General features: G+C 52.9%; 7 protein-coding genes across 11 annotated transcripts; 4 read left to right on the top strand and 3 right to left on the bottom strand.

The window, feature by feature from the left end:
- The first annotated feature begins 40082 nt into the window (after window positions 1–40082).
- LOC105702324 (homeobox protein homothorax) lies at window positions 40083–347335 on the top strand. 2 transcript variants are annotated; one of them, XM_012429814.2, is made up of 14 exons: window positions 40083–41010; window positions 53863–54125; window positions 59957–60098; window positions 69371–69421; window positions 78727–78777; window positions 87084–87272; window positions 139826–139955; window positions 181803–181811; window positions 213147–213257; window positions 235617–235765; window positions 279843–279919; window positions 330826–330884; window positions 345187–345334; window positions 346343–347335. In XM_012429814.2, the coding sequence occupies exons 1-13, from the start codon at window positions 40996–40998 to the stop codon at window positions 345330–345332; spliced, it is 1392 nt and encodes a 463-aa protein (XP_012285237.1). In that variant the 5' UTR covers window positions 40083–40995; the 3' UTR covers window positions 345333–345334; window positions 346343–347335. The 2 variants fall into 2 exon arrangements, with proteins under 2 accessions (XP_012285237.1, XP_012285236.1); XM_012429813.2 differs by having other exon boundaries at window positions 345166–345334.
- A 79592-nt stretch (window positions 347336–426927) lies between these two features.
- LOC105702327 (beclin-1-like protein) lies at window positions 426928–429045 on the top strand. 3 transcript variants are annotated; one of them, XM_012429819.1, is made up of 5 exons: window positions 426928–427130; window positions 427494–427654; window positions 427736–428148; window positions 428233–428721; window positions 428827–429045. In XM_012429819.1, exons 1-5 carry the CDS (start codon window positions 427019–427021, stop codon window positions 428942–428944), a joined length of 1293 nt encoding a protein of 430 aa, XP_012285242.1. In that variant the 5' UTR covers window positions 426928–427018; the 3' UTR covers window positions 428945–429045. The 3 variants fall into 3 exon arrangements, with proteins under 3 accessions (XP_012285242.1, XP_012285243.1, XP_012285244.1); XM_012429820.2 differs by having other exon boundaries at window positions 426998–427134; XM_012429821.1 differs by lacking the exon at window positions 426928–427130 and adding an exon at window positions 427208–427285.
- A 17-nt stretch (window positions 429046–429062) lies between these two features.
- LOC105702328 (uridine diphosphate glucose pyrophosphatase-like) lies at window positions 429063–430944 on the bottom strand. Of its 2 annotated transcripts, none has more exons than XM_012429823.2 (4): window positions 430521–430944; window positions 430002–430425; window positions 429489–429562; window positions 429063–429251 (listed from the first exon to the last, which is right to left on the bottom strand). In XM_012429823.2, exons 2-4 carry the CDS (start codon window positions 430391–430393, stop codon window positions 429094–429096), a joined length of 624 nt encoding a protein of 207 aa, XP_012285246.1. In that variant the 5' UTR covers window positions 430394–430425; window positions 430521–430944; the 3' UTR covers window positions 429063–429093. The 2 variants fall into 2 exon arrangements, with proteins under 2 accessions (XP_012285246.1, XP_012285245.1); XM_012429822.2 differs by having other exon boundaries at window positions 430002–430449; window positions 430521–430943.
- Window positions 430945–434497: 3553 nt separating this feature from the next.
- LOC105702316 lies at window positions 434498–435247 on the bottom strand. Its single transcript, XM_012429803.1, has one exon. The coding sequence runs from the start codon at window positions 435245–435247 to the stop codon at window positions 434498–434500; it is 750 nt and encodes a 249-aa protein (XP_012285226.1).
- Window positions 435248–472003: 36756 nt separating this feature from the next.
- LOC105702323 (protein jagged-1) lies at window positions 472004–501175 on the top strand. Its single transcript, XM_012429812.1, has 6 exons — window positions 472004–472600; window positions 484152–484451; window positions 493293–493584; window positions 497455–498073; window positions 498506–499146; window positions 499216–501175. Exons 1-6 carry the CDS (start codon window positions 472553–472555, stop codon window positions 500925–500927), a joined length of 3612 nt encoding a protein of 1203 aa, XP_012285235.1. The 5' UTR covers window positions 472004–472552; the 3' UTR covers window positions 500928–501175.
- Window positions 501176–507228: 6053 nt separating this feature from the next.
- LOC105702315 (leucine-rich repeat-containing protein 74A-like) lies at window positions 507229–508767 on the top strand. Its single transcript, XM_023434423.1, has 3 exons — window positions 507229–507950; window positions 508025–508438; window positions 508556–508767. Exons 1-3 carry the CDS (start codon window positions 507254–507256, stop codon window positions 508765–508767), a joined length of 1323 nt encoding a protein of 440 aa, XP_023290191.1. The 5' UTR covers window positions 507229–507253.
- A 2-nt stretch (window positions 508768–508769) lies between these two features.
- Window positions 508770–509716, bottom strand: LOC105702321 (ADP-ribosylation factor-like protein 2). Its single transcript, XM_012429810.1, has 2 exons — window positions 509539–509716; window positions 508770–509395 (listed from the first exon to the last, which is right to left on the bottom strand). The coding sequence occupies exons 1-2, from the start codon at window positions 509601–509603 to the stop codon at window positions 508906–508908; spliced, it is 555 nt and encodes a 184-aa protein (XP_012285233.1). The 5' UTR covers window positions 509604–509716; the 3' UTR covers window positions 508770–508905.
- Between the last annotated feature and the right edge of the window lie 1348 nt (window positions 509717–511064).

The raw sequence follows: 511064 nt of genomic DNA, 5'->3' as shown, positions 1-511064 counted from the left end.
GTTGCTTATCGCCTTTCACATCACCTTAAGGTAACCTCACTGACATGAGTGATTCGCCGATCATCGGCTATATAGAGCCCAGTGCGCAGTCGGAAACGTTAGTTGCCCAAGAACCGCCGCGTGGTCAACATCTCTAAAACTTCGATTCGTCGCATCCCTAATAGGCACTCTTTGGTAGGAGTCATAATCCATCGAAATAATTTTATTTTAATACGCGAATGGAATACTGTTGTACCATCTACCGGTGAAAAAATCCAGAAGTAATTTAGAAGTTAGGAAAAGACGGTTGGTAATACTCCACATTTAAATTGAGATTTCAACCGACAGGTCGCGTTGCATGTACCACAAGGAGCTGCTGCCCCCTGTCGGATGGAACTAAATTTACCCGCAGTCATCCAAAGAGTGCAGAGTCGACAGACCTGACCACAAGGTAAATAAAAGAAAATGAAATATGTAAATGGGATGTGCAAAATACGCATACGCGGACTGTAGTTGGATATTTTTAATGAGTATGAATTTTGCATCTTTCTGCAGCTCACTCTGAACACGTAGAAGTGAGTTTAGGTACGAGGATTTGTTGCAGGAGGAAGAGTTAGAGCCAAATACAGGACGAGTCTGTCGACAAGTATGAGGGACTGCGCCAGGAGGGCAGCAACGTGCACCCCACATGAGCGACCCGCTCCCCTCAAAGCCAACCATCTCATCGTAAGGTCAATCCAAAAATAGCAAATCATCGAGATCCCCTTGTTTCTTCAGGCTGTCCACGACCCCAAACACTCGGAACGGTTTGAAAGTGATTTATCGAGCCCTCTCGGCCCCGGATATCGCTTACAACCGCAGATATTACGGCCCTTTCAGGATTCTCGCATGTGTCCGAGGATCAGAGTCCAAATCCCTGTATGGCGGCTTCCCATCTTTTGTTTCCCCCAACCAAGAGCGTATCCATGGTGGGTGACACCCTCGGACCGTGCGTTCAATCACCGACCTCGAAGGTAACCCTAAAAAAGAGAAAGGATAGACAAATTGACGAGTGGAATAAAGACACGCAGACTTTCTGAGTCGGGACAGCGAGATCTTATCCGGAACGCTTCGGATCTCAGGGACCCTGGGCGATTTCCCAGGGATTCTCCGAAGGTGGCGGCCCAAGGATCCCACTAATCTCCCAGATCTACGAGGCTGCTCGAAGGAAAGTTTCGAAATGGAGACAGAAAGATAGACGGACGGTGGCCGAACCGAAGAGGATGCGAGAAAGGCAGGGGCAGATGTACGCGCGCCTGGTACAACTTATGCTAATGCGTCCCGAGGGAGTCCCAAAACGACGATCCGATGGACGGATGGACGTTTTGAGGGATTCCTCTCTGGATGTTTAAACGCACGCCCAAGTCTGACGGATCGGACCGACTCAACAGGTGGCGCTTCCTTCGAGGGAGGGCATCCCTTCCTCGCCTTCCTCAGGTGTAACACTCGTTGACACTAGGGATTCTATCTGCGGCATCCATTATCCCTGACACGGATCATCGTCGGGGCGAAGTCGCGAGGTGAAGCCTCGACTCTCCACCGTTTAAGGTAATGGTTACACCTCGGCCGATTGGATTCGTTCACATCGGACCAGGGACCCTATTCTCGAGTTCATACGATTAACGTTCGCATGCGAAATTGACAGTTTCGTATACGATTTTCAAATGTTGACTTATGACACGACTTCGGAACAATACCAAATTTTTCATGCGAAACTTGTCATATGTGAAAAAAGAAATCCGTTTGAACTCGAGAATCGGGTCCCAGACCAGACTAGATCCGACTGGAACAAACGTATTATTTTTTATAGACGTGGTTATGCTTTACCCATATCTAATTAGATCAATTCAGATACATACAAAGTGTAGTCGCATATATAATCCATAATATAATCGTTTCAATCTGATTTGGTCTAGTCAGGGGTGATCCGATTTGTGGTATAGCCATAGCGTTGCCGTATATCAAATCGCATACATCAAGTATGTATTTCGCCATACAATCAACTTAATGAAACAAATGTCTGCTCCATATGAATGTACCCATACACATGGGTGTATTATATGCTTGTCGGCGCATTTGCTGTTTACTTTACGTCTCTTTAGCGTGTGTCGTGACTAACGATAAGCGCAACTATCGCTGGCGAAGCTTTTGTCGAGGTCGCTCTTTCGCTCTCTCTTTCCCTCGCGAATTTGACTCCTCCGAGTGGTGTCTCTCTCCAAGTCCGCCGGGAGTTTGGGGATCGGAGACCTCTTGACGATGATCCCCCGTCACGTAACCGACCGTAACGGCATCGCGAATTCCCCGCCCCTCCGACATGTCACTCGCGCGCTATTCCTGAGAACCGCGACGAATCGGCCGCTCCGAACGGCTGTCAGTCCCGAAATACCCAGCCTCTTCCCGCCTGAGGATCGGTCGCGTGGGTGGCGAGTATATGCCGGATTCGAAGCGGGAATCCGCTTTGCCATTTCGCGCGAGGAAGAATTCTCTTTCTCCCAGAGGGATAAAATTGAGAACAGAGGCGGCCGGACGAATGCCCGTGGGAAGGCGAAAAAGAGGTATTAGCGTGATCTCTCATTGTTTCTCAAGTCACTTAGAATTAGGTAAGCGCGTATCCTGCTCTTGGGTCATCTTTGCGTCTGACGTGCCTGAGCAATTTCTAAGCACTTTTTTTTAAATTATTTATCATTGATTTATAATTGATTTATCAGTTATTTAACAGTTATATACATCAGTTATTTATCAATTATTTATTAATTATTCATGAACTATGTATTATTAATCTATCATTTATTTATCATCGACAACCCTTTCATTTTAGGGAGATTTTCCACCTTATTCCAGGAAAACCCCTGCAATCGTCCCTCAATCTTTTCCTACCCCAGGCGTATTCACCTTTCGGTACAAGATGATCGATAGCCATACGGCTCAACACTAAGGCGCCCGAAGTTTCCTGGCAAGGCTCCATAAAGGGCGCCTCGACCATTCAACGGAATTAAGGGAAGATCAAGCGAGATACCGCGGGCTGTTCTCCACCTGCTGTACGAATCCACCAACACCGGATCCAGGGTAAACCTTGAGAAAGTAAGTCCTCCAAAAATTCCTACCTCGGGTTTAAATCGACATCCTCCTACTTCGTATCTTTATATTTATCAGGCCGCACACCAAAAATCGAGGGGTCATACATTCAAAAGCTCATGGATGTTAATACTCGAAATCACATGGAAATCAGCTGGAAATCTCAAATAGAAATCGCTGCACCGAGAAAACAGAGTAGTTGACAAACAAATATGTATCGCTGACATATATATTGTTCCCTGAATTATATATAACTGGAAGAAACAATTATCCCGTTGAGAAGAAAAATTGACGTAGACTTGAACTAATTGTTGATTTAAAATAATTTTGTCTACTCAATCTGACAATTCTTTGGACGTATTTGATCGCAGGATTTTACTGTCGCAATACATGTTTCCTTGTCAACCGAATTCTTTTTTTCTTTTTCTTTCTCCCACGGTGGAAATATTTGGAAATCATCGAAACATTGTTATAATTTTGGGAACCTTCTCACGATATAAGTTTTCGGCGTGCTACCTGGCTTGGAGGGAAAAAGAGAAAGAGAGTAAAAATCTGGAGGCTGGTCGGGTGAAATGAACTCGAAACCCTAACCTATCGGGCGAGGAAACACGGATACCTCGTCCGTCCAATTCCCCGAGCGATCCGTCCGAGAATTCGGGCCGGGCGCCCATGAATAAAATATGAAGAATCCCGAGAAAATGGAGAAACAAGACCGGCGTCCCTGCCCCCTCCAAAGGGAGGGCAGCGGGCGATGGGCGGCGACCAGCGCCAAGGGCCGGGCGGAGCGGCCGGCCGGCGGCGAAGCTCGCCGGTGAGTGAAGCGCGGGCGTCACGACGACGTCGGCGACGCTGCCTGGCCTCCACCAATCCGTCCCTCAGCGGCCATGTTGCCAAGTTCCCGGGGCGGAGCGCCAGCGTGGCCAGGCGCGACCTTCCGGCTTGTCTTCCCCGGACTCCTCGCGTCTCGCCCGGTCGCGCCGGTCGAGGCTTCCCCTTCCTCACCGCCTCGTCGCCCCCCCCCCCTCTCGTGGGCCGCTGCACCTGCGACCAGTGACGTAAGCGGTGCGCGCCGCCGAACGTACCAAGGTCGATGGAATCAAGGTCGCGCTCGGTCCCCTGGAGAACGCGGGTCCTGGTTCAGAGGGTCGAGGGGGGATTCACTCGGAAATCAGTGAAAACGATTTCCATGTTTGAATACCAGTCGCTTTTGATTTCATATGATAGACAATGATGCGATTCGGTAACGAGTGACGTTCGGCATGGAAATGTTGACAGTATTTCGGTGATCTCCTTTTCCGATTTTGCAGCTGATTTCCACGTGATTTCGAGTGTTAAAATTCATGGTTTCCTTCTTTGACATCGATCATGAAAATCCACGATTTTGTTGAGAGAATAATTCCTCGGTTTGGATTTTTCTACAGAACCCGCTAGATGTCGCCGAGCCAAGGTAAAGGTCACGTAACGATAGATTAGATTAATAGAGTGGGTATTGTTTAATCCTTTAACTACGGCAGAGTCGTACGTGGGAATGTACCACGTGTACGGATAGTTTATCCGCGGAGTAATGATATTTTATATGAATGTGATCATTTGTCGCTTTGAATACGTGGGAATTAAGGGGACCATCATAGTGGCGCTTCGTTAAAAAAAACGTCGCTCATACGGAAGCCGCTATAGTGGCGTTTCATAAACAAAGGGTTAAAATGACGATTATATAATTGGCAATACGCGAGTATAATAGAAATTCTATTCGTTGTAGATATTTATTATCCAACGGTCTACGAAGAATTAGAATCTGCTCGGATGAGAAATCGTCGGCGATTTAAAAGTCGCACGATTTGGGATTAATTATTCACTTTGAGTTCTCAGGTTAGGGTTACGTCGGAGTTATGACGGAAGCGTGGACAAGGCTTGAGGGAATGTCGAATGCGTAATCGTTGCCTGAATCATAATCCGAGGGTGCTTTTGTTGCCGTTTAATGTTTGTGACATACAGTACCGTGCTAACGCGAATGCGAGGTAAGGACAAAGACACGCAACTTTCCCCTAACGTGGTAAAAACGTTTGAAAACTTTCCAGGCATCGCTGAGAGAGGAAAAGGTCCGATGGGTGCACGTGCAAGCTGCATGGTGCCAGGAACCAGGTACCAGAGAAATGTCTCAGGTTTTTGGCGGTTCTTGCGTTCGGTCTTGCGGGTACTTGGTACTTTGTTAATTCGGGGCGTCTTTCAGGTGCGGAAGAAACGCAAGGCTTGGCCGTTGCGAAGTGCGAGGCGGACGCGGTGGAAGGTAACTTTCTCCGGCTGGCCTGGTTCGCCGTTGCACTTGCGGAATTGCGGATCTCTCCGATCCGGAGCGTAAATCTTGCGGATAGCGGCGAGGTGCCGTCTTGACGAAGAGCCGAACCTAGCGAAGAATCGGGCAGAAGGAAGAGACCGACACTCTGTTGCAACGGCGCTTATTACATCGAGAACGTCTCCAAGGTGACACGCTTGCGACGCGTCCAGGAAGTGCGCTATAAGGACCAGGATTTACGGCATTGCCAGGGTTTCTTCGCACTGGCGATTCGTCGAGGCCTTCCTCGAGCTCGGCCCTTTTTCTCGGCTGCATTCGCGTTTTACAATTGCGGGAATAGCTTGTAATTGCAAGTCGCGGTCGGCCGGCTGCGCGGGCCGCGATTCACGGCCGCGATTCGCCACGGGCGGGGAGCGTCGAGCCGTCATGTACATCTTCCTCGAGGAGGGCCCCGAGTGCTCGGTAATCGCGGGGTGCTGTCGACTTACGGCGATATAATTGCACCGTGCACTCGGTAAATAACTCCAGGCGCTTCGACGTCGACGGGTTGCCCCGAAACCGAAGTTCGAATAAGGGAAAGTGCTCGATCCACCGGCGTCTTTTCGTCCCCGTCCCAACACACTTCCTCAAGGGGCGAAAGAGCCTCCCAAGTCACTTCTCCACCTAACGAGGAGAACTCCTGCGATATTTCCTTTCTTTCTATCTGGTAACTCGTATCTAATCGCCAGAGGCAACGCTTTTTCCGAGGGGCTATCCACATGGAAATCAGTGAATACGATTTCCTTAATCTAGAACCGATTATCTTTAATTTCACGTGATAAACAACAATACAATTCCGTAATGAGGAACGATCGGCCTTAAAATTGTGATAATGTTCGGTAATTTCCAACAATTTCCGCCAGCGATTTCCAGCAGATTTCCAAGTGATATCGAGCAGTAAGATACATGATTTCCTTTTTGAATAACCCCTCGTATTTTTCTAATGATTTCTTCTAATTAAAAGCATGTCTTAACACTGGGCGGAAGGAATCAGCCCGACCTAGAGCATGACGCTTAGGGGAACTCTACCTGGTCGCGATTCCCTCAAAGAGACACCTATCAGGCCAGAAAATCGCAATGCGATTTTACCTGCTGGAGACGATGAATCGGTGCGTTTCCCGCAGGTAAAGGGGAAAAGGAGAAGAGGAAGAGATTCCTCTTCGAAGAAATCTGTCCCCTGGTTGGCACCCTCGCGTGACGAGAACCCCGACAATTAGCGCACACTTAAGCCCGATGAAAATTCAATTTCCACGGTCACACCCAGTGGTCGAGGCATACCTTCGGCCGCGATATTGCGGATATATCGCCGTGATTTATCGTCCACCGAGGCTAAGGAGCGCACGCGGGTCCGGCATCGTATTTAAAATTCAAGAACCCCGGGAGTTGCGTACTCGACCCGGGGGGGATATAGAGAGAGAAAGAGAGAGAGAGAGAGAGAGAGAGAGAGAGAGAGAGAGAGAGAGAGAGAGAGAGAGAGCGACCTTGTGTTATTTACGACGATCGTAAAAAACTCCTCGTTAGGGACAATACCGACAATAGAGACAATGTGTGCAGGTTCGTTTTTTGTAGTCTTCCTCTAGTCTGGATGTCAGTAAGAGCGTACGCATATCCGCGGATAGGGCTTATTAATAAACGTATTCTCGCGAGCTCTCGGGCCCATCTCGGCCAGCGATGAGAGAGATACTAGGAGAGAGACATCGGGCGCGACCAGAGCCGGTACTTTCAACCGAGTACCGAGAGAGGCCGCAATTAGGAATCGCGTCGTCGCGCCGGAGGGTCCGCCGTTTATTTTCCGATCGGGGGTTTACGCGATGAATCCGTTTGCGCGGGCAAACATTGTAGACCGGTGTTTACACCGGGCGTATTTATGGCGTTCGATCCGCCCACGAATATTCCGGGGCCTCCGGGAGTCCAGGTAGAGACCGCGGGAGCGGGAGCGAGAGAGACCGCGCGAACGGCGCTCGGATGGGCGCGAGAGAGACACCGAGCCCGGTCAGGGCCGGCGAGAGAGACTCGCGGGACTCGTAACCTGCGAAACGTACGAGCGGGCCCGGGGACGTCGTCGGGACGTCCCGATCGTCCTTCGAAAGAGACGCAATGAATTTATTAAAATCTCGGAGGCGTTCCAGGGGGGCATAACTCAGAGGGGCGCCCCCGTCGCCCTGACCGAGGAGACGACGCGGGCCCAAAAAGGCGAATTCCAATTTCGTGGAACATGGACGGACGGTCGACGGGAAGGCTTCCCAGGGGACGTCTCCAGGACCGGCCCCGGACGACGGGCGTCGCGACGACTCGCGAGGAAGGTTTCCCTGTGTATACTTCGGAACAAGGCAAACACCGAAGTCTGGGAAAATACTTGCTGGACGTTGAACCGAAATTCCTGGATACGTAAATAAGACAATGGACAACATTGCCGATGAAGTTCTGTTCTGCGGTAATAATTGCACTGACGATGAAAATATTTTCAATTCTGTCGGACGTGTACGTAACTATAAGAGAGTATCTTTTAGAAGATGTTCTTGGGACGTTAACGATTAATCTCGTAGCCATTACCGAGAACATAGTGTTTTTTACGCTGATAACAATCGATGGTAATTTACACACATTTCGACACGCCTTATAGACGAAGTCTCACGTGGAAAAACGTAAAGAGGGAAAATTAGAAAATTAGATAAGGTACATATGCACGTAACATCGAATAACTTGCATAGATTTCAATAAAGAACTTTATGAAAATTTGTGTTGCTAGTTGAAGCATGTCTTAATATGCGTCAAAAACCCCGGCACTGTAGGTTTGATAGTTTTCGCAAAATTGATTCCTAAAAATGTCTTAAAAAACAAGCTTCTAGACGGTAATACCCCCTTAAACCAATGGAATACAGAGAAATGAAATAGTATCTATCCGTAACTACTGTAACTACTGTAAATGCGAGGGTCGCAGCCGGGCGTGGGCCGGTCGATCAGATTTACAACGTAGGACCCCGAAATATGTTCTATCGTAATAACACGGAGATACAGGCGAGGGTCCTTCTAGGGGGCCCTGGGAAAAGGCGGCGTTAACGTGGCCTCGCGGCGGAGTTATCGGTGTATCAATTGCGACCGGCCCCTCGGCGATCGCCTTATGCATCCACGGACCCGCGGGGAGCAGTCGAGTTACGACAAGAGACTGCCGTTTCTCGGGGAGTACCCCGTGTTCTTGGCGTTCCCCGCGTTCCGGCGAGTCGCCGCGGGTGGACGGCGACGCGCCGCGACGCCTGCGAGGCGATAAGGGCCCCATTAGGGAAATAATTGGGATATTCCTCAGAACGCGCGGACGTCCTCGCGAGCCGCTCCTGGCTGCGGTCATGTCCTCGAAACGATAAATCGAGGGAACGTTATTTCACCGCTTAATAAGCCCGCGAACACGGCCGCGAAAATTCGAGGAGGCGACCTCGAATATGGATGCGCTCGATGCATCGGACGACGGGTGCAATTACGGGCGCATTAACGATAAGTTCGCGCTCGCCGGGATTTATTTCCGCTGGCTAGGGTCCCGCGTGCGCCTATCGCGGATAACGAATCGAATCGCGGATAGATTATGTTGGCGCTGGTGCATCGAGTGCATCGAGTGCAGCAAGTGCAACTCGCCGGGCCGGTGGACGGGTGCAGGGGGCGGTGCGCTCTTTTAAATCGTCCCCGCATGCCGGCCGTGGGCTCAATTAATACGTCCGCGCGTTTTATCGCCGATAATTATATTCGCGATCGCGAGTACTCCGCCCCGTTATTCATCGACCGAGTGAGAGGCTCGGGAGCCGAGCGAGCGCAAAGACGGAGCGAGATTTCGCTCTCTTTCTCGACTTAACTTGAAAAAATGAGATAACTCTCGCGTATAGGTGGTGTCCTTCTCACGAGTGATCCTGCAAAAAACGAGTGCAGGTACAAGGATACTTCCAAGTGTCAAGGGTGCGCGAAGAGAAGGAAAGTTTGTATTCTTTAACGGAGGAAAGTAATGTCCATCGAAGGAAAGGGATGCTTGTTAATTCAAAGAGTAACAATTCGACGCGGATAAACTGGAATAAATTGGATGCGAGGTTTCTTCGAAGTTATTGTATAACGATTTATTTGAGTTTACCCGAGTGAAATAATTATTCTTCGAATTAATAAAATATAATTCTTTGGTTCAATGAATGTATTTCTTTCTCTTTCTCAGGGTAAGATGCCCAGGCGTCGAAGCGTCTCTTCAAAAACGTTTACTGGTCCAATTTCAGAGTTTGAATATCCCGGAGAAGGTGAAACCTTGTATCGTTAATAATAATTACGAATGATTTCCCTCCGGGGAATCGAAAAAGAAAAAGCACCGCCTTCCATTAATTTTGATTTACGTTTTTACCCTCGCAGGTGCACCTCGAGATCGACGAGAAATCCCACCTGGATTCTTCGGAGCGTGGGGGCTGTACGTTTCTGGAGGAAAATAGGGAAAAAAGAAGTCGGGCCGCTTCTGGGAAATTCTCGGGGGTGCCGGAGGGTCGCCCAGCTCCGCGAGAAATTCCGGCCCTCGAGAGGGTGGAGGGCCCGCTCGGAGGAATTAGTGAAACTTAAGGGGATGAAGGTCGGTAAGCCTGACAGCAGGTGAAACGCACCGGCGTCCGCCCATATTTGACGGCTGCGGGTTGGCTTCGGGATCCTGACCTTTCATGGTTTAAAAGGGGCGGCAAGGGGTGGTCCTCGGCATTTCGCCGCCATTATTCGAGCCTGCGGGTGACCCTCTAACCCCGCTTTCTCTCTTTTTTTTTTCTCCCCCCGCTGCAGCGGCCCAGGGATCCTTTTCTCGACGGGGCCATCTTACTCCTTTTCTCCGATCTCCCCCGTAGATCGTCGCGTCGTCCCCGTCAGATCGCAATCTGGGAGCCCTAGGTTTTCGCCGGACAACGGCGAGGAATTCATCGACGACCTCTTCGAGATTTACCGCGAGGAGGCGGGAGTATGTAGTAACTTCGCAACTGACGTTATTTCTTTCTTTCTTTTTCATTCTTTTTTTTTTCCTCTTAATTCCGATCGTCCCGACTCTCGACATTGACGTGCGGGGAGTCTGGGAATGACCGGGATCCACGTCGGAAAATTAACGGGGGCGTTCCTGGAGCGATCGCAGGATCCGAGGGCTGATTCGGAGCTATGGTGCCTTCCGTGGTCTCGTCGAGAATTTTTTTCAGGAATTACGGCGAACCCCTCATTACGTGCCCTCTAGAAGTGGATTTTAACGAGACAGCACCACGACGTTACACCAGCCTCTCGGATACAAGCAATTACCGATTTTCGAGTCCTCCACCCTTTTCCAAAATCCCATCGCCGGTTCGCACCTGTTGGAAATGGTTCGTCCGGGAAAAGCAAGAGATCTTGATTCCGACGGCTCTCCGCAATTATTGTTAATTTAGGGAACCGCTCGTCATCTCCGTCAATCGACACCTGGAATTCTTGGCTCCCTTCGACAGCCCCTTAAGTGATTTCGTTTCACGCCGCGATTACGAAGTCAAGGGAGAACATGGGGCTGACGCGGACAATCTTCACGACTTTTTCGGCTCGATTCGTAAACAAATTTTAATCGTGTGAATAATTTCAAATATACTGTTTGTTGGAATTAAATGCTACTGAACATAGGCAATATATTAGGTCTACAGTACAGATCTGATTAGTCTTGAACCAGTACAATCAATTTGATCAGTTAATAAAGACAATTCTGTTTGGCAGAAAATTTTAATCATGGGAAGATTATATTTGTAATGCTATAGATTGTATACTATAATGTTCACAGCAGTGATTCTATACCAAAAATAAAAATATTCCGTTTATTTACAAATCCACTCGAGAAGAGCTTTAAAGTTTAAGGAGGTGTGAAAGTGACATCTAAGGAATCATCCGTACGTGAAACTTTTCTCCAAACTGGACCTACCGAATCGCTTCAAATTGTAGAACGCGAATATGGAGGCTATAAGGAAGGTCCTGTCACCCATGAAATTTCGATTTTTTTAAAACTTGTTTACAAACATTTTTAAGATTTTGCATAAGAAATAAAATGTCATCATCTTCCTCGTGGCCTCTATATTCACGTTATAAATTTTGGAACGATTTGGTACACACGGTTTTGAGATAAGTGTCATGAACGATTGACCTCAAGGATGTCACTTTCTTATCATCTTAAGAGCTATAATCCGTGAGTTCTCGTCAGCAAAGTGCCAAGTCAAGTAATGCCAGCGACTTTTCCGAATTTGATCCCGCGTTTGTAATCAACGACCTGTCGTTCCCCCCGACAGACAGAGGGTGTAATTTCGGAATTCCTCCCCGAGGGTCCAGCCTCGAGACGGCTCCGTAATGCCCGTAGCAAAGCCAGGGCGCGAACAGGGGCGTACATTTAAAGCGTTTAACGACGCGCGATAATCCAATTTTGTAATCTGAATTGCAACCCTCCTAATCCCATTATAAAGTCGCGTTTTCACGGGACGCCCGTGTGAGTGCGCGCACCTTGCTGCGAAATAACGACGCGGTCGTTCGCGTTGCTCCTGCGTAAGCCTTTAACCCGATCCCCGTTTAACGGTCGATGCGACTCGGTTTAAATCAACAATTAGCCTGAGACAAATATATATATTCCCGACATGTATATCGTTGCTTGGACGAAATACAATTGTAAAAAACAATTATCTTGTTGAGAAGAAAAATCGATGTTGACTTAAATGAATTTTCTTTCCTCGATCTGACATTTCTTTGGAGCTATTTGAATATAGGATATCGTTGCCGCAATGTGTTCCTTTAAAAAATGGAGAAGAAATTCGAGAGTAACGTATACAAATTTCAGGTGATCCTCATATGAAGCAGAAAACCGCATTCACCATCATAGGTCTCCTCGTAAAATGTGGAAAAGAAATTCCACGGTAACGTATAGAAATTTCCGTTGATCCTCGTATGGAGCAAAAAAATGGATTCATCAGCATAGGTTTGTTGAAAAAAAACTGGATAAGAAATTCGAAAGTAATGTATACAAATTTCAGGTGATCCTCGTATGAAGCAGAAAACCGGATTCACCACCATAGGTCTCTTCAAAGGGATGTTATATTCGCGCAAGCAGAGGGTTGGACTCGCACCAGGATAGACGGTAGGCCGTGGGTTATAACTCCGTTAAGGGATGCTCCGTGCCCGGGGCCATTATTCATTCTCGGTACTGTTTTTAAAATATAGCACCCCGTGAAATATGGATCGAATTGAAAGTCCTCGGACGAAGGGTGCGTTCTCTTCCTGGCAAAATAAACGCCGACGAGAAGCGAGAAGGAACCGACCCCTCCGAGCGGACACAAGTAGATCGGGCTCAGACACCGATGCAGCAATTAATCAAAAGGTGATCGTAGAGGAGACTGCCCGTGAGAACAGAGGTCCTATATGTAAGCTCTGCGCCGGGATTAAAATTTGCCACCCCGGTCCAGGAAAATAGGGGAGAAAATCCGGGAAAAATTCCAAGTTTCCCAGGTTTAATCGTCCTATCGTTCTAAAAATTAACTAAACCATTCCGTTCTTCGAGAATATCGAGTGACGGTGCTGAAGGGTTGACGGGGAATTACGACGTTCGACACGGTCCGGTCGCGCCGGTTGTATCGGTCACGTAAGAAGGGAAGGAAATACGAAAAAAATTGAAACATTCGACGTTATGACCTCCAATCGCTTTAGAAATCATCCGGCTGATTCCGTTGCACGAGAGAATCGATTCTCAATGGGAGGGATGCTCAATGGTTGAGAAGGAATTACGAAGTTCAACAAGGTCGGGTCGCGCTTAAGACCTGCCGGTCGCGCCAGTTGCACCGGTCGCGTCGGTCGCGACTCGACCATGAGGCAAGTGATTAATGGCAGCGCAGCCGAGAGAGGACGTTATCTCGGGGGCCAGAGAATTCGAGGTGGAGGATCGGAGGCTGGGTTTCGTTTCAGGGTGACCATGGGGATGGCCGCGCACCATCGAGTGCAGGGGGCGAGCGGCGTCCCCGGCGTCGTGAATAATCGCGCTGCTCTCCGACGGTCGCGGCCTTCCTTTTCTTTACCCGCCGCCCCCGCCCCGACTGCCGACTTTAATCCGACGTGAATACGTGGAGGACTCACCTGCGCGTTCCGCGGGAGTATCGGCCCTGCCAGTGGAAAAGAAACGACGAGCTACTCTTCTTCTGCCCGACCTGACACCGCCCGGCGTGGCGGGGTCACCAGGGGTGGTGCTCCTGCATTCCGAAAAGACGTCTCCGAGGATGAGTGCACTCCCTGATATCTACTCGCTCGAAAGTCAGGAAAACGGTATCCTATTTTGAGAACTTCATTTTTGTACATTGTTAAAAAAAGAAAAAAATGGGACAATTTTATAACATTTTTGTTGGGTTTTATTCAGACATGGTGTACTAATTTTATAACATATTTTCATAAATTTATTAGAGATATGTACTAAATTTGTAAAATAATATATGTTATATATTTGTGTTAAAAATTACAACACGATGTTATAAAATTAGAAATTTACTTAGAATTTCATAATAAATGTATATTAATTCACTATTAAGACGTCAAATTTATAATTTTTTTGCAACCTTATGTACTACAAGTGTATGAATTTTTGTTTAACAGTGTAACAACTATTCAAATCTACAAAATTTCTGTACTAACATATCGACGGTTTCTAACCATCTCTTCCATTTTCATTGATCAATCATTTCGAATGATTTTTAATGCTATTTAAGGGGGTGTGAAAGTTGCACCTGGATCGTTCATGACACTTTTCTCCGAGCTACGAGTACCGAATCGTTTCAAACTTTACAACGTGAATATAGAGGCTACAAGAAAGGTCTTGACACCCATGAAATTCCAATTTCATTTTAAATTGTTTATAGGTACTTTTTAAATCTTTTTACGAAAAATCAACTCATAGGGGTGTCGGGACCTTCCTTACAGCCTCAGTATTCACGTTGAAAAAATTTGAAACGATTCGGAGCACCCAGTTAGAGGAAAAGCATCGTGAGCGATTGATTCCTTAGATGGCACTTTCACGTCCCCTTAAATCCGCCTTGATTTCTTGTCGATAAAGATCCTTTGCCTGCAGGTGTACCCGGTTCCAAGTGGAGGAAGGAGAACAAGCAAGATGGCCGCCGTTCCTGGCTACCTGGGCGGACAGTGACGTTACTCAACCAGTGATGACTCGACGATGACCCGGGAACGACACCGACACCTCCGGAAATTAAGTCATACGCACACCCAGGCGTCGGCTGTAAAGTCTCGCTCGTTTGTCACGAGGCTCGAAAAACTGACGAGGATCGACGTAACCGGGGGAAATTTATGGCGGTGCGCGACTCGCTAATGGACTTACGAAGCCCGAGTCCCGTGCGGTCCCGTTAACTCCTTTACCACCTTTGCCTTGGAGTCCCTAAGCTAGGAATCGACACGATGTCGTCCCCCCAAAGACCATTCCAGAGGTGTCGACGTCGTAAAGGCGTAAAATTTTGTGTTCCCTAGGGACCTCCTCCAGAGGATCCCCCAGGACGACTCTAACACTGCACAGAAGTCCATCTCGAGAGAACCTTCCCGGTTCTTCGACCTCTTTAAGGCGATACGAAAGTGGCGTCAAAGAGTCAATCTCGTTAGTGAAACTTTTATCCGAACTGGATGTACCGAATCCTTTAAAGCTTCAAAACATGAATACGGAGGCTATGAGAAAGGTCTTGATCCCCAATTTCAATTATTTAAAAATTTCTTTACAGATACATTCAAAATTTGTTACACAAAATGAAATTTCATTGATTTAATAATTTCCTCGTAAATGTCTTCTGAATTTTTCATTAAAGATGAAATTTTATTTATATTAACATTTGTTTATAGATCTTTTAAAAAAATGTTATATACAAAATTAAATTTCGTAGCTGTCAGTCCTTCCTTATTGCCTCCATATTAACGTTGTAAAGGTTTGACACTAATCGTACCACCGACTGGACAAATGATCGTTTTTGAATAGTATTGGTAATGGGGTTATAAATAGTCGGTATGGTTAGTGTTAAATCATTCGGTGCACCCAGTTCAGGGGAAATCTTCACGAGGAAAGATTCACCTCTCAGATACCTCTTTCATGTCACTTTAAGGCACAAAAACTTCGCTAAAAGACATCACAATGCGATGACAATCGATTCCTTGTTGAACACCAGCTTGCGTTGTCTTTCGCCTTCCAATAAAATCGAGTACCCATAAATAATTCAGAGCTGGTTGCGCCCAGGTTCGCTTTCAATTTCCGTGCATGGGGTCCTAGATATGGGGTGCCACCCCGTGTCAGGAAAACCGTGACGATGGCCGAGGGAACTGCCGAATTTGAGATGTTTCAGCGTAGTATTCCAATTTAGTCAGCTATGGCGTCCGCATGCTTTTCTTCCCTTGTTACATGGGGAATGACTTGACGGGGGTGGTTTGGATCGGTCCGTTAAAAAATACATAGAGTCATTTAGAGCGGCAAAGTCGACGCAATAACGCAAAGATGTGAAATAGAGAGGGCTGGGAAATGTCTGGGTGACCAGTACAGGACACTTTCGTTCCAGACTGTCCCCAAGGGTTGCCTTTCGACCGAGCTTTACGGCTGACAAGGAGCAACCTTGAGAGCCGTCCGGTGCGCCGGGCACAAGGGTTGTTGGCACAACAAAATGTTCCGCAAGCGGCGTCCGTGGGATCCGGAGGAGGGGAAAAGTCGAAAGCAGTTAAGTTTTATTGCGCCGTTAGGGAAGAGGTGCCCCTCGTTTTTGCACGGGATCGTTCTTACACGCCGAGGTTTGCGTGGGCGATTTGTCGCGCCTATTACACCCTTGTAAATTACGCCGCGCGGGACTCAAAGGCACACGCCGATTCAAGATGGACCTTTCCACGGCCTCTCGCACCGCAAACCCAGATTAAATCTAGCGAAAAGGCGCCGATAAATCACCACAGGATGACGGAATTCTGGAGGAAGCTGCGGTCGTCATTCGGCTTTACCTGCTGCGAGGCAAGAAATACAAAGAGGGAAGAGTTGCCACTAGAAGAATGGAACATCGAGTCCACTCGTGGCAACTTCCCAATGATCACAAAGTATTGGAACACAGAAATTGTATAAAATCGTTGACTGTACCGATAAGGAGAGCCCTGATAACCCTGAAATTTCAATGTTTAAAAAACCTGTTTGCAGACGTACTGAAGAATTGTCATAAAGAAGGAAATTTTATGGGTATCGGGACCTTCCTTGTAGCCTTAACATTCGCATCGTAAAGTTTGAAACGATTCGGTATACCTAGTTCGGAGAAAGGTGTCACTAACGATTGACCTCTCGGATGGCACTTTCGTAGCCCCTTAAGCCCGGCGAAGAGGCGCCGATAAATCACACGGGGTGACGGGATTTCGGCGGAAGCTGCGGTCATCATCTGGCTGTACCTGCCGCGAGGCTGGGAATTCTCGAAGGGATGCGTTTCCACTCGAAAAAGGGAGTATCGAGCCCACTCGTGGCGACTTCCCTCCCTCACGTCGAAGAGGACCCTGCAGAGGGTTGGGCTCCCTTTCGGACTTTCTCTTTCCCTTTTCGCCCGACCAGAGGGTCACGGTCGTCGCGGTGCCGGGGTTCATGGAATCCCGTGGAGGGCCCCCGAAATTCACGGATTTCGGCCCCGGAGAACAAGGGAACGGGAAGGAGAGGCACGGATCGCACGCATGCGTCTCGTTCTGCCCAGCGGGTGGCGAGCTTTTTCCTTTTCTCCCGGCATCTCTCCCTGTTATCCCTGCCGGTTCGGAGCGATCTCCTCGTCCTCCGCCACCGTCACCGCCGCCCCTCGGTGCCAGTCAGAGGGAACTTCCCTCCTTCCTCTTCTTTACCTTTTCTTTTTCCCTTCTTCGGCATCCTCTTCCCCCTCCTTTTTCTTCCCTTTTCTTCGCCGGCCGTTCGTTTAGCTTTGGATTTCGGCTCTCTTTTAAATAATTGTCCGCGCTGCCCGAAAGGGGAAGACGGGATGCAGAACGCCGAAGATGCATCGCCGCCCTTCCATAGGAGCCCGGACGGACATTGTTAGCGCTCCGAGCCGATTTCGCCCGCCCTTCGGTGGCGATAGGCGATAAATTCGCAGGGAGAATACTCCCCATAGCGGGAGTAATCGCCGCGCTTCGGCTCGCGAGAATCGCCGGATTCAGACCCTGGATTCCCGATATTCCAGACGACTCTTGACCCTCCTGGGTTCGTCACGGTATACCTTCACTTTACCTCGGCAACGAGTGTGCCGGTAAATATGAAAGTGGTCAAAGTCAAACATCCAAGAATGTATCCCGACATCTTGTTGTCTACCCTGAAATTACAATCTGACGTTAGTTCACAGAAAGGAAAGATGATTTAAGCCACTTTCATCGGCAGGAATCATTTAATACTGCACGAGGTCTTATAAAATAGAATATCAATGGTAAATGTCGAAATCGATCCTCACGAGGGGTTATTCACTTAGATCATGGATTTTTGTGCTCGAAATGACGTGGGAATCCGCTGAAAATCGTTGGAATTCACCAAAACATGGTCACAATTGTAAGGTCCATCGTTGCTTGTTACCACATCACATTGTTGTTTGTCATACGAAGCTGAAGGCAATCGGTTTTCAAAGAAGGAAATTATTTTCACTGATTTCCGAGTGAATAGCCGCTTGGCCCCTCATTCATGTTTCAGAAGGAGCGTTTTGAAGATGTCGGAGAAGTTTCTTCCCGGGGGCTCGGAGCGACTCCCAGGGTGGAGGGCCGAGTGGCGGGTTCGGCGACGAAGGTGGGACGACGAGGACGGACATAATTTAGAATTATCCCGCGAACCTGTCCCGTCTCCCTCGTATATCACCTTGAAGGGGTCCCCCTGAGGAAGAGAGGTTAAGAGGCGATACACCTCATCCCTAGCGAGCTCGTACGTACGGCCGATTCGCCTTTGCGCATGCGCGCGAATCGGACAAAACGCTACTCGCCCGTGGGTGGGTGCGTCCTGTAAATCCCGGCAGGTGTCGCCGGCACCTGTCATCCGCCGACTACCGACGTCTTATCCACGAGGACGACACGTCGACCGAACCCTTTTTCCACTCCGCCCGCTCGGAAAGGATTATTTCCGACTTCGATCGTTCTCCCTCGGGACCGAGTCGACCGAGAATGACAAAAAGTCGATTCAGTCCGAAGACCTGAGAGTCCTCGCGAAAGCGTCGCCGCGTATCTCTAATGGCTTAATTACGTTTTCACCGCCGACCGTGTAATCGCCATCGGCGCATTATCGCGATAACCCGCACTCGTTACCGCAAGTCTTATCCTCGGTTGCGTTCGGGAGATGTTATTTCTCACCTGGTATCCTAGGAGGAAGAGGAGAATTCGGTGTCATGGTTGTTTTTAATTAAATCGACAGTTCTCCTAGCTGAGAAACGCGTCCGGGCAATTATTAGATTTTAATCACCGGAATGATGGCGTCTCTTTCGACCCTGAAAAGAGATGTTGGTCGACTCAAAGAAATATGCATTGCGACAAAATCCTACGATCAAATACGTCCAATGAAGTGTCAGACTCAGTAAACAAAATTCGATTAAAAATCAGAACAATCTTTCTTCTCGACAAAGTAATTGTTTCTTGCAATTATATATGATTCAGGCAATAATTTACATTTCTTTCAACCAACTGATGTTTTTTCGCGGTGGACGTCAGGGTTATCCACTGATTACGGCAAAGTGTCTTCAGTAGGTGTACGGATAAACAAGATTGGTCTTATACACTGAGATAAAAATGTCATTAAACCAAAGAAATGTTTTGTTAATTCGAGGAATAATTATTTGACTCAAAGAAATTCGAATAAATTCGGTGCAAAAATTCTTCGGAATTGTGACTATGAGTTTGAATTTATTCGAGTCAAATGGTTATTCATCGAATTAAGGAAACTTTTTTGCGGTACTATGCATCGAAATATTTATTCGGTTCAATTAACTTTTTTCCTCGGGATACTTTTAATAAAACCAAGATGGACACCATCCAACACCTGACCTGACTTGCGAGACCAGAATTCTATCGTACAAGTCCAAGACTCAAGGGTACAAGGCCAAGACCACGATAGGTTTGGTTTTGCATTTGCTTGTCACTAAATAGGTTTCCTCGAGACACTTGGCACCTAAATAATGCGAAATCTCGTCGAGCTCGTTTCGACGTTTTTCTCGAGAAAATGGAGATCCTCGCGGGCGCAAACAGGCCTCTCGCGATCGAGATCTCCTCGGCGACGTCGGGGCAAAAGAGGCGCCTCCGGTTTCTCGCGTATCTCGCAAATAGCTTAATTGTACTCCCCCAGCGCCGGCGTATTATCGTATTATCATATTATCATCATATTATCGCGTGCTCGCGACCGTCGCCGGATAAGATGCCGGCGTCGAAGCATAAAACATCCGACCCCCGTTCCCGCGGGCTTTCCGCGTCATCGGCTTTTGATATTAGTGCTCCCGAGTGTATCTACACTCTCGACAATTTTCCAATATTTCAAACAATTTCGAATCCATAACGAACGATTCAAAATTCAGAACGAAGCAATAGGAACCCGCAGATAAAAATCGATGGAAATTTACGTATGTTTATTGCACACCGCAGAAATGACATTTCATGTAGAAAAACGTAATATAAAAATACGACAAATAATAGATAATAATAGATAACCATAACGTATATTTACCGTATTAGTGCATTCTTCCCCGAATGAACTGAAATATTACATTATAATTGTCATTGACTTAACTCAGATGCTAAATGTGATATTACAGAGAGAGGGTCATTTTACTGCAATTACTTGTGACATTGAAATAACCAATGGTCGAGTGTGTGAATCTACTTGGGCATGTTTATCAGTGCGATGGAAATGTTAATGTACACCCCACGACGCGTTTTTGTCAAATTGCGTACAATCGTGTATGTGTAGGTGATCAAAATACAGTATGAACAGAAGTATCCGAATTTTCGTACCTGTACTTTCATACATATCATTGTGCTCAGTCGCTCATAAATTTTCACGACTGATCATTTTTCCCCAAAATATTTCGAAATCTAGTATAAATGTTGAAATTCCTATACTGGTGTATTGAAATGATGGCTAAAAATTGTGTACGAAATTTCGTAACGTTCTTGGAAATATTCTGATCACGCTACATTTCGAGTGGATATTTTTAACGGCGTACCTGTGTCCCTTAACACAGGTAGGGAGCACCCGAGTGCCGCGCCGCACCGTCGCGCGACAGTTTTACCGCGCGTTGTAAAACAAACCTAATCTCCCGGCGTGCTACCGTGCCACTATCTACCGGCTTATTTGCACGTAGGTAGATGCCCGAGAGAAACTCCTATCGCGGCCGAGATCGGCGCGCACCACCTACGCCCGCTGAACCGCAAGTCTGAAAGATCGGCCCGGAGTCGTAAAACGGAGTGCCCAGGGCGAGGGGAAAGCGGAGCGATCGATGACGACGAACGGCCTCCTTCGAGCCACGACTTCGAGGAACCCTGGAAGCGCTGGAACACGTTGCTGCGGCATGTAAACCCTCCACCTAATTTCGCCCAATTTAGGAAAGCGACGAAATTTTAAATGCTCCTGGGTCTAGGAGGGTCGTGCCGGCGAAAACGAGGGAGTATTCACTCAGGAAATCATGGATTTTAACCCTTTAACTACGGCGAAGTCGGACGTGGAAGTGTACCACCTTTACGGATAGCTCGGCCGTAGAGTACTAATATTTTATATGAATATGATGTTCATTTGTCGCTTTGAATAGATGGCAATAATAGAGGTCACTATAGTGGCGCTTCGTAAAAAAACGTGGGTCAGGTGGAAGCCACTATAGTGGCGTTTCGTAAAGGGTTAACGCTTGAAATGATGTGTAAATCAGCTGGGAATTGCGAGCAGAAATCACTGTAAATTGTTGGAAATAATAAATCTTGTTAATTGAAGGAATTCGAATCGAATAAACTCGACAAAAATTGGATGGAACATTTCTTTGGAATTATGACAATTTGAATCTATTCGAGTGAAATAATGATCCTTTGAATTAACAAAATATTTCATCGGTACCATTCGAAGAGATATTTCGTCGGTTTAATGATTCCTTTTTCTCAGAGTCCAGGCCGAATATTTTTCTACGGAATTACTTCGACAATTCGTGTAAGTTTATATTGGGAAAGGTTTGCGATATCGAGGCATTTCTAAGATTGTGTCTTTTACGTGGGTGTTGCCATTTCAGGTGGTCGTTCGGTTCCCAGGAGCGAGGGCATCGTGGACGAGAGGGATCTCCTCGGACGGAGGGCACCCTCGTGACGAGAGCAGCAAGGAGTGACTCGTCGAGGAAGGACCGAACGAGGCCGCGATCGGTTTCGGACTTAACGACCTTTTGCGCGTCCCGGTGAAGAATGCCCCGACTCTCCGCCGGGAACATCGGCCGGTCCCGGTTTATGTAGATGCGCACGAGAAGGGAGCATCGGTATCGGGAGTACAGGGCTGCGAGCTGCCCCCGAAGCCGAGCGGTCGCTACCAAGGAGATGTTTATGCAGATGAGGAACCTCGTCGCCAAAGAAGTACCGAGACTTCGAGGACCGCGGAGGTTCGCCGCGAATTCCTTAACCAGCTCGACTCTCGGGACGTCCTGCAAGAAATCCGAACACCGCTGCGAACTGCGGCCAATTCGCGTCATCGTGTTCTTAAACCCCTAAAAAGAAGGGATAAAATCGAGGGCCTATTGACTCGGAAACCAGTGAAAACGATTTCTTTCTTTGAGAACCGATCGCCTTCGATTGCATATGACAAACAACGATGCGATTCGGTAACAAATGTCGGCCTTAAAATTCTGACGTTTCCGTGATTTCCTGCGATTTACAAGTGATTTCCACATGATTACGAGCATTAAGATACACCATTTCAAGAACAACCCCTCGGCTAAAATACCCGAGAGGGAGAATTTCAGATCTACTTTGAACCTAGATAACCTATAAAAAAATGTGCTCACTAGACAAATTCATTCGACCTTACATGGTCCACTTCGAATATCGCATTCTTATCAAGTGGTCAAATTTTGTTTTACTTAACGAAACTCGTCGTTTGCTTCGGTCATAATTACAGAAAGATTTTAGAGAATTCCGGGTTTTTAGCGGAAATCGCACTTGGAACGAATTCCGCCTTTGGGCGCTGCACTCGCGGACCATCGAACGAGACACGAGAAACATTCGCGGGCGAGTTTCTCGTTTGATTGAAAGCCTCCGCATTGCGATAGGGAACACGCGTCCCGGGAAGGAGGGATAAAAAGGAGAGAAAAAAATAGACGGGCACAGAGAGCGTAATCCGCGTCGATCGGAGCGTAACCGCGTGAAATAGGTAGCCGTGCTCGGATCGGTCGTCGGTTTGTGGTTTCTTTTCTTCCTTTATCTTTTTTCAGAAGGCCGCCGCTCGTGTACTCGACATTACTCGCGCCATTATAAGCCGCGGCCAGTCGGAGATTCGATCTAGATAGAGCGGGCTCGGTTAATCCAGATTAGCGGGCGATTTTTGAGCGGACGGCGACGTCCAGCCTCCAAGGGCCGTGGAGACGCGGCGCGGAAAGTGGAAATCTTAAGGAAGAAACGGGAAAAATCGGGCGAACCGGAGCGAGAGAGTGGGACGAGCGATCGGCTAATTGCACGGGTCGGGCTTAATCAGCCTAATCGGCGGCGCCCGATTATTCTCGGCCGCGATTAAGGAGACTTACGAGTCCCGGCTCGCGCGATTATCTAGCAAGCGGGAAGGACGTGGATTTCTTTATTTCCCTCCGTACTTTTCGGGAGGCCGTTAGAACCGCGAGGCGCGCTCGGGTCCCGATACAAATGTCTCGGATTAAAACTTTTTAACTTTAAACCGCCCCGCTCCGGTTATTTATGCCGGCGTTTCTTAAGCGAGCCGCCACTCTTGGGTTTCTCTCTCTCGCCGGCCGGAGGGTTCGCGCGGGCTCGCTGCTTCTCGCTCCCTCGCGCGCGGCGTCCGATGCTTCTCTCTTCGTCGCTCGGGAGGCGGCCGCGCACCCTCTGGAGCTTTCTCGGAGATCCGGAAACTGCGGCCCCAGGGTGCAGCAGGATTCCCGTCTAGACCGAGCACTCGATGGTGCAACGCTGGGGTGCAACGAACGTTCGAACGGCTATTCGAACGCGCGTAATTTCCCGTACTGACGATCATTCTCCCATTATCTTTGCGTTAGCTCTCGCCTCGACGTTTATCCCAATTGCGGACGGCGAGCCTATCCGCACGGTGGAATCGCCTTGTACGGTTGAGCGCGACTTCGAGGTCCCAGAAGTCGGGGCGACAACCGCGAGCCGAGTAAGAAGCTTTATCGAGAATTCTCGCCGCGTTGCCTCGTAATCCCTGTGTACCGCCGATGGAAAATCAGCCGCAGGCGCGGTTTTTGCGCCAGCGCGAACGTCGGCCGGCTTGTCGGGTCCTTTTCCCACGGGAGGAGTCCCGGGCAAGGACAAGGAACAGGCCTTGCTCCTCGACACGAGGAGTTTTGTCAATCTCGCGAGCGAATGGACTCGGTATCTCGTATAAAAAAGAGAGTAGAGTTTCGCGACAAGTACTTATTTCCATCAATTTTGCGAGCAATCCCTCGATGCCGCATGATTTAACTGACCTCTTCCATAATTGAGTAGAGTGAACCTAGGGCCCTGAATTCAAAAATATCGGTAGAGTATCGCGCCAAATAGTTACGTCAAACAATTTCACTTTATCAAGCCGATTCTACCCAGTGCTAAGTGGAAAGGACCCAGCGCCCCGAATAAACAGACACAGTAGAGTTTCGCACCAAACACTTATTCCAGAAATTTCGCGAGCGAGCACTGGGGAAGAAACCGTTCCCAGCAACCCTAATCAAAAATGCCGACAGGGCTCGACGCCGTATTAATATTTCCATAAATCTCGCAAACGATCACTCGATTCCTCGTAATGTGGCCTACTCGGTCCAGCGTTCGGTAAATGGATCCAGGGTCCCAAAAGAGGAGACCTCGGGTCATCTCGGAGAACCACCTCAAACCACGATCTCCTCGGCCGAATAATGGTCCCCGTGATATTTAACGAGCTCTCGCTCCGGCCAGAACGTTTCTCTCCTCTTATTCCTTCATTTCCTCCCTACCCGAAAGAGGACAGTAAAGGAAACATTCCAACGAGAGGAAGCCTCGAGTCCCGGTCGACGTCGCGCCGACATCGATCCCCGGGAAAGACGGGAGGATCGGTAGGAAACGATTTTTATTATTCCTCCTCTTCCCTCGTTTCGTTTTTACCCGTTCCCCGAGCTCGGCACCAACGGCGCTACGATAGAGAACACTAGCGGCCTGTTCGGCGGCGTCGTGAATTAGCATTTCGCATTTGCATATTGACGGGTTTTCGCGCAAAGTTATGAATATTTTATGCGCGAATCGGATGCGCACAGCGCGAAGGAGCATCGGGGAGGGGGAGGCGGGCGGAATTCCGAGCGGAAAGGGAGGACTCGCGAGAGAGACTCGCGAAAATATTGAAAGAGCCAAAAAAAGAACGCGAGTCGCCTCCTCGAGATCGACTCTTGCTCGCGAAATTCACTGTCACAGTTTTTATTATGGGTCCCGGTACTATATCCATTTGGTAATTACCGATCAAGGCGAGGATTCATTTGGAGATCAGTGAAAAAGATTTTCTGCGTTGAGAACCGATTGCCTTTGATTTCATATGACGAATAACAATGCGATTCGGTAACAAGGGACGGTTGGCTTTAAAATTGTAGCAACGTCTCGGTGATTTTCAACGATTTCCAGCGATATCAGCTGATTTCCACGCGATTTCGAGTATTCAAATCCATGTTTTCCTTCTTTGAGAACCGACTGCCTCTGATTGCAAATAATAAACAATGCGGTTCGATAACAATGGACAGTTGGCTTTAAAATTGGGGCAACGTATTGGTGATTTTCAACGATTTCCAGCGATATCAGCTGATTTCCACGTGATTTCAAGTATTCAAATCCATGACTTTCTAAGTGAATACCTCCTTGGGTCACGGTTTACCCGGTTTATAGTGTTCGAGCAAAGTGTGCTCGCCGAGCTCTTAAATAACAGTTGCTGTTATTACCACTAATCGGGTGAATCCTCTTAGATTGGCTTTCACGAGGCAAAGCCACGGCCGCGGGACATGAGCATGATCGATGCGTCTCCCGGCCGGCCCGATCAGGACGAGTCGAGAAAGAGAGAGAGAGAGAGAGAGAGAGAGAGAGAGAGAGAGAGAGAGAGACGATCGCTGACGTAACGATTTAATCGAGGGTCAGGACCTTCTCCGTCGAGCCGACACCGTCCGTCCCGGCCCGACGACCTCTCGGCGATTCCGGCATTCCGCGGCGCGGAGTCCGCGTTTTTTCCGCCGACCGACACCTCGCGGAGCCGTTGCCCGCCGCGAGGATAACGCTCGGAGGAGCCTCTCCTCTCTGGCGGCCTTACGTCCAGGAAGAGCGGCAGGATGATCAATAAAACGCGCGATTATCGGTCGTAACGTTTGGCCGAGGGAGAGACCGTGGAAAAATTAATGGCTAATGTATTTGCGCTTAACTGGTGTGGATGGACTTTTAGCGGCGGCCAGTCGTTTTTAGCCGGCCCCGATTTATTGTCTATTAGGGGGACGTGTATTAAGTTTGGATTTAAGTAACGCTCGAGTTGGCAGTGCGAGTGCAGGTTTACGCGCGTTAAACTCGAAACTGCGCAAACTTTGTCCATCGGGCTCGTTAACGCGGCAGACGCTCGTTGGCGATCGTCTCACTTAATTAAGACTCGTCCGAATTCGCGGAGCGAATGGGCTCGTTGAATTCTGTATAAGTTTCGATTTTGATGCGCTGCTTATTTGCGTGTTAGTTTGTTCGAGCGGGAGGTTGGGTTTTATAGCAGGGTCCCTTCTCGGTCAACGACCGGGGATACCGACGCGGGTTGTGGAGACGAGTTGGCTACGGGGTTCCCGCGTGCGCCGTGAAGTGGCGCCACCGGTCGCGCTCGCGGCACCTCGGTCGAGGCGCGCGGCCGCGTACTTTTTTACCTCTCCAGAGGCGGCGGATAATCGAACGACGAGAATACTCGAGCGCGGTTGAATCCGCGCGATCCGATTCGGCCGGCGCGGAATTGACGCGAGACCGCACGCGGCTGCTCCGGGCGCATGCATAACTTAGAGTTGCAGGCGTGACTGCCGCCAATCAATGTCTCGATTACCGATAGTTTCGGAATTTCATTATCACGGCCGTAAAACGGCCGTTATTCGGAAAACTCCCATTCGAGCCGAGGACCGCGGGTAAATTCGCATTAGCCACGGTGAATAAAGTCACTCGCTGGCGGAATGTCGCGGAGAAAAAAAAAATCGTGGATAATTTAGGAGGTTTACTTTCCCGGGACGTTATCCGAGTCGGCTGGCTCGACTCCTTATGAGCCGCCATGTTGGAAAGGACCGCTTAACGGTCTATCGAGTAAATATTTTAGGGATGCATGAATTACTGAAAGGTATCGCCCCCTAGGCGTCTTTTTCGACGAACGACGACGTCGGACGTCCAGACTGAGAAGTTTTCGCGGATCACGGGGAAAAAGAGTTCCTCTCAATGGCGCCGCCACGGAAGAAGGCATCTCCTGCCGTTGTAACGACCGCGCCGCCTCAAAACAAACGATTTATCTTTTCTGCGCTAGTGGCTGAATTGGCATCGGAGCACGGGCCACGGGCGAGAAAGAAAAGCGTTCCGAAAAAATATCGCCGGCTGTCAGCCCCAAACGGAAGTAAGAGGCGAGAGAGACGATGCTATTCGAGAATCAGTGAGCGAGAGAGAAAAAAAGACGAGGCGAGTGGATCGACGAAGGAACGAGAACGCCGCCACGCGGTGCTGCCACCTGGCGCGTTTCCCGAGGCACTAGCGCTCTCGGCTTGCGAAACTCCTCCACGTTGAACCCACGCCGTGGAGTCTATTTCCCGAAATAAAAGCGCCGGAAGCACGCACTGGAGAAAGGTATTAATTACCGGTAAGTAATCGTCACGACTAGAACAAGACAATTTCCACCCCCTCCTTAGGCGCCTTACCAAGCTCAACGCGCAGTCGAGATGCACAACCAAAAATGGCAGCCAATTCATTATTACCAAGTTATCCAGAAACCGATTACACTGTTTACCGTTTACAATTTGACACTTTCATTTCAAATAAACTTGCTCTTTATGCCCATGTATACCACTTTAACCCGCTAACTTCGTTCTACATTCTGATAACAACAATTCTATTTTAAACGTTACATTCAAGTAATTCCCGTCAACTTGTTCGTTCAGAACGTCCTCGATCTTGAAAATCTTTGGTAAATCAGAAATGAATACTGAAAACCGAATCACTCTTATCATACCGTAGATCGAAGTCGGTGCTGTAAACCAACGTATTAGGTCGAGGAATAAGTTCCCGCCGTTTCTCACGTAACGTAACATAATTAAAACGGTAGGAACTTATTCCTCAACCTAATACAACAAGGATACAAGGAACAAGCGAAAAGCGAATTCGAAAACAAAGCGTCAGATCTATTGAAATTTGAAACACATCGATAACCGCCATAACTTTCCAGCCGACCCGATACCTCGGCGTTGTTCCAACGATCATCCGACCTAAGAGGAGGAGAGGCGAGGACGGGGAGAGGAATTTGTGGAGGGACTACCAGGGAGTATCGGACTTTGTAGAGTGTTCAGGTGGATATATCCACGGCGGTTCGCGGCAACCGCGATAGGTTTTCGGGGCGGAGCGGCGTGTCCATCCGCTGTCTGACATCTACCTGGCCGCGACCGGCAGAGTCGCATTCTAATAATAATCTATGGGAACCCGCTCAAAGGCGCGGGCCGGCCCAGGGTGGCGTTGCAGGCGGAGGAATTAGAGAGGCCCTTCCCGGGCCATTACGGGGCCGAATAAGCCGCTGGCCCGAGGGAAGACCCGAAGAGAGCGCGCCTCGGACATTTTTCCTGACCGCGTCGAAAGGTCGCCCGTCGATTTCTATCGAGACGATCCTCGACTTATCGACGCGAGCCATCCGTCCACTCGTCTACCGGCTTCTTTTTCGGATTCCGGGAGACTTTTCGGACTCTCGGCGACACCCTTGGATATTTATCGCACCCCGTACGTCATCTTACGCCGGCCGTCAATTGGCGTTTCCTGTTAACGAGTCGTTTCCGAGACCGATAGGGCTCCGCCTGGAATCGCCTCCCGGCAGGGGGAGGACCGGAACCCCGTCATATCTTGTAGGCTTTATGCAGAGATACCCTGGAATTTACGTTCCACTTCCGATAGCGACTTAACCTCGAGCGTGTGAAATGTTAAATGCCGTTTACTGACACGAAGGGATTGTTTATGTCGGATCGCCTGTTCACGGCCTGTACCGAACCTCTCCAGGGAACGACTCGATGGATGGCCGATCGCATGAGATACCGGGATACGTCTTCCTAGGCACTAACTCTGTGAACTCATTACAGGAACACCGGAGAGGGGGCTTCGACGCACCCCGTGAGCCCTTTGCGGGGTGACCTGCCCCGGATGCGGGAGACATCTTCAAGGTATACCTGCCCTGAGAGAAAACGTTGCTTGACTCTAAGAAATATGCATCGTGACAATAAAACTCTGCGATCAAATATATCCAAAGATATGTCAGATTGAGTGAACAGAGTTCGTTTAAATCAAAGGTATAATTTTTCTTCTCAACAAAATAATTGATACTTGTAATTATATATGATTCAGGCGATATATCAGCAATGTATATTTGTTTCGGTTAACTAATCTTTTTTCTGTGCCTTACAGGTTTTTACGTATTATCGGAGTCCCTCTAATGAACCAAACTGTAATATTTGGGAGTCCTTCCCCTGGTGATAGTAGACTCGGGTTAGTCCTAGAAACCATGTCAAGTTTCTGGAATAATTTTGGTACTGGAAGCCTAAAATCTTGATTGTATGTTTTTAGTTGAGTTTGGAAAGGGTAGTCACCGGTCGTGAAATGGCCTTGTCAGGTTGCAGAAGAACTCTGGACTTTTTTAAGGTATATCAAGAAACTCGGAGGAGTTTTGAGCCAAATATATTTTTTAATGACGCATTTTTCATGTATTTACATATCAGAGGAGTGTGCCCTGATGAAGCGAACTGCAATATTCCCGAAAAATCGACCCATTGGCGGCAATAGACGCAATTAATTCCTGGAAACCACCACAAATGGAAGGTACAACTCTAACCATGGAAGCCTAAAATCAATGAGGTACGTTTTTAGTTGCCCACGAAGCGGCACCTTGAGGGATGGTTCTTAAAACACGAACCTCACGTCGATTCGCAGGTTCAAGAGGTTCACGGAGGCCGCAAAAATCGGTCGAGATGGGAGAGGTCGGAAAGGTATCGAGGCACCGTTCAGGGCATACGTTGGCTCGCAAGGTGAGCAGGCCTCGGAAGGAGGGAAGACGTGGAAGAAGTCCGTACCTTCTCCGAAGAGGTTTTTACGCCGAGAAGTGGCCGCGCGGAAAGGGAGGACGGTTTTAAAGAATGGTTTCCCGCGGCGCATCACTCTTCCGTGCCGGTTAAGGGGATTCGTTGTTTTATCGGGTGTGTTTACACCGGGCCCCGGGATCTTTTTCGGATGGACTTCCTCAACGTGTCGGTGTCCGAGAAGAACGATCGCCCTCGCGGCGCGGATAACTCAACTGTCGGTTCGCGTCAAAACAAAGAATCCCCCCGGCAGCGAGTCCGCGCGATAAAAACGCGACGTCGCCGAATTTAAACGGCGGAAATTATTAATTATCGACGCAGGGAGGAAAGACGCATCCTCGGCCGCGGATTCCTCGGGAGAAGGGACGGTGAATAAAGAGGTTGCACCGCCGAGCCCCCCATTTGGCAGGAGGATAATATCCCGGGATGGCTCGGGGAGGTCGACGATGCCGTTCCGGTAACGATTATCCGTAATAAGCGGCCCTCAAGTAATTGCGGGCCACGGCGCGCGCCGGGTTCCGCGCGTTTATCCCGCGAGGGTATCTACCTCGGGAGGGCGCTTGTCACCCGGTTCGAGACGTCTCGTAAATAACTGAAATAACATCTCAAGCCCGTGGCGCGATAGGGCCTGCTAGACTGGTTCAGCGATGACTAGCACTCGGTGGCGTTCCGACTCCTCCGAAAAGTGCCGAACAGAAAAATCTGGAGGGATGGAAAACGCAGAAGAAGAAGACCGATCAAAAGGTGCGCGACTCGACGACCGAAAGGTAGCTTCCTAGAGGACTGGGAATTCCATCCCGGGGTACAGATTATTTTTCTACAAATTTTAGGTGCACCTTCTAGAGGAGTTCTCGGGCATTTCTGGTGCACTTTCCAGGATCAAGGATTGATCCTCGTGGATGAGTTGTGTATTCATACGTGCAAGTTTCAAGCGATCCCCAAGCTCCGGACCAATGGCGATGGTACATAAACTCGCGGTAAAGGGTCACCTCCCGGCCCCCTGGGGAACGGGTTTGAGCGAGCTGACCCGAGATTTGATTTCCCTTTAATCGGGCCTCGGAATCCCGGGGCGGGAGTCCCGCCATATTTCACCGAGCCCGAGGCGCGCCCGAGTCGGCGACAATTAATAATATCCTTTAACGAGCCGATCCGAGGGGATAGGAGCGTCCCACGATTTCCAATCTTACCTGGCCGAGGAGACGAGATCGTTAAAAGAGCGGACCGTGTCACGCCGATGGATCTGGACGATCCGCCACGGGCGATCGTCCTCCCCGGCCTCCGAGGGAGACACCGCTCCCTCGGGATGAGAGCGCAACTTTTGCTCCTCCGAGAAGAAAGAAGACACCGGAACACGGAGAGAGCGAGGAAGGACCACCGCTAAGTGCTGCGTAGATGCAGGTCGAGCACTTCTAAATCGGGGGCTCTCTCCATTTATTCTTTCTCTCTTCCAGACGTCATCTCGTCGCCTGGGAACACCACGGGTTTCCATTCGGCTCCATTCGACCACCCCGACCGAAAACGCACGTTTATCGAACCTGTGATTAGGGAGAACAGTACAAGAAAAGCGAAGAGACGGAGAAAGTCGAAGAGGATTCGAAGGAGGTTCTAATTCCTTCCAACGGCATTCGCGAGAGAAGAAGTGCACCCACGACTGCCAGGAGACCGCGATGCATCATCTAGGCTCGGGCCCCTTTCTCTCTCTCTCTCTCTCTCTCTCTCCCTCATCCTCCGCCCGAGGAGGTGCGAGAAAGAGGGAGGCGGAGGAGATCCTCCGAGGATGATACCCTTCGCGACCCTAACCCTCGTCCCTTATACGCAGCCGGCTTGCCAGTCATCCGCGGGTTTAGTCATACTGGAATTTCTTCGGGGACTCTCGATCGACCGGCCCGGCAAGGGGTTGCCCGGGAGGGGCGCCCAGGAACGCGTCGTCGAATTCTTCGATTCGTCCCGCCGTGTCCCTCTTGGATCTTTTTTCCTACGTGGCACTCCTCATCGATCTTCCTCCCGCACTTTAGCGGCCGGGCCTGGGAATTTTATCGAAGTCTCGGTGTTCAATATTTTTAGTTATATTCTTGTATGGTCGTTACTACCAGTCAGACCGCACACCAAATACGCATATAGTAGGAACTATATCGAAATCTTAGTTATAGTGCTCAACATTTTTAGTCATAGTTCTCTTGTCTGGTCGGTTCTGGCGGTCAGACGGCACATCAAAGATACGTACAGAAAGAATTTGAATGATGTCTCTGTATAGTGCTCGAAATTTTATTTATAGTACTCTCATATGATCGTCCATACCGGTTGGATCGTACACCAAGTACAATAAGAATTATACCGAAGCCTCAGTTACGATGCTCTTGTCTGGTTCGTGAAGTCCGACGTCCTTTTTTATTATCGCTGCACTCATATCGTCCTTCGCTGCACCCCCAATTATTTTTTCACAATTTCTCGCGAGTTTTGCTCTACTTGATAGGTATATTAATGTTACCTAGTATTTGGTTAATGATTGGCAGCTCAATGGTCACTAAGTTCTATACTCTCCCATGTGGTGCTGCGCTCAATTGCTCTCCGAGTAAATGGAATTCAGTCTCTGTCTCCGTTTCAGTCCGTGCCCAGAAGACCCCTCATCCATCCCGGCTGCGACCAGGCCGAGATTTTCGAGGCGACGAAAAAAGACCCGGCCAAGGGCGCAAAAAACGAGACGTCACCTCGAGCCTCCCTTTTTGCGGATCCTCGACTTCGCCGGATTCCAGGATCCCGATCGCTCGGAAGGATTGCGGACCTCGACGGGAATTTAGGGATCCGAGCGTGATCCTTGGAGTGGAGGTTTCCGAAATAATTCGGGAAAATATTTTTCGAACGTGCGAGCGCTCTCGTCTCCGCCGAAGACACATGTTGGGTACGTGGGTATGTACGCGTGTAGGTGTATTTATGGATCGCGGCCGAAAGGGCGAGGTTTATCGGGGTGCGGATATGTGCGTGTCCAGAGATGTCGCGCTCTGGAGTGATCGATCACGGGGGCCAACTTGTTTGTAGAAAAACACGAGCGTGTGTGTGCATTCGTGGATGTGCATTGGACCGCTCTGTATGTATGTACGAAACGTGTACAAAGGCGAGAGGACGAAAAATACTCCTCGACGTTTTCAGGAGAAACTCTCTCGATCAGGGCGTATTTAGAGGTTGTTCATTCAAGAAATTATACATTTTTGGCCTGGAAATTAGATGGACATTTTTGGAAATATTGTAACACGTTGGAATTTTTAGTAACCGGAAAGAAATTATCCCGAAAATGAGGTGGAATGCGTTAGGTATTGTATAAGGCTTGAAATGTTATGCGTTGGAATTGTTTGTAACCAGGGGCAATGGTAACATTTATGGAGAATTGTTTAAAATTAATTGCAGTTCTTCTGGTTCGAGGGATATCGCAAGTAGAACGTTAAAAATCCCCGAGACGTTGTTACGGACGTTTTAATGGCGAGCGTCACTTCCTACTAAATTACGTGGTTGTTTATCATGGTTGTCGCTCAAAGGAGGCATCGTTTCGCTCGATTTCCGAGTGAATGGCCCCTCGTGCGCTGCAAAACTCCACCGTTCGCGCGATTTTCCGGTAAGACGCACGAGCGCTCGCGGACGTTTTCGGATTTCCGCAGCACTTCCGCACGTCCAGGTCCTGCGGACCGGTGGCACCGATCGGCGGGCACGTAGTCGATAATCCGGCTGAGTTCCGGCACCGAGGACTACTCCCACGAGACCTAATCGAGACTCGATTAGCTCCTCCTCGGAATGGCGGTTCCCGATTTCCGAGTTCAATTTAACGTTACTCCGAAATATCGACGAGTAAGATCGGTCTCGGGTTTGGTCTTGTCAAAAGTACAAGTATACTTCCTTGAATACGCTCACTCATACTTCACTATTAACGTTAAAAGACGTCTTCTATCCACCCTGATAAAAATCTACAGCAATTAACCCACATTTATCCGCACCTCGTAACCAAAGTTTCATCCAGAAATACGTAAAATGAGAAAATGGCAAATTAGAAAATGTTCGGACACACATAAGATTGAACATTTACCGTATTAGTGCGTTTTAACTCGAAATAAATGTAACATTACATTACAATTTTCTTCGACTTATCTTAGAAACCGAATGCGATATCAGGGAGACAATGTAATTTCACCGTAATTTATTGGGATGTTGAAATGACTAACGATTGAGTATGTAAATTTACCCGGGCATTTTTATCAGTGCCATCGAAGGCTACAGATAAAAGACGTCTTTTAACGCCGTAAGCGACGTACATCTAAGGACCTCAAGAACGTAAGACCTAAACCGAATTTGTTAACCGGCCCGAAATTAGCGCCGACATCGGGAAAACGTCGAAAGGAGTCGCCTCCAATTTTGCTGTTTACCGAGCTTGCGGCGCATTGATGTCAGAGTCTAGTTAAACATTGGGCAACCGATCGGTCCCCCCGAAAACCCAAACCGGAAGCCTCAACAATGGCCGCTTCGTTTGGAGAACCGCGCGGGGGGGACGGGCGAGTGTGTGATCAACTGGCGGGCTCATAATGACGCATTTATCGAGGGATAATCGGTTAGCGATCGGCCGAGGCGCGCCCGTTCGATCTCGACGACGACAATCGCGCAAATTAACGAGCAATTCAAGGATCTTTTTCTTCGCAGGTCCACGAGGTGTCCCGAGGGCGGAGTCCCCGGACGACGATGGGACTCGAGGAGTCGATTTTTCTAGAGATTTCCGAGTACGTCGGAATTTACGTCGAGGGACTCTCCTCTCGTGTTTACAGAAGGGACTTGTTTCTCACGAGGCGCGAGCTGTCCTGCCGAGGCCGGAGATTCGGTCCGAGTTAACGAGTGGACGAATTTCGTAAACATCGAGCCAAGATCGAGATGCGTCCGAGGAGGCGCGATAGAGACCATAGGGACGCACTCGAAGAGAGAAAGAACATTTTTATTTGCCCAAAAGCGCAATTCCATATGATCGGTGCAATCGTATAAAGTGAGCATAAGTTGCACTCTACGACGCAAGGACCCGATTGTCGTGTATAATAAGGATTTTCCTCGCGCACGAATAGATTCGCGTGAAAAATTCTGCATTGTTGAGACGTCGCGTCATTGGTCAGCGTTCGAAAGTCGTGGACGGAATCGTCGATCCCGCGTGCGAGTATTCATCGTATGAACTCGAGAATCGGATCCCAGATCTTATTCGGAACGGGAAAGGCACTGGAACCCGATTCACGAGTTCATACGGATCTTCTTTTTCGCATACGAATAGGTTCACATGAAAAATGTTGTATTGTTGTGAGGTCGGGTAATGGGTGAAGATTTAAAAGTCTTCGACGAACTGTGAAGTTTGCATGGTTGATCGTATGAACTCGAGAATAGGGTCCCAGTTGACTAGAAAGAGACATGGTCGTTTGAGATGGTTATACAAGTAATAGGTAAGCGTGAAATGCTTAAGAAATATAAGCGTAAAGTACTTATATAAAATACAGGCGCAAGGTAGAAAATATAAGTGTATAGAAGTACAGGCGCAAATGACGAAATATAAGTGTGGAATACTTATAAAAACTATATAAACGCAAATATATAGAAAAAAGAGAGAATCATTGGAGGCGGAGAGGGAGAGCGGCGACTCGCTCCGTAATTCGACTCGCCTAATCGGATCGGCTTTGGCTTTCGCGAGTCGACTCGATATATGTCGTGGGACCCGAAGAGGCCGCAAAGGACCCTAGTAGCACAAAATATTTGTCCTATATTTTCTATATATTTAACGAATATAGTACATTTTGTAAATATTTAGCAGACATTTGAAATATTTNTGAAACTAAATACGTCATTGAGATTTTCAAGAAATATTTCAGATATCTTCGAATGAAATCTACAAGAAATCTTAAAGAATTTGTCGCTTGAGATATTTAGCAAAGATTACAAAGAAATATTTAGAAATTATTCTATGCTACTAGGGGAGTCTCGGATTCTCACGAGAGATCCGCGGATCCCGTCACGAAAATGCACGAAAATCCCAGGAAGCGCTTCCAGAAATCGAGTGGCGAGAGTCGAAGCCGCCGGATGGAAACGCCTCGACCGGATAGTTAGGAGATATTAAATGTCACTTTAAATATCCACTATCCGACGGGCCGTCGAGATCCTTTCGAGGGAAAGGTCCCACTCGACTCGATGGGAATTCCTTTAAACTTTTCTTCTCATTAACGTAATTAAGGACAATGTAAATATTTCTTAGTAACGCATGACGATGAGAACTTGCGAGGTTCCCGTATAATTGCTGATAACGTTAATAAAACTACAGAGCTCGTGGATATTTTTTAGTAACATTAAAGTTAGATTAGAATACGTAAGGATCGCACATTATTACTCACGGCTTTCGTATAAACGGAGCGCGCGAAAATACTTTTTAGCACCTATTTGTGTAATTTTATATTACGATCCATCATTATTGACGATGTTCATGCACTTAGCGCGTAAATATTTTTTTTCAACATTAAAATTGTGTTATATTACAACCCATTAGGTTCACGCATCGCAATTGACTCACGACATTTACGTCCTTAGCGCATAAATATTTTTCGCCTACATTAAAGTTAGGTTATGTTATAACCCGCTAGTTTTGCGCATTACATCACTCATGAGATTCGTGTGCCAACGTCGGTTAAATATTTTTTCATCGAAATTAAAATTAGGTTATATTAGAACCCTCGAATTTGGCACATCAGTATCTACTCGCGGCATTCATGTAACGAGTAAATATTTTTCATCAACATTATAGTAAGGCTATGTAGAACCCACCAGGTTCAAGCATCGCTATCTCCCCATGACGTTCACGCTTTAACGTGAAGTGAAACCCCCTTCAAATCAGTCGATTCGAATACAACACTTTTTTTTAAGGGTATTGGACCAAACTGTCCGAAACTTTGACATATGACTCGTGATCATCTAAGAATTATCCTGACACATTCCAAATTTGGATTTTTGGAAAAAATATTTTAACTTTGCCCAGACCAGAACCAAAACGGCGTCGAGCTCTCATATTTCGATCCATATACAATTATCGAAGGCTCCGATATAAGAAACGAAAGGGTCAGGACAATTTTACGGCAATTTAGAACACTCTGGTAATTGATAAACTCGCATTTGAACGTGATCAAGGTAAAAAAGTATTTTATGCACTTCTATGCTAAAACGATGGGAATACGAGGTCTTGGAGTAAAAATTTAATTAACCTAAAAATCACAGATGGCGCAGGGGGTCCCTCTGCAGTCAGTTAGGGTCTCTGAAACCATGAATCCGGGGGATTTCTGGAGTTTCTCTTCGATTTCTTTATAATTATTGCACGAAAACGACAGGTGGAGGATGCCATTTAGTATAATACCCAATATAATTCGGCACAGCTGTCAATATAAAAACGAACGTCGGCAACGTAGCTATTTAGAAAAATCTTCTTTACCGATGTCGATCAAGTTCCTCGACGTGTTTCACCTTCACCTTAAGGGGATGTGAAAGTGGCATCCGAAAGTTCAATCATTCATAAAACTTTTCTACGAACTGGATGTCTCAAATCGTTTCATACTTTAAAACGTGAATATGGAGACCCTAAGGTAGGTCCTGAAACTCGCGAAATTTCATTTTTTACAAACTATTTTTAAAATACCTATAAACAAATTTGTAAAGAATTGAAATTTCATGAGTTTCAGAACCTTCCTTATAGTCTCCATATTCAGGTTGTAAAGTTTCAAACGATTCGGTAAATCGAGTTGGGAGAAAAGTTTTATAAACAAGACCTCTTCGACGCCACTTTCACATCACCTTAAGCGCGGAAAAATGTTTCATTCTCGTTCAAGCGAGGTTAGGTGAGAGAACCGACGAAGTTCGCGCTTCTCGGCCGACGCATAATGGCCAGTCCGAACTTTCCCACTCGGTACGACAGTTCGGACGTTTAGCGGGATATCGTGTTGGGTCGACGTAGAGATCCCCTCGGAGGTGCCTCCAGGTCTGGGCTAACGCTCGTCGCGCTCTCCGTCCCCTGTAGAACGCAAAGGCCCGCGATAAGGCCGCATCCGGCGGCGACGCAACGCCGTAACGTCGGAACGTTGCAACCGGGTAACCGTGGTAACGTCGTCGTAAACGTCGTCCGAGGAGCGAGGAATCTCGAGAGCGTCGATGATCGACCGTATCGGCCGCTCAGGGATCGAATCTAAGACCCGTTAAGTACCGACGGACTACTCGAGCCATCGAGAGAAAGCTCCTCGAGATCATCGACGTTCTTCGTCGGTTTCGTCACTAACCCAGCCACCTCGTTCCCCGGATAACGAGCCGTTATCGAGAAAGCTCCCAAATCACCCGATCGCGATCGAAATAAAATTCCACTGGCGATTGAATTTTTTCAAATTCCTCAGAATTTCTAGTAGCCTAACCTCCTCGCTTCCCTGAAATATCTGAGGGTAATCGCCGCCGATTCCCTCATTCGTCGTCGAATAACGTGAATCGTCATCCTGGAGCTGAATTTTACATTTTTCCGATTTTCGATCATAACCCCGTCGAGATGTTACGTAGCCCATTTCTGGGATTCATTTCCGAGTAGCGTGAATATCATCCATCCTGTGAATACTTTCCCCTTGGCGAAATTTTTCTCGCGGAATTCGCTAAAAATTTGGAGGTTAGGTATTCAGAGGTAGACGCGAGGCGTCGGCCACGAATTAAAGGGCGACTATCCTCATATAGGGCGAGTCAATTTGCGACGTCTGAGTATTTCTAAGGAATTTCAGATTTTTACAAATTTTGAGGATAACATTAGCGAGACGTCATAGAGTCAGTTATTCTTCTTCATCCTCGAGCATCGTGAATATCGTTTCCCCCGACATATATTTCCCCCTTGGCGAAATTTCTATCGAGGAGATCGCTAAAAATGTGGAGGTTAGGTACCCCGAGGTAGACGCCGGGCGTCGGTCGCGAATTAGAGGGCGCGACCCTCCCCTTCGGGGGCACTCGGGGTGTTCGGGGGCCGTAACGGGGCGAGCCAATTTGCGACGTCGGGACGGCGGGGCGCGAGAGCGCTCGGATAGACGGCCGGTCATAAAATCGAGCCCGCTCGCGGGGCGTCGCGGCGCCGCGAGAGGGAGACGCGCCGAGTGATGTCGGTGACAGCCTCCACCCCCGGCCGCGTCCCGACGCTATTACTCACCCGACGCCCGAATACCATTCAAAGTTCGAAACCGCACGCGTTCTCGCGACCCAATTCCTAGGGCCGAGAGTCAGCTGTTGGTTCATTCACCATCGCGAGTGCGTTTCCTCGCGTCCACGCAAGGAATGAGAGGAATATCCCGAAAGAAGGACACAAAAGGTCGCGCCCCAGGTCTTATCCAGAGCACGAGAGATCCTTCGTACGTCGAATGATTTTTTCGACATCCCGGAATCGAGGGTCTTTAAGGACGACGGATAGGGCAAGGCTGAGAGTGGATACGTCTGGAGCGGCGAGCGAGGGTGGTCGGAAAGGGAACGGTAGGGACCCGGGGAAAAGTCGAAAGGAAAAATGGACGCGGGCGAAACGGAGTCGCAATTAAAGCGGGATATGCCCGTTCGCAGGGCCCGACCCGCCGCGGTCTCGGCCGTCGGCTCGGACTCGCGGTTTTCCGAAGGGAGCAGCTCTCTCGCGGCATTCGATAATAATTCGCCCGGTATCCCTCTCTCCGTCGGTCCCCGGCCCGCGGCGTTTTCCCGCCGCGCGCGCGGTGGGGGCCGTGGAGGGGGGAGCGAGAGAGAAAAGGGAGGACTCTCGAGGTACGGGCCGGGCGGGCCAGGATCGCTCCGTCTCTCTCCTGCGTGGCGGGAGGGTCCGGTCGCTCGGCGCTGGCTCGGCGTTCCCGCCGCTCGGGCGGACTCGGGCGGACTCGGGCGCGCTCGGGCGGCCCGGCTCGGTGTGCGCGGCGGCGCGCGCGATGGCGCGCGATGGCGGAGCCGCGGGATTCGCGGTCCGGCCGCCGAGGCGCCACGGTCGCCGGTGGTCGCGGCGGCGGCGGGGGGCGGGGCCTGCGCCGATTGGCCGGCCGCCGGGGGGCGGGGCGGCGCGCACCTCCCACTCCGGCGAGCGGCGCGGCGGTGATTGACAGTTGGCGAACGACTGCGGACGGCGCAGGATCTAGACACGCTAGGCGCTTCGCGCGTAACCGCCGTGCACGCCGTAAACGCTCGCTCCGAGCCCTCTCGCAGCTTCCGCTGACCGGAGCGGTGCCGCTCGACCGCGAGATCGCCTCGGCGCCCGGGTGCGCGACCCGACCGCTCTCTCCCTCTCTCTCTCTCGATCGCGCGGCAAGTGCGCGGGCGCGCGCGCGAGAGCAAACCCTCGCTCTCTCTCCGCGAGGGACGGACCGCGGACGCGGCCACCGAGAGAGATCGCGAGGGACCGAGAGGGACCCAGAGGATCGCGCGCCGCCGTCGCCGTCGTTCCGCGTCGCGTCGCGTCGCGTAGCCTCCCGCCCGGAGCCCGGGAGGATGCCCCACGCCGCAAGGCAGGCCGCGGAACTCCGGAACGCGCTCCAGTGAGACGCCGGTCCGACCGGGCCGCGAGCGAGTGGGCCCGCCGGTGGATGTGACGGGGCGACCGCCGCAGTCAGTCCGAGCCGCCTTCGCCGTCGCAGCCGCCGCGGCCGTCGGCGCCTCTCCGAGCACGTGGTCCCGCGTGATGCCGCGGCGGGACTGACGCCGCTCGCCATGCCCGCCCGGACGAGCAGGCACGAGGACTCGCGCCGCGACGCGCGACTCTCCCGCTGACGGCCGGACCTTCTTCGAGTCCCTCCTTCCGGGGTCGCTGTCCGACCCGACCAGGCCCGACGAGGCTCAGTGGTGTTCTGTGTTTCTCCGGTTTCGGTGGTTCGCGCGTGCATCGCGAGAAGAGGAGTCGACGACCGCCGCCCTTAGGACCCGCCAGGGCGGAGACCCCGGCTTCCTCCTCGAGGAGCGAGCCCATTCTCCTCTCGAACGTCGTCGACAACAGCCGCTACGGTGGCTCAGCACGCGGAGTTCCCCGGCGCGGCCAGGGCGTTCATGGCGCAGCCAAGGGTACGTCGACTCTCCGCGCGCGCGGACGCCCCTGGACTTCGCCGACGCCGTCCGTGTATTCCCGAGGACCGCGGCGCCGGCGACGAGACGTCCGACCTGACTCTCCATCTCCTTCCCTGCAACGGTTCGCGGCTGTGACGGGCCGAGATTCGGGGGGAAGCTCGTGCCGGGTACTCTTTGACGGGGTGGTTGGATAATTGCGGAAATTTCGGTTCATTTCGGTTCATTCCATAGTGGCTGGAATGAAAGGAAGTTTTAGATCGTTCTGGAGTGCCGGAGATGTCTGGAATTTCAGATCAGCCTGAAATGTCTAGGGTTTCGGGTCATTTTTAAATGTCTGAAACTTCACATCGTTCTCATAATTCTCGTAATCTTCATGATACGTACAATTCTTATGATTCTTAATTTCTAAAAATTGTGAAAATTCGACAGATTTTAAACACTAAAAAATTGTAAAAATCACGTAAGTCACGTTCCCGATGGACGCTTGTCAGCGTCGCCGCGTAAAATCCTTCGCGTCGTTCTCACAATTCTCATAATTTTTATAACACTTGCAATACTTATAATTCTTAATTTATAAAAATCCTGAAAATTCGGAAAATTCCGGACACTTTAACAATTGAAAAAATTACATTAATCGCGTTCCCGATGGACGCTCGCTCTACGTAAAACCCCCTTCGACAATGGCGCGGAATCGCGAGACGCGTAAACACCGGTACAGGGACGTCGAGTGTTTGTACACAAGGCCGTAAGTCGGCGCCGAGGACGCGCGACGGAATTCGCATAGGAATTCGTCGTCGCGGTTGCGGGACGAGTGCGCGGCCTCTCCGGGAAGGCGGGTCGACGGGGTCCCGGAAACCCGAATACCGAATTCCGCGACCTAGGCTCTCCCCGGGGAACCGAGCTCGAACCCGGACCAAGGGAATCGATAATCCTTCAGGTAGAGGCACGACGTGCGCACCGGTAATGCTCTTTTGTCGGGGCTCGGGTTCCTCGTAGGGCCGGCCTCAAGCGATTCCGCGAGCGGAATTTTCGGGGTTACGGAGAGCCGCGGAGCGACGTCGACCCGGGGGAAATTTTCTGGCCGCGAAACTCTTGGAAAGACAACCACTGTCGCGGGTTAACGCGGTTAATCCCTTTTCCTAGGGAATTCCTTAGCACATTCGCGACCGCTGACGTGAATTCACGTCATTTTAAATTCTGTTCCTGATTGCCGCTGACGTGAATCACGTCCATAACGATACACGATACAAGTTTGCGGCAACCAGATTCAGAATTTCGTTATTTTCGCCGGTACCCAATATTTGAAACGGAAAAAAATTGCCGGTCGCGAATGTGTTAATACGCGATAGTCAACGTTGAGCAGACATTCAATCTGCGACGGATTGCAACATTTTTCCATGGCGCGTAGTTTTCTTTCCCTTTTCTTTTTTTTTCTTTTTATTTTATTTTAGCCGTTGCTGTGCAATTCCGACCTCCAGGTAGAGGCACGACATGCGCACCGGTAATGCCCTTTTGTCGGGGCTCGGGTTCCTCGTAGGACCGGCCGCAAACGATTCCGCGAGCGGGATTTTCGGGGTTCCGGAGAGCCGCGGAGCGACGTCGGTTCGGAGGAAATTTTCGGACCGCGAAAACCTTGGAAAGACAACCATTGCCACGAGTTAACGCGGTTAATACCTTTTCCTAGGGAATTCCTTAATACGCGACAGTCAACGTTGAGCAGACGTTCAAACTGCGATTAACTGCGACATTTTTCCATGGCGCGTAGTTTTCTTTTTTTTTAATTTTTATTTTAGCCGTTACTGTGAAATTCCGACTTCGCCTAGGATGATCTTCAGAAGCAAGATAAAAATTACCGCGATTAATAATTGATAATAATTTCAGGATGGTCGATTTTAAGATGTTTCACGCGTTACGTACGGTTGACGTTAAATTGTGAACAATGACGTGGACAGCGAAATTTTTATTCAACGCCTTTTTTTTTCTTTTCTTTTAATCGTTGCTGTACAGTTGCCAGATCGCTGATGGCGATTTTTAGAGAGGTAGAGACTGCCACGATTAAATTATTTTGGTACATTGTACGCGGGATGTACGGTAGAAGTTCAACTGTGACACTCACGCTACGAGGACGTTCAACTGTGAACTTGTCGTCGACGAGTCTCGTTCTCTTTTCTACGAAGTTGCTAGGTCGTCGATACGATTGCGCGGAGAAAGAATAAGAAAAAGAAAAGAAAAGAATTTGCTTTGCGCCAAGTGTCGAGAAAATATTTCCATCGATTGGATTGCATTCATGTCGAGAAACATTTCGGTCGAGTGAACCGAATTTTAGTTCACTTGGTCAAACTAGTTTGCTTGGGTCGGCTATAAGTTGTTTCGGTTGAAGAATTTTATCATTTTCGAAATAATACTTCACTCGATATCTTGAAGATTTTGGTTAAACGTAGAAAATTATATAAACGTGTGGCGCGGTCTATAGACACCCGTAATGTAATTAACTAGTTGCCGAGGAATTAATTAATCAATGGATTTTGTTTCGTGTACTGAGTGTATTCGGATGTCACGTAGCAATCGCGTTCCACCGTCGAGTCGACCGAGATTCTATCATTTCAGTTAAATATTGTTTCCTACGCGTACCGATCGAGTAAATATTTTTCTACGGGTACATAACGGAATATTTTTCTGCGGTTACCGAGCACCTATGGATGTTTCTGATAGCGTAAGGGCTGACCCGCGCTTTTTATCACATCTCGGGGAGGTTCTCGGGCAGTTAAAAAATATTCAGGTTTCCACCGGCTGAAGGAATCGGAAATGCATTTTTGAAGAGTCGCGAACTACGACCGAGCGACGCGCCGGCCTCTTGCCGTCGGCAAGCGAGCGCGGTGCCTGGCGCGACGCGAGCCGCGCGCCTCTTCCTCTTTGGAATTTTTTCCTCCGCTTGGTTGAATCGGCCCGAAAAATCGCCCGATACGAATCTCGCCGAGAATCCTGTCCTTCAGGTCGTGGAATTTTCTCGCGGCGAAAGCCGCACTCGTTCGGCCCGAATCGACGGGATGAACGAGAGGATGTCGCCTCGCCGCAACTCGTCTTCGTTAAACTGTCTTTTTCTTCTTCTTTTTTTTTTTTTTCTTACGACGTACTTATATCTACATTTATTTCCATATTTATTTCCAGCAGTGTAGAGGAATCTCTAGGAGTTTGGCGTGGTTTAAACCTCGTTACTCGGGAGTGCGTGAGTCCGTTTGATCGGTCCTCGGATTTTGTCGGTCTTTTTTGCCTTTCCCCCGATTCTCTTTTTTCCCCCCAGAAAACTGAAAACGGGAGATGCGCCGCGCTCGTTCGTTTCATCCTCTTTTCCCGGGCGACGGACAACGGGGAGAAAAGCGAGCGCGGGTTTGTCAGTATTCGAGTCGGGCAGGAAATTCCTGTAGTCCCACGTACTTTGTAGCAGAATTTCCATGAGTCGGCGCGTCGCGATCGCGACGTTCGGTTCGGTGCGTGTTTTCGCCGTACGTAGGACGTCACGTAGATGCGTACTCGGAATGAAATTGCAAAGTAGCGAGGAGCGCGTCTCGGTGACGCCGTGAATTCGCAATCGAACGTCTCGGCCTCGCTCGGCTCCGTCGGGCGAACGACCGTGAGTGCGCCGCTCTGCTCGAGTTGCCGCGAGACCCGCCAACCTGGGAAATCTCGGAGCGCGACGATAGAAACTAGAAGAAAAAAATTAATAATATTAATTCAGAAGAATGGAAGATTTGATAAAAAAAATTTTAATCGTGGAGGGTATGGGAAATGGCACGGTAATTAAGGCTTGTAATGATGTTTTTATATAAATTCTAATCAATGGATGAAGGTTTTAATTCAGTGCGTCGTGTTGCTCGTGTTGTCCCCAACCTGGGAAATCTCGGAGCGCGACGATAGAAACTATTTAGAAGAAAAAAATTAATAGTATTAACTCAGAAGGATGGATGATTTGATAAAAAAAAATTTTAATCTTGGAGGGTGTGGGAAATGGCACGGTAATTAAGGCTTGTAATTATGTTTTTATATAAATTCTAATAAAATGGATGAATTATTTAATTTAGTGCGCCGTTATGCTTGCGTTGTCGCCAACCTGGGAAATCTCTCGGAGCGCGACGATTAAAAGTCGAAGGAAAAAATGAATAATATTAATTCGGAACGATGGATGATTCGATAAAAAATTTAAATTGTGGACGGTGTATAAAATGACTCGGTAATTAAGGCTTGTAATGATGTTTTTATATCAATTCTAATGAATGGATGAATGTTTTAATTCAGTGTGCCGTTTTGCTCGCGTTGCCGCCAACTTGGAAAATCTCGGAGCATGACAATTAAAACTAGAAGAAAAAAATTAATGATATTAATTCGGAATGATGGATGATTTGATAAAAAAAAATTTTAATCGTGGAGGATGTGGAAAACGGCACGGTAAATCGAGGCTTGTAAGGATATTTTATATAAATTCTAATAAATATATGAATATTTTAATTCAGTGCGCCATTCGGCTCGAGTTGCCGCCAACTTTGAAAGTCTCGGACCGCGACGATTTAAAGACTAAGAAAAAGATCAATAATATTAATTCGGGACGATGGAGGATTTGATAAAAATTGAAACTCAAGAAGGGCACGAAAAATGCCCTCCTTCGCCCGGTGATTGAGGCTTGTGAGAATGTGCTACATCAATTTTAATAAATGGGTCAAGATTTTAATTCAGTGCGCCGCTCTGCTTGAGTCGCCGCGAGACCTGCAAACCTGGGAAATCTCGACGATTAAATCCCGAAGAAGAAAATTGAAAGTGTAAAATCGAAACGACGGGCAATTAGCTAAAAATTAAAACCCAAAGAGGGCGGGAAAAATGGCGCGATGATCGAGGTTTGCAAGGATGTGCTATACAAGTTCTAGCGAGTGGATAAATGTTTTAGTTCCGCGTGCTGCTTTACTGGAATTGCCGCCAAAATGGTTTCCCATTCGGCTCGGATCGCGACGATTAAACCTCAGAAATATATTAAAAATATAAAATCGGGACGATGGACGATTTGCTAATAATTAAAAAATCAAAGACGTGAATGATGGCAGGTGACGGAGACAAATAAGGAAGTTCCATATAAATTCTGATAAATGGATAAATCTTTTAGTTCCCGCGGGGAGGAAAATTGACGCCCGAAGCAGGGAGTAGAGTCACCCGACAAAATGGCGGCGCCACCTCGAGATGGCGACGATTAAAGCCTGCATGATGAAAAATATTTAAAGATTGATATCGGCTTGGCGGACGATGTCGGGAATTGAAATTCCTCATGGAGGGTGTAAAAGTCATTCTCCTGGTGCGATGTATTTTGGGCTTAACTATTTTGATAACCGGATAAATATGTCAATTTTCGCGGGGTGGAATGTCGCGAAGCGTTGAGAGGATTAACCTGAGAAAATGGCGGAGTTTCCTTGGGGTCGCGATGATTGAAACCCGGTGAGAAAAAGGAGGATTGAGAAATGGACATTTATGAAATGGGCAATTCATGGAAAATCGAAATTGCTCAAGGAGAGGGTGACAGTTACTCTCTAGGTGCGGTAATCCGGATTTAGATGGGTCATTAAATGGATAAGTACGTAATCGTATCCGCCGAGAGGAAAAGGAGGAACGCAAGTCCTCCGGAGGAATTACTTGAGGTAACCGCGACAAGTACCACCCGAGAGAAGAGGTGTAAACCAAATAATTGAAACTTAAAAATCCCGAAGATCGACGATTTACCGAAAATTAAATTCCCTCGGGGAACGTGTTAAAGTTACTCCCGTGGGGCGGTAAATGAGATTTAATATGAGAGGACGTTTTACTACATGAATATTAATATAATAATAGTCAAATTAGTGTTTTCGCGAGGAGGAAAATTGATCCCAGTCCTTGGGAGGAATTAAGTGTAGTGAACGTCGCCGCGGCTTTCGACTCGCGGCATAAACGCTCGGCTGATTTCTCCGGTGTCGGATTTTTTCCCCGCAACGCGGAATCGCGAATGTATGACTCGCGACCGATCCGCGTTAGATCCGCATCCGGCGTCAACAATCGCAGCCAAGGAGCGGAAAACCGCGTAACGACAGATTACGTGTGTCCCTTTTGTGTCTCAATCGGCGCTCGGGCGCGCCGCAAGGACGCGCGAGTCTTTCCGCGCGGAATTCCAGTGCGGCCAGTGCGCGGAATGCGGGGATTTGCGCGGAAAAGAGGGGAAAGTAGAGGACAAAAAAACGATAGGTTATGTTGTCCCCCTTTTGCGTCTGAAGCGGAGCTCAAGTGCGTCGCAAGGACGCGCCAGGCTTTCCGCGCGGAATTCACCGGAGTTGCGATGAGTGCGCGGAACGCGGGAATTCCCGCGGAAAAGTGGGAAGGAAAGAGGGAGAAAAAAAAGACGCGCGCGGAGAAAATCAGCCGAGAGCACTCGCGCCGCGCGTCCCGACGGAGGCCGCGCGCGGAAATCCCGCTCGAAAGTCGTGGCCGCGAATTAACGGTCGTAACCCTTCCAGTGTTCAATAAAACCGTGATTTTTCGCGTTCCCCATAATCAGTCGGGGAGTGTACGCGTCAGCCGGCGGGAGAAAGCGGAATACGAGAATGGATGGGATATTGGGAAATCATCGACAATGATTATTAATAACGGTTAATATTATTTAATCGTCGGCGCTTGGACGCGACGTTTGTGGGGTCGGGGGCGAGTGGTGGATAAAAAGTGTCTCTTTAACGGCGGACAAACGGTGATTCGCGGATCCACGAGTGAGCGGAGTTTTCCCTTTTTCTTTTTCCTTTTCTTCACCGGGGGTTCGGAGCAAAGAAAGCCGCGACTCGCGACCAGGGTGACGCTCGTAGGATAGTTGGGACAGTGGTTGGACGTTTAGTCGGCACTTCTGCCGGCAGACTGCGCGATGATCGATGACTCGCGCCGGTACGCTCCGCTCCTATCGCTGGGTACATTGTAGGAACGGGCCGTTTCTTTTCTCCCTTTTTCTTCCTTTATCTCCGCCCGCGAAATGTACGCGACAGCCATTTGCCGGATTTTATGGACTCGATCGAGAAAAAGTCTTGTGACCGTTGCGAAGTGGTTGCACCGCCGTGGTGATGAGCGGATGCAGGACCAAGACCATGGGAGTCCTTGTCGGGGTCTCGCAAGTGTTGCAATTTTTGCAATTTTTGCAAGACCAAGAACAAGACTCCAAGGTCAAGACCGATTTTCCTTAACACCTGTGACAACAAAACGCGCAAATGATGAAACAGTGTTCTTGTTTTATTTTTTTTTTTTACACGAGATCAATGGAAATTAAAACGTCCTTTATACCGGCGCTAGCAAAATGGCGGGAGGGTTCGCGTATATTTTCTCTTTTTATCCCTTTTTTTTTCCCCATCGAGATGTCCTCGTCGATAGAGCCGATGGACGAGGGCTGTGTTTCCTTCTCTTTCTCCCTCTCCGGCTTTTCGTCTTTTTGCGTTGCCGTCCTCGGGCCCCTCTTCCTCCCCGCGAAACGGCGGCCATATTTGCCAACTACTCGGTTACGAGCTCGCTCTCGAGGGCCATTCGCGATGTCGTGTCGGGAAATCTTCCCTTCTCCGCGTCACGCGGAGACGTCGCGGATGCCGTCGTACGTAGGGGGGTACGTAGGGTAGAAGTGCGGGGAGGTGAGTCGGAATCGAAATCGGAGGGTAGGAATCGTCGACTCCCTCGGCGTTGGAATTTTAAAGTCTTCGTATTTTCACACTCGCACATTTTCACATTTTCGAATTTTCGTCTTTTCATATTTTCATATTTTCATATTTTTCGAATTTTCGTCTTTTCATATTTTCATATTTTCGAATTTTTGTCTTCACATTTTCATATTTTCGTACTTTCAAATTTTCACATTTTCACGTTTGCACATTTTCAAGTTTCTGAATTTTCGTATTTTTGAATTTATGAATTTTCGATCGCGACGGATTTTGTCTGCGTGGAGAACTTCTTGTCCCTAGGTTTACCCTCGTGCGTGTTTCGCTTTCTGCGGGATATTGGTTATTTTTTTTTTTATTATTCTCTGTTGTATTTTCTGTAATACCGTCGCGTTACGTGACCTGTCTCGAATCATTACCGAAAGGCGGCGCGTTATTGCGTGAAAATAATTTTTTTTTAATCCGACGCAAAGTTCATCCGGCGTTTTCGAAATCGCAACGCGATACGCGACGACCCTCTTTCCTTTTTTCGCCGGTGGATTAATCCGAGATCGGGGACATCTTACACGGAATATCGGGAATATCTCGAGAGGGTAATGCATTATAAAATTGCCGTCCGGCGAACCTCTTCGCGCACTCTTGGAGACGCTCGTCGGACGGACTCGGGTAATTAATGACACCAATTGAGCATCGGTACCGTAGCATATACAAGTATATATTGCGATATACGTGACAACGTGCGCACGCTTCTCCTAGTACATGTCGTGTATGTCAATCTCTCGGGGAACTATCAAAAACAGTCTCTCAACTGACAGTCGGTTCTCGCGTAGGACCTACTCTCTCGATAAGCTTTATCCTTTCATAACTACTCGGCCGTTCCCTCACGCAGACAAGAAAAATTGCTTTAATCGGACGAAAACGTCTTCGTTTTTTAAAACGTTTCAGTCGAGTACATCGAATCTCGGACTTACTCGACCCAGACTCCGTTGCTTTAATCGAGGTGGTTAGATAAAAATCCCCTTGGCGGTTTTGGAAAATATTTCCGCCAATAAGCTATCTTTGTTAAATGTATCATTTCGATATTTGGTGCGGCGCACCGTGATATTCTACGTGTTAAATTAATGGTTATTGATTATTGGATTTTGTCCCGTCAAACGAGTATTCGGTAGTTCGTAGAGCCGTGGTCTAGGCGGAAAATAAATTCTCTTGGTTCAAACGGAATTCCTTTTTTTTTTCCGCGTGAATTTCTCGATTCTAACGCAAGTCGAGCTCGGGGGGATTATCGCGTTAATATTTATTTTAATATCGCCGCGTCTGGCCAGAGATGCATCGGGACGCGTTTCTCCTTGCTTGGCTGTCGGCGTTATCCGCACCTTCTCCGCCGGCCGTGCCAGGCCGCGCTGCCAAGTGCGACTTTGGTCACGTCGCGCGGTCGATACTTTTTGACGTTGCTCTGCCGTGCGGACACCACCTCGCGGTTTGGACGCGTCGCGGTCGGGATCCGCTGCTCTCCGGATGGAAATTAGCCCGCGGTATTGCCGGTGATTAGCGATTGTAAATACTTGGGTCTCCGATGCGCGTTTAATTCCCTCCTTCCGAGATTCCGCCGGCGATCCTCATGCGTCTCGAGCGAACGGCTGGGTTTTATTCCTCCCTTTTTTACTACCATTATTTATTTACATTTTTTTTCCCTAGCTCGAGGTACTTCTCGAGAGAGAACTTGTTGAATACAAATAATTTTCTGCCGAAAGTCGTCAAGTTACATCGCTGATACCTGCAAATGTTGTACTTAACAAACTAAATTTGACTATAATTTTGTGACTAAAAATGACCAACCGATTGGGTACCTGAACTATTAGGTTACCGTAGGCGGGGTGAAAATGTGAATTGCGATAAGTGGCCACCTCACGTGCGGACATGTAACCCGTTTAACTTGGTCACAACCGAGGAACTCGAATTGTCTTGACGAAGAAGCACTCGTTTAAATTCTGCACGATAAATGTCGGTTCGAGGTAACCCTTTAATGTACCATTTATCACCGTTTCAATTTAACCGGTTCAGCTCGGCCGCGACGGTTACTCTTAACCATTAATTCGTTATTTTCAAATATTATTTTTGTTCATTTCACCATCCGGATGTGACGGTCACTCTTAAGCACCGATCCATTATTTTCAAATACTATCATTTTAATCTTGTCATTTGCGAGCGCGGTCAACGATTCGTTTTCCACTCGACTCAATTTAACCGGTTTAACTCGGATGTGACGGTCACTTCTGAGCATTAATCCGTTATTTTCAAATATTTTTATAATCCTGCCATTTTCAAGCGTGTTAACGATTCCTTTCCTTCATGTGGGCTTTTTGGGGCGATCCCCGACGAGTGGCGAATTCAGGCGTGGTTACAACCACGCTGATAGCGCACCTACTCGCCAATGATAAGGCGAGGTAATAACCGGTAACTGGACTCGTCGAGGTGGCGGAATCGTTTCCGCGGGTCCCGGGTGGGAGCCGCGGTCGTCGTGGGGCAGGACGTGCGTTATCGGTCCGACGTCGGGCCACACCCGAAATCGACGTCCCTCGACCCGAGACGGCGTCGCGACGCCGTGCAGAAATTCACCGCGTGCGTATTATCGATCGTTTCGGGTGTTTCGCAAGCTCTCGATGACAGCGTAATCGCCGGGTTGATTTACGCGCGGCGACGCTTTCGGCCGGCCGCGACATTTGAGCAAACACTCGTACCGGAGAACGCGCGCTCCAGAAGAATACACATTCCCGCAAGACTGCCGCGGGAGGTGGGTGCGGAATATTCGGAGGAGGCCGCGGAATATTAGACGGACGCATAAATTAAGCGCGAGCGTTAAGCCGGCCATTACATCGGACGGTGTCGCACGGAGTGCGGCGCGTCGACGCGTCGCGAATGATCGACTAAAAACCAATCGGAGCCGCGCCTAATCACGCGCGTCACTTCCGCCGCGGTTTTGGTTGGGTTTGCATCTTCGTCGTCGGCCGGTGCTCGGATACCCAACGTTAACCACGACGGGACTGGGTTCACTAAAAAGCCTTGCCATCCTAATTACAAGAAACCCATTTGACGTTTATCTCTACTCCTTGCACCGGAACTTCTGTCAATGACGCGGTCAACATACGTATCCGTGATCCGGGTAAAATGTCCTCGACACCTCGGCGAGTTTTTCTGAAACCTCAGAAATGAAAGTTAAAAGTGAACAGGACCTTTCGGCCGACCTGATAGGTCGATCTAGTCGAACGTAGAAGTAAAAGACATGGTAAGGGGATATGAAAGTGGCATCCGAAAGCTCAATCGTTCATAAAACTTTTCTACGAACTGGGTGTCTCAAATTGTTTCATACTTTAAAACGCAAATATAGAGATCCTAAGATAGGTCCTGAAACTCGGGAAATTAAATTTTTTACAAACTATTTTTAAAATACCTATAAACAAATTTGAAAAGAATTGAAATTTCATGAGTTTCAGGACCTTCCTTATAGTCTCCCTATTCACGTTGTAAAGTTTCAGCCTATTCGGTAAATTGAGTTGGGAGAAAAGTTTTATAAATAAAATCTCTTTGACGCCACTTTCACATCACCTTAAATATTCTGCAGTTCTATTTACCAGTCCTGGCCGTTGTGCGTCAATTGGGAGGTATATCCGCGGCCGTTAGAAAAGCGGCCAGGAAACGCAGATCGGATCGCCCGGGCGAGAAATCCGAGTCGCGGTAATCGCCGATTGGTGGGGGACGAAGAGGTGCAAAGTGTTGAACCTTAGAGGGAGGGCCGGTCTATTCATCATTTTCGGGAATCCCTTTCCCCTTTCCGAGCAGTTTCTCCTGATTTACGAACCTGCCACCGAGGCTCGTTATTCGCCTCTTTGTAGTTTTTCGAAATCGCCACTCGATGGAGTCCCCTTGGTTTTTCGGGAGGGGGGCAGATGTGTATTTTGTCATTCGTACCTATCCGAGGGACCATTCACTTCGAAATCAATGAAATCGATTTCCTTTAAAAATCGATCGCCTTCGATATTCCATACGATAGACAACAACGTGATTCGGTAACAAGGGACGTTCGGCCTTAAAATTGTGACAATTGATTTCCAACGATTTCCCGGGATTTCTGTTTGCGATTACCACGTGATTTCGAGCATTAAAATCCACGATTCCCTGAGGGAATAATCCCTCGTACCTATCTATAATTTGGAGATCGCTAGGAATTTCTCTCGACCTCGGACCAGACCGGTAGTGGCTCCGAAAAGTCAACGGTTGGGAGGTCGGGGTCTCGTTCGGCCGAGCGACACGCGAATCGCCTCTCCCCTCTGTCCTCGTGGCGTCTTAATGCCGGGTCTCGTAAACGACATAACGTGTTATTGTTCCCCGGGAGTGACGGTAATAACGTAGTCGGATAATTAGAGCCGGGGGATCCGCCGGCGACTCGGGGGCGAGGAAAAGACGCGGTTTTGACGGGAACGCACGATAATGGCGGATAAAAAGGAGCGCGAAGGTAGCCGGCTGGAACTCCCGGTGGAAAGCTCGGTCGATGGCCCTATCCATCATTTTCGATCGCCCCACTGGCCGACGAGCGACGGGCGAGCTCGCGTCGCGCCGCTCTTCGGGGTCCTCTTTCTCTTTACACATCTTCGCCGTCGACCGTGAACGCTATTTCCTCCTCCGGCACCGCCTCGCTCGGCGCGTAATCACGGCGTCACGCGAGTCGTGGATTTTTCCTCGGGAAATATCGGGACACCTCGTGACGGCCAATCGGACGACCCTCGGCGCACGATCGTTTGCGCAGGATGCGGAAGCACCCCTATGTCCTCCACTCGTCCAGGGAATTATTACTATTATTGTTAATTGCCCGCATGGAGTGCGATTATAAATCCACGCGGAGGTCGTGGCAACGTCGCGGCCGCGGACCCCTATATATTCGGGGCGCGCAGCCCCCGGGGGCAGTTGCGCGTGGGCAGCCGTCCGGGGCGCGTCTCCAGGGGTAAGGTACCTTACGTTCCTTGCGCTTATATTTTCGCGGGGTTTTCACTCGGGACGTCGACGGTGCCTCCTTCCTCCCCTCCCCCTCTCCTATACAGATAGGATTAAGACTAATTTAAGCTTGGATATTAATCTGCGGGGGTCTGCCCCGCTCGTGTGATTCCAGTACGACGATGGCGGGCTGCACGGGGGTTACCTGGAGAGTGGAGGAGGCGGCGGCGGCGGAGCGGGCCTGTACGACCCCCACGGGAGCGCCAGGGGTGTCCCGGGGCTCCACCATAGTCCGCACCTGGGGGGCATGGGGCCGGCCCACCCCCAGTACCCCCCGCCCCCGCCCCAGCCGCCGCAGCACGTCCTGGCCGCCGCGGCGGCGGCCGCGGCCTCCGCCGTCCCCGACGTCCACAAGCGCGACAAGGACGCCATTTATGGGTAAGTCTCTTCTTCTCTTCCTTTGGCCTCGCCCCGCGCGACCGATCGCGGCCGCGCGACCAGTCGCCGGGGAGTTGCGGTAAAAACGTGGCCGAGCGAGCGATCGCTGTTCCCGCGGGAGGGTACACACGCCTTCCGATTTTCTCTTCGCCACTAGAGGCCTACTTTGCCGCAGTAACCTCTTCCCTTGAAATCGCTGTTATTTTTCTTCTTTTATTTTTTTTTATCCGGATTATCCATCTAAACTGGAATATTGATATTATTATCGGCCGGGGGGGTACCGCTAGAGGCGGATATTCAAACAGCGTTTCACGGGCCTCTTCTCGCAGGACGAGCGCTCTCCAGGGGGAGCGCCGGTCGCGCGTCCTGGTCGTCTCCATACACTCTCTTTGTTCTCGATAGGAATCTGGGCCAGGGCGCGCTGGGTAAAAATCGCACGGGCCTCGGTAAAGGGGAACGCTCGCGGAGGCATCGACCGCGCCGTGCGCGCCGAGGCGCGAGATTCATACAGGAGTTTGTTTAATAAATCCATGCTATGGGTTTGTGTAATTTTTTTATGTTATATCATTCTTTGTCTCTCGGAGAGACTGTCAGGGGTGATGGAGAGGAAGAGAAAGAAATTCGTTGGAAATCCGGGCACCGGGATAGGTGTCGCCGGCGAGCAAGGCCGGTCTCTTGTAAGTCGGGCCGAGAGAGGGCGATGTCGTCGAGCGGGTATTCCAGGGGGGGGTTAGGGGGTTTTAGGGGAATGCGAGGGCCCCCCCCTAGTATCCCGGGAGACCCGGGGCACGGGGGACTCTCGGGACCCGTCGATGGCCGTTTTACGGCCGGTTCGCACGGCGTGATTTATCGTCAAACGGGATGCCCCGATTCCCGGCATCTCGGAACGGAAGCTTATTATATTTGGCAACCCTGTAATTTGTCCACTCGTCGTGTGCCCGGCTCGGGTATTCCTTCTGGGAAGGGTCCGCGCTCCCTCTCTCTTTCTCTCTTTCCTTTCGGACACGTGGAGAGCGGGACTCCGAGGGACTTATTTCGAATCCTAATTTATACTCGGACCTGCTCGAAGGTAATGGCTTGCGTCGTGGTATCGATGTACTCGTGCACCTATGCGTCTCTTCGGTGATCGCTTATCGGTGCCCTCGGGGTCGCAAGATCGTCGACGCGTTGATCGAGAGGACGGCGAAGAGGGAGCGGGGGAAATCGTCGAATATTGTGAGGCGACGTGTCGAATGTAGTATTGAGTTGCTCGAATTCAAAAATGTTGTTGACTCTAGTTTTGCGACGCGAATTTTTCGCCGTTGAGGGTACCGACGCGACGAGTCAAACACGTCGTCACCTCGAATTTGGACTCGAGCTGTACATCATAAAATGTTCGTCGAGGGTAGGGACGCAACGAGTCAAATTCCATCGACTGGAATTGACTCCATTTTAACGAGTCGAAACGTTCGACTCGTGGCACCCTCAGCCCGACGCAGAGTCTCGGAGAGATGACGAGAGGGAGGAGAGCCAAGGTCGGCCCTGGGAATCCGAGTCTGGCATTCGAATCCGTCCGCGACGTTTCTCTCGCCGGTCGATTCCTATCGCCAGGAAAAGGGATGAGAGAGCGCGTCGATTGTCAGCCCGGTGGACCGATAGGGATCGGAACGAGACTATTGTAAGCGGGACCTTCTCTCCCGTTTTTCCCTCGCATTCCTTTCTCTCTCTCTTTCCCTCTGCCTCTTCGCACCCCTCCGGCGGCTTTCGTCGACTCATCTGCACCGTGGAATAAATAATTCCACACATTTGTTAGGCCGTAATCGCGCGGTATATGCAACCTACCTTTCTTACCGACCAAACGGCGCTTCTCGCCTTTTAATCTTCCCCGTCGCGCCGATCCGCGTCCGCGTCGACGCGCCGCGTAAAAAGGGCCGCCGCGGCCGTTTAATTGTTCCGTAAAAGGTGCGACCCAGATTCGCGGCGACGAGGTTAATGAGGATCAAAGGGAGCGGCCCTCGTTTCTGGCTCTTCCGGCCCGGTTTGTTCGGACCGGCCGAGACGCGCCGCAAATTCCGTTCACGACGAGCCTCGGTTTTTTTTTTCGTCTCCCTCGACTTTGCTCCACTTTAATTTTTCTGCCCCCCTTCCTCTCTTTCTCTCTCTCTTTTGCAAAGGCTCGACAGGTCGCGACACCTCGTTGCGAGTCGACCCCGGCCTGGCGTCGGGCCGTCGTTTTCGCGCCTGGCTAGCGCCGCGGGCGGAAACCGCAAAAACCGCACCGCACCCCAAACAACGGCTCTGAACGGCCCAATCATATCGTTACCTTTGCGGTGGTCCCGCGTCCCGTCCTGACACCTTCGCCCGGCCGTCAATCGGCGCACCGCGCTTTATCGGCCGCACGGCGCGCTATCGACTCTTTTTTACGCGTCGCTGAACCGCGAGCGCGGATAACGCGAACGGGGACGGCCAGGATAAGCGAGCTTTTTGCGACCTACGGAAGGAGGTCGGGAATTTCTTTTCGGGATATTCCCGTGCCCACGCGTTCCCACGCGCGAGGAGGGGGCAGCGGAGAGGGGGCGACGACCCGGAAACCCGGAAAAACGCGCGGCGGAAGGGAGATGTCGCGGAATCCTCCGGCGGGGACTGTTTTAGACCGCAAAAATCGCCCGATTCCGCGAAGAGGGTCGAGTCCCACTGACCGGCTTCTCTCCGTGCTCCTGCTTGACCGTAATACCGCGCCGCGTTAACGAGACCCCGAGATGGACCGCCGTTATCGCCGTTATCGGGCGAGTCGTGGATGGGAATCACTAAGCAGGGGTTTTTCTTCGTTAGGAGATGGATCCGCTGAACTTTGATGGAGATACTTTCTCTTTGTGTCTTGTGCCCCGGGTTGAAGAACGTAGAGATGATCTTGGGGTTCATTTGGAGTCCGATTTGAGCTCGGACGATCTCGTTGACCAGACACTGAGATGAGCCGACGTGATCGCCGGTATCGGGCGAGCCGTGGATGACATTTTGTTCATTCTGGGATGGATCCGCTGAACCTTTACGGAGATACTTTATCCCGGTATCCGGTGTCTCGTGCAGAAAAACCCTGGAATAGTCTTGGGTTTATTTGAAGCTCAATTTGAAGTTTAGCGCCTGGCCGGTCGTCTGTTCTTCAAAGAGTAGAATAATTTACTCGACGGGAAGCATCTGCCGCGAATGGGGGACGCCCGATGCCTTCCCGGATAAACTCTGGAAGTTGCGCCGTCGTCGCGACCGTAGGTGCAGGCGCGAGGCGCAATCGACCGTCCTAATTAGACGGATAGAAAATGCCGGTAATTAATTGGCCGTCCCTCTAATCGGTGTCTTCGCTTTTCGTCGATGTCTCGGCGATATAGGGGGCGATACCGATCGCGTTGCTCCGCGCGCGCTGGTGCGGGTAGTCCCCTCTCTCTCGCCCTCGCCGCACGCCCGATGCGTCCGTCTCTCTCGCGCTCGGAGAAATCGTGGGCAGCTCTCTCAGGAACTGCGCGACGCGCTTCCTCGTCGACGTCACCTCCACGGTACGTTTTCTCCGATTCGCGATTCTCATCCCTTAGATGGATAACTCCCTTTCCAATAGAGGGAGGGGGGCAACGAGAAAACCGGAACCCCCCTTGTTGGACCCTCTCCTTTCTGCCATCGGCGGAAGTTCACCTTCCCGCTCGTTACGGTCCTCCCTTTCCGTACCTCGGTCTCTCTCGTGCGCGCTCCTTCTCGCGAGACATCCTCGAGAGAGTATTACCGGCCAGACCTGTCTAGGTGGACTATTTTCTCCCCGGCGAGAGGAGGCTCTCTAATGGCGATGCGCGAATTACGCGCGTGCACCGGCCTCGCCGGTGAAACCCAAGATGAGGCTTGCTTCCCCTCTCTTTCTCTTTCTCTTCCTCCTCGCTGGTGCTCTCCGGCAAAGCAGCGCCGATAAATGGCGCCGGTTTTCGGCCGATCCCCTCGTTGTCTCTCCTGCGTTATCCGGCATAGGAGAGAAACCTCTGGGTGTAAACCGAAAACCGTGCCTTCTTTTCTTTGCGCAGCCCGGTTGGCGAGGTCGTCGCGACGACGGCGGCGGCGGGCTCCGTCAATTTGTCGAAATTCGTTTCGATTCGTTTTGCGTGACCTGCCCGGCCCGCTACCTTGCGCACACATCGACACGCGTCGAGATATGCCACACACTATCGACACATATCCACATATATCCACACATCGACACACATCGGCACGAGAATCGGCCGGCCCTTTACGTCCTCAAGGTCCTCAAGGCCCCGCGACGGATTCGTCGTCGAATGGTTCCCAGAAGGTGCAAACCATCCCCGGTTAATATATTTCGCTACATTAAGGCGACGCGAAAGACCCCGAGGAATTTAATCCACGCCGATAAAAGGGGAATTCTCTTAACCGGTATATACCTATCTCAACCGGCATTCGTATTTATATCCGCAGTTGGGTCCCGCTACATCCAGTATTGCCCGGAGATCGATTATAAAAGAGCTCGAATTCGAACTCAAGAAATATCCCTTGGATTTGAGATTTTGTTTATATTCTAATCGACTACGGCGCCAGGCAGGTGAAACGTAATGTTTGGTCTAAGAGTACCTAGCCGAGAATTGCCGAGAATTAAAAAATTGCTTTTAGTACACATTTCTCGATGTTTCTCAGGTGAATAGGTCACGTTAAATCTATGAATGTATATATNTATATATATTGTATTTGAAGGATGTAAATTACACTTGGCGTGATACTCTATCGGGTCGCTGATTAGATCGACGTCGACGAAGATGGGATGGGGAGTCGTGCATGCGTGCGTGCGTGCGTGCGTGCGTGCGTTTACTCGCGGAAGTATGCGGAACTATCGGGAGCGTCCGGGACATAGAGAGAGAGAGAGAGAGCTCGTAAATGCGCGCTCTCGGATCGAGAGCCCGTCTAATCTCTCGCGGCTTATCCGGTGATCCTCGCGCGTAGCGGCCGCGCGCACCGCCCCGCGCGTATGTGGGTCACCCACATGCGGAACGCGCGCGTTTACGGGACTCCCGTTCCCCTTGACCGGGATCTTCTTCGCGGAGGCGACGCGAAGGTCGCCGTCGTGGCCGAAAACCGACGGCTTGGCGTCCCTTGCGAAAAGAGTGGACGAATTTCGGGTTCTTCCTCGTCTTTTTCGAGATCTTCGAGAGCTTCTTTGAAGAGAAGCTTTATCGGTATCTTCACGTTTTGATATATTCAAAGAAACTCTCGAAGATCTCGAAAAAGACGACGAAGGACGAGCCTTTTTTGTCTTCTTAAGTACGGCCGAGCCTTGGTCCTGGTCTTGGTCTTGGAAAAAGCGAGCAAATGCAAGGCCAGGGTACTATGATCTGGAATATTCGCGTTGAAACCCGGCGACATGGTCGGGTCTTGGTCTTGCACGTTTTGCAAGACCAAGATAAGGAACGATTTTGCTCATCGCTACTTCGGGATCCTCTTCAACGTCGCCGGGTTGGCCGAGGTCGGGTTCTCGAGAGCGCGCCGAGGAAGAGGGGCCAGAAGCGGCGCGGCTGCTTTTCGTTTGGACGCTTCACGCTGAATTTCGCTTCTTATGCCCGGTTGTCCGAGTTAATTGCGTCCTCGTGGCACTAACAGGCGGCGGTGGTTACTCTCGCGGGAAGCCCGGGATAAAAGGAAGCAGAAGAGGCCCGATGACGATAATTATCCGCGCGATCGTTCCGCCACTCGGCGCTCGCCGAGGTCCACCTCGCGTCGCGCGTCCTCTTCGTGGTTCTCCTCCACCTTCGGCACGAGAAATGGAACGACCGTTTTGCGGTACCGCTACACCTGGGTCTTTCTTTCATTTGCAGACACCCCCTGTTCCCGCTCCTCGCGCTGATCTTCGAGAAGTGCGAGCTGGCGACCTGCACACCCAGGGAGCCCGGAGTCGCGGGCGGCGACGTCTGCTCGTCGGAGAGCTTCAACGAGGACATCGCCGTCTTCTCCAAACAGGTGAGGCGATTTTTTCAAGGCACTTCCTTGGATTAAGGTAGCTACGACGTCCGTTGCTACGTACCGCGTGGACGTAAAAGGAAACGAATATCTGTTAGCAGGGTAGAAAATAATAAATAGCAAGATATTCCAGCTACATTGAGCTACGGTAATTGCGGTCAAATTTCACTATTACGCGTCTGTAATTAGAATTATAAGTACGATGATCAAGCTCATGCATAATAATGAAATTTGATCGCAATTACTACAGCCGGGGGTAGTTGGAATATTTTGCTGCTATATATTCCGTGACCAAGGAAACTTGTCGAGTTTAATCGTAAATGTAACCTTGCCAGTAGTTGACGCGATGACAATGTCGGAACGAAAATCGTCACTTGGCATGACAATATCATCTATGCAAAGAAGCCAAGATAAGCACAATGTTGCGACGGGCTGAACCTTGTAGTCGTCTCGATTAGACGGGGACGTAACTTTTGCTTCGCTCTTTTGCTATGTTAGGCTGGTTGCCACGATCTGGGAAGATTACATGTCGCCATGCTGGCGTTATGGTAGCGATTACTACTCTTGCGGTTTTCCCGATCATTCCTTCTCTCTCGTAGATATCGCGATCCGTTGGAGACATGTCCCAGCGTGCATCGCCGTTGTTATGGCTCGTAGTAGCGTTTTTGACGCTCGCGTGGCCTTAGTTTTATAATAAGTTGTGACGACGGCGTCGCTGGGTACAGAGGGTTCCTAATTCAACGTATACGTACCGTTTCCAGTACCAGAAGGGACTGGGTCGGTTCTGGGTTCGCCTACCCGTCTCGAACTCTTCTCCTGGTTTCTCTTTTTTTTTTCTTCTCCTTTCCTCCCCTTTCCTTTTCACTTCATTCCTTTTCTCTCCTCTCTTCTCTCCTTCGCTCGGGTCCGCTCTGACCTGCCGCTCGTTCACCTCCCGCCATGAGGAATCTGGGCAAAAAAGCACCGGCCGATGGACACGTGTTACGTGCCATAATTAAATCCCGGCCGGCCGATTCCCCGGGATTCCTCGGCAGGGACGCGAGTCGTTTCCGCTGCGGTAATTGCGCCGTGTGTCCGGGGACGGTGCGACACGGGGGGAGTCATTGTGCCCCGCCACTCTTGGCACCTCCGGCCACCATATTTTCTCGCCGACTCGAATCAACTCCCGTCTACGCGTCTTGTCCCCTCCTGCCGCGAGATTGACCAACTATCCAGTGTTCTTTATTCTAGGAGGAATCATCGCCACCCTTGCAGGTCGCAGGTCGACCGATATCTCGACTCGTCCCTTTCCCCTTAACCAGTTAACTGCGTTTGACAAGTTATACCCGTCAAACCGGACCGTCATTTCGGCAAATTCCGCCGCCAGCTGCTTAACTTTCCTCTTCTTTGCAAGAAAGATATATATCTAAAAATCGTTCGTTAAAATCACGATTTCTCTTTAATAGCTTAATCATTTAAATAAACTCATTCAAGAGACTGGGTTAAATCGATATTACTCAAAGATTGTTTCCTCAATCCGAGAACATTCGAGCCACGATCTGACAATTCTCATTTTGTGCGTTATACCCTCATCTGCAGAAGTGTTAAAGAAATATTTCCTTTCTACAGGCTTGTACGGTCAATCGATATGAATATAGACCGGGCAATCGAAAAGCATCTAAATTCCGTAAGCATTATAGTTAACAGTTAATCTACGTTTAATCTTTGTCTTCTCGACATGACAGCGCAAACAGGGCGATCACGCTCTGCAGTATTCAAACCGTTTAAGAAAGATTGTGATTATACAACCAAAAAAAAAGTCATTTCATTGAAATCATCGATTTTGATCGTCATGATTTAAATCAGCCCAACCCTGCGCGAGACTAAATAAATTCGTCATCCCTTTCAATTCCGAAAATTTCACTCCTCTACGTTTCCAAAATATCGATAATGCCCCCTCGTCTCTCTGCTCTCCCCTGCCCCCTGTCCCCTGCTCCCGCCCGGTCGCCGCCGCGTTCTCGAAATTTCTCATATTCATGGGCCTCCTCTCCCCTCCTAGAGGATCCACTTCTCTGCCCTCCTAAAAAAATCTACTCCCGCGCGATTAATCTCGATGGAAGGGTACTTCGGCGACTCCGACTCCGACGCCGAGGCCGGGAGTGCCGGTGCCACCACCTTCGGCGGCCGGTAATTTCGTCTTACGTATGATAACGCGTAGCCGCGGTTCCATGCATCAAAGCTGTCGTCGAGCGGTCGTGTGTCTTGATTATTGCCGCGGCGCGTCTCCTCTCGAGTATACCGGAGATCTACGAAGACGCTCGCGCGTGTAATTCGTCCGGGGAAGTATTATTCCCGGGACGTTCCCCGGCCGATTTCCCGCGGGTTCCTGCGAGAGGAAACCCGCGACGACCCGGGGGAGGGGGGGGGGGATAACGATCTTTGGGGGGAGGAGGACGTTTTGGGCCGATGGACCCGAGGAATGCGCGCTGGGGTCTCGTATTTTTGGACTCGCTTCGCCTCGCGAAGAATTCTCGAGGGACCCCGCAGAGAGAAAGAGAGAGAGAGAGAGAGAGAGAGAGAGAGAGACCCCCCTCTCCACCCCGGTTCTTCCGCTCCCGGGACTCGCGCTTCTCCCCCGAAAATTCCCACGTCCTGGACCGCGGTCCGATTTGCATACACCCGGGGGAAACATCATCCGGCGAGATTCGCCGGGTTGAGTCCTCCTCCTCACCCCTCACCCCTCACCCCTCACCCCTCATCCCCCCCCGTGTTATTCTTCTTTTCTTCTCGCTCTCTCCCTCTAGGAGGACGTTTTTCGCTAAAAATGTTGGATGGCTCTTCGTGGATCGCGCCACGGATATCTTCTTGATTTCCGAGTTCACGTCGAGGGGGACTGAGAGGGGGGGGGAAGGAGCCACTCCGTTCTGGATTTCGGGATTTCAAGTTCCCCGGCGCTCCTCAAGGACTCCTTCGGGTAACCCGAGACGCCCGGCACGCCGCTAGGACCGACTCGGCTAGGCTCGACCACCCCCTCCCCCCTACTAGGTTTCTTCTTTTTTTATTTATTTTTTTTTTAACTTCTCTCCTTTCCCCCGCCTCTTGTCCGTGCCGTGTTTCGGCCGCGTGCGCGCGTGCACGCCACCTGGATTCCTTCCTCGGAGGAATTTAGGAAATCGGCCGCGATCCCTGGCCCTCCTTGTATATTATGCGTATACGTGTGTTGTATGTACGCATGCTTTATATATATGTATATATATATATATATATGCATGCATATTCGGTTCGTGCGGCAACCTAATTTTACGCCGCGGCGCATGCGCAGGTACGTCGGCCGCTCTCGCGTGGAAAATCTCGACTTTCTCGCGGCGCGGAGGAATTTTTTTCTCTCCCTCTCTCTCGCTCTGTCTCGGTCCCTCTTTCTCTGTTTTTTCTACCCCCTCTCTGTGGGTGTCTCTTTCTCTCCTTGGAAAAGAATGCGAGGTTACGGCAACGCGGTAGCGGCGTCTCTCGGAGTAGCGTTAGGGCCGAGATAACGATAAGAGTTAAGCCTCGACGAGGATAGGATAAGGTCGGCTCTTCCGCCCCCCTCCTACCCCTCGTTTCTTTCTCTTTCTTTCCGCTCGGGCATCGACACGAATGTTATATATCGCTCGCATGATCGCGTGACGTGTTCCTATCGGCGGTTTTTCCCTCGCGATCATTATTTTTAGTCATCGGCGATTGACCGCTGGTCGCGCTCGCGCTTTCCCTGAGGTGTCGCTAGTGATAGACAAGCGGGGTCGATGGGAGAGTGGAGGATTTCGCGGATTTTGTTTTTCATATCATTGTACGTTTTAGATTGCGAGCTGGGGAATTTCTTTCCATTTTTCTTTTTTTACTTCTTTTTCGCCGGCCCGATAGAGACGATACTATTTAAGGAGGAGAGGTTTCGGGCCCACCGGCCGCGCGTTGATAAGCGGAGTCCAACGTCGGCGTTATGAAATTCAGAGGGGGAGGGGGGCATTATCGTTGATTCATCCGTGGTTCGAGATCGATCGGGGCCCGCGATGCGCGTGTCGAGCCGGCGATTCGATAATCGCCGCGACGCACCGTGCGGACGTCTCGGCACGTGCCTCCCGCCGTTCCGCGGGCGTCCTCTTATCGGCGACCTGGAGTTGGTCGAAGATTACTTTACCTTCTCGATCCGCGTTCGGATGACTCCAGACTCACGGACGAGTGAACCTAGTCACACTGCTGAAATTGAACATTCAAAGATTTGTAATTTTGTTATGTCAAAATCTCAAACTGCCCGTAGTAGTGCCCGGATGGATGGGAATTTCAAGTTGATTTAATAAAAATTCTGGGATTATCATCTCGATATGCAGCGGATGTGTACAGTTGGAATAGGATTGTTGTATTCACGGGTTAATTATTATCGTTTCCACCTTCATCGCTTTACTTTTACTGACGCCCGGGTTAACTTTATCACCGGGCGAGGTTAGCTCCGATTTGGCGACATCTAGTGGCGAAAGGTGACGACATGGCTCGGATATGGAAAAAAAAAACAAGAAAAAGAAATCCGGGCACTCGGTCTCGACCCACACGGCGCGCCGCTGCGCGTTGCGCGCTCGCAGTCGCGCCCGGGCGGTCGCGCCGCGGGGCGGCGGGACGGCAGCCGCGCGGCGGGCCAAGAGGGGCAGCAAGGGGAGAAGAGAGGGGGCGAGCGAGCGAGCGCGCTGCTCATTTTGTGCCATTGTAAATTGATCTATTCAATGGGCCCACCATTATCCCGTCGGGTCCGGGGGGAGGCGTGGGGAGGGGCGAGGCCGCAGCAGCGAGCAGCGCGCAAGAACCCCGGAGACGGCATGGGTCCGTCGATCCGGCCTCGCCGGGCGAGTGCCTCCGACGTGGCACAAAGTATCCCGCTGGGCTCACGGGCGCGCGCGCATTGTTGTCCTTTTTTCGGCGCGCCGCCGCCCGGGACGCGCCACGGCCCACTTTTCGTGCGGCGAAGCGTCGCGCGCGCGGAATCGGGGATCGCGACCCCCTCCGGGTCCTATTGTGTCCCCTCCGCGCCGAAACCCGGCAACCTCGGACGGAACGCGGGAACTTTGGCCCTCCCCCTGTCGGAGGAACCGAAAAAAAAAGGGAAATAAACCCGCGAGTTTCCGGCGGATTTATCGGCCGCTCGAAATCCAGGCTGCGCGCGCTTATCCGTCCCCGGTCAGCGACTCCGGCGGTGTCCGATAAGTCGCGTCGACTTTTCGATTACTCTCTTTCTCTCTTTCTCTCCTCCTCGGCGGAGTTCGGACGGTCCGGTCGGTCGAGCCCGGCGGGTTCGGCTCGGAGCCCCCGCTCGGCGGCGACCGTCCCCTCCGGGGGCTCCCGCCCGACTGACGCGTGGGCGGGTCGCGACTCCCGCGGGGGGCGCCCCACCGGGCCCGGGGAAGAACTCGGCTGCGGCCACTTCGCCGTTGTCTCCCCTTTGGCGCGATTTATTGGCGCAATTAGAGTACACCTCGGGGGCATTAAACCCACGTGAAACGGGCCGGATCGTCCGGACGAGCGCCTCGCTCTCTTTCTCCCCCCCATCTGTCTCTCTCCCTCTTTCTCTCGCGGGCCCCCTAGCGCCGTCTCTTGCCCTTCCTCGGCGAGCGCCGCGAGAAAGCGCAAACAGCCGCAAAGCCGGATTATCATAATCGCGATAGCGCCGGCCGTGTTCGCGGCCCGCCGTCCGACGTCGCCTCGCGGTCTCTCTCGCGCCCCCGGTCCCTGGGCTACGTCCGTCTCGCTCGCTCTCCCTCGCCCGGCATCCGCCCGGGACGACGCGACGAAGTCCGGGCTTTCCTCTCGAGCGGGTCCCACGCGACTCGCTTCCCGTTTCGGCGCTCGATTCCTTATCCCTCTCCCCTACTCCCTTCTCCCCCCACATCTACAACGACCGGAACCTCCCGGAATCCCGATTAAAAGTCGAAGAACGAGCCGGGTCGACGATCTTTGGGTCTCGATTCGGGACCGATTAACCTCGTTCCTCCTCCTTCAAGAGTGACGGACGATCGTCCTTACCGATCCGAGTTCGCGGAACGCTGGGCCGCTCTTTCCCCTCTCCTTCCCCCCCAGTCGTATGCTCCGTGACGCGAGTACCAACTCGGATTAATAAATGAGCCGTTTAGCGAGGGCGCGCGCCGTGGACGCGCGCTTATCGAGACGCGCCGCCGCGCGATCGGCCGGGACGCGGAGACCGGTTCCGACGCCGGATGACGTCAAACTATTATCGAGGAATTATTGCAAACACCGGGCTTATTAGCGCTCCCTATTTGTGCTTCTGTCTTCCACCCCCTCCCCTCCGATATGAACTCGGATGTGCCGGCTGGGGATGCGATGGCTCGAATATGACGACTCGTATCAATCGAGTCTAGCGGGTGTTCGAGTCAACTTCAATGAGTTTTCATCGTGACTCGAGTTATAGAACCAATTTAATTGGAATGATACCGAATTACACCTGTTTGAGAGTAAATGAGCCATCTACCTGTTTTGAGATACCAAGCGTTATTCGGTTATTCCAGTCGTGGTATTTCGAGTCGTTTTACTCGTTGACTCGACTGGAAGGTATGTGGCCAGGTTTCTAGTTTTTAATCGAGTGGTTGACTCGAGTCCTGACTCGAGATGGTAATGATCTCGCGCTGGTAAAAAGATCTATGGGAATTTGACATGCATTTTGATACCCTCCGTAATTGAAGCTTCACGGGGAGAAAATTAAAGTGAAGGAATTTAAAAGATGGATAATGTATGAATATAGGTAATACAACGTGTATTTCCTGTATCGGTACATTTTAACTTGTATTGGGTGTAATAGTGCGTTATAATTTTCGTTAACTTAGATGCCGTATGCGATATTAGATATAGAGGGGGTAACTTTTTTACTGGAATTTATTATGACACCGAAATAACCAACGATCGACTATGTCAATTTACGTGGGCATCTTTATTAGCGCGAGTAACTCTAGTCGAAGCGTCCCTACCCTTAGAACATTTCATTGAAGCAATGAAATATTTTGTTAATTCGAAGAATAATTAGTTGACTCGAATAAATTGTGACATAATTCGAAGGAAACGTTGCATCCAATTTATTGGAGTTCATCGGAGTCGAATAATTATTCTTTCAACTGATAAAGCATTTCTTTGGGACCGTTCGAAGAAATATTTCTCATGTTCAATGGAATTTCCTTTCTCAGTGCGGATGCACGCGTCGAGGTAGATTTTCCATTCTCCTGGCCAGGAGTCAAGGGTGTTCGAGCCGAGAGGAAGTCGGGGGTGCGTCGCACCCCGGGAATGGTCCTCGCGAAAATTTTACGGCCGCGATTAAGACCGCTCGGGGGTGAGCAAACTCCGGCACGAGGTCTCAGCCACGAAGTCAAGGTCTCGGGGAAAGTCAACGAGTCGGGGGCCCCTCGGGTTTACGAGCCGGAGGATCCCGGGCGGAGCTCGGGCGACCGACCTCTGCCTACCTACCTCTACCTTCCTACCTACCCTGCGCCTCTCTAACCATCGCCACCGCTCGGTTACGACAGGGAGGGCCATTGTTTTACCGCGTACCGGGGTTAGCGGTCTCGTCGAGAGGACGCTTACCGGATAAAACCGGGACGAAACTGTCGCTCTTCTCGACCCCTTGCCTGTCCTCTCCAACTTTGACCCCGATGCACCAGGGCGGGAGGTTTATCGCTGAGACCGATCCTCTGGTTGCGATATACTTATCGGAAATCGGAAATAGTACCTTCCACTCTTATCTATTTCCGTTTAAATAAGTCGAGGTGCGACAGGTTGGAAAGAGGAAGGGTTGTTAAGGGATACAGGTGATGGCTCCTTTTAAGCTACGTTTTGACTCATCATTTTTATTTATTTCTTTAAATAACTCGGTGAGGTGTGGAGTTAAGGGCAGCGAGGGATACGTTTCAAGTATCTTTCTGAAATATCATTTTATTCGTTATTTCTCTTTAAACTGGATGTCGGGGTGCGGTAGATCCCTGGTACCGCCGCGCTTATCTCTTCTGGAGCAGGTACGCGTTCCGCGCGTTATCGAAGCACATCGGCATCCGACCGGGCCCAGTGTTTGCCCATAGGACCCGTAGGGCCCATAGGATCGAGGGGCCCGCTTTCCCGCCAGGCCCGAACAGCTGTTCACCGTTTAGGCCCCTTTCCCAGGGAAACCTTCGAGGGCGCGCCCCGCTCCCACAGGAGAGGGAGCGGAATTTCTCCGTCCGTCTTTCGGGGCACTCCTCCGGCGATGTCGCTGCCGATGTCACAGTTGCCGCGGATGATAGAGGGAGGCTACTTACAATTTGTAATCGCAATGTCCGGGACCGATCGTAAGGCGCTCGGGGACCGTCGAAAAACACGGACGACCGGGACTCCGCGGCAAGAACTCGCTCGTACCTCTCAGCTCGCGAGGTTGACAGTATTTTTGCGCGGCATGGAAGACACCTTCATTACCTATATGGGATGGCGCGAGGGAAACGCTGCCGAAAACGAGCGCGCCCGGCAAAAAGGTCGGGATTTCTCAATTTCGGTGGGAGCATCGCGCAAGACTCACGAACCGAGGGACCGCACACTCGGAAATCGGTGAAAACGATTTCTTTCTCTAATAACCGATTTACCTTTGACTTTTTTTTAATGACAAGCAACGTCATTCGGTAACAAGTGACGATTGATCTTAAAATGCTGAGAATGTTTCAGTGATTTCCAACGAATTTCTAGTGATTTCTGATCGCGATTTCGGGCACTAAAATCCATGAATTCCTGAGTGAATAATCCCTCGCTCACTATAAGGAAAGTCCTGAAACTCATGAAATTTCAATTCTTTTCAAATTTGTTTATAGGTATTTTAAAAATAGTTTATACAAAATTAAATTTCGCGAGTTTCAGGACCTACCTTAGGGTCTCCATATTCAGGTTTTAAAGTATGAAACTATTTGAGACACGTAGTTCGTAGAAAAGTTTTTTGAACGATTGAGCTTTCGGATGCCACTTTCACATCCCCTTAAGGCTGCAGATGGTTGCAAATACCTCGTTTTCCTATAAATGAATCCGACCCGGCGACCGTGAGGTACCCAGCATCCCAGAGGACCAGACCATCCCTCCCCTATCCCGCCCCTCCCAGATAATCTGGGCCCGATCGAGAATCTGGGCCCACTTACTCGGTAGCACGCGAGGGAAATCGCCCGAGGCGATAAGGATTCGAGGCGCTCCTTTGCTCCCTTAATATAGTAATTACCTAGAGATCTAATTACTAAAGTGTGCGCCTGCTTGTGTTGCAGATCCGACAGGAAAAGCCCTACTACATCGCCGATCCGGAGGTGGACTCGCTGGTGAGTACTTTCCAACATCTTTCCAGCGCTCATACCACTCTGAAAAAAAAGGATCAGTTGCCTGAAACAAATAATTATTGTTGACACATATGTTCTTGCCTAAATCATATATAATTGCCGAAAACATTTGTTTCCTCGAGAAGGAAAATTATATCATTGATTTAAACGAATTTTGTTCGCACTTCCTGACTCTCCTTTGGACGTATTTAATCTCACAGGATTTTGTTGTAGCAATGAGCACTTCTTTCAGTCAACCAATTATTTTTTTTCTCGGTGTATGCGCAGGTAACGCTTAGAGAGGGGAGATCCCTCTCTTTGGCTAACTTCCTTTTAACACCTAAACGTATGCACGTACTGTAGCAATGTCTCCCCCATTTCTACAAACCTCTATGCATCTTTGGCTCCTTGAACGCTGAGGTGCCCTTCCCACGAAATTTCCCGTAAAACGTCTCCCTGAGGAATAAATCCTCTCCCCCCCGTTTCTGGCGACTTTGGGCGGCGTATACTTTTATGAGTTATATCACTCGGCCGGGTGCTTCCCATAATGCGTCATATATGTATTATAATCCCTCGACGCGGAAACGCGACCGCGGAACCTGCGGCGACCTCGCGGACGGTAATTAGAACCCGGGACGCGGCAATAACGTCCATCCTCCCGCGGTTCCCGAGGGACCTTCGAGACTTCTGGATGAGAGAAAGAGAGAGAGAGTCCATAACGACCCGCTACCGTCGAGATCGAGATAGGGAAGAAGAAATGGCCCTTTTAAGTGCCACCGCTCGGCAGGCCGACTCCCTCTCGCTCTATATTTTTCTTTCCCCGCACGTTTTTTTCACTCACTCCCTAAATGTAAGTTCACCATTTGCCCCGTCCCTTCCGCCAGATTCCCCCCTGAGAGAAGAAATTCCATCGAACCAGAAAGATACCTCTTCCACTAGTACCAATGAAATATTTCGTTAATTCAAAGAGTAATTATCTGTCTGAAGTAAACTCGAATAAATCGGACGCAACGTTCTTTCGGGACCATGACAATTTGTTTGACAAGTTAATTCGGGTCGAATAATTATTCGGGTTCCTTGAATGTACAAAATATTTCCTTGGTTCAATGAATTTCATTGCACAGGGCAGGGAACCTAGATCGAGAGAAAATCGAGGGTGACGGGCGGAGTATCAAAAATTACATTTTTTTCCCCCTTCGTTCTCTTAACCCCCCCAGTGACGTCGGAATCCTTATTGCGCGGCGTCGCGACAACAGGGCGCGACCGACGCGACGCCGGCGACAGAGGGGCGCTCGTAAGAAAAAAAAAAAGAAAAAACCGAAGTATTGTGTAGTTTGCCGCAGAGCTGCAAGACCGCCTCCTCCGGCGGCTTGCATTATGTATCCGCGTGGTGTATAAACGCAGCGGAAAGGGAGGTAGGAGGTGCACCGGCCCTGGGGAGGGTCGCGCAGAAAAAGCGAGCGTCATCTAAATTGTAAAGACCGACAACCGGCGGCGAGCGGGCCGACTCGCCGAAAGGGCCGGGTCCTTTCCTCTCGCCGTCGCGCGTGTGTAACGAGTAGTCACGAGTAGTCGCGAGTAGTCGCGAGTAGTCGCGAGCAGTCGCGAGCAGTCGCGCGAATTGAGGCAATCCGTCATCGATGTGGCTCGCGATCATCGCGGCGGCCGGGTGATCCCAAGATATCGCCATGACCGCGTCCGCGCGACTCTTACGGGGCCGCGGAATTTATTCCGCGACGCGGGTTCCCTTTCTTGCCCCGTAAACCCGGCGACGCGCGCAATAAAGTAGCGTTATTGGGGCCCCGTCGGCGGTTTCTCGAGCGGCGGCGGCGGTGGCGTTGTCCTTTCGTCCGGTCGCGCGGCGGCGACCGGTCGGCCCGGAGCGGAAGGGCCGCGCGCGGCTTCATTACGCCCGTGGCGAATCGCAATCTGCGGGCGATGGGCCGCCATCGTAAAAGAAGGGGGCGCACACGTAGCGTTTAGGGTTTTTTGCGAAGGGGGGGAGGTTGGACCCGACTCGGCTGCGTGCGCCGACCCCTCCGGGCCGCGACTTTTCCGCGCGGAATTGCCCGGGGAGCGCCGGGGGCCGGGCTAACGAAGGGGGAAATTAAATCGGCGCGGTCGTTACGGTCGGGCGGAACGCGGAAGCGAATCAGGCCGGCTCGCCGCTCGGGGGGCTCCCCCCCCCTTTCCCCGCGCTTCTCGGGAAATACGACCGCCGCGCTGGGCGGACCGTCAGACGGCGACCGCGAGGCGGCGCGGGCGGACCCTCGCGACTCCGGCTTTGCCAGGGGTAGGTGTACCGGTCGACTCGCGGTCGCGTTCCTCCCTCTCTTTTCTTCTCGTGATCCGTGGGTCTCAATCCCCGTCTGTCCGTCTCTCTCTCTCGTGCATCGTCTGGTTCGGGGCCATAATTAAAGCGGCGTTCCCTCAGGCTGTACCGAAAAACCAAAGTTCATCGACCCATAAAAGAAAAAAAAAAACGAGTTTTTCGAATAGTCCCAAACAAAAGTGTCGTCAATTTGAAGAATAATTATTTAACTCGAATGAGCCCGAATAAATTGTCACAATTCCGAGGTAACGTCGCGTCCGATTTTTATTCCAGTTTGTTCAAGTCGAATATATATTCTCAGGAGTGACGGAATATATTTCTTCGGGACGGTTCCAAGAAATCTATGGTTCAACGGGACCTTTTCCTCTTCTTTGATTATCGCATCCGAGCGTACTCTGGTTTTAAGTTTGGCATGTTCCATGGAGGGCGTGACCGTCTTTATTCACGTACAGAGCGCGTTCGTTGGATCTTGTATCTTCGTCTTGTGCCCATGGGCTCGGTGAACTTACCTCTCTCGCTGGCAAATTTGCCCGGGACTTGGCATCCTTCGCTCTCTCGGGATACCCCCAGCCAGGGGGAGGGAGGATCCCCGTCGACCTCTTGACTCCGGGCCCCGAGACAACGAACCCTCGGGGCCGCCCCTCGTCCCGGGGCGGTGTTTCGCCGGTAGGAAAACAAAGTGGCGCCATTGTTGCCGGGCGCGGCGAGAGAGGCCCTCCTCTCTCTCCGGTGGGTCGCGCGTGTCCCATCCCCGGGCGCGGCCGGGCCCGCGCATGCAACGGACTCGCCCGGGGCGCATAATGGCACGCGAAAGTGGATCGCGGTGCACGCAGTCAAGGTCAGCGGGGTCGGCGCGGCCGTTCAATGGCGAGGGGTCGGCCATTCTTGGCGTGCACCTCGCCAATTAGAGGGAGAGGGAGAGAGAGAGAGACAAAGAGATAGAGAAGAGGAGCCGGCTCCGCGTCGGGCCCCTGTAACGGGTCAGCCCGCCCCCCCTCAGGTGCCCTCACCCTCGGGGGGCACGGCGCCCCGCGAACGCGGAAGCTCCCTCGCGATAGCCGCAACAAAGAGAAAGAGGGAGAGAGAGAAAAAGAAAGGGACAGATCGACCGTATCTGCGACGATGCGCGCTTTACGCTCGCGGGGATAAACATCTCTCGCATTATCGTAATAACTGGCATTATTGCACTCGTATTTACAGCGAGCGTAGCGCGGGGGACCTAATTGTAATGTAAATACCGGAATCGTAGGGGTGGGAGGGGGCCAGGGTAATTACAGTTGTTACCGCGAGTTATCGTCGCGCGCGTAACACGCGCGCCCGCATCGCTGCGTCGCTGCGTCGCCGCGTCGCCGCGTCGACGCGGGGGATGAACGCGGCGCGCGGCGTCTTGGCGAGTTCTGAGAGGCGCGCGCGCGCGCTTTAAATAATGTCCCATTAGCATACGCGAGAAATGAGCCAATGAGATGCTAATTGCCGACCGCGTGTCCGAAGAATTGCGAGGGCACGAATGGACGGTCCTCTCTCTCTTTCTCTCTCTGGACCTCGCAGGGTCGACGCGCCGACGCGCGGAAACGAGCCGGAAAACGCCGGGAAGTTATTAGGAGTAAACGGCACACAATGTTGTACCGAGACTTTCCTACCTCGGTTTTGGATCCGCGTGTCGGTGTTTCATGTTGGAAGTAGCTACGGGACGTATACCTTGAGTTTTTATATTTAAGGCGATGTGAAAGTGGCATCCCGATGGATCAATCGTTCGGGAGACTTTTCTCCGAACCGTGTGCCGGATCGTTTCAAACTTTACCAAGCGAATGGGAAGACTCTATGGAAGGTCCCGAACTACTTGGAATTTAATTTTGTTATGAACATTTTTCGAAAATATCTGCGAATGTAAAATTTAAAGAAAAAGAAAACACTGAAATTTCATTAGAGCAAAGACCGTCCTTATAGACTTCGTGTTCACGTTGTAAAGCTTGAAACGGTTCTGTACACCCAGTTCGGAGGAAAGTTTCACGAACGAGACCTCTTTGACCCCACTTGGCGCCTTAATTTGAATTTCGACTCGGCTTTTGCGCCGGGAAATTTCGGAACTGAGAACGGGGACGCGACGAGTGTTTTTTTTTCTCCACTCGAAAAAGTGTCGAATTGCGCTGAATTTCGACTCATGGCAGTCGCAGGGAAAGGCTCGAGTGAGCCTCCGGCCTGTTTTTTGGGATCTTGTCCTGGCTCTTATCCCGGTCCTTATCCCCGTTCTTATCCCCGTCCTTATCCCGGGTCCTGCCGCAGCCCAAAGCCCTTGCACGCGATCCTTTACCCTACGGAACGCATCCACTCGGGCTTCGTGCTACGCTTTTCGTGGCTCCCCTGAGGAAAGGACGGGGAGAGAGAGGCCGCGTCGAGGATTTCTCTGGGAAAGGGAGGAAAGAGAGAGACCACGTCGAGGATTTCTATGGGAAAGGGAGGAAAGAGAGGAGAGGAAACAACGGAGCGGAAAGAGAAACCGCGGCCGAGAAAGGTCGGCCGGTCACGGCCGCGTTTCGCACGCTCGCTAAGGCGCCTTTCTCGCGTCGCTGTCTCTCTCTCTTCCTCTCCTTCCTGCCGTATTTCCTGTCCTCTTCCTCCGCCGAACAAAATTTTGGCAGTCCGCGCGGCGACGGGGAAAAAGGGGGGCCGGAGACGCGGCCGCTTTCCGACCGCGAGAACTCGCGACGTTTCGTCCTCGGAGAGAGAAAGAGCGAGAGAGAGAGAGGAGACTCAAGGTGAAGGCGTCAAGTATAACGCGAGGGAGAGGATGCGTCGAGGATCGCGGCGACACGGGTGGTCCTTTTATTCCTGCGGCGACACGAGATTCTCGCGATCTCGCCTGGCCTTGACCTTGCCCAGGGAATGGTCGGAGTCGACCCCTGAGGCCCATCGATGCGAGCGCCGGGACTGGAAAGAGTGCACTCGGCGACCCCACAGTGGAATACTCCACCCTGGGAAGAAGAAATGCGAAAGAGACGAGAAAATTGGACTTTTTTTTAGAGAAGTCGAAAATTCAGTCGGTCCCCGCGGAAACCTCGAGTCGTAATTCCCACTTAGCGGCCGACTCCCGCGACGGGCATAACTCCGCGGCCATCCCGGATGGTTTTATGCGACTCGGTCGGCGGGGAGGGGGGAGAAAAAACGAGTCAGAAGAGGGCAGAGGGTCGCGCTCGCGCTCCTCCTTTTGGGCTTGTTACGGCCCTCGTTAAGACGTTAATGTCGCCGAAAATATTCGCAAAAATGCAGGTGCAGTTAAAGCGCGGCCCGCACGCATGTGTCCCATCGGCGCGACCACACGGCGCGCGTCGCCGAAGAGCCGAGTGCGCGCTCCGTCCGCGCATAATAGGAGGCGCGCCGAGTGCCTTTCTCGCCTCTCCCTCGCGCAGCCGGTTCGGAGGCTCGCGCGGTCTCCCTCGCGCTCCCGCGCCCGGGCTCCCACGTCGGGTTAGGTTGCGCTAGGCCCTGTGCGCGGCGCGTCGAGAGTCCCCGGGACGATAAATCTCCAGCTATTAAGACGGAGGACCGCGCGGTCGTTTGATGGCCCGTGCCTCTGCGCGCTATCGTCCCGCCGTATAAAATCGTGAGTTTCCCCCTCGGTAACCTCACGTGCCCATAACCACCGTTAAATTCCCTCCGTTTGATATTCCAAATCCAACATGGCTACCTAACCACTACCAAACCACCTCCCGCAGTTTTCGGCGTCCCGCTTGTCTTCGGTAACCATCCCTCCGCAACCTATCCGCGATCCAGCGATCATTTCGAGCCTTTTTGACTGCACTTCCAACCCTAACGATACATAAACCGTGGTCGTGAATTCCGGCACGCCCCGTGCACGGCCACGCGAAGGGCGGGGGTTCCGCTCTTCCTGTGCGCGATGCGCACGGTGTGACGGTCGGCGCGCGACTGGGAGCCGCGCGCGCTTCGCGGTGGGCGGCGCCGCGGGCGCGCTTCCGCGGTGCGCCCTGGAGGCCCGGGCGCGATGGCGGCCCGGGGGGGGGGGGGGGGGGGGGGTGCGGGGAGTGCCGAGAGAGAAGTGTTTACACGGGCGAACGGTGGCCCTCGTCGGGACCGTGCGCCGTGTTTGCCCGGCCGCGCGTATCGCGCCGTTTAACAATATTTAAATATTGTCGGCCCGAGTGCCCGGGATGGGACGAGGAGGGAGGGGGACGAGATAACACATCCTTTGCGGGCTCGCCGAGTTGAACTGCCCCCCTCCGCCCGAGAGTGTCGCACCTTGCCCATGCGGAAAATCGGATAACGTCTATTTGCGCTCTTCGTCCGAGCGGTATAATGATGCTGAGGGGGAGGGGGTTCAGCCCCCCCGTTTTAAGCCCCGCGTAATCGGCGGACCTTTGCTCCCCTATCCTCCTTTTTCTTCCTTCCCTCGCTCTCGCGTCTCCTTTTCTTCCTCTTCCTTTTTTTTTTATATCTTTGTTTTCTTTCCCTTTAATCGTAATCAACCGATGACGAGGCGCGCGGGATCGGGTTTCAGCGTTCGGCGCCCACTGTGGGAGGCATTAAACCCACTCGTGCTTGAAACTACTTGAAACGAGACCCGGCGCGTTAGGGGTACTTTATTGAACGGTCGTCCCGATAAAATTGTAACTGAAATAACCCCCCCCGTTTCCCCCCTCGAAGTCCCTCTCTAATACCGCACCTCTTCGCATGATCGCGATCGCTGATCTGGCCGCTCGTCGGTGGTCGCGGTGGGACGGGGGGGGGGCAAGAGAAGGAGACGCCAAACAGAGGCGGGATGCGCCGGCGTCGTAAATCAGCGCTCATTGATAAGCGTCGTAGCGGGTTCCACGCCTTTAATCGTTACTATCCCTTCCCCCTCAACAAGTCCCCCTCGATTCTTCAGCCGTAATAGTCGGTCCGGTGAGTGCCGACACCGCTCCCGGATAATGTGGACGACATTCCTGCCCGATCGCGTCCGCGCCACCCCCGCGGAAGTCCTCCCTTCCCTCCCCCTCTCAGTACCGTAACTTTTCGTCCCATCCGCGACATCTCGCGGGATTTACGACGTCGCGGAGGAGGAGCGACGGCTCCGCGGAATGCCTTCGCCGGGCTCGTCCGATCGATATTTCAACGGAAAGGGGTAATGAAGATTAAAAATGAAGATTCGCGATCGTCGAGGGTATGCGGCGACGTAGACGGACATCGACGACGGGGGATCGACACCGTCGACCTGCGTCTCGGCCGCGATATGTCGCGAGATTTGCACTTCCTCGGGCTTCGGGCTCCCTCGAGTGAGTGCAACGCGATCGAGAGAGATTGCCCCCCCCCCCCCCCCAAGTCGCTCTCACGCGGCCACTATGCATTATGCATCGGCCGCGCGGCCGGCTAGTCCGTCGCTCTCTCTTTTTCGCCCTCTTATAAATAACACCATCTACCCCGTTTCTTCGTGCTCCCTTCATTTTTCTCGGTCGCCCCCTTCTTGCCGCGTTAATTAATATCACGTGATGAGCGATCGCGGCAAAACACGGCGATGCGATGCCATGACCGGAGTCCTCTCTCTCTTGCTCTCTACAGAGAGAGGGTCCGCGGGCCGGTGCGAGGATCGCTCCCAGCCTCCCGCACAGAGGACACATTGTGTGCCCCGCCTGGAGGAGACGGGGGAGGGGGAGGCGCGGACCTAACCTCTTCTCGCGGGCCATCTCCACCGCCTAGGGTCGGAGATAACATCGCCGGGCCCCCGTGTCGGGCCCGACACTTCGGGTCCGAGCCTCGGACGCAACGCGATCGGCCGCCCTCCGCGCGCGGCCCGTTCCGGCTTTCGGCTTTAAATATAAACCCGCGTCATCGGACTCGCGCCGCGCCCGACTTGCTGCCTCGAACGTCCGACGGCCCCGCGGCCGGACTCGAGTCTTCCCTCACCCCCTCCCCCCGGCCTCCTTTCCCTCGGCTGCCGATTGTGCGGAGGCTCGAGAGCATGACGTCGCGCCGACTAGCGCGCCCGACCGGGTGGGGAAGGTGGCCCGGCTCTTAATCGGCGACGGCATCGTTCGAATTAGCCGCTCGAGTTTCCCTCGCCACGCGCAGGCGCACGCGAGTGGCGGGGGAAACTTTGAACGGTACGATTTTGAACTATGGTTGAAGAGTTTCATGACCGCAGAGAAGGAGGTTCGTTTAGTGGACGATCGGCTCCGTCACACGTCCAAGGGGGGTGATTCGGGCTCGATCTTCGATAGATTAAGGTGTCATGGATGTGGCACATATATGTGTGGGTGATACGATACGTATATAAAACATTTCTCCAATCCGGGTGCATAAAACAATTTGAAATGCGGAAGTGCGTGCACGGGGGAAAGGTGACCATGGAGGTCCTAACGAAGGTCTCGCGACGCGCGAGATTTTAAATTTATAATTGAAAATCAAAAAAAAAAGAAAGGCTTTTTTATTTATCCCGGACAAGAATCGAAAAAGAAAAAAAGAAAAAAGATTCCTTCGTTCTATGAAATTTCGTCAGTTTCAAGAGGTGGGAAGCCGGTGCATCCATGCGTCGATTGTTTAAGAGCGCAGGAACGAGAACGTCGCGTCTCTGTCGGTAACCCCGAGATACGTGGAGTTTTCCCGAATAAATACCCAGGGTGGGAGTACGGGAGATATGCAGTTAACGAATGCAAATGCAATTAATCTCCGTTTAGCGAGGCGGGAAGCGAAGGAAAGAAAGGTGCGCGGGGAGGCGGGGGGGCAGCGTGCGCGGAATGGCGGACGATACGCCGCGCGGAAAAAGGAGAATCGCGGCCGCGTATCCCCGGCCAACTACCGACTCTCTGTGTTGCAACGTGTGGTTATATCATGTCTGGTTCGTGTTCTTCACCCCCCCCCCCCTTCCTCCCTCTCCGAACACTCCCGCCGGACCCAAAAAGTCGGGCCTCGGCGAACTCCACCTTCTCCCACCTTGGGACGGTGCGCCGAATTGACTCTACCTCCGTTCCTCTTCTTGTTTCAGATGGTCCAGGCGATCCAGGTCCTCCGGTTTCACCTCCTCGAGCTCGAAAAGGTGAGTGACGCGGGGTGGCCCGTCGCTGCCGTATTTATAGGCTCGGACCCGCGGTGCGTACCCCCCACCCCGCCTCGCGAGGGCGGAGAGGGGGTGGGGGTCGCGGGTATGCGCTTTTTATCTCGGCGTCGCTTCCCTCTCGTTTTATTTAACCGAGGAGAGCGGGCGCGCACCACCGCCCGCCATTATCGCTCGGCTTTCGCTCGCGGCGATAAAGAAAAGAAAAGAAAAAGAAAACTGTAGGAGGAATCCGGGAGAAGCCGGCCGCCAATAATGGCGGCGCCGGGCGACCGGTCGCACTTTCCATCCGACGCCGATGGTGGATCGGAGGAGGATCGGGCCCCCGAGGGGGCCGCGCCGGTTTCGGGCACGGCGGAAAGCTTCCCGCTGCGGCGCGCCGCAACGACTGTTATGACTTAGGGCAATTTCCCGTAATTGTAGTGAAAGCTCGTGCTAGAGGCCTCGGATATGGCGCGCGCGCGTAGTTAGAGACCGAGTCCGGTCTAAGTGGAGTGATTTAGCTGTCCAATGGTCGGTAAGAACGGAAATTACCCGCCGAGGCGGCCGACGCTCGGCCCGGTGATCGGCCGCGAGCCTTCCGCGCCGCTGTCTCGCGCTCCGGCGCAAAACGCCGCGGAAAAAGCGCGCGAGGAAGCGAATCGGGAGGGGGGAAACCGCGGCCCGTTACGTCCGGGCCCTCCTACGGGGCTCCAAGGGGCGGGTCCCCCTGCTCGGGAGACGGCACTCCCCCTCCCCCGGATGTAGGGGCCCAGCGCCGTTTCTCTCGCGCTGGACCCTCGCTTCGAGTTATTATCTCGCGGTTTCGAGACCTATCTCGATCGTCGGCCGATCGACGGCTCGCGGCCGACGGCCGGCGTCGAGCCGCTCGTTTTATCATACGAGATGCCGGGGACCCATCGCATTTCCATCGAAATGGCGGCCGTCGGCGTGAGGGCCCGGGGGGCCCGACGGTCCTCGGATTATCGACCAATTTTATAGCAATTTTCCAGGTTTATCGATGATTGCCCCGCAACGAGGGCCGGTGGCCGCGGGCGAGATCGGTCGAGGTGGGTCCATGCCGGGCCCCCTCCTGACCGCCATCTTGGATGTGACGTCACACGGCGTCGCAACGCGTTCTCTGACGGGGAAAGCCGAAAAATGGAATGGGTCGATAGTTTCGCGAGACGTGGTCGAAACGTTTCCTTCGGGCCTCGTCAGGCCGCCATCTTGAAAGTAACGTCACCCGGCGTTGCGATGCGGCCCCGAAGTCGAAATACACGATGGGACGGTCCTCTCATCAGTCGGAATTAAAACGCCTCCTTCAGGGTTTCCTTGGCTGCCATCTTGAAAATACTGCCGCACGGCGTCGCGACGCGTTCTCTGATGGGGAAAGTCGAAGGACCCCATGGAAAAGGTCCTCTCGCGTCATCGAATAGAAACGTCTCCTTCCGCCTCTCTAGGCCGCCATTTTGGAATCGACGTCACTCTGGGGTCGCGTCGTCGTTTTCTCGGGAACGCGCTCCGCGTTCTCCAGCGAGTCGGGTAGGAAAGCCTCCCGGGGGAGTCCGGCTCTAGCGGTGGGATTGAAACGTCTCTCTCGGGCCCCGACGGGCCCGACCGGGGAAGAGGAATGCGCGCCCGCGCCTGCGCCGGAGGATTCTCCGAATTCCTGGGCCGCGCCGACCAATCGCGGGCCCGTAGCCCGTGGTGCACCTCGCCGTGCACTTAACATTTTTCAGCCAATCGCGTATTAGCATAATTACGTTTTGCGGCGCGCTAGCCAACTGGACACGGTGTCTCGGTCCCCGCCTGGCCGTCACTGGCGGGCCCAGGAATCGCTCGAACGCTCTCTGGGGCCCGAGGAGGAGAGAGAGACGTCCCTCTTACGGGGCATACGGCGCATACCTACGGGATTTTCATAGTAAAACGCGTCGCTCCACCCTGGACGATCTGGAAACTGGTTCCGACCAATCCAGACGGCTTCTTGGCTCGGGGCCCGGGGGCCCCGCGAACTCTGGCCGCCGTGCCGCCCTCTGCGCATGCGCGGTCCTCGGGTCCCGTTTGCTCCTCGGAGGGATTTGAATAACGATCTGCTCCTGCGATTACGTATTCCGCGCGCGTGCTCCAATCTTCATTGATCCAATGAATTCCAATGACGAGTCGTCTCTTGTCGGCTGTAATTCCCGTTTCTCTCTCTCTGTCTCTTTCTCTCTCTACAATTTTCTATTTCACTTTTATTCCCTCGGTTTTCTATCCAAGTTGACTGATCCTCCTTGCAGCTTCCGCTGTTTAGGCATGCAGTGATACCGTATTTCGTATTTCCCCCTTTCATTTGAATCCGTGCTCTGGGACTTATCCGCCGGGTTATTCACTCGTAAATCAGGGAAAATGATTTCTTTCTTTGAGAACCGATTGACATCGATTTCAAACGATGAACGACGCTTCGATTCGGTAACATGTAACGTTCGGCCTTAAAATAGGGACGTCTCGGGAATTTTCGTTGATTTCGAGCGATTTCCAGATGGTCTTCACGTTATGTCGAGCATTAAAATTCACGATATCCTGAGGGAATAACTCCACGATTGTGACAATGTTTCGGCGATTCCCAGTGACTTCTGCGTGCAATTTCTAGGTAATTCCCACGTGATATCGAGCATTAGAATCCAGGATTTCCTGAGCAAATAACCCCTCGGATCGATGGTTCCCTCGGGTGAGAACCTCGGTCTGGACCTTTTCTCCATGGCGGGAGCATTCGGGGCAAGGAACGTTCGAGGAATTTCGGAAAAGTCAGGGGTCCGCTTTTTCCCTCCCGCTGGTAAATCTGGGCCCAGATATCGCCGTACCTGGCCCGGGCTCTTTGTCCAAAACGGGACCGTCCCCGGTCGACCTGGTCGGAAAGGGACCTAGGTCGAGGGGGGAGACAAAAGTCACCGGGCGGAAAAACGAAAAGCGGCTCCTCGGGGCCCGGTCGCGGTACCCGGTATACTCCGGGCTCTGCGTGCTCTCCCAAGGGGTGGTCAGGTTGAGAATCGGCCAGAGACCCGAGACAGACACCCCGAAACCTTCATTACCGTTCGGCCTCAAAGGAGCCCATTGTGCCATAAATGGGGTTCCCTGCCTTTTTTACATAGCCCTCTCTTCCTCTCGCTCCCTCCTGCCTCTCTCTAGCCGGAGCCATTCCGCGCCGTTTGGCTTTCCGATGGGCCCGGCTCCCTCTCGGTCCAGCGGGGGCAGGGGCCGACGACACCGCCGGCTCGTTTGCCCAGATTCCGGGCCAATTTTCGGGGCAAAAAAGCGCCCCGGGTGCGTACAATGTTACGTGCGAAACCTCCCCGCGTCGCGGAGGGCTCTGCCTCCTGGGAGGAGGGGGCAACGGCGTTTAGAGAGCGTCTTTGAATCGGGAACTCGTTCCAGGGGGGGCACTTCCCTCCTCCCGCCGAAGGTGAGAGCCACGTTCTCCCAATCTCTTTCTACCCTCGGAAGGAAAAATTCATTGAAGCACAGAAATCTTTCCTCGAAACTTCCCGCAGAAATATTTTCGTCATTCAAAGAATTACTATTTCCCCCAAACTCGAGATTTAATCGGATGCGAGGTTTCCTCCGAGTTACGACAATTTATTTGGGTTTATTTCAGTCAAATAATTATTCTTCGAATCGACCGAATATTTCCTCGGCACCATTAAAAGAAATCTTTGGTTCGATGAACTTTTCTCTTTGAATAGTACCAAGGAAATATTTTTTGTCAATTGCCAAAGAACTTCACAGACAATTGAGTTAAGTGTCATCATTTCGATGAAACTTTGCGGACAATTTATTCCAGTTCATTTTCGGGGAAATAATTATTTCGTTTGGATTTATGATGTATTAGGGGGACCGGAAAGTAATGTATTCCGCGCGTTGAATTGAATGTAAGAAAACGACATTACTTTCCGATTCCCCCAATATTTCTTTACCATCGTTAAGATCTCTTTCGTTTCATGAGTGGTTTTCCTCAGGGTACCGCCGTAGGCAGAGTCGCTCCTCGTCCTCCTTTCGCATATCCCGGGGGCCCCGTGGGCCTGGACGTGCCGACTACCGATTTCTGCCCGATCCCCGGACACGCCGTGCGGAATGACAGTTGCCTCGTAAAGCGCTCGCGGGTTTTACGGCTTCACGGGTCGGACGGCCGCGACCCCCGCGGTCGAGTGGGCCAAATTTTTCGAGCGGCCACGCGAAACCGACCGGGCCCTCGTCGCGATTTTACGAGCCGGATTCGCCCCTCACCGCGGACGCCTGTCTGTACAATGGGAACGGCCCGAAATTTTATGCCGATACTCTGTCGCTCTTTCTCTCTCTCACTCTCTCTCCCTCCCTTTCGGCCGGTGCGTCGCGACGCCTCGTTGCGCCCGATACTCGCGACGCCGGGCGGCACTTCGCGGTCAATTTTTTTTATTCTCTCATTTTGATTTTGGATCGAGAGGAAGTGGTCGTATTTTTTGTCCTCTCTTTTTCGCCTTGTTTTGTTGGATCTTGTTAAAAAGACGCGAATCAAACCTTTGTATAGGAGAGGAGCGGTATTTCGTGTTGCACTGCGGGGTTCGAAATTTTGGGCCGATCTCCCTATTTTTTCCTTTTTTCTTTCTCTCTCTCGCTCTCTGGTCGATGCTTCGCGCCCATTTCCGGCGACGTTCTTTGCGGCATTTCGAGGCCAATTTTTTCCTCTCAATCCCCGATCCCGGGTTCAACGTTTGGATGATATCCTGACGGAAGAAATCTCATCGAACGAAAGAAATATTTCGTTAACTCAAGGAATCATGATTTGGCTCGAACAAACACTAAGGTACATTTCTTCGGAATTATGACAATTTACTTGAGTATATCTATAATTCATTGAATCAAATCATTGTCTTCGGCTTAACGAAATGATTCCCTTGGTGTACCATTCAAGGAAATATTTCTTCGGTTCAATGAATTTCTGTTTCACAGGGTACTTTTACTCTTCCTTACTTCATTTGATCGCTCCTAAAAAGACAGGAGTCGGGCCTCAGCCGACTCGCGGGAAGGCGTTTAGCGTCGTCTTACGACGAGTGGTACTCGACCGGGTCAATCGTTAAACGAACCGTAAAGCGGCAGTGATCTCGAATTACCAGGGGGCACTCCCTCCCCCTGAGACAGGAGGGCTTCCTTAAGCGCGAGTACGCGTTCATATCGATATCGACTTCCGCTTTCGCGCGATCGTCGCGAGAACGAATCCTTAGACAGTCCAGGGACCAGAAAATACTCTGAATTTCCGGCGAAGCGAAATACGAGAAACATCATCGTCGTCGTTAAAAACAATTTCTTCCACCTAGGGTGTTCTAAATCGTCATACTACGATCCTGACGAATTCGTTTCCCACATCAGAGCCTTAAAGAATATTCCATACCGACCGAAATATGCGGAGAGTCGGGGAAGTATTCCAAGCATCGACGACCACTCCAGCGGGATACCTCGAGGACGTTCCAAGACTCGCAGGGATAACTTTTGGATCTTGACATTTCTAAACCTCAAAATTTCTGAAGTGTTGAGACACTCTTTAGGATCACCCGAGTAAACTGTCGAAATTTCCGCCAATCCGTGGGACACCCTTCGAAAAAAGTTTCTCATTCGAGTCGAGGCGGGTTGCACGTCGCCTTAAAGCATGCCCAAAGTCGGGGAAAAAAAAAAATTAAAATATAAGTGGAACCAAGCCAGAACTACTCTAGCGGAATCCCTCAAGGACGTTCCAGGACTCGCGGGGGGAATTTTCGTATCTCATCGAGGACATCCTCTCGTGGTCCTAGTTCCTCTTCTCCGAGCGGGCTCTCGAGGGTCCTCTTCGGACGTTACGTAAGGCCGTCAGCTGGCCGCCTCCGTTCCGGTTCTCCATCAGATAAATTTCCATAAAGGCACGCCATGGCACGGCGCGGCGGTCGAGTGGGGAGGGGGGAGGGGGTGAGAAAAAACTCGATCGAATTCCCGGAAGCGAAACCGATCTCGGCCCGGGTGTGTCGCCGGGTGCGTGTCGCGAGAACCAGCCCGAAGGAGCAACCCCCTCGAGGGCCGGTTTCGGAAAGGGGGAAAATCAGACGGGGGGGAGGGGTGTCCGAAAAGTGTCCCCGGGAGAGAAAGAGGGGAGGGGGAGATGCCTCCGCCCCTTCCTCGGGTCCCTCGTCATCGGAGAGCTCATAATGGCCGATCCTCGTGGAAGCTGCGCGTCGAGGTATCGTATGCGTGTGGTCCGGTATCCGGTACCGGGCTCGTCGCTGAAGTCGGGAATAGAAAAGCGGGAAGGAGAGAGCGAGAGGGAAAGAGAGAGAAGGAGATAGAGAGATAGAGAGAGGGACGTAGATGCGCGTACCGGGAGGGAAGACGAGGCAGTTTATACCAAAGTACCTAGATATAAAGCCGAAGAGAGCGATCTCTTACGCGGTAGAGGCGGGCGCGGGCGAGAGAGAGGGGAGGATGCGGGGGCGCGGGAGTCAGAGAGAGAGAGAGAGGCAGCGAACGAGGGACCAGGCGGCTCCCCTGTATCCTATCGCGCGAGAGGACCTTCGTTTCTTTTCTACGCGAGCCATTGTCGGGGTTCGGCTCGACTCCCGCCGGATCAAATTCTAACCAGTCCGGCATTATAGCCGCTGTCCTTTGGTCCCTTCGCCGCCGCCACGCCGAGGCGGAGGGACCCCAGGACCCCGTGGAATCGTCCCCGGAGCCGCGGGACTCGCGACGTCGGAACCGGGGAGGGAAGGCTGGAGTGAGGGGGTGCCGTTCCCCGCGGAGAAGGATAGCTCAGCGATTTCCAAGGGGGAGGTTTTGCATATCGCATATCGCGGAAGCCGCACGATAAACGGGAGCATTGTCCATTCGGGCGTGGAAGGGTCTTCCCTATTGGCCGGGCCGGCCTAGCAACATGGCCGCCTATTACGCATAAATACCTAATAAGAATAGGTTAGGAGTAACCTTTTCCATCCTTCTCTCTCTCGCAGTCCCCCGGCTTCCCGCCGTCTCTCTCGCTCTTCTTCCCTCGGAACGAGGGAGACCCTCCACTGGGCGGGGGGAGGGCCGGTCCCCCCTCGCCCGCTCCTCCCTCTCGCCGATTTACATATAACGAGATAACGATTTTTATTTGTTTTTGCTTATATAATATATTTTTTCTAAACCGAATCGGGAGGCCTGCCGCGAGCTCGGCAGGCCGGGGAGGGACGGGGTACAGGATGGGTATCCTATAGGCCTGTCAGGCCTCATTTGCATACATAACATTCTGGTCGACTGGACACCGGTCAGACCTCCTCCTCCTCCTCCTCCTCCTCCTTTTCTTCCTCCTCCTCCTCCCTGCAGGCATCGGCTCGCTGCCAGACCGCTTCTGCGGCCTCGAGAGATCCTACGCATACGCTCGCCTCTTCCCTCTCTCTCCCTCCTCTATGATCTTCTGTGGCCCCTCTCGCTCGCTCTCCGTGGTGCGCGCATAACCTAACCTCTTGCCACGCCACCTCCCCCCGACCCCTCCGGTCGCCCCGATGAATCCAAAACCTCTGCGAGGCTCCGAAAGGCTGCTCGGAGAGAAGGAGAGAGGGAGAAAGAGGAGACCTCTTGGACGCACCCGCGAGCCCAGGGTTTACTTAATGCCGGGAAATATACACACGGGAATGATTCATAGATTTGTAATATGTGATAAGTGGATCCGCTCCCGGGTTAGGCGTTTCAATCCGGGACTCGCGATCCACGTGCGCAGGTACGCAGGGACGCGATCGACTAACCTATCCTAAGAGAAAAAAATTAGTTGACCGAAACAGATCTACAGCGTTGACATGTATAGCGTTGCCTGAATCATGTATGATTGCAAGAAACAATTATTATTATTATTATTTTCTTTTCAGAAGAAAGATGTACGTTGTTGATTTAAACTAATTTGGTTTACTCGATCTGATATTTCATTGGACATATTTGTTCCTAGGATTTTGTTGCCGCAGGGCGTATTTCTTTGAGTCAACCAACATTTTTCTCTCAGGATAGAATCGGGATCAAGGAGCTATTCCCTCGGAAATCGGTGAACACGATTTCCTTTCCTTCTTTGAGAACCGAGTGCCTTTCGTTCCATATGACGAAAATGTAATTTAACGTCAAACGACGATCGGCCGTAAAATCGTTGCCAAAGGTTCAGCGATTTCCAGCCGTTTTCCCCGGGATTTCGGGCATTAAGATCCACGATATCCCTAGTATATCCCTATATTATACATTGTAAATACTGGAACTCGTTCGCGTACATGTACACGGAGGCGGTCTCGATAAAAGGGTCCGTTGGGTTGCAGGTGCACGAGCTCTGCGACAACTTCTGCCACCGGTACATCAGCTGCCTGAAGGGCAAGATGCCGATCGACCTGGTGATCGACGACCGGGAGAGCACGAAGCCGCCGGAGATGGGGAACGGCCTCGAGGGCGGTCCCCGGAGCACGGCTGACAGCACCAGCCACACGGACGGAGCCAGCACGCCGGACGTCGTGAGTACCTCGCCCTCGTCCACGTCTTACTATCCGCACGACGCGATCACCCCCCACCACGCCATTGGCAGTACCACGCCCCTGCAACTGAGCCAAAACCAAAACCAAAACCACCCGCAAGCGAACACCCCCAGTAGCGCCGCCACAACTCCCAACTCCCTAAAGCGTACGCACCAGCAGATGATGATGGCAGCGGCGGCCTCCGCCATGGCCTCGCCGCACGCCGCCGCCTCCGCGCCCCCGGCGCACGCGCACGCGCACGCGCACGCCGCCCTCGCCGCCTACCACACCATCAGCTCGGCCGTCTATCCGTGCTCGTAATGGGACGCACCGGAGTTACCGATCTCCGCGAGAGCTCTCTTCCTCTTCCTCCTCCACCTGTTCTCGGCGAGCCTTCGCCCCCTCAGCCCCCTCCCGGTCCGGCTCTCGTGTCGTCTTTTCTGATTCCCACCCCACCCTCGTCCCGTCTCTCCCGGCGGGAGGGAGAGAGCAGGAGAGAGCAGGAGAGAGCGAGGGGGGTGGGAGACGGATTCCAGGGGATATTCACTCGGAAATCAGGGAAAACGAATTCCTTTTTTGAGAACCGATCGCCATTCGTTTCGACGATGTCACTCGGTGACAAGGGACGATCGGCCTTGATATCGCGGTGTTCGGTGACTTCTAACGTTTCCCAGCTGATTTCTGCTCGGGATTTCCGGCTGATTTCGAGCATTGAAATCTGCGATTTCCTGAGCGAATAACTCGAGGGGTTGTTCATTCGGAAATTAGGGAAAACGATTTCCTTTGATTTCCTATGACAAACGATAATGAGAGATTCGGTAACGAGGGACGGTCGGTCTTAACATTGGGACCTTTTGATGATCTCCAACGATTATTAGGGACCGGTCCTCGAGGATCGGACGATTCACTTTTGCACGCGAATTCACAGTTTCGTGTACGACTTTCGGACGTTGACTTCGCAGCGGTATAAAATTTTGTCATGCGGTCATATTCGCATGCGGTGAAAATCCGCACGAACTCTCGAGTATCGGGTCTCAGAGATTTCTGGTTGCGATTTCCAGCCGATCGTCCGCGTTACTTTGAGAATTAACATCCATGATTTCCCGAGTGAATACCCCCTCGCGCGGATTGGTCTCGATTTCCCGGGCATCACGTGACGGCGCGAGAGGGCGCGGTAGGGCGGCGGCTAGGTAGCTAGGTAGGGCAGTAGGGAGGAGAGGAGGAGGGTGGAATCGGCGCGAGGGCGCATGCGCCCAGCTTCCGCTCGCGCGCGCCGGACTGCGCGGCGTCGGGCGCGCTCGAGTAACGAGTAATTAATCGTGATCGGAATATATACGTAATAGGTATGTAAGGTCGTCACAAATGGATTTGTGTCTATTTTTAAACGGATCTCTGGAGAGGAGAGCGCTACGTCTCGGGGGTAGAGCGAGGGTTTCAATTATTGGCGCGACTCGACCGAAGGGAGGGCGCGAGATGTCGAGAGTGTGTGTGTGTGTGTGTGTGTGTGTGTGTGTGTGTGTGTGTGTGTACGCGCGCGCATGAGTGTGTGTATATGTGCGTGACGCGAGTAGGGTAGCGAAAAATCAAAATCTAGGGCCGAGGTCGAAGTCTAGGAGCGACATCGAGGAGAGCCCACGAGAAATCCGCTGAGAAGAGAAAATGAAGAGTCACCCGGAAGCCGGAACGCGCATTAGTAACTAGGTCTCGGTACTCGTAACTAGGGAGTTGTGTGAGGTACATGTCCTGGTCGGCAAGGCGCGCGAAATCCACCCCCAATCCCCGTACTTGATCCCCCAAATGAAAAGATCGAGCGGAGAGGTCGATGAAAAGATCGCCTCTGGCTGGTGCCACGCCAAAGAGCTCGACGATGCCGGGAGAGGAGTGTGAACTCCGCTCACCGGTGTCACCCTTAACCCTTTATTTCGACGGGTGTATATGGCGATTTGTAACGTGCATACCGCCTCGCGCGGTCGAGAGATCGACGCACGTCCACCCACGCCCGTGAGGCAGGGGGGTGGAAACGAGGCAGTTCGGAAATTCGAAATCGAAATAAGGGCGCAGGGTGAGTATCGAGACGAGGCACCAGCCCGCTCCGCGGGCGTTGATCGAGATGATCGATCGGGCGGATCTCGATGAGGGGGGTATATCCCCCCTTGAGACCCCCGCGATCGGCTCCGGTCACGGCGATGGGGGAGAAAAAGTACGGGGCCATGGGGTCGGGTTTCCGCGACTGCCGACCTAGGGACCCTAGTTACGAGTGCCGAACCTAGGGCCAAGAATACCGGCGAGCGAGCCGGTTCTCTCGGCTTGAGAGGGCGAATCGAAGGAGGCTGAGATGCTGGGAGACGGAAATATGCGATCGTTTGGAGAACGCTGAACGAGGGGCGAGAGAGAAGACGGACACGAGAGACACGAAAGGGAGACCGGACTCTCTTCGAAAGGACGAGAGCGTGGGACGAGAGTTGCGCCGAGTGAGACGCGACGACGCGTCGAGTGGGACTCCACGACACGCCGAGAGAGACGCGACGACCCGCCGCGAGGGGGAGCGAGGGAGAGGGAGAGAGTGCCGAGAACGCAAGGTGTGTGCGAGAATGCGCCGGAGAACGCGGAGAGCTCAATGGTCGCGCGTAAGGATGGAACGTGAATACTTAGTGCCATAGGTTACACACAGTGGGTGCGCGCGCGTCAAGAAAGAGAGAGTGCGCTTTTGACAGGGTTGACGAAAATCACGATTTCTCTTATTAATTTCAAGTCACTCAATCAACTCCTCGTTTTTGAGATTGGGGTTAGATCGGTGTTACTCAATGCCGCACAGGAAAAGAAATTCAACGAACAATGAGATATTTCTTTGAATGATACCAAACATATATTTTGATAATTCGAAGAATAATTATTTTACTACAATTAATTCGAATAAATTATCATGGTTACGATGAAATGTTGCATTTAATTTATTCGAGTTTATTCCAAGCGTATTATTATTCTTCGAATTAACAAAGTATTTCTGTGGCGCTATTCGAAGATATATTTCTTTGGTCCAGTGACATTTTTCTCTCGATGCAGAAGTACTCATCATGTATGCATGTAGTATTCACCCTGTTGAAGAAATCGTGATCTTTTTTAAGTAGATGTCAATTGATTAAAATGATATTAAAGTCGATTCGAGTGGTCTCAACCCTGGTACCTATTTCAGAACGCGGAAGCTCCCGTCTAGTGTCGGGACGCTTTTTCGGCGTTACCAAGCCCCGCGTCGTTTCTTTTGTTACTACATGTATACATATATACACACACGTATATATACACGCGTACGCACTGCCCCTCGCCCCGGCCCAGATCGCAGTATTCCTGGATGCATTTACGAGTCGGCTCGACTTCGATTTTACGATTACTGTACTTAGAGTCGGACCCTGGATCTCATTCTGCCGCGGCCGGAAGGCGGAATTTCGTAGCGGTTTCGAGGCTGTCCTCGATTTTCGACGATTTCCGCAGCTTTTCAACGGTTTTCCGACGATTTCGCGACGAAGGGCGCCGCGGCGCGGCGGCAGTGCACGGTGATAGGCTCTCCGAAATTCCGCATGCGGAAAATCGGACGCGGACTCACCTTCCACTCTTCTTTTCTTACCTCCTCGAGGCCACCCACTGATGTCCCGCGAGACGCATTTGTTGATGTCGTGTAGTTACGTTTTTGTTTCCCATTGTTTCTTGTACTTGTTAACATTGAACGCGCCCGATAGGGAGAGAGAGAGACAGGGAGAGTGCATGCGGATGCCTGTGGTGCGAGAGAGACGGAGCGAGCGAGAGGGGGTATGACTTCGAAGGGGGGTCCCCTCGGTGACGGACTCTGTACGTATGTATGTGTGTTGCATTACGTCTTACCCTAGGTTTAAGGATGACACTCACCCGCACATTGTATACGACTAGCATTATAGTGATAATATATTTACCGATAACGATACTGTTTAAACTATTGTCTCAATCAACGTATTTTCATTATAAATAAATGTTAGCCTTGTTGAGTTAAAGAGATTATGCGTGGACTTCATTATCTCGCGATGACGTCGCGCCCTCCCTCCTGGTAGCGCGCGAGTGGCGGTGCGGAATTCACCCTCCTCTCTTTTGGTTTTTTTTTTTTTCAAAATGGCGTCACCACCTCTGCCAACGTCGATCCTCGCTTTTTGCATCCCCAAGACGTACAACTCCGAACAAATTGGGGGACCTACTGCGGGTGGCTTTGGAAGTGACTTCCAGCAGCGGCGAAAATTAATTATTAGAGCGTTTCTTTCTTTTCTTCCACGTTGATAAGTGCGACATTTTGGACTTTTGGCTCGAGACCAATTTCTGGCGGTTGAAGTTCTTAAAAGACTACCTCCCTAGCGGACGAAAACGGCGAGGGGACGACGTGTCCCCCAGGGATCAGGGGGTGGGTAGGGCCCCAAGTTTTCTGTGCCCCGAAATAACAAGGCGACTCGTTTTCGGCGAAATAACGAGAGAGGAGCTCTAATTAGGAGGTTCCGCCCGGTTCAAACGAAGGAACCCGACAGGGTGCCTCCCCCGGGCCCCATTTGCATGGGGGGGGGGGTCCTCCGGCGGCGGAATTGCCCCCGCCCGCCCGGGGGGCAGGGGCTCCATACGAATCGGCCTCTCGCGATTCCCAAAGGCACGGAGACCCGCGCCTCCCATAAATCTCAGTTAACCCTGCCTCGCCGCCCACGCTAATAAATATTTAACCCTTTAAATTTGCAACAACCCTTAGCGTGTAGCCGATTTGCATAAGGCTTCTATTTCATTTACACATCGCATAATTGAATATTTAAATTCAATTGCCGGCCGTTACGCGCTCGCGCAGTCTCGAGGCCGCAAAACTGCAGTAAAACTTGTAACGGGGCCACTTTCCGCCCCCGGCATCCCTTATTCCGCTGCGGTCGAGCCACCCCTTCCCGCGAAACACCCCGGAGGACTCGGGAGGCGCTCGCGCCTCCACCTCGGAGGGGCGTCCCCACACCCCCGCAGTCTGGAAATGCGATGGGGAGGGAAGTTCACCCTTCTACGGTAGATCTTCGAGAAAATCGGCGACACGAAAATTCCCCTCCATTGCTGGTTCTTCGCTTCTCTCTTTACAAAATTATTTATTACCCTTTTTCCTTATTTTTTTCGAGCACGGTTCTCGAGGCGATCACGCCCACGAAGGGCGCCGCGAGGAAGAGGAGAGCGTCTTAAGCGGTCCGGCTGCGGGATTACCATTGTCACGCTTCCCAAAGCGGTAAGGATGATCGGCGGAGATGAAACGAGGCAGATAGGAGACGCGTCAAAAATCGAGAAGGCGGCCGCCTCGAGCGACGTGGACGCGCGACGCCGACACTGACAGCATAATACATTATCCGCGCATAGATACACGCCGATAGCGCGCGTGGACGAGAGATCGTGCGAGCCGTACCCACGAGAGACACTCGGAGAAACTCCGTCGCTTACCATAGGGCCCCATCGGGTCCCATCGATTCCCATTAATGCGCCGATATCGACGGTGATTAATCTCATTCGCTTAGGCCGCGAATGGACTTTTGAAGGTACGAATGTCGCGCGGAGTCATTGAATTACCTCGGGTGGTACCGGTACCTTGGAAATGAGCCACGAAAGAGACGGATGTAAGGACGATCGAGAGGAAAATCGAGAGAATGAGCGATACAGGAATTTCGGAAAATTCTTTTCATACAAGTACTCGGGATACCAATGGCGATTAACCCCCCATTCAATGGGTCGTTCCGATTTTGAAGATCGAGGGTCGTGCGAAGTCGTCAAATTGTGGAAGCGTGCGAGGAGAGAGACGGATGCAGGGGCGATCGAGAAAAAGAAACGGGAGGTCGATAAAGGAATTCCGAAAATTCCTTTCGCGCAAGTAGCCGCGACAACAACGTGGATTAACACTAGAACTACCAAGACCAGTCAAAATGACTGGTTTCAAATAGTCCACCTTATAAAAAAAAAAAAATCCGCCGGTAGTTCTAGTGTTAACCTCATCCAAAACGGTCGTATCAAATTTTGAAGTGACAAGTGTCGCGCAAACTTATCTAGTTACCAGGGATGATACGCCCCCCCGGAAGCGCGCGACGAGAAAGAGAGGGGACAGGAATTTCGGAAAATCCTTTTCGCACAGGTAGCTCTCGGAGTAGAAATAGCACGGTGTCACTCGCGATTCATTAATTTCGATCCGATTTGACCGCGGTGACTCGCCCGGTCGATTTCCCCTTTTGCTCCTTTTCCCGGAGCCACCATTAATCCAGGGATGACTCAACGGAGGTCGCGTCGCGCGTGGAGATCGCCCCACCTGGTCAGGTCGGCGGGGACGGAGGTGGCAGGACGGTGGTCGGGTAGGTAGGTACGCGGCTTTACGCACCGCTCGGGAGAGTAACGCGATAAGTGTAACGAGTACCTCGGCCAATTGCGAGCCGAGCCGCTCCTGGCGAAGTACCGCCCATTTGTGTGTTAATGCCCGCGTACGTACTCAACGGCGGTCATACGCGATTGCGCGCATGCGCGCGAGCGAGCCGCGTCGCCTTTCCTGGGAATCTCCTTATCTCGCCTTATGTCCACATAGTTCAATGACGATTGAATAAGTTGACGTTAAAGAGACGAACAAAAATCAGTTAATCCTCCTGTAAGAGGCAGCGATGGTGCCGGCCGAGGAGATCTTCGCTCAGGAAATTATGGATTTCAGTACTCGAAATCACGTGAAAATCACCTGGAAATCCTAAGCAGAAAGCGCTGGAAATTTTTAGGAATCACCGCGACATTCTCACAATTTTAAGACCGAATCGCGTTATTGCTTATCATATTAAATCAAAGTCAATCGGTTCTCAAAGAGGGAACTCGATTTCACCGATTTCCGAGTGAACAGCCCCTCGGTACCGGTGTGTCCAGGTAATGCTTGATTCCATTAATTCCCGGTTAAATCTAAATTAATTAATCGGCGATCGATCGAGGAGCTCGACCGGAACGCACAGGTGAGAAAGGCACAGCAGGCAGGGAAATGCGGGCTGCGCAGGCGAGGCAGGACACGAGGCAGGATACGCAGGATACGCAGGATACGCCGAGGGGTGGTCGATAATTTCATCGCTACCAGCAACGTCAGCTGGGGCGGAACGTGTGTGTTTTCATAATGCAATATCGCTGTAGCATGGGGCCCGGCAGGGGCGGTGGGGCGTTGGGGAGGGGAAAGTGCGTGGAGGGTGTTTTGCTGGTAATTGGTGCCAATTTAATCCTGCCCTTCACCCGCGTAGCCGTATTAACGCTAAGGGAGGATCGGGCGCGGCTGGTAAGGGTGAGTGGCTGCTCGGCGCCCTTCTCACGGGGGGCGTCCGCCGCCGCGACGTGGGGTGGCTTTTGCCACGCACACCCGCGCACGCACGGCGTGTAAACGCTATGGGAAAATATAATTAACGGTAATCGCTCGCGTACACTGCCAGGATTAGTCGGCCGCTCCCTCCACCCCTACGGTCGGCGCGCTAAATCGTCACCCGTGAATCTTTCACCGTATCCTCCCCTAGCGATGTCTACCGGGTTGATTTCGCATTAACGAGAGCGCATTTCCCGGGATTTTGGAGTGTACAAAGTTGCATTGGATTTTGGAGCGTGCAAAGTTTCATCGGATTCGTACTTCTTTTTCGTTGAACCTCCCGTGGTTTAAGGCGATGTCTCAGGTGGCGCTGAAGGGGTCTCGTTTATGATATTTCTCTAAACTGGGCGTACCGAATTGTTTCAAACTCCACCACGTGATTACGGAGGTTCTAGGGAAGGTCCCGACAACCATGAAATTTCAGTTGTCTGAAATTTTATTTATGGACAATAACAAATTGTTTATGAAACGTGAAATTTCATGAGGGTCAGGACCTTCCTTGGGGCCTCCGCGTGTACGTGATAAAGTTTCAAACGATTCGGTACATCGAGTTAGTGGAAAAGTTTCACGATAAACTAACCCCTCGGATGACAATTTCGCGTCGCCTTAAGAGGGAGGTGCACCCCACAAGAGCTCGGGGGCCAGGATGACGGAAGGTCGTGGCGATTTATCTGGGTGGGAAAAGGCGATCCAGGAGCCAAGGTCGTCGATCCTGGTATAACTTCGGGTCCGTCCATTGTTCTCGACATCGGGGCTGCCGGTCGCGCCGGTCGCGGCGGTCGCGTCTGCGTCCTGGGCGCGTCTCGCCGAGAGGTGGGCGGATAGAGAGCGGCCGGTCGCGGGACGGCGACGAGAGCCGGCAGGAGATGCCGGGAGATCTTGTATGCAAATTCCCCGGTGCATCTCCGTGGGATCCCGGCGGGATCTGTGGAGGATTAACGGGCCGGCTCGCATGAAAGGAAAAGAGGGACTCCTCCGCCTCCGCCACCTCGTCCTGGCCGGTGTCTCCCGCGCTCCTCGGCCGGGATGCCCACCAAATAAGAGAACCGATCCGCACGGCACCGGTCAAGTCGGAGAGAAAAAGGAGGAAAAGGGCGAAAAAGGCGAAAAAGGTGAAAAAAGGGGGGCAAAAAGAAAAGGGCGGAGCGTAGCGTCGCCGCGGAATGGTCCAGGACGCATTCCGCCTTGGCGGCGGGCCGCAGGGTTGCATCTCCCTCTCCGCGGCGGGATATCCCCGCGCGGATCTCGCAAACTGCATAAACCTTACCCGGGTCCGAGCGAGACGTAAAAAGAGGAGAAATCTTCCCGGGGAGGAGAGGCGGGGGTCGCGCTAAAGAGGGACGTCGAGGCAGCAGAATGGTCCAGCCGGACCGGAGGCTGAGCGATGTGCGCGCGCATCCGGACGGCGAGGTGCGAAGAAAACTATTTGCCGGCAGTTTTGCGGCCCGCGGTTAGATATACGATCGCGAAAGAAGCACGCTACGTGAGCCGACTGGGAAGATGAATCTTAAGTCGGGCCCGGGGAAACGGATTTTATCGTTATTGCCGGCGCGCGTAGAGACCGGGACGGTCGCGCCAGGACCGGTGATCCTCGCGACTTCGGGGGTCCAGATCGCGTTTTTACTGACTTCCGGCCGATACAGTGTACGTTCCTCTGTACAGCATGGAATATGCATCCACCGAGGAAATAATTTCATTGGCCCAAAGAAATATTTATTCGAATAGCACTAAAAAAATATGTCGTTAATTTGACGAATGACTATTTGACTCCGAGGATCTCAGAGTGTCATAATTCCGAACGAACGTTGCACCCAATTTTATTAATTTGAAGAATAATTATTTGTCTCTAATAAATTCTAGTAAATCGTCTAAATCCCAAAGAAACCAGTTTCAACCAATTTATTCGAGTTTCTGAGTCGAACAATGCTGAATTATTCTTTGAATTAAAATATTTCTTTTGGTATCATTCAAGGGAACACCTCTTCGGTTCAATGAATTTTTCTTCTCAGAGTATAGGTGCATTTGCCACGCCGAGATATGTTTTTTCCTTCTCAGTTTGAGTTTGAACGAGATGAGCGCGAAATTGGCCTCCTCCGGTCGTGCGTCGCGAGGAGCCGGGTTAATCGAGCTCGCGCGTATAAATCCTATTAGAGGTTTAGAGGGTGGCTCGGGTGTAGGTGGAAACGTCGCTCCCCGTGTAAACACCGTAAAGCCCCTCGCTCCCCCCGACCCGCCCTTGTACTCCGGTAATACGTCCCGTGTATACGTAATCCCGAGACCGCGGGATCCGCGACTCGCGGGGAATAGGGTGGAACGCCCCCACGTGGGTTGAGAGAGAGGAGAGATCCTCATGGCGGGTTTCCATCGTTTTTTGGGATGAGAAATACTCAAATTTCTTCCCTTTCCACATCCGATCGGGGCGGAAAACCGTTTCCAGGTTTACTCGCGGAAACGCCGCGGTCTTTCGATCCGCCGCGCGGATTCGCTCCGCCGAGCGCGTTGCTCGGTTAAGAGACGTATATTTATATACGTGTCGAGTTCGGTGAGCGGTGCTATCTAAATTTAACGGACGACGCGGGCGTCCCGACGCCGCGTCCACGGTCACCCCGGAGGAGGCCTCCTCACGCGAAGCGGTCCCGAGGAACTCGCTGCCGAGGCCCGCGGGCCCCGACGCCCGGCGTCGCGACGGCATTCCGCCCGTCACGGGAGCACGAGGGCGTCGCGGTGTTAAATACGACGCCTGGCCTCTGCGTCGTTCCGTCTCGACGTTTGATTCGTCCCCTCCATCGCGGAGCCGGTGGTCGAGTTTTCGATCCTCGCGCCGGGCGTCGCGACGCCGATGCTCAGATGTGAAACACCTTTATACCGCGAAGAGAGGAAAGTGGAGAAATCATCGCTAAATCGTATCGCATTGAAAGTAACCGTGACTAATGGGAGAAAATTATGAAAAAATTGACATTTCTCTAACTGGCACACTGATAAGAGGTCGGATTAACCGCGAGTGTCTATCAGTCCTCTATGAGAAGTGGCGCCGATCGCGGAATTCAATTGTTTCTAAATTAATGGAGGCTGATTGGAAACAATTTGGAACAAAAGATTGACTTTTAGGTACCGCACCGATAAAAGATCGAATTAACCGAGGGTCTGACAGTGCCGTACAAGAACTGGTGTCGACCGCGGAATTCCACGGCATGTAAATTACTCCTACAGGTATAAACAAATGTGGATAAATCTAAAATTTCTCCAGGGTGCGGAATAATCGGGGTCGCAACGATAAGAGACAGGATTGACCCGGGAGTCGGCCGCAGCGTCGTCTGGTACGTGACGAACGAGGAGGGTCGCGCCGTGCGGAATTCGCGTTTCCCGTCACGTCATGGGGTCCGGGTTGCTCGGGCCGGTTTCTCGGCGATTTGTCGTCGGCGACCCCGGGGGTCGCGGGAATTAGCATCGCGAGTGATTTCCAAACGAGTGACGGGCCCTCGGGTCGGTCGGCGGGACAAAGAGCGCGTCGCGGAGAGAGACGGCCGCAGCGTTCGCGCACTGAAAGACGCGCCGCTGAGAGGATCAGTCACTTGGGTCGGTGCAGACTGCGAGAGGCCGCGTTTCAACGGCCGCTGCGGAGGCATCGCCCGTAACGCGGAGTCCCCACGAGGCGGAAAACGGGTTTTTTTCATTCGAATTTCACGATGATTACTCGAACGACGCGTTTCCCGCGACACCTCCTCGCGCGGCGCCGCGGGTGGTCCGCGATTCCGCACGGAGGACGGGGTTCCGTTAGCCGTTTGCGAAGGCAGCCGACGTCGGCGGCGACGTGCCCGCTCCGTCGCGGTGCCGATAACGCGGACCCGCGTCGTCCTGGGTGGCCACTGTCGTCGGCCGGACGGGCCGCGTTGCGGTCTTATCAGCGGCCACAATGCCGCGGCGATCTCGGCCCCCCGGGGAACGAGTCGACTTTGTCGCCATCTCCTGGATCTCCGAGCGATCCCTCTTTTTCCCACCAAGAGCATCTTCGGGATTCGCGGAATGGTCCCCTCCTCCTGTGAGACCTCCCCGCGCCGGAAGCTCTCAGGCTCCGCTCGCGTCGACTCGCGAATTGGAAATGACTCCCCGTGTTCCGTTATCGCCCCCTATCGGCAACCGTGGGAGTGGTCGACTAAATATCCCCAGGGTCGAGAGAATCTTACGATTCGCGGGAATTGGACAATGCATAACCTCTGGACCCGAATCAAATGAGGATGATCTTGTTTTTGCCCTCGCTCGTCGCGAAGATTTGCTCGCCATAAGAGGTAATGATAAGCGAGTATTTCACTCGGTCTTGCAACAAGTGCAAATATTCAAACCTTAGGGCAAAAAGTCTTGCAAGAAGTGCAAGACCAAGGTCACGACCACGGTATAGGCTTGTTCTTGCATTTGCTCATCCCTAACCGAGAAAAAAGATTAGTTGCCCGAAACAAATACATATTGTTACCCGTATCATATACAATAGCGAGTAATCCTTGCTTTGTCGAGAAGTAAAATTTGTCATCGATTTAAACGAATTTCGTTCACTCAATCTGACGTCTTTTTAAACGTACTTGATCGCATGGTTTTATTATGTCGCCGCAATGCATATTTCTTTGAACTTATTTTCTCTAATTTGTAAGATTTGCTCATTAAAAAAGGTAGCGATTAACAAGTATCGAACTTGGCACTTTTAAAAAGTGAAAGACTCGAGTGCACGAGCCCAAGACCAAGTCTACCATGGTCGAGGTTTTGCATTTGCTCTTCACCACTCTCGTAAGAGTATTTTCTCGACTCGCTAAACTAGGGTAACGAGAAAGAGAGAGAGAGAGGGAGTACGTCGGTTCTTTGAGGAAACGGGGCCGGCAGAGGGCGAGCGCGCCCTGCGCTGCGGTTTGGCAGGAATGCTGGCAGGTGTGCCAACGCGAGCGAGGCAACGACACGTCCCTGTCTCGGCTCTTTTCGCGTCCCGTCATCCGACGACGCGCGTCCCGGCGCCGACTTTCCCTCGGCTTCGGACTACTCGTCTAAACTTAGTTGCGCCCGAGCGGCCTCTTTCTCGCTTGGCTTTTCCGAAAGAAGGAAAACCCGAAAGAAACCTGAAATACCGCTCAGTAATGCCTCGCCCCTAACAAGGAAGGTATCCCAGGTCGATCTCTCCGATTTCATTTCTTTTATAATATGTTGTAGTAGACTAAAAACTAAGCGACACGTATTTTTTTTTACCTGCCATTAAACACTTTAAGGGGGTGAAACCACCATCCAAAGTAAGGCCTGTGAGGGGTGGCTCACTCCTTAATTTTTTTTTTTCATTGAGAAAATTATATTTTTCATTTCTCGTTATGAGAAAGCATTTCCAGGTGGATTAATTGAAAAATATTATGTCTTCGTGGATGAAACTGCCAAATCGCCCCTTGACATGCCTTACTTTGGATGGTGGTTTCACCCCCTTAAAGTGTTTAATGGCAGATAAAAAATACGTGTCACTTAGTTTTTAGTCTACTATGACATATTATAAGAGAAATCAAATCGGAGAGAACGACCTGGGGTACCTTCCTTGTTAGAATCGTCGCCGCGGAATCGATTCTCGTTCTAACGTTCCATCGACTCTAATTGTAAGTACGAGACCGACCTTGAGACTGGTATCACATCCCCAAAAACGTATCTTCCCACATACAAAACACCATAACGGCATCTACAAGCTCAATCCCAAAATTGGTTTTAATGTCAAGCGACATACGTACACTGAGAAAAAGATTTCTTCGAACAAGAGAGAGTATGTCTTCGACTAGACCCGAAGGAATAATTTGTAAATTCAAGGAATAATTATTTGACTCGAATAAACTGGAATAAATCGGAAGTTACGTTTCTTCGAAATTATGACAATTTATATGCCTTCGTTTGAATTAACAGAATATTTATTTGGTTCGATGGATCTCTGTCTCGGTGTATCAGGCAAGATGAAAGCGATCCGTTATAAAATGATTAAAAACACGTGGAACGACAAGTATAGTGTCAGTAAGACGAAAGTAAATTAAGGAAAGAATAAGAGGAAACAATACCTTAGAGACGCGTAATAGGGTTTGGCAGGTTGCGTCGACGTCGGGCGTCGCCGGCGCAGGGTCCACCGGATGCGTCGTCTTCCGGCGGCCGTCCCGCGGTGGGACTCTCGCGTTCCGTCGACCCCTGGGGAAAAAACCTCGAGGAGAGGGTCGAGGGGGTCGGAAAGGGATCGTGCCAATGCGAATTTCGGGCCAGAACGGGAGAAAGAGCGGGGGGATCGGTCGCGGGGCGGAGGCCGGGCCGATGTCTATATGGAAGTGTGACATCTTGACGGTTATTCCTGGCCGCTCGCGGCGTCTGTCCTCTATTAACTCTCGCGCGCCCGCTCGCGTCTCCCTCTCTCGCCCTCTCGGTCCTCGGGGAACGCGGGCAACGCGCAGCGCGACAAGAGAGGAGCCGACGCCGGAGGAGCGGCGCTCTCGGTCTCGTCAGAAATAGTGGCACTTCCCTGTCTCCGCGCCAGCCACCGCGCCGATATCTATTCCGGCGCTACAAAACAACATCTGTCCCATCTCGAAGCGCGCGCACCGCCTGCGGCCCCGGCGACCACCGTCGCGACGCGCCCCGCACCCCCCGATCGAGAGATGGCGACAGAGAGGGCCGCGAAAAATCGCCGCGGCGAAGCCGCGCCGGTTAGAGGGGCGCGCTCCACTTGGACGTAAAAATACCCGCAACGGCGGTCCCCGGCGGGACGCCGAGCGTCGGCACGCCGGGACGCCGGACCACCGCGACGGCGGTGTCGGACCGCCCCAGGAGCGGAGGGCGCCGGGACGCCTAACGTCGTGGAAACAATGTGTCGAAGAAGGTTTGTGCGCCCCGTAAATCATGGGAACGGGCGTCGGGGCGCGAGGTCGTCGCGCCGAGCAGGTGGAAAGGTGGACGCGCCGGCTCGCGGGTCGCGCGGAAGAAAAAAGGACCGAGAGACGCGGCAAAGGAGCGTGCGCCCTCGCTCGGACAGCGTTTGGGTCGGCTTCGCATCCGTGAACATTCGTAGTCGGCTACGAACCGCCGAGAGTAAATATCGAGTCGCCGCTTGTAGCGGTATGATTTGTGGCAGCGATCGCCGGCTCTTTGAAGCGGCCGCAAGTACCGTGGCACGTATCCAAGCCGCGCCTCGAGCCCTTTCCGCGGGCCGGGGGCCGCGGGACGCGATACGGCGTGCTCGGCGGCTCGGCGCACACTGAGCGCCGATAGCGGGCGCGCGCGCCCCACGTGAGCCGCGGCGCCCGATAGCGCTTCGCTCATTGGTCCACCGACCGGGAGCGCCTCCGATCTCCGACTTTGGCCGGCGAGCCCGGCGAAAGACGCGCTCTGCCCGCCACCGTCTAGGTATGTTAATGACTCGTAGGCGACGGCTCTTAGATCTAGACGTCGCGCGCTAGGGGCGCGCCGGTCTTTGGACCTTGTTGCCAACAAATAGTTTAGCGTCAATCCCGACGTCTTATTATAACGTTATTAAAATAACCGGACGACCCACTCGCGGGACGAGGGCGGCGAGTGGGGACGGCCTCATCTCTTGGCGGCCGCCCGAGTCGAAATTTTGATCCTACTTGGGATCTCCAATTGTAGGTCTTAAATGGGCTTTGACACGATATACCTTCATGTTTCGGTCCTACGTTAGACCTTAAATGCGGCAGATATCTCCATTTCTTCCACCTGTAGGCCAAAGTAGGACTTCGAGTAAAGGAGGACGTATAAGGACGAAAGTGAGGGAGACGGGACCGGAAGAGGCCTTATTTTGGTTGTGCTCGCATACAGGGCTGAAATTTCGGCTCGGACGAGAAAGTGCAAGAGTTCGCTCGCAAGATGCTGCGCGCTTGACCTCTCCTCTCTGGACTAGGGCCCGATTTCGGGCTGTCGCTCTCCCGAGCCGCGCCCACAAATACGGTTCCGGGAACGGTTTCTAGAGCGCGGTGGAACCGCCGCGAATACACCGCGACCTCCCGATGCACGGTGCACCGTGCACTCCGGGATGCACCGTGACTCGATCGAGTTAGCGGTTTCTGCGCGTCATCTCGCGCCCCGCGTCTTTGTCTTCTCCCGGGAAGACAACGAGGTCGTTGGCACCCGGCCATCTCGGAATTAGGAATCGCTTCGGGATTCTGGGACCCTCTCGAGGCCCCTCCTCGACCTCGCCAGCCTCGACCTCCTCCTTTCCCCCTTTTCCTCAGAAAAGGCAGAACACGTCGAACCGAGTCGCCCCGCTAGCGAAAACGCGACTTCACTTGCCATTAACGCAACCTCCCCTCCTTTTGCGAGCACCCCCTGCAGGGAGGATCTTCTTCATTGTAAAATATCGCAAATTTCCTGAACTTTTGAAAGCGACCCTCCGCGTTCGGCGTGCAATCGAGTGCACGAGATAACCCTCCGTCTTTTAGCGCTCCCGTTATTAACGGCCCTGGCTGTCTCATTGGTTCGAAGGGATTCTTAAATTTAAAGAGACTTATCTGAAAAATTCGGGTTTTACGATATTAACGCGATAACATCAACTCGGGGTCGATTATTTTAAATTAACATTTATCCAAAGAGGGATTCGACGATGTCAATTAATTATGCGTTCTTTTTCGCCGTTTATGATTGAAACATTTTGCTGGTTCATTTTCAACTGTTCAGAATTTTCGAAGAAAGTACACTTTTTTGTTATTACTGTGAATTCTTTTTCCGCGGGTGGTAGATGCGACGATTTCCGAGTGGTTGCTTGAACAAGTATGTGACGAATTCGTCAGTTTTTCAACGGTGGGACGTTGTGGGCCGATCCAGGTGCGTCATTATCGTCTCTAGGGCCTCTGGACCGAATTTCGGGGTTGGCAAAGCGACGCGGTCGTTGGCACCGCGAGATCGGGATTGGCACTTTGCGTTAAACGGCGCATTAGCGAGGCGGCGGAAAAGCGAGCGGATAAATGAAGACCCACTCGCTCCGCCGTGCCAAATGTTGGGTAGCGGTCTGCCTATCGGGCATTTTTTTTTCTTCCAAAGCTTTTTAGGCACATTTTTAGACCGGTTGACGTCCTCGCGGAAACGTTTCCTGCACTTTTAACCGGTCCGTGCATTATTCCGCACCGAGCGGGCAGACGTTACCGGAGTACATTGTTAATACTCGCCGTCCGATCGATAACTTTCAGCCCGCCATTGGGGGGAGGGGGATCCTGGTTCGTGTATTCTTAAGTAAATTCCCGAATTATCGGTGAAATTTTAAGAAAGTCCTCCTCTTTCATCCCTCGAAGACAGAAACACCGTGTCGCCCCTGCCGCCCGCCGAATCATTTAGGCCGCGCCTCCGCAAGGAGGATATTGTATTACGGGATTGAATATTTAACGAGACCGAGGGTCGGAAAGTTTCCACCACCCAAGGACACGTAGGCCCGATACTTCCGCAGCGATTCCGCCGATAAATGGGTGCCGCCCCTTTTTAACGTTTCCCCCGGATAATTCCGGCCGCTCCCGGAATTACGGGTTAATTTGCCGGACCGAGTTCGAGCGTTATCGACGAGCCTAGGGATATTTTCGGAGATTTATTCCGGTCTCGAGGAATCGGGGCTAAAATATACAGCCTCATCAGGCGGCCGCGTCGGTGGGGGGCTGGGGGGACAGGGCCTCTCCAGCATCCCTTGCCGGGAGAGCGGCAATCTCTCGGCACTTCTTTCCCAAAGTGAAAGAGGCGACCCCTGAAATCGGCCATAGATCAGGCCGTCTCCTCCCTCCTCCCTCTTTCTTCTCCCCTTTTCATCCCCGATGGCAGATACCTTCCGGGCCCCGGGGATGGTCCAGCTCTCGAGAGCCACCCCCGAGCAGATCCCTATCTACCGAAAGTGACGGCCAGGATCTTGATTTAAGGGATGCTGCGGTTCGCGGATGAGGCCCTGCCAGTCCTCATAAATTTGCATATTTTCCCGACAATTAGGCCCTCCATGGTCTCATCGTCGTTCCGCTAAACTGTACTCTGCTCGTTTTTCATCCCCCCTGACTCGCCCCTGGACGTGCTTCCCCGAAATTTCGAAGAAGTAGGTGCACCTTTGGGAAAGGTAGGTCCTTAAGGTGATATGAAAGTGGCTTCTGAGAGGTCAATCGTTCGTGAAACTTTCTCGGAACTAGACTTACCGAATCGTTTGAATCTTTACCACGTGAACATGGAGAGTACAGGGAAAGTCTTGAGCTTTAAATTATTACCCAAATTTTTTTCAAGATTTCTGTAAACAAATGAAAAAATTATGGGTGTCAGGACATTCCTTGTGACGTTCATATTTACCTTCTAAAGGTTTATACGATTCGGTACGCTCAGTTCGGAGGAAAGTATCATTAACGAAACCTTTTTGACGTCACTTTCATGTCGCCTTAAGAAACCACCCTCTCCCATTTTCATCTTCAAGTTCCTAGATTCCTCGATTGAGGGTCGTCACCAGAAGAGGAGGATTCGGGGAGGATTTAAAAGGCAGTCAGCTCCCTTTGCTTCCATCCCCCGGGGTGTTTCCGCGTTTTGTACGTCGTTCGGTCGAATTTTCCAAGGAACGAGCACTCGGGTAGATAAGACGCTCCTCTTCCTCTCTTCCTCTCGCTCACCCTCGTCCTGGGGTGGCTGCGTCGACGAGAGAGCGCGAGTAGAGCGACTCGCTCGAGCACCGTGTAGAGCAAGGGGTTCGAGTCGTATCACCTCCCTCGCGACGCTATAAATCACTCCGACAAATTTAATTATCCTGCTGTCTGCGATAAAGCCCGTGGCGCATCCTCCATGTTGCCTAACGGCCAACTTCACCCATCTCGGGGCGCTTAAACTTCCCACCCCTCGGAAGCTCCACCTACGCTGCGACTTCGTTGAACCCACCCTCTGGGTCGCTGAGAAAGAAGATCTGGGGGTGGGGTCGTTCTTCTTTTTCCCCACCCCGCGAATGGCTGATTTTTCATCCAGTCACTTTTCTAGCGAAATGGAAAATGAATAAATATAAATAACTAAGATTCGAGGAGGTGTCATCGATTAGCTTTCGATCGAGTATCTTCCACCTATGGGGAAAAATCAGCCTATATCGATCGTAGATCCTGCGTTGATCGGGGGGTGGAATCGTCCCTTCCTCGACGCGATGCAGCCCTGATATCTATATCAAGTGCAGATTTTTTTACCGAGGAACTATCACGGGGAGATGGCGAGATGAGAAAAAAAATATAATTGACATACAATCTGCAGATTCGATAAGGCGTTTCCGTTTGCCCTCTCGGCCGAGTCCCTCCAACCTAGAAAGATTAGTTAATTGATGGCAGAGGGGGGTGCTTCCTGTTTCATCTCCGCGATCAGCTCATTTTTTCCGAGTTTTCTCTTACGACCCATTGGGAAAGTAAATAAATAAATAACGTAAAATTCTCAGATCTTCTGGGAGGCGTTTTCGTGTAGTTTCCTGCCAGGTTCGCCCCTCCAACAGCGGAGGCCTCATTGAAATCACAACCGCCCCCGCGAGAGATTGGAATAAGGCAACTCGGTCGAGCCGCTCGTCTTTATTGTCGCTTGCGCCCCGGTCGCATTATAATACAATTTTCAGCAGTTCGAGGGCTCGAGGGAGGATAGGAGAGCGCGGTTCAGTTCAGGGAATATATATATATATATACACGCGTATGTATATATAAAGTGAACCGGTGGCAGCCGGCACAATGGCTCGTATCAAACAAAGCTGCTTGCACGGGACTTTCATGGGAGTGTGGGTGGGTGCGCGAGGTGTAGTATTACTCATTCAAATGATCCTCTCGGCGCGTCTTTCTCGCTCCCGCAGTCCTCTCGCTCTGCCTCTTTCTCCGCAGCTTTTAATCCGGCCGGCATTCACATCTTCTCTATACTTGGGTTAAATAAAGAGCGCCGAGTTCTGTTGCGCCGTGAACGCGCGCGCGCGCGCGGTCGCAACCCTTTGCCCAGCTTCCATTTCCGAAGGGATCGAGAGCTTCCTCCTCCGCCATTGTGGCCTCGATTTCTTCCCCGTTATTCGAGTCATCGAGGCCTTCTCTGGGTCTCGTTCCACCGATGGGACCCACGTAATACTTCTACACGCGGAAAAACAATTCCTAAGAAGAAATTTTACTTGCCACGACAAACGCGAACGCGGGCCGGCAAAATTTTTCTTATATCGACAACAAAGAAACGATTACTTCACAGGGGCAGCACAAATTCTATTTATGATTACGATATTCTTTTCTAACGATTCGTCGATGCAATTATTCCTGCAGGAAGAGTAAGTGAAACTTTACCGGCAATGCCGTCCTTTGTTGAAAGTGCAAATGTTTTTTTTTTTTTTTCGTGTAGACTCCACGACAGGGATGATTTTTTCGAGGACTTTATTCGGGTTCTTGCGATTAAGGGTGGAGATGGAAATCCCGAGTGTTAAGGCGGCGCGAAAGTGGCGTCCGAACGGACTCCTTTATGAAACTTTTCCCTTACCGCGTGCATCGAATTATTTGAAACTTCACCACGGGAATAACGATGCCCCAAGGAAGGTCCCGGTACCCATGATACTTCACATTTTTCAAATTTACTCGTGGACATTTTTTAAAAATGTTGTATTAAAGAATGAACTTCCTTGGACGTCGAGACTTTCTTCGAGGTCTTCTTATTCAGGTGGAAAAAATGTCAAACTATTCGGCGTATACCCGGTTTGGTAAAAATGATTGTGAACGATTAATCCCTCAGATGCCACTTTCGTATCGCCTTAAGTCGAGCCTTAAGCCGGGGCGGGGGCGCTGGCCGGCCCTTCTCCGGCAGGAATCCAAAAGTGCGACGCTAAACGGATTTCCCGAAACGATAATGCCATTGTGGGGTGCGTCGTCTAACGGTAAAGTGTTCCGCGAGCCGGGAGGGGTGGGTCCCGGAGGGCGACGGGCGCATCCCCTCTGGACGGGCGCGCAGGCGTTTCGCCGAAGTGCCGGCCAAGTCGCCCTCTTTGTCGCCGACGGAGGGCGGGGGCGAAACGGCGCGGGAGTGAGAGAGAGCGAAGGAGGTAGAGGGTCGCGCAGATTCTCGGAAGGATTTTTCCGAAAAGCCTGACCCGGAGGTAGCTGCAGAGACACCCCTGCCGAGCCGCCATTGTTCCCATCCGCACGCCCGCCGGGACTCTGGCCCCGTTCCGCTAAACTCCCGCCGAAAGGACGAGCCTTTCGAGTCGGTCCTGGAACCTGCCCGGGACCTCTGGCTTCCGAGACAAGACCCCCTCCCCCAATAAGGGCCCACCCCTGTTCCGCTTGACTCCTGCAACCCCTTCCTCTGCAACCTTTTCCATTGAGGCCGAGGGATTTCATTCAGACAATTTTATTCTCGCAAGGACTGCCCCCCCGCATAGTCGAAGTTTAAGTTAGGAGAGCATAAGGACGGAGTTGAAGAATTTCACTGAATTTCATTGAGGAATTCTGGCATTATCGGAGTTGAGGTTAGGAATGTGCGGACGAATCCGCAGAGTTTCGGTCGCTCTTTGGAAGGATTACAAGTAGAGTTTGCACGATTTAAGTCGAAGTTAAAGGAGGGTAAGATAATTAAGGGGAGGGAATGATAATTACTCGTTCGTAATTATCATTCCCCTCGCGAGCTCCGCGACCACGTGGCGGGGCGCGGCCGCCATTGTGGGGCGAAAATTGCGCGGCCGCTAATTGCCCGATGCGGGCCCGAGCCGCGGGTCACGTGCGGTCGCGGCCACGTGCTCTGCAGTCTGCGGCCGTGTAATCGGAGGGAGGATACCTGGAGGGGGTGGATTTTCGAGGCCCCCACCCCCGGCCGAGCACGTGGCTCGTCCAATTACGGAAGCAGAAGAGATTACGGATTCATCCGAAGGTGCCCACGGCCCGGAAAGTAGAGACTCCTCTCGGGGTGAATTTTTCATCCCCAGACGAGTCCGTCTTCGGTGGGGTCATTCTGAGCTCGCCGGGAATAGACGCGGGGAACTCTGGACGGAACCTCCGGGGTTGGGGCGTTCCCCCCCCACACCGATGCGAGGGCGAATCGCGCGCGGTTTTCCCACCGTCCGCGGTGTTTACAAAAGTCACCGCCAGATGACAAGGGAGGCGCGGGGTTCTCACAGGGTGGCTCCATTGTTGCGGGGTAGCATTCCCCTAATCCGAGCTAAGAGTGCCCAGGACACGGTGTCCCCCCCAAAAAACCTGCGTTTGCTCGGCCACCCCGTAATGGCCGCCGGGATGTCGACGCGCCTCTAGAATGGTCGAGTGATCGCCGCACTCTCGCGAATTGCCCGACCATCCCTTCGGAATAATTAAATTCGACGCCCGTCGCCGATCGCCACTTAGTCTGCTTGTCGCAAAACTTGGGCGCGCGTCTCCTCGTCTCCACCTCAGCTGACGTCCCAGTTGGCTTTTCTTGGTCGACCCGCGGAATTGTCGCGTGACGGACCAGCGACGAGTTAATCCGCGACGACGATCGACCGGCTCGCCGTAGAGTTGCCAATCTTCTGTATATCGGTATGCGAGTTCAAGGCGAGCCGTGGCAGGAGCCTTTCGTCGCCGAGCGACGTCGAGCGACGTCGAGCGGCGCCGACGGAAGCCCGGCGTCCCTGCCGGGCCGCCTTGTCGTCGCGACGACGATCCTTTCGTCTCCGACCGTCCGTCTCCGTCGTCGCCTCGGTCCATCGCTCCGTCTTTCTCTCTCCGCCTATTTTTTCCATTTTTCTTCCCCTCACCCCTCCCCCAAAAATAGCATTAAAAATCCTCCTCGACTTCCTTCTCTCACCGCAAGAAGTGACTCCGTCGATACATACCCTTGGCTTAATAGTACCATTTCCAATATTCTTCCCGGTTCCTCCACTATTTATAGCGAGCGATGCGATTATTAGACCGGCGATCACAATTGCATTACCCGGTGAATATTCATCCTCTCATTCAAGTTACCCGCCTTTCCCTTCGCGGCCACCGGCAATAATCGAGATTGCTCCTTACCTCTTGAGATAAATAGACGAAGAAATTAATTAATTTTCTTGCCGGCGGAAGCGCGGGGAAAGAATTTATACGTACAATTTATATATCTATATATCTATATCTCCATCTATCTATATGGGTTCATATATCCATATATATATATATATCTATACATGCCTATATCCATTCCTACGGTATGCGAGTGCATCGATTCTAAGCCGTGCGTAATAACCTAACCCCTTTCCCCTTTCCCCCCCGCCCGCGTATTCGTTTCCCGGCGTTAATATTCCCGTTTCGCGAATCGATCTCTGCCCCGGGTTTATTCGCTCGTTAACTCCTTTCGCAACTTTGGAGCTCCGATAATCGGGAGTCGCAATCTCGCGCGGACCCGGCGCACTCGTTACGCCGCGTCGGATCGAAAAGCTACCGCGCTCGCTCTCTCCCTCTCGCTGTCCGCTCTCCTCTCGTTCTCTAATAAATTCCCTGGCGATATGGGCTCTCCCGTCGGCGACATGAAAGCCCGCCGTGAAATGCGCGCCGATTGTGTGAGCCGCGCGCTCGCGATCTCTCGATACGCGCCTATCGACGGAGATAACTTCGCCAGTCAATGGAACGCTAACGCTGGGAGCCGCTACACCCACTGCTGGGAGTCGCCGTCGATGCGTTACGACTTCATACAAGCCAATTGAAAACGCCCCGCTGAACTTAGGATCGGATCGAGGATCTTGCATCTTAATCAGAGGAAAGGACTTAGAAACGGAGAAATCCCGGGGGTGGGTGGGAAATCTTTTAGAAAATCGCTGCGAATTTGCCGGCTTAGATTTGACGCTTTACTATCAAGTGAGTTTGTTCTTTAATCCATTTGCATCATAAGGAAGTATGAAGAAAGGGTTATTCCACCGAAATTTCAGGCTGAACGATAGTGACCAGCAAAACTGAGCGTATATGTACGCTAATGATGCAAGTGGGTTAAGAGGTGATTTCGGTAAATTATTGAAATGCAGTCAACGATTATATCCAATGTGGGAATTTTTTTTCTGCGTTTGATAAGAGTTTGAAAGGGGAGGGGGTAAGGACGAGTTTGGACGATTCTTTTTTTACTGCCGTTGGCACGACGGGACAGTTGCAGGGCCAACGTCCACCCCCGGGGGTGGGGGTATTTTTCCGAAGGGTAGTTCGAGGCGACCCCGGAGGTTGGCACCGGTGCCGAGTTTTTCTCCGGCGGGTTCAAGGAACCCTCCGATCTCCTCGAGGAGGAGGCCCCGTCCCTAACGACTTCGCCCCACCGTGCGGAATGAAGTTAGTCGCCCCTGCCGATCTTCCGCGGCGTCCTCGCGCGCGGGGCGACGCCGCGTCGTCGGCGCGTTTCTTGCGGCCGCGCCGCTCGAAGGACCGAGGCGCCGGATTAACGGGCCGGCGCTAACGACGTTATCCCGGAAAGTTGCATTCCGTTCGTCCCCCCTCTCCGTTTTTAATGGCGTCCGTCGGTCGATCGGCGATAAACGCGAAGGAAAGATCGGCTCGCTAACAAGAAGGGCAGGAATTTTCGATGAGTTTCCCATGGCGACGCCTGAACGGGGAGAATCGCGTCCGCGGGGGGGCTGGAAGAGTAATGGAATACGCTCCAGAGAGAGAGAAACAGAGATCTACAAGATGATTCAGGAACCGGAGCATGCCTGGTCGAATCTTTTTCCTCCGATTTATTTGAATTCCAAACATGAAAACTGCGGTCCGCGCCGGTCGGACTTAACCTTACTTTCCGAACTTCAAGTCTAGGTCGAGGCATAATGACAGAAGGGAATGGATTAGACTGAGTATTAATACAAGGCAATGTAGAAATTATGCGTTGGCATGGTAAAGCGATAATAAAAAATACACTGTGAAGGAAAAAATCGGTGGACCCAAAGAAATACGCCCTGCAACAACATGATCCTGCGATCTAATACGTCCAAAGAAACGTCAGATCGAGTAAAGAAAATTCGTTTGAATCAACGACGTACATTTCTGTTATCAAGGAAATAATTGTTTCTTGCAATTATACACGATTCAGGGAACCATATCCATTTGCGCATGATGTTTAATGTATTTGGCGTGAAACTCTACTGAGTTTCCTGTTCTCGATAATATATTTATATTTTTCTCAGTAAACTAATCTTTTCTCGGAGGGTACGAAGGGAAATAGGAAATGACCATCATTTCCGGAACAATAATTCACACCTCTAGATTCTTGTAGAGGTTAGGGACAAGTCGGTAGCAGTACGGGAGAAAAATTAGTATAAGATCCGTTTGCGATCCGATGGTCGTGATTTTTAATTAAAGGATTTAATACCGGGGTGATTTACGGGGGGGGGATAGGGTTCGGGGGGTTCTTTACGGCTCCCTTAACCCCCTCAGGGGCGCTCGGGTCGCGATTTCCGGTCTCGACGGTGGGAGGGAAACCGGCCGCGGCGAGGTGAGTTAGCGGGTTGTAACTGTATCAAGTTGGCCGTGACACGGCCGCGCATAAATCACTCCTGCGGCCCGGGGCCGGGCCGAACGCGCCGCATCTATCGGACACGGCGCACTGGACGCGTCGCGTCGGGCCCTTACTTTGTTCCTTGGCGGTTTCCCCGCGCAACAAGTGCCCTTTGACGGGGTTCGAAAGTATCGGAATGGTCGAACGGGGAGAGTAATTCCGGAGAAAGGATTTGGAGACGGATAGTAGTCTCCTGGAAAGTCGGATCGCGAGAATAGACGGCGGGCAGGGGGAGGCGCCGCTAAGTTTAGATGCACTCCCGATGCACCGCGAGGGCCTGCATTATTTCCGAGGGCTCCGAAATAGGGCCCTCTAATTGTTCCGGCCCTGTCACGGGATGCGCGCCTCCGTCTCGGGGGGACGACCGAGTCGGTCTGTTTTATATTCAGGGAAAATTTCCGCCAAGCGGATGGGGGAACCGGCTGATTCGATCATGATAATTCCTCGGATGGAATTTACTGCCAACCATCGCGCACGTACCGCCGCTTACGGGCCGCTCTGCGGCCCCCGCAGGGGTGGTCCGCGGCCGGTCGGCAGGGGTGCCAATCTAATAACGCCAATTGACTCCGCAGCCCGGACGCTCGATTTGCGGCGGAAATCCTTCGAGGCTCCTCCTCGTCCCGGGAGTCGCTACCCTTCGGGAGATTTTCGCGAAATTATCCCTTTTGAGAGAGAGATGAAAAATGGAAAGTTACCCCGAGATAAATGATCAGTTGATCGAAACAAATGCCTAAATATATTGTTGACGCGTATACTGTTGGCGTACGTATGGTTGATGTATAGATCGTTGTCTGAATCATACATAATTGCAAGAAACAATTATTTTGTTCAGAAGAAAAATTGTTGACTTAAAGGAATTTTGTTTACTCGGTCTGACATATCTTTGAACGTATTTCATTGCAGGATTTTATCGTCGCGATGCATGTTTCTTAGAGACAACTGACTTCTTTTTTTTTTTAGTTCGATGTCTTTTTTATCGATGAAGAATGGGGGAGGGAAATTATAGCCCGGTTGCGTGATCTATCGGCACTATCGGCAACCGATAAGACTGGCCCAAGTCATCGGGTCTTACGTGAGACTCGGGCCCGAATCGGAAATCGGATTAATCCGAGTGATAAGGGCTATCTCGAGAGTTCCGCAACTCTCGCGGGGGATTGGGAGGTAGCGATGACTAAATGCATTTTTTTTTGTAAGATCAAGGCTCAGATTGTAAGATCAAGGCTGATTTTGCTCGTCACTGATTCGGTGAAGAGATTAGGATTACCAGTGTTCTCGTCCGCTTACATTTTTTCTTAACCCGAGGAAGGAGATGCATTCAACTAAGGAAATATATTTTTTCGAACAGAACCAAAGAATTATTTTGTTAATTCGCTGAGTAATAATCTGACTCGAATAAACTCAAATAAATTGTCATACTCCCGATGAAACGTTACATCCAACTTATTTCAGTCCATTCGAGTTAAACAGTTATTCCTTGAATTATCAATATATTTCTTTGGTTCGATGAAACTGTTTTCTCAGGGTAAATATTCGATCCTCCGTGGAGATCTCGTCATCTCTAGGTCTCCTCGCACCGGTCAGGGCTCATCTCCTCGAGCATCATAGAGACCAGCTGGGCCGTAGAAATGGAAAACCGTGATTACGGGAAGCCGATCGAGCTCTGACGAAGGACCTCGATAAGGAGGGCTTTGTCGACCCCTCCGTTTCGAAGCCCTCGTGACCGATCACCCGTCGACGTCCTCTTCCGCCATTGTGCCCGGGACTTTCCCGAAAAGTGAGGTTATGTCGCTGCGCGTCTTTCGGGCCCGCTGAGGAAACGAAGGGAAAAGAAGACTCGAGCAAGCACACGCTCCAGTTTCTAAAGTTAGGGAGCTTCCGAACGGAATCCGTAGTCCTCCCACACCTCGAGGCGACGGCGTCGGCATTAATGCCTCTGATAAAAGCGTCCTTCGATACTCCCGGCGGAATGTTCCCCCGACGCGGAGAACGGCTCCGCGGCGCGTGGAAAATTCCGCGCCGCGGTCTAATTGTGCCCCGGCCTCGCGGTGACGCGGCCGGGTGGCACTTTTTCGACTCTTCTTCCTCCTCATCCTCGACCGAGGCGGAGAAAAAGACGCGGGGCATCGTCATGGCGGCGTGACGGCGCGACCCGGTGTGTCGGCGTTTTTGCCACCGCGCATGCGCCCCGCGATAAACGCGCGCTGTAAAGATCCACAATTATCACGCGCCGACATAACGGTAAGCGCAACAAATTTAAGGATATTTAATAAGGCACCGAAGTCCGAGAATTCCATTCGTCGATTCTTCCTATTACTCCTAAGGTCGGATTTTTGCGCGCGCCGTAAAGGCGTTTACAGATATCTCAGGCAGATACGACGCAACGGCAGGTCAACGTAATTGCAGAAAATTTAATATGGCCATTCTTATTTTATCGTTCATATTCCAGGGTCGTGTGAAGCACTCGTGGAGGTCTTTACAAGATAGCGCGACGAGTCGGCTCGAATAAATCGGCCGGCGCGAGAGGAGGTTTGCGAGTTAATTGTCTCAGGAACAATCGCAGGGTCTCTCTCGCTCCCGCGACGCGCGCATCGGTCCGTCCCTCTCGCGGCCGCGCGCACCCTCCGGTTATTTCGACATGTTGGGCGCATTGTCGATAGTCAAATGCAGGACGGGCCGCGTTGTAACGCGCCACGCATGGTCGGGCAGACCAAGTGCCAGATGGGTGACTGATGCGACCGGCAGCCACCCCGAGTTTACGAGCGCCGGCGGGGTGACGTCCTCTCCCGGGGACTCGGGCACCCCAGGGCCGCTTCCGGGCCCCCTCCCCTTCCCACGACAGGGGAGGGGGCAAACGGCGGAAACTCGGAAACGTCGAAAAGTCGCGTCCCTAGGCTCCAAGGGTGTCGATCGGTGCCCCGAGTACCGACAGCCATCCTGGTTAACGACGTCTCCGAAAACAGTCGAAAGCGGTGCCCGCCACACGTGCGAGTGCACTTTGCGGCTGCATAAATATGTTTGCTTTCGCCGGAGGAATAGAGGTTAGGAGAGGCCTCGGCGCGATCCTCCGGTTAAGATAAACATTTTGCATTATGCTCCGCCCGGCCGAAACGGGAGCAAAGGGACGAGCTTCCAGCCTCGCTTGACTGAGTTCAAACACGCTGCTCCTCCCTGCGACTCCTTCCCCTGCAGACCCTAATTGTCATTCATCGGGGGATCGCGCGTCGGACTCGCTTTGTGACGCGGGACGCACCCTGACTTCGAGTCGACGCTCCTCGGGAACCCTAAAAAATCCCACCCCTCCACCTGGTCCGGTCGAGATAGGGAAATCGGTGACTCGAGATAACGTGAGAAAATAAATATTTAGACTCGATTTCGATCCGAGTTCCTCCTATGTGACTCCAAGAGATTATGGGCCGAATATCGAAAAGCCGCCATTAATTGCTTAGCGGCCCTTGCGTCTTCATTATGTAGGTCAGTTTTTTATGGGCGCCTTCTAGAGAAAGAGAGAGAGCCAACCGTCTCCTGCCGTGGGCCTTAGGCTCGATTTCGTACTCTCATCACGTAAACCGCTGGAAGGGAAATCTCTCCAGTGGGAAAATTCGCGAAAAATTTGCGCGACGCGTTTCTTCTTTTCTAGATAATTCTAGAGATAACGATAATGTCAATTTTGGCCCTTAGGCCCGCTCATCGTATTCTCGTGAGAATCAGTCGGAGAAAGATTTCTTTCACCGGGACATTCCCGTGAAAAAAATTTTGTTTAAATGTTTACAAAAAGTTCCCACAGCTTTTCTTCGCCGATTTTGGGCCTTGGGCCGGAATTAGTCTCTAGCTGTATGCTCCTCATTTAAAGCGCTGGTGGAGAGACTTCCACTAGAAAATCACCCAAAAAAGTGGAGGAAAATTGTTTAAAGTCGAGGAAGGATCCCGGTGCAGCTGCAGCGCGCCTTCGCAAATTCCCGCGAATCGAGGGCCTCGCGCGCTGCGACTGCCACTTGATAAACAGAACGACGCGGCAAACTCGGCCGAGTCGTTGGAGTGGCGCGAGTTGCATCGCAATAAGCGAGTCTCAGGTAAATATGGTCAGAAGTGGTCGAGAAGAGGGCTTCCGTCGCGAAACCGACGCGGAGGGGCCGATAGCGTGGTCTTTATCGGTGGATTTTAGTGACTCGCGCCCGTGCACCGGCCTCGTTGCAGCGTGGAGGACCTAGCGCGCGGTCGGCATGGCCGGCATGTTGGTGGGCCGTTTACGAGATCGACTCGGCCGCGTAATAAAATTAATGCGATAAATTATTGCGGGCGTATAAAAGCTACCGACCTGCCTCGGCCGGCCGATAATCGCGCGCGGAGCCGTCCGCGGCGACTTTCACGGATACGGCGCGTTTCGCGTTTCGCCCCCTCCCCTCTCCATTATCGGCGCAATTTCGAGCGCTCGCCACACACGTCGCGAGTCGTGGGCGCCGCGGCGCCCGCGCGGAATTCCGCGGAAGGCGCGATAATTAAACCGGGCTTCCAGGCGAGCGGAGAGAAGCCGATTTTCCGCGGCGCGTTTGAGGCCTCCGCGAAAACAAACCCCGGCCGATTCTCACTTTTATATCCGGGCCGCACTTCGCGGAAGACCCGCGCTTATCGGCCGCCCAGCTCCCGCCATTGGGTCAATAAACAGGCCCGCCTCCACCAGGCGTCCGTTTCGCAGACGCCAAGCGCCCCGACGCAGGCAGTCCGCGGCGACTCCGCGCGCTCCACCTTCACCTTCGCTCCGCTCCGCGCGTTTCTCACGATTGTTCCCTCTTCCTGGTGACGCGGCCGAGATCATTCCCCACGATTCCTGCCGAGATGAGATCCGAAAGGTCTTGTTTGGGAAATAAAAAATTCCTCTTCCTCTGTTTCTCGCTTCCATTCCGGCGCTGGGTGGGGGAGATTATACGAGCGGCTGGATTTCACGGCTGCACGCGGGTGCACGCATGTGCACGCATGCGCACGCGCTCCTAACCTAATCCGCCCGAAGAGCACTCTCCGGTACTTTGTAATAGCAATACAAAGTAACCGAGCGGATGGCTCGGCGAGGGCGGTCCGATTCCTGACAATGGCCGGCGAAAAGGGAGCGGCCCTGCGGGGCGCGCCGCCTGTAAAATGCACAATATCATCAAATTTCATTATCGACGCGATAATGCCGGCTTAATTCGGCCCACTGTGCTCCAGCTAACCACGCGGCCCGCTCGGTCTCCATCTTTTTGGCGCCTCGCACGAGAACGTCCCTCCCCCCCCCCCCCTATAGTGATTTTTCCCCAGGATTGCTGCCGGGTTTTTATGGCAGCATTGGACAGGGGAGAAACGATTCGGTAGAAATCATTCCTTGGTCGTTTCTTTTATAATTTTGTTAAATTAATTTTCTTCAAGAGAGGAGATTCTTTCGCAACATGGGTGCGCTCTTTTGGCACGTTTTCCTCTTCCGTATCATCGAATTTTCATTTTCGCATGGGTGCCAGAATTGTATCCGCAAAGAAGGGAGATTCTTTCGCGACATGGCCGCGCACTTTTAGTGTTTTGTATGAGAGCGGACACTTTTCTCCTCCCAAGTAATTTTTTCCTGGACTTTCCCCTATAGCCCCAAGAAATTAATTTTCGTTGTCGGATGGGACACCAGAGCGGTTCCTGAAAAGAGAGGGAGGCTCTTTCGGCGCCTAACCTGGGAGCACCCACTATTCTCTCCCCAGGTAATTTTTCCGAGGATTTTCGTCGCGTTTTCCTTTACAGCCCGGTAGAAGTAATTTCCGTTGTCGCCCGGAAAGTCGGAACCATACCTGGGAAGAGGGGAGGCTCTTTCGCAACATGGCCGCGCTCGTTCCCGGCGCAGCCTGGAGGAAGAAGCTGGTCGGGAGACGTCGGGTTGGGCAACCGCTCTCCGTTGTCCCAGCGGCTGTCAACCGGGCGTCACCCTCGAATGCGTATGAATAATCATATCGGCCGATCTCACATTCATGCCTAAGTCGCGGCGCACCGCCGATGGGGATCGGTGCGCCTAATCTGCTCGCTCATGAATTTGTCACCTCGACAATAATCCACTCGTCGCGGCTCCTCGAGGTCCTCCAGGATTAACGGCTCCACGTCGAGCCACTGGCCCGTCGTCCGATACAAATCCCTTCCTTGCAATTAAACGGCCCGTTAATCCGAATTCCCCCTGTAAAGTGATTCGAGGACGGACGTTTATTATTATTTCCTCCTTGTGATATCTTTATTTTAAGATAGGAGGACGTATCAAGTCCTCCTCCTGAATTTTTAACGTCATGCCTGGGGTAGGTTGGGAACCTCTGGGGGGTCGGGCCCCTCCCCTGAGCCGGGGTAGTAAGAAAATCTCCAGTCAGCTGCTTTCTTTGCAAATTCAGCCCTCCCGGGTCGCGGCCCGTGGCGGCGCACCAGGGGCAGCGCCGTCCCCGAAAGTCCTCGCGTTACCGTTTAAATTGATTTACCTCAGTTTTTCCGGCTCAGGTAGTTCTCTCGCGACGGGAGATTCCGCTCTCCCCTCTCGCTCTTTGCCTCTCATTTTTTTTCTCTCTCTCCCTCGCTCTCGGGAGATGCTCTCGGCCGGCGCAGCAACCGGATGCGAGGAGAGCGGCCGACGAAGGATACGCGCCGCGGGAAAACAAGCGAGACCTTCGCTATCGGCAAGATGTTTAACGTTCCGGGCCGTTTGAGCATAATATTTGGGAAGAGCACGTGCAGGACCCGCGATAGGTCCTTCCGGTTCGCGGGGCATGCCTCTCTCGCCTCTCCTTAACCCGGAATCTCGGTCACAAAAAGCCGATGCGAGAACTTAAAATATTTATTGAGATATTCCCAAGGTTTAACAATGTATTCGGTCGAGACTAGCGAGACGGGACGAGCGAGTCTCGTTACGTGCATTGTTTTTTCGAGGCGATGGTCCCTCGGAAATCGGGGAAAACGATTTTCCTTTTTGAGAGCCTTTTCGATTCCCTATGGTAAAAAACAATAATATGATTCGGTAACAAGCGAGGATCGGCCTTAAAATCCTGACAATATTTCGCCGATTTCCACGTGATTTCGAGAATTAAAATCCACGATTTTCGGAGTGAATAACTCGAGAGGCTGTTTATCCGGAAAGGAAAACGATTTCCTTCTTTGAGGATCGATTGTTTTTGATTCAATATGACAAAAGGCAGGACAATACGGTAACAAACGACGATCGGCCTTAAACTCGTGACAACTTTTCGGTGAATTCGAACGATTTCCAGGTGATTTCCCCGCGATTTCGAGCGTTAATGTCCACGATTTTCCGAGTGAATAACTCGAGGGGTTGTTCACTCGATGATCAATGAAAACGATTTCCCTCTTTGAGAGCCGATTGCCTTTGATTTTCATAGGGTAAAAGGCAGGACAATTCGGTAACAGGCGAGGATCGGCTTTAAAATCCTTACAACGTTTCGATGATTTCCAATCATTACCGCCAATTTTCACGCGATTTCTCACATTAAGATCTGTGATTTCCTCAGTGAATAACCTCACGATTTATTTTCCTATTTTTGTATTCATTTGCCCTCCTGAAAGTCACGTTCGGGCCGCTCGGTGTCAGAAAATTGCAGGCCGGGCCGGAGGTGAGAGAAGGTCAAGTCGCGGGCGTTTCGAAGGTTGTAAACGCAGCGTAAACGCAGGGAACACCAGGTGGGGTCTGCCCCTCCGATGCACTCCACCTCCGCCGATCTCTCTCCACCTACTGAGGCAGCACGCGAGGTAATGGGCGCCAGGGCAATTACCCGGCGTGACTTGCGGGATGCGCCCCGTGTCCTGCGCCTCCTGCGCCTCCTCCGGTGTCCTCGCCCTCCACGGCCTGCGACGCGAGTCCTCGAGTCTAATCCTCCGGGTCAATATTGTTACCGGCAGGCCGATAAAGTTGTCGCTACGTCCGCTCGCACCTCGGATTATGCCCAGGCTTAGGCGCGAGATCGTCTTCGAGAGGCGACTCGCCGAGCCCAGGTGAAATAATTATTGAAGGGAGGAAAATGTGCAGACAGAGACACGTGGCTTGACAGTGTTTTGAACTCCTTGACCGAAGTGTAGGTGCGAAACGAGGTGAAATAATTATGGAGGGAACGGGGGTGTGGATCTAAATACGTCTGGCTTGATATTTTCAATAGATTACAACGTCTGAACGATCTCGAGGCGAAATTGAGCATTTTGAACTTTTCTACCAATGCGCAATAATTATCGAAGGAGCGAGATTGCGCGTATAGGGAAATATGGCATGACATCCTCGACGGATCAAGAAATCTGGGAGAAATCGTGGCGAACCCGAGGGTTTTGGACTTCCCGGCCACGACGGAGCAATCCTGGAAACAATTTGAATGCCTCGAAGCTAGGGGAGTCACGAGGAGGACGGACGATAGAAAAAGTCGGGGCGGGAGCGAGAGGGCGATAGCGAGCGGGAAGAAGGTGAGGTCGTAAAGTTTATCGCGGCGGAACCTCTCCTTGCTCGCGATTGTCAAAATAGCCGATCTTTATGTCGGTTTTATAGGAGGAAGAGGGGCTCTTCCTCGGGCCGTGTCATAGCGAGCGTGAAATCCAAGCTCTCTCGGGGATCCCTCGGCGGGCCCGGGTCTGCCGAAAATTCGTCGAGAAAAGCCGGCAGTTCGAGAGAGACGGAGGATCGGCATCGCCAGGATCGGAGAAGGACGGAGGACCGTTTTCGAGGGGATGACAAACACATGGCGCGCAAACGACCGCCCGGAGAAAGACTTTTACCCCACGGGGGGCCCACGTGGTCTTTTCACTGGTGCGCACTCCTGGCCGAATGCGGGGTCTCGTGTTACGCATCCTTCGTCCCTCTGGTCGAGAGAGTCCTTGGTACAGTCTCGTCAAGTCGATCCTCGAATCCCTGGAAGTCCTTGCGAGGACCGGGCCGCCTTTTCGCCGGCCTTTCTGCCGCGCCTCGTCAAGTGACGGCCACATAACGGAAGATTTCTTTTCCTTCCACGTTTAAAACTAAAACTATTTATATCTAACGAACCAACATAACCAACAAATCAACTCGGCTATCGGGTCTCGGCAAGCAGAAATCACTGGAAATCGTTGGAAATCACCAAGCATGCTCACAGTTTTATGGCCGAGCGTCACTTCTTACCAAATCACATTGTTGCTGATCACATGAAATCAAAGGCAAATCGGTTCTCAAAAGAAGTCAATCGTTTTCACCGATTCCCCAGTGAATAATCCCCTGGATTTAACCCCTTGCCACGAGTCGGACTCGTGGCACAGACTCCTGGTTAAACTCGAAAATTTCGAGTCAGACTCGCAGTAAATAATAAATAAATAACAAAACAGTGGAAAAAGTAACCAAATATTAACTTCCAAAAGTACGATGCCCAAGTAAATCGTAGCGATTCGAAAAACAATCAAGATTTTTCAGAAACTCTAAGACAAAAACTGCCATGGTCTCTTGGTCCTTGTACCTGCCCGTCATCACTGAATCATAGGGAGAGGGGTTAACATTTTCCTCCATTTTATCAGACTAAAATTTTCTTCCAATTCATCTGGGATGAATCGAGGGAGGTCCTTCGCCACTCGCAAAGGATTTCCACCAAAAGTAGCCGCGACGTGATTTTAGGACGCAGATGCGGCCTTGCAACGTATCGTTAACCATAAAATAACGGGGCATGGCCGACAAACATGGCGTCGGTCGTTTTAACGGGTGGCCGTGCATCGCCCATGACGTGGACGTCGCCGAATTCGCGAACTGCGTCGACTGGAGAGATTGCGCGTCCCGGAGCGTGAAACGACGTCCGGAGTTAGCGGGATGTCGCCTTTGCGAATTCCGGCCCGAGGTCGGCTCGATGCCGGGAAAGTCGAGCCGTCGAATCGGCCATTTTCCTCGGCCCACTTTCGCGGGTCTCCGTGAGATTTATCTTCTGAGGGCGAAAATAAAGATGCAAATAAAACTAAAAGGGAAAAGAAAAAAAAAAAGAAAAACTATCCCGGACGCGGCCAGTCAGTCCATTAGGCGCGAGGCGGTTCTCGGCTCTCTCTGCCTCGTATCACCGAACTGCCAAACAACTTACCGATTTTTACGAGCCGTTTCTTAGCGAGTACGGGCATCGCGCAATTTGCCCGACCTCGAGGAGACCGGCAGTCGTTGCAACAATTGCGTCACCGTTGTCTACGGCCGTACGTAGCGGCGATAAATACGGTTCCCGTTCCTGGAGAGCGGAGATTATCCATTTCCCCCATTTAACGGCCGCCAATCCGTTGGGAAAGCGGGTCGGCGGAAAACGCCGCCGAAAATCCCGGAGGAAGAGACCCTTTCGAGGGCCTTAAAAGCCGGAATTACAGCTAACCGGGGTGGTTGGGTATAACATACTCGGGGCTTGCAAAAAACCTCCCCTACGAGGGACACCCGGAAACGCTCCAATTTGAGAGCGAATGACACGAGAGGTGTCGGGGGTTCCTGGGTACCTTGTTTCCGCTTTTTCTCGTCTTTTAGAAGCATCCCTCCGAGCCGTTACCTCCGGGTTCGCCAAGGGAGAAGAGAAGTCCCGCTTGGGGATAAAACGCTGGAACCGGGAAGGGTTCCTGGAGACCTCGCTAGAGACGAACAAATCCAGTCTTGATTTTCTACCCTTGGTTTTGCACTTTTGCGAAACCAAGTTCTTCAAGATCGTGGCTCGATCATGTGAGACTAGAACTCGATTAATGTGTTATGAAAGCGTCATACATATCAAGACGTCAAAATATTTATAAAACTTTTCTCCAAACCGGACGGATAACAGACATTTCTTCGAAAAATGACATCTCGCGAGTTTTAAGACCTTCATTAGGACCTCCATAATCACGTGCTAAAGCTTTGAAGTATTCGGTGCACCCAATTTGGAGAAAAGTTTTATAAATATTTTGACGTTTTGATGTATGTATGATAGTTTCATACCGTTTTAAGGAAGATAAAGAATCCAGGGTGCAAGCCCATCCCCAAGCCGAAGACTAACACCGTGTTACTCTTGCATTTGCTCATCACTAGACCTCATCTTTCCACGGGAGACTTTTGAAAAATTGGACGATTATTTTCCGTGTGCAAAAAATAAAATAAAATAAATCAGCATGTAACCCAATCCCCAGGTGGAGGGGGAATCCTCCGAGGCCTCGAATTTTTGTACCGGGCATCTCGCGTTCTTGTCGAGGGAAGAAGTCAATCGTAAAGCGACCGGCCGATTAAACAACATCGACTGATAAGATCGCCGAGCGGTTTCCCCGCCGATTACACCGCGCAGCTGTTCTCGAGTTTCATTAAACTCTCGTTAAGGAGACTTCCTTATATGCGCGTCGCGTGTCTCTCTTTCTCTCTCGGCGGGTCCATGGGTCCCTCCGCCCCTCTCCTATCGCGTAAACGAATCTTTCGATCGCCCTTCGCTTCCCTGTCGTCACCTTTTACCTTCCCAGGGACTCGAGCGTACTTAAGCCCGGCCGATAATAAAGACGAGCCCGATTGCCCCGATGAATCTTCAATTAGCAGGGCACCGAGTTTTATGTTTACTGCCCGGGGAGGAACTCGGCCCGATAATAAAGAGCTCGCTCCCAGGTGGAGGGAGGGGCTCGTGATATCCTCTTCGACTCGACTCAATCGAATCCGATGCCTATCGGTCTCTGATTCGGGAACACGGGACCCGCGGATGCGGAGACGCCTCTCACCGGGCGTGCGGATTAATTCCGCGTTTACAGCCCGCTGTAAACGTTTACACGATCGCGGGCCCGCCACCCCTGGCTCTCCGTCGACCGATGCGATGCGCCGCTCGCGGCTTTACGACCTAGAGGATGCATCTTCGACGCATCTCGATGCGCCGTGGACGCATCTTCGATCCGCACTCACAGCAATCGATGGAAATTTACTTGCGTTTTTGCACACGTCGTATCTGGATGTTTCAGACGGGAAAATATACGGTGGAAAAATTCGAGAATTAGAAAAATGTATAAAAACACGCGATCGACACGGTCGATACACCTCGATGCAGCTTCGACTCGTACTGATAAAAACCAATGGAAATTTACGAACGTCTTTACACACCTCGTAAGTGACGTTTCGCACAGAAAAACATACAGTGGAAAAATCGGAGAAGGAAAAAATGTATAGATACACGTAACTGTCGACGCATCTCGATGCAGCCTCGATGCGCCGTCGGCTGATAAAAATCGATGGAAACTTACGTACATTTTTAAACATCTGATAACTGACGTTTCACATAGAAAAACGTGAAGTGGAAAAATGACAAATTAGAACATGTATAAATACACGTAACGTATTGCACATTTATCATACTCATGCAATTTTTACTTGAATTTAAATGTAATATTACAATAGAATTTTCCTTAACTTCACTTAGATGCCGAGCGTGATATTACCGAGTCAATGTAACTGTGCCGCAATTTATTACGGCATCGAAATAATCAATAATCGAGTATGTAAATTTACATGGACATTTTTATCATTGCGGCGGGAGCGAGACTTCGACGCACCCCGATGCAGCACCAATGGGATATAGATGCATCATTGAATGCAGTTCGAATACGATGCGTCACCGATGCAGGTCACACGTGCGACTCGTGCATCTCTCCAGGAAGGACCGCGGATATTCAAAATACTCATAATGTATCTCGCGCACATATCGAATCCGGAATGAATAAAAAAATTAATTCGCTTTCCATCCTTCTCCGAACGGAGAAAGGAGGTCCTCTCCTTCCGACGTCCGGATAACGATTGTCGCGCGACTCGTCCGAGATAACGCATCGCGTAAGTCCGCCGCGGTAGCGAGGATGCGTTCGATCCGGCGCGTCTCCACCGGAGCGGCCGGGCCGAGCCGTAAAAACGGCAGGAACGATCCTCGGCGAATCGGCGATCCCTTTCTCTTTTCGTCCCTTCTCTCTTCCTCGGATTTGCTGTGGAGAAAAAACTCGGCTCGAAGAGGGGGGAGGGGGGGCATCGCGTGGGAGGAAGGCCGGCGACGATCTCCGAGAGGGAGCGAGTGACGGTTCGTTAGGCAGAGCAGTTTTTCAGGACCGGCCGCGGACTTTTTCAGGGCAGCTGCAGCCCGAGTCGAGCACTCCGACATATGGGACTCTAGGACTCGGCCGACCTCCTCCTTCCGCCTCCTCTTCCCTCTCTCTCGCCCTCTCAGCGGCCTTTTTTCCTGGCCGCCTTCGTTTAGCGTTCTGCGACTTGGTTTTTCGCCGGCTCGCGAGGGGCCCGCGAAAAAGTCGGCTCTTGGATTCGCTCCCCTCGTTAAACGAACGAGCATACCGCACGCGCGCGTAGGAGCACGTAAGAGGGCATCAGAGTGCATCAGAGGGCATTGGAACGCATTGCGGCGATTTTTCGATTCTTTTTTTTCCCTCGCACCTGAAAGTGGTACCTTGACGCGTTTATCCACGCAGTTCACATTAGGCGAATTTTCAACACACGGTTTTACCCGCGATGCCCGCAGAAGCATGTAAAAGCGCATTAGACTGCATTAGAATGCATCGCAGTGTTTTTGTTATTTTTTTATTTTTGTTTCTGTGGCACCTGCATGCGGTACTTTGACGCGTTTGTCCACACAGTTCATATTGGGCGAACTCTAAATATTTTCACAGTCTTACCGAGCGTAAGAATGCATCTCATGGATTATGGATTTTTGGATTATCTTCGCTGAAAGTTCCAAGAGTACCTGCGGAAGTGCACGAGGGGACGACGAATGCCTTCCCTTCTGACTTTGGCGACACCATATCCCCAGGGAAGGCATTCGCGTATGTCGGGAGACCCGTAGGTGCATTCTGAGGTACCTCGTTGCGTCCGCCCGCACACGTCACATTAGGCCCATTTTCCACACGCGGTTTTACACGCGCGGCAATTACAATAATGACAGGCCTCGCGCGGCTCGTTCCGTTGCGCGCGGCCACTTACGGTGCCCCCGCCCCGGCGAGGCCCATGCTCGCTCGTTTTGTGAAATTGATTTAACATATTCATTAGCCTATGCAAATATCCCCGGCTAGGACTCCCGTCCGGGATAAGAGCGTCGCCGCGGCCGATCGATGCGGCACGCGATCCGCCGATCGCGAACTACGGCCTTCCCTGTTTTTCCGCGAATATCCTACATCGAGGATAATCAGTATTTCCAAGGAAATTGCTAAACAGTCTGCAATAGGAAACAAGAATCGAAGGTCCTCGATAAGGTGACTTTTAATCGGGACCTCCACCCTAGGTATCCTGCAGGGTACCCTGAGAAAGAAATGCATAGCCACAACAAAATCCTGCGACTAAATGCGTCCAAAGAAATGTCAGATTGAGTTATCAAAATACATTTAAATCCACATCAATTTTTCTTCTCAACGAATCAATTGTGTCGTGCGATTACATATTATTCGTGCAATAATATACATGCCAATAATACATCTTTGTTTCGGCCAATTGTTTTTCTCAGTGTAGGTGCATCTCGATGTGCACCTTCGTCCGTCGCTTGATTAGGACCTCCAATGTTGAATCTGAGGTTGAAAGAATTTTTCCCGCCCGTTAAAAACCCGCCACGTGTTCCGGATCGAAGAGCAGTCCCGGCAATGACGGCATTATTCCGCATGGCACGAAGAGGGACGCGGACAGACGCCCGGCGAGAGGGCCGGAGGGAAATGGCGCGGAATGCAGAAACGCGCCTGGGTATCGCGTACTATATCTACAATGCCGCACAATTATAAGCCATTCAGCGTGCCGCGGGACTCTGCGTGACGAGGAATAGTTAACGTCGAAACGTCGTCGGCCGCGCGAGGAAGACGGAGAAAGAGGAGAAGCGGAGGTGCAAGGGAGAGAAAACGTCATCAGCGGATGGAAATCCGCGAAACGGCGCATTTAGCGACCCCGCGATTCCCCATAGGCCGCGGCCACGGTAATTACTCGCGAGTGGGCCAATTTTCATTTAATTACCCCTTTCGCCAGGAGAGCATCACTGTGATACGTTCCAGCGGAAAATGGCTCGATGAAATCTTCGGAGAAATTGGGAAAGAAAAAAGAAAAATATAAAATCCCGGGACGCAATGATTGATTTTCCTTCCGTCGCAGGAGAGAGTTTTCCGCACGTGTGCCGCGGCCGGTCCAGATGCCGGGGACCCGCTCCGCGTGCGTCAGCCTTCAGACGGCGTTCAATAACCGGAAGTACATCACTCGACGCATCCGGCCGACCGTCTACACGGCCCCCAATTCCGTCTCTTCTTTCTCCTTCTTCGTCGCGCCCGTTCGGACGCATTGCGTCGTCTCTCTCTCACTAGCGGACCGAGACGGGACGACGGCTGGCCGTTGAGTTGCGCGTCCTGGTCCACGGTCACTGGGTCGTTGCAATCACCATCAACGAAGAGAGGTTATCGACGTTTCGATGTGTTTTCTCAGCGAAATAATAAATTCGGGAAGGGGAAAAAATTCGAGAGAAGAATCGCTCTCGAAGTCGCGAAGATGCTCCGCAGCATCACGGAGAGGAGGTGACCCTACATTGGGAAAAAAGATCAGTTGAATCGGAAAGAAATACATATCGTTGACATGTATATCGTTCTCTGAATCACACAATTGCAAGAACAATTATTTCGTTGAGAGGAAAAATTTATATCGATTTAAACGAAACTTGTTTACTCAGTCTGACGTTTCTTTGGTTGTATCTGATTGCAGGATTTTGTTGTCGCATTGCATATTTCTTTGAGTCAAGTTACGTTTTTCTTTTCTCAGTGTAGGCCCGTAAGAGAAGGTGCTCGTTGAAAGGGTGGGAGAAGCTTCATGGGTGTTGGAAAATGGTGGCGATCCTGGTCCACGTTCCTGGATCGTTACGGTAGTTGAACCAGAGAAATATTCCTTCGAGTAGTACCAATGATATATTTTCTTCAAATAGTTATTTTACTCAAATGAAATCGAATGAATTGGATTTCCTCGGAATTGCGACAACTTGTTTGAACCAAATAATTACTCATTGAGTTAGAAAATATATTTCTTTGGTTCAAGGAATCTTTTTCTCAGTGCAGGAAAGGCACCTTTCGTGCACTTTTTGGACGAAACATTGAATTCGAAGGGGGAAAAAAATTCGAGACTAGATTCGCCCTCGAGATCGCAAGGATGCCGTTCAACGAGAAGGGAAGTGGCCCTCGGCCTCGCCCGAGGTCGACGCCGAAAGAGCGTGAGAAGGCTCGTGGGTGTCGGAAAATGGCGACGATCCGTTAGGGTCTTTACGGAGCGTGTACTCGTGCAGTCTCGGACACCTATCGCCGACTGCTCGACCCGGCGCCGATACGTTCGGCCAGTTTACAACGGCTCTTAGGGCAATTTAAAGGCCCTGGGCGCGCGCGAATCGCGCGACAGCGCGTATCGTAAACCCGCGTGCGTTATTGCGCGCGAGTCCGAGCGGAGGAGCCGATACCGTGGGTTTTGCAAAACCTGGAAATGTCTGCTGACCCTCGACATTCGCGTTCGCGGTCTCCGCTTCGATAGCGAGAGATGGGAGCCCACCTGATCGCTGCACCTCCCATGCGACCACGCGCAGCGTGCGAGGCCCTCGAACGCTGTTTCTCTCGAAGTATCCGATTTTCGAGTTCATACTATCAACGAAATTAACAGTTTAATATACGACTTTCAAACGTTGGCCGGTAACGCGACATCGCAACAACGTGCAATTTTTTATGCGATTCTATTCGTCGGCAAAAAAGAAATCCGTACAAACTCGAGAATGATGCTCGAAGTCATATGATCAATTTTAGCACGCGAAACTGAGTTTCGTATACGACTTTCAAACGTTGACCGATAGCGCGACATCGCAACCATGTGCAATTTTTTATGCGACTCTCTTCGTCGACAAAAATAATCCGTATGAAGTCGAGAATATGAGTCCTGATTCTCGAATTCATATGATCAATTTTCGCACGGGAAATTGACAGTTTCGTCCAAGACTTTAAAACGTTGACCAATAACACGACTTTGCAACAATGGAAAATTTTTCAAGCGACACTATTCATATGCGAAAAAAATCCATCCGAATTAAAAAATGAGTGACCTGATTCTCGAGTTCAAACGATCAACTTTCGCATGCGAAATTGGCAGTTTCGCATACGACTTTCAAACGTTGACGAATGATGTGACTTTACATCAATGCAAAATTTGTCAAGCGACTCTATTCATATGCGAAAAACATCCTTACGAACTCGATAATCAGATCCCAGAGAGAAGGCTCGCGTCGCGAAGTCGACCTCGCGACTGGGTCGCGCTCGTGGCTTGGATGTATTTCATTAGCGCCATGCCGGTCGTAAACATAATCGTAATACGATAATTATACAGCCTCCGAAGTGACTCCTACCATAAACCGCACTGGGGCATAATGATACAGTTAGCGAAGGCGGCCCGCCGCGGAGGAGGGCGCGTTCCGGACCAGTCCTCCCTCCTCGTTCTTTCCTCTTTTTCCCTCCTTTCGGCGTTGTCCTCTCGTTAAGACGAGCACTCGCGCGAATGCCTCGATTTTCCACTCGTTAGCTCCCAGGACGTATTCACTTGCGAGCGGTTGCGTGCGAGGGCGAACCGCAGACCCTCTCCTCCCCCTTGCGAAGGTATACTTACCCCATTCCGCGTTATCTCTAATCATTTTACATACGAATCACCCCGACCCCGATTTGTTTATTAATTTGAGGATTTTCTTTTCTATTATGCATTTTTACGCGAAAGACGCGGAAGGCACGGTCCGAGTTCAGCGCCCGAGACGCGGAAGAACCTCGGGTGCATACGATATTAAACGGGAAGCCGAGATTCCTGACGATGCACCGCCTCGATAGGGAGCAGAAGAAAAGAGGGGAAGAGGGTCGGGCTGGGGCGCGCTCGTGAGCGGCGAGTGGCTTTAAGTAACGACCGGAGTTCGCCATCTCGATGCATTCGCCCCCAATATGGACGCGCGTGCTCGGGCTTAACGAATGCACGGGATGCACTTATCGCGGGATCGATCGATCGGTTGTTACGATGTCACTCCGCGGTTGGGGAAAGATCCCACCTCCCTCTTTATCACTTGGAAGAGGAGACGACTCGTGCATCGCAATCTCTGCGAGAAAGAAACGAGAGAGTATCCCGACCTCTGCGAGGAAAAAAAAATGAGAAAAATCAACATAAAACCCGGAGGGAGAGAGGTGGCAGATAACCAAACACTCAGAATTAGGTGACTCGATCATTGGATAATCTGACAACCATTCCGTGCGTAGGTGGAACTAGCTAAATAATTCCTACGGAATTCGAGAAAAAGGCTCCCCGAATTCGGGAAAAGGGGCGCTTGACCGTAGTTTTCGCCGCGGCCATCGACTCCTTTGTCGGCTCCTGCTTCCTCCAGGTGGATTCCGGGCTGCCACGGTGGTTCTTTGAGCACTTGAATACGGAATGAATCATTTACGGAATATTTAAGATTATTAATCAAAAACTTGAATCTGGAAGGAAATGGATAAATTTATTGCATGACGCAAAATAAACGATTTCCCCGCGGATCGTTGACCGCTAGACCCGAGCGATAATTAAAGGCCCGACATTGTCCTATTTTGTCTTTACAAATAATCGAGACGGGCCACTCGTCTGACTTATTTGTAAGGGCAAAAGCCACCAAGTCCTGAGGCATCCCGACATCTACGAGAAGGAAACGCAAATGCATCGTGACCTCCGCGAGAAGGAAACAAAGAGCGACGAGAAAGGACAGAGAGAGAGAGGAACGGTGCGATCTCCGTGGCGTAATAATAGCAGGGCACGCGAGAAAGCGTTGCGTGTCCCGAGTGACAGACGCACGGGCAGGAGGCGAGCGGGCTCGCCTTTTTAAAAGGCACTTCCTTCCCGGCCGATCGCGTTTTCGGCCTCCACAAAGGCTGCGGAATCCGCGGGGCCGCCGATTTGGCTTCGCCAATTTGCGGAAATTTCACCAACTGCCGGCCGCGCGTGTCCCCGCGCTCCTCGTCCTCCCTTTTTGCGCGCATCTCGTCTCTCCCCGGACTCGCGGCCTTCCGGTGGGGATCCGAAAACGGGGGTCCCGGGTGCGTCGGCCAATTTGCGTTAGAACGTAATCACAGTGATTATACTCCGCCGACGAGTATATTTATTGAATTCCTGACAGTATGCAATCGGCGGAAATATCGGCGGCCGCGTCGCCGCGAGGGGGGCGCAATTACCCCGGCCGTAATTGCGGGTAATGTTATTGGATCGGCTCTAACGTAACGCCGAGTCGCGTAACGCGCGCGTTACGTGCTGACGGAAATAACGGAGCGGTCGCGATGCCGCGGAAGATTGCCGCGTAATTAATTCCGCGCCGAGTGGCTCGCGCTCCTCTTGGTCCAGGGATGCTGGGCGCCGCCGTTCCCGTTGTTCCTCGGACGACACCTCAATGGAGGGGTCAAGAACTCGTCGATGCACCTCGCAACTCCGGACTAATTGCCGAGGCGGCGCGATAACCGCGGAAATGGCGCGCCTCTCCATTTCCGCGGGAACTACGGAGCGTTTCCCGCGTCTCCGTTCGCGATGGACGGTGTCCCATTGAGAGGCGACTCCGTTCTTCACAATGGCGCCTTCCGCCATCCGAGGGTGGTTCTCCCTTCGACGTCGGTCCGCTTGCGGACCTGGGAAAAATGATTAATAACGTGGGTGAGGAGGTGCATCGATTTTAGTGACGAGAAAATGCAAGACCAAGGCCAAGACTGCTATGGTCTTGGTCCGTTTGCAAGTGGATGCGGGAAAAAATGATTAACAACGAGGAAGAGGACGTGCAGAAATTTAAGTGATAAGAAAATACACGACCAAAGCCAAGACTACCATGGTCCGGGTCTTGCTCAGTTTAGTCTTGGTCTTAAATGGTCGACCCTTGGACTTGGTCAGGGTCTCGTAAAATGTGCACGATCAAGACCAAGATAGAGAAACCAACACCGATTTTGAATGACGAGCAAATGCAAAACCACAACCGATATTCCTCATCACTATCCTAATTTCTTCATCTCGAGGAAGCGCTCGACGTTGCCTCGAGGGCCACGAGATGTGAGTGCCGCCCCCTCGCGTGTATTTTTTATCACACGTGGAACCGGGGAACGAGACCTGGGGGAGGATGCGTCCCCGAGGAACCCACCCCTCGCTGCTAAGCTCGCGCAACAATTTCCATCTCGCGTAGCAGCCCGGCCATTAAATATGAATGCACTTTATAGTGCGCGGTTCCCCGTGGTTTTCCGAGGAATATGGAGAGCGCGTCACCGAGAACTAAGGTGCGAGGGTCGACGCGAAAACCGCGTTTCCGACTGAAATAATCGCGAAAACCAGCCTTAATGTCTCAATTCCGAGTGAATATTTGCACCTTGAAAATCGATCAGAAAACCGCGTGTCCGACTCAAGGAATCGCGAAAACCGGCCTTAATGAGTCCATCCCGAGGGCGGATTTACACCTTGTCCGACCAGTGGGTGGGGTCGGAGGTGAGCCGAGGTCGCTTTGGGCGGGTTTGCGGGGACCTCTGGCTCGTCCGGCGGTGTCGGTACGTTTCCTCGGACGTGTGCGGCTCCGACCTCGCTCGAACGAGGCGAACCGCGAGCGAACGTGGGCAGAGGTGGCCACTATCGAGCTCCGTCCGTCCGGTTCGTCCGCGGCGAGACAGCGACTCTCATTCCCAGGTGGAGGCGCGATGGCCGCGCTCCCTCGACCCGGCCCGACCCGGCCCAGCCGCATTATTCCAACTCCCCCAAACTTCCAAACGTCCCGAAAATCCTCTTGCTCTCTACAATCCCCATTCAACAGGACCCTCCACCCTGACTTAACGTCTCGCAATGATAAAAAATGCCGAAGCCCGGCAATTTTTTGATCTCCAATTTTCGTCCAGGGTGCGGCGTCGCATCGAGGACGACCTCGGGGACAGCTGCGTCTCCCCGCGACGGCTCGTCTAACCTTAACGAGAGCTCGGGCTCTGCAGCGGAGCGAGGTAGCAATTATTTTTCGCTAATGAAACCCCGGGGCTGGGCGTCACTGCGCCGCTAATGCGATCGCAGCGCGCGATAAGATGTTGCCTCTTGGCAATCGTTAGGCTCGTTTTACCGGGCTTTATCGTGTGCGAGGGGCGCGCGTGTGGTGCGTCTCGTGCGAGCGCGACTCGGGTTCGCGCGTATATTAAAATTCGTCGCGGCGTCGTAATCGGACGCCCGGGAAACGCAGAAAAACGCGGATATTGGGAGCGACCCCGGGACCCTTATCCCGAGGGAGACCTGGACAACATGGGAAACCAATTAACCGAGGAACGCGGGGACGGTAGATATGAGTGCTCCGGTCGCCGCGCCCTGCACCTTCGCGGCCGACGCGTTATCGGTGACTGCGACGCCGGGCGTCGCCGCTCGGCCCTGGACGCCGCGTCGTGGACTATCTCTCCTGGAGAGGGTCAGGGAGCCCGCTTCTCCTCCTGGAAGGACGAGGACGCGTCCGCGACAAGGAGGGCGAATTTATTGGACGCGGTTGGATATTTCAACTCGACTTGAGCTCGACTCGACCTCAAAAAAAAATTCTCATTTTTTTTGTCTTGAGTTAATGTCGGTGCGAACGAACGCGAGTTAAAAGCAAGAGGGCGAAGAGTTGTCTGCAGGCTGGAAAATATTCCACTAACTTAACCAAATGTTCGATCGGTTAATTATGGAATGAATATGAATATATATGGAATGAATGAATATAACTATGGAATGATGTCGTTTCAAACTTGACAAGGTGAATATGGAGGCTGTAAGGATGGTCCTGACACCCATAAAATTTCAATAAAAAAATTTGTTAATAGACGTTTTAAAAATATTGCATTAAAAAAATTAAATTTCATGGGTGTCGGGACCTTCCTTAAAGTCTCCATATTGCCGTGGTAGAGTTTGAACCGATGCGGTACACCCAGTGTGGTGAAAAGTTTCATTGACCCTTCAGGTGCCACTTTCACATCCCCTTAACCGTAAAACTGGTCGTAATAAAAAAATTAGAAAAAAAAACTATCTCCCATATTTATGCGTTGTGTCTATTTAAATTGCAATAACGTTTGGAATCATTAAGTAAGTCTCGTGAGGAAAAAATTAAGACCCAGGTTTAATCTCGTCGTGTCCTCGCACCTGGGGGAAGCTCCCGTGCGAAGTGGCGAGGTCGGGGTATGTTCGAATTGGAATGAGATTCGGGAACCGGGAAACCTGGGATAGGTCTTCGGGGACTAGGAAGTGGACGGATTGACAAGGCGTGCGATCGGTTTCGTGGAGGCGAGAGAATCAAGTGATAAATCCGACTTCCTAGGTGTAGCCGCGCCAGGGCGGTTTTTGAGGCGCGATCATTTGGGAGTCTAATTTATCGGACGGGTAAATTAAAACGAATGCGGCCTGGCGGCCAGGAAGAGAGAGACGGAGAGAGAGCGGCGAGAAACGAAGAGAGGGTCGAGGGACGGGATCGAGTGAAAGAGGAGGAGAAAGAGGCAGCGTGATTAGGGAGGAATGTTGATTAGATCCATCAGCTGGACGAGTGCCGGTCCATCTCGCCTCCTCCTCGAAAACCCTAGGCACCGACCTCCCTTGATGAACCGGCTCTTTCCTGCTCCCCGAGGAGCCCGATTCCGACGACTCCCGGGAACGAGCCCTCCTGCCTGGGCGCGTTAAAAACCTAACCCTAAAATACCCACCAACGTAACACTAAAAACGCGCCGATGATACTTTTATATTTATCCTCAAACTTCTCCAGGAGAAATTTCGGGAAAGTCGCGAACATCGCGCCGCTCGGTTTGTCGACTCGTACGTGACGTTCCTACCCTGAGAAACAAAACTTCATCGAACCAAAGAGATATTTAGGGAGTCTAGTACCAAAGGAATATTTTGATAACTCAAATAATAATCAATCGATCGGTAAAAATGATCCGTGGTGGCTTTCTAACTCAAAGGTGATATGAAAGGGTCCTTCCATACATGTAAAACGTGAAAATATTTTTTAACCTTTCTCCAAACTGGGTGCATCGAATCATTTGCAACTTCAGCACGTGATTATGAAGACCCTAAGGAAGAACGTGGTCCTCGTGAAAGTTATAAAAATATTTTCACGTTCTGTATGTATAAAATGACCCTTACGTATCATCTTGAGATCCTTAATAATTATTCGACCGAGACTCGAATAAATAGGATTCTCCGTTTCCTCGGAATTGTGACAACTGATTTGAATTCATTCCGGTGAAATAATTATTCCTTGAAATTGGGAAATATTTCATCGGTCCAATGTTTTCTTTTTTTTTTTCCTCCTCGGCGTAGAGTCCTTTACGACTCAGGAATTCCGGTAGCACGGCGAGTCGGTTTCGCGATAAAATCCGAGAGATGTCCGGCGTCGTGGGTAGGCTTAACGAGTCTCGCGTCGCAGCGTTTTGCTCGAAGGAACGATCGGCAGAATTTAGCGAGTGTCATGGCGCGGCCGCGGTGGAGGAGCCGGCTCCCGCTGGCACGGGCCGCGCGGTAGGCGTCGTAAAGGCAACAAACACGAGGGTGCAACAAATCCGAGTCCGGTTTTATTGACAAACAAAATCCCGGGCCGGATTCCATATTTACGGCTGTCGAGAGGGGGCAGCGTCTCCTCGTGGCCGCTCGCGCCCGCGGCCGACTCTATGACCGCCATAAATTTGTTTCGTTTATACGACCGCTTTAAATTCTCTCGCTCCGGTCAGGTGGAGGCCTCGTTAAGGGCCAGGGTCGAGAGGCCTCGCCCGAATCTCGATTGTCTCCGTTTTCGATCCTCCCTCCTAATTGTCGCGAGAAAAATCTCCTCGTTTGCCTTCATCTTTATCTTTTGAAAAGTTCCAAAGTTCTTCATCCGTAACGCTCGTTCTCTGCAAAGAAACATTCCCTTCAAGGATCGCTATTCTTCTAAGAGGTAACAATATCAACTGGGATTTCTTTCACTTACAATCAGTCTGATACTTCGTAATTTAATGAGAAGCAATGCTCAAGTGTAAGTAGAAAATAAATAATGCCAGAGATATTTACTCCGGTCATTAAGGGGATGTGAATGTGCCATCCGAGGGGTCAATTGTTCATGAAACTTTTCTCTGAAGTGGGTGTACCGAATCGTTTCGAACTTTACAACGGGAATATGGAGGCCATAAGGAATGTCCCGACACCCATGAAATCTCAATTATTAAAGAAAATTTATAGAATGTCCATAAAAAATTAAAAAAAAAAAAGATTCAAATTTCTTTGGCCTCGGGGCCTTCATTACAGCCTCCACATTCGCGTTGCAAAGATTCAAACTATTCGGTACAGCCAATTCGGAGAAAAGTACCATAAACGAGACTTTGGCGCCACTTTCGCAAGACCTTAAGGATCATTCCTTGCGATATCTACTGAAAAGTGCGAAAAAAAATCTCCGAAATTGAATATCGACTTCCATACGTACCATTTAGCAACAATCACGCGATCGGTCTCGTATCGGTAAATCCGTCACGAGTTCCTCGCTCAAATGCATTTGGCTCTCGACTCTACCGAGTTTCTCTCCGTACATCCGGGTGTAGTTCGCATTTCGCAGATCCAGATGGATCCGCGAGTGCCTCGAGGGAATCCGGCCGCGCGGAAAATGTAAATATAATTGTAGCGTGCTGACACAACGGTAAGATAATCCGTCGAGCGGAGGCGCTGCCACCGCAATAAATCGTAATTTATGATCCCGCGGTCGGGCCGGTATATCGCCGAGCGAGATGGAGAGAAGGAGCGAGTATATCGAGGACGAGGAGAGTCGTCGAGCGACCTCGCCCAGCGCCGGGCCCATAGGGCCCGCGGGGCCCGTTTCGCCAGGGCGTCGCGACGCCCTCTTGGCTTGATATTTTCATTCCTCTTACCTACGCCGCTGCTTCCCGTTTCTCGGCTTCCGGCGGCTCGCCGATCTCTGTCTCTCCATCTCTCTCTCGCCCTCGTCGGCGCACCAATAAATTAATTGCCGAGATTTACGTATCTCGGCCGTAAACCAGTCAGCGAAAAGTACTAATGCTTCTCCGGCTAATTATATAATTATATGCCATTAACCACGAACAATTAATATCGCACCGCGGTAGCGGTTCGATGACTCGAGCCGCGCTTCCGGTTGAGCCTGCGGACCTCCTGGACCTACTCGACCTCCTCGACCTACTGGGTCGCGACCTACTGGAGGTGCGACGCGAGGTCGCGGATGCGGGCCCTGATTCGCTTCAAGGGCCTCGCCAGACATCCGGTTCGACGAATCAGTCGTCGTCGGGACGGCCGGCGTCCGTCGTCGCCTCGAGTCGCGGACCCTCGGCCACTTAAAAAGCGTTACGATTCGGAGTTTAGTAGGAAGTGACGTCACCGGGTGCGCTCTCTCCCTCCGGTATGCCCCGAAATTCTCGCCTCGGTAATTGGCGCGGGGCCCTCTCCGGGGACCTCCAGGGGGCAGGGAAGAGGTGCGATATCGTTCAGGGCGTAACGCTGTTGCCGACGCCGATGGCCTGTGTCCACTTCGTACTTGGCGCGAGTAGGAAGCGGCTTGGCGACGGTCGATGCATTATTAATGTCCCCCCGTACTCGTTGCCACTCTCGTGCCTACTTGCGCGCGCGATCTAGAGGCCTTGCACGCTCTCGATCGAGATCGAGATCGGCGCTATCGCCGCCCAGAATCCGACCGAGGGACGATGGAATCCGGAGTCACCCGGGGCCTCCATGTTCACACGTCGACCGGACCAGCGATTTAGGGAATCGGTAGAAAAGATTCGTTGATCGGCACCTGCTAGAACTGTGTCTCATCCCCTTAAGGTGATGCGAAAGTAGCGTCGAAGAGGTTTTGTTTATAAAACTTTTTTCCCAACTCGATTTACCGAATAGTTTGAAACTTTACTACGTGAATAGGGAAACTATAAGGAAGGTCTTGAAGCTCATGAAACTTCAATTCTTTTCAAATTTGTTTATACATATTTTAGAAATGGTTTATAGAAAATGAAATTTCCCGAGTTTCAGGACCTACCTTTGGGTCTCCATATTCACGATTTAAAGTATGAAACGATTTGAGACACCCAGTTCGTAGAAAAGTTTTATGAACGATTGAGCTTTCGGATGCCACTTTCGCATCTCCTTAAAGCATCCCCGGCATTTGAGGGGTTCGTGAAATTTTTCTACGAATTGGGTCTACCGAATCGTTTCAAACTTCACAATGTGAACATGGAGACTATGAGGAAGGTTTTGACACTAAAGAAATTTCAATTTTTTAAAAGTGGGTATGTAGACATCTTTAATTTAACATCCCCTTAGCTTGAAGGAAGGATGGGTTTCGCGTTCCGGGAGATGATGCGAAGTCTGGTGGTGATATCTTACGATGTTATATCTTCGTTGTCGTTTATCGTCGTTCCGGTCTCCGCTCGATCGAAGGGTCTCTAGCCTCGACTTAAACTCGACGTTCGAGAGGTGCGGGCTCAGGGCGGGAAAGGGAGACCGAACGATTACTAGCGTGACACTTATGACAGCGCGTGGGAGCACCCGTCACTCATTGTTGCCCGGCCAGACGCGATACCTAGACGCTCGTCTCCGCGGCGGGATGCTGCGAATGGACCCCGGCTCCTCCGCAGCAGGTAGGCCTCTGACCATCCGTGATTTACTCTCGATACCTCGTGTCGATCTCTTGGAAATTGCCGACATACTCTACGACTTAATTCCCCAGTGTCGAGGCTTTAACAAATTCATCCAGAATGTCCTTCCCAAGACTGCACTCAAGAATTTCACCCTAACATATACTTATATTTATATTTATTCATTTACTCGAGAGTTCGCATTTATTTTTTGCTCAGATTTGCTTATAAACATTTTAACGATTTTGTTTTGTCTAAAAGTTGACATTTTATGGGTGTCAGGACCTTCCTTATGGCCTCCATATTCACGAACAGTTTGAAGCGATCCGGTACACCAGTTCAGAGAAAAGTTCCATTGACCCCTCAGATACCGCTCTCACTTAATCATGATACTTGTTACGTACCGGAATCCTAAATTCTTTAGTTTGTGAGAGGTCGAATGGGGAGGATTTACGAGCCCGTTTTGATAGGCTCAGATTTAAGCGACGATGACCAATAATGGGAGTGTTACCCCCACCTTTGCGATATATTCAGCGAACGTTTAGAGTTACGTAGTTCTAGAGTTAGTCCTTGTAGAACCATAGAGCAGGAAAGAAAGAAAATTAGTGATCCATCAAAGTGTAATATCTACTCATCTAAGAATAACCCAGGTGAGAAAAGGTAGCCTGACGTGCCTATACGCGGCGACAAACTGGTTTGTACAAAAATTGAAAAACCTGAATTTCCCACACATACTGCATCGCGTCCAGTTAAATTGCAATAACATTTTAAATTATCAAGTATCATGACTGAAAGATAGGTGAATTAGGCCACTTTTGTGACTATACGGTATGATTGGAACATGTGATGACAGTATATTGGAACAATAAAGTTTAGGTTTTGTGTTGGATCTTGACTAGGTCACGTTGCGTATTTCTATCCCATTTTGAAATTACCCAAGTAAATTACGTAGATTAGGCTGCCATACGATATGTGCAGTGCGATATACACAATACGCGAGACTCAAAGGTACTGCCAGTGGTGAGACGGTTCGTCCCTTGTACATCGATTATCGTGATCGATCGATTTTTAGAGGCGCCTTGATTAATCGATGCCCGTTTCTTCTCTTCTTCAGAGGCCACCCTCCTCGTCGCTTTCGTACCCCGGAGCTGGAGGCAACGAAGACGCGCGCAGCCCCGGAAGTGGAGGTACTCCTGGACCCCTGAGTCAGCAAGCGCCCACCAGCCTGGACTCGTCGGACCCTGGTGAGTCCATTTTTTCTTCTTTTCCTCGTTTCGTTGCTTCTCGACCAAGACCTCGTGAAACTTGCACCCTGGCTCGAGATGCGCGCACCCTGGTTCGGGATGTGCGCGCACCTCGCGAGGGAACTCGCGCCCGCTAATGAGAGTATCACGCGACGACCAGTTGATGACAATCAAGACGCGGGGCGAGACCCATGGGCCTTGCACACCCTTCAAATTTCACGTACACGACGGACGCCTCTCGACATCGAGCAGAACGCTCGAGGCTAATGAGGCGACCAAGCATTGGCGTAGGACTCAAAGGAGATCTCTCAAATCCCTTCTGGGCCTCTTCTAAAGATCTCTGACGGAGAGATTTCAGAATGAGCTAGGATCACCCCGAGCATTGTCTTTTACGAGGATTTTTGAGAGGAAATGTGGAATTTTAGTGAGAAATGATTTCCGGCGATTAAGCGAATTTAATGCAAATTTCAATGGATACTCTAGTTTCTTGAGTTTAGATTCTTCGAGGGTTCATCAGTCAATATCGTTCGGGTTTCTCGGGATAAACGCGTTGGAATAAAGGGTTGGTTTAGCAAGATTTGGATTAATTTTTATTTGAAAGTTATCAATTAATTTACTAGAGATGCTACTACAGTTTTTGGGCTGTGTGAACCTGGAATCCAGTTCGAGGCACAAACAAAATTAACGGGCTTATTGGAATGTTTCTGTGATGTATACGTTTGTGCCATTTTTTTTTTTACAAAAACCATAGCTGTTAAGAAAAAAAGCAAATTCCGAAAATGATCATTTTAACGTTTTTGAGATTCTGGGAGGGTCTGAATTTTCCTAACGTCAGAGAACCCATTAGTGTCGAAAAATCCAAATTTCCACGATTTGAGAATTTGTTTATCTTTTCGAAGAGCTCTGACTTTCGTAAAAAAATGCCACAAACAAAACTGAACATGACACAAACGTCTACATCACAGAAAATTTCCGATAAGCCTGTTAATTTTGTTTGTGCCTCAAACTGAATTCCAGGTTCACACAGCCCATTTTTTTGTGCGGTGAAGACTAAATTTTGAGGGTGGGTTTAATTTTGAGGCATTGGAAGGAGTTCGGTTAGGTTAGAGTTGGATGTTCCCATGGGTCTAGGACGAGATGGTGGTGTTCGTTACGGAGTTCGAGGATGATAGGAACGATCACCTAGGCGGATCTCGGGGAATCGTCAGGGACGAGCGAAAGCGCACCAATGGCCGATGGTCGGGTTCAGTCAGTCACCGGAGGGAATACAAGTTCACGACACCATCCCATAAAGATTCATTAAGGTCCGCCATTCGCTGTCGTGCCAACGTTATACAGGCTCTGGCGTGCTGGCTCTGGTCGGCTCGGCCGCCGGGAACGGGACAAAACGGCTGATCGATAACAATGAAAAGCCGACGTTACATCACGCGGGGAAAATAAATCGCGAGGAGATTCCGGTCCTTTGCGGATTAGAGGGAGAGAGCGAGAGAGAGCACAAGGTGCGCGGTTCATATTTAATATTCATGGCGCCCCTTGAGCCCGATCTGGGCTCGATCTCGAGCACCCCATACCACCTTGTACCAGGCTTGAGAACCCCTGGGAATCGATGCGCCGGTAAACAAGAACTCTGCATGCCATCCTGTCGTCAATTCTCAATTACGCGATTATTTATATTCCTTGCGCTCTGCGCTTTCTCCGTCCTGGGGCGTTCATCACTCGATTATGGGCCCGTTTCGAGTGTCTAAGTTGCGCGATTCATATTTTTAATATTCATGGCGACCCATCGATGTCACTTGGGAAGGGCCCGAATTTTTCGAGAGACTTTTTTCGGCGGTGTTCAACGTATCACAGGGTTATTTCTACCCGTTGCAGCTCTGGCCAGTTACCTAATGCCTGTCGGAGATGGTATCTGCTCGTCACTATCGAACGAGCCATTTGCTCGTCGGTTTCATTACGCTTACGTGCTCTGTTTCTGTTTTTCCGCGTTACGAAGTCGCGCGGCGAAACTACCTATTCCTTTGGCCGTCTCCCTCTCTCTGCCGAGCTCGCGCCTCGTTCGCTCTCTCTCGGGCTACCTCGCGCCCTGTGGACTTATGCCCCGGGGCTTCGCTGTACATTCGACTATCGTTTGCGGAGAACAAATGGGAGAGAGGGAGCTATTTGAGGTTCCTTCTGTCTCAACCTACGTACGCATTGAAAACATTGAAATTTCATTTTCCTTCTTACTCCTTCACTCCCAAAATCAAATGTTTATCTCTCTTCTCACTCCCTCACTAAGAAAATCAAATTTTTGGTTTACTTTCTACGCCGAGGATAAAAAATTCATTGAACCAAAGAAATATTTTGTTAATTCAACGAATCATCATTTGATTCCAGTAAACGCAAAATAAATCGTCACAATTCCGAAGAAATATCGCATACAATTTATTCGAGTTTCAGTCAGATTATTATTCATTGAATTAACAAAATTTATCTTTGGTACTATTCGAATTCAATGTTTCCTTGGTCCTATTCAAATTCAGTGTTTCTTTGGTTGAATGAACATTTTTTCAGTGTACGCGCGTGCAGGTAGGTTGAGACAAAAGGACTCTGAAACAGTTCCTTTTCCCTCACTTATTTTCCGGCGGGCGAACGATAGCGATTCTCAGTCCATGTATTATAAGTCCATGTCGCGCCCTCTAGCTTTATATCGTTCTCTCTCGCTCTCGATGGCCATTAACGCGCTAGCTCGCTCGCGGCGAGATATCATCGGGAGCGTTCGTTCGTTTCTCGGTTTGTTTAATGCCCCGCGTTAATCGCGGGGGTCGACTCGCCAAAGGCGCTGCCGCTGGCCCAGTTCCTGGGCCCGCGGGCCCCCTCGGCTTCGTTAGCCGGCCCTGCTCGTTATCGGGCGACGGTCCCAGCGAAGAAGGGCCCACGGTATCGAAGGATTCCGGTTTTCGGTCCGGACCGTCCCGGAGTGTCTTCTCCCCGAACGGGTTCCTCCTGGTCGGCCCCTGTGCCCCTCCTGGGGCGAATTCGCGAATTCGACCCGACGTGGTCTGATAAAGGTTCACGCAGAGGGAAATCATGTATTCTAAATGCTCGAAATCACGTGAAAATCAGCAGAAAATCCCTGGAAATTGGTGGGAACCACCGAAACACTGCCATCATTTTAAGGCCGGACATCACATGTTACCAAATCGCGTTCTTGTTTATCATGTGACATGAAAGGCAATCAGAGAAGAAAATCGCTTTCGACTGACTTCTAAGTGAGTATTCCCTCGGTTCAAGCACTCCCGACCGGAAAAATCCCTGCATCTAAAATTCGCTCCATTTAAAACCGCGTATCTCCTACCCCCCGACTGTTCTCCGGACCAGTTTGCGGTTCTTCAACTTTGACCCTTACGCAACATTGGGTCGCTCCGACCCAATGTTGTCGTATAAAAATCTGCACTTTGCATGTACAATCTGGGAGCTTGTTTTATTCTCATGTAATTGCCTGCGATTAATGGTCGGGTGGGGAAAGAATGTGAATTAATTTATTTTTTGAACATACATATTTTGGATTTTTTTGAAGGTTTGTCGTGTGACAAGGTCAGGGCGGAGTGGCCCGATTTTCGTTTAAGGTTTAACACGACGCGAATTCGGGGTTCCCCGAAATATAGTCTGCGGTCGTTTCGAAGTACACTCGTCGTACCGTCGCGACGTCGGACTGGAGTTCTGATTTTTCCGATTTTTCCTCTCGCGTCCCCGGGACTCGCTCGGTGGGGTCGAGCAAAGATCGCGGAGGATTCCCGGAACCCGGGGGAGGAGTAGTCAGATATAAGTAACGAGGCTGCGATTCAGTGTTTTCTCGCGTTTTCAGCGGCCCCTGCCGGGTATCGGCCCCGGGTATATCGGCCCCGGTTTATCGGCTTTTTCTTTTCTCTTTTCTGCCTGCCGGGCAGACGTCGGCCGACTCGGCCGCTCGCGGCATAACGAGGCCCTCGTGTCGTGAACTCGCGTGCTCGGGCGCCTCCTTTCCTCCAGCTTCTCGAATCGCCTCCTTTTTCTTCCCCCGATTTTTATCCCCGAGTCTGCAACCATTCCGACCTCGAATTTCTCGTGAATTTCGCGGAATATCGTCGAATCCTCCCTTCGTCACCGTCTTCGCCACGTCCTCGGTTCTCCACTTTTTTCCCGCTCTCCCGCGGCCGGGAGAACCCGTCGAATCCCCGAGAGTGGGGCTGGAAAAAGACATTTCCCCGATCCTAAATATAAGACCGACGTACGGTCGACGACCTCTTCCTCGATCTCGCGCTCGGGTCCCACTTCGATCTCAAAAAAGATTCATTTCGGGCCCCGACTCTTCCCCCGAAGTAATCGACACGTCGCTCTGCAGCAAAAAATTCGCGTATCTTCCCCCGATACCAAGAGCGGCCCATCACGCCTTAAACCCCGCTTAAGGCGGCATGAAAGTGCCATTCGAGGGGTCCATCGTTATAAAACTTTTCTCTGAACCGGGTGCACCGAATCGCCTGAAATCTCACGGCTTGAATGTGCAGACCCCCGAAGGTCCCGATGAAATTGTATGAGTCATAAAAAATAAAAAATGTTCATAAACAAATCTCGGAAAATTCGAGTTCCACGAGGGTTGGCACCTTCCTTAGGACCTGAATTCGCGTGAGTTTGAGAGCAATTTGATGCACGGTTCGGGGAGAAATTGTATAAAGCCATTTGGTTCCTTAAATGGCATTTTCGTCCCGCCTTAAATTTCGGGAACAGAGGACCCGGTGGTAGGTCGAGGATCGGGCCCCGACGCTAAAGGGCTCCATGGCGGATGCTGCCATCGGCCCATTTTGACAGGCCCCGTTTCCTGTGCCCCGTCTCTCTGTCGGGCATAATGGGCCTTTCTTTCCGCGTCTTGCCGCGATAAGCCCTGGCCAATCGGGCCTGACCCGTGACCGCTTGTCATATTCCGAGTAACACGAGGCGTCGAGATCTCGCGGAGGAGGCATGACGGAGAGAGTGTTATAATGAGTAATGCACAGCGTTGTCTGCCCCTTTGAGCCCGGGGCGCGACGCGCCCTGGAGAAGGGGGCCCGGGGACAGGGGAGGAGGTTATGCCCGGTTCATCGCATGCAGTAAATTTCCCGCGATCAGCGGTACTCGATCACGCGAGGGACATTCCTGGCCCTGCTCCTCTGGGGTACCTGTCCGGGAAACACGGCCCCTTGGAGGAGCCCCTTGGAAGGGCCCCATAGCTCGCCATCCCCGTTGTCTTTCCGCCACTTTTCCCCCGCTCCCCCTTCCCCTCCCGGCCGGCAAATTATTACTCTCGAAATATCGCGAGAAAAGACCCTTCCTCTGCCCCTGGACCTGGGCCCTACCCTCTCGCGAGAGGAGCGACGATTATCGCGCACGCGAAAGGCCCGACCTCCGACAGCGCCACCGTCGGGCCCTACGGGTACTACCGCAATCATGAGACAGGTACTCGTGGAATCAATTGATTCGTTGTTTCGCGGCGTGGGCCGCTGTCGACCTTTTGGAGAAGTTTATCAAGGAGGGCAGAGGATGTAAGGATGAAAGGGGATGTCGCGAGTCGACCTCGTTACGTTCTCCGCGGGAGGACTTATCTGGAACTTTGAAATTTAAAAAATTTTTTTATTCCCTTTACACAGTTTTCCTGCATTTTGTTTTCATTTTTAATTTTCGACTCCCGAGTCGAGCTCGGCATTTCGCCCGGTCGCCACCTCGCAAAGTATCTGGCGCCAACCTATCGGGATCAATGATCGAGGTCCTAACCTAAAAAGAGAGCAGACCGAAGGCGGGGGGCTCAATTGCGAGGCGTCGCAAGTTAAATTCGTAGATGCCAGGGGAGCTCCTCGGTCGACGTCGGGCTCCAGGAGGTGGCAGGGATCGTTTAGGCGAGGAGACGGTCGCGGCCGTGCGGAGTCCAGCGGAGCAAAGCGGTGTCGAGAGGACCCGCTTATCAGCGGGTAGGGGGGAATTCGCGGGTCGTCGGCGGGGTCTTCTGATATCGTCGGGGGGGAACGACTCGTCGGATTGAGAGCCCCTGACGGATGGACAGCTGTTCGGAGGCCCCTTTACGATAACCCAAACTTGACTTCTGGCCGGCACGCCGAGGCAGCGTTCGCGCCTGAATTGGCGATGCGAGGAGTCTCCTTTTTCCCCCAAAGGCCTCGCGAGGTCCGGGGCCTCTGATTGTCTTCTCGGAAACCAGGAACCCCTCCCGGCTCCCCGAAGATAAACCGCGAATCGCTAGAAAGTCGCGCCTCGATGCTTTCTACCGCCTGACTCGAGGAAGCCAGAAACGATCATGCCGGTGGGATCTAAAGAACCACCGAAAACGGTCTATTCCACTCTGGGGAAAAGATGTTCACTGAACCGAAGAAATATATCTTTGAATAGTGCCGGAAAAACACACACACACACTTTGTTAATGATGATACATAAAGAATGATTAATTCACCGAAATGAACTGGAATAAATTTGATGTAACGTTTCTTCGGAATTATGGCTATTTATATGAGTTTATTTCAGTGAAGTCGGTATTATTTGAAGTAACAGGATATTTCTTCGGTGCGATGAAAGCCTTTTCTCCGGGTGGTGACGAGTAAAGTGGGCTTGGATTTGTGGAAGGAATCCTGGTATTGTAATAAATTGAAAATATCATGGAAAACGTACATAAAGTGCAGCAACAAGACTCGACCGAGCGGGACCAAGACCAAGACTATCGTCATCTTCATCTTGTACTTGCTCATTAGTAATATATTCCGAACCTCTTCGGGTACTCCTTCCGCATCTCTTCAGGGTTTCCGCGATTTCTGGTCCGGTCGCGCGATAACGCACCAGGCACGCGACTTTTCTCGCGACTCGTACTTGCTCGTCGTAATCTTTACTGGGGACCGCAGAGACTCGGGAGATACGAGGGGACCTTGTATATCACTGGCGGTAAAACGCGCGTTAAACGCCACGCCGATAGCGACTCGCATGCCGTTAAACGGCGGAGGTTGCGTAACGCGTGCCGAAGAGAGCCTCTCGAGTCGCCACGAATTTCCGGCCTGGCTCTTCGGGACCGAATGGACTAAGCCTCTCGATGACATAATTTGCGTCGTTTTTTACCATATAGCTTGTAGAAACTTAGAGGACATTGCTATATTGCGTGGATACCAAATGGACAGGAGGGGGTAGGCGGAGAGGGATCTTCGGTTTCTAAACGTTGCCCACGCATTTGGGATTTTTTGACAGACAGAGATTAAACGACAGCGTGAATATGACTCCATTGACAAACATTGTTCAACGCCTGCGTAGTAAGAAATTTCTGGATAGGTTTAGAGATTAAAGACCCCTCGTCCGATCCTCACTGAACGACCCCCTTTCCGGGTGGAATAATAATTGCCGGAAAAAATGAAGAATGAAACTTTAAACTTTAAAAAGAAATGCAGTCTTCAACGTCATTTGTTAAAATACATCCCAGAAGGTTCCATGCAATCGGAAGAATGAAATGCATTGAAATATTTCATTGAACAGTACCAAAGAAGTATTTGGTTAAATCGAAGAATAAGTATTTGACATTTATATATTGTCGCAATTCCGAAAAGAAAAACATTGCATTCAATTTATTCGGGTTTATTCGAGTCAATTAATTGTTCCTTTATTTAACTAAATATTTCTTTGATACTATTCGAGGACATATTTCTTTGGTTCCATGCATTTTTTTTTTCCCGGTGTGCAATATTATTTCAACAACTAAATCAACGTGTCTGCTTCCCGGCGTCACGAGAGTTTCTTCCCCTCCTCAGGGATTTTTCCTGAGGAGGGGAAGAACTGTATGGTTTTCAATCTTCTTCCGAGTCTTTATTTCTCCTTTTTCATGGACCGATCAGCGGCGACAATCTTACCTCGGACTATCCGGCTCCCCCGAACGCGGGCACGATGTGCAGCTTCCTCCTCGAGTTTTACTTAAAGATCGGAAAAGGGGAGAGTCAATGTCGACGGACAAGCTCGACACCTCGACGACACTCGAGCGAGCGAGTTTACGTCCGACAGTAAAACCGAATCTGCCATGAGTCCCCATGAGCTCCTCATGGGGTGGATCAGTCCAAAGCCCGGGGGTTATCGGTTCGTTGCCGATTTCCCGTTTCCCCTGAAACTGCAGTCGCGATAATGGTTCACCCCGAAATAAAAAAAAAAAGAAAAAATAATAAAAAATATGGGAGACAGTTCTTCTCCCGAAAGTCGAGGTTTGAAAGAAGTCGAGCGATCGATTCCCGGGAAGAAGGGACGAGACGAAGAGACGTTGATCTCGATTTCCAGCCCCACGGAAGAGACCTCGCTCCCGTAAACACCATTACATCCCCGGAAAAGCCAAAGTCCCTTTAGCTTTTCCGCAAGGATTCACCATTTATTCGGCTCCGGAGACGGCACCCCTTTTGCCTGCCCCTAAGGCGAAGGCATTTCTCCGCACTATCCGTCCTTCCATCTTCTGCATTCCTTGGGGTATTGCGCACCCCAGGAGCGACCGGGGGTTGTCGAGCGCCACCCCCTTACGTCGTAGACGCACGCGGCCAACCGCGCCCGCGGACCTCCGGCTAAATCCCGATGCGGATTCCGAACAACGCAAACCTATTACGGATTCATCGTGCGCCATTAGCTAATTCTTCCCCAGCCGTCCGTCCCCGAATACCGTCGAGCATTCACCCTCCACGCAGCTTGCCCGAAGGAAGGGGATCTTTTTGAAGGAGATTCTTATTGCCCCACCCTCTAACCCCTGCGATTTTATTTGCATTCCGAAGAGGAAAAATCCAGTTAATTTTTCCGAAGAACGGGGCGTCTGAGTGCCACCTTACATTCACCCTCTACCCGGCTTCCTAAGAGAGGGAAATTTTTTCCACAGGAGGTCGTCATTGCTCCACCTTTTAACCCCTGCGATTTTCCGTGCGTTCCAAAGAAGAGATCTGGTTAATTTTTGCCGAAAACTATGACGCCCGATTTCTAACCTCCTCGTGGCTCTGTATATTTATCGCGCCCGCGAGCCGGTCCATGTCGAATGTGCCTTTTGTTCCTCCGGTTCTCCGGATCCTAAGGGACCCTCCTCTCCCAGGGTCCAAATAAACAGATCTATCTTCGTCCCCGGTCTCGGCTAGACTTTCCGAAATTATCTCAAAGGGAGGTAGAGAGAGAAAGAGAGGTAAAGAGAGGCGTGCATCTTCTTAGACTATCGAGTTCACGCTTCGTCGGTCGATTCGTCGTGCATCCTCGGCCACATCGCGTCTCGACAGATTCATGCGAGTTACGTGTCAGGGGCTAATTTCTACACCGGTGGATTTTTTATTTCCAGAGTCAGAGGCGACTCTGGGGGAGGGGGGTTAATTCCGATCGCAGAGGAATTCCCTGGATCGACCGAGGCCGCCGTAAGCCGCGAGGGGGGTTGGGGGAAGAGGGAAGGGGGGCTCCCCCGGCACTGTTGCGACGGAGGGAAAGCGCAGTCAGCCGGAATAAACGAGAAGACCTAAAGTTGTCGGTTGAACTCGGGGCCGCGGGGGCGGGTCTGGGGTTGGGAATGAGTTTGCGTCGCGGCGGTGATGAAACTTTGCCGTGACGAGCCGAGGGTGGGTGGAAAGAGAAAGAGAGAGATAGGGGGGGGCTCGCGGAGGGGTTGTCACACCGTTCATCTCTAACCCTCGACCCCCGACCGGCTGGGAGGAGCCACCCTATGTTGAGGCCGAGAGGGAAGGCGGTAAATCTCCAGTTCGACCCTCGGCGGGAAATTGAGAAAATCGAGAGAACGGGGAAAATCATGAAAATCAGGAAAATCGTTAAAGTGGTCGATACCATGGAAATCAGAAGAATCGGAGAGATCAGTACCTCGCCCCCTCGCGCTCTTCCACTCGAGACGCCCTCGCGCCGGATCTTCGGGTTCCTCGGGAGGGGCGGGAGCGGGCGTGACACATTTTTGCGCGTGTACACGCGCGGCCGAGGCGGTCGCGCGACTAAATATAGAGCGTGACTCAGGGAGGCGGTGGAGAGTCGGGCAAAAATACCGGCGAAGAGAGCAGTCGGTTGCGCGACGGCCTCGCTAAAGATCGCGAGAGGGACGGAGGTATAGACACTCGCCGAGGATAGAGAAAGAGAGAGGGGGGAGGGCTCCCCGATCCCACGTGACTCCGCAGCCGCCCCTATCGGCCGGCAGGGTGTCCGGGTAGAGGAGCGTAACTCGAGCGGCGATCACTTCTCGCCCGACCGCCGGAAGGGGTGGAGCGGTCCGGATCACCGGCTCTCCGCGGCTCTCGGGATCGGCGACAACGGCGCCGCCAATAATAAGAGGACGCTCTTAATCGCCCTTGGGCGTCGCGAAACACGATATGCGGTCCCGAGGCGCCTCGGATGGGCACCCTTCGCCGGGAAAGCCGAGGCGGCCTCGCCGTGAAACTTGAGGTTATCGAGGTTACCTCCGCGTCCGGGAATCGTTGGGTAACCCTAGTTCCGCAGAAGACGGAGGAAAGAGAGAGGAGAGGCAGTCGGATTCCGGGAGCATCTGTGCGCACGCGGCATATCCAGGGAGCCCCGAAAAAGACTCGGTCGACTCGGCCAGGGGTAGGAGAGGGGAGGAGGTGTATTTTTTCCGGGCGCTGCCGAACAGACTTCATTCTCGGGTTTACAAGCATGTGGTCTGCAAAGAGGTTGCCACGTTGTTAAAGTAAACCGCAGGCGGCCTCGCGCGCCGCCGGGGGAGGGTGCGTGCGCAAGGAGGATGCGCACACGCGCGCACGTCGGGAAGACTAGCGGTGGCCAACCCGGAGGAGGCGGCCCGGAAGTCGCGCGACATTGCCCCCCTCCTCCTCGGGCAGGTGTCCCGCGACCGACGTCGCCGGCAGGTGGCGCACCTGTCGCGCCCGCGATCGATCGCGCCGAATTAAGTCTTGGCCGTGCACCGGTGCACGTGGCCCAGTGATAACCCAAGGTGCATCTTAGCCGAGGACGTCCGGATCACTTGTTTCTCCCCGAGTCCACCGTATACCCCTAAATCGGCGACCCCTTTAGAATCCCGGAAACGGGATCCCTTAGCGAGATAATTCTCAAATTTCTATCCACCGACATTGAACTACCCTGAGAATTGGAATTTCACCGAATCAAAGAAATATTCCTTTGAAAGGGACCAAAGAAACGTTTTGTTAATTCGAGGAATAATTATTAATCTGAAAATGAAGTCGAATCAATTGGATGCAACGTCTCGTCGGAATTATGACCGGTTTACTTGAGTTCACTTGACTCTGGTTCATTGAATTATCGATATACATCTTCGGTACTGTTCGAGGAAATAATTCGTTGGTTCTGGCAATTCTTCTCTCTTCGTGGAATGATTGGCCGCCGCGCTTTTGGTAATCAGCGATCACTCGATAAAAGAACAAGGAATAGGCATATCGGTCGCAACCCCTAGAAATCGAGGAGTCGTGATTTCACGATATCACGGACATTGGGGGAATAATATCCCTGGCCCTGTCGCCGGTTGGGAACCGCTGGCGGCCGCACGCTCGGCAAAGAACTTTTCGAAAACCACAAAGCACGCCCGTAAAACGGGCCGGGTGCGCGCGCCGCGTTCTCTCTCGCGTCACAGTTTGACGGGCTGACACTTTTTGTGCCGGGTTTTCGCCGGCTGACTTTTATAGTGCGCGCGAGCGAACGCCGTTTAAGAGCGCCATTTTTTTTGGGAAGGGGGAGGGCAAGACATGGGGTAACATGGCCTCGTTAGGCGCCCCCCCCCCATGACGGATCAGCGATTTCCGCGGCACGACGGAAGCCAACGGTCGGACGCCGGTGATAGCGTTTCGCTTTATCGCGGGGGGGAATCGATCGCGATCGATCGCGGCCCGGAATGCGTCAGTGCCAGATGATATCGCGCACCGCTTGCGCAACTCCCAATTAAAGCCAAGGCTCTCTCGATGGCGACGCGTCCGGGCGGACCTACGGTAAAAAATAAAACCCGCCACGAAAAGTAAACTCGTTCCGCCACGTAAAATGACGGAGTGTACGGGTGGAATTATTTGTCGCGATAATTGGGGTACCAACAAAAGTGTCATTCCTATTACCGACTTGCGGGGGGTATGAGCGAGCCGAAGGTGCGATAATGCGCTCGGCGGGTAACTCGCGCGGGGATTCCGCGACGTCGTGACATCCACGCGTTGGCGATCGGGTTTAGCGTGTTCAGAGCAGCGACGAATTTTCTGAGGTTGTCTATGATGTTCTAATGTCGTCCACGGATTTTCCAGGACCGTCCGCGATGTCCCTTCATTGGCCAGGAATTATCCGCGACTCGGGAGTGACGTCTTCAGGTTGACGAGGAATTTTCGGCAATTCGAGGCCGATGTTCCCTTCTCGATAAGGAATTTTCCGCGACTCGAGACCGACATCTTCACCGCGACGATGAATTTTCCGCGACTCGAGGTCGAGTCTCGGTGATATCGAGAGGGCGGCACTGTCGAGGGAAATTCTCGGGAGGGGGTGGAAATCGTTACGGAAGGGGCGAGGAGTAACCGGCGAACGAATTACCTCGTAAAGTCTTCCTCTCTTCCTCCGGTTTAAAGGGACCCCGGTAGAGGGGGGGGGGGCTCGGGTTTAATTTATTTCGAAGCCGCCGATATCGGGAGGCGGCCATCGATTACGCGAAACTTATTACGCGCGAAGTTACGACGGCTTTGCGAGACCGAGTCACTTCCCTCTCTTCCGCCCTCCCTCCTCTCGGGCACCCCCGCGAGGAGGAGGTAGGGGGCGAACGAAGTGGCTCTAAATTCGGTAATAATGAAACTCACCGATGTGTATGATCGAAAACGCGGGGAGGCGGTGAAACGGCTGAGAAACCCGAGGATGGACGGATAGGGGGGCGACAAGAGGGAGGAAGAGGGACTCGCCATTACGCCCTATTACTTGAATCCAAACTCGTCGTTTCCACGAGTCCCGAGGGAGTGGCCGCTCTCCCGATGCGACTCCCAAGGAGTCTCGATGCACCTAGTCCTCAAGAATTTCTAACACACTTCATCGCTTAGCAATTCGTAACCGATGTTAGGATGTCGCGGAAAATTCCTAACCAATATCAGCGTATCGCGGAAAATTGGCAACCAACATTACGATGTCGCAGAATATTCGTAGCCGATGTTACGATGTCGCGGAAAATTCCCAACCAGCATTCGGATGTCGCGGAAAATTCGCAACCAATATTAGGATGTCGTCGAAAAATCGCAGCCAATATTAGGATGCCGCGGAAAAATCGATATTCCCTGGATGAATTCGATTCTAAAAATTCGACCAGTGAAAAGTCACCCTGCTGACTTTTGGCGGACGCCGATGCATCGGCTGCGTCAGTTGCATCATTTGCGTTTCGCTTCGCGGTGGAGTAGCTCGACGAGAGGGCGCCCGACGCACAATGCTTCCTCTCTCTCCACGGCACATAGTGGGGTGAACTCTGCACGCATCGTCGCTCTCTTTAAACCGACCTGTTTGTTCCTTTTTTTTTCTTTCTTCCCCTGCCCTCCCCGGTGCATCCTCGATGAATGCTCGGCGATTCGCCCCGCGCATGCGAGGGGTGCGTCGCCGACGAGGGGATGGCGTCCGGGGCGGCGGCAGCGACGCTTTGTGTCATTTCTTCGTTCGTTCCTGATTTTGCGGTCGGCTTGCGTGGCGAATGCACAAAAGTCCCTCTTTCCCCCCACCGCCTCCTGGATACTCTCCGGCTGCCCCTTTGCGAGGTCCTCACGACTTGCGTCTCTATCGGGCCCTTCTCTCTGTCTCTCTTTCTCTCTCGACTTCTTTCATCTCGAGTCGTTTCTCTCTACCGAATCTGGACCCACGGATTCAACTTCCTTGGGACCAGCCAGCATCCGTTTGAGTCCAGGGATTGCCAGCAATGGGGATGTTTGGCCATTTCTTTGGTCAGGATTCTCCACGGTCAGACTACTACGGTGTTGGTCCTGCAGATGTATCGATAACGTCTTGGTCTTGTACACCGAGGGAATAAGATTCATTGAACCAAAGAAATATTATGTTAATTTAAAGAATAATTATTTTACTCAAATAAACTCGGATAAATTGGATGCAACGTTTCTTTGGTACTATGCCTTTTATTTAATCAAATTTGTCATAATTTCGAAGGAGCGTCACATTCGATTTGAGTCAAATAATTCTTTTGAGTTTACAAAATCTTTCTTCGGCACCTTTCGAAGAAACGTTCCTTTGGTTCAATGAGATTTTTTGTCTTAGGGTATCTTTTGCAAAACTGAGCCTGACTTTGCTCGTCACTAATTGGGAACCATCAGCCTTGGTTTGGATCCGTGAACGGTGGATGCGGTACCAACATCCGTTGTCGCGAATAATGGGACCCAGCAGGATCGGGATCTAGGGTGAGGTCCTTTCGATGGGACCGGGATAAATTCGGTGTTTGTTGTCGCGAGCATCGAGGCGCGCCGTTCGAGTGGATTTCGGGTTGCTCGGTGTTGAGAAAACAAACCCGGTTCCGAGGGGACCGACTCTAAAGGGGAGGAAGTGGTGGATGGCGCCCGAGGGATGCTGGGGCCTCCGATTTGGCAAGTATCGGTCCCAGCTGCGATGTCCTTCCAGTTCCTTCCGGTATTCCTTCTGTTCCACGATTTTTATACGCGTAAAACGAAAAAGGAACCACGGACCATCCGTTCTCCCGCGAGGAGACAAAAGGACACCCCCGACCTAATTCGGAAGTCCACCCCTGCGAGAGCTGGAGCCGCGCCCTCAGTCTCCGAGTCGGCGTTTCACCCCGATCGAGGTTTCCCTTCTCGGTGCTCCGTAGTTTCACCCTTTCCCGGCCTCCAGGGGGTGCAGGCGCGATAAGAATGAACGCGCCCGGGCACAATGAAGGTGTCGTTGCAGGAAATTATACGGCAGTTAAGAGGAGCGTCTCCCGGGCCGAGCAATTGTCTCTTAGGCGGCATTGTCCCGCCTCTCCCCGGGGCCCGACCAACCGCTTGTCCGACACAACGGGCCACAATGAGAGATCTAATCGCGGGTAAAGTACTTAATATCTCGAGGTCGACCACCAGCCTCGCGGGCGCCTTGGATCCGCGGATCCACCCCCTCGGCCTTGCCGACAGGGGTAGATCCTGAGATTCGATGAAGAGAGACGTCCCGGCAAAGCGCTGACAGCCGCTCGCGCGAGTACACGACTTGGGAGGTGGCTCGACACCTTCGACGAACACCATCGCGTGGGAGTACTCGCTCGGTACGCCGATATTCCCGGCGTACCCCGCCTCGAGTGTTCCGTCCTCGACGTCGTCGCATGTGGGCAAGGTGGTCGAGGGGGCGTCGAAATACCGTACCGAGTCGCGTCTTGGATAAATCCATCAATTTTTCCATCCATCGACTGTCCTCGAATTATCGCATCGACTCTTCAGGGGAGGCTCTTAAGGTTATGCGAAAGTGGTCTCGTTTATGCAACTTTTCTCCGAATTGGGGGTACCCAGTCGTTTCAAACCTTCCAACGTGAATGCGAAGGCTGTCAGGAAGGTCCCGACACGCATGAAATTTCAATGTTTTAAGAATGTGTTTATAGGCGTTTCAAACATTTTCTTTTTTCTAATGAAATTCCGTGGGTGTCAGGACGCACCTGGAGCCTCTATATTCACATTGTAAAGTTTCTAACGATTCGGCTCACCCAGTTCGGAGAATAGTTTCATGAACGATTGACCCCCTCGGATGCCACTTTCGCAACCCCTTAAGAAGGGTGCAGAGATGAGTAAAATTGGTCCTGACTCCAGATTCGAGGATGCAAGACCAAGATCAAGCCCAGGGCTTTTTCGATCTTGGTCCTGCACGTAGACACCGATACGAGGAAGCGATGAGCAGAAACGAGGCTTCGGTTTTGCATAATTGTTCTCGGTATTGCAAATGGTATTTAGAGCAAAACAAAGACCCAGACAACCGGATAAAACCAAGAATATACCAGCCTGCCGTAGTCTCGATCTGGCATGTTTTCGGCACTAGAAGGATAATTCCACCCTGGGATAGGTTCTTTGGAACTATTTGCACCACCCCGTCGACTAGCACAGTTAATAGGCAAATTCTCGGCATGGTGGAAGAAGAGGAGGGCGCTTCGGCCTGTCGCGTATGCAAAATCCTCCGAGTTCGGCTTCTCTTTTCGCGATGCGCGATTTGCAATTCAAGGCGCCCTGCGCGAGAACGCGTTTTACAGGCAGCGGAAGACGCGCCACTCGCGCGAGTCGGAGCGAGACGCCACATAATGAATAATAATCGCATATAATGCCGGGGGGGAGGGGGCACCTTAGGCGCCGCCACCTCCGGGGGTGGCTCGTTCCATTATGTGTCAAATACCGGGGCAGGGTCGGCTCTGTAATTCCTTTCCTTTTTTAATATCTCCTCGCGGGGGCCGGGGCCTCTCTCTCGCGAGGTTATGAAATTGAAGCTTAAATATTCTATGGCGGTGCCACCGGCGCGCCCTCTCGCGGCCACCTTTTTGATATAGTCGCGGGCCGCGTCGTTACGAGGGCCGACTTTATATCGCTATCACCCGGCGATTCCCTTTTACCGTGCAATCTTAACTTTATTAACTGCCACCTCGCCCCTTAACCCTCGACGGACTTCCTAGGGATGTGATCGGCACCGAAATTCTTCGGTTTCTCCACCTTCCTGGTCCCACCACCCTGGGCGACGCCGGCGTCGGCGAGGGTATCGGTGCAACGAGGAAAATGATTGACTCAAAGAACCTTGCGGTCAACTTTTTTATCAGGGTGCGTCTTTTCTGCCACTGTGATTCTTCAATCAAGGTTCTTCACCGCTCGATGGGGGGGGGGGGGGGGACGAGGGCCTGTTTTTCAGGATCTTTTGCAGGAATTTTTGCAGTAAACGTTGGTCGAGGGTGCTCGTACAAATGCGCGTTTTCCCGTTTTCCTGGCAAGAGTGGAGGCGGCCAGGATGTAAGGGGGAGGACAAGGATGGGGAAGGCGTCCTCCTTAGAAATTCATTGGGTTTGTTTACACAGATGCCACGGAGTAATTTCTTTATTTCCCTCCTGTGAGAGCGAGGGCGCACCTCGGCGAGGTCCTTTCCGCCCTCCGCTCGGTTTCCGCCCTCTCGGTGCCATTTGTTTTTATCAGCCCTTCCCGGGGGACGTCCTCCGGCGCGAGGGTGAGGCGTCGCCCGGCGTCGCTCGGCGTCGCGTAGACGTCGCTCCCGCGACAGCCGGCGGTTCCCCTCGGTCCTCCCCCGGGACTTCCGGGACGCCCTTTCCTACCCTGGCGTCGGGACGCCGAGGAGAGATGGCACGCGGCGTCACACGTCGCGCCTCGCTTGATCACGTTATTTCCCACGATAACCCCCCGCGAACTCGCCCCCGGCGCACCCGCGACGTGCATTTATTATTTACACCTACCCTTCTTACTCTCGGCGTGGTTACACGTGCCCGCCCTCCCTCCGCGTCGCGACGCTCCCGATCGGCGCCCCCTGCGAGTCTTCGTACACATTTTCTCCTTCGTTCTCGCCTCTTCGTGGAATCTATTCGAATCGACACACCCTTAGCGCCCAGGAAGAAATCCTCCTTTCTAAAGGGCCATTTTCACCGCGTCTTCATATTTTTATTTCCTAGTTTTTATTACGGAATTACGAAATCTGATACCCGCTCGAATCGTTCACAGTTGAAACATGCCACAGGGGGAAATCATTCTCTCAAACAGTCCTGTTCAAATTAATGCCAAAGGGTGAAAAATTTCAATTACTCTATTTCTCACCCCGCACAATTCACACATTGGGTGTACCGAATGGTTTCAACCTTTACCACATGGTGGTTTTGTCGAAAGGATGGAAATGTATTTATATTCTCGAGTTTTCTTGCGTTTCTCCTTGTTCCCCACAGAGAGTGTGGTGGTTAGTCATCTCGTGGGTGGTACCCCATGACGACCGAGTACTTGGCTTCTGATGTCCGTGTCGCCGATAACGAGGGTGGGTTGACCCGGGAAGGACCAGGAGGTGGTGCGCGATGTTCGCGTGAGCACGACCAGTCGTCGGCTCGCGTGCCGCCGACCACGTGGTGGTGGTGACCTGGCCCCCTCGGTTTCGGGGAGGAGAGCCCTCGGCGTGTCTCCGCTCGCAGGACCTCGTCGTTCCGACTCTCTCTCTTTCCCGCAGGCCCCGCCTATCGTCGTCTCACTCCTCGACACGCTAGTCCAGTTCTTGTCCACGCGGCGGCCGGGTCCGAAAGTACATTTACGACGTGTCATAATTACAGACCTCGTGGAGCCGCTCTCCGTGGCTAGTTTTACTTCGCCCACCTCTGGACCTCCCTCGGGTACTTCCGCTCTATCCCATGGGGGGATTCCCCAGGCTTGGTCGAATCTAAAGAGAACCCGAGTCAGAATCTTCACCCCCTTTAAGCCTGCGTAACCGAAGTAAGACCCCTTTTAAGGTGATACGAAAGTGGCGTCAGAAGTCGTATCTATGAAACTTTTCTTCGAACTGGATGCGTAGAATCGTTTCAAACTTTACAATCTGAATGTAGAGGCTATAAGAAAGATTCCGACATCCATGAAATTTCAATTTTTTAAAATTTGTTCTTGGACTTTTTTTTAATTTTTCATAAACATCCAAATTTCATGAGTGTCGAGACCTTTCTTAGAGTCGCCATATTCACGCGGATACTTTGAGCCGACACGTAGAAAAAGTGGAGATATCCGCCACTTTTAAGGACTAAAATGAGACCTCAAATATGAAAATATACCGTACCAAACTCATTTATGACCTATAATGGGGGGGGGGGGGTCCTAAGTAGGATCGAAGTTTCAATTCGGGGGTTTCATGGGAATTCCCGAAAAATTCAAAGATAATTTTACGAGAATGGAGTCTGGCCCGAACATCGCGACGAGGGTTTGAGAAAATTCCGAAGACGTTCCATGGGACTCTAGAGGGGGTGGGGGCGGGTCCATTAGGAAACCCCGAGGGCCCCGGAGAACGAAGCGAAAGAGAGCCGCCGTGGCTCCCTCTATCTCGAGAAGTGTCACCGATGATGAATAGTTGGCACGAACAAAAAGAATGCTAACCGCGCCCTCGCCACCCTCCGCCCCCGGGGTGGGACACCCCTCGCGACTTCTCCCCTTGGGGGTGGCGGGCTTGGCGATACCATCTTAATTAAAAGTTGCCAATTCATTTTGCCGTCCGTTTCCACCCCGTGAACCCCCTGCGCATCCTCCCCCTCTTCCCTGGATTTCTTTTGTTTTAGCCGTCCCGGGACGCGCGGCCCGGGCGGAGAAAAAGCGCGACAAGGAAGCGGCTCGGAGATAATAAGGAGAACGTCTCCTGCGAGGAAATTAACTCGAGACCGGCCATGGAGGAGCTCGTCGGATGTCTCGTTGCAGCGCGCGGAGCCTCGGCATTACGACCGGCAATTTACCCTGTCAAGAGGCGCACTTGGGATAGGTCGGGAGGGGTGGTCATTTCTTTGTCACTTGCGCACTACCAGGGTTGATAGAATTCCTGATTTCCTTTAAAAAATCACATAATCCCTCATTCTTCATACATCATGATTATAATCGGGATTTATTTTTAAATCTGAATTATTTACCTCCTCATTTAAAGGATTAGGCTAAATCAGTGTTACTCAACAATTATCGTCATTTAATCCCTCAATCGGAGAGCATACGAGCCATCATCTGATAATTCCCATTTCATGCGTTGTACCGTAATCTGCAGAATTTTCGAAAAAAAAAAATGGTTCATTTGTACGGGGTCGTATGTTCAATTGTTAGGAATATAGACTGGGCAGTCACACAGCATCTAAATGAATACCTCTGTTAAATCATCATAACACTTACCCAACGTTCAATTATTAGCTTTCCAACATGACAGCATGAACAGGGCGACGTGCAGTACTCAGACCGTTTAAAAACAGAATCGTGATATTAGAAAAATAAAAATCAGTCGATTAAAATCGATGATTTTAATCAAATGATTTAAATCAACTCGACTCTTCTCGCTACCCCCAGGGTTGCTAACATAAATATTTAACCCGGGGATGAATTGGACCGAGTACAGCGGTAATAAAATATTGAACGAGGAATATTAAAATTTTGGTCGCGGATAAACCTGGGGTCGATAACTGGTGATAAGGCCTCGACGTCGCGAAATCGAATCGCGCACGCGTCCCGGGGGGTCGAGTAATTAAGGGACGTTCCCCTTAGTTCGTTCTTTCGGGTCTTTTTAACCCCTTCCCCATCTCGCTCGAGTTTCTCGAGTTCCCCGACTCCGCCGTTCTTCACCGGGAGCGTTTCACCTGGTCTAATTACGAATTTTTCGCCGATGCCTCCCGCGCGTAATTTACTTTCCAATTTGTATAAAATATCTCGGCCGGCTAATGAAGCAATTTGAGGCTGTCTCCAGCCGGTAATATATGGAGTCTGCAGGCCGTCTCCGTTGTAATAGAGACGGCTCGCGTTAGAGGGAGAGGACCGAGCTCTCGCTCCCGGCTACGGGGCGCGGCACAATGAATACTAATTTTTGCACGCGAAGAGTCTCTGGATAAAGTCGACTATTTGTCGAGCCCCTCCTCCCTGCTCGATTTTCACGACCCCCCTTAATCCCGGGCGACGTAGGAGTATTTATTAATAAAACTTGGCCATAAGTAAATTTTTTAATACGTGACTTTTGTTCGTTACGCAGGAGCCGGGTACACGTTGAACCGTAAATAGTGTTTTTTAACCACAGGGTGCGCGGGGAATGTTATTTAAGGTGATGGAAAAGGCTCATTCTAATATACATTAAAGCGTCAAAATATTTCTAAAACTTTTCCCCCGAAATAAATGTCGTATTTATCCCGGATAAGAATAAAAAAAAATTGATCTCGTGAGTTTCAAGACCTTCATTAGGCCCTCCATGATCACGTGCTAAACATTCGAATTATTCTGTACACCCAGTTCGGAGAAGAGTTTTATCAATATCTTGACTTTTTGACATATGTGACCTTAAATAACATAAATGGTCGATTAATCTTGATTAAAGGGCGAAAAATAATATTGGCCATGTTTGCATGGCGAGCACTCCTATGTGGGATGCCAGGGAAGCCGAAGAAAATTCTCTACGGGATGATCACCGATGCCTTTCGGAATCATCGAACGCGTCGCTGGGCTCGATCGGAGCCTTTACGACCTCCTCGAGGTAACCCAAGTCCAGAGCGGTAACGCACATCGTCCCACGTCCTCTGCTCCAGCCCCTCCACCCGGGCTGGTCAGGGGAACCTTCTCGGCAAGAAGAGTATTACCTGCTCGTCCCACCTCCGATACCGAGAAAAATTCCGGGATCACCCAAGACGTTTCTCCGTGCTCGGTGCATATCCCGTGTCCGAGGTTTCTTCTCGGGTCCCTCGGTCCGCCTAGTGTTTCGCGTAATTACGTTTCTCGCGTGTCGCCCTCTCTCTCGCGCCTCCGCTGCCGCCGGTAGGTCCGTCTCTCTCGTACTCACACCGGCCAGCCTATGCGGGTCACTTAATTGAGCGGAGCGGCCCGAGCGAACGATTTGCGGGCGATAGGTTGAATTATTTATGTACCGGCGAACCTCGCGCCGTCATCCACGGATTAGCATACATCGATCGACGGGCGTGAACGGCCAGGTCGATCGGGGAGGCAGAACCAGCCTCTTCTCCTCGTCGCCATGATGTCTGCCCTGTCCTGAGCGATCCACCATGTTGCTATCATCCGAGTGCCTCTAGAAAGGCTCGATTCGCGGAAACGATGTTGGGTCTGTGATAGGTTCCTGGGATTGCAAAGGCTCGTCGGGTTCCGGACAGGGAGGGCAGGTTATCAGGGACGTCTTGACCGTTTTTCTTCGCTACTGATATCTGTGGTATCGAGGTCATCCACGGGGGAGAAATTACGGATTTTGAGGATGAGTACGAGTGGGCGATTTTTTCATCGAATGTGGTCACAGGTGGAGGCGGGTGCAAGGTGCAGGCGTGGACTCTAAGCTCTGTGCAAGAAATACCGTAATCCATGCAAGGGATACCTTGATCCTTGAAAGGAAGCCACGTTATCCAGGACCTCTCGACTGTCTTTTTTCTTATTTCGTCGGTACCTGTCCGTCGTTCGTATCGTTGGTATCAAGATCCACCACGGGATGAAAATGGTGTACGTCAAGGATGAGCTCGAGGTTCTAAGGTTGAGATCCTTCGGGAGCCAGATAAAAATCTGTCGCCGTGGATATCGGAACGAGGTGGAGGCGCGAACACCGCGGTCGATCTCGGCAACCCTTGGATCGGCGAGTACATGCGCGAAGGCCAAGAGGTGCTCGGGGCTCGAGCGGTCGTAAAGCTGATCCCTGTATAATTTTCAATCGCCCCCGGATTTGACGACCTCGTCACGGTGCCCGAGGTTCTCCCTCCGCTACCTCTCGTGGGGGGCCGAGATAAGGGCGGAACGACGAGGTCGCAACGACCGGTAAAAAGGTGATCTCCTCGGGATAATGCCGGAGGAAGAGGCGAGCGCGACCAGACGCGGACCGGGAGGGACCCACTAGGGGCGGCCACCCCCGGATCGTCTGGGGTGCCTGCGGAGGCAGTAAAAAGACAATGCCCTCAAGAGCCACCCTTTCCGGATCTTACTGCCGCCAAGTGCCGACGAGGGTCACCGCGAGGTGTCCGACCGAGGAGCCTCCTTTGTATGGGGAGCCGCGCTGCCCGACGACACCCTCGAACGAGTCGGGGGATTCCACTTTACAACGACTTTGCATCGTTCCTTTCGCGACCCTGCCCGACTTTGCCCGACTTTGCCACGGTGTTTCGAGCCGGGATCGTTTCCTCCACCTTGGGAGCCTCTACGACCCCCAGGGCCGGTAGCCCCATTCGAGTTAACATCCCCAACCAAGGATTACTTAAGGCGATATGAAAAGGTTATTCTACATTAAGAAGAAATAAATCATTGGTTACCAATGGATTTTAATCTTCGGTTAACATAATTCTTGTGGATGCAACACGAGTTGCACTAATACAAGTTAAACTAATCATGGTTAAAAAATTCTACCCTTATCACGGTATGAGGTAATCTGCCCTCGGACGCTTTTTAGGACCTCTCTCGGCTGCTTTTCTTCTGTGAAGAAGATTAAGACTTAGAGATGCTTTTTTCCTGACGTTGCTTTCTGATATTTCTTCCCAAAATCACGTGGTTAATGGCAAGGTCGGGGGTGGGCCTCCAGCCTTGAGCCCCATAGAGACGGATATGGCGTTTACTGTGCAGTCTGGGATTTACTGCCTTGGCGATCGTCTTAAGCCCTTCTAGACGTAACTCACCCCCAATGACTCGATAATTACAGTTTCCAGAGGGGGAGATTCGCGACTCGCGATCCTAAATTCGCCGAAGGGGTCCTTCGAATTTTTGAGATCGATGGGCGCATCCCCGCCCCCCTGGACTCTTCATTCCCAACCCCCCAGAGGGTGTTAACGACTCTCCGATCGAGTATGCCGATCTCGGGTGCCCATCGATCGTGTCGGCTTCTAATGTCTCTCGGAAATTAAAATCGCACCCTCGGATCCCGCAGTCCCTCGCGCAGTCGATGGCAAAACTCGCTCTCGATTCCGGTCCTCGATTTAATTCGAGGATATATTTCTTCCCGGGCGTCGATAAGGGACCACTCGAAGAGATTCCTTCATAATCAAGTTGCAGGTAATACTCCTCGAGGTTGTCAAAATCATATGCTTCGAATTGCAGCCTTTGTTGCCGGTTACCATGAGATGCTTCTATGAATAGGTCGTTCTCTCATGAATATTGCAAAAATTTTTCTTTTCTTTTTTTTTATTTTCTTCAATGGCGCCGCGGAATTCTAGCTTCTCAAGGGTAGCATGGACGTCACATGGTGACGTAGGTCGCCTGGGTGCTCCTATTCAAATATCAAGCTGTCGTTCACGGTCAAGGTGGTTTCCCATCGACAATCGATTCCACCTACGCCAGGTGGAGGTGGCGCAAAAGCGACGAGCGTAGCCCTGCCCACTCTTCGAGAAGTCGTCCTTACTCTCGGCTAGGAGTCCCCTGAATTTTTTCAATTATCTTTGTATACAGCATCTTCGTACTTCCCCCCCGTATACGCGAAATTCCTGTTCAAAATTGAGATTTTTTAATTTTTTTCTAGGAGATCCTTTCATCTCTAGATTGCAAAATTCGCTACTTTTTGGGGTCACCGGTGAAGTCGCGGGGTTGGTCTCGATTTTCACATTTATCCTGCTGTATCCTTATGTTTTTTGGAAGATACGCAACATTCGAGGGCAAAACCAACATTCGTGAATTTTTTTTAGTATTCATCGACCCTGAAGAAGAGAGAAACGCGACTTTTTGGCGTCACCGGTGAAGTCGCGAGATTGGTCTCTCTGAACGTTTATCCTGCAGTGTCCTTACGTTCCTCGCAGAATACGCAAAATTCTAGTGCAAAGCCAAGATTCGTGACTCTGCCCCGGGGTATGTATCGAACCCAAGAAAGCGAGAAATGCGACTTCTGGGCGTCGCCGGTGGAGTCGGCCGACGTCTCACTCCGACGAGCCCGCTCGGATAATTAAACGACAGGTCCTGATCGATACGAGCAGCCTTCCGATATCCGTCGAGGGTATCCGTGGAAACTCGCCGGCTCTCCGATAAATTATACCCTGCGCAGTTTACGCGCCGAGGAATCGGGCCAGACTCGTCCGAAGTTCCGTTGGAACCGCCCCGACGGCTCTGCACTCCACCGTACTGTACGCGAACTACCGACATAATCCGGTTACCACTCACAGCAGGATCGTTCCGAGAGAATGTCGGCAAAATCACTCTGGGGTACTCTTATTGCGGAACGGGAATCGGCCGACCCACGTTCCCACCGAGAGAGTGACGGTGCGATGCCGCCTTTTATCCGCCATTATTTTTGTTATTTATTTCCCATGGCTCGTCGTTAACGAAGCGATCGTTAAGCCAAGACGTCTCGTCGTTCCTCGAGTTCGCGAAGAACGAAGAATTTAATCGGTTTAATCGGTTTAATCGGTTTAATCGGTTTTGGAGGAGACTGGTCTCTTCCTCCGAGGGGCTCTGTACGCTCCGACCGCCCGAGGGGGTCTAGTGCGTCGTTGGGGGTAGCCGAGGGTGAGATCGATCCCTGCGCTCGAAAGTGCCGTCAGTTCGTTATCTGGCCACGTATTAGTCGAGGCTACTCCCCGACGAAGTGATTCGTCCAGGATCAGGAGCGAGTCCGGAGTCACGACTCGCCCCAGAAGCGCGCAGATACCGGCGGGCCACATACATCAGGATCCGGGGCTAATCCGATACCCCTAACAATGTGCACGCGTCGGAATCTTCTTAGATCCCCGCCCCGGAGGCCTTCGTCGGCTCGACGGATATGGATTTTGGATTTGGCCGAGCACCGGGGGAAGAGTGCGCCCAATCCGAGAGGAAAGCCGCGTAATCTCGAGCTAATAGCCGCGATTTATCGTGGCTCTCGAATCGCGGGAGACCGAGGCCCTGAGAGGCGATCGATCGACCAATCGAGGGACTCCGAGACGGGGACCGTGAAAATCCGACCGAGTCGGACTTACCACCGCGCCGAGATGAGGGAAAGATCGCCCCCTCCCTTCGGACGTTATGTCCCCTTCCTATCCACAATACGAAAAAATTTCCTATATAACTGTTACTCCTGACATCTTTTCCCACGACTTTCATAAGGCGCGTTTCTCCCTATCGAGCTTTGGGACGTAGATACGCACCGGTTTTCCTCCCGGTCTCTCTCCTCACGCAGGTTGGACTTACGACCGCGCCGAGATGAGGGAAAGATCTTGCCCTCCGTTCGGACGGCATTTCCCCCCTCCTGTTCGCGATACGAAAAAATTCCCTGCATAACAGTTGCTTCTGACACCTTTTCCCACGACTTTTGTAAGGCACGTTTCCCCCTATCGAGTGTTGTTACGTAGATAGGCGCCGGTTTTCCTCCCGATCCCTCTCCTCCCACGAGTACCCACGGTGCCGGTATTCCCGAGTATTCGAGCATTTCTCAGGAGGCGCGGGTCGACTTATCGCCACTTCCCGCTCAGTGACAACGCGCTTTTTATTGTCTCTTCCTGTCGGCTGTGAAAGGGCGCCTTTCATTAATGGGCCCGCGCACCAGGCTCGTGAATTAACCTGCCGTCGTTTGTACGTCCCGCGTGCGGTGCGTGCTCGCGATAAGCCCTCAGGATCGGGCCGGCACAAATATTTGACCGGGTAACCGGCTCTCCCCCCGTGTTTGTCCCCTTTTGCGAGAGATAGCGCGGTGGCAAGAGAACACGGCCCCTCTAGAAGAACCAAGCTATCGCGCCGTGTGCGTATCCGAATCTCGACTCGCCTTTCCCACCTACCCCCGAGGTGGAAGGTCGCTTGGTGAGCGATGACACCGCTGGAATCGAAAAAGCTCCTCGAGCTCTCCTCGAATTCTCGTCGATACTTGTAATCCTCGCTTGTCTTCCACGGGACGATCGATCCTAGAGATAGCAGGCGAGCACTGGCTCGTAGCTACGAAATTATCCGAGGGATCTGTCGAGAGGAACCCCTGGATCGTTCTGATAGAGAGATAGACACGGGGGGAGGCAAACAATCTCAGGAAGAGGCTGTGTTATGAGATAATCCTATGGTGGACGTCGATAAGCAGACTGACCCGAGGCTTTGTCTAGTTCATGCCGATCGACAGTTAGACCTAACCAGTTCACGCAAAGGTGGGGCGATAAATTCGGCCGAAATGAGGGATGGAAGCCGCGGAAGCGATTTCGGACCCCCTTAAACGGGGGTGTGCCCAGCCGGCCCACCTTTTAGCGCGAAAGCGCCCCCGGCGTGGAAAAGCTCGCACGCACGGCCGACTCGCCCTTAATAAATGACATCGCGCCCTGAGCCGCTCTTATCGTGCAGCATCACGCCAGAGCGATGCCCGATTTGAGTGATGCTGGCTTGGAGATCCTTTCATGAATCTTCGCAAGGAGAGTCCGGGTACTCTACGAATGAGGGTCTCCAAAAATGCACTTTCGACCCCTTAAGGTAATATGAAAATTCTGTCAAAGAGGTCTCGTTCGTGAAACTTTTCTCCGAACTAATTGTACCAAATTGTTTAAAAACTTTACAACGTAAATATGTAAGCTGTAAGAAAGGCCCTGTCAGCAATGAAATTTTAATTTTTAAAAAATTTGTTAAACGTTTTCAACGTTTCGGTATAAAAAATGAAAGTTCTTGGGTGTCAGGACCTTCCTTCTAGCCTCCATGTGCCACGCTCTAAAGTTTGAAACGGTTCTGTACATCTAGGTCGGATAATAGTATCATAAATACCACCTCTGACGCCACTCTCACATTACCTTAATACATGGCACCGTGACTTCAGAACCTATTTTTTCTTTTTTTTTTTTTAGCTATCACTTGTCATCATACGGCAATTTTAAGGGGTTGTAGAAATGAATCAGTTAAGGGGACGTGAAACCCTGAAACTAATCGGCTCGGGTAAGACGGTTAAGGACACTCCATAGACACTGCCTAAGATTTTGGCACATGACCGAGGAGTAGCTGAGAAATGTCTTGACATTTTGAAAATGTTTCTTTTTCAAAGAAAGTCTGTGGCTCCGTCAAAATTTTGTTGTCAAAGTGTCTCGGTTTGAAGCGCTTGTTTCTGGGTGTCGCATCGCCTTAAGATGTTCATGTGGGAGAGGAGCGTTGTCCGATCCATGGTGTGCATGGTGCGTCGTCCAGGACGCGCCTTCGCCCACGCACCCTTCGGAATGCTCCCCGAAGGTGCAGGAAGGTGAGCGGAGGTGCGAGGTACTCCACCACGCCCCAATTAGCCTCGGCGAAGGTTTACGGCTGCAGCCGGGGGGCCCCTCTTCCGCGGTATTTATGATGAGAACGTCCGCACCTGTGGTGACACTCTCGCACCATCCTACATCAACCCCTCGAAGGCGCGAGTGTTTTATGGTGCGAGGCTAGCCTCACGCACGCCCTCCATGGCAAGAGCACCATCGACACCACGGTGTGCCCACACGTCTGCCGGGTCCCTCCCATGGGAGCGTCCCATGGGAGATCCGAGGGAAGAACGAGGAATTAAGGTGATGCGAAACCACCTTCGAGTAAGACACTTTCCCTTAAAGACACTCCACCGAGATGAAATTCTAGCCCATGTCCCATAATTCCCTAAGTAGCCTACATCTTTTTAAACTCAAATTTTGAAAACGCGACGTTCCTTAGCTATCCACGAATCACAGGCAAAAGTTTCAGCCAGGGCGGTGGAATATCCTCCGAAAAAAGTGTCTTACTCAAGACACGTCACCTTAAGGCGACGTGAAAATGGCGGAGGGGACAATTTTATGCAACTTTCCTCCAAACCGAGTGCACCGAATCATTTGAAATTCTACCACGTGAATGTGGAGGTTATAAAATAGGTTCCCACCCCCGTGAATTAAAATTACATATAAAAAATGTTGCGAAACGTCTATAAATAAATTTACAAAAGATTAGAATTTCACGGGTGTCCGGACCTTCCTTATAGCTCACATATCGACGTTGTGAGTTTGAAACTATTCCATACCGCCAGTTCGGAGAGAAGCTTCACGAGATCTCTTTGACGCCACTTTCATATCACCTTAAAGCCCCGCGATATCACCGGCGACAATCAAGGAGCTGTTTGCGCTAGCGTACATGGCATTGCACCTAGGGGGAGGGAAAAGAGGAGGGGATTACCGTGGCATTGGAAACGGCCCCGAGTTTCCTCGAGGATAGCGGGTCGGCCTCGTCTTCCGGGAGCGATCGGGACCCGGGGGTCGACTAAATCCCCGATAATTACCGGCGAAGATCTAACCGGCGGTAGTCGTCTCGTTACTCCCGTTGGATCGCGCTTGGCTCCCTCTGGGTGGGATTTACGGGGAGCGCCCGGAGGATTTGTCGAGACGAGCTCGCGCCTCGGAGATGGCGTTCGCGGTTTCCCTCGCTCCGCTCCGAGAGGACGCCCAGGAGCAGGGGGCGGGGAGGGATAGGGAAAGTGACGTCGCCGGCGGTATATCCGTCCGTCACTGTCGGCTCCCTCGGGAAGCGTCGTCTCTGGAGGAGAAGACACGGCCCGCCGCCGATATCGAGATTGACGGGGACGAGCGAGGGTGGGCTCGCGAAAAATGCACACGAAATGCGGAAGCTTGCGACCGGGTCTCGATAAAGCTCCTGATGGACGTCGACGCTTGACGCGGACGGACTTTCGCGAAGTGCTTCCAGAATCTCCGTGGAGGCCGTACTTATTTGCCCTAAAGTGCAGCTCGATATATTCAAAATGGCGCGACGACGATAAACGACATTATTCGCTTGCTTAAGGTGATTTGAAAGGGTGAAGAGGGGAAGGACACACGCGCGCACACACACAGACACATACACACACACAAATGTCAAAGTATTTATAAATCTTTTCTCCAAACTGAACGTACCGAATAATTTGAAACTCTAATACGTGATTGTGGGGGTCCTGATGAAGGTCTTGAAACTCACGCAATTTAATCTTTCGAAAAAAAAAAAAGAGAAACTATTTCTTTGGTTCTTGTTCGGGATAAATGAAACAATTTTTTTTTGTCGCAAAATTTCGTGAGTTCAACAGCTTTATTAGGGCCTCCATATTCATGTGGCAACATTTCAAACGATTCGGTATATACAGTTCGGAGAAAAGTTTGACGAACGAATTTCCTCGGACGACACTTTCATGTCGCCTTAAAGGTTCCTCTAGTAGAGGGCGCCGAGGAAATTTGGGAATCTCTTATAGGACCGCTTCAAGGTACAAGGGATATTTCAGAAATGGAGGGCTCTTTTTTCTCGAGTCGATTTCCAGTTTTACCAAGCTCTGGCGATGAGTAGATTCGGTTTTGGTCTTGATCCTGGTATGAGTCCTGGTCTTGCTCAGTCGAGGGTCGGCGATGATTGGTCCAGTTTTGTGAAATGATCGAGACAGAATTCGTTCTTCACTCCTGGGCTCGGAATCTAAGAGTGACCAGGGGTGGAAAATAAAGTTAAAAAGCGAGACTAGAGCCGGAATTCGATTTGGAGATCTCTCGAGGAGGTCCTCGAGGACTGGGAAAGGGTGGCCCGTGGACTCGATTGCATCCGGCGGTATCGCTCTCTCGCACCCGCGAGGCTTAATCGCATTCGGGCGCAATGTCGCGGAAAATTTCATTTGAACGAGGAACGCGCTCGAGAGAGCGGGCGAGACTAATGGGAGAGAAGAGACCGGGAAGAGCGGAATCCCGCTGCGACTTCGGCCCCGAGCGCCGCGGCGCACCCCGACGTCTCCGTCGCGCATTTGCATACCCGCCGGCGACGAGTGCCCGAGAATTCGCAGAGTGCTCGCGGTACTCGCAGAGCAAGGTGCACCGAACTTTTCCCCATCTCATCCCAAAACACGATTTTCGTCAAATCCCAAAGTCTCGTCAAAAAGCCCCGTCGACGTCGACGAAGACCCACGACGCAAGAAAGACCCACGAAAGGAAATATTTCTTCAAACAAATGCCGAAGAAATATCTTCTCGATTCAAAGAATCTCACTGAAATAACCTCAAATAAATTGCGACCATTCCGAAGAAGTGTCGCATCCAATTTATTCGAGTTCATTCCAGTCAAATCAATTATTCCTTGAATAATTGATTTGATATAGCATAACACGTCGCTGCTCATAAATTAAAAAATGATCGTCGAATAACACCGAGCCGGTTGTCGAAGTTCAATGATGTCGCCGAAGAGTGCCTTGTCTGGTTTAAGATTACCGAGGTATCGTCGCTTGTATTCGTCCGACGAATCGACGGATATTTGGAATCGAGTCGACGTACTTTGGCGAAGGGACGCCGAGGAGAGAGGGGCCGGGGGGCGGCGTCGCGGCGCTCCCTCGTAAATGCATCGACCGCTACTCGCTGCACCGGCGGGAGAACGTCGCTCGAGAGTGGGCAGGGTGCGCTGTGCATTTACATTTACACCGAGACTGATTGAATCTTGATTGAAAATCCACTTAATTAACGGGGCCCGGCTATTATGTTTATTGGCAGGCCAAGTGGCATGCTAATGCGAGCGCGGGCCCGGGCCGAGCACACTACCCGGGATCTTTCGGAAGGGAACTCGCCGGTTAATTGAGCGCCGATCGATTCGTCCTTCGTGTACATCGACGCCAGGACGAGGCTGTTCCCCCGGGGTACGCCACGGGTATAGGGATTCGACGGGTCGCAGGATTCGTCCGCAGGGTGAATTCCTCGAGGAGAGGCGAAAAATGCCTTTGAAGCGGATGTAAAAAAAAATATTAAAAATAATTGAACAGTGGATTCGGGGGGCGAGGATCAAACGATACGGCTTCAGTTGGAAGAAGTCTCTGGGAGTCGGTGAAGAAAAAATATATACAAAATTGATAATCAGGATGTAAGGAATAAAATACGTATTTAGTGACGCAGGGAGACATGGGGTGGTCGACTTAGCCCGGCGGATTTCGTAAGACTCTTGGAATTATTAAGGAGAGGTAAGTGAAAATTAATAAACAGGGTGTAAGGGATAAAGTCAACGTGGGACGGTCGGACCGTCGAGTTAGGAAGTCCGGGTTGGCTCGGAGGAAGTCTGAGAATCGTTAGAGGCGGACTTCCGGGTTCCGGAACTCGCAGCTTCCACCGAGGTGGGGGAAGACGTTTAGCGAGTCGCGCGGACACACCGGGATTACGCGCTGCCAGCATAGCGCGGAAATAACGAACGACGTGCGACGCTCATTAATTATCCGGTCGCTAATCACCGTAATTACACGGTGCGCCACACCCGGGGAGAGGGTCTCGCTCGCACTTTCCGCGGACGCTCGCGGGAGGTTAGGTCGCCGGTCGGGGACCGATCGATCGATCGATCGATCCGGACGTCTTTCTTCCCGCGCGCGCCGCGCCGGGGAACGAGTTATCGCCGAGCCGGCCGCGGCCGTTTTATGGAGTTCTAAATTGCGTCGTCGAGCCGCCGCCGGCAAGAAATATGACAGCGGATCAAGCCCGATCGAAATACAAAGAGCACCGTGCCCGGAGCGAGCGACAGGTGGCACCTACAAAAAGGCCTCGCGGCCCGGTCGGGGATCGCGAGCCGGGACGCGCCTTCCTCGTCGCGGCGGACTTTGTCTCCAATTAAGCGCGCCGTGCGGACAAATTAGGTCGCCGGCTTCCCGAGAGCCGTTGGGATCGCGGATCACTCGCGGGTCGAGCTTGCGAATCGCGATGGAAGCTGATCGGGCTGCTATCGATTCGGGTTCGGCCTCGCGAATTGAGTTCCCGGATGATCGGCTTTGTGAATCAAAGTCGCGGATCATCTGGCTCCGAAATCGAGTTCGCGGATAATCGGGCTGCGGAATTGAGTTCGCGGATGATCAGGTTGCGGAATTGAGTTCGCGGATAATCAGGCTCCTGAATCGAATTTGCGGATAATCAGGCTGTAGAATCGAGTTTGCGAATAATCACGATGAGGAATCGAATTTGCGGATTATCAGGCTGCAGAATCGAGTTTGCGAATAATCAGGATGAGGAATCGAATTTGCGGATAATCAGGCTGCAGAATCGAGTTTGCGAATAATCAGGCTCCTGAATCGAATTTGCGGATAATCAGGATGCAGAATCGAGTTTGCGGATAATAATCAGGTTGCAGAGTCGAGCTCGCGGATAATCAGGCTTGCGAACTAAGTTTGCGAATCAATCAGGCTTGCGAACTGAGTTTTCGAATAATCAGGCTGCGGAATCGTTTTCGCGGATAATCAGACTCGCGAATTGAATTCACGGATAATCAGACTGCAGAATCGATTTCGCGGATGATCGAGCTCGCGAATCGCGGGGTCAGCCCGCGGGGCCTCCTCGGCAGCCGCACGAGTGCATAAATAGGCAAGCGGTTAACGCGGGTCCACCGCATCCCGGACCGGTCGGCTAAAACCATAAACCATAGCGCATCCGAGACCTCCTTTTCGCGCGGCGCCGGTCGTGGGACCGTGCGAAGCCGAGTCGTGCATCACGGCCCCGGGTGCGCGCGCATATCGCCCCGGCGTGTATGATTGGCCGGCAGATGTCACTCGTTATGTAAATGTCCGAGTGTTTACGAGGCGACACCTGCGGTAACTAGCTCCTCGGAGCCCAGAGAGTCGCTCTCGGCCGCGGCGACTCCGCAACGTCTCTCATTCCATCCCTCTCCCACATCGCCTTCCCCTTAAAAAAATACGACATAACCCTTCCGTCACTTTTTCCACTTTTCCCCTTCCATTTCCCCGATTTCCCGTCCTCGTTTCTTAATACCCATACAAATCCAAGAAAAACCAAAAATCCCCCAAGAAAACAAATTTCGGGACCAAAGGACCGACGCCGAAAGAATACATTTTTAATTCAAAGAATTATTACTCCGCCCAAACAAATGGTCACGATTCCATAGAAAAATCATCCATAGACAAACATCCAATTCCCGCGATAATGATTATCCTTAGCGAATTGTCACAATATTTCTTCGGCACCATTCAAAGAAATACTCCTCCAATTCGACGAGCCTTTTCATTCGATGTATACCCTCCACCTTTCGAACCCCTTCCGCTCCTTCACCATTCCAAGGGTCCCATGGGGCGTCGAATTCTGCATCAGGGACCGGTTTCAAGTCCAGGGTATCCGAAACCGCGAAGAGAGTCAGCGTCCAGCGATCCCCCGATCGGCCCTGGCGGCGACAAATCGGCCGGCGGTCGCGCGGGGCTCGATTTGTCATCGGAACCCGAGCGGCCTAAGTCTCGGTATATCTCGTTCTCGCCGAGGGCAGTCTCGTCCAGGTCCTGGCGTCTTCCAGGAGGTAATTGCGTTAGATAGCGCCCGGGCTTATTAATACCCCGGTCGCTCTCCCGCGCGAGGAGTCCGCGGCCGCGCGGAAGGATAATCCTGGGCGCGATATCGCGGGGAGAAGGGGGGCGGAGGGGCGCGAGCGCCGAGAGATAACGGACACGGCATTTCACTTAATGATAACCCGAGAGTCCTCGGGGCCGAGATCGGTCCTCCAGAGGGATCCTGCGGACTGGACTTCTCCGTCGTTATCGGTCCCCCCGATCTCGACGACGCCACGGCTAAGTATCAAGGAGCGCTTCGACACTCGGTCTGCCCCCCCCCTCCCCCCGTCCCCCCCACCCCCTAGGGACCCCAGAGGTCCTTTCCTCCCGAGTATCTTACTCCGAATACGTGTACATGCCGAGTGCATATGAATGCACGCCGGGTCCTCTCTCTTTCTCCCTCCTGGGGAGGATCTCGCTCTTCTCTCTCCATCTTTCTTCCTCGCTCTCCAGGCTTGGCTTAATAAAGCGTTCCCCTCTCTCTCTCTCTCTTTCTACTCGGGGACACGGTGCGCGCGTTATCGGCCGGCTCTACGCCGGGCAGCGCCTCGTAAAGCACCCGGGACTCCTCGGCCGTAACGAGGCACCGGCAACGAGGAGAGTTCCTGAGAGGAAGAGTCAATCTTGACTGCATATGTGAGAGGTGCATCGCGGATCCGAGTTCAAGGGGGGAATGCACCCCCGAGGAGGTTTGGGTGAAAATTCTTTTGTAGCTCTTGCTCCGTTGCGGCAACGATTACATGGAAGAGAAAAGAATGGCCAGGGAAACCACGATTTGGATTACCTTCCCTGGAGGTTATGGCAACCGGAGGAACTTGGTAAACGCGGGAGAACAACTCGTTCCTTGGAGTTACCTTGACCAAATGGGGAGGTAACCCTTGCCATGTTACGCTGATTACTGCAACCGCCTTCCCAGGTTGCTCCAAAGTGATTGCAATTGCAGTTGTGGGTTTCCTGATTTTTTTTTTTTCTTTTTCCCGTGTTATGTCTTTTTCCCGTGTTATGTTATGTCGCGTGGATGGTGGGATGAATGGGGCTTAGAGTGATGGAGATGGGAGAAGAGGGCGGAAAAGTTGCGAAAAAGTGCAGAAGGATGCAGAAGTATGCAGCTTGGACGGTCGCGCGAATACGGCTCGCTCTTGCTATCGGGGATAAGGGGGTAATAGCGCACTATGTAGAGCGCTATCGCGAATGTTGCAGTTAAGTGTCGTTAGCGAGTCACGTGCGTCTATGGAGTCGGAATTCTCGCGGTTAAGTGACAATCGCTATCGGCCGGTATTTATGGCGCCTCCTTTTGCCACAATTCCTGATATTTGCCTCCTTATCGCCAAGGACTGACGCTCTCTCCCTCCGCGGACGCCATGACGAATACGTCTGTTATGGGGTCCCTTTAGGTCAACATCCGGTATCCCTCGCGTAGGCACGGGAGAGGACCGTTTATGGGTGTTTTCTGGGTTCCTTTATTTTTCTCTTTCTAGGGCTTTTCTTTTTCTCTCTCTTTTTTTTCTTCCTTCCATCAGCGTTCGCACCGTGGACCCGGCGACATAATTCGATATGGGATTTGCATGCCTACGTCGGGACGCGTAGCACGAATCGCGAGTATCTCGTTACGGGGTTTTCGAGCTTATTCGAGATCGTCGAGGGTACGTTGACGGAGTAGGCATATGCAAATGGTAGAGGAGGTGTAACGACCTGAGATGATAGGTCTAGTAATGGCGACTTCCGTCTTGGGGGGTGGACGGCAGATGTTGGCGGGACGCGGAATGGGGGTTCGTATTTTTGGACACTGGTTCGCTATCAACTGCTGATAAGAGACGAGTCGCGGATTCGTTGCTGACGGGCGTTGCAGTTGATCGCGCGGAATGACAGACTGGGGTAAGGATTTGCGGGAATCGGTATTGGACATCGTCCACGGAGGCGCCTCCTCGAGCGATACTCTCGGCCCGACACCCGAGTCACCAGGAGTTCCTTTTATACCCATCATCCATGGGGGCATCTCCTCTTCGAGCGATACTCTCTCCAATACCCAGGGAAGGGAAAGAAACGCGCGTCCATTGCGTGCCGGTACGCCGTGCGTATCTCCGCGCGGGATCATTAGTATACGCGGTACGGCCGCATAACTAAGTGGATACAGTGGCGGCGCGTATTGCGGCCGACATGACGTCTTCCACGTCCCGGCTATCTCGCGCAGCACTTACTGGACACGGGAGATAATAACACGGAGAAGAAACTAGTTGCTAGAGGAGCGCCTTGCCCCTCCGCTCGCCTTGTCGGGCACCTCCGCCGAGTCCGCCCCGGAGGAATGCCTCGCGAAAAGCGGCCGCCAGGGGGAATGCGCGCCGAGCGGCAAAACCGTCGCGGAAAGGCCGGCACGTCCGACATCGCCGCGACTCGGCCAATGACTCCGGCCGGGCGTCGAGGAGCCCGCTGTCCCATGGCAAAAATCTCTCGTCCATGGCTGAGGTCCTTAAAGATCCTTAAAGATCCTTAAAGATCAAGAAAGACTTTTCAGAGAAACGCGGCCCCTCCTCCTCATCTCCCGTATCGCCGATAACTCAGGGCTGATAAGTCACCCCCCTCCCCTCTCGCCGCCCGGGGCAGGCGCAGCGAGGAGGCCCCTGCATATTCGGCATGCCGCTGACGTTCGCGCCGGACAGTTCGTGCCAGTGTTGGCAAAAAGCGCGATTCCGAGGCGAATGGCGGGTCCAGGCCTGGTCGGGTCACGGTTTTGTATCTTTTTCGAAGACGACGCCCGGTATGTGGCTCGTCGGGCGGCTTTTCGACGTTGACCTCCTCGCGGATGGGATCTTTGCGGGCGGTGATCCTCGCGAGGAGGTAGTAGGGCTCTCACCTCGCTTTCGAGATCCTGGGACCAGGACCAGAAGCTGAATCTGCACACACTTGGACCACGGTCTCGAATTTCGCGGCACCCTTGCGGTAGGGACCACCGTCTGGAGGTTCCTCGATCTCTCTCCGAATACCTTTATTTGATATCAAATGAAACGCGCCCCGAATTGGCGATGCCGACGGCGTCCTAGGGCTTCGCGCGCTGCGCCGCGACCGGCCTCAGCCGCAGCAGGCTGAGTCGTGGCAAGGTGCTCAACTGGCCCGCCGGGTATTCGCTCTACACCGTCAAAGGTGCCTGTTTTTAAATACATTGCTCGTAGAAGTTTCTGCAAGGTAGAATGTTTGTCAAGGTTCACGTACAGCTGGCGTTCGGGACTCTGGAGTGCAGGTGTAGAGTTCAGGGGGCACTCGTGTCTTCAATTCCGAATAAATTCTATAAATTAGAAAAATTAATAGAGGTGGCTATGTACTAAGGTAAGTACACTGAGAAAAAAGAGTTAACTGACTCGCGGAAACCTACATTGGGAAATAAAATTCTGCGACCCAATACCCCCAAAGAGATGTCCGATCTAAGATGCACAATTCGTTTAAATCAACATCAATTTTTTTTTTCCCCCAAGAAAACAATTGTCTCTTGCAATTGTATGTGCATTAGGCAACGATATAATATTTGCGTCAGTCAACTCATTTTTTTTCTCAGGGTATGCGAGTATGGGACTCCTGTTCGACTCGCGTGGGAAAACTGGAACACATTTGTGTACCGTTTTTCGAACGGGACGTAAAATCGAAGTCCGTTGATCGAGGTAGGGAGTCGAGTTTCGAGCATGGCGACGATTTGAGGAATGAATTCTTTCTACGGGGGACGGTGGACTAGACACCGGCAGGTGAGAGCCTCTGTCGTCGCTTCTCTGGCCGGTGCTCGTGAGTGTCACACGCGCAATCCGCGGCCGAGTGTGCGAGTCGCGCCGAGGACACACTGTCGCCGGGGGCAAGAACACTATTGAGTTAATCAACTAATTTATAATTAAAATTCCTCGATGCGAGCGAAGGGCTCCCGGCCGCAGGCCGGGGTGGACGCGCAAGAAGCGGCCGCCGCCTCGCCGGCATCCGCGCATCGTTTCGCGGTACGAACGGCCGAATTCATAGAACACCAATTAACCTTTCCCATCCCCTTCCTTCGGCAACTCTTCGTCGGCCATCTCATCCGGATTCCCGCAGGAGTTCCCCGGGAGCACGATGCGTCATAAGAAATCGACCGATCGCGAGTTTTCCCCCTTAAATCGGGGATGGCATCCCATTCTTAGTGAGCAAATGTTAGATCAAGACTGAGAACATAATAATCTACCATGGTAGTCTTCATTTTGATCTTGTATATCAATTTTGGCCTGCCACTTTTGAGTCTTGGTCTTCATCTTTCAATTTCGCTCGGGCGCACTTTTTGTAAGACCAAGGGACCAAGACCGATTTTGCTCATCGCTACTCCTTAAGGCGAGATAAAAGTGACGTCAAAGAGGTCTCGTTTGTGAAACTTTTCTCCAAAACGTTGTCCTCTCAGATAACGCTTTCATCTCACCTTAACGGGTTGATTTCGTTAATTTCCGATTGCGGACGAAAATAGGGAGATAGGAAAAAATAGGGGGAAAAAAAATGGAAAAAGAGACGGGTCATTTTTCCCAGGCGTGTATTATTAGGCGAGGACTTTCTCCGGTCTCGGGCCGCCCTGCTGGCGAGGATTTCTCGAGCCGGTCGGTAAGCGATCGCGCGTGTCGCCTTACCGATCGAGCGATTTATCGGCGCCGATTACCCTACACGAGGCCGACAAGGATCTCTCTCGAGGGTCGAAGACGATCGAGCGGCGCGTTCGGTTTCCAGCCGAGGGGATCGGCTCTCGTCCGGGCGCTCTCTCGTCTCGTGTTCCAATAATAGAGAGGAGGGCTTTTTCAGCAGGCGATCTCGTTGTACTCCGATCGGAAAAATCGGCGCCGTCGCTCGGCTCTCCGCGTCGCCGGTGCCGTCGCCGTCGCCATTCGTGGCTAATCAAGCAGAAATACCCGGGATGCCACTTACCGAGCCCTGTCATGGCCGACTAGACACCGCCTCGAGATCGCATTAATTACGCGCACCGGAGAGCACTCGGCCTGCTTCCTGGGAGGGAGAGACGGGGCCCCGCCACCCACACGGCGGGGCCTGGACCCCGATTTCCCGCCGCGACGGCAAAAAGGCCCGACACCTCGGGAATCCGGGCCCCGTTCGGCGGGGCCCACCGCGAGGTGTCGCGAGGGGAGCGCCGAGTTTTTACGGGCCCCCCGGGCCCCGGACGGAATTCCGCGGGGCGCGAAGCGACCCGGGCCCTGGGAAAGTCGCGACGGGCCCCGGGATTTATACTTGACCCCTTTGGATGCGGTTTTTATCCGCGGCCGGAGTTGCACCTTATAAAGCCGGCCGGGAAAGGAGTCTAGATCTCTCCGGGAGGATAACTCGACGGGGAAAGACGGGCCCACGGGCCCACGGGCCCGCTGGCGCGTCAGGCCCCGTTAAATCACGGCGGCGCGTCCAAGTGAGACGTTAAGTGCGTTTTGCCGGTTTCTCGGCGGAGCTACGGTAAAGGCGCTCGCCGTCCCACAAATCCCCATTAGGGGGGCCGTACGCGCAAGTTGCATACCGGCGCGGTCCCCGTAGGTCCCCGACGGGCCCCGCGTATTTCACGGGGCCCGCCGGCCCGGCTTTTTCGGCCGCACCCGATCGGCCGCGTTATGGCACCGATTCGCCCGGATTCCGCGGCTCGGTGCTGGGCCCGGGCCCGGCCGAGAGGGAGATTAATTAGGGAGGATGTTTTACTCGCAAGAATCGCCGCAAGAAGGCCCCGGCCGCCACCGCTCGCTAACTAACCGACCGAGTAGTGTGGCCCTCCGAAGGGACCTCGTCACCTCTCGGCAAGAACGTGCTACAAATTAAACCGGGGCCCCATCAACCGTCCCAGAGATTCGCCGGATTCGCTCTTTGGGGCGCGAAGTCCCCCCCTCACTCTCGAGAATTCAGGGGCTCGTCAAATATATACACCCGAGAGGATATTTAATCGGAAATCAGTGGAAACGATTTCTTTCTTCGAGAGCCGATTGCCGTCGATTTCATGTGACAAATTCCAATGCGATTCGGTAGCGAGGGACAATCGGCCTTAAAATTGTGACGATGTTTCGGTGATTTCCAACGATTTCCATTTTTCGTTCTAAGATCCATGATTTCCACGGAAATTCGAGCATTTAAAATCTATAATTTCCCCACGCGAATAACCTCTCGTACCCGCCTTTTGGAAAAGTCAGTTCCTCTGGATCCTCCTCACGGATGCATCGACCGAGTCGTTTCGAAGGCGGGTTTTTGCGGGGTCCGATGCACCTCGTTGGAGTGCACCGGCTGGTTGGCTCCGTCCTTTTGTCCGGCCGAGCGTCGCCGATCTCCGATTTTCCGCGATCGATCGACCGGCGATATCGGGCAATATGGCGGCGGTCTCGCTAATGGCCGCGTCGGCTCTCGTCGAGCCGGAGACGCGAATAACCCCGGGCCCGTCGACGCGATCCGACGTACGACATACGACGCGCGACATAAGCCGGTCCCCGAGGTGGAGGTGGATCGCGGAGCGTGCGAAAAAGTCGGCTCTCTACCTACATACTTGCCTACCTCGAGTCTCCCCAGCCTACGGGACGCGGTCGCGCCTAGGAATAATAAACGGAGATAGACGAATGCAGATAGCCGCGGTAAGTCCGTCTCCGGGCCCACGCGGAGATTATCTCAAGGAGTTACGATCGAGCTCTCTCACTCTCAGGGCCTTCCACGTTATGTAAACCCGGCCCGAGTTCGCGAGTCGTCGACTCGCCGATTCGCTCCGTCAAATTCGATTTTTTCCCTGCGAGCTGTAGGATCACTGCTTCCCCGCGCCGATCGAAATTTCTCTGGATATTTACGTAACCATTGGCTATTTCTATGCATAGAGCTTGTAGAAACGGAGGAGACGTTGCTATAGGGTGGTTAGTTAAATATATGAGGTGTCAGGAAGAGGTTGGACGGAGAGAGGTACCCTTAGGGTAAGGTAATGGGTTCCTCGAGCGAGATGTCGCTTTCCAGGAAGGGAACCTATGCCTGGTCGACGTTGCATCCTGGCTCCTGGCGCATCGCGGGACCTCCACCTACCGAGGTCGACTGAATCCCTGTGCCTGGTAAAAAGTGCCCCGGCAATGGCCGCTGCACGTGCGAAGGTCGAACAAACGTTTCCTGACCCGGCAACCGGGATATTAGCGGACTTACTATCTACTTACTATCTGTCCACTTTTCACCGGATATGAGAGTTTCCGATAAAAAACGAAGCGCCGCATCCTGACGTGTCGAGAGTGGCACGCCACCGGTCGATTCCCGATCTAGTGATCTGTGTCTCTCGATCCCGACCATGATCTAGGAAGAGACGGATGGCGCGTACTCGGATGAGAGAAATTAAGTTTGGAAAGTATTAAAATAAGTTACCACGGGGCCATCCTCCCAGGCTATGCCACACCCTCGAGGGGGTATCAACTCAGGAAAATACCCGATATTTATTAATTTATTTATCGGATTTTAATACTCACGCGAAAATCGGCCAGAAATCGCAAGCAGAAATAGCGCTAGAAATCGTTGGAAATCACTAAAACGTTGCGACAATTTGAAGGCCGGTTACTCGTTACCGAATCGCATTGATATTTATCATATGAAATGAAAGGCAATCGGCTCCGAAAGAAGGAAATCGTTTTCACCGATTTCCAAGTGAACAGCCCTTCGCGCACCCCCTATTTCGTACCGATGAACAACGACCTCCAAGGTGCGCATTTTTAATTTTTAAAGTATGCTCGGTATAGAGCGTGCGGGGGTAAATATCACGAACTCCTGCCGTGCCCTGACTTTGCATACATAGAAATCCCAAATGGTGATAACGGTTATCGTATTGTACTTAAATGTGGTGTTATCTCCCTCGAAAAGGAGTGATTACTGGCGGAACAAGATGGCCGCCACGCTTCTTCCCCCACGTCTTGAGTTTCACTCGCGAGGCGATTCCATTGATCCATCTCTTGAAAGATGAGATGATCCACGATCTCGAATGTCGCCACCCACTCACGATCTCTCCCCGTTTTCTGTGTTTCAGATGCCATGGGTAAGTGGACGCAACCTACGTTACATTTTCGATCGACCGGTTGGTAAGTCAGAAAGATGCAACATTACTCTCCGACCGGAGCGCGGAATTCTTCCGCCGAGACGACGCGGCGCGGTGACGCAGCCTCGCCGGGATCCGGGACGAGTAATTCGCGGGATAAATTCGCGACACTCGGGAACTCATTCTCTCTCTTGAGAGAGAGAGAGAGAGAGAGAGAGGACGACGTCGGCGATTTAATCCAACGGCTCGTTGAAGGCGCTCGCGCGCATCATTGCCAACTGCGCTCGCTCGTGCGTGCACTTCGGCTCGGTCGGTTGTAGCAGATCGCGCGGTTACCGATCCGTTACGGGCGCAATGGTCCTCGCCAGAGTTTCTTCGACGGGCCCTCCGTCATCCGCCGAGGAGTGCAATAATAAACCCGACGTGCCGGGTTAATTGGGCCGATTAGTCCGCGCGGTCCGTTTCTAAATTGCGATTTCCCGAACGGGATGAAAATCTGTAGGGGGAAGAAAAATATATCACGGAGTAGGGGTATTTCAGGGAGGGATCATTTAGGTGATGGGTGATTTAGGTTAGGAACGATTTAGATAAAGGGCCAAGACGACGCTCGGGAAGATGAAATCGCCAGGGAAAGTGTAGGAAATCATCGTACATCGGTATCCGAGTTTTCGGTATTCCTCCCGCACGAACGAATCCTGGGATGACCCTTTAACACGGTCCCTAGGGACCGACAGTGAACTTTCCGTCTAGGTGGCGTCAGTTCCTGGGGACTGACACGACATCAAGAATCCGATATATAAAAAGTTCTGCCTCCTAAACGGAAAGCTCAGCAAAATCGGTTCCGCGCTTAACGTGTTAATCGGCGACTTCCATGAGGTTACCCGTCGAGAAGGGCAATAATAATTTCCCAGTCGCGATGAAAGTCGGTTTTAAGGAAAATAATCTATCACGAGGTAGGACCATTTCGGCGAGAGGCAATTCAAGCGATGGGCGATTTAGGTTAGACGTCTGAGCCGAGGGACGACTTAGGTTAGGGACCAAGACGACGCTCGGCAAGATGGCGGGGGAGGTAGGGACCGGGGTATCCATCGCCGAGCAAAGTGTAGGAAGTCATCGGACATCGGTATCCGAGTTCTCGGTATTCCTCCCGCACGAACGAATCCTGGCATGACCCTTTAGTCGGCGACTCCCACGAGGTCGGGTTCTCGGGTGTCGCGCGGCGAAAAAGGAGCTCGTATCCGTCGAAGATCGAATGACGGCCGGGCGGCTTTGGGCTTTGAGGGGGCCCCCGGAGGTGGGGGCGAGAGGGAGCGAGAGAGAGAGAGAAAGAGAGAGAGGGACTCGATCGTTTCTCGGGAAGTGCGGGCCTTTTTGCGGAGGCACCGCGTGTATCTTCCTGGCGTAATTAGGTAGTATAGTCGGACGTTAAAATAACGAAGGAGCCGGCGTCGGAGCCCGATAGTCGAGAGGGGGCGCGAGAGGGGCAGAGGGGGGCCGGTCCCTCGGGCCGCGCCGGGCCCTCCTGACTTGTCCTTAATGAAACCTCGAAGAAGCAGCGGGACTCCGCAGCCTTCGTCGGTTCTTCTGGCCGGCGCGGAGAGAGCGCGCACTCGACCGATCGACGACCGGTCGACGTCGTTAAGACGCACCGACCGCGCTAACGGCCGCCGCCGATATTCTAGGATCGTTACGGATCCTCGATATCGCTTGTAAAACTGAGTTACACGATTTTTCGACATTTTCGTGCGCACCTTCGTTGTCCACCGATCGATCGATGACCGGTTTACCTCGTTATCGACCGCCGCGGATACTCTAGAATCGTTAAAGGTCCTCGATATCCCTTGCAAAATTCAATTTCCCGATCTTTCGACATTTTCGAGCACACTTTCGTTGTCACCTGGTCGATCGACGACCGGTTTACGTCGTTAAGACGCATCGACCGCGTTAACGGCTGCCGTGGACGCTTAAAAATCGTTACAGGTCCCCGATGTCCTTAGGCCCTCGATTTTTCGTCATTTTCGAGCGCACCTTCGTCACCATCCGAGGAACTCTCGCGATCCCGCGAGTCGGGCCGGTCCGGCTCGCGGCCCCAGCACCCCGCGAAGGGTCCGACCAGAAAGACCCGGTGTAGTTTTTCTCCGTTAATTAGTTGCATTTTTTACGATCTCCCCCGTCTACCGGCGGCGTTGGCTCTCCGGGGCATAATGTCCGGCTTGTGTCTCCCGGATGGCCGGCCGACCCACTGACGGACACATGTGGTCGGACGCATGAGCGCCGACCATGTGGCGTCCGGCCCGTTTCGTGTAATTGCACCTCGCGCGCCTCTGTGGGTTTACGTAAACACCGGGAAACGGGAAGCCGCGTTCCTCCTCCCTTTTCCTCATTTCCTCCCTTCTTTCTCCCCGGCCGTTCCGCCGTTCCCAATAAATTCCGACGGCGGTCGAAAAAGGGGATGACCCGGTCTCCGAAAAATCCCGACCCCGGATCTCTTTGGGTAATTAGAATGCAAATCCCTCGAGAATGGGCTCTCGGGTCCGTCTCCGCCGTTTGCCTTCTCGCTCCTCGCGAGCGGCCGGCTGCGTTTAATGCGTTTTCGGTCCTGGAAGCAGTAAAGCGCGTCGCCTTTTATAGCTCGTTATTCCGCGAACCGATGAGAACGAGCCGGGCTACCATGTCGCGCATCTCGCGCCCGCTTACACAATGTCGTCGGCGCGTCCCCTCCCCGGGGTCTCTTTTTGCATATCCAGACCCATACCGAGAGAAGGCCCTCCCCGGTGACATTCAAGATCCCGAGATGAGCTCGCAGACGCCTTGGCGCCTCCCGGGGCCCGAGGGGGAGGACCCCCCGCGGGTCGGAAAATACGACGAAGTCTGCGCTGCGGTCGCCCGACAAATAGATTACGTGCCGCGAGGGTTTCTTCCGAGGGTTGCCCCAGGTCCGACCTCGCACATGCCGCTCACGTCCTCATCCTCCGATGGATCCACCCTCTCGCACTATGGGGTGGAGGCGCCCCCGCCCCCGCCCCCCGCGAGCTCCAAAAATTACTGCGCATCCTCCGGAGCATCCCAGCCAAATCCACTAACCGGTCCGTTATTAAATCTACGTCCGCATTATCCGAGCGGCCCCCCCTGCCCCCGGGGGGCATTAAAATTCGGGACTCGTCAGCTCTGCGGTGGAGGTGACTTATACGTCGGGACGCTCGCCGGAGGTCCTCATAGAGGCGAGATCTAGGTCCTGGATTATCCTCCTTGGGTTCTGAGGATCCTGCCCCAGCATCCGCCTTGGTTCGGAGGTGGTCGCCCCCGGGGGCGCTATCACTCGATAAGAACTCACCGCGGCCAGTGCTCCCCCCTTCTGTCTTTCTCGAATCTCTCTCGCCGCATGCGGCACTTCTTGCCGGGCCCGCGGAAAAACCGGACCGGACCGGGCCCCGTCGGGCCCTCTGATGTCGGGCTTCGCATTCAAACTTGTTTATCTACTTATATTATGTCAGTCGGGGCTAATTGGGCATATTTGAGATCGGTAGTCACCGGCCGCGGATGCTCGCACGTACCCACCACAAAGGGCCCCTTCCGTGGGGAGACGATATCCCCCGCTGAAGGTTAGCGTGCAAGAAGAGTCGCATAACTTTGGACGATCTCGACTCTGACGACCATCCGTCTTTCGGGAACTATCGCGCCATCGGGCATCCAACCGCCATCTCGACCCCCCTGGCCCCCCTGTGCCTCCCCCCGCGACCCCCTAAAGACCCGTGGAAAGATGCATCGCTTCATTCCCGGGCGTCCCGCCGTACCGCGAGAGTAATCTCCATCTCCCTTTCGGTCCTTCCCCTCGATCGGTCGGGATCGATTTATAGCGACCCCGCGGTCGTTCCGCCGCGACTCATCCGGGTGGAGGCTTCATCGCGTGGCGATCGCCTTCTAGGAGTCGCCTTACCCGGAAATGGCCGGGAATTGTATCCAGGCGGCGAATTACATCTCGGGTTGAAATTCTGATCCTATTTAGGATCAACATTTTCCTCAAAGGAGTTATCTCAAGGGACAACTCGAACGAGGAAACCCGCGCGATCGACGATCCGACGATCATCCTCAAATTCGAATTCCACCGTAATGAAGGACGGAAAGGGGGCGATGGGTCTTTAATAGTTCATAAAACGAGACCGATCGTCCCGATTCGGCGCAGCAGCGGCGCGCGTGCTCGGGGGGACCCACCGGCGAAGCCGACGGACGTTAACAAATATTGACGTCGCCAGGCCGACGTTAAGTGTAATCGTTAAAACCTCGACGACTGGTAACGATCTTTTGCCCAGGATCCCCGTAAACCCCTCGCACGTAGTTAAGGCGGTGGGGGAGCCACCGGTCGGCCTTAAAGTGACGGGAATCGCGACGTTTATCGAAGTCGGGATAGCCGATCGTCGTTTCCGCGTCTCCTGGGGGGGAGTGCTCCCCCGGGAGACGGGAAGATAAATTCGATATCCCTGTGGGTCATTTGCCTCCGGCGGATGCAATTAATGCAAGATGGCCGCCGGCCGAATGGCGCGCGTCGGGGAAGGACGGCGTCGATTCCCCGGCGAATCTCGGGCCCGATCTCGGGGCCCGGTAACGAAGGGCCCGGGACCCGTAAAAATCGCTGCCGGCGACCCCCCTGAAAACGACGCTTAACGTCGCCGGCTCGGAATTTACTTAGAGACTCCCCTTCGAAATAAGTCGCGTTATAACGCGAACCGGTTTAACGCGGCCGAGTGAACTCGGCTCTCGAGAGCCGGGCCCCTTGCATCTTAATGTCGCTAATCGGTTGCGACCGGCGCTTAACGAGTCGATTAGACAAGACCGCGCTCGCGTTGCCCGGCTTAAGCGTTCTCCTCCCCTGGGAACGAACCCGGACTCTCGTCGGCGAGCGTTTATCGCCGCCCCCGCGGACGGCGTTCGTATTCCGGCCGGGATCGGTGGCGCTAGATAAAAAATTGAAACGCGGCAGATAAGAGATCGGGGGGCGTCGGGCGTCCCGACGCTCGCCGGTCCACGTACCGGCCTCACGTACCACGAAGGGTCAGATCCTTAGGAAAGTGGCGAGCCGCGGTCAGTGCCGAATACCAAATGACCATCCACCCTGCGGATGACGGGTCCGTGCCATACATAAGGTATGACCCGGTGGCCCCGCTCGAGCGGCGGCCCCAGGGTAGACGCCTCCGGGATGTGGCGAATCGATAGCACGCCGATTTTCGGCGCAGACGGTCAAAGGGAGGAAATTGTAATAATCGTCGGCTAATGTTTCACTAGGTTTTTGTAGGGTAGGGTCTATCGAGTAGGGTCCATACGGATCGACCCTGTGCGTGGTTTGAAATGGTCCTGATGATGGAAGAGACCCGGAAGAGGCTGGATAACTGCAAGGATGAGATTAAACGATGAGCCCTGTTGATGGTGGAAAATCCCCCGCGAATCCGGAGTGATCGTGAAAATGCGGAATTACCCGGGGATGACCTTTTTTGGACGAGCTCTCTTCTCCGACGCTGTGCTGAGGGGTATTTCCTCGGAAATCAGGGAAAACGATTTCATTTCTGGAGAACCGATTGCCTTTGATTTTGTATGATAAACCGCAGATTCGGTAACGAGGGACGATCGGCTTTAGAACCGTGAGGACGTTTCGGGAACTTCCAACGATTTTCAGAGGTTCGTGACATCGATTTCCAGATGATCTTTACACGATTTCGAGCGTTAAAATCCACGATTCCGCGAGGGAGTAGCTCATTACGCCGAGTACACCCTTGCACCTTCAGGGCGGGCGCGATATGGGGGAAAGGAAGAGTAGCACAACAAAAATGTGATTTATTACACATAGGAACGATTGAGGCAATTTTCTCTCACCGTAAGTCACGTTTGGACGTCCACCAAATATCATCATGCTTCATCCATATTAAAACACATCTCAGGGAGAGGGTTAAGCGACGACCAGAGGGCGTTGGGGGTTAGCTTCCTCGGTCGCATTTTCGCCGGGCATCGGATGGCCTCGACGTCCCACGTCCGCGGTTCCCTTCTGCCTCGGATCTGGGAAACGGCGGGGAGAGAGAGAGAGAGAGATCGCTGCCGAGCGTTTTAGAATTCACGTGGCGGCACGGCCGCCGTCTCCCGAGCATGGCTCGGACCGTGGTCGTCCCGGTCGGACATTTTAGTGGGCCCGTGCCTGGCATCTCCGAGTGCCGATCCGTCGGGGGTGGAAACCCCCCCGGCCGCCTCAGCGGTCTCGCGACTCGATGCGGGCGCCCTTCTCTTCCTCTCCCTTCCTCCCAGGGAGACCCATATCTGCCTCTCTCTCTCTCTCTCTCTCTCTCTCCTCGCCCAGGGAGGCCCGCGCCCGGGTCGGCCTCCGATGGCCCGCTTTCCAGGAACCTCCGACGCACTCGCGGATTCGCCGCGGACCGCAGACTCGCCGGGAATATTTCGCATAATCCCTCAAGGCCTACCAGTTTCGACGTCGGGGTCTCCCTCGGCCGTTTCTCCGAGCCGTTCTCGTAATCCCTCGTCGGGACAGCAGCCATCGGGGACCGAGGGTCCCGAGGCCGACACGCATCCTGCCGGATCCCCTCCCCCCACTCCTCGGAGATGCAGCGACTCGCCAGGAGGGAATTTTTATTAATCGCCCCGACCTCTTCATCGATATCGATAATTTCATCCGGTCGTCCCGCTGGAGGCCACGCGCCGACTTGCGGAATTCCTCGGATAGAATCTCCCAAGGGTCCCTAAGATTCTCGCGTGTTGCGCAATTTTCTGGAACGCCTCCGTTGGGTAACGCTTCGCCTTTGGACTACGTTTCGACGGTGGTCAGCGCCGCCGGTGAAAGTGGACCTCCACGGTGGCCGCAGCGACCCCTCTCGTTCGGTCCAGGCCGCGTGAAGTTGGCACTCGGTCTTTAATATTTTATATATTTTTTTTTTAGTATTTTTACTCCTCGTTACAAAACTCTCCATTGTTTCTAGGTGAAAAATCATTTTAATATTTCGTATTTTTTAGTATTCCTTATTAATTACAAAATTCTTCATTATTTCTAGGTCGAACGAAAAAGAGATACAGAGATTAACGTCTGAGGTGGATTTACAGACTGTTTTTTTTTTTAACTATAAACGAAAGAAGGGTCGACGGTTTCTTCGGCGTCGGAACGGATCCATGAGAGGCGTCCCGACGCCGCGTGGGTGTAGACCCCGTTCGGCCTATCGGCCCCGATCGAGGTATCGAGAGCCGATCTCGCTCGCGACTTTGGGACCGCGTAGGAAGAGCTGGACTCTCTTATCGAGTTGGGGATAAATCTCCACGCGACGACACGGTAGTTCCTTATCACCATTATTACCGGGCGCTTTCGCTTCCTCGGCCCGAAAAAGTCGCGACACCCGGACGAGCGATTTACATCGAGCGGTCCGCACGCGGAATCGAGGATCGCGCGATAGGATTCGGCCCTTATCACTCGTGGTGTTCGTGGGTAGGGTCGCAATCCCTCGTTCGCATCATTCTTAACCCAAAAGCGGAAAAATAAAATTTGTCGAAATATTCGATCGAAATCGCGAATAGCAAAATTTTAACAGGGTACTACAATCTCTCTACGTATTCTTAATATACGGCGATAACGGTTATCCCTACATTGAGAAAAAAGTGTACCGAAACAAAATGATATTTCGATAATTCGAGGAATATTTTATTTTATTAATATTATATTTTCCTCGAATACACTCTAAATGAATCGTCAGAATTTCGGAGAAACGTCGCATCCGATTTACCGAAGTTTATTCGAGTGAAATAAGTATTTTCTGGATTATCAAAATATTTCTTTGGTACCGTTTAATGAAATATTCCTCCGGTTTGATGAAATGTTTCTTCGCGGTGTATCGGGTGGTTATAATCAATATTACGATTAATCGCAACCGATTCTGTTTAATTTCGAGCTGACCCTCGGAGGCTGCGTTGACCTCGAGATCTCCTCTCGCGAAATCCGAGAAATCTACGGCGATTTGAGTAAAAATAAGTATTTTCTGGATTATCAAAATATTTCTTTGGTACCGTTCAAAGAAATATTCCTCTGATTCGATGAAATGTTTCTTCGCGGTGTATCGAGTGATTATATTCAATATTACTATTACTCGCTACCGATTTCGCTTAATTTCGAGCCGACCCTCGGAGGCTGCGTCGACCTCGAGATCTCCTCTCGCGCGATCCGAGAAATCGACGGCTGGGGGACAAAAGTCCAGACACCCGCTGGCATTTGCATCTCTTCTCGTACTCGGAGGAGTCCCAGTGATCGAAGGCTGCCGTTAGAGTCGTCGCGACACCACCATGGGCCCGTAACGAGCGTTCGAGTAAGGATCTCGATTCATCGGCGCGATCGGCGACGCGCCTCTCGAGATATGCTAATTGCGCGCGACCCGCGGCGCATCTCGAGTTTCTCGAAGACCTCGTCTTGCAAAACGGTCCCCCAGGTGACGATCGGCCCCCTTTTCCAGCGAAATCGACGTCGCTCGCAAATATCGGAGCCGCGGTCGCGCCAAGTTAATCTTACCCCTCGTGGGCGGAGGCTTAATTCGGAGTCGCGCGGACTCTGTATCTCCGTATCGCGATAAGAGCCGCGTAAACCGCGGGAGATCGCAAGGTAATGTCGAGGTTTCACCTGGAGGATGCTTATTTACCGCCAGGAGTGTCCGGAGTTGCTCCACCCGGACGCAGCATCTCGAATGCTGCTCTCCGGTCTCACGATCTCGCGGTCGAATTTACGGAGAGAAAGCTCGCGCCGTTCCCGACGCGGAATGCATAACGCCGCGCGATCGGCCAGAAACGGGAAATACCGATATGGGAGGGCGGGGAAATAATTCCCGGAAAAATTAAACGTACTCTCTGGAATATTCTAATATACGAACACCTTGCAAACCGAGAGCCCGTTCGCTCGGAAATCAGCGAAAACGATTTTCTTCTTCAGGAATCGATTGCCTTTGATCTCGTACGATAGACAATGCGATTAGGTGATAAGTGACGTTTGATCTTAAATTGCCGACAGTCTTTCGGTGATTTCCAACGATTTCCGGGAATTTTCTTTCGTGACCTCGAGTATTAAAATCCACGATTTCCTGAGGGAATACCGCCTCGAAAACGCGTCGTCTAAACGTCGCGTATTAGTATCCTAGTAACGGTTAGGAGACTGTCATTAAACAAGTCTTTTGACTGTGGGTTTAACATGTTTCGTCCCAATGAAGCTTACTTTTACGTAAATCCTCGACCGAGGAACACTCAGGAAATCATGCATTTCAATGCTCGAAATTACGTGGCAGTCAGCTGGGAATTATTGGAAATTACCAAACGTGATTTTAAGGCCGACCGTCAATTGTTATCGAATCGTATCGTTATTTATAGTGTGAAATCAAAGACAAATCGGTTCTCAAAGAAGGAGATCGTTACACAGATTTCGGAGGGAATAGCCCCTCGGATTTGGGCAAGAGCAAGTTTTCGGCACCCGGTATGCGGATCCCGCACGCGGAATGGAGGGGGGAGGGATGGCTCTCTCATGAGCGGTCGTAAGAGAGAAGAGAGAGGCCGCAGCGTTGCAGGAAGCACCGTGTCCAATGCTCTGCTCCCTGCTGGTTATTTTCTCGCCTTCGGTTCGACTCGCCGGCCGTAATGGCGACCGTGGGAGTGAGTAGGTGAGGGCCGGCGAGGTCGGCCTCGGAGATGGCCGTGGAGAAAAGAGAGAAAAGGACAGGCGGAGCGTCGCGGGGGAAGAGGGACGAAGAGAGCGAGCGCGTCCACGAAGAGGAGACGGTCTCGGGAGAGATCATTCCGAGTCGCGAGGAGAGACGACTCCGATCGGCGATCCTCTTTTTCCCTCCCCTCCCCGTCTCTCTCTCCCTTTCTTTCCCTCCTCCCTTCGCCTCCTCTCCGACTACCTCCGGCCGCGCGGAGAACGTACTTTGTTACGACTTATTTCACAAGGATCGAAGTGACGGGCAATTTGTACATATTTCAGTATCAACGCCGCGGTAAATTAATTAAATTATTTCACTTTCAAATCCCCTATGGGATACGCCCTGGAGGGGGTGATTAGAATTTTAAATCGCTCCGATATAAATTGCATCGCGCACTCCAATCGGCCTCGAGCTTTCTGCCCTCTCCGCCCGCGGGAAAGAAATTTCGTTCTCTTAACGTTAGTTTCCTAGACCGAACTCTCATTTCCTTCGATCCGTTAGAATGCTTTGTTAGTTTCAGAAAATATGTTCCTCGATGGACGGAATATTTTTATTCAATGTACCAAATTGATAGAATATTCGGGGTGATCCGACACGATGTTTGATGTAATCAACCAGAAGTTATTATGAATTTCTTCACGTCGGTCAAACATTTAGTTCATACAATAACCGTGCTTCTATGGTTGAAGTAACACACGTTTTTATCATCCGACCGAATATCTTTCCTCGTGGGAATTTTCATTCTCTCGAATTTTTCGCTCTTTCTAGTTTTTCGTTCCTTCAAGCTTTCCTCCGCCCCGTCGATATTTAGGGAACCTAGGACTCGATTTTTTCGCGCCATCGGTGTCGCCCGATAGGGTCGCGGTGGAGGCATCTCTGGGATCCTCCGGGCCGCGACCGGCGACAGGGCGACACGGAGAAGGCGGCTCGGCTGACCCCTGGTCGGGCCGAGGTGGTCGCGTGACACGCCGTAAATCACGGGTGAGCTCGTGGCGGTCGTACGATCCGAGAGCCCGGTGTGCCGCCGATCTTAATGGCGGCGGCTCATTGACGCCCTCCCTCCATTCACGGTGCCCGCCGGCCCCCGGGATTACGGCCAAAATTCCGCGGTGCCGTCGGGCCCCGCGACAGGGGGAGGGGGGGTCGCCCCCCGGGGCCCATTACCGGCTTAGGCCGCCTACTAGAGTAGCGCGCTCGCTGCTGGCTCCGGGATAGCCCGAGATCGTGGATAACAGTTATTAGGGGCTTTTTATAATGCGCGTCTTCTGCACGGCCTCCTCCTCCTCCTCCTCTTCTTCGTCGCAGAGGCGCGCTCCCTCTCTCGCCCCGCCGCGCCGCTCGGACCCTCTTTCTCTAGGGAGGGGGGCGGAGGGGCGCGTCTCACTTTGCGCCGTCCGGTAAACCGCCGCTTCGCCGGTATATCTATGGCGTAAGCGTATGCGGAGGACACTCCTCCCCACCTTGATTATATAGAATTATCGGCATTTTAATAGCTAATCATTTCCCTCCTCCTCCAGAAGCGAGGAGGAAGGAGCGGCTTCCGAGAGTCGATCCCGCTACCGTATCTCCACCTCCTCTCGCCGGCGTCTTGCGCCTCCGAGAGTTCCCGAGGTACCAGGGTGAGCGAATCCCTGGGGATGCCGTATGTCGGGCTACGGCTTGAAGTCTTGGTCTTCCGAAACGGTGCAGCACCAAGACCAAGTTATGGCTGGTCGTGACCGATGCCAAGACTCGGGTCTGCATGATCGAAACTAGGACTACCCTGAGAAAAAAAGATTAGTTGGCTGAATCATACATAATTGTGAGAAACAATTATTTTGTCGAGATGAACCAATTATTTCCTTCGGATAGAAACAATTATTATTTTTAGAAGAGATGTCGACGTCGATTTAAACTAATTGTCGTTGATTTAAAATAGTCTCGTTACTCAGTCTGACATTTTTGGGCGCATTTGATCGCAGGATTTTGTTGGGCGCAGAGCATATTTCTTTGAGTCAACCTACTATTTTTCCTCACTGTAACATGGTCCTGGTCTTGAACTTTATTCTCCTCGTCCCTAGTGCTTATGGAGATCGGCCCACGAAGACACGAAAATCGGCCCTTAATGAAGGATTTTTCGGAAGGAGAGATTTCTTGAGAAGGAATTTGGAGCACGGATGCGCGAGATCGTCCATGATCGACGCGTGTCGATGTCGTTTCTCCGATTTGTATAAGTACCTTCGGGTCCGCTGTGATAACGATTGCAGGGCGCGTAATTCTCGCCCCGGCACGTGGGGCTCGAGGAACTTCTCCTTCACGTTACTTTAGGGCCATTTCCTGGGCAGATGAGGATCCCTCGCAGCATCCCTTGACTCTGCAAAGGGGGCCCACGACCTCGGGGCGCCGGGGGAGCCTATCGGCGTCGTAAACGTCTCGGGCCCCAATTAAAAGCCATCGATTCGTCGTAAGCCGCGTAATTGCACGAGTTACCGCCGGGAATAATCGCCGGCTGCCCGTGGAAACCTTCCGAGGGCGTGTCCCGGTGATAGCGAAATATTTACATATTATCGCGGCGGTGCACGCCGGGATCCCCGCCGCCCTGCGGCCGACTCCGAGTTCCGGGCCGGCTTCTTCGGCGATTTAACGAACCGCGGCGATTTAAATAAATAGCTCTATGTTAATTCATTTAAATGGCCCGGGTGAGGCCAGAGCTGCCGATCGGCGCCGTACGCCCCGAGTCCGACCGAGCGCGTCGACCGCCACACAGAACGCGGCGCGTCTTTGCGTTAAAGATAAACAAACAGTGGGAATCCTCTTAGCCCCTTATCTCCCATCCATCCTCGGTTCCAATAGATCGATCACCCTCGACGGGTCGACGCGCCGCGCTCAGTGCAACACTCAATAGCCAGTTCCACTTTCCAGTGGAACTCGCTGTCGCCATTCTAGGTCTACTCTCGCCCTTTTACCTTAAGGCGATATGAAAGCGGTCCCCGGGAGGTCAATCGTAAAACTTTCCTCCAAACAGGGTGCACCGAATAATCTCTTCTTTTTTCATTTTCGGAAAATGAAATTTCGGGTGTTTTCAGACCTTCGTTAGGACCTTCGTAATCGCGTGTCAAAGTTCAAGATTATTCCTGGTGTACCTAGTTTGAAGAAATGTTTTATAAATATTTTCAGATTTATATTTATACATGTATAGATATGCCCTTTCGTATCTCCTTAAGAGTCGGAATTTACTGTTATCAATTAATTCTTGCAGTTCCTGTCGAGGGTTTCTTCACATGGGTTCCAAGAGGGCCTCGGGGCATCGGGGGGGTTCGCGAATCGGATCGGCACCGCGGCACATGGAACCGGTTCCAGCGAACGGGGCGTTCGAGCACTCATCGGTCCCGCGTGGGTGGACGCGTTCGATGAGAACGAGCGACACGGAGCCCCGTCATTAGGCGGATCGTCCGTGCGTCGTCGTCGGGTCGTGTCGTCACGTTTTTTCCCCCCGCCTTTTTTCCCTCCTCGTAGAGAAGGTCGGGAAAAATATTCTCGGACTCGAGTCGGCCGGCAAGGCCGCGATATTTCGGGTCTCGAGGGTCGCAGGGGGGTGCGCGGTATCGGGATTAAAAATGGCGTCGGGAAGGGGGTCGCGCGGGGGCAGGCAATTATCGCGGAACTCGTTCGGGCGCGAGGACGATCGGTGACGCGTTCGGTCTCGCGGATCCGCCTCAAGGAGAAAGAAGCTGGTTCCAGGGAAAAAATGCCGTGGCTAAGCGGAACACGACTCTCGTCGGGAATGTTCGCGCACGCGCGTCACTCCTGCCGACGTCTTCGGCCGTATTCGGGCCCCCTCGGTCCCCTATCGCCGGGCCCAGTATCGCTTCGACTCTCGCGCGCGAAGGTCGACCGAACATAGGAGTAGCCCGGGTTTTTGCATACGCGCATCGCGAGCCGCGCATCCACCCGGTTCCAGGGAGGTGGAATTCCTCCGGGTGGGTCGCGTGACGGCGACCAATCATCTCTCCCTCTCGCTCGTCTTCCTTCGGCGCGGAGGACCTCGCGGGCTGCCGGCGAAAAACCGCCCGGGCGCGGGCCCGGCTCCCCCTATCGTAAACGCCGCTTCGGAAGTGGACGTTCTAATTAGTACTTCGAGCGGTCGCGCTCGGTGTGTTCTCCCCGGCTCGCGTGACACCGCCGCTAATTGCCTAAATATTAATGGACCGCGTCCCCACGAGCAAGCCGGGGACAAGGACCCCGGCCTTCCGATCGGACGGTCTCCTTCCCTGGACTGGACAATTTTCTTAAACTCAATTTTTCCATTTTCCTTTTTTCATGGAATTTTTTAAAGACCGACTCGACGGGAGGAACCTCGCGCCAAGGACCCCCGGAACGGTCCATATTCTCCGGAAAAGCCCATGTATTTCTGATCTCCTGTTTCTTCCACATATTTCGGCAAGGACCTCGATTCCTGGAAGAATCCAAGTTTTCTGACTATTTTTCCAGGAATTTTTCGATAAGGTTCTCGATTCCTGGATACTAACGTAGTTACGCCTTTACTCGCCTAGAAGAGGGGAGTAACCTCCGATCTCGTAATGGAGAACCCCTGGGTCCTATATCGACGAGATCCTTATTTTCCGTAAAATCCCAGTGTTTCCTATTTCTTTTTCTAGAGTCTTTTGTCAAGGGTCTCGCCCGCTGCAGGAGCGATATTAATCGCGGCGGAGGCTCGCGAAACGCGCCGTAACCGTTCTGCCCCCGGTCGAGGGAGGAACTATGGGATCGTATAACGAGGGCGGTGAAGCCAAGTCGAGTGGAGCTAAGGAGGGAACCCCATAGCTTCCTATGGGACCGGGAAGGGACCGATACTCCGCCACTTCCGTCCCTCTTCCTCTCGAGGACGCATAAATCTCCCGGTCGGCGCGGATCGCGCGGATATTGCGTAATGGCGCGTCGAGCCGGATGGCTATCCGCGGCCGATCGCGCGTGCCCGAGCCCCGACCCGCGTTCCGCCTGCGGAAAATTTACGCCCGTGGATTCTCGGACCATCGACGTTCCTCTTATCTTGCCGTCTGCGAGGAGCAAGTAAAACACGATCTGGAACGGACTTCTGAACGGAGTGGAAACTTCTCTCGGCACTCCGCGTGCGGTGTGGCCGGGTCTCGGGCCGCTGAGCGGAAATCGTTAGGCGGGTTAAGCGAGCATTCTTGTCGCCGATGCGCACGTCGGCGCGAGGGAGGGCGAGATATCGAGGCGGCTCGTATATGCCACGAGATACAAGGGGTTGGCGTAAACGTGGAGGGGCACGTAAATGTAAGCAGTAAGCCATTTTCCAGACGATGAGGCGCGAAGCCCCGCTCTACCTCTTAGCGCGGGTAATCCGCGCCTCGCCGACCGCGCGGCGGGGGGAAGCCACCCGCAGGTGCGACCCCGGGGCTTCGCCCGTCACGTTCTCGACGCCGCCCGTCCCTCGCGGAAGAGCCACGTCGTCAGGGTTCCTTTACCGATTCCGCGACTCCGCGACTCGTTCTCCGAGATTCGTAACACTTTCCCCGAAGTTATTCCGAAAAATTCCGGAATTTCTCTGCCGCTCGTCCGCTCATCTTCTGCATCCTGCGGAATCGACCGCGTCTAGAGGCCGACGCCGCGGCGTCCGTGACACAGAAGGCGCTTCCCGTTTCTCGGGAGTGTCAAGTTCAGCTATTCTAACCGCGACGGAGAGTGGCAATTACACACCTACACCTGCCGCAGCGGCGGCCGCGGCGGGGACGTAAGGCCCTGAGACCGGCGTTGCGTCAGGCTCGTTATTCACCGGCACAAGCGATTATTTGTTGGCTTATGCGAGGCTGATTGATAGCGGGAGGATGCGTTCGCGCCGCGAGCTCGTAACTCGCGCCTCCGCTCGGCCGGAACGCGAGCGGATTCCGCGCGCCTTTGCCCGCGACTCGCGCGAGACCGAGTCGGTTGTTCGTGATTCGGTCGACAATGGCCCGGAAATAAAGGGAACAATATGCCTTTGCGATTAATTCGCGTTTCCTCTTTCAAACGCGTTTAAAGGGACAAGCGATCAGCTGATCGAGACTCGGTTGGATCTTGAGCGCCCCCCTAAGGCCTCCTCTCCGCTGATAAAAGAAATTCATCGAATTCAGAAAATATTTCTTCAAACGCTACCAAAGAAATATCTCGTTAATTCAAAGAATAATTCTTTCGCTCAAATCAACTCAAATAAATAGGAATAATTTCGAAGAACCGTAGAATGCAATTTATCCGACTTTATTTGAGGGAAATGATTATTCTTCGAATCAGCCAAATATTTCTTCGGTTCGATGAACCATTTTTTCTCCGTGCAGCTCCCCTCCCGTTTTTTCCCCCTCTCTCTCCTGGTGATTTTATCGCCGGTTATAGTAATTATTATCATCATTATTATTATAATCGCGTCGCACCGGAGGAGGAAAAATGAACTCGCCGCGATGCAATTAATAGGGCAGCGCGGAGGGGCCAGAGGCGTGCGTTAATAATATTGTTTTAACCGCGTCACGAAGCCCAAAGGGGACGGGAAGAACGGAGCAGAAGAAGTTGGCCACTCGATTGCACGACACTCGATAAGAACTCAATTACCGTTTTATGCAATTGGCCTGGAACGCCTCGCCCTCCCCGCGCCCCGTGTGTGCCGCAGCGTCCTCCTGGGTGACGCAGCTGCACCTGCGCGTGGTGGAGGCACAAACCTAACCTAACCTAAGTGCTCGATGGGAGATCGTCTCCTCTGCGGACAATTATCTCCGGCGTCGTTAACCCCGGAGGGCTTGTACCTTCGCGGCCTTCTTCCCGGCGATTCGCGTTAAGTAAAGAAGGTAAATCGGCCTCGACGGAGTCGTCCGGGGTCCCCTCTCGCGGCCATTAGTCTAATTTGAGGAGACGTTATTCGGCCATTGAGAGCGTTGCCGGGTAATTAGCGCCGTAATCCGGCGCGCGGCCCGACAACGACGCCGTTATTCGCGGCGACTCGGCGCGCTGAATCCGTCACGACCTCGACAGTTGTCGAGGGCTCCGGGCGGCGCAGCCGGGGACACACGGCCACCTGCCCAGAGAGGTCCAGGTCCAACTCGCTCGCGACTAATATCCGATTCGCCTCGCTAATTCGGGGCCCGGACCAAGGTTGACCCTTAGGGGCCCCCCCTAGGTCGGCGGCCGGGTCCCGAGGGATCGCGACGACTCCCGGCACCCCCGCGGGAGGGCTGCCAACTATCGCCGGGGGTAAACAGATTTTAATGAGTGGAGCGCCGTTTAAACGGTATAATGGCGCCCGCGCGAATTTTACGGCCGCCCGGCGACCCTCCGCCCTCTTTTCCACCCTTTTCCCACCCTTTCCGCCCTCCACCTTCCGTCCCACCCCCGCGTGGACTCCATGGTTTATACGGTAGGTACGCGCGAGGTAATGGCCGCTGTAAAATATTTATCGCGGAAATTAGTCGCGCGATGATGTATGCTTCCGAGCACCGGCGCGCCCCCCGCGGCCGCGTTTCCGCGACCCCCCGCGCCGCGCTCCAAATCCTCGGCCGCATGGGTGCATAAGCGCGGGTACGCACGCGTGTACTCGCACACCAGGGCCAGCGGCCACCCCTACAGGTGCAGGTGCATCCGGCTGCGCTCGATATCGCGCGAGCCCCGAAATCTCCGCGCGACCCCGCGTCTGCCTCCGATTCCGTGGTCTTCCTGGTAGAGGACCCTGATTCCGCAGTTTTTCTAACGGAGGCCGCAGCTTCCGCGGTTTTCTCGGCGAAGGCCTCTGTATATATCCGCACCTCCACCCAGCTCGCGGAAAACGAACGCGTTTCCGTGCTCCTTCCCGATGGCGCGCAAAATCCGGCAACCAACCCGCGTCGCGACGCTTATGGGGAAAAATTGGACTCGAGAATGTCGTCACCAGGTGCGACGCCGAGGATCGGCAGGTGGGGACCAAACGCGAGGCCGCTGCGGAACGCGCCAGGAGAAAATAAAGGAGGCTAAGTGGCTCGAAATGAAATCCCAGGTCACGCGACCCGCTGCGTGGGCGTCGGGGGAGATCGCGAGGCTATTAATTTTTCTCCGACGTCCGTTTACACCGCTTCGGATTCGCGGGGGTCGTTGGGCGGGATTGAGAGTGCCGCTCGAATTAGGGCCGGGCAGGTACCAATTAGCAATCGGCATTGTTTCCTCCGCGCGGCGAAGAAACCCGGGGAGGAGTGGCGCGAGTTTCCTGAGGTAGCCGCCGTTCGCTATTACATGCTAGTTAGCCAACGGCCGGCGTATACGCCGGCGTTCCATTATTTTTACGACTGTGCCAAAGCCGAAGGCTTAAGAGCCCCCTGGACCGATTCTCCGTTTCCGCCGAGCGCGCTCCCCAGAGGCCCAGTGACTCTCAGCCCGCCGATGTCGTAACTTCAATTATTATCGGGATCCCCCCGCGAAATTCAATTCCCGCGAGCGCGCTATCCGCTAATTAATACGCGCGCCGATGCAAGTGATATCGGTTTCAATTCGGATCGCAATCGCGCCGCTCGAGCGCGGTCTAATGAACGTCCACGCGGAGGTGCTTTCCCTGCCCCTCTTCGGGTTTAGTCCACTTGCTCGACGGCGACGAGCGAAATCGGTCTTGGTCTTGGGCTTGGCCTCGAAGAGTGGGCATCTGTCTATAATCGCAAGATCGGAACTTTCTTTATTCTAGACATGATTAAAACTACCATAATCTTGGTCTTGATCTCGCGTTCATTCATCGACTACCAAATTTCCTGAAAGACTCGTCTGTCCGATGGCGACCAGCGAAATCGGTCTCTTGGTCTTGACCTCGAAGAGAGGACATCTGCCGTCGATCGCAAGGTCAAGACTCGAATTTTCTTGATCGTTATCAAAATCACCGTGACATCGGTCTTGATCTTGCGTTTACGCGTTTATTTCTGAATTTCTTGAAAAATTCCAAATTGAAATCTAACGTCTTAGCGAGAGTCCATCGTTCCAGGGTTCTGTCCGGGGAAAAGCGTCGGTGATGGTTTCTGGACAGGGAATTCATTTTGGGAGTCCACTTTTGGGTCCGGGGACTTTTCCAAAATTCCAGACTCGCCGATCCAGGTTATGCGCCACCTCCAGGGTCGCGAGCCGACGCTTCCGCGACCCGAGGGGAGTCGGAAGTCGCGGTCGCCGCCTCCTGGGGGTGGCTCGAGTCGTCGCGGTGCAATGACGTAGCGCGGCGGAGGCGTTGGTGGCGCTGGCCTCCCACCAGCGTATCGATTCCTCCTGGCGAGGGAAGGAGCCGCTCGGCGAGCCGCCCCTCCGGGTGGCGGCGTCTCTACCCCGCGATCCCCTCGGCCAACTTTACAGATATGAATTAACAGAGTTACGGAGCTTCTCCGGCCCGAAGTTACGCGGCTTACCAACTTGAAAATGTCTCGGCGTTCCACCTCGAGACCTCTCCGGGCCCGCGTGGTAGGTGGAGGTCGAGGAAGGGGGTTCCCATAGGAGATCCGTCCCCGCGAAAGGTTGAGTCCCGAGATCACGGAGAGGGCCATGAGGACCTCGAAGACCATCTAGGGGACCCTCCGAAGACCATGACGATCCTGAAGACCATAAAGAGAAAACCCTGAAGAGGTCCATTCAAGAACATTCCACAAGACTCAAAAAATTCTGAAGTCCTAACATCCTCCTCCACCCCATTTTGGAGAATCATTCGGCGATGAGCGTGGACCTGGTGACGACGACAGGGGCAGTCGGTCCTCCGCCCCTCTTCCGGACGGACAGGTGCGCTCCGCGCGATACCACCGCGAGGCAGTGGGTTAGTGCAAGCACGGCGCAGCGCACCGCGGCCGCGCCGCGCGGGGCGGGGGCGGCGGCCGCGGCCGCGGGTGGGGGCAGGACAGGGCAGGGGGTATTAAATCATAGAGCCGAGCGCCTGCCGCCGGTTTACTGCCGGATAAAACGCAGTGACTGTTATGTTATGGACCACCTGTATGCCTCGACCCTGAACTCGAGCCGACTGAAATCTATAGGACCGAAAACGAGTCGCCGCCGCCACCCTCGCGACTCGCCCGCGGAATTTCGGCGTTTCGTGCGAATCGTCCACGGGGGAGAGGTCCGCTGTTCCCTCGGCCTTGGCGTCGAGTTTTCGGGTTCGCCGATCATTGTCCGCGATATTATGAAAATACATGTTATTCGCTGCTGTTTGGACGCGCGCCCGCCAGAGGGAGCCTCGGCGCCCCTACACGCGAGGGCGAGGCCATGCGGCCCAGCCGTACCTAACCTCTTTCTCCGACTCGACTCTTATCTCTGAGCGGGCGGTGAGGCCTCTGATATCGTAAAGACGTCCCTCGGGAATCCACCCGATATATCGCAACGTATTGTATTAAATTCCCCACTCCACGCACGCTTCTCCCGCGAAATATCTTGCATCTCAAAAATCCTAGAAAAATGCTAAAAGATTGATATAAAAAAAGAGAATAGAAAAATCGAGTCAGGCGAAGCCCTCAAGATCCGTCCGGATAGGACGCGTCCATGTCCCTTGGGTCAAAGGTCGTAATTTTCGAAAAATATCGATCATTCCTTAAGGTTCGACCTAAGAACTTCTTTTGCGCGTCCTAGGCGAGTTCAGACATTTTCGGAGATCCACCGCGCCGAGATGTCATTGTTTGCATCTTAGGCGAATTTAAACGTTTTCGGAGGACAAGTCGATCGCGTCAAAGGGCTTCGCATGTTGCGTCGCCTCGACTAGGGCCTCCTCCGTAGCGACGCACGTTCAATCGAACCCGCTAAACGGAACGATGGAGTAACCTCAACGAGAGACTTATTCGTAACGACGGGCAGTTCCCTCGTTTAACCGAGCGGCGGCCGATAGCCGCGATACCGGCCCAGCGGAATCGCGTGCGGCGCTCGCCGTCGAATGAACTCGTCGGCGCGGAGAGGGCGGCGGCCTAACCGGCCCTTAATTGCGAGCCGCCCTTGGACGCGCGCGGCCTTATCGACGGCGTCGCCCTCCGCGTCGCGATTATTATTCCCAGCTTATCTCGCCCGATTTGCATTGTATTTAAATGAAAATACCTCCTGCCTCCTCGGCGGGCCGCCATCTTGGCTTCCCGTCATAGGCGTCATTAAGGCGTCGACCGCGTCCTTCCTTGCATCGCAAAATCTGCAGCCACGGTGCGTTAATTCTAGTCAAACGATCCCAATCAACCTCAACTTGCCTCCCCCCCCCCCATCATCCCTCCGCCACAAACGTATAAAAAACTAAGAAGCTTCTTCGACCTGCCGCAACAGAAACATACCTCTAAACGGCGCGGTAAATAACCTCAGTGTACCGTCAACCCTTAAAAAAGAAAAGCTTGCTAGTCCGAAACAAATATATAACGTTGCCAGAATCATATACAACTGAGAGACACAATAACTTCCTCGTTAGGAAAAATTATTTCCTCGATTCAAACAAATGTCTTTTACTCAATCTGATGTCTCCCACCACGTCCTCGTCAGGATTTAGTTTATCGCATTGCATGTCTCTTTGAGTGAACCGTCTTCTTTTTTCTCAGAGTAGAGTGCCGAAGGGTGGCACCTCCGCGAATACCCGTTCCCCCCACCGAAAGAGGTCCCCCCCGGGTCCGAAAACCGGCATCGAGTTCAAAGTACCCCTTACAAGGCGATCTCTCGGAGGGCGTGGGCGATAAAGGTGACGTAGGGCGTCGCGACGTCCATCAGGCCGGGCGGTAATGGCGCCGTCGGGGTGGAAGCGGGGAGGGCTAGCTCGGACCCCCGCGAGTGGATCCGCGCTCCTCCTCGGGGAGGGCGCGACAAAGAGGGAGCGCATCCTTCCCGCGTAGGAGGGAGCGAGACCGCCCGACGCGCCGGCAGGGCCAAGTAAGTGCGCAGCCGCGTCGCGACGTCCCTCGCAGACTCCGCCGGCGGCCCCCGTGAATGGCGACCCTCACAAACCAATCGTATTCCCGTTTTCATCCCTCTTTTCCGCGCGCTCCCTCGGTCTCTCTCGCGCCCCCGTTCACCTGATTACGGTTACCTTTCTTCGTCCGGCGCGGGTGTTCGCCCTCCGTCGGCCCTCCCCTTCTTTGGCGGGCGGGCAGGGGGGAGCTCGTTCCCGGAGAGCACCCTCGACGGTCCACCCTTTAATAATGGCGATGTTTGTCGATCTAGGGGCGGCCGAGGGGGGCGGTTGGGGGGGGGCGATTTCCGAGAGCCGTGGACGAGGAGCGCTCGAGAGCTCCGCGCGGAAAAAGGGAAAATGGACGGAAGAGGGAAAAAGGGATCCGCCGAGGTAGTGCAGGGGGTGGGGGGGCATCGCTTCGATGCGATATCGACTTTACGCCGTTCCGAAAATAATTTCCCTGCCGCAGAAATTTCCCTCCGCGTCCAGGGGCCGGCTCGTTTCCACCCCTTTGTCCGATGAGCCCCCCCCGGCCGCCTTCCGCCTCCGGCTCCAGGGTCCGAAGGGCGAGATGAGCCAGAGGTCGGCGGCCATTGTGCGCTCCCGGCAATCTCAGAAATGGTCATCTCTGACGCGTTCCGCTGCCGGGGCGCCGTAAACTCCCGACTGGGATTCTCGATTCGCGCATTCGGCCACCCCCTTTCCCCCCCTTTATCGAGGCGGTGCTCCTTTACGACCGCGCCGTTGCGCCTTTATTAAATTATCTCCCCGCCGCGTCGCCGCATCGACGGACCGGAGAAACCCCGGCAGAGTCGCACCCTGATATCGACGACCTTGGAATGATTTCTACCACTTTGCGGATTTAATAAGTGCCCTGATAAGAGCTAATCGAGCGTACGGATGAATCCATGGTGTATAGGCCGGATCGCGTTAATGGGGGAGGGGGTCACGGTAGTTTATACGAATGGCAAGATTTTATTCGCTACGACGCGTCTATCGCGGAATCTCCACGCCGGGGTGGTCCGCGCCGGTCGATGCGCATTACCGCGGCGCTGCACTTCTTGCACTTAAGGTTATATACGTATCCCGGGGATACGCGAGAGTGTATCGAGCAATATCGGGACCGCGCTCCCGGCTCTTCCGGGTAAGAAATAAAGAAACTATGGGTCGAGAGTGTGTGGGTATGTGGGGATGTGTGCGGACGTGCGCGTATACGTGCGCCGGGACAAAACAGCTGACGCCATGGCGGCCGCGTCGACCTCGTCGCCGTTTTTCCGGCTGGTCCGCTCTCGCTCGCTCCCTCTGTCTCTCTCTCTCTCCTTCGCTCTTCATTTCTCTCCGCATCCCCCCCCGGAGGGATTTAAAAACAATTCGGTAAATTGCATCCCGCCCGGAAGAGGGATGCTGCAGCCGAGGGGCCGACGCTGCAATATCTCCGGAGTAGCGACGCCGCGACGCGCGCGTCTTCCGTTTGTTACTTTTATCCTTTCATCGGTTTTCCTTTATGGAGGATCTCCCGAGAGTGGCTCGACTAATTCCATCAGGCCTTATTCCGATCTCGTTAGGTTGGGGGCTCATCGATGCGCGAACGCTCCCCCCGCAGGCGGTTCCGTCGCGGTCTCCTTACGCGAGACGAATTCGTCCCGGGACGGGCCTCACGGTAGCCGTGTGATTGCGACGGCGGCGGCCTTTGAGTCTCGCGTTTTAACAGCCTTCGGTGCATAAATTAATCCAGAAGCCCGATATCGTTTGATTCGCCGCCGCGGCTGGCGTGTCCGCCGGAGCGGTCGGCCCTCTCTCTCGCGCCCACTCGCCGGCCGCGAGTCGCCTCTCTCTCACGCGTCCAGGCCGCGGCGCTCCCCATACGGCCGGCCTCTCTCCCGCGCCGCGCACCTTATACCTTCGATATACGCTTTTTACGGTCCGGTTGGCGGCATTAATTCCCTTTGACCATTTGACAGCCGCGCTCGGAGGGACGCGACGTGCTCGCCGAGGCGACGTCGCCGCGGGCTCGCGCGACCCCGAGCCCTTCCGCTCGCGATCGATCCCGGGAGACGCCACCGCGACCTCTTCGCGTCCGGCCCCGGCGAACGTCCTCCGAGAGGCGGCCAGCGGACCCTCGCCGCGAGGAGACCCGATGGCGACGTCGGACGGGGCAAAAAGAAACGGCGACCGAGAGGCCGCCAGGGAAGAAAACATTTAATTCCGGCAAAACGCCCGGGCGCGGTTTTTGCCCGGCCTCTGGCTCTCTTCCACCCACGGGAGCTCGTCTCTCCGTCGCTCTTCCTCCCGCGCCGTCTCTCCCCCCTCCGGCGCGCTTCCCTCCCGGATCAATACACCGTGGCGAAGCGGCACTCTCGTAAATGTAATTGTTGTTCGATTTCTTGCGTCTTAATTGCCTCGCCCTTAACGACGTAATTACGGAATAAAAAGCCGGCCGGCGGGGCCGGGGGATTTTTTCACCCGGCGGAATCTCCCTCGCCCGAGGACCGCCGCGCGGCCTGTTCTCTGGGGTCGCTACATCTCCCTCGCTCCCGCGGCCCCGCGCCTCGCTCCATCCTTCTCGCTCTCGCGCCGGGAGCGTACCGCGCGCCGCGGCTGGTTGCGCCTCGCAGTTCGCCCCGCGGCCGACCGGTGGCGCGCCGAGCGGTGCGCGCTGCCGACCCGCGCGGTTCCTCGGCGCGCCGCCAGCTGGCAGCATCGGCAAGGCGCGCACGGGAACTCTGCAGTCCCGCGTTGAAGTAAAGTAAAGACGGAATGGAGAAAGGATAATGAATTAGCGATAAATTAATGTTTCAGCGATGCGGAGATATGATATTAATACCTCTTTAACGTTACGGGGGCGGAGACGCGTCTCCTGCGGAAGCCTAAACAGTCATCAACGCTTAGCAACGCGTGTCTTAAAACGCGCAACGTGAAACAGGGGTTATGTATTTTAGTAGATGCGCCTCGAGATGACGCAATGCCGTGACGTCAACAACAGCCGCCAAACGTCGACTCGTAATACTCGGGCGACCCTTTCGCGGATTTTCGCGATTTTCGGTGACTTCGCGAAGTATCCTATCGTCCATCTCGATTCATAGTGTGTCGTGGAGGAGCGACCGATCGAGAAATCCACCTCCAGAGCGGCCAGGACTCGATTTTTCGGCGATCGCTTCAAAAACTGTACCGGTAGGACAAAACTCCGCTATCTTGAAATGGCGGTCTTGACGCGCCCGGCCATATATCCGCTAATAAACTCGAATTCATCGGGTTTTTTCTTAACCATGTGGATTAATCGATCCAAAGATCTACAAATCCAAGTTCAAATCGGTTAGGACGCGATTTTTCGCCGATCGCTTCAAAAACTGTGTCGGTAGGGCGAAGCGCCGCCATCTTGAAATGGCGGGCCCGACACTGAAACCTGAATTAATCGCATCTCTCCTTAGCCACTTGAACCGATTCTCAGATTATTCATTCACACGGCGGTTCAGCATTAATACTCCCGCTCATTGCGTAATAATTATATCACTGGAGCGGCTGAAAAGACTCATTATTGCGACTCGGCGGTTTAGATCGCAGCAGGCGGCTTCAAGGGCGCCCGGCAGCGTCTGCGTTACACAACGGTGTTGAATTCGACACCGCCCTTCTGGCGACGACCCCGCCGGCCTCGAGACTCCGATTGACGGGACATAATCGCGGCTTGGTGCACGTTTACGAGCAATTAGCGAGCGACCCCCCGGGTTATCACCCGCGAGGGGTGTCCGGGTGCCCCCGTCCCCCGGATTCTTCGGGTCCCCCGCGCCTCCACCGTCCGGCGGAAACACATACGCAGCATGTTTTCCGGATTTAATTAGCCCCAGGGCGCGATAACGAATCGGTGTCGCGACCCTGGCGATATACGCCCGATATTTACGATTCCGCCGCGCGTTATCGGGAGGCGCGGATTTTCGCGCTTTCCTCCACTGTCCCTCTCCTCCCCGTCTTTTTCCCCGCGCTTCGTTTCTTTTTTCCGGCGGTCGTAATTCAAGCCGCCGTGGGTCAGTCCGCCGGGGCCGGCGAGATAGTTTATCATCATTTAGTCCCCGACCTGGCGCAACATTTTAAATCTCTCCTATCTCGCGCTCCGTCATGCTTAACACATGCTCGCACGCGCGGGGGCCTACTCACGCGACGCGGCGCGCGCTCACGCACGGGTTCACGCGTGTCCCCGAGCCCGGGGGAGATGCACGCGCATCGGGCGTCACGCACCCATACGGCGGTCTTGGGGGGGAGGCACGCGCGCCCCCTCCCCTCTTTCCGCGAACCAACTCGCGCCCCTAATGGAGTGTCGAAAGAGAGGGCCCCGGTATCGTGAGAGGACCTCTCACGAGTCCTCACTCGTCACGAATCGACCGAGTCACGAGTCCCCCGCCCCGGCCGATTTATTCTGCCCGGGGCGACGTCTTGATCCCGTCCCTTGACAAGAAGGGGGAAGTGGGGGGGACTCGGCGAGAACCAACGAATTCGTGTCATCGCCTCGTCTTCCGCGCCTCGCCTTCCTCTGCACAACGCCGCTTAGAGAGGACCGAGTGTGGGAAAGGAAACAGAGATTCCGGGGGGATTTCACCTCGATGGGGGGTCGGGGGTCGGGGGGATCCTCTCAGTCCGTCCAAAGCCTACCACGCGTCATTCCTTATGAGCAATCCCCCCTGAGAAAAAAGATTAATTGACCGAAAGAAGTGTATATCGCTAACGTATACATATTGTTGCCCGAGTGACATGCAATTGCAATAAACAATTACTTTGTCGAGAAGAAAAGTTATATCGCTGATTTAAAGGAATTTCGTTTACTCCTAACAACATTTCTTCGGACGTATTTGATCGCAGGGAGAATCAGGGCTCCTGTTCTCGAGTTCGCACGGCTGTTGCTGGATGCAAATAGATTCGTATGAAAAATTTCCGCATGTTGCGTCATCGGTCAACGTTTCAAAGTCGTACGCGAGATTTCACTTTCGCGGGCGAAAGTTGATCGGGCGAACTCTGGAGTCGGGTCCCAGGACCGATTGGGGTGACCGTTGAACAGTATACAGGATTATCGCGGAGGTGACGGCTCACTTTCGAGGACCCTCTCCGAGGGGGTCGCCACCGATCCCCCCGAAGGGGTTACCGCCCGTCGTAACAGGTAAGCGGGATAAATTGCCCCCGGCTCGGCAGCAGTTACATAAATCCCGATCGGGCCTCTGGTCCGATTAACGAAGACCTTCCCCCTCGAGCCGGGGACATGCCAGATGACTCTCGATTCGGGGAAATTTACGCTAAGTGCACCGCCGTTGCTACGGATCGGTAATTCGGAGAACGCGGTCTCGGGGAGCCCCGCGGGTCGCACAGGCAGAGTGCCAGAAAGAGGGGGGCAAAGCGAAAGAGGGGATCGAAGGGTGGGGGGAGGGGTGCGGACCCCCGGAACGATGAAAACAGACAGGGGGCTGACCGGACAATTCGGCATTGTAGCGCTAATTAAACCTTGCATGCGCGTGTCACGAGCCATGACACGGTGACGTCACCTTGGCGATCTTCCCCCCCTTTCATCCCCCCTTCAAGTACACGCCCGGCGCGTTCCACGTGTCTCGTTCCCGTCAATCCCTACACTGAGACGAAAGTCATTGAACCAAAGATACGTTTCTATGAACGGCGCCAAATTAACGGTTCGTTAATTCAAAGGGCAATTATTTCAGCGAAATGAACCCGAACGAGTTGGATGCGACGTTTCTTTGAGCTTATTTGGGTCGAATAATAATTCTTTGAGGTATGAAAAAATATTTGTCTGGAGATACTCAGAGAAATATTTCTTTGGTTTTTGAGGGGTCGAGGGTGCTGGGTCATTTTAGAGGAAGACACCTGGGCCCGAGGAAGAAAAGGGAAAAGGAGAGAAAGTCCCGACAGGAAGCGAAGGGGTTGCGGATGCCTCGCGTCACCGATTCGCTCCTCGATAAATTCCCACCGGGGAGGAGGGGCGGGGGGAGTGCGCGTGCTAATTGTGAATTTGCGTTTTATGGAGGAAGCCCCGGCGGACGGTGGCACTAAAAACTCCCCCAGCTGTCGCGTTAACACCTTCGGCCCGATCTTATCCCGCGGCCCCGGTTTCGTTTCCATTGCTTGCTCAATGATAATCGCGCATCCGCTCGGGGAGCGTCGGTGTCTTCTTTATTTTCTGTTTCTTTTTATCTCCATCCTGGGGCGGTCGTTTCGACCGGCGATTTTATAGAGGATGGACGTCGCCCGAGGTCGGCTGGAGAGAAAGAGAAGGAGCGGTGCCCATAGCGCGAGCGCGGTTGTAGCACCGGTCGCGGCCATCGACGAGACGCAGCGGGCTGAGCCCTCGGGACCGTCCCGGAATGCCCGCCGCCCCTAGCCCCGCCGACGTCCGACATAGGAAACCCGGGCGTTCCTCTCGCGCGACACCCGGCGGGGGCTTCGCGGAGCGTTCGAAGAACCGCTCTTGGGTATCGCGGCTCGCCGGGCGTAATTAATCACCGGGGCGCGTTCAGTGAGTCGTCCGCCACTCGGACAGGTCGGACGTGTTCGACCTGGCAGCCGGTCTAAATTTATCGAAATTTCACGGCGGAGACAATCGGCCCTCCTTGGGAGGAGAAGTAGAAATTAAGCGGTAAAAAATGGACGGAGCGGGAGGAGAGAGCAGGAGGCCGCAGGGGCGGGTCGCTCCGGTAGGTTAGGGGAGGTTAGGTCGGGAAGGAGAAGCGGCACGCCAGAAGGAGAGCAGGTGCAAACTTGGCCTGTCAGGAAGTCGCTTACAGCTCGAGGACAAAAGCTTCCCCGGGGACTCGTGCTCGCTCCTCCGGAGCCCGGCGAGGGTTTACGGCGAGGGGCGGGTGGCAGCCTAACTGTGAAATAACAGGGTGGCGGGGCCACCCTCGCACCCCCGACCTCGCCGCCGAGGAGGATGCGAGCCTCGTACGTCACTTCCTTACGGGAGAGGGTGGCGGCCCGAGGGCGCAGGGAACCGGGTTATATTGATTTATTTATACCGAGCGGAGCCAACCCCGCGTGATGGGGTTATCGGGGGCCAAGCCGGAGCACCCGGCCCGTCCAAGGGCGACGTCTCGCCCGGGACCTTCCGCGAGACAAGGCGACGTTTTATCCAGGATCTTCCGCGAGACGAGACGTTGCCTTCACCTAGGACCTTCTTCGAGACGAGTAGACGTCCTCGGCAAGGACCTTCCTCGAGACGAGGCGTCGCGCTCCAAGGATAATATCTAGGTCAGGCCTCCATATGAAATCAAAAGCAAATCGGAATTCTCGGAGAAGGAAACTGTTTTCCCTGATTTCCGAGTGGAACTGTTCCTCGGATGGATTCGGTCTGCCGAGATCGTTCGCCCGACCGGCGCGCGTCCACTCGCCTCGGCCATGACTCGACCAAGAGGCATGACTGTCGAACGCGCGAACCGAGCTGACCCTCGATTTGGCACGGCGTCGCCGACGTCGCGCACAAGGGACGCCTTTTTACCTATCGGCCACTTAGCGCGATCTGCTCTAAAAAAAAAAAGAAAAACATCGGTTGACTCAAAGAAATATGCACCACGGCGACAAAGTCCCGCGATCGAATGCGTTCAAAAGAAAAAATAATCAGATCGACTAAAGAAAATTCGGCTAAACCGACATCAATTTTTCTTCCCCACGAATTAATTCTTTCTCGAAATTATATACGATTCAGGCAACAATGTGTGCTAGTTTCGGTCAACTATTAATTTTATTCCTCGTAACGCGACGTAGAAGAAGGACCGGGGAGTTACGCGCTTTTCGCCGAAATTGGAGGGACTGCCTTGGAAGTCGGAATTAAAATGGGATAGGTTAGGAAGGACGGGGGGAGGGAGGAATTTCGGGAATCCGGGGGGAGTGGGGGCGGCTTTTAAACTTCCCACGGTAAATCAGAGTCGCGGGGTTGACGGGGTGATGCGTATGATTACATCCTGTCTCCTGGCGGCTATAAATCTCTCGGCCGTCCGCTCCTCGCGGCATCCTTCGGGCGTATCCTCGCCGAGCCACGAGGACTCGGGATATAAACCGGGCCTAATGGGGAGCGTGAGAAGCAAATGAGTCCCGAATAATCCTGACGGATCGACCCCGCGTCTATCAGGTCCCGAGGACCTATTTCGAGTTTCCAAGGGGATCGTTCGGCTCCCCCCCTCCCCCTCTGCCTTGGATTTTCGGTTTTTCTCTTTCCTTTTTTTCTCGCCGATGTCGATGCCGACGTTTTTTTCCCTCTCGGATGGAGAAGGAAAATGATTCCTCGCTCTTGGGGCGAAATTTCAGCCTCGGTGAGGTACCCTCCCGGGGTCGTCCGAGTCTCTCTCCCTCTCGCTTTTTTGATCTCTCTCTCTCCCTCTGCAGTCTCGCCTCCCTCGTGGCACCCTCTACTCTCCGGCGCGAAATTACTTCGCTCCGCGGCTTACTCTTATCCTCCTTGCCACCCTTTCCTCCCGTGTATCCTCATTCGGGTGGGATCTCCTCGAGAAATAAAGTAGATACCTTTCCTATTTTCGTATCCGGAAAATTGCAATACCGCGGGCCTCGTTCTAAATCAGGAACCCTCTCGAACCCTCTAATCTCCCGGCGACGAAGGGAAGCCTAGATTTCGGACCACCAGGTGCCCTATCCCCATTATCCGAGTATCTCTCCGGTTTAGTCCTTCCACCCTCTTTAAGGTGATATGAAAGCGGCGCCAAAGAGGCCGATGAAACTTTTCTCCGAACTGGGTGTACCGAGTCGATTAAAACCTTCCAACGCGAATACAGAGACTATAAGGAAGGTCCCGACACCCATGAAATGTCACTTTCTTAGAGAGAATATTAATCTTTAGGTGATACGAAAGTGGCACCTGAGAGGTCGGTCGTTTGTGAAATATTACTTTGAACCGAACATATCGAATCATTTAAGACTTGACTACGTGGATATGAAAGTTATAAGGAAGATCCTGCGATCCATACAATTTCACGTTTTATAAAAAAAATAAAATAAAATAAAATAAATATCTAAAACCTCCATAAACAAATTTTTGTTCAATTTAAATTTCCCGGGGTTCGGGACCTTCCTTGCAGCCTCCTTATTCAGGTGGTCAAACGTGAGGCGATTCGACGTACCCAACTCGGAGAAAAGTGTCACGAACGAGGCCTCCTCGACTTTCCCCTTTCGTGTCACCTTGAGGTACACGATGTGCCGGGCATTTTCCCCAATTACCCGATTAGCGTGTATATACATCATTGCGAGATCGTTCCCTAAAAGTGTCACCTGTACGACAACGGGGCTTGATGGGGCGAACGGGGGGGAAAGGAGAGATCCACCAACAAAATGGCACGCGATAGAATCTCCCGGACTCGTGACGTCGACAATTACGGCCCTGCCCCGTTTTATGTACGACCACCCCCTCGCACCTCCTGCTAAGTGGAGGTCCCGCCGCGCGCACCCCTAACGACTGTTTTATGGAATAAAAACGGTTTTTTGCGGGCCCCGCTCGGCGTATGTCGCTGCCCTACCCCCCCCCCTGCCTCGTAACTCCGTTATAGATTTTTAAACGCGGTCGCGTACCGACCGTATACGTGGTTCACGGGGATTTGATTTAGTGGCCCTCGCACCTTTACGAGCCCCACTCTACTCGCGTCGATTAGGCCTCCCCCCCCTTCTTCCCTCAGAAATTATTTCGTTATTTCGTTATTTCACCCACGGGGGAGGGTGGCAAGCCCCCCCGCCATGCTTCCCGGGCTCTAATCGACGTATCTTTATTTCCAGGGAAATGGTGTCCACGCAGGGAGTGGAGTTCGCCGCCCGACGCGCAGAGAGCGGCGAGCGACGCAGCGCGTCGCGGCGTCCTTTACTCCTCCGTCTTCCTCGGCAGCCCCGGTGAGTGAACCCTCTTGGATCATCTCGTAAGAGCGGATCGTCTTAAAAAGAGAGCGGACCGATAGCCGGGATTGACCTCCCGGGGGGATCCCTGGGGTTATTCCTTAAGGAAATCATGGATTTTAGTGGTCGCGACGTCACGTGGAAATTAGCTGGAAATCGTTGGAAATCACCGAAACATTGTTACGTGGTTAAGGCCGATCGTGACTTGTTGATTGAATGGCATCATTTGTCATAAGAAATCAAAGGCAGGTGCAGAGTGTTATTCACTCGGGAAATCGGGGATTTCCCGACTCGAAATCACGTGGAAATTGTAGGAGATTACCAGACATCGTTACAATTTGAAGGCGTATCGTCGCTCGTTATCGAACCCGCCCAGACGTTCGTCATACGGAATTAACGTTAATCGTTTCTCAAATATGGAGATCGCTGCACCGATATCGGGGTAAATATTAGTCGGTGTAATCCGCAACTCGTCCTTTCGAATCTCTCGATGGCAAGCGTCATCCAGCGGTCCTTCCAGAGCCCCGTAGCGGGGTCAAGGACGCGGGATTTATCGCGCTCCTCGCTCGTCCCTTTGCCTAAGGAGGTGAGAAAAAATGCCGCCACTCGGCGGCATTCTACGCGCGGGCTGGCCGGAGAACGCACGTGCGCGCGGGCGGCCTCGGCGCGGCGCATCGGAGCGGCCCCTCGGGGAGGAGAGAAACAAAGGGCGAGGAGGGGGAGGAGGAAGGCCGAGGCGCGCGTGCGCGAGAGTCTCGGCCGCTCTCCTTTGCTCTCGTTTGCTCGCCTTCCTTCTCGCGCGCGCGGCCCCTCTCCCTCTCTCCGGCCGCGGAGGGAAGAGGACCGCGCGAGCGAGGTCGCCATGGCAACGCTGCGAGGCGGGAATGCGACGGTAACCATGGCAGCGCGGATTTCTCTCGGGCCGACCTGTCCGTCCTCTTTCAGCCCCCTGCGCTCCGCATGCGGGCCTCTTACTTCGAGCGGCGCGCTCCTCCTCCGCGATGCGGGTAGCGCACACCACTACGCGCGTACGACCACGTATATCCACATATACGTGCTCATGTATATATGCGCGAATGCATGCATCCACACCTATGCACCAACATACGCGCCCCAGGACGGCCGATCCCGGCGCGAATGGATGCGTCCGTTGCCGCCCAGAATCCGCTGCGGTGCATACAGGAAGCGTCAAGGAACGACCCGAGGACCGAAGATCGCCTCCGCGGGAGAGTGGGACGCGACCGCGAAATTCATCCAAACGAGGTGTATCCAAGTGGCACTCGATGGACCGACCCGAGGAGATCCGGGAGCGCTCCCGGAGGAAACGGCCCGTGATGAAGCACTGCACAGGGTGTGGTTTATCGGCGTTTAATACCGCCATTACGATGACGTTTCTCGCATTCATAGGCACGCGACGGACCCGGTCGCGAGTGCGGCGACGACGAGCCGGGGCGTTTCTCCTTTCCTCTTTCTAGAGGATGTCTCTGTCGTCCAGCGATGTTTTAAATGTTAAAGAGATATGCAAGGGTCATTCTGCATTTATCAAAAAGTCTAAATATTTATAAAGCTTTTCTCCAAACTGGACGTACCGAATAATACGAAACTTTAAGGCGTGATTATTAACCGTTTTAATGCCACGCAGCGCGATCGCGCTTTTCGCGTACTGTGGTGAACTGTGTCGCGATGATTGGTCCCGATCGTCAATTCGCAACGCTATCGCGCTTCATGTCACAATCCGACACGGATTTTTAAAAACTCCTGGCACTAAAACGGTTAAGGTCCTAACGAAGGTCTTGAGACTCACGAAATTTCAAATGTCTTATTTTGGTCCTCGTCCGGGATAAATACAAAATTATTCCTTAGAAAATAAAGTTTCACGAGTTTTAAGGCCTCCATTAGGACCGCCACTATCGCGTGCGAATGTTTCAGATTATTCGGTGCACAGTTTTCTATTTTAACTTTTATATATATAACTATACTTATATAACACTTTCGTAACATCTTAAGGTTTGAAGTCTACTCCGTGATTTACGTGATAGGCTTAGCTGAGGTACGGGTAGAGGTCGAGGGCTCTCGATTCGATCTGCGAGTCCAGTCGGGACGAGTCGAGATTCAACTTTCCGCCCGGACTATGGGGCTGTGAGGGAGGAAACAAATTAGGACGCGGCCGCAAACAAATTCGGCGAAATTTCGGGCGGGCCGAATTCGGATCTCGTTATACGGCCGGGTCGGTCGAGTCGAGGAATTCTCTCGGTTTGGTTTTTCGCGGGAGCTCCGCCCGCTGCGGCATCCCTCGCGTCCCCTCGCTCGTCGCGGTGCGGGGCCTCCCCTTTCCGTGAGCGTGGCGTAATGTAAGGGTTGCGCTCGCGTCGGCGTTAGGGGTGAGAGAGTTTAAAACCCCTCGAGGCTTGAGGTCCGGGCCGGTTAGATTTATCGGATGTTTTGGTTGGCGGCCATTGTTAGCTGTTCTCTTCTCCGTCCCCTTTTCCCCCTCGCCCTTCGCCACCCCCCCGTCTCTCTCGCGCTCTTCCACCGCAGACCCAGCGGCGTAGGATCATTGGCGAGGGGCTCCAATGGCCATTCGCTCGAAAATCAGTGAAAACGATTTCCTTATCTCAGAACCGAATGACCTCGATCTCGGATCGCATACGACGATGCGATTCGATAACGAGGGACGTCCTTTAAATTGTTCCTACGTTTCGGCGACTTTCACGATTGCCTATGTTTTATGCACATTTCCGTGAATTTTCTAGTCACCGGTTCGATACGACTCGTTACATCGAGATATCGGTAATCAACGTCGCATTATTTCGATTCCCAGTCGCAACGCGTCGGTATCACGTTGGAGCCGGTTCACCCTGAGAAAATGGATTCGTTGAACCGATTGAACGTTTGTTCGAAGAGTACCAAAGAAACAAATAATGAACCGAAATAAATTGTCACAATCCCGAAAGAAAAAGTGTTGCATCCAGTTTATTTGAGCTTATTTCAGTCAAATAATTATACTTTGAATTAACGGAACACTTCTTAGGGGCCATTCGATGAAATATTTCTTTGGTTCGGAGACATTTTTTTCTCACTCCACCATTCGCGTGAATAAATTTCTTAAGTGAGAAAGAAGTTTACTCGCACGTTTTTTTAACCATTCATCCCGAATGGGTGAATTTTCCGATGTAAAGCAAACATTAGAGATTTTCATCCCTGCCTTTCTCGAATCGGCGCGAAGAAACCACCGATGAGTCCCGGTCGCCGGCGTAGTCCGCCATCGTGGAAGGGTTCCCTCCTCGGGCAGGGCCACCTCGTGTTCTTCGATTAGTCGAAGACCGACCCGACCGTGACCTCTCCCCCTCCCGCGGGCCGAGGTAGGCGCGCGCTCCGTCGGTCTCTCTCTCTCTCTCTCTCTCCCGTGCTCCATCTCGCGGCACTGATTGGACGATCCATCACCGGGGCCTCTCCTCTCGCTTCTTCTCTCCGGTCCACGGCCGTCGAGCCGGACGCACGCAGCGTCCCTCCGCTCCACCCGCAGGGCCCTTTCGGGGACGAGCCCACGCACCGAGTCCTCCACCCGGGGGTGGCCCGGGTCGAGATCCGCCGAGGAGGCGTCGCGGCGCCCCGATCGGCGGGCGCCGCGACGCTCGGGCATTCATTAGTTCCTTATTCAAAGGCGCGGAATAGTTCCGGAGTCGTCGAGCACAAAGCACAAAGCTCTGTCGCGGGACAATGAAAGCCGCAGATTTCATGAAGCCCGAGCCCCGAGATAGGCACAATGGTTTAGCCAATGTACGCGCGGACGGGCGGCCTTCCTCTGGCGCCCTCCCTCGCTTTCGCGCAATATTCATATGTGTTGAATATATTAATGCCCCGCGAGATATGTAAAGCGCGGGTGACTGGGAGTCGCGCGGCAATATTAGTGAAATGTGTCTCCGGGCGAACCATGTGCGGCCCCGATATTAAACAGCACCCGCGGTGCATCTGCGCTCTGCCTCTCTCTTCCTCTCGGTGGATTCTCTGTCCTCGTCGCTCCTTCTCTCTTTCACTCACCGGGACCCGTTCTACCGTCCTCTTCGCCCTCTCGGGCTCTTCCGCGCGAGCCAGAATTCCGTTCGGAGAGGTCGGAAAAATGTCCCCCCCCCGTGCCCTCTTTTTCTCTTTTTCTCCTCCCCCGTCGCTCTCCTTCTCGCTCCCCCGACCTGGGCTACCTAGCCGCACTTTGAAAATAATGTGCTCCGCCGGTATTGCGGGCAATACTCGCAGGAACGGCTGCGTACCCGACCCTGCACCCTCGCACCTGCGGGCCGGGGCGCCGACTAAGGGGTTAGGCTCCCGGCGGGCCCGGTGATATTTTTCGAAATATGAAATTCACGCCGGAGTAGTTCGTCATGGGGATGTGCCGGGGGAGCGGCAGCTGCGCGTAATGGCCGTTGCGTTTGTCTGGTCCGTTATCCGAGGTGATATAGTCGCTCGGCGACGGCGCCCGGAGTTTCGCGGGGGTCCTCTCCATCCTCCCGGTTGCCCGCGGTCTTGCGGCCGTCGCGGCGCGAGGCGTCGCACTTGAACTCGAGTGGTCGGACGCGAGGCTTATCGAGTCCTCCCTAGTGACGATCGAGGTCCGTCTTGGTCTTGCACATTTTCCTAGGTGTTACGGATTTAACGTCTTCGTCTTGGATTTGCACCTTTTGCGAGGCATTACAATTTTACGGTCTTGGTCTTGAACGTTTTGCAAGGTATTCCAATTTTAGTCTTGGTCTTGCATTTTTTTCCAAGGTTTTACAAATTTACCGCCTTGGCCTTGGACTTGCACCTTTTTCGAAGTATCGCAATTTAACAGTCTTGGTCTTGCTCTTTTTGCAAGGTTTTACAGGTTTATCGTCTTGGTCTTGGACTTGCACCTTTTGCGAAGTATTCCAATTTGACAGTCTTGGTCTAGCACTTTTTGCAAGATTTTACGAATTCACCGTCTTGGTTTTGGAGTTGCGCTCTTTAAGGCATTACAATTTTAGTCTTGGTCTGGCACCTTTTTCAAGGTATTGCAATTTTACATTCCTGGTCTTGCAGTTTTTGAATACCCGTTTGAAAGCTTTTTACCCGTTTAGTAAGACCAATGGACCAAGCCTGCAAGACCGAGACCGCTTATTTCGCCGATCTCCGATCCTCCTCCCGCCCCGCCCGCTCGAGTGCGACCCTCGGTCCCGCGTTCGGGTTTCGGACATTGTTCTCGAAATTCAGGGCGCCCGGAAAACCGGGGAAATAATTAAAGCGCGGGTATTTACGAAGGGACGGCTCTCCCGCGGCTATACGAGCGATGCGCGGGAGAAAGAGGCAGGGGGAAAGAGAGGTGCGCGCCTCTTGCGCGGCGCGCCCGCCCGGGCGAGGGTAGCGCGCGGTAGGTGGCGCGCCATGGCGGACCGGGCGCGCGCCCGCCCGCCCTCCACCCTCCGCACCCCCGTGCCCTGTACGGAGTTCCCAACCTACGGCCTGGCACCCAACCCAGACCCTGCAGCTGTCAAACGCAGACCGAATCTTCTTCTGCTCGTGACAGCCTGGAAATGAAGAGAGTGCCCCGCGTACCGTATCCTACCGCTCCTACCTACGGGCGTACGTACGTACGTACGTTCCGCGTGCGGGTGAGTGCGGCCGACCGTCCTACGCACGAGGCGGAACGCCGGACTCGCCCTGACCCTCGCCGCCTTTCTGGGAGGATTTTTATCGCTTTGTCCCCGGGCTCCCGCCCTGCCCCCCGGGGGGACTTTCGTTAATTACGAGAAACGCGGGACGCCGAGCGTTATTAGCACCTTTGTCCCGAGAAGAGTCTTCGGGGAGTCTCGACGATGGTAACGAAAGGAGGGTTAGCTCGATCATTAATTGCTGTTTCGGGATCGGTGGTGGGTTCACGGGGTGTAGGGTTGATTTTCGAGGTCATACTATTTTTCGGGAATTTTCCGAGGGCGTTGGGTCTTCCTTGGAGGGTCGCGGCGCGAGAGGCGAGGGAACGCGCACCGGCCGCGATTACGAGGCATTTTTCGAACACGATCATTAGTGCAATTATTATTGTGTCGGGGCACAATGCGTGTACGCCGTCCAGCGCCGACAACAATGGTCGCCGATGCGCGGAGGGACGGAGGCCACGGGGCTTCGGCAGGTTGCCGGGAGGTCGCGCGGGAGAGAGCGGGGCGAATGAAAGAAATACTAATGAAAAAGCAAGCCCGAGTGCCTCGCGCGAGGACGCGACTCTCCCCGCCTCATTATCGCGCGCACAAAGGCGGCCGCGGCCCGCCGTCTCGGGGACGCGCATCGGCGCGAGCCGCTGACGGAGTTAATGGAGGCTCGTTAATAGATTCAGAACCGTGGCGACTCGCGTCGGGAAAGTGCTCGCGGAGACGCCGGGGGCGGATAGGACTGGAGGATTTGGAAGGAGAAAGCGGCCGATCGCGCGAGTCACGATCGGCGTCCGGGAGGAACGTCGAGTTTTGGGTCGCGGCGAGAGAGAGGCGTCTATTGGTTACGGGGATGGGATGCGGGTCGGTGTCGGTTGGTACCGGTCAATGTGGGTCGATGCGGATCGATGCCGGTCGGATGAAGGTCGATATCGGTCCGCGGCGACTCGGTCCAATCCGGGTCGAGTCGAGTCGAGTCGCGAGGCTCTCGGCGCGTCCTCTCGCGGAATCCGACCCCCGTCGGGGCGCCGCGGCGCTGCGCCCTAGTAATTGAGACGTCCCCCGGTCGGGCGACGGAGGCACGAATTATTATGCCGGCCCTCGGGTCCTCTTATCTGGCGGCCGGCTTGTTTCTCACCCCGCCTATTAGTTCCCGTGTCCCGAGGAATCCGCCGCCTCTCCCCGCCCCAGGAGGCTCGACCTCAACGGGCGCGCGTGAAATACTGCGACTCGATTTCAGCACCTCCGCTCGTTAATTAGCGCCCGACCCCGTGGCCGCTCCACTTCGCCCCCCTCCCCTCCGCGGCGCGAGCTTAATCACCACCCGGCCGATCGGGCGCGATCGCGGGTCCGCCCGGCCGATCGGGCGCGATCGCGGGTCCGCCCGGCCGGTCACGTGGCCGACCTCGCCGGTGGTCCCGCGGCCCCCTCGATCAGTCCGCGGCCGCCCGCCGCGGGGAGCGGATCGCACTCGAGGGCGCTCCACTCGAGCACCCGCGGCGGATCGCTCGGCCGCGGAAACAATGCGCGGCCCCTCGAGCGACCCCTCCCTCCGACGCCCGGAACGTCCCGCCGCGCGTTTTCCTAACAGAAATAATCCGATCGACGTCCCGCCGGCTCGCTCTGGAAGGAGTCTCGTCGACCTCGAGGATGCGGCCGTGCTTGCGAGCCCCCGAGGCCGGCTCTCCGTAATTCAGGACGCGGTTTCCGCGCGCGCGGGGCGAGCCTGAAATTTGCAAGATTGCGAGGCCCCTGGTCCCCGGGGCGACGGTTTACCCACCGCCGGCCGCGTCGTCTTGCGATCGGCGCATATGTAAAGTATCGAAATTATGTATTTACCGTAATGCGTCGGTCGCGGCCTAAGCCTCCGGTGAATAGAGCGGCCCGGGGGCCGGGGGACGCGGGGGTAATCAATTTATCACTGCAGGCGCCCTGCGCGCATTTACATACCCGACGATCGCGTCGTGGATATACGCACCCGGGGTCGTGCGTGCGAGTTTCGAGGCAAATTGCCGGCCTCGAAGCGCAGGCGACGATTTTTCTACGCCGCCTGTCGCGGAGTAACGCGCGATCGCGTGCGAAGGCGATCCCCCCCTCCCGGCACCCCGCGAGGTACACGCGTGCTCCGGGAATCTTTATCGAACGGCTCGACCCGTGAATCACGGGAACTCCTCGTCTCTCGGACCCCGTCCCTCCGGCCCCGACCGCCATCTTGGTACCGCGCGCCTCGGTCCCCGCGGAACCGGCGGGAAGGGTGGAGACCATAGTTTACAAAAATTAAGGAGACTATAGCATGTGCATTCGTTTAGGCATTGGGAGGTTAGACCGAGAAAAGGACCTTCTCTCTCTAAGCGATATCGGAAGTATGCTGCGCGCGCATAGGAGTCTTGATCTACGAAATTTAAACGACAGGGTGAGTGGTAAAAAAAAAGAAAAACGTGCGAAAGAACTTGTTTCTCGTTGAGTAATTTATTCATTTCGAGTGAATATTAATTCGGTGCATTTTTATTTTTCTCATCTTTTTTGTGATACTTTTCGTGTTTTTGGAAAATTGGACAGCCACGGCAACGTGCTGTGTACAACACGCTACGGTATATGCTACACTTGCGCAACATGAACTTCCGGCATCGCTTGGAGAGAGGGATATTTGTCCTAACCTCCACCGAGCACCCCCACCCTCACCTACGTCCCCATCCATTCCTATCCGCTGTACGGGGAAAACGCACGGAATAAGCCTCGTCCTGGCTAGGTGTATCCCGGGATATGCGGTAAATCCGTTCCCGCCTCGGCGTCTCGTAATTTCGGAGCCCTTCCCGGGGCATTCCCTCGGGCTCGGCGAAGATAATCGTAAAGTAACGGTCCGCGATTTCCTCCCACGGCGCGCGCCGCTCTCTATCCGCATGGCGGCCTCGCTCTCGAGTCCCTTTCCCAACCAGTTTCGGCCTCTCCTTTGTGGAGATACGGGGCGCGAGAGGCGGCCGAGCCGAGCGAGAGCCATTTTGTCCGCGAGGTTTAGCTTTACGAGTGGTAAGTGACCGGCCGAGTGCCGATAACGTCCGCGCGGTTTCCCGGCCGACTCGCTCCCTCTTTCTCCGACTGCCCGCCCGGCCCCTTCGTCGGTCTCTCTCGGCGCCTCCGGCGGAGTTTAGGTTACATCTAGGGCCGTTCCCTGCCCGAACGTGCCCCGGGCGCGACACGACTCGCACATGCGGCGCACTATTATTAGACGCCGAACGGCGCCGCGTCTCCTTCGATTTGGACATCCCGCGATACGCGTCGCGGACGTCTTTGTCCATCCGAGGAGGAAAAGGGATCGGAGGGCGTCGCGAGGTGGGGCGTTTTATCCAATGGAGGCCGATTTCGGCGCCGAGGATGCGCCGGACGCGAGGATACCGACAGGAGGAGACGGGGGGCTGGGGGATAGGAATGTGCGAACACGCGCATCGGGGCTCTTTAAGCCCCGAAGGGAAGAAGCGGCGGGAAGAGGCGCAGAATTCGGGCCCGGCGACGGCGTCGCAGCTGCCGCTGTTTTGTCTGCCGGCGCTCTCCGGCGTGGCCGCGACGCCGCTGGGTCGCTATTTTCGGGTCGCGTTAAAAATGCATCCATCGGCCCGCGGTAACTCACCTATCCCTCCGAGGCCCCGCCGAGTGTAACGTCCTGCGAGCCGCGGCGCTCCTCCCCGGACGCGTCGCGACGCTCGCTCCGGAGGCGACCGTCGACGTCACGAAAATTCGGATTATGGGGTTGATGCGGGATTAATGAGACAGGTGAGAGGAACGATTCACCTGAATTGGGGGAAGGGGGGGAGATAAAGTCCATCGTGTCACTTCTTACCGCGAGGTTGGAACGACGCCTCGGCGTCGCGACGACGGCGACGGAAGTCAAAGTTCTCATCCGTGATTGCGGTTGTTAGACGCCGTATCGCGGTTGCGAGGTGTGCGGAAGGGCCGTTGGCAAGGCTCTCCATGGGCGCGTCGCGACGCTCGCTTTCGATGCGATCGACGTCGTCGCGACGGCGAACGTGCGGATTACCAGGACGTAGGGTTCATGCGAGATTATAGTTACGATATTGCTCCTAATTTCGAGGGGGGTATAAGGGTCACCACGTGACTCTTTAGCAAGGATGCACCGACGCTGCGGCGTCGCGCCGGCGACGACGATGCAACGCCAAGGTTTCTTCCGCGCCCGCGGCCGTTGGCCGCCATATCGCTGTTGCGAGGTGTGCGTAAGGGCCGCCCGGCTCGGCGATTCTCCTCCCACGCGAGGCGCACGCACCCACACGCGGTCCGCCCGAGCCCACTCACACCGCGGCCCCGGCCCGTGAAAAAATCCCGTCTGCGTTTTTTCTGCGCCTTTTTCCGCGCGGCCGCTCGCCCTGGCCAACGCCGGGGTGGGGGGTGCCAATCGGAACGCGAGGGTAGTGACGAGCGAATGCAAGACCAAGACTTACGGTGGTGTTGGTCTTGCATACCAGAATTTTGCTTCTTGGTTGGAACCTTGGAATTAAGGACAGGTCTTAGAATTTTTGGAAGACCCTAGTAACGAGCAGATGGAAGACTACCATGAGATCCGTCTTGATCTTGCACTTTTTATATGATGTCGAGTTTTGCAAGGTATTCACCCTTTCAAAGAAATACTAGATACTACCCCGAGCGCCGACGCGCTCGGCTTCGGCGGCACGGCTCTTCGCGGTGACTCGACTGCCCCGAATTTGATCACCCAATTGCCGAATCTCGATCATGGGACTGGAATTTTTTTGATCCGATGAAACTTTCCACATCCTCGACCCTGATTTAGGGGGGACATATATCGGCGATTTTCAAAATAAGAACCGGAACCCGCCGAAAAAGCGTTACCTTTGTTTCGTGACACACATAGATACGCACGAAAAGAGTGCTTTAGTAAATGGAGATTTGCATTTTTTCAAGATTTTCCCTGCTTGCAAGATCTTTATATTTTTCAATATTCTCACTTTCCGCAAGGTCTTTTTCCCCATTTCGCGCGTCGTTTCGCAAGGGCACAAATCCGGGCTGGAATCGGGCGCGCAAGATGGCGGCCCGTTTGATGGAAGGCCTCGCTCCCCCTGTCCTATCCAAGTGGACGCTCGCGGCGAGTCGCGGCGACTCGCGAGATGAATCCGCCATATTCGGCGCGGCCTTTGTGCGCCTAGCGCGTATATGCTCAAGCGGAGATAATAATCGCGGCCGCCGCCGATTAGGAGGGCCCGCTGGCCATTGTCGGCGCGCCGGAGAAGACGCGCCGGACTATCCGCCTGCGATCGCGCCGGACGGATCACTTCGGCACCGATCTCTCTCCGGCCCTAACCGGAATTCCGCTCTCTTTTTCTACGTTTTCGGACCCGCGACCACGCCGAGTCGGCCCGGTGTCTCTCGTGGTCTTCTTCGAGGCGTCCTCGCGGTCCAGAGATATCTTTTCATTTTCGATGCCGGTTAAAACTACTTCTAATTTCAACTAGAAATTGAGCGCCTCGTTGTCTGCTTCCTGATTCGCGACCCGTGACGCGTCCTGTACAAGACTGGAGTCTATGGACGATGCGCCCAAATTTGGCCGCACCTTTAAAACGGAAAAAAAAGAAAAAGGGCAATTTCGAGAAGACATTCCCTTGGAAAGCAGTGAAACGATTTCCTTCTTTGAAAACGGATTTACCTTTGATTTCACACGGTAAACAATGTGATTCAATTACAAGCGATGATCGGCCTTAAAATTAAGACAATGTTTCAGCGATTTCCAACGATTTCTAGTGTTTTCAGCTCAAGATTTTCTATTCATTTTCACGTTTTTTCGAGAATTAAAATCCCTGATTTTCTCGAACAATTTTTTTTGTCAGATATGATGAAAATTAATCGCGAATAGTATGCACGATTCGCACTATAGTATAGGCACAGTTCGGCGCATCGACGAGTTCGATCGCGCCGACGCCCCCTAGAGTGTAGGAGGTTTTTCGATCGGAAGCGATGCCTTGGTGCGCGGAAAAGACGGGCAATTTCCCGGAGTCGAGCGGCCGGGGTTCCCGGTGGAGCGAGCGCGCGGTCAATGGCGCAGAATGCGTGCCGGCGACCGGCCGGGAGGGAACGCGGCCGGACGGCCGCGTTCCACCGCCGGTCCGGCCATTGTTCGATAGAACACAGGCCCGCGAGATAGGAGATCGGGAGAGATAAGCCCTCGGGATGATGTATCGTCGGCGATGCTTCGCCGCGCGAGTTGATCGCAGCGGAGCACCCGCTCCCCGCCGCCCTTGCCGGGGGCTGGGGTTGGGGGGGTCGAGTCCCCCTCGCCTTACCGGTCGTTCGTAATTTTTCCCTCGAAAATGTTCCTTTTTTTTCGTCCGACGGAATTACCGGAGCGGCTTCGACGGGAGAGAGGAGACTCGGGGAGACGAGAGGAGAGGAGAAAATCCGGATTTTCGGGGAGGTAAATTCGGAAGCCCGGGTAATCTCGGGGGATGCTTTCCCGGCCGGCGTAAAACTGGAAGTGGTTGTCCGTATCGCGGAGTCCGACACACCCCCGGCTCTCGGGGATGTAAGTCAGCGGAGCACTTAAGCAGGGTGGAGCCGGGGCACTAAATAACCGGCATGTCCGAGGAGCCCGCGACTAGGTCCTCCCCGGGTCCGGATAAAGGAGGCGGGTGCTCCCGGGCGCAAAAAGTCACCCCCGAGAGGGAGGACCGATCCCCCGGGAGTCGGCCGGTCGATCGCGCGCGACTCGCCCGCGGAACGCTCCGCGTCGTCGTTTGTAGAGACTCGGCGGCGACTCGTAACCTCTCGCTCCTTTTTACGGGGACCCTGGGGACCGGCTTTCCCCGCCCCTCGAGGGGGCTCCAGGGGACGTCGGACCTCCCGGGGGCTCCGGCGCGACGTCCCTTAGATCGCTGGCCTTTTTACCCCGGCTTTTTACCCCTCGTTAACTCGAGCCGACGCGCTAAGGACTCGCGCGAGCGCGAATCGTTCCTCCCTGCTTCGGGCCCCTAAAAACGGAGTCCTGGGGACCCTGGGGCGACCCGATCATCGGCGGGGTGAAACTTCTCTCTGAACTTGATTGGATACCTTTTTCTCGGTGCAGGTAATAAGTACAGGTATCGATATTCTGAAGGCATCGATACTTTGGTGGCGTCGATTCGTCCCCGTCGACGACTTCCGGACGCCTCCCCGACCATTGCACGCGGAAAAATAATCTAAAACCATGACGATAAAATCAAGTTCCCTAGGAAAATGTAGACACTCGAAAATGGGACTGTCAAATCTTTTTGCGGAATTGTCTTCACTGTATGAAGCGACAAAAGACTGTTACTTTTCAGGAGCGAAAAAATGTTATTCCTAGTTGCAATATTATTTACTACCGATAGCGAGCTGGATGTTCATTCGGCCGAGTAGCAACAACATTTTTTCCCACTCTTGCTGGAATTTCACTTGCTAATTTGTTGAGCACTTTTTCTAATGAAACTGCAAACATTTCTGTTTTCGGGGATATTATTGCTGCAGTGGAGGCAAAACTATATCAGCAATGTTCTCTTTTGGTAGGAGGGCAAATGTCCTTTTTTCTGCGTACACCTTGCGTTTTTGCGCGGTGTTGCGACACGTTTCCGATCCCGTCCAGGAATCCCGGGGGATACTTCGGTGCTTCTTGCCATTCCCGCGTCCGCATTTCCATAGAGAACGGGGCCCGAGCAAAAAGCCGCCGATTCGCACGATCGTCGCCTTCGATCGGCCTCGCTCCAGAAGACACGACGCGTCGCGTAGGGCCTCCCTCCGTTGGGCCCTCGTGTCGACCCAGTAGCCGATTTGTGCCGCCAAAGGGCCCCTTTACATCCCCCTCCGAATCGACGATATACCCCTCTCCTGCTCGCGACTCCGGATCTCCGTAAAAAATCGTATCCAACACTACCACGCGAGCTGAGAAACAGGCGCCTCCTCTACACCGAGTAAAAAGAATTCATTGAACCGAAGAAATAGTTCTTTGAACAGTACCAAAGATATTTCTTTAATTCAAAGTACAATTATTCTACTCAAACTCAAATAAGTTGTCGCAATTCCGAAGAAATGTTCCACCCAATCTGTTCCAGTTTATCCGAGTCAAATAATTGTTCTTTCAATTTACAAAATATTTCTTCGGCAACATAAACTTCAGTTTCCCAATATTGCGCTGATTAATATTGTCTCTAAAGTCACGTTTTAATAATGTTTAGAGGTTTAAAAAGTTATTCTTTTCATAGTCGCATGTCACGTCCCTTTTTGGGGATAGGGGCCCGTTTCGGAAATATGTTTCTTTTTTTTCAGGGTGTGAATGAGTCCTTACCAGTAGAGTTATCACGTGGATATGGATTTCTGGAAACGACTCGTGCGAGTCCTTTCGATGGGGATTCCACGGATTTTCCTTTTTAGGCTCGTCCACCCGCGATCGAGCCGGACTGGGGGGACTCTGCGATGGAGAGGGGGGATTTGTCGCCGCGTGTTTTATCGCCCTGCGAAATTGGTGGGTCGAGTCTGGGGGGGGGGGGGCACAGGGCGCAATAAAGTGGACGCGTTAAACGCGTCGCTCGACGTCGCGTCGTCGCGAGGACAATTCGGCTCGCCGGGTCGAGCGTCGTGTCAGGGGTGGTTTTTTTTTCGGGGTGGCGCGACGGAGCCGCGTTTTTTCGCCTTTCCCTGATCGCCGATTCCTCCGCAAACATGGCGACGCCTCCCACCCCTCATCTCTAGGACAGGGTGCATTTTCATTCGGACGCGGGGAACTCTCGTGTGGAATATTTATTAAGTGGTAATAAATCCTCCACGATGTGACGGAGGGGGAGGAAAGTCGCGTTTCGGGGCCACCGACGTGTTTGGACGACTTTACGGCTTGCCGATGGACGCGCCGGGAGCGTATCTGTTTACCCGTCTTCGCCTCCCCCGCGCCCCGGAATATCTCGGAAGCGCGGACACGCGGCTCCGCCCTAAATACACAAATAATAAATTCGTACAAGCCGCCGAGCCTAATAACGTCGTCCCTCTGCCCGCCCCTCGACGCAGCCTTCGACAGCGGTCTTGGGGACTCTTGTCGATTTTCGGTATCCTCGTGGCGATGAGTAAATGCGAGATGAAGATCAGATCCGATTTTGCTCGTCGCTACCTCTTAGCATCGGGACAAGTCAAGACCAAGGCCAAAACCACAATGGTCTCGGTGTTGGTCTAGATTTATACTCAGATTTCGATCTTGCATATTTTCAGACCAAGAGCAAGCCCGAGATTTTCGCCACCACCTCTTAGGAAGGAAAAAATTCATCACCATGGCGAAGTCCACAATGGTCTTGATCTTGGTCTCGATCTACCACCTTTTAAGAGCACGACCAAGCCCGATCTCGCTCGTCACTCCGTTCCTCCTGAAGATGGGCCCGAAGATAGGGCCGCATTTATGCGGGGGTAACGCGCCCCCGAGTCGCGCGTCTCGACTCGGTCTCGCGAGGCGCTAACGAGACGGCCCGGGCCCCGCGTGAGTTATGGGCCCGCGCACGCGCCCTCCTATTCCGGCGCGCGCGCGCGAGTGCGCGCGCATAGCGAGCTGTCGCCAGTTTTCTGGCTCATTACTGGCCACCGGCGCCCATTTCTCTCCCGCCGGCCCGCCACGGGGCGGAGGTGGCTTTTCTTGCGGCCGAGCCCGAGCCAAGCCGCCGGTTGATAAATCGACGCGCATTAAGGGCCCGCTACAAAGATCGGCCTTTGGAGCGGCCGATCGCCACGGAGTCGCGCGCCCGCCACTCTTTGGCTCTCCGGCTCGCGATTTAGCGGGCGCAGCTGTTTCGGCGCGCGTCCTTTTTCGCGCGCATGCGCGGTCGCCTATCCCGCGCCCCGTCGCGGATTTGCCGCGCGTCGCTTTCATCGCCGCTGATGAATCGCGACGCGCTAAGCGCTCGCCACAAAGCCCGATCGTTAGGGCCCGATTGCCGTATCTCTTGTTCTTCTCTCCCCGGCGCAGGAAATGTCCTGTGTCTGTCGAAAAATCCTCTCCGGAGGAGAGGGGGACCCACGCGGCCGTCGCGACGCCGCCGACCCGACCTCGGCGGGTCGCGAGTCCCGCCGTTTAGCGTCCCTACCTCGCACTATAATTGAGACTCGGTCTCACGTCCTGACGATAATTATAGCGCCGGGACGGCGATGCATCGTCGAACTCGCCGGTGCATTAATTTGCACAATCTCGGCGCACGTGCCGCGCGATATGCGAATGGACGATGCGAGTATGCCCCTGTTCGAGAGCGGAGGGGGTGGGGGTGGAGGTACCTTCCTGGACCGCGGGAAATCGAGCCATTTCGGTTCCCATGAGAAGGTGTCCTCCTCGTCGAGGTATGCGGTGGGCGATTTTTAGGGATTTGTGCGGAATTCGAAAAGGAAAAAAAAAAAGAAAAACCCGCGCGTGACGTTTCGCGAAGCGGATCGACGACGTCGCGACGCCTCCGACTCGTGGGCACTCGCGCCGGCCGCGTATCTCTAGACGTGGGACCCAGCGACAGAGACGGAGAGGGGAGAGAGAGCGCGAAGACGCGGAACCTCCGGAGGGGGAGGGAGAAGCAGAGGCAGCGGAACGCGAGACGCTCCTCGCGAGAGGCACGCGGGTGCCCGCTATCGATCTGTATTCATAGGTCGTACGACATAAAATACACCCGGCATGTCCATGAATCAGATAACTGTCACAGCTGTTTCCCCGACGTCTCAATCAACCCGGTTCTCCTCGTTTGCGGCTGCGTCGCCGAGACGGCGGCGACTCCTTTTTCTTATTATTTATCGCGATAATCCCACGATACGGCGCGCGCGAATCCTTTGTCGCGGCGGGCCCGCGTTATCCCCGTCGCGGGTCGACCGAGTCTCTATACGTGCGCCAAGTCGCTCTCTGCGCTGACCGAGTCTCTTTACATGCGCCGATTCTTGTTCCGCGCCTATCGAGTCACTACCCTCGCCGAGTCTATTTTTCTCTGCGACGACCGAGTCTCTTTACTCGCGCCAAGTCTCTTTCCATGCCGACCGAATCTTTTTACTCCCGCCGAGTTTCTCTCCACCCCTCGCGAATCTCTTTACCCCCTCCGGGTCTCTCTTCGCGCCGACCGAGTCTCTTTACGCGTGGCCAGCATCTCTCGGAGGACCCGGGATTAAATGGAACGGCGCGAGCGAGACGCGCCGGCCCCAGTGGGTCGCATGCCGCGCGCTCCGGAGCTCGTGATGCTCCTTAATCGCCGCGTTAATTAATCGGCCGAGTCCCGGCTATTAATAGCCCCGGGAAAAATGTCGCCGGGCCGATTTGTCCGGAGATCGTCGAGACACGGAGAGGGACGAGAGGGGGGAGAGAGGAAGAACGGGCCCGCGTCCTCGGCCCGTAGAGCGCGACGGCCGCCACGGCGATGCCGCTCGGATAACTGAAACGTAACTAGCCACCCACGCGTCATCTAGCAAAGGTTAACGCATGCACGTCGGCACTAAATCATCCGCGCGTCGCGCGGCTCATTTGTAAGACAAACTCGGGCGCGCCACTCGCGCTCGTTCCCCCGCGGCCGCAACCTCTTTCCGGCCGGAGACGCGACTCTTCACCGCGGCTCATCTCACCCACAATCGCCAATTAATCTCGGCGTTAAGTAGCGACGAATTGAGTACGATTCCGCGCTCGAGCGAGCGCGCGCAGCGGGCTCGGCCGCGCGGCGCGGATAACGCCGACGCGGGAGCGAGAGAGACCCACGGGGGCCGTGTATTTCATCGACGGAAATAGGCGCGAATCGCCGAAGACGCTGTCGAGGGACGAGCCAGAATGCGTGTTTTGGTTCAATGACCCTCCCAGCGTGCGATACTCACGGGGACCGAGGGTAATCCTCGCGATGCGTCGGTTTATAATCACGCGCGTTGAGGAATTCTAGGTTAGGGTATCATAGCGTTCGTCGTACCATGTAGGCTTCTTGGAGATTAGCGTTAACGTTCGAAGAAATAGTTCCCGGGAAACTGGCTAATCGTTGCGATATGTTGATTATACTCACGCGTGTAGAGGAATTTTAGGTTAGGATATGATTGACCGTAGGTTGAAACCTTCACTCATAGTCCTTAGGTGGTTAAAAGACTTCTTTTAACGATTAACGCGAGGCGGTTGTTCTCTCAGGAAATCATGGATTGTTTATCGTGCATGCATTGTTTATCATGTGAAGTCAAAGGCTGTCGGGTCTCGGGGAAGGAAACAGTTTTCACTGATTTCGGAGTGAATAGCCCCTTTGATAAAGTTTATCTTGCACACTTGAGTTGGTTTTGTATGGTCTCGCCCCAATCTGACTTATCACTTAGTGCGTGCGCGATGCAGGGACCTCGTGCGATGTTTTCTTAGGAAAGTTTTGCGATTTCATTTCGAATATTTCAGTTCGTCGCGGTTCGCGTGGTCTGGGTCGACGTACGGATTTTCTTTGTGGAATCTGTGTGGGGGTGTTTCACTCAATCCTATCCCGGATACGTTATATCTCGTGGAGCGTCGCGATGCGCGTACACGTCGAACGCAATCGAGGACGCCGCGACGCCTCGGAAGCGACGTCGATCGAAGCCGCGCGTCGGAGTGCTTCCCCGCAGTCTCCGGTCCCCGGGGATTGCCCCCCGCGATTTTCCAGAAATCTTCGATGCACGCCCCCGGGACTCGAGACGTCCGTTCGCTTGTCACTTTGTCACCGGCGCCGCCGTGGATATATCCCGACGCGTGTTCCCGATTCGGGGCTTACACCGGGAAGAATGCATGTCGCCGGGACGCCGTGCGTTGCGCGTAACAGCGCCCGCGACGATTACCCTCTCGTTTCTCGACACTTAATCATAAGAAAAATAATAACGGTGCAATAAAAAAAAAAAAAAAAATATATAAGCCCTTCTTCCCGTCTCTCATCTTGTTTCCTCGGGTAATAAGCTCTCAAAACCAGTCGATTCGAATAAGCCCCGTTCTTTCCAAGGATCTTCTCCTGAATTGCCGAAAAATCTGAGCATACGACTTGAAGGCTCCCGAGGAACGTCTACATCGAAGGGCTGTTCACTCGGAATCAGTGAAAATGATTTCCTTCTTCGAGAATTGTCTTTGATTTCGCATGATAAACAACAATGTGATTCGGTAACACGGGAAGATCGGCTATAAAATTGTAACAGGGTTTCGATGATTTCGAGCATTAAAATCCCTGATTTCCTGAGTGATTTCCTCCAGGGGTTGTTCATTCCGAAATCAGTGAAAAAGATTTCCTTCTTTCAGAATCGATTGCCTTCGATTTCATATGATAAACACAATGCGGCGTACAAATTTTGAAAGTGTCAGTACTTGATTTCCGTAACAAGTGATGTGGTAAAATTTCCGCTAATTCTGGGGGATGTCCTTAAAAATGGTGTTATAATTTTCTTTCTTGGTCTTTCACTTACTCTTCAATAACATTTTCTTTTTTTTTGGTCTACATGACCCGGTAATTCGGCGTCTCCGGCGTCACGGAGACGAAGAGGCCCCAAGTGATCCGGGGGTGCGGAAGGGGAGGTCCGGTCCTTGCCACGAGGCGGATCCTTAAGGCGGAATATGGGGTTTATTTTCGGAGGCCATATGTGCGAGGTTATTTCGAAGACGTCCTGCGTCTCCCGAGGGAGCGGCGTCTCGCGACGCAGGACGCCGCGCGCGTTCCTGGAGAGTCCTGGCCGGCGCGGCGGGATCGCGCGGACGAGCCGCGTTCTCGAAATAGCGGACAACTCCTCCTCGGACCGACCCTATCCTCTCTTTCCCCGATCCCGCTAAATTTAGTCGTAGAGGGAGAGTGTCTCGGAAGCAGCGGTGGAAGAGAAAAATAAAACGAAGGCGAAAGGGAAAAAAGAAGAAGAAAAAAAGAGGGAAACGAGCGGGGAAAAAAATGCGCGTAGCACCCTCTCGCGGCATCGCGGAGGAAGCTCGGTCGCGAGGGAGGCATAAATGTATAATTGGCCGCACTTAAATCCCTATATAACGCCGCAGTAAAAATGCGCGGCTCGCCGCGTAAATCAACGCGGGGACGATACGGCGACCTCGTCGGTGTCTCTCTCTCTCTCTCTCTCTCTCGCTCCCTCCGAGCGCCCTCGTAAACGCCTCGTTCGAGCCGCGATTCCGGCGCTCGGCGCCGAATTAATCCGGACTCAAATCATACGTGAAATTAACGGCCGCGTGCGGGGTAGTGCGGCCCCTCCGCGTTCTGCACACGGAGCCAGGAATTGAAAGATACCGCGCGGACGAGCCGCAGGCGAAAAATGAAGCGCGTAATGGGCTTGTCCGACCACGCGGAATCGAGTCGGGATGAAACTCGGGATAGTCGTCGATGAACTTCTTGATGCCGAATTTTGAGGTTTTGGGGTTATCCGTCATGTAATAGACCCGGCGTCCCGACGTTTTTACGATGCGATGACCACTGGGAAGGGAGAGGTGGACCTGTTTGCGTTCCGCACGCGGAGTCAGGGATCGAAATTTGGAACAGTCCCGAATAAAGTTTTTGGAAACGACTTTTCAGGTTTTGAGGTTATCCGTCATCCAATAGACAGAGCGTCTCTCCATTTCTTTACGACGCGATGGCCATCAGGGAGAGAGAGGTGCATCCCCACCGCATAGTGCACCCCGTCGCGTTTCCCACACGGAACCAGGGATTAAAATTACGCGTATTCTTCGTTAAAATCCACAATAACGAATTTCGAGGTTTCGAGGTTATCCGTCATCCAATAGACATGGCGTCTCGACGTCTTTACGACGCGGGGGTTATCGAAGGGGGAAGGGGGGTCCGCATTATCGACGGGGAGAGACGGCGCAATCGCCCGCACACGGCAGGCCGCACGCGTGCACGCGGGTCCACGCGGTGCGGACGGTGGTGCTTACGCTACATTAACCCGATTCGCCGAGTAAATTAACTGCAATCAGAGGGACGTTCTAGCCGGCCATTCCGCCGTTCCGCCATTCCGCCGGCCGGCGGTCGGCGTCGCGCGGACCTCGCCGTCCGCCCTCGGAGAGAGCGTCGCGCCATTACCGGAGGCCTATGGAGCGAGAAGGAGAGACGTAGCGGGTACCGTGCGCGACGGAGAGAGACAGAGCGAGAGATCAGGGGCGGAGTGGTCGCCCGTTTTTGTCGCATGCCAAAGCACCTCCGCTAACGGCTTTTACCCGCCGAACGAAAACAAGGGCGGCGGGTGGAAGGAAAAAACGGAAGGGAACCTCGCCTCCCTCCTTCCCTCCCGACATCCCCTCGCTCGCATCCCTCGGGAAACGGCCCGATAATAATTGGATGGCCGGAGTGCCGGGAGAGCGCCCACTCCCCAGGGTATCTTCGACTCGCGTATTCTTTATGCACTTTTTTTCTCGCCCATTCCCTGTGTGCCCGTCCCCCCCACCCCCTCCGATTCCCTGCGTCTTCCTTCCGCAACCCAATTCCGCCCGACGGCACTGCGGAATTCCGGTTTTGCGGAACTCTTCCCGGCGATACTCTCTCTCGATGTCCCCCCTCCGCCCCCGCCAACTTAGATGCACTCGGGTGCATCTCACCCCCTCCATCTTCCTCGGGGCGTGTCCCTCTCTGGAGGAGTTCGGAAACCACCGATTTTCCCTCCGCTCGCCGTCGCTCTTTCTTTCTCTCTCTCTCTCCCCCTCTCTCACTGTCTTTCGAACGTGGAGAGTGGAAAACGTATAAATACGTGGAGTGCATTCCTGGCGGGAAGAAAATGTAAAAAAAATTCCCCCTGAGAGACTCGGAAGCGGGACCGAGGCGACGAACCCCCGGGGGGAGTTGCCCCCCTGGGTTTCACGGACGCGATAGAGCCTCGGGAACGAGAGCGGAGGTCGTTCGATAAGATTCGGTCATTTATAATCCGCCGTCGAGTGCGACGCGTCGGCGTCGTTACTCGGTGGCGCGTGTCCTGGGAAAGGAGTGCGTTCCCTCGGGACTTCCGGTGGGAGCGATCGCGAGGGGGGTGGGAAAAAGGAGGGAAAATCGTGGGGGACACCGACCACCGCGCAGGTTTATCAGAATGATAATTGGTTCGCCATTCGAGATACAAGACCGCGCGAGCCATCTTAATAATTCTCATTACCGCCTTGCCTCTGGCTTCCCCACCCCCCTCTCCACGCTTCGCCCTCCCTCGAACTCCCGTCCCTCTGGAGACCGGGAGTTGCCTGCAATTAAAAAGCTAAGATTGATAAATGACGGGGAATTAATGCGAGGGGTGGAGGCTCCAGAGAGCGCGGGGCGAGGGCCGGAGGGGGGGGAATCAACCCCGATAGGGCCGGGACACCCCCGGGGTGGGTGATTGCGGGTGGCTTAATGGTGTTTGTATGCAAGGGGAGCGGGTGCGAGCGGCGAGGCCCGGAGACCGGACCAGAAACAGGGGCGAGATCTAGCCGATCGATGGACTCGGATATTGGAACGACGGAACGCTCTTATAAAAGGGAGACCTCGTGGGGGCGAGGACTTCATTCGTTAATTCGGCTAAAATTTTTGGGGAGCACGAGTCGAGGTTTGGGATTTAAATCGCGCGTCGATGTTTAGATTTTAATTCCCGCGTCGATGTTTAGGTTTTAATTCACGCGTCGATGTTTATTATTTAATTCACGCGTCGATGTTTCGGATTTAATTCGTGCATTGACGTTTAGGATTTAATTCGCGGGTTTCGTGTAGCCTGGCAGGGTGGACTCGTATTGATCGCTCGCTTTTGCGGTTTCTTCCAGGTGACGCGAGTAACGCGAGTATCGGCAGCGGCGAGGGGACGGGCGAGGAAGACGACGACTCGTCGGGAAAGAAGAACCAGAAGAAGCGGGGCATCTTCCCGAAGGTCGCGACCAACATCCTCAGGGCGTGGCTCTTCCAACACCTCACGGTGAGTGTCTCTGGTTTCTGTCAGCTGAACCGGGTTTATCTAGGGTTTTCACTTCGCCAGGAGGTATACGCGTACATACCAATATACGTTCTCCATTTTATTCGAAAAGTCCACGGCGAGAACGGCGACTATCGGGGGGGGAGGGAGGGGGTTCTCAAGGCGCGATTCGTTCCGTCGTTGGAAACTGCCGGGCACGGAATTGGACGGGGTGCGAACACAAGGGGGAGGCTTTGGGAAGGATCCAGGGAAGATCGGGGACGTAATCTTCCAATAGGGCGACAAGGACGCCGGCGCCCCCTCGCCATATCCCCCTATGATTCACGGGTAATCCGAGCCCCCGCAAAAAGCGCACCGGCGCTGCGCCGCGGCACGCTGTCACCCTGCGCGATGCATCGGACACCCCGTAGATTTCGGGGGTGATCAGGTTACCTTGCTAGCGGTAATCATATTGCAGCCTCGGTTAATGCCATTACCGCGTCGGGGGGGTGGCAACCCCCGGCGCCGCTCTGCGTACCCCACTGCGTGTATTGGATATGACGTTGGGATAGTGGCTTTACGGTCTAATGCATGCGGCGTTCGTTCGTCGATAATCACGCTCCTGGGCAAAGACAAGCACCCCTTGCCACGGAAGGGGTGAAGGGGTGACTTTTCGGGGATCTACGAAGGCCCTTGGTGACGCTTTGCGCCCAGATCGCGCCATTTCCGGTACCCCGTCGGTCGGTCTACAGCGGCCTCCTCGGTGGTTCTTTCCTGCCCAGGGGTGAGGGATGGGCGCGACCGCCGGATATAAATTAAATTAATTTGATGGACCCGGATTCCCCGACCCCTCCCACCCTCAGCGCATATTTGCCCGACCACATCCGCCGACGGTTTGATTAAACTTCTGTCCCGCCGAGCTCGATTGCGCGTCCGCTTTCCCACCCCCTCGCCTCCCGCCCATCCTTCGATCGGCCCTTTGCGAATCTCATCTTTCGGCCCTGCCGAGTCCGATGAATCCCCTGTCGCTACCGTTCTCGTTCGATTCTCCCTGGAAAGGGAGAAAAAAGAAAAGGAGGGCTCCGTCAGGACCGCTCGCTTTCAATCGGGGGCCTTTGACGATTAAACGCGGATCTTTTCTGCGTTCCACCGCTCGACTTGAGATTTCTCCGTCTTTTTCTTTTTTCTCTCCTTTGGGGGGGGGGATTTTGTTGCGTGGGCAATATTTTCAACCGCGTCCAGGGCATCCGGAGAGAGACGAGAGTTCCTCCGGGTGCACTGGCGCGTCCGGGGACTGGGAAGCGGGGCACATCTGGTGACCGCCCGCGTTCCGCCCGGGCGGAATTATTCCGCCCGGTCGGGGCGGTAACTGTCTCCCCGACGTCGCGAGAACTGGCTTTGCGGTCGCGTCGCAACCTCGGCCAAAGTTGGCGCCTCCCCGGTTGTCGTCCCGAATGCCTTCCGCCCACCCTCACGGGGGGTCCGCCACCCCTGGCGACCCTCTCGGAGTTTAATTAGACGGAAGGGAAGCACGCATCGCTCTCGACGTCGTGGCGGCCATATTTACCGGGGTGCGCTTTGACTCCGCTGAAATTCCTCGACCGAGTTCCCTCCCTCCGCGACGGGGCCGACCCTCTCGACGTTTAACTCGGAGAATTCGCAAATATGAGACGCAGGAGAAACTCGAACAAATGGACCATTTCCAACCTAGATAAGGGGTGAGGTCAGGTTCCTCAAGCCGAGGATCCGAAATCCTCGAAATCCATTTGGTTGTTCACTAAGGAAATCATGATTTCCCGATTCATGAATGAAATTGAATTCGACGAAAAATAACACACATAGCTGAAAAATTTATGCGTTTTAATGCTCGACATCACGTGGAAATCATCTTGAAATCGCAAGCTAAAGTCACTGGGAATCGTTGGTCCCCGTAACATTGCCAACTTTACGGCAAACATTGTCAATTTATATCGTCACTTTTTACCGAATCACCTTGCCGTTTATCATACGAAATCGAAAGCAACAATTCTCTAATTAGGAAATTGTTTTCACTGATTTCCGAGGGGAATAGTCCTTTAAATTCGGAGCGTTCTTCGAGTCAACCGGAATCCTTCGTCTCGAGTCGCGCGAAATCATTTCGCGGCAATAACAATTACCCTGGGCGCAGGGTGCGGGGTGATAAAGTAAATGTGCCAGAGGGAGGGGGGGAGGAGGAGGAGGAGTAAAACGGGAGGAAAGGGGAAAAGAAGGGAGATCGCGAACCGGAGTCGACATATATAATCCATTTTAATTTACTCGGGAGATATATCCGTCTAGCTTGCAGTTTCTACGGAGTTAGCGTCGACCCCACCCCCTTCCCGCCCCACCGCGTCGGGACTTCGTCGACCTTCCTACTCTTCTTATATCAATGGAGAAGCGTTCTACGAAATTACATTCGCCCGTTCTGTACCGCACCAGAGCCCGCCGTATATCGGGTGGCGCGACTCAACGCCAATTCGCTGATTACCGGACCGGACGAACTGCAGCAGTCCAGATGGACTTTTCTCAATTTTTCCAAATCTAACGAAAATCCGCGTAGCGTCATTCAAGGTCCCACGTTCTATTCGATGCAGAGGAAAAGGGGTGTCCCTATTGTCCGGAATTGCGACGCGTTCGCGTTGTCGGGGGTGCCAAGGGGCGCCGTCCTGGCACCGCGTCCGGGGGTCGGAAATGGTCCTGGCGGATATCTTAAACAATTTGCATAGACAATCATAGTGGCAGTTTTTTCGGCAGTAAAGGGGCTCTCCCGGCACTCGACTTGACTCCCAGCCGCGGCCCCTCCGGTACCCATGGAGCGTTTTATGCCGCCATAACCGTAGCGCGGCATGGCCCACTTAGATCTGCTATCTCTCGGTCCCACCGTGTGGCAACAGCCGGCACGCCACGAATTGTCCCGGTTTGCCCGGAAGTCTCCTCCAAGAGACGGCACCTGATGGTGGGCGGGGGCTCCCGCGTCCCTTTGGCCCCAGGACCCGACAAGGACCCCCTTCGCGTGGCGCGACCAGGCCCCGTTGACGACCCCGCGACCCCTCGACGCGCCTCCACCGGGACCTTCAGGGACAATTCTTCCCCCGCAGACGAGCGGGTTCCGTTCGTCGCCGGTTGGGCGACACGCCCGTTGTCACCCTATCGGCTCTCGAGGACATGGAAGAGACGTTTGCATACATCGACCGGCAGTTTTCCGCCCGAACAAATCCGCGCCTCGCCCCCCCGTCTTTTATCCGCGTCTTTTCTCCCGAGGGTTGCCGCGGTTCCCGCCGGGTAATGTTTATGAAGGGGGGCGCGTCCCCCCCGAAAGTCGCGGCGAGACGTGGGGCCTCGATGCGCGTCTTCTTGGCGATTCCGCGTTTTTCCACCCCCCCGCCCGCCCCAAAGATCCAGGACGTGCATTCCCCTCCTCGGGGAAGGCGCGGAAATTTATCGTCGCCCTGGAAACTCGGAGGGGCGCCGATTAAAAAAGGTTCTTAAAGCCTGGAGATAATTGCAAAAACTGGCCGGCCGATCCTGCCGGTACCGCCATCTCTTCCCTGGAAGAGGGGACCCCCTTCTCCTGGAGGGGGGCCCGGGCGACCGGGATTAGACCGTCCCCGCCCGCGACAGCGTAAGCCCCTATTTTTGCGAAATTTATCGCCGTTAATCCCTCACCCCCTTTCGCGACACTGACCCTGCCGGTACATATGTGCACCTATGTACCCCTCGCGGATGTATGTGGGTATATCGGGGGAGACCGAAACCCCGCGGCGGGATAAAACGTCGAAAAGAGGCGTCCTTGGCGCCCACGCCGATTTCCACTCACCTCCAGAGACGGGGGGCTCGGACTTGTCCGCGCCCCCCGCTAATCCGGCCGGATTTAAAACATTCGTATCTCGAGGGCGCATTCGTGGGTTTTAGCCCGCGGGCGTATATATCGCGGGAGACGAAGAACGGAGCCCCTTCCCCCGGGAGAAGAGCCGCGGGGGCACTGAGCCCGGTATTAGCCTCGGCCACTCATTAGCCTTTCTGGTCCTCTACTTGTCGCTCGACGTAATCCGCGTCCGTCCCGCGGCCGGTCGGCGCACGGATTAACTTTGTATAACGGGTCGCCGCCCCCCGGGGGTCCGGGGCTCCCTGGGTTCGCCGTTTTCCGATCGCCCGAATTTTAGAGGCAATTCATTCTCTTTTTCTTTATCATATCGCAGTTATTGCTTTTCTAAACCATGCGCATGATGTGCGTACGTTTTTGAAAACCGCTCCCGGGTAAGCGAAATTTCCAAATTTCGGGGGCGATTAATAATTTCTTTTTTCCTTTCATTAACATGTCGCGATTATTATATTTCAAAATCATGCCGGATGGGGGGGGGGGGGGGTCATCGTTGAATGGAGTCCCAGTCTTGATAGGGGTCCGCGTGCTAATAACCACTTAACGTCCATAATTGCGAGGGCCCTGGGCCAACGTCCAAGTCCGCGCCCCCCGGGAGTCGAGGGGCGGAAACGGCGCGTCCACGCGCGGCGAGGGCCCCGCACCGTCCCCGTCGAGGACGTCGACGTTAATGATCGTTCCGCGAACACCAATCCCATTAAGGTGCGCGCTCCCCGGGATTCCCGGTAGGCCTCTAAATTCCTTCCGCAGACCCGGGAGACAAAGATGATCGGCCCTGCCCACCCCCTGGGGGGGTGGGTATCGGTGACACCCCATTAAGGAGAGTGCAGGACACTGGGTGCACCCCACCGCCATCTTCGCCCCGGCGTGGCATTAGACGCGCACGTGCTGCCACCCCCTGACCCCTGCTCCCCCTCGCCCCCCGCGCCCTCCAATGGCTGGCCACGAGTCGGCGGTCAGCGAGGCGGCATCAATACTTGATGCGCCGCTCTGCTCTCGTTTCGGCCCCCGGAGGCCTCGGGGTGACTCGCGGATTATATTATTCACAATACATTAAGCACTTTCACAGCGGCCGCCGGGCCGATTCGGGAACGGCTACCCATGGACAAGGCCGGGCGCCGATGGCGATGGCTGCGGTCCCGCCGCCGGTAGTGGTGGCGGCTCAGGGTGCGGATGGTGGTGACGTGACGCTGCAGGGATGGAACCACTGGCGTCCTCTCTCTCTCTCCTCCTCTCTCTATCGCCCTTTATCGAGGCTACCGGCTACGCCCCGGCGGTGGGGCAACGCATCGATGTAATCGATACGCTGCATCCTCCATCGAGTGTTCACTTAGCGGCGGAAACGCGCCGGGCATATCTTACGGTGCCCCGCCACCTAGCGCGGGTCAATATTTGTTTCGCGGGCAAATGTCCAGGACAAGCGACCACGGGCTCGTTATCTTCGGCACCGAATATTCAATATCTTGGGATGTAAGGGTGGAGTTTGCACTTTTTGTTCATGTATTTGTTTGTATATATATATTTTTTCTTTTTAGAGATGACGATGACGGGCCCCGGAGGGGTTCCGAGACGCGCCTTAAGGTGACACGAAAGTGGCATCGGAGAGATCTTGTGCGCGACACTTTTCGCCGAATCGTCCCGTACCGAATCTTGTCAAACATTTACATCGTAAATGTAGAGACCGTAAGGAAGGTCCCGTTGTTTAACATATTTGTTAAAAAAAGGTTTTGAAAATTTCCCGTAGAGAAAAGGTGAAAATTCACGGGGGGTCGGAACCTTCCTTATGGCATCTATTTTCACGTTGTGAAGTTGTGAAGTTGTGAAGTTGTAAACCATTCGGTAGGTTCGGTTCGGAGGGAAGTTTCCCGCACGAGATCTCATCGAGGCCACTTTCGCATCGCCTTAAATTGCGCCGTGCCCCGGAAAGAGAGCACCGGGCCTTTTATCGCGCGGCAATTTGACGAATAACGCGGCCCGATTTACGGCCGGATTTTCCCTCTTTAGCGCCAGGGCCGAACGGCCTCGTTTCGTATTCCTAAAGGGTTCCGGAACGGCCGGGGCTCCGAGGGGGTAAATTCGCGAGCGAACGATCGAACGGAGAGATATATCCGGGATTTATCTTGACTCGTTAGGCATACTCCGGCAGGACCACTTGACCGTAGGGCCTCCGGTGAGCGTTTAATGGTCTCGTGGGGGTAACGTCCCCCCGTAAATGGGACTACCGACCTTACAGGAAGTTCCATCTACGTCTCCGCCCCCCGTTCCCCCCATTCCGCTCGGTCCCCCTCGCCGGACCGCGCAGAAACGCGCCGCGGATCGCGCGGTAAATATTTTATGCCCCTCCTGTTAAATGTTTCAAATCAACCGCCATCCCCGCGGTCATGGCTTTTTAAGCGGATATTTATGTTACGTCCTACAAGCCGAGCCGTTCTGCGCTTTATCGGCGAGATGGGGCCTCCCTCCCCCCGCGGCCTATGTTCCTCTCCTTCTATGTCACCCTCTATCTCTCTTCTTCTTTCAATTGGATTTCAGCGAGAAATCCGATTAGAAATTTTTTCGATCGGTCGATAAATGCTTCTCCGTCAAATTCTCTCACTCTCTCTCTCCTTTTCTCGGAGATCCTTCAGTCATAGGATTTTTCAATGAGATTCGAAATTTCCACGATCGGTCAAAAAGCGCTTTTCTCTCCGTCTCTCTTCTTCTCGGAGATCCTTCTTTCATAGGATTTCAACGAGACTCGAAATTTTCACGATCGTGTCGAAAAACGCTTCTCGACCTCTCGTCCCGTGTGATCGATCGACTCGCGCGTCCGCCCCCCGCGATCCTATGGTTAATCGACGCGTTACTCGATAAAGATGACTGGCATCGTATAAACGAGCGTCAGCCGGTTAGCCCCCCCCCCCCCCATAAAATGAATTATTTACATTCGGCTACGCGCAATCGCGAGTTGACGCGATTATGCAACGCGCGGGCACGCGTCGCGCCGGAGATATTTCCGCGGCCGTCTGTAATTCATGAAGTATTAATTAAATATGCGCCTCGATAATCGATCACCGACGTGGGGGGGTATATAAATTACGGAAGCGACTCGCCACGGGTGATCGCGACGCCGAGTACCCGATTTTCAATCCCCGATCACGTTATTGCCAATTAATATCCGAGTCGAGGCGCATACGATTGATCTTGATGATTCCCTCTTAGTACCTAGATCACCGAGAAAAATGCTTTTCTTTTTCTTTCTCCATTGAAGACATTCCTTTGAACGGGGTTAAGGAAACTGGCATAAAATCAAAGAAATACAGTCCTCGCTCGAAAATGCCGAATTTTTAATTCCGATGAATTGCATCGATCGAACGCTTCATACCATACAGTTAATCAAGGAATCGAAACTGTACGTTTCATTTCTTTAACTCCACTCGACGAAATAATTTCCTTTTAGTAAATAGGAAATTTTCTATTCATACATTTTTCTTCCCAGTTCCATGAAATGGAAATATTATTTAATAATATTTTAAATTATCCTGCCCAATAAACCATTTTTTTTTCGATAGATCGAATAGAATATTCCACGGTTATATGTTGCAATATTAGCTACGGTAAAGTTTTCAAGACATTCCAGGAACCGTTATGATTTCTTTGAATGAAAAACAAATATTTCTTTGGGGGTAATTCCATGTTTTTCCTACCAAATTCCCGTTTCCTCCGAATGAGCATTATTCAAAGCAACCATTTTTTCTTTTTTAATTAATGACATTTTTTTTCTCGGCTACCTATGGCTTCTAATCACCGGAGGATATTCCACGAAGAAGATCTAGATTTTTCGGGGACGGGAGATGAGGCTGGATTGGTCCTCACGGGTTAGTCTTCGCGACCCCTTCGGGATGACCAGAAGTGGACGCCACGGGGGAGAGATACGACCTTAGGATGCCACCCCGTGACTTGGGGGCCCCAGGGGGGGAGGGGGGCTTCGATTGCGAGGTATCCTCGGTGGCGCCTCGCGACCCGACCATCCTTTAATTCAGGCTGACAGGTGAACCCCCCTCCCCCCTCCCCCTACCCATCCCTGGGGATAAGACGGATCCGTTCCCGGGATTTCCTACGGGATCCGCCGGATCTTATATCACGGGAGGGGGCCATCTCTATATAAGCGATCTCGCCCTGCATCCGGACCGACACCCTCCACCTTGGTCCAGGAAAGGAGGCTGAACTTCCTTCGAGGTCCTTATCACCGAATAGAAAGGCGAATTTCACCTCCGGTACGCTGAGGAAAAAAAAAACATTGAACCAAGGAAATATTTTGTTAATTCAAAGAATAGTTATTTGACTCGAATTCGGATAAACTTTCATTACTCCGAAGAAACGCAGCGTCGAATTTATTCGAGTTCGTTTCAGCCAAATAATTATTCCTTGAGTCAATGCGCTTTGATGCTATTCGAAAAAATATTTCCTTGGTTCGAGGGGATCTTCTTCTTCTCGGCGTAGGAAATACGAAAGGGACAGAGAAAGGGAGGAACTCGATGACTAATTTGTGCAAATTTCTGAAATTTGTAGAATTTGCGAAATGCGGAATTCGCACCGCGCGGAGGTGGGTCGCTTCGCTCGGGAGGTTCAGCCTCCTCTTCGAGGTCCCCTCTCGGTATCTCTCTCTCTCTCCCTCCCTCCATCCGTATCTCCGTTGCCTCGGGACTAGTCCCTCGAGATCGAGCGATCTCGAGGCCTCGAGTGGCGTCTTCGGGGACCGACGTCAAATTACATTAATCGTAATATGAGTGAGCGAGAGTCGGCGCTCGCGCTCCCCCCGGGGCCCGATAGCATCGGTTCCCCGGGACGAGGGGCGAAAAGGAGAAAAAGGGCCCGGAGGGTGGAGGCCGGGGGGGAGGAGGAGGAGGAGGAGAAGGAGAAAAAGAGGAACTCGGATTCCGCAACGCCGGTATACTAATTGGACAAAAATCCTCGGTGCGCATCGCCGAGCGTAGAGAGAAACTCGGCTCCTCGATAGCGATCGGGCCCCTTCGCCTCGTGTGAGCGTCACGGCCTAACCTCTTATCCACCTTTTCTTAGGTGCCCGGCCGGTTAAAGGAGGAATAACGATTTTACAAAGTGGCCGCGCCGAGCGACCCCGCCGCGCGCGCATGTGGTGCGCGCGTGTGCGCCCGAGACCCGACCATTAGTCATGATTAGGCCGTTGACATTGACGCCGAGCAGAGAGTCGAGGCGACGGGCCCTCCGAGTAGATAGAGTCCTCCGATAGGCCGCCGGTCCAGTCTCGATCCTTCCCTTCTTTCCCTTCTTTCTCTCCCTCTCGGTCGTTGCGCTCGCCCTCCTTCCTCGGGTGCCCTTCGCGCGCCGGTCCTCTTCCTCCTTGCCGCCATCTTGCCGCGCGCAACCTTATCGCGGGCTATCTCGGCCGAGTTCGAAGTCGTGAACATCGCTCCTAGGCACGGGGATGATTTAAGGCCGCCTGGAAAGTTCGCCTTAACGGATTCAATTAGCCGTGCTCTCCTCTCCGCCGTCTCGGTACGTACCTCCAATACCCTCCCGGGAAGCCCCCGTCGGGAGGTTCTTCTGGGTACGCGCTCGCCGCGAGATTGCCGGGCCCCTCGGGCCTCGCGCGCTGCGCGGACCTCCCGGGAGCTGCGCCGGTGCGGAAGGTGCTCCGGGAGGAATCGCGTTTCCACGGGAGTGCCGTACAAAGTACCCCATGAAAAACACCGTCCTTGGGAATTCTAAAACTCCCTCGATCGTTGCCGGCCGAGTTGTTGCTCCTTTTCAACGATTTCGAATAATTCCTGTCAAATTATCTCACCCTCTAGTCTGCCGAGAATTTCGGCGCCTGCGCGGGAAGTGCTCCGATAAGAATCGCCTTTCCACGGGAGTGCCATACAAAATACCCCATGAAAAACGAATACACGGTCATTCTCGGGAATTCAACCCCCCCCCCCCAGCCCTTACCGGGCAGGTCGTTGGTGTCTTCCAACGATTTTGAATATCCGTCTGAAATTATCCCTTTCCCCAAAGTCACTCAGAAATCACATCGTCAGAAGTCCGCCATCGACCCACCTGGCAGTCCTTAATAAAGCCCTGATCCTATTTAAATCCTATTGTAATCCTAAAGCGGACGCGAAAACATTGAAATCAATACAGGCTTTACATCGACGTTCCTGTACCACGAAAAAGAATTCAAAAAAAAGAAAACGTACAGTCAAGTACCTAGGTCAGTCTTCAAGCCAGAGCTGCGAAGTACTCCGAACCGCAATGGTGTTAAAATATTATGGAAAATAAAGTTTCTCGATAAGAGTGCCAACTTTATAAAAGGGTAGACCTGAATAAAAGGGGTCGATCCACGTTGCCGGGGTATCCCTTGCGCAGAGTTGCCCCGAGTCGAGTCCATCGTCGCGTTGAGACGCTCCCCCCCTCCTCCCCCTCCCACGAGGAGGGAGGAGAGGGAGGGTCTTTCTCGACAGTCCGTAACCCTATACAGTGAGCCCTGGGGCCGACTCTGTATTATATTATGCACCGTGTCGGATTACCCCTTCTGCCCTTGGCTCCCTCTCGCGGTTCCCTCCCTCGGCGGTTCTCTCCGCGTTCCGGTCGCGTCCTCTCTCCCTTTCCCTCTCTCGGTCGAGCGGCTTTTTGCGGTCGCATAGTGATAGCCGTAGAGGCATTCCACTGTCTCGCGGTGAGAACGACACGGGGGAAGAGAGGGCCATGGGGGGGTGGGTGGGGGGGTGAAACATCCAAGATTCGCGACAGCCTCCGCGTGGACGGATCGCCGCGACGCGCCGCCACCTGTGCGACCCCTCGACTCGACCTGTGCGACATGTGCCTCACCGAGAGGGTGCATCGAGATTTATCGCGCGGACAATACTCGCGAGCGTAATGAAGCGGGTAACGACAATCGCGCGTTCGCCCCCCCACGGGTTGGGAGAATAAAGAGGCCGACTGGGAGGGGGGGCGCTGAAAGTACCCTCTCGTCATTATTTTTCCTTAAATAGTGGTGTAAAAGGTGCGCGGGGGTGGGCTCGCTCGGGGTAAGTTGCGAGTCGGGGGGGGNGGGGGACCCGGGGGTGGGTGCGGGGCAAGACGGAGAAACGGGAAGACGGGAATAGCGGGAGGCGGGGTGCGCCCACGGAGATTTATGACAGGCGTTAAGCAGTAATGAAATTGCTCGTTGCTCGTTTCTCGGGAGGGGTGGGAACCGGCGAGCGCCCCAGGCTCCGCGGGGGGCGGGCGGGTGGCCGGTGGGCACTGTACCAACAGTCACGTGGCGCGCAATTACCTTTCCCAGCTGTGGACCCGTGGGTGGGGGAGGGAGGGGGAAAAGGGGGGCGCGCGCGCGCGGCATCCTCTGAAGATTTTTAATCGCTCGCCCTCTTCGTTTATCGCGAGTCGTAAAAGACACCGTGGCGGCTCGCGTACCCGAGGCGCCGCCATCTTGGATCGCCGGACCGCCACGAGGCGGGGGCCGGAATCGAGGGCTTTATCGAGCTTTATCGAGTTCTATCGAGACGGACGCTCGGAGGAAATTTCGACCCCGAGACTTCGTGAACACGGCCGTCGGTCTCGCGGCGCCGTTCCCAGGGTTGCGGGCTTTCGGCCGCTAGCCCTCTGGATATGTATATATATATAAACTGTTACGAGGGCGGGAACGGTCGAAAAAAATTGGCCGGGCCAAACGAAACGTATATCCGCGTTCCGGCCGCAAGCTTCGATTTCCGGCCGCCTCGACCGGGGGGCCACTATATTTCCGGGACATTTATCCCGGTTTATCCCGCGACGCGAGAAACGGGATCGTGGCTCGCGGCGGGACGTAGGGGGAGGAAGGGAGGGGGCTTTCCTCCGTCGCGAGGGGAGCCGATAGATCCTCCCGGGCGATACGGAGGGGCGATCGTTTCGCGAAATCCTCGGAACGACTGACCGCACGAGGTCGACCTTCCCCCCTCCCACCCTTCCTCCCTCCCCCCTCATGCTCCCTTACGGGCTTCCGGCAATTTTTATCGACGTTTATTCCAACCCTCCGGGACGAAGTTCCCTCCTCCCTTCCTCGGAGTCTTCTGTGATCCGTCGAGCTCTCTTCGCAGGGGTTGATTTTTCCCTGCCGGTTGCGTTTCTGAGCCTGACCGACGAATCGGCGATAAAGGGACGGATCCGACGCGTCTTCTTATCGGTCTGGCCCCAATTCTCGAGTTCATGCGGATTATTTTCCGATAGAGGTAGATTCGCATGAGAAATGCCGCATCGCTGCAAAGTCGCGTCATTGGTCAACGTTTTGAAAGTCGCATGCGAAGATGTCCGCACCGCGGATTATCGGGAAAATCGGGCCCCTGGACCCAATTCGCATCTCTCGGTCCGCAACGTCCAAGGGAATCACGGTCCAGCGAAAATCCTCCGGGGGGAGACTTCTGGACCGGGGAATAGTCCGACATGGCCGTGGCAAACGGCCAATCAAATTCCATCGGTCGACGTCGCCGGTTGACGTCCGGATAAATAAGGTCGCGCGATTTCCAGGACCCGATAGGGAGACGTCGTCGGCGAAATTCGCGTTTCGGCTCGTTCCGAAGATCTCCCGGCAGAAGATACGGCCCGGTCCTCTCGCGGCGACCTTTTTAATGCCCGGACTTCAAACCCTCCTCCCCCCTCCCTCTCTCTCTTTCTCTCTCTCTCTCTCTCTCTCTACCCTTTTAACGGCGTATATAACGCGCTAATCCGGCGCGGGGGCCGTCCCCTCGATTTTAAAGCGCTTAAGCCCGGGCGAGCGGCGTCTTTACGACGTCTTTTCCCGGGAGAAAAGACGCGAGAAAAAGGGGGTCGGGGTCGGGATCGTCCCAGCGAAAATATTAATTAAGACCGCGCGGAATTCCTCTTCTTCCTCCCCACCCCCATCGAGAAGCTCTCGAACGCATCCGTCCCTCTTCTTCTATCGCGACGCGAGAAGTGGATGTTTTCGAGGGCGTCGCGGTGCATTGTTTGCTGTGAGGGAACGGGAGAGAGAGAGAGAGAGGAGGAGTGCGCTTGACACGAGAAAGAGCGAAAGGGCGCGGGAGGGAGCGGACGTGCGCTCGCCGGGCGGGGTGGGTTGGGAGCCGAGGGGAGGGGGAGGGACGGAGGGATGGCTGTGGCATCGATCTAGTCGTCGGTTCGCCGGGGGCGGAGCAGGGACACAGGTGCTGCTCCGTGTCTACCGGCTTAGTGTCTGAGGCAACCCTGAAACGCCACCCCCTGAGAACTACCCCGAACCTCGCCAGTCGATTTCGAGCTGCCCCCCGACCTTTGCCCCCCCTGCCCCCTCCCACTCGGAGCCGACTTCGCGCTCGAACTTGCGACTTCGTTTTCGGCGCTCTCTCTGTATCGTGATACTTCTCTTTCCGTCTTCGGCTAGGAGGCCTCGGGGCCTGGCAATTGCGGGGATTAAAATTGCAGAAAGACGGGGGGGACCTCAGACTTTGGCGTCGAGTTTCGCTCGTGAATAAATTAGAACTCGTGTCCCAGGGTCGACGGTTCGCGCGATCTCGATGTACACCTCTCCCAGCAGGAGGAACGATCAATTATTCCGGGCTAAGCCGATGCCCGGACGAGTCGGTTGGCCCCGTTGACAGGAATTAATTGGGCCCCTAACGGGGGCCCCGAGTGGGTCTTGCGCGCATGGAAGCCGGAAAGCGGTTAGGTGGGGGGGGGGGGGGGGGGGGGGGGGCGGGCGATATCGCGCGATAAGGGCCATGGCAGATCCCCTCCTCCTCCTCTTGGTTAGTCGGCGCTTTGGTGTCTCGGAACTGCGCCGGCGGCCCTAGGATGCCCGAAAGTAAAGCGGAGCAGAGGCGGAGGGTTTTATCCCGAGATCCATCTGGACCGCAGCCGGCGGGACGTCAGCGGGGACTAGGAATCGGTCGGCGTCTCGTTACGAGGCCCGCTGCCCCGGGATCGGAGATGGAACTCCGAGATTTCTGGCGGGTACGTAAACGAGGATCGCTGGAACATTTTCTTTTTTCCTTTCTCTTGAGCCCCCTCCCCTCCGCGACGCCCTCGAGGAGGGCCGAGATTTATGGTCATCCGATCAGCCGGGATATATCCTTCCTTTGGGGGTCGACTCGCGACCATCGTCCTCGCGATTTACCGGCCGGCATGTTCCAGGTCCTTTTCTAGGTCTCTTCCAGGTCTCTTCTAGGCTCTCTTCTGGATCTCTTCTAGATCTCTTCTAGATCTCTTCCAGCTCCGCTTCCAGACCCTCCCGCGACCTCCCCTCGACCTCCCCTTCGAAAGCGGAGAGCAATGACTAGAAAAACCGGCAACTCGATTAATACCTACTCGCCACACCGAGGTACCCGTCCGCGTAATCGCGCATATAAACTCCTCCCGCTATGCATCGGACGTTTGCATCGGCGGGAGAGACGCGGCGGCGTTCGGCGTTATCGAGCGCAACGCCCGGCGCACGCACGGCACTCTGCGTGTCCCGCCAGGAGGAGTGCGAGTTTAAGACCGATTCGAACATGTCCGAGTCTTCGAGAAGAATGTGTCCTTTTCACGTATTTTCGTTATCTACCGCTAGACCGCGTTGGAATTTATCCAGGCGTGCCAGGACCGTGCCGCACATTCGACGAGGAATATCGCCCCGGATGGCTGCCGGATTACTGGCATTGGCATAAACAAACGGATGTGTACGAACACCCGTGTATAAATTCACAATCAATCTGTGATAATTCTACGATAATGTACGATTAATATGTGATTATATCTGCGATTAATCTACGATTACTCCTACGGTAAATCTGCGATATATCTAAGACGACATTTCCGTAATGTCACGGACGGGGGCACGGATATGTCCGAATCGGTCCTTCCTCGTAGTCTCGGACCATGTGGCAGGCGTTCCGCGAGCCAACCGGGACTCCACCCCCTCCGCGCGCGGTTCCGCTCGAGTTCTCCTAGGCCAGTCGTCTTCGGGAACGGGGCCCGAGCGGGCCCTCGGGCCCCGACCGTGGGAACCCTAGGCGACTTCGTGTCCGCGGGGTCCAGGAACTCTCTCGAATATATACATTTACATATTTCCACGTATGATCGGGGATGTAGGTGTACCCCGATTCGGGGGAGGGGGGTATCTTTCCAGTTTCCGGCTCCGGAGAGGAGTCCCTCTCGGGCCGAGAGTCGTGCCCGAGTTGGCGGCCATTTTTTTTCCCCGGGCCTCCCGACTCTTCGCAGCGGTACGTGCATATATATATATATATGCACGGGAGATATTATCCCGGTGGAGGGCACAAAAGTGGCGCGTTTTTACGATCAGATGGGCGCGAGGGAGGGGAGGGAGGGGGGGTAGCGCGGGGGAACCAAGAAAGAAGGGAGAGAGGGAGAGAGAGAGAGAGAGAGGAGAGTCGCACCGGGTCTGAGAAATGATGGAGTCTCTCGGTCGCCTCTCCGTGAAGAAAATAAGGAGTCGAAATAAAAGAGGAGAACCCAGAGGGCGAGGGGCGGGGGCACGGGGGGGGCAGACTCGCCTCGGAGATCATCTGCCGCTATAACAGGCTGCCAGCTGGCAAAAAAGTCAAACGCGAGGCTCCCTCCGCTATGCGATGCTATGTTGATGGCGTGTCGCTGCTTATTTTCAACCCGCCTGCATACCTGGTTAGATCCGAGAGGGATCTCTGAAATGTTCTTGGCTCCGATCCGAAATCATATACGTTCCGCCGTGTCGCGCCCGGCACCGGTCGACGTCGGGCTTTGATAACGCGTCGCGTCGGACTCGGCACCCTTCCAGTCCGGAATGGAGTCGCCGCCTTCCTGGACCGAATTGAGATCGTCTCCGCGCTTTCCGACCGCTCGGCGACCTCGTGGATCGTCCTTTGAATTCCCGATTCATAAGACTCGGGCGGAAGCGACCTCTCCGGCGAGACGGAACCGCGACTTGGGGGCGCCCTGGGCACCTGGGGATCCTGGGCGATAACGTAATCTAACCTAACCTAACGTAGTCTGGCCTGAGTTTGTCCTTACCTGCAGCCGCGGGGTTGTTTGAAAACGCGGGATTTCCACATTTCACGGGGAAACTGGCCGACTCCTTCGGCTTAGAATTTAGAACGTTATCGGGGTTGCTCGGAGGACCTTCCACCTACCACCTCCCACCTTCCTCGGGGGAGGACGGCGAAGGGGCACGTCGGGCAGGCACGGCTTCCACCCGCACCTCCCTCGACGGAGGGAACGGGTCTACCCCCGGCTAGGTAGAAGGGGTGTCGTGATAACGTCACGCTCTGACAGAGTGCCGCTGCTATCGCGCCGCCACACGCCGCCAGAGAAACAAAATGGAGCCCGGACTCCCTCGGCTCGGCTCGGCTCGGCTCGGCTCGGCTCGGCTCGGCTCGACCCGACTCGATCCGACCCAACTTCCTCGCTCTCCACGGACGCGCCGGTCGGGCTGCCCGAAAACTCCGGGGCCACGGGACGGCCGCGTTCAATCTACCCGGTGACTTCGATCGTGCCCTAGAAACCAGACTCAGGGGAGGCAGGGGAAATCGTGTTTTCGCGGCGGTGCCCCTCTGGATAGTTTTCTGGAACGGGAATTGAAAAGATATTCGAGGCGTGTCTGATTTTCGTCTCACTCGTGTACCCGCATATTCGATTTCCGTCCCACTCTCGTCCCCGCATGTTCGATTTACGCCTCGCTCTCGCACCCGCATGTCCGATTCTCGTCTCACTCTTGCACCCGCATGTCCGATTTTCGTCTCACTCTCGAACCCGCATATCCGATCTTCGTCATATTCGAGTGCTGAAATGGTACCTCCACATGCAACGGAAACAAAGGCGCGATTCTACGCGAAAGATGAAAGTCGCATCCAAGAGGCGCGAAAAGAAAAAAAATCACTCGCGCCATTTTGGGGTGGGCTTGTTCGCCCAGGCCGGGGACGTAGGCCCGCGGTAATTTCGAACGAATCGGGCAAAATTGGAGCGCAATTCGCGGGTCGTCGGGCAGGCGGGGGGAGGGATCGATATGACGGGCGAACACCCGCGTGTGACCGGCAAGCACACGTCCCGCTCGGTCGCACACAAGGTCGCCTGAGCGTCCGCGCGCGGAAATCCGGATCGGATCCGCGCTCGCTCGCTCGCGCGACCGGATCGCGAATCCCGGATCCGCGGCCGGGGCCGTCCACCCCCGGCCGGGCGTATATCAAAAGCCCCGCATAAATAGGAACCGGGCCGATATTAATTCCGTTAATTGTAAAACGCGCCTGCCCGGCCTTTGCGGACAAAAAGCGGCCGCGTCGCGGCGTAGTGCGCCCGCGGGTGGGCGGGACGCCGGCTAATGGCGCGGAAGGGATGGCGAAAATAAAGAGGGTGGGTCGCGCCGGGGAGACAGGGGTCCGCTGTAATTAAAACAGGAATGTTAATTACACTTTGCATTACCGAAAAGCGCGTTATTGCCGCGGATTCGGGGGGTGAGATAGGGCGGGGGGCATTCACCCCTTCTCGGTCGGGCGTCGCCCGAGTTTCGCGATCCTCTGACCAGAGCCGACTCGATCGACCACCGACCCGGCCGCAGCGATTCCGCCCCCGTTCCTCACCTCTTCCGTTCCGATCGGCCGATCCTCGACGAGCCGATAACGACACGCAAATTCCGCGCGGAGGGGATCGATCCCTCGAAGTCACCGGGGAGCCGTTCTCCTCTAAGAATTCCACGCGGATTCCGCATTCCGCGTCGTGGCGTGAAGAAGAGCGCAGCTCGCGAGGCTTCTCGGCCACGATTGGATGGAAATCCGCGAACCGCCGTGCGGCGGGCCCCGCGCGGATTCCTGGCGTTCCCGAGAACGGGCCCCCGAGCCGCGTCCGCCGGGAGGCCGCGGGCGGAAAGTAATTGTAAGCTCGGGGAAAAAAAAAAAGAAGAAAAACAAGACAAAAAAAACAAAAAACGAAAATTCCGCGGCGTTTCTCCTCACGGGGTGCCCGCGAGTTTCGTGCCCCGCTACGGTTTAAATACGAGGGGCCCTTCCGAGGCGCAGACCGAGCCCTCGTAAATACGGGGCCCACAATTTGAGAGAGAGCGGATGATTTATAGAAACGTAACTCCCCGCTCCACCCCCGAGGCGGTCGCGGCGCGGAACCCGACGACGCGACCAGGTATCCATCTCCGCTCCGTCAGTGGGCTCAGGGTGGAGGGGGGGTACTACCGTCGGGCATCCCGGGGCACGTCGGCGGGCCCCCGCGGAATATTTAATTACAGCCTTACATCGACTCGCAGGAAATAACCGGAGGGGGGCAGTCGGGGGGCTCCGCGCGCTCCTCTGTGTTTACCTCGTACTTCTAATTGCTCGGCGGGGCCCGGGCCCGCCGCACGCGGCCATTACCGCCGCCGGTAGATCCCGTATCTGCCGGCCGAACTCGAAACGAACCGTCTAAAGCGATAATTACCGGTACCCCGCGGCCTTGCAGCGGCCGGGCCCTGCCGAGGGGCCCGTCGAGGCCAGTCTCGATTCCGCTCGGAATAATCCGCGCTTGTTCCGTCTTTTGTTCTTCTCTCGCGATTAAAGTCGACGACGAGGAGGTTTTCCGCCGACGACCTCCCCGCGGCCCAGAAAGCGCGGCCATGTTGCCGAGGTGGCCAATGGCGCTCGGGGCACCTGCCTCCCGCCGCCCGCGGGTGCGCATGCGCGCGCGCTTGAGGCCCGCGCATCGGGGTGGCCGCAGAGGAGCGCGGAGGAGGCGGACGCGGCCAGATCATTGGTTATCCGGCCCTCTCCCTCGCCGTGGGCCTCTCTCTCCCTCGACCACTCGCGCGGTCCGCTGCACTTGGCCGGAGCGATACCGTAATCGGCGGCGCGAGACAAAAAGGAGAACCCGCCAGATCCCCGCGACGCTCCCCGGCCCCGATCTCCCCGCTGCGATCCCGCGCGTGGAATCACGCGGTCGCGGAATCGGCCCGCGGAATCGCGAGGTCAGACGTCACCTCTCTCGACACAAGGTCGGCCTTTCTCTCCGTCAACCGCGACCCACCGCGCGAGTATTCCGCGTCCCTGCTCCCTCCCTCCGCAGCTTTTCCGAGAACGCGTCTCGGCATCGGCCGCAAAATCGGTGCATCGCTTGAGAGCCATAAAAAAAAAGAAAGAAAAAAAAAACAAGTAAAGAAAGAAAACCGAGATTCCGGGATTTTTCACCCCCTAGGACCACCCCCTTCGCGGAACCCTTTCCAGGGAGGTTTCCGTCTCGACCGCCTTTCCGCTACGGAAACCGTCATGTGGCCGCCGCGTCGCGTCCGGCGGCGCCCCTTTTGACGTGCCCCCTCTTCTCCCCCCCAAAGGCCCCAAGGATTCCGCGAGCCGCGGGCCGCAAAAAAGCAGGCCGCGGCCGCGTTCCGAGGCGTGCGTTCTCTGCCGACACCGGCATCGCCACCTCGCCCCCCCGCCGCCCCCCATGAACCCCCCTATCCCCTGAGTTCGCGTTTCTTTCCATCCCATCATCACTGGGGTCTGCCTTCCCCGTAAGCATGCGCCCCCGTATCTAGGAAAGCGGAGGGAGCGCGGGGGGTGGCTCTCGGTCCTCGCCGCTTCTTTCCCTCCTTCGCCTCTTCCCTCCACCCCCCGCGTTTCCGTCCACCATAATAATTCCCCGGGATTTTTATTTGGTCTCGTTTCATTGCCTCGGATGGCCTATGGGCAGCCGGCACGGTCTGTTATTAGCGTCTGGTGCTCGCCGTTATTGCCGCTCGGCTATACGCTGCCCTCTCGCTCCCTCCTCCCCAACCTCCCCCCAACCTCCCCCCAACGTCTCGCTCCTCGCGGAATGGCGCTTCTCTCGGCCCCGGAGAAGAAGCGCCCGAAGAAGAAGAGGAAGAATAGGGATTGGTTGGATGGGAATCCTTCTGCTCTCGAGGACGCCATCCCGAGCTCGGTCCCTTCTCCCTCTCTCCCTCTTTCTCTCTCTCTCTCTTAATTGGTTCATTCGGTGCTTCGGGACTCGTTCGTTTTTCCCGCCGGCCTGGCCAACATTGAAGCCCGAAATTACGTGATAAATAATCCGCCGAAATCCCAGCTCGGAATTAGGAAGCTGGGCTGGACCGGTACTCGATGTTCCAGTGCGGTCCTCCACATGCGAGGCATCATTGTCTGCGGCTTGGGGGAACTTGCAGTGTAGGGCTCGTTGGCTGTTTATCGATCCCCCTTATCGATTGTCACGTTTCTTAAGATGATGCGCAAAGTGGCCAAGAGGTCTCGTTTATGATGCTTTTCGTTTCAAAATTTACACCGTAAGTGTGAAGACTGGAAGGAAGGTGCCTGACACCCATGATTTTTCATTTTTTTCTAAAACAATTTTAATAATATCTATAAAGAAATGTTAAAAATGGGGTTTTCAGGGGTGACCGGGACCTTCCTTGCAGCCCCCGTACTTAGGTTGAAACGATTCGGTATACTCAGTTAGGAGAATAGCTTCACGAATCGTTAACCTCTCAGATGCCACTTTCGTCCCACCTTAAAGGTGCGAATGGACCAAAAGTTAGGGAGACGCGATTGGGATGGTTTTGGGAGGGGGTTGAACGCGATTTAGGTTTTAGATGAACTTGACCTCTTGTTTAGATCGAGAGGCGGTACTGTTGGAGGTTAAAGGGATGTTCGACTTTTTCTTCGCGGGGAGAAGGAGGAGGACTCGTAAAGAGCGTTCACCGCCATTGCCGCATACGATCACGATCGATCGCGATCGATCGCGATCGACATCGGCCGATTGAGCGATCGGTCTCCTCGGGCCGAACGATTTCCGCGGCGTGTCCGCAATGCTAATCGGCGAGCGGCCGCGTGCGGATCCGGGACACGCGCGTATCTGGTATCTCTCGCAGCCGCGTCTACTTTGACGCGGCTCTTATCGGGCCCGGCCGTCCCACGTGCGCGCGGATTGTGACAGACGCGGGAATTATTCCGAAGTAGACCGCCGGTGTTTACGATATCGCTTATCGGGCCGCGTCCAGTCGTTAATTGAGACAAACGCGGGTACACGACGCGCGGAATGGCGGCGTTGCGCCGATTCGCACCGTAATAAGTCCGTCGACTCGGAATCCCGGGAACCGGTACTCTCCGCGTGCGGGACGACGGAAATGCATCTACCTCCTCGTATATCTAACGTATCGTGAGGATCGATCGAGCACTTTATGAATAATTAAATATTACCCGCTTCGAGATGAGGAGTCAAGGACGCGTCTTGCGGCAGTTCTCAGAGGACTCGCGGTTGTTGACGGTGTTAAGGGGATGTGAAAGTGGCATCCGCGGGGTCAATCGTTCGTGACACTTTTTTTTCAGATCTGGGTGTACCGAACCGGTTGAAATTTTACAACGTTTATGCGAAGGCTGGAAGGAAGGTCCCAAACACTCATGAGATTTCATTTTTTATGCGAAATTTTTTAGATTTCTCAAAACAAATTTTTCAAACACTTGAAATTTCATGGCTGTATGGGGCCTTCCTTGTAGTCTCCTTGTTCACGTTGTAGAGCTTGCAACGACTCGGTGCACCGAGATCGGAGAAAAGTTCCACAACGAGATCGACCCCTCGGATGCCGCCTTCACATCCCCTTAAAGAAGACTCGCGGTGTTAGAAGTTGCGGTGCATCGCCGACTGCATCGCGGTATATTTATACGTGTATATGCGTGGACCCGCTCGGATTATGGACGCGGGTTTTCTCCGGGCCGAATTGGCGCTAACCGATTCCGCCCAATTTGCGGGCCGCGGGGTGCGGCCCCCGCGGAAATTGGATCTCCGCCGCGTCGAAGCCGTAGTCACGGCGCCGCGGCCGAGGTGGTGCGAGTCGACCGCAGCCCGGCACGCACCGCGCGCGCGGGCTTTCCGGCCGTAATGCGCGCGTATGACGTGTGCGGATAATTGCAGTAGTTGCAGCCACGACCGCGCGCGGCGCTGCGGTGGCGGGCCACGGCGCGCCGTTGGGGTTGCGGTGGCAAAGGGTGTCACCACCCACCTCGCACCACTAATCAAATTCACAAACGCGGGTATACCTAACACCCGGTGCGCGGGTACTCGCGCGACCGGCGCGGACGGCCGCCGCGAGTCGCTGATGGAATTATGGCGCGGCGCGGCCGCGCGCCGATACCGGCGTGGCCCCAGCCCGCCGTCAAAGATTCCGCCCGGGCGGCGCCTCCACCCCCCTGCTGCACCGGAACTCCAAGCGATCGGAACCGACCTCGGGATTTTGATATTAAATGATAACTGCGATTCGGTAACTAATTGAAACTTAGCCTTAAAATTGTAACAATGTTTCGGTGATTTCCAAAGATTCTCAAAGATTTGGGCCCGCGATTTCCAGCTAATTTCCGCAGAATTTCGAGAATTAAAAGCCATTACTTCCTGAATGAATAACCCCTCGAAAGCGATGCGACCCCGTGTAAGTAATGCACTAAGAAAAAGAAAGATCAGTTGACTGAAACAAATATGTATTTTTGACATATACCCACTAGTCTGAATTATATACCATTAAAGGAACAATTATTTCGTCGAGGAAAAAAATCGACTCAAACGAATTTTCTATTCTCGATCTGACATTTCTCTGAGACCAGGACACGTGGATACAGAAGGGTACTTAGCGCAAGAGATGGCGATGATCGAAATCGGTGTTGACTTCTCAAAAAGTGCAAGATCGAGATCAAAGTCAAGACCGAGACTACCAAGTTTCGCGTTTGCTCCTCGCTGAGAATTAAACGTTACAGCGCGATCTCCTTCCGGGGAGTGCCTCCACTTTCCCCATGTCCGGAACGTCCCGAAAACCAGAGTACGGCACTAGGAAAGCCGGGTCGGGATTTATCACCGGCTCCCTCGGGAGACCGGTCGTGCCTTTTCCCGGATCGCGGTCGCGCGGTGATGCACGTAATGGGCGGGATGTGCACTTGCCGCGGGAGCCAATTATTCGATACGGCGGCCGGTCGGTACGTGCCGGCGCTATCTCTTGGACGCATCGCCGACTCCTTCCTCCTCTCCTCCCTTCGTTTCGCCCTTTGTCCCGCCTTTTCCGCCGCGGCCGGAGTTTCGGCCCGTCCGCGTCGGCGGAGCTTTCCGCGGCACCGAGTGGATGAAGGGTCTCACGAATCGCGTCTCCGAGGAGTCCGCCGACGTCTTTACGGGGCACCTTGAAGAGGAGAAAGGGAAAAAGGGAGTACATCTCTCGGGTGGGGGGTAGGGGGACGAGGGGGGGTCGGAAGTGCGGCAAGAGGCGCGTAGAGAGAGGTAAGACGGAGACGAGGTGCCATTACAATACCAAATGCACGCCGCGCGGTGGACAATGGCGGAGAACCCTTCAATTGTATTGAAATCCCGGCGAACAAATGTGCGGCCAAATTCGTCAATAAATCTACAAGTCAACCAGCCCGACCACGATGGGGGATAGATATTCGTGTCGAAGGGGGGGCGTTCCCACCCCCCGACCATTAAGGCGCGCCGGACGGGCCCCCGAAGAGGGCCCGCGACCCCCCTCGATTACCTCCGCTCCTGGATTTCCTCCACTTTTTGCGGAGTCCTTGCTCTTCCCGGGGGACCCGGTACCTTATGGATACAGAAGGATATTCCCGCCGCTGCGGTTAGGGGCGGCGAAATTTCGTCCCCCCCCCCCCCCCCCCCCCCCCCCCTTCGGTGCCCGTTTTTCCCTGAAATATGTATAACTTGTAATCGTTCTGATGCGTCCTGCAGGACACGCGTCCCCCGGGGGCCCCCGGTGATCGTTTCCTAAGAGCTGCTCGTGCAACTTTGATGGCGCCCCCCCCCCCCCCCCGATTCCCCGGTCCCATCTCCATCCCGTATGCTCCGGCCCGGCTACGTATCTAGTCGCTGCATTTCCAATCATTGTAAAACCCCAGAACAGAAATGTAAAACCATAAACCGATCGGCCCGCGATATGGATCCGTCCATATATAATGCAGGGGCGGCCGGATATGTCGGCGCGGCCGTGTGCGTGTAATGGACGCGAAGCGTTATCTGGAAATGGTTTTACAAGGGAGAGACACATCCCCCGGTGGTACATAAACTTAGCATAGCGTAACGCCGCGACGCGCCGCGACGCTCCGAGCTGAGGGGCGGAACAATGGAGCAAAGGGCACGCGTCTCTCTCTCTCTTCTCTTCCTCGCTCCGTTCCATATAACACTCCTATGTGCACATTGGGAAAACGCGGATTCGCGCGATGGAAATAACCTTCGGGTGATATTTCACGACCCCCTCCCCCTTGATCCCCCCTCCTCGTCTAGAAGCTGCAGCTTCCAATTCCTCCAGGTCGCGTAAAATCGACGATCGCCTCTTCTTACCCCTTTGATAGGTTAGGTTTCCACTTTTTCATCACATCTTACGGTCTATATTCCGGACGATCTCTTCGCATTAATGGCGACTATTCAGACCAATTCCTTATAAATATCTGTACAGGAGTGGGTGGGATTTACGGTAGAAAGTGCAACGAATCATCGCTGTACACATATATGTGCATTGCTCATGTGAGCTGCGCTTCGAGTTACTGAAATTACTGTCTCTCTCATCCGCTTCACCTTTATCCGCTCTTTTCAATTGCGATCAATTTCAATTTCAATTAAGATTGCAGAAGGTAGCCGAGGACTTGTACGGAAATAGTCTTCAGCGGTAGAGAATACTTATTCGACTCGAAGAAACTGAAAAATAAATTATCGCTATACCGCAGAAACGTTGTATCCGATTTATTCGCGTTTATTCGAGTGAAGTTCCTTGAATTAACGAAATATCCCGTCGCTTAAATGAAATCGTTTTCTCGACGCAGTCACCGTCTAACACCTCATAGGGTTCGGTAAGATCTTCTTCTTTCGTCGTTCCTTCCCTATCTTCCTTTCCTTCTCCTTCCTCGCGTACAACTCGGTCTTGTAAATTTCCTCGCGCGATTAAGGTGAAGTGAAACTCGTCGTGGAACTTGATCGACGTCGATAAAGAAGATTTTTCTAAATGCCCACGTTGCCGAAGTTCGCTTTTATATTGACAGCTGTGTCGAATTATATTGGATATTGTATCAAATGTCATACTCCACCTGTCGTTTTCGTACAATAAATATCAAGAAATCGAAGTAAAACTCCAGAAATCCACTGGATTCGTGTTTTCTGAGGCCCTAATTGACTGCAGAGGGACCCCCTGCGCCATCTGTGATTTCCAGGTCAATTAAATTTTCACTCCGAGACCTCGTATTCCCATCGTTTTAGCATGGAAGCGCATACAACACTTTTTTTGCCTTTATCCCGTTCAAATGCGAGTTTATCGATTACCGGAGTGTTCTAAATTATCGTAAAATTGTCCTGACCCTTTCGTTTCTCATATCAAAGCCTTCGATAATTGTATATCGATCGAAATATGAGAGCTCGACGCCATTTTGGTTCTGGTCTGGGTTAAGTTAATAATTTTTTCCAAAAATCCAAATTTTGAACCTGTCAGGACAATTCTTAGATGATCAGGAGTGATGTGTCAAAGTTTCGGACAGTTTGGTCCAATACCCTTAAACAAATGTGTTGTATTCGAATCGACTGATTTGAAGGGGGTTTCAGTTCACCTCCTCCTCGCGCGAGGGGTACACGTTCGCGTCTCGGCCATGCGTGCGTGCCCGCGATAGAGCCTGGCATTTACATGAACGCGACAGCGGGGGGGCCCGCGTAATCAAATGCACGAGCGGTGCGCGGCCCTCGACCGCATCTCGCCGGCGAACCCGAAAAAATGGCCCACGGCGGATCGCAATGAGAGAACTCGGTGCATATTACCCCCCAAGATCCCCCCTCCGGGTAAGGTGCACCGCGACTGCATTATCCTCCATCCGCGCAGGACCCGGGTTGCATCTCGAGTCGCGCGACTCGCATGCACTGTTAACAGCTCCCGTTAACAAGGGCGATTTGTCTCGGCGTTCTAAGTCTCGCGTGAGGTCGACAATAAAGGGGGCGAGTGCTCGGAATACTTTGTCGCCGGTGCATTTCATTTCTTTTTTATTAATGACCGGGGGAAGTTGATTCCCATAGAGGGGCGGAGGGGGAGTGCTCGAAATACACCGTCCTTAAGGCGATACTAACGTGACATCCGAAGGGTCAATCGCTCGTGAAACTTTCCTCCGAAGAGGGTGCACCTAGTGAATCGCTGCAAACACTACAACGTGAATATGGAGGCTACAAGGAAGGTGCTGACCCCCAACGAAATTTGACATTTCCTCAAAAATTTAAAAGAGAAAAAGTATAATGAAATTTGTGAAAACTTCGATATTCCATGGGTATCGGGTATCGTTTGAAACGATTCGGTGCATCCAATTGGGGAAAAAGTTTCATAAACGAGTCCTCTGTTACGCCGCTTTCGTGTCACCTTAATGAGTTTAATTATTTTTGTCAAGGACTTCTGTTTTCTTTTTTTTTTTTCTCACGGCGATTTTCAAAGGGAGCCTCCGAATGTATTCTTTTTGTCATTAACTATCAGGGCGAAGGCGATTTTCAGCGGAAGGTGTCCGCGCGGTATCTCCGCGGTCGTTCCGCCTCGCGGAAGTTCAGAGGAAATTTCGACGTCGTGGTGGGCTGGCGGCCAGGGGGGCGGAGGGGGAGGCAAAGAGGAAGAGCGCGCCGGCACTCGAGGGTCCGCCATTGTGAGCCGCGTCCGCGTTCCCGTCCCGTAAGAGGGGATGATCTGCATGTCGCGTCATCCGTTTCCTTCGTTTTGCTTCCTGCGAATGAATAAGCCCGGGGGTTCCACCCTCCGGGCCTGCTCCGGCCCTGCCGGGTCCCCACTGGACGCCCCCTTTGCGGAGCACAAAGCCCGTTTCCAACCACCGCCGCCAGCGCCGCGCCTTCCGTCTCCCTCCCTCCTCTCCTTCGTGCGCCGTCTAGGTCCTTCTCTCTCTCTCCTCCGCCTCTTCCTCCGCTTTGCCTTCCATCCCGCGCAGTACGAGCGCGCCCACTTAACTCGCTCGCTTTCAGCGACAAAGTGGACGTCTGGTGTTCGCCATTGATCTGTGGTTATCCTTCGTCCTTCTCCTTTTTTTACTTTTCTTTTCTTTGTTTTTTTTTTCTTTCTTTGACAACCTCAAATTCGACACCTCGTTCCATATTCCTTCTCCACGCTGAGGAAAAAAGAAGTTCAACGAACCGAAGGGATATTTCGCTAATTCAAGGAGCAATTGAATTTGACTAAAACAAAGTGTAAGAAATTGGATGTGCAACGTTTCATCGGAATTACGACAATTTATTTGAACTCCAGTCAAATCATTGTTCCTTGCATTATCGAAATATTTCTTTGGTACGATGCACTTTTCTCCTCAGTGCGGCGACTTCCGGTCTCCGAGATCACCCACCCTCCCGACACCTCCCCGGAGGCCGCTCGGCGGAAAACGCGTCCGTCCTCGCGGAATTAGCATACCGGTTTATTAATTACGATCCTTGTAGCCGCGTCCCGGCGTGTGCGCTTGCGCGCACGCGATCGGCGCGCACACACGCGCCAGGCTCGTTCTCGATTCCCACCGCAAATCCACTTTCTTTTTCTCTCTTCTACGTAACATAAATCTCCTCGCTCCGCGGCCGTGGGTTCTCTTCCCTTTTTCTCCCCCTACCCCCCCTCTACCCCTTATTTATTTATTTTCTCCGATTTTTTCTTTCCTTTCTTTTTCCACGTAATGGATACGCGGGTTATCGTTAAACCAGTTAAATTTCCTCGTGTTCTCCGAGTCGAGCTTCGACGGGGTCCCTAGGGGGACGGTCCCAACTTTGTCTTCCTCCTTGTTCCCGAGGGAATCGAACCGGAAGTAAACTCGACGTGAAATTTCGTGGGCGGTTCCCGTGACACCCGGTGGTAAAACGCGGCGATCACGCGACGACTCCGGTTCGACGGCCCTTAAGGTGAAGTGAAACCCCCCCCCCTCAAATCAGTCGATTCGAATAAGACACTTTTTTTTTTTAAGACCATTATGCCGAACTGTCCGAAACTTCGGCACACGACTCGAGAGTACCTAAGACACTTTCAAAATTTGTATTTGGAAAATGTGGATTTGTGAAAAAAAGATTTTTCGACTTAGCTCCGACCGGGACCGAAACAGCGTCAAGCTCTCATATTTCGTTAAAATATATAATTATTGAAGGCTTTGTTATGAGAAAAGAAAGAGTCAGGACAATTGTATAACAATGTAAACCACATTGGTAATCGTGAAACTGGCATTTGAGCGAGATAAAGGCAAGAAAAGTGTCCGATGCCCTTCTGTGCTGGAACAAAGTTAACACGAGGTCTCGGCGAGAAAATTTAGTTGGTACTGTAATCATAGATGGCGCGGAGCGTCGCTCCGCAGTCAATTAGGGCATCGGAAACCACGAATCCATAGTATTCCTGGTGTTTTACTTCAATTTCATTATAACCATTGTACGGAAACGACATATGGAGTATGCCATTACAATACCGAATATAATTCGAGACAGCTGCCGATATAAATGCGCAAGTCGGTAATGCAGCTATTTGGAAGAATAACTTTTACCGACGGCGATAGAATTTCTCGTCGCGTTTCACGTCACCTTAATTCGTAAGCGCCCCGCTTTGTAGTTTTTACCTGTGGAGACGGTTGGGGTTACTAAAGCGCGTCCACGACATCCCCAGGTCGATCGTCGAGGTCGTCACGCGATTCCAGGGCGTCTCGCGGGTCGCGGCCAGAGGAGAGGGGCAGCTCTTCCGCGGCGGAACGCCCGGTGGCCCGGTCCCGGCGGAGACGCGGCCTCGTAGGGGGATTCAAATGGGCCGGGGGCGCAAATCCCGGATCTCGTAGGCGAGATTGCCGGTTACCGGGAATATTTCTCTCCCTATCCGAATGCAATCTGGAGCGCATTTGCGGCCGTCCTGCTGGACGCACATACATCTCCGGGCGTATTATGGAATGGAATGGAAAGGAGAGATCGGGATGCGTAGCCCGGAAACCCGGGAAAGAGAGTAGGCCTCCGAGGCCCATAACCCCATCAGGACGCGTCCCAGGGGCGGAATAACGGCGCCGCCTCCGCGACCCCTGCGGTCTCCCCCTGTCCCCCCGGCTGCGCCTTATTTCGACGACGACGGGATTGAAAAGAGGCCTAGTTGCCCGCCAGAGACCCGCCGACGAGGACCTGGCCTATAAAACGGATCACCCCCTTTCGAGACTCCGACCCCCTAATGACGGGGCGGCGCCCGCGATTCTTAACACGTCCGACCCAGCCCCCCAGGGTCCCCAGTCTTCTGGTTATTTTGGTTATCGTCGAGACGCGGTGATAATTGCCACGTGTGCAGTCTGGAAGAGGACCCTTTAGCCGAGAGGGTTGCAGGCGCGACTCCAGCCTGCACCCTGACGCGCGGTGCAAGGCTTATGCACGGTTCCACCGACCTCGGTTAAATCAGGAAATTCGGTAGAGCTTCGCGCCAGGTACATTTAAAAGCTCGCGCGAACGGCGCCGAATACTTAACGCCAATGTCCGGCACATCGATTCGACAAATATTTATTTCTCAATTAAGAGAACTTATCATGGACCCATGTTTGATATAATGAAAGTACGTTTCGTTTTGTAGCGGCTGTAATTGTTTTAAGATCTTTTTAAGACAAGTAGTAAAGCAGGACTCACCTTGGACTCTTCCAAATAGTTTTGACAATTTCTCACCGAGAAAGAAACCTTGCATTCAATTTATCCGAGTTTATTTGAGTTAGATATTTATTCTTCGACTTAATAATATATTTCCTTGGTTCAATTAGTCGATTGATTATAAAAAAAGAAGTATTCTTCGAATACGTCCCACAGAAATGTCAGATTGAGCGAACAAAATTCGTGTATGTTAGCTACGTCAATTTTTCTTCTCAACAAGATAATTAATTCTTGTAATTGTATAGGATCCTGGCGACAATAAATATAAATATAAATATATATGTGTATATATATTTGTTTCAATCAACTGATCGGTTTTCTCTTTTTAATAAGAATTGAAATTTAGTGGAAGTCGAGTCTCTCCGCAAGACACCCGTGTCCACGAGTCGGTGTCGCAGAGTCGAGGGCGTCGCGACGCCTCCGTCGAGGGGCATAAACGTATCGCCGCGTCGCGGGCGTGATTAGCGGCCGTGTAAACTGAAATGTTAAAACATGACGGGCACCGCGGTGACAACGCGTGCTACCAAGTCCCGGCCATGTATCAAGGCGTACACGCACTCCTGGCATCGGACGCCGCGCCATTCTGCCGGTGCGCACTTCCTGCTGTCTCCCGCGAGGGCGCTTTTCTTAACCTGACATAACCTCTCCCGCTCGAGCTACGCTTTTCCCGGAGTCGACCGAAGAGGAGCGTAAAGAACCCCAGAGAACGTCGGGGAATTAAGGTGACACCAAAATGGCGTCTAAGGGGTCAATCGTTCGCAAATCTTTTCTGCGTACTGGGTGCACCGAATTGCTTAAAATTATATCACGCGAGCCAGGAGGTTCCCCCTGGAATATAATTTTCAATAAAAGTAAAATCATAAACAAGAAAATAGAATTAGAATTCATGGGTGTCAAGACCTCAAAGTAACGTGAAAGTATCGTCTAAAGGATCTCATATATCACCTTAACGTGACACGAAAGTGGTCTGAGAGGTCAATCGTTCGTGAAACTTTTCTCCGACGGACGGAATCGTTTCAAACGTTGCAACGGGAATATAGAAGCTATAAAGAAAGTCCCGACCCTCATGAAATTTCAATTTTAACAAATTTGTTTATTGAGATCCAACTGTTTTTTTCTTTTGTAAAAAATGAAGTTTCATGGGGGTCAGAATCATTTTTATAGCCTCCTAATTCACGTTGTAACTTTCGAAACGATTCGGTACATTCAGTTCGGAAAGAGGGTTCATAAACGAGATCTCTGTGACGTCACTTTCATGTCACCTTAAGAGCTCCGTGTCGACGATATAAAATATCGACCGATCCCGGACATTTAATGCGGACAATGGTTTCATGCATAGGCCCTTCAGATGGTACATTCGCACCGCCTTAATTTCAAGGTGAAAGTCGGAGGAGATAATTCCGGATTTCGGTGTTCCGGGGTCGGCCTCCGGTAGGATCGGCGATCGATCGATCGATCCCGGAGGATCGAGGATCCTCCGGCGACCCCTGGGGGCATCTTTGGGGGGAAATACGAGCCGCATATCTCTCGGCTTTGGCCTCGTTCGTCTCGGCCGACCTCTCGGCGTCGGCCTAACGAACTCGACGTCCACTTAGAGGTTGGCCGAGAGGTCGGCCTTCGGTAACGAGCGGCCTCGCACCTCTCCGGTTTTCGTATCACCTATATAAGCCCTCGATATATTACCTTCGGGGTGACCCAATATTTTAATAAAGCGCGACCACCGACCGTAACTAACCGACCTCGCCGCGGTGGCGGCGGCGGGAGCGAGAGAGTCCTCTCTGGAGAGAGGCGGACGGATAGATAGAGAGCGCCGTGTGCGCTTAGGTGATGTACGGGCAATCAGCCGCATTAATGCACCGCGTGCTGCACGCCTCTATATAAACCATATTTATAACACTTCGTCTCGTAATATATCCCGAAATGCGCGGGGCGCATCGCGCGCCCGGCCGACCACCCATCAAAGTGTCCCGGCTCGAAAGCGGAAACCCGTTCCTCGCGGAGGCTGCCGGCAGAATGTCGGATTTTTCGAGCCCCCCCTCCTTCGTGGTCGCCCTCGGTCCGACTCTCTCTCTCTTTCTCAAGGAAGGCGAATCGCGAGAGTCCGCGGGGGGTCCCAAGTCTGCCCAAGCCTAGGTGCCTCGTGGGGCAGAATCATGCACCGACCCGTGCTCAGGGACCCGCCTCTCGAGTTCATACGGATTTTTCGAGCCCACGAATAGGTCCGCGTGAGAAATGTTGCACTCTTGCAACGTTGTGTCATTGGTCAACGTTCGAATAGTCGGATACGAAACCATTAATTTCTACATGCCGAGAGTTGATCGGATGAATTCGGCGATCGGGGCTCGTATTCTCGAATTGATATGCATTCTTTTTTTCTTTTTTTTCGCGTACGAGTAGAACCGCGTGAAACATTTCTCATTGCTGCAAGGTTGCGCAATTGGTCACCATTTGAAATTACACGAGAGCATCAATTTCATCCGCTAACGTTGATCTCGTACGAACTCGAGGATCGGATCCCAGGTAGACGCCTCTGTCCCGCGATACCCGTGCATCTAATTTTCAGCCTCTTATCGGCATATCAAAAGGTCAACGGAATTTTCATCGATGATTTTCGGGAAAGGGGACACGCAGGAAGCGCCGAGTCCTGGCCCCTCGTCGGGCGCGGCCGCTGATTACGGTCGGATTATACGCGGAGTGGGTATCGCGGCAGATAGTGCTAATCAGAGCGAATCACGGCGTATCGCGGCCTCGCAGTACATCACCGGGGCCCGGGGCCGGAGGCAGGCGGAGGCGGCCTCGCGATACAACCGACGCATTATTATTCATATATTCCGTATCACGTCTGGTCCGTACGAACCCACACAGCGTCGGCCTAGCCGCAACAACCCCGCCAACCGCAACCCCCCGTAAATACCGACTAGCTAACAACTTCGCCCGTTCCGCGAAGGACCGCATTCGTCGGACGCATAGGAACCGACCATTTTGGTGCCGTCGATCCGGCCCGTCGGCCCTATCGAGAGAAATCTGCATTGAGATCGGTATATTATTATTAGGGGACCGAGTGCCATTAAGCGGCGTGCCGTCGAAAAGGCCGGCCCGAGAGGAATATGGCGGACCGCGCGGGCAAAGTGCATTCGCTCCGCGAGTCGGTGCAGCGAGGCTGATTGCACGGCAGGATGCAAGAGGCCGTGCCCACCGGTAATTGCAGGAGAGCCCGGCCGCGACTGCGGTCCGTTGCCAGGGTGCCGGGGCGACCCGCATGGCCGCCTCTCCATTTTCCCCCCGCGCCCCCCGAGCGTCTTCGCGCATCTTCGGGCATCTTCGGGCATCCTCGTGAATCTTCGAGCACCTTCGCGAACCCTCGCGCGCTCCGAGCCTCGAACACCTCCCAATTTTTCTCAGCGAGTTTCGGCCTTAAGGTCAATTTACCCACGACCGATCCGTATCCGTATCCGTCTCCGGTCTGTACAGCGACGAGCGTGACTGTCCCTCGTGCGAGTATAAAAGGCCTATTTACCCCCCTTAGATCCCTCAAAATCGGTACATTGTTTTCCAACGAAAGCGTCTCCACCTTCCGTTTCCGTCATGACCCGTAAATGGGCCTTTTACATTGGGGGTACGCCACGTCCATATGGAAGACAGTCACGTTAATCACCCTGAGAAAAGAGTTTCCTTAAAGGAAAAAAAAAAAAATACATATCGTTGCCTGTTCCGCACACAACTGCAAGAGACAATTACTCTCTCGAGGGAAAGAAATTATATCGTCGATTCAAACGAATTCTGTTCACCCCTGCTGATAGTTCTTTGGATGTGCTCGATCGCAGGATGTTGGTTGCAGCGATGCATATATTTCCTTGAGACAATCAACTTTTTTTTTCTCAGTGTTCAAACCGGAGACAGAACGGATACGGATCGGACGTGAGTAAATCGACCTTTATCAACGAATCCTGAAATTCGTCTCGGGCCCGAAGTGAGCCCCGGAGGCGAGGATGCTCTCGATGCTCTTGGTGCATTCGGTGCATCCATGCAAATTCGTCCAGGGGGCTTTGTTCACACGGAAGACGCCCCCCCCACACTTCCCTTCCGGCCGCGAAATAAATAACGGGTAACGCGACTCCGTCCACCATGAGAGCGAGCGCACCTCCGTCGGTCGTCTCGTTTGCATAATCGCCGCTACACTCGGCCGCGGCACCGCGCGCGGTTCCGCGATAAGCCCGAGCAGTCGCCTCGATTCTAAGCGTTCCCGCGCGCGATTCCGTCCGCCCGCGCCTTAACGCGCCGTAATTTCAATTTAACACGCCCACGTCGATCGCTCGCATCGGCGGAGAGATTTACGCATAGCCGCTCGCGAGCACCGACGCGGGTACCACCCGGTAGACAAAAAGGCGCGCCATGAGCTAACCATAAATCGCCTCGACCGTCCGACATAATCGCCCAATATGTGCGTACGAGTCGCCTAGACGCGACGCCTGCCGCGACCAGACACGCGGTCGAATCGCCGCGGAATCGCAGGACGCCCTCTCCGACACATACGCGAATAAACGTCTACGGATGCAATTTTACTTTCTCCCTGCACGTGGGAAGAAGTAAAATTGCACCTGTAGACGATGGCCAAAATCGTTCGACTGTCCTCGGCTCGCTGGGGACGATGTTTCGGTCGAGTTAACCCTTTCGTTACCTTCGACGAGATATCTCGCGACCCAATACTGGCCGATTAACGCTTTTGACGAGATATCTCGCGACCCGATACTGGCCGATTAACGCTTTTGACGAGATACCTCGCGACCCGGTAGTAGCCGATCAACGCTTTTGACGAGATATCTCGCGACCCGGTAGTAGCCGATCAACGTTTTTGACGAGATATCTCGCGATCCGGTAGTAGCGGATTAAGCTAGATTATCGTCAAAAGCGTTAATCCGCTACTATCGGATCGCGAGATATCTCGTCAAAAGTTGATCGGCCAGTATCCGGTCGCGAGATATCTCGTCAAAAGCGTTAAGCGGCCAGTATTGGGTCGCGAGATATCTCGTCCAAGGTAACGAAAGGGTTAACAAGAATTCGGTTCGCCGGAGTGCATCGAACGAAGTGTTACGGCGTAATTCCGTCGACCTCAGAGAATATTTCACGAAGTTGAACGGTTGAAAGCTTAGAATTCCGGATTTTTAGGCGGATTTAAACCCAAGGTGTTCCGCGGAATAAGTCTGTGATTCGATGCGACGAATCGAATGTCACTCGCCGATGCATTTCGATTCAGAGTCGGATCTAGGAAATGTCTCGTTGTCCTGTGGTTTAGTCCTAGAAAAATTGCACCGATTCCAGGAAATATTTTGTTTTCGCCGGCAGATTTCCACGGTCGACCCTCGAGAACGTCCTCTCGATGCGTTTGCACGCACGTGAATGCACAGGTGGACCCGGATATAATTGCACCTCTTGCGCGCTGCACTCGACGGCCACGTGGAGAGGCGCGTCGATAACCGGGACGTGAAAGCGAGGGGGAAAAAGCGCAAGATTCGAAAAGGCAGAGGGGTTAGGGGGGTGGGACCGCGCGTGTAACCGGACGGGATTCGACGCGCTGCACCGCGCTGCATCGCGCCGGAGGGTGGCCGCGGGAATTCGTGCTCGCCGCGTTGACGTCAGCCGCGGGGCAGCAGCCATAAAACGGCGAAACGGATTATCGGAATGGGGCTTCGCATAAAAATATCCGCCTGTCAATCCGCGCCGCGCTCCGCGCGGCCGAACCGCGCGGGCTCTCCTCTCGGCCGCGCGTCGCGGTGCAAAGTGCATTAAACGCGCTGCGTCGCGTGCGCGGTCGGAGTGCCGCGGAAATCGGCGTTTTCGAGCAGACCCGATGGCTTTTCGCTCGATAGGCCACGCGTTTGTCGGACCGGCATCGGGATTTTCGAGTCGGGGGACGCCGCAATTCCGGCAGGAGTACCGACTAGATTTCCGTCTTTGTCGAGGGTGAAGCTCGATTCGGACAGTTCGGTCTCGATACGTCCGAGAAAGAAATATTTCGACCTCATCGGATCCGTTCGGATCAAATTAGGCCGGACTAAAAATTTTCTTCATATATATTTGTCAACATTTTTATCGAACCAGTTCAGAAGAAAGTTTCAAAAACGATTCATCCCTCAAATCGCACTTTCGCATCCTCTTAAGTCGTATCTTAGGGGTACTGAGATGATGCCAATGGAGTCCCCGAGGCGACGCAGACGAAACGCAACAGAGGCCCGGTTCGAAATTCGCGTACCGAGAATACTCTCCGATCGTCGATCGGCGCAAGGACTGCTCCTGGGATAATTAAACCATCGCGCGTTCGCTCACGTAGGAGGCGCGTCGGTCGCCTTTGAGGGCGCGGCGCCACTTGCGCGGAGCCTTAAGAAAAAGCTCGCGCGAGGGTCCTCGCGGTGCCACCGGGAACGCGTTAACGACGGGGATATTAAATAACCGTAATGAACCCGTCGCGATGCCTTTTTGCCGGCGTCGAAGAAAGGAGTGCGGCGCGCCCGGCGCGATATATCCCGTCCTTGTGCCGCGCCGAGTCGGCTTTTCGGAATCCGCGTACGGCCGCGCCGCCACCGGAACCCGCCGAAGAAACGCGCCGCGGCCCTAATGGCCCTCCGCCCCGTCCCGCGATCGACCGCACTCTCGATCTACGGCGGTTCTTTCGACCCAGGACACTCGGAGCGGCGCGACTGATCGTCACTTTTCGTCCGCACCGACAGAGTATCATGACGGAGTTAGAATCGGCCGCCGAAGTAGACATGGCTGCGGAATTAAATATGGCCGCGGAATGAAATCTGACCGCCGAATTAGATACAGCCTCCGACGTCGAGTTGAAATCATCCCGGATGTTCGGCTCGCGGCGCTCCCGTGATATCGGAGAGGCTCCCTCGGGATTAGCGGTGACAATCGAACGCGCCCCCGTATGCGGCCGCGCTCCGCCGAGGTGTTTCCGCGGCCGCGGCCGTCCGGCGAATGGCCCGGTCCGTGCAGGCTCGCGGCGCCGCCACCGGCCACTGACAATCACCTGTCCGCCCGGCGCACAATACTCCAGGTGCGCCCGATTTATGCCGACTGACGGGTCGATCCGCGAATCGGGAACCTGGATGCCCTGTGGAAGACGACCCGAGCTCTTCCGATGGATCCCGGAACCAGACGTACCGGTGGTCACAGGTAGCGCGGGCCTCATTGGGGCGCACCCCCTCCCAGGCGGTGGGGTGGGCGGACATTTATTCATATCGGAAAAACAATCGAGGCTTTTATCCGGCCGGATGGATCGTAAACGAGAAAAAAGCCATGGCCAATTCGGGACGTTCGATAGGAATATATCGCGAGTGATCCGTATTGTCGCTGGCGGTAGGAAGGGACGATGGCGACGAAAGACGGTCTTGATTGTTGTCTTGTACATTGTGGTTGTTATCGAGGGTTCAAGGCTAAAGGTGGGCGGATGGACGATAAACGAGATAAAGCCACGGCCAATTCGCGGCGTTCGATGGGAATATTTTTTAACCCATTTGCATCATAAGGAAGTATGAAAAAGGGTCCTTATCACCGAAATATCAGGCTGAATGATAGTGACCAGCAAAACTGAGCGTATATATCCGCTAATGATGCAAATGGGTTAATGGCTCTTGTTGTCTTTGCCGGCAGGAAGGGTCGACAGCGACAAAAATCGGTGTTGATCTTGGTCTTACACATTTTGGTCGTAATCGAATATTCGAGATGTAAAGTCGGCTGGGTAAGATCGAGGTTCGAGCAAGACCAAGACTCGGGTATGCTAGCAAGAGTAGGCCTTAACTTTTCCTTATCACTATAGCGCGCGAACCCGCGCTAGACGCCGCGATAACCAGTGGTTGGTTATTTTCCCGCCCGGGCGGATTCGGGATCTCGCGGCTGATCCAATATCGGCTCGGGCCAAATTGCCAGGTTTGAAAGGAGCCGCGAGGTTCTTCCCTTAACCCGTATGGCCCATTCCGGTCTTCGTACGACGCCGCGCCGCGACCCCGGAGGGACGGGGTTACAAGGCGAAATAAATACAATATTATGCAAACGGCGGGCTTGATCGCGCGCGGCAAAGCCTCGGAATCTCCGGAATCCCGAATAAATTGACACTAAACGGGGAGCGGGGCTAGAGAGAGACGGGCGGACGCGGTACTCTCGCCCCTGACGGAGACGCCGGCGTCGGGGGAACGCGCGTGTATCGATGGCCGTACCAATATCACCTAACAGCTATTTCGTTTATACGCCCCCGACCCCCTCCACCCGCGAGAGAGCTTTTTCTCCCCCGAAATCTATGCATAGCGCCCCGGCCCTTTACCGGATCCGGGGAAGGGTTCCCGGTGGCGGCGAATAGCGCTTTCCTTTTTTCGATCACCCACCCCTCGACGAAGCGATCTCGGGAGCGCGCGGAGGTGTCTGACACGGGGGAAGAATATTATCACGGCCAAGGCTTTGGATGATTGATTACGGCGAGTGCGATTATTTTCGGGAATTCCCCGCGATTTAACCATTCGAGGGCCAGAACGTGTCGGGGAAAGCTTTGCGAAAGGAACCTAATTCTGTAATTCCATGTCGAAGAATGGCGAGAGGCGCGATCGCGTTCCTGCTTTCTCGCGTCGACAAACCCCAAATCGTGTTCTCATTTTCTCGGGTCGAATTTTTGAGGGGGGTTCCCCAGAATGGATGGGGTGAAAATTCCTCACGCGGGAGAAATTTATATGCAAATTGTTATGAAAAGTAGGAAAGGAATGAGTGAGCTCAGAATGCGCGAGGAGGTGTCTTGCAAGCGAAAGCAAACGCAAGGATGTTTGCCAATGAAAATAATCTCGCCCTCGGGCGTAAAAAAGAAGTCTATCGGAATCACACAAACCTTTTGATGAATTGACAACTTGAATTGTTACCGTTACTGCTCCCAGGTGGACGGTGAAGGTAGCTCCGCTTGCAGGCTTCGATCGAAGTATCCAGATCGCACGCACTAAAACTCCCCACTGAAACTCTCGAAAAATGTACGCTCTACGAAATCGTCAAATCGTAACGCGTCCAATGACTGTTTATGAAAGACTGACAACATAAGCCGAATCCAGAAAGGACCCGAGCCGTGCCGAGCTTTGTCTCGGAGAAAAACACGAACGGCGCGCGGCCGAGGGATAGCTTAGCGCTGTTTACATAGTTAATGAGGGGAAAGGTGAGACGTCGCAGAAAATTGAGACGTAGTTCCAAACAAATACTAAACGGCGGTATTTCGTTCCTGTTTCCTCGGGTTGACACACGTTTAGGCCGCTTGCGCGCGTACCGGCGAATCCGGCTCCGACACCGACTTTTCTGCCGAAGATCATGTAAGTTTTCATTCATTTACATTATTACCGTAGAAAATAACCGGCGTTACGAGAAGAACTCACCACGTGGGAATTTTCGGGGGGCTTGCCATTTTGGGGGGACGACCACGTGGCAAAAACTACCAAACAGCGCGATCGCTCTTCTGTTTTCGCGCATTGAAAAACACGTCTACGAGTCGAAACGCGCCACGTGCGAATCTCGGGGGGCCCGCCATTTTGAGGGTCCGATCACGTGTCGAGAAATATCAAACGACGCGATCGTGTTCTTATTTCCTCGTGTTAGAAACGCGATTATAAGTCGAACCGCGCCACGTGCGAATTTTGGGGTGTCCGCCATTTTGGGGGTCCGACCTCGTCTCCTACGTCCCACGGGCGGCGCTCGCGCCTCGTCGGGAACTCCGCCGTCGTCGCGGCGCGTGACGCACGAATCCCGTGGCCCCGTCGAGAAAATTACACGCTTTAAATGGATAATTAAATAGCAACGGAACTGACTGAAAGACTGGCCGGGGATGATTGCCGGGTTCCGGCGCGAGCATGAACCGGGGAATTGGCGTGCCCGAGGGGCACGGAGGAGTTTACCGTGTCCGCCCCGCAATCCGAGAGGGCGCTGCGAACGTTATAATTATCCCCGATTCCCACAAGCACCGAAGGGAACGGTCCCGGTCGCTCGACTGGATATCTCCTTCCCGAGCCCGACTCGATTTCGTCCGATCGAGGATCGCTCGACGCGTCTCCATCGAGATCTCCATTCCTAACCGGGTCACGGATTCAAAGAAACCCTGATTGACCCACCACGGCTTAGTTCATGCCGATCCTAACGCGTCCTGAACGCGTGGTTTTATCAAACCCTCGGTGTAAACAATAGTGCACCAAGATGGCGTCGCGCGCACGTATCGGTCGCACCGTCTTAAGACGATAAGCGATCGTTTACGCAGAAGGTTTAATAAATTCACGCATTTAGTCCGCGGACCAAGCGATCGGCGTAAACAAAGTCCAAACGACAAAGCCGTCGAAAGGGTGAAAATGGATCGAACCCTTCGACGTCCGACATTTAAGGGTCCGAGGTCTCAGGACGAGGTCCTCAGGAGGCGAGTGACCTCGATGGCCGGCTGGGGTCCTATTTCGGTACATAAGATTAGGCCCGGCGCGTAGTCTCGAGTCGTTTCATTAGTGCGCCGTACAATCGGGCTCCCGAGGTCGATAAGCCGGTCCTTCTCCTAATCAAGGGAATTGGGAGCCAGGGGGCGAGGTCATCGCGGCCGGGAGGTGAGATTGAACCTTAGAATTGGACGACTGCCGGCTGTCACGCGCCGCCCCGAAAACAATGGCCAAGAGGTCGGTGAGGTCCGATTCTTGACCATTCTTGACTCTCTCTCTCTTTCTCGCCTCCCAACGTCCGACCGTTCGATTTTCTTCTCCCACGTGTCTATCGTGATTATCACAATTATTATAATTATTGTAATTATTCTAACTATTGTAACTATTACGATCATTCCTTTGGATGGAAGATCGGACGTCCCAGAGGAGAGGTCGGGATGACGCGGCGCGTTCCCGGTCCCGGTTGGCGTTCCTCTCCCGAGGACACCGGCCAAGGCGGCATACCATCTTCGGTCCGGCATATCTCGTATCGGACGATCCCGTGTCGCGTGCATACCTCCATACGTTCCATTGTGTTTCCCCGTAATTACATACAAAAGGACGATCGCGATCGAGGCGAGCCTATTAAGGGGTAAGGGGGGGGGGGATCTAGGGCCGAGAGGGCGCTCTTTTTCCGGACTCGATGCCGATCCAACCCCTTTATCTTGGCGGACATTCCATCGCACCTCGGGGGCGTCTTACCCCCGCCCTCGGGAAGCCATTACCCCCTTGGTCCCCCTGACGTCTGCAGTAACGGCACATTAGAGGATTTTAACGTCGAAATTGAATAACCCCCGGAGGTAACGAAGTTATGCCCGTTTATGGAAATATCCTCCGAAAGGGGAGGACAGACGGAATGAAGGCATTAGGGGTTGAGTGACATCGCTGACGTCGCTTCTCCCCGACGTCGGCGTCTCCGTCCCCCCTCCCGCGGCATCAGCTGATCCGCCTCCGCCCCCGGGGTCGCGATGACGAGGCGCGATCCCTGCCACCCCCCCGAAAACGCCCCGCTCGTTAGCCCGAGTCAGCAGCGGACGTCATCGGCGTGTCATTCGGCGCCGGAGGTCCCCGGTCGCGGTGTCACAGCTACGCGAGAGGGCCACGCCTCCCGACATCGTCCTGACGCAGCACGCGACGGAAACGACGCTCTTGGAGGCCGAGAAGGAGGGCCGATCGCGGATCGATGCGACCCCTCCGACGGTCCGCCGCCGAGTGAGCCGGACCGCCGGGCCAGGGCCCGATGTAGGGGCGAGAGCTCAAATCGCGATCCAATTAGGGGCTCGATCCGCGTCGCGATCCCGGCCCTCAGTTGGCCCCGACCCCTCGCCGGGGGCGGAAGGGACGGCTCTCGGATGTCTGCCGGGTGGAGGAACATCCGCGAGGGGCCGTCTCGAGGCAATCGGGCTAAACTACACGGACTCATTTACACACTTAGCTCTGCTTCCGCCTCGCTCGTTCTCGCGCCCCTCGACCCACCCCCGAGCCCGGAGAGACCCAAATGGTTTTCATATCGTCTTTTTACCGCCCGTTCTCGTTTTACCGCTTGTTTGGCCGGACCGTTCTTGAATGGGTTAATTCCCCGCCGGGGTGGATCCTTCTCGGGTCTTGGGGGATTCTTTGTCGCCAAGCGCCCCCTCCCCCCCAAGAATCTCTGGGGTGGAGTCACGTCGAGAACAAAGGGCGCCTCTCTTACGAGGTTTGCGTTACATCGGCCGCCGATTTACGGCGTGTTTTGCCCCCCTCCCTAGGCTTGGTTGGGGGGTGCCCCCCTTCCGGCGGGTCGGGATGGAAAGGGGCACGAAAGGGGTCCCGAAAGCTCTTGGAGAGGTCCTTCCTGGCGACGAGTTACTCGCGCCCGTCGAGGGCTCGACTTTCTAGCGCCCGCTCGGGGTGGTCCTCCCGGGGGCGGGGGCGCGATCCCCCCTGGAAGAGCATCGAGTTTGCGGGTGGGGTGGGGCGCCCCGCCAGCACTTAAGTCTATTGTTTTCAATGTAATTGGATAGCTCCTACTCTGGCCGCCTCCCTTTCTTCCTCGGCGCCCTCCTTTCCGCCCCCGGGGGCCGTGGGGCCGGTCCCCACGAAGCTTTAACAATTATCTCGATTGTTTTATGCATACACCGGGACAGGGTCGTTCCCCGACCCTCCCGTCGTTACTTTGCGCCGCCATTCGGGGACGCTACCGTGCCCGAGCACCTGCTCTCCTAATTTACGTCGCGACGCCGACCCGGAGATCGGGACGCGTCCCTCCCCCTCCGCTGGACGTCCTCTTTGATAAGGGGATAAGGTTCTTCCGCCTGCACCTGTTACGCCTCCAATTTCGAGGACGAGGTCGCTCCGATATTCGAGGTGGCTGCCGAGGCTCGTGCAACGTGTCGCAGTGCGTTCCGCACTCGCGGTAAAATCCTACGGTAAATTACGCCGGGTCTTGTGCGCGTTATGTCCGCGTAATGGAGTCGCGGCGTCGCCGTTCGAACGCAGCTCTTTACAGTCCCATAAACGGGACGATAATTTACGGAGTTACTTTTACCCTGGCTTTATTCCCGCTCCACATATCGCGCGGCTCTTTTTCCCCGCACCCCCCCGCGCGGCCGGGTGCGGCTCGGGCCTTGCGGCGCTTCCGGCCCCGACTCGCCGCGCGGGATTTCACGATCGGCCCGGAGAGGCTTCCCGCGGAAATTGCGCCCAGACAATGCACCGCGCCGATTTAATTAGGATAAGAATCGCGCGGCCGCTCCCCCGCACCCTGGCCGCGCACAATGTGGCGGTGCGGCGCGGTGCGACCGTGGCTCGCCTCCAAGGAACGTGATATACCGCCCCCTCCCCGCACGGGGCGGGATCCCGGCCGTTTCCAAAAATACCGCGGGGTTCGAAACCGCGCGGAAGGACCGCAGCTCCCCGGGGTAGGTCGCGCGAAAATACCGCGCCGGAAATCGCTACGCGAGACGCCTCGCCGACTCGATTCGGGGGTGGAAAGTGCTCGGAAATTCGGCCCGGATTTAACTCCGGACCGGGCTCCATGCGTTTTCCGCGCCGCGGTCGAAATAGACGGGGAGGACGCTAGGCGTTTCCGCCGCGTATAAGTCGTCGGTCGTAAGTCTCGCCGAACGAGCAGCGACTTAAGGCCCGTTCACATCGCGCGTTTTCGGACGGATATATTTTCGCGTTTATTGTAAACCTCGCTCGTGAAAACGCGCGCCTGCTCGAGAACGCAATCTACTTCTGACGCGCGAACTTAACGCTCGTTTAAAAACGCGATATGCGAGTGGGTGATTTGGGCTCGTTCACATGCCGCGATTTCGAGTTTTGTCCATTTTGTCCATCGCAGCTATATCGCGTTCACGTGTAAACGCGTGCTTTGGTAGAATAAAAAAAGGAAATACGCGTTTGCTTCAGTAGTTTAGCTGTGTCATTAAATTATTATAACGCGCGTTGAAAAACGTGCGTTTTCTATAATGCGCTATGAAAACGCACCTTTAAGGTGCTACGAGGGGGTCATTCAATATGTATCAAATTGTGAAAATATTTATATAACTTTTCTCTAAACTGGGTGCACCGAATAATCTGAAATCTTAACACGGGATTATGGCCGTCCTTATGAAAGTCTTGAAACTCACGAAATTACCCAAGTGAATCTCGTAGCTTGCGCTGTCGTGCGACATACGCAGTACGGTATAGTAGCAACCGATGGACGTAAGAGTCTTTTAATAAAATTGCAAAAATTTGAATACGGCAACTCGAATGGATAATTCTTATTACGACGCTTATGGTAACCGTTCGGTGAGGTACACGCGGAGGCGGCTTTACGCCGCTCTCCGCTCGCCGCGTTTTTTCGCCGCGCCTCTTTCCGCCGGTGCTTTTATTCCCCCTCGTTTTTTTCGCGCCGCGTTCCGTTCGTCCCGGGCAATAAATAATATTTCGCAGGTGCGCTCGGGGGGACGTGGCGCATGTAACGCGTGGAGCGAGCGACGCGGTTCCGCGCACCGACGTGAAATACGGAATTTTATCATTACACGCCATTACGGAGACGCGCGTTGGCGTTCTCTCGGGTTCCCTCGTTTCCGAATTTGCGATTTACAGCGCGGCGCCGCGTCGGCGCCCCCTGCCTCCCGGAAATCCCGGCCGATTTTAATCGACGCACTTTTCTCTCTTCCTGTTGCAGCATCCGTACCCCTCGGAAGACCAGAAAAAACAGTTGGCCCAGGACACGGGGCTGACGATCCTTCAAGTTAACAACTGGTGAGTACACGGTTTGGTACTTTCGCGGCGGCGATAGGCCGGAGAGCCCGGCGGAGCGAGAGAGACGCACTTATCCGCGAGTGCCTCCGGACCCGTACTCTCTCTCCCTCTCTCCCTCTCGGGCCCGAGTTTACGAGCTCTCATCGGATCGTCCATCACGCCGCGCTCTGCCGCCGGATAAACACTCGCTTCTCCCCGTAATTGATCCTATCCGCGTCCACTTTCGATTCTCTCGCGAGATGCCGCTTCGGTCCCGGGAACGGGGACCATGAACAAGGGGTCTCGCGAAACGGGATCACGGAATTCGGGGTCCATGAAACGGGGATTACGAAATAGGGAGCCGCGAAATTTCGGCCCGCGGAACGAGAATTATGAGATAGAGGGTCCGCGAGACGGGGACCAGGAAACAGGGGACCAACGAAACGGGAATACGAAATTCGGACCACATCATTCGGGGCCCAACCGCGCCAAGAAGCGACCCTCGCCCAGTGTCAGGCTCCCATTTCCATTAATATGCATTCGGGAAACGAGTAGTCCCTCCGCCTCGCCGACCATCACTCCGTCATCCTAAGTGCCTTATGCATATGAATTTTAATTATCGCGATAGGGAAAAATATGTAGATGTCGAGCCGCTCGCCCTAGGCTGGCCAGCCTATCTCGCGCCTATCTCGTCTATTGTTCGCCGTTTCCGAAAGTGCAGCGGAGCACTTCGACACCCCCGGTGCAACGTGCAGAGGGGACGGGGGGGGGTGAGTCACCCCGCGAGCGGAAAGACTTCCCGTCTCCGCTCGGCACTCGAGTGATACCGGATTAGCCGCGCGCGGCCCAGGACGCATCGCGACGCGTCGGCGTCGTCGTTTTCGCGGGATTTAATCGCGGCGCGTTTTGACACCCGCATACCGGAGCTCGTATCGCTCCGCGTCGCGTTTCCAGCGCGGAATGTGCCCGGCAGGTCTTGGGGTTAACGACTCCGAAGGAGCGTCGCGACGCCTGGCGTTGGTGGCTACGCTCTCTATCTCTTTATCTTTTTCCCTCTCTCTCTCTCTCGCCCGACGGTGATGGTCGATTAATTATGTCCGCGGACTGGCGCGCGTCAACCGCGCCGACTTTACGCGGTCCTAATCTGGTCGGCGAGTGCCGAGAGGATTATTCGCGCTATTATGTAGCGGCTTTACGATTTCCCGTATCTGGGCCCGGGGACGTCGGGGAGAGACCGAGACCGAGTGGACCTCTCGCAAGATAGGACGGGATTTTATTAGCCGAACTTTAAGGCTGCCGCCGGCGCCGCTCGGTCCGCCGCGACGACGGCGCGCGCTCGTATCTCCGTTACAGGTGCGGCGCGTAAACGCGCCGATCCCGCGCGCCCTCTTTATGACGGCCATGGCGGACGCGGTCCCGTCGTCGTGATCGAGGGGGCCGTTTTCTTAAATGTCGGTCGGACGCCTGCCAGGCTATGAATAAGCCGCGCACTTAGTTGACGTAATTGGCCTCTCCTATGCCTCCCCTGCCGCTTCTGGGTGGGAAGCAAACCTCGACCGCGACGATTTTCGATTTCGAGCATTCTTTCACCGATTTTCAAGGATGTTTATCACGAGCGCGGGAAAACGCCCGCCTTCCCGTTTCCGATCTCTTGCAAGAGGGACTCCACTCGCGACGATTTTCGATCTGAATAATTTTATTCGATATTGGGATCCCTTGCGCAGAAAATCGCCTTTTTTGCCACCATCAACCTCTTGCAGGAGAGCAAGTTTTTCCTCGCGGCGATTTTCATTTTCAATGATTTTCTACGATTTTGGGCGACATCGTTTTCACGGAAAACCGCCTTTCTTGCCACCGTCGATCTCTTGCAGGAGAGGAAATTTCATTGGCGACTATTTTCGCTCGGAATACATTTCCACACTTTCAAGCGACATCGATCGCTCAGAAAATTGCGCTTCTCGCTCCCACCGACCGTAGGACCGACCGACTCGTAGGAAATGAAACTCCAGTCGCGACGAATTTCCCTATCAATAATTTCCAGCGATTTCGAGCGACATCGATCGTCGGCGCGGAAAATCGCGAGTCCTGGCAGGAAAGGGGGTTGAGGCATGACGGGACCAGACGAGACACGGCGCCTCCCTCATAACCCCGGCAGTAATTCCCCCAAATCCGGGCCCGGCGACGAAAGGGTTAAGACGGGGACGGGCGCCTCGGGAGCTTAGCCCGTCGTGTAAACTCGGCGACGGGCGGCGCGACCCCGGCGTCGCCGGGCGTCGCCGGGCGTCCCTGATCCACCGGGCTTCCGGTGTCCCGCCATCTTGATGGATGCTTTCGCGTACCGCACCTGCGCCATTCCGCCCTATCCTTTGTTTATCGCCGAATTTCGGCAAGGCCCTCTGCAGCCATATTTAACCCGGCGTCAAACCGGGGACGATAAGATTTCCTAAATTTCTTTTATTTCCCGCGAATTCCGACGAAGCATCTCGGTCGCGGACGGGCCGCGAATATAAAACGTCGAATGGATCGTTCCGTCGACCCCTCCCGGGTGGCTCGCCTTATAAATAAGCCCGCGTCTCGCGGCGTCGCGACGCCTAGCGCGTCTCCCGGGTTTATTATAGGAGAATCCGCGGACGCGGGGGGGCGGGACGCCCGGTTAATTGAGCACAAATCAAGTTTAAGGAGCGCTCCCGCGTCGGGGCGACGCTCGGCCGAGATTTGCTCGGTCGCCCCCCAACGCGCGAGCGGATTACCATATGACGCACGCGACGCCCCCTCCGCACGCGAGCCCGAGTCACGGGAGGCCCTTTTTCCACCTGCGTGAAGACCCAATTAAAGCGACCGGCAGGATCGCGAAGCCTCGGGAACCTCCGCTCTTCCTTTTCCGCCGGTCGAAGACGCGGATCGCCCTTTTTTAACGCCACTTCCCGGTGACGTCCGCGTCGCGTCCTGGAAGCCAAGGGAGCACTTTAGCGGGTCAGTCGTGTTTCGGAATGCAATCGGCGAGAGTCGGCCGTGCCTGCTTAGGAATGGCGCTGGCTCAGGAATGGCCGCGCTAATTGGAACGGCCCGGACGAGTGGAATAATTCTGGAAAAAAGGAAGGAAGGAGGGGAGGTCCGGTCGCCGGAGCGGGTCGCGTCGCCGCGGAGGCCGCGCCGAGCCTCGGCTCCTTCGTGCTCCCTTCGGCCACAATTTTCCGTCACATATATCAACCCCGACAGTAGTTAGAACCGTTGCCAGCTTGTTACCGCGTAAACCGCCACCCCTCGGCGAGGGATATACGCGGAGGAAGCGGCGCGGACGCGCGGACCCGCGAGGCGACGCTCGACCATCGACCTCGAATTTTCGAGGTAGGGTCAGAATTCGGGGTAGTACCTTGAAGAGTACCTCGAAGACGGAATTCCCCTCTACTCGCGGTATATTCTATCCAAACCAGTTTTTTCGAGATAGGCTCCGAAAAGACACCTCGAAGAGTACCTTGAGGATGTCACTCGAAATCACTCCTCGTTGCTCGTGGTATTTTCAATCCAACCTGGTTTTTTTTTTAAGTGCCCGAATTCGGGTACGTACTTTGAAGAGCATTCCACAGAGTAGCTGGAAGACCTTACTCCCCTGGCGATATTTCCTATCCGACTCCAGTCTTCAGGGGGATCCTCGACTCGGCCATCCCGAAAATTTCCACGAGACGGAGCCCTACTAATATCCCCGCTAATTTAACCGCGCGCACCCCCGGCGGCCCGAACGGCCGCTAATAAACCAGAGGTTATTTATTAGGTTCCCCCGGGGCGGCGTCGGCGCGGCCAGTTGGCAGCCGCGACCGTTTATTTTCGGGCGCGGGAGTCGCGCTTCCTTAACTCCATTTTTCGCGGCTGTCGCTGCGCCTATTTGCACCGGCCGGCACGCGGCGCCGCGTCAGGGTGCCCCGGGGCCGGGGAATCCGCCCGGGCATCTTCCTCCTCCCCCAGGAGTCGGCGATCCGCGGTGCACCCCCCGAGGTAGGGGAGTCGACGCGCGCTCGTTAACATCGTAAGCGCGCCCGTCGCGGCGTAATTTAGACCGCTGTAAAACCGCGGACCGGGACTCCGGGACTGTAACCGAGTCGCTAACGAGACGTCTCGTTTTACAAAATCGTCCCGCGCGCTCGGGGGGGCGCCGGACGGGGCTGTAAATCCCGCTACCGGATGTTAATATCCCCCCTCGCAAATAACGTTACGGGGGTCCCGGAGGGCGCGGACACGGCCGGACTTTTTAAGGCGACGGCCGTTAAAGGCCCGCGAGAGGACCCTACGGATCCGCGCCGGATCGGCCGCGACGAGGGGCGATTAAAACGCACGCTTTATCGGCAAGCGCCCGCGAGCCGGGGTTACGGCCTGATCCGCGGCAGAAGAAGTTACGACTTCTCGTTAATGCAAGGAAGGACGAGCGTCCGGACGGATCGCGGCGATGCGCAAAGGGACGCGGAACGGCGTTAAACCCTGACGTAACCGTGACGTAACTCGAGGAAAGCCTAGAACTATGGTGATATTTCCGATGGTCTAAAGGGATGGGATAGAGTCCTTCGGGGTCTCTTTATACAAATGGAGGGAAGATTGAAGAAAGACGAGAGATTCTCCGGGTCGAATTTTTGAACCCACCTAAAACCCACTGACAAGAATGCTCATGTAAATTTACGTATTCAAACATTGGTTATTTTAATTCCACAATAAATTGCAGTTAAATTACAGAGTCTCCGTGGCATTACTTTCGGCATCCAAGATATATTTAAGAAAATTATAACGTATATTACATTTAATTCGAGTAGACCTGCATTGATACAGTAATCATGGAGCGTTAAGTGTACTTATACATTTACTAATTCGTAATTTTAGCCATTTTACGATTTAGGCGAAATTTAAGTTATGAGATGCGTTAAAATTTGTGTAAATTTCCATCGAATTCTGGGCCTTAAATGAGGTTAGTCTGTATAATGAACCCCACTATAGACCTTAAACCTGCTAGTTATCTCCATTTAATTTGCTCGGAGGTCTAGAATGGGTTTTAATTCGTGGCAAGTAAGTGGTACCAGGTGGAAGGGAGGGCCCAAAAAGTGAAATAAGACTAAACGAAGATTTGTCGAGTTGCGCAGGTTCGAAGGACCGAAATTTCAAGTCGGGGAGTGTCGCAGAGACCCTCTATCGGCACTAATTGGGAAATTGCGCGTAATCGGGCGCGGATCTGCGGAGTCTCGCCGGGAGGAACAGGTGTCGGGCCTCCTGTAAGTCTCGCCAGCAGGTGCGAGTAGCGAGTTCCTGGGGCGGCCAGGACGCCGGGTCCCTAGGGACCGGGATGGATAAGCCATTTTCTGGTCCGCCCAGGCCGGGCGGCGCTCCTCGCCTCTTCTCTCGACCAACTCCGACCAACTCGGGCTTATTGGGTGCCTCCGTCAAACAATCTCATTTAGGTCCCCTCCGCCGCGGCCCCACGCCGGCAGAAACCCTCTGGGGCCGGGGTAGGAGTCGGATATCTAATTAGCGGGGGCTGATCGGTAATTACTACGATTAATCAATCCGCTTTCCATTTGTGCGCCGCGCGCGCGCGCCGCCCGGGCGGAAGCGGGATTCCGGGTAAGGGGGAGACCCGGGAATTGGTAATAGCGGGAGGGAGCCGGAGGGGGAGGGCCAGAAAATCGAGGCTGGATGAACGAGGTGAACGACGGCGGTGTCGGTAATGCCGACCCGAGAGGCACCCTCGAATTTAGGACCTCCACCCGGGCCCGGCCCCTCCTATCGATCCTCCTCGATATTCGCCTTCTTTCCGCGGAATTATCGAACTCAGTCGGGTGGAATCATTTTCCCATTAACGATCCCACACACTTTACCTAGGCGAAGAGGGGAGGGCAGGTTGGAACGGTGCAAATCGAGTCATGCGCATTTTCATGGACGGATTACTCCGCTCAGTCCTCACAAAAAATCGACTTAACGTGAAATTATCGTACTTAGTTATAATCATTTTCCCATCAAAGATCCCACCCGCTCTTCCTAGACGAAGAGGGACGTGCAGCCTTTGGCGATTCAAATTGAGACAAGAACATTTCCTGGACGGATCACGCCTACCCCGATCAATCCTCCCGAAAATTCCCCTTTACACGAAATTATCAAACTCAGCCGGTTGTAATAATTTTCCCATCAACGACCCCACACTCTTTTTAGATAGCGAGGGGAGTACAGTCCGGGATGGGGCAAATCGAGTCAAGGGCATTTCCTGGACGGATCACACCTACACCGATCGATTCTCCCGAAAATTCCCCTTTACATGAAATTATCAAACTCAGCCGGTTGCAATGATTTTCCCATCAACGATCCCACACACTTTTCCCAGACAAAGAGGGGAGTGCAGGCCGGGGCGACGCAAATCGAGTCAAGTGCGTTTCGTGGACGGATCACACCTACGCGGGGTTGCGCAGGGGATCGGCAGCGGGGTTCACGAGATTGACCCGGTCAATATGCATACGTTTCGACCCACTCGACGGACTTTTATTGCATTAAGGCCGGCGTGCATCTGCGCGCCGGCTCACTTTACACTCGTTGAGCGAAGTGACACCGCGTCGTCGTCAGTGGCGTAGGAAGGGAGTCCTCGCCGGGAATGTCGCTCGTGGGAGGAAAGCCCGCGATCGTTAGTTCCGGATTAAACGATGTATACCTGTTTGTCTCGTTCCCTTCGTTCTATTCCCGATGCGCGCGTGGGCGGCGGAGTAGAGAGACCGGGCTTTCGAGGATTTACGGGAGTCTCGTTGCCGGGCGGCCCTAAAATTACGAATCGGGAGCCGACCTCTCCGAATTGGAGCCCGTCCAACGTCCGAGTGCGACTGCAAAAATCGAGAGCCTCCGTGTCGTCGACAGTCCCTGGATTTAGCGGGCAGGAGACCATCCTTCCTTTTTCCCGGGAAGGTGCCGCGTTAAGGCCGGATCGCCGCCATTGCACGGGGGACGGAATTACGGAGCGGTAGGCTAATGCACCGGGGCGGGGGTTCCGGCATATGGAGGCGAAATCTCTTGATGCCATTAGGGCCGACTTTGTAAATAGTTTTCGCCCGAAGAATAACAATCGAATTGTCGAGGGGTTGTAACCCTAACGGGCCTCTTCCGAGGGCCGCCTCGCTGCAGCGGCACGCGGAGCCTTAGGGAGTCGATCGCGATCGATCACCCGGGATCACCGAGGGTGGAGGTTGCGCGGAAGGGTTGCTCGAGGGAGCGATCCCCCCCCCCTGTTATTTGTTTTGCGCGAGAGGATTATCGCTTTATTACTCGAAGGGTGAACCGGGGGTACACGGGCGCAAACACGAGGAGTGCCGGGCCATTCCGCGCGGTTCTTTCGTTTCTTAGATTGGGAAACGAATTTCATTAAACCTAAGAGATAATTCAGACAGTAGCGAGGAAATAGATTTTCTAAGCTCAAAGATTAATTATCCTGATCAAGTAAGCTCGAATAAATTGGACGCAACGTTTCTCCGGAATTACGACGGTTTATTTGAGTTTGAGTCGAACGATTATTCTTTGAATTAACGAAATATTTCTTCGGAACTGTTCAAAGAATTTTCTTTCTCTCGGGACAGGCTCGTCGTAAATCGAGGTAAATTCGTTTCTTCGGCAGTTCGAAATCAACGGTGGCGGGCGAGTACATCTCGAACTTGGGAGGAGTTTAAGAAATCTTTTTTGGCCAGGAGGAAAAGAGTGACCCGGAAGTCGCGGGGGTGCGGAAGGTGCGGCTCGCGAAGGGGTGCGCCGCGAAGACGGCCCCTACGGGGGTGGAGGTTCTTGGTAGCAGGCTTCACAGAGGAACAGGAACCGCGGAGGCTGGGACAATGCTTTCATCATTGCCGCTCTTTCTTTCATCCCCGCGCCCTCTTCTTTCCTTTTACGCCTTTTTCCACCGCAAAGGATCCATTGTCGTCCCTCGTAGGTGGGCACCGTCAGCCGGCGTGGATATCAGTGTCGCGGGGGGGGGGGGGAGGGGCGTTTTTTTTCTGAAAGTCCTTTCCTTCCGAGCCGGAGGGCGAGCCTCGTCCTCGCCGATTGTCCTTCCGGTCCAAGGACCCGGTAGAGAGACCGGGACGCCCCGGTCGGGGCCGGCGTCGACGTCCTCGTCTGGAATTAAATTATCATTCTAGCCTCCGAGTCGCGGTTTAATAATTCAGTTGTGTCGGAATTTAATGTTTTAATAATTCAATAAAGACCCGTCGACGGAAACCCGCGTTAAGGAGCAGACGGGCCGAGCCCTCGCGAATGGGATATCCTCCCCGGCGGGTCCCTCCGGGCGATCCCTCGGATGAAGACATCTCCGGAGGTATTACCTCGCGATTGTCGGATGATTGTCGTTTGGGAGCCCCGCGGGAGGTCGCCAGATGTTCCGCGGCGACCCAATCGGCCGACCCCCCCGAAGCGGCGCGACAATCAAGCGTCAAACAATCCGCCACCCTCCTTGGCGGCCGAGTGGTCCGAACGGAGAGAATCCGCCCGGAGAGCGTATGCCCATCCTGGACGGATTGATTATTTCGCGGCCGGATGAAAAAGCCTGCCCCCGGCCATTCGATGTTTTGGAGTTGTCCCGATAAACGCAAAGTGGTGGAAGTGGCGTTGAGAAACTGGATAAAACTGTAGACCATAAACACATAGTATATTGCAAAAAGAAAACGTGTCTTACCTTTTCCAAAGTGTGCCCTTTCCAAGAAATCCAACGTTGACATAACGTCTATTCCATGTTTATTCAATTACCGTTTCAGTCGTTTACCATGAACGTCATTTAAACGTAGTGCGTTTGTAATATGATCGTTCATAATCGTTTACTACTCTGATATAAAAAGAGTAAAATCAGCATATTTTCTGAGTTCGCCATATTTAACTCAGAAAAGTTGAATTTACTCTCTCTTTTTGCAAGATCAAGACCAAGACCAATTTAGCTCATCGCTGTCATTTAAGGACCTGCATACATAAAACGATGGTAATCTCGGTCTTGATCCCAAAGTTATGGCCAGGATGTTTTGGAAATCCAAGATCAAGACTAGAAGATCAAGCCTGATCCTGCCGATCGCAACTTCGGAGTCAGGCACCTCCAGGAACCTTCTCCCATGGTTATCGCGGTTACAGGTGGCGCCATCGTCGACGGGGACTTGGAAAACCATTGAAAAGTGTCCGCCCCCGCGTTCCCGGTTTTACGGGCCGCGGATGGTCCTCGTTCCTGGCGTGTCGCTTGGCGATCCGGCGACCCCAGAAGGGGTTATATCGGCGCGAGCCGTCCGGGCCGTAACTAAGTTTTTATTGGCCGGTATATAACGGGTCGCGATGGCTTCCGTCTCGCCGGCGTCTAACCCGACGGAATAGCCGTATATTTTGTGGCGGATTACCTGCATTCCGGAGGACCCCGAGATATCCTGGAATTCCTCGGCTCGATTAAGGCAGCCCCTTCCCGATTTAATTCCGCCGCTCCGATTGCGCGATAATGAATTTCAAGCCTCGTCCCCAGGGCGGAAGGACTCCTGGAGGCCTCCCGGAGGAAGAGGCGAGGATCACTTCGGAGCCCCCAGGGCGGAGTCGCGTCGTGCCGCGTTCGCACCGGCGAGAAACAATTTACGCTAATTACAACCCCGGCTAATTGTACGGGCGACCTCTCCGCTCTCCCTCCCTCCCGCCGGCCGCCGCTCGGACCTCTCTCTCTCGCGACCGCTCCGGTTGCCTTCATCCCCTAAGCGGAGAACCAACCCTGCGCCCGGAAGCGCCATTTATAATGCACGGGACGTGCGCTCTGGTGAGACCGAGAGAGGAACAGGAGAGAGAGAGAGAGAGACATAGAGAGAGGTGGAACTTATGTGCGAGCACGGGCCATGTACACACGTACTCGCGTACATACGTGTACAGGTATATACGTAACTATATACGCGAGTACATGGCCCGGAAACCCAACCAGTTGGAGCGAGCGCGATATCGTTTCCGACCCACTTTTACCCTTTGGGTTCTCCTAAATTTTAAGGGAATTCTTCGCCCCCCATTCTGGGGGCAAAAACCCCCTCCGGAAATGGACTCCTCCCGGGGCGCGGCGCGACCGTGAGACCGCCACGGAACCGCTGCATGGGTCGGGCCGCGGAATCACTCGGGGGAACCGACCGGTGGATTTCGTTTCGGAATAATTTATTGACTCTTCCCCCACCCCCTGGGGGGTATCGACCCACCGAGGGCGGCCAAGACGGAGAGGACGGACGTTGCTCTTCTAGACGGACGCGAATCGTCAATCGTCCCTCGATTGACACGGGATCGGTTCATCCCCCCTTGGAGTTGGCGAGAGAATTGCCCCTGGACCCGAAAAAGCAGCCCCGGGTCCTGACTCCCGAGGGAGGGAACCGCCCCTCCCCTTCCTCCCGAAGATATTCCCATGCAAAGTCTAGACTTTCGAGGGGGCTGCGTCGGCCGTTTATAATAAAACACAATATCCGGGGATTTCCTTAAGTTGCATATTCAATGATTTCCTCGGAGACCCGGCCGCCACCCCCAGGGGCTTCGCGGGGGGCAGGGGGGCGACTCGCGAAATTGGAATCGTTAAAACGCGACCTCGGTGGAACCGCTGGCGGTAATCTCGAGGCAATCTTCTTTTGTCTTCAATCGGGGCAGAGGGGAATCGAAAAAAGAGTGAGACCGATGCGACCTTCTTGGCAGATCGTCTCCGTCCTGAAATCGGCGGAAACAATTTAACGCGGGAAGAAAGGAATGGATCTATGGAATCATTGTATCTGAAATCGGCAATGGATGATCGGAGATTTAATTTTGAAATGGTAGATGACAAGAACATTAACCTAGAACCGAATTCTTGATTTCTCTCGATCAACATTCAAATGCATAATTGACAGTTTCGTATACTCGACATTGAAACATTGACCAATGACGTTCGCAACAATGCGACATTTTTCTCGCGAGTCTATTCGTTCGCGAGCAAAATCTACATGAATTCGAAGATCGGGCGCCTGATAACGGCATGGAGAAAAATGAAGATCAAGATCATGATCCATGTCTTAATCTTGCATTTGCGCGTCGCCACTCAGTGGTTACTTTCGTTACACGCTCTATCCCGAGTAAATCCGGCGATCCTTGGGCGTTATATCGCGGCAATCATCGGATCAGCAATCATTCCGGCGAATCTGGCCCGCAGCGGTATCCGGTGGCTCAGGGCCGTCCCGACGCCCCCTCGTGGGTGGGTGGCACCGGAACTCCAATTGAACGGCCCACCGAGTGATAAATATTGTTTAGGCCGTGCGAGACTCCTGAACCGACTTGCTCTTTTCCTTGACCCTTCCCGGGCCCATGCCGGACCCATCTCGAATCCATCTGGAACTCGTCAGGGACCCATCCTGAGCCCATCCCAAACCCATCCCGGACCCCTCTCGGTGGGTCCGCATGAGCGATGTCCAGGCGCGCGCCTCCCGTCAACCTCTCCCGGGCGCGAAAGAGACTGATGATGACATAATGACGTCGCAGTGGGCGAGCAATAGCTGACATCCGCCGCCGAATATTCTAAATCACGTCCTCCTCCTCCCCCCCTTCCCCGTCGCGCGCATTTGCGGGTCCCCGAAGACCGGACCAACGTGCACGTATATTGAAAGAGCGACAAGTCGCTTCCCAATTCTTTTTATTTTTTTATGTTAAACCGGGTTCCGAACGCGTCGAATGAAATTTACACCTGTCAGCGATCCGGTCCAGAAGTGTTCCGGTGCAGCACGCGAAGCGTTAGATTCCCGGGGGTGGACGTCAGGTCCGAATGCACTCGTTCCCTCGTTTGGGGTTCGTGCGAAGAGTGCCCGACAGGTGGAGGCGACCCCGACGTTATTTCGCCCGGGTCCATGAAAAATGACGACGCAGCCTTCCTCCAGGAGAGGCGAATCGTTCCGAGGGTTGCGGAACTGGGAGGGAGTCTGACCAAAGGAGGGTCCAGCATCCCCCCAGAGGGAGAAAACGGTGAGTGGGGCCGAGAGGACGCGTCCCGTGAAACGACGGACGGTAATCGGCCTTCCAGGACTCGTAAAGGCCGCGCGGCCGGCCGTGAGCGGAAAGCCCGCTGACCGGAGCGACGCCACCCCATGACGCGTCAGGTGGTCGACGTCTGCGACTCCCTTCGCAGGGCAGTTTCCGAAAGCCCGTTTAACCCGCCGTCGCCGCAGCCTCCGGGACGCTAGTCGAGACGCTCCCCCCACGGCGGCTCCGGAATCAATGCGGAGCGGATTTCCCTTAAAATCTCCATTTTTTCACCCACTCTAGGCGGAGGGACCCGACCCTTCGGGCAGCTCTGGTTATTTCTTCCGTAATACGAGACAACTCGCCCTGTAGGGTGGTCGAAGACAAAAGGATTAACGGAAAGAAAAGAAAAGGCAGGGGCGCCCCGCTACGCCCGTCGAATTTCTTGGCCCTGCGGCGCCCGCTCGATTTCTTCGGTGAAAAGGTTCCCCTTCGCTCGCCGGCGAGCTTCCATCTATGATCGCACTTAGCATAACAATGAGGGCACCCCGCGAGCGCGTGCGGCGATGCGCGTTTTGACAAATCGCCCTCCTTCTCCTCCTCCTCGTCCTCCCTTCCCCCCGCGAGCCCTCCGAGCGTATCTCAGCGAGACCTCCCTCTCGCGATCCGCGGCTTCGTCTAATTCCACTGTCTGAATTTTCTCTCGAATTTTTGCTCCAAATTTTTCCGAGGAATATGGAACTTCTTCCATTCTCCTTGTTTCCGTCTCGCTCTCCATTCCTCGACCCCCGTTGCAACGCTCGACCCCGCAAAAATTTAGGTACGCTCCACCGAGGATGCGTTATGATCGATATTTATGGCTCGGATTCCGTCGCGCGCGTCGAGTCGCGGGCGCGCCGAGGCGTCCCTGATTTATCTCCCGTCTTTCTTCGCAATTCGATGTGACTGATTTGTAGCCGGTCCCCGGCACCTCGTTAATCACGCGTTTTGTCGGGCGGACCGTGTCGCGAGGTGGAGGTGTCAGTGTTTTCGGAATCGGGCCGCCGAGGGTGCGCCTCCACCTCCGTCGAGGTCTTCCCGGAAGGAAGAGGGGTCGCTTAAGAGGCCCCGAGAGGTGCGCACGGGGAGGCGGGGGCTCGTAAAATGGACCGCGAGGAGGAGGACCCCCCCAGTCGGTCCGAGACCGAGACTGCCTGTCGTCTCCCCCGTTTTCATTTCCCGCGGCAATAGTTCATTAAAAAGGTGTTTCAGGGGCAATTCCGTGAGCTATTAGGTGGCCTCTATCACTCCTCCGGGGGCCATTCCGTCCCTCCGGCCGCCCCACGCCCTGCCCGGGATTCGGCGCGGCCATTACGGTCGTTACGGACGCGACCGTTCGTGAAAAAGTATTTCAAGACCCGGCTACGACCGCCCCCGGCTCCGGGGTCGACCCCCGGCACGGTGAGACCCTCCGGAGCCGGGACCCCGCGGGGGGTATCGATTACCCGGCCCGGCTAAACGCGGAAACGCGCCCTGACGAGAGGACTCCACCCCGAAGAACGCGGAATTCGAGAACTGGCGTGAGAAACATCGATGGGAAAAATTCTTTTTTCGGGGAAAGTGGAACGACTCAAAAGGGACTCGATCGAGTCGGACGCTAAAATGGCCCATAACTAGTCCGGGAAAAGGCAACTCCATTCCGAAGAAATTTGCAGTGATTTGTGGAATCCGAAATCTGGCACAAGGAATGTCGACGAAAAGAATAGTGTTTTCGTGGAAATTGGAAGGATTTGAAAGAGTATCGATAACTCGATCGAGTCGAACATCAAAACGCGTCACAACTCCACCCTGAAGAGCATCGTAACGAGTCCCGGAATCCTCACTCGAGCGAGCGACCTGGACGTTAAAGAGAGAGGTCCTTTTCCGGAAGATTGGAAGAGGGGTCGAATCGGTGCCGGGCGAAGAGGGAAATATGAAAAGTGGGGCACAGCCCGCTCCTTGGCCGAGTATTACGCGGGGGGAGGGAAGAGAGGGTGGTCAAAGAACGGAGTCTCGATGAGGGGAGGTTAAGGGGAGGAAGTATTCAACCTACCGGGAAATCCGAGACACCGGACCTCCCTCGGATGGTTCGGAAAACTCCTCGGAGGAGGAGGGTGCGGGTGGGCGGAAATACGCGTCCGAGTTGATAAGACGTCCGCAGGGGCGGAGGGGGGCAGAGGGGTGGTCGAGGAGCTGGCTGGGAGTCGGACGGTGGAACAAGGTCGTTTATCACGGGGGGTGGAGCAGGTGGGAAACCGGGGAGGAAACCCGACGCCGAGGAAATTCCGCCGCGGAAAGCGCTCACGGAAAATGCGGATCCTCGACGCCGGAACCGGTTCTCCCTCTCTCTCTCTCTCCTCGGAGGGAACCGCTTCTGGTTTCACGGAGCCGTTCCTCTCTTCCCCCCTGCCCTGTTCCCCCCACGGGAAAATCGATGGCCCCCGGTATCGTGGAACGCCCTCGGCTGAAACCGACTCTCTCCGCCTCGGGAGTTTTCCGCCCGGAAGACGTCGGGGCTCTGAAATTCTACGTAAATTCCGGACGCGGGCGCAACCAATTTTCCAGTATCATTTTTTTTTCCGTCCTTTTCCCTCTTTCCTTTCTCCCGGCGATGGGTATCCCGGGAAGTTTTACTCGCGAAAATTTTCAGGACGGGCCACCGGAGGGAAAGAGGGACCGAGGGGTCCCGGGGATTCTGCAAGGCCCCGGGAGCATAATCGTATTCTCGCTAGGATCTCGGAAATTTCGGAGGGCTACTCCACTCCGGCCTGGAAAGTTGCTCCGGGCAAAGTGGCGCTTGTCGTCCCCACGTGGGGAGGGAAGGGAGGACGCGCGTAATTATACGGTAGCTAGCAACTACGGTACTTCGGCCTCTCATCTCCTAAACCGTAAACTCGTTGGCCGGTCCGTTGGCTACCGGTCTTCCATATAATGCCCTATCCCTCATAACGTAATAATGGCGCAACCGGCCGAACGAGGTGCCATAACTCCGCCAACCGCTCGGGCAATTAGCCAAATGTTACGGATATTACGGGCGAACTTGGCGGATTCGCGTCATACCCTTCGCCGATGCCGCGCTTCCTGCTCCCGGGACTGAGTTCTGTCCGAAACGTGGCCGACTATCGGGAACCTGGATTGAAATGTCCTCCAGGGAGACAATCGACTATCCATCCTTGTTAATCATCTGGAAAGAGGAAAATTTTACGCTCGTGATTTCTCTTGAATTTTTGGGTACAATAGCTGCAAACCTTATCAGGAGGTTCATCTCGTGACCCCGGGTTTCCATCTCACACGAGTCGTGCGTCCACCCGCTCCCATTTACGACCGTTACCCATGCCCATCCACCACGGAAAGACTCGCGATACGTCGACAACGAACCCTGGCGTTATCGGGGCCAACGGCGCGATTCGTTCGCGCGATAACGCACGATCCCAGCGGCGCATCCGCCGTAAGGTCACTCCGCAACGATCGCCATCTCTCGGCGCAAACGCCGCGTATTCCAGGCTCTCTTTAAGATGCTTTACGATCGTAAAAGCCAGCAAAGCGCCGTCCGTGTCGGCAAGCGTAAAACGCTCCCACGTAGGCGAGCCTAGAGTGTGCCGACCTGGGGCACTGTGCCTCTTTTCCTCCCCGGAATCGAGCCGATCGAGGGGGGCCATTTACTCGGAAATCGGTGAAATCGATTTTCTTCGGACCGGATTCTCTATACGCTGAAAAAGAATTCCTTGAACCAGCGAAACGTTTCTTTGAAGAGTACCATTTCGTTACACAGAATAATTATTATACTCAAATAAACTCGAGTATATTGGACGCAACGATTCTTCGGAATGATGACGGAATTTATCTGAGTTCATTTGAGTCAAATAATGATTTTGTGAATTAACAAAATATCCCGTTGGTAATATTCAATGAAATATCTGGTCCAGTAAAATTCCTTTCTCGGTGCATGGTACCGACCCGGCGTTTGAGCGCAACAGAAAATCCGACACGTGGGTACCCGTGCGAGACGGAAACACACGTAACTCTGTTCGCGACGTTGGCACTGCGGTTCCGGGTGAAGGGTGGAATTTGTTTTTCTCGGGGACATTTTGGGGTGAGTTTTAGCGATTTCTTTTTCGTCGACGCGCGCTGCAGGGGTAGGTAAAAATCTCCGAAAGTGCATCCCCTTCCCGTCGGGGTTGTAAACCAGAGCAAAAGTCGATCGTGGGGGGTCGCGAGCGCGACACTCGCCGCCCCGTCGTCGCGGGGGGGGCTCGGTCCGGGAAAGAGGGTGATATATCGCGAAACCACCCTCCCCGATTCCGGCCGGGAAAAGTCCACGCGACCAGGCGAGCGTATTTTCAAGCTGGCTCTTTTTTTTCCCCCGCGGGCGAGGGGCAGGCTTTAGGCGAGCGCCGGGATATCCCGCTTTCCCGTATTAGTTTTTACGAGGATAATACACAACGTTTAAAGGGATAAGGGATTAAATCCGTGAACACCTGACCACCGACGGGGGCGCCGCTCGAGGCCTCTGCGGGGGTGGACGCGCCCCCTGTACATCTTCGGGGCTTAAATTCGGATGAGCGTAAATAGAGTGAAACGAGCGCGCCAAGCGAGAGGACGGTGACGCCCTCTCGATCCTTCGTCCTCCCTCTTTGTCTCGCCGCTCGGGGACCCGGGGGTTGATTTTTAATCTGGGGCCGCTTCGGCGCGAAATTCCTCCCCGGGTGATTTTTCACCGAGCAGTTCCGAAGGGGCGAGTCGATTCCGATTTTTATCCTAATTTTATCCCATTTTGTGGGGTTTCTCTTCGAGAAAGTTTCGGACACGAGATTCTTTTCCTTATCTAATTAATATAGCGAGGTATATCCGAGGCTGCAGGACGTAATTCGAATTTCCGATGTCCTTAACACTAGAACTATCAGCCAATGTTTTTTTTTTCTTTTTATCGTGGTGGGACATTTGCAACCAGTCATTTTGACTGGGTGTGGTAGTCCTTGCGTTAAGGAATTCCAGCGGGCCCCCAAAAGTCGTCCGCGGCCATTTTGACGCGGAAGTCCTTTCGGGTGATCCTTCACCGCACACTTTCAACGGGGTGAGCTGCTGCCTACTTTTATTTCATTTTTATACCGCTCATATCCCGTTTTATCCCATTTTGCTCCATTCTCTCGAGTCCTCCGCTTCATCCCTCATTAATACGACGTACCCTGCGCGAGGCGGCAGATCGGAATCCGTCTTTCCGATGTACCGGGCTAACCGGGAGGGAACTCTAGGGAACTCAGGGGATCCCGGAGGGTTGATTTTCAATTCGCAGCCAGGAGGGGGTGCGTCGGAATTTTCACGGGGGTGCAGCCCCCGTCTCGCTCGCATCCGTCGGGATTTCGAGCTCGTTCCGGCGCTCTCGCGAGTCTCCATGAATCAAACCCACCCCTGCGAAGGTAACGCGATCCGAGTCGAGATCCCCCGATCCCTTGGTACCACCCCCCGGGGGTGGGTCGGGGGGAGGGTTGCAAAGTTCGTCGCGGGCCGCGAATTCTCGGGAAAGTTCACGAGCGATCTCGGATTCCGAGCTTTCGAGGCCGACGTCGAACTTCCGAGTTTTTGGGAACCCCGAGACCGGGGAATATTTTTCTACCCTCCGCTGTTGTAACGTCCACCCTGTTTGCCCCGTTTGCGAAGCGCGAGCAAAAACTGCGAATAAGAGGGTCGGGCGTCGCGCGCTCGTAAATATCGCGACGCCCGACAGGCACCGGAGCGGCGTCGCGACGCCCGCGGAAAATCGGCGCGCGCGCCTACGCCGGCCGTGGAATCGCTCGAATACTTTCGAATTTATAGATCCAGCTTGGATTCCGGGGGTTGATTCACGAGGTCGTTCCTGGACGGCGTTCGCCCCACCTTGTCGGGAGCGATGGTCGCGATAACTCGCGATCACCCGTGATAATTCGGGATAACTAGCGATAACTCGCGCTTCCATCTCAATGAAGTCGAACCCACCCTGGAGACCGAGCTCGAACTTGAAAATAATTAATGCGCAGCTAATGCACATACGTAGTACGGGGTATGCACCCGAGGGCATCGCGCTGCGCCTCCATTATGCATTATGTCTCCGGCAAAGTGCACTAGGTGCCTTATTTACCCTCAATTTCTCTAGCTCGTCTTTCCTCCTCGCGGCCGCCCCTGAAACATGCATTTCCCTTCCGAGCACTCCCTTGATTTCGAGATCCGAGAGGAGAGTTTTTAGCAAGCCTCCGAGGAGTGCACTCGTCGCGTATGCAAATGTGCATTCTGGGGCCGTGGGGCCGAGGGGACCTTCGATGTAAGACAATGCCTGATTATCTGTCCACTTGCCGTGTAAGGGCACGGCGACCGTCTCGACATCGCGTTGTCAACTGAAACATTACTCGCATTAACATGCGATGATGTCCTTACTCGTCGAGGACTTCCTTCTCGCGTTTCTCATCTCGCGGTCTCTCCTCGTCAATTTTTTGTCGTGCCCCAAATTAGATTTTAGAATCGAGTTGGGATCTCGTCTCACTTGGGACCCCTCGCTTCGTTTACTGAGAAAAAGAGAGTAAATTCAACTCATTTTCCGAGTTAAGTATGGCGAACTCAGTAAGCGAGTTGGCTCAAATTAGATTTGGAACTAAATCAAATTTTGGAGTTGAATCAATTGTCTAGATGAATTGGCTCAACTTCAAAATGTCATTTAGCTCGAAATCTGAGTTGAAGCAACTCGCTTATTGAGTTTGCCATACTTAACTCGGAAAATGAGTGGAATAGTAAATTCATATTCAAAAATTCATTACTCTTTTTATTTCAGTGTTGGACCGAATTTCGCGAGGGGTCGGAAATTCTGGTTAGTCTTTTGCGATTATTAGCCTGTATATTTGTGGGGGCACATTTTTATATCCGTTCAATTATCTTTATTTCGGTACAATATTTTATTAACATTCTAATACCGTGCTCACTATTAGGTTGCGTTAAATCCTGCGGTTGCTGATCTGAGAAAAACAAATTAGTTGACTGTAAGAAATATATATTTTTCCCCGAATCATGTATACCGGCAAGAAACAATTAATTTGTCGGCATGAAAAATTGATACTGTTGATTTAAACGCATCTCGTGTACTCAATCTGACATTTCATAGGACTTATTTGAACGCAGGATTTTATTGCCGTATTTTTAATAATTTGCTACAATCTGACATTTCTTTGAGTCAACAAGTTTTTTCCTTTTCTCAGGGTGTATTGTACTAATCGGCGTTCCATATGTTAATGGCGGAAAGATTCGACGCCTCCATTGATATAAGTTCGTTTAAAGGATCGAGGGATGTAGGCGATTCCGTCCAGAAACTCGCGCCGTGGCCGCGGATTCCGCGCGGCCGCAATCGCCGCGCAGCGTAGCCGTAAACGCAGTCATTAAGGCGCGAGCGTCGGGTCTTTAGGTGCCGCTTGCGGTCGCGGCGGCCTCTCCAGGCCGCGCCGCGGAATATGCACTTTGCGCGGCTTTTTGCCCCGCGTGCGGTTTATTCCCACTCGCGAGGTACCTTGTTCCCGCTAAGTACCCTGCGGCGACCGCGACGTCAATTTGCGGAGGCGACCTCGAAGGACGAAGGACCCCCGGGGACGAAACGAGGGAATTCCTTCCGTTCTTCGGCAATGCGTTGTCTTTGCGTTTTTCCGCTCGACAGAGTCCCGCGGAGATTCGGAAGCTACTTTTCGAGTCCTAGGTCTTTCCTCTAGTTTCTCTCCAGGTTCCCGAGGACGGAACGCTCCCACGCGGCGTCTCGGCCGCGGCACGTCCTGGCCGGCGGCGTCGCGGATTTACGTCCGCGTCTTCGTGTCCGCCGTTAAAGATCCCGATTAATATTTGCATCCTCGGCCGGCGCGACAAGTTTCGCCGTTTTAGCGGCGGAACATCGGCCGGTCGGGGAATAAATTTGCCTAATGGTTGGGCGACGTTGTACCTCCGCACGCGGATAAAATCTCGGCCCTCGCGGGGAGGGGGCCGTCTCTGGGGGTGGACGTCGAGAGGGGGGCCGGTGCCCCGCGGTAAGTCGGGCCGCGTTACCCGCGACGCGGCGCAAAGGCGACGCCGCGGAGGAATAAGCTGCGAGCCATCAATAACCATTAGGTTCGCGTGCAATTATATCCACATTTGTTAGCGCGGGGATAAAAATAGCCGACGAGGTTGGCTGACCGAGGGGGCCCCCTCTCCGCACAATGCTAATACCCGACGTATCAATAAATCCCATAGGACGCGCCCCTCGCCCCCTATCATCCCGTCACGGCTCCCCGTTGCGAATTCTCTCCTCCGAGGAGAAAGAAAGTCGCGCCCGAGACGTTTCACGGTTCCAAGTCGATTTTGGGCCCGACCGAGAAACAAGGGGGCACCATAAGAGAAGGTTCACACGGTGGGCAATTTTTGGCTGTGTGAACTTGGAATTCAATTTGTTTCTGCGATGTAGACGTTTGTGCTATTTTTTACGAAAACCAGAGCTTTTTTAAAAAAAAACGACAAATTCCGAAAATGATCATTTTAACGTTTTTGAGGTTATGGGAGCCTCGGAAATTTTGTAACGTCAGAACCCATTAGAGTTGAGAAATCCAAATTCCCACGTTTTCGAAAGTTGTTGATATTTTTGAACAGCTCTGGTTTTTGTAAAAAAATGCCACAAACGAAATTGAACATGACAGAAACGTCTACATCATAGAAATCTTCCAATAAGCCTGTTAATTTTGTTTGTGCCTCGAACTGGATTTCAGGTTCACACGGACACGATTTTTCCGTCGCGAAAAAATTGTCCGCTTTCGTCACGTGTCTCGCGGGTATAGAAGCCGGGATTCCGACTCGGTTACGCAAGTTTGAGACCGAGGGCCCAGGAGGGGCCCGAGCCCCGGCCTGCCAGAAAGCGGCCTCGCCTCGCCACTCCCCGAGCCGGAGTGGGTCCCGGGTCTACCCTCTTCCCATTGGCCGTGAATTATCGACGTCTCTGGACGACCGCTCGGCGAGGGGGCCCCGGGACGGCTCACATGGTCATCGGGCCCTCACAATGATGGGGCCTCTTCGGGCCCCGGCTCTTCAGGCTCTGCCTCTTCGAGAGCGCGTCGATCCACACACGTGGGCATCCGCGAGGTGCACGGGTCACATTCCATGGGGCATTATTTCCTCGCTCACTCCGGGGCCCAACAAAAGGCAGAGCTCCACTCTGAAAAGGGGCCCCTCGCCCCCCCGGCCGGGGCCTCATTAATAGCATTCACGAGAGGAGATTCCAGCTTGATCGCGCAGGTTGCCGGAGCAAGCGGGGGAGATAGAGATACGCAACTCGGGGGAGTAAGAGGGGCCCGTTGGGGGCCCATCGCTGGCCCCAGGTAGCATATTTAACATTTTTAACGAACTTCGAATGATACATGGCCCCGCCGGATTAGGCGACCCAGGAGGCGCTCCGGAATCGTCGGGTCCCACGTCCCCCCGGGGCCCGCGCCGCCATATTGGGCCCGGGCCCCGACTCCCTCTCCTGCTCGCCATTGCCTTACCGCGTCCCTTTAAATAATGGGCAAGAAATTCGTCCAGCACCTCGCGTAACCGCCACGTAACCCGCCAGGGCGATGGGCCTTGTAATTGACGGCGCTTCGCGGATTTACGAAAGTGACACTCGGGGGTCCCCCCTGTACCCCAGAGGGGGCCCAGATTTAGGGTACCCCGTCGGCGTGCGGAGTCCTTTACCGTTAACGAGACGCCGGTCCCGGGGGCCCGGGGGGCCCGTGGTCGGTCCCGGGCGAGGCCCCTGGCCCAAGGGTACACCCACACCGCGGCCAGCAACGGGGGGTCGCGTGATTTGTGGCCGCCCCGAGAAGTCGCGCAGCGGCTGATATATTTTACGGACGGGCCCCCGGCCGCCCCCCTTCCAAGAGGGGCCGGCAGCCAACATTGTGCCACGTATACGCACGAGCGGTCAGCCGCCTTTACACGCGGCTACATCGTATTTACATGAGAAAGGAGTCGCCTCGGTTCGCCCCCGCGGCCTGACGAGGCGCCCCCCGAAGATCCCTTCAGTGTAAACACGGTTCATCATTATCGCCAGGGGAGCCTATATTTCAAGCCCCCCAGCCCCCCTCCCCTTCCCTAGGCCCGTCCTGCGTGTCCCCGCGTGGGCCCTCGCGTGCCCCCTGGAGGAGAGGATTTACCGGCCGGCGTCGCGCCTCTCGAAATCCGGGCGCCCCCTCCGGGCCCTCGGCCCCCCTCGTCGGATAGAGCCGCGAGTCAAAGGCCGTATCGCGTCCTATCGGATATCTTCGGACCTTCCGAGATAACCGCCGGGGGGCACGGTGTCGGAAAGACGGGTCGCTCGCCGCAGGGGGGCTGCCTGGGGGACGCGCACCCCGGGCCCTGCTCCGCGTTGGCTCGGTGCGCGCGCACCCGCGGACCTGCACCGACGTTCCCGTACCCACCGGTACAACGCACGCCCACCGACGCCTCCCTCCCCCATCACCCCCTTTCCCCCCATAGGCAGGCACCGCGTACCTCGTGCGTTCTGCCTCGGCGCTTTTCTTCCTTTTTCTGTTCTCCCTTTCTTCTTCTTCTCTTTTTTTTTTAATGCCTTTATGCCCACCGCGGAGGAGCTATCGGGGATCTCGCGTCGTAAGTCTGGAACTTTATGCCCGAGCGGCTAACCTCCCTTTGCCATCGGCTTAACTTACAGTTCCCGGCCCGGGGGTACGCGAAGCGGGGCCTTGCTTGAGACGTCTACGTCGCGGCGTTGCCCCCGCCCCCGCCCCCGCGACCTCCGACTTATCTGCGCTCCGAGCACGAAATTTTCTTCGGCGCATAAACCCGAACGGACCCCGACGCTTCTTCATCGGCCCCGGGGTCGGGCGTTCCCTTTCGAGGAAGACGCTCCTCCCGCGTTCCCACGATCCTCCGCGTCGCCGCGACGCCCCGACGTCCAGACGGTTGCCGGCTGACGCGGGTGGCGTCGATTTTCGCGACACTTCCCTTTTTCCCTTCGGGGAAGCCAACGGACGGTGACCGTGGGCTCGGCCATTTTTCCTGGGGCACCCTTCTTTCGCGACCTGATCGGGAGGGGGTGGGTCGTGCACCTAGGTCAAGAATTTCCCGGAGAAGAGCGATGGAGGCAATAATTTAAAGATTCCATTCATCGGAAGCCGGAGCCGCCCCCCATGGGGGCTCTTCTGCGCGAGCAGCATCGCCGATGCCACCGACAGATATCGATATCTCGAACGGTGGCACGAGAGGGGGGGGATGCCGCGAGAGGCTTACCCTCTAGGTTGGCTCGCCAACCGCTAATGTATGTAATTGATCCATTGTGCGATGCATTAGCCCTCCCGGCCTCGGATAGGTGCCCCCCCCCCCCGGGAGAGGGGGAGGGGCCCCCAGGAAGGCACTCGCGACTGAGAGCCGACTCGGCGGCCTCTCTTATTAGTTCTTTGTGTCAATGGATTTGGCTAATGCACTCTCGCGCCACTCCCCCCCTTTCTACCCGGCACCTCTTGGAGAATTGCTATTATGGCCGATACCATTGTAATCGATCCACGTCGATGCTCTGTCCCCAGAGGGTCCCCTCCCCCCCAATCTTCCTTCTCTTACTCTTACCCTTAACTTCAATTGACAGGGGGACAATTCACCTCAAGATGTGTCTCGTAGCGTAATTTGATAATGGTTTAATGTCATTGTAATCGACGCTATTTGGTTATTGTCGCAAGGTGGGGTCCCCTCGTTTAGTGGGCCCCCGCTTGTTTTTCTTTTCGTTTTGTGGGGAGAGTCGCCGGAGCTTAAAGTCGCAAAGCGGTTAAGGGTGACTCGCAGTTACGCTTGTCGACACGTCACCTTTTGCACGACTCGCGAAAGGGGCCGGTATTCGATGGGGGGATGAGGGGCCGAAACCGCCGCTTGCGGTTTACCGCCGACGGGGCCCCATTGACATATTTTGACTTCGGCGTCCTCGGCCTCGGGGCTTCTTCCTCCTTCTACTTGCGGTCTCGCCACGCGGGGGCGGCGCCCCCCATTAAATTGGATTCCGCGCAGCGGTCGACTGCCAGGTGGCCGTAATTGGGGCCCGGGAAGTCGGCCGCGACGCGGAGGGATTTCCTCGGCGAGACCTCGATAATTCCCTCCGGTAATTTGCGAACCGGATGTGGCGGCGATGCGCGTCGCGAGGTTCCTGGGTCTTTTTTTTCCGTTTTTTTTTTCTTGTAAATCGAGGATTCCCGAAATCACCACTCGGACTTGCGGTCGGGGATGTGGCGCCCCTCTCTTTGCGAGGACGCGCGTTGTCAAGTTCTTTTTCTTTTCTTTTTTTTTCTTTCTAGTACAGGTATCGAAGATTCCCAAAATCACAGCCCGGGTTTGCGGTTAGGGTAGAGGCGTTTCCCTCTTGAGGAGGACTCGTATCATGAGATTAATTTTTTCCTGTAAATCGTGATTTTCCAAAATCGTCGCGTGGGTTGAAAAAAAAAAAAAACTCGTGTGAGTGGACCGTCGAATTAAAGGCGCCCCTCTCTTGAGGAGGATGCGCGTCGGTAGGTTCTTCTTTTTTTGGAAATCGAGGATTTCGCTGCGACGCATCTCGGCGACGGACGGCGTCGCGGAGAAAAACTATTATCCGGGGTTGATTACGATTGCATGACTGTGAAATTGCTCGGCCGGGAAGCAGGTCGGCTCGCATGACTCGGTGAGTTCCCGACTATCGTAACTAGCTTTCGGTGGGCGAAAGCTCTCGGTGGAAGAGCACGCGGTGCCTTCCCACGTCGGAGTGACAGACGGACAGGATAACGGACGGACGTACGGACGTCCACGGGCGAGCGAGCGCCGGCCGAACCGGTAGCTCCTATTTTATTCAACTCCGCCGACCCGGCCGATTACGGGCCCGGCACGCACGCCGATCGCAGGATGTACCCGCCGCGGATAATTCGATCGTAATGGATAATTAGCTCAGCTCCTTCCGCCGCGAGAGCGAGCACGAACGCGCCGATCCGAGACCGGGACCTTGCCCCGGGTGGCCTAACCGAGACTCGTCCTAACCGGCGGTTTAACTAGCGTTACGGATGATCTATATCTCCCAGTCACATCTCCAATTTCCTAGATTTCCCGCCTGGAGTCTGTCTTGGATGACCTAATTGGCATCAACAGACTCCGGTATTGGAGACGACCAGGGGGCACCGTCACTGATACCACGTCTTATCGTAAATCATTCTTCAGAAAAGCACGAATTAAATTTCTCACATTGTCTTCTTACCCTTGCACTTATCAATCTTACAGTTTTTCGCGGATGATTTCGACGACGTACCCATCACCATCGGACATAGGAACCGATGATTCGTCCCACGTTCCCAATTTCCTAATCTTCGAGTTTTCCCTCAACGCGGACGTCGCCGGCAGCGCGTCGCAGATCTCACAATGGGCCCGGGACTCGTTTCCACACGTATAGGAGATTTTCCCTAATTTCTCAATGTTTCACCCGCCGACACGCTCGAGGCTCTCCGAGCGCGACTCCGCGAGTCGCGTCGCCGGCGGCAAGGCGTCCACAATGGGGCGAGAACGGAATTAGGATGAAATTACCGGGAGCGAGTCCCGGGTCCCAGGGGAGCCCCCCGGGGGACGGGACGTGCTTTTTCGGACGCGGTTCTGGGCCGCTCGCGATCCGTCGCGCGTAATAAAGAGTCCCGCCGCGGCGGCCGCGAGAGACGCCGGGCGCCGCCTCGTATTCTTCTATTTCATTGTCGGGGGAAACCAATTTCCCGGTACCTAAATTACGCGGCGGAAAAGCCCCCCGGTAATATCGCGAGTTCCCGCCGGCCGCGAGTCGCGGAGCGGGCAAAAACGTTAATTTGAAAACGTCACGGTTTAATTTAAAATTACGTAAGTGCGGGGCCCGGGGCACCCACGTGTTCTCTCTCTTTCCTTTTTACCCCCCCACGTCGCCCATGGCTACTTCCCCCAGCTTTGCGACTTTTATCCTCCACTCGGTAATTTTATTCCCGTGTTATCTCTTAATAATAACTCCCCTCCTCTTCCGTGCTTTCTCATATCCGCGAATATATCCCTGTCGCGGATTACCGCCTTGCCTCTCGATCGAGTCCACGTGGCCGGGTTAACTCGCGGGATTAAAGCCTGCGATTAATCGGCAGTTAACTCGCGCATCGCGCCTTGGGGCAGGTGATGCGTTTTCCGCGACGACACCTACCGTATCGGCTTTCGAGACGGAGGGCCGAAGACCGTGGAGGCCGCAGCTGCGAGTCTGTCGGAATTAACGAGGCGCAGTTGCGGCGAGCGGAATAAATTCCGCACCTTGTTCCGCAGGCTCGCGTCCTGCCTCTAATTATCGCCTGGAATCGCCGTCCCCCTTGCACTAGGCGCCTCCGATCGCTTCGTCCTTCTCCACTCCGGAAGTGACTCTCCTCGTAGGTGTGCTGGAATAAATCCCAGGACAATTTCAGGATGCCTCGATAATAATCGCTCCTGCCGCCGTTACGCAAACCCGGGGAAGGACGCCGTGGATTCCTCGTCCCCATCAATTCAGCGGTGCGTCCGTTAGCGGTTTAATGCCGGAGAAAAATCGGGGAGGGGAAATAAGGAACGAGCAACTCGATCCGCGTTTCCGAGCCGAAGAAGCGTCTCGTAAATCCCGAGGCGAGTGCCAGGGTGGCCGCATCGTTTACTCGGTGAAATCGGTGTCCTTGACCCCCCAGGACCTCCCCAGGAGGTGCACTTGCGACGCGCACTCTCGACGCGCCCTTTTCCGCGTGCGTTCGCCGTGCGCAACCCGAGAAGATCCCATCGCTCGGAGGGCCTTGTACCTCCCGGCAAACCAGTTTTCATATTTTTCGCGAGCTGCGATAAATTTGCCACGAAATACGCGGGAGATACACGAGCTTGCATGCATGCCCCCGAGGAGGGCGTCCTTTCTCTCCGGCTGTCTTTCCTTCCCGGCCAACCGAACGTGTAACCGAGCGCTCGCCTTTCCCGGCACCTTTCCACCGCGGTCGAGACCGCGTAAAATATTCCGCCGCCAAATTCCGCCCCGTAAATCCCCCTAGAGCGTTTCGTTATCGAGGATCCGTCAGGGGTAAGACGCGCGGTTCGCTCTGACGGTTTCATTCCGCTCTAGGATTCCGCCCCGGATGCGGCCGGAGGGGCGGATTTCGCCCTCGCGAATTATTCAACGATTCCCTGCAACGCTAAACCTGCGATTTGAGATACCTTTCTGCTGGACCTTTGGCCAAATTACGAATGCCGCTGAGAAAATCGCATGTTTTTCCGAAATTATCTTATGCGTTCGGGACTGTTCGTTTTATGCATAATGGTACTAACGCTGGAGGGATTAATGTAAATGGTAATTGCCGGTTGAAGAAAATCTGTTTCAGTTTTCCGTGGGCGTTCTTTCTTAACTTGTACAACAGTCGCACTGAGAGAAAAAGATTGGTTGACTGGAGCAAATGTATACACTGAGAAAAAGAATTCATTCAATCAAAGAATAATTATTTGACTAGAATCGACTGAAATAAATTGTTATCATTCCGAAGAAACATTGCATCCAATTTATTCGAGTTTATCCGAGTCAAATGATTATTCTTTGAATTAATATAATATATCATTGGTTATGTTTAATGAAATGTTTTTCTTGTTCAATGAAAATTTGTTCTCAGAGTAGCGTTGCCTGAATCATATATAATTGCAAGTAACAATTGTTTTGGTGAGAAGGAAAATTGATGTTGGTTTATTAGAATTTTGTTTTCTTAATGTGATATTGTTTTGGATGTGTCAGATCGCAGGATTTTAATGTCGCAATGCTTGTTTCTTTGAGTCAACCAATTTTTTTTTCTCAGGCCATGATTTAGGACATTTTTGTTTAGACACGTCTGAGGCGTTATTTAATCACCCTTCTCTGTTTCTGTTCCAGGTGAGTACATTGTCCTTCAGGATGCGTTCCTTCTACCTCGAGGGAGCTTTCCGCTCGGTAAGAATTGCGGAGGACGACCGCGCGTTTACCGTCATGGGGTGAGTTCGGAAGTGCCCAAGTTCCTCGCGAGGAACTTTCCCGAGGCTTTCCCGAAGGACTTCGGGGAGGAATAATGCAGCGGTCAGTCCAGGATGAGACTTACTTGCCGAGTCGAAAGCCTGTCGGCTCGGCCGCGGATCCTTCCTCGGAAATGTCTGACCTCGCGATTCCGAATCCCCTTGTCGGCGAGAAAACAGATTTTTCCCTTGACCGACGCACGTCGACGCGATTTTCTCTCGTGAGGGCCAGTTGGCCATTTCTCGAAATTTCAAGGAATCATAGGTGAAAAAAGAAGCGCAAGTCGTCGGAATTTCCATGTCAACGCGAAAACTGATTTTTCATTGATAAAGGGCACGTCGACGCGATTTGTTGCAGAATATCATGCCATCTTTTGCATAATTAACGTGACAATTTTATGGAAAAATTATGCTTAAAAATATATTTTATATGTAATTATGCTCAACAATAGAGCTTGCTAATAAAGTCTAGGTGAGAAAGGGAACATAGGTCGCAGTCGAGGGTGGCGGTCGTAACGCGTCGTTTACGCTTCCGCGGGGGTGAGAATAAACACGCGTCAACGCAGCGCCGGCCTAATAATACAAGGGGTAGTTCGCCGACGGGGGTGATTTTCTCGTCGGAAGTGACGTTCGCCAGTGCCGTCACGTCGCAGGGGCAAGGGCGGAGACCCTCGCCGATTACTCGACCACGGTTCCCTTCGGAAGTGTACGAAATGCAAACCATCCCTGCATTTCCCATCCGTGCTCACCCCTCCGTGCACGCGACTTCTTCGAGCCCCCGAAAAACCGGGAACCAGGGAAACGGGGGCCCCACCCCTCGGGAAACCCCAAACTTCGACACCGCTTGATGGACGCGACTGACGTTGCTTTTAATTGCGGACTTACGTGCTCCGAATTGTTCCCCCCCATAACTTTCCCCTTGGCGGCCATTTTCTCTTTTCGAAGAGAACGATTGGCGTCCAAAAGCGACTCGATCGCCTTCTGAAAATGAGCTCCTAAATTTCTAATAAAGTAGACGGCTCCTTTCTTCATAATCCGCCATCATTGTTGCCGCAATTTATAGGTCCCACGAATCTATTGTTTTTTAAATTACGAACTTACGTGTTTTGAAATACTTCTCCCTAACCTTTAATCTCGCCTGGGACCATTTCCTCGTTTCGAAGAGATCGATTGGCGTCCAAAAGCGACTCGATCGCCCTTTGAAAATGAATTTCTGAATTTCTAAAGAGTAGACGGTCCTTTTCTCGCCGATTCTCCATCGCAACGGCCGCGATTTATAGACCTGCGGCCGCGGGGATCGCGATCGTTTAATCGGGCGTGTATCGAACAATCGCGCGCATATCTGTCTCTCGCTCTGTCCGCTCGTCTTCCGCAGTGACGAACGGCGCGGAACGGCCGAACGGGCCGGCGCGCGTTTGATTGTCCGTGCTATTATGACTGACGTTTTCGCGGTGACCGCTGTGTCCGCGGCCAGACGGAAAACCGTCCACGGGCTCGGATAGCTTCCATCCCGTTTTATCGATGCGCGAGCGCGCTTATTTCCTTCGGAAACGCACGCGACGCGTCCGCGCGGGATCGTTCGGGGATATTTATGGGGCCGCGCCGGAATCGCGCCGGAATCGCGCCGGAATCGCCCCGCGTCGACCGGCGCCTTTAGGCCACCGTCCAGGGAAGAAACATTCGAAACTCGGCCATTCCCACTTAATAATAAATTCGTCAAAAATGTTATAAAATTCCGGCTGACTTTTTTTCTCCACTGGACTTGGCAATGTCAATCTTCCAGATCGACTGGCAAGCCCCATGGATCGTGGGGGTTCGAAGGGGGATCGATGCCTATCGACAAGACGGACGAGCGGCGCTTTCGACGAGGTCAGAGCCTCGCTCGGGGGTTAACCAAACTATCCGGCGCGAAGGTCCGACTTCCTTTATCGACATTTTGATACAAAATGGCTCCTCGCTGCGGGGAGTCGCCGCGTAATCTCTCTCGATTCAAATTAACACACGCAGAGCCCCGCAGGGGGTCTCCCGGCGTGCCAAGGGAACTCACGTGGTATGGAGGAGATAATATCGCCATACGTTCGTTGCCTTTTTTCTCCCCTCTGCTCCCCGAAATCCACCGGCGCAACTCTTTTCTTTTCGTTTCTCATTTTTATTTCCTCCCTCCGACTCTTTCCCCCGGGGGCCTCTTCACTAGGAAATCAGTGAAAACGATTTCCTTCTTTGAGAACCGACTACCTTTGATCTCATGGTTGACAACAATGTTTCGGTGATTTCCATCGATTTATTGCTGATTTCCGCGTGACTTCGAGGATTAAAATGCATGATTACTCGAGTGAACAACCTCTTGTTCGCCACAAGATCGTGGTTAGGTGTGTCATCCATCTTGATCCATATACCCTGAGGTGATGAATTTTTTTCCATCGAGAACCGATTGATTTTGATTTCATTTGATAAACAACGTGATTGGGTGACAAGTGACGCTTAGCCTTGAAATTGGGATAACTTTTCGGTGATTTCTAATGATTTCTAGTGATTCCTACTTGCGACTTCCAGCTAATTTCGAGCATTAGAATTCATGATTTCCTGAGGGCATAACCTCTCGCTTTCGCCCTGCAATTCCGCTTCTCGGTAACCGGATGGACTTTTTTTTTCCATGGGAAAATAAAGGTTTTTTGACATGATACGTTTGGCAATGTGAAGCGTAGGTCCTGGAAGGAATCCCGAGGACAGCGATCCCGGGGACGTGAGAACGCCACCGTTGAAGAAAGGGGTCGTTGTCGTCGTGGAGTCGCCGGTCACGGTGACGAGGTTGAATTTCAGGGTCGGTTCCGGACCCGATCCGATCGCTGGTTGATAGATGGATAAATTGATTGCGTCGCCTTCGACAGCAATGAGACCTTGGTAATCGCAAAAGGGGTTGCCTCCTTATTGGAGAAAACCGAGAGCGGAGAATTGTTCGACGCGCAGATGTGTCGTGTACAGAGAGATATGTACCGAACAAATGTGACGGTTGTACTTCTGGCAAAGAGACGGCATCACTTATGACAATTTATTCTTCCCGCGGTGATTATCGGCACCATCGGTAAAAATGGGATTAAATGAAAAGGCCTAGCTATCCGAGTCGAAATTTAAACCCCACATTGAATTCTTCATTCCATTTCACTCTCCGAATCCTACTTTCGATCTTGTGCGTGGTACTTAATGCGAATCAAGTTCTACTTTATATCTACGAGTAGAAATGGGAATACCTACCACTTTTCCATTCAGAAAAAAAAAAGATTAGTTGACTGAAATGTATCATTAATAGTTAAATTGTTGCCCTAGTCATATGTAATTACGAGATACAATTATTTTGTCGAGAAGAAAAATCGATGTAGTTGATATAAACAAGTTTTTCTTTTACAAAATCTGACTTGACTTTGGGCGTAATTGATAACAGGATTCTGTTGTCGCATTGCATGTTTTTGTAGTCAGCTTTATTCCTTCGGGTAAGGTCTAAAGTAGGATCTGGAGATATCCACAATTCCTTATGTTAGGAAAGGTCTCAAAACCCACTTAAAGCCTATAATTAAAGGATTTAAATAGGGTAAAAATGTTGACTCGAGTAATGTCGAGAAGCAACGAGATAAGAAAAGAGAGAGAAGCCCGCAAGACAGGAGAGTAACCAGTCTCGCTATCTCCCTCGGCGGATCGCCTTGTCTCCGTTCCTCGGGGCCTCTTCCTCCCCTCGTTATTTATTTAATTATCAAGATGAGTCCCAGTTATTTACGCCTCTCGACGGGACTCCGGGCGCTCTCCCGGCCGGATGGAAAACGGCGCGTTACAGCCGGCCAAATGTTACTAAATCCAGCCGGACCAATAAACGTCCAATTAATTCGCCGGACGTTTTTTTTCCCCGATCGTGCATCCCGCGATTTAAACAGCGCCCGCGGAATCCGGCCGACATCGCGGAGACTGGTTCGTACACGCACAAGTCAAGATTATCCCGGGAGATAATCTCAAAGTAAATCCCGCGATTAAGCGAGGCAAAAGTGCATCGAGGTGGAGGGACCCTGGTCGGAAAAGAAGCTTAATTTTGTGTCGTTTCAAAACTCCTATAATATGCCACACATAACAAAAAAATGGTCAGGAAAACCACAATTGAGATAACCGCCCCAGGAGATTATGGCAACCAAGATAACTTAGAAAAAGAACAAAGTCTATATAGAGGTTAAGATAAGCACATTAAAACAACTCGTCCCTTGTAGCTACCTTGATCGAATGAAGTAACCCTTACTATGTCACGCTGGTTCCTGCAACCGCCTACCCAGGTTGTCCCAAAACGGTTACGATTATCTCAATTGTGGTTTTCCTGCCCATTCCTTTTTTGTTTTTCCGTGCGGATCTCTTTTTCCCTGCAAGAGGGGCCTCTAGGGGGCAGAGAAGGTGGCCGGAGATTCCGGCGCTTCCGGCCGCAGAGGGCGGATTTGTAATAAGAATGTCGGCGTATAAAGCTGTCAATAAACGCGCTGACCCCAAACGTAATTTCAGCCGTGCAAGGGGGGGCGGAAAGACGGAGGAAAGGAAAGATCGGGAAGGAGGGCGGCCGAAGCGGAGGATCCGAGAGGAGGGCGGAGAGAGAGAGGGAGCGAGCGTCGCGCCGCTGGGAGGAAGCGAGAGAACGGAGTGATGCGAGAGCGCCTCTACCGGGGTTATATGGAAATGTTGGTCAAATATATCATTCCGGCTTGACAGTGCAATTCTCTTATCTGCCTCGCGCCGCCTGCCGCTCTCTACCCGAACCACCCTCGACTCGGGGGTGGGTGGGTCGTGGGGGGGTTGGTCGGGGGCTGAAACGCCCGATAGAGGATCTGCAAACACGCTGGCGCACCCCCGCCGCCCCCGCCGTCTCCTGCGACCCTCCGACCCTCGCGGGTCCCAACGAGATGACGAACTGCCGGGCAAAATAGAGCGGAATACGGAACTCCGAAAATACGCGGATTGAAGTGCCGCCGAGTCCTATTTCTCGCCTGCCACCCCCGACCTGCGAGTATTCTTGCCGCAACTTCCGCTCGGTGATTAATACTGCGGATTCTTTCGGCCGGAATGGCGCCGCTAGTCATCGGGCTCTTTCCGCGGATCCGCGGCTCAGTTCCTAAAGGTCCAACCATCCATTCCATTTCCAACTTCCCAGCGAAACGAGCCACCTACTAATTAACAATGGATCCTCCAACACTCCTTTCCATCTCCGGCAACTTTAGCTTGAAATTCAAATTCTCAACAAGAATCTAAAAGGAACTTGTCCGCAAACTCATGCAACAACCCGACGCCCACCGCGACTCTTTACGACATCACCCCACCAGAAAGCCCACCAACTCGCAACACGCAACCCTGGATCATAGTTTCTTCGTCGAATCGATCGATTCATCGTTCCTCCACGACGCGATCCGCTCTGGAAGACGTCAGATTCCCTTCTTTCCGATTTCCCCCCGCCGATATCCCTTTGCTCTCTCTTTTTTTAACGGCGAGTTCCCTCCGTCCCGATTTACCTGCCAATTCACCTATCTTTTCGCGCATGGGAGTGAAAAATCCGCCATTCGGCCGCAACATTTCCGCGAACGAATCGTCCAGACGAGGAGTTTCGAGTCCGACATGTCGCTCCTCTTTCCTACTTCGGGGGACTCATGTCGGTCTCTCTCTAAGGGGTGGCGGGGGGTGGGGACAGTCCCTCTCGCTATTCGCTCCGCCGGCGCACACGAGGAATGGAAAAGAAGGAACGACCTTTACGCACGAGTGGAGGCAAATGCAACGAGTTCCCTCCGCTTCGTCTCTCTATACCTCCCCACCCTCCACGCTGCTTCTTTCCGTTTTCCATTCCGACCACTTTCGAGTCGGCCCCGACAGCCTCGTTACCTCCGACTTGATGCATAGCGCAAATAAATATCTCATCGTGCGGCCACTGTGCGCCGCGTACGAGACGGCGCGGAATCCGCGCGGTCCTGGGGCTAGTATTTATAAGCTTCACTTCTCCACGCCCGATAGTTCACCTTACGCGTCTCGATGGCGACCGATATGCGGAATTTATACCCATTATCATCGCCAAGGGGCGACGACGCGTCGATAATGTGACTATGACGCGACGGACCACTCTTTTCGGATTTTTCGGAACAAGGGATGAAATTTTCACTACCACCCTGAGATATAAAATTTCATCGAACCGAAGAAATAAATCTTTGAACAGTACCAAAGAAAAATATTCAGCTAATTCACGTAATAATTATTTCACTCGAATAAACTCGAATAAATGGGATACAACATTCCTTCGGAATTATGACAATTTATTTGAGTCAAATAATTATACTTTGAATTAATAAAATGTTTCTTCGGTTCGATGAATTTTTTTTCTCAAGGTAGGAAAGAACCGCACTGTCGATAAAAATTTACTTTTACCGTTATTGTAGTGATAACCAAAAAAAGAAGTATTGGCGTCATTATAGGAATAGTAGATCAGACGAAGGACAGTCCATTGTCGCCAGGGTGGAGTGTGGCAGTCGGGAATAAATTTTTGTACGAACACGACAAAAACGTGTACATGGATAAATTTTGAGGTGTACTTTCAAGGGTTTGCGGTGATGTCCGGGCAAGTGAAATTTGATGTCATGTCTGGATGATTTTTCGGTATTAAATGTAGAGAGTAGAGAGGGCGGGTAGGAGTCGTTAGTTGGTCGCCTTTCCCGAAGTCCTGAAATCCTGGCCCCGGAAGTCATCTTAAAGATCCCGAGGGAAGCTGGGGCGATCAGTTTCCCTTATCGGCCACGCCGCATCTCTCCGCCACCTCGAGTCGGGCGTCTATAATTGCTTCTTTTAACCAACCCCCTGATATTCGAGTCCCTCCCCTCCCAGGATGGTGTATCCGAGGCTCGATTTTTAAATTGGTTCTTATAACTTTAAGCACTGAGTCCGCTCGAGACGGGGAATCAAATCTCGAGGTCGGTTTAAGGCGGTCTCTCCTCTCCCTTCCTCCACCTCGCGAGCTTTTGTACTTCCCAAGTCGACCCGGCGTGTTTTACCGCGTTTCTTCCGCGAGCCGACGCCTTGAGGTGCACCCGAGTGGGTATTTCATTCCGTGGTTAATTTCAGTCGGTTCCCCGGCCATCTTTCATCCTCATCGGACCGGGGAATATTTTCTTGTAATCTCCCCTTGGCCGCAATAAAAGGACCTCCGACTCCTCCGGCCATAATGGCGACTCCATCGGCGAGTCTGAGCAAAATCGCGATTCCGATCTCCCTAGCCCACCTTGAAACATTCATAAGACGCGTTCCACCCTGAGATAACAGATTAGCTAACTGAAACAAATACATATTGTTGATGTACACATTATTACCCGAATCATATAAAATTATAAAAAGCAATAATTTCGTTGAGAAGAACAATTATACCGTCCATTTTAAAGGAATCTAGTTTACTCTTCTTGACATTTCTTTGGGCGTATTTGATCGCAGGATATTGTAGCAATGCATATTTCCTTGAGTCAATCAGCTTTTTTTCTCAGTGCACGTACATCGAGCAATGTCCAAATCTTCCACGGGAGGAACGTCTCGAAAGTGGCTGTTAATTGAAAGTAACGCGGAGTGCCCTCGAGATGCACTCTCTCGTCCGGGTTCCCTCGAAGGAAGATCGCTATCCCTCTCAAAATGGTGGCCCGCAGGCTTCCTCTTTCCGGCGATAGGCGGCGAGGATGCAGGGACGCAATTAGAGGGATGCATTTTGCATGGTAATTCGGCGTTCCGCCCACGTGGCCTTTGGGCGGCGCGCGGTATGCGCGGGTGTGCACGTATTTCCATGCATATATACACACGTATATGTATATCCACGTACACGTCTACACATAGAGGGCCATTATTTTCCTGCAGTATTTTAACGTAAAACCCCACCAGGAATCCCGGAGCCATCGTATCGATTCCCGGAGAGCTAGCGGCGCGCAAGCGGCAGCGCCGGAGAGCTTTTCTTGCGATGCAATCTTTGAAAGGAGAGCCGCGTCATTACGCCGTGGCGGTGGTTCACGGGCCATTGCCCCCTTCTGGCCCCCTGCCCTCTTCCTTTCCTCGTTCTCTCCTCTTATTCCGAGCCCAAGCCACCCCCTTGCCGCCCCCGACATACGGCACTCTCGATTGAGAGCGACCCAATGACACATGACTCGACGCGCGACAACCCCATGCATCACTCGCCTCGACTATCGGACCCCCCCATGGAACCACCCCCACCTTAAAGGTTCCCCAGGAAATGGAAGCCCCTCTATCCCCCTCCGGAAAGGAGTTCAGACTTTTTCGAAATATTTTTTATTCGAAGGAACTCACGGTCTTCATAACGAACCCATGGAGGCAACGGGGGCGGATTTCTGGGTGGCACGCGTTTCTGGACCTCGCTAACGAGGTCTACCTGGACGGGGGGCCACACCTTGGCACAGCCTCTGATGGGGGGATACTATTATGGTGCGCTCCCACGTGTTGGGGAATCATCTCGACCCGACCTCCATGGTGGCGATCTCGGAAGACGACCTGATGGAGTTTCTTTAGAGTAAAACAGAGGATATCTTGAGTGGTATTGAGTGGGGTAGGATTGAGACATCGAGACCGGATCCTGATGCTCGAAGACGCCGGAAGGATGTGGAGGTCGCAGAAGTGTTGGTCTCCTATATTTTGGCGATCGAATTATTCAGTCTCGTCGGTAACCAGGTGAATTTTTCCATCGAGTAAAATATAAGGAATGTCTTGAGCACTTGCTGCGTCCAGTGGGGCCAATTGGAACATCAAGACCGGATCCTGGAACTAGAAGACGGAAGGACGGAAGGATGCGAAGGTCCCGGAAGTGTTGGTCGCCTCCACTGGGCCCTGGTGTGAGAGCACTGGGTTTATTATCAGCCTAGGCTCCCAATTAAGCGCCAGCAGCTGTGAAAATTAATGGAGCACAGCTTTTAAGATGTAATTGGGCACATTCATAACTCAGGGGGGCGGAATCCCCCGCGACTTCGGGGGTCCCTTGTGTGGGATGAAAGGGGGGAGCGGAGGTCGCGGAACGGCGACCTCGAGAGGACGTCGCGCAGGGAGGAAGAGGGGCGAGGGGGTGGTTCGGGGATCCCCGATGCCGACGCCGGCGCCTCCGCGAGATGGTGATAGCGACGATGTAATAATACCGAATGACGCGGCATTGTGCGCCGGGATGGCGAGGCGGGGGTGGACGCCCCCTCCAGACGGTCGTAAACATTTCGTAAATTTGCTCCACAGGTGTGCCATCGCGCCAACTAAGCCATCCTCGCCCGACCGAACTCGCCTATTTACTTATACGACCTACGTATGCGCGGGGTGGTGGCTTCGGGGCGACTCGCTCTTAAAAATGTCCGATCCTTCCAGATTCCTGCGACCCTTCTCAAAGCGGTAGCGAAATGGTAGAGAAGTGGTACCTAGTGTTGGGAACGGCAAAAGTGGTAGCAACGTACCAAAAACAGGTCCCGATGAACACAAATCGATGCAATACACGTTGACAAACGGTGTACATAAAATCGTTAACAGTAATCACATAAAGTGTGTTGAAAAAGAACGCGTTTTACCCGTTCCAATGTCCGTCCATTCCATGAGAAATTCAACGTAAATGCATATATAACGTGGAGAAAAAGTCCATGGTTAGATAAACGCTCAATGTTAACATTTATCATCCTGTTTCCGTTAGTTTTACACGTATAAAACGTGAATCTCACTACTTTGTGTTTATTAGGGTGCAGCGTTTGTTTCGCCACACAATGTACTCCACCTTCCTGTCTGCCGCAATTTTCATATCGATATCCGCTCGGTCGAAACGGACTCGGGGTGATAACAAGTGAAGTTAATGGTACCCCTGGAAATTAGTTTGCGTAAGTAATGATTAGGGAGCTGGTTCAGGGAACGATTCGATTTCTCCCGATTTTTAGAGAGTATCGATATCTACTTCGTGCTCGGATCGGCGCTGAGCGTTCCGAGGCGAGGACGTCGGCGACGGTCACGGTGGCGGCACTGGCGTCCGGAGGGTGTAGGTGGCGAAGGTGGTGTAGGTGGTAGGTGCAGGGAGAGGGCCCGACCAGCGTTCCGGAAACTGCGCGCGGATGTTTGCTACGTACGTCGAGTAAGCAATGGCGGCGGCGGGGTCCCTTCGGCGGTGATGGAGGACTTTCGTGCACGCGTTTCTGGTTTCCGCTTCCTCCGGCCCCCTGGTCCCGTTCCGCTGCGGCTCGGCTGCACTTCGGTTCCCGCACGCGAAATTACGATCGCCCCGTCCATCGCCGCCGCGTGGTCCAGAATTTTCAGATCGGCTTTTCCGCCCCCGCGGAATTTACGCGACCTGACCCTTTTCCGCGGAAACGAGCGAACGCCTTTCCCTCCGCGTCGGCCGGCCGCAGCCTGGAAGCGAGGCGTCGCGTTTCCGCTCCTGTTCAATGTGATTTCCTTTTTTGGCCGAGGGGGGCGATAAATGCGTCTTCGTAATCCCCCCCGCCTGATGAGAGACTATTCAGGCCGCTCCTTGTCGCGGGGTAACGCGCGCGTTATTGCACAAACGACGTGGCATAAAGCCACGAGGGCACGGCGCATCCGTTCCCTCGACGGGCTCTATTAGCAAAGTGTGATGGAGTTTTGCGAGCGCGATTACACTCGAATGAGAACGATCCCCTCGGTCTGCGCGGTCGTTCGGGCTCTCCGGGGAGGAGGGCTGTGCAACCCTTTACTGCCGCCCGGGCGGCGTGCGTGCCGAATAGTTCCGCCCGCCACCGCGTGGCGACGTAACGATCGCCGCATACGTGGACGCGTCGATCGGAGATTCCCCCGTTTATCGAGGGTTTTGCTGAATTTATCTAAGCTTTTTCTACGGTCTTTACAAGTGACGTTTCTTTTGCAAAAATATATGTATCTCGAGATATTTCGTGGAAAATGATTCGCCCGAGTCGGTGAAGGACGCGTCGATTATCTTTAAATAGAAATTTCCCTGTTTGTCGAGAGTGTCGAGAAATTATTAAGGGCTTATATCAAGAGTGGCGTATTAACAAGTTCGCCACGTTTCTTTTGCATTCGAGGTATTCTTTGCAAAAATCTATGCATTCCGAGATTTTTCATGGAAAGTGAGAAAACGGCGTCACTTGACTTGCGAACTGATGGAAGACGTGCGGATTATACTTAGATGGAAATTTCTCGGTTACGATACCCTCAGCGATAGGCCAAAATTTTCCCACCGCGAGAAAATTAATCCGTTTCACCTTCGAACCAGTGATATCAGAACTTCCTATCGCTAGAAAGTGAATCCGTTTGATCTTCGCACTAGTGATAGCGCGAGTTTTTTTTTATCCCAAGCAAAATAATCCGTTTTATCTTCGAGCCAGTGATAGCGCGAGACGTTTACTCGGTAGGAGGGTCTCGACCCAGGGTATCGAGGTCCTTCGAAGGTTGCTCGTCCACGGGAAAAGGGATAATGCCGTCCGGAGGCGGTCCGCCATGGCGGCGCTCACGAGTGCGCAGTAAATCACGGGGGGTCGGCCAATAGCCACCCCGGTGCGTCAAATCTCAAAGGATCTGGCCGCATATTGGACGGCTTCTCGGACTCCGTGGTCCATATTCCTAGGCGCCTCCACCCCCGCGGCCGAACCCGCACGTACGAGCCGCCCTGTCCCCGCGGCCCCTTTGCCGCACCCCAGGAAGCGCGACCCCCTTCCTCGCCCCCTCCATCTCTCTCTCTCGCTCCTTCTCTCGGGGCGGCCGTTATTTAGCGACAATGTGTCGCGCATAGAAACTGCCCTAAAGCAGCCAATAAACGCCGTTACGCGGCCGTCCCGCCCCCGCCCCCCAGCGCGGGACCAATTTCGTCAGATTTCGGGAAATTGTTGCTACGTCCGAAACGACGTCCGGAGTCGCGCGCGCGCGGAATCAACAAACCGGGGCGGAGAGCGTCGCGGCGGCTCCACCTGACCGCCCCGAAAACCGGGCCGCCGCCCCCGGCCTATTAACTCCCTACGTGCCGAGCGGGCTAAATGCTCCGCTTTCTGTCGAGATAATGAAAATTACAAATAGCCCGGGCGTAGATCCTTCCGGCGATGCGGAGCCTCCGTGCGGCGACTCGGAAATCGCGAGCGGCCGACACGCGCGGCCCCGATTCCGCGGAAGGGGGGCGCCCTCCCCCAGGGTTCGACACCTCCGAGGCGTCCCCCGACGCCCCAGGTATCGGGCGAGATACGTTTAAAAAATGGTCCTCCCCCGCCACTCGTCGACATTTCGCCCCCTGCGCGCCACCCACCCCCGGGCGGCGCGGTGATTAATGTTGCCGAACAAATTGTCTAGAAAAACATGTCGTACCCTCGGCTCCCGCACGTGGTGCACCCTTTATCTATCTCGGGACCTTGCCACCCTTATATTCCCTGCCCTCGGAGTACACCCCAGTCGAGGCTCGCCCTCTCTTTCCCTAGCTCCTTCTCGCTCTCTCGAATCGAACGCCCTCTATCGGGCTCGCCCTGCACCCATACGCACCCGAGTGTATGTACATTACGCAGATGATACCCCGGTAATCCGATTTAGTCTTCGACTTCGCTATCACCGTGCCGCCGCCGGCTTCACTCGGGTAATTATACGCGTGGCCTCTTCCGCCCGGGCGGGAGAATTCGTTCGAGCCTAAGTCCCCGATTAGGGCTTGATTAGGCAAAGTCCTATTAGTCGCGGGTATCCGTCATCGAGAGTTTCGTTAATTGCCACCCAAAATTGGGACTGGGGATTGCCACCCCCCGGGGCGAAGGGAACCTTCGAACTATTGGGCACCGACGTCGCTCGACGATCACACGACTTTATCGCTGATAAGTGTGATTAATCCTCGTTTTTGGTAGCTTCCAGCGTCCGTGAGTTATTTCATTTGAGGTTCCTCCGAGGACGACGAGAATCTCGGGAAGTTATATCTCGTACCAACGTTGATCGATCGTTCGACGACCTTATCTCGGATAAATATAATAATTCCCTCATTGTCTACCTCCCACTGGTCCTTAACCCTTTAACCTCGAGATTTTTCCAAAGCGGAGCAGAACCTTGGAAAATTTTATCTCGTACCAATATCGATACCACGACGTTATCTCGGATAAATACAATAACGTCCCCGTTTCGTTCCTCCCGGACGACCGGAGAGTTTTCCCAGGAGAATCCTCCAAGTCCTCGGCCCCGTCCATCCCAGGACTCCTTAGAACGAGAGGGGAACTCGCTCCGGCCCCGGTGAACGCACCTCGGACATCGAGCTCCTCCCTAAATCTTCCCCAGCTATCTCTTTCTCGCATCTCCACGCTTCCCACCTGCGAATTACAAATTACCGCAACTGCATTCGCACCGGTCCCTCGTTTCTCGAGGCCCCTCGACCATCCGTAAGCTCGTAAGCGTAATAGACGTCCCGTGACCGAAAGTGACCACGATACGCCGGGGGACGTAAAAAACTGACCTCTCACTCATCCCTTCCCTCCTCCTCCCTCCCTCCCTCCCTCGCAGTCACCGTGCAAAAGTTGCTCGAAACCCGCGAGCGGACTCCGCGCCGTTAAAATCATTAACACGCTCGGCCGTACATTTTTTCCCGGAGACTTCCGCCCGGACTTTATTATCTCTCCCCCCGGGCTCCTTATACCTTGTACCTGGATCACCCAACACTCGTCTCTTACTTAAAACCGTCCGAAAGGGGCGAAAAGGGGGAGTAAAACGATGAAAAGGGCCCCGGTCGGCCCTTACTCCTCTGGTAATTGCCGCGCATCGCGGAGTCGTAACGCATTCCCGGAGGGCGGTCGGCGATGAGGCTCGGTAAAAAAATCTGGTAGCAATTTCGCGGTATTATTTACATCGCGGTATTATTTACATGTGTGCCCGGGACACGCGCGCGTTCGGGCCGGCCGCGCATAAAGCTCGGATTTTATTACGGGCGGATTCAAATTCCGCGCACGGGGGGCGCCGGAGGAGAACCCCCCGCGGCGCCCCGACGTACGTATATAATATGTATACATATATTACGAGAGTATGCGAATATAGGAATAAAACGCCCGGTACGCGCCCCTCCCCGTGTTCCGGTAACCCGTAAACCACGCTCTATTCGGCGCATTCTATTTTCTGGGGATAAAAATACCGAGTCCCATTTTTTATCCCCCTCCCCTTATCGAGGAGAGCCCGAGGCTCGCAAGATCTGCGGAGGAGCCGCTCGGTCCAGAAGGACGGAAAGGGATGATGGGGAAGAATCGAGAAAGTGGAGCTTGCGGCCACTTTGCGGAAGCTTTAGGGTCGCTTTGCGGCCAGGCGGTCAATCTAAACGACTCTTATCTCTGACACGCGACGTATACCTGGTCGCGTTAATCTAAACAGCGCCGTTAACCGCCCATAGGAGTCGCTAGGAGTCGCCTCTTCCTGGGAACTCCTTGAAGACGAGGAGGGAACGCGCGATAATCCGGCCGAACCGCCGCGGGTCCGTTTTTTACAGCCGGAACCGCAACGAAAATAGCCCCCTCCCCATTCCGCCCGGTGGAAACGAGCCAGAGATTCCAATCGCGAAGTGCTGGACTATTCCTTAGTCCTTGTATAGCCGCTTCCTTCGGGCCGATCTTCGGCGAGAGGTAGGAAAAAAAGTCATAGTTCGATGAATTCAACTCCCGGAAAACCAAATTTCCTTCCGAAGAAACCCGGCCCATACGCCGACGTCGCCTTCGAGGGGTTGTGATAGTGGCATCCGAGGGGTCAGTCATTCATGATACTTTTCTCCGAGCTAGGTGTACCGAGTCGTTACGAACTTGAAGACGTGGATATCGAGGCTCTAAGGAAGGTCCCAACACCCGTGAAATTTTATATTTGATAAATAATGATTAAAATGGCTATAAAGAAATCTCAGCCGACAAACCAGCGATATAAAACCATATTTCGCCGCGCAATATTCTAAGCAATTTTAAATGCCATCCACCGAAATACCGATAAAAGCTCCCGGGGATATCATTATATATCAGGTATGCATTTGAAAATGAGGCCCTCGCATAACCTCGCGTCGGAACTCGTATAAGGGTGGCAGTTGACGGTTTCCCTCCAGAGGGCGATTTTTCGGAAGGCTCGTTTTCACTCGGGTAATTCGGGGGTCCGGAAACGGTCCTCGCCCTCGGAGGCTGCCGAGACGAGGATTACCCGAGCCTCTAAGCAGCGGCCATGTATCACCGGGCGTTAATACGAGCAAAAGTGGGGTGCGCGTTTTCCCCGGAGTGGGTGGCGTGGGGGTGGTCGGGGGCGCCCGGTGGCAGTTTATAACGGCGTCAGCAGTCGCGACCCCCGTGTGTGTGTATATATATATACGTACACGGGTATATAAGTATAATATCCGTGGTATATACGTAGGGAGAGAGAGAGAGAGAGCCCGAGTTTAAGAGACTGTTACAAGCTGACGCCTTCGCAGGCTGGCGAGGGGTGACCAGGGGTGGCGGCGCCCCTCGTCGCCGTTCCCGGCGATGAGTCTGACCCCGGCGCAGAGGTGGCCGGTGACAATCGACTCGGTCGAGTGGGCGGCAGGGCGACAGCTGCGGACCCAATAACATCCCCGAAGCGAGCAGCCAATCGGTCGGCCGGTCTTCCCCGGTGGAGGTCCGATCAATTAACTGGCACCCCCGCACCTTGGGCCATCCTAGGGGGGGATCGATTTTTTCCTCCCTAGGTCCTCCCAGATCGGAACACCTACACTCAGAAAATAAAAGAACTCATTCACCATAGAAATATTTCTTCGGACAGTCCCGAAGATATGCATTTTAAATCCAAGGAACAATTATTTCCCTCGAATAAGTTGTCACAATTCCGATTCATTCGAATTTTGTTTCCGCCAAATAATTGTTCCTTGAGGTAACAAAATATTTCCTTGGGACTGTTCGAAGGACATGATTTTCTGGTTCGATGAACACTTTTTATTTTCGGTGTACCGGTCGGGGCAACCCGGCGACGTTTTCCGGCGAGGTGGAGGCGCCGCGCACCCCTTCCCTCCCACCCCCAACTATAGCGCTGTACAAGGGGTGCGTAATGCGTCGCGAGAGCTACGGTCCACCGATCATAATTTCCCGGTCTCATTCGTCACGCGGCATGTGCGTACTCGGATATGCACGTGTTACCTTAATTGCATCGCGTATTACCCGGTGGACTCAGGGGGGAGAGGGGGTGTATCGTCCACGGCATCCCTTGGTTATTACCCCGACTTCTCTTGTTCCTTCGATGCGGTTTAAACTTGCTTTTTTTTCTTTAAAGAGATTTAGGGTGGTTTGAACCTCGACAAGACAATGCCCCGCGAGTAAATCCACCCACCAAGTGGACTCTACTCTTGGGAGGGGGAGGGGAAAGAGGGGGGGGGGAGGGAACGCGAATCGCCAGGGGGAGAGTTCGATTTCCCGGGACTTTAATTACTCGTTCGGCGAATTCGAGCGGACTGATTGCTTTTTCTCCTCCTCCATTCCCTTTATCACCGGGTGGGGCGCGGCCGTCGGTGCATCGGTGCATCGGCGCACCGGTGCATCGGGCCAGGGCGGGAGGGAGCGGCGGTGCAACGCCGCAGCGCGCTATCGCGCCGCCCGGGAAATTTAGTGGTGACCCCGGCAAAACAATTATATAAATTCCCGGGGAATTTTCCGAAAAAGCGTTCGAGAGTCATAGATTAAATGCAGCCGCCTGCCCGCCCGGGCGGGCGGGCGCCAAAGGGCGGCGGCTATCAGTGACACGTCGCGTGTTAAATCGCTTCGTTGACACACATAACCTGTCCGCGCGTATCCGATCTGCGCGATTGCGTTCTGCCCGGCCGCCCCCGTTTCCGCCGCGTTTTCGCCGCTACCGCGCCCGCGGACCGCCGCGAGACGATTTCATGCGATTTCACGCGATTCCACCCGAATTCCTTCGCCCCTCCTTCCTCTCGGTGTAAGTGTCGCGCGTGCGAAAACCATCCCCCCAACTGGACTGGTTAAGGGTTTGTTACTCCCCGAAAATCGTCGTACTCCCTGTTTCCAGCTCGTCGCCGGAGGAAACGCGATTACACGCGAGAAGTGCGCCCCGATAATGCTCATTGAATTTGTCAGTTGGGAATTATGCGTGGGGGGTGACCACCCCCTCGGCTGCAGTAATCGAAGCTTCCGATCGGTCCACTTCCGCCTCGAAATCCCGACTGCCTTGCAAACCTCGCGAAGTGTCCGACGAAAATTGTAATCATGGCCGGAAGAAACCATGATGGCGTCGTCGTGTTGCTAGGCAACGTGCCATAACCTTGCCAGGAAATTGCATGGCAACCAGGGCATCATAGTGAAACAATAATACAATGTCGTAAGGGTTACTTCACCAGTCCGTATCAAAGTAATCACAAGGCACGAGTTCATGCTTATCACAACTTCTTCACATAGTTGACATTATCATTCCAAACAGTGACCACCGTTCCTACTCTCCACCTCTTTCATGCAACAATTGGCAAGATTACACCTGCCATACGATGCGATCAGTTTCCTCGTTCATGTAATTCACGCACCGAGAAAAGAATCTTGACCCAAAGGAACATTTTGTCAATTCAAAGAATAATAATTTGACTGAAATGAGCTCGAGTAAATTGGATGGAACGTATCGTCGGAATCATTCTCTTCGAATTTGTAAAATATTCGTATCAATTTATAAAATATTTATATCATCATATTCTTCGAATTCATAAAATATTTCTTCGGTTCAATGAATTTCTTCCTTTTCTTCGCGTATTACCACAATATTTCATTCGAGTCGCTAGATTAATTGCAACCAAATTCTATGTATCCGCCCTTTGAATCCTTTTGAAATTTCGCCCTCTATCTACATTTACTATTCTACCACGCGACTACGGGGAACTGTACCGAGACGTACCTGTCTCAAAAATTGGCACTGTGAATTCTACAGCCCATCGGGAGTACCACACTTGAGCTATTAAAAAAGTCTCTCTCTCTCCACCTGAAACTCTCATTTCACCCCTATGACGTCTCTCCAATTTCGACCGTCTCGCCACACCTGCCGATCGCTTCGACGCCGCCGCCATTTCGGTGGGACGTCTAATTTTCTAACGGGCGATCGTTAGGGGCCACCTCTAATGCCGCGCAACCCTTTCGCATTAGCGAGCATCGGTAGCGCGCCGGTGAAAATTGATTACCGATAGCGCTCGCTAGATGGCTCTCTGCGCGTCCCTCTCTCTCTCCACTCGGTGCCCGTGTCCGAGCAGTAATGATGTTTTGATGCGGGACCCGGTGCGCCGCGTATCGACTGCAGTTAACTAATGGAAGCTCTCCGATAATTGCGAATGGTCGCGGAGTAAATGTTGCCGGGGCCCGCAGTAATCATCGTTACCGCGGCCGGCCTCGCGGGTGGCCCCAGGGGTGGCGGGGCGCCGTGTCAAAAAGTTATTACCGTGATACGCGCGCGAGAGCTCGTCAACTTTTACTGGCGAGTAAGTACTCCATTACGGTGAACGATCGAAATTCACTTTGCACTTGCCCGTGCCTACTTGCGCCACGTCGCCCGCGAGCTTTTATCGACCACCCGATGATCCCCTGTGCCGGGAATCTCCCCGTCTCACTTTTATCCCCTTTATACGCGCCGCCAGAACGGACGGAATTACGAGACGACGCGATCGAACCGGAATTACTTGAAAGTACTTATAAGACCGTAGTGGATATTCCTGCGGCTGCACTATCCAGTACCCATTATCAGTCTCCCTTCGCCTCTTAATAATCGTAATTATGCCATGTGGATTCAACGAATGGTTAGGAAGACAATAATTGTAATAATCGTAATCATATTGAGTCATATAGGATTACCTTGCCAAAGACGTATGGCCCCCAGGGTTAACATAGACTGAGAGAAACAAAATTCATTGAAACTAAATAATACATATATATTTTTTTCAATAGTACCAAAGAACTAATTATTTGACTCAAATAAACTCAGATATATTCTCGTAATCCTAAAAATCCGTTGCATCCAGTTTATTCGTGTCAAGTAATTATTCCTTGAATTGACAAAATGTTTCTTTGGGACCGTTCGGAGAAATATTTCTTTGGTTCGATGAAGATTTTCTTCCTGAGGGTAGTCAAAGAACAAGATACCAGTAGTCGCAGGCATTATCCATATCGCAACTTCACCGCATAATTAATATTACCAATCCAAATGGTAATCCCTGCTGCAACTATTTAGCTGTGGAAACGGCAACTATCGACAAGGTTACACCTACAATTCGATGCGATCGGTCTCACCATTTGTATGATTCATACAACAATATCCTAGCCCCGTTGCTATAGTACCTATGTGCATCGAAATTATTTCTTTCTCGTGAAGGAAAGATATAAAAAAAAAAAAAAGAATGAACGAGTTTGCCGCGTCCTGCAGCCGGAAACGTGGAACTTTCCGCCCCACGTGCCACTCTTAATATCTGCAGCTCCGGGTGCATAATCGCGTTAGCGGCGGAGATAAACTGCGAATCGGGGGGCGGGAAATGCGCTATGGCGAAGTTTATGACGGGTAAAAAAGGGATTCAAGGAAATTCCCGAGTAGTGCCCGTCAAAATACGTCCGCGGGGGTGTTTTCGGCGACCGCGGAAACCGAGCGCGGTGAAATATCGATGACGAGGGGCACACGCACCCCCTCCGGTGGTTTATCGCAGCGGACGAAGTCGCAGGGCGGCGCGCCGGTGGGAACTCCCGGCACATAATCGGAGCTGCATTAAAACGTCGAAAGCTCGAATCACGATCGGCGGGGAGGGCCCGGTAAAAAGTGGCTCGTCATCCGACGACGAGGGGGCGGCCAAACGACCGCCGTATGCGGCTCTCGCCGATAGCCGCGTTACATAAACCTCCCGCTCAGTATTACTCGGCGATAACTCGGCGTCGTTGCGAGGCCGAGAGATCGCACATCCCGTGACGATTTTACGACCTCGCCGTTTTTCGCGCGCCTCTTTAAACGCCGTATCCGAGCGATTTCGACGTGTCGACCAGGGAAACCGATCCGGTCTTGGTTTTGCCCCCGCTACTCGCCGATCTTGCAAAAAGTGCAATACCACGAAACAAAACTGAGAGACGTGAACGGTGCACCTCCAAGGGGATATTTTTTCTCGCTTAAGGTGACGTGAAAGTGGCGCCAAAGCGGTCTCTCGTTTGTCAAACTTTTCTCCGAACAGGGTACCGAATCGTTTCAAACTTTACAAGGTGAATATGGAGACTATAAGGAAGGTCCTAACACCCCTGGGATTTCGATTTTTTTTTTATTTCTTTATAATATCGATTATAAGATATGAAATTTCACGGGGGGTCAGGACCTTCCTCGCAGCCTCAATATTCGCGTTGTAAAGTTTGTAACGATTCTTTCGCAGCCCCTTTAATTCGAGATAATTATTCAGAAACGTTTCAAGAGCGACGATGAATTTTGAGTAAATTCAATAACAAGCTGAGGTCGATTTTCTCGGCCGCTTCCCTCCGTTTCCGCCCTTCCGGGCGGGTTAAGTTTTTCCGGGGAGGGCGATATTTTCGCCCGGTTTCGTCCGGGCGGGGGTGGTCGGGCAGTCGCTTGGTTTTCTCCCGGGCGAGAGAGGTGGGCGCGCCATTGTTCGGGCGATATTTCAGCCACGGGGGTGTCCGGGGTGCTCGGGGGTGGCCGGGGGCGGGAGTCAGCTGGCTGTGACGTGCCGCCTACGCCGCCAAAGGGGAACCAGGAGCGCTTAGAACCCGCCGAGGGCGGGGGCGGCGGGATACTCTTTCATCTAACGATATCCGAGGCCTTGACTTTGAGAGGAGGGACCGATTACGAGTCCCTCTCCGACCTCTCGTCATATCGGTATTACCTACTCCGGTGGTGGCGCCCCTCGCCCTCCGCCACCCTCGACCTAGTTACCGAGTCCACCTCCTGTCGACTCGCACCCTACCTTCTGAAACTGTCTATCGTTCCGCGACCTCGCGAGGTCGCATAACCCGATCTCTCGGTATCATTGATCTCATGCTTCTTCGCGTAAAAAAAAAAAGATTGCTTCCCACGCATGAAACTTTTCACCAAACTGGGTCTACGGAATCATTTCAAACTTGACAAAGTGAATGGTGGAGGCTATGAATAAGGTCTTGACACCAATGGAACTTCAATTAAAGAAATATGTATATAGACATTTTAAACATTTTGTACGAAAGTTGACATTTCATTCCTTCGTTATAGCCTCCATATTCACGTTGTAAATTTCGAAACCATACGATAGCCCCAACTCGGAAAAGAAATTTGGGAACGACTGACCTCTCAGGTACCACTTTCACGTCCCCTTACGTCGTAGTCATACTAAAGTAATACATAACGAAAGTTAGACAAAATGCATATTGATGTTATAGGGTAGGGGTGGAAAGGCGATCTCGTATTTTGAGGTTCTGGGACTTGTCGACTAAAAATATGATCGCACCTCGGTGATAGGTTGCACAAGAGTACTCGTGGAGAGAACGTCTCCAATCGCGACACCCCCGACTTTGATGGATATAAGAGACGGAGCGCGTTCAGAGGTGTCGGCGCGTACCTAATCGCGAGAGAAGGCGCCCCTAATCGGTTTGGAAGTTCCTTTCCCAGTCCGTTAGACAGGATCCCCGACTTACGAGTCTCCGGGTGGCCTTGGGAAGCGACCGCGCGCGAGGAGTTTAATAATTATTATTCATAAGACTCTCCTCCGGGAGTCGGCGAGGCGTGAGGGGCTAAGCAAGAAAGATGCGCCGCAAAACAAGGGGATGCCGCATCGCGGAGGCTGCTGGGCCCGACGCCGCCCCCGGTCGACGCCGGGCGTCGGGGGTGGCGGTGCCGGACTCAGTCGAGCGGAAACCCAATCACTTCCGGCGTCTGCGCCCATTAGGGCGCCGCGACGCTGACGTCGGCTGACGTACGCCCCCTCGGCCACCCCGCCCCTTCTTGCGCCCTCCGGACTTAGCAGCCCTCCTTGACTAACCTCGAAACAGACCGTCCGGGCGAGGTCCATTGTTCGCTCCGACCTCTTTCGAGGGCTCCACTTCCGGAAGTTAACGATCCGCCGACCGGAAGTCCTCCAAACTTCACGGCGATAAGGATAAGCCCCCTCGCAATTCCGATACCGTCTCGACGAGTCGGGTCTTTTTTTATGTGACCAATAATTCAGTGTCCTGTCCTGAGAAAAAAGAAATTTCATTGAACCAAAGAAACGTTTCATTAAATAATAGCAATGAAGGATTCTGTCAATTTCATGAATACTTATTCCTTGCGGATAAAGTCGAATAAATTGCACGCAACGTTTCTTCGGCATTAGGGATATTAATTCGAGTTTATTCGAGTCGAATACTTATTCTGTGAAATTGAAGAAAATCATTAAAAAGCTGACGGGAAGTCGGTTTTAATCGCGCGCGGCGATTAGCGTCAATTCTCGACGGTGGCGCACGTAAGCGAGCTCGGCGCGTCCACCGTCGACGCAACGGCTCGAATCGTTTATCACAATTTAGGCAACGGGCCCCCCGGCGTCGACGCATATTTCACCCGCGTCGGTAAATGGCCTCTAATTCCGGGTAATCCGCGGATTTTAATGCGACGAAACAGGTCCATCAACGCCTAACGTGGGCGCGGATTTGCCTGGCGAGTACTAACCGATGGAGGTCCACAAAAAGGCAACGTCGAGGGAGATCCGCGCTAAGTCGACTTCCGATAATTTAGTTTTTCAGTCGAAAATCGCGATCTCGATGCATATGGTATAGAATACGCCGTTAAAGATAAATATCGCAATTTTATACAAATTCGTACATGAATTTGAAATGCATGAATATCGGTATTTGCTGTTGAGACATTGAATCCTTAGTTGAAGGTAACTTTATGTTGTAAAGAGTGTGAACTTTCGGAATGCTTTTGGCTTATCTGGACTTTTTGTATTCCAGGTTTATCAACGCGAGGCGCAGAATCGTCCAGCCGATGATCGACCAGAGCAACCGAGCCGGTAAGTCGATCCCGGTATTACCGACCTCACTTGCACACTCACAAGACACATGACACACGCAGTGCGTAATTTCGAGGCGAGTGCGACCTGGGGCAGAATTTCGGGTCCTGTCCGCGTATCCCAGGGATACGTGTACACGTGCTTTCGCGAAGGTTACGCTCCTGATCCTTAAGGATTAACTCGGACTCGTGTAGGCGCAGGCCGGAAGGTCCTCGAGCGGAGGAAATTACGCGAGGGATCCTGGCAAGCTCGAGGGTCCTGCCGAAGGGTACTTTCCCAGGAATCGTGCCTTGTACTAGAGTTACTACGCTGATCGAGTCCTGCTCGGAAAATCGACTTTCCACGGAAGGATAATATTAGATCACTGGTCTCGAAGGAAAAGAGTAGGACTTCCGGAATCTGCGATCCTTTCTACGAACTGCACCGAGGAAAAAAAAACCATTGAACCAGAGAATAGCACCAAAGAAATAATTCACACAATAATTATTTCATTGAATAAATTTAGACAAATTGTCATAATTCCAAAGAAACTTTGCGTTCAATTTATTTCACTCAATTATTCTTCGAATTAACAAAATATTTCTTTGGTTCAATGACGTGTATACCTCAGTGTAAGCTTTTCGAATTCCTTCGTGTACCGAAGTAGAAATTTTAATCCTATTCAGGATCCTTAATAATATATACCCGAGTCGAGATTTTCATCTTACTTAGGACCTCCAATTGTAAATCTGAAATAGTTTTCAATGCAACATACTTCCGCAAATTTGAGGTGCTACTTTAGACCGGAAAAGTGGTAGATACTTCCATTTCTTCTATTCTTTCTGTTTGTATGCCTAAAGGTGGACTTCGCTTGAATAATGTAGGACGTAGAGAGTTGAAAAAAGGATTTAAAGTTACCAAATATTTCCATGTTTTCTATTTTTAACTCCGAAGTGATTTAATTCGCTAAACAGAACAAAGAGTGAAACAGAATCAAAAGAAGTGTAGGTTAGATTCCGAGGGTTGAAAGTGGGGCCAAGAATTTGGACTCTCAAGGACTCGGCATTTCGAGTGGTAGATCCCTCGGACTGGAGCACCTCTTCCGGAGGGTCTTCGGGGTTGAAGAAGACGTCCCGATCGGAGGTACGGTCGGTAAGGTCGCGTTTACGAGGCGAGAATCACTCGGTTTGCAGTAAAAGGCCGCGACGAGGAGGTCTCCATCCTCCTTTTCCGAGGGTCGAAGGGTTCCTCGTTTTTACTCAAGGAGCGACCGGGGAGCGGCGAGACGAGGAGGTGGATAACGCCCGGATAACGCCCGGATAACGCTCGGATAACGGCGGGATAATTGGTAGCGGTGATCAGACCGAGTTTTACGATCCGGGAACACGCGGCTCGCTTCGGGGGTGCGTCCCTGTCCCTCGCGCAGCCTCCCGCACGGTGCCGTCTCTGTCGGCCTCCTTCCGCCCCCAGGACCTCCCGCTCGAGGACCCTCTCCCTTTGTCTCTCCTCGAGAAAACTGCGGAGGAGACCTTCCCCTGGCCAGGGGCCGAGGGTGGTCCGACCCAAGAGCCGAAACACGGGCCGATTCGCGCGCACGTTTACGAGCACGACCCTCCAACCCCCCAGGACCTCGTCCTCGTAAACACCCACTGAGTTACGGGTTGTTTGCCTTGCCGAAACCGGGCTTTAGGGGTTTCCTCGATTTTCCTCGAGTCCCGAATTTTCCCAGGGCGCGAGGAGGGCTATTTCGGGGGCTGGAGACGTCGATTTCGGCCCGTCGTCCCCGTAATTGAGATCGGTGACCGCCGACGAGGCCTCGTACTTAGACCGGGGGCAGGGGGCGAACGACCGGCGCGGTTGTCCCGTCGACCAAAGTGGAAACCCGTGTCCACCGGATTATCATCCAGGAGTCAATCCTGATCACTGCCATCGTCGCTTCTCTCTTCCCGCTTTCGGGACGCTCTTTCCTCCCCAGCGCGCGGAGCCCCCGCCGCGCGCCCCGGCAATTCGGATTTCGATTCCCGTAATTTAAAAAACCACTCCCAGAGCCCGTCCGTTGGATTCCTTCCCGGAACGTCGATCGAGGGCGTCCCTCATTTTCCCCCGGAAAGTCGGCCGCTTCCCTCGGGACAAGCGAAACGGCGTATCAAAAATTAACGAAGGACGCATCGCACCCCTGGGCGAGTTTAGCCTCGTCAAACGTGGACCGATTGAATCTTCCCCTCCTCTGGAGGAGGGAAATTTATTACCGCTAATTCGGGCCGCAATTGCAGCGGGGGAGGAGGCCTCGAGATCGCGGTAACCGGAGCGATGGAAAACTACCGGCGTCGCGACGCCACCCATCCGGCCGATGACTCGCGGGTGGCGGGTCATCGATCATACTTTCATTACGGGAATTGCTCGGGCGAGCTCGGAATGATTGGTCCATCGGACGTGTCACGCGTTTATTTTCCGCAATTTTTGGAAAAATCCCGGGATAACGTGCAGGGGAGAAGAGGGGCGCTCGAAATTAGTGTAAAATTAGCTCGTACGACGGCAACAGCGGTAAACACGCGTAGAGCGGTTTTACGCTCGCGTTCCTAATACCGCTCGTAAAAGCCAGGATCCCTTTAAAATCCCCCCCCTCTCCCCTCCCCGCGCGCCCCTTCTCGATCGCATACTCGCTCGCCTACGCTCGAAAGAGAGAGAGGGAGAGGGACGGGACCCAACTATAAACTATAAAGCTGCGGTGCATCGTTTTACGAGGTACAAGCTGCCTCTCCGCGGGCGCGCAACCCCCGCGACAGATTCTATTAGGTTTATATCATGAGGCAGGTCTTCTACATCGACGCGGTCTCCGCGAGTCGCGATGTCGCCGCGTTAAACGAGCGGCGTATCCGCGGCCGAGGCCAGGGGCACCCTGTGCGTTTTTGCCGGACGGGTGAAATTGAAATTCTTTCGCAGTCAGGCTCCTCAAGCTGCGATATCGCCACGTTAAATGAATGGCTAAATCCTTGTCTAGGGTCAGGGTCACGTTGTGCGTTTTCATCGGATTGACGAAATTTAATTTCCCTCGCCCTTGTCCAATCGTCCGGTGGCAGGATGCGGTGGACGCGGCGAAAACGCATGGCGTACCGCGTTCCGTTTGGGTACTGGGGCCCTCCCCGCTCCAGATAACCGATTCGTCTTCGCTGACTCTGCAAAATCGCACGACGCGACAGTGGAATAAAACACGCGAATAGCCTCCAATTAAACGACGAGGTAGATTGAGAACTAAGTCGGAAGAAATCGTCGGACCTCGCGATCGCGTTAAACGGGCGACACGGATCTGAAGTTCGAGTACGAAACTCGCGGCGAATCCTCATAGGAGGAATTCTCCCCGGGAAAAAGAGCCCCGAGAAACCCGGACGCGCGCCCGGAGGAGGCGATTCCGCGCCGCGCAGACGTATATCCGGAACGACGCAGTAAAAACGTAACGGGCGCCCCAAAGTACCGTAAAGCTCTGACCGTACGGCACACTTCGGAAGGACGGTAACGCGCAGTCCGGAAGCTTTTTCCGGCTTTACGTCGCCTCCAAGACGTCCAAGAGGAGGATAAGGGGGAGACTTTTCGAGCTGAACAGTCGGGATGAAATTTGGCATAAAACTCGAGCGCTGATTTTTGACCGTCCTTGCAACGACAAGGATTTTGGAAAACGAGGATCCCATTCCGGCGAAACGAGCGAATTTTCGATTTTCTCCAGCGGAAGGACCAAATTTCAATCCCTCGAGTGGAGGGAGTAAATTTCGAAATCTCGAGCGGGAAGTGGTAATTTCGGTCGGCGAGATTGTGCGATCGGCCAAATCGGTCTTGGTCTTGAGGTCCTACCATTATCACGAGTTCAAGACCAAGACCATGCCAGTCTTGATTTTCTACTTCCTCGGCGTCACCGAAATGTCGATGCATTTGCATCTCAGCGGGATGCACCGCCACGTTGCGCTGGATTTTCGCGCCTCCTACGCGTATCTTCGGGGCGTCTCTTCTGAGATCTACGCGTAGTAACGAAACGACGACGTAACGACTTCCCGTGAATCGTTGGTCGTTCCCGGGTCTCGCAAGGCGTCTCTTTAAAGCCGCCGAATGGACGCCTCTCGAGACGCGGCCCCCGTCAGCGTCTCTATCCGCGACGTCATAATTGCTGCACCTCGGCTCGCCTCGTATTATTCCCCGCATTCCGTGGTAGCAGGGGTCACGTCGGTACGACAGAAACCCGTCGTAGATCACGGGGCGCGGTTTTGTGCCGCGTCTCACTTCACGGAAGCCTGATTGTCATTTACGACCGTCACTTTGCGCGCCTCGGCCGAGTGGGCCGGGATTTTCGACGCGCCCGAAGGACACGCCGCGTCCTGGCCCCTTCGAGTCCGCCATTTCGGCGCGACAGTTAACCCATATTTGAGGTGAATTTAAAATTAGAAAACCAACGTAGGACGTAATTGAGAAATATTGCAAAGATTTCATGATTACCGACGCGGGCGAAAGACACGCCGCATCCTGGCCCTTCCGAATACGCTATTTCAACGCGACATTTAACCTATACTTGATATGAATTTAAAATGGTAAGGACAATATATGGCGCAATTGAGAAATTTGCAAATTTCATGATTCTTTACGCGTCCAAAGGGCACGCCGGCTCCAGTACTGAGAAACAAGATTTAATTGACGGAAACAAATATACATTGTTGCCTGGATCATATGCAGTTGCAAGAAACAATTATCTCATTGAGAAGAAAGGTGATATCGTTGATTTAAAGAGATTTTCTTTACTCCTACTGACATTTCTTTGGACGAATTTGATCGCAGAAGTTTGTTGTAGCAATGCATATTTCTTCGAGTTGACCAACTCTTTTTCTCAGGGTGGCAAAGACAGTATCCTCCTCAGTTGAGAAATCACCAACTTTCACGGACTGTCAACGCATCCAAAGGAGACGTCAATTCAACGGCGCTAATTAATCCAGATGTATATCGAACTTGAAATTGGAAAGACAATGCACGTCACAGTCGAGAGATCTCCACGTCCAGCGATTTCCGACGCGCATAAAGGTCTGGTCTTTATCAGCCCTTCAACCGCGACAATTACCCCACGTTCCATGTACGTCAAATCGCAAAGGCAAGCAACGACGTCGTAGAGAGATCTCCAAGTGCCCATTAATACCGGGGTCGGGTAAAATCGGGCACTTTTGGTGCAGGCCGGAACGAGGTCCCCCAGGACCGCCTCTATCCGGGTCCCTCCTGATCGAAATAATCCCGAGCTAGTTAAGGCGAGAGCCTTTTCCCGGGATGGAAAGGGGACCCGGCAGTTTCCTCGGCGGGATCGGACTCATCGAATATTCTTCGGCGACCGGCTCGGGTCCGGCACCGTAGCCATTCGTCACGCACTCGGCGAGAGGCTCGCCCCGATAACGCGCCGATCCCTTCAGGGTCCAGATACGCGAGTCCGCGGAGCGCTATCTTCCCGGAGGTCCCGGCTCCCCTCCGGGAGTCCCGTCCACTCCATCTCACTTGGACCGTGGAAGCTGGGAGCTCCCTTCGCCCTTCTACCGCTGGACCGCCCTCGCCCCTTCCGGCGGCGCCATCAATCAAGCTTGTCAATTTGTAATGGCGATTCTCCGTGTCCATCTCGGGTGGGTCCGGACGATCCCTTCCCCGTCGTTTCGTCCCTTCTTTCTTCCCTCGTCCTCCCCACCGAGCCATTTGCAGTCTCTCGACCTATGTGCCTTCCTTGCTTCTCCGAGGAAAAAAAATGCGACCTTACCAGAAGAGAAAAGAAACAAAAAGGCACAGGAAGCAAGATTTCCAGTCGTTTCTCCACTCGGGCTACTTCCCTTGTCGTGGGGTCGAGCACCATGTGAACGTGTCTCTGAAAACTGGCTGGAACCCTATAAACTCAAATCTGAATAGATCGTTCAATTATTTGCCAGTAAAAAATCCAACTCGTCCGATCACTTAGGTCTGGTCCAATTAGCTAATCCGGTTCTACCCGCTTAAATAAAATGTATTTATCAAGCAAGTCCATTCAGGTTTTTATCGCGAATGTCTTAGAAAAAGTTGTCGATTGGACGGACTTGACCGTGCCTCGTTAAGGCGGCACGAAAGTGGCATCTGCGTGGTCATTTGTTTGTAAAACTTTTCCCCGAACCGGGTGTACCGAATCTTGTGAAACTCTACAACATGAATATCGAGGCTATAAGGAAGGTCTCGACACCCATAAAATTTCAATCTGTACTCGACATTTTCAAAATGTCTATGAAGAAATTAAAAAAAAAAAAATTGAAATTCATGGATGTCAGGACCTTTCTTATAGACTCCACATACACGTTGTAAATTTTCCTACGATTCGTTACACCCGGTACAGAGAAAAGTTTTCTAAGCGAGACTCCGGACGGCGCTTTCATATCACCTTAATTCGTGCAGTTTCAAGACTGGCAGGAAATTTGTCCACCCGGGCACCCACCCCGCCATGTCGTAAAAGGGGTTCTTCGTGCCCTGTCGAGACCCGCCGCGAGAAGGAGAGAAAAATGGCCGCCGAGGTCGGGCTAACGTCGCGGAGTCACGAAACGTTATCGGGAGAGGAGGCGCGACGATATCGCGAGGCAGGAAGTCGAGGTCCTTCGGAGGTCTGGCGACCTCCCGCGGATTTCCGGGGGCCTCCTCGACCCCTCGTCACGTACCCGTGATATAGAGTTACTTAGAGAGTCGATCCCCCGTGCATTACGTCGCCCGTCGTTCGGTGGAGGCGCCGCCATGGTCATCCCGCTCGTGCGACATAGATCATACGTTAATTGAAACGGGGTGGAGGCGCGAGCCGGGTCGAATACAAACGAGCGATTTATAGAAACGTTATTATTTGCCGGCGAAGGGGTCTCCGGAGACTTAGCTCGGGGAAATTGCGTCCCGGGAATGGCGAGGGAGTCGACGCGCCCTGATTTCCGGTCATGTAAAAGAGCGCGGGTCGGCCGCGGCCGGGAGGCTCCTTGCGGAAATGAAGGACCGTCCGCGCCCGTCTCCGCGCCCGTCCGGCCGGATAGGGGATGACTCTCCCGTTTTTCGCATCCGGCCAGCGCGGCGATTCCGGGGCGGATCGGCCGCGCGCTCCTCGTATCGAGCCCATCGGGGGCGCCCTGCCCCCGCTATCTTATCGCGCGGCATAATGGCCCGTTCTATCTCATCTCCCGACCGACCCTCGATCGCAAGGATCACCAGAGGAGGGAAGGACCCTCGCTCGAGGAAAGAACCCTCGATCGAGGAAAGGGGGCGGCTAGTCCTCTCGATTCGCGCGACCGATCGATCTCCCCGATCGGCACGGGGACACTTATCTCCCGGAGGATCGCGGCCATTAAGACGGCCCTCGGCGGTGCCGCAAAACAGCCAGTCCCGCTCGCCTCCCCGATTATCATAATTTATAGCCGATCGGTTAATTAAAATATCTAAATACCGCGGGCGGCCGCGCGAGCCCGCGCTCCTTACGTCCCTCATACCTTATAAATATTGAGCGCTCTATGGACCGACTCGGTCGCTCCCGATCATTAATTATTTATCGCGTCAACCGGGAGACCAGGTCTCGGGGGTGCCCGCGACCGATCGGCCCCGGTTTTGTTCGACTCGCGATATGCGAGCCCGACTACCGATATTTATGGGGGCTCGCGCCCCCGAAAAAATCGATGCTGCCCCCAAAGAACTGGGTTAAACTATGCCGGTGCCCGGCCACTGCTCCCCCTCTGGCCGGGGCCTCTTCTTGCCAAGGATTCCGGATAGTGATGAGCAAATGCAAGACCGAGACTGGGACTACCACATGGACTTGGTTTGGTATATGTACCCGAGCCGTAGGTTTCGTTCGTCGAGGCTCGGTCTTGCAATTGTGGTCGAGTTTTGGTCTTGGTCGCGTTGGGAAATAATGCAAGATCGAGGTCCAGTTTGCTCGTCGCTGCTCGTTAGCGATAAACTAATACAAGATCAAGACCAAGACCGAAGGACCGAGGACGATTTTGCTCGTCGCTGCTGTTCAGTAAAGAGCAAATGCAAGACCAAGGCGGATTTTGCTCGGCACTGATGTGGCCCTGAAATTGCTGCCTTGTCCGATTCCTCCTCGGTCCGATGCCACTGTCGTTATCCATGGATACTCTTTCGTGGCCGACAAGAAATTCGAGTTTTTCCGCCACCCCGGGAAATCGACGTCCCGGTTCCTCCGGAGAAGGGCTCCTCCGCGGGGAGGAGGCACCCCACGTCGCGTCGAGCTTAGGAAGGGAAGCCGCTTGCTGGAGACAGCGGGAGAAAAATAGCGGAAGTCATCGACCACCGAGGGGCGATATATCACGGGGACTGGGGGCCGACCCCCCGCGAGGGCCCGGGGGGCGAAAGGGTGCGGGGGTGCACGCCGCCAGGACTATCGGCACCACGGGACCCAGGATGGCGAACGACCCCGGAATCTGGAACAGTCCAGATATCTGCCTTGTCGGCGCCCTCCCACTATCACCACTGACTTATCTCAAATGAGACTCGGGGCTTATGTCGTCTCAGCCGCGCCGAGAACTCGCCCGATTGATCGAATTCCCGCGATTACGTCTCCTGGAGGAAGAAACAACGCATGTCCCACTGAGCGCGATATTCGGGACGTGCCGGATAGTTCACCCCGAAATATCGTTCAACGCCCACCTTGGCGCAGCTCGTTTTTGACAGTTCCGACCTTAACCCTTTCGTTACGAGCGCCGATTATAGTCGGCATCCGCGCGACGTCCTGGGTGTACGAGCACAGACTATCATCGGCACACATGCGACGACCTTTGTGTAGGAGCGCCGACTTTAAGCGGTAACAAATTCTGCTATATCTGCAGAGTATCTTTTCATTGTATTGACCCGTATTGGATTAATCATCCTAAAAGTACACTTGGAACATACGTAACACAGTTTGGCCATAGAGACGAGACGAGAAGACCGGCTATTGGGATAGCTTTTAATTTCTTAAAAGTTTAAGGTTATACTTTTAGTTGGGAATTTAATAATGGAATACCACAAAGCAGTTGTTATTTGACGCTTAGAAAAGTGTACATACAAAAGGCAGTCAAGAAGGCGTTGTTCAGGTGGCCAGACGTAAGTTCGGGCACCGAAGACTGCCGAAGCGCAATGTGCACCCTTTCAGCGCGGTGTCGCGTTCAGTGGCGGTTGTCTGGTGGAGTGGACGGCTGTAATGAAAGGGTTAAGGGGATGTGAAAGTGGCTTTAGAGAGGTCTCGGTCATGAAACTTTCCTCTAAACTGAGTGTACCGAATCGTTTCAAACTTTACAACGTGAATATGGAGGCTATAAGAAAGGTTCTGGCCCTCATGGAATTTCATACTATATAAACAGTTTTTAAATGTTTATAAACAAATTTCAAAAATATTGATGGGTGTCGAGACCTTCCTTCTAGCCTCCACATTCACATTGTAAAGTTCGATGTGATTCGGTAAACCCAGTTGACGAAGTTTCATCAACGAGGGCTTTCTGATGCCATTATCGCATGACCTTAAGCGCGGTTCCGAAATTGCTTCTCATTGCTGATAATTCTGGTTCCTTATTTTTGACGCATTCGATGAAACAGACGTTCCAAGTCGTACAATGCTCCCTCCTTCGGTTACTTAGAATCGAGGGGATGCGTTTTCAAATCGCGGTCCCGTTGTCTAATTTCGAGGCCAAAAGATCGGGATTTCTGTCGAGGCTGTCAGAAGGGAGTCGAGGCCGAGGGAGACGGGCCGCAGGCGGGCGGATGAATTATTAGATCCGGCGTTTCCGGTATTGCGTCGCGGATGACCAATAGTTTCATCGAGGGATTGTTGAAGGTTCCGGAGCACATTTCCGGTTTCCGCTCGGCGGATCGTCTCCCCCAGGGGGCGCTCTCGTGGTCCTCCCTCCCTCCCTCGGGACCCGCCTGGGATTCCCGTTGGGGTGCGGCCTAGTGGTTTCCGTGGCGCGTTCTGGAGAGATCGCAAGTAGCGCCCTCCGGTCGATCGGGACTCTCGAGGATGCTCCACGAGCCCCCAAGGGTCCCGTTCGATTCCTTCGAGGGATACTTCCCCGAGAGAGTCCTCCTTCCTCGACCCGCAAGTGGCCTCCTCTTCCTGGGCTGATCATTTCGACGAGAGGAGTCCAGGAAAAAATGGTCCACGAAATAGAGTCTCTGTTTTTTATATCACCCCAAAGACCACAAGCATCGATGCTCGAGTTAAGATCCATAATCAAGGATTATCCGTCGCTTGATTAAAATTACCCCCGACATCAGGTGGCAATAACCTGACAACGGATTTAATTCACCAGCTTAACTTTTGCAAATCTGAAAATGCTCCTCCGAAAAAATTCTTCCTCTTTCCCGTTGTAGGGTGACATGTTTCTTGGGGGAGGGGGGGTTATAATTCACGGTGAATCTCATTTATTTGAAAAGGAAACAGCCTTAATCTACCGGGTACGCGTGTCGAGGCGTCCACTTTCCTCCGCCCTTCGGAGCCGCCGCCCTAATTACGGCATCGACGTCGTATCCCGGCGAAATCCGAGCCCTCCCTTAAATCTCCGGGGAAGAGCCCGGCTCTCTCCGGTCCTCCTTAACTCCGGAAACTGAGACCGATGGTTGCGTTACCGAGACCGCCCGTATCCATCACGTCGCAGGAGCTGAGTAGACGGCGCAGTAGACGGAGCCGCCAGCCAGGACGTCGGCCTCCCTCTCGCGGTTTCGGCCACCCCCGCCGACCCCGCCGCCCGCCTCCGGCCGACCCCCGGGAAACCGGGCGCAACTCCGCGGAAACTCCGCGGAAACTCCGCGAGCGAGGAAACACTCGGTGTCGCCGCCAACTAAGTTCCCGAAAGCCACCCCTTCGGCGTGCGGGGATTCCTCGCACCCCCCGACCCCCTCCGGGGTTTCTCCCGGGTTCCGCACCCCTGAACAACCGGCATCCAGCCAGGCCGCAACCATAAGTTACTACTAATGTCGTTCCCGTGTTCCGCTCCGGCCGAGTCGACCGGAGGGATTTCCCTCGCCTCGCAAAAATCTAATTAGATCCCCACCCACGCAATTGCGTCACGTTCCCCCGCTCGCCGACTGCGGCCTCCCGGAAGAAATTCCGGATCGGTTGGTAACGTAAAAAGAAGATACTCGATCGAGTAATCCTTATCGACGAGTTCAAATTTCAATCGAAATACCGCCTAAAACGAAGAACTTCGGAATCTGAACTTAATTGTCATTGTACCATTGTATCATTTGAAACGGCGCGCCATGTAACCGACGTTCACGTTTATATTGACATTCCTCCTGATATTTAAATTCTATTTCTTTACATGCATTTCATTTTAGTCTCGCGGTTTCAGTAAATGCATAATCGCGTGAAGTTTAGACGAGTCGATTCATCTATATTCTAAGACAGTATCCGGCATAGGGAGGGTTCGAACTCGCCTTTCGCGTCGCCTTAAATTCTTTTTTTAGGAGCGGACCTAGACGCGCGACTTCATCGACGTAGCTTTATTTCTTTCCCGAGCCAAGAAACGAGAGAGTTCCGACGAGAGAGAGGAACCAGAGGGTCGTTAAAAATGCCGGGCGTAAAGCTGCGAAGACCCCGCCGAGGCGTTTTCCGCACCGGCTGGAAAACGCATAACCGTAACTCGCGGCGTGCGATGATGACTGCGGCCCAAGTTTCGGGGGCTCTGCGGAGGCAAGAGCCGGGAAAGCGTTTCCCCTCTCCCGGTATATATCCCAGGAATACTTTCTTGCAGCTTAGCGCTCGGCAATTAACGGTCGCCTCATTTCCCCCGGTAAATAAATTACGACAAAGGGAGAAACGGGAAGAGAGAGGTCGCCCCCTCCGCTCGAAGGGTCCCACCGCGGAACCGGATTTACGTCCCCGGACATGGCCGCTTTGCCGCTCTTTATTGCATTACGCCTTGTTTTTCCCGCGAAATCTCGGGATCACCGAAGTAATCCCCCCTCCCCTCCTGAATCAATCTCAAAGGTCCGCCGCGGGGCGCGACTTTATCTCGTTCTCGCTTCCCCCTCGAAGGTGCGACCCGCGACTTTGGAAGGAATAAAAAATGTCCCACGACAGATTCGGCTCGGGTTCTCGGCATCTATCATACATACCGAGGGGCCATTCACTCGAAAATCAGCGAAAACGATTTCCTTCTTCGACAACCGATTGTCTTCGATTTTTATATGATAAAGAACAAGGTGATTCGGTAACAAGGGACCATCGGCCTTAAAATTGTGCCAATGTTTTCATGATTTCCAACTATTTCCAGCTGATTTCAAACATGGCCGCGAGCATTAAAATCCATTTGATTACGAGCAAGAACCTTGAGATCAAGGCCTTGAGATCGCGACAACTTTTCGATGATTTCCAACGACTTCCAGGGATTTTCGCTTGGGATTTCCATCCGATTTACCCGTGATTTCTGGCATTAAAATCTCTGATTACCTGAGCGAATATCCCCTTGGATAGTTCGAGGTCGATTCGAAAGGCGGCCATGATCCGAAGGTCGAGATCGGAGATCGGAGTCCCGCAGCGCGGGGGAAACACGGAGGGGGGGAAAAGGCAATTTACACCGGAGGCGGTTTAGCGGAATCGTTCTTGCGGGGATACGACGGCATCCCCGGTGCCGAGAGGAGGTTCTCCCCTGGATCGCGGGGTTCCGCGGCGATTCCTTAATTTCCCATATTGTGGCGCGCCGGCTATCCGAGGCTCCCTGCTGCGTTATAGCGCGGTTTAATCACACTACGAGCGCATCCCTCGTTAGTGGGATATCGCCCGAGTGGCCATAACACGAGACTACATTCCACCGGTGGCGAGAGGGAGAAAGGGGCCCCCTCGGGCTGTCTCTCTCTCGTCGGCGATTTTCCCTGCGGAAGGCCGCCGGGCAGGATCTAGAATCCCGCGCGACCGGCGCGACCGACGCGACCGGAGGGTCGCGTCGCGTCCGCCGCCAGGAAAGAAGAGACGGAACGAGCTTTCTCATAATTGTGATTTACGACCGGCCGGAGAGACCGCTGCGGCCGAGACGCGTCGCCGCTCCTTTCGTCGTCCTCCTCTCGGCGCTTCCTCTCCGGTCGTCCGATTTTCCCCGGCGAGAAAAACTTGGAAAATGATGTCAATTATGCAGATATCGGATCAGCCGATTTATGCCGGTCGGTGTCGATAGGCACGGGACGCGTATCTCGCGCGGATATCGAGCTTGTCCCGGGTTTAGCATAAGAAAGGCTTAGGTCCACAATGGACGCTGCAAGCTTCAGGCCCTCGCCGACGCCGGCGTCGAAGGGGGACACCGCGCAATCAGTGACCCTGATTTATCGCGGGCAATATACATTAAGATACCGACATTAAAACCCAGGGGTGACTCGCCGACGATGGCCGCTGCTGCGGGAGAGACGCAGCGGAGGGGTCCCCGCGTCATCCCCTAAGCCGATCCGGATCTTCTTCGGCCGTCTTTCGCGACCCCTGCTGGCCTCGATGTCGACTACCCCGGAAATAACTTTCTTTCTACCCCAAGAACTAGAAACCACCCAAAATACACACAAAAGTGCTCGTCGTCGCGTTAAATGCGGATGTAACCGTGGAGCGGCCTCTATTATAAGAAGTGCCCGCGAAATTAGCAAATTAAATCGTAACAACGAAGAAAAGTATGTCTACTCGATCGATCCAATTAGTCATTGCCAGTTCGAGCCAAGTAATGATTCTTTGAATTAACGAAATATTTCTTTGGTTCGATGAGTCTTTATTCCCGGTGCAATCCAATTTTTTCTTGCCCTGATGAACAGTCGTTTTATTGACAACACGGTGGAAAGATGACCGCGACAATTTTGTTGCTCAATCGCGCCCGCTGCACTATCGTATATTTTTTTTCTTTTTCTTCTGAAGGTAATTAGGTCCTTTTTCATCGTGTACATTTATTTCGATGCGTCGATCGCACTCGCCTCGTCCTCACACGGCGATCTGTCCGAGTTTTCAGAGAAGATGTGGGCTCCTATTCTCAAGTTCAGGCGGATTTTTTTCGCATGCTAATATATTTGCATTGTCGCGAAGTCGCGTCTTCGGTCAGATTTGAAAGTAACGGACGAAACTGTCAATTTCGCTTGCGAAAGTTGGTAATACGTATGAACTCGAGAATCGGGTCCCTGGACTCGGACCGATCGCAGCATCCACAGCTCGGTCTCCGAAGTGCGGAATCGAAGCGTTTCCGGTGCGCCCACCGGAAGCGGCTCGGCACTCCAGGAACCGAGCTCCACCAATGACCGCTTGCCGGTCTTGGAACGGAGTTCTAACCGTAGTAACGTGTAGTGTTCCCGCCGTTGTCCGCAGGTCCGAGCGGGGCGTACAGTCCGGATGCGACGATGGGCTACATGATGGACGGACAGGCGGCCAGCATGATGCACCGGCCGCCCGGTGACCCGACCTTCCACAACCAGTACCACTACCCCCCGGAGTACTACGGTCACCATTTATAAAGGTAGGTCGCGAGTTTGACCCGTCACCTCTACGCGGGATTATTGCCCGAGTCGAAAATGTTTACCTGGTGTAAACTGCATAAATGCACGCGAGGATTCGCTCGAGTTGACATCGATGATCAAGGATGAACGGGTACATTACGTAGTTAGGGCCATGACTAGCATGATTTCCTTAACTGCACTGATAAAAATCGATAGGGATTTTCATAGATTTTTTACACACCTTGTGACTGAAGTTCCGCATAAGAAAACGTGAACTGGAAACGTGACAAATTAGAAAATGCATAAGTACACCTAATGCACCCGTGACCTTGTATACTTACCGTAACGTTTGTTACAATTTTCCTTAATTTAATTTAAATGCCGAATGGGAGATTACATTAAGAATATAATTTTACGGCATCAAGATAGCCAATGATTGAGTCTGTAAATTTACATAGGCATTTCTATCAATGTATGATCAGTTGATCTCAAATTAGTGAATTCCCGTTGCTCCGATAAGAATTTGACTAACTGGAGATTAAATCCGCTGTTAGCTAAGCACCGAAAACCGGGCGGTTACCTTTAATCGCGACTTACGTAATCCTTGATTAAGGATTTTAACTGGAATATTGGGGCAACCGGCTCTTAATCACCAAATTTCAAGTGACTGCCAAACGGCGGATTTTATCCTTCGATTACCTCAATTCTTATCGGTGATAAACTATCGAGCTCAAGTCTGTTCTCAAATTTCTCCTTCGATTCGGTTAAACAATTCTGAGGACTTCGAGGTGCATAGAAAAAATAATTAAGTATAAGGCTGTTTATAAAGTAAATTAACCCGAAATTGTGGAGATTCAGCAAAGATCGATAATTTTGATTCGTGTCGTTACTAGATGCTCCGGATTCTCGCTGCAATTCTTACTCAGCCGTTTCTCCGTCACCGAGGATATTGTAATTTTCATGATTTTATGGACATTTTGTAAAATGGTGGGTTCTGTAGCAGGGCATATGCTCTCTCTCTGTTTCAGCCGAACGCTGACTAGGTGGAGGAACGCGGACGGCTCGCGGGAAACGGGAAACCGGGAAAACGAGGCCTGACCCAAGGCCAGGCTCGCGACCGGAAGTGGTGGCTGCTGCACCGGCGTTGGGACGCGCGACGTGCCGACGATTCTTGCCGTGCGACGCGCACCGGCAGCCGAGGCGAGTCGAAGTCTTCGGGAAGCGGAAGAGAGGTAGAGGAAGAAAAACGGTAGGAGGACGGAAGCGACGAGGGAGACGTCGTACCGGCCCAGGGGAAAACGCAATTACCGCGGAGAAGCGCCATCGCCGAGATGGAGTCCGGCCGCGTCGAGGAGGCGTCGCAGAAGAGCAAAAGGGACGACTGGGTGGACGAAGAAGAGGAATCGAGAAATACAGAGAGAGGAAGAAGGGGGAACGGTGACGTGGAAGCGTCTACACCGGACCGGGAATAAAACAAGAGAGAAGGAGAGAAGGAAGGAAAGAAAGGTAGAAATAAATAAAGAAAGAGAGGTAACAGCGCGGCCGGAGGGCGAGACACGGAGGGTCGCGAAGAAATTCATGTGATTGTTCTTTGTACAAAATATCGCGGTGTAATATTGTAGTGATTGAAAATATAAATGTTAAATTTTAATACGATCGCTGAACGCAAGAGAGAGAGACTATAATGAATATAGTAATATAGGCAATTTAGAGCGGGCATGTACATTACCGGTGCTCGCACGGATGGGTGTGTACGCGCGCACGGAGCCACGTGGAAAGAGAAAAAGCGAGAGGAAGAAAGATAGAGAGAGAAAGAGACGGAAAAAAAAATTAAGAACGAAAAACGGGACGGAAAGAGTTATGATCACCCAAGGGAAGGAGGAGTCGCGGGGGAGGATCGACGCGAGGACGAAATTTCGGCGACGGAACCGGAAGCGGAAAGCGCGAGACGCGCGCGGCCCGAAGTACGCGGAGCGTCGACGTTCTCGATAGGACATTCAATTTGTACAGTTCTTAATTATAAATAANAAGGGACGACGAGGTCCGTCAATTTTGACGGTTTAGTTTTCTATCCCCGTTTGTACTTGGCATTTCTGTGCCGCATTTAATTTTCGAGTATAAATACACACACACACACACACACACACACACACACACACACACACACACACACACACATACATACATACATACATACATACATACATACATACATACATACATACATACATACATACATACATACATACATACATACATACATACATACATACAACATACAACATACAACATACAACATACAACATACATACATACATACACACACACACACACGTACACTCGGGCGACCGCGTCCAGGGGCGTCCCGCCACCCGGATTCGCAGCCCCGGAGCGAATGGCGCGGCTCGGCCGAGAGACCCAAACCTCCCGACGAGGGAGAAGGGTGCGCGCCGAGATCGAGGAGCCGGGGGAAGAGGGTACCGAGGGAGCGAGGGAAGAGCAATGTATTATAGAGAGTATACATATTATATATAAGTATGTGAGTAGTAAGGTATTTAGGGCCCGAAAGTACCGTCGGTTTCGTTTATCAACGTCCTCCCACCCCCGCGCCGCCGTTCGCCCCTGTCGACCTAGGACCCACCCGAAAAGCACGGCCCCACAGCCGACCGAAATTTCTCCGTTTCTTCTGGGGCCGCGCTTCCTTCAGGGTGCGAGAGAGGGCCCTCGTTCTCTCGCGCCCTCCTCCCCCCTCGGCCCTCTCTTCGCGCCCTCCTTAGACTCCTCTCCCAGGGGAACCGCGCGCCCCCCAGACTTTCGCGCGCCAGCGGAGGGAGTTCGACGGAGCTTTAAAGACGAGTTGTGTTTGCGTTGTACAAAGTTTAACGATAATTCTTTACCACTTAAGGCACGTTGTATACGACGAGAAAACTCTTATGACCTGACACTCTTGTAGGCTTAGACTAAGGGGGCAGCACTCGAGCTTCGTCGTCACGTGCACGAGGGGTGCGACCTCGAAGAGCTCCGGTCGCGACCGCCGATCGCGATGGCGATCCCTCCTCGTTTCCGCCCCCTCGCCGCACGCGGAAAAGGACGCCACGTCCACTGGGTGTCCTTGGAGACTGCGGTTTCCGCCTCCCCTTGAGACGTAGCGAGACCCAGGGACCCTATTCTCGAGTTTATGCAGATTTTTTCGCATACAAATAGATTCGCATGAGAAGTATTCGCATTATTTCGAAATCGCGCCATTGGGCAGCATTTGAAAATCGTATTCGACCCTGTCAATTTCGCAATCAAAAGTCGATCGTACGATCTCGAGAATAACGTCCCAGGAGGTGCGTCGTCGCGGACGAGGCTTCGTTTTCCTGGCTAGTGACGACTCTTCGTCTTATCGACGATTCTAACCTCCTCGGTGTCCCGGGGGAGGTGGAGAGATAAAGAGAGAGAGGTCGACTTTCGTCCTCGCGTCCTGGCGGTCCAGCGACCGAGATCCGCGGGTCGCATCCTTGGTGCTCGCGCAAGTCCTTCATATACGTAACGATGAAAGGGTAATAACGGGTAGGAGGGAATAAGTGGTCGCCTCCGTTTCTTTCCCCTCGTCCGACCCCATTCGACGCTTTGGTCGCGCTCGAAGAAGAAGAACCAAGCGAAAAAGAGCGGCGGGCGAGGACGCCATCTTGGGTTAAACCGCGCTTACCCAGTACACCGGTAATTTCTAATTTTTTAATAATCAATAGCGACGCAAACAGATCACTGCGACCGCAGGAGGTCGCCGGGCCCCGTTTTTAAAACAATCGACTATTTATTCTCCCGTTTTACCCCAAAGACTCTGAAATTTCCGCCCCTCGGGGCATTTGCTACCCCCGGCGACTGGACGGTCCCCGGCAACCTCCTCGGCGCACTTCCTCGCCCGCCAGGCCAGCGGTTATCGATTAAACAGACAATCAAAGTAATTTCGACGGGCGAGCATCGCGGGAAAGAGAGAGAGAAAGAGAAAGATGGCGCGACTCGGCGTCCTTGCGAGCGAGTGAGAGGGAAATCATGCGAGATGCGAGAATAAATCCCGCGCGAAGCTCCGCGTCTCCTCCGCCGTCGAGCCGCGAGCGACCCCGCCTCGCCGAATATTTTGCAGTTGCATTTGTTGACCCGTAGATCGTTTAATTTTGTTAAGGCGAGGTCATCGGGATCGCTCGCGATGACCCGTGCCCCCCAGCGGCGTGCAATTCGGGGCGAATAATCGAGACCTCGAGGAACACCCCGGACAAAACCGTCGACGTCGACGACGGAACGAGGGGCAGGCGCGACGGAGAGGAAAGAAATAAAGAAGAGGAGGGGGGAGGGGGGAACCGCGTTCTAGAGAGGGCGTCGCGGCGGCGCTTCCGTTCACACACCCACACACACACACACGTACACACAGGGTGCGAACGCGCGTCCAGGTCGCGGATCCGCGACGTAGAGCGAGCCATCGGCTGTTCGTTTGCACGGAATGAGTTCACTCGATTGAATCATCGCCTTAAAAATGTATACGAATTAAACGGTAAGGTAACTAAGTAATAATCGTAATAGAGGGTACAGACGAGCCTAAAGAGGAGAGGAGGAGGGAGCGAGGACGACTCAACGGAGCAGCGATCGCGGGGATGCGGAGGGACCGGAACGGAATATATCGAGTGCGAGCGAGTGCGAGCGACTGCGAACGAGCGAGTGCGAGCGAGCTAGCGCGACCGCGTCGCCCCGACGGTGGATCGCGACGGCGACGGCGACGGTATGACGGAACGACGGAATATCCACTGTCTCGGCGAAGTCGGAGTCCCCTTCTTTTTCCACTGTCGCGCGTCGGATTGGCACCCTTCCACCCACCCCTACCCCACCCCCTGAGAGTAAAGGAAAGGCAAATAAATTGAAGGAAAAGTGAAACGAATTGTGTTAACTCTGCTTCGCGGGGGGCGAGACGTCTCGCCGCGACCTGGACCACCGAGCCCGAAGAGGACGCTGACGAGAGAAAAACCCCGAACCCCATGACTCGAGGCTACCAAGAGAACTCGAGTCGACGTCGAGCCTGGATCCACCATCGACCTCGCGACGACCATCGAGCGCGACCTCACCGATCGATCTATCGACTCGCGGCGACCCGAGGTGGGGAAGACGATGTCGAGGTGGTCTATGTTAGAGAGTGTCCATTGTATAGTGTTTTTTGAAACGTGAGCATTAAATGCTACATCTTGTGTAAGCCGCTGTGTCTTAGCGTTGCGTTGTCGATTCATTGTCTCATCCCTCGTTGCACACCCTACCGTTCCTGCCGAGGCGTACGGAGCTTTTATCTCACGCGGAATACCGGCGGAAGGACACCGGGAAGAAGCGGGAAATCGAGTCGAAGAGGTCCGAGGCTGTTTATTCAATTTTCCGCTAATAGATGGGGCGAATTCATTTTTTTCTTTTTTTTTTCGTATATACCTCACGTTAACGGGAATGTAGTACATACCCTGAGAAACAGGAATAATTGATTGAAACAATTATATATTGTTGCATGAATCATGTATAATTGCAGGGGTCAATTATCTTGATCGTGTCGATTTAAACTAATTGTCATTGATTTGAGATGATCTTTACTCGACCTGTTATTTCTATGAACGCATTCTCGGTGGCAAGATTTCGTTGTCGCGTCGCACGTTTCATTGAATCAATTAAATTTTTTCTTTTTTTCATTGTCAGTGTCCGTGAAATTACCGATTTAGGGTGGCGTGTTAATTTTTCTGTAATTTTACGGGTTAGATCTTAGAATCATATTTATTGTTACCGCCATTCGAGGTGTACGCACGTGAAGGATTAGGTTCTTCTCCCGAATTTACTCGAATTTCCGTGAATTTCCGTGAATTTCTTCGAATTTCCGGGAATTTTCATGAATTCCCGCTCGAGGTCGTTCTTCCTCGCCCCGGATCCCGCGTCCGTTCCACGTTGCGGATTCTCCGCGACCTCTGAAATATGACGCGAGGATTCCCAGCGGGGTGCGGGGCGTTAAGGGTGCGGAGGCGTCGCCGGTCCGAAGGTGCCAATTACCGACGATGGTTATTCCATGGAAATGGACCTTGTTACCCGCGACGCCCGGTGGGTCCGAGTTACCAATTACGATCCCATCGATGACCACACGGAGGAGTCGAAAACACCGCCCCCGCGAGCCAGCCGAGACCCGGCGTCTCGGGAGGCGTCGCGACGCCGGATAACGTCGCGGCCGCCTCACGACCCGACGATGCAGCAAGACATCGGAGCTCGGAGGGCTCCCCTCAGAGAGGACGTCCACTTTGGGCCGCGATAACGCCGCAGGCCCTCTCCTACGGCGTCAGGGGAGGTTATTACCGAAATTCATCCGGGGGTGTATCGTTTTCCCTCCAGGGACGCGATTAGGACGTTGTCTGGTCGGACCGACACGGCGATCCCTCCGCGGAGCTCTCCGAGAGGGATCCCGCCACGTTGACACGTACGCCAGGAGCAGCGGAACGACTCCCCAGGGGAGATAATGGCGCCCATTAAACCGTATCGTTTCTTCCTTTGGATCGCGATTCCAGGATCCAAAGGAAAGAGGTCCGAGGCCCCCGGTAAGTATCGAATGCGAGTAGCGACGATCGATCATCCGTGCCCCCCGGTAATTCTCGAATTCATCCGATCAACATTCGCCCGCAAAATTCAAACAACTTCGTCCACGAGTTTCAACCGTTGACCAATTACGCGACTCCGCAACAATGTGACATTTTTCATGCGAATGTATTCGCGTGCAAGAAAAAAAGAAATCCGCATTAACTCGAGTACCTGCCCCAGTGCGAGACTTTTCATGGGACTATATTCGTACGCGAAAAAAAAAAAAAATCCGTACGTCTTCTCGAATGGAATCCCAGTAAGGGGGTGCGCGCCTTCGTGGAGTTCCCCCAAGTTCCGCCCACTTCCAGGGGCCGAAGAGTTCCGCCCGGGTGGCGGTCCCGATCCCGCCGATATCCGTCTCGGGCGCGGTCCGCGGGACAGGTAGCCGGCGCAGGGGATCTCATTTGTTAGCGGCGGAGCGGAGCGTGACGCGGTCGCTCCGGGCCGAGCGGGCGCCACAATAGCGCGGGCAGCGCGCGCGAGGCACAGTAGCCCAGAGAAGCCCAGGGCGGGCGCGGACAGGCCGACGCGAGCTCGCACCCCGAACGGACAAATGGGTGTCCCTGCATATGTAAAAGCACCGCTGTTCGGCTCACCCTCAGCCAGCCATTTGTCAATGTCAAGGCGCGAGCGCCGTAGCCATGGAAACACCCCCGGCGAGTCGGACCGACCGACCGACCGAGAGAGCGACCGGCGGGGGCTTTTCCGCCCCGCTAGCCCGGGGGCGAGGTCCTCCTCCGGCCCCCCGGCCGCGATGGCGCATGCGCCTGGCGCCGCGTTCGCGACGCTCTCCGCGGCGGCCGAGACGCCGGTCCTCCTTCGCGTCCGGGTCACGGGGTGTGGGGGAGGTGTGGGGGGGTGGAGGTACTCGGGACTTTGAGCGACGTTGCCGCTCCCGGAAGCGCATCGCCGGCCGAAACAACGGGGGGAGGCAGGGTGGNCCTCCCCCGGCCGGTTCCTCGCTCCCCCTCCCGCCCCTCTAGAGCACGCCAAGCGGTGAAAAACCTCGCGATACGACGCCCCCTCCCCTCACCCGGCTCTTTTCTTCTGCGGACCTGGCCACCCTCCCCCTCTCTTATCGGTGCCTTTTCAACCCTTTTTCGCCGTCCGGGTTGCACGCACCACGCACGCACGCGAGCCTCGCTTCTCGAAGGAAGAGGGAGGGAGAGGTTTAGATACGAGGTCGGGCATCGAGGTCCTGAGACGAGACCTCGGAAGGGTGCACATGGGTTTTGTCAAGGCGGTGTCAAGGGCTGTTTCGGACATCCCTTGGAACTGAACGTAGAACCTTAGGAATGAACCGAGAGGGTAGGAAAAATGTTAAGTGACCGAGGAATTATTCTGGGATTATTTGTTGGATGACCCTATTGGTCTGGGATGAGGTCGAAGTACCAGGTTACGTTTTTGGGAGGAATATCTGGGAAGGGATGCACTTGCGGCTTATCAAAGCGGGTCTCTTCACATCAAAGCGTACTCTTACATCTTAAGGAACTGAATAAGGTACCTTTAGATCAAATTAACAGGTCAGGTTGAATCCAAGAGCGTAAGGAATTCTTCCAGGATAATTCACTCGATGACGCCGTTGGTCTGGGATGTGGTGGCAGACTGATCCGTGAAGGGGTGCACTTATGGCTCATCACACCGAGTATCCGCGATGGGTCTGTACGCTTCGGAGCATACTCTTACCGTGCAAACAAGTAAATAAGAAGATCCCAGAGGGAATATCAAGGATTCCTTCCAGGATAATTTCCAGGATAACGGCCTCGGCCTCAGGCCCCGGTCGCTCGATAGAAAAAAGGAAAGATAAATTTTCAATAAAAAAGATCCGAGTTCCTTTTCGCCTCGAGTATCTTATTCCTCCCCCCAATTCCCTCCGCCTCGCGGCCGGTTATAATCCAATACGTCGCGGCTCGGCTCCGGTAAAAGTTTCGTCCGGGCGGCTCCTCCGTAAATTCGCGGCCGCGTGCGTGTTGTTGCGTGTCGCATAAAGCGTAAAGCCGCCGTGAATTACGGTAGTATCGCGTTACGGGGCTCGCGCGAAGTCCCGCGTCCCTTCCCTCGGGGCCTTCGCAAATTTCCTCGACGACCTCCCGGCGGTGGTCCCTCTCGTCCCGGCTCGACCACCTCCGAGGACAGGGTGAACCTTGACCTCGGCAAGGTCCGCCGCCGCCCGGCTCTTCTCACGCCCGTGACAAACGGGCGGACCTTATCAGCGATACGTTTCCGCCGCGATGAATCGCGTCCCTCCTCCCAACGCCGGACCGATCCTCCCTTCTCTACTACGACACGAAAAAATTAATATGAAAAAAGAGAAAAAGATAAAAAATTAAAAATACCCTGTTAATAGAATTCATCGGGCCAGAGAAATGTTTCATCGATATAGTACCAAAGAAGTATTTTGTTAATTCGAAGAATAACTTATTTGACTGAAATAAACTAGAATAAATTGGATGCTACGTTTCTTCGGAATCGTGATGAATCGTTTGAGTTTATTTCAGTCAGCATTCTTGGAATTTACTAAATATTTCATTGGTACTATTTAAAGAAATATTCCTATCGAGTTTCTTTTTCTGAGTGTGTACAAATAAAAACCCTATATAACCTACCCTCGAAATCACCGATTATTCTTGTTTTATCGACGAAATTGCGACGTCCCTGCTCTCATCGAGGGGTCATTCACCCAGAAAATGATGGATTTTAATACTGGAAATCACGTGGAAATCAGTTGAAAATCGCTAGCTGGAATCCCTGGAAATTGTTGGAAATCATCGAAAGGCTGTCACAACTTTGAGGCCGACGGTCACTTGTTACCGTATTCGGTAACAATTGACCCTCCGCCTTTACAGTTACAGTTTATCATACAAAATCAAAGGAAATCAGTTTTCAAAGAAGGAAATCGTTTCCTCTGATTTCCGAGTGAACAGCCCCTCGACCCCCCACCCTAGACAAGTGTGCAAGATGAATCTCGCATGATCAGTAGAAACATGGACCCGAGCAAAGTGCCTCCCGAAATCGAGACTCTGCACCCGGGTCACGTATGGTGACTTCTGTCGAACAACATATCAGAGGCCCGTGCTACCGAACCGATCGGCGGCGTCCTTTATTTTCTCTCTTGCGATCCTTTCTTCATCTCCTCCTCCTTGTCGCGGTCCTACATATTCATGCATAGGGGGGGAGGGGGGCATGGTCTCCTCGGAGGGGCCCGCGACGTCTCGCTCGCTCCCGCGCGCGCCGGGGGCAAAAAGTGGGCCCTGGATAAGGGGGGCGTCACTAATTGTCGCCGCGACGCTCGTGCTAATTCTCGGCTCAATAAAACGGAGAGGGGACGTCGATGAACCTCTTCCCCCTCTAGAGAGGAAGGAGGGTGCTGTGACCCCCTAGACCCCCTGGACCCCGTGGTACCACTCGACGTGGGATCGCACGAGTTACGCGAATAACGCGAATAACGCGAATAGAGGAGGGGAAGGGGAGCCGGGACCCTCTTCGCGGATTCCTGGAGGATTCCTGGAGCGAGCGTGTCGCGCCGAGGGCGCCCGTCCGCGGCCTGCTCGATAAATCGCCAGGCCGTCCTGGGATTTAAGTGCGAACAAATTTGTATTCGTAGGGCCTACACGGTCACCGGCTCCCCGTAAATGGTCCGTACAACTCGCGGCTCCGTGTCGATAATTAATTGCGGACATTACGAGGCGAGCTCGGATCGAGATCTCGGGGAGGGTCCTGGGAACGAGGAGGAAGGAATTCGCGAGACTCGAGAGAGCCTCCCCCGAGAGGTCGGGCCTGGAGCTTTTTTTCGATCGGGTAATGCCGGTGATAACGGGGTAACGGCGAGGGGGACGAGTCCTCACCCACTTTCTTTTGTCTAGCGTCCGGTCGTAAGGTCCTTCGGCATTATGCGGCGCGCTCAGAGTTGCCTCCCTCCTCCCGAAAGTGGCCATTAACGAATGGCTTCTTAAGAGGTTAGTTGCTCGTAAACTCGCCCCGGCTGACCGTCGCCCTCTTCTCGGACGGACAATGGCCGCACCGAGCAGCGATTCCGACGTCTTAAGCGAACCCAGGATCCGTCTCCATCCCGAAGGACGTCGCGAGGCCTCCCTCGTCCTCTTGCAAACCCGTAGGGAGCGTAACCAGCGAAACGTAGTAAGGGTTACCTGCCCATTTAGTCAAGGTAGCTACAAGGAACGAGTAGTTTTATCATACTTATCATAGCCTCCTTACATACTTGCTCTTTTACTAAGTTACCCTGGTTGCCATAACCTCCTTGGAAGGTTATCTCAATTGTGGTTTTCCCGACCATTCTTTGTTCCGTGCAGGTAAATATTCCGCTTTGAAAAGAAATCGGCAATGGAGGTACGGAGTGCAGCGTTAAGTATGCAGTTCTTGGAAGTCGAGAGTGATAGCAGAGTGCAATAAAATTCGAGGCCCAAATCTTATCTCTAGTACACGAGAAATCCAGCATGGAGGTAGCCGAATCGATAAAGTCCGAGGGATCGATCGGTCCTTCGACCAAAGGCGGGCTCCTTCCCGGCGCGGTGGACTCGCCGTCGTCTTCCCTTGGGAGCGGAGCGAAAAACTCCCGCTAACTCGCATCTGTATCAATTTATGCTGCCAACGGCTCGACCGCGGCGTTTCCGAGGGTCGAAGAGCGGAGGCCGGCGCGTCCGCCACTTAGCCGCGGCGCCGCGTAGGAAAAAGTTCCGCGCCAACCTCTGCGGCCTCCTGCGCTGCGGCGACGCCGTGGGGCCCGAAGAAGTCGCCCGGATTCCCCGTTCCGCAGACGCCTCCCCTGGAGGCCCTCGACCCCTCTCGTTATCTCTCCGCAATCTAATAAATTCCAATCCGAGCCGACGTCCCTGCCCCTCTCCAGCGGCCACTGGAATTGCATTTCGAGTGGATTTACGTTCGATCGTTCCCTCGTCTCGTTCGGAGGTTCGGCGTAAATTGTCTTCTCAACGCGGCCGCGGTCCCGGGCCGCGTTCGCCGCCCCGGAATGAGTAATGGACGCCCTCGGAGTCCGAAGTTTCAAGCCGCGACCGCAAGCGGCCGCAGATGGCGCGGCCCGGATTCCGCGAGTCCGCGGCCGCACACGCACCCCCGTCCGAGAGGCTCCCTTTTTCCGCTGCGGTCCGGAGAAAGGGGGAGCAGGTGCAGCCGCAGATGCAGCGCGCTAGGTCGCCGCGACGCGGGGAAATTGGCGCGACGCGCGGCTCGCGCACATGTTCTCCTTCGGACGGGCCCAACCTGGAGGGGGCAGCCCGTAGGCAAATTAATGGTCGAGCGTTACTCGTAATCCCATGTAGGACGGCAAACAGGCCGGGACCCTTCCGCATTCTTATACAACGATAAATCGTACCGTTTAAGCCCCCGGGGACGACGTCCCACCCCCGGGGATTATTACCGACCCTCCGCGAGAGGAAGCGAGATAGCGACCTTCTCAAAAGTCCCTCTGTAAGCTTCACCTGGGCATGCACCCCGAGGGGGATTCACTTGTCTAGAATTTTTAATATTTAATTTGTTGCAATTATATATATATTGTTGAAGGTAGATGTAACCAGGGGGGAGGTCTCTTCAGAAAAAGTGCTTTCTAAATGAGCAAATGAATTCCCAGGAACGGGAAAGAAAATCTTGTTGTCCCTCCACGAACGAATGAGCGGTATGCAATTTCTTGTTGCTAGAAAGAAAAAAAAAAAGAAATATTGCAATCAGGAATATTATTTGTGCCGTCTCGGTAAAGTAGTAGAAATGTTTATGGATAAATAAATTTGCTGGATTCTTGAAAGTGATCACGTTTGTTGAGGCAAGTGAAATGACTTGTCATGACGGTGAATTCGTTTCTTGCGGCTGGACTTATAGAAAATGATTAGAGATGGATGAGTTATATGGAGGGTAAGGTCGACGTCATTCCAATGAGTGATCCCGGTCTTGACCATCGAGGATAACGTCGTGTTCTTCGGCGTTTCGGGGAGTGGTAAGAGTGAGGGAGGGAGAATGAGTCGTTTGTTAAGTGACACCGCGGAAATCACGCGCGAGTGGCGGCCGCACTCGGGCCGGACGCGGCCCGGCTAATGGTATTAGTGTCACTGCCAGTTGATTTCTTGTGTACCCAGCAAATATGTGCCCATCGCTCCGGAGAGGATCTTCGCCCCCCCAGATTAGGGGATGACGAGTGGAAAAAGGGTTGGCCCGCGGAGTCGATCGGGATCGTTTACGGCCGAGTCATGCCGGCCTTGCGGGTTCCGTACCGCGGACAAAGTTCCACAGGAAATCGTTTCTTCCCCTGAAGAAAATAACAGAGGCGATTTAATTCGCGAGAAGAAGGCCCCACCGGGACGAGTCGGAAGCTCGGACTTGTCGGTTTCGGCGAGGAGTTCCTCGAGACGAGGGCGGCCGGACTCCCGTGAGTGCGAGAGAGACCGAGCGCGGCGGGCCCGCGCGGGTGCGAGAGAGACACAGATACCCGGCGCTCCGTTATTCCCGGGCACGCTGCAAGAATATCCGAATAGTAAGCGACTCGGGTCCATTAATCACATTTACAGGCGGTCCAATGTCGCAAGTCATTATGCACCGTGTAAATGCACACGCGTCCCCCCTTACCCGATCGGCCACTAATGGAGGTATTGGTTCTTGCGTCCCTTGGCATCGACGACTGAGACTCCCCCTCCCCCGTATTGCGAATGACTGTAAACGATCTCACAAAACACAGAAAGAAACCTGGAGAATAAAAGCAAACGTCATCTAACCGGAAAAAAATATATCTTCGAACAGCACCGCAGAAAATATTTCGTTAATTCAAGGAATAATTATTTGACTTGGGTAAACTCGAATGAATAGGCTCCAACGTTCCTTCGGAATCGTAACGATTTATTCAAGGTAATTTGGACCGAATATTCGTCGAATTAACGAAATGTTTCTTTGGTACTATTTAAAGAAATATCTTTTTGGTTCAATCAATTTCCTTTCTCGGTGCGTAAGTTCTCTCTCGAGGAGTCGTAATTAAAAGTGGACTGAAACGTCAATTCGAAAATTTGTATCCCGGGATGTTGACCCGGGGGGGGAGGGAGGTCAGATTGCGACAGGTGAGTTCAGGAGGACCGGTTGGAAAAAGGTGCGTGCATTGGAAAAGTGGAACGAAAGACCAGTGGACGGCTCCCGATTACAACCGTCGGTTTAGTCGCGGGTTAATTTACCGAGGGGATGAAATAGGAAAACGTCCAGACTGGGCGCAAAAAGGCTTGGGGGAGGGAGGGCGGAGAAAACGTCCGCCAGTGGTCGTAGTCGTCGTGAATATTAGAGGGCTGTCAGTCGGGCTTTGTCGGGGGCGTCGGTTGTTTTATTAATAAAATTCATAGACCCCGCCGAGTCGGGGGTCGGTTTCACCCCCTCCGGGGCGAGCCGTGAAAGCGAGGAAAGCGGCTCGCCGTGCTAACAATAACAGTGACAACTCCGATTCAATAAAGCATAATATCTGGACCTGATCCTCTCGTCAGCCCCCCGCGCTCCCCGCCAACCCCTGCTCCGTCACCCCCGTCGACTCGGCCAGGAGGGTTGCCATTGATACCAACATAAATCACAATAGGAATTTGTATTACAGTTACAGAGGCTGGTGGATAGGAAATAAGGAATGTAATAAAGAAAATGGCCGAGGGTGGCGGGGGTGGGTTCTGGCGAGGGCCGCCATTCCGCGGGGTCCAAGAGGCGAAAGGAGAGTCCGGGGAAATTCGTGGAAATTCGTGGGAATTCGGGGAGATGCAAAGAGAGCCGGCGACCGTGCGCGGCGGGGAGGGGGACTCGCCCTCGGTTTAAACTTCCGGGAGGGGTGGGCGAGCCGGAAGGGCGATCTTTTTGCTCGGCGGCTTTTCCTCCCGGAAACCGGCGCGGTCTCCGAAGTTTTCTCATACCGGCGAGACTCTTCCGGCGAAGCACGAAATTGAAGAAAGCCGGAAGCCCAGGGCGCCGGGGAGGGATTGAAGGGGGTGGAGGAGCGGTAGAAGGGAGGGCGCGCGGCCGCGACGGCCGATCCTCCAAAGGAAAACAATTAAAAGGCGTAATTAAAAATGGATGTTTTTATTAGCCACCCCAGCCTCCGGCGGGGGAGTGGTCGAGAGGAGGGCCGCGTGTGTGAGGGCGCAAACGCCGCCCGGGCGGAACGGGCGGAACCGGCGGGAACGGGCGGGAACGGGGTGGAAAAGTGGGAACGCCGGGAGCGGCCGGGGAGGGCGTGGGGGGACGCGGGGGTGGCTCGCCCGAGGAATGGGGAATTGTAATGAGCAGCCCGACAGTTACAAATGACAGGACGGAATTCGCGAACTGCGATAGAACCCGGCTTCTGCCTAAAGGCCGTTTTACACGCTTCAAGAGAGAGAGAGAGGGATCGAGAGAGTGACCCACCCGCTAGTTTTTTCTCGCTCCTCCCCCCTCTCTCTCTCTCTCTCTCTCTTGAACCCTCACCCCCGAATAACCGATCGCGATGTGGAATCCCTTCGAGTCAGACTTCTCCCTACTAAGAGACTGCGTCCTTTCAATTCCGCAAACTAGGAAGAAAAAAAATAGAAAATTGTAAATTGCATTTGATGTACTCCGTGTAGGAGGCTGGATACATCCCCTGCTCATGAGGGACGGAGAACGGATCGCTTTTAACGGTTCGGAGGCCTTTTAAAATCCCCGTGCAGTTCCCAGACAGCGACAAAATAGAAAATTTCGAGAGCAACCCTCTACAGGGGAGGTAGGGCCGAAAGATACACCCTCGCGTCGGGGAGACGGATAAACCGCCCCCAGGCAGAAAGGGATGAAAGACGCGAAACACCCGATCCCCGGGGAGCGGAAACGCCGTCGTACGAGTGGATCCGGGATCTGATTCGGAATAAACGGCGCAGAGATATTTTGCGGCGTGCAGCCTCCCGCTGGAGGAGGAGAGGGAATAAAGGAAACCGGGACCGAGCCAGGCGGTCGTACCGAAAACCACCCCATCTCGTATCGCGCACTAAGGCCTAGTTGCTCGTTAGGGGTTTATCGGTCCGTACTTGCGGAGAACCCCCTTCACCCTCATTCGCGTATCACTGCCAAGGATTCTATTTTTCCATCCAGCTACTCGAGCAGTCGGTCACGAACGCGATAAACTACCCTCGAGTATCCATTACTATATCCCTCTCCTTAAGGCGATGTGAAAATGGCGTCAAAGAGGTCTCGTTTATGAAACTTTTCACCGAACTGGGCGTATCGAATTGTTTCAAACTTTACAACGAGAATACAGAGGCTATAAGGATGGCCCCGACACTCGTGAAATTTCAATTCTTACAGAATTTGTTTTTAGGCATTTTAGAAATTTGTCATAAAAAATTTAATTTCATGGGTGTCGGGACCTTCCTTAAAGCCTCTATATTTACGTTGCTGGGTAAATCGTGTCCATCATTTTTGTAACGCCTTGTATATGATGAACAAAACGTTTCCTCAAATCTCGAAAGCCGAGATGAGGCCTAACGAACGCGTAGGCGGAGGGGCTTCCTCTTCATCCGGGGAAAAATCATCCCCCCTCTCCATTAGGAGCCCAGGAGGGGGTGAAGCGGCGAGGTAACGAGACAACCGGCGGCGTCGTTAAGTTCCGGAGGATATTTGGCCGTTATCGAGGGGGGATTAGCATGCCGCGGGGAGGATGCCGGACCTCGTACGTCGCGGGGGCCCGATGGGGCCCGAGGGTCCCGGGGGTCCCGGGGGTCACCTCGCGGCCCCCTCGTTACTCCCGGGGCCGCGGGCATTAATAGCTTGCGCGGACTCGGCGTGGATAATTGGATGCAAATAGTCGGTACTCGAAAGGAGGTAAAAAGCGAGGCGTGCTGCGAGCGATCGCGAGTAGAAACGGTCGGCGATGCTTTGCGATGGTTGGCCATGGTATGGGATGTTTGCGATGGTCGACTATAGTAGGCGATGGTACACGAAAAAAAAAAAAAACATTTACGCTTTTAGCAAAGGGCAGTATCTCCGATAAAGTTTGCTCTTGCAAAGTTGTTGTAAGTAAAATTCCTTGTTATGACCGTGAATTATTTTTCTACGTGTTGGCGATGGTTAGCGATGTTGAAGATAGTTGGCGATGGTAGGCAATTCTAGACAATGGTGCATGAAAGAAAAGAAAGCATTTGCTCTTGTAGCAAAGGGCAGCATTGCCGTTAAAGTTTTGCTCTTTCAAAATTGTTGTAAGTAAAATTCCTTGTTATGACCGGGAATTATTTTTCTGCGTGATGGCGATGGTTAGCGATATTCGGTGATGGTTAGCGGTAGTAGGGAATGGGTGACGATGGTTCGTGATGGTCCGCGATGGTCCGTGATGGTTCGTGATGGTTCGTGATGGTCCGTGATGGTCCGTGATGGTTCGTGATGGTTTGCCCCGACTCGGGCGCGATTCCGAGCGGGAGGGCCGGGAGAGGGAGGGATTGGTATGGAGCAATATACGGGAGACTTAGCCGTGATAAATCCTTATATATGAGGCCGAGCCACGGCGGCCCTCTATATGAGACTCCCCCGGCACCCCGTGGGATTACCGGTACACCCGAGAGCATCGTAGAAAAGTCGAGCTCGCAGGGCGGGAGAGGACGGATAAATAGAAAACAAACGAGAACGCGACCTGCGGATTGGGGGAAGATCGGATCCGGAGCGGATCCGGAGCGGATCCGGAGCGGATCGCACGGCCTCCCCGGACGATCGTGCCTTGAACCGAATGTACTCCAGCGGCGTGCGGAAATCCAAAGATGCAAGAAAAATGATCAAAACGATAAGACGCCGTTCATATATTCATTCAAATACCGGCAGGAAAAGAATTCACCGTCATAACATGAGATTTTACTTGCAGCAACAAATGTGAACACTTGAAAATGGACCAGCAAAATGTTTGTCCAGAAACGTTTTTGTTATATCAACGACAAAAAAAAACTATTACTTCACCGGGGCAACAGAAATTCCATTCGCAGTTGCAATATTCCATTCTAGCAGCAACAAATTCCCTCATTCGTTCGAATAGGAGCAACGATCTGTTTCTGGCCGTTGCACGAAATTCATTTGCAAATTTAGCAAGCATTTTTTCTAAAGAAAGCTCTCCAATAGTTACATCTACGATTCGAGACAATCGTAATCATTTTTGTTGCCGGTAGGATTATTCCCGCAGCAAGAGCAAAACGTTATCGGCACTGCTGTTCTTTGCTAAAAGTGCAAATCTCCTCATTTCCGTGCACTTCCAATGTGTCTTTAGACTCATGGACGTAGATCCGAAAGATCCGAACGTTCATCCGAAAGATACTGCGGCAATAACGAGTGCGTTCGGAAAAAAACGGACGTCGATGTCCGATGAACGCGCGTCGTGCTGACGGAGGAGTCTTTGATGTTAATTCGCTTCTCTGGTTGTGTGGTCGAAAGCGAGCGGAAATCCACTCCGATATTATGGATATTCCCGAGAAACCCGCGAAATCTCCTCGAATTCATTCTCGGGACTTTTCGAAGCGGCGATAAATGCGAGTGTTATCAGCCGGGCGGAGAGATCGCAGCGGGACGGGGCTAATTTATCCCTACGAGTTATCTGCTTCCCCGGGATCTCGGCGACGCGTTAAGATCGCAACTCGTGTCACCGGTAGCGATCGTCCATTATGGCCGCGCGTAATCGTTATATCGTTAAGGGGCTTAACGACTGCGTAGTCGTAACGCTCTGGGCTCCGGAGGCGGAGGAAAGCGAGGAGAACACGAAGTTTCGTTTTATCGAGCCATTTCGGGGTTACGGTCGCGACGTTCTTCTCCCGGCCCCCCGAGCGTGCGGAATCCGCGTCGATCGGCCTCGCGCTCGGTTTTTCCGCCGGGCGGAAAATCGAGGGAGAATAATTATCGCGCGCCGGGCGGGAAATCGCCGGCGCGGGGCCGGATGTGCCGTTCCCGGCGCGCCATAGAACCACCGGCCGGGCGCCATTGTGTTCGTTATAATTAAAAACGCAATTCGCAATTGCAAATTGGAAAATGGGAGGGGGGGGGCTGCAGCTCCGTGCCGTTGTTTATGGGCCGTTCATTGATTTTTATGCGACGAGCAGAATTAACGACCGGCCGCGATTTCGGTGCCCAGAGCGTTCTCTCTCCCGGTCCGCGAGCCACGCCGCGGACGATCCGCGATTCGCGAATTGCCTCCGCTTTTCCGCCCCCAGACCCCTTCGCCGTCGGTTTTCCACCTAATCGCATGAGACGCCAAGAGACGCCAGGAGACGCTTTTTCATCCCTCTTTGCTGGGGTGGAACGTCGTGAAATTTTGAACGAGGAGCCCCAGCTGCGAGGCGGGCGGGGGCGCATAAATCCCCCGCGGGGTCACCGCGTAAAGTAACATAATTAGCATTATCGGCGAGACCGGGGAAGGAGGCTATCGGGAAACCGAGGAAAGAGGTGGAGGAAAAGCTCGCCGAGAGGGAGCGCCATTAGCCACTCCTGGTAATGCGATCGGAGCTAATGGCCGCCCGGTGGCGATAGATCCCAAATAAATCGCAAAATACGGAGAGATCGAGCCTCCAGGATTTATGGCCTCGGCTTTCCCGCGGTTATCGTTTCATGCGGCATCTTCGACCAGGAAATCAGACTCGGCCGGAAGAAATAGTACATTTTCTTCCTGAGAGTAGCCATTTTTGCGGGGCACCTGTGAAGTTTGTAGCACGAGACGGGGGCAAGAAAACGCGAGTACTGCAAACTGCGTGACATTTTTTTCTCGAAAATCTGTAATGAAACGCGATTTCTCCAAGACGTATTCATCATGCAGAAGGAAAGAGAAATAAAGAAAATTCCTATACGGAAATACTCCATCGGTCGAAAATCGGCCTTTTTCCAGACGCTCTAAAATTCCGAATATTAGGAATTTCTATAAGAGTTAAAAAAAGAAAAACTCCAGGGCTCGAATTTATTTTCATTGCACGGAGGATCTCGTGGGGTGAAGTATGGAATGCTTGAAGTAATCACTTTTTCACTGGGAATTTATGTAAGACTATTTCCCACTTAAGACGGTATATTGGTTAATCTTGTAGCACGTTTTAGTTGTGAAGAGGTCGACCGGGTATCGGATTTTCTGGGGTTGGTAGACTGTAAGATAACACCCTGAGGGAAAGAATTCATTGAACCAAAGAAATAATACTTTGAATAGTACCAAAGACTGTTAATTCAAAGAATAATTATTTTACTCAAATAACCTCGAATAAGTTGGGCGCAACGTTTCTTCGGAATTACGACAATTTATTTGAGTTTGAGTGGAATAATTAATCTTCGAATTAACATAATATATCTTCGGTACTATTCAAGGAAACATCTCTCTGGTTCAATGAATGTTCCTTCTCCGGGCACGTAACGAGAACAAAGACATACTTTTACGTGGAAGGGAAATAATAAGGCGACCTGGGGAGCTCCGATACTCAACAAGAAAGGGCGATTTTCCGGGTTCCTCGGGGACGATGACGAGCCAGGGACCCATATAAGCTGGCGGTGGTCGAAAGTGCAGTAGTGATTCCTTAAGTAAGTATAAATCCGGATGATGCGCTCGTAAAAGCCGGCCCCGACGACCTGGGGTCGACGCGCGAGGCGCGAAGCGCGCCTCCACCCGGAGGAGGTCCCCTCGTTCCCGCGGGACCCGCCGCGACCGAGGGGCCTCTTCCGCTGCGGCCGGATACGTCGCGCGTTTACGCCGCGAACTTATGTCGTCCGGATGGCCGAGTTTTACGAGCCTCTTCCCGAAGGAGATCCGCGTCCCCCGCGACGTTCCGATGGACGGGGATGGTTCATTTTATTATATCGTAACCCGCACCCCCTACGACTTTTTGATTGATAAGAGGGGAGCCCCGGGTTTACTTCCAGACTCCTTATTACCTCCTTCCCATCTCCTTCTCTTTCAGGAATCCGGACTCCGTGTCAAGTACCAAACATCCGACCCCAGTCGCACCTCTCCAATCCCTCTACAAAGATAATAATACGATATCGCAGCGAGACAGGCTTAAACCATAATTTCCTCTAAAAAAAAAAAAACAAAAGAGAAAGAAAAATATTTACACATTCAATTATCCTTACACAACGAACCCCTTTTCATAAAAATTCCGTGTACTTTCTCTATCTTTTCCAGAAAAATCACCGATCTCAAAACATTCCAAGAGTACAATTCGAGGGGAGAGGAAAGAGCTGAGAGGTGTACCAGTTCTCATTCCGCTTGGAATATAGAAATGAGGTTATGCGTGGGAGTTTCGATTTTTTCGAATTCCTGGAGTAGGATTTTCCCCGGAAAGGGGTGAAATACCCTCCTCGGGGAGGGAAGCACTTCTCTCGGCTAATGTTCCGTGGCGAGAAACGGCGCGGCCCTTAGGTGGGTGTCCACCCCTGAACGAATTTACGTTCGGCGGCGCGAAATAAACGCGCCGGTGATAGGGCGACCGCGGATTCGCCGCGGTGATGGAGTCCCGCGGGATCCGTCCGGGCACCGCGGAAGCCGCTCTCGACGGATCGTTTTCGGAATTACTTTCGGTCGCTCGCCAATGCCGGAGTTATGGCAGGGTTATCCCGCCGGTATATCGGCGTTGCTCCATAACGCTGGATATCGAGCAAGGATTGCGAGAGGTAGAGAGAGGGGGTGCGCCGATTCGAGCGTGCGAAAATCGCCAAAGGGAACCTCGCAGCTATCCGACCCAGATAGATGGATCGGACGATGGAATCACCGGCTCCTCGTAAATCCATCCTCCCGGCCCGGCCGAACTTCCCCGGAGGATCTTCGACCTATCGCGGTCTATTAAAACATTTCTGGATTTACGGCGTCGGGTCGCGCCGAGTCGCTATACATACCCGTGGGAAGATATCGCACGGCGTGGCCGAGTATTAAAAAGAAAAAAGAATATCGTTCATTGAAACAGAAGCTCATTAAAATATTATGAAAGGGTCATTTTAAACATATCAGAACGTCGAAATATGTGTATAACTGTTCTACAAACTGGATACACCGAATCATTTGAAACTTTAGCACGTGATTATGGAGGCGATGTATGTAACGCAATACTCCTGATATTTCAGTTTTCAAAATTAAATATTTTATTTTCCCCAGACTGGAATTAAGGACACATACTTTTTTTTTTTATGAAATTTCGTTTCAAAGAAAGGAAAAAGCTTCATAAATATTTTGATCTTTTGATGTATATGTATATAGAATAACCCTTTCATACCGCCTTAAAGAGTACAATAGGACCGAAAAAGAGCTTTGCTTAGATTACACGCGTCCAAACCAGGGCTAACATTTCGACTCGGAGAGGCTCGAAAATTCTGTACTCTTTATTATCGGACATTAAAAACTTTGTTATTCTTATCGAATACTAAAAATTCTACGGTTTATTATCGAACGTTGAGAACGCTACGTTCTATCATTGCGGGTTTTTGGAACGATGAAAGGTGTAAGTAAGGACGAGGGCGATAAGAGGGAAATTTCTCCCGATGAAAGGATGCACTTGGCGCGAGACTCTGCCGAGCCCTGGCGTCGATCCGTCACCGAGGGGCCATCGACTGCCCCCCGCCGATGCCCATTTGTCAATGGCTCCTTCGACGGGCGATCGCCCCCCTCGCGAACCAGACGTAATAATATTCTCACATTTGGACAGACCGCCGCGTCAGCGCCGCCCCGACGGAGACGCCTCAATAAAAGACTGGCCTCGGACGGTAGATAGGTATCGACAATTAATACAAGGCGGTCCGGGGGGTTCGACGCGTTCCCTCCGAGGAAAAGAGATTCCCGCGGGATAACCTCCCGGGGCGACGAGCCCGGTCCCTCGGGACGCCCGACGTCTCCGTCACTCGATCCCGCGGGAAGGCCCGTCCATTAATTACGGCCGATTATTTAACGGCGCGAAATCCGAGTCCGCCGTTAACAACGGAGGCCCGAAAAAAAAATGCGTGGGCGCCACACGCAGTGGAAATGAGACCTCCGTGCTGAAGATTAAGGGAGGAAAAGAGAAATCGTGAGGTTACTTCGTAAATATTAGAGCGATCGAAATCTGTAACGGCGATCGTTGCCGTTATCGAGATCCTGCGTCGTGCGGTGCGACCTGTCGTGTTCAGGGAGGACGAGACGAACGTTCGGTGGACAACTATCGCGCTTTCATGCTTTCCATGTGAAATTGGAATACTTTCAAATAAGATGTCTCGTTGAAAGAATTTAAGGCGATAGCGGACGAATCCTCTCGATATTTAAAGTGGCAGTCAGCCGTTGCGTAAACGCGTCACGTAACGCAATGTATTGGGCCCAAGGATGGCTCGGGAGGACGAGACGAACGTTAAATGAACAATTATCGCGTTTTCACTTTTTCCATGAGAAATTAAACCATCTTAAAATAAGAAGTTTCGTTAAAAAATGTAAGGCGATATGGGATGAATCCTCTCGAAATTTGTATCGACGAGTACCATCGTTATCGTGGTCTCTTGTCACGCGTCGAATCGGGCCCAAGGATGGCTCGGGAAGACGAGACGAACGTTAAATGAACAATTATCGCGTTTTCACTTTTTCCATGAGAAATTAAACCATCTTAAAATAAGAAGTTTCGTTAAAAAATGTAAGGCGATATGGGATGAATCCTCTCGAAATTTGTATCGATGAGTACCACCGTTATCGTGGTCTCTTGTCACGCGTCGAATCGGACCCAAGGATGGCTCGGGAAGACGAGACGAACGTTAAATCAACAATTATCGCGTTTTCACTTTTTCTATGAGAAATTAAACCATCTTAACATAAGATGTTTCGTTAAAAAATGTAAGGCGATATGGGATGAATCCTCTCGAAATTTGTATCGACGAGTACCATCGTTATCGTGGTCTCTTGTCACGCGTCGGATCGGGCCCAAGGATGGCTCGGGAGGACGAGACGAACGTTAGACGCGGACAATTATCGGCCAGTCTCGGGGGATACTCTTTCGCGGGCCGGCCATTAGTATGCTTACGAGCGGCGCGTCGTCGTAAGTCCTCGAACCCTCTGACGCGCCTCCATCCGCGCAACTTATACCGCGAATCGCCTGCCACCGGAATGCGCAAAGACAGGCGGAACATTTATAATTGAGCGCGATTACGAACGGCGCAGGGGCCGTCGCGAGCGATTTACGGCAACCTTTCGCCGCGATCCTCCGGGAGGGGGATGTCGACGTTACGACACCGGCTTACGATTAGAACTCGGATTACCAGCCGCGTACACGCAGGTGGGTAAACCTCCCGTCCAAGGTGTAATTATTCTACGGACAACTGGCCGTCACCCTATTCACGTTACGACGAGTCTCGCGAGGACGTTACTTCGAGAGTGCTGGAAGTAGCTAACTCTTCGCCACGGCGATCGCAATTCCGTTAACACGCGAGAATTACTGCCCTAGCGAGACTACATCTGTACAACGTAGACATACATTGAGGGTAACAAACCTACCCTGAGAAAAAAAGAAAGAAATTCATTGAACCGAGGAAATATCTCTTCGCACGGTACTAAATTCCATGTTAATTCAAAGACTCGATAAGCTCAAATAAATAGTCACAGTTCCGAAAGAAACGTTGCGTCCAATTAATTCGAGTTTATCCACAACAAGTAATTGTTCTTTGAATTTACAAAATATTTCCTTGGTACGATTCAATGGAAAATTTCTTAGGTTCGATGAAATTCATTTTCTCAGGGTACGTGTACATATTTTTCTAGAAGTTTAGATGTCGCGGCGCCCCTCGCACCCTGGCCCCCCGCGAAGCCAGGGTCGCGAGGACAACGTCGACGTTTAATTCCCGGCAAGTGAGCGGGGGTGGTCATTTTTATTTCCCCGGTCCCGACAGAGGGCAAAGGGTGGCGGCGGGCGAGTCGCGTTTAATTTTCCCGTCGAGCCGCGGCCGCAAAGAATCGCGGGACGGACGTAACAATTATCCCGGTTCCCTCGGGAGGGCCGTCGATATCGTCCGGGTTCCTTTGACGTTGGGAAAAGAGCTCGAAGGGCAGACTCATTCCGCTAGTCGGCCCGTTCGGGGGTTTCGGCGTTTCCGTCGACTCGTCGGATTATTTCCATCGGAGCCGTCTAGGTGCGGCCCCTTCCCCGAAGCGTCCTCCGCGTCACGCCGCGCGCGGCTTTACGGCCATGTCGTCGATTCGAAACGGAGATTCTTGTCGGGGAGATCGACTGACGCGGATATCCTCCTCGAGGAGCGACGACTTCGACGGCTCGTGAAACGCGTAACGAGAGGCTTCCCCTCCCTCCACGTCGCGTCAGTCGTTCGACGAGGACCAGGATCCGCGGGCCCCTCGCCCTGAAGACCGGCCCCATGGACCCCGGAGGGGGGATCGATTCCATTCTCGTCGCCAATCGGCGCCTCCACCCTTTAGACGTTTTACGTCGTAAGGGAAGGTTCTGCCCGGGTGAAAAGGGAGGTGGAGGAGAACACTGGGCCCCTCGCCCTGAAGACCGGCCCCGTCGACCTCAGTGGGTGGATCGACTCCATTCTCGTCGCCAATTGGCGCTTCCACCCTATACTCTTTTTAGATCCTTAAGGGAAGGTTAGGTGGACACAGGGAGAAGGTGGAGGTCTCCGGGCCCGTTCGGCCTCACGGACCCCAGTGGGGGGATCGACTCCATTCTCGACGCCAATCGGCGCCTCCACCCTTCAAATGTTTTACGCTAGAGATTGGATGGAGAGGGGGGAAACAGCTTCAGGCCCTTTGCTCTGAAGATCGGCCAGTGGGCCTCTGAGAAGTATCGATCCTATATACACCCCATACCGATGCTACTCCCATAGACGCCTCCACTCTTTAGTCGTTCTACGTCTTAAGCTGATATAAAAGATGCATCCGAGGGGTCGATCGTTCACGAAACTTTCCTCCAAACTGGGTGTACCGAATCGTTTGAAACTTCGCGACTTGAATATGGAGGCCGAATGGAAAGCTCCAACTCCCATGAAATTTAATTCCTTTTTAAAACTCGCTTATAAACATTTGAACATTTTTCTTTTTTCTAAGAATTCAAATTTTATGGGGGTCGGGCCCTTCCTCTTATCCTCGATATTCGCGTTGTAAAGCTTGAAACGATTCGGTATACCCGGTTCGGAGGAAAGTTTCAGGAACGACGACCCCTGGGATGCTGGATTGACATCCCCTTAAGGGGAGATTCCGGTGGGCAGGAAGGGGGAGGAGAATTCTGGGCCTTTTTTCCTCACAAACTCGTGGACCTTCCGAGTGGGAGATCGATCCCATTCTCACCTCCCATCGGTTCCTCCACTCACCCCGCGTGTCTCGTCCGCAGGAGACGGTGCGGCACCGCAGCGGCCGCGGGGGGACCTAGGGCCCCGCATTCCGCTCGCACGATCCGCTGCGATGGGAAGCTCTCGGGGCATGCCCGTTCCCTTTTCTCGGCGCATCGATTAGGCCGGCTATTTATAGTAATTTGGCAAGGAGCCCGGCTGTTCCTGGAGACGGGCCCGCGATAAGGGATCGTCCTTGCCTCGCCGGGCGCGGACCCGCGGTGCATCGCAATGGGCCCGGGGCCTTGCGGATGCATCTCATGCCGCGGCTGCCGGGAAACGGTCCGCGGCGCGCATCGCGATGCACCGCGGCGCCGCGCGCCGTCCGTCAATCATGCGCGACGTCTCCGTCATCGCGCGCCGCATGTAATAATCAAACGCGACCGGTGTAAACAACGGGCCTCTTGCTCGAGGATCGCCGTGGCGAATCGCGGCCGATTGCCTGCCGACGCGGCGCGGGAAAAACGGACAACGGGCGTAAATCACTCCGGAGGATCCGCGATCGCGGCCGATCGCCGCATATACCCTGAGAAAACCCGAACTGCTCGAACCAAAGAAATATTTCTTTGAACAGTACCGACGAAATACCTCATTTAATTTCCCTCGAATAAGTTGTGAGAATTCCGAAGAAACGTCGCATCCGATTTATTGGATTTTATTTCACTCGAATAAGTATTCTTCAAACCATATATCTCTCTCCAGTTTAAAGAGATTTTTCGCTCCAATCTGTAATTTACCTTAGATCTCGCGCGTGATTAAAAGAACCCTATTTACCGGCCCACGTGTATTCGGTTCCAGCGTAGAAAACAAAAATTACGTATATTAATGCAACATTGAAAAACTGACCATGGTTGAATTTCTATAATAAACACTCCTACATTGAGAAACGAAGAGACATTCATTAAACCAAATAAAGGTTTTGTTAACTTTTTGAAATAATTGATCATTATTTGAGTTGGATAAGCTCAAATATATTGTCACAATTCCGACGTACCATTTCATTGGTACTATTCAAGGAAATATTTCATTGGTTCTATGAACTTCTTTTCTCGGTGCATGTGCGCCGGTCGGCGCCGGACCGGTAACGCGCCGATACGTGCCGTTACCGTGCAGGTAACGCACCGATACCCGGCAGGCAGGGTACCATCGTGCCTCCTCTCTCGCGGTTCCGTCCAATAATAATTCCCTTTGTCCGGGCCCGGACTCGACGAGAAACAGAGAGAACCGCGGAGCGACGAGGAGACTCGGGCCCGAGATGGTATCGGGTTGCGGCCGAACGGAACGTTGTTACATTCAAATTAGAGTGGACGACGGTATGCGTACCTGAGCGGGCCGTTGTCGCTGGCATGGTCGCTTATACCGCCCCCCTCCCGCCGGGGAGGGACACGGGATCGTATTCAAAACAGCGGGAGGCTCCCAGAGCCCTCGAGCCGTCATGCGATCTTGTCCTTCCACAACGAGCGCGTCCCGTCGCCCTCCGTCTCGAAGCGGAATATCAATACACTCGTATATTTAACGAACACTCCGGTCCCCGGGACCGGCCGAGACGCGGCCGCTCGCCCGCTGCGGCCCCGCCGGGCTCTTTTTGCGTCTCCTGGCCAGCGCCGCGGAGAGCAAGGGGCCCTACCCCCTTCGATGATTTCCGCACTCGCGTATTCCGTGACCGTCATGGAATATCTACGCCTCCAAAAAAAAGAAAAAAACAGAATCCATTGAACCAAAGAAGCATTTCTTCCCTACCAAAGAAACGTTATAGCTCATAGAAAATAATGATTTGACTCCAATGAACTGAGATGAATTGTCGCAATTATGGAGAAACGTTGCGTCCAATTTATTTCAGTCAAGTTAGGATTCCTTGGATTTACGAAATTATTCTTTGGTACTATTCAGAGAAATATCCACTTGGGACACTGATATTATTTTTTCGGCGTATTAAATGACCAAGAGGAGATATTTTGCGGGGGAATATTGGCTTGGACTCTGTTTGATTAAGCAGCCGCCGTTTATAGACGGAGGAAAGAAAGTTTAACCGAACGAGAGATTCGCGCGGACTCTCAACGAAGGACTGACGACTCAAGTCCAGAATAAAGGACCCAAGCTGTGCCGGGTCTTGTTATTGTTTTGGAAAAACCCGAATGGCACGCGGCCTAGGGACAGTTTAGCGCTCATTACGTAGATAAGGGGTGGGAAGGAGAGGCGCCGCAGAAAAATAAGACGTAGTTTCGAATACATAAGGTCTTCGAAATTCCATCGCCCTGTAAGGATCGATAAACATGGACTCGGTTGAGGTCTCCTATTTTCGGAGAATTTTTCTTCCGGGGTCATTCGGAGATAGCGAAATCGGGTTGACGTGGAGAGAGTCAAGGAGTCGTCGAACCCGGGGCTCTATCCGGAAGCAGACGACCGTCCCGATGCCGAGTTCTCGTGTCCCCGTTCGGAGGCGTCGCGGCGATTCGCACGTGCGTCCCGGCGAGGGCGGAAGCCCGGCAGACGCCTCGCGCATCCTCGCATCCTCGCGACGGCCTTGCCGAGAGGCGCATGCGACTCGCGTCGCGTTCCTGGAAGAGTGCGCGCGGTTAATTGGCGAGAGCTGCGAGTCGGCGGGGGAGGAGCGGCGGAGATCGGGCGGGCGAAACGCGATACTCGGCTCGTTAGGTGATCGGTCGGATCGGCTGCGATTCGCGATCGGATGACGGAGGATACGCGTTACGAGGATACGTGTACGGGGGCGTGCTCGGGCGAAGCGTCGACCGGGCCACCGGGGCTGCGTGCCGGTCACGTGGCGGCGAGCACGTGGGCCGCGCGTCAGTCGCGCTCCAGCCGCCGAGGCGTGCGGACCTCCTCCCCTCCCGGTCCGCCGCCGACTCGGAGGTATTGTAATTACGTAAAGCAATAAAGTAAGAAGAAAAGCCGAGCGTCTTTTGAATCTCCCCCCTCCGAGCGGATGGAAACTCGTTTCCGCTCGGCCGAAAGGTCATCGATTTGAATCCGCGGAGCGAAGTCGCGGGGAAGCGGCGACGCCCCCTGGTAAAGTATAGCTCTGTTTACCCCGGGCTAATGGTCGGCGGATCGACCACCGCCGAGTGACGTACGTCCGGGTGCACGGGTGCATCGATCGACCGCGCCGGATGAGGGGCCACCGGAAGTGCACCCGAAATCCCGGACCACGCCGCGACGCCAGGGTCGATCGAGATCGACGCCGCTCCTACTCCGGGAGGAGGAGTCGGACCCCCGTGACTCTTGACGTCTCTCTCCGGCGCGCACCGTACGCATTGTCTTGCACCGCATCGGGTGCACTCTGACCCGTGTTTACATACGATCACGTTCCTACTTCGGTTACCCGGGGGTAGCGAGAGCTGCGAGTCGCGGCGGTCCGAACAACCAATATACTTTCCGATTTTACTCTGAGTAACATCTGAAAGCCGAGTACCCTCGGCAAGTCGGACGATGTAAGGTCCTTGGCGGAGTACATATCAAGAATTGCATGGAAAACTCCAAGGACCTCGATGAGGTCCCGTCGAGGGAGGGAATTTTCGCAACCAGGTCGCCGCCCTTGCTACCTCCGGTCGCGGAATTCACCGAATGCACCGGCAACCGGTTGGGAGACAAATGGCGATCGTTCGGCCAGGCGTTGGAAGTAATGGCCGCGGAATCTTTTCTTAAAGGGTTTTCCTCCTGTCCGGCTTCGTGCTTGATGCTTCGATGATGGGGCAAGATGGCGACGGCGGTCGCGACGGCGCGTACAAATTATTATAATCGACGCGACGCCTTAAGTACAGCCACCGCGTGACAAGATGTGGCAGGATAAGACCGATACGTGTCCTCCTTGTCGTCGACGAGGGGCCCGATCAAAATGCGCGACGCCTCGTAGACGATTCTCACCGACGACAGGCCCTTTGAGGACCGACGCATACCGGGCGGGGCCATTAAATCACCGCGGACTCGCGGGACCCCTTGCCGATCGGGGCCCGGCATTTCGCGCCTCCAGGTGGTCCCTCGGGAACCCCAAACCTCGGGGTGGTCCCGAAAACTCGGTCCTTCCCGGAGATCCTATCTCCCCCGCGCGCCACTCCCGCTTGTCACTCTGGACCTCGATACCATCGAGAAGCCCGAGTCCACGAATAGTGACGTTTTCATTCGTCTAATTATATCCTCGACCTGAACTTACAAGCAGTTGTTACCCTGTTAAAAAAAATTCCTTTAACGTAAGCTAAATTCATTTAACCTAATCTTTTTGTATGGTACTAATGAAATATTTTGATAATTTAAAGAACAATTATTTCACTCAAATGGACTCGAATAAATTTGACGCAAGGTTTCTTCGGAGTAATTGCAGTTTATTTCAGTCAAATAATCCATCCTTTGAATTAACTAAATATTTCTTTGGTTTAATGACATTTTTCATTCCAAGTTTAGAAAGGACGATTTTTCATTGGAACATTCGAGGCCGAAGAGTGCAGCGAACGAAAGCGTTGAAATATGCGGAGAACCCCGTTAAGGTAAGACTGTGGAAATGGGCCCTAGTCGTCGATGGAGCGAGAGGCGATCGCTTCATAAGTCAACGCCAATCAGGGAGCCGCGAGGGCGAGTCGTTCGCGACGCGGAACGGGGCCCAGAGGAAGGGGGGCGCCGGCGACGTTTCGTCCGCGAAAGGAGGACGAAGGGGGCCCCGAGGAGAGAGACGCACCCGCGGCCGATGTGCATAAGAAAGGTGGACTTTTATTTGCCCGGCCGGTAAAAGAGGGAGGGCGGATATATAATGGCACAAAGCCTCTTTGAATCTCGAGACGCGCCGCCCGGCTCTCGCTATCGGCGATCTGCTGCATCGTATGCAAATCTCCCTCCTTATAAATACATCAGCCTCCGCGGATCTCGAGACCCGAGGGGCCCGCCGGAGGACGCCGGGACGTCGCGAGTGACGCGGGCCCCGGCGCCCTCGGTCCACAAAGAGGGGCCCACAAAGGGGCGCCGCGACGCCGCAAGGATGGGCCGAGATCGAAACTAAGGGAGGAGGGCCCTGCCCCCTTCTAGTCGGGGTCGTTCGGGCCCCGATCCGGGCCTGGCAATTACGGCCCGGCTAATTAACGGGTAATTAACGAGGGAGACACCGCCCGGGAAGGAGACGTCCCGAAGCGGTGCCCCGGGAAAGGACCTTCCCTTCGGGCCCTCTTATCTTGCGGGGCCCCATCGCGACCCCCCTCCCTGGGGACACCGAGCATCGTTAATCGTCCGATCGACAAAATTGAACCGAGTCCTCCGTGTTCGGCGCCCCCTTAACACTCTGGCCCCCTGTTCCGGGGCTCCAGGTCTGGGCCCGATCAGGCCCCAGGGGCCCCATCAACATGCGGAAAACCAAGTCGAAAGTCGTGCGCCGAGGTTTTAAAAAATTCTAAGTGACGTCCTTAATCCTGGTTTCTAAGGTGATATGAAAGTGGCATCGGAGACCTCGTTCGTAACACTCTTCTCCAAACTGGATGTACCGAATCGTTTGAAACTTCATGAATGTAAATACATTTTATAAAAATTGAAATTTTATGGATGTTAGGGCCTTCCTCATATCCTCCATGTTCACGTTGTAAGGGGTAAAGCGGTGAACCCGTCTGGAGAAGACTTTGATTTTGACGATTGACCTTTCGGATGCCACTGTCATATCACCTTAAGTATCGCGTCAATTCATATGACAGCTTATAAGTTAACTCGCGATGGACCCTTCGAGATCGATCTCGAAGACTCCGCGCCGGAAGGCAAGAGGCGTCCTGCACGCGAGGAGAGGGTCCGATTCCCTCGTCGGCTCCTCATTAAGATATTCGAAACTCGGCCTGTTTCTTATCCGAGCGGTGACAGCGTTCACTCAGGAATCAGGGCTGCCAGCGTGGCGGCCTCGTTGTCAATCACACTCCTCCCGCTGCCCTCACCCCGGGACCCTCCTCGGTCGAACTGTCTCCTCGGAGAGGCACTCCGCTCGAAATGGCACGCCACGCGTATCTCCGTCCATCTAATCGCTGAGTAATTGATACGGATGAAGATATCTCTCTCCCGCCCCGGGAGTCCTCTCTCTCCCTCCTCGGAGTGCCGCCTCCTCGGCGTCCTCCGCCCTTCGGCTACTTTTCCGGCGCGTCCCGACCCCATCCCCGACGACTCGTACCTCCGATTTCCGCTCCTTTATTTTTTCCGCAACCGGTCGCGGACGCGGCCACGCAGTAAATAAACCAGCGACTGCCGAGGCGCGGGGTAGACGCTCAGGGGTAACCTCGCTTTTTACATCCGCGAGTTAACGAGGATGCCACCCAAAGATGGCCGCGGGATGCTCCCGGTTGTCTCCGGTCACCTTTGCGTCGTCAATTTTAGAAGCCGTTGCTCTCTTTGCGAGTCGCCCAGGGTAAACACCCGCCAGTTAAGACGACGATTTACGGGCTCCGCTCGCCGGATGCAGAAATCGACGGATTCCTTGGTATTTATCACCCGAGTGCAAATGATAACAGGGCTCTGATACCCTGACGAGGGAGTACTCACTCGGACAATCATGGATTTTAACGCTCGATATCATGGGAAAATCAGCTGGAAATCGCAAGCAGAAAGCACTGGAAATCGTTCGTAATCACCAAATAATGTCACAATTTTACAGCCGAACGTCCCTTGTTATCGAATTACGTTATTGCTTATCGTATGAAAGCAAAGGCAATCGGCTCCCAAAGAAGGGAATCGTTTTTACTGATTTCCAAGTGAATAGCCGCCCGGGACTGGGTTATGCCAAACTCAGGTTCCGGTCGGGCCCCGATAAGGCAAATCAATAACGCAGGGCCCTCGGCAGGAACCTCATGGGGATATCATCGAATTGCCCTATTATTACCCTGTTCACTTGATCGGGATCGTCATCGAGTCATTGTCGGGTATATTATTTTATTTCTCGCTACAACATACGCTATTAAAATACATTCAAAATGATTTACCTCGAATTTTCATTATTTTGTTTTTTGTCAAAGTGCTTTTACTACGTGTCCAACGTGCACGACTTCGATCTTGGACGTTGTCGAAGATTACTCGCGCAGATCCTTGAGTTTCTCATTTTCGTGATAGAACGTTATCTTTTATCAAGCAAGTGCAGACCATACCGACCATACTGTTGATAGTTTCTTGACAGTTGTCAAGGAAACCTGAAAAACAAGCGCGATCTGCGACAACCCGACGATATCGACCTGATCGAGCGTCCTAATCGAAACCTAATCAGGGCCCTATTATCATTTCTACTCGGATATGGAAGCACGATTTCAAATTCCACAGAGGAGGGAATTCACCTCCCCCATGGAGACGGTAGTTAGGGGGTCCTACGAAAAATCCCGGAAATTTCCCCGTAGCGGAAATTTAATCGGCAACTTCCGCCCCTGGTCTGCCGGGTTGGCGGGGGATGTTAAACAAATTTAATATTCTCCAGCTCGACGAAACTTTCCGGGGAAACTCGGCGGGCCGTAGTCTCGCGTCAGCCCGAAAGGCTCATCAAATTCCTAGGACCTCTCTCCCTCTTCCCGGTCCCGGTTTTCCGGCTTTCCGGGAGAGCCCGAGTCCTCGCTCGTACACGCGAGCACGGCCGTGTGCGAGTGGCAGCGCCCGCCGCCCGTTTTCGCTTTAGATTTAGCCCGAGGCAAAGTAGCTAACTACGTGGCACCTGGGTCTCGGAGTTAGGGGCGCCGCGGCGCTCCCGGCTCGCTACGTAATGCTAGACTAGACTTAGGAAGTGGCGTCGAGACGCCGTAACTTCTGCCACCCTTGCCAGCCTGACGCCGCACCGCGCCGGGATATGCATGTAAGTTTGCCTGCGGCGACACGTTGCTCCCGGAGCCCCGCTCCCTCTATTCCGCTCCCGGCTCCAACCTATCATATCCCATCCTATCCCGCGGGAAGGTCCTCTCGCGACTCCGCCGGTGCGGAGCGGCGAACTCGACGCGGCCGCGATCGGACCCGGAACCTCCGGAGCCACCCCTGGGAACACCCTACAGGAACCGTAATGCCGCACCAAGTGTCACCGATTTTTTCATTATTAGGTATCTCATGATACGTCGAAAAATAAGGGACACGTTAAGGAACACAAATAAGGGACCAATACGTTAAAAAAGTTCGCCCGAACGGCACCGAATAGTTAACGCCAAAATTCGGCACGTCAATTCGAGAAATATTTATTTCTCAATTAAGTTTCCTTATCCCCGGTAATTCGAGAGTTTACGAGAAGAAACCGACCATTGAAACTACCTATTGCATTTAAATAAAATTCATCAAATCGAAGAAATATTTCTTTGAATAGTCCCAAAGAAATACCTAGTTAATTCAAAGAACAATTGTTTCACTCGAACTTAAATAAATTGTCATAATTGCAAAGGAACGTTGCATCCAATTTACTCCGAGTCCGAGTCAAATTATTCTTTGAATTGAGAGAATAGAAATAATTTAAAATCGATATCAATTTCTCTTCTCAGCGAGATAATTATGCTGCAGATATCGTTGCATTGTCATTTTTTATCTTTCAGTCTTCCTGCCAGGTTGCGCCCTCCCGTCTGCGCGTTTGTCGAGACCAATCGCCGCGAGGGGTCGCGCGGGGGATGATCCCTCGGGCGCGTTCGCGTGATCGGGCATCTTCGCGGGTTCGGCTCCCCCTCGGGGAGCCCTCGCGATGCGATTCGTAAATAAAGTCGGCAAGCGGCAAACTGCAATCGTGCACGCCCACGTAACTTCCATGATGGCGCGACGATTCCCCGACGCGAGCGCGGGCCGGCATAATGATTGCGTGCTCGGGGGCAGTGAAGGTGGACAGGGGGAAGAGTCGGGGTGGGAGGGCCGGTCGACCGCCGCGACCGTCGGGGCAGTGGGTGGTGGGTGGTGGCGGTGGGTGGCAAGGGGTGGCAAGGGGTGGCGTTGGCTAGCGCCGGATAGCGGCAGGCGGAGGCAGGCGGTGCGGTCGGCGGTGGGCGGCAGCGGGAGGATGCGGGCGGAGGCGGCCGTAGGGTGGCAGTGGGTGGCGGCGGGCGGCCCCGAGCCGCGCCGCCACCTGCAACCGCGCTCCGGGCGCGCTCGCTTCCAAAAAAGCAATCCTGGCAATAGCGCCGCCGTCGCGCTCGGCCGTCACGCCCGCGAAACATCGCCCGCCCGGTCCAATTACAAAAATTATTCGGCCCCACCTCCCGCGTCGCCACTCGCGATATTACTTGCGATATTACTCCGGGCCCGCAACGCGGCCGCCGGCCGATCAAACGTGAATAATTACGGCCGGGTCATTTTTATCATCCAGGGGAGGCCCTGGAAAAGTCACGCGCCGATGAGTTTTCCGCCGCTAACGAGGCCCCGGAAGTCAATGAATTTCGCACGCGGCGAGGTAGATACATTCACCGGAGAGAGGTGCACTTAACTATGCCGGGCTGGTCGCTAGGTGCGGGGTTATGTACAGGGGTTAGACTAGGTCTGACTATGCGAGGCACGCGACGGGGGTGGCTTGTAAATTCCCTCCGAAATGAGAGTGTCACCGCGCCCGGCGTATCCCGTCTCCGCTTCGTTGCGGATCCGCGCGTCCTGGGCCGCATCGGACCGAGCCCTTCCTTGGACGAGGACCTCCTCCGAGAGTCATGCATCGACACCCGTACCTCCCCCTGAATTCGCAATGACACCCCAAAGCTATCCCTCCCCAAATCATCCCGGTATACCCTCGTTATTTCCGCGACTTTTCACCCTCCTTATTGATAAAAAAGAAATACCCACGGGACGTTGGTTGCGATGCATCTTGCTGCATCACGGTGCATCTAAAGTATCCAAGGAATCTTATTTAATCTAATTTTGTAGAAGGTGGGACTCGCAGGAGACCTCTCGTCACCTGCGCGTCGGCACCCCTTGGGGATCTCTTGCTCTTCTCGCGGGCCACTCGCGAAATCGACTCCCCCCCCAGGGTTTGTCTCTCTTTGCAATTTCAGCACATCCTCTCTCCCGCGATTCCGTATTCCCGGCGAGAAACGGCCCGGGGACGCGGAGCAAACAAGTTCTCCGAACCTATTTCCCTAACTCTTGCCTCTCGGAGGGGCCATGGATCACCGGGTGGCAGCTCCCGAGGATGCCCGGGCGCCGGCAGGACCTCCGCCCGACCTCGCCCGACCTCCCTCGACCTCGCCACGAAGAACGGGACGAACCTCTGCGCGCCGCCACGCATAATCGTGGATCAACACGCACCGTGTGCGGAGCTCTTGATAACGCGATGAATGCCCCCGCGTTCCCGATATGCCCGCGCTGCCCGAGTTTCGCCTCGACGTCCAGGATGGACGACCTCCGGGGAAATTAGTCGGCCGCGGATAGCCGGGATAACCTCCCCGATCTCCTCGCAAATCACCCCGCCTATTTACACGACTCTTCGACTCCGGGTGGCCGCCGGACCGAGATCCATCGGTCCATCGAGAGGGATGACGGCCTAGGGTGCGTCAGAGCCCAGAAAAATTCACGGAATCTCGGCAATCGAGGGGCTGCTCACTTGGGAATCAGGGAAAATCATTTCCTTCTTTGAGGACCGATTACCTTTGGTTTCACATCATAAAGGACAATGCGATTCGGTGACCAGTGACGTTCGGCCTTAAAATTGTGACAATATTTCGGTCATTTTGCAGGGATTTCTGTTTGCCATTTCCAGCTGATTTCCACGTTATTTCCAGCATTGAAATCCATGATTTCCTGAGTGAATAACCCTTTCCGATTTCCTTTCATTTCATATGATCGACAGCGTGATTCGGTAACAAGCCACGGTTGGCCTTAAAATTGTGACAATATTTCGATAATTTCCAACGATTTCTGATTGCCATTTTCAGCGGATTTCCACGTGATTTCCAGCATTAAAATTCTCAATTTCTGGAGTAAATGCCCCCTCTTGGGAAAACCTCTCTACCTCTATTAATATCTTCTTCTATCTATGTATTTACTTAGGCTAGCTCTATCCATGTATTGTTAACAACTAGCCGAGTATTTATATAACAGTCTTTATTGGCAGAAGACACGTCAGAACTGGCAGTCAGATATCAAATGGCAAAAGACTGCTGTTTAGTGACACTCTTCTCGTCGTTACTAGGAAACTAACATACGACATTCGGAAAAGCGTTTACCGAGAGTTCACAAATTAGGGTGTGCATCCATTTGAGTATCACCAGGTTAGGCGAATTACTGGATTAAGTGCTAGTATCTATATCTTTCGGTATTAATATTTTCCTACACAAGTATGACCCTACTTGCGTTGTACAGCCCACACAATGACCATCTGCATATACGCATTGCCCACGTGGAGCGGTACTCTTGAGTTAATAAGAAGCATTCTCTCCTTCTCTTTTCAATGCTTCCCTCTACCTGAAACGTGAAAACCGAATCGAAGAGAATGAAATATCCGATATTTTGTGTCGTATCGCAATTACAATAACGTGACGATAAAATTAGATATCTGACTTTTTGTGGCGGATCAAAATGACAATAATGTTACCAGGAGAGTGACTTAGGCTAGATTTGTAACAGTGATTCATCATCCACGGGTGTAGAACAAGGGGGTGCCAGGATCTCGATATTTCGGAGTCCTTAAGGAATCCCAGCCCAGGATATAGGAGGGAGGTCGGTAAATCCGTATAAATAAGCTAAACAATTTGGCGCAATGTAGGAAATGGGATTCCTCGCCGCGCCGCGAGGGGTGTCACACCGCGGGAACCGCGGGATCCTTGGGATCCTTGGGATCCTCGAAGGAGGAACGAAACGTGGCGAGGCATGCGGCCCACGTTTCCCTTATTTATCGTTTCCCGATGCTTATGTTTTACTAGGCCGGGCGGGCGGCGCGCAGCGAGCGGCGCGATAACGCCGAGGCAAGGGTGGAATCACTGAGGGAACCAATAACGTGATGTATTATACATAATGCATGCCCCGAGCCCTCTCCGCGCCCCCGGCCGCCCCGTTGCGTTTGCGGAAAAGCGAGGACGAGCCGCTCGGTAATGGATCACCGGTCTCGAATTTTCCCCCGACCTCCGGGGAAAGATTTCCCCGCGTGCACTTTCGCGCGACTCTACACGGAATAAAGCAGTCCGCCCGACGTGGAGACAGCGGGGTGGAACTTTTCGGAAGGGCGGTGATTCATTTCCCCCCCGCGGCCCGCCCTGGCGGACGGGCGCCCTCCGCGCGGGCCGAGTCCCTGCCATCCCCAAAAAGTGGGAAAAAGAAATTCCCCGGAAAGTGGATCCTTCTCTGGGATTTTTAATTCCTAAATTTCACGGTTCAATTCCTCTTCTACAGTTTTTCAACTTATAATCAGTGATTTTCGTTTTTTAATTATTGATCTCAAAGAATGACTTTTCACCGCGAAATAACGAAAAGGGATGGTTCGGCTCTCTAAGGGCCTCTCTCCGGGCTGCGAATCGCGCGCGTCGCGACGCCGACGTCGGCCGAAATGGCTTTGCATTCGAAATACTTTAATATAGGAAAACACATAACTCAAAGCCTTCCCTAAATCACGGGGTGGTGCCTCGAGGCGGTGGATGTTTCAATTTCCTTGAGGCGCAATCTGATGGGATTTTCCCGCCGTGGAAAAAGGGCGGCGCGGTTAACACCCCGCGTTTTCGCAGGCGGTCGGCGTTTTCGGAAAACCGTCGCCTCCGACGGTTTTTCACGGAAACGTCGGTCCGTCCCTTCCGCGTCGCTTTATCCGGCGTCTCCGGGCGGGACTGAATTTCCTGCAGCGTACGCCCCCGTGTAAATATTTAAACGCGGCCGGTATTACGGGGGTAGACACGTTTAATCTGCGTTATTTATATCGAGCGAAGTACGCGACGCGTAATTATAGGAGGCGTCGGAGGCCGAATGGAAAAGGCAGAGGGAAAAGGCGCGAGTAGCTCTCCCGAGGGTGGGTGGGAAAAAAAAAAGAGGAGAGGGCGGAAAAAGGGAGCGGAGCCGGACCTCCCATTAGCGCGGCCCTGATTACTTTTTCTCATTTCCCGATCTAAATAAATAAAACATCGGCGAGGGAGCGGCTCGAGATAGCGGAGGGCCCAAGGAGGGGGGGGGGGGCTTTATTTAATTACTTATTTCACCTCTCCGTTTCGGACGTCTCCTTACTTACTTCGGCCTGCTCTCCTCTTCCTCGACCCTATCTCCTGCATTATCGGCCTCGGAACTTTCTGCCTTCGTGAAAGAGGGTGGTACCCCCTTCGCCTCTGGAGGAAGAACGCGTTGATCCCGATACCCGACCCCCAAGGCTTTCCTCGACGGCGCCCCCGATTATTCGGACTCACCCCCGATAAGGGGGCTCATCTTTAAACGGATTCAATTGCATCGAGGAAAATTAAAACTCCTCCAGAGATGTACCTCTTTCTTATTTTCTTTTTTCAATGGCGTTCTGGAATACCTCTTTCCCTTATTTCTTTATTTTTGCCATGCGTCGAGAAAAATTTAATATGTTCGAGCATATCCTAAGAAATGTCAGATTGAGTATACAAAATCCATTTAAATCAACAGCATCAATTTCATATTTGAACGAAATTATTGCTTCTTGCAATTATGTACTATTCAGCTAACAATATATATTTGTCTCAGTCAACTAATCTTTATTTCTCGGTGTATTTATTCTGGAACTCTCTCCTGAGACTCTCCCCCTCCCACGTCAGGATTTTTGAATCATTAGAATATACAGCCCTATCCAGTAAAATTATAGTTCAGTTATCTAAAGCGCCTACAAAGCCTCGAATTATGGACACCTGAATTAGCAATCCACGGTAACTACGGTGAAAACGCGTTGTCTAAAAGAAATATCCACGCGATCGGCCGGAACTTTTAGCCATGGCAGTTCCTTCTACGCCTGGTAGACGTCGCTTATTTAGTGCGATTGAGTGTTATTTAGTGCCCATTTTCAGAGGCGCCGGTGTCGCTTGAATTCCTCTCACATCTTTTTGTCTCTACAGAACAAATAGGCCGTCCAGTTAGTACATAGATCAGTGATTTCGGCATCGAGGGGTACTTTGGCCCTTCGAGGGGGGTCGAAAGCGGCGCAAAGATCGGTATGCAGGGCGCGTAGTTGGCCGCTGCGTTAAATCATATCCGGCGCGATCGGACGTCCCTCCCCGTTCGTTTCCAACCCCATTATCGCGGCCGGGGGTAAAAATAAGGCGGTCCCCGTTTAACGAGGCCCCGGCGATCGGTGTAGACTCTTAAACACCCCGATTAGCTGGCTGTCACGAGCAGCCCACCCTCGCCCCACCTCGTTCCTTTCTTTAATTCGTTTTTTTATCGAGCCAGAGGTAATTAGGGTGGCATCCCCGCAGTCGGCACCCCGGGGCCTCCCTCGGTGCAAAGAGCCTCCCCCCGGCCGAGTCACGCGTTTTAATGAGATTTAGGACCGGGACTGGGGACATTTTTCATAAGGTGTCGCGACTCGCCGGTCTCTGCTCGGACTCGGGCACTGAGACGTCGGGGCAGAGATCGATTCCCTGCAGCCATCGAATTTTCGCCTTTTCCGCGGTCCGCGAGGATTTAACCACCCTACTTGATTCGTGGAATATTACATGATGGTTCGAATAGTCTCGATTTAGTTCAGATTTCTTTTCTCCTATTTTATTTCGACTTTATTACATTTCATTCGATTTCATTCGATTTATTACCACTAGCCCCAGAGCCAACAACACATAATGTGGGATAAAATGTGGGATAAAATGTGGGGCATAATGTAGACATTTGAGAAAAAGAAAAAAAATAATCAAAGGTCAACAAGCATCACTCTGGCCAGCGATGGATAAGAACGGAAATGTCTGAAGCTAACGAAAAATTGATTAATAATCAAGACGAATATGGCGGATCTTAGCAACGTCGAATTTAACGCGAAGACCTACCAAACGAATCGTCGAGATGGAGATAATCGAAACGGGGGAAGTCTCGACCACTCGGCCTCGAGCTGTGGACTCGTGGTTCCGCCGCGGAAAGGTCCCCGCCAGTCGCCCCGGATGGCGGATTCCGCGACCATGCATTATGCAGAGAGTCGTGGCAGCCGCCGCGGTACCGCGAGAATTTTCTCCCCCGCGTTCCCTTTAAATACGTAATCAGACCTGCGGTATCACTCGAGCGTCGCCCCTTTACCGATACGCGTTTACACGGCAGAACCCCGTAAAACACCCGGAGGTCTTCCGTTTTCCGCATTGCGACACTTCGAGGCCGGCGCCCGGGGCTGGAAGGCGCCGCGTTAAACCGAGCGTCTCTTCCTGTGGGACCTGCCCCGAGGGAGTCGCGAGCCTCCCTCTCGGGCCGCGTCCGGCATCGATTTCGCGAGGGGGGAATAAAAGGACACCGGCCCGGGAGGAGGGGGCGGGACGTCGGCGGGAGTATCTGGACTTATGACGGAAACAATTTAGGGACTTTGGGCGGCGCGCCCGGGGACGCCGGGGAGCTAAGCCGCAATAAGTCAAGGGATGAGCGCGAGATGCGGCCGAGCCGCGGGCCGCATACCGATACGCCGGAATTCCGGATTTCCACGGTTCCCGGGGTGCCTTGGATTTTCATGGCTCCCAGGGTCCCAAATCTCCACGTTTCCAGGGATACTCCGTACTCCGCGGATGCCGGAGGGATCCCGCGGTGATCGCGGCGAGCCCGCCGCGGAGGGCCCGCGCTTCCGCGTAAGGACGCCGCGTAAAGAAGAGACCCCCGCGGGCTCTCCTTGCCGGCTGTCGGCTTATTTTACGTTTCCGCACGCTCGCCGCTGACGGACGGCCCGACCGGACTTTATTCACCGCCGTCCATAGCGCAACGTACTGCCGTCCTTTTGCTAACGTTACTGCCAATTCCTCCGTCGTTCCTCCCTGTCGCTCGCCTCGGTCGTCCCTCTCCCTGGCCGGTTCTTCCCGGAAGAAGGGCCGGCGAGAGTCGACCCGCTAATTTCGACTCTGGACGTGAAAAAAACGAGGCGGGACCAGACGAAGGAGGCGCCTCCACGGGGGGACCCGCGATATCGAGCGAACGTCGGCGAGTTTCTTTCCGGGAATACCTGCGGCGGCGCCGGGCGTCGCGGCGCAGCCCAAGATGGAGACCGCATGCCCGGAAGGAGCCTCGGACGCCCCCTTTCGAGTCTGCTGATTTTCCCTCTCGGTCTTCCTTCCGGTCGCTCTCTCGCTCGCCCGCTGGAGGTACTTTCGGAGTAGGTGGAAGGGCGTCACGCCGAGTGAAGACGGACGTCGCGACGCCCCCATAAATCCAGAGCTTACCCGCCGACGGAGAACGTCTCCGTTCTTCCCGGTCCCTCCCGGTCGCTCTCCCAGTTCCGAACCTATTCTCCGACCGCGGCCGAACTCCGTCGCGGCAGGCTAACTCTTGGCCGGCGCGACAACTTTGATTATACCACTCCCGGGTTTTATGGCTCGAGGATCCGGCGTTGATCTACCGTGTACCCACCTACTCCCGGGAACCGCGATCGCCTATCCTCCGGGACCTTGATCCGAGTCTGACTTGAGCATCCCTTTGACACGGGAGGAAACGTCCTTGTTACGTCTCCATCTCCTTGACCTACCTCGTCGACTAGGAATATAAAATCATGAACGTTTCCATTTAACACGATCAATTGTACATGATCGTCTATTCTCCGGGACCAGGATCGCCTATCCTCCGGGACCTCGATCCGAGTCTGACTTGAGCGTTCTTTTGGCGTAGAGGGAAACGTCTTTGTCGCGTCTACATCTCCTTGACCTACCTCATCGACCATGAATATGAAAACATAAACGTTCCCATATAACAGGATCAATTGTACATGCCCATCTATTCCCCGTCGTTTATCCCTCGGGAAACCTCGATCATAATAGTGTTACACGCGCCCTCCTACAAGGCGGTATCCTCCACAGGATGAAACATCCTCATCGCACCGGCACGAACCTGACCTACAATATCGATCTAGAATCGATATGTTCTAAATCGTTGAGACTCGACGTCGATGAAAATTTTCGAGGGTTATTACTTTTCGTCAGGATCGCCGACCGACTTCGATTTCAAAATGCGGCGGAATGCCCGGAAGGGCGCTCGCGTTTCCAGCCGGAGACTAATTTCCTGGGCGCAAAGTTCCCGGTGATGTACTCGCCCCCCGAGCCCCGAACGGCGGCCCTGGCCCCCGCACCCCAGCACCCGGTAAAAACGGCTCGAATTATGAAGGCACGCCTCGCCATTACGAAACAAATTAAAAAGTAATTAAAACAACTGGCCCCGCCGCACGATAAGGCAGGACGGACTCGTCGGCTGGCACGGATACGCTGCGGAATAAAATACTCCACAGGGAACCAGGTAGGTAAATCGATCCTGGGGATCGACCGGGAAAGAGTCGTCTTTAGACTCGACTTTTCATTCCGCCCGTTTCCTTCGAAGAACGTTCGTTAAACCTTCTACGAGAAACCCCGCAAACGAAAGAGTTATCCGCAGCACGGATGCGGAAATACCGGATTTCTTCGAGGCCTCCCGATTATTCCAGGAATATCCCGGGCAACGTGGGGGCGATTTCTGAGGGAATCCGCTAACGCGCGAAGGACGCGGCTACGGGTAACGGGCGGAATTAAAACGCCAACGGGGATCCCGAGGGAGAGGCGGCGAAAACGCGACCCTCCCTCTCGAGCCCCAAAGCCGGGGCTCGTTCCTCGCGGAGTTTAATAACGCCCCGGCAAATTAAAACGATAGACGTCATCCCGACTGGCGGCCACTGAGAGCCCATCAATTAATGGGAAGCCATCTACTTCATTTGCCTATAAATAAATAATCGCCGAGTGCCTCGGCTCGTACGAGAGGTGTCACTCGGCATCGCCGGAGGGAAGCGAGGCGCCGGTGGAGGCCCTCAAATATTAATGCCGTCTCGTGGGCGTCACATACGTTTCCCTTCAAAGGTCGAACCCGAACCCTGGAGGTGGTGCCAGGAACCAGACGTTCTCGCCTACCTCGCCGAAACCTCCTAAAAATATATATACGCTCGTAATTCCATTTATTTCTTCCTCCACCCTTCCTGGCGAATTTCAAACCTTACCTTGCGACTTCTCGGCCAAGTCGGGTCAGCGAAAATTCCCAACAAGTCATCCAGAGGCATTCAATTAGCGCGACGACACAGAATGACTCTTGCTTCACCATGCTTCACTGGAAAAAAAAAAAAAAACGAAGAAGAACCTCGAGTAACCAGAACTGAATATCGAGTGGCAGATATCAGTGGGCCGAGACAAGTGTTGTTAGGTTTGGGATTTTATACCCAGATCAGGGACTCGACTCTAAGGTTCATATGAATCTTGGTCACATACGAAGATTAGCATGAAAAATTTCGCATTGTTACGAAGTCGCGGCATTGGTCAACTTTTGAAAGTCGTCCGCGAGATTGTCAATTTCGCCCCCGAAAGTTGATCGTATGAACTCGAGAATAGGGTCCCTGGGTGGATTTCAATAGTTCGGTGGAGTGATCAGGGGATACGACACACTTAATTTCATTAAATCCCAATCAACAAATGATACTTAAGAATCTGTATTTTCATGAGAAAAAAGGAAGAGAAAATCCACACCGAATGTCACTAAATGCCAATCCACCCGTTTAAAAAGCCTATATTTATCGTATAAAACACAACGTAAAAGTTTACTGGGTATCATCTCTTTCCGATTGGATCAATCCAGGGGGAATTAGTTTCCCATGTCTGGCATTACTGGGCGAGTCCCAGTCCGCAAGTGGACGAGTGTCGGCACGTAAGCCTCGATGTTACCGCTTATTTCGAGGGGATCCGGTATCCGATTGAGACGTCGAGCCTCTAAGCAGGATGCGAGGAATTAGTAAGGAGCAGCCGACGTCAATCGATGAGCCCCGCGAGCGAAAATACCTTTCTCGTCACATACGTTCGGCATCCTATACGAACGCGGTAATTAAAGGTGTCGCATCACGTTCCTCACATGGGGTGCCGCCACCCCGAGCGATCGCAGACGGGACGTCACTAGGCTAATGAAAAATCCCCGACTTGTCGATGTGCGGTACTGATTACAAGGACTGCCATTTCCCGACGTCGCAATGACGAGTCGCGTCTTGGGCACGATTGACGGCTGAAGTTTCGCCTCATTAAGGCTGGCGCACATTTGTCAGGTCGGACCGCAGCGTGGTGCGCAAATCCGCACGGATCGTTTTCGTCGATTTAATACGGACTGTCGCATGTTATAGACAGGGCGGGTCATGCGCAAAAATCCGCCCGACAGGCGATCCGTCGATGCGATACCGCGCGATAAAATATGCGAGATACATATATGATAATCCATATAAAATCCGCGGTAACGGTCCGTGCGGATTTTTGCAGTACGCTGCGGTCCACCACGGTATGATGTGCGCGAGTACATTATTTGGAGGGCTCGGGACGAGGGGTTATTCACTCGGTATATCATGGATTTTAATGCTGGAAATCACGTGGAAATCAGCTGGAAACTGCAAGGAAGAATCGCTGAAAGTTGTCGAAACATTGTCACAACTTTAAGGCCGACCGTCACTTGTTACCGAATTGCATTGTCATTTATCATGTGGAATCGAAGGTAATCAGTTTTTAAATAAGGGGATCGTTTTTATCGATTTCCGAGTGAATAGCCCCTCGGCTCGAAATAGGATCGAAGTCGAGATCGAAAGGAGGACCGTCATGGCGAGGGGTGTCGGATAGGTCGAAAAGAGAGGAGATATAAGTAATCCGTAACCAGACGTCGTTACGGAGGCACGTGGGCGAGCGCGAACGACGCGGAGGCGGTAGCGGTGACGTCATTAGCAATTCCGATCTCGTCGGGCGGAAATTATGTCCAGTGCGAGGCGAGTCGCTCTCAATATCCTCCCCGGCCTCTTCCTCGCCGCCCCGGCGCGACTCCACCTCCACTCGCGAGATTCCTTCGCTTCCGGTTTCCGGTGCGGGAATGGCCTCGCCGTGATTGGTTCGCGGTTCTCGGCGGAGCGACCAGCGGCCCGATATAGAAGCGACGCTGTCACCCGATGTCACCGGACGGTCCGTCCGGAGATTTCTATTAGATGCGCCGACCGAGTCGGGATCCCGAGACTCGCGGCCGTAACGAGGATCGGCGCGAATCGGGCGCCGATAAGGCGACGCTTTTACATTCCCCATCTAGGGTATTCCCTACACTGAGAAAAAGATGGCATTGCTCGTTGCCACCCCGGCTGTGAAACAGGCGCCTTAAAAGGGTACTTCCAAAGGAAACAAACTATAATCTGTAAAGCTATATGTACGATTTGTGAAGTCACTGTGCAAAGGAGAAGTCATTCTCGCGGTCGCATATCACGTCCCTTATGGAGATGGCGCCTATTTTATAAATGTTTCACAATTTAAAAGTAGCCGCAAGGATACTGATTTTTAGGAGGCGATGCTCATGGACCGATTTCCATCTATGTCACCGTTAATTCCGATTAAACGCGTCCTGAAGACGCTTAAGACGAGGAGCGATACGCGGCGCCTCGACCGTCAGGTTAAAGAGAGCTCAGCTCCTTATTCCCATGGCTCGCGGCCAGATCGAGCGAGATGTTTAATCATTCGGTAGATTGAATCCCGCGCTTTATCGGGGAATATTTTTACATGCGATGTTCCTCGAATTATCGCACCCCGGTGGGGAGTCCCCGGCGTCGCCGTCGTGCCCGAGGATGGACGCCGTCGTTTCGCGGCCGCTCATGCGCGAGGACCCTCGACGCCGTCGCGGAGCCCCCGCCGCGAGTCCGGGACTCTTTATCCCCTTTAGAAGCGCAGCTTCCCGTCGCGATCCCGGGACGCCGGGAACGCCCTACCGTCGCGGCGGTTCACGGCCAGGACGACGTCGAGTTACGGTTCGACTGGACTTTCCTCCATCGCCTTGAATCTCCGATGACTCCGACTTCTATGAACGTCCTATTTCGGAGACGGAGTTACGACTTCACTGGACTTTTCCATGTCTCCGATTATTTTCGTTTCGATGTTCGAGTCACGGCTCGAATCATTTCCCTCCACCTTCTTAACCTCTCGATGACTCCGATTTCCCGCACTTCGCCTTTCGACTTTCCTATTTCGATGATCGTTCTCCTCGTCGCCGGTCTTTTCATCCGGCGGCTTACGGCTTGCGATAGCTTAGTGCGCCGACACTTCGATCCCGGCGCCTTAACTCGAGCTCGGAGGATTACCATTTAAATGTATTCTCGCGTTTAGTCGAGGAGGCGGAAAGGCGCGGCGTCGAAGAAGAGGACCGACCTCGAGGAGTCGGAGGGCCGACCCGGTCTGACTTATGAAGAGCGCCCTGAGTGCCAATTCGTGCCTGCCCCCGCCCGATATCTAGAAAAAGGACGGGGGATCGCGGCCCCCGGATAATGGACTCTCGGCCGTCCTGGAAAACGCATCCGGGAGGAATTCCGAGGGAGCGTCCTCCCTTAACGAGGAGGCCTGTCCCTCCGGACCGTCCGCGCGTCACCGCTCGGCGTGCAAATACCGGAGCGGTCCTATAAGAGGCTATCTCTCTCGCATCGGCATCCTCCTCTCGGCTCGGTTCTCCTTCTCGTGGACCATGTGTGCGTGGAGGCGGCCGCTGGTCTCGACTTCGCACGGCTGCCAAGTAGGCCGTATCGATGTCGAGGCCTATCGCCTCGCTCCTCCCTCTCGGTCGAGCGGACTCGCGCGGAGTCTGCGAGTAGCGAGGAGCGATGGGCAGCGTCGATCCAGCGATCAGGAGGTCCCCGGGAAACCTGGGAAATAACCAGGTGTAAACTACAGGATAGAAAATACAAGGGACAAAATACATAAAAAAAAGTACCCTGAGATAAAAAAAAAAGATGCATTTCTTTGAATCATCCCAATGAAATACCCCGTCAAGGGTAATTATTTAACTGAAATAAACGCAAATAAAAATCGTCCTAATTCCAATGAAACGTTGCATCCAATTTATTTTCCAGTTCGTGTCGAATAATTATTCTCCGAATTGAGAAGGTACTTCCTTGGTTAACCCTTTCGTTACCTTGGACGAGATATCTCGCGACCTTGTAGTAGCCGATCAACGCTTTTGACGAGATATCTCGCGATCTGGTAGTAGCGGATTAACGCTTTTGACGATAATCTAGCTTCCTAATTCTAATATTGGTGCTAGAAAGCTAGATTATCGTCAAAAGCGTTAATCCGCTACTACCGGGTCGCGAGATATCTCGTCAAAAGCGTTGATCGGCCAGTATTGGGTCGCGAGATATCTCGTCCAAGGTAACGAAAGGGTTAAATGAAATTGTTTTCTCGGTGTAGAGAGGTATGGGAGCTATGGAGAACGAACGCGACACGTTTTTCTGGCGATTACAGGGGAGTAAGCAGGTAACGATCCGAGCAGGTCCTCGTAGATCTCGCGATCTCGCCGTGGTCGGGGAGTATCACGGCTAATTTCAATATTTGAGCCCGGAATCCGGCCTTATCGCGGCGCTGCTCCGGAGGGGAGGGCACTCTCCGCGTATAGTCCCCGGCGCTGACTAGTCGAGATTTACAATGAGTTTCCGGCGGGACCCGGGAAGGAAGTTTGCTCGCGCGGCGCACGTAGTAGTCGGCGGGTACATAACGTTATCACGACGTATCGCGCATTCGGATCTCAAATAGTCCTTCCGAACGATGTAAGGACGCCTCGCAGGCACGCAGGAGCCGTACGCGCCTGCCTTCCATAAATACCTCGAGTTACGGCGCCGATACTATCGCGCGCGCCTCTTTTGCGCCCGCGGATCGTAAGCCGGTTACCGGGACGACCCGCCGAATTTCCTCCGCACCTCCGCCCATGGATCACCTCCGTTTAGGAACGTCGACCTAAAAATCGTGCTTCAATGAGTTCGAGTAGTACGTGCACTGGGAATACATACATGGATGCCGTCTAATCGATGAGGTGTCTTAATCTTCTTTGATTAACCAAATCGATATAATCACGCTATATCCTCTCGAGTTCCTACAGGACTCCATATTTCAGTCTAAGGATCACCTCCGTTTATGAACGCCGCACAGTGGGCGAAAATCGGGAAAAGCTGGAGAAAATCAAGCTGGCAAAAAATCAAGTGATCTATTTGAAATTTGGTATTGGGGCGTATTCGAGGTCTCTGATAACGAATCTGATATCAGTTTTCCAAGAAACGAAAAACATTCTTCAATGATATCTGGTACTCGGTGACTTTCGAGATTGCTGATAATGATTTTAGTATCAGTTTTTAAGGTATAAAAATGGCGGTTTCATAGTCGCGCTAACGGTATGTAGGAATGTTAAAAAAATTGCATGGGAACTGGGGAAAAATCAAAGTGTCATAAAAATTGTTCGTATTATGTATTAACATGTTTTATTAATTATTATAGTTGCATGAGGGTTAGAAGTCATTATGCTAACGCTACTCACTCTTAGACCCACAATCGGAGTCATTATAAATCGAAGCTGTTGCATCGCCATGTTTTACACCGTTTCAGAAAAATGGTCACAGAAGCAAAAGTTGCAAATAGTTGCAGCTGATTCTTTGGCTTTTGTTTTTTTTATTGTAATATTCAACGGAAAATTAAAGAAAAAAAATCATCGATCGAGGGCGATCGAGTCATAAACTTTTGTCTACCTTTAGAAACAACTTTTGTCTGCATAGTATAAAAAAGTACTTCCATTGCAATGTTCATAATTTTCTGCACATTCTAAATATGAAAATGTCATACATTATACTGAATTATACATACCTTGAGGAAGAAAATCCATAATTCTCGGTTGAAATCGCCCTATTACACAACTTTTAATGCACCTTCACATGGAGCGTCCGGCGCGCGTGAAAATACCGTCCAAATGTATTTCGTGCAAATATCACTTTCGGGATGACATTACAACGAACATAGCGATACTTGGTCGCTAAAAACCTATCTATGAGAACCTACCTACCTAGAGTCTCCTACTAAACATCCCAGGATAAAAAGGTCCCAAATTAGGAATTTCATTTTTTTTACTTTTGGCCAGCTTTTGCCGATTTTTGCCCACTGTGCGTCAGCTTGAAAATCATGATTCCGTAAAATCGAGTCACACGTGAATCGTGCATATATATGTGGCCGCCATTTTTGTGCTCAATTCCTCCCCGCACCCGAGAGTCGCGTCCACGTTTCGATGATTGCCTCGAAGATCGCGGCCGACCTCGTCAAGCATCTTCGCTGGGGGTCTGCTGGGTCGGTCCTTACAAGCGAGAAGGACGCGTGTCCCGGGTCCCGACCGAGATGTCTCGAGCTTTTACTACGTCATAAAGCCAGTCGTGCTTCTCACGAGCTGCGAGTCTCCTTCTTTCGGGCCCCCCGCCCTTCTGCCGCGCGCGGGCTAACTGATAATAATGCCACTTTTATTGTACAATAACCCTTAAACGTGGCGATAAAATGGCTCTTTATGGCATCAAAAATGAAATAGCCGCGTCTCGGGCGGGAGAGAGCGAGAGAGAGAGAGAGAGAGAGAGCGCCGGGACGCCCGAGGAGGCGATCCGGGAAAGAACGAGAAACGATCGCGACGCCTGGAGCGGTACTCGACGCGCCATCTCGCGGAGAGTCGGCGAAGCTGCGAGCCCACTCCGTCGGTAAAACAGGCGCGCTAGGAAAGTGACCGGTGCACGGGTGGTTTATTATTCCAGATCGGATGAAGGATAACGCAAAGCGATGCGCTCGCTTTTAATTAATTCGGAAGATGCAATTCGTATGTAAAATAAGGAGGCATAGCGTACCGGTTGTCTGGGGAAAGTGGATAATTTACGGCGGACCTGGGGACGGAAATTAACCGCGTTGGACCGGCGTTCGATAGGGAAAGAGTCCGTCGCGACGCGAGGAGGAGTGACCAGAGCCTCGCGGCGTCCTGCACCATCTTTGCCCGGCGGCTGCGCCTAATTTATGCGATGGCTTCGTTAATACTTAATGAATATTAATTATTTGTCGACGCGGCCTCGCGCGCGGCGCATTGTAATTTGCAATCCAACGGCGGAAAGGTATCGGCCGGGTCGCCGCGTGTGTTTCGCATTAACGAAGTGGCGCGCATGCGCGCCGTTAAGGTGCGTACAAACATGAAAACACGTTGGACCGTGCATCATGCAACGCGGTTGCATCGTACAATGCGATTGCAAGTTTGTACGCACCTGTACACGTCGATGTAGAACGTGCTCGAGGCAAAGAAAGAAAACTCTAGCAGGAAACGCGAGCCGCTATGTTTCTTTATCTCTTGGAGACCTCGAGAATTGGACGCACGATCATCGGGATGATTTCTCGATGGGGTCAAGCAAGTTTGCGCGGATAATCGAGCCACGGCACGTTATAATCACGCCGAAATTGCGGCTCGATAATTTCCTCTCTTCGGGACTCACAAGGGCGCGGCGAATTAGCATGGCCGTCTTTTCCGGCGCGAATTGCCGGCCATTAAACCGGAGATAATCAACCGGGCTCGTGAATTCCTTCGACCTCACCCCTTCCATCTATTCCTGATCGGCTTCGCCGGGACGTCGATAGGATCATTAGCGTCGTTTCGGGCCCGAACACGAGGAATTAGCACGGGGCCCGATGTTTTCCCGCGCGGACTCGATCGAGGCGCCGATAAATGGCGACACGCGAGAAGCGTTTCTACACTGGCGATGAGAAAGAAAAAGAAAAGAAAGGAATTCACTGAACCGAAGAAATACATCGCTTTGATAGACTTTTATAAAATCGAGTATATTTACTCGTGGATTTTTCTTGAAAAAGAAATATAGTGCGTCCTCCTACGAACGGGTGAGGCGAAGACCGGGTTATCCAAAATGGCGTCACATTTCTGACGACCCGGAGAACCGAAACGACCGTATTCTCTGGAATGGGAATTCCACTTTACGCGCCGCAAGATGACTTTTTAAGGCATATAAACGTTAAGTTACGTCAGGATCGATACCTTTCCACCGGATTTCGAGCTCACGGCCGATTTATTTCCGCGAAGCGTAGAGGAGCTGCCTCGCTATCGCGGACTCCTTCGCAGACCGAATTTCCGACAGTGGCCTAAGGCCGGGCAAATTAGCGCCGACTCGCCGGCATTTCGTCCGGGCGTCGGCGATTCCGACAATTAAATCGTTAGCAATTATCGGAACAGGACCGGCCAGGCTGGCCGGGCTCCCAAATACTAATCATCGGCCGAGAGGAACGAGAGACGAGGAACGCTCCTCTCGGCGAGCAGGCCGAGCTCGGCCGTGTTTTAATTATACCGCGGGCTGCGAGCCTCGCCCAATCTCATCCGCCGGTTCTCTCTCGCGCGGGGAAAAAGCGAGCAAACCGAGGCAGAAAACACGGCCGGCCCACCGCTCGGCCCCCTGGCCGAGTCGGGCCCCTCTGTCCCCCTCTGAAGAAAACGACTGTGCCTCACGAGCGATCGTCGGTTCCCGTTACGAAATTTCGCCCCTCGTTTAGAAACCGAGTTGAGTTGTTCAATGATCGCAAAAACTGGTGTCCCACTGAACGCATCGAGTGTCACAACGAGCGCGTCCTTATGATCGGGTAAACATCGAGATGATTACCTGAAAAAATGATCCCTCCAAAACGACACACTGAATTAACCGCGAGTCGAGGGGCCATTCCCTTGGAAATAAGCGAAAACGATTTCCTTCCTTGAGAACCGATTGCCTTTGATTTCATATGATAAACAATGCGATTCGATAAGACGTGATAGGCGGCCTTATAATTGCGGAAATGTTTCGGTGATTTGTAACGATCTCCAGTTGATTTCCATGTGAATTGGAGTTTTAAAATCCATGATCTTCTGGGCGAATACCCCCTAGGCGGGAATTGATCGTCGACGAGCGAATTGACCGCTCGTCAACGCGTCGACGCGCCGCGCCCAGTGGGACACGTGGACGGTGGGACGAACGACCGGAAGACGGGGGAAGTCTTCGCGGGGGAGGGGGCGATCGCCGCTGGATATTATCAATTACGATGCAGATACGGCCCGCCTATAAATTACCCGCGCCCCCCGGCAGAGGGGCGCGCGGATTCGGGGAACGCGGACGGGCCGCGCGGCCGACTCGCGACGGAACGGTGGGGCGTCCTTCTCTCGGCCCCCGATAGCGGCGATCGAAAACTGGAACGAACTCTCTCCGCTCCTCCGGACCGGGGTATAAATCTCGGCTGAATTATGGCGCCTATACTCGGGGGCGAGCGAGGGACCGAGATGCGCCTGCGCGTTATTGCCTCGGTCGGGCCCTTTATCGGGGCCCGCGTGCGGGTCGATCGGCAAGGATCGATCCCCGAGCGGGCCCATCGACGCCGCCTCCGCGGGGAACCCTGCGGAATGAATTCCGCGCTTTTCCATCCCCCCGTAGTCGCTACCGAGTGGGCCCATTACGCGATTCGTCGTTAATAACGAGCGCGCCGTTACCGTCGGCCGTCGGGGCCTGATGATTAACAATAATGGACCGATTTCGTTGGGTTTATTAGCGTCCAGAGGATAATCGCGAGCCCGTTCGGCGGATGATCCGCTGCCACGGCGGAGAGACGGCCGTTAAATAGCGGGGTGCCCAGGTGGAGCGGGGCCCGAGAGGCCCCGGGAGAAAATGGCGGGCCGTGAGGCGAAATTAGCAGGAATGGCCGCCCCGGCCGCGTTCTCCACCTGTCGCGGATTCCCCGGCCGCGACGGTCCCGCGGCCCGACAGCCGGCGAACGAGCGGGCCCGAGAGGGGCCTCTTGGGCCCGCCCTCCCGACTTCCCACCCCCCAATGGGCCCGTCCGGCCCGACTCGCTCCCGGCTCGTTCCCGGATCGCTCCCGACCGGCCACCTGCGGATCGTTATCGACGGACGTCCCGGTGGAAGCCCTTTGTCTTCGGAACGACTTTTCCTCGGGAGGAAAGTGCGTAAGAGGAGAGCCATGCTCTTGGCGCGAGACTCCACCTTGAGTTTCTCGACCTGGCTCGTGTTCTCTTAACGCTTTACCTGGATGTCCGTTATCGATTTTGCGATACCATTCGCTATTTATCTCTAAATTCCGTGGTTGGTAAAGCGTTAAGCCCTTCAAGGGAATAAAAGTCGTACATGCCGCGACCTCTGAGTGCGATGCACTTGGCGCGAGACTCCACGTTGAGTTTCTGAATTCGCCCAATTTTCTATTAACGCTTAACCTGGACGTCCGTTATCGATTTTCCGACACCATTCGGCATTTATCTACAAATTTTTTGGTAAAGCGTTAAGCCTTCCAAGGGAATAAAGGTCGTACATGCCGCGACCTTTAAGTGCGATGCACTTGGCGCGAGACTCCACGTTGAATTTCTCAATTCGCCCGATTTACTATTAACGCTTAACCTGGACGTCCGTTATCGATTTTCCGATACCATTCGTCATTTATCTCCAAATTCCCTGTTAGGCCCTTCAAGGGAATAAACGTCGTACACGCCGCGACCTCTGAATGCGATGCACTTGGCGCGAAACTCCACGTTCAGTTCCTGAATTCGCCCCATTTTCTATTAACGCTTAACCTGGACGTCCGTTATCGATTTTCCGCCACCATTCGGCATTTATCTCCAAATTCCCTGGTTGGTAAAGCGTTAAGTCCTTGGAGGGAGGAAAGATCGTAAATGTCGCAACGATTAGAAGCGCGATGCACTTGGCGCGTCCACTTTGAGTTTCTCGATCCAGGTCATGATTGCGCCCTCGGAGGCAGTTCAAATCGGAAACTACGCGACGACTGGAAATGCCCGCGACCCTTTATACGGCGTTTATTAAACGTTCCGGGACTCGCGATGCACCCTGCAATTTCGTGGCGCAGCTGTGAACTGTGCTCGCGGGCCTTCTAATGCGTAGGTGTGGAAATGACTTGTGGCCGCGGCTGGTAGCGGCCAGGCGGCAGGAAAGTGGCGGTTTCGGAACGATCCCCTAAATCACGGAATCGAGCCCCGGCTTATGCGCGGGGATGCAGCGCCTATGCACTCGCCATTGCACGATGCACTCAGAGAATGGATCGTCGAATGATCAGTCGCGGCGATCCCGAAACCGTGAACGATCAAGGATCCGTCCTGACGCTACTTTCCCAATTCGCATCACAATCGATAAATTCGAAATTCCCGTCGGCTAGAGTGATTCTGAAGGAGAAATTAAAAAAGAAAACGCGAGCTTGAAATCGGCTTCTCCGATGATCTCGACATCGGGAATAAAATAAAGAATCTTCCCCGACCCTATTTTCTCATTTAAGGGAATGTGAAAGTGGCATCCGAAAGCTCAATCGTTCATAAAACTTTTCTTCGAACTGGGTGTCTCAAATCGTTTCATACTTTAAAACGTGAATATGGAGACCCTAAATTACGTCCTAAAACTTGCGAAATTTCATTTTTTATAAACTATTTTTAAAATACCCTATAAACAAATTTGAAAAGAATTGAAATTTCATGAGTTTCAGGATCTTCCTTATAGTCTTCCTATTCACGTTGTCAAGTTTCAAAGTATTCGATAAACCGAGTAGGGAGAAAAGTTTTATAAACAAAACCTCTTCGACGCCGCTTTCACATCACCTTAATTCTAACGTTATCCCCACGTCACTTCCGAATATTCGGTGTCAGAATTTGCGCCGACTGGAATGGCAAAAAAAAAGAAAAAAAATGTAGTCGTGACATAGGCACCAGTCCCTACAAGGAATACGACATACAACTCTAGAAGGAGAGAGTACAATTTGTAGTTATACCTTCTATCCGTAGTTGTACATCGTACCACTTGTAGAGACGGGCAGCTATTTTACAACCGTAGGGGGATGTACCTTGATACTTTTTCCGAGAACGGTTCTGAAGGAAAAAGAAATCTGAGAAACCAAGTATCCTTCCCTGACCTTACTTTCCCATTTAATTCTAGCGTGATTTTACGTCACCTTCGAATATTCAGTGGCCGATTCGCGCCGACTTGAGTGGTTCTCCAGAGGAGAAGGAAGAAAAAAGGGAAAAAGAATCCAAGAAAGGTAGAGGAAAGCGAGCCTTAAACAGCGATCGCGGAGCGGAACGAGAGCTCGGAATCGGCTTCCCCGGCGATCTCGCGGCCCGTACGCGATCAGGTGGTAGGCGGCAGGGGATCAAAGATTCCGAGCGAACGCGCCGGCAGAAAGGGAGAAAAGGATAAAAATGGAAAATATTATAGCGGCCCCGGGAGGAGAGCGAGGACCGGGCCGTAGGGTGAGGCGACAACCCGTGACCAATCTGACACTAAATCAACTGACGTGCGCTTACCGCTGCGCGCAGGGTCAGTGCCGGCACCTTTATGCAGTCCGGATGCAGCGCGTGCACCCAAACGCCCTCGGAGAGCGAAACCCTAACCGAGTTCGCCTCTCGTCCTTTTTTCTCCCCCGAAGGAAGGAAGGGACTCTCAATAAAGCTGGCCGATAATAACGCCCCGACTTTCGCTCCCGATCGGCAGGTTAATCGCGATAATTATTAATCGAGACTCGCGAGAATTGCTTCTCGAAAACCGGCCGTATTAATTCCTCCCGGGCCCCCTTCGAATATTCAAACGAGGAGGTTCGGCCCGGCATCGAATCCGGCGTTTATTAAAGTTAATTAAGTTATCCGCGGGTGGAAGCGCGGCCATTATGGCGTGTCCGACACTGGGCTAAGATAGGGAACACGCGTGTTCGTTAGGCCGGGTCTCGGTGAAACTACAAATTAAATCCGCGTCTCCGGGAGGAGATTGTAAGCCGAGGTGGACGATCGGGCCCCGAGGTCGTAAAGTAGGCTCAGGCCGGAGATTTCGATCGTGGGCCTCGTCGGGCCTGACGGCCGAGGCCTCCGGGCCCGGCAGCCGAGGACGCGTAAAAAATGGAATCTGATTCCGCGGCAATTTAAAACGCTAATACCCGCCCGCTGCGGGGAAATGCCTCCGCGAGTTACGATTATTATCGGAAACCGAGACGGCGCGGGATAATCGGTGAGATGTACACCTGCGAAAAATTCGACGCCGTCGAGTGATCTATCGACCTCTTATCGCCGAGATGCGCGACGAGATGCGAAGATGTACAAAAGAAGGGAAATAAAAATGAAGGGGAAAAAAATTTCCCGTCGACGTTCCCTCCGGGGGATTTTTCACGCTTCCCGTCAGAAGGGAGGAAGGAATTCAGGAAGACGATCGACCGGTGATGCATCGGTGCAGCGGTGCATCACAGGGTGCAGCGCGGAGCACCGAGACCCAGGTCGCGCTTTGTGCCCCAGGTGACAATGGGGATGCCATCGGGCCGAAAGAGAGACACCAGAGAAACGGACGCCTGTCGAGGTTGCTGGGAAAAGAGAGACGCGCACGTATTTTCTCGTCTTCTTCGTCCGGGGCCGAAGTTTCTGCATCTCGGCGCGGAAAATGGGAAGCGGAATTTCAGGAACTCCTTCCAGCTTCGGAGTTACAACAGTTTCCCATGTCCAGAGAAAGGTTTCCTCGTAGACCTCGGTCTCCGAGGATATTCGCGGGAAATCATGACTTTTAATACTCGAAATCACGTGGAAATCGGCTGCAATTCGCAAACAGAAAATGTTGAAAATCGCTAGAAATCGCTTAAACTTCACAGTTATAAGGCCAAACGTCACAATTTTAAGATCAAGAGGTCGCGCGAGGATCCTGAAATCGGAAAATCGGAGTATTGGTAACGTTCTACAAATTTCAGTTCCATTCCGGACCAAAACCGTATTCGGATACTAACGCGTGATAGGGAACTGAACATTCCCTGCTCACATCCTTTGTCTCAAAAATAGAATGAAAAACTAAGAAATCAAATTTCTCCCACACACCTTGTGCCAGTATTTAGGTCCAATCGCTCTCTCGATGCGATGCCACGTGTACTGTGTAATTTTTTGTTGGGTAAAATATGCGATTTTTCCACTTTGCGCATCGCCCTTGTCCTTCTTTCTGTGGCAGGTGGCATTTTCCCCGTCCTAGATATGATTCCGACGGATCTTAAACGTATAATACGAGGTTCCTTTCCTCGCTTCGGAGTCGGTCGATTTTATTCCCGGGGCCAGATGGAGACCAGAGACCGTGGCGAAATCGATACCCGATTCTCGATCCTTAACGAAGGGCGAACTCGGGCGGGCCGTCGAAGGAACGGCACGATATTATCTTCGGATTCCCAAACTCGATAAACAACGTGGGTTGTCACGGTGGGCCGGCTCTTCCAGGGGCCCAACCCGGGCCCCGGGAGCCCCATGTCTCGTAAACCTCCCTCTTTATTGCTGCCCCTCTCATTTCCAGTCCGCTTTTATAATTTCCTCCTCGAAAAACTCCCGCGGCCGCTGCGGAAACCCGCGCACCTCATTTTATTCCAGCCCCCCTCGCTACTACTTCATTATCTCCCATATCGTTATTCAGGATAATTAATCCGCTGATCCAGTCTGAATAATTTCCTTCGGCAACCCCATCGCCTGAGTTTCGATCGGCCATGTTTGCACTCCTGGCCCATATGAAGCTCCCGAGGTCATTAATCACAAATCTACATCCGTGTCCATATCCTCGTATCCCTTTTGCGTATTACTACTCTGAAAAAAAAAAAAAAATATTTCTCTGCTTCGGTGAACTTTATTTTCGGCGTATGTGCATGCAGGGAAGGAAAACGCGATGTTGAGATCAGCGAGGCTCTTTGGAGGTCTCACGAAAGCGTCTTTTTCCCCAGGATCCGGAAAAACGAGGTCAAGAGGTACGATGGCCAAATTCGACCTCGCGACCCAGAGATCCGAAGTTGCGGTTTCCGCCCGTTCCCTCCGCCGTAAAATAGCCGAAAAGAAGAGCGTTAATTGGCAGGGAGATAGCGTCCAGGAGGAACGGCTTGGTCCCCGTCGTCAGCAAATGGGATATACCCTGGCGGACGATTCGACGTTAGGGGCTTCGATATTTCATATTTACGACGACGGCTCGCACAGGGTACGCCACGTCGTCCGGGGAGGAGTCTTGTCCTCCTCCTTTTTTCCCATCTCCTCCGGTCCTTAATGACCTGCGCTTACCGCCCTTACCGAAACGCGCCGTCCCGGGGATTATGTGCGTGGATTAACATATCGACGCGCGGCGTGCCGGGCCGCGGCTCCGAATCCAAAGGCCGAGTTACTAAATCATCGAGCACGACATGCCATAACCGTTCTCGACGAGGAATTAATACCCGGCCGAATACCTGGGGCCCTCGCCCCCGAAATATCCTCGTTAGGCCCAAGGTTGTCGCAATGACTCCCATCCTTAATCTCGGGTACCCGTCGAAGGTCCACTTCAGGAGGCTCTTCATTAAGGTCGAGAATCCTCCCCGGAACCGCAAGGTCGGAGGTCGATCGTCCTTTAGTGAACAAATTTTAGTCTTGTAAAATCAAGTACATAGATCCCGATTTCTCAGTCACGATCTCGTAAGCTAGAACATTAACCCCCTTTCGCACGGAAAAAAAAATAATGATTAGGAAAACGACAATTGTCGTAATCGTAATCAATTTGGGTAGGCGGTTGCAGGAACCAGCGTAACATAGTAAGGGTTACTTCACCATTTAGTCAAGGTAGCTACAAGGAACGAGTTGTTTTACCGTGCTCATCATTGCCTCTTGATATACTTCGTTCATTTACTAAGTTACTCCGGTTGCCATAACCTCCTAAGAAGGATATCCCAATTGTGGTTTTCCTGACCATTCCTTTCCTATCCATGTGTACTTCAGCAAGCCTGACTCCTGAGAACAATTTTCACCGGCACATGATTATCGTCATGATTTTCCCGCTCTACGAGCACATTTTCCCCCGCTATTTCAGCTCAGTTTTCGAAAATCTCCGCGTTCAAATCACTTTGGCCTTTTCGGCGTGTGTCGGTTTTCGACCGGCTTGGTGCCGATTTTTTTCCGATCTAATTTGTCCGGCAAGGGGTATATTTAATTTAACCTAAAGTCGAATATTGTTGAAGTTCAATCCGGGTCTTTAAAAAAATGCGAGGTCTCAAGTGAGACTAAGATCGACTCGGTTCACCGCTAGTCAGTCGAGGTCGAGGTGGGCCCGAGCGAGGCGGGGTCGGCCGAGGCGGGCGGCGTGGATCCAGTGATAAATGATAGCACACGGCGGAGGGCCTAGACCCAAAGACCCAGAGACCCACTGCTCGACCGACGCGTACGCCTCGGCTCTGGAGTAGCATATTAATGGACAATCGTAATCGCCGCATCGCAGCAGGGGTTACCAGGCCGAAAAACCGTCGGCGAGCGTCTGGGATCCCGCCGGCAGTCGGTCCCTCGCCGCCAGGAGGCGAGCTGCTCCGGGGAGTCCTCTCTAGAGTCACGCCGAGGCATTGAGCGGTCTTAGGATTCAGTCTAGTATCTCAAAAACTGCGGTTCAGCCTCTAAAATCGCGAATCGGCTAGCTGGGAGAGCGACCTCCTCGGGCGGTGCTCGCGGGTGCGTGGGAGCCCAGGACGATGATTTGTGAAGTGCTACCTGAAGATAGTCGGGGGCTACCCGGACGGTAGTCCGGCGGCCAGTGTCCGATTAATATATAATAATAATTTCTTCCCTCCCGGCGGTATTTCACCGGGGTATACCCCACTTTGCGGCGCGGCTAAAGGCGCTTTTTGAATACCTGGGAACGGTCGGTCCCCGAAAACTAGGAGATCCGCTTCTCGGTTCTCTCCCCGAATCGAGCGAGGGATATCGCGACGGCCGAATCGCTTTCCCGCTGGCCGGAACACGGGATTTCCGCGCCCCGTCCCCCGGCGATGCATCGGGGCCCGATAGCGAGTGCCGTTCGATTACGCGGCCGCTATCAGCCGCTATAAACCCGGGAAGGCGGCGTGGTCGCCGCCTCCCGGGTCCGCCCCCTACCTCCCGTGCTCCCCGCTTGGCGCTACCAGCGCGCGGTCCCGTCGGGCCCCGCGCGCGACGGCGGTCGAGCGGCGTCTGAGCCGCCTCGGCCCAGCGGGAGAACGCTACCTCCGCCGCGGCCGCGCCTCCGCCTGGGCGCGGGCCGCCGCGGGTACGCGCGTGCGTGCGCGCCGGGCTTTAATGGGCCCGGCTAATGACTATTGGCCGGCAGACCTGGGCGGGACTACGCGCACACCGCTCACTCGCGTGTGGGTACCCGCCGAGTGCGCGCGAGCGCGTCGCTCTCCCGCGGTCGTTCGTTAAATCGCGGGACGCGAGTTTTTCTTCCTGCGTTCCATTGGATCTCGTGAACCTTCTACTATTAAGGTGGTAAGAAAGCGTCATTCTGTATATGCAAAACGGCAAAATGATGATAAACCATTTCTCCAAACTGGGTGCACCGAATCATTTGAAACTTCGACTCGTGATTATGGAGGTCCTAAGGAAGAACGTGGCAATCATGTACTTTTATATAAAAAAAAATGTATTCATGGTTTTAGTCTGGGACAAGTAAAGCAATTTTTTTTATCAAAACTGAAATTGCATGAGCATCACGTTCTTCATTACGGACTTCGTAATCACGTGCTGAAGTTCCCAACGATTCGGTGCATTCAGTTTGGAGAAAAGTTTTATAAATATTTTGACGGTTTATATAAATATATACAATGATCTTTTCGTATCACCTTAAGAGGGGAAAAAAATTAGGATTTTACTGGAGGATGGTTGAGTTGAGATGAGTTTTTGGAGATAATAGTCCTGATAATAGTGGGGTGTGGGTCCTACTACCGGCGAATGTTCGCTTCTAATTCGCCTGAACATGGGGTGTGACCATGGATTTCTTGAAACATGTACCATTAGGGGGAAAATAAATGGATGAATTTAATCGAAGGGTGGTTCCATGATTTCTGGGACACGTCCTGGAATGTGGGACTCGTTTATTCCTAGGATGATGCTTAATGATTTTAATATCGGGGGAGGTGTAAACTTGGGACGGTCCTTAGCATGGTTCGGTGTACTTTCTCGAGGCATCCTGGAATAATGGCGAGTAAGGCCCCGACAGAGAATAAGAGGTCCCGTCGCGGCGGACGTCGCCGGACGGCGTCGGACCTCGTGGTGTCGGGCTTTTAAGGCATGATTTACATAGAATGGCGGGCGCTGCATATGCAGCATTAGTAGGAACGCGCGTCGCCCCTACAGGTCGGCTCGTAAGTCAGCGAATGCGGAGCAGACGCGTAGCAGACGTTGAAAACATCCATCACGCCCGGCCCTCTATCTGCTCTCGCGGATCTGCGGGCCTCATAATTACGCGCCCTCTCTCTCCCTCTTTCTCTCTCCCGCTCGCCGACTCGACTTCGACGCGAGAACAACGACCCCGCGACGCGGCCCGTCGCGACGCCCACGGCCGGCCGCTCAAATATTCAGGAGTCGCGGGAAAACCCGGCGGAATTTCGCGAGCCGGATACGCGGTTAAACTTTCACCGAGCTCGCCATCGGGTTGTTCGGAAAGCCCCGGCCGAAAAGCCCAACTTTCTCTAATCCAACTCTCGGGCAGGACTATTCGAATAGTCGATGAGTAGGTCTCGGACTGATCGTCGATAAGGCGAGCAAAATCGATTTTGCAGTCCTGGACTTTCCGCAAGAGCACCGACCAACCCTCCAAGTAAAATCCTTAATCCAGGATTACCTAACGCGCGATTGGTGTCAATCAATGGGGTTACCCTCCGCGAAGCTTAATCTCCGGTTAACTTAATTTCTTATCCGTTCGAAGATTTCACTAATCCGAGATAAAGGAGTCGGTTGAAAGATTCCAGGTTGATGGTGATTATTGCAGCTGGTTGCAATACTACCATGGTTTTAATCTCGGGTTTTCGTTTGCCCGTTCCTATCTTCTGGCAGCTCGGCTCAACGATACCCGTTATCATAAAAGTCTCTAACTCTTCGTCAGGGAATCGAGTTCCACCGCCTCGCCGTGATCGGCACGCGATGCCAAGCAAATCGCAATTAGTCCCAGAGAGTTCGCTCCCTTCAAAGCCGAGGAAAAAGTAAACTCGACGACGAGCCCCTCGCAGGGGGAGACGGGGCCGAAAGGGGGCGGAGGTTCCTGGCGGTTTCCGCGTAGCGTGCGCGCCGGCCATCGGGGGGGTGCAATTTTTGTATTTGCGGGGAATATTTATAGCGGCGCGGGAGATTACCATAAACAACGGCGCGGCGAAGAAACCCAAAGATTACTGTATTTAAAATGGCGGGGCCACGAGGGGGCAGAAGGGGGTAATTACTCGCGGCGGGGCTACCGGGGATCCGTCGAACGGCGCGGCAACGGAGGTGCGGAAAAGCCGGACGCTAAGGGGAGAGGAGGAAAATCCTGGAGTACCGACTCGGGGCAAAGGCGCGAGGAGGAAGAATAAACGCAAATGGACTGCGAATCGTAAAACGGCGAGGCGGCGTCCGGGTGTCGCTAAAAAGGCCCGGCTCCGTAAAAATCGCATACGCTCGCGCCTCCGAATGATTCACCGGCGATTCCTTCCGACTTCTCGAGCCGTTTTCCCGGCATCGCGGCGAGAAGGTGGAGGTAGCGAACGAGACCCTCGGCAACGGGGAGGAAAGAGAGGAACTAAAGCTCGGGGAATTACTCACCTAACGAGCGGTAGCCGTAAAAGGTATAAATTCGCTTTACGTTTATGCCCGGGGAACGGTCACGCAGCGCACCGTCGGTCGACTTGATGATGATGAACTCCGCGCCGTTCCGCGGGCTCGTCCGTAAAGTCGAACTTAATCCGCCGGGCAAAAACGGTATCTCCGTTATCGCCGTCCCCGACAACATCCGGGATCGTTCGAATCCGAGGCCAGCGATGGACTCTAATAAAAGATTAAAAGCCCGACCCCGATTTCCGTGAATTTCGATATCGTTTAATCAGATTTTAGGGGTCCTTGCCCTGAGAAAAAAAGATTAGTTGACTGTAACAAATATATATTGTTGACATATATATATATATGTCATGTGACATATATATAGTGTTGCCTGAATCATACATAATTGCAAAAAACAATTATTTTATTGAAAAGAAAATTTCACGTCGATGTAAACGAATTTTCCATACTCGGTCTGACATTCCTTAGGATGTATCTGTTCACAAATTTTGTTATCCCGGTGCACATTTCTTTGAGTCCACTAGGTTTTGTTATTTTTTCTGAGGGCACTAAACTCGTTTACTTCGATTCGGCCGAAGCGTTTCCGTTTAATTCGTTTCGATGATTTTGGAACATATTTTAGCGAGTGAACCGAATAATTTGGATATACGTATCCTGTCGCTTAGATACTTGGCGCGAGGTGCTACGATATTAGGTGTAATGGACTGATATTTATTAAGAGATTTTGTTAAAGCTGTGAAATATTTCGTTGTAAATATGATTAGCATATTCCATGGGTAAGAAGTTTATCGGTTCTAGCGAAATATTTTTATGCGCGTTAAGTCCTTGTTAAGTTATCAAGAGGAACAGGATTTCGAGTGGGTCGGCGGAAGTTCCGTCGCGGCTTCTCCATTTGTATCCCATTGTGCGGCAAATTGGTCGTAGAGCGATTTAATTAAAAAAGGCAGAGCCTCGTGGGCGCCGCGGGCGCGATTATTCACGCGAGTGCGGGGACGCCGATACCGCGCGCGCCGCGACGCTATCGCGCGCGACCGCGTCGAATCGCTCCGAAATTACGGCCGATTCGCAATCAATGGAATGAGTTGCGACCGTGTAAGCGAGCGAATGGAAACATCGCTGGGCAATGAGCGATCGCTCGTCCGATAGAGTTCGATTCGCAAATAGTAGCTCGACCGGCACCACGTGACGTCTCAGAAAATGAAGAACCCCTTTAGCCCCCTACACTCAAAATAAAAAAAGGAAAATAAATAAAAATGAGAATGGTTCAATTAAACAAAATCGATCGATCGGCCGCATTCGGTCGACCTCACCCAGAGAAAAGAAACGCATTCAACCGAAGAAACATTTTGTTCATTCAAAGAACAATTATTTGGCTCGGATGAACACAAAATAAATTGTCACAATTCCGAGGGAACGTCGCATCCAATACATTCGAGTTTATTTGAGGCAAATAATTGTTCGCTCAATTGACGAAATATTTCTGCGGTTCGATGCAACCTCTCTTCTCGGGGCAGGAAACAATTTCTTTCAGAAAAATATCTCATTGCTTAAACTAATTTCATTTCCGCATGTATATGAACAAGATGATGATGGATTGGTTGAAACGCGAGATAAAGAAGGGGGTGCCGATACCGGCGCTTGATTATTAAGCGACCCTCGGACGGAAGGGACAATAATGGCGTTTCTAAAGGGTTAACCATATAAAAAATCCCCAACAACCAGGAGGACTCGACCTGGAATGATAATTCTTCCCCGGTCGCGATTCTTGGGGATGTCCTCCGATAAACCTGATACCCACTCCAGGAATAACTTTTCCGAGGGGGAGATATCCACATTCCCCGAATTCCAGGGTCAATGAATAAAATAGGTAATTTCCTGCGAGGGTCGAGAGGGGATCGACAAGTTTGGCCGGAAGTCCTTTCATCTTTCCATTCTCCCGGCGCGATGGCCGACCATCCCGAGTGCGGAAGGGTTGCGGCTGGGGGGGTGACGGTGGGGGCGGGGGCAGGAACGATCGAGGCGAGAAGGCAACGTCGGATGGAAAGGGGAGAGACGGGAAACGAGAGGAGGAGGACGAGCGACGAGCCGGCAAGAGCCAGGAATGTAATCACAGGATTCCCTCGCGAGTCGCGATCCTTCGGGATGCGGCTTGGTAGCCATCTTGGATTCTTAGCCGGGTCGCGCCTTATATATATTGTTCATTAGGCGTTGACAGTGACACGGAGTCCCCCCGGGCGCTCCCAATTTTCTCGTCTTCTTCCCTCCCCCCTCCCCCATGGGGGGTCGTGGGCAACCTCCAATGAAACGCGAAAGCGTCGCTCGGAGAAAATGCGATCCGCCGTGAAATTTCGATATGTTATCTCTTCGCATCTATTAAGAAAACGTTTTGTTCAATCAACGAACCCGACACCTGCTTTTCCTGGGACCCGCGAGAATGACGTCACCGATCGTTATCAGTTGATTTGCGACGTTCGATAAAATCTAGAAGCGGAAACGGTACCAGGGGAGATTCTACTTTGTATCGATTCTTGAAATCGAGAATTACACGAGACGCGGAATTAATTGCCGATATAGATAATGGGTGATATCAGGGGTGGTGGAACCGCCAGGGGCGAGGAGGGACAGGCTAAGGGGCTATTCACTCTAAAATCAGTGAAAATGATTTTCTTCTTTGAGAACCGATTGCCTTTGATTTAATATGATAAATAACGCGATTCGGTAACAACTGACGCACCGGCAGTGAAATCGTGAGGATGTTTCGGGGATTTCCAACGACTTCCAGCGATTTCTGCTTCCGATTTTCAGCTGATTTCCACGTTATTTCGGGGATTGAAATCCATGATTTCCTGAGTGAATAACCCCTCGGGACGGACTCCTAGGGCCTCGCGCGCTGCTTCCGAAACCGAAACCGGTCCGATGACCGGTGGCGCCTCCCGCGGGCGAATAGGCGCGAATGAAGTTGCACTTTTGCGTAGAACCGTTACGGTACGTGCGTCCCACCCGGACGGAGAACCCGCTCGTCGGATCATCACGGCGCCAGGGAAACGTAGCGAAATCTGGGGGTTTCTTTTTTTTTTATCAAACCTTGCCCCGCGAGATGTCGTCCCTATTCAACATTCCACGTATTACCCCGCATAACACTACCCCCGCAGCTTAATCCAGAGGATTGAACCCTCGAATGAATAAATTATTATATTAATTTTAAAATGAATATAGACGTTGTTTTTAATCATCCAATCGTCGGAGAAATAATCGAAGCATACATAAGATCGGACCCCTTTCTCGCCGCTCTGGCGGTTTTCGGGGGGGGGGGCGATAACTTCTCTCGGCGATAACGCTTGGAGAGAAACTGCCTCGGCGAGTGTCGGTCCCGAAAGAGAACCTCCCGAGCTCTCTCGAGGCGAGCTGGGGGGGGAGGGCGGGGGAGGCGCCTCGTAAAGAAGCCCGCGAATATGCATGGGAATTGCGCGGCGAGAGTGCTCGGGAGGGCGCGAGCCGGCCGAAGCGTTGTCGCCGCCGGTGCCCCATAACTCCGAGGACTTTTCTCGCCGGCCGCGGCTTTATGCGGAACCTGAAAATCTCTCGCTTAACGAGTCGCGTGGGTCGACGCGTGGGCGACGCCGCGCGACGCCTTGCGTCGCCCAGCGTCGCAGAGAGGAGGATGCCGCGAGGAGGACCCCGCAAAGAAGCGTAGCGAAGAGTACGTCGCGAGGAGGACGTTGCGAGGAAGACGTCACGAGAAGGACCTACCGAGGAGGATCTTACGAGGAAGCGCAGCGAGGAGGACCCCGCGAGGAGGACGCAGCGGAGAGGACCCCGCAAGGAAGCGCTGCGAAGAGTGCGTCGCGAGGAAGACGTTGCGAGGAAGACGTCGCGAGAAGAACCCAGCGAGGAGGAACCTCGCGAGGAAGCGCAGCGAGGAGGACGTTGCGAGGAAGACGTCGCGAGAAGAACCCAGCGAGGAGGACCTTACGAGGACGCTACTGCGAAAAGGACCTCGCGAGGAAGCGCAGCGAGGAGGACGTTGCGAGGAAGATGTCGCGAGAAGAACCCAGCGAGGAGGATCTTACGAGGATGCTGCTGCGAAAAGGACCTCGCGAGGAAGCGCAGCGAGGAGGACGTTGCGAGGAAGACGTCGCGAGAAGAACCCAGCGAGGAGGATCTTACGAGGACGCTGCTGCGAAAAGGACCTCGCGAGGAAGCGCAGCGAGGAGGACGTTGCGAGGAAGATGTCGCGAGAAGAACCCAGCGAGGAGGATCTTACGAGGATGCTGCTGCGAAAAGGACCTCGCGAGGAAGCGCAGCGTGGAGGACGTTGCGAGGAAGACGTCGCGAGAAGAACCCAGCGAGGAGGATTTTACGAGGATGCTGCTGCGAAAAGGACCTGACGAGGAAGCGCAGCAAGGAGGACCTCACGAGGAGGACGCAGCGAGGAGGACCCTGCAAGGAAGCGCTGCGAAGAGTGCGTCGCGAGGAGGACGTTGCGAGGAAGACGTCGCGAGAAGAACCCAGCGGGGAGGATCTTACGAGGATGCTACTGCGAAAAGGACCCCGCAAGGAAGCGCAGCGAGGAGGACGTTGCAAGGAAGACGTCGCGAGAAGGACCTAGCGAGGAGGATCTTACGAGGATGCTGCTGCGAAAAGAACCTCGCGAGGAAGCGCAGCGAGGAGGACCTCGCGAAGAGGACGCAGCGAGGAGGACGCGTGCCCCACACTTCGCCAGAAAACGAGCGCGCGATGGACGAGCGGCCGGCTTATTAGGGCCGATAAATATCGACCGCGATCGCGCATTAAGCTCGATAAATCGCGGCCTTGTCGCTACCACTAGCAAGGGGCCTCGGTAATTATTTACCGCGCGAAAACGAGCCACCGAGGATCTCGGCCTCGTTAAACTATTTTACGCGGCCGATCTCTTACTCCCCTCGATTATCCGTCGTCCGCCTCCGATCGAGCGCAAATTGCCGGAATTAATTCCCCGCGGCCCGACGACGCGCGCGAGTCCCCTGGAACGTTCGCGAACGACCGTCGCTTTCCTTTTTCTATTTTCCCTCCTTCTCGGTAATCGGCGACGCATTCGAGCCGCATTAACGCCGCTCCGATTGCGCGGCGTTAATTGGACGAATTAATTTCGCTATCGTCGTGCGGGGTTGTAACACGTCTCGGGTATTCCGTTAAGCAGAGGTAGGCACTTTCTTTCTTTTCTCACATTTTCTACGTCGGATTTTTCGAGGTACCTTAAGGTGAAGTGAAACCCGTCGGTACTCTTAATCGTTCTCTTTGGAAATGGATTCTTATAATCGGTGTACCTACCAAAGCAGCGCGCCACGTTACCGGCGAACAAATTCACCCTGACGAGTGATACAACGTAAACGTCGATATCCTGAGAAAAACATTTGATCGAAACGAAGAAATACTCCGTTAATTCGAAGAATAATTATTTCCTCCGAATAAACTCGAATAAACCGATGACTCAATCTTTCTTCGGCATTATGACAATTCATTTGAGTTCACTTGAAATAAATCATTATTCTTTAAATTAACCAACAATTTTCTTTTCTTGCAACTATTCCGTTCGATGGATTTCACTTCCCAGGATATAAATGTAAAGCCTGATACCGTTTCGCCCTGTTTCAAGTGGTACGCCAGTCGGAATGATTCCTTTTTACCGACGATTGACATTCTCGACAGGTTCCGCCCGACCTTAAGGCCGGCGTTAGCCAGCCCGATAACCGAAGCACGGTGTAGTATCGATTTTACAAAGGGCCACGTCGAAAGCTCTCCCGCGTCGACGTTTCGGACTTTCTCTACGTTACGAGACCCCCCTCGGAAAACTCAGGGGGTGGAACGCGGCCCCGAGGAAGGGTTATCGCGCGGCGTCCCCCCTCCCGTCCCCCTCCCTCTCGCCCTGTTCCTTTCTCGGGGATAAAATTAACCCGGGCGCGGCGACGTAAGTAGATAGCATTATCCTGAGCGCGGCGATTCATAACCGTAACAAGATTAGCCCGGCTCAAGCCCATCCGACTATTATTGTTTACACCTCCTTATTCACCCCCCGGACGGGGTGGAGGCGCGAGTAGAAGCGAGCGCGCGAGCCACCGGAGGGCGGGCGGGAGTAGCCTCCTCCTTGGGCCTAGCGTTAATTAGTTTCGCCCGAGTTAATTACTTTTTCCCTCCTAATCAGGTAATTTCGTATCTCTTTAAAATAATCTCGCCGCCCCCGGCTAATGAAATTCTGAACTCGTTACTTACTCTCCGAGCGGCCCCCTTGTCCCCTTACCTCCCCCCCCCCGTGTACCACGGGTACCCTAGAGGTATCTTCCAAGGTATCTATCGAGGTATCGAGGCGACCCCGGGCCGCCGAAAGGGCGGCTCTCGGATTTTTTCCGCATCTCTTTTTCCCTACTCGAGACGGTCTCGTCGAGGGGCGAAGAGAACGCGGCGGACGCCGAGCGACGTTTCCGGTGGTGCCCGACTTAATGGCAACGCTCCGCCGTGCGTAAGTTACCATTATCGATGCTCGACGGTAATGGCGAGTGGGTACGCTAACGGGCCTCGAACGTCGGCCGGGGGAGGCGCGCGGCCGAAGGGAGGGCTCACGTAATGGCGCGGTTACAAAGAGAGCGGGTGTTTTCTCGAGACCCCACCCAGGCGTCGCGTGACTCTCTCCGCGTGATCGATATGAGCCATACCACCACCTCGGTTCAACGTTCCGTTTCATTTCGTGGCTCACCTCGCCTTCTCGCGTGCACCCCCCGAGGGCCCCCGGTCGCCATCTTGCGACGTGCGGGCCTCCTTTCGCGCGAAATCCCGCGCGCCCGCGGAACCCGGGTCACCGGTTATCGACCACCTCCGAGCTCTTCGCCTTGGCGCGGTTCCCCTTTTGGGGCCATCGTCTAGGCGAGTCGCGCGTGCATTTTTGGTGAAAGTGCAAATGTTCCGAAATTCCAAAAGTCCGACGATTCGAAAATGCGAAAGTACGAAAATTTGAAAATGCGAAAGTACGAAAATTCGAAAGTGCGAAAGTACGAGAATTCGGAAATGCAGAAGGGCAAAAGTGTGAACGCGAGGACCGCGATTGCCGGAACGCGAGGAGGGTTTGCCGCGGCGAAGGCGGCTTAGATTACGATTTAAGAGCAGAAACGAGAACCTCCGGTTCCCGACGGTCGCTCGGCTTCCGCGTAAATACCCTGGGACAATTTGCACCGGGAGGAGACGGCCCCGGGGAGGCGAGCAACGTGAGAACTTCCTCCGGCGCGCCGCAAATAGCGACTCGCATCCGCCGCTCGAAATACGCGCGGTTCGGCGCCGGGCGAGCTCGCAAGCCCCGGTGACATCTGGGTCGCACCTCGGCGGTCGTTCCGCTCGGTTTTTTCTTTTCCCCCTATCGCGGGGGTCTTTCCGCTTTCCGCTCCGGCGAAGAAGGCGAGAACGGATCTCGCGGAAACGGGGAACGGCGGAAGGGGGGGCGCGAATCTCCGGACCCGGCCAAGGATGACTCTCCGCGGGTGGGGCGCCCCTCCGGGGATTCCGCGGCGGTAATAAACCGCACGGCCGGGAACAATTTCCCGAACACACGTCACCCCTTTATCCGCGCGCGCGATGCACCCTACGGCCCGGGGCCTGGAATTCCGCAGAGGAATTCCGGCATTCCGCGGCGCGTCTTCGCCCCGGCAATTCCGCGCACGTAGGGAGACGCGGCCGAGACGCCGCCTTCCTCGAGGGAGCGCCTGCAAGGCGGAAAACTTACGGGGCGCCGGAACCGCAGGGGAACCTACCAAATTATTCCCAGGTCGCGCCGCGAGGCGGGAGATTTCCCCAGGGATTCCTCCTCCACGGACGTCCGGGACGACCGACGCGTTCCCAAACGCGCCGGATATCGTTATACGAGAACCCTGGAACGTAAAGGCGAGGTCGATCCGGGCGCTCTCGACGATGTTCCCGGGTCGAACGAACATCGCCATGTCTCGCTGTATCTCGCTCTTGTTATTATTTATTTATTTCAAGCCCAACAGCATCGGCAATAACAAATTTTCAAATAAAACCATTAGGTGAGTGAGTAAGTTACATCAGGAAACTCAGGAGAGATTCGCGCCAAGTACCGATACATACGTACATATTAGAAATACGGAATTCTGGTAAATACAAGTATAGGGAAGGAGACAGTCAACGCGGCAAGGGCGGATTTATGGAAAAGTGGTTAAGGATGGATGACTTGTATCCAACGTCTCCGCATTTGATCGCAAAGTCGACACGTGTAATACAACTCAGGGCGAATTAGCGCCGACGAATTTGCTTATGACGAATCCCTTCTTCCTGGAGAACGACTCTCAACGATCTCGAATGGACTTCGGTATCACCGCGATGTTTTAATCACGACTCGATACGATCGAGGAGGATGAGCCGCGTGAGTTTCCCCCCCGATCCCGACTAATCCCCGGGATCGGTCCGATGATGACCGAGCCGAACTGGTCCGGGTCCATCCGCGTCTCGAGGATTAGCAGGTCTCCCTTCGGGAGCGGAATTCCTGCCGCACCGTCCCGCGGGCCCGGCGTCCTCCATCTCCGTCGGCGGGCCCCCGCTCCCGGACCCCGGGCAACTAATCGGGGAATTAGATGAATATCTTACCTGGAAATCAGAGCGAGACCTTAACTCAGCCGGCGCGGGTCCGCTTCGTAATATAGAGGCCGCGCGCGATCGCAATAACTTACTTTGAATAAATGAAACGCCGACCGTTGCGAACGCGAGTCAGGTTTCACGGTGGAGCCGGTAGTCCCTCAACGGGACAATGTTTAGCCGCTCGGCAAATAAACGAGCGACAGGCCGGCCTCTCCTCTGGTTTAGCTGTCAACCGACTTCGGCCCGGCCCCGTTCCCGCGCCTCTCCTGCTTTCGGCTTCCGACACTCGTCGCTCTTGGCGCTCCGAGGGACGTCGCCGGTCTGTCGAGGAAATTTTGAAAAATCGAAGGCGCGTCAATTTTTTAAGAACCCACCGACGTCTCGGGGACTTCAGAGATACTCGATATTCCGTGGAAGGTCGCAGCGTTTGCCCGAGAAATTTTCAAAAATCGAAGGTGCGACAATTTTTTTTTTTAAGTTCCTTGTGACATTTTCTCGGATTCCAGCGATACTCGATATTCTTAGATGGAACGTCGCCGCGTTTGCCGAGGAAATTCTGAAAAAATCGAAAGTATTCCATTTTTTAAGAACCCACCGACGTCTTGGGGACTCCAGGGATACTCGACATTCCGCCGTGGAACGTCGCGGCGTTTACCGAAGAAAATTTGAAAAATCGAAGGCGCGTCAAGTTTTGCTAAGTATCCTCCAACATTTTCTCGGATTCCAGCGATACTCGATATTCTTAGATGGAACGTCGCCGCGTTTACCGAGGAAATTCTGAAAAATCGAAGGCGCGTCAATTTTTTAAGAACCTACCGATGTCTTGGAGACTCCAGGGATACTCGATATTTGACCATGGAACGTCGCGGCGTTTGCCCAAGAAATTTTGAAAAATCGAAGGCGCGTCAATTTTTTTTTATGTATCTTCCAACATTTCTTCGGATTCCAGCGATACTCGATATTCCGAGGCGGAACGTCGTCGCGTTTGCCAAGGATATTCTGAAAAAATCGAAAGTGTCCCAATTATTCCAGAATCCCCCATCTCCTGGACGTTTCCAGGAACCCTCGAAATTCCGCCAAAACCATGAAAATATCGAGGGTGTTTCGATTTTTCCAAAATACCATACTCCGTACCGATCCCGAGGGTGAGCAAAGTCCCGGACCGCGAGGACGGTCGTCCGGCAAAAGGACGTCGTCCCGACGACGGTTCCGGAGAACGAAAAGGACTGGTCGAGACAGAAGAGAAAGAGAGAACAGGCCGGGGGGCCCGAGGAGGGGAAAAAGTAAATCCGAGGAAATCCCTCGCGGATATTGAGCCAGATCGGGCTTCGCTTTGGCGGCGTCCAATGGCGTCGCTCGGCGGTGCCAGGTTTGCGTACCCGCTGAGCTCTGCCAAAGTAGTAACAGCCACGGGTCTCCGGTTGCGGGAATTTACGAGACAGCGGGGCCATCTTTTACGGAGAGTAACGTCGAGGATTTTCAGCCATTGTATCGGTTGAAGCCTGCCTTTGATAAGTCAGGCCTTCGCTAACGAAGGCACGAGAGCGTACCGAGTTCCTTCGCTCTTCGTCCTCGTCCCTCCCTCGCGTCTTCGGCTCGGCACTCACTCCCTCTCCCTCCCACCCGTTGGATTTCCACGCGGTCGGTCTCTCTCGCTCGGTCTCCGGTTTCAAATTTCACCACCGCGAGAGCGCGCAAAGACAGAGGGGTCCGAGGGGGGCTCGCCCTTAAAGGAACGGGGCCCACTCGGAGATCTCGCCGATTCGGGGCCTGATATTTGACACGGCCGACTCCTTCGACCGCGGATCCGCGATAGTCCCGTCGTCCCATTACCCGGGGAATTTTTATCCCCGCGGAGCGTCGTTTCCGCTCGACGGAAACGCCGATACGCTCGTCCTCGCGGGGTCTCCGATTTCCTCGCGGCCACTCCGGTTATTAAATCAGGACCCCCGTAAATAACGCGAGCGCCCCCTTTATCCGTATCTGTAATCGCCCCGATACGCCGTTCGTCGGTCGCTAATTATTTTAATTGGCCGGCGCACATTCAAAAGAGGTACCCGCGCCGATCGGCGATCCGCTCTTGCGGCGCCGCCGCGCGATTCCTTTTGCTCGAAATCCCTCGTTAGCATATTGATTGGCGATGACGGGACGCGCCGCGGTGGGCTCCGACGAAATTAAAAAGAGCCGATCGGCGTCTCGCCCTCGGCGAGACGTCGTCCCGACGTCGAATCGTAAAAACGAAGAATCCGCGCCGGAGCGCCCGGCCGCCGGGAACGGCCATTTTCTCTTTCGCAATTCGACGCAGGCCTCTTTCACTCTCTGGCCCTCTCTCTTTCTCTCTTTCTCCCTTCTCTCACGAGCGAGGGGTTATTCACTCGGGAAATCATGGATTTTAATGCTCGAAATCAGCTGGATATCGATATTAGAAATCCGATATTAGAAAATGATCTAACGATGCGAGCGCTGCTTGCGGAAAATCAGGAAATTCCAATCCTACACGAGCAAAACATTTCCTGGCCTATGTAAATGACATAAAATGCGTCTAATCTTTCAATTAAAGTCCGCAACTTTCGACGATAATTCGCGGACGATACAGAGAGAGGTTTTTAACGTGGCAAAGACTAGCAAACACGCTAGCAGACGATAAGGTTTAATATCAAAATTTCATCGAAGGGGCGCCCTGGATAATAAATCTGATAAAATCTGAAGATCTTGAATCCCCAAAGTGGGGACGATTTCAATACATGGGCGATGTATCTCCTACTTTGTGGTCACAATTTTAAGGCCGATCATCCCTTGACGTTAAATCACGTTGTCGCTTATCCCATAAAATCAGACAATCGGTTGTGAAAGAAGAAAATCATTTTCTCCGATCTCCGAGTAACTAACCCCTCGCTCGTAAAATACCGCATCCTCAGGAAATAATTACCCGCGACTATTCAGTAGTCGTGATAACGCCTCCGATAAGAGGCATCCCGAGGAAGAGGGCCAAGTCCGATCAATTAAGGCCAATCGTCCCTTGACGTTGAATCACGTTGTCGCTTATCCCATGAAATCAAAGGCAATCGGCCGTGAAAGAAGAAAATCATTTTCACCGATTTCCGAGTAACTAGCCCCTCGCTCGTAAAATACCGCAATCTCGGGAAATAATTACCCGCGACTATTCGGAAGTCGTGATAACGCCCCCGATAAGAGGCGTCCCGAGGAAGAGGGCCAAGTCCACGGTGGCGGTCATGGAAACCGGATCCCCAGGGGAGGTCTCTTCCCGGTGCCGGACTCGAGGAGTCGTCTTCTACGAAGGTGCAGCGAGGAGGTCGCCGCAAACCGCAACCAGCCGGCGAGGCCCGACGGACGGATCACCGTTATTAGCGGGCCCCGGGAATAGTCTCATTGTTGTTATTACCGGGCAATTTTACAGTAGTAAACTGAAATTAAAAGGGAACGTGTTATTTCGTCGGGTCCGGGGCGAATCGCCCGGAGGGCCGGCGCGCGGCCCGGCCGGCAGGTCGAGGAATTCCTCAGCCGTTGTCTTCCGCGGCAATAATCCACCTAGACGAGGGATCCCCCGGGTCCCCGGGGACGCCTCGCGGAAGAGTCCCTCCGAGGCCCCGCGTAAAAGTCACCGCAGCTCCTGCCGCGCGTAATGGATGTTACGTCCGAGCCAAAGGTCCCCGAAGGGACGCTTTTTAATCCCCCGCTAGAAGGAGCTTCCGCGAACGCTCCGCCGCGTCTTAGACGCTCCTCCGGGATGGCCGGCGATTTCCCGGTGTCCCTTAAGGCGATACGAAAGTGGCCTCGAAGGGGGTCTCGTTTGTGAAACTTTTCTCCGAGCTGGGGGTACCGTGTTATTCCAAACGTTGCTCCGTGAACGCGGACGACTCGAAGAACCTCCCGACACCGGTGAAACTTAATTTTTTCTAATTCCTTTACAAACGTTTTATTCATACTTCGTAAGGAATTGAACAAATAACATAGACGTTGGCGTTCGTTCGCGTTGGGCCTTGGGTCTATTCCGGGGACGACGTCGAAGAGGTCGTCCAGGTATCCGACGCCTCTCCGTGAACCCCCGAGTTCCAACATTTCGGACACCGACGTATGGACGATGATCGAGTTCAACGAGTGGAAAGGAAATTTCGAAACATCCTAAAAAATGGCCCAACCCGGCAAACCAGAGTACCGAGTTACATCGAGAGTTCGAAGTGCCCTCCTCGGTAGCCCGCCGCGCCGTATCGCGCTCGATCTCGCCGCAAACGTCTCAACTCGCGGGGGCATAAATCGTGGCGGGTACGAGAGTTACCCGGGGAGCGGAGCGAAACAATCGGCGACGTGGGTGACGGAAGAGGGCCCCGGCGGGGCCACGGAGAACCAATGCGACGAGAGCGGCCCGAGGATCGACGCAAAGTCGGAGCTCCGCCTCTGTCCGGCCGGGGCATCCGTCTTGCGTCTTCCTCCCCCGGAGGCGGCGGTGCCGGGCTCCCGTTTTGTCCGGCTCGTTCCTCGCCCGTGTCAATTAATGTCCCTCGCGTCGACCGGCGCGTATCTCCGCGAAGGAGCGGATTGATGGATGGCCCGGGGTGCCGCGATGAATCGGCCGCCCCGGGCCCGTCCGATCCCATCCGGACGTCCCGGAGCCGCGAGGGCTGCGGCGACGTCGGGCGCGATCGGTCCCGGCGAGGGAATCCGGGAGAGTGGACGCGCCGGGTGTAAGGCCCGGCCGCGTCCTCGATCGCGGAGCCCGAGGATTCGCGGAATCGCGGGTATAGCGAGGCGGTCCTAGAAGCGCTTAAATAAATTGAGGTATCCCCGGGGAGGATTGATTTACGGGCGAGAGGGAGCGAGAGAGAGAGAGGGAGAGAGAGAGAGAGAGATCGGCGTCGCGGGGACCCATGGCGCACAAAAGGCCGCTCGCGCTATTACGGGCCCCGAAGGTTACGCGCATGCGCGGCCCGGCTTCGGAAGCAGGTTCCAGGTTTGTTACAAAGTCCTGGAAGGATACCAGTTTCCTGGACGGCCGGCGGCTAATGAGGCAGTTCGGGCCACGTCGGTTGCCGGTTATATTTCTCTTTGACGCATCGAGAGGTTGTCGGGGCCTGTCCCCGTCCATCCATCCGTCCAGGCCCCGAGACGCCGGGACGCCGGGCCCCCGAGATTGACGTGGCACGCCGTCCCGGTTGACAAGAATGTGACGAGAGCTTAACCGACCTTGCCCGTCCTCGTCCCGCCGGGGCGCGAGGCGTCCCGCCGGGCCCCGAAGGGCCTTACCTAAGAGTTCGCCGACCCCGCGGCGGTTCCGCGATCTCCCGGAGACGCCGCCTCCTCGTCGGCGAGGAATTCCCCTCGGGCGACTCGGATTCTTTCCGCCTCCGTACGCTCTCTAGGCGCGACGCTCGGCGTCGATGAGGCCCGACCTCGGGCCCGACCCGTTTGGGCCAGTCCGGGAATGCGCGCCGCGACGCGACCCAAAACGACTACGTTTCGAGGAATCCTCCATTCCCGTTCCCGGAACGTGTTCCGATTCCTGTCGCCAACTTCTGGACGCCGATTAAGTGGGTCTTGCGCCCGGAGTCATGGCGCGACGACAGCGCCGCGCGAGGGGGCGCCACCCGCGGCGCGATCGTTTTGCCGGTTTTTCTCGGTTATTAAGGAACCATCGATCTTGCTCCTGCCGATCGTGAATCGTCCCGGCGCCGCGGGGTCTCCGCGCGGAAGCCGCGGGATTTCGAGGAGGTTCCCGATCGGCCATCTCGCGGCCGATCTGCCTTTTTGCTGGGCCTTCTTTGCCCCCCTTCCCCCCCGAGGGCCGATCGGACCGATCGGCCGACGGCGAGAGGAGGGACCGGCGGATCGCTCGACGGGGCATTATGGGCCCACTCGGGCCCCTGACGGGCCGACAACGGAACCGTAACGTCATCATTTCTCCGGCTTTCTAGGGCTTTTCCCTTCCCCGGTGAAAGAGTAGTCCCATCGGCGAGAGGGAGGATAAGGCCCAAATCCAGGCGCCCTTCCGCGATATAAATAAAATCGAACGTCCTCCCTCGATATAAATGAAATCCCGATTACAGGTTGGTCGTAGAATCGACGCGTTCGGATGAATAAATGAGAAAATGGAGCGATGGATGTCGCCGAATGCGATCGGGGCCTTATGCCCAGGGATCCGAAGGTGAGGCCTCTCTTCTCGGGGGGACGGGGTCGAGCGAAGACGCCGTCGTCGAGAGATCGATTGGGCGGACTCGAGGCTGGCAGGAATGACGCGAGGAGAATCGATCATCCTCTGGCCGGGCCCGACCCGAATCCGCGGGCCCTCCCGAGGACCGGCAAAGGGGCCCGATCGGGCCGGAGGGACGGAGAGGGTCCGGCCGAGCGAGAGAGGAGCGCGCGGAGTGTCGGACCGATGTCCGATCGCGTGTCGGACAAGGCGGCTGTCACTTCGCGTCGTGTCACCCGTCAAACGGTTCGCCGGACTCTCTGCCGCCTGTTGCTACCAATGGCGGCCATTCCCTGCCCCGTTCCCCGCTAATCTCGAGCCGCGCCAATTTTCTTCGACGGCTTCTTAACACCGGGTGACTTTCGGTCCTTCTCCCCCGTCGATGAATTCCATCCCCCATGAACTCCCTCCACAGTGATCAGCCATCGATCCGTCCAATTTTTCCAGAATGGCCACTTGGACCACACAAGACTTCCGTCCACGTAGGACCTGAAATTACGATGACCGCTACCCTGAAAAAAAAAAAAAGTTCCTTAACTCAAAGAAATATGCTCTGCAATGACAAGATCCTGCGATCGAATACGTCAAAAGAAATGTCCCTAAGAGTAAACGAGGATTCCTTCAAATCAACGATATTATTATTCTTCCCGTCAAAACAATTGTTTCATGCAATTATATATTCAGGCAACGGTATACATTTGTTTCGGTCAACCAATCTTAATTCTCAGGGTAGAAAATGATACAAATTTCGAGGACTCGACCCTATCGACGGAATCTCAATTATCGCAAATACTGACGTAACATGTATTATCGCGTGGTATTTTCGTCCATACCAATATGTCAGATTTTCGTCATGCTTCAAGGTCAATTTGGTACCCCTGTATGCAAAGAATAGGGAGAAATTCATGACATGCCAAGGGTTGTCGGAGGTAGGGAAAATTCTACAAGGAGGGGTCAAGCAGGGTCCGGTCGGGCCCATTGCAGCAATGGAGGGCCCGGGCCGGGGGTCGGACGTGCGTGGGCCAGTACGCGATTTGGGGGCTGCGGGCGCACCAATCCCGGTGGCTTCGAGGCGATTACCTTCCTCGTCCGATCGTTCATGCTAATTCCGCGAGCGCAACTGGCGAGCGCGCCAATAGGCTCGGGTCTCGAGGGTCCGGTTCCTTTTTTTTCCTCTCTTCTCGCCCTCGTTAAAATGGAGGGCGCCCCTATTGCCGGGCCTCGTGGCCATTCGCGCCCACGGCGGAGGCCCGGCATCCTTCCTCCCGGTTTCCTTCAATTACCGACATGCCGCCAAGTGCGAGACCAAGCACTCGGGGCTTGGATTTCCCGAATTTTCCGTCACTCTATCGAACAACGTCCGGTCGTGCAAAGTGGAATTGATTAATATTCGACCGAGTTGCCTGTCTCGCGCTCGAACCATAGACCATATATATCTAGACCTCGCATTGGACCTCCTACTCTCAAATTTTAAGTAAGCAGAATGATTCTTTAACCGCGTGGGCAAGTTATCGGATCACGCGGTACATTTGTTTACCCTTTTCCCTGCAAAGCGAAGTCTGCACATACACCGAGGAAAAAAAATGAAAAAAGAAAATTTCATTGGATAGTCCCAAAGGAATATTTCGTTCAAAGATGATTATTTCAGTGAAATAATTGTCCTTTGAATTGATGAAATATTCCTCTGGTATGATGCGTTTTCTTTTCACAATCCACGTACGCTATATATGCGGTATTTTCGAATTTATTCCTTCCACTGCAATGAGAGACTAGATATCTATGGTCTAAGGTTCGGACGAGTTTAGACAGGCTGAAGAGCGGGTGAGCCGATCTTGACCGATCTCGGCCGAATTCGGCCGATCTCGAGCCGCGAGACGGAGCAACAACGCTTCGCGATTTTTTGCCCCCTCCCCCTCAAGGTCCCGACGTAGTCGGACCGGGTCGGGCCGGGTCGGGCCCGGTCGGGCCCGGTCGGGCCGGACAGCGAGTCCCCCGGTGGCTCCGCGTCGGCTGCGCTGCCGTGGGTATTAATTCCATGAGGTAGGTGGAGGTCGGCCGGGGAGCGCGAAGGGGAGCCGAGCCAGCAAAAAGAGCCCGAGGACCCTCTATGAGATGAGAAAATAATAATAAAGTGGAAATGAGCGAGCCCGTCCATAAATTGCTCCGCTCCTTGTTAATGGTCCGGGGCCTTGGGCGCGACCCCGGGCTAAACGTGGCCCGGTCTGACCCGACTCGCCTCGGTCCCGCTCGGATCTGGTCCGACCCGTTCGGGCCCGAGCTTGGAAGCCTCTCATTTCTGCGTTTAATGGACGTCTAGCGGGCGCGATGGCCACCGGCTCTGCCCTGCCCTGCCCTGCCAAGCTCTTTTCGAGGCTCCTCTCTCCGTCTCTCTCCTACTCCCGACTCGGTCCTTCCGCCCTCTCTCTCGCACCCGCGGAAGGGCTCGACTCGGCCCAGGGAAACAAAGGACGAGGGAGAGCCTCCATTGGTAACAGGGCGTGGTTTCCAACTCGGAATCGCAAACTTCGCCTGCTTTTATCGGCCCGAGCACATGCCACCGATAATTGACTTTCGCCGAGGTTATGCACGCACCGGTCGCGCCGACGCGCGCTCGACGGATCCTGCCTCTTTCTCTCGTTTTTTTCTCATTGCCAGATCCTCGGGAGGGGAAGGTTGCTCGTTTTGGAAAACCCCGTCTTCGAGAACTCTTGCAACTCGAAGAACCATGCAATTCTCGTCTTGATTGTGCACGATCAATGGTGTACTCGGAATATCATCTACGCGGGGAGAAAATGGAAACGAAAAAAATGGTCGGCTGGGTTCGATAATAATAGTTATTTATTTAATCGGCCCAACCAATCGAAGCATTATTGTAGTCGACAAACACTTAGGATTCTAGATAACGCTGTTAATCGAAAATCGAATGATTTAGATCTAAAATAGGGATTATACTTTCAAGTTAGTTGAAAAAGTATGCGCGTCTCTCGCCGAGGGCGCCACCTACTGGGTGGGAGAATATCGCCATCTGTTAGAAAATCATCGAACTAACATCCCACTCATCTGATATCTTAGCGAAAAGTTTTGTTAATAAAAGTTTTAAAAACCTCGTATCAAAGTCCAACCTAGACAAAAAAAGTACAACAGATTTTAAAAAGATTTGAAGAACACTATTGGCAACCTATCTTACCGACGGATTGTTACCACCTATTGCCCAGTTTACCTACACCAGATAACGTCGATGTGCTATGGAAACGAGCGATAAAATTGCCAATATTCTTACTATGATACAGGTATTGACGGTCGGTAAATGAATTACTCTTAATGCTCTTAAGCTTACTTTTTTTAGATTATCTGTCGTCGATTAAACCTTGGATTAACACTCGTGCCGTATCAAGCGGTTAGTGGCTCCTTCCATGAGAAAATTCCGAAGTAGGATCAGCTGATTCGCTTCTAAAGCGTCAAACCAATATTTATAAATAACGTCTCTGACGGGCGGGTTGGCCGTGGTGTTTGTGGTTCGATAAATAAACGCCAGAATGGTGGACATAAAGACAAACGTGAATTTTGCGTGTCAACGATGCTTGCAGCCTCTCAAACTCGATTCTAGTTTCAATCATCTTGGGGAACACACTTTGGCCGAACTCTCACGTAGGTAATTTCCACCTCTTACTGTACGATTGTTATCCTAATATGATCGGGGACATCCAATGCTTTGCATCTACGTCGGATCGTGACTCTATTCAAATTGATGGTCGACGACTTCTCACGCTAAAGTTTGAAAGAAATAACGATTGCATAGGAGTGTAGGTTATTTAAAAATGATCGTCTTTGTTCCCCTAATCATTGGCACAGCACATTCAGTATACCTTTGCGATGCACCCTAACAATTTAAATCAGCGTCAAGATATAATCGAAGATGCAAAATCTTTATTAACACAAGAGAACCCTTGGAGTTTTATTATCGAAGCCGTACACATTACTTTCCTATTAACTTCATTATGCAAATTACAGTACCGATACAGCAACAAGTTGTCGGAGACACAGAACCCCAGAGTGGAAGTTTGGAACATTTGGTTCCACCTTTTCGCCTCACAGAATCCACGAATGGAACCAATGGATTTATGCTTGTCGGCGATTCCGGAGAATCCGAGAGTCTCAGTCATCATTTGAGGGTTTGTAATTCCGAATAAAACAGCTCTTAGATTGCGCATCGTGAATAATTTATTAATATTAAATATTATTTTTGGCAATAGGTGCGAGCAACATTATTTGACATACTGAGCAGTAGCAGTTCGGCAGATCATCCATTGTGTGACGAATGCACCGACAGCCTTCTCATGCTAATGGATCAACAGTTAAGAATGACGGAGAGTGAATGGTCAGATTATAATGAATATTTGAAGAAATTAGAATTGGAACAACAGCAACAAGGACACGAGGATGTAGAGATGGAAAACCTGACAAAAGAATTACACGACATCAAAGCAGAAGAAGAAAGGATGATCTGCGAGTTGGAAGCATTGAGAAAAGAGGAAGCAGCTACCAAGAATGCTATTGCCGAACAAGAAAGGGAGAGAGAAAGATTACAAAATGAAGAAGACAGATATTGGAGAGAATACTCGAGACATAGAAGGGACCTAATACTAGCAGAGGATGAACGTCGCAGGTAATAACAACGACCACGTAATCTCCGAGCACTGTTATTCATAGAATTCTAACATCTCTAATCTAATCTTCGAATGTTCTACAGTTTGGACTGTCAACTTGCTTATGCAGCTGCACAACTTGAAAGACTGAAAAAAACTAATGTTTTTAATGCAACCTTTCATATTTGGCACACTGGCCACTTTGGGACTATAAATTCTTTTCGGCTGGGTCGGCTACCAAGTGCTCCAGTAGATTGGAGTGAGATAAATGCTGCATGGGGCCAAACAACTTTACTGCTAACAGCACTAGCACGAAAAATGAACCTTACTTTCCAGCGATTTAGATTGATACCATTTGGCAATCACAGCTATGTTGAAGTTCTGGATCAGCACAAAGAACTACCACTGTATGGAAGTGGAGGGTTCAAGTTTCTATGGGATACAAAGTTTGATGCAGCTATGGTGGCTTTTCTCGATTGCTTACAACAGTTTAAAGAGCAAGTAGAGAAAGGTGATAGCGAATTTTCTCTTCCATACAGAATGGATCGAGGAAAAATTGAAGACTCTGCAACAGGAAATTCCTATTCTATCAAGTAACTACCCCCAGTCAATTATATTGACCATGACTTACTCGTAAAGTTGATAAAATAACAATACTTGTTATAGCTGCAAAAATACACTATTTATTTTGATTTCAGAATTCAATTTAATTCCGAGGAGCAATGGACCAAGGCATTGAAATTTTTATTAACAAATCTTAAATGGGGTCTCGCTTGGGTGAGCTCCCAATTTACAAAAGATGAGATTGAACATTAGAGTAATTTCATTTTCTCTCTTTCCTTGCATCACACAGTGGTTGCATATTCATCATGTAAATACACTTTCTTTGTAAATAAATCCAATAACATAGTAACTTATATTATGGTATTAAATACAATTAATCATAACGGAAGATTGTAGACTAGTTAACAATAACGGTCGATTTTGTTTGCAAGGAACCAGGTAACACCATAGAGAAAACACGGAGGGCTGTGTATTTCCTCAGAACTGATGTATGTCTTAACCTCTGGTACGCTCATTTCCACCACTTCGATTAGTTCACCTTCTGTTTCATCTCCCCCTCCTTTAATTTAATAAACAGCATAAGACCACCACCATGTCAAATATAACCAACTCGGAAGGTTAAAAGCAATAGTGCATAATCATTTTCATTTTTTTTTACACTGCTGCTAGTCATCCTTTGAGCATTTAATATGGGTAAGAATGGAATTGTGTACAAACTGTTTATTTCTATTTTTCATTGAAAAAAAAATAATGTGACAGATTTGGTTACACAATATATAACTCCATAGAAACTTACCGGGATGTACATGCATATCATCCGTAACTTCGACATAGAAAAGGGTTTGTCGGGTTGCCAAGCATGCGATGTACCTGCAAGAACGTAATGGCGCGTACACTAATAAAGAAATGTAATACTTGCATACTATTTTTATTAAACTTTAGGAAAATGGACAAGAAGGACGAACAAGAATTCATGGCTAGGTTGCCCTTTACAAAATTTCAAGCATAGGTGAACCTGACGTTAAAGTATCTTCACAAATCTTTAACGACAACATTACTAGTTTGGAAAGTATTATTTTTTCATCTCAGTAAACTAGTATCTTAGGATAAACCTATACATCCTGTACAAAATACACATAGTATTTAATCGTTTCTTTCTAGTATTATAAATCGAATTCATGTAAAATATTACGTGGTTACTATCAAAGCACAACTTTCTGTGTTAGCGTAGGTACAACCCATGAACTCGTGTACTATTCTAGAACATCGGCAGCCCTTAACATCGATATAGCTGGACCCGGAGACACACCTGTAAGTTTGGAGCTTTGTGAAGGCAGAAGCAGGAGCCTCGTACCCGCACTCTTCTCTTAGTTCGTCTTTCGCGATCTCGACGATCGGTTTGTCTTTATCTATGATACCAGCGCACAGTTCCAAGGTTAGGCCAAGAGTTGCAGGGTACTTTTCGACATCGACCTTGGGTATCTCCGGCAGGCACGAAACATAAGAGGCAGGACGGAATTGCCGGACAAAGACGAGCTTCTTGCGCGTCGTATTAAAAATGACCATACTCACGCTATCGTGAGATCTCATCAAGTCCCATACTTTTTCACGGCCGTTCTGTAAAAATGTCATACGAACCGGTCGTATCCACGGCGAGCTCGCCGGCATCGGTCCAATGCTCACTTCCTGAAGATCGAGCATCTTCTCGCGAACCTCCGCATTCCTCTCCTGCACTTTCTTTTCGGTCATTTCTCGGCCTTGATTGTATTCAACGCGAAATTCAGAAACCACGCGTAATCACCGATAATCCTAAGATAACGCTACTTACAATTCTAACCTCTACAACCGTTACTCGATAGGCGTCTTCTGGCGCGTCACGAGACCGCGGATCGCGAAGGACGCGAACAAAAGAATAACACGCGACGGTTTCGCCCGGCAGCACTGCGCATGACCGCGAGCCTCCTTGATAAACCGCAAGCGCGTTTCAGCTTATCAGCCACATTCGATACTAACCTACGGTAAGTACTTAAAACTCCGTACTTCCAACAAAAGACTCGCCCGCAAACACCCCCAAACAATGAAAGTCGCACCGGCAACCACGTGGTTCCGCCAGCCGACCCGCCGCCATCTTAGAACTCGCCGACCAATGAGATCCCGAACCTTCGAAGCGAGTCGACTAATTGAACGAGTCATTTACAACCATAAATTACCTCGTGGCATTCTCCTTAGAGGATTACCGCGTCGCCGATGCTTACTTCCCATTCTTACGCAGTCTCACCGCATCTTTATGACCCGAAAACGTGTACTGGTACCGTCGCCATCTTCGAGAAGCCGTAAGCGACGCGCGGCGTGTGACACCCGCCGCGTCAGTGGGACTCCTACCTGACTCCACGGAAAAGGAAACGCGTACTTGCGTCATCCCTTCCTAATCCAACGATTCTCTCGCGCCGAAGTGCCATCGGCTCTCCGTCAATCTACTTTTTGCCCTTCTTCTTCTTTTCCTTCTTCTTTCTCGCATCCGCAGGTAAGAAGGCTTCGAGGATCTCCTGCTGCTTGACCTGAGTATCGACATGAACGACGTCGGGCTTCTTGCGATACCGATTAATGGCGGCGGGAGGTGAGAATTCGATTTCCATATCAGAAGCCGAGGAGCTAGAGGCAGCGGAAGCGTCATCTCGGTTCTTGGCGATCTTAAAACGCAGCGGTTTGATAGGCGCGCCTAGCTGAGGTAAATTTGTGGTCTCCTTTTTGATGGGATACATGGTAACGTAATACGCTCCATCCTTACGATGGATATGTAGTGTGGGTGGGGGTTCGACCTCGACCTCCTCCCCTTCCCTCTTCTTAGGTTGCCCCTTCTTCACAGAGGAGAAGCTGCGAGCCCTCTGGATGTCGCCACGCCTGCTCCTGGAGGGAGCCGACCTGGGCCTGGTCTCCGGCACGGAAAGGGCCTTGGCTTCCCTCATCATCTCGCGCAGACTTCTGGAGATGGCTCCAGGTTTCCACCCTGGTCGCGACTTCACCGCCGGGTCGCTAGAATTGGTGAGGTTCGTCCACAACCACCCCATGTTTCCCGGTACCCTGGCCCGGGGCTCCAGACACGTTTTGTGACCGTAGTTGATTCCGGGGTAGATGTCCCCAGCGGTGTAGACGAACCTACCGATCCTGCGAGCGCCCTTGGTCGAAGACCTGGATGTGGCGAACCGATCCCCAGCCGGGCCAGGACGATGTCTCTTTTGGGACCTTGGTCTGTCCCCGCTGGACTTGGATCCACCTGTGCTGAGCGGCTTCGCCTCTTGGCGAGAGGACCTTCTCCCGGAAGCTTCCCCTGAATCTGCAATCGCCTCTTCGGTGAGTCTTTTTCTGCGGGATCTGCATCGTGGTTCCCCACAAGGACCCGACTCCGCCTCGGCCGGCAGGGAGACGCTCGCCTCCGAGTCCTTGGGCCTCTCCGATCTCTCGTCCTTCTTCTTGGTCCTGGACGGAAGCACGGAGCCGGCCTCGGGCATCGAGGGGATCGCCTCCCTCACCACGCCCACTCGTCCCGGAATGGCCACCGTAAAGGGCTGAGGCATGTTGCCTTCCGCAATCCTTGACCCAGGAATCCGCGTATTGCAGGGACCATTGCACAGGGGATTGGCAGGTTGGGGTTGCACCGAGAATGCAGAAGGTTTCTTCGAGGTGGCTCCCTCGGGACTAGGTTTGTCTCTGTCCCGCCCGAAGTATGGGCTCTCGGAAGGATCCATCAGACCCAGACCAGCCAGCCCGGGAACCCTGCCCAGGGAGTCGACGAAGTCCTGAGTCTCCTTAAAAGCGCGGACCAGGCAGTCCACTCCTAGGCATGGTTTCTTTATGCAAGAAGATGCACCTCGTTGCCTCGAGGCCGCCTCGATGGACTCTCTGCCATGACAGAGACATCCTGGTTGCAAGCTCGTTGAGGTCTGACGAGGTCTACAGGCGTTGGAGTGGGTAGCTTCAATTTGTCCCGATTCGGCGTCCGAGTAATGGCATGTTAAATCTTCCTGAAGTCCAGGATTCCCGCCACCTTTCAGGCGGGATGTCGGGGAATGGTCCATCCAGCCTGGTCTGGAGCTGACGCGTCTGGGGAATCCATCCTCTCTTCTGGAGACGTAGAAGTAATTCGGCAAGGAATAAATCATCTCCTGCGCGTGGACAACCGAGGAACCAGCCAGAATGTTTCCGGGATTCGCGGAAGGAGTGTTGCAAGAGGAGAAAGCTGCAACTCCGTCCAACGTCCTGGTGTGCCTGAAGTTGCAGCACGCCTGCTCCCCGGTGTGTCTCATCCAGCGCTCGTCGAATCCGGAGTACGAGTCGCCTCCGCCTCTCATTCTTCTCGGCTTGTTGCAGCTACCATTGGGAATTGGGCCAGTTTGCAAGAGACTGGTGCAACGGCTGGGAATATCGAGCGGGGCCTTGCCGTTGTTCGAGCCGTTTCTTTGCAACGCTGGTCCCGGCGTTCTGGTTCCCCGGCAACAAGCTCCTAGACACTTGGCAGGACATGATGGAAAGCCTTCGAGGAATCTACTCGGCGATGCAGTTTCCGGTGATCCACATCCACAGGTTGGCTCATTTGGGTAGGTTCGATAAATCTTATCGCGGTATTGGGGGTCGTTCAGCTTCTCCGCGCTGGTCAGTTTCTCAAAACCGGGGTCGTCCAGATTTACTCGAGGAGGCGTTGCAGGTAGCTCCAGAGGAGGCTGGACGTTCGCTGGATTCCCGTCCCTGGTCATCAGCTCTAGACACGCAGGTGCAACTCCCATCACCAGTACTGGCTCCGAAATGGTCCCCCCTTGCTCGGATTCATCGATCTCCAGAACCATGGTATCGCTTCCAGGACTCGATTCAGCCCTCTTGCATTGGAACTCCTGACCCCCCGGGGAGCTCTTGAAGAAAAACGATTTCTCCCGGAGAGCAAAGTCCGTGAATGACCATCTTCCTAGGCAAGACAACTTGAGCGAGATCGCGACGGTTCCTACGGGTTTACCTTGACCATCCTTAAGATCGAAGGCGCCCGTCATCCTGCAAGATCTGGGTGCAGCCTCGATTTCCTTGGAGGAGGCCGCTCGCTCGCAGAAGCATCCCTGTATCGGCACTTCCGTCTCGCAGATGAAGCTTTCCCTCGTGCCGTCGTCAAGGATGACTCGGATCTTCAAAGGCTGCGCCTTCAGCGCATGCGTCAGACGTTCCAGTACGTGGGTGAAGAGGAACGATTTACCCAGGTCGAGGTCGACGGTACCCTCTTGGTCCTTTGACTCCCGCAACTTGTCGGCTGTCGGATAGCTCGCGTTTCGCTTCATCTTAAAGGGAACGAAGTCGATAAATTCGACGCAGAGGCCTAGGGAATTTGTATCGAGGCTCTGCATCTCTTGGCCGTAGAAACGCAAACGCTCCACGAGCAGTTCCAGCATGAAGAGCTGGTCCTCTGCCGGTCCTGGACACGCCTGGATGGCCATTCTCATAGGTCGTACCGACTCCTTGCAACTTCAGAAATCGTGATTCGATAGACGCTCGACGCACTCGATAATTTTGAACGAATTTTCTTCATCTCAGCTTGAACCGTTCACGCCATTGATTTAGATCGTTCCACGAGTCGTGGAGGTCCGAATTTGGGACTTTTTGATCTTTTTCATTAATTCACGTCCAAATTTTTGGCGGCCATGCTGTGACTGGTTGCCCGGGTGATGAAGTAGCATCTACCCCGTTGCCATAATGTTACGATTCCATGTCTTAGAAATTTCGGTGCGGTAAATTTATTCGGAAAGGGACCAACTTTTAGAAAGTACATCATTTTGGCTTCTTCTTCGTCTTCTTAGGTGTCTTCCCGTTGTTACTCTTCCCTTCGATGTTGGTCCCAAGGGCCAGAGACTGTTCGTTGACCTCGACGGGGTTTGGCACGACTTCTTCGTTTCCATCCGACTTGGATTCGTCACCTGGCGCGGAGGTCGACATTCTTTTCACGCAGAACTCGCCCTCGTCGTGGTTGTTCTTGAAGAGGAACGACTTGGCCTGCATGCGGTAGTGCGTAGTGATAGATTTTCCGAGGCAAGTGAGCCTGAAGTCCAGATGAACCGACCCGGAGGGGTTCCCTCCTGGGTCGACGAGGTCGTAGTCACCGTTCAGGACATACGGCTTGGGGAGGTGGTCGAGGTCGTTCGAGGCCATGACAATTTGGTCACAGAGGCACCCGGAGAGTCGGACCTCGGTCTCGGCCAGAGGATAGTTATCCCCCCGGCAGAAAATCCCGACCTTGACGGGGGTGGTCCTCATAGCTTGCACCAGGTCACGGGGTTGCTTCGTGAAGAGGCAGGACCTGCCCATCCCGAAGTCCAGGGCACCATTCCCGTCGAGGGGTGGAGGCTTCGCGTATTTGAAGTCGTCCCTGGAGACCTCGAAGTTGGGAAACTCAAGGAATTTTATTTTCACCACCAGGTCGCAGTCGGCGGAATCCTGTACCCGGTCCTTGGTGAGCCTCAGCTTGCCGACCATCAGCTCGACCAGGAAGATCCGCTCCTCACGGCCCCCGAAGCATGACATGTCCTCGCCGAGGCTCCGACCCCTTGTCCTGGGTGATCCCCAGCTCGACCCAGGAATTTAACCCTACCAGGTAACTATAGCGAAGAGCAGAGACATCGGAGATCCAACTACGAGACGAACGTCGCCGCGAGACGTCCCGTCGATATCGATCTACGACAGGGCCGTATCGATCGACCTCCGACCTCGGCCGAGGAGCGGACCAGTTTCCTCTCCCGAGGTCCGCTTCGAGAAAAGAAATTCCATTCTCCTTCTCGCTCTTCCACCGGCCCACGAAATCCGTATCGCTCGCTCTCTCGACCGGATAAAAAGCCACGCAATCACCCGGGAACTCGCCGAGAGGCTCCCGTCTCGTTCCCTTGACAGACCCGATGTCGACCCTGGAACCGTTACAACGGGTCGGGAGGACCAGGGCCTCTTCAGGGTTGAGGAATTCTAGGCGGAATGGGGGAAGCCAAGAAATCCCTTCACACAAATCATTGGGCCGAGAGGAAATCCTGGTCTAATCTAGAAACCTAGACCTCGCTTGATCAACTGCACTGCTATCAAGGGTATATACCCTACATCCTGTTACCTGTACCGAACCAGCGGACGATCAACCGTTGAACTTGAAAATTGAATCATTTTGATCCAATGTCATTATATTACAATTCTATACCTTGCGTATGCGATTTGGAACTTTACGATATTCTCAGGGAGACTAAGAAAAAAAAATTCATTGAACCAAAGATATATTTCTTTGAATGGTACCAGGGAAATGTATGGTTAATTCGAAGAATAATCACTTGACTAAAATAAACTGAAATTATCATAATTTCGAAGTAATGTCGCATCCAATTTATTCCAGTTCATTCGAGTTAAATTCTTTGAATTAACAAAATATATTTTTGGTTCAATGAAAGTTATTTTCTCAGTCTAAGATTAATCGCGGTCGGGAGGAAAATGTGATTCTGTTTTTTTTTTTAAGAGAGGGACCTGCATTTTTCCTCGGGAACCCTTAAGAGGAAAAGAGTTCTTCGTAATGAACAATCCAGGTTTGATTCAGAAATCGTGCGATTGGAAATTGGACCGATATCAAGGTTGCGCATCACCGTGTCGTCGGCAGCGGACCGGGGAACGATTAAAGACGCAGAATGCCGGCTTCGAGGGTCTCGAGAAAATGGAAAAAGAGGAGGTTGTCTCGAGGAGACATCGCGGCATTCCCCGGTGACGTCCCGGGGTACGACGCGCGAATTTCCTTGGGGACCCTCGCCAAAAAGCAGCCACCTCGGCCTGACTAGGCCTAAGCCGGCGATGACCGAAGCGAAGTATGCGCTAATTGGTAGTCGGGCACGGTGGACACCCAAGAGTCGCGACCGCAACGAGCGCGGGGCCCTCTGAGGCCCATCTCGTCGGGCCCTGGCCGCGAGAGCGGTCCCAACTGAAATTCCGAGCCGGACGACACGGCGGCTCGTTAAAATGCTTCTGGAGGTTTCGGACGCGGGACCCTCGGTTAATTGGTGATTAGCGATTAAAACGAACCGATCTCTGGCTCCACGGATTCGTCGGGCCCCCCGGGCCCCGCCAAGGGGCCCAGGACGCGCGGAAGCCGAGCCGCTCGGAGACAAAGCAGGCGCGTTTCGCCCACCATCGGGTTCTTCTCTTTAATAACTGAAACTCGTCGCAGTCCCCGACGCAACAGGGCATTGCATGGGATTAGAATCTAGAAAATGGCGAATTTATGCACCGTGAACGGTACACGAGTGGGGAGAAGGAGCACGTAGCGTCCTCGAGTCCTGACCCGAATCCGCGACCAGGCCGTCTCCACTTGGCGCGTTACTCTACGCTTCGAAATTAACAGTTACGTATACGACTTTCGAACGTTGATCAATGACGCTTCGCTAATAACGCTATATTTTTCATACGGATCTGTTCGTATAAGAAAAAAAAAGAAGAAGAAGAAGAAATCCGCACGAACTCGAGAGTCGGGCCCCAGGAGGTTTGTCGGGGATTTTTCAAAGGTCCACCTGGGAGAGACCTCGAAGTTCGAGCTACCGATCCCACGAGGCCACTTCCCGAGGCGGTAATCGGGCCCCGGGTGGTTTGCCCGGAGAACGCGGTATCCGTTCGGGCGACGGGCCGAGCGGAACGCCGCGGAACGGCCGCGGAGGCCAGGGTGCATTTGAATAATTCCCGGAGTCGGCGTTCTCCATCGCAGGGTCCGCGGTATCTTGCGAGACTTCCAGATCTTATGCTCGACTGGACTCGCCGTGAGGAATGTCCGTTTCCCGATGGGCCCGAACTCGCCGTGAGCTGCGAGATGCGGAACGCCGGTGCGGCGCCGATGCGTAAACTCGGACCCTCGATGGGTTCTCGATGATCCAGATCGAAGTAGCGCCGAGAAGAGCCGGATCGAAGGCAAAATTGCCGCCGCTGGTGGAAGAAGGCCCCGCTCGCTCGGAGGTCAGAGGGCGCTAGCGGTACCTCTTCTCCCGAGGAAGGCTCCGTCCTCTCTCGCGACTCCTGCCGACTAGCTCGGCTCGGCCGCCGCGTTCGTTCCTGTCCGTCCCAGCCGGCCGCTTTCCGCCCGGCATCCGAGCCCCGGATGGCGGATACGGCGGATACTCACGACCCGAGACGACGAGGCACGACGCGCCGATCGACCTCGTCACCCGACTGGAGGAGACTTTCTTCCATTTTCCCGCAATTTCTCCGCCGCCTTGAATGCAAACTACCCTGAGGAAAGAAGTCGACTGAAAGAACCAACCACCGCGACGAATAAAAGTCCCGCGACCAAATACGCCCGAAGAAACGTCAAATCGAGGAAACGGGAATCGATCGAAGCGACGGCGTCAATTTTTCTTCCCAACAAAATAACGCTTTCTTGCAATTATATATGACTCAGGCAACGACATATACATGTCAACATGAAATTGTGGATCTTAGTCGTTTCATTAACGTTAGAATTCGATTTAGGTCCGACGTGTATTTTTTTTACTAATAGATATCAATCGTTAAACGAGACGATTAAAATCCGTGAATTCCTAGAAACCTAACAAGAGTCTTCACCGTCGAAGAGGGCGGCTTGAATACGTGATTTCGTGTCATAGAATTAAATGTATGATTCTGGAACATTGAAGACGGCTAAAATATGTGATTTCATTTGTGTGTCCAAAAATGTTATACAGAATTTGAAGGTTAAAAATGGCTAAGGTACAGAATTCCGGGACGAAAAACGTAATGAGGATTTTGATGGGGAGAGAGGACGGTATACGCAACTTTATGTCGGGGAACCTAATAGATCCTGCGGGGGATGAGTCAGTGGGTCGGAGGTTCCCGTTTACTCCCGGCTCCCGTGAATGGCGCGGCCGAGGTAAACGCGGAAGGAACCGTAAACTCCCCGCGAGCGACCGGGACGCATGTTCGGCGCACCTAACGAGACCTAATGGGCGCTCGACCGAGTCGTACGCTCTTCACTCCACCCCGGGGTTTCAATTGGTTCGCGGAAGAGCGATCATTACGGCCCGTTTCTTTTCGGGGCCGGAGGAATCCGCGGTCCGGACAGCGCGCCCCGGGCCCCGGGCGTCGAGGGTGGCGATTACCGCGTAACCGAGAGTCTCCGGGAGGTAAATATCCGCAGCAGGCCCCGGGGTATGGGGTCACTCACGTAATCATTGCGCTTCAGTGCCAGAAATTAAATAGAAATCATTAGAGCGTCGCCGGACGATGGAACATCGAAATTCCTCCCTTCTCCTTAACACATTCGCGGCCGCTGACGTGAATTCACGTCTTTTCAAGTTCTATTCCTGGTTGCCGCTGACGTGAATTCACGTCATTTTATATTCTATTCCTGATTATCGCTGACGTGAATCACCTCCATAATGATATATGATACAACTTTGCAGCGACCAGTATCAGAATTTCATTGATTTCGCCGGAAAATTTTTTCCGTTTCAAATACTGAGTATCATCGGCGAAAATAATGAAATTCTGAAACTGGTTGCCGCAAACTTGTATCGTTAAAGTGACGTGAATTAACGTCGGCGGCAACCAGGAATAGAACTTGAAAAGACGTGAATTCACGTCAGTGGTCGCGAATGTGTTAAGGGGGTGGCAAGGTAACATCCGAGGGGGTGAACGTTCATGACACTTTTCTCCGAGCTGGGTGTACCGAATCGTTTCAGACTTTACGACATTGATATGGACGCTGGAAGGAAGGTCCTGATACCCGTGAAATTGTATTGTTTATAGAAAAAAAAAAAAAAAAGATTTGTAGACTGCACGTAAACAAATTTTTTAAACATTCGAATTTCATGGGTGCCACGACTTTCCTTATAGCCTTCATATTCGTGGCGAGAAGTTTGAAAGGATTCGGTATTTTCCGATAGGAGAAATACTTCATAACTGAGATCTCTTTGACGCCACTTTTGTGTTACCTTAAGAATCACTTGAATCATCAGGGCGACACCATTCGCTACGAAGGAAGTCATGAGCAGAACTTGAACAATTACTGACAATTATTTGAAATCATCAAAACATCACTTCCTACTGAATTGCAATGTCCATTATACGAATTATCCGGGAACGGGTTCTCAAAATGAGACATCGCTGAATTTCCGAGGAAACGCCAGAGAATTTCAGAAATTACTGAAAATTACTCGAAGTCACCAAAACGTCACACATAATGTCACCCTTAACCGCTGTCGTAAATTCTTATGTTAATTCTAAAATACGAACATGGGGGGGGACCGAAACACCCTAGGATTAACGAATATCACTTCCTCCCAAATTACAACATTCATTGTATGAACTCATGGGCAGGTTCCCAAAGAGGGACATCGCCCGATTTCCTCGGGAACGGGCCCTCGCCTCGGGGTCCTTGGGCCCGGGACTTTCGCCGGCCCACGCGCGCACGCACCGCTCGCAGGTGTGCGCGCGGAATTAAATCGTCCCGATCGGAAGAGGTCGTTACCGTTTGCGGCCCATCGGCAAAACCGGACGGAGAGGGGCCTCAGCCGGTCGGCGCTCGCGGAGGAACCCAAGTCGGCGGTGGGTTGAGTAAAATGGAGGCAGGACGGCGGAGCGGCCGGGAGGAAGAGGCGGCGGGGCGGAGGGGCGGGAAAAAATGAAAAAGCAAGAGGGAGTGGACCACGGCGGGGTCGCGACCCGCAGGCTGCGGGCCCGGTGAAAGGCCCGGCGGCGATCCGCATCCGCGGGCTCCGGCCGAGCGCGGCCGCCGCTCCGAGGGATCGCGGGAGGAACCGCCGCCATTATGGTGCACTTAAGGTGCCGATCGTGTGGAAGGCAGCCGAGCAATGGCCAATGTTGCGCAACCCCCTGACCTCACCCCGAGGGTCCGCCTGTACCGTGCTCCGCGGTTCCCCGGCGCGGCAGCGTCGCGACGCGGCGCGTCCACCGTCTGCCGTCCGCAGGAATAATTGGAGAGATGGCCAGTTCTACCGATAACTCCGATAGCGGCTCGAAAACCCGCGAATGGGACGAACCCGCGTTTGCTCGGTACGCTGAGAGAAAAATGTCATTGGAGCAGAGAAATATTCTCTTCCTTCGAGGAAATAATTATTTGACTTAACGTCACAAGAACTTCGCCGCAACGTACCCTCGGAATTATGACAATTTATTTGAGTTTATTTCAGTGAAATAATTGTCCTATCAATTAACGGAACATCTCTTTCTCACTATTCAATGAAATGTTTCATTGATTCGATGAATCTCTTTTTTTCTCGGCGTAGGTACCGCGGATATTAAAAATCTTGGAATTACAATAAATCCTTTGATCACAAATCTTTGATATGATTCTTTTCTTTTTTTCCCGACGGACCGATATTATCTTAATGAAATTTCCTGAGAGACGGTTGGAGGTACGTTGGGGAAAAAAGATTTATTTGTACCAAAGAAATATTCTGTTCATTGAAAAAAAAGAAACCGAGCGTAAGTGTTACTCGCAGTCTCCCGGAGGGTTTCGCGGAAGCTCGCGAAAATGTCTGGCACTTTCTTCGGGCTTTCCTCGTTTCGTTAGTTAAATTGATTTCATGGCTCCGGAATGCGTTTAATTGGAAAATAACCTCCCGGCTCGGGTCGGCGTATGGGGGGAGATAAATAACCATCGGCGAGCGTTCACGGTGGTTTCGTACGAAATGGCGTGCGAAGCGCGCCGCGGGCCCGTAACGGGGCGGCCTCGCCTCCCGGCCGCTCGCTCTGCGTTTTTCTCCCGGGCGGATCGGCCGCGCGAGCCGGCGAAAAGCGGAATGAGGTCTCTGCTCGTGCGAGACCTCGTCGTCGGGATCGAAGGTGCCGCTGTGGGAAAACGAGCCCGAGGGCCGCGGGCCGACAAGAAGCGTGGCGGCGCCGATTCGACGCGGATTCGCGCCTGCCCTTGCCGGCTGCGATTCCGCTCCCGATCGCTCGTGCGACTCGCTGTTAGAAAACGTCGAGATCCCGGGAAAGAAAAAACGCCTCCCCCCGGGGTGAAAAAGAACCCCGAATTAAATCTCAAATTAAATCCGAATCAAATCTTCACTTAAGGTGATGTGAAAGTGGGGTGATGAGGTCTCGTTTATGAAACTTTTCTCCGAACTGTGTGTACCGAATCGTTTCAAACTTGATAATGTAAATATGGAAGCTATAAAGAAGGTCCTGACACTCATAAGAGTTCAATCTTTTTAAAGTTTGTTTATAGATGTTGTCAAAATTTGTTATGAAGATTGCTATTTCATGAGTTTCAAGACCCTTATGGCCTCCATATTCGCGTTGTAAAGTTCCAAGTAAACGATTCTATACACCCAGTTCTAAAAAAGGTTTCACGGACGACTTATATCTCAGATGCCACTTTCACATCCCCTTAAATCCCGAATTAAATCTTGACTTAAATCTTGAATTAAGGTGATATGAGAGGGTCATTCTATGTATACATATGAAGTGTCAAAATATTGATAAAGCTTTTCTCCAAACCAGGTGCACCGAATCATTTGAAACTTCAATACATGATTACGAAGACCCTAAGGAAGTACGCGATGCTCGTGAAATTGAAATTAAAAAAATGAATTTTTAGGTTGTTGAAATGTTTTTCTCGGCTGGATTAATTTCGTTTTTTAGGCGTAGAGAGGAAGGTAGCGTCCGCCGTCCCCCGCGCGATGGACGAGGGGTCGTCTAGGGGGTTTCGATCGTGGAATTCATCACGCGAATGCAACGCGAAGGCCAGGGAGGTCCGAACGATCACTCGCGGTCTCGTCGTGCGCCGAACGCGTGACAAATCCAACGAGTCACTCCGCCTCACGCGCCGCGACGCTCCGCGATCGCCGCCGCCGCCGCCGCGGTCGCGTACTCGACGATAAATTAAAACTAGGAGGAACGGAGGGCCATTAGCTTGCCATTAGCGGACGTGACCATGCGTGACTCGGCTCGGTTCACGTTTCAAAACCGAGGGCGAGAACCGCGCTCCCGGCGAGCTGGAAGCTGCTCGCGATTCCGCACCTCATCCGTAACGGCGACTCTTAACTCGTAAACCGAGTTCGTTAAAAAGATCGGGAAAATCAATCGCCTCGCCAATGGAAGAGCGGCGTCTTATCTGGGCCTCGCTGCGGCTCCGCGGGATGCTTGGCACGTACCGCGCGAAAACGACGAGATGAGAAAAGGAGAAAGAGCGAAATCGGTCGGGGTGAAATCCGAGAAGCGCGGATTCAAGGAGGGCATTCGAGCGTGGAAAGCTCGCCGTTTTTGAGGAACTGTTGCCGGAGGAGGAAGCGATTAGAGGGACTTTTAGATGTTTCGGAAGAGATATCCAAGAGATCACCATTGATTTACTAACGATAAGAAGTTTGACGGAGTCTTTCGCGACTTCGTATCGCACTCCTAGCGGCGACTCGTAAACCAAGTTCGATAAAGAGATCAGAAAAATCGATCGCCTCGCCAATGAAAGGCCGGCGTTTTACCTGGGGCCTCCTCGCTGTGACTCCGCGAGAGCTGTCACGTCGCGCGCGAAAACGAGGAAAGGAGAACGAAGAAAGATCGATATCAGCCGAGGCAAAATCCGCGAAACGCAGATTTGCCGAGGGGTTGATCACTTGGAAATCAGAATTTACTATTTTAAGAACCGATTCTTTATGATGTCACGTGGTAAACGGTAACTAGATTCGGTATCTAGGGACATTTGAGCTTAAAATTCTGATCACGTTTCGGTGATTTTCAACAATTTCCCGTGGTTTCTGATATCGATCCTCGGCGTGATTTCACGCATTAAAATCCACCATTTCCTGAGTGAATAACCCCTCGGGATTCTCGGAGGGCGTCGGAGGGTGGAAAGCTGGATGCTTCCGAGGGACGGCTACCGTGGATGGAAATCAGTATTTACTATTTTGAGAACCGATTCTTTACGATGTCACGTGGTAAACGGTAACTAGATTCGGTATCTAGAGACATTCGAGCTTAAAATTCTGATTACGTTTCGATGATTTCCAACGATTTCCCGTGGTTTCTGATATCGATCCTCGGCGTGATTCCACGCATTAAAATCCATCATTTCCTTTGTGAATAACCCATCGGGATTCGCGGAGGGCAGTGGAGGGTGGAAAGCTGGATGCTTCCGAGGGACGGCTACCGTGGATGGAGGAGGCGATGGGAGGGACTTTCGGATGATTCGGGAGATGTTTCGGGAGAGAGATCCTGGCTGCCGGTGGTTTCGTAAGACGCCCACGGTGTCGGGATCCCGGTCTCGGGCACCGAGCAGGCGAGGTGTGGTATAGGTGGCCGGTCGGCCGAGGGGCACCAAGAGTATCAAGGGGTACCACGGGGTACGCTCAGGGGCGTACAGGATCGATACATCACGGGACCCAGCGGGGCGCCCAGATACCATCTTAGTTAGGATCCTCGAATAGACGCGCACGGGGTGCCGCAGGCCGGACCGCTCGGCCAAAGTCGTTATACACCTCGCTGGCCGCCTATCCGTATCGCTTCGATATCTACGAGGCGTCCGGGGAATGTGTAATCGACCGATTCGAGGGTTGCGAATCCGCTCCTTCGGGCTGCGGTCGCCATTGCCCTTGCCATTACCGCTGGCCTTCCTCTAGGAAGGCCAAGAAGGATTCCCGCGAATTTGCGTAATAATCCCGCGGTTTCGTCTAAATGTGCAACATTTATCTTATTTAATTTGGGAATTTAACCACTTGTATTTCAGAGTCCAACTCGTGATTTTCAAGTTTTACCCGGATCGCGTGTTGAACGTCATTATACGTTAAGGAGATGTGAAAATGGCATTTAAGGGGCCAATCCTTCATGAAGCTTTCCTCCTAATTGAAGCTACCGAATCGCTTCACACAGTACAGCGTGAATATTTAGGCTATGAGGAAGATGCTCATGAAATTTCATTTTGGAGAAAATATTAAAAAAATATCTATAAACATATTTGTAGAAAATGGAAATTTTATGGGGGTCGGGATCTTCCTTATAGCTTCTATATTCACATTGTAAAATTTTGAAACGATTCGGTGCACCCAGTTCGGAGAAAAGTTTCGTGAACGAGATCTCTTTGACGCCATTTCGCGTCACCTTAAGGGAGTAAAGTCGCAAAATGTGGTGCACTTTATAAATAAAAAAAAATACAATTTAGATGCGAAGCGACTAGAAATATGGATGTTTTGTTTGGTATAGGTGAATGTCAGGTGTTCAGTGCCTGCGGTTAGCGTTCCTCGGGTTACCGTGAACCCTCCTACTAACAATAAGATGCGCTACCATCTCGCTAATTGTAAAGAGAGACCAAGTCTGACGGATCGGCCGAGGGACTCGAAGACACCCTTTAGGAGTCCCTCCGAGCTCGACGACCCTCGATTCTCCGATCACTCGAGATACACAATACCCCGTAAAGTACCCCGAGCGGCTGAGATCCTTAGTCCGCGCGTAGACGAGAGCTCTTCCGAGAGGAGCTCGTTACTTCCCGGGAATAAGTCGGCAATTAGCGCGTCCGCTTAGAAACTCCGCGACGGACTCGGTCGACGGTCATTAAGCCGAAGACCTAGGTAAAATTCGCTCTCCTTTGACGATCGTCCTCCTTAAGGCCCTGCAAAACCTACAAAATCTGTCGATTCCACTAGAGTAAGTCGCATTGTTTCAAAGCTATCCTGTCGAAATGACAGAAATTTAAGCACCCGATTCATAAACATTCAAGGAATGTGTCGATACGTGAAAAATTCTGATGAAAAAAAATGCAATGTTGTAAATTTCGTTTGAACATAAAATTGTTGAGTGTCGGCACATTCCTCGGGTGCTTACCAGACATGCATTTAAATTTCATCCACTTTTGGGGAATACCCTTAGAGAAAAGTGTCATATTCGAGGCGAGGAGTTTTAAGGGTTTCGCGTTATGTTCATTGCGTTTATGGCTCTTCCTCGGCGCACCTGAAAGTGCGAGGGATAAAAATATTTCTTTTTTTTTTCGGATGAAGGTATGCGGCTCGTCGAGGTTCTTAAGGCGGACGCCTACCACCTCCAATCGTCACCGAATTGGAGGACGCAGGGAGACGAGTATTAATTTCTCGGATGGCTCGTAAAGTCGGTCTTTATGATTCCAGGGTACAGATGCGCGGCGGCGATATGACGGCAGAGAGTAGACAGGTACTCCGAGCACGGAGTTCCAGAGGGAGAGAGAGAGAAAGAGATCCGAGAGAATCCAAGCAGGAGCGAGGAGGAAGCAATCGAGAAAGCCTAAAAGAGGGAGCGAGAAGGTAAAGAAGGAAAGATCATCCTCGACTCGTCGCGAAGGAACCGCTCGTTACGGTAATCTACAGTGTGGTTAAAATTCAAACAGAACCCTTAAGGCGATACGAAAGTGGCATCCAGGAGGTGACCGGATTATGACACTGTTCTTCGACCTAGATGCACCGAATCGATTAAAACTTCACCACGTGGACATACAGGCCCTAAAGAAGGTCCCGACACCCGTGATATATCACTGGAATACAAAATTAAAAATATTTATAAACAAATTAAAAATTAAATTTCACGAGTATAGGTTCTTCCTTAGAGCTTCCATATTGACGCGGCAAAGCTTCAAACGGTTAGGTTCCGATATAAAATGTCGTACTTACTTAGTTCTAGTTGATGATAACTACATTCATATAGATGTTTAAAAAATTTCGTTCGTCTGTTTCAGACTAAACTCGCCGCAACCCGTGTGTCCAATTGGACGAGTGTCTCACGCAACGCCCTGCATAACAGTTCATAACTGGTATAGATTTCAATAAGGAATTTCATAAAAGTTTGTCTTGCTAGTTGAAACATGTCTTAATATTCGTCAAAAACCTCGGTACTGTAGGTTTGATAGTTTTCACAAAATTAATTCCTAAAAAGTACTTAAAAAACAAGCTTCTAGACGGTAATACCCCCTTAACGGGGTGCTTAATTCGCCAATGACTATCAGTGACGTGCTTAATTCGGATTCCTACGTCGGGTCACCGTTACGAGGGTTCGATTTTTCTGGGAAAGGTGGTGACTTAGATCAAAAGACGGAGACAGAGAAATTTGAGGATGCCGAAGATGCCGCTCCTTTCGTGGAGCGTGGAATCCGGCGAATTCACGCCGGAGCGTCGAAATTACCGGCTTCGGCGAGCGCGGGCCCTCTTTGCGCCTGTCTTTTACGATACCAATTACGAGGCTGCCGCGCTTACGGAGGCCCCCGGCATCGGCCGCGAAACGATCGGCTCACGGCGATTCGCGCTCGGCCGCGATCAATCACTCGCCAATTGAATGGCACGGAGAGGAAACGTCCGAGGGAAGACGAGAGGACTCGCCGCGCCGTCTCGGAGATGAACTCCCCTCGCGAGCGGCTTCGGCGACGGACTCGCGAGGGGACCTCTCTCGACTAACGGGGAACCCGCCAGGAGAAGGCTCGTAATTATTGACTCCTGGAATCGAAATTGCCCGGCAAGGGCATGCCGCCTGCCGTTCCTCTCGAGCCGTATAAGGCCGACTCGAAATCTAATTGGGGCCCGATTAGAGGCCGACGAAAGAGTGCGCCCATTATTAGGCCCCTGCCCCTCGCCTTTGATGCCGCTCCTCACCGCAGGAAAACGCGTCCCTAGCGATGCCTAAGCGCTTAGACGGCGACGATAACAGCGACGAGAGGTCATTCACTAGGAAATCACTGAAAACGATTTTCTTCTTCGAGAACCGATTACCTTTGATTTTATATACAATGAAGAACAACGTGATTCGGCAACAGGTGACGTTCAACCTTAAAATTGCAACGTTTCGGAGATGTCCAACGATTTAACGGGATTCCTAGTTGATTTCCTCGTGATTTCGAGAACTAAAAATCCATGATTCCCTTCTCTGAGAGCCGATTGACGTTGATTTCATGTGATAAGGACTAATGTATTTCGGTAACGAGTGACGCTTGGTTTTAAAATTGTAACAATTTTTCGAGGATTTCCAACGATCTCCAGGGACTTTTTCTTGCGATTTCCGATTCTCACGTGATTTCGAGCATTGAAGTACATGATTTCACGAGAGAATAATTCCTTGACGACGGTAGTAGCGACGATGTCATAGTGACGATAGCAGCGACGGTCGCGACGTGACATTTTCCCAAATGATCCTAGAAGATCGATCGGGCGGAATCGGTCGAATTCGTTCTATCCTTGATCCGAGCTTTGTCGGATCGTCTCCGTGGACGTCCGGGAGATCGATTCTCCAATTAATGGGTTTATTAATAGTGGGTACGAGAGCGATTCGCGGCGGCCTACGAAATCGTAAATGGATACTCTCTCCCCGGGGCCGCGAGCCTTCCTGTCGGGATGATCGATGATCCGGCTCATTGGTAACCGACTTATGGATCGCCCCCCTCTCTCGAGCTCCCTAGGAAGTCGCGCGAGAAGGTCCTCCCTGGAGCCTCCTCTCTCTTTCTCGAGGGGCTCGGAGAGCTTGCGTCAACCACGGCCACGGAACTCGAAAACGAAACGACCATAAATCTCCTGGCCGCACGATCCGACCGATACGTTTACGATTACCGGGTGGAAATCCACCGCCGAAACGGGCTCGTTACTCTATCGACGCTTTTACGGCCTTTTACAGCGCCTCGTTACGGGTCCACCTCCGACTACGAGGGTAGACGTGCACGTATATACGGTGTATAGAATGCGTAGACATGTACGTATGTACATGTGTACGACGTGTGTACGGTGTATACACCGTATATATGCTGTATATTCAATGGCAGCGAAAAGAAACCCGCGGCTTAATTATTTTCGCGGTAAGGCTCGCCGCAAATATGTCGGGTCCCACCGTAAAATGTAACCTCGGCGGAATCGTGAGAAGTTTAGCGCACTTTTTCCCCGGGGCGCGTGACGACTCCCTTCCGAAGCCGGCGAATCCGCCAATTAGCGATCGTGCAACGACCTCTCGTCGACTCCTCTCGGAGCCCCTCTCGGGCTCGTGCTTCCAGGTCGCGAGATCACTCGCCGGACCGATTAACGATCGCGCAAGCGGCCGCGGCGTGTTGCGCGAAATCGCGGATCGGTCGAATCGAGAGGACAGGGCCGTGCACGGTGCGAGTCCGAGGGGCCCTTTCGGGCCCTTTCGACGAGATGTAGGTTCAACGGACTCGTATAATGACCGCAAACGAAGGCGAAGTCAGCGGGACGTGTGGCTGGATGCGCGGTCCACGGATGCTGGGCGAGGGGCGAGGACGAGCCGGCTCGGGGGGAAAGCCTGAAAAAGCCCGCGCGAAAAACCGACCGGCCGATCCTTCACGGATCGATCGCCGGGTAATTATGGATCCTGCGTGAAGGAGCCGTGGCGAAGCTGAAGAGAGCTCGTGCCGACAGGCGTGACCCTCCCAGGACTCGGCGCTGCGGCCGCCGTGCTTTGTCCTCGAGTTTCCTCTGCTGCAGCCCCCTCTGCTGCACCCCTAGAAGCTAATTCGATCTTGTTTGTTTCAGCGAGGCTGGGACCACTGACGTACCCTGGTGAACACGACGACGGCTTCTAAAACATTAGAGCAATGGGTCGTGCGCATTTTTATGTGAGTATAGTTTAGTAATGCCGAATTCGACGATGTCGAATCTAGCGAGCTCTCCAGGATCACGATCGGGCCCGGAGCTCCGAGAATCTTTCGGTATGGATTTAATAGTTGCTTTGTAACGACCGGAATCATTATAGCTGCGTTATAAACCAGGTCGAGGATAACGCTCCGAGACAATCCGCGATCGATTTCTCGAGCCTCTCTCTCCGCTCCGAAACTCGTCCCGATCGCGATCCGTGCCCGCGGGCTCTGGGTACCCAGGAGGACATGGATATCTTACCGTCGTCCTTTGACGGCATCGGATCCTCCGGGAAAACGCTCGTGTCCTTCGCTGTACGTGTGCGCGATCCTTCCCTCCACGGTCGTCGATTTCGCGAGCGGATCGTCCGCATCGCGGAATCGTCTTGAGAGCAGCGGACTCACGCTAGTCCGATGGGTCGCTCATTCAGGAAATCAGGAGTTTTAATGCCGGAAATCATGCGGACAGAAGCTCGTAATCAACGAGAGGAATATCGTACATTGTACACGGTAACGCATGGATATTGTTCCAAACCAGTGAGGGTGATAAAATTTGATAAGAATCGATTGAAGTCAGAGAGAGAGAGAGATCATCACGAAGGAAATACCAAACAGAATGTTAGTAATTCCTGGAAATTGTTAAACAATCACCGAAAAGTCGGGGAAATTTTAATATGGCACCTTGTTTAATACTAAATTTTGTCGTTTATAGCATGAAATCAATGGCAATCGGTTCCAGTAGAAGTATATCATTTTACAGGATTGTCGAGTGAACGGCCCCTCGGACCGTCATGGAGGGAAGGTCGTCACGGAAATTTGAATATCAAACGTCATTTGGCATTGAATTTTGTGTTGTTTGTGGCATGAAATCAATGGCAATCGGTTTTAGTAGAAGCATATCGTTTTGCCGGATTTCCGAGCGAGCGGCCCCTCGGAGAGGAGGTCGTCACGGAAATTTGAATATCAAACGTCATTTGGTATTGAATTTTGTGTTGTTGTGGCACGAAATCAATGGCAATCGGTTTTAGTAGAAGCATATCGTTTTGCCGGATTTCCGAGCGTGCGGCCCCTCGGAGGGGAGGTCGTCACGGAAATTTGAATATCAAACGTCATTTGGTATTGAATTTTGTGTTGTTGTGGCACGAAATCAATGGCAATCGGTTTTAGTAGAAGCATATCGTTTTGCCGGATTTCCGAGCGAGCGGCCCCTCGGAGGGGAGGTCGTCACGGAAATTTGAATATCAAACGTCATTTGGTATTGAATTTTGTGTTGTTTGTGGCACGAAATCAATGGCAATCGGTTTTAGTAGAAGTATATCGTTTTGCCGGATTTTCGAGTAAATGGTCCCTCGGACCGTCATGGAGGGAAGGTCGTTACGGAAATTTGAATATCAAACGTCATTTGGTATTGAATTTTTTGTGGCACGAAATCAATGGCAATCGGTTTTAGTAGAAGCATATCGTTTTGCCGGATTTCCGAGTGAACAGCCCCTCGAGCGGTCGTGGAGGAGACCGTCTTCGGGGTCGACCCCTCGGACATGCAGAACTGTCAGCGGACGAAGTATAGGCGGGTAAGGAGGAGTTCCGTGTAGCGGCGTGCTCCGTGCGGAGGAAGAGGACGCGGCGAGCGGCCGAGCGCCGGACAGAGAGAGAGGATGAGAGGGAGGTCGGGGCGGGGAGGGAGCTCAGAAGCTGGAGATGCCGGAGCTCTCCGAGCGGAGTGGATGCTGGAGAGGCATCCGATGGACCACCTACCGGCGCTGATCCGATCTCCGTAACGCTCCTTCGTGCGTCCGTCCGTCGGCCCGTCCGTCCGTCCGTCCGTCCGGCCGCTCTCCGGGACCTCCCCCTCCGCGACCTCTCCGGCCCCATCGACGACGCTTATAATATCCAATTAATCACAAATTATCTAGATCCTCGCCTAAATCGGAGAAAGCGCGTTTCGTCGCGAACGGGGCTTTCCAGATCGCTCGGATTTTCAGCCAGCGAGGAGCAAAATCGACCTCTCGGTCACGCACTTGTGTCCGTCCACCCTGACAATTAGTGAGATAGATAGTAATTTACATAGATTCTTCCACACCTCGTAAATGAAGTTCCACGTACCAGAAAAACGTTAAATGGAAAAATGACAAATTGTAAAATGTACGAATTCACGTAACATTCCGTATTTACCGTATTAGCGCATTTCTACTTGAATTTAACGTAACGTTACGCTACGATTTTCCGTAATTTTACTTAGATGTTGAATACGGCATTATAGAGACGATGTAATTTTCCTGGAGTTTAGCCTGACACCGAGATTGCCAATTATTGAGTATGTAAATTTGCATGGGCATTTTGATCAGTGGTCACCAAGTGATAGCGACTGGTAAGTCGGTCTTGGTCTTTGTCTTGCGAGGAGACTCCAAGAATGAGAGCTTTCCGTAATTGCAAGACCAAGAGCAAGCCTCGAGTGAGCAAAACCGAGGCCGGAGGATGCAAGACCGAGACCAAGACCGATCTTACTCCTTGCCATGTTGGATCCGCGTGAGAAGATCGCCGGATCGGTGACGTTCCCGGAAGCCCCAGGTCCCCTTCTATCCCCTCGAATCTTGGACATTGTCACTCAATTATGGCGGAAAATTAGATTTTCGTCCGTGTCGCGCCTTGGGGCAAAAAATGGTCCTGGAGTCTCGGTCCCCCGGGACCTTGACCTTCCTCTTCGGGGCCGGATCGGAGACCGGAGGTGCGACAAGGGGCAGTCCAATTAAAGCCGCGTACGGGAGAGGCGCGGTATAAGAGCGGCGGCGCACGTAGACGGCTCCTTTTTTTCCGGCCCGACTCGAGGTGGGCGGGCTCTCAGGGTCGAGCCCGCGGAACCGCTGCGGAGCCTCCTATTCGGCAAGGTGCCCGGGGGAGAAATCGACCAACAAGAACCGGGAAGCGCTTAATCGAATAAATGACACGCTCGCGGTGGCCATCCGACGCGCCGTCCAGCCGGACCGTGGCCAATCGCCGTGGACCGCGAAATCCCACAGACTCCTCTCCTAGACTCTCCTCTCCCTCCGCCGAACACCGGCGAGTCTCTGAATTCGCGAAACGCGAAACGAAAAACTCACCCGGACCCGTGGACCAAGACCCTCGACCACTTCCTTGATATTCTTGCCTGCCAGTCCCTTAAGATATTTCGATATTTCGAATACTTTCGAATGCAAATACAGATTCATAAATCAGAAATAGCGATCCTCAAAATGAAAATGACGGGGTGGGAATACAAAAATGAAACGTCTAAAAATAAACGCAGTCTTTATGTCGACGTCGCGTCTTTTCGATGTTTTTTTCTTTGCGGCACTTTACGTACACTCCTCTGTAATCATGGAATTTATTTGCAAATCGTATGTTCATACACGTTTTAATTCGTATTTCGTAGAAATTCTACGATTATAAAAGAGGTAGTTAATGGAGGAAGGTCCTTTCGAGTTTTAGGTTATATCAAGTTTTTATGACTTGGCAAAAAATTGGGTTGTACAGGGTTAAAAGGCAATTAAGCCGTCCCCGTTTTCAGGCCGAATTTGCGAGGTTCCTTTTTGGGGTGCCGATGGCGAGGAGTGCTATCGGCAATAGTAATGGCTCCTTTGTGTCGCGGCGTGGAGGGAGCCTCGCGGTAGAGTTGCCGGAAACTCGGCCGCGACTCGGCTACGCGCCCGGCGGAGGCGCTCGATCCTGGCGTGGCCGCTTGTATATACTGGCGTAATGATGGTTTACGGCAAGGAGCGCGGGCCCCGTAGTTGCCGTGTTGGACATGCGGTAAACCGCGGAACGCAACGCGGCAAAACCTCCGGCGCGCCGCAAAGGCCGCGGATGCGAGTCGCGCCGAGCGGAGCCGAGCCGAGCCGAGCCGAGCCGGTGGCTCCGGAGACTACTCGGGTCGCGTTAAGCTTAATTACCTCGTCTCGCACCAACCGGGTACTTCTTTCCCCCTCGATTCGCCTCTACCAAGAAATCATCTCCGGCGTCGATTTAGATATACTTTATCGAGAGGCGTTCCGTGTCCTCCGCCCTGTTCCGAGGGAACTGGTTTCGAGAAGATCTTGGGTTTGTCTGTTTTTTAATTTTTGTACATATTTTTTTTAATTCTGCACATTTTCGTGCATCTCATGGGGCTTAGGGGATGGGGGAGGGTCCGATCGTGGATGTGTCTTTTGATTTTTTCTTTATTTTGTACATTCTGGAATGTGTCGCTTAAAGTAGAAGGCGCGCACTCGGAATTTCAGGTTAGGGGTTAGAATCACGGAGAGGAGGGCCGATGCATCGCGATGGTGAAGGGGTGGGAGGAAGACTCGATCGTGGATTTGTCATTTTCAATTACTGCTTTCCTTTTCATTTTGTATATCTTGGAATGTGCTGCATCGATTAGAGTAGATGCACCCTCGGAATTTGAGGTTAGGTGTAAGAGTCATGGAGAAGAGTGCCGATGCATCTCGCAGCGCCCAGGGGGTAGGTGGAGGATCCGGTCGTTTGATCGAACGCCGCGGTGATTGCCTCGACTGATATCTGCTTCTGCATCTCCGGCTAATGATTATTAGCCGTGAGCCGTCTCCTTCACCTCCGACTCCGCAAACATCCCGCGGGACGACTCGCGTCGTAATTCCCGCGGACGTCTCCGAACGTCTCCCCGCGTCGGGGCCGGCACCGATTTATCGAGCCCCAGGATAGACCCCGAAGAAGACCCGGATGACTCTCGGTTCCCAGTGGGGCAAATCGCGCAAATCGAGTGCGCGTGACCGAACGGCCTGGCAAAAAATCTGGGAGCCGAGCACCGCGGTTCCTTTCACGGCTTCTTATCCGCCCGAAAGCTCCGGCGATCCTCTCGATCGGAGATCGATCCCCGATACCGCGATCTCACGGTTTCCGCGGCGTCCGGTCGGATATGATCGATGGCGTCCGAATCGAGGAGCCGAGAACCAATTAGCCTTCCGCTAGAATCGGCTGGAATCGATTCTCGCGTTCCATTCCGCGATCGAGACGTCCGGTCCGAGCGAGATCGAGCGGAAACGGACTGCCGATCGCTCGACCCTTCGAGACGCACCCTCGTAACGCGAATAACGATAATTGATATCGCGAGGTCTCGAGGCGGACGGCTTTCGAGATTTGCGCGCCGATTCGCCGATTCCTCTCCCAGTTGCCGGAGGATTCCCGCGGATGCTGGGCTCCCGACGCGTCGGATGAACGATCCGATCATCCGAGCCGGTGATTGATCTCGCGCGGCCGATCGGCCAGGAAACCGCGCGATCGAAATTAATGACCGGGAACCGGCGCCGCGACGCGGTCCGATCGGCCACGGAATGATCGCTGGCCTCTGTTCCGTTACGTCTGCCTTTCCGGGTTCTACTTCGATCGGATCGAACGGATCGAATGGTTCGATCGATCCGCCCGCCTCCACCCGAATCGTCCTCGCGCGGTCCGATCTCGATTTTTAGAAACGAAAGTCATTTTAATCGGTATCGGCGCCACCATTAAGATGATACGAAAGGGTCATTCTATAACGTAATACACGAAATAATACGCAATAAAGAAAAAAATACAATGTTACGTGTATTTATACATTTTCTAATTTCCCATTTCTCCATGTAAAGCTTCAATTACGAGGTGTGTAAAAACGTATGTAAATCTCCGTCGGTTTTTATCAGCGTATAACATCCATCGTTCCCGAGTTATCGACCCTAATCGAAAATGTTTTCGAATTCGAGTAACTCGAGTCGATAGAGAGTTAGATTCGCACCTCAACCGAAGTACAAGGTAATATTTTCCTATGTTTGAATTCGAGCGACGTTTAAAAGGCATTCGACTCGCCTCATCCCCCAGGGAGTACACCTCCGGTCTTATCCATTGCAACCGGCGTTCATGATCTCGGCGTTTAGGAGGCGAATAATGGCGGGGTCGGGCTTTGTGTAGGAAAAAAAGCGACGACATCCTGTGGGAAGGTGCCGAGTGCACTCATGGAGACCCTCCTTTGACATAAGCGCGGTTTAATTCGCGTCGTCGTCACGTCGTCGTCCGCACGACTTAACGGGGGATCATGACACCCCTTCCCCACGTGCGGGAGTTCCAGTGATCCACATTCCCACCCCATGAATGGGGAGTCGAGGGTGCACCCCCTATATCTCTCCATAGATGCATCTCAAGGGGCGCTAAAAAGTGCAGCGCCGCCGCCCCTTATAATTAAACGCCTCGTCAATCCATATTTTTACTCCGCCTCCCTGCCCACGGGGGGGCGGGGGTTAATTTGAAAGTTGTCCGCCAGGTAATGCGTTAGAAGCTTCTCTCCAGGTTTTATTAAGGTACTTCCGTTGCGGCGGCCATGCATCGCGTGTGCGCATTCGCGCGTGCGCGCTTATCCATAAATCATCCGCGCGGGGTACGTTTTCCTAAACGGATGCATGAGTTATTATGAAAATGGAAGACGATGTATAAATTATACGTCGGGCCTGACCCCATCGGCCGATCCGGGAGACGCGTCGCTAATTCGGGCCGAATTTCTCTTCGTTATTCGACTGGGAGTCGAAACGCGACTAACGATCCTTTTCCTCGGCCGAATTCGATCCTCCGCTACGCCCTGTCGAGGTCCATCGATCTATCTCGAATCCACAGAGGACCGACTCGAGACTCTCGTTACACCGGAGACTCGCGTGATGTCATCGCTTCGCTCCTTCGGGGAACCGTTTACTCCAAGTAAACGTCAATTCCCTCGAATGCCGCGCCACCGACCAACGGGCTGGCTCGTACGTAATGGCTATAATTTATTAGCATAATTTATACGCTCGTGAAACGCGCAGAAAAGTGCCCGCCTTTAATCCGAGCCGTTTCCTTCCATGCGGGAGGGAACTTCCCATGCACCTGCGAATAGGGAAATTGAGGATAAAAAGAGCCGCGTTTGTTTCCTCTATTTTCTGCGTTCCTTGCTTGGCCTCCCCTTCTGTGACGTTTTTCCTCGAAAACTCCGAACATGCAGCAGGTATCGTTACAGGATTTTGGAGTTGAATCAATTGTATGCATGAGTTGACTCAACCTCAAAATGTGATTTGGTTCCAAATCTAAGTTAAACCAACTCGATTATTGAGTTCGCCATATTTAACTCAGGAAATGAATTGAATTTACTCTTTTCTTTTTTTTTTTTTTCAGTGTATTTTAAGGGACTAGGAAAAATACATGGTCGCGTGTCGCGGCTTGGAAATTGTTTCGGGGCATTGTCGCGTCTTCGGGAGGAATTCATTGAATTAATTCTCGAAATAACACGGAAATCGGCTGGAAATAGATATCAGATATTACTGAAAGTCGTCGGAAATCAATGAAACGTTGTCATCATTTTAAGGCCGATCGTCCATTGTTACCGAATCACGTTGCAGTTGATCATATGAAATCAAAGGCAAAATCGATTTTCAAAGAAGGAATTCGTTTCCATTGATTTCCGAGGGAATAGCCCCTCGGAAACGGTGCATTGTCGCGTCGAGGACACGCGGGTTGCGATATAATGCGGACCCCCAGCATCCCGATATGACACCCTCGGTTTAAATCCCGAGTGCTGACAATGCTCGCGGCAGTCGCGACAGATGCGACAGATGCGACGCCTCCCCCGATTTTCGAGGGGCCTTGAAAAAAAAAGCGCTCGACGCCGGCGCGTGCTCCCCCGCGGGGCCCCATTCACCATCGGAAACGTACAGGTGCGAGGGGGTCCCATTGACGGCGTCGTCCGCCCAGATGCGCGAGTACGCGGCCGGCTGCGTGCGAGTGCGCATGCGTGCGTGCGTCACGCTCGCGCCCACTTTTCCAGGGGCGCGCCTCCTGTCGGGCGTCCACGCGTGCCCGATGTGGCGCCCCCACGCTTTAGCGTGTCCTTTTCTAAAAGGAATCACCAGAGTGCGTCTGCGTATCCTTTTTTAGAAGGAAATTCCCTAGTGCGTATCCTTTTCTAAAAAGAAGTTCCCGAGAGCGTCGAGAGGACTAGTCTCGACGGAGGGGTCCTCTTATTCCACGACGCATCTCATCGCCGGGATTTAATCGGGACGTCTCTACTCCGGAGATAACTTGTCGCGGGCCCGTTGTGTTTCCTTTTTTTCTTTCCGATGCGGCGGAGTTTAGATTTTTCCGCGGCTTCCCTCCGCTCCGACGAGGTGCGTCCCATAAATGGATGGGACTGGGCCGCGTGGAAATGGATAATTAATGGGCAGACGAGCGAAGAGCTTTCCCAAGCCCGGCGGTGTCAAAACGGACGGGCGATCTTGACACCATTAGACGTCGTTCCCCCGGCAGAGAGAGCCACCAGGTGCGTATTTATAGAGGCGAAAGTCATTAACATTTCGACCGGCCCCGGTAATGCAATCGTCATCGGCGTCCCCGGCGGCGTTGCCCTGGAACCGGGCCCATTTCTGTTCCGTTGCACCCGACCCAAGGGCCTTGCGCCGCTGACGTCACTATAGTCGCTTCCCTCGAATCACGGCACGCGGTATATCGAGTACATTCAGCGCGATTCAGCCGAATCTCCGTTTGAAGTGATGATACGAAAGGGTCAAAATATGTATAAAACTTTCCTCCAAACTGGGTATGTCGAATAATTTGAAATTTTACCCGTGATCATGGAGGTCCTCACGAAGATCTTGAAATTCGCGGAATTTCATTTTTTGGAAACAAAACTTTTTTTGGCCCTTGTCCACGATAATTATAAAATGTTTTTCCGAAAAATGAAATTTCACGAGTTTCAAGACCTTCGTTAGGTCCTACGTAATANATACGTTAATATATATATATGACACTTTTATAACGTCTTAAAGATTCAATCCAGACACCGGGTTGCTCGAGGCGAAGGTGCGGGCCCACCAATTTTGGGCCCGATCGCGGTCGAGGGGATCGGCGACTTTCGGCCGTTTTTTCGCGAACGACCGTCGCACGAATGGAACTTCGGCGTTCCGATGATGGATCGGCTCGGGATAAATCGGCTCGCCGGGCGGGCCTTAGTGGACCTTACGGGGCCTTAGTGTCGGACGTTCACGCGGCTTCTCGAGCGACGCGCCGGCGCGCACGGTTACCCGATAATCGGCGTATCCTGCGAGCGCCGGTGCACCTATTAAGACCCAATAACGACTCGTAATAGGTCCCATGGGGCCCGACGAGACTCTAAGGCCCAAGGCGGAGTGTGAGAGTCCCGCTCATTGGGAAGCGTGACTAAGCTCGACGCCAGGGCCCTGAAACTTGAGTCCTGTGCCCTACGCCAGGATTCGGCTCCCGCAGTCACCGAAACGGGCCCAAAACTGGCCCACCGCGGGCCCACCACGAGGCGTGGCGACCGTTCTGTCTCTATTCACGATTCCATCCCGCCGCTTCATCCTCTCTTCCTGGCGTGGTCCCTTCGTTCCTGACCCCGGTAATCTCAGGGCCTGCTGGCCCTCCCGATTTGGGACCGGGCCCCGTTTCTGGGCCTCGCCCAAGGGCGAGCCGTCGAACGGTAACCGAGCCCGCTGGGTGCTCCCACGAGTACTAATTATCGGCGACTGAACCACATATAGTATTCGCGATTCCGGCGCGGCCGCGCCCTCCCTCCGCGCGGCTGAATGCCGGCTCGCCTGCGATTGCGTGGAATCATAATCGGGCCCGCTCCCACATACTAATTGCGCGCAACGACGTGTTAATAACTTATCTAAATAGCGTGCGCGCTAGCGGATACCTGCTGGAGGAGTCCCCGGGGCCCTATCCGAGGCTCTTCCGCGAGGTGGGCTCGCTAGGCCCACTGTTAAAGGTAACTTCATTACCCGCGCGGCCGAACTCGCGCGGAGCGTTTCTCCTAATTGGACGACCGGCTGGAAGACAACCTTAGGCGTAGGAGCGACTCGATTAAACCTCGCGTCCAATTAAGTCCCGGGGCCCGTCGCGGCGAAATTCCGGGGCGAAGGCCCGGTTATCTATTCCCCCGGACCCCGGAACCGCGAAGGCCGCGAAAGCGATCGCACGCCATTCTCTTATCGGCGGATCGCGACGCCCTCCGGCAGCCTCGTCGCGACGCTATCGGCCGACGCTACAGTGCTCGTTCGCGTGCGAATTTTTTTCCGAGGACCTCCGTTTTCCAGCCGCGAATCGGCACCGTGAGACGACGCGAAATCGCCCTGCCCAGAAAATCTACGCGGTCGCTTTTATCTTCCGCAAAAAGGGGAAAAAACCGAGAGACGGAAACTTTTCTGCGCTGCCGAAAACCGGTTGTCGTTCCCCAGTGTAAAGGGGATTTTTAAGTGTCGTGGGGAACTTTCCGTGTCGACCGCAGCCGGATTATATTGTAGAGCGAGGCGGTATCGAGAGGGAATTTCAACGAAAGGGGTGGAGGACTCATCGAAAATGGCGTCGTTGACCGCAAGATTGATCGGGACTTTTTTTTCCCCCTTTTTATTGTCGCCGTGTAAACGATACCCCGATTATCGCGCGCTCGTTAAAAAGGCTCCCTTCGGGCTGAATGTCTAACTAAACGCCGCTCGATGTCGAGGCTCGCCTCTCGAGATGCGATCGCGGAGCGCTGGAGGCCCCTGCGGACGGTTCCCGATAGGGTCGGATTACCGCACTGATTTTCATGTTTTTCAATTCAGCGTCCATGTTTTCAAACATATTTTGGCAGCCACGAAGTTTTTTTTATTCTACTAGAGATAGTTCTGACTACAGTTTTCGAGATGACGCTCATCTGTCGAGATAGGGTCGCAGCGCGCTGGAGGCCCCTGCGAACGGTTTCAGATAGAACAGGATTACCGCACTGATTTGTTGTTTCGAAATTCATTGCCCGTGTTTTTAAACATATCCTGGCGGTTTCGATGTTTTTTTGTTAGAAGTAATTTTGACTGCAGTTTCCGAGGCTCGACTCTCGAGATCCGATCGCGGTGCGCTGGAGGCCCCTGCAGACGGCTCCTATTAGGGTAGGATTACCACCCTGATTTCGTTGTTCTGAGATTCATTGCCCGTGTTTTCAAACATCTCTTGGCATCTCGAGGTTTCTTGAAAGAGGTAATTGAGACTCTGATTTTCGAGATGGGGCTCGCTCGGGTGAGCCGCATACCGAACGCGTATATATCGACGTAATCGAGCGACGTTTTTCCTCCACGCACCGTGCCAGTCAATGTCGACGGCAATAAAGTTTCGCAAGCGCTCCTCGGGCCCGTCACGGCATGAATAATGTGCGAGCGAATCTCCTTGAGATCGGGAACAAGTAACCCCGCTCGAGGGTCGGCAGGGGTCCGCGGGTCCGCGCAGCGCAGGGCAGGGCCGCGCGCGCGCGAGTCCGATTTGCCCTGCAGTCCGCAGGTTCAACGTCCTGCGTTTTTCGACGAGGCGAGACACCGCGAGGGTCCTCCCAGAAAGTCGCGCCTCAGGGTCCTCCTCGCTGCAGCGCGGCTCGAGAACAAAACGCGATCTCCATCGGTAATTAATTTCTAATAAATTCAGGCGATGAGCAGAATCGGTCTCGATATCGCAGTCTTGCAGTATTGGTCTCAGTTTTGCCCTGTTATCAACGCAATGCTGTAGAAAAGTATAAAATGTGCAGGACGAAGAGGAAGATTGCAAGACTAGGATGGATTTTGCTGATCATCTAGGAAGACCCAAGATGTGGAGAGTTCTCATGGTCGCAGGTCGAGCCCTTCGACTTTGGAGCATCGGACGTCGCGAGGCCTGACGAAGGAACGGCGATAATCCGGCAGTTAGAATGCAGCCGGTACTGTTACTCGATGTTAATGCCGGCCCATTGATCCCTACGTCGGGGCCCGTCGAAGAACGGATTCTTCTCGGAGGCACATCTCCTCGAGGGGTGGGTCGAAGAAGCCGCCTCAGGAATGCCACGCCAGCTACGCGCCTGCGAGTAGAGTCGGCGAGTCCCAACCTGTCGGGCCCGAGCGGGGTCCGACGGGGCCCGAGAGGCCCCGAGAGCGAGCGAGAAAGAAAAAGAACAGAGGCGCCGAGAGGGAGAAGGACGGAGGAGCGCTTCTCTTTCCCGGCGAAGGACGACGTCGCCAGTGCCGGACCAGTGGGCCCGAGATCCTCGGAGGACCCTCCTCGGGCCCGGAAGACATTTTTACCGGCGACATTGGGCCCCTAAACGGCCCAGATTCCCATCTGGCCGTCCGTCACCCGGGGCCCGACCCCACGCATTTTCCGGCGATTCCGAGAGACCCCGGTGGAATTTTAACGAAATTATTTCACGCCCCCTCCCCTCCCGCCACGCGACCCCTGGGCCCGTAAGGCCCCTCGGCTGGAGGGAATATGCGACCCCTGTCCCTCGTCATTCGTCGATGGACCCCGAACGTTGATCCGCGACGCGGCACGGAGGGAGCGACAACCCCGCATAAGCAATTGGTTGAAAAACTCGGGCGGTCCCAAATTTGGGGCCCGATGGACCGCGTCCACTCCGCCGCATCCGCCCTCGATTTTGGGCCGGTACTCGATGGTGGGTAGAACCGATTTCGGGTAATAATCCGCGGCCAGGTTCCCGACGCGGTCGAGACGCGGGTACTCGCTCGAGCGAGGAAAGAGGGAAAGAGCGGGAGCGAGAAGGCGCCTCCCGCGGTGGGCCGTACCGACGTAACTCAGTCATTTTCTGGGGGTTAGTCTGAAATAATTGCACGGTGCGCCCGGCGGAGGGGAGGGCCCCCAGCGAGAGAGAGAGAGAGAGGGCGCGGGCCCCAGCCGAGCGCGAGAGAGACGCCCGGCCGCGAGGAACGAGGGGAAAAAAGAAGCGAAGAAGGATGAACTACCGAAGACTCTCGAAGGATGGAACTATGGAAGCAAAAACAGAAACCAGTCTCACTGGCTCAAGGCTGCCCGGCCGAGCGCCTCCGTGCCTTCCCGAGGCGGAGTCGACTCTACCTCCGGATCCCTCGGGCCTTGTACCTAAGGTCCCAGCCCGGGGCCCGACTCGGGCCCGAGGCGGCGCCCCGAGCCTCTCCTCGCGAATTTACATTCGCCGAACAACTCGGCGCTGCATCCTTCCGTAACCCCATCTTTATTAAAAACACCCTGGAGGAAAGAATTTCACCTCGAAAAATCCTAAAAGTGCACTTAATGCAACTACAACACAAAATCGGTCTGGGTCTTCCAGTCTCGTTCACTTATTGCAGGATTTTGTGCATTGCATTGAATCGCAAGTATCCAAAAATATAAGACCAGGTCGATTTTGCACGTCATCAAATTTGACTCGCCATCGTCGATGCGGAGCGATGAATGCATCTGGATGCACCTTGCACCGATATCGTAGCCGTTATCGAGGGCTCCGCTCGCTGCGGGAGACGGCGGCGAGGCGCGGGTCGCAGCCCAGGGCGACCTGTCGCGCTGTAATCGCGTAATAATTGAATCGGCGCTCGGTACGGCGCGCGAACCGCCCTTTATTTATAATCGCCCGAAGCGGTTCGAGCGAGTGCTCGAGAGCTGCTGCCGCGAGGAGGCCGCAGCGAGCCGTGCCGTGGATTCAGCCGCGAGCGGCGACCCCCTTTGCATCGACTGCGCTACCTGGCTTACGAGCAGGATTCGATTCCGCGACCTCTCTCGAGTCGTAACGGCTCGCCAGGATCTCTCATACTACGTAAAAACGATAGACACCGGTGGGAAAAAACTGGAAAAGGGGGATCCGTGTTTGCATCAGCGCTCGATCACTCGAGGATGCGCGATGAGTCCTCGTTCAGGACTCCTTCGGGGCCAGGGTCGAGACGCGTCCTCTCTTTCTCTCGCAAGACGAGTCCCGCTTCCTCCTTTCCCCCCGGTTTTAACCAGCCTTATCCGGTTTTTATTCGGCTTTATCGGTCCTCGTTACTTTGCAACTCGGCTGCTGCCGTAATTCGCAAGGTTCGCCTCTTCGTCAACAGCGGACGAATAAATCGCGGGATCGGCAAGTAATTAACCAAGTTACGAGAGGACTCGGTTCCGTGGACGCGACCGTTACTCTTGGCTTCCCGGCCCCTGTGGGACCGCCGTGAGCCCAGAACTCCTCTTCTACTGCTCTTGATCCGTGACGAAATATTAATTGACGGAAAAACCGGCGACCCGACGCCTGGCGATTTGCTCTCGCCGGCTTGCGAAATGGCGTCTTTGCTAGTTGCCGATTCGGGAAGACTGGATCGATGAGACCTTCGATTGAGTCTTATTAGAGTCGAGATTATGATTCGACTCCTCCATTGCTGTTCTACAATAAAAGACTTTTGCGCCCTTATCGAAGGACGGTATGTATTCCCGAAGAAGTTGCGCATCTCCCATGGTTACAATTGCACCATGCTCGCAATTGTATCCAGCCTTTATTTACAAAAACATTTCTAGCTAGGACAAATGGACCTTAAGGGGATATGAAAATCGTTTCTAAAACTATTCTGCGAACAGGGTGTACCGAATCGTTTGAAATATTACCACCTGTACATGGAGACCATGAGAAACGCGTCCCGGCATTCATGAGATTTCATTTCTTTTTTGAGTAGAAAATTAAAGAAATGTTTGTAAACAATTTGAAAAGATGAAATTTAATGGGTGTCGGGACTTTTATTAAGGCCTCCATATCCGCGTGGAAAAATGTCAAATAAGTCGGCACCCCCAGGTCGGAGAAAAGATTTATTATAAACGAGACCTCTCAGACGCCACTTTCGTATCGCCTTAATCGCGTTTCAAGAAATGGTGAATTTCTTATTTCGCCTTATTTCGAGCCACGTGGCGTGTCTTCATCGGCGAGTCTACCAGAGACTCGCTCCGCGACTTGGCTTGAAGACTCAATCCGTGACCGGGAGATAAATCCTATCAGCCCCGATAATTCCATTGTGATCCTTAATCCGCGTCGACGTAGCCGATGCCTCGATCGACCAGTTACCGATCGCGAGGATTAGCCGTAACGGTAACGGGCGTTCGACTAACGGCGAGCTAATCGGCGCCGATATAAATGCAAACTCGTTACGGATCTACCTCGGCGGCTTCCTCCGGTTATTCAGGAAAGAGGAGCCGCCATCGCGATATTCAAATCGGCGGAATTAGGCCTGATTTATTCCGAGGCCCGTCACCCGAAAGCGTTATATGTTGGGCCTATAAATTTTTCTCGACTAATAGAGGAGAAGGCAAAAAGGAACATGTCGCGGGATATTAAAATCCAAGAGAAGTACGGCACATTGCGGGGCCTTAAGGGGGGAGCGTGATGCCCCGAGATAAAACGGGGCCCGAGCGTATATCCTACATTCCCACGTTTACGGGCCACTCTGTACCGCGCAATTAAAGAAAGCGTAATAACGTGTCCCTGTTAATCCCCGAGGGGATTTCGACGGATCCGAGGAATGCTCCTGCCTCGGCGGTTTTGTCGATTCGACAATAGATAAGATTAAGGCCTAGCCGAGGGCCCGTTAAGGGGCCTGAGGAACGTAGGGCCCACCGCGCTTTTGGAAGAGGCAATTGACGAGGCGCTCTTTACATACGCCGGGACTGGAAGGGGTGCCGTAAATTACCCGCCATGACTACGAATGATTTTCGGAAGGTCGCTGGCCTAAAAGGATAGACGTGTAGCTGATTTAGATCGGATCTAGTTTCACGGGGCCGTCCATCTTGGACGTAAACGGCCCGCGCGAGTATGGCACCTGGTCGTTCGTTAGACGCGGAGTTGTTCGTTTCCACGGATATAAAATATTCGCACTTATCCTCGGGCATGGCTGGTAATGAGAAACGTGTCGGAATCCGGCGACGTAGCGAGGATATATCGTAGGTACCCGAGTCGAAATTTAAGCCTTTTTTTTTCTCTTATTTAAACTTGCATAACCCGAGTAAGACCTCTTTTGGTTCCGTTTCAATCTCTCAAATCCTCATTTTAACCCTTTACGTCCTACTTTATTCGAATTCTTCATTCGGATACTAGTCGGATTTTTGCAATACGATGCCCAGCCATCCGCCCTGGCATAATGAGTGCGAGCCTTTAAGGCGGGACGAAAGTGCCGTCAAAGAGGTTTCCGTGAAACTTTCCTTCGAACTGGATGTACCGAATCGTTTCAAACAACCGTCGGCGTTATTGGCCCTCGAAACGCAAACAGCGGAACGTCCAAGAACAGTCAAAACGTTCCTAGCTTGAATTCGAATATCCTCGTTAGAAGGTCCTAAGAAGGATCAAAATTTCGACTCGGGTACACGTAGGTACGCGAGTGTACTTGTCGGGGATTTTGGAGAAGGTGCAATCGGGCGCTCGACTCACGTAACGAGATGGTCCCTCCAGGGGGAGGGAGAGGGGCCCGGGATTAATAGAGAGGCCCACGAGCTTTCGTGGGACTTTCTCTCCGCGCATCTCTTTTTCTTCTAGCCGTCGTCGGCGCTGTCCTCGAGGACGCGGGAATTACGTAGGAGCCTCGACGATTTACGAGGAGCGGTGCCGCAAGAGCGAGTCGTTAAATTTTCTGGACAAAGAGCGACGGATCTCGCCTCAGACCGGAGCTCGTAGATCCCCTCGCGCGTTCCTTTTCCACGTAATTGCTGGCCGGATAATTACTCCCGGCCGTGGAATATATACATTTTAGCGAGGAACTCGGGGGGGGGCTCCCATTCGTACGTCAGCTCGACGGATCGGGACCGAAGGGTGGTCTGGACTTCCTCCATCGCCTCTGAAAAGGGCCGCATCGAGATCGATGGCTCGTGGAATAGGCATTTTATTAATCCCGTAATTTACGCCCCGACGTACAAGGCGCCCCTTTTTATCGAGCACGAGCGCGATCTTAAATCATCGGGCACTAGTGCTTCGCTGGGAAGATCGTCGAGGGAGGATTCCCGGGGAGGTGCGAACAGGTGGAAAAACGGAGACTTACCGATTTCGGGCCTGGAAAAGGCCCCGATAAATCAGGAACCCTCGAAATCCCTCCTCCGTCGCCCCCTCTGTCAACACCTCCGAGTCCACTACCTACGGTCGAATAATTTACTTTACGACCGACTCCATTGACCGCGCATAATTCGGGCCTCACTTTCTCCGCCTCGGTCCTCGGCGAGCCCCTCGATTTTTGACATTAAAATCCTCGAAAAATCCGCCCGCCAAATACGGTGTGCCGGACCGTTAATACTGGCTCCGGGGTTCCTTGAAGAAGCCGCGGACCGAGAGAGAGACGGATAGGCCAATAGCGGAGAGGATAGAGAGAGAAAGAGGAGACCACGGCGAAGCGTGTTCGCGGAGCGCCGCGCCGATTAGCTCGGCTCGGTCGGGGCCCGGGGCCTTAGGGCCCCGAGGGCCCCGAATTCAAGCGGGGGCGTGCTGGCTTGGCGATTCTCCTCTCTCGATGTATACCATCTCGGACCTCCGCTTTTTGGCTACGCTTCTCGTCCCGATATTCCCGCTGCGTTCTGCAAGTAAATCTTCACTCCTTCGGGGGACTTAGACAATTTTAAATCGAGATATTTATTATGAAATTCTGACTGAGAAAGTGGAAAGAGAGGGGATGTGTCGGGCCCTTTCTAGAACCGGAAGTCTAGGAACGATATTCCTCGATATTCCAATGATAACGTGAAAATGAACCAAAATTATGGGAAATAATCTCCTGTGCTTTTCTTTCCATCAACATATAAAATGTTTAACCAATTCATTTTGAGAATAATTCTGAAATTCGGATCGAGTAATGGGAGTGGAGGTGTTGGGGCCTCTCGGGGCCCGTTGTGCGGTCCGAGAGTCCAGGCACGATCTCGGTCCAGCGTGCGTGGGCGAGAGCAGCCGATTTCGCGATCGCGGCGATGGGAATCGCCGGCGTCGGCTAATAGGGGAGGCCCCTCACGTGTGGGGGTTTCGCGCGAGCGGGCCCATAAGCCGTGGCTTTCAACGGGCCCCCGTGAGAGAGGGCCCCGAGGACGTGCGTATCGCGCCGATTGTCGCGTCGAACCGTGCAAACGGCGGAACGCCGCGTGAACAATGCGGCACGTTTTTCTCCCATCTCGCGTTCTATCCTTTTTTTCCCTCGGGAGCCCGCGAGTCCCGAATCGACGCTCTCCAAAGGGGCGATTCCGTATCATCGGCGAGACTACTCATTCCTCGCATCGCCATCTCACGTGAGTTTGTCCACCCGATTCGGTATTCCCCGAGGGAAAATGTGAAATCCCTCGGCTCTCGAGAATAGTCTCCCGCGACCTAATAAACACAAAATAAGGTAATTCACGTTTTATACACGAAAAATCATCGGAAATAGGACGGTAGGAGTCAACATTAATCGTTTATCCACCGACTTTCTTTTTTTTTTCTACGTTAAATATACATTTCCAAGAAACGTCGATTTTACACGTTAATTTCGATGCGTGTACCACTAGCCGAGAAGAAACGTGTAATTTAACGTAACTTTTTAACGTTATTTGAGCGTATAGTAAACGATTATGAATAATTCTTTACGCACGAACGACGTGTATAAGAGACGTTCGTGTTACACTATTGAAACGATAGTTTAGTAAACGAAGAATAGATGTTATGTCTACGTTGTCGTGGAAAAGGTAGACATTGAACGGGTAAAACACGTTTTTCTGCAAAACACTTTATACGATTACCGTCAACAGTTTTATACCATTTCTCAACGTGCCTCCCACCACTTTGTGCTTATTGGGGAAGCATCTCACATTTCGATCGTAGTGAAAGGTACAGAATCTCGGATGGTGCACTTTTAGAATTTTCATCGGATTCGAGTTACAGGGACGACCCCTGGGTCACCGAGGACGAGCAAAGAGGCGACGATCTCACCACAAGGAACGGGGCTAAAAAGAGAGAGGAGATCGGCTCACTCTCTCGACGTGGTCGAGATTTCGTTCCACTTGGAACGGATATCTCATTCGGCACGAGAGGGTTTCTTGTGTCGGCGGAGAACGCGATCGCGGGTTATCGGGAATCGACTCGCTACGTCATCCGTATCGGCGGAGGGAGTCGCGGGATCGAGATCGCGAGATCGCAAGAAGCGAGCAGCTCGGCTCGGTTAAGCCGATACACTTCGACCGGACACTTTCGAAAGCTCCAACCTGGAAGCCAAGGAAGGCAGAGGAAGCGAGAGGAGAATAGCCCGGTGGAAAAAGAGGGACAAAGACCGAGAACGGGGGAGAAAACGGCCCGGGAAGGGGGGGAGGAGGAGGAAGGAGGGAAAGAGGAGCCGGTTGGCTTTGCAAGAAATTCCTGCAATTTAATGGGACCGTTTGATTGGTACTTGATGCCAGTCGCCGGCGGTAAGTACGCCGTGCACGTTTGTGCGGTGGAATTTATAAGAATCGCGATTCATATAAGAATTCCCTGCGGGCGGGTCGATTTAGGAATTTGAGCGATGCGGCCCTGAGTCCCCGGGGCGCTCTAACGAATGGGGCCCAATTTATCGCGTCCGGCGCGAAAACCGCTCGTCGTCGATGCCTGCTAGGCGCGAACGGAGATAAATAACCGGACAACGTAGGGAGGGGGTAGGACCCAGAGTTTCCGCGGGCCCGCCACCCGAGAGGGCCCAGAATTTCACGAAACGGGCCCAACCGAGGAGGGTCGACGGGCCCCGACGAGGGAAACACCGAGTTTCCTCCGAGAAGGGTCGCCGATTGGGATCTGGCGCGAGGGCCCGGGGCCCTAAGTCCCATAATTGACAGGTGACTCCTCGTCTCTTAAACGGGCCCCTTAATAACTGTGGGAGCACGCCGACTCACGACCGCTCATAGACGTTAAACGGATTTCAATAAGTCCCGGGAGCGGTGGGCGAGGGGCCCGTTGCGTCTCCTTCCTGCCGGCCGCCGAAACGGGCCCAATCGCGGTAGGCCCGGGCTCGTTAAAACCGGCCCCGAGTCGGCCGCCGATGTATCACGCCGCTGATCTCCCGGTGACATCTCCCCAAGGTGCGCCCTCGGGAACCCTGGATTTCCACTAATGGGATTTTAACTAACGATCGGGCCCCAGGATTCCTGGGCCCCTCGCCTCGTTAGGCCAGAGACTCATTCGGACGATCGATGGCCCATGAGCGCGATCCGCGACTCGGGCTCCCTTTTCTCCCTTTTTGGGTTTGGGGCCCCTGGACCCAGAAAATTCCACCGGACCCATTCACAGGCCCAGACCCATCCCCCCCTTTCTTTTTACGAACGAATGGAAAAACCTCGAAACTACCCACCCCATAATCCATCCTTTGTTCCGGTAGATTCTATCGCGGTTATCGTAAGGCCCCGAGCGCAGCTCCAGGAAGTACCTCGAGAGAAGTTCGTTCGTACCGTTTTCATGAAAATTTCATGGGGCATTTCATCGTCGCGGCTCTTGATCCGAACTGGCCCTGACCCGGCAGGAAGGGGGGTGGGGGGGGGGGTTGGGTTCGGGCCCAAACCATGCCGCGAATTAATTAATGGCCGCCGAGATATCGCAAGGGGTATGACGACTGGGGGAGCCGTGAGTGTCCCCCCTTCGTTCCCGCGTTGCTCCGGTTTTGTTAACATTAATTAACCGGACCGCTCCCCCCACTTTTCAGGCCCAGCGTTAAATTCCCGCCGGCGTGTTGGTGTACGCCGCCGACCGCACACACCGAGGGCCCTACAATCCCCGTCTCCCCATCCCTCCCTCCCTCCACCACCAACTTCGGCCGTAATCGTCCCTTCGATTTTAAAGCCTGCCGAGAGTCGGGATTAACCGATCCGGAGCGAGCAGCCATGGAGAGGAATAACGGACCCATTTCTCCCTCCCCTTTCCTCCCTCCCACCGTGCTCTCCGAATCCCGGGATTCCTCCGATATCCCGGTTTCCGCAAACCGCGAGACCGACCCCCGAATCGGCGATAATCGAGGGCGATCCTTCCTGGCTTCCTCGCAACAGGTTTAACAGGACCACCTCGATCCTGGCGAAGTCCTGGAGGAATCCGAATAAGCGATAAAAAGGAAATTAACGAAGTTGGGGGGGGGTCGATATCAGCGGGCATCATCGAGGATCTTGGGGCCCGTCCGCGAGGGGATCAGCCCGGAGGGTCCGAGGAGGACATCGGAAACCGATTGGCCAAAAATACAACTATTATTAATCCGAGCCAGTCCAGGTAGTCGGAGGAGCAGGCGGTCGGCGGGGTACGAGGACAGGGAGGGAGGAGGGGGGCAGGCGAACAGCCCAAGACAGGGAAGACGGCAGCACAGGTGGAATCTGGTACCTGGCTCTCTCGGCGAGACGGAGGCGCACACCTAGACACCCTCGCGTGCGCGTCAGTGCAGTCGTTTCAGGAGAGGAGACGCACAAGGAAGGGGGGGAAGGGGGAGGGACGCGCTCGCGCGCGCGTCAAGCCGGGGCCCCCTCGGTGTGTCCGTAATAACGCGCTCGCATATCGGAGCGCACCCTACGCCGAGCACGCGGGGGGGCCCGACGGGCCCCTCGGTGGACCGTACGTACACACGGCCGGCCGCGGTAATAAGAGAAAATAAGTAAAACCCTAAGGTACGGGCCGAAGGGGGGGCCTAGGGTGGCGGGAGGGGGAGGTGAACCTGTTCCCGAGGGAGTTCCTTGACCCTCGGGCCCTCTCGTGCTCGCGAGACGAAGCCCCGGAGTAGCCGGCGCGCGATGCCCGCTGGCTAGCGCGAGGCCCCTCGCGAGAGAGAGGGCCCGAGTGGGGGGCGCGCGCGGGCGAGAGAGAGGACCGGCGCAGCGCCCGGGGCCGCTGCAGCGCGCAGCATCCCACCACCGCCGGCCGCGACCGGCCCGGCCGTCCGTCCGTCCGTCCGCCTGTCGGCCCGCTCGGCCCTGGCGCGCCGGTACGCCACGCCGGGAGGATAGGCGAGCGCGCCGGCGCACGCCGCGCGGCTACGGGCACTTCCAGCCGGAGTGGAACCGCGGCCATCCTAACGGGCCCGCGCAGGCGCGACCGGTTGGCGCGTTTCGGCGGACCGGTCCCACCGGATCGGGGTGACCGAGAGAGACCGCCGGCGAGCCCCGGGGGTGGCGCGCGACACGGGGGCGCGCTCCATTATTCATCCCGGGGAATATGCAATTTCGAACGGGCCCACCTCCGAGGCGTCCCCCTCGATTTTCGGGACGCCCCGAGGTGGGGCCCGCCGCGGAAGGAACGGAAGCCAGGGGCCCGGGGCGACCCTGGACGAGCGAGTCCCGGGGAGGGAGAGAGAGGGGGGGCCGGGCTCGGCGCCGAAGGTGAGAATCCTCGACTCTCGAGCGCCAGCGCTCTCGTGACGAAACCGATCGTAAGATAGGCCAGCATCCACCGGGCGCAAGTGTACGTCGCGCAGTGCCTTATAGAAAGGCGAGAGAGCATAGCCCGTAGCTATAGGCCTCTCTCCTGGGTCGTCCCTCTCTCTCGCTGCGCGGTACCCTCTTTCTCGCTCGCTCACCCGGAGAGGCACGCACACCTGCTCGCCGGTCGGTCGAGGCGGGAGAGGGGGACGGGTGTCCGCGTGTGTGCGCCCGCGCGCGGGCGCGCACACGTGGGAGGAAGAGCCGTGGGCAAGGGGTGGTGGGAGCGCGCTCGGGTCTCCCAGCCGGAGGGGGGAGGACGGGACGGCCGGCGGGTGGGGGGAGGCCCGCAGGCCGGCCCGCGGCTCCGACTCAGTATCCCCCGAGCAACCGACTCGCGCACCCCGCGGACTCGACCGCCCGCATCGCGACGGCTGCGCGTTCGACTGGCCCCCGAGAGCCGCCCTGCCAGAAGGGACCCCCGAAGGACTTCCGCGAGTGTCCCCCTCCTTCTCTTCCGCGATGTGCAGTGAGCGGCGAGCACGCTAAGTGGAGCCCGTGGGAGAGCCCGGCGATTTTACGCGCACACGAGCGCCGGCCTCGTCTCGACCGGTGTCGACGCTCGCGAGTCGCGACACCCTGAGGACCCTCAGGCCCGGTGACCGCGGTCCCCGAGCGCGCGTCCCGGGAGGATTCCCCCGGAACACCCCCCGCCCCCCAAGGGGCGGCGGCGACCCAGGCGACGTTATGCCCGGCGCGGTCGCGAGGGACGGCCGCGCTTCGAGGACGACCCCCACCTGGCGGCGACCCTCGTCCCCGAGAGGGACTCTACCGAACTCCGGGCACACCCGGGAGCGCGCCCCCCCTGCCCCCCGCGGTCGACTGCCGGTCCAATAGGGCGCGACCCCCTGCGCCGCCGAGCAGGGCCCTCGGCGCGCGCCCAGTGCGCTGTCGATTCTCGGCCGGGACCCGCTCAGGGCCTCTGCAGCCCTCGGCCCCGAGTCCACCCCCGTGAACCAGGATTTACAGTGCAGTGCCAGCGACCACTTCGGGCGCTGCCCCCGCTCGGACCACCGGCGTACCCTGCTGCACCCCACCCGAGGGACCGCCTCGCGAGCGGTGATGCGGTAGTCGAGGGAGCCCCGAGGGAAGCCATGAGGGCGGCCGCCGCGTTCCTCCTTTTCCTCGCACAGCTCATTCAGGTACTGTCTTCGAGACGCCTTCATCTCGGCCACCCGGGCCCGCCCACGCGCTCCCTCTGGATCCGGCCGACGCTCCTCGCCACGTGGGAATGACTCCACGAGGCGCCCTCCGGCGGTTTGACGGCCACCCCTTTCGCATCCGTCGAATATCGGTTGTATAGCATGGTATACGTATACATACCCGCGTATCTATGCCGGTACTCGTCTGAAATTTCCGAAATAGGGAAACTCTTGGAACGGATGAACTTTCGGAAACTTCTGAATCCCCTAAATCATCTAATTCAACCGAGACGTCAAAAACATGCGAGAATTCGGGAACTTCTGAAACTTGTTAATTATCTAAAACGTCTGAATCGTTTGAAACGGCTAGAACGTCTAATAGCGCCGAAACGCCTGAAATGCTGGAAACTTGTAACTCGTCTAATTCGACGGAGACGTCTAAGCCATTCAAGAGGTCTGAATCATCCCAAACGCGTTAATAGTCTAAAACGTCTGAATCGCTTCAAACGGCTGAAATGATCTTAAAGTTCTAAATCGTCAAATTCTTCCAATCGTCTAATTCGACTGAAAGGTCTAAGACATTCAAGAAGTCTGAATCATCTCAAACACGTTAACTGTCTAAAACGTTTACATCGTTTCAAACAGCTTAAACTGCTGAAACGTCTGAAAAATCGTCCAAATCATCTAAATCATTCTAATTCGACCAAAACGTCTGAATGATTTGAGAGGTCCGAATTCATGCGAAGCACTAATTATCTAAAACTGTCTGAATTGTCTGAAAACGCTGAAACGGCTGGAACGTCTATCTCGCCTTGCTCGCAGCCTCCCACGCGTGACGTAACGCAGCCCGTAAGGTGCACGGAGGCGCGGAAGGTGTTCTCAGCGAAGAAAGGCCGCGATCGGCGTACCTCCCCGGCCGATCGTTCCCCGCCGTGGACCGAGCCCTGACGGCGTTCCGTAATGTGCGGCTCGGGTGCATTCTCGGCGACGCACGCAGCGACGCTTTCGCGCGTGGCTCGCTCTCTTCCTGGTGAGAGGTCGCCGCGGACGCGCGAGCGCCGAACGTCTCCCGAGACGCGCACCTACACGCGCCCTCCCTCCGTACACCTGTGCACCGCTCCCGTGTACCACCGGCTCGCAAGTAACGATGCGCTCCGATCGTGACCGCTGCTTTGTCTCGACACTCGATCCTCCGTCCTCCTTTGCGATTCCCCGTAGAGGGGCTGATACGTTTCGGTCGCTCCACGTGGAAAAGGAAAGACATTTGCACATTTAGCAAAGGATAGCATTGCCGATAAAGTTTAGCCTTTACTGCGGGAACAATCGTACCGACGACAAAAATGCTTGCAATTACATCGAATCGTAGATGTATCCGTTGGGGAGCTCTCTATAGAAGTGCTTACTAAACTTGCAAATGAATTTGTTGCAACGGCCTGAAAAATATTGTCATCGTTGAAACGAACGAGCGATGTAGGATCTGTTGTCGCTAGGATAGAATATTGCAACTGGGAATGGGATTTGCGTTGTCCCGGTGAAGTAATCGGTTTGTTCTCTCTTGTCGGCATAACAAAAGTGTTTCTAGACGTATATGTTGATGGTCCACGTTTGTTGCGACGAGTAAAGATCGAAGAGTAGGGATCGTTCGGAAAAAGAATTCATCGAACCGGAGGTACATTTTTTTGAATTGTGTGAAAGAGATGTTTAGTTAGTTCGGGGAGTAATTATTTTACATAAATGAATGGAATGGAATTGACGCAACGTTTCTTCGGAATTCAGACTATTTGGATGAGTATATGGGTCGAATTATTTTTTGGATTAACGAAATGGTTCTTCGATACTCGTAAAAGAAGTTTTTCTTTGGTTCAATGAATTCTTGTCTTCTGAGTGTATATGATTGCGTCACTCTGGAAAAAATAAGATCTCATTGAACCGAAAGACGTTAATCGTGGAGAATCGATCTAAACAAGGCGATCAGCGTTTTGATTCCATATTGTCAGGGAATGTTTGAGAGATCGTCGTGTTTCTTACGGGGGCGGCCATTTTGTCGGGGATAACGCACCTCGTAACTCGGCGCGTCGTTCGAGGGCTGCGCGCGCAGCCTCCAAGCGTGTTGACGTTTGTCTTTCTCGGCGAGATGTAAAATGCTAGATTTTGCCGCCCGGGTGGATAGAACTCATTTTTCATTTACCAAGGGTTCCTTTCGTCTCCTCTTCGAACTGACAGGATCGTCCCGACCGAGAGGTTATTCACTCTGAAAATGATGAACTTTTAATACTCGAAATCACGTGGGAATCAGCTGAAAATCGTTGGAAAGCACCGAAACGTTGTCACAATTTTACGGCTGATCGTCACTTACTACCAAATCGCCGATTATGGTATAAAATCACAGACAATTCACTGCCAGAGAAAGAAATCATGGATTTTACTTTTCGAAATCACGTGGAGATAAGCTGACAAACGTTGAGAAGCACCGAAACATCGTCGCAATTTTAAGGTTGAAAGTCACCCGTTGTTTATTATATAAAATCATGGTAATCGGTTCTGAAAGAAGGAAATCGTTTTCATTGATATCCGAGTGAACAGCCCCTTGGTCTCGACCTCTTGCGGCAAGGATCAGCTTCCGGGAGCTCGTTGGGGAACTTTTTTTTCCTGATCGGCTCCTGGCGGCGCATGGGACTCTCTCTGAACGGTGAACGCGATTCCGCGTGACGAGTCGCCATTAAGTCGCCTTTAATGTCGCGGCGATCGCCGCCCGGAAGGGGCGTCTCGGTGGAGGCTTTCGGGGAGTATCCGCCCCAGGCAGCTCTCGAGATATTCGAAGCAGGTCGGCGATAAAGGCATTTTAATTTCTGCTGGTCCGGGGAACCGTTATAACGTCCCGTGGACGCCTCGAAGATGGACGCTCGTTTCGCCACTTCCTGACTCAGATTTCTAGGGACGCTCCCAGGCGTCACTTCTCCAAGGAGATATCCTGAGGACATCCACCCTCTGGGTACGACGTCGATGAGGTTCATTGCGGGAAAAAAAAAAGAAATTACTTCTGCGTTCTTCTCGGCCGAACTTTCACCGATCAACAGGTGAATGCACCTGCACTTCCCGATTCTCGAGTTCGTACGGATACTTTTTTTTTTTTCATACGAATAAATTAGCATGAAGAATTTTGCGTTGTTGCGAACTGACGTCATTGATCAACGTTTGAAAATCGTGTACGAAACTGTCAATTTCGCATACGAAAGTCGATCGTATGAATTCGACAATCGGGGCTCCTATTCTCGAGGTCATACGGATTTTTTTCTTTCGCATACGAATAAAGTCGCATGAAGAATTTTGCGTAATTGCCAAGTCGCGTCATTGATCAGCATTTGAAAGTCGTATGCGAAACTGTTCATCTCGCATGCGAAGGGTGACCGTTCGAATTCTTACGTATTTTCCTTTTTTCTTTCGCGCACTAATAGATTCGCATGAAAAATTTTGCATTGTTGCGAAGTCGTGTAATTGGTCAGCGTTTGCAAGCTGTATACGAAGCTGTCAATTTCGCGTGCGAAAGTTGATGGTACGAACTGGAGAATCGAGTCCTTGTTAGCGACTTCCCTCGTTGGTCATTCGGCGATCGCGACGGAATGGCCGTTAAACCGCGACCTGGAAGACGTCCCAACCTGGCTAACGGAGTGAAAAGCGCTCGTAAAGAGCCCGACCCTCTCTCCAGAAAACGCGAGGCCCGATTATCAGCGTTTTTGCAGCGGACGGAGCCATCGCGTTCCGTCGATCGATCGCGCGTTTCGCTCGCGAACCCGAGCAAATCGGCCTCGAATCTCGACAGAGAGTGCCCCGCGTGGAAACCGACCTCGATTTTTATGGTGAGAAAATCTCGCCTGCCTGGATATTAATTCACTGGCTGATACCAACAACGAGAAAAAAAATAAAATAAAATTCATGGAGCCAAAGAAATATTTCCTCGAACGGTACCGAAAGAAATATTTTCATAACTCGGAGGATGATTACTTGACTCGAATAAATCGGATGCAATATTAATTCGGAATGAATTCATTATTCTTTGAATTGGCGACATATTTCCTTGGTTCAATCAGTTGTTCTTTGTCTCTCAGGGTAGGTTCCATAATTGAGCTGTCCAGAATTTTTCCTGAATTTTCCGGTTATTAATCCACCATGCTCCCTTAATTATCCCTCGATGTGATTCCCCTCCCCCCCGATGCCAGGACGCGATTTCTTGTCTCGGAATCGCTCCTCTCTTCACGCCAATAAGAACTGTCGCGAATCGACAGGAAGCGTGGGGTACCTCGGCGAGGAACAATGAGAGCGCGTTCGAGTCCCTTTCTAATTACGGCACGAATTGAGCCAGTTTGTGGGTAAACAGGGGTGTAATCGAATTACACGCTTTTTCGGTCTATCTGGGAGCGGTGATTGTATTATCGCGAGCTTTAGTTTTCCTGGTGTCGGTCCGTCGACGGAAGTGGGGTGGGGGCGGCGTAGAAGGTAAATAAAGAGGAGGAGGAGGTCCCCGTGGTTCGCCGGCGATAATCGGAGGTTGTTAGCCCCCGCGGGGTCCGCGGAGATCTTCGGCCACCGCCTCGTCGGAGGGGAGCGAAAGGGGGGAGGGGGATATCGTGCCGTGAATTGGGCCCTCCGTGCGCCGGGGGGCAGGGGAGAGGGGGTCGCGGAGTACGGGCCCCTCAGGAGGTAGCGTAGCCGGGCGGGTTAAAGCGAAGCGTTTAGCCTGGCGGTCACGCGAGCCCCCCGTAAAAATCCGGGCCCCAGGCTTTCTTGCCAGCTCTCCCCTGCCGGGCCCCCCGCGAGCGCCCCGGGCCCCGCTGTTCCACGCAGGAGCGCGAGCGAGCGACGCGGTCCCATGGACCGGCGGAGCCCATGGGGCCCGTCAGTCCCCTGGGGCCCATAAGACCACTGAGGCCCCCGGGCCTAGAGGGCCCGCGCACAGGTGCGTGCCCGCCAGGTCCACCGCTCTCAGGGGGGGTGGGGGGTAGGTCCCTCCAGCATCCGAGACGGGAGCCCTTACGAGTTCCTGGAAGCCGGAAGCGCCGGAGGTCCGCGCGAGAACCTCGCGACAGGTGAAAGAGGAACCTCGGTTGATATCCGCGAGGATTCCCCCGTATAGAGGGGAGCAATGGGGGGGGAGACTTTTTGCTGGCCCACCTTGCGGACCCACGGTGGCCGAATTTCGGGGACCCTTCGGGCCATCTATCTCCGAGATTCGATGTATCGATATCCTTTTTTCGAACCGAACCCCAGGATGTACCATAAGCCCTCACCCCCTCAGGAGGGATGTTCGAGTAATCGCTCTCGATCTCTACAAATCAGGCTTCGTCTCCCGACCCCCTGGCACGCATCGGAAACGCGATTTCTACGCAGCCCTCCGGCTCGAACGGTTCTGTCATTGCTCGTCCAAGGAACGGGTTACGTCGTACCCTTTTAACTCGATACTTTCTACTGTCCCCTGGGGGTGGGGAGTTCAGATGTGGTTGTGGAGAAATTTCACGTCTTCTACCCTGAGATAATGAATTCATCGAAATGAGAAAATATTTCTTTGGACCTTATCGATCCGAAAGAATATTCGGATAGATCAAAGGATGACTTAAATAAACTCATATAAATTATCACAATTTCGAAGAAACGTCGCTTTCAATTTATTCGAGCTTATTCGTGTGAAGTAACTATTCCTCGAGATGACAAAATATTTCTTTGGCTGAATGAAATTGTTATTCTCGGTAGAGGGAATCGCGTTGTCCTTTCTTGCACGTGTGTGATGGTATAATAGGATCAGCTGTTTTTTGTTCCCTTGTGAATCGATACATCGTTCTAGAATTTGTGCGATAACATGATACACGGATGTCAGACGCAGTTATGTTGAAATTTGTCATTTTCCTGCGTATTTCTGAGATTATATGATGTACGGTTTTGCATGAATTTGTCGTGTTTTTTTTTGTTTTTTTTTAAACGCCACATTTGTTTTTGAAATTGTGTTAATTGGTATTGGTTAGTCGGGTATGAGGTCTGGGTTCTTCGAGTAACTCGTTATCGAGTGGACGTGATCGATCGTATTAGAGATATTAAGAGGCAGTCTTCGAGTTCGAACCCTAAGATGGCGCAGCTTCTTTCGTGCCCCGGGAAGACTCGCTCCCTGGGCACTCCGAGCCTGAGAAAACGTCGAGATCGAGGAGGCTTTTCCAAATAGGAATCCCGGTATCGGTGTCTTCGGCCCTGCTAGGTGAATCTAATCCTTTCACCTTTCGACTTTCACCGAAGATCCTTCCGAACGTAGCCGAGCCTCGTCGAACTCTCGGTTCGCACCGATCTCGCGGCGCTGACCCAGATCCAAAGAGGCTCCCCTTTACCGTGGATCCAGAAAGGATAGGCGATGATCGGGAGCCCCTCGATATTACCTTTCATCGCCTTGTTATCAATTTTCAAAAGTCCAGCACTCGAATGGAATCTCTTTAGGGTATCACTCTACTCTCCTTGAATGCCCTTTTTTAATTATTAAAGCGAGGGTTTAAAAAAATCCGATTTTCGAATGGAGCCGCTTCGAGGTGCCATTCTACCCTTCTCGAATTCCTCCCCTTGATAATCAAAGCGAAGCCATTAAAAATGCTACTTTGGAGTGGAGCCTCTTCAAGGTGTCACTCTACTATCCTTAAATTCTCTTCCTCAATTGTTACAATGAAGGTTTTAAAAAATCCGACTTTTAAAAGGATCCACTTCGGGGCGTCGCTCTCTCCTTTAATTCTGTCTTAATTATTATAACGAAGGTTTAAAAAATCCGACTTTCAGGAGCAACCTCTTTAGGGTGTCATTCTTGACCACCCTTGCGATCGGGGGTTTCATGCTGCGACCTTCCCACGGCGAGGGTTTTTAATTATTTCGGTAATTTGTGGCTGATTCCGGTATCGGGTGGGTCTCACCCCGAGTCTCGTGGTAGCAAATAATATTAAGTATAGGTCTTCCTCCGTCCGGAGAGATATATGGGCCGTGACCGGTGCCGCGAGTCGAGGTTCCGCGTGTGCGTGGCCGCGCGGCGGTCGCACACGGATGCGGCTGCACCGCGCGGGGCAACGCGACCGGGCAGCCCCCGGTATAAAATTAAATGGTGTTCGGCAGGCCTATTTCACTCGGGCAGGTAGCGGCCACCGGTAATTACTACCTATAACTTAGGAGCTCACAGATAAAATGAAAGGCCCTCGGATTTTCGAAACCGAAACCGAGCGCCCCTCCCGGCCCGCGGTCAGCCTCGCGTGAGGCCCTCGAAGGGCTGCATGAAGCCCCCGGAGGGCCGCATGAGGCCTCCGGAGAGCCGCGTAAGGCCCCAGAAGGGCCGCGCGAGGTCCCCAAAGGGCTGCGCAAGGCTCCCGAAGAGTCGAGTAAGGCCCCCGAACGGTTGATATGACCCCCGAAGGGCCGTATAAGGTCCCCGAAAGATCGCATAAGGCCTTCGAAGAGTCACGTGGATAACGTTTATATCTTTCTTTTTTCATCCTACTGAAATAATAGTCTTCATTTTGCCCTTACGGCATGATAATTGCTGCAGAGAAATTTTACCGGCCCATTTTCAAGTGGTTATATACCGTATAAATTTATTATCACGGACGTAGAAGAAGGTTAGGATTCTTCTTTTCAGTTTTAACTTTCACCCCGACTTTTGCCCCCGACCCGGACGGGTTCATCGACTATATATCGGCGCGGGAAACGCTCACGCTCGGTGCGGTTTTCGAACGGAGACGCGGGCATACTTAGCGACTGGCAAACGCTCAAGAAGTAACGGACGATAATATACATAATGTAATATCCGCGGTCGGCAGTCGCGACGTTAGAAAATTGAGCGCTCTTAAGAGAGACCGCGTCCCGAGAAGAGAATAAATCTTCGGAGCCGTCCGTCTCCCTCTCGCCGCGTCCGTCTCGCTCGTTCTCCGTACCCTCGTTGCCTCGGTCTCTCTTCTTCGTGGCTCCGATCGTACGATAATTCGATCGGGTCGTCGGTCGTTCGAACGTCTTTCCCGGACCCGTCGCCATGTTTCTCCGGTTTCTCCGGCTGTAAGATTCTCCCTCAATTTTCTCCCGACTCCGTTTCTCATCGAGATTTACAAACCAGAGACTAAATACTCGGGCTAGTCACTCGGAAATCAGCGAAAACGATTTCCTTCTTTGAGTAACCGATCGCCTTAAATTTTGATATTTCGATTGTTTTCGATTTTAATTTCATATGATAAACCAGCCATGCAATTCGGTAATAAGTGACATTTGGCTTTAAAATCGTTACAATGTTTCGGTGATTCCCGATGATTTTCAGTGATTTCGAGTTGCGATTGCCACGTGATTTCGAGCATTAAAATCCATAATTTTCTCACTGAGAAACTTCTCGAAATAACCTCCTTTCTTCCTCCTCTAGGAAACCGCATAATTTTGAACTCACCCATCTCCGTATCGATGGCCTTCATACCTTTCATACCTCATCCAATTATTCCGGCGTAACATGAAACGCGGCACCTCGTTACGGTCCTCCTTTACAATTATTTATACATTCAAAATTGTAGATTGTCAATTGATAAACAAATTTCACATTATCTCAGCTTTCGCCTGACTTGAAAAACCACGTTGAATTACGGAGGGTCAAAATCCCCTGACTATGATCTAGGTATCCGATATATATATATAATAAATGTATATTGGATGTATAATGATCCTAAGATAAATATCTCATTTCAACGAGATGAGCCGATCCCAAAGTTCAACGGAAACGCAGCGGGAAGACGAGCCACCCCTCGTGCGAAAACGGAAACGCCGCGCGCAGAGTCGCGCGGAGTGCGTCCGCGTTACGGTAGAGCCGCGGCGGGTTATGCGCGGCGCTCGGCCGGCGTGCTTCTTTTGCCCGAACAAATTATTCATATTAAGCCCGTAAGTTCCACGTATAAAAGGAGCCTCTCTCTCGGAGGTATGGCCGGCTGCACCTTGGCTATGCGGAAAGGAAAGCCGAGGCCTCTCTTCTCGGTACCCACACAAGGCCGCGTGCGCGCTCGCTTCTGCCGACCGTGGAACGCGACGAGTGCGGCCGATCCGCGCGGAAACCTCGGCCACGTACTAGGTGTCCAGAACTCAATCGGCGCGTCGCGACGTCGACCGTGAGAAACGCCGGTGCCGGAAGCGGCTGCGACGTCGATCTGGCCGCTGGGGGATCTCGCCTTTTATTTTTTATTTCACTCTATTTTTCCTCCTCCTCCCCCCCTCCCCCCTTTCCTCCCTCCCTCCATTTTATTCCTGTATTTTCCGTCCCTTCCGCGAGAGAACGGCCGCGGGCGCGTGACGGGACTGAGCAAACTTTGGAGAGCAAACAGCAGACCTCGACGACTCTCCACGAAGTCCTCGCCGAGGCGGACTCGGACGGAAGCTTGGGAGAGAGCCGCTCTTTTTTTTAATTTTCTTTCTTTCCTATTTTTCTTTTTTTTTCTATCTTGTCCCGGATAGACGGTGCGCTTTGTCCGCAACGGTACGCCGAGAGAGATCTCGAACTCCCAAATTCGAGATAACCGTGAATAAATGCCTCTCTCTATTTATTTTTTTTATTTTTTTTTAATACCTTTTGTACTATTTCTGAAATACCTTCTGTATTTGGAACGGTTATTTCCGTCCATCTGACCATAACATTTTTTTGCACATAGTGAGAGAGGGAGAGAGCCACTTTTTCTCTCTATTTTACCCCGAGAAAAAAAGAATTCAATTCATTCAAACCAATGAAATATTTCATTATTCCAAGTGATGATTATATTTCACTCCGAAGAGTCCAACTTTGTTCGAGGTTATCTTGGTAAAGAAACTAATTTAAATATACGAGATGTTCCTTTGGTACTAGTTAAGGAAATGTTTCTCAGGTTCAATTGAATCGTTATCTCGGTCTAAATTCGGGTTCCCTAATCGTTACGGAAGGGCACCTCTTCTTTTTACGGATAAATATATGCGTATTATTTTTCCTATCTCCTCTATTTCCATTTGTATCCTTTGTACTTGGGTCAGTTATCCTCACTTTGTCGGAATAGTTTCTTAGGCTGGCATTGATTTCTCGCCCGAATGAAGCTCTCGAATGAACTGATGAATTTCAGTTCTCTTCTCTGGAAAGCTGTGGGATTGACTTAGAAATTCGATTTTCGGCGCAGTCGAGTCCTCGCCGGGAAGTCTTATGTAACCCCAGGAGGAAACGCGCCATGGAAAGCAGAGGCTCGCGGACGATCCTCTGCGCTTTCTACCTTCGATCTTACTCCTGCGGTAATTATGCGCCTCTATGCACCGACGCGAACGGGCACCGGGTCTACGTACGCGCGGCTCGCATAACGGACACGCACCGGCGGAGAACGTCGGCCAAATTGCTCGTCCCTTTCGAAACCGCGCGATTCCTTCCGACGTGGCTTCTCTTCGACTGCCTTTAACGGCGCTGCCGTTTAACCGAGACGAAGGTGTAACGCCGAGCGCCAACGGAGACCCGTAGGCCACGTCTGACTCGTTACTTCCGTTCTTCTCGGTACACGCCGTGCCCGCTCCTTCCCTCTCGTTGCCCATCTTCGCCTTGCCCATATGGAGCCATGCTCTCGGGCTTGCCGAGAAATTTCGCTCCGATCTTAATCTTCTCATTGGGTGGTGAATTCGATGGCTCCACGGAAACGATTATCGGTAAATAAAAAAAAGGGAAAAAAGAAGAAAAACAAAAAAGATCTCATTCGGCGGTGGAATCGATGACTACAGAAGCGATCATCAGTGAATAAAAATAAAAAGAGAGAATCTACTCATTGCATGGCGGAATCGATGACTATGCCATGGAAGCGTAGTAAATAAAAATAAAAAATAACATACCGTTGACACGCACCGAGAGCAAAAAATCAGAGAACTAAAAATATGTTTCTTTGAACCTATGGTTAATATTTTGTTAATTCGGAGGATAATTATTTGATTCGAATGAACTGGAATGAATTGGATGTAACGTGTCTTCGGAATTATGGCAATTTTGTTTGAGTCAGATAATTATTCTTTGAATCCACGAAATATGTCTTCGGTACTGTTGAAAGAAATATTTCTTTGGCTCAATGACATTTTATTCTCAGGGTATACATGATGTATGTCATATATAATTGCATAGGTGTAATGATTTTGTTTAGAAGAAAAATTGACGTTGTCGATTGAAATGAATCTTGATTTACTCGGTTTGACATTCTTTCGGACGTATTTGATCGGCTGCTATTTGGTTGTAGCAATGCATATTTCTTCGAGTTGAGGATTTTTTCCAGGGGAAAAATGTACATAAATTTCCATCGATTTTTATCGGTGTATGTAAGAAATATATGCAGAGCCGCGATGGGACTTGGGGATATTTTTCGACTTGGAATTTTATTTGATTGAGAAAGAGGGAAGAACAGCGCGAGAAAGTGGGCACGATTCTCATGGGCCTGGCGGGGCGCGACGTCCCACGTGGAGTCGCGCTAGACGGCGACAAAGGACAAAGGACCCTCGATCGAGGCTGACTCCTATCTTGTGCCCACAGGCGACAACCGGAAGCGGATTCTTCGAGGTGCAGATCCTCTCGCTGACGAACAACAGAGGCACCCTGGTGGACGGGCGGTGCTGCGGCGGGGGAGGCGGCGGGGGCGGCGGAGGCGGCTTGCCGCCCTGCACGACGCCTTGCACCACGGCCTTTTGGCTCTGCCTTAAGGAGTACCAGTCGAACGTCACCGCCATCGGTTCCTGCAGCTTCGGCAACGTATCTAGTCACGCCCTCGGCCAGAACACCTTCACCCTTAACGAGCCGGTCACCCTGCAGCTGCACTTCACCTTCCGATGGACGGTGAGTTTCGGTTCCGTCTCCCCCCAAAAGGGGGATCATTAATCAATAAAGGGATCTATAAATCGATTCCCGAGGTTTGACGACGGCAGGACAGGGCAAAGAGACGCTGGTGTCAGCGCGATTGGTCTCAGGTTCGATCACGGAACTCTACACTTTTTAAGGGGACGTGAAAGTGGGATCCAAGGGGTCAATCGTTCGTGAAACTTATCTCCGCACCGGGGGTACCGAATCGTTTCCAACTTTACACCGTGAATACGGAGACTGTAAGGGTGGCCCGACACCCGAGAAATTTTATTTTTTAGAAAAAATTTTGGAGATGTCCATAAACAAATTAAAAAAAAAAAATGAAATTTCATGAGTGTCGGGACCTTCCTTATAGCCTCCATATTCACGTTCTGAAGTTTGAAACGATTCGGTATACCCAGTTCGGGGAAAAGTTTAATGAACGATTAACCTCTCGGACGGCACTTTCACATCGCCTTAATATCGGTGCCGAAGGATCATGGTACTTTGAAGGGTTTGATATCGGTCCCCGAGGTCAGTACGCGCCGGATCTCGACTCGAACTCGCACGTGGGCCCGAGTGACTTTCGACGCCGTGCAGACGCTTCCTCGATCGATTCGCGCATTTCTTGGGCCCGAGCCCACACCGAGGGGCCGGTTGCGTGGACGTCGGCGTCGCCTTCTCGACTCCCATTGTCCGGCCGATTGCGCCAGGCCGAATGGGAACCGATGGGTCGCGCGCGGCCTTGTTGCAGCGGCACGTCGGTAGGGGCCTTAAAGGGGCCCGAAAGTAGCAGAGGAGCCCAAGGGCCCTCGGGGACGGGTCGTTCCGGCGAGCGCATTAAACGCCAGGACACACATCGAGGGCCGTTTCGAGGGCCCTCGCGTTTGTATATCTCATAACTCGTTCGTGTGCCCTAAGAGGGGTCCAAAGAGAGGGGGGCGGTCGGGAGCCTCTCGCGGTTGCTTCTCTTCCTCGTCCTCGAGGACCCAGGGGCATAAACACGGTGCAGACCCTTAAATCGCTCCCGCCGAGCGCCGGGGCCCGACAGAGCCCCGTCCGTTTAGCGCTCACCGAGCTAATTCAATTACAAGGCTCCGGATAGCGATGAAAAAATCCTGGAAAGCAAACGACCGAGGAGCTCTAAGTGGGACGCAGAGGCGAAGGTGACGGCGGCCCGCGGAGATAAAAGCCCGGATGCCCCGCTATCTCTCTTCGCGCCTCCCTCCCCGGGTCCCTCGGGCCCCGCACCTTGTCGCCCCCGCACCTCGACACCTCGATCGACTCGGAAGTCCCCCCCCCCCTTCCGGAAAACTACCGTCTCTATCTATCGTCCGGACCCTCGATTGAAATTCGGGGCCCGTTCTCGTTAACCGGACCCCGCGACATGGGGCCCTGAAATTCGCATTCCGTTGGATCTGCGCCGCCGGGGCCTTAAATCACGGTTGTGCCTACGCCGGGTCCTTTCTCCCTCTCTTTCTCACTCTTCTCCACCCTTTTCCATGTCGGGCCCCCCGAGGGGCACTATACCGCACTATACCGCAACTCCGTCGCAACTCTGCCGCTACTCCGCTGTAGCTTTGCCGCAACTTTTCTACCCGATCCTTTCCTACCTCACAGGGACGCCTCCGCTTTCTCGGTGCACTATTGTCTATTCGCGCCGTTTCTCTTTCCTGGCGGCCGACCTGCGTCGCTATCAGCCATTACCGATGCGCGCGCCTCCGCGCGGCATATATATCGACTATGCACACACACGTACACACACACAGCGGGTACGCACGGTATCTGCCGGGTTCCTCGATGCGGGCGCCTCTATCAATGGCGCGACGTCACGGCCGGCCGCCACGTGGACGGCCGCCGCCGTTATCGTTATCGCCCGGCCGAGTTACGCGCGCGTTACGCCGGCCGGTCCGGAAGGTCCCGGCCTCGCGCGCGTACGTTTCCTTCCGGTGCCGGCGCCGTCGAAGTAAGGTTAGGTCGGAACCATTCGACTGGAAAAGATGACGTGCGTTGCGACGGACGCATTTTCGACGTACGGTCGACTGCGCTGTGACCCACGTTAGCGCGGGAACATGCGTTGCCACGTCGAGGGTTTACCGCGACGGACGTCGTTGCGGAAGTGCGTCGCCTAGAAATCCGTCGATAGCAAGGTCACACGCTGAGGGAAAAACTTCCATTGAACCAGATATATATTTCTTTGAGCGATACCAAAGAAATATTTCAAGAATAATTCTTTGACTGAAATTAAATAAATTGTGTGCGACGTTTCTTCGAAATTGTGACAGTTTAGGCTCGTTTGAGTCTATTAATTATCCTATGAATTAATGAAATATCTCTTTGTTAGTATTCGAAGTAATGTTTCTTTGGTTCAATGAATGTGTTTCTTTTCTTAGTGCAGGGATGGGGTTTAATACGTTGTAATATATTTATACAACGGACGGTAGAATGTCGAATTTGACGTCGATTTACGATTAAGCCTGGGGCCACTTTTTCCACTCATTCTTTATTCATCACGGCCCAGAAACGCGGAATATAGTCGCACAAAATTCCCGCATGCACGCCGGTCAAAAAGAAACATACAGAGAGAGAGAGAGAGAGAGAGAGAGAGAAAGTGAGAGAGAAAGACCATGCGTTTCGCGAGCGCAAGAGGCAATACGCATGCGCTGGATGCGGAACCGCTAAACGATACTTTCTCCCCGCAAACGATTAAGGTGTTATAGAAGGGTCATTCTATATATATGTAAAGTATTTATACAAATCTTCTCAAATGGCCGAAATAAACCAAAATAAATCACCGCGATTCCGTTGAAATGTTGCATCCAATTAGTTCGCGTCTATGAGAGTTAAGTAAGTGTTCTCCGAGTTAAGAAAGTATTTCATTGGTTTAATGAAACATTTCATTTCTATACTATAAAGTGAAATATTTCTTTAGTTGGATGAAAACTTTATCTCAGAGTAGAATAGCCCTTTCGTAACATCTCAAGAGTATAAATAGCTAGTTCACCTGCCCGGTCAGGCACGCGTAATTTCGGCTCGGTGCACCGGAGGTCCCTCCCACGTGGAGGCTCGGAAACATCCCGGACTCGGGGGGCCCGAAATCGGGGCCCCACGGGGGACCGCTCGGTGACTCAGGGTCCAACAGGTGTTTGCCCGCATCTCGGAACGGCCGACGGAACGGTGGGACCGGAGAACGGTCCCCGTTCCTCCGCGGCTCGTACCTGCGTCGCAGCGGGCTGAGTCGCACGCACACCGCCGCGCCCCGCAGGTGTAGCGCGTCGTATGTAAACGAAGGTGGAACGTCGCGCGGGGTTTGGGCAATGCCTCCGAGCGGTGGTGTGTGAACCCGGTGCGCGGACCGCATACCAAAGTCCTGTCCCCCCTTTCCCGCGCGAGTGCGCACGCGCACCCCCTCCCGGGCCCCTCATGTGCGCAGGCATTTAATACGCGGAATGCCGCGAGAGGCCCTCGACTGCTCCTCTTATCCGAGGGCCTTCTCTCGGGCCCCGAGACGCCTTCTCTCGGACCACAGTTCTAACAGAGCGTGAAACTTCTGTACACAGAAAAAACGAAATTTAGCCTTCCATCAAAGGGCATCGTTGCTGATTAATTTCCCCCCTTACTGCCGAAATAATGGCATCGACGGGGGAAAATGTTAACAATCGTGTCGAACGCAGTTGCAGCGATTGGAAAGCTTTCTAGAGAAAAAGTAATACTTCCTAAGGTAGAATAATGAAATCCTGGCATCGACCAAAAAGTATCCTTGTCCCTGCGCTGAGAGAAAAAAAAAAAAAGAAATTCATTGAACCAAAGGTATATTTTGTTAATTCAAAGGATTTGGCTCGAATCAATTATCATGATATTCCAAGGAAACGTTCCGTTCCATTTATTCGAGATTCGATTATTATTATGATAAATGTTTCTTCCATTCCGAAGATTATATCCCTGGCTTCGGGATTCTTGAATTTCAACCCTTTCTGCCTTCAACTTAGGATTTTCATCGATCTTCCCTTCGCGTCCTCCGCCGTCCTCTATCGAAGCGTGGCCGTGGGGCCTCCAACTTGGCGTCCATCCTCGCCGCCGGTTTAATGCCCGCTCCGTACGCCCGGGGACTTTGTACGCGGCCTCACGTGCTGCTCGCTCCTTTCCGCGAACCCGAAGACTCGTCGCGAGGTCGAGGCGCGTCCGCTCCGTCAGAAAAGAACGCCTCGCGACCGGTATGTGAGACACGGTTCGCCAGATCGCTCCCAAAGTCCGATTCCGACTCGCAGGTACGAGGAGCGTCAAGGCCGCCTTTAGCAGACAAGTCCAAGTGACATTCCGGGTCCTTGCAAATCGTTTAACGGCCCGCTCGTAAATTCGGGAGCACGATTAATGCCTCCTCGCGGCGGGTATACAGTGAACGAAAAAGATCCCTTTCTAGAAGAAGAAAAAATAGAAAGAAATTCTCCCGTCAAATACATCTGGGACCTTATTCTCGAGATCATTCGATCAACTTTCCCATGGAAAATTAACAATTTCGTATACGACTTTCGAGCGTTGACTAATAACATGACCTCGTAACCTGCGACACTTTTCATGCCTATCTGTCCGAATGCGAAAGAAATTCGCACAAACTCGAGAATCGGATCTCTGTCATGTCGACAAAATGAGATCGAATGAAATTATACAGAATTTCAAACTGTGCTCGATTTTCCAAAACAACAAACACTGAGAATAAACATCTTGGTTGGCTCAGAGAAATATACATCGCGACGATAAAGTCCTGCGGTCAAGTACGTCCGGAAAAATGTCAAATTGAGTAATTGTAATTCGTTTAAATCAAGAACATTGACTTTCCTTCGCAGAAAAATAATTGTATCTTGCATTTACATATGATTCAGATAACAATGTATATTTCTTTCGGGTCAATTCATCTTATTTCTCAGCACAGTTTAATCAACTTTGTTTGACTCGTCGGTTACGTTTGTGGACATAAACGGGTTAGAATGGAAAGTTGATTCACTTCGAAGAGGGGAAGACTTGCTGAAGAATTAACAATATTCTCGAAGAAAAAAACAATAGAATTTAATAAAATGATCCGGGTAACTCATGTTTTCTTTTTTCCTTCGAACAGTATTTATTCGCCATTAATGAGTTTTTTTATTTACCTAGTAATTAATTTCCCGCGGAAAGTAAATGCTTCGCTCAATGTTCGGCGAGATTGGTGCCCGATTCTTCGCAAGTCTCGGATGTTCCGTTCTTATTGGAGGGAAATTTTGGGACCGAGTTCGTTCCCAGGATCTCTCGCGGGCATGTTAAGGATTAGCCTCGGATTGTCCCTCGGATTTTCTCCGGACGATTCCTCGACAATGGCCTCTCTCCGGACAAAGGGACGCTCCTTGCGAGCATCTTCCTCCTAGGTAAGCGGCTGCGGCACCCACGCGAATTCCGAGACACTCTCCCTAGCTGAAATTTTTCCCTCCATTGTTGTAGACTCGTCGAAGTGGTCCCGCAATTAAGCTGAAATATAGATAGAGACCCTCCCGATAAAGAAAAAGAACCGAGGGGTCGAAATCATCTCTTAATTTACAAATGCATACTAGTCCAGGAACTCCATCTTCCAGTTCCCTTTATATCGTTGCACCCTTCTAGCAACGATTCCATAATTGTGCCTAAAAATGGACGGAGTCCATTCTACAAAAAAAAAAGACCACGAATGGTCGAAATTATTGCACGGTATCGCTTTATCTTCATACGCGATTGGTCCAGGAACTCCACCTCCTAGTTCCCTCTTTGTCGTTGCACTCTTCTTGCAGCGATCTCATAACTGAACCTAAATATGGACAGAGCCTGTTCTACAAAGAAAAAAAAAAACAAAACGAAGCATTAAGATCATCGCCCAATGTCGTTCATTTTCCAGGACGATTGATCCAAAAATTCTATCCTCCAGTTTTCCAACTATCGTTGCACATTTTTTGCACCGATTTCCCAATTCACCCCAAAACTCAGGCGGAGCCTGTTTTGATTTAAAAGAACAAAAAAAAGAGAGGTCGAAGTCGTCACACGGTGTCGCTTAAATTTCGAGCGCGACTGGTCAAGAAAAATCGACCAAGATGCATCTCATCCGGGGCAGCATCCTTCTCTCCTGGGTCTCGTAAAGGCTAAAGTTGACGCGTTTCGTGGGGCCAAGCCGAAGGTTCGCCACGGCTCCGCCTTACGCCGCAATTGCACGTTAACGCCCGATTCCTCTCCTCTCGGCTCGGCTCGGCTCGGGCCCGGCGCTCGACAAAGGCCCCGGCCAGCTTCGGTGGGGCCCCCTCTCGCGAATTAGAATACATGGCGCGCGCAAGGTGCGGGAGGGGGCGTAAAAAAAGCCGAGCCCGTGGGAAAGCGGGTCTCCGAGCGAGCCACCAATTAACACCAATTAGCGCTCATCTACTCTAGGTACCCGCTCGACGGGCCGCGACGACTCGGCGAGACGGCGAGCGGACTTGAGTCGCCGATCGGGAACAAGGGCCGCCTTTGTCGCCGCCGATCCCTCGGGAATATCTGGACAAGTCCCAAAGCCCTAAGAAAATCACCCGACCCCGAGAAAAGGAGAAGAAAATAAAAAAAAGAATCGTTTCACTAAAAAAAACATGCCATTTGACATATTTGACATGAGCATATTCGATTAAGGAACATGCCTCGCGACGTACGATATGACATTCCCAAAGACATGTGCATCGCAAAGAATGATATGACATTTCGTTCGTTTCCAAAGAAATGTTGAACCGAGCTAACAAAATCCGTCTATACCGACGTCAATTTTCTTTTTTTTCTCTCTTTTTTTTTTCGCTGAACGAAATAATCGTTTCCCGCGGTCATATATAAAAGTCAGGCAATAACGTGTATTATGAACGGTATTTATTTCATTCGGTTAACTAGTCTTTTTCTTTCTCGGCGCAGGAATGCAGAACGTGCCTTCTCGAAGGTAGCCGTCTCCTGGGAAATGCTAAAAATCATAGAAACCGGGACACTAAAAAATGGGGGGAAAAATCGATAACCCTTATCCGAGCCGGAAGTCGGAACTCGCGGTCGTCGCGACGGCGCGTCGGGTTTTTTCTTTTGCTCGATTTAGCGATAACCCGTTTACAGCATCGCTCAACGAGGCGCTTATCGCGCTCGGCGGTTCAATCCCGAGATCTATCGAGCTACTATCGGCATTACTAATAGTTGGCGCGTGTCTTCCGCGCGATTAGCGTCCCGTTCGCGGTGAGCACGGAAAACCAGCCAAAAATGACGTCGCGCGCGCTTATCAGGTCCGAGCGTCGTAATCTCGCGGTAATCGACGCCGATGACTCCAGGACCGGTCCGACCGGGAAGGCCTCCGATTCCGCGCGCCGACGCGCCTCCTGCGCGCGCAGGAGGGAGAGGAAAGAGGAGAGAGAGAGAGAGAGAGAGAGAGATCGAACCCGTAGCGCGATTGGAATTTATTTATTGCATTAGCCGTCCCTTGCCCCCCTCCTCTGTTCGCTTATATCGGGGGACGCTTCTAATTGACCGTAAAGATAAGCGGCATCGACCCTCGTCGCGCTCGGACCTGCTGAGATAGTCGCCACCGATTCGCACGCGTCCCGAATTCTTGCCAAGCCTGACTCCCTCCTGGGAATTAATTAAAAAAGGAAAAAAACAAACGTATGCGCGATTAAAGCAACTTTTTAAACGATCCATCGGACGGAGTCGTCCAAGGAGCACTGGCTTCCTGCGGGCTGTCCAGCCGGGAGGAATGTCGAGTGGTATGGAAATACCGTTTCTAGTATTTATAGTATCAAATTGTTTTTAGTTATTAGTGTCGCGGGACGTCTCCATCTGGCGGAATAAACTGGACAGGTACGATAAATACTTGGTCGAGTGCGTGTCAATTTTGTTGAGCCAATTCATGAACGTGGTTATTACGTGAACCACCGAATTTGGATAACGTTGTGAAATTTCTTGGTTGATAACGTTTGGTCGATTGCGAAAAATATTGCGGTAGATAGCGATAAATGTCGAAGTAATTCGGTGGATTTGACGGAATATATTCGCTTTGTTGAGCGAAATATTTTTTTTCTTTTTATATTAATGGAAGGCACTGGACAGGCAGGAAAATACTTGGTCGTGTGTATAACAGTTTTGTTGAATCAATCAATGAATGTCATGGTCGTTACATCGATGGCCAAATATTTCGTAGATATCACGAAAATCTTTGGTTAATAAATTTTCGACGATTTGGAAATGTCAGCTTTTATACCGTTCAGCACCTTCCTGAAGGGTTTCGCAAATCATTAAAACGGTTCTCGGGATCCACACCCTGAACATCTTCTGCGAGAGGAAGGTCGACTCGTCGAGATCGAGGAACGAAGAATGAGAGGCGAGCCGCACCTCGAAGACGCGAACTCGTTCCGTCTCCTCCTCGTGCTCTCTGAGAATGAAGTCCCACTGAGCGCGGCGCGTCAACGCGTCGAGGATGGAAAAACAATAATAACCGCGTCCAACCACGTTCGTTACTTCCGCGATTTTTATCGGTTTTGTCATTTTCGAACTTCGCAACACGAATATGGAGGCTATAAGGAAGGTCCCGAGCCCCGTGAAATTTCAATGTCTTGAAAATTTATTATCAGGTATTTTAAAAAATTTTTTTTACAAACAATGAAATTTCATGAGCGTCAGGAGCTTCCTTATAGCCTCTATATTCACATTGTGAACTTTGAACGATTTGGTACACTCTGTTCGGAGAAAAGTTTCATGAACGATTGACCCTTCAGATGCCACTTTGACATCTCCTTAACCGGGCAAACAATCGAAACTGATCGTTTCTTCGTTTTTTTTTTTTTCCAGAGACAGTTCACGCTGATTCTGCAAGCCAGGGACGAGGCCAGTGTGGGGGTAATCGAGGAGGCCAGCTACAGCGGCATCGTCCTGCCAGGACCGACCTGGCACACCCTGAACCATCAGGGCAGGAACGCCCACCTTGCCTACAGGGTGCGCGTCCAGTGCGCCGATCATTACTACAACGCGACCTGCACCAAGTTCTGCCGGCCCAGGAACGACATCTTCGGGCACTACACCTGCGACGAGAACGGCGACAAGGTCTGCATCCAGGGGTGGAAAGGCGCCGACTGCGAGATCGGTACGTACGACCTCTGACGCTTCGTCGTTCCTCCTCGTTTCTGCGCCGACGCGTGCAGGACTTTCGGCTGACCCCGGATGTGACGTACTCGGGAAAAGGTTACGACAATGGGCGATGATGCACGTCCCTCTTCCCGGTATTCTTGGACAGCGGGAAGTCTACTAAATAGGACTTAACAGTCATCGTAGGGAACGTTCGCGAACCGCGGACGTGGCTGCATCTGGAATTGTCGAGAGCGTCGATTTTAGGGATCTTCCCTACCTAACCTAAAAACCTTCGCGTACAACTCGTTACGGAAACCGCAATCGCGAAGATAAGAACCCACGGAATCTCCAAGAAATCTACATGGCGTCCCATTTCTCCATTTGCATGGCAATTTATTACCGTTGCGATTACTGTTAAACTGGATCTTCCCAGGTCTCAAAGTGTTCCAAAAAGTTATTCCATGTATATACATAAAAATGTCCAAATATTTATAAAACTTTACCCCATTCTGGATGCACCGAATGATTTGAAACTCCCGACGCGATCACGAAGGCCCTAAGGAAGAACGCGATGCTGATGAAATGTCATTATCCAAAAAACATCTGTGTCCTTGGTTCTAGTCTGGAATAAGTAAACGAATATTTTTGTAATGCAGTTTCATGAGCATCGCGTTCTTTCCGGAGGCCTCCATAATCACGTGAGTTTCGAACGATTCGGTGCACGCAGTTTGAAGAGAGGATTTATAAATAATATCTTGACGTTTTCATGCATATGAAATGACACTTTCGTCACGCCTTAACCCATTGAGGATGGAGATGGCTACATATGCGACGATAAACTTGTACCAAAGGAATTTGTAATCCGCGCAGGTAAATCGAGTTCTTCCGCAGCATCCACTCGTGGTGCCAGTGCAGGTTTGCAGGTATTAATCGCAACGGTTTATCGATACGCGTAAACTAGTTTCCACGTGGACGACGTCGAGCCAGTCGGGATTCGGAAAGAGCCCCCGGGTTCAATTGACGCAAGACAAGTGTCGGCTCGCAAAGCCAATCGCGGGCGAGAGTGCGGCGTCGTCGACGACTTCCGGCGAGATCTCGCGTCCACGACCCCGCCGATGACGGATCGTAAAACAGACGAGTTATCTCGAAGCGTGCCTTAATGGACGGACGTTAGACGCATGTCGTACGAGCGTACAAAGGTAGCGACATCACGCCAGGTCCGCTCGTACAATGGAGCGCCGGCTAACATAACAGGTCTTTCTTTGGTGCTTAATCGTTGCTTCCGCCTCCCTACTCTCTCCGAACGTGCGACTAACCGGCGAGGACGAGGTTCGTCGGTTGGCCACGGAGGTAGGGAAGTTGGCCAGGATCTCCGGTCCCTGGATGAACGAGGATCCTCGGAGGATGCGGCTCCAGGAGACGGGCCCTGGTCGGCCTCGAACGGCTTCGTGGAGCTCCGCGCGCTGCGTCTCGCGAAAGGTCAACCGCCGAGCAGGTTTCTCTTAACCCAGGTCGCGCGATGCACCCGATGTCGAGACTTTCTCCGAAGGAGAGCTCAGAGGATGGATCTCTCGAAGTCGGGAGTCGTGGTCTGGGAGACAGAGGTACTTTTTGAGGAATAACTTGTTCGGATTGGTCGGACTGATCGGATTAGTCGATCGATTCGATTGTTCATTTGATTCAATCAGTAGATTGGTCGGGTTGGTCAGATTGATCGGATTAATCGGATTGGTCGGATCGATTGTATTGGCCGAATCGGTCTGATCGGTCGGACTCGTCGGATTGTTCAAATTGTTCGAATTGGTCAGATCGGTCTGATCGGTCGGTTCGGTCGGATCGGTCTGATCGTTCAGATCGGTTGAATCGGTCGGATCGCGCGGAACGCGAGGCCCTTGGAGGCAGGATGCGGCTACGTTAACGAAGCACGGTGGCGCGATCGTTTCCCGAGGCGATCGAGCGCGGATAAAGAGGACCGCCTTCGAGCTCGTTCAGGAGCCTTGAGAAGTCGACCGGTCGGCCGGCCGCGGTCGCGTATAAATATCCGTAAATGTCCACGGGGAGAAGGGGAGAGCTAGCTCGTCGATCGGAACCAGGAGACGCGGCCGAGTGGCCGGTGCGAACGTGGCGTAACGGTAAGGCTTGGGCCGCATGAGCGTCGTTTCGACGTCCGTCGTTTTGACGTCCATCGTCTCAACGTCCGTCGTATAGGTACCGTATTTTTTAGATTATTCGCGTTAAAGGCATTCATGGCTACACGAATAAAGTAATCATGAGTATAAGAGTAAGAACCAGTCGACCGAATCCCCGAAAATTTAATACGTTCGGGAATTTGCTGGCCACTTAAGAATTCTTTCCATTACGTGCACGGTCGCTGTTACGCGAGGTACATCTGATCGTTTCAATGACCGAGACTGGACAGATAATAATTGAAAATCACGGATAATATAAAAGCAATGGCATTGCGCTCATATTTCTTCAAACTTGTCCGCCATACTTTGAATAAGAGTTGCCGGCAGCCCAGATACGTCAGCCGACGGGGTGTACGGGTAATCCGCAAACCGGATAACGAAGGCTCAGTTAATGGCGAATCTACCGTATCTTATGACTTGTTGAGGTGGACCCGCGTACAACGTGAGTCGCCTTTGTTGAAATACAAGGTTCGTCGTAACGCACCTTTTAACGTCGATTCTTACGCTCGCATCGTCCCAAACTGAGGCTACGGTTACGCTACAGGTGATCGAATTTCCTCGGATCAAACCAGACCGGGCCAGACATCCGACTGAAACAAACTTATACTTTCTTCTAGGCGCATCTTACGCTACACTCTGTCCGTATCTGATCCGATCTGATCTAATCCACGTCTAGCCATATCTAAAAGAGGCAACGCGTTTGTTTCAGTCAAATTTGATCCGATTCAATCGGCTTTATTTCGCACCTAGTATTCATGCGGCCGAGTCGCTTAAGGTGACGCGAAAGTGGCGTCAAAGAGGTCTCATTTCTGAAACTTCTCCGAACTGGGTGTACCGAGCCATTTCAAACTTTACAATGTGAATATGGAGGTTACATGAAAGGCCTCTCCCATGGAATTACCAATGAATAATAATTCGTTTCCAGACATTTTCAACATTTTTTATAGGAGGAAATGAAGTTTCAGGGGTGTCGGGACCTTCCTTATAGCCGTAATATTCACGTTGTGAAGTTTTGAACGATTAGATAAACCCAGTTCGGAGAAAACAGACAACGGTTTCACAAACGGTTGACTTTAGCATCCCCTTAAGGGGATGTGAAAGTGGTATTTGAAAGGTCAATCGTTCATGAAACTTTTCTATGTACTAAGTGTACCGAATCGTTTCAAACTCCTCAAAAAATAAATATATAGAGGCTACGAAGAAGGTCCTGACCCTCGTGAAATTTCATTTTTATGATAAATTTTAAACATATCCATAAACAAATTTGAAAAACAGAAATTGAAATTCTATGGGTATCAGGACCTTCCTTGTAGCCTCCACATTCACATCGTCAAGTTTGAAATGATTCGGTACACTTCGTTTGGAGAACAGTTCCATAATTAAGACCTCTTTGACGCCACTTTCGCCCCACCTTAAGAGCCGGATTTAACCCCTTTGCTTACGATTTAAATTCCAATAGCCCGTGCCATAAACAACAAAAATGTCTGTCATACGTTGGATCATTTCACGGTTTGACTGAACGTTCAAAGTCTCACACGTCTCTCGTACGTTTTGTTTATATTTGGCCCGATTGACATGCCACGTCTCTCACACGTTTTGTTCACGTTTGGCCCGATTGACATACCACGTCTCTCACACGATATCGTAGGTGAAGAAGTTAAAAGGCCACGAGGTACAGAATTTGGTTCCCGTTTCAGCGGTCTGCAAGGAGGGCTGCCATCCGGTCCACGGGCACTGCAACGTGAGCGGCGAGTGCAAATGCCGGCACGGATGGCGAGGTGATTTCTGCGACCAGTGCACGCCGTACCCGGGGTGCAAGCACGGCTACTGCAACGGGTCCAGCTGGCAGTGCATCTGCGACACCAACTGGGGCGGGATCCTCTGCGACCAGGACCTGAACTACTGCGGGACCCACGAGCCCTGCCAGAACGGCGGGACCTGCGAGAACACCGCGCCCGACCAGTACCGCTGCACCTGCCCGGAGGGTTTCTCCGGGCCCACCTGCGAGAAGGTCGACAACCCCTGCGCGTCCAGCCCCTGCCTGAACGGTGCCACCTGTCGAGAGCTCGGAGAAACCGCGCACTGCGAGTGCGCCCCCGGGTTCGCCGGGCCATTCTGTGTGACCGACATCGACGAGTGCGCCTCCCAGCCCTGCCAGAACGGCGGCACCTGCGTCGACGGCAGGAATGGATTTGCCTGCAACTGCCCGCCCGCCTGGCAGGGCCTCCTGTGCCAGTTCGACGTGGACGAGTGCGCTCTCAAGGAGTCGCCATGCAAGAACTCTGTGACCTGCGTCAACCTCGCCGGAGATTACAGGTGAGTGGCGTCGTCGATGAGTCCCAGGTTCCCTGGAATAGTGTCCGAGTGGAGGCGGTAACAGGATGCAGTAGGGGCCAAGGGGCTATTCACTCGGAAACCGGTGAAAACGATTTCCTTCTTCGAGAACCGATTGCCTTTGATTTCATATGATAAATGACAATGCGATTCGGTAACAAGGGACGTGTGACCTTAAAATTGTGAATGTTCGGTGATTTTCAACGATTTCCAGTGACTTCAGGCATTAAAATCAACGATTTTCTAAGTAAATAACCCCTTAGGATGTTTTTTGGGATGCATTGGTTCCTGGACGTTCCGATATATATTTGAAGTCAATAGATCGTTACCGGTTGAGTGAAGGTTTTCTCTGTATTTCCGCGACGGTTTCCTTCCCAGGAGTGCGAGAGAGTACCCCGAGATTGTCGGTTGCAGGTGCCGCTGCAGGAGCGGCTTCACCGGGAAGAACTGCACGAAGAACATCAACGATTGCGTCGGGCAGTGTCAGCACGGAGCGTTGTGCATCGACCTGGTGGACGATTACCACTGCTCGTGTACGGCGGGGTATTCGGGAAAGGACTGCGACGTGGACATCGATGAGTGCGCCTCTAAGCCGTGCCAGAACGGGGGCGAGTGCAGGGACCTGGTGAACGCGTACGAGTGCGTGTGCCCGGTCGGTTACACGGGGTTCCAGTGCGAGATCGACCGGGACCACTGTAGCCCGAACCCCTGCCGGAACTCGGCGCCCTGTTTCAACACTCAGACGGACTACTATTGCCACTGTCCCGAGCAATGGCAGGGGAAGAATTGCTCGGAGCCTGCCCTGCACAACCCCCGGTTCGGGCTGACGTCGGATGACTTGGGGTGCGGGAGCGAGGGGGCCCCCTGCGGGGGACGCGGCAGGTGCAACGGGGGTAGGTGCATCTGCGACCCCGGATACACGGGGCAGCACTGCCACGAGAACATCAACGACTGCCGGGGTAACCCTTGCATGAACGGGGGCACGTGCGTCGACCTGATCAACTCCTTCCAGTGCATCTGCAGGGAGGGCTGGAGCGGCGACCTCTGCGACCAAGGTAGGTCCGCCGACTCGGCCCTGGCCAGGTCCGAACCCTCTAACCCTCGGCGCGGTTTCCGGCTTGCAGACGTGGACGAGTGCACGACCTCGCCCTGCCGGAACAACGGGACCTGCGTGGACGGGGTGGCGGACTTCACCTGCATCTGCAGGGGTGGCTGGAAAGGGAAGACCTGTGCGCTCCGCGGGGGCCACTGCGAGCCCGGGACGTGTCGACACGGTGGCACCTGCCAAGACAGGGGGGACGGGTTCACCTGCCACTGCCCCGCCGGTTGGGAGGGGGCCGCCTGCCATATCGCCTCCCCCGCTTGCGCTAGCGCCCCCTGCGAAAATGGCGCGACCTGCGTCAACACCGCCGACGGGGGCTACCGGTGCGTCTGTCGCGAAGGCTTCGAGGGCCCCGACTGCCGCAGGGACGTCGACGACTGTCAGCCCCTGCCCTGCCTTAACGGCGGCAGGTGCGTCGACGGGGTCAACTGGTTCAGGTGCGAGTGCGCGCCCGGGTTCACCGGGCCCGACTGCCGAATCAACGTTAACGAGTGCGCCAGCGACCCTTGCGTGGGGGGCGCCAGCTGCGTCGACGGCATCGCCAGCTTCTCCTGCGTGTGCCCCCCAGGGCGAACCGGGGCCCGCTGCGAGCGTCGCGCCGCTGGGGGGCCCGGGTGCGTCGCCGCCACCTGGGAGGACGACTGCAACCTCTGCGAATGCAGGAACGGAAAGAATCAGTGCAGCAATGTGTGGTGCGGCCCTGGGAATTGTTTGAACGGGACCTCGTGTTTGGCGCACGAGGTGTGCGTGCCCTCGCCGGGGGAGAGCTGCCTGGCGCCCCCGTGCCCCGCCTGGGGGGAGTGTCGCCCCGTGGAAACCGGTCGCCGCGTGGGGCCCCCTGCGCTGCCGGCGCCCCCCTCCTGCTGGCCCGGCCAGGCCACCCCCGGACCCACCTGCTCTCGCCTGACGATCCTCCTCCGGAGGGACACCCTCGCCACCGGCACGTCCGTCGAGCTCCTGTGCAGGCGACTCAGGAGACTCCTGGCCGACCCCAGGAGGCCGCAGTCGGTGGTCCTGCTCTGCGACCTGAAGCCCGGGGACAACGACACCGTCGAGGTGACCATCTTCTCCGAGGCGGCCGCCGATGCCGCCCGCGACCTCGGTGAGGCCCTCAGCCGCCCCCTCGGCAGGCCTCTCGCCCTGGCCTCCGTGCTCGAGGTCAAGGTGGAGACGGCCCTGTTGAGCGAGCCAAGCCCCACGAACGTGGGGGGCAACGGGTACCTGGCCGTCCTAGGCGGCGCCTTGGCCAGCGTCCTCCTCCTAGCCGCCCTGGGTGGCGTCTGGTACCTCAGGTCCGTCCGAAGGAGGTCCGGGCTCACCGCCACCACCAGCAGCGAGACCTCCCTCCATCGGCATCGCGGCGACCTGGACGAGAAGTCGAACAACCTGCAGAACGAGGAGAACCTGCGCAGGTACGCGAACCCGCTCAAGGACCAGGAGCCGAGCGAGCCCCGGGTCTCCGTCGTGAGACCCCTCTCGGGCGCCTCCCTGGGTGCCCTGGGGCCCCCCGAGGAGAGCCTCGAGATGGTCTCCGAGGAGGGCCGACATCGGCTTCCGCCCCTCTACAAACCCCCCAGCGCCGAGGCCAGGAACAACACCGCCAGCTTCTCCTACGAGGAAGGACCCCACAAACCTTACAGCAAACCCCGGCTCCAAGAGCCCGTGTCGTATTCACACCAGCAACCCGGGACCAGTCAGACAGGCCCACACCAGGTGCTCACGGTGCACGTTTAACGTGCGCTCCTCATTTCCCGGCCTCCGTCCCTAGGGTTCCGAACGCTGCGGCGCCGCAGCGCGCGAGGCCACACGCGACCGTCCGTCCCCTCCAGGGTGACACTGCGGCGCAACCTCACAGCGCAGACGCAGAGGGCCATCGAGGGACCGCGTGCGATCGCCGCATGAGGTGCAAGCGACAGACCGTAACGATAATTCTAATGACAATAACGACTCGCCAAGAGTCCCCGTCGCTGTACATATGTACATAGCCCGTACTTATTAATTTCGCTAAGCCTGTAGATCGTACTTCCTGTCCGTCTTCCCGCAGCGCGTCGCCGCCAAGACGCGACGCGCAACGCAGGATCGCGGTGGAGGCCTTCATGGATATCTCGTTTAACTCTTTAATTACGGCAGAGTCCATACGCGTGGATTATTAATATTTGATATGAAACGATATTCATTTGTCGCTTTGGATACATGGGAATAAAGTAAGCCACTATCCTGACGCTTCGTAGAAAACCGTCGGTCACGCGGAAGCTTCCCCACCCTGAGAAAGATAGTTGATTGACTCAAAGCAATATGCATTGTTACTACAAAATCCTGCGTTAAAATACGTCCAAAGAAATGTCGGTAAGACTAAACAAAGTTCGTTTAAATCACCGATACAATTTTTCTTCTCAATAAAATTAATGTTTCTTGCTATTATATACGATTCAGAGAACGATATGTATATAATATATGTATAAATATATATATATATACTATATAATATATATACTATATATATATCAACATATCTGCTTCAATTAACTAATCTTTTTTTTCAGGGGCGTTTTGTAACTGGGGGGGTTAACAGTGACTATAAAGATAACGGTGAGAATTTACGAACATCGACCCCGAGTTAGATTTTCTGCAGGTTCATTTATCATATCCTGCCGGTATGCTTACTTTTATGTTTACGCGAGATGTCTGTGGAGGCCTTAACGCTGACGGCGCGCCCCAGGTTCGCGATAACGCCGCAGATTCGCGATAACGCCGCGGATTCTCGGTACCGCGTCGCCGGAATCACCGGCTAAGCTGGGGCCACTCGAGCGTCAAAATCGACGTGCGTTAAGAGGGACATTGCACTCCACAGTGGCGACGCATGTCGTACGTGTGTCCACCGCGATAGTATACTTCGTAATACACCTCTACAATGGTTGTTGCAACAACAGCATATAAATAACGCTCGCGTGGTCCCAACATATCGCTTTCGCGTCGCACTTGTCATTCGCTCGCGCCGTTTCGCCGTCCTGATACGCGATCACGCGTACTCGAGGGGTTTATTCACTCGCGAAAGCCTGTCTTCAAATTCCGTCAAAGTTGAAATTATTCGAAACAAGTGACAATGGAAAACCCCTTTAAAAATCATGTAAGGTAATGCGAAAATGGCGTCAGAAGTCTCGTGTATGAAACTTTTCTCCGTACTGGATTTACCGAATCGTTTAAAACTTCACATCGTGAATATGAAGGCAATAAGGAAGGTCCCGACCTCTGTGAAATTTTTCACAAATTTGTTCAAGGATGTTTTAAAAATTTTCCCTAAAATATGAAATTTCATGGGTATCGGAACCTTCCTTACAGCCTCCATTATCAGATCGTGGAGTTTGAAATTATTCGGTGCACCCTGTTTGGAGAAAAGTTTCATGAAGTATTGATCCCTCAGATGCCACTTTCGCATCCCTTTAAGATCAGTAGGAGATCATGTGGTACGAAGGAAGTCGCAAGCAGGACGTCGGAAATCCCTGAAAATCGTTAGAAGTCCCCGAAGCATTGTTACGTTCATTCCAAGTGTCACTTGTTACTGAATCACATTGCCATACACTAAGAAAAAAAACGTATCATTGAATATTTTGTTCATTCAAGGGAGAATAATTTGACTGAAATAAATTCGAGTAAATAGGACGCAACGTTTCTTCGGAATGACAATTTATTTCAGTTGAATTTCAGTTCAATGATCAGTCTTTGAATCAACGAAATATTGAATTTTTCATTAAATTTTTGTTTCTCGGGGTGGCAATCGGTTTTTCGGAGCTTGTTTTCCGAGTGGACGTATCCTTCCGCGCACCTCTAGACGCACCTCTAACCGTAGGCTTCACGTTCCTCCAGAAGACATTGTGATACTCGTAGAAGGGAGGAAATCGCCGCGTTTCACCTCGAGGACCTCTTTTTTTCCCCGTGAACTCGAGTCCCGAGGCGCGTTCACGGCGCGTCGACGTGTAAACGTTGCACAAGTGTAAATAGGGCGATCTCACGTGCGCAGGCGCGATTGATGCGCGTCTCTCCCCCTCCCCCTACGTCGGTTTTCGCCTGTTCCCCGTGATCTATGGGGGAACCGGCGTCCCGGCGACCGGATGTGCAATTTTGGCGCCTCGCTCCGCCGATGCTCCGTCTAACGCAATGCGTGCGAACTAGCTCTTAACGCCGGCCTAGGCCCTAAAATAGGTTTAACGCAAGGTACGGATTCTACTTTCTATCATAGATGCGTTTTTCTTCCCTACCTTCTATCTCTAATTGTTTCCCCTCTATTTCCATTACTCGAGAAGATGAATCTATATTATTATACGGATAGATAGATCGAATATATATTGTATTATTAATATTATTAATATTATTGGTAATATTATATTTCTATTCTTATTGCGTTCGAGCCAACCGGCCGAACCCGCGCGACCCCGAAGTAGACAATTAAAGGATCTCCGCGACGTCGAGATGTAACGATATCACTTTGTAAGATTCCCCCGTTGTGTCGAGCGTGCAATCGCGTGTACATAAGCTCCTACTCCCTCTTCCTTCCCTTGAAAGTATAAAGATAATGAAAAGTTTCAATAAAAAGTACAATCGTCGACGGAGCCTCCTTGTCTTGACCGCAAACCCCCGAAAGGACTTCGAGAACTCATGGCGGAGATTGGACGTTACAAGGAGTCTCACTTGCCGGGAGAAACAACCAGAAGCCGAGGGCGACGACGAAGAGGATGCAGAAATCTGATCGTACGGAAGAATCTCGAGTTAAGGATCACCTGGTTTGACGGAAAACATTTACTATACCACGATAAGCGCTATAAACTTCACGAAAGCTCGCTCGGAAAATAAATCTTCCATGCGAGTCGAAATTTTAGCCCTATATAAGCCTTAAACATAACATTGTCTAAGAAAAACTTCTTTCAGTCCCTCACGCTTTACGTCTCAAGTTTCAATCTTCTACTTCCTACTCGTTATGAATTAATTCTTACTTTAGGCGTAAAAGTAGAAAAAATGGAAGTATCCGCCACTTTTAAGGTATGAAGGAGGACCTCGATTTTATTGGTCTTTTCTTTTTCTTTTTAGGTTATCTCAAAACCCATTTAAGGTCTACAATTAGAGGTTCTAAGATCAAAATTTCGACTCGGACAGTATGAGTACTTGTGCTGGGTGAACCGAGCACTTGAAACCACTTAAGGAAGTCAAGTGTTTAAACCGTCGTTTTCCTGTAGGATTTCTCGAGTGCAAGAATAACTTTTCCCAGTTCGGCTGAGGAAGCCTGGGAGGACGCCGCGGTGGCACCGGTTAAAGCGGTAATTGCTAATTGAACGCTCTCTTAAAACGATGATACAATGAACAAGAGGAGCCACTCGAGGGGCACTCGGTAGTCGGCTACGAGGAGCCGTTTCCTGCACGGCGCCGATCAGCGCGTCGCGACGTCGAGACCCTCGAGTGGGTCCTCTTCAGGGTCACGACTTCGTCGTTCGCATGTAATTAGAAAGGCCCGCCCAGACGCTGCGCCGAGGAAACTCAACGAGGCCTTCATTAAAAATCCGTAGACTTAATGTCATGTTATCAGGAAACTCGGTAGAGCTTCGCGCCAAATGCTATCTCAGTTTTCGCCGCTTAATATATAACGGTCTATCTTCAAATTAAATTCTCCCCCCTATTTGCATGTTGCATACCGTTTTAAAACGTAGACTTTGCTCTGGGCCGTTAAAAATATTATTATAATCTCATAACATTTTCGTTGGAAAAGTTTTAAAGCGTAGACTTCGCTCTGCACCGTTAAATGATATTATAATATGATAACATTTATGTTTGAAGCTTTGCTCAGATAAGGTGGTTACGTATCGAATCACAAATCTGTAACTTTTCTACGTAATTTCGTGACATTGCAACCTGACGTTATAAAATTATAAGTTCACTTAGAATTTCATAATAAATGTGTTCTTAATTCGCTATTAAGACGCCGAATTTATAATTTTACTCCAGGCTTACATGGTAAAAGTGTACGGATTTTATGAATATTTCTAAAATTCCATTTTCATTTTGATACCGACAATTGGGGTTGAATATTAATTTCTATTCTTTTTTATATCGCACCAGCGGCGCGTCGTCCAGTACGTTCTTGTAGGTGAAGTACACCTCGGGCTTGGAATTTATATTAACTTTTTCCTGAGGACAAAACGATTTGTCGAGACTGAAGGATACTGATGAATGCACGTTCCCAGGGCTCGAGCATGTAAATGCAGGTGGCGAGCTCGTACCGAAAGTAGAACTTCCGGAATCCTTCCGGCAACATCTTCAAGGACCTCGAGGATGGAGAGAGCACTGCACCGCAGGTTTCTTCAGGGTGTAGAGGACTAAGTTGGGCGTCGACGAGCGATGATTTATGACTGGCAGCGATACTCAGAGTGAAGTAGATCCTCGTTTCTCTGAAAGGCCGCATTTTGCTCGTCTTCAAGGTAGAGCGTAGGTGGAGCTCTGTCCATTGTGCCGCGCATAATGGGCTTCTTCTCCCGAATGAAGACATTGAGGTGACCGGATACAATTTGATGACGATTCAATTTTTTTTTTTTCTTCAACTGACGACGTCAAATTTCATTGGCTCTTCGGTAACCTCCGATAGTGCAACGGGGAACCAGAAGAATCGGGATGATTTGCGACAAGACGAGCAATGGCCGACAGAAGCGAGGCGCGGGACATAAATGTGGTTATCACGAATAGTTTCCTATAATGTGAGTTTTCTGCCGAACTTATGAGAAATAAAAAGGGGTTTATAGGACTTAGAGAGGACGAGGGGCACCTTCGATCCAAGGAACTTGGAAGAAGGCCCAGAATACCTCTACACCCAAAATGGAGGAGACGACGATCCTTATCCTTATCCAAAGCCATGGGGAGAAGGGTTCGAGGTAGAATTCGATGATGAAGAGGGAGAGATTGATTCCTTCGAGGAGGAAGATGAAGATGAAGATGAAACTGAAGATGAGGCCGAGGAGAAGAGGGAATCTGCTATCAGCGGCGTTTCCTTCTCGGCCTTCGTGTCGTCTCTTCAAGAAGAGAAGGAAAAGGAGGCCAAAGCCAAGGAGCAGGCTGAGAAGGACAAACTGCGAAAGCTCATCGGGGTAATTAGGACTCTCGAAAATCAATCTTACGACCAAGCTCTTAGTGATGAGTAAATTTGAACTCTCTTGGTCTTGGCCTTGAAAAAATACAAGACCGAGACCGACCTTGCTCATCACTAGGTTCTTATTTAATACAGTAGGGAACAACTCGTAAAGCTGAAGATTAAAAGCTTTGGGATACCGCTGAACAGCTGGACAAGAAAATGGACATCCAGGAGGACGAGGTGTCTCTGGAAAGCGTGGAGACTCCTAGTGAGGCAACCACCCCCAAGGAGGTAGAATCCATCCCAGAGCTCGATGATCATCCCTGCCTGATCGAGGTCGAGATAAGCGATTCTCGGCTGAAGGTGTTCGACCTCTTCACCACCTACCCCGAGCCTGACGACCCTGGCACGGTGCCGGCTTTCTGGATCCTGTATCCTCCCTCGCCATTCTACAAGCCAAACGGCATCCAAAAGTTCAGAGACCTCTCCGAGGCCATGGCTCTTAGGCCCGTTCGCTGCTTTGAGGAGATGCTGCGTACCGACAAGATCGATCTCAGGCACTACGGCCTCGATCCCAGACTCGTCAGGGCGATCTGCGAGTCCACATACGATAACACCTCCGTCCAAGTCCTTGATTTTGGCGTGAGCATGCAACTTTCGTGGACACGTCTCGGATGACTGTGAACAATGCCGTAACTAGCTCTTCAAAGGCTCCTTATTTTTTGATGGGGTATTAATAAACCTAATAAAACAAATATTCATATTCAGCTCTATCGATAACGGCATTGTTGGCTGGGTGCATCGGCTTAATTAAAAATTCTAACAAAAGTATGAAATGATATGAAATTCAATATAGTATAACTATTTTAGCATTTGTTTGTAGTTTTCGGATTGATCCGGAGCATTGAGGTTTTTCCAACCCTTTTGTATTGGTGGAGGGGGGGTTGGAGGGATGGTGGTGGTGATGGTTAGTTGGGTGGTGGATATGTTAGTTGACTGCCATAATACTAGTAGCGCAAGTAGGGATGCCATTTGCTTCAGGTACGGCTTGAGAGGATCTCCCTCGATAACGCGTAGACTTGTAGTTTTAGTTACGGCACTGACCAGGACGTACCCTCTGACGTGGCTCAACTTCTTCCAGTACAATCAGCTGACGGAGGACGCGTGTTTCCATCTGAACGATCTTCTGCTCCACAACACTATCGTCGCCGAGCTCAACCTCCGTGGATGCCGAATTGGACCGAGCGGAGCGAAGAAACTCGTCGACGGACTATCCACGACCACGTCCTTGTTGAGTCTCGACCTTAGTCGATGTGAATTGAAAGATGAGGGTCTGCTCGAGATCGTTCCCGCTATCCTGGCTTGTGGGACTCTCAGCTTCATCGACCTCTCGCACAACCTGCTGGCCAGCGGATCAGCCGAGATCCTGAAGACGTTGCTCTCCGAGAACGAGTCGTTGAGGCATTTGGACCTCTCCTGGAATTCCCTCTTCGACCGGGAAACCGTCAAGTCCCTCTTCAAAGGCCTCCTCAAGAATTATGAACTGCTCAGCCTAGACCTCTCTTGGAATTCCCTTGATAAAGACTGCGTTCCGTTCCTCGGCCCCTTCCTGGCACGGACTTTGAGTCTCCGCAGGTTCAACCTGAGTGGTATGACCCTGGAACCTGAACCGATGTCCAGGTTGCGATGGAGACGATTGCCAGTAACGCGAGTCATTTTTCAGGAAACAGATTCAGTCCTCATGATGCAGAGGCGATCGCCAGGTCCTTGTCAAGGAACGTCTCTTTGGAGGAGTTCTTCCTGGGTAACAACCCGTTGAAAGCCCAAGGTGCCCTAGCCCTCGTCCGAGTTCTTGCACCGAATCGCTCGCCTTCTAGCAGTCTTCGACACCTCGACCTGGAGAACATCTGGGCAGACAAGAACGTCCTTCCTGAACTGGAGAAGATCCGGGAAGAAAGGCCTTGGCTTAGGATTCGATTAGGAGGAGTTCTTGGTGATTTTCAGATAATCGGCCCTGATCCTAGGAAGCTTCTAATGGACAGGGCCATTTTCGAGGCGATGAAACCTAAGAAGAGAAAGCTGAAAAAGAATTTTGGACACTTCGTGCTGACACTCGGAGATACGTTCGCTTCGAAAGGCAAGGAAAGATTTACCGTACCTTGAGACATTGAGTATAAATTTATCTGGTATTGGTATTCTGGATGAAGGATGAAGACAGTGGCGTGTAGAGTAGCTATTGAATTCCTGATTTCAGCTCAATTCATGGAGGCGATAAAGAAGTTTAAGTTGAAATTATCCGAGTCCTTAGTCGAAGAGATCATGAAGGCCTTCTCTGGGCCTAAGCAGGTCGTTGATCAGGGCGCCATAAAGTCGTATTTTTTGGAACAATATCCTGATACGCGGCCACCTTCCCCTCCAACCGAAAAAAAGGCGAAGAAAGCGAAAAAGGCAGAAAAAAAAAATTAAGCTAACCAATATGGACTACTGCCAGTATTCCAACGTACAAATTCTAGTGAATTATTAAAGTACATTAATCGACGTTTTTTCTTTAACACTTTCTTATTTTTATGAAAGGAATACTCATGTTACAAAACTAAAATCGACTTAATCTAAGTAAAAAATCCTTGCCGCAATGTCGTCAACGATCCAATTTATGCCCTCTACCAAGTTTTCAGCTGTGACAGCTGAACACTTGTATATTTGCCAGTGATGACTTTTTATATTAGGCAGATCTAATATCTCAGCAATATCAGCAGCCGACAAGGCTCCGGGTAGGTCTTGCTTATTAGCCAGCACAAGAAGACTAGCACCCTCGAGTCTCTCTTCTTTTAATAATTTATGAAGTTCTACTTTGCAATCATCCAGCCTTCGTTTATCCGCACTATCCACCACCCAAATTAAACCATCGGTACATTCGAAGTAATTCCTCCAATAAGAACGTAGAGACTTCTGTCCTCCAACATCCCAAATATTCAGTTTATATCCACGATGTTCCAATGTTTTGATATTGAAACCAAGCGTTGGGGATATTGTATCGATCGGCTCACCGTTAATTCTCTTCAATACCGTAGTCTTTCCAGCATTGTCTAACCCTCTATAATATATGATATATACAAAAGAAAAGTTAATTTGTTTTTTAGAATATTAATCTACATATTAATGAAAATGGTTTTTCATTTTCATATTTTAACGAACTTGACAGTTAACCTCAAACAAGATATTAGGCATAACCCTTACAGCATAAGAATCCTCATTTCCTTCTCCTTCTGCTTCAATTTTTTAAGTACAGTTAAGAGACCCATTGTTTCTTGATTTGCTTATATAGCAATATCGTTTCAATCACATTCTTTGAAAAATCATATATGCTTGACAACTTCCAGAACAGAGATAAGTTTGGAGATTGCTCACGGACAGGGTCGCGCGATCACATCGTGTGCTGCCATCTGGTTTCGTACGTTAGCTTTCACCCTTTTTTGCCCACAAGAGAAGCGCAACAAGAGATCAGTTGGGAGATTGCTCACGGGCAGGGTCGCGCGATCGCAACGTGTGCTGCCCTCTGATTTCGTACGTTAGCTTTCACCGTTTTTTGCCCCCAAGGGCGGCGCAACGAATTTCTGGTAGGGGCTCGCGCAATCACGAGGCTGTGCCATCTACCAGTTGCCGTTGGCGGCTCACGTATTCGTGATGGTAATACCATGCGGCAGTTGACGGTGGTGGCTTACCATTATGGCAATCTCCTAACTCATCTCTGCCAAATCAGAGATGAGTTGAGAGATTCACGGGAAGGATCGAGCGACCGCGTCCTGTTCGACCTCCGGTGGAGGATGCAGACGGCTAATGCACTTGCCACCTGTTACAAATCTGGGCAGCCGGAGAACCGGCTGAAAAAGTGAAGAACTCCTCACAAAAACTCCAAAACCCTGTACCTCCTCCGAAAAAAATCGCAGCCACTAGCTCGAGAGATCAATTTAAGCAGAACAATCTTCCCCATCAAGCTAAAAAAGTGATGAACTCCTCATAAAAACTTCAAACCCTGTGTCTCCTCCAAAAAAAATCGCAGCCACTAGCTCGAGAGATCAATTTAAACGGAACAACCTTCCCCATCAAGCTACCGTGGACTCAGTTCTCATCGAGACAAAAATTCACAAAGATCCTTTAACATATTTTAACATCTTCTACCAACAAGTGCAGAAAGCTCGATTTCGATTAACTGCCCATGATGATTTTACCAAAAATGGCTGCTTCCAGGTGATCCACCTAAACCTGCAAAGGGGCGCACAAGTACAGGTAAAACGGAACATTGAAGGAACACCAGTAAGTCGCCAGATTCTCCGAAGTGGCCCATCTGAAGCTGAAAGGGAACACGAAGGCACAAACGAAACCATTGGAAAGCGAGAAAGAGACGGTGATACAAGTGCTAATAACTTACTAAAGTTACCATTAAATTCAAGAATATATCGCAGTGCATCGATCTCGTATAAATTACCCAGTAAAAATGTATTCAATTATACATTATTTGGCGTGATAGAAATCTAATATATTTATCATACTTAAATGCAGACTCGAGAAAATCTCATGGAAAGGATAGTTCACCGTCTCTCCTCGTCAATCCGGACAGAAGAATATACAAAAAATGAGAGGGACAACGTGGCGAAAAACAAATGAATGACTGTCCATTCGAAAGAATGGAAGGCCATCGTAGTTGCCCTCTTCTAAAGGGGCCGCTTCGGCATATAGCCTCTTCGACTCTTGCAGTCTCTTCG

This window comes from Orussus abietinus, unplaced genomic scaffold, assembly GCF_000612105.2.
Source record: "Orussus abietinus isolate OABI.00-Male unplaced genomic scaffold, Oabi_2.0 scaffold72, whole genome shotgun sequence".
Classification (NCBI taxonomy): Eukaryota; Metazoa; Arthropoda; class Insecta; order Hymenoptera; family Orussidae; genus Orussus; species Orussus abietinus.
This window is presented reverse-complemented; position numbering and strand designations above follow the sequence as displayed.

Coding starts and splice junctions, on each gene's coding strand:
- LOC105702324 (XM_012429813.2), top strand. Junction 54,126..59,956: donor GACAAGGACGCCATTTATGG/GTAAGTCTCTTC, acceptor TTTCATTTGCAG/ACACCCCCTGTTCCCGCTCC. Junction 213,258..235,616: donor CGTCTTCCTCGGCAGCCCCG/GTGAGTGAACCC, acceptor GGTTTCTTCCAG/GTGACGCGAGTAACGCGAGT.
- LOC105702327 (XM_012429819.1), top strand. CDS start 427,019: ATGGTGGACATAAAGACAAACGTGAATTTTGCGTGTCAACGATGCTTG. Junction 427,655..427,735: donor GTCTCAGTCATCATTTGAGG/GTTTGTAATTCC, acceptor TTTTGGCAATAG/GTGCGAGCAACATTATTTGA. Junction 428,722..428,826: donor GGAAATTCCTATTCTATCAA/GTAACTACCCCC, acceptor TTTTGATTTCAG/AATTCAATTTAATTCCGAGG.
- LOC105702328 (XM_012429822.2), bottom strand. CDS start 430,441: ATGACCGAAAAGAAAGTGCAGGAGAGGAATGCGGAGGTTCGCGAGAAG. Junction 429,563..430,001: donor ACAAAGCTCCAAACTTACAG/GTGTGTCTCCGG, acceptor ACGTTCTTGCAG/GTACATCGCATGCTTGGCAA. Junction 429,252..429,488: donor TGATATGCATGTACATCCCG/GTAAGTTTCTAT, acceptor ATTAAATTAAAG/GAGGGGGAGATGAAACAGAA.
- LOC105702316 (XM_012429803.1), bottom strand. CDS start 435,247: ATGTCATGCTTCGGGGGCCGTGAGGAGCGGATCTTCCTGGTCGAGCTG.
- LOC105702323 (XM_012429812.1), top strand. CDS start 472,553: ATGAGGGCGGCCGCCGCGTTCCTCCTTTTCCTCGCACAGCTCATTCAG. Junction 493,585..497,454: donor AGGCGCCGACTGCGAGATCG/GTACGTACGACC, acceptor TTCCCGTTTCAG/CGGTCTGCAAGGAGGGCTGC. Junction 499,147..499,215: donor CGGCGACCTCTGCGACCAAG/GTAGGTCCGCCG, acceptor TCCGGCTTGCAG/ACGTGGACGAGTGCACGACC.
- LOC105702315 (XM_023434423.1), top strand. CDS start 507,254: ATGGTGGTGGTGATGGTTAGTTGGGTGGTGGATATGTTAGTTGACTGC. Junction 507,951..508,024: donor CCGCAGGTTCAACCTGAGTG/GTATGACCCTGG, acceptor GTCATTTTTCAG/GAAACAGATTCAGTCCTCAT. Junction 508,439..508,555: donor AGATACGTTCGCTTCGAAAG/GCAAGGAAAGAT, acceptor TCCTGATTTCAG/CTCAATTCATGGAGGCGATA.
- LOC105702321 (XM_012429810.1), bottom strand. CDS start 509,603: ATGGGTCTCTTAACTGTACTTAAAAAATTGAAGCAGAAGGAGAAGGAA. Junction 509,396..509,538: donor GAAATGAGGATTCTTATGCT/GTAAGGGTTATG, acceptor CATATATTATAG/AGGGTTAGACAATGCTGGAA.